General features: G+C 39.0%; 5 protein-coding genes and 4 long non-coding RNA genes across 14 annotated transcripts; 4 read left to right on the forward strand and 5 right to left on the reverse strand.

The window, feature by feature from the left end:
- The first annotated feature begins 29,056 nt into the window (after positions 1 to 29,056).
- On the forward strand, positions 29,057 to 40,020 carry POMP (proteasome maturation protein). Its single transcript, XM_026675043.2, has 6 exons — positions 29,057 to 29,396; positions 32,900 to 32,997; positions 35,288 to 35,348; positions 37,533 to 37,634; positions 38,836 to 38,929; positions 39,801 to 40,020. Exons 1-6 carry the CDS (start codon positions 29,394 to 29,396, stop codon positions 39,866 to 39,868), a joined length of 426 nt encoding a protein of 141 aa, XP_026530828.1. The 5' UTR covers positions 29,057 to 29,393; the 3' UTR covers positions 39,869 to 40,020.
- Positions 40,021 to 42,701: 2,681 nt separating this feature from the next.
- On the reverse strand, positions 42,702 to 58,248 carry SLC46A3 (solute carrier family 46 member 3). 2 transcript variants are annotated; one of them, XM_026675040.2, is made up of 6 exons: positions 58,047 to 58,248; positions 54,109 to 54,313; positions 52,041 to 52,905; positions 49,569 to 49,652; positions 46,729 to 46,885; positions 42,702 to 44,680 (listed from the first exon to the last, which is right to left on the reverse strand). In XM_026675040.2, the coding sequence occupies exons 2-6, from the start codon at positions 54,298 to 54,300 to the stop codon at positions 44,593 to 44,595; spliced, it is 1,386 nt and encodes a 461-aa protein (XP_026530825.2). In that variant the 5' UTR covers positions 54,301 to 54,313; positions 58,047 to 58,248; the 3' UTR covers positions 42,702 to 44,592. The 2 variants fall into 2 exon arrangements, with proteins under 2 accessions (XP_026530825.2, XP_087822453.1); XM_087966327.1 differs by having other exon boundaries at positions 54,109 to 54,319; positions 57,977 to 58,248.
- A 12,104-nt stretch (positions 58,249 to 70,352) lies between these two features.
- On the reverse strand, positions 70,353 to 74,005 carry LOC148130400 (uncharacterized). Of its 2 annotated transcripts, none has more exons than XR_015749753.1 (3): positions 73,656 to 74,005; positions 72,956 to 73,025; positions 70,353 to 70,985 (listed from the first exon to the last, which is right to left on the reverse strand). It is a non-coding gene; the product is annotated as an uncharacterized LOC148130400 (long non-coding RNA). The 2 variants fall into 2 exon arrangements; XR_015749754.1 differs by having other exon boundaries at positions 70,495 to 70,985; positions 72,956 to 73,051.
- Positions 72,618 to 84,601, forward strand: LOC148130401 (uncharacterized). Its single transcript, XR_015749752.1, has 3 exons — positions 72,618 to 72,752; positions 72,987 to 73,337; positions 82,991 to 84,601. It is a non-coding gene; the product is annotated as an uncharacterized LOC148130401 (long non-coding RNA).
- Positions 84,602 to 92,119: 7,518 nt separating this feature from the next.
- On the forward strand, positions 92,120 to 423,360 carry MTUS2 (microtubule associated scaffold protein 2). 2 transcript variants are annotated; one of them, XM_087966329.1, is made up of 15 exons: positions 92,120 to 92,546; positions 190,914 to 193,426; positions 198,504 to 198,741; positions 210,567 to 210,770; positions 326,963 to 327,124; positions 346,742 to 346,840; positions 359,986 to 360,197; positions 395,013 to 395,079; positions 402,586 to 402,800; positions 403,859 to 403,964; positions 405,168 to 405,241; positions 409,725 to 409,823; positions 414,519 to 414,638; positions 415,295 to 415,392; positions 419,495 to 423,360. In XM_087966329.1, the coding sequence occupies exons 2-15, from the start codon at positions 191,192 to 191,194 to the stop codon at positions 419,709 to 419,711; spliced, it is 4,146 nt and encodes a 1,381-aa protein (XP_087822455.1). In that variant the 5' UTR covers positions 92,120 to 92,546; positions 190,914 to 191,191; the 3' UTR covers positions 419,712 to 423,360. The 2 variants fall into 2 exon arrangements, with proteins under 2 accessions (XP_087822455.1, XP_087822456.1); XM_087966330.1 differs by lacking the exons at positions 92,120 to 92,546; positions 190,914 to 193,426; positions 198,504 to 198,741; ... (2 more) ...; positions 346,742 to 346,840; positions 359,986 to 360,197 and adding an exon at positions 384,811 to 385,145.
- On the reverse strand, positions 192,091 to 231,318 carry LOC148130402 (uncharacterized). Of its 3 annotated transcripts, none has more exons than XR_015749749.1 (5): positions 231,222 to 231,318; positions 210,679 to 210,798; positions 209,465 to 209,610; positions 193,184 to 193,255; positions 192,091 to 192,137 (listed from the first exon to the last, which is right to left on the reverse strand). It is a non-coding gene; the product is annotated as an uncharacterized LOC148130402 (long non-coding RNA). The 3 variants fall into 3 exon arrangements; XR_015749748.1 differs by having other exon boundaries at positions 231,276 to 231,306; XR_015749750.1 differs by lacking the exon at positions 193,184 to 193,255 and having other exon boundaries at positions 192,107 to 192,137; positions 231,276 to 231,306.
- A 3,002-nt stretch (positions 423,361 to 426,362) lies between the features above and the next one.
- On the reverse strand, positions 426,363 to 468,924 carry SLC7A1 (solute carrier family 7 member 1). Its single transcript, XM_026675037.2, has 12 exons — positions 468,602 to 468,924; positions 452,255 to 452,638; positions 448,464 to 448,622; positions 447,053 to 447,206; positions 444,321 to 444,442; positions 443,171 to 443,393; positions 441,152 to 441,291; positions 440,562 to 440,664; positions 438,693 to 438,904; positions 437,286 to 437,452; positions 435,298 to 435,406; positions 426,363 to 434,361 (listed from the first exon to the last, which is right to left on the reverse strand). The coding sequence occupies exons 2-12, from the start codon at positions 452,622 to 452,624 to the stop codon at positions 434,252 to 434,254; spliced, it is 1,869 nt and encodes a 622-aa protein (XP_026530822.1). The 5' UTR covers positions 452,625 to 452,638; positions 468,602 to 468,924; the 3' UTR covers positions 426,363 to 434,251.
- An 8-nt stretch (positions 468,925 to 468,932) lies between these two features.
- Positions 468,933 to 471,764, forward strand: LOC148130403 (uncharacterized). The gene is made up of 3 exons (XR_015749751.1): positions 468,933 to 469,760; positions 470,327 to 470,416; positions 471,581 to 471,764. It is a non-coding gene; the product is annotated as an uncharacterized LOC148130403 (long non-coding RNA).
- A 38,450-nt stretch (positions 471,765 to 510,214) lies between these two features.
- Positions 510,215 to 559,474, reverse strand: UBL3 (ubiquitin like 3). Its single transcript, XM_026675036.2, has 5 exons — positions 558,023 to 559,474; positions 524,674 to 524,782; positions 522,209 to 522,295; positions 512,865 to 512,942; positions 510,215 to 511,885 (listed from the first exon to the last, which is right to left on the reverse strand). Exons 1-5 carry the CDS (start codon positions 558,047 to 558,049, stop codon positions 511,833 to 511,835), a joined length of 354 nt encoding a protein of 117 aa, XP_026530821.1. The 5' UTR covers positions 558,050 to 559,474; the 3' UTR covers positions 510,215 to 511,832.
- Positions 559,475 to 576,716: the final 17,242 nt, after the last annotated feature.

Genomic DNA, 576,716 nt, shown 5'->3' on the forward strand with positions numbered 1-576,716 from the left:
TCTCTTAGGTCGAGCACTTGTTTGCCATAACGCCAGTGGTGTATTAACCATTAGACTAAGCACGTGCTTAGGGCACCAGGCCCAAAGGGGACCATGGGAGAAGCAGGGTACAAAAACTTTTATGTAGCCTAAGCTTGGCTTCGTTTGTCCAGTATGTACAAAGGAGGTGGGGCACCAAGATTGGTTAGTGCTTAGGGCACCAAGTGAGCCTTAATCCGCCACTGCATAACGTGCATTCGCAACCCGGAGACTTGCAAAACGCAGGGTTGAACTACGGATATATTGATTCTGAAGTTTGGACGTTCTACACGTTACACTCCCGGGAAAGCAAGTGTTTGCTTTGAGCGACGGGACTGCAATGCAGAAGGGGAGCCCCTAGCTTTTGTCTTTGCGAGCTGAGACCTCCTCGGCAAGCCCGACACCCAAGGCGTGACACACCCTTTTGGGGAAAGGAAACGGGAAGGCACCTATCTCAGGAGCTCCTCCGCCTTCCATCTGTCAAGAGCTCAACCTCCCGGTGACGCGCTCCCATTGCACCACCCGCTGGTTATCTCCGAAGGTTCCCCCAACCCCCCTATAGGACATCGACCTCGGAGGAAATTCCCCCTCCAGGATGTTACTCCAGCCCGGAGCTTTCGCTGGCTTCTTTCTCGAGGCGGGGCTTCTCACTTCTGTGATGGAAACTCACGACTCGCGTTCTTCTCCCGCCCCTCCTGCTGATAGCGCAATCTCCAGATCTGGCCTGACTTCGGCTTGGAGGTCCACCAGCGGAGCCCAAGCGCCTGATCCGTGGCTGATTCGGGAACAAACAAACAAACAAACAAACCGGGGGAAATCTGGCAGCCCCATTTCCGATGAACGCGTTTCATTAAAGGACGGAAAATGTCATGTGGCTTTTCATCCAATTTGCTAATCCGAGAAGGTGAGGCTCCCCCGGATGTTTTACCCTCAATTAAGAGTAGTAAATAATAAGCCTGAGCAAGTCTACAATAAGCACTAGCAAGTTACTCTTCCAGTCAGGTTATGCCCTGCCTTGCTGTCCCGAAGTGTAATTTTTCTTAGTTTCCTCTGGTACTTTGCTGAAAGGAAATGTTTAAAATCTGTTCCCTGTTGCACTTACTTAGGTACCATAGGGACAAAGTGTACGTAAAACCATATAACTATAACTCGTAGAAAAGCTCAGTGCACATATTGTGGAGAGAGAGAAGTTCCCTTCAGGAGCCCAAAAGCTTGGAAGAATAAACCTTTGGTTCCAGTGACTGACTCGCATTGGATTCTTCAGCATTATCCTGAGGCGTGTAGGTCAATCTTTCGAGAACGTCCCCGGCTTCTCACACTTGGCTTCAATCTACCTTGTCAACTTTAAGACTTGTGGACTTCAACTCCCAGCTGGCTGGGGAATTCTGGGAGTTGAAGTCCACAGGCCATAAAGTTGACATGGTTGGAGACCCCTGATCTACAAGAAGACACCAAAACACCACAGGGACTTTTTCAGGTGGAGCTATGGCTGCTGTCCTAGACATTTGGGACTAAAGGAAAGCTGCCCATGATTGTATGCCCACTGGCCTTTACAGGAAGCTCAAAATCAGTACCTAGAAATTAAAACAAAAAGGCTAGAAAGCTTGTGAATGAAACAAATTGCAGGAAATCTGATTTGATACATTGCTAGCCATCATGAATAAGCAACCTGAATTTGCAAAGGGTAAAATAGATTTAGCGTCATGGTTTAAAAAAACAACCCTCTCTTTATTTTTATTCCTGCCTTTGCTTATTATTTAACTGCAGCTTAGGAAGCTTCGTTAAAGCTCTATCTATCTATGCCTAGAGACTTGACTTTACTGGAGGAATCCACAAACATTTCTAACTGATACTACACTGGCAGGTATAATTAAATGAAATGCACTTCTGAAGTGGGAAATAATGAAATGCATTTGCAAGGCTAGACATAAAAACTGCATAATATAATTTATAACAGAAATAATAGTATAGTGTTGCCAGAAACATATAAAGTTGCCTTTGGAATTAAATGAATCAAGTTTTTACTTGCCCTGAATATGCAACAATGTAAATCATCTTCACCATCAGGGTAAAATCTAAGCAGAAAGGAAAGCTATAAATATAATAATAAACAAAACAAAAAAGACTTTCCATTTTGAATTGTATTCTAAAAGATTTTGCACAGCTCCCATTCATTTCAAGTGATATTCCATATGAGATTTTTTTGCTGGGCTGCCTGTTCTTGTTCAACTGAATGCTTGCCAGGCAGTAAAACAAACGAACAAACAAAAATAATTTTTTATAAATTCTTCCGCATTCCTTGAGGTGGGCTATACATCAATAGGAGCTCATAAGTCAATTCCATCATACTAAAGAATCAAAGCAAGCTGCAGATCAATGATTCTCCACTTTTGGAAGCTGGATGAGTTCAATTAATCAGCAGCACATTAAAACAATAAATCATTTTTTTTTTAAAAAAATCACACTCAATATAATAGCTCAGATTCTCTTAAAGACGTTTCAAGAATGTCAGGTTTATGACTTTGCCTGAAGGGTTTATTGTCATAATAGATGGATAATAATGACTAATTAATTTCAAAACTTTTGCTAATAAGACACACCCATATTTATTCCAGGGCCAGAGTATCTGTCCACTCACATATAGACAACTCTACTTATCTGTTCCCCTTACAGCACCAAATAGTGAGTAATGTTCAGGCCTATGAAATATTTTCCATCTTCAAAACAGTGGAAAGCTGTGACCGTGATATGACTGTATTTTTGAGAAGCACATAAATGTCCACATCCTCACTGAGAGTTGATGCCAAACTGGCACTAATTTGAAAATCTAATTTTTACCCATGCCTTACAAGAATTGCACCATGTGGAGGTGTTTGAATAAGCCAAGCCACAGGAGGCTCTGGAACTCTTTCGTTTTGTTTTGTCCACAAAAGCCAAAAACATGATTTTGTGCTTGGCTGTGGTGTAAAAAACACAAAAGCTCTACAAAAGGGTAAATACCATGTTTAAAACTGAAGAATTATCTCCAGCACCACCCTAACAGTGGAAAGAAGGGGAGTATAATTTTGCCCTAATTATCTAACATCCACTTTGTGTAATTTTCCAAATACTGGTGTTGCCCCCCCCAAAAAAATCCCACCTGTTTGACCTACCTTTATTACTCAAAGTAATATTTGAACCTTTAGCCTTAAATTATAATACACTTGGCCTGATGCTTACCCAATAAACAACATATTTAAAAAACATTTAATGAAACTAATTAATTCTATTAATTAACATATGAATAAAGGCTCATTATGGTAAATTACATTCAATGTATTTGGTAGATAAGCAAAGATCATAATCCTTAATTTGAAAAAAAAAGGAAGTGAAAACACATGGAAATTAAAGCAATCAATCCAGTATCATAGGAAGCTAATGAAGGAGCCAAGAACATGACGTAGATTTCTTGAGTCCCACAAACCAACTTGTATGTGAACCAGGATGACAATTTAAAAAAAAAAAAGCTTCCCAATTTTAAAATATTTCCAGAATGTAGTGGAAAGAGTGTAAAAATCTATCCCACGTGTTAAAATGGACCATGAACTGACCAATGGACCATATTATTTTACATCCAGGTTTTATGGGAAGAATAAAATATTTTTTAAAATCACATCCTCTTAAGCTATAGAAATCTCAACTGAGTCCCATCACATAAGAATATAAAATCATTTTCTTATTCTGTAGGAAATGATTTCATTTCCCTAAACTCTGTTCCCAACTTTGGCAACTTCTAGATGTGAGGACTTTAATTTCCAGAAAGCCCCAAAGGTCAGGGCCTTTACTGACAATCCACCTATCTGGATGCACTAACCTGAAGGATAGCCTCTTCCCTATGCTAAATCTCTTTACCAATGCTCCTTGGCAGCACACAATTACGAGGACATGATTTTAAAAAAATCATTCTTTGAGGGAATACAACGTTTCCATCCACTTTATTAAGTAAGTGCCTCTAAATATCAAAATCAATTGTTGGGACTAACTGAATTTTATAAGATTTGGGATCTATTCTATCAATGGTTAGACAATAAAACATGGTAATGAAATATGTAGATTTTTAGAATATAATGAATGTATAAAGATGTATTATATTTATTATATCTACAAAATGATTATAGGATAGATTTGAGATGATAATATGAACTGCTATAAAACAAATTAAGTAAAATATGGATTACCTTGTAAAACATGAATGAATAATAGTATAGTCAAGTGATTGATTAACAATGATATTAATGTATTTTGGAATATTTGATTGACAATACAAGAACATATACAATGTAATTGTAAGTGAAGACTATAAAGTGGAAGCACAAAATAATTTGTAAACCAACCGACACACTGTATGTATATATATGGAAGATGGCTTGATGTTTTTATGTTGTGTTTGTCTATGTTTGTCTTAAAAAACAATAAAACTTTTATTAAAAAAAATTGTTGGGATTAACTGAAGCAAACCTAACGCTGAGAAAATGAGAAACCAATTCAAATCCAGATGGGCCGACTATATTATGTATTCTTCATGACAGCCCTCATTAGCTAGAAATAAGTAGACCAGAGACTCTCTGGGCAAAGACTGATTCACAGTTTGATTTTAATAGATGTAGAGCAGTGATCCCCAACCTTTTACGCCTGTTTAAGAATCCCCAACCTTTTTTATGGCGCGGCCCAGTACCAACATCAGCTGGGTGCCGCCATCTTGTTTTGATGAAAAAGTGCTTCTGGTGAGCTCACCGGAAGCACTTTTCATCAAAACAAGATGGCGGCGCCATGCCTCGGTGAGCTTTTCCGGGTAGAAATGGCTTTCTACCCAGAAAAGCTCACCGAGCGCTCGCCGCCATCTTTTTGATGAAAAGTGCTTCCGGATGAGCACCCAGAAAAGCTCACCGGAAGCACTTTTTCATCAAAACAAGATGGCGGCACCAGCAAGCCAGCGCCCGGTAGGACTTGTTCCACAGACCGGGACCGGTCCGGACCGGTGGTTGGGACCCTGATGTAGAGGAACTGGGTTGTATGTCATTTTTTCTGTTTAAGAATCCGCAACACTTGCTTGAATTAAAGCATATGATGAAGAAAATGGCCAATTTTTCAACCAGTCCTTCCAGGCATTTGGACGTGAACCCCGTTGATTGCCTGGTTTGTGACTCCTGTTTTTGTTTTTTAATTTATTGATTGATTGTGAGATGTCGGGTCTATGTCCTTTCACACGTGTCATTGATTCATTGTGGTTGTAATTTCTTTTTTCATTCATTGAATTGTTTTCTGATTTCTTATTTGCTGCCCAAAGTCCCATCAATGAAATGGGCAGCTATGTAAATTGTATAAATAAGTAGATTAAAAAAACACACAAAACTCAACACAGCTCATTTAAGCAAACATTTAAGATGTTTGCTAAAGATTAGCTTTAAGGATGCTTTTATGTTAAAGAGCCAAGTAATTCATTGACTTGATTTTATATTTAAAACCAAAGTAGTTATTTTAAACTTGCTTTTCCTTCCCTACCTAACATTTCACTTCCTTTGATTAAAAAAAATAGAGTAGAAAATTATGATGACAGGAAAAGTTAATTTGATTCAGAATGGAAAATGGAATCTTACTCTACTGATGCAATCAAGATATTTCCTCCCACTGAGTCAGAAGGTTCCTTTGTAAATTTCAACCTAAGAAAACTACAGCCCAAAGAACTAAGGTTCAAGGCAGAAAGGAGGTGGGTTATAGTACTGACCTGTTTACTTTTTGTTCTACAAGATACTTTATGGTTGAAGAAAAAAATCTGTCACCACCTCTCTGAATATATTTATAAATGTATTTTAATATTGTACCTATAAACGGATTTTGCTTTTTCTCTCCGGTGGGCTGTTGAAAAGAAACAGGAATCCACAATCTTAAAACAGTATTGGAAAAAAAAGAAAAGGTTGCAATTGCTTCTTTGGGCTAATGTGGTTAAAGTTGGAGTTCCTATCTTGTTTTTCTTAATGTAATAGGGTGATTTGAATAATTATAAGCAAAGTTAGGAGCAAGAAAATCACACCCACCCTGTTGATCAAGGATTATTTTTCTGTCTTCAACTCTAGGGTTCTTTCTCTAAATTACATCACACTGGTATAGTAGAAGTCATCTACCAAATGTGAGTGTGCCCATGCGCGCATAATTAATACATGCAGCCACCCACACACCTCTGATAATGAAGAAACACATTTAAGAAGCAATAGAATATACTTCAAGTTGAAGTGTGCAACTTCTGTTGGTTTCAGGATGCTTTCAACGTGCTTAAACAAAAGTCGTTGTGGCCAGAATCTCAGTTTTGGATATTATCAGGGTTTGGAATGTGCACGAAGTGCCTGCAGATAGAAGATGGACACCAGTTGTCTGTTATTATAATCCGCAAGGCTTGCAGAATATGTGTTACGCTTAATACCCCACTCCCCCCCCCCCCCATTTGTGTGTATCTGCCTGGCTATATTGGGGATCACAAAAAGCACAATGGAGCCTATTGAAAATTCCAAAGTGTACTTTTTGTACCCTGTTTTAAGATTACACTAAGGCACGCCAGGAACTCTTGACAACAGTGGTGGGATTCAAATATTTTTACTACCAGTTCTGTGGGCGTGGCTTGGTGGGTGTGGTGTGGCTTGGTGGGCGTGGCAGGGGAAGGATACTGTAAAATCCCCATTCCCTCCCCACTCCTGGAGGAAGGTTAAAGCAAAATCCCCATCCCATCCCCAGACCACTAACCTGCTTTCCAGCTCCATTCTCCTGTGCAGGGCAACCAAAGAAAACCCAGCCGATCAGCTGAGACTCGGGAGGCAGAGAATAGATAGGGGCGGAGCCAGTCAGAGATGGTATTTACCGGTTTTCCAAACTACTCAAAATTTCCGCTGCAGGTTCTCCAGAACTGGTAAGAACCTGCTGAATACCACCTCTGCTTGACAATCTGATAAAGTTTCTATAAAACAGATTGGAAAACTAAGATGATGGTGGTTTAATACATCCATTTTGTAGTTCCAAGGAAGCAAATCAGAACATTTATTAATTACTCCTACTCACAAGCACCAGTACATTCCATTGGCTTATTTGATTGCTTGTCTGTCTCAATGTCACAAAATGTCAGAGTACAGAATAGCAATAGCACCTAGACTTATATACCACTTCACGGTGCTTTACAGCCCTCTCTAAGCAGTTTACAGAGTCAACATATTGCCCCAACAATCTGGGTCCTCATTTTAGCAACCTCGGAAGGATGGAAGGCTGAATCCACCCTTGAGCTTGGTGAGATTCGAACTGCCAAATTGCCATCAGTCAGCAGAAGTAGCCTGCAGGACTGCACTCTAACCACTGTGCCACCACGGCTCAGAATCAATGCTTGATCATTACATTCATGATTGTTTTTCTAGGCTTATAGAATATAAGAAGCATTTTCTTCTTCTTCTTGATCTATGTGGTTGCTAGGAATGAAAAATGACTTGATGGCACACAATCAATCGAAAAAGATTTAAATGGGGAAAAGAAGGAATGGTGCTGTTTACCATCTTCTCCTTCAATCTTTCAATCAATCTTTCTTTGAGTAGGTGAATTCTGGAATGTTGCCCTATGTCAATGCCTTGTATCTTAAACCCTGATAAATGATAAAAGATGCTCTATGTCTACAGTACATGTAGTTCTCAAATTACGACCACAATTGAGCCCAAAATTTCTGTTATTGAGACGTTTGTTAAGTGAGTTCTGCTCCATTTTACGACCTTTCTTGCCAGAGTTGTTAAGTGAATCAATGCAATTGATAAGTTAGTAACTGGGTGGCTGAGTCAGTCTGGCTTCCCCATTGACTTTGCTTGTCAAAAGGCCGCAAAAGGTGTTCAAATAACCTTGTAATAGCCATAAATACGAACCAGTTGCCAAGCATCTGGCAATTTTGATCACATGATCATGGGGATGCTATAAAGGTTGCAACTGTGAAAAATGGTCATAAGTCACTTTTTTCAGTACCGTTGCAACTTTGAATGACCACTAAATGAACTGTTGTAAGTCAAGGACTACCTGTATATGGCCAATATGTTGGGTTTAGTTTCTTCAAATAACCTTCCATCGCTGTTAAAAAGGTAGAGTTTCAGGGAAAATAATTCAGAATGGATTCAGATGCTGCTTCCCTTCCTTTTTCCAGAACCACAAAGCCAGGTTTCCCGGGGTGTGTCCTGATTAGCAATAAAAAGGGGAAAGCATGATCCAAGTTAATTTTCCAGTACTAAAAGGAAATGGTGTTTCCTGTATTATACAAAACTGGTGCCAATAAGACTGACACAAGAATCTATTGTCTTTTTTAACAAAGACATGGTAAGAAAGGATGCCTGTGAAAATAAGACCACTGCAACAGGGAACTTTTGATCTTGAGAATAAAAGTGCATGCACATTGGGAGACAAAACTGGAGGATACACCCATCCAGTTTGTAGAACAAGTAGTCACTAACAGTTACTCCCCTAACGCATCACAAGAATGATTAACAGTGTAACTCTATGGTGTAGGTACAACACTCAGAAATAAACGATTAAGTTCACTGGGTTCCCTTCCAGTAAATGCTTTCTAATTTGATTCACATTTTAGAATATTTTCCCATATTCTATCTGATATTTTCATTAAAAGAAAAAAACAGATAAAAGAAAAAAAACCCAAGATTTCTCATACAAGTCACTGCTGGTATAATTTTCTTAGTTAAATGAATAGAATTTTAATAGATTTCGTGCTTCTGCCATATATACAATGTTAAATGTCTAAAAATACTGCATAAAAATATTTTTTTGGTTCTTTAAATATTCTTTAAGATTCTTCCAAGATGCTCTTATTGCAATATAATGTTGACTCGGGATAAATATATAAAATAGAATAAAGATTTCAAATAAAATCACATATTTTGCTCTGGAGAGATTCTGTGAAGTAATAGGTAGAAAAAGATGCCTTAAAGATGTTACTTTGACACCTAAAATCCCCATTTGGCTCTCTTTTGGATTCTTAGTTGATGAATTAAAAGGTGACACATCACCTTTTATCTATTTTATCTATTATCTATTGTGATAATAGGAAATAGGAAAGAAAAACTTCAAAATGGTCCCACCTATTAAATTCTACATTACCTTTTGCAAATCCACAAAAGGTACCTAAACAGATTGCCTAATGTATTAATCATATTATTTAAAGAATTGACTCAAGCAGTTATTTCATTGAGTGGACCCAGGTAGTGTAAAACCTTAAACCTAAAATCATAACATAAATAATATAACTATTAGGTAAAAAAAACTTATATTATTGGACCATAATAACTGTCCCAAAATATTTAATGAAAACATAGTCAACTCTGCACAAAATTATTTGTTTGTTGGTCTACTACATCTTCAAAAAAAGGGACTATATTCAGACTCAGGACTCTGAGAAGTATTTAAGAAGAGAAAAGAAACTGAAGAGAGTGAATTCATGACAGGAAAGAAGAATGTCTCCTAAACTGCCTTTTGAAACACCGCGGCTCTTCTTCTGATGTTACTTATCTTTTCCTGTTAAGAAATGTCTAATGCTTGTGTCTGTTAGAGTGTAATGCATCCTGTGGTGTGATCACCAATCCAGGCCATATTTCTTCACAGATGCACTGGAATTCCACTCATTCTTTTAAACTGCACAGATAATATAGGAAAATATGAGTGTGTAAGTGCAAGACATATACGGTAGTACCCACAGAGATAATTGGCCTTTCCATGGTAGATCCAGATGGCATATACTCTAAGCTTACCACGTTGATTCTAGTATTCAGAGAAATCTTATGAATGTCACAATTAATTACAAAAGGAATAAAAAAAATGTAGAGTGCATATTAGCATATACTATTATTTCATTTAAGTGAAGAAAGATTTTCCTAGAGTGCATGTTCTCTGGTACTAATAAATATTAAATTACTGTAGGTAAAATAGGATTTTTTCAGACCCAGATATATGATTAGAAGGGAAATAAGAAATGTTATAATAAAATAATAGTTAATAAGTAATATAAAGAAAAAAAATCAATATGTAAGAAACTCTTAGAAAACTTGAGGGGCTCAGGTGGGAACAGGCCATCCTGGATAAGATACATCTATGTCAGGAATGTCAAACTCACAATGACACATCATCACGTGACATATCACAACTCCCCCCCTTCACTAAACCGGGGGTGGGGGTGGCCAGCGCGTGCTGCATTCAGCCCACAAGTTTGACCACCCCTGATCTATGTGGTCACTAAGAGTCAATACCAGCTTGATGGCATATAATCAAATCAAACCTTTTTTTTATTACTGCTGTTGTATTAACTAGACAGCTAGTTTTGTGTAGTGGTTAATGTACTGGACTAGACATTTTGTTCCCTCTTAGGCATGGAAGGAATCATGGGTAATGTGGAACAAGTCGTTCACCTTCAGTCCTAAGAAGAAAACAATAGGAAACCATTTCCCAAAGTGCTGCCAAGAAACTCATAATATACACTGATACACTCATAAATGGACAAACAATAAGTAATGTAAATTTAATTTCAAAAAGAAATATATTAGGAGCAGCAAAATTTAAGAACTTTATTAAATTGAAAATTCAATTGTTTATAACTAATAGGATGTGTGAAGATCTATGAAATTTACAAAAATCTAATAAATATGAAATAGAGATATGGAAAGATCTGATCTATGTTTCACCTCCCCCCGCCCCATATTTCAGATTTCTTCTATTTCTGGACTTTCAGATTTAGAGTAACTTCAGCAAAAAAAACCTCCTCCTCTCAACTAGGCAGACCATTAGAGGAATCTGGTCTGTCTATGCATAGGAAAAAAAATTCAGCTTGCTACAATTCTATCTCACCCACTGAATTCAAGGTCTCTGAGTTGGAGATAATTTTGATTAGTTATAGCCATTTGACTCATATGTAAAGAGTAACTGGTATGAAGCCTCCAACTCTGTTCTAGAAAAGTAGGGCAAAATATTGAAAACTTACTGATGCAAATCAAAATTAATAACTAAAAGAAGTCATGTCTGTTGAGTAAACCCAAGTCTAAAAAATTTGTGTCCTTCAAAAGATGCAATTCAGTGTAGAACTATTTCAGATAACTTTGGGGGGATGAACAGCCATCCTCAGGCAAAATAATAGATTTTCTTTTTTTCCATGTTAGAAGAGACATTCATAAATATAGGTATTTACTTAATAGGAAGCTGCATGCTCCTTGTACAGAGGAGTAAGGTGATAGCTAGATCCATCAAGCTATTCTTCCTGAAGCAGACTCCTAATAGTAGATGACAATTTTACAAGCTTATTAGAATGAAGTACCATTAAATTATTGCATGCTGTGAAAATTGCATTTAAAAGTGGGTCCATTCAGTGGGTAAGGTTTAAAAAAGGATGGTGCCAAGATGGCTGATGAGAAATATTTTTTCACTCAATTGTGTGTATGTGTGTGTGTGTATGTGCACACATATTCTTTCTTTTATGTACACCGAGAGCATTTGCACCAAGACAAATTCCTTGTATGTTCAATCGCACTTGGCCAACAACGAATTCTATTTCAACTAGAAGAGGCAAACAAAGTAACAGCATAGATTTCTCTGGTAAGAAAAATGAAATGGAAACAGTTTGCCATTTAGCATTTAACCTTCCATTACTGAAAACAGACACTGTTACATAACCACTCACTAGCTCTTGTCCCTCTTTTACACCCCCCACAATATTTCAATATGCAGTATTTTAAACTATTAAAATCGTTGGTTTGAGCTTCCTAAAGCTTCTTCTCTTTCTTACCAATTTCTTAGATCCCTGCCTGTTTAAATCCATGTTCCTCGATCAGAATATATGCAAATATTGCAGAGCTGTGTTAAGCTGTTATTATTCTATTACTCAAAACACCTTAGAGGATTTTTGAATAGTTATCAAATCAATGACCCCCCTCCCCAAATAAAATAAAATTCCAGATACTTGAAGTACTGCTGAAGCTATATACAAATATGGAGCTGGGCAATTGGAAACATCAGGGTTCTGCAAGTCCTCCATTTTTCATATTGAGATTTCTAAAGAAGATGGAGAATATAAATAACATCCATATCCCATTATTGTTTTTTTTAAGTATATATATCTTACTCTTCAGCCTAAAAGTCACTTGCATTTCAGACTGGGTATAATTCCAGTACCAGGATGACTATTTCTATGATTATAGAACCCCAATTCTTGCTTGTCATTGCTTCTTCCAAAGGATGCAGTAGATGGCTGCATCCAGCCTCTTTTCTTATAAAAGTAGTATCACAGCATAAAGCTCCAGTTTTCTTTGGAGTTTTTTGACAGTTGGTGGATAGGATGTGTCTTTCTGGGTAGTCTATATCCCTTGTTTGTGCTCTGACTTCACATTCTTATAGCCAGGATGTTCCCACATATGTTGTCCACATAGCTGAAACCCAAGGAATGGTTACTGGAATTTGAGATCCTATCTTGGTATTTCCTGAAAGAAGATACAAGAGTTTAAAAACTAAGGAACTCGAAATGATCAGTCTTGGTAGATGAAGCAAATAGCAATGGATGGAGATGCTATTGGGCCAATCAAAATAAAAGACTATTATAGAAGCAATCTTCTGCAATTTCTGGGAACAACTATAAACTATGGAACATTTCAAATAAGGATCTGTAGAAGCAGAGAAGTGCTATGTGTGAATTACAAAGATTGTAATGAAGAACTCCCTTTTTAAAAAAAATTAAATTGAAAATAAACATTAAAAATATTGAATGTGGTGGTCTTCTTTGACATGCATTTCATTCAAAACATTTATGAAGAACTCCCTTTTGGTTACTTTTGGTGATAGTCTCTTTCTAAGCCAGATTTTGTAGTTTGCAAACCAGGCTTTTTACTCTTATAGACAATTATATTCTAGAGCAAGTATTCTCTGTTCATTAAATTCAGTTTACCGGTTTTATTATTTTAACAAGATATTATATGTTATTAGGCAATTTGCAGTCTGTGTCACTATCATTTGTTCAAAAAGTTGAAAATTATTCTGCATCTACTTGACATGGAATCATGCTACTGATACCAGGAGGACAGGATGCATCTAGTACTATACTATACTCTTACAAAATGGCTGCCATGGTGAAATAAGCAGTTACATTAATTTAGCAATATATTGCTTTCTATTCCTTCTAGACCCCCATTCTGTATTCTTCTTCTTTGCTGAAGCAGCTGCCCATTAAGTGACACCTGGAGTCTGGCAACACCAATGGACGTATTAGACGAATAGACTGGCACTACCAGGTACCATATTGGACCTACAATAATGAAGATATGTCCACCATAACTCTTCTTATACATGGAACAAATATAGCAATACACTTTAATGTAGAAAGTAGACATAGACATAGAATAACAGAGTTGGAAGGGACCTTGGAGGTCATCTAGTCCAACCCCTGTTCGAGCAGGAGAGTCTATTCCAAATATTAGCCTCTACCTAGGATCGAACTCACAGCCTCCTGATTGTGAGGCGAGAGCTCCAGTGGAAATAATTGTAAAAATACCAGATAGGATACAACAGATTCAGTTCTTTCATTGCAAATTTATACTGTTGCATAGCATTTTAGAAGATATAAATATTCTTTTGTAAAATAGACGAGGCACCAAATTAAGATGTTTACTTCCTAAAACCAAAGGCACCTTTTTTTCAAGTGGCAATTGGACTTTCTGGTTTTTGTTTTTCTTTGAAGACGTTTTGCTTCTCATCCAAATAGATTCTTTAGCTCTGAGCTGAAGAAGCTTTGTGGATGAGAAGCAAAACGCCTTCAAAGAAAAAGAAAAACCAGAAAGTCCAATTGCCACTTGAAAAAAAAGCGCCTTTGGAATAACCATGACACAGATGGCTGAGAATCTCCATAGAGTCCAAAGCAAGATAATTTAAGCTTAGTCATTCTCTGGGTTTATTTTTTTGATGATCGTCTTTTTTGTTGTTATTGTTCGTTGTATTCTTATAAATCTTCTCCAATCCAAAGTTCAAAAACATAATCACCCTTTCTATCTGGCTTCTTCAACTTTTGCTTCCACAGAAGCAAAACTTTTGTTTCCACAGAAAAGCATTGCCTCTACTTGACCAAGGCAAAATGTTAAGACTAAGGAAGTGCATGATAAGAAGAGAAGCAGTGTGCAAGTGAGGAAAGAGATTTCATTTCAATTATTTATTTGTCAAGCATGTATTAGATAACAGATATAAGTATAAACATGATTATGACTAAAAGGGAGACATTAGGACAGGAATGGTAGGCACGTTGGTGCGCTTATGCACGCCACTTACAGACTTCTTAGGAATGGGGTGAGGTCAACAGTAGACAGTGTAAGGTTAAAGTTTTTGGGGTTTGGGAAAGAAACCAGAGTCAGGTAGTGTATTCCAGACACCGACCACTCTTTTGCTGAAGTTGTATTTCCTGCAATCGAGTTTGGTGCGGTTTACCTTGAGTTTGTATCTATTGTGTGCTTGTGTATTGTTGTGGTTGAAGCTGAAGTAGTCATTGATGGGTAGGACATTGCAATAGATAATTTTATGTACTATGCTTAGGTCAGACCAAAGGCGGCATAGTTCTAAGTTGTCTAAGCCTAAAATTTCAAGTCTGATGGCATAAGGTATTCTGTTGCAAGTAGAGGAGTGGAGGACACTTCTCGTAAAATATCTCTGGACTCTCTTAATGTCCAATATGCAATGCGGGTTCCTGACAGATGAGCTGTATTCTAGAATTGATCTAGCAAATGTTTTGTATGCTCTAGCTCAGGCTTGTCCAACCCGCGGCTCGCGGGCCACATGCGGCCCAGGTCGCCTCGTAATGCGGCCCAGTGCCCACCCCAACCTTCTGGCAAGAGCCAGCGAGGAGGAGGAGGAGAGGCAGGCGTGAGGCGGGGCAAGGCGAGCGCCACGCCAAGCAGCAACAGAAAAGGCGGGCGCCGCCTTTGCTGCTTCTGCCCCCGCCGCTGCTGCTGCTTCTGCCCCGCCGCCCGCTTCTGCCCCCGCCACTGTCGCCGCTTCTGCCCCCGCCCCGCCGCCGCTTCTGCCCCCGCCGCCGCTGCTTCTGCCCCCCGCCGCCACTGCCCTGCCGCTGCCGCTGCTGCCCCTGCCGCCCCTGCCGCTTCTGCCCCGCCGCCACTGCCGCTTCTGCCCCCACTGCCACTGCTGCTTCTGCTCCCACCGCCGCCGCCGCTTCTGCCCCCGCCGCCGCTTCTGCCTCCGCCGCTGCTGCCGCCGCCGCTGCTGCTGCTGCACCGAGCCTCCCGGTCCTCGCCTTCCAGTCCTGCCGCATCCAGCCGGGCCATTTGCAGGAGGAGAGGTAGGCGCGAGGCGGGCTAGCTTTCTTCCCCCCCTCCCCCCCCCCACCCCGCAAAATTTGGCCGGAAAATTAATAAAAAATAAATAATTTTTAATAAATAATTAATAATAAATAATAAAAATAATTTATAATTTATTATATAATTTTATAATATAATTATTTTATAATAATTTATTATATGTGTGGCCCAAACCAAATTTTCATCTTCTAATGTGGCCCAGGGAAGGTGAAAGGTTGGACACCCCTGACTTAGATCATTAGAGATGAGTACTCCAAGGTCCTTGGCAGAGTGGGGGTTCCTTTCTTATTTCTTTCATGGGTTTTGGTTCCCAGATGGTCTGTCAGAGGCAGCTCCAAAGAGCAGATGCTTCACTCACGTGATAGAAATAGCCAACTTTTCTCCTGGTTACTGCTCTGTCATTCTGTCACCAGTATATAAATTGCCTTCATTTCCAGTGAAAAAGCAACATCTAATTTTCCAGGTTGCTTCATTCTTTCCTCTGAGCCTTCATGTTTTCCTTTAGCTGTTAACAAACTTTCTCTGGCCACTCTGTCTTCACTGGATTCTCTGTGATGTGTTCCTCCATTCCACAAGTGGTCTTTCTCCCAAGAAGCTTTTTTTTTTGAGGGGGAAATTTTCATAAGTTTGGGAATTCCCCCAATCGTGCTCAAATCTTCTCTCATTCACAGAAGGAAGCGTAATGTTGGCTTCTCAGATTCAGAATTTTTCTATTTAAATCTAAAACAGGGATGTCCAACCTTGGCCCCTTTAAGACTTGTGGATTTCAACTCCCAGAATTCTCTGGGGAACTTTGAGAGTTGAAGTCTTAAAAGTGGGCAAGGTTGGATGCCCCTAGTCTAAAATCTACAAAGTAAAGTACAGGAAAAAAAGGCCCTGATTTGGAACAAAAAGTTGGGGTAAATTTAATTTGTTTTATCTCAGGTTAGACCGACATTAATTTGAATGCAGAGAGAGGCATTTTTACTTACTCAAAATTTCAAGAAGGAACAGTCCTTATTTATCAGCCAATTCCATATGTGTGTTTGAGGGCTGAACATGTCTACCAGCCTTCCAGTTAATCTGTGGCTTATTTTGAGTGCAATGTCAAATTGCTTAACAAGGCAGGGAACGGTTGTGTCATGCATAAGAATCCTCTGTAACTGAAACGTAAAGAGAAAAACATGATAAATGAATTTTGAAAGAGAAAGAAAAGTTAACAGTACATAAATACTAATGGGGACTTGAAATCACCATGTTGATTTTCCTTATAGGGTTTTTGATTACACAGTTAGGAAAAGAGATAGATGTATGAGGAAAACTTTTTTTCTTCTCCCATTGCCCACCAAGGGCACATTTGAGGTCCTGGGTCTTGTTAGCGGCCCTTCAAGCAGACATAAAAGACAAGGTTCAATCGATTCATTGCTAAAAAGCTCATGCGCAGGAATCTACTTGAAGTTGTGGGTGCTTCATCACTGGAGGTTTTTAGGAAGAGACTAGACAGTCACTTGTTTGAAATAGTATAGGACGAGGGTGTCAAACACAAGGCCTGCAGGCCGGATCCAGCCGGCAATCTGCTCAGATCTGGCTCGCGGGGCTGTCCTGGAAAATGTAAGGGGCCATTCTGCGTTGCTTCAGCCCAGTCTACCCAATCCAAAGAGAAAACATCGGGCCTGCATCACTTTGGTCCGGTCTACCCAATGCAAAGAGGAAACATGCCAGCAGTTTGGGGAGTGGCGTCAAGCTGGCCATGCCCACCCAGTCACCACACCCAGTGTGTTGCTTCAAATTGGCCACACCCACCCAGTCCACCATGCCCACCCAGGGCTCTGAGATCAACCACATCCCTGATGCGGCCCTCAATAAAATTGAGTTGGACACCCCTGCCGTAGACATTTACTACTTTAAAGTATTTAAATACTGATATAAATGGCACTACTCTTAAAGATAAAACAGTGTTCTTTAAAAGCATTGTCAGTGTCATGGAATTGCTCAGCCGCTGTCCAAATGAAGTTATGGATACTGACATGAACATGCAGTTTTATATAAATAAATATATTTATATCAAACAAGATATTCAGGCAAACAGGAGCATTGTGAGGTAAACTATAGAGCACACACAGGGAAAAAAAGTGGAGGGGGGGACTCCTCCACACCCACAGCAACCAATCACAGCACAGATTGCCTCATACAGGAGCTAGCAATCTACAATCAATTAACCACAACTGTGTATTCTAGCTCACTGCACAACCCCACTGCCTCAGTTGCTAAATTTAAATATCTTAACAGTGAACATATTTATAAAGTATATGAATTCCCTTCTGGCTAAGTCAGTGAATTTTTGTGTCAACAATGTTACTGTTAAAATACAGTGCATTCAGAAAGAATTTAGACCACTTTTGTCAATTTTGTTATGCTGCAGCCTGATTCTACAGTTGTTGAAATTCATTTTTCCCCCTCATCAATCTATACTCTGTACCCCACAATGGCAAAGTGAAAACAGAATTTTAGAAATATCTCTGTTCTACACTAAATATTTTGATGTATTTTACTCCAAAATCACAGATGTTACTATTAACAGAATAACAGAGTTAGAAGGGGCCTTGGAGGAGGTCTTCTAGTCAAACCCCTGCTGAAGCAGGAAATCCTATACAATTTCAGACAAATGGTTGCCCAATCCAATCTCTGGATTTACAATTCTTCCCATTAGAAGATGAAGATGGAATATGACCTCAATAAGAGATAAAGAAAAAAGATGGATCACAAGAGAACTTGCCATTGACTGAAATCAAAATTTTTCCCTGTCTTGACTATGGCAGGTATAGGATCCAGCTTCCAAAAGTAGGGGTAGCCATAATGTATGGTTTAAAAAAAGTCAAGATGGCTGCTATGACAATATAATCAAGTCTACCACACTATACATAAAAAAGAACTTTGTTCCTGTGGCTGCCATCTTGACTCTCCTGATCATATGTTGTAGATGCCCTGTCCAAACACCAGCTGTATATTTACTTCACAGAACATGCCAAATGTATTTTGTAACAAGAAATCAGGTTGATCAGAAAAGTATTAAAAAATCCCAATCATCTTTCATGTAAACATACTCAATAAATAAAAATTAAGTGCAAAAACACAGGCAGGCATTTAATATCACATCACAATATCAATGCCTTCAAGCACCCTCAAACAAACATATTTATGAGCATGGAGGCAAAACACAGATATAAATCCAATGTTATATGTCTGGCTAAAATAAAAACAAGGAAAACACCCCATTTCCCAGATCCTGTAAAGAACACATCCTATTAAAAACGTACACCTGGAATAAGCATTCTGGATGAAGAAACAACAAATACAGGAAGTCATACCCACACACAATAAACAAAAGATACATTCCCATAAAAAATAGGCAAGACCATTTTTTAAAATGCTTCCAGGCACTAGTAGAAAACAAGCAGGACTTGTCAATACAAACTATGTTTATTCATTTGCAAGATGAACTCTGGCTTATTTGGCAAACTATGGTTAAAATAAATTTTAGTGTAAAATAGCCAATTCCTTATCCAAGATAATTTTGGAAATCTTGGATGAAAATTAGAAAAAATATCAGTTGTTTGGCTATGGTAGGCACAAATCTGAAAAGAAAAATAAACAGTGGAACTTCATAACATAATTATATTTTAATATGCAAATAAGATGAAGAAAAACTAAAAATGTGAAATTAAACCTACAAAATAAATATATAATTTTACTAAATCACAAATATATCCAGCTAAAATGTAAGAAAAGTTAAAGGCAGTAACAGATTCTGTATTCATTTTTTATATTTTTCACAGTACAGTCTTGGCTTATATTAAGAAGAAGAAAATAACATAGTGGTCTCCAACTAATGAAGAATAACTGTCTACAATGAACAATGGAGCACATAACCATAATGTAGCTGTCAGCATGCTGTGAAGGTGATCCAACAAAGAAAGCCAGTATTGGCAATGCATTTGGGTTATAGAGCGCTGGCAAAGTTGAATGGAAAAGATACACGATAAGAGTGCATTTCATGTATTCTATTTAGAACAGTATCAGATGTTTAGAATTTATACAACATTATATCTCAGAGCATTGTGGTAAAATTTTGAACAATACTGCCAGATAACAGTGAATTCAGCCTCCATGAATTACATTATCTCAAGTCTATATGGATATCAGAAAGAACTGGTGCAGCAGAAGCAAATTAGTGTTAATTAATTTCTGCTAGATATTCTTTTTTCATATCATTGTCAGAAACAATACCTAATTTATTTCCATTGTGGTAAAACAAATTACATGCAAATCCTGGAATACTGGTAAAATATGTTGATGAATCTTATTCAGAATATTGTTCTAATTCAGTGTTTCTCAATCTTGGCAACTTTATTTGACTGGGGAATTCTGGGAATTGAAATGCAGAAATCTTAAAGTTTCTAAATTTGAGAAACATTGCTCTAACTCATAGATTTTCTTCTTAATTCTACATATTTAATATATTATTCACTGCTTTACATACGCTTCCGGATATTGTTTACAGTCTTATGCTTACTTCTGCAGGTTAAAACAAGATGTGATACTACTTGTTTTTTGCTGAAAAGATATTTGAGGAAGCAGGGAAGGCTATTTGGTAAGGATGCAGCACTAGAAAAGGGGAAGCCAAACTACTTCCTCTCTTATCTGCAATATGGAATAATCCTAATCAGCACCACAAAATCTCTGTAAGGAGAAAGCAAATAAGATTTATCCTTGAACTGGAATGAATCTAAACGGAAGTGCAAGGACAAGAACAATAAAGAAAATGTAATGCCACCCGAAGCTTGTAAATTTAAAGAAAAATAAAACTAAGTGTAGTCAAATTTATATTCTAGATTTCATAAAAGCAAGTCTAAATAAACTGAAAGCAACTATAAGCAGAAAGCCATGACAGGAGAAGCTAATGAGCTGGAGCGCAAGAGGGGTGGAAATTATTATAGGATATAATAAAAGGACTAGATCAGAGGTGGTATTCAGCAGGTTCTGATCAGTTCTGGAGAACGGTAGCAGAAATTTTAAGCAGTTTGAAGAACTGGAAAATACCACCTCTGACTAGAGATTTTACACTATCCTTCCCTGCTGCGCCCACGAAGCCATGCCCACAGAACCAGTAGTAAAAATTTTTGAATTGCATCACTGGATTAGATGAAAACGGATGAGATTAGATGAAAAGGGAGGAGAACAGGAAAATAGAACTATTTAGTAAAGATTCGGAAACAAAAGACAATTCTATAGAAAATGGAAGGACCAAATCAATAATGGAAGGGTCTAGATAGCCTAGGAATGGAAGGGTCTAGAATAGACTAGGAACATTGTTCTACAGAAAACTGAAAGATTGGGAGATAAGAGGAGAGGAGGGGAGGGGAGAGGAAAGCGAAGGAAAAGAAAGGAAAAAAAGCAGTATACTAGCTGCTTAATTTGAAAACTGAGCACTTTAATTGCTATTTTGATTCACTTTCTACAAGGATGAATGGATAGGTTTGAAACTTAAGATTGACAGAAACATGATCAGAGGATCTTTACTTTGAATGAATCTAAATCTAGGGAATCAGATGAATGGCACTTAGTGTCTTAAGGAAACTAGCTGATGGTCTGATGAAATCTGTACATTTGATATTTTCGAGAAATCACACAGAAATGGTAACATGCCAGATGAATAGTAGAAAGCAAATATTATCCTATTTTGGAAGGGAATAGGTAATTCCAGTATAGTATGACCATTTACTCTGATTATATCTAGAAGATTCTAGAAGAGATTATAAATCACTCTTGAACACTGCAGTAGTGATCGGAAGTCAACATGAATTTGCCAATAACAAAACTTTTCAGACTAATCTTAACACATTTTATGGTGGTTTATGGCCGTAATAAAGATTTGATTATCTGATTTCTTGATCACGTAACTTCCTTTATATTTTTATTTATTTTATTTTATTTGTCAATTGCTTACAAGATAATAGGTATAAGTGTAAACATAGTTATGAATACATGGATACATGTAAAAAAAAATTAAAAAAAACAATAGGACAGAGACAGTAGGCATGTTGGTGCGCTTATGCACACCCCCTGCAGACCTCTTAGGAAAGGGGTGACAGTCTAAGGTTAAAGTTTTTGGGGTTTGGGGAAGAAACCACAGAGGCAGGTAGAGTATTCCAGACATTGACCACTCTGTTGCTGAAGTTGTATTTCCTGCAGTCAAGTTTGGTGCGGTTAACCATGAGTATGTATCTATTGTGTGCTCTTGTATTGTTATGAAGTAACAATAGTATTAATTGAATACTGAAGTATTCATTGACAGGTAGGACATTGCAATGTATGATTTTATATACTATGCTTAGATCGGACCGAAGGTTTCATTTTGCTTGAAATAGTACTTATCTATGCTCCTAGTGCTCCTATAAACAAACTCTATAGTAATTATTTATGACTCCTAATTAAATTGAAATATTGTATCACACAGAGTACCTACCACAAGGAGCATTTTTTTAGTATTTTTATTAATGATTTGGAAGAAGAAATGGAATTCTTATACAATTTACAGATGGTATACAATTGGGTGGATTGACTAATACTCTACAGCAGGGGAGTCAAACTCACGTCACTTTCCCCCCTTCGCTAAACTGGGTGTGGGCATAGCCAGCGCATGATGCATCTGACCCGTGGGCTGGGAGTTTGACAGCCCTGTTCTATAGAATGGAAATAAAATTAAAAACTATCTTGACAGAACACATAATGGGATGCAAGTAACAGAATGAAATTTAATAAATATATGCACTTAGGAATAAAATATTAGATGTGCAAATATGAGATGAGGAATACCCGACATAATAATACTTGCAAAAGATCTTTGAATAATTGATTGCATACCAAAGAGCAAGTATTTTGATACAGTTGCAAATAAGGCAAATGTAATTTTGGGGTATATTAAAGGGAAATGTAATTCCAAATCACAGGAAATAATTGCTCCACTTTATTTATTTATTTATTTTGTAGTCTGATCGCACCTGGAACACTGATTTTTAATCTAATTCATAAGATTCTTAAAATAAATATAAAATTAAAACCAGTTCTCCTTTTTACATTTGATGGACAAAAAAACTTGGAAGAAAAATTGGAACTTTGTTATTATACTTGTTGACAGCAGCAAGAATCTTATATACAGAAAGATGGAAAGATACACTAATTCTCAAAATGGAAAAGTAGATGGTAAATGTGACAGAGTTAGTGGACCAAAACTAATGTTTTTTATTAAAGAGAATATCTAGTTGCTTCTACTTGGAACAGATCTAGTTTGGAAACCGCTTCTGGACTTTTTGCTTGAAGCGGAACAAACTGATTTTAGATCATTAGAACGATTTTATATAGAAATGGCTTAAAATGATGTGAAATGTAAAGCAAAAGGTTGAGGTTGTTTTTTGTTTCTGTATTTTCTGCCCTGAAAAAAGGTAGAAAAAAGTGTTCTCTTGCACTTTTCTCCTTCTCTTAGTTTCTAACTTTTGTTTTTTTATAATGAAAATTAATAACATTTATAAAAGAAAACCAAACAGACAAAAATCCTTTGTATCTATCTTCTGTAATGGTCCAGGACTCAGGCTCTGATACTGACTCTGAGGAAATTGCTGCAGTTGAACTATTGGAACACGAGCTTCAGGGCAGGAATCCCCTGACAAAGGTACCATGAGAAAAACTGGAGCAGTCAGATGATGACATACAGCTTCCAAGCCCTCAGACTCAGCAAGTGGAGCAGAGAATGGGGCAAAGATCCTCAGGGAGGCTCCTTGCCAAGCAAGGAAATAACTTTTAATTAAAGAGAACTGGCTGCAGCCTGATTTAAGTAGCAATCACGTTAAACAGCAATCTGACTGCCTGTTCTGGTATGTTGTTCCTGTGTATTCTGCTCATTTGGAAAATCCTGAACTTCCAACCTTTGGATTGGCTAATGAATCTTGGCTCGCTAAATTTTGGATTAGATTTTGTCTTTGCTTCTGTGCATTCCTGTTGGAAGCAAACTACCCAGGCAAGCTTTTATTCCAAGATACTGTTTTGATATACATTCCATTCCTCCTCTGTCTTTCATCTTCTCAGCTCTCAGTAAATTGCTATTATCAGCTGGCAAATATACCTGAAACAGGACACCTTCTATGTATATTTTGAGAAAACAGCTGGTATTATCAGGTAGACTTTTACAACTCGGCCAAAGGTGTGGAGAGTATTTAGCTATGGAGCAACCTCTAGTGATTGTTTGCAAATATGACACCCCAAATATTTTTCTTTTACTGTAATAGGTACTTTGTATATTTCTGCTTCTCTATGACGTGCTGACTCTATTTATGTGAATTTGTCTTACATACAAAATTCTACTTGTATTGGCAATCTTTCACTATAATTGAATTGAAAGGATATTTTGATTAAGTAAACACAATATGGCAGTAAGTATAATACATAATATCACCAGACCTCAAAAAGACAAAAGTAACAGGATTCTGAGACAAGCAAGCAAATGGTTGTGGGGTGGGATTTTTTTTGGCTATAATGAAAAGTTGTGGCTATTATAAATGTAAACTTTTTGCTTCTATTCTCAGGTTTATAGTAATCTTAACAACTGAGGTACCAAACAGTAAATAAAGTTAGTATATAATATCTTGTTTGGGACTGATTCCATAATGGCCACAATATCAGGTTTCCCCAACTCTTTCTTTTTAAACACCTAGTCTTAGGAAAGTCTTAGAAAAATTAAAACTGTTTTATTTTCCTTTAACATCCAGGTTGGTCTTAACAGAATTTCTGTCCTCACCCACTTTCAATTTTACATTGAAAGTTATTTTGAAAACAGTAGCATTATCAATATGTTGGACACAAACTGAAATAACTGGTAACAGCAACCAAACAAAGCAATCTGATCTGGTAAAGCTGGCAGCAACTTTTTTCACTGCAATATTTTTAAAAATACTTTCACCACTTTCAGGAAAGGGTGGGTTCAAGTAGGGGTTTCCTGAGGCATTCAGAACACGATTTTAACGTAGCAGTGTGTTAAAAGAGGCCCCCAGAGAGTTTTGTTTTGGAACACACTGACGCCTACACATTATTATCTTTGCTACGTTTTGCAGTGTTGTGTGAAAATTATTTTTAATCTTTAGCAAAACATGCCTGTGTTTATCTAATATGTAGAAAAAGCTAAATAATTTAAAACAAAATCACTTTTCAAATAACTACATCTACAATCAGCCCTGAAACATAAAAGTCTAGCACAGATTAACAAGAAAGGGTTGGTTAGAGATCAAAGAACAAGTGTTTATTTTATTTCATGAATGCTAATAAAGACTTTCACTTTTTTAATTTATTTTTTTTAGAAAAAGAACAAAACACAAAGAAAATTACTATGCAAATACATAGTCTTGAAGAAAATAATGCATAAAAAAGAAACAAAGTATAATATACTGTTATAACATCTATCAGTTCCAATTCTATATATACTTATATAATGTAAATATTATTTAAGTATGTATATTTATTTCTAATACATTTATTAAGACATTCACTTAAACAAGCTCATGAATCACTCTTGACAAAGTTCTCTTAGGTAGTAAAAATTTTCCTGAACAGAATTATTTTTCTATAGAAATTAATATACATAGAACAGGTTGTTTACTGACATTGCAAAATTAGGTTAATACTTTCATTACCCCTTGTACTATTAAAGTTGCATTATAACATCTTTTTGAAGTTTTTTCCCCCTCAATTCTGTCTATTCCAAGGCTGAAAACTTAAAGCTACTTGATCATATATTGGTCAACACAATATAAATCACCAAATCGAATTATACACTTATTGAAATCAATGTCCATACTTGAATTTGTATATTTTCATGCAGAGAAGCATAACCTACTTGCTTAAAACAAGTCATAAATTTTGAAAGTTACCAGTCTTTATAATTAACTATGTACCTTGACAAATATCAATCCTGGAGAATTTTCCCTGGCTGACATTATTGTTTTTATGAACATAAGGATTAAAATAAATAAAAGTTAAAAGACACCGAGAATATCTATTTTTATTACAGGTAACTATTGTAAACATTTCAAAAATATATAGATTTTACTCACATGAGCCAATCCTTGATTTAGGACTACAGTGAAGCCTGTCCATTATAGTTGCAAGATGTGATAGCTGTTAAACAAGGCACCTATGATTGCTTCACTTTAGAACCCCTATCCCTGTTTTCCCCAATGCAATTGTTAAGTGGGAGACCTGGGGCAGTCCACACTCCACTTGTTGCCCTTTAGGGTCCCTATAGACCTTGGGGTCTGCTTCCCACCCCGTTAGGTCCCTTGCCCTCCTCCCCACCTCCTGTCATTGATTGCACACTTATCTTCTGTAAATCTCTGAAGCTCTAGAGCTCATGTTGCAGGTCACTCCCAATCTTGGCACACCTGCAAGCCATTCCAGAAGTTGGCACCATTTTTGGAGCATCCACAATTCATTGCAGCCTCTCCACAAATAGTGCTGCTATTTGGGTAGCACTTCATGGATGGGTGGAACACTTCATTCTAGGGAATGTTAGAGTGGACCAAGTCTTATTCAGTACAGGTTTATAGAATGTAAATTCAGTTTTATTTGCTAAAAGTAGGTGGTCCAAACTATTTTAACTTTTCTGAATTAAAGTTATATAGGTTAATGTCATTCTGTGTTTTTTAATGGAAGGGTTATATATACTGCTTAAATTAGCTTCTGGAAGAAATGCAGGAGATAAAGCTAACGAATAAATGAATGAACCAACCAACCAACCAACCAACAAATTCTGAGGTAACAACTTTCTCAGTTAGATTTACTCTGTTAACTTGGACAAAATTATCACCTATCTTATCAACTTCAAAGATTAATTAAAAGAAAGGCAAATCCAGGAAGGCGGGGGAGGGAGGCAGGGAAACAAACCTGTTGGCAAAACTTTCTCATTATTTATATTTAGCATTTTACCCTTTTATGGAAGTCTGCTTTTAAGGGAAACCAAATTATTACTGCAACAATACATTCTTTTGTTATATAGCCTAAACATATGTCAATTATGTACGTGTAATGAGGGTGTTGTGTCTATATCCTACATCTACAAGGACAACTTTGAAATGTAAATGTTTCACATCCTGATCAACAAACACAAATATAAGAGAAAAACATGAAAGATTTACTTCTTTTCTAGGAAATTAGCTAAGCAGAAACTTAAGAACATTCCATACTTTTTAATAAAAAAATGCCCTACATTAATTAAGCTAATATTTACTTTGCAACTTTTAAATGTGTAGAAAAAATATAGTCAAATATCAGGTATTAAGTTGTTCCACTATACTATTTGGCAAAGATCAACCTTTATTATAATACGACTAAGCGTTTTAAGGTATGATGGCATGCAGATCATGCTAAGCTAAACAATAGAACAAAATTCTGTTAATTAAGGCTGAGTTTGAGTACAGAAAAGAAGCATAACAGCTGATGTGCTAAAAAATTTTTTTGCTAAAAAATGTCTCATACTGATGCCTATTCCTATGAATAAAAAAAACCTTTGTCATTTGATTAGTAGGTATCTACAGGTAATCCTCGACTTATGACAACATTTGAGCCCATAATTCTGTTACTAAGAATGACAATTGTTAGTTTTGCCCCATATTACAACCATTCTTGCCACAGTTGTTAAGTGAATCATTGCAGTTGTTAAGTTAGTAATACAGTGGTAGAGTGAATCTGGCTTCCCCATTGACTTTGCTTGTCAGCAGGTTGCAAAAGGTGATCACATGGTCCCAGGATTCTGAAACCATCCTAAATCTAAACCAGTTGCCAAGCATCGAATTTTGATCATATGACCAAGTCTGGAAATCACTCATAATTCACTTTTTCCAGTGCTGTTGTAACTCTGAATGGTCACTAAACAAATGGTTTTGTAAGTTGAGGCAAGAAATTATTCACTCATTATTTTATTTATGCTCCAGCAATATGACCCCATGCTAAATGGGGCATTTTATTTTCTTTCATAATTTTTACGCCCTGCCCTTCAAAAAAAGGCATTTGTTGAGTGAAATCAAGATTGGTTTTAAGCTCCTTCTATGCTGTTCTACCTCTGCTATTTCTCCTTTTGGATTAGTTTAGATAATGAAACCTCAAGGAAACGAGGTATTTTTTTATGGTGGTGACCCTTTTGGAGATAACTTCAGAAATATATCTCACATGAAGGATTACAGCAATAGTATTAAGCTACACCATATTGCACTGTATATTTAAAAAAAACCATCCATTCACATGCTAATTTTGACAAAGTATCAGATGTAAATATGTCAATCTTTTCATAGTTCAGAAATGTCGCTGAAAGGACATTGACAAGCCTGGTGAATATCCAAAGAATAACCAATTATGATAAAGGAAGGCACTGGAATAAGAAAGGTATGAGAAAAAGTTGCCTAAATGTTTAGGCTGGGAAAGAGAAGACATGATAGTTGTCTTCAAAAATCTTTAGGACCATAATGTGAAACAAGCTTGTTTTACAGTTGCTGCAAAATATAGCTTAAGAAACAATGGATTTAAACTATAAGGAAGATGATTTTGGTTTAACATCAGGAAACATTTCACAACAATAAGAGCTTTTTAGTAATGGAACAGATAGTGGCCACAAATAAACGATGGGTAGGGGTTCTCTCAACTATTATAAAACCAAGCATTTAATGCCTGTCTTAGAAGAGTTCAAGAAACGCTGATTGATTTATTGTGCTTGGATCTCCTATATTTTGCATGCCGTGACCTTGTTGATGATCCAAACTCTGTCAAGGATCTTGGTGTACTCATCTCAAATGACCCAAGTGCTAGAGCCCACTGTAACTACATAGCCAAAAAGGCGTTAAGAGTTGTCAACCTAATATTATGTAGCTTTTTCTCTGGTAATATTACACTAATAACTAGAGCATACAAAACATTTGCTAGACTAATATTCGAATACAGCTCATTGGTCTGGAACCCACATTACATATCTGATATTAACACAGTTGAGAAAGTCCAGAAATATTTCACAAGATTTCTCCACTCCTCTACTCATTGCAGAATATCTTATGCCACCAGACTTGAAATTCTAGATCTAGAAAATTAGAACTACACCACCTTCCATCCAATCTAAGTATAGTATATAAAATCATACATTGCAATGTCCTACCAGTCAATGAATACTTCAGCTTCAACCATAACAATACAAGAGCAAACAATAGATACAAACTGAAGGTTAACCGCACCAAACTTGATTGCAGGAAATACGACTTCAGCAACAGAGTGGTCAATGTCTGGAATACTCTACCTGACTCTGTGCTTTCTTCCCCAAACCCCAAAAACTTTAACCTTAGACTGTCTACTATTGACCTATTGTAGGGGGCGTGCATAAGCGCAGCAACCTGCCTACCGTCCCTGTCCTATTGTTTCTTTTATATATTTTTTATTTTTCTTATATGTATCCATGTATTCATAACTGTGTTTTTACTTATACCTATTATCTTGTAAGCACAAACAAACAAACAAATAAATAAAAAAGATAATGCAAGTCTTTAATCTATTTTTTCCTCCCCACTTTTATTTTGACCTCCCAGAGGCAGCAACTGTGAGAAAACATCCCAGCAGGACTATCAGAAATAGAAAGCAGCTAATAATAACTGCAATAATTTGTGAAGCCGAGACGCTTAACAAAGAATCACACAATACAGTAGGAAACAATTTTCTGCCCGCCAGCGGCCGCCTCCTATTGGCGGGTGGAGGACCCTTCCAAGCCCCGCCCCCTCCCGCGCCCTGAGCTCGTTCTCAAACCTACTTTCTTCTCCCGTCGCGCGAGAATTTCGTGCACGTCGGGGCGGGTGTGTTTGACGTCACCGCGCTCTCCTCGTCACCTGGAGCCCGCGGAAGGAAGCCGCCGCCGGTGACTGTGCAAAGATGGTGAGTGGCTCGTTGCGGGGTTGAAGGGAGGCGAAGAACGCGCGCGGGGCGGGCGAGCGAAAGGAGGGGACGCGAGGCGCGAGAAAGGGAGAAGATCCACCGCGACGAACCGAGGACTGTTGGCTCTCGCGTGCTGCGGAACCGGGATTTTTTTTTTTTAAACCGGAGGTTACCTTAATGTTCAATGCTGGCTTATTCCTGGCTTTCCCGACGGGGTTCCGCGTTATCAGAAGCAGGCCTGGTGGTATTTGGGTTCCGAGAGTCTAGATGGGCACGTGAGGTCTTTCCCCAAATCTGGGATGCTGCATTTCTTAACCAGCCCGAGGGTTTTCTTGGCCAATTAACGGGAGCTCAAATTCTAGATTTCTGCAGGATGTCTATGGGTTTAATATCACGGTTTAATATTTTATTTATTTCAGCAGTTTGTTCAGGCTTAGCGGCGGCTAACAAAGATATTTTACTGCATCAGGTTTATAATCTTCAGTTTCGTTTTTTAATGTGCTGCTATACTGGTGCAACTGCAGCCGAATGCTTCCTAAAAAAAAGAGCTGTGTTACTTGTCAAGTTTGCTTTTTTTCTATACTGATCTTTTGTCAACGTGGGTTTGACAAAAAAATTTACATGGATTTACTTGGATTAAGACAGTAGATTTGATTACAGGGTTTATATTTAACTGCTTTCCATTTCAAATGCAGTCTGTAGCCTAGAAATATGATTGCATGCATGCTTGAAAAAGCACCAGTGATGGAGAAATGATAAGCTTCCAAAGATATTAAACTAAGATTGGGAAAACCCAAGTTCAAGTAGACACTCGTCTTTGGAAGTTCATGTGCTGACTTTTGGCCAGCCACTCTCTTTCAGCCCAGCTTACCTAACAGGTTATGGCTATGGGATAAAATTAGAAGAGGGAATGTTGTATACACTGCCTTTGGTGCTGGAGAAAAGGTTGGATATAAATTAGGAAATAACATGTGTGCAAATATTCTTCTGCCTTTGTTAATCCAGCTGAATCTGTCTAGTTTAGAAGAAAAAAAATCTATTTTCTGTTGACTGACACAGATGAACATTATTTGCAATGGCTGTAAGGAAGATACAAAAGCATATGTTGAAGATAGTGTTGTTAGTATTAGAGGAGATGTATTGAACTAATGTGGATATTTGTAATTTTATATGGATTTTGCTTAAAAAATAGTTGCAAATAAACATATATCACAATTAAGAAATGCTATCTTTGCAAATATTAAAACTATGGTGACAAGATCCAACACATAAATACTTGCATTATTTATGGAGAAAAACAAATAGTGGTACAATCATCATACTGGGATGGACAACTAAACATAAGAATGAAATTACTTTATTATTATTATTTTTTAAATGCAGTGGCTAGAAATTGGGGAAATGATTGATTTCTAAGCAACCATGTATAAAAAGACATTTCACTTATTAAATATGGTAGCATCACTCTTGATGTTAATGGAAATGCAGCTTTTGAACAATGGCAAACATTCACTTTGCCCTGGGACCAGACTCTTGGTTACTTTTGCTGGATTGCTGTCGGCTGGCAAGATTTTTGCAGGATTTACTTTGCAGATATTTCACTTCCACAAGGAAGCAATAGCACATTAGTTTCAGTATCATTGTTGGAGGATTTCCTGCAGTTCAGCTTCTTATTTACTTAATCTATCCAGTGTCAAGCCTTGTGCTTTAATAAGTCAGCTCATTTTAAATTTATACACTCTAAATATTTGTAAAATAGAGGTGTGTTTTTTGGCAAAGGAAATGCCTGGAGATTCATGTCAGGATTATGCGGTGCAATAACCCATGCAGACTGGTTGAAAGAGACACAAATAAGGTACAGTTAAAATAAACAAGAAAAGCTGATGGTGGGAAAGGAAACAAGTGTTGCTAATACTTGTGGGAATCTTGGCTTCATAGTATAACATCAGCTTATATCTCAGGTCATAAATTAATCTGTTCTATATTTTCTGACTGTGATATGGTCTTAATATTATTTTGTTGTATTGCTGTTTATAGTGAACCATTCCTTAGAATTATGTACAACTTTATGGGAATATTTAATATATTGTGGGGTGGGGTGGGCTGGTGAATCCTGGCACTAAGTAGATAAAGTATGGGGGCGTCTTGTTCTACAATTTATGGTAAGTGTTTTCCCTCTTTATATATTCTGCTTGTTTTACAATGGATTTTTGTTGTAAATAAACCATTTTGCATATCCCTGAGTTTTCATCTCTCTCTCACACCCCCACACCCCCTCTCCGTCATTTATCAGATAGATATAGTGCTTGGCTGACAGAAGCACAAATATAGTTTTTGTCAAACTTTTTAGTAACTAACCCAAATGTATGGTTCCTTTGCTCCTTTCATCTTCCTGGAAGTGAGAATGTTTAGAGATACTTTAAACGTAGAAAGAATTGTTGCCATTGTGGCAAGTCCCTTGGTTGAACTCTTTGATTTTTACAATTTGATAGAAGTATGTTTACTCAGATTGCAGGAACAAAGGTTTAAATTGTACTGTTGTATGGAGTACTATGTTTGCTGTATTGAGTTGATCAAGTATGTGCATGGATAAAAATATAATAAACATGTTTCTGTATTGTTTTATAAAAAGATTTTAATAATTCCAATAAGTGTTGTCATATATTAATTGTTGTAGAAATTGTAGTCACAAGAACTGTTTTAAGAACAGCCTGCACACCAAAGTAATTGATTTAGCAAGTCAGAGAAGAGCTAGTCACGTGATGAATTGCACTGGGTGTAAATTTAGTAATTATCAAAGTATCTAATCTATACTATTAGGTCCAAACAATTTATACATTGTTTTAACTTCGTTTGCTACTTTGACAGGACAGAATAGATCAAAACTGTTAGAGCTTTAATGTTACAGCCCAGATTTACCTACAAGATAATATGCTTCTGTGTTAAATGTGTATTAAACAGGGGAAATGATTTTAAAATGCTCTAACTTTGAATGCTATGTCATCTATAGATAGTCCTCCATTTGTGACCAAAGCTGATCCCAAAATTTCTGGTATTAAGTGACACAGTTAAGAATTTTGCCTCATTTCATGACCTTTCTTGCCACTGTTGTTAAGGGAATCACTGCAGTTGTTTAGTTAGTAAATTGGTTGTTAAGTGAAATTGTCTTTCTCGTTGACTTTACTTGTTGGAAGTTTGCAAAAGGTGATCACATGACCCAGGACTTTGCAACAATCATAAGTATGAACCAGTTGCCAAGCATCTAAATTTTGATCACGTGACCCTGGGGATGCTGCAAAGGTAATAAGTGTGAAAAATGGTCATATCACTTTCTTCAATGCCATTGTAACATTAAATGGTCGCTAAATGAAAGGTTGTAAGTCAAGGACTACTTGTATTTAACAAACAGTTATTGCAAAGTTTGAAGTCTCAGTTGCACAGAATTAATTGTATTGAGATGAACAGTGTTGTCTGTCTACAATAATAGCTTTCTTCTGTTTAAGAATACCAGGGGGCTTGGATCTCAGTTGAAGGACAGCATTTCAGTTCCTGATTTTTCAGCTAGTGGAACATTTGAAAGTCATGATGTGATACACAGAGGGTAAGTACCAGATGTTTATAGAAATATCAGGGTGAATTTCCTGTGTAATCAGAGATCAATATGGGGGGGAAAAAGCTTCTGCCTGATCTATGTGTGCTTTTGTGAAAAATAGTGTGGAAATAGTTTATTTTCAAAAAATATAAACTAAAAAAAAAAATTCCAGTCAATTTTTAGACTAGTATCTGTTTGCAATATAGGGAAAAAAAAAAAAAAAATCAAAAATATAAACTAAAAAAAAAAAATTCCAGTCAATTTTTAGACTAGTATCTGTTTGCAGGCTGATCTTTTCTTGTAATAAACTGAAACATAAATATATTTTGATGTGCCAGATCTTCAGCCATTTAGTATAACTATAACTTCAACTTCTTAATAGAAGTGTTCAAGATCAAGATAGCAATAAATAAATACTTAATATAGAGATTATTTCTACAGAATTATGGCCCTAAAACATTCTCCAGAATGCTTCCAGTTTGTTTAGGTAAAGAAACCAATTCATCCTCTTGAATCAGGTGAAAAGTTCCTTCTGTTAGTAGTAATGGATTGCTACCATTTCCAATCAGCTTGATGTCTGGGACAAAAGGGTCTGCACAAGTGTGTTCTGTCTCTTTGGAATTCTTTTACCTATTGCAGTAATAAATCAGCTTCAATAGTTTCGGTACATACCAGGCCTCAAGGCCTCAAGTAGGCTGAAAGCGTGTACCAGGAACAAAGAACATCAATCAACAACACGTCATCATGGGCTAATAACTGGACTGCAGGCGCTGATTTGTTACTTTGTACCTTTTAAACTGACCATGTAACTGTAATTGGATGCTGCTATGTGTCCACTAATACTTCTGCTCATGTAACATCATGATTGGATAGAATTCACCGCTTATGACGTATCACTATGTGTTTTTAATAAAAGAGCTTCCCTGAGCTCATGATCGGGGCAGCTCACCCAAGATAGAACCTGCCTGGAGTCTTTCTTGATGCATTCGACCACCCAGTGAGAAGCCTTCCTAATGCAGAGCAAAGCCGCACCTATGAGTAAACAAATCATTGTGGAAAATGTGGCTGCAAAGGGTTGTAATTTTAGTGGTAAAATAAGTGAATGACTAGGCTACTGAATATTTGGAGTCACACACTATGCTAAGATACATATTTATAAAATAACATTGGCTGGGTTCATATAGTACTGCAACTACATGTCACAAAAAACTCTGGAGTGGTCAGCCTTGTTTTAAGGCATATTATCTACTGTGGAAATATTCATGCCTCGTTTTTCTTTCACACTAGATACGCCATAATGCTAACTGAGAATAGCCTGGTAACTGATAGAGAGTGTCACTTAAGAGTAAGCTAAACAAGACTGAAATTTTAAATGTTATTAGTCATTGGGGTGGGTGGGGGGGGGAGTTCCTTTCCTTCAGGCATGTCCCTGTAGTTTTCTTGGCAAGGTTTTCAGAACTGGCTTGCCTTTGCCAGCTTCCTAGGGCTGAGAGAAAGTGAGTAGCCCAAAGTCAACCAGATGTCTTTGTGTCTAAGGCAGGAAAAGAACCTATAAGTCTCCTGGTTTCTAGCCTGATGCTTTAACCACTACACCAGGGGTGTCCACAAGTCTTAAAGTTGCCAAGGTTGGACACCCCTGCACTACACCAAACTAGTTGGTTAAGGGAAAAATGTCAGTTGCCAAGCACCCATATTTTGTTCAGATGACCATGGAGATGCTGCAATTATTGTAAGTGTGAGAACTGGTCACATGTCACTTTGTTTCAGTGCTGTTGTAACTTTGAACAGTCGCTCAACAAATGGTTTTAAGTCACGGATTACCTGTATTCAAGGGCTATTTATCTCACAATTGATATACTTCAAGGCTACTGGTAAATAATGCAATATTGGGTTTTCAATTCAATTGTGTAGAATGTGAAGAGTGTGTGTGTTTTATTTTTACAGTTATAATGTACACTGAAGATGACATTTAATTTTGTTGTATAATGTGCAGTGACAAAGTAAACTAAACTAAATTCCTGGAATAGAATTAAAATGTTTTCAGTAGTATATAAATGTGCTAAGGGGAAATATACTATATAATGAACATTACAGTGGTAAAAATGAAGAAAAAAAATAATTAAAATAATTAAGTGCTTTCTGTCAGATTTTCAGGCTTTTTAGAATTCAAGTCTGTATTTGGAATGGTTTATAAAGTTGATGAAGGAAACAAGACTTGACATGTATATTTGCCTTCATTCACAAGACTTTATTTTGACGTAAGATTTTATACGGTATCTCTGTTTACTTGTGTTTGCAGCTTTCCACATGTGAAGAGTGAACTTTTTCCCGTTCATCCTTTGGAACTTTCAGAGAAGAATGTAAGTGGAAGGGAATATTATAGATAGGTATAGATGTAGTTATAGATATTAAAAATAACTGTCCATAGTAAAATGTATCTCTTCATATGCCTGAACTAAAATCAGAATTAACTGAGACATTCTAAACAACCAGTAATTTACAGAATAGATACTTTTGAATAATTAGTACAAGCTGCAAAAAGAGTACAGAACACTTTGGTAGGGTTATTTATGAGGAAATAGAAATGTTGAAAATTCCATTGGAACGTAAAATTCCTGTTGTCAATCATATCGCGTTAGAGAAGACTAAATGGATAACAAGAGGAAGACAGCAGTGGCTAGGTTAATGGTTTTGAAGAGAAATTGAATGAAGAACAAATTTTTGCCCAGTGGGACCATGATCGATTGAGGAAGGAAGAAAATGAAGTAGGTTAGAGGAAAGTAGGAAGAGCTTGGCTTTATATAGCTCATATCTTGGATTGATTTACTATTTCAATTTTCCATTCCCAAAAAGAAAATAAATTCAATTGAGAGAGAGAATTTTTTTTTTTAAAGAATTCTATCCAACAGTAAAAAATGATACAAATTTAAGAGTAAGGAAAAGTGGTCAATAAATAAAAGAAAAATAAAGGTGCTGCTTTTAATCTTTTGCGGCAGTTACAAATTTGTCATGTTTCCTCCATCTTTAAAGTTGTATCATGATTACCTTCTTCTGATGTTTTATGCTTTCTAATAACCAAATCCATAAGTCACCGGTTCATTTTTTCCCCCACTTTCAGCAAATAGTCCACAAAGGGTTTCCTTCACTAATAAATGTACCGGTGGGGTTGGAAATCTCCACTGTAGAGGGTGGCCACTTCAGCGCTTTGACTCCCAGGGACAGGAGTTCGGCCAAGCTATCTGCAAAATCCTCTGTCTCTTGAGCGCTCACGGAGAGAAGCAACCGGAATCACTTGTGTCTCAAGAGCCCAGCCAAAGTTTCTCGCGCTGCTTCTGCGAGCGCAGAGAGAGACAGAGACAGAGAGAGAGAGAGAGAATTTTGCAGGTAGCTTGGCCGAACTGTCCTTGAGAGTCAAAGCACTGAAGCATGAGCAGCGTGAGAAACTTCGGCCAGACTCCTCAAGCGAAGACGGAATGCTGATGCAATTAACGTGGTGCTCCTGCTATACAAAGCCAAGCTCTTCCTACTTTCCTCTAACCTACTTCATTTTCTTCCTTCCTCAATCGATCATGGTCTCACTGGGCAAAAATTTGTTCTTCATTCAATTTCTCTTCAAAACCATTAACCTAGCCACTGCTGTCTTCCTCTTGTTATCCATTTAGTCTTCTCTAACGTGACATGATTGACAACAGGAATTTTACGTTCCAATGGAATTTTCAACATTTCTATTTACTCATAAATAACCCTACCAAAGTGTTCTGTACTCTTTTTGCAGCTTGTGGTGCCCTTGCACCTTCCAGCTGTATCCCTCGCCGCTTTGGCCTGCCTGTGCCGCTGCCCCCCTCTTGCCGCAACAGCACCATTACCTCGTCCTGGCCGACGAGGACTGCACTGCTTTTTGCATGTTGCACCACCTGCAAATTTGCACATTACACATGCTACTCCCTAAGGCGGAGATTTTCAACCTCACCAAGGGCCGGTCCCATATTCCAGAGCTGCAGTAGTCACAAGACTGGCCCTTTGGTCATCCCGGAACAGCTCATCCATGGCAGGCCAGTGCACAGGCCAGTCCTATGACTATGCAGCTCTGGAATATGGGACCGACTTTCCCACCAACATCAGCAAGCTACCGTCAGTCAAAATTCATATTAGTGATCCGCGGGATTTAAAATTATGAGTTTGGTGGTCCCTGAGATCCAAATGATTGGCGACTCCTGTTCTATGAAATAGTTACATTTAATAGGATATTATTTCTACAGAAAAGAGAAATATGCAAATATATTGGTGATGGGTGATTTGTGTAGGATTTGGATCATTCATCTGTTCATTACATGTGGGTTACATGAATTCTGTTTGTGTAAAACAGCAAAGCTGTATGTTAATGGAAAGGAATGCTTGAGCTTATTCTGGACAAGAGATTTTCTTTTTTGTTCTGTGAGAAAAAAAATGAACAATAGCATTCTCTGTGTGCATGGTTCTTACTAAGTTATTCACATCTCACTTCCTGGAGTGTAAAATAATGTTTTTAAAATTTCTTTTGGTAGTTTTCCTTAACTCAAGATAAAATGAATTTTTCAACTCTGAGAAATATTCAAGGGCTACATGCGCCATTAAAGCTGCAAATGGAATTCAAAGCAGTGAAACAGGTATGCTTATTTTTTTAAAAAAATAAAAGCAGTTTGGCAGTTCGATTCTCACCAGATCAAGGTTGACTCAGCCTTCCATCCTTCTGAGGTTGGTAAAATGAGAACCCAGGTTGTTGGGGACCTTATGCTGACTCTGTAAACTGCTTAGAGAGGGCGGTAAAGCACTGGGAAGTGGTATAGAAGTCTTAAGTGCTATTGTTACTTACAATGGTTTTTGCTATTGTGCCTCTTCGGCTAGCGTCTAGCAAAAACACCCATTGGAATACATAGATTAGCTTAATGATTGTATTGTTCACTTAACAACCACCACAAAAAAAATCAAATCGGATCGAATAATGTGGGTGCCATCATGATTTACAATGGAAATTCTGGTTCTATTATGTAAGTCAAGGACCTATAAGTTTGACCTGGCCCAAGATGATTTATACTTGTGGGAGTGTATATTTGAGCATCCATAGTATAAATTAGATTTAGTTGGACTTGATATCTCATTTCTACATTCTTTTAATTTACTATTTCTGTGTCCTCTGAGTTTTGCCTAACTTTGCTTTATCCAAAAGGAAATGGGTAGCTACATAATGTGTTTTGTCAGGATTATTAATTGAATATAAATTAGTGCTCTAGATTTATTTGGAATCTCACCATCTGCACTGAGATTTACTTTTTGATAAGCTTCACTCACCCTTTGCAAAGCCATTATTTCAAATTCTTCAGAGAATTCTACTAGGCATTATGTGTTGTGGTATTACCCCTTCACAAAACTTGTCATTTCAATTTTTGATATTAAATACAATGTAAAATATGTTAATTAACACTGACATCTTTATTGCCTGAAAAGTTGTGCTCCTCCCAAGTAATTTATTTTTCAAATGGAAAATTAAGTATGTAAACCAAAACCAGGATAGAAATATTATTTTGAAGAACAATTATTTCTTCTTGCTGACATCTCAGAAGAGGTGAGATATTGTTGAACTGCAGTATTCCTGTATGGCGGCAAAAGTAATGGTAAAGCTCATATTTTTAAAATATATTTTTTCAATATATCGAATGCTACATCTGCATCCTTCTTCAAACATTACATGGGTGGAATATAAAAAGTGCAGCCTGAGTGAGCCACTTGATATTGATTTGTTTGTTCCTTTAATACGGCATATCTCATTATTAATAAATATGGATGACTAACTTGTAAAATCTTTTGTAGATCCAGCGCCTGCCTTTCCTTCACAGCTCTAATCTGGCACTGGATGTCTTAAAAGGCAATGATGATTGCATTGGTTTTGAAGACATTCTTGGCGGTAAGGATCTTTCTGAAGTTTGGACAAGTTTTAAGCTCTAGGGAGACATGGGTCATATTTCCATGATGGCATATTTATATGCATAGCCGTATATTGCTGAGGGCTAGTAATAGAAACAACCTAAGCTCATATTTATTGTCCCCTTCCCTTGGGCTCCCTAAACATTTTAATAGGCCTCTACAGATAGTCCTCGACTTACGACCACAATTGAGCCCAACATTTCTGTTGTTCAGTAAGAGTTTTGTGCCATTTTACGACCTTTCTTGCCACAGCTGTTAAGTGAATTACTGCCGTTGGTAAGTTAGTAGCCCGGTTGTTAAGTGAATCTGGCTTCTCCATTGATTTTGCTTGTCAGAAGGTTGCAAAAGGTGATCACATCACCCTGGGACACAGCAACGGTGTGATGATTCGTGTGATGGGGGGGATGTTGGTCACTAAGTGGGAAGAACAATTATAAGTCACTTTTTTCAGTGCTGTTGTAGCTTTGGTCAGTAAAAGAACTGTTGTAAGTCAAGTTTACTATGTTATAGTTTACTATCAGGAAATGCTGGATCAGAATAAGTCCAGTCCAATCCAGCGGAATTCCTTTTCATATGTGAAAATGTCCATTTAGACATTTTGTAGAGTCTGCAGGGAAGAGGGGACATATTTATGTGTAGGATGTCTGGACCTGAGTAAACACTGTAAGAAATCACCTCTCAGATAAGAAACAAATACTAGATTTTATTCAGGCCACTCTTCACCTGAATAAATTAAATTTGCTCTATATAGGTTAAATGAAGAAACAAAGTATAATGCATAAGTGACATGCTTTTAGCTGCACATGCCTTCAATTGTCCTTAAATAACATTTTACTAAATCTGTTTTCCAGATCCTGCACAAAGTGAACGAATGGCAGAGCCTCATATGATGGTTGAACATAAACTTGGTTTATTATAATACTTACATATTACAGCTTTTTCTGTTCATCAGAACATTCCTATCCTGTGTCTGTGAGGGTTGAAATAAACTATATTAAATGAAATATTTGTTTTGATAGGCAGTTTCTCACCAACTCAGTGAAAGAAGCACAATAAACATTACAAACACCCTGTTCTGTGTTTACTGCCTAATATCTTAGGAATTGGGTTTTTAAAAAAGGATATATCCAACATTATAGTGCTCTTATTTATAGTTAGGCCATACATAAAAATATATTCAGAAATAGGAAAATATGAAACTGTTAGGATCGGAAAATCTTTGCAAAACAACTTTTTGCCATTTTAAAGCAAGAGATTTGCTGTTAATTTTCTTTGCTCCTGATGGTTGGTGTCTTTTAAACAATAAATAAAATTTTCAATAAGCATTGGGACTTTTTCTGAGTGTTTAATAGCATCTTCAAATATGTTCACCCCAAGCAGGACTTGTTTTTGTTAGGAGGCTATTGAGTTGCAGATGATGATGATAGCCTATTTGTCGCTAAAGCCATTTTAAGACAGAATCTGAGTCTGGTAATAACCAGTCATAAGAGCAGGTACTAACCTCTAATACGTTCTTTTGTCTCCCTGAAATAATACCTCCCTATTGAGCCTCATTTCCTTGGCAGGCACTCATTTTCACGATAACCTCCTTTTGATAAGTTGGAGTTAAAGTTGGTTTATAGTTCCCTTTTTTGTCAGGACACTTCTGATATTTGATAGCTATATTGGCTGTTAGCCAGTTATTAATCTTCAATTATTTGACGGCCTTCACCCACTTCAAAGACTCAGGCATATGTCTCTTCTTTCTTCTTGGTATGGGGAATACAGGTTCCCATCTAAAAACTGAATTAGCTAGGTAGTGAGATGACAGGACTTCTGGCTCTATTGGGAGGGTGGAGGAGAGAAATAAAACTTAAATAGGTTTTGGAGTCTTCGTGGCCTGTCAGCATCATCCTGATTTTCAATAACTACATCTGTGTTCTTTAAATTCATGGTTATGACACCAGGAATAATATCTGTTGGCTTTGTTCCCAAGTTTCAAGCGTTCTATTTACATTCATGTTTCTTAAACATTTAAACTTCTAGCTTCAATAAATATAAAGAATCGCATACTAAAAATTACCATTGTAATTTGTTTTCCACTATCTATTTACAACCTATCCCTTTCTTATTTTTATTGTGTTGGATACATTAGAGAGAAACTGGCCTAAAGTCATCCAGTGAATTTCCATAACTAAGGCTGGATTTCAGCTTGGGTTTCTCTATTCCAGGCATGGAGCACACTGACTGTTAACAAGCATTTTGGGGCTACTTGTAAATTAAGAAAGGACAGTGAGCATTTAAATCAGGGGCCAACCTTTTAGACCACAGGGACCACCAAACTCATAATTTAAAATCTGGTGGACCACTAATATGAATTTTGACTGACGGTGGCTTGCTGATGTTTTCCCAGGGTCTCTGCAGAAAGCAGCAGAGACCCTGGGAAAATCCTCAAAAAAGTCTGCAGGAAAATTCCCCACCCTGTTTTCCTACTAATCGATCATTATTTGGGATCGCAAGATACTGTCTCCAGCTCCGTTCTCGGGGAGAGAGAGAGAGAGAGACTTTTGGCTTCATGCAAGGAAAGCGGCAGAAATCTTTCTCTCCCCCAAACACTGCCAGAAATGAGTTTTTGTGAGACCTGTCGCACTGGCACAACCTCTTGGAGCAGGATGCCTTGCAGGGTCCCAAAGACTCATTTCTGGCAGAGTTTGGGGGAGAGAAAGAAAGACTTGCTGCTTTCCTTGTGGGAAAGAAGCCCGGTGGCCAGACCAGGTGCGTGGGGCGAGTGGGGCCAGTTCCCCCCTCTCCCCTCACTACCTTGTATTCACAATGCAAGCCTTGTGTTCCCGCAGGCCATGTGAGCAGCGCAGCCTTGTTTCCCATGCAGCCTGGATTAATTGCTTTGGGGGTGACATTTCTCTGCAGACCACCAAAATTTTCTCGCAGACCACCAGTGGTCCAGGCCCATTAGTTGGCAACCACTAATTTAAATGATGGGGATATGTGCACAACCTGTTGCCTATTCCCTAAAGCCACCAATGGCTACGTGAAATATTCTCAATTATGAACAGACACACATCGGACATTCAGGAATCTACTGGAAACAAAAAAACAGCTGAATTTAATTTGCCAGGCTGCATTGCTCCCAGCATCTAGTTCTGCATATGGAATAAAAGAGCCTCAACATTCTGAGCACTTTGGGTTCCATGCATAAAATCCATCTGTAGATAGATCATGTATCTGACTTCCACAGTTTAAATCTTGGTGCTGTTCATGTGACAAACCTCCAAGATGCGGCAGCAGAACACTGCAATATAATATTAGAACAAAATACATGCAGGGAGTTAAAAGTTGCAAGAAATTCACTAAGCCATCAGCAGTACTTTTCATATAGGCACTGAATGGGATTCCTTGAACTGCAGACCAAAGTGCTAGGAATTGCTTTTATCTCATTGCCTTGAATGCTCTACAGGGGTCTCCAACCTTGGCAACTTTAAGACTTGTGGACTTCAACTCCCAGAGTTCCTCAGCCAGCTGGCTGAGGAACTCTGGGAGTTGAAGTCCACAAGTCTTAAAGTTGCCAAGGTTGGAGACCCCTGCACATTGGGATGAATTAGCCCTTTTAGACTAGATTACGTGCACATAGGAATAGAAATAGATTCATGTCTCACGGTAGCACTGAGCAAGTACAATGACACGCTTGCAACATCTTGGAAGAGAAGCCTAATTGTATAGTTATATGGCAGCTTAAAACAGTAACAGTACATGAATTAGATCCATATCTTTGGTTTAATTGCAAAGCATAAAAATACAAAAGGTTTCTGAACCAGAAGAAAAATGTATTTATATAAGAATTATATTAAAACACGTGAAAGATTACAAAATATGCATAATTGCAATGGTGGGCAACAGAGCACAAGACTGCTTCTCTAATTGTAGCTTTTAAACTTTATTAACAACAATAAAATGGTGTGTACTTACAAAAATACAAAAGCTACAACCCACTTAAGGTTGTGAAGTAAAATGTGGAATTACCCAGAAACCACACAGTGTTCAATGGAGCCAATACATTACCAAGTGCACTTTGCTACTACTAATGCTTTAAGCTACCCCTTCTTGCTCATTTAACCTCAGTTTAAACATTTTCAAGTCTTTACCTGATTTCAGTGCAAAGTGGAAAGGGGTTGTATTGCTATAATTTTCTGCTTATGATTGCTAAGAAAAATTTGAGGTAGAGGCAAGTATCCAAGCAAGGTTTCTCAACTGCATAAGAGAAATTCATTAAACAGTCCCGTTGGATCAGGGAATGCCTATCTATCCATCCTTCCTTCCTTCCTTCCTTCCTTCCTTCCTTCCTTCCTTCCTTCCTTCCTTCCTTTCCTTTCCTTTCCTTTCCTTTCCTTTCCTTTCCTTTCCTTTCCTTTCCTTTCCTTCCTTCCCTTCACTCACTCACACTTTTTCTGCCAGAACCTGTAACTCTATTTTTTTCTCAAAAAAAGATATGCTTTCTATTGTCTGAAGGACATTTCTAGTTTACAGGTTCTTGGACCCTACTAGAACGCTATGTTCGCCTATTGGTTGACCCTTTTTTTCCCATCCTACAGTGCAAATGTATGGTTTTTGCTGTATCTTCTACATCAGGAGTGTCAAACTGGTGGCCTGCGGGCCAGATGCATCATGCACAGACCACATCCACCCCAACTCTGCAAATGGGAAAAATGTGACATGACGGCACTGTGATGCCATGAGTTCGACACCCGTGTTCTACATAAAACCCTATTTACAAAAAGTAAATAAGTTAGGAGAATGGAGGGTTATGATTTACAGAGTGGCTTATCACTGCTTCTCTTTGCTTTTCAATTCCTGTAAGGAGTATGAATCACTGAACTTTACTGTTATTACATTCCGTTCTTTAAGTCAAGATACATCGTGGCCTTTCTTGTTCTCTCCACAACAACCAGTGAAGTAAGTTTGGTTGACTTTTGTCCTAGATCCGGATGCTCTATAGTGGAGAGCAAACTTTTATCTAGTTCTCCTTAGTTCCAGCCCAATCTCTTACTAACTACTTCACACTTTCTCTCTTAAGCCTATGCATTTGTTAAAAGAGGAACCAATGAATGTAATACAGGTTAAAGAATTCCGACAGAGACCCAAAAGAAGAAATACTTACTTCATAGGGTGATGGTGAAGGATTACCCCTAGTGACCTAAACAAATAAATCTTTGAGAATTTTTAATTCAGGACACAAATTAGTGGAGGGATTAGAAAATACATATAATCCAATCAATATTTTAAGCATAACTTGCCTATTTATCATAATTTTATAATCTGATCTGATGAAGCAAATACATTTTTTTAGTTGACCTATGTTTTGACCTAGTTTGGATCAAAGGACAATTTGTGACTGGCCAGCAACGGGAAGAAATCTAAGACAGGAAATCCCCACAGTCAACATTTGGGGGATATAAAGCACAGTTAAATTTACTTTGCATCCCTTGCAGGCACCCGATAGCAATCCAAAATAAAAGCAAACTTGAGCCAATCAATTATTGTGGAATTCTCAAAATGGAGCCATTGAAAGCAGTGAAACTCTGGCAACCCCGTCCACAGGTTAAGCCATTATAGAACTTGAGAGCAGTAACTGCTAGATGTATTCTTTGTTCAGCTGTCACTGTTCTGGCCAGGACAGTCCTCTTCATTTATGAGTTGCACATAGTTCTCTTCCTGTCGAGTTACACACATAAACCAACTGAGGGAAAAAGGAGTTAAGATATACTAATTCAATTGAAAAGAAACGTAAGCCATAAAATTATCATAAATTGTAATGCAAAATTCCCAGAATTCTCTTTCTTGTCTTTGAAGTTAATTTAGGAAGAAAATGTCCATTGTGCCATTTTTAGATCAAGACTAAAAGTGGCTCTAAATTTTTAACAGCATTTCAGACACTTTAATATGCTTTCACCAGGACAATTGAAAATTGCGGGGGCTGGGGGGGGGGGCAAATAGACAACAGCAAATTTCAGTGGCTATTTAGAATATTTTAGCTTATAGTTATTTTATTTTTGTTGTGTATGTTTTAATTAAAATTGTATTTTTAACATTTTATCATAAATTGTCCCAAGACCTTTAGTTATTGGGTAGTTTCAAAGTGTAAAATAAATACATAATTGAAAAAAAAAACCTAAAATAATATGCCTGTAATACTATCTCCTCTTCCCCATCTTCTTTCAACAAAGCCATTTTTAGGACTATTTTGTCCAAATAAAATACTAAACAAGCCAAATGATAATTTCAATTTATCTATTATATATTTTATGAAATATATAAACAAATAGGCTCAAGTATGTCATCTGATCACAAAAAGGCTATCTATTATTACATTAATAGATATTTGTCTTAATCCTCCTGCTCCAGGGTCATTGAAACTCAGATTCAAAAATGTCCACACTCCAGATTTTCAGAATCAATAGCAAATTTGATATATTGTCATTGCGTTCTTTTTCATTGTTTATTTTATTGTTCTATTATTTTAGTTCTGTTTACACTCTTCATTTCTTCTTGTTGCAAACCATCTACTATAGCTCCATGGTGAGATGGGTGGCAATTTAACAAATCCTAACCAAATTTAAAGGTGGATATTTGCAATTTAAATAGATGCCACATTTACACTAAAACTCTCATTCCCGCAACGTTTAACTGGTAGAAACAATGCATCATAGGGCAATGGTTTTTAAATCAAATTACCTCAAATGTACTAACCTACATTTGAATGTGTTCAAAGTCCAGGACCCACTGGTTCCGTGGGATAGATCTTTGGCAAATTTTATAAAACATTTTGTCACATAAAATTTATCATGAAACAGTTTATGATTTAATACAAAAAGTCATTTCTAGCATTGATGTTCATGCTACACAGTTCAACATGGGCTATTTTCATGGCAGGTGTATCACTGAATGTATCCCAATTTTTCCAATGAAGGCAGTACGTTAAAAGTTCTGTCACTGTTGTAGGCACTGAGATATTTGGTAAGGAAACATCTCTAAAAGGATGATTCAAGGGATCATGGTAGTAGTATACTAGTAGTATTCCATTTATAAAAACAAATAGCGGTATGGTCAATGTCATGCAGATAAACTTCACATGGTTCTATTATTAGTTTCAATTCAAACTGATATCAGAGAATCTGTTCCTAAAATTTTATTTTTAAAAAAAAGGCTTAAGTAAAATGTTGCAATGTTGCAAGGGGTTAGACTAGAAGACATCTAAGATCCCTTCCAACTCCGTTATTCTATCTTCTTCCATTTAGTTAAGAGATGATCCATAGCTGGTGTGTGACAGTCCTATTCTTCAGGGAATAGTCATCCCTCCTTCCTAGCTTCGTGTGCTTCAATTAAATCATGAAGGAATTCTTCCCATTTTTCTGACTGAGAAGTGTGGGCAGTCAGGTTGGTACAGAGTAAATGGAAAGGGGTATCATAGAAAACAATAGCCCCAGAGTGGCATTTTAATTTAATTTATTTGCAGCTCATCTTCTTTCAAAGTGACCCTGAGTGGCTTACCTCATAAAAAACATTAAAATAATCAAGGATAAAATGACAATACAAACAAAATCAAATCAAAATGAAATGAAATGACAATACATTTTCTATCATTTTCTATAATAAACTGAAAAATACGACTCTATGTGAACGAAAATAATTGAATACAAAAACTAACATCCCTTTTGTATGGAGATCAACATTTCTGGAAAATGACAAAAGAGATTCCAATATTACAAAATGGATGATCCTTCTTACCTCATTAAACTCAGTGGAAGTATGCAGAAGCCAGCTGATAACAGAAAACTGAAGCCAGGAAACCATGCTACAGTCATTGCATAGATAGTATTAAAAACAGCAGTTGAAATGGTCCCAGTCACAACCTCTAAGCAAGCAATGCAAGCAAATAAAGCTCCTGTCAAAAAGGAAAATAAAAGAAAAACTAGATTACAGAAATCCAGACATTTGTGTGTATATGTGTATAACTACACTACGCTACTAGAAAGATGACAATGGAATGGAATGGAATGATTGATTCAGCTGTCTGCACATACCATCCAATGCATTTCTCTGACAGTCAGGCAAATGTCTGAACCACACAAGCTAAACCACAACAGTCAGTCATACGCCGCTCTATCTGGCTGTCCTTCCTTATAAAGCAGGTTCTGTAACCTTGCAAAAAAAAAAAAAATGCTACTGTAACTTTCCCAACACTTTTCAAATAGGATGATACTACTATCCCTACAATTATTGGCCACACTGACTGGAATTGTTTTCTATGATTTCTGCAATGTGCTTGGTTGCACAATGGAATGAGCAAGACTGGTTCTCATATGCATTTTTAATAGTATTAGATCTGGAACTCTCACTGCAAGGGTGTGCAAACCTCTTCAGCTGGAGATTTGCCTGGCTGGGGTCTGAAAGAAATGTGTCTGACATCAAAACATCACTGAAGCAAGGGTAGAATTTTCTGAACGTTAAAAAAAAGTTGGAAGGGACAGTCAAGGAAAGAAAACAGTGCCTTTGAAAGTCTTAAGGACTCCATTTTGTCCCCTAATCCCACCTACAGGGAAAATAAGTCATTCTGATTTTGGATGGGAAATCCAGATTTTAAAGAGGTGTTCTGTATTCTGAATCCTTTGCATATCTGTCTTGTAGGTAAAAAGATGGTTATCTCCTATCCCTTTTCACCCATCTCGTAATGGTAGAAGTAGAACAGTTACCACGAATCTGTGAGTTCAGCCAAGAGTGAGGAAACCTCCCCCAACCCATCGAGGGTCAATTTAATGACCAATCAGGATTACAGATGTGGTCACGTGACATGGACTACATTTCCCAGGATACCTTAACTACATTTACCATGGTGCATTCCCTTAAGGGGACAGCTCACAATTGTGAACTATCCAATTCCCATATGCTGGCTGGACAGCACAAGAAGCGTTATGTTTAAGTTTCTGCAAGATGCCCATTTTGCTCTATAAGCCTTCCCTTCTCAACCCCGTATTTACTGCTCACACAAATTCTGCAGCAGCATGCACTACGCGGGGGTGGACTGTGGCGCCCTTCTTCTGGGCAGCGGGGCGGGGCCGGCAATTTGCTCCTCCGCTTCTCCCTCCCTCTTTGAAAGACCGGGAGGGCTGTGCTTGGGGCGGGGGTGTCCTCGGAAGTTCCTGATGGGACCCGCTGGGCAGGGCCACCTGGCTCCCGAGCTGCTTTCAAGGGTCCCTTGGGAAGAAAAGGGTCCAGTGGGTGGTGGAAGGCGGGGACCTCCTCCCGCCCCTGTCCCGTCCCGTCCCTCCTCTTGTCCCATCCTCCTCCCCGCTTGAGAGAAAGATCCGCCTCCCGGCACCGAGCTGCCACCCAGCGCCGCATCTGCCATTAGCGACTTTAAAACCAAGCGGAGGCCAGAGATGAATTACCCTCCACCACACACACACAGAGAGGGAGAGAGACAGAGAGAGAGAGTGTGTTGGCAGCTGTCCATCCCCACCCTTGGAGTCCCGATGGCACGCACGCGGGGGCTGCTTAAGGAGAGAGGCCTTTCACTTTCCCGGGGGAGGGGGCAGGCGCGTCACTTTCACTTGCAGGCAGCAGCGTGGCCTCTCCTTTCCCTTCCCACCCACCCACCCACTCCGCTCGTGCGAGCAGACCGGCAGGCTCCAGGCTTTGCCCCCATCCCTCACCTCCTTCCACCCCCTCCACCACCCCCAGTGGCAGAAACTTCGCCGCACGTGGGGACGAGTGGGAGGGTGGGAGAGCTGCGACGCCGCTCAAAGCTGAGAAAGCGCCATCCTTGCTTTTGCGCTTCGGGAAGAGTTCGTGTTTTTGTTTTTGTTTTTCTCCCAGGAATGGGATGCTGCTCGTGCGATTTTGTAAGTTTGGGGGGTCGTCTTATACTGCGTAGTATATAACAAACTCTGTATTTTGAGTGGAAATGTTGGGGGCTCGTCTTATACGCCCAGTCGTCTTATACGCCGGCAAATACGGTAGTTTTCGAGCAAATTAGAGTTGCAACTTATGCTAGGCAACTTAATATTTATAAGCTGGAAACTGACTTTACCCTCCCAGACAGTTATTACACCCTCAGGTCACCCTTGTTACACCTTGGCAGATGGGTACCATAAAGTTAAGCACAATAAAAACCTTGTGAATTGTGTTTAGATACAAAATATGCTTAAGTATGCATTCCAAGACTGATATCTGCTACTAAGCTAGCAGTAACTTTTCCTAACGTTCTAAGTTACCCGTACAAGTTTAGTAGATAAGAATGCTGGTCTATTTGAATAGATTGACTGATTGATTGATTGATAAAAGTCTAGTATGCAGAATACTTCATTTTCCTAAGAATCACCACAATATTTCAAAGATGGCCACCAAACTAAGCTGATGAGGATACTCAATGCCATGAATCTGGGTATCCAGTGGCAAAATGGGACTTATGTTCCCCAAATGGAAATGGTTCACTAATTGGAACTAATTAAGATAACAATGCAATATAGAGCTGTTGCTTCAGGGCGACAATACAAACTGACGGACCCAAGGAACTTCATTGGATTCCTTCAACATCTACAACTAATTCTTTATCAGCACTGACTCACCTTGTTCATTAGGAAGAACTGTTTTCGACAACATGGCTCGAATAACTGGAATGGGTATGAAAAGGAGCATCGATGGTATTCTCACTGCAAAATAGGAGTCACGAAAGTCAACGGTGTTTAACATAATTACCCCAAATAGCCAATCAATTTATACTGTAACAATTAACAGTAAATGTTTATCTGGGTAAAAAACATGGTAGCATCTTTCAGAAATCCTCATGGATTTAAAAAGATGCCCTCCACGAAGTACATTTTTCACTACAGCTATTCCTGAACTTATGACCACAATTAAGACCCAAATTTCTGTTGCTAAGCAAGACAACTGTTAAGTGAGTTGTGCCCCATTTTATGATCTTTTTGCCAAAGTTGTTAAGAGAATTGCTGCAGTGGTTAAGTGATTCATGCAGTTGTTAAGCGAATCTGGCTTCCCCCATTGACTTTGCTTGTCAGAAACCAGCTGGGAAGGTGACAAATTGTGATCACATGACCCCGGGACACAGCAACTGTCATAAGTACATGCCAGTTGCCAAGTGCCCAAATTCTGAACATGTGATCATGGGTATGCTGAAATGGTCATAAGTGTGAAAACCAGTTATAAGTCATTTTTTACAGTGCCACTGTAACTTTGAATAAATATCACTAACTGAATGGCTGTAAGTTGAGGAATACCTGTGTCATAAGCAACATGTTTGTCCACTTAGGAATTTTGTATGAGTAATAAAAATAGTAGCCAAAATATTTAATGTATATCTCTTTCAGAAGATACTGGATATTGCTTTGTGTGCACATTTTCAACTGTGGTATGTGGATGAACCTGAAGTTGCAAGATACTATTCATAAACTGCAGTTGAAAGAAGGAATTCATTACATTCAGATTTTAAATTCAATATAGATCTGGCAGGTATTGGTTTCCTCCAATTTAGCACCAGTCATGGTGTAGATGGGGTATAGCATGATGGAAAATTGACAAAGTCATGAAATACATTATTAAATTAATTATGTTATCTTATTCAAAAGCATTGTGGGGACAGTAGACAAAGGAAAGTTATAACATTCCCCCAAGATGACAAACTAACAGAATGAAATCTCCGTAGCTACAGAAAATGACTAAAAGACAAGAAAACAATAAACATAATATAGCCAAGTATCTGTTATGGGCCTCTTTTGCAAATTGCGGAAGTGGAAGATTCAGCTCTATTTTCCAATAAAAATGTAGCAAGTAGCTACATTTTACTTTTACAGCTAGCTTTCAGTGGGTAAGTTATAATATTGCTATTTCAAGAGGGTCTTTTGGTATAATTTGTATATTATACCAATAATATAAATTGTTGCCTCTAGTAGTTTTGCTGTTTGCTGTTTTATTGTAGCTTACATTTTACGCTGCTATTATGCTGCCTTACAGATCCTAAAGCAGGGGTCCCCAGCTCCTGGGCCATGACCCACTACTGGCCCGCAGCGCATTCGGAACTGGGCCATGTAAGGGGCAGGTGAGCACATAGCTCCACTTACGTAAGCAGCAGGCGCATATGCTTGCCCGTGCCTGCTACTCACAGAGAACCATTCTCTCTTCCTCCCCCCCTTGGGAACCTCTGTCCTGAAGGCAGAGGTGGGCTTCAAACATTTTAGCAATGGGTTCTCTGCCCGGTTGCTGGGTGGGCGTGGCCATGGTGGGTGTGGCCATGGTGAGCATGGCCTAGTTGGCCTCCTGCACCATCAGGGGGAGAGCGTTTTTGCCCTCCCCGGGCTCCGGAGGCTTTCCTCAAGCCTCTGGGAAGGCGAAAACGGCCTCTGCGGGCTCAGGAGGCTCTCAGAAATGGGCCTGTTTTTGGCCTTCCCAAACTTACAGGAGGCCCATTTTTTGCCCTCTCCGAGCGTCTGTGTGCGTTCTGCACTTACCTGCAAAACGGGCCACGTGGGGACTCCTGAGAAGGGGAAGGGTGGGCGGGGCCAGCCAGGAGTGGGATTTGGGGGGGTTCTCTGAACTGCACAGAATTTTAGCTAGGGGCTCTCCCAAACCCTTGCGATCCTCCAGCAGCCCACCCCTGCCTAAAGGCATAGAAATTATAATTTGAAGCACAACGTTTCTAAAAGATTACAAACTTCATTCACTTGAATATTACAAAGTTGGAATGTAGAGGTTGAAACTTGTGTTCAGAAAGTCCTGGTTAAATCCCTTGGCATTTCCAACTAAAAGTCTGGGCAGCTTTTCATGAGAAAGACCTGAGTTTTCGACCAGTGCCATAAATAATGTAGAAAGTAACAAGCACCACCAATTTTCTAATTACTTACATCAATATTTGTCAATCTGGGCACCTTTGAGATATTTTGACATCAGCTCATAGAATTCCCCAACTTGGAGAAATCTAGGAGTTCAGAGCCGCATATCTTAAAAGTGGCCAGGATTGAAAAACTCTGAACTATGTTATTAAAATGTTTTACCATCATCTTTGAACTTAACCAAGTAAAACTTACCCAACATCATCAACAATGTAGTGTTGGCAAAGGCGGCCATGATACTTCCTCCCATATAAGAGAAGATTCCAATAAAAACAAGATAGCTATCTCTCAGGTACTGAGAAAGAAAAACAATCCCTAAGAATCCAGTCACAGAGACTGAGGTGGACACAGCTGAGCCGTATCCTATGTAAATGGCATTCCAACAGAGGGGAGCATTCAGTTCGTATAGCACATAGAGACTAAGCCCTCCATAGACTGTGAAAAGGTAAGTCATGAATACGCAAAGCAGCAAGATGATTAAAATTCGCTTCCTGAAGGAGGAGGATTTAAAGAGCATATATACTCCAGACAGAGTGTCTTTAAGACCTTCCCGCCAAGATTGTGCCTGGATTGCAGAGACTTTCACTGTTTCGTCCAAGCAAAATATGACATAGAAAATATTGACCATGTGAAATAGAGAAATCGTGGCAAATGTCCACATAAAGTCTATTTCTTTTAGAATGTAGCCTGAGACCAATCCTCCCAATCCAGATGTGAATCCAAAGATTAAGTCAATCACAGCTATTCGGATGGTCTTGTTTTTTTGAGTCTCACAGCAATCAACCACAAAGGAAAAGGCTCCTCCAAGAAAAGTAGCCAAGTCTCCAAACAGGCCCGCAACCAAGGAGAAAACAAAGAAAAGGTAGATGGGCAAAGACAAGTCCGACATAACAAAGAGGAAGATGCTGCTGGTAAGGCTCCCCACCAGGGGAAGAACCAATGATATTTTGCGTCCATATCGATCTCCATTTGCTACGAGGAAAAAGGCCACCAAAATGCTGAAAATTGCCCCACATAAGTCTGTTTTCATAGCAAAGAGAGAGGCTTTTTCTTGGACTTCCTGAAAGAAGAAAATAAAACAAGAATAGAGACAAATCAATCAATGTATCCATTGTAATTCAACTTCTGGTCTCATCTATAAACGTAATTCTGTTTTACAGTACTACAGAATTAGTAAAGAATAGAATAGTGTATAGAAACCAGCAATCAAAGATACTATGAACTGTATTCAAGGTTGGGGATCACTGTTCTAAAGTCATTGTTATGATAGCTAAATAAGCGAACACATTAAAAAGAACCTTATAATGGTATAATGGATTTATTAGGCAAAACCTTTTATATATTTTACTCCAACTTATTCAGGGCATAAAATATTAGTTGATAGTAATTTGCTATCTAATGTATCTATCCTGGATATGTAAGTAGTTTGTATGTAGTATAAACAAATTAGGGGATCAGTACACTCTGAAATGTAACATTAGCCAAAGTGTCCAAGTGATTAGTGTTCAATTTGCTTAGCATGTGAATATGTTTGAATCAAGTATGTTATAGTCTATTATCAACTTTATCCAGCTGAAATACTATGAAACCCCTGAAATATTTCATTTTCCCTTAAGATAATGAACTCTTTACATCTGCATATCAACCTTCACCAATTAATAGGTTGGTACAACAACTGCTTCCTGGCAGCATGGTTAGAAATCCTGAGAACTGAAACGTGGACACATGTGGAAATACTGGGTTTGGAAGCTGTGTTATAAAGATTCCTTGAAACATTTTGACTGGACACAGTTCTATAGTTTATTTGGCAGCAGTATGGCAGTAGGCTTCTGAAGTAATGAAAAAAGGTATGTAAAACCCTGAAATGTTCTTGAGAATTCTAAATGGAGGCTAGTTGAAAGAGGAAAAAGGACATATTCACGTCTGAATCAAATACAGTTAATATTTTAAATTATTACAATTTAGATTTGTGCATTTTTCCAAACTCAGCTCAAAAATAATTTCTGCATTTTATTTTGCAATGCTGGTGAAGACATTTCCTTAGGAATTGCATGTGTGTGACATTGACTGCATCTAGGAAATTTTTTTTATTTTTGTTTCTGGACAAACGATTTGCTGGGGCTTCCCATCTAAGTAATTGCAGCTAAGTGAAGAGATGCTTTGCCAGGTGTGAAACCTCTTCTCTGAACATATTAAATTCAACATGATTTGCTATTATGCATCATTAACTCTGCTTAACGTTGTCTGGGGATGCTGATCTTACCTTTTGCTTCACATAGGTTGGGTTGCTTTGATTCAGTTCACAATGAGAAATATTATCTTGAACTATGAAGGTGGAGTTGGTGGTTTCTTCCCAGATCCTTTTATATACATATTGCTGCTTCAGAGGAGATGTCAAAGAATAGGCAAAAACATATAAGAAAATGGCAGGCTCTAGTAACAAGGTTTTCTTCATCCTTGAGGTTTTGCTTTAATTATAATTCAGGAAGAAAACAATAGGTTAGCCTTTTTCAGAGGAAGCGAATTCATGCATGCCTTACAATTCTCTAACTGATCATTAACCAAATGATGAAAACGTTGGCGGTTATTCTATTTTGTGTTCCTCAATTTAAAGGGGCCACTGGGAAACCATGATGAACTATTCAAAAGTCATGTTTTGAGCATGCTGTGTTTCACCTGGCTTACCTGTTGCGTTATACATAATGCATTTTACTAAATACATGATTTGAGACACATTTAGCATGCTGTACTTCAAGCTAATTTTACTTTCTACTGAAGTATTTTCAGCTTTTCAATTTCTTTTTCTGCCATTGGAAGCTGGTTAGCTATAATGAGACTCAAGGGAAAATAATAACTCAATTATAAGCAAAGCAATGAAATTATTCAATGGGTTCTAATGAACATATTCTACAATCTTGTCTTAAACATTTTCTGGACACTCTCTGGAGAAGAATTTGTTGGTTTCTAATTTTTAATCCTGGGCAATGCCAGTGAATTGACAAGGTTGTTTTTAAAAAATATTCGAGTGTAAACTTGGGGGGAAAGGGGCAGTATACAGTGGTGACAGTGATGAGGACATAGAATGAAAAGACTTCAATCCTTCTCTCTCAGAAGCGTTAGCTCCACCTCTCTTTCTTTAACCAGCTAACTTTTAGAGCGGTGGTCCCCAACCTTTCTGGCGCCAGGGATCTGTTTCAGAAGAAAAGTTTTCCACAGACTGGAGAAGATTTCACACATCCCTAGATCCTGAGCATGTGCAGAAAATATAGCTTTGCTCACTTGCCTGCCTTTTGCAGGGGTCTTCCTTGTTTTAGAGAGCATTCCAATGAGCAATTTCTCACTAGTCCTAGTGAGAAATGTATAGGGTTCTTATACTAAGTTAATACTCTAAATTTTAATAAACTGGCTGATTATGCTATCAAGTTGATGTTGCTTTCTACTTTCTCCATGATTATATGTCTCTAACCTGATCTTTCAGGTCTTCCAACAATTAGAGAGGGAGAGAGAAAAAAATAAGTACTGCAATTCTACAGCACCCCTAAAAACAACGTGACACCTCATGAATAAAGTTAATAATTTCAGTGGGCTTAGGCGTGGGGGAGAAAAGTACACTACTTTATTTACATTTAATTTATCTAACACGTGTAACTACATGCTTTGCAGTCCTACATCACTGTCCAAGTCTCACAACTGAGGCTTGTGCAAGGCTCCCACATTTTCTGTGCAAGGCGGACCGGGTTTTTTAAAAATGTAACACATCCCTCTAAATCAGTGATGGTGAACCATTTCAGCACCAAGTACCCAAACCTGAATGCACGCATGCGCGCCAGAGTGCCGGAAACCCGAAAAACAGCTGGTGATGGTGCACATGCCCACAGAGAGGGCTCTGTGTACCACCTCTGTCATGCATGCCATAGATTCACCATCATGGCTCTAAATAGTCATCTCGAGGCCTAGATCCATCATTTCAGAAGTTCTACTTAAGATAAAGAGCTAAAATATGCATACATACAGTATGTAGCCAAAAGCTAATATTCATCTTAATCTCACCCCAAATCTTCACTTCCCCTGGAGATGAAGTTTTGTTCTTCTTGTTTATGCCTACAAAGTGTTAGGGATTACAGATCTAAAAATAATTCTTTATTGTTCCTATCTTGTAAAATGTGCAGATTTTGTTTGATAAATTAAGGAATGTGCTGCACAGATGTGATCCATTGACAGTGAAACTGTTAAACTTGAAGACAAAGCTTGTTCAGTTTGTGATTGCACAGAGCAATTGTAGCTGGTATGTTTTCATTACAAAAACACAGTGCTCCAAGTTAAAATATAAAATCTGGTTTACAATCAAGTTAACACCATCATTTTTAGAATTATAAAGTGTAGAATTTGGAATCTGGCATACAGCAGAGATAAAAATACTAGTGGTTTCAGTTCCATCTTCAGTTTTACACAAACAGCAAATCACAAATTACACCCTGTAAAATTTAAGAGAAGTAGTAAAAATATCCCTTGGCGAAGCATATTTTAATGTCTGGCAGGCAGCTACCTATATAGATATTGCAGTAGCAATTTTATTCTGCTAAGTTCTTAGTTAGTTATAATATTGTGATCCGAAAACAGTGTATAAATCATTAAAATACTGTATATTAGTGAATTAAGTCCACATCATAGCACACAGGGTTTTCTGCTATTCTTTAGCAGAAGTTGGTTTTAATGTTGTAATGTTGAATAGCTCTGATGACTGGCATGATTCCCACAATATATTGACAATGTCATGAAATGTTTGTGAGAAATTCAAAAATGGATTTTCGAGACCAGGCATGATATCTGGCCTTCCAAAGATAGTGTGTTACATATCAATGGATCAGAAACATCCACAATTATTAGCTCAGTGACATTTTCTTCAGGGCACATTCACCACAATGAAACCTGTGACCCAAAACCACCATACTTTGTTAGGCAAAGTAGAAAATATGGCAAGGTATAATAGACAGGCAAGAATTTTGATTCCTGATTATTTAATAAAAGCAGCAGTAACTTATATCACAGAAATTGGAAGTAACTCGGATTGGGATTCTCAGTAGCATGCCTTGGGATTTTGATAGTGACAAATTCCTAAACCCTGAATTTTTAAATCCTAAGTATATTTTGATTGCTTGTCTTCAATTAATAGATTTAGGGATCTTAACAAACTTGTGAAATTCTACTATATTTGAATATATCTCTGTGCAATGCTTTTGATGTCTATTGAATTATTTTTCTTTCCTTAAGCCTGCACTTGACATTTAATATTGTATTGTTTTCTATACTTCATAGGAATAATTGTCTTAATGAGCAACCTAAATTATTTTAAAATAATAAACAAACACAAATCTGATTTTTGTCCACCATAGCTGTAGAAGGTTGTTGCTGTTTTTGGAACAGAAGCATCAAGTGAAAGCAGAAGTCAATGTAAACATTGGCTCTTTAGTAATCTATCAATCTCAAGATGTTTTGCACACAAATTCTATCTAAAGCAGTTTATTCCAGGGGAGGTATATAGGTCTAAAAGACTTGGGTTTTTTTAATAGCTTTATCCAAGCAGGATTTTTCTCAATAAACAGTTACAGTACTGTAAAAGGGAATTTGGGCATCTTTACATATTCTGTATCTTCACAAGACATACAGCTGTTACACAACAATTTCAAGAAACAGAAAATGAGTCAGTCAGTGAAGGGAGAGCCTTAAGCTACCCCTGAGCCTGAAATAACCTTTACAAAAATCCCTTGCAAACGCCAGCGATTTGGGTTGTCAGATCCCCAAACTTTCCTGAGTTAGACGCGATTTACTTATTATCCAGTTCCAATTTATTCAATTCCCACACAATCTGTGTCCCCTCCAACAACTGGTCTGGTTGGGGATGACGGCTGTTATAATAACGGATCGGCTCTGAAAAAAACAAAACGGAGACACCCCTCCCCACCCGAACAACAAACCCACAACTTTAAAACAGAAATGTGGCTAATTCTCTGTTTCATGCATTTTCCCGGAGCGTAGATAAAAAAACATTTCCCAGTGTTTTTAACATGCGTGCGTAAGGGGATAAACCCTTGCCAATAAACCCTTATCTTGACCAGGCGCTCAGAATTTAGCACAAGTACAGCCAGCAAGCAAATCCGCACTATTGTCCGGCGGTCCTCCTTTCCAACCCCAGCCGCTCACCTCCGAAAAGGCGAGATCCCCAAGCGCTTGGGCGCTTTCGTTGCAGGTTGAAGAAGTCCGAGCGGTCGCAAGCCGAGAGACGATGCACCTCGGCTGCGAATTGTAGCCGGCGAACGGCAAGTTCCTCGCCGGCTCTTCTTCCAAAGCTCTAGTTCATCGGGTCACCACTAGGGGAGCTGGAGAGCGAGGAGCACAGTGACTGCTCCATATAGCACTCCAACCCGCGGGCGGGGCCTCCCTTTCGGGTCGAGCGACTGACTTTCCTTCTGCGCGTGATGCGTGACGCGGCTTCTCGAGCTGCTGCGGCTGCGCTCTCCGCTCTCTTCGCTGTGGTGGGCGGGGGAGAGGGAAGAGGGGGGGAGAGCGCACGCGTCCTGAACGACGCCCTCTTCCAACCTGCGTCCCGAGAGGCGATCCCGGGTGGGGATTATGTGATTTGTAGTCCAGTGGGGGTGGTTGGGTGGGCGAGGGACTCCTGCAGACGAGCGCAGCTTCGCAACGAAGTCTGTGGGGCTTCTCAGTCATCCAGGTTCTGGTTGTCCCAAAGGTGGGAACCACGCTTTCTGGTTTTTCTTGGAAGACGTTTCGTTTCCCATCCAAGAAACTTAGATGAGAAGTGGAAGCTTGGATGAGAAGCGAAACGTCTTCCAAGAAAAACCAGAAAGTCCGATTTCCCCCCTTGGGAAAAAAGCACCTTTGGGATTTTGCATGGAAAGTTGCTGGTGTCAAATTTCCGTCTGGCATGTCAGACGTTAAGCTGACGCCTTGCACTAAGATTTTTTTTATCGCTGTATTTATTTCCCAGTTCTATAAAATGGTAGATTTAGTACCAGCGACTTGGGGTTCAGGGTGATGGGTGCCTCCAACAACAATAAATCCTGGATGCTGAGATTGTGTGTTGGGAAAACCCAAACGTTGTGGTTTGTAAACTATGCTTTATAGTTAAAGAATTATGTGTGAATAAATTATCATTTATTCAACAATAGCCATGGATTGGCTTGTTAGTCACTGGGTTGACACATCAGCTATCAAGAGCTGATTACTTTACGCTAAAACATGATGTCTGAAGACAATTGTTGGAAGAAATATCCTTCTGGGTTCAGTTCCAAGTGGGGAAGAAAGACACTGGAAACATGGTGACTGCTTGGAAAGATGGTTTAATGGTGGACAGGACCACATGGCTTGGAGCTCCAAAGTGAAAAGGATGATCACATAATTGAAGATAATGGGTGAACAAAAAGAAAAGGGGCAAGATGCTGAGGGTCCCTGGGTTTTATTCCCTCTGTTGGGATTTGAATTTGAGCTTGTATTCTGATTGGTTGTCAGACTTCCATGGTGCCATGCAGGGGCAACTCTTAGGGCTGTCCTGAATCCCAGGCTTGGTTGAACCTTGCTGGATGATGATGTAACGAAAGGGCTTTGGGCAATTCCTATTATGGCTCTACCTGGATTAGATCTTTGTTATGTAAAATAGACTGGCCCAGACCAGAGTAATGACCCATTAGCAAAGTGGGGGGCTGAGTTTCTGCCTCTGAGTTTCTTTTTACTATATTCTAAAATATTTCATTTTCCTAGGAGAGGGATGGGTTTTAATTTCCAACACAATGTTCGTTTAAAAGTGATTTCTTCATTTAGGAATCCAGCAATAGCTTCTGCACCAGATCATTTTCTGTTTTGCCCACATGGAAGTACTCAAGAAATAACCAGAATACTGTAGGGCTGCCTCTTGCTGTTTTTTTGTTGAAAAGGTTTGCAGCTGGCTTAGCACTAGACAAATTGATCAAAGTTCTGCTGGCCAAAGCACAAAACTTCAGAACCTCCTGTTGGGGCTTGCTTATAAATTGTTAGTGAAATATAGTCCAGAATTTGCACAAGTCAAATAATTGTGTGATTAAATAACTGGGAAATGAAATATCTTATGTACAGTAATTAATGGGAGTGTAGCAGCTCAAGATCCACCAGATTCAAAATGGCTCCAACCTGTTTTAGAATCACTCATTAATAGACAAATGTAGAAACAGAGAACTAATCATAAGTGGCAGACAATGTGAAAGCTAAATGCTCAGCAGTAATAATAATGAAGATTAAAAGCCTGTTGCTTTATTATTTCTACTATGGTGCCAAAATTATGGGAGCCTTAAGATGTTGAACTTGATGTAGGCCAAGATTCAAAACCCTGTAGGAGTTAATTATGTGATTTTCTTCTCTGTCAGAGATTCCACATTGTTGGTAGCAGGTGTTTTAAGGCTTCCCTTAGGCATGAAAGCCAGCTGGGTGACTTTGGGCTAATCACTTAGCCCAACCTACTTGACAGGGTTGTTGGGAAAAGAGGAGCAGGAAAAAGTACAGATAGTGCTTGACTTAACAACAGTTTGTTTAGTGATGGTTCAAAGTTACAACAGCACTGAAAAATGCAACTTATGACCGTTTTTCACAGTTATGACCTTCGCAGCATCCCTGTGGTCATCTGATCAAAATGCAGATGCTTGGCAACGGGTTCATATTTATGAATGTTGCTGTGTCACAAGGTCATGTGATCACCTTTTGCAACCTTCTGACAAGCAAAGTCAATGGAGAAGCCTGATTCACTTAACTGGGTTACTAATTTATCAACTGCACTGTTTCACTTAACTCTGGCAAGAAAGGTCATAAAATGGGGCAAAACTCACTTAACGTCTCATTTAACAACAAATTTGGGGCTCAGTTGTGGTTGTAAGCAGGGACCACCTCTATTAAGCCCCCCCCCCTTGAGATAGATGAATAGAAGTGGAATAAAAATTATTGTTATTATTAATTAAGAGCGATGGTGACGCAGTGGTTAGAATGCAGTACTGCAGGCTACTTCTGCTGACTGTCGTCTGCCTGCAATTTGGCAGTTCAAATCTCACCAGGCTCAAGGTTGACTCAGCCTGCCATCCTTCTGAGGTGGGTAAAATGGAGACCCAGATTGTTGGGACAATAGGCTGACTCTGTAAACCGCTTAGAGAGGGCTGTAAAAGCACTGTGAAGCAGTATATAAGTCTAAGTGCTATTGCTATTAGTATTAATATGGGAAGTAATTAGTATGGAAAGCACCCCATGTTTTGTTCTAGAGCAGGGATCGCCAATCTTTTGGACCTCAGGGACCACCAAACTCATATGAATTTTGACTGACGGTGGCTTGCTGACGTTTTCCCAGGGTCTGCAGAAAGCAGCAGAGACCCTGGGAATCGCAGGATACCATCTCCATTCTTGGGGGGTGGGGAGAGAGAGAGACTTTAGGCTTCATGCAAAGAAAGCAGCAGAAGCAGCAGAAGTCTTTCTTTCTCTCCCCCAAACTCCACCAGAAATAAGTCTTTGTGAGACTTGTCATGCTGGTGCAGCCTCTTGGAGCAGAATGCCTTGCAGAGCCCAAAGACTCATTTCTGGCGGAGTTTGGGGAGAGAAAAAAAGACTTTTGCTGCTTTCCTTGCGTGCAGCCAAAAGCAGAAGAAAGAAGCAGAAAGAAACAGCCCGGCGGCCAGGCCAGTCGCATGGGGCAAGTCCCCCCTCCACCCTTTCCCGCCTCCCCTCACTACCTCGTGTTGTTCACATTGCAAGCAATGCAAGCCTTGCGTTCCCGCAGGCACATGGGTGGTGCAGCCTTGTGTTCCCACGCAGCCTGGATTAATCGCTTTGGGGGGTGCTTTGGGGGTGACATTTCTCTGTGGACCACCAAAATTTTCTCGCAGACCACCAGTGGTCCCTGGCCCACTGGTTGGCAACCACTGTTCCAGAGGAAAGGTGGGATATAAATCTAGCAGCAGCAGCAACAGTGTTATCAGTGTTTGAAAGGTTGTTCCAGGTTAATGAAACTTCAATCTGTCACTAGAATGTATTTTAATAGCTAAAATAATGTTATCTGTCAGAAGAAAGGGAATTGCTTCATCTTTAAGGAAGCAGGCAGAGCTCTTGTATTTTTAACAATTGTAGTTTACAGCTATGAATGTTTTTTTTAATAGAAAAGTGAATTGTATAAAAAGATCTGTGTGAAAACTAGTCCTGAAAATAATCCGAACAGTTTGTAATTCCAGAAGGTTTACAGAACAAATAGTTTTACACAGATAAGGCATTGAGTTCATTTAGATTAATACCTGGGTAACAGAACACAGAATTGCGAACTAAGTTCCTTTTTAAAACTGTGCAAAGTTCAGTCATTTATTTTTGTATGTGTTATACAAAACAAGATATCTCTTTGAGTGTTCCTGTTTTTTAAGTGGACAAAATATATTATAACAAACTCTGAATGGTGGAGGGGGAGAGGGCTATTTTCCCTATTCACTTACTTCAGAGGTTTAGAAGTATCAGTATATTCTGATCTGATTTAAAAGATCTTTTTCTTGCTATTTGTCAGTAATCCAAAAAGGCTGTGGAATCTCTTTCTATCCCACATGTCAGTCTCAGCAAAGAGGACACTGGGTAAATATTTATTCAATCGAAGTTATATGATTGCTGATCTTACAAATGTGATTCTGGGCAGCTAATAATGTGTGTGTGTGTGTGTGTGTGTGTGTGTTGTCAAAAACAAACCAAGAAACACAACAGTAAGAATAATATATGGGTCATTTAACTTCTGACCTCCAGCCATGGAGCATATCCCTAATTTCATCACTTTGGCTTTGATTCTGCTAGCCTTTTACAAGCTAATGTCTGGGACATGGTGTTCCAGAGAGCAGGTAGTGCAACAGAAATAGTCCATTTTATAGCTCCCATGGTGGTTGCCAACCGGTGGGCCTCAGCCCACTGGTGGGCTGTGGAAAATTTTTGGTGGGCCACAGAAGAAATGGCCCCCAAAAGCAATTAATCTGGACTGCGCAGGCAAAGCCGCCACCGCAGTAGCGCCCGAGTTACCTTAGCATTCTTGGTTAGTTAAGAATCGCCCTACCCAGAGAAGGAGGTGCTGGAGGAGGAGGAGGAGGCAGTAGTGGAGAAGCAAGCAACTCAGGGTGCTACTGCTGTGGCGGCTTTGCCTGCATCTCTGAGGCTTCGATGTTGGGATAGGCAGTGAGGGCTGGAGGACTTGAGAGCTGCGCATGGCTCCATCTCCCTTTCCTTGCCTGCCTGCACATGAGCACGGGAGCGAGTGGGAAGGAAAGAGAGAAAGGCGGGAGCAATTCAAAGCTAGAGAACTAATGGGGAGAGCTAACAGCGGGCGCTGGGAGAGGGGACTATTGTTGCTGCCATCGCCGTGTGTGGGAGCTGGTTGGTGCGTGCATCCTAGGGACCTGACTCTGGGGTCCCTCGAAGAGCCGGGAGGCACGAGAACTGCAAGTGGGAGCGTTTGGTGGTTTCGAAGAACTAGAACGCGGTAGATTGGCCTTTTGTAGGCCTTGGTGAAAGAGTGAGCTTTGTTTCGCCTCCTTTCCTCCCTTGGTAATGCGAGAGATTATGTATATCCCTGAGGTCCAAAAGGTTGGCGACCCCTGCATTAGATTATAATCTTTACTTAACTGAGAGAATCAGAGTGTGCCTCTCCTGGCAGAACCAAATGGGTAGAAAAAGCTGGGGAGAGAGGTGTTCTTGCAAATAACCTATGCCATGAAGGGCCTTATAGAAAACAGCCAGCATCTCCAGTTCAGTTTAGAAGCATACTAGAGCCAGTGCAGCTCAGAGAGTAGAAGTAACATGCACCTACTGAGGTGTGTCCATACATCGCTCTGTTGCTGATTCTGGACTTCTCATAGCTTCTAGATGGTCTTCAAGACCACATAGAGCGTGTTGCAGTAATCTTTGTGGGAGTTGACTACGGTACGAGTAATCATGAACAGTGCATGACAGTCCAGAAAAAGGTGCAACTGGCACACCAAACAATCTTGTGCAGTAGCTGCAACTGTTGCTGCTTTTTGAACAGGAGCTATAAGTCCAACAAGTCCCCACCACCACTCCAGACTGTGCACCACTTCTGTTCAGCTTAGTGCAAACCCCATGCATAATGAAAGATAGAAAAATACTGGATGCAGGGGATCCTAAAATTCAAAGCCATTCAGTCCTGTCAGTGTTGAGTTGAAGTCCTTCTCATCCAAACCTCCATAGTCTCCAGACCAGTGGTGGGATTCAAACATTTTTATACCAGTTCTGTGGGTGTGGCTTGGTAGGTGTGTTGTGGCTTGGTGGGCGTGGCAGGGGAAAGATACTGTAAAATCTCCATTCCCTCCTCACCCCACTAACCAGTTCTGTTCTCCTGTTCAGGGCAACAGAAGAAGACCCAGCCGATCAGCTGGGACTCGGGAGGCAGAGAATAGATGGGGGTGGGGCCAGTCAGAGGTGATATTTGCTGGTTCTCCAAACTACTCAAAATTTCCACTACTGGTTCTCCAGAACTGGCCAGAACCTGCTGAATACCACCTCTGCTCCAGATACAGGCCACACCACCTGGTTGACCCTGAAGGAGATGTAGAACGTGTCTCGTACTGATTAATGATCTCACAGAATAGCTTCTTTTTTTTTTTTTGAAAACAATTTTATTGATTTTCTACAAACAAAACATTAAAACATCAACTCTCTTATATACATATAGTGTGTCGGTTGGTTCATCAGTTTTGTGCATTCATTTCGCAGTCTCAATTACAATTATGTTACATAACAACTCATATTATCAATCCAAACTTTTATATCCTAATATCGCTATTAAAATCATTTGACTATACTTTTAATCATTCATGCTTTATGAGATAACAATGCTTTAAACAGTTTATTCTATAGCAAATCATATAATCATACCAAATCTATCCTACAAACACTTTATAGATATAATGTCAAATAGCAAAAGCGAAAAAAAAAGATAAAGGTATTCCTTGCTGTCTAACATTCTAAATATTCTATTATCGTATTTTGTCATCTAACCATTGATAAAAAAGATCCCAAATTTCATAAAATTGTTTATCCTCTTGCTCTCTAATTTCAAATGTCAATTTACTCATCTCAGCACATTCCAATATTTTCTTAATAATTTCTTCCTGTGATGGTATTTTCTCATTCTTCCAGTTTTTAGCAAATACAATCCTAGCCGCTGTTAATACATTTACAATCAGATATTTCAAATCTTTGCTATATGTATCTGGTAAAATTCCCAATAAAAAGAACTCCGGTTTCAAATCTATACATTTCTTTGTCATTTTTTCCAACCACATGCGAATTTTAGTCCAATATTTTTTAGCATCCTCACAAGTCCACCACATATGGTAATATGAGCCAGGTATCTGATGACATTTCCAACATTTTTCAGATTTGTTCTTGAACATTCTTGCTATTCTTGTCGGGGGGGAAATGCCACCTGTAAAACATCTTATACAAATTTTCTTTATATGCTGTTGACATTGTCATTTTATAATTTTGAGACCACAATTTTTGCCATTTCTCTAAATCAATCCCATATCCAAAATTTCCCCCCCAAACAATCATAGTTTCTTTAACTTGTTCTTCCTCTAATTTAATTCCCAGCAATATATTACCCAGAATCCTATTTCTGTTTCAAACAATACCAATTAGACTCAGAAAAGACTATTTTGAAGATTTAAATAAAATTATGTTGAAGTATATATGGCAAGGTAAGAAAGCGAGAATAAAGTTAAAGCTTTTGCAAGATGCTAGAATTAGAGGAGGATTCGGTTTGACTAATTGGGAATTGTACTACCAAGCTGCAAGTTTGATGTGGGTTAAGGAATGGATAACATTAAGAAAGACCAGATTGTTGACACTAGAAGGTCATGATTTGTTGTTGGGTTGGCACGCTTTTTTATGGTATAAGGGAACTAAAACACAGGGTTATTTTAGAAGACATTATATACGGGAGTCTTTGTGGTTAAACTGGGAGAAGATAAAAAGACAATGTTATTTGAAAATTCCAGTTTGGTTATCGACTATTGAAGCATTTTCCTATCCTATAATTTATAAGAAGGAACAAACAAGTTAGATATGGGGAACTATTGGATGAAAAGGGTGAACTTAAATCGATACAAAATTTAGAGGAACAAGGTATAAAGATGAATTGGTTTTCATATGCGCAAATACATTCAAGGTATGATGAAGACTTTAAAACAGAGGGATTCTATGATAAACAGACTGATCTAGATAAGATCCTGATGGGTACTGATGAGAAAGTGATTAAAAAATTAGAATAGCTTCATGAAGATGTTCAATTGTGGAGAGAATATCAAGCTCTGAAGAAGCCCAAAGAAAAGGCCACCTATCCCACTGAAGATAAGTGGTAGTCACAAAAAATACCAATCAGCTTCCCAAGCTAAAAACCTGGATATTTTTGGAAGAGGAGACGTTTCATCTTTGACCCTATGGGCTCAGGCCAACTGCCACACAATGACAACTAACAAACTTTCTCTTTTCTTTGACTCATGTCTGTTTGTTTACTGGTTAACTATTACATTCGTGTCTAGCTGTTATACTGTTTAATACCCATAATTTACAAGGTTAGTCATCATTGACGTTTACAAAACCAATAATATAGTCTGGTTCTGTTAAAGTATTTTTTTACACAAGTTTCACAACTGATAACGTGAAAAACAACTAGACATTGTACATGCATAGAACCATTTGATCATCAAATTTAAGAATGCCAAGGTATCATCTTGGAGAAAACATTTTTTGTCTTTCCGCCTGACTCTTCCTGAGATTATTCTGCTTGAAAGGAACTCATACTATCCTTATATCTTATAGTTCTGTAGTTCAGCTCATGTGTCAGCAATTCAAGTCTGGGATTTTAGAGACATTAACTTCCTTGAAGCTATTTGGCCTTAGTTCTTTATGACTCTCCTTCATGCAGTGCCAACACGCAGTAATACTTTATTGCTGATGGGTTTACTCCCTCTGAAAGCTACAACTTGGTACCGTCATTTTAACCTTTGGTTACAGTGATTTTTTCCCCTCAATCAGTCTGTTCTTAAAGATTCCTTTCAGTCAACCTGGGTTTATTTTTTAAAAGTTTCTGGCAAGCGTTTACTTCTTAGGAGCATCATTGGAGAAGCTTTGTATATTAGACTTTGAAAATGCCAGAAAGATCCTTAAGTACCATATTTGGGATTTGAGTCTTCAAAACAGTCTGTTTCCCAGCCTTGCAGCATGTGGGAATTTTAGATGTATGTGCCAAGATGCTTACCTCCTCCATCACAGTCCTGAAAGTCTGCCACACTTCACTCAAATCAGGTTGGATGTGTTGCCTTCTGCTATCTTTTGGAGGCATCAGAAAAATATTCCCCTTAGTCAGCATATATTTCTGGAGACGGGCAGAGTCAGTATAGCACTTAAGCCACACATTCTCTTTACAGAAAATCCTGGTCATTTTATTTATTCTATCCTCTATTCTATCTATCCAGAAAGACAGTGCTGTCCAGAATTCGCCAGCTGGCCACCATTTACCGCTGCAATGCCATCCTTCAGCAATGTCTACTGTGCCATATATTTAATGGTTCTTAAATAAATTCTATTAGAATTTGCATACAAGAAGAGAGTATTCTTTTTTAGTGAGAGATTAAAACAGAAAAAAATTCCCGTTACAATGGGATAAATTGGGAGGTGTGAGTTTTACTTTTAGGCAGAGGTGTGTGTATGTGTGTGTGTATAGGTAGTATATACCTACAGCTACAGACTTTTCTAAATGTTTTGTTTGATTATGATTTTGCTTGATTATGATTACAAATGCTTAATGTGAAATATAAATGGAGCAAATGCTCCCCAAAAGAGAAAAACAGTAATTATTTGAAAAAAAAAAATACAAGATATTGTTTGCCTACAAGAGACACATATTAGATAAAGGGACATAAAATATTTGGGGTTTTTTATTTGTTTGTTGCAGACAATACCTCTGTTGGCAACTGACATTTAAACAATGGCAAAAGGTAATCTAAATTAATAAATGAATATAAGATGTTAAAATGCAAAGGAAAGAGTGAGATCAAGTTTACTTGAGTTGAATTTGCATTTTGCAGCTTGCTCTTTGGTTTGGATGAAAGAGTATGTGTTGTTGAGAAATAGAAGGCTGTTGGAGTTAAAAGAAGGTGACCTGAAATTTGGGTAGCATCGGTATCTGTGATACAAACAAAGCCAAGGTTAATATGGAATTTAAAATCATGTTAGAAGTGTCATATTGAGCATTTGAAATAGATACAAAATTAGGTTATGCTTGAAAACCTAGACCCTTAAAAAAAAAAAACAGCTCTATGGCTCTCAGAAGAACAAGAATAAGAAGCACAGGAAGCACTGTATAGTTGATAAATGGCAGGTAAACACAAATGCTAATTTATCATAAGATGCTAGAATTTTGTCAAGGGGAATACAAAATAAAATCAAGAGAAGAACTGGAGGCAGAAGAACATAATTTAGCAATACCTTTCTTATTTACAGCTATTAGAAAGATTTTAAAAAGACAAAGAGTTTAAAGTTTTAAACATTGTATGATTAAGTCTGAAATAGAATTATGCACAATTCTTGCACATTTTGCTTTCTCTTTTTCTTTTTTACTTTATACAGTATTAGTTTTTATCTTCCTTTTTAAAATTATATATATATAATTTATTCTATCCTGAAGAAATTCCCTGACAGCAAGCATTACTCCCCATCTCCCCATCTCTTGTCTATCCATTTTTCTGATATATCTTTCTGGGTTGTCCAGTTTGATGCTTCATGGACTATCACACCATGTAGATAAGTGGGGACTTTATAAGCTCCATCCCTCTTTCTGCCATTTTTCAAACCCCTGTGGAAGGGAAAAAAGGACTTTCACTGTTCTTAAGAAAGCTCCATGTTTGTTGGACTTCTCTAAAACTTTACCCTAGATCTGGGAAGGGACGACTAATCTGTGTCTCTTTAGTTCTAAAATGAACACATCTGGGGTTAGAGTGTTAACTGGGTTACAGTGGTCCCATAGCAAACTCTTGTCTGAACTCAATTGATTTTATTGTCAGAACAGGGTTACGGTGTGCGTTAAGAATTACTCTCTAAGTGAAACCCTATTTTTTAAAAGAAATTCTTCCAGATTTTAATTTCTTTTCTTACATTTATTAAATTCTTCACCCAAAGGAAGAAGACAGCAGAAGCAAGAAAAGTCATACAAATCGTTTAACCAAATATATAATAGTCATCTGATTGCAGGAATCTGGTTATAAATGCTGGATCTGATGATATTTGAAGTGTGCTAGGTGTTTTTTTTTTTTTAAAGGCACTGTGAACATTTAATTCATTTTTATCATAATGCTTTCTATCATTTGCTTCTTTCAATGCTATTAAAGCATTCTCCAGTAATCTTCAGCTAAACTTGAACAGGGAGGAAAAAATTCTGAAATTCTCCAGAACCACTAACTAGTCTGCCTTTGAAGTTTTTGCTCCTGGTATCTCTGCTTTTATCCAAGCTGCTCTTGATGCAGTTGTCAACTATCATTTGCACACTAGAACTTGACAGAATGATGGGAAGAGATCACAGCTTTTTTCTTTGCAACTGGAATTTATAAATAAGATTGCAGCTGTCTTTTTGACAATAAGCTCTGATTGGCATATCAGTATCCAAGGAAACCTTTTTTTTTTCTTCTAATCCATGCTTTTTTTTTTCTTAAATTGATCCCTTCATTCCAAAGGAAAAGTAGCTGCCACAGTAAGATCAGTTCTTTAAATTGTTTAAACGAACAAAATATCACAGTCATCTGATTGCATTGATCCAAATGTAAGTGATAGATGTGGCACTTTGAATTAAATGTATGTTAAATGATTCCTCTTTAGTTTCCATTCAAGCACAGACTACAAGTCTATGTCATACAACATGTGAAACTGTCATCTAGGATGCATCAGTTATTCTTAAATGACATTCTTAAATTCTACCTAGCATCATCTTAGTGAGATAACAGCTGTTTAAGATGAATGAATGGATGAATAAAACTAAGATGTTTTTTTCTTGCAGTGTTTTCTATATCACATATTTCTAAAGAGGAGAAATAAAAGCGTTTCAGACCATTTAAACTACAATTGACAATTTGTAATTTTAAATCAGTTAAAATGTTGACACGATTGGAGAAGGTGCTTTATGGGTCAGATGGATCCTTAAGATCCCAAAGAAATTTATTGGGAATTTGGGAATAAACTCAAACTCTAACCGCTTCAATAAAGGAACCTCCTCATAAAGTTTCTCAGTCCTCTGGCAATGACACCCTATCCTTTGGGACAACATTTGTAGCAAGATTAGACACATTAAGAGTATGGGGATGATCACTCATGAGGGTTTGCAAGGAAGATGTCAAAAAAGTCAAAATAGCAAATATAATTGAGCAATCAATCCAACCCTCCTTTTTAAAAAAAGAACCCCTCTCTTTATTAAATTTTAGAGTCAAATATTAATGCAAACCAACATAAAAAAGGGAAAGGCAATAACAAAACAAATTAAAAGTGACAAAACATACATCAAATTATTTTGTGGCAAAAATGACCTCTGATTTTCTTTTTTTATTCCAGAGATAATAAAAATCAACAATCTTTCTTTAAACAAATAACACCTATATTTTAAATATCTTAAAATATTAGTAATCAACATTCTAAAATACCAATATTCACATGTTCAATATTAATCTAATGTATCATAAATTGTCAAATGTAAATAACCTTATATTTAAAAAGCTGGAATGTTTGTCTAACCCAATCAAGTCCAGTCTAATCCTCAAATCTCAACGTCAAAAGTTGATTTTTCTCCTTTTGTTGTAAGAAATCTAACAGTAGCCTCAAAGTCGCAAGAAACTTAGTCACTAAGTTATTGTCTCTAAGCAGAGCAGTCAATTTAGCCATTTCGGCTAGTTCCAATGGATTTCAAGATCCACGTTTCCATTTTGGGTATACTGTATATTCTTCTTTCCATCACACATAAAAAAGGTGAGACTTCAATCTTGCAGTTCCATCCACCATCTTGACTTTTTGGATCCCTCTGTCGACATCCTAGAGACAATTACTAATACTTTCTCTCCCTTTTGAGATAGCATGATGCCGAAACAATATTTTTTTAAAAAAATCCTGTTCAAACCAAGAAAAAGCCAAAAATCTTACCCAGCCTTGCTGCATCATTACCTAGAAGGTGTGTCCTCATCCCACCTGGCTAAACTATATTAATAGTATTAAAAAGAGGATGCAAGCTTTCTTGTAAAACAGGAAGCTTCATTACACAGAATTATTTATCATAGCCACCCTAATATTGGCCTTGCGAAATATGTAAATTATTCATAGATCTTATCCCTCTGCAGCTTCATAAATATTTTATAGCTCAAGCACTTTTGCATTTGCATAAAATATTTTCTGGGAGAAAGTAGGGATCTGGGGTTATAAAGTCATTAACAGTATATTGTAAAATATGTTGTCCGGAGGGTCTGGCCAGCTTCTTAAATGCTTTTAATCTGCTGGGGTAGTGAAAACAATGCCAGATGTGGTACTGGGAATGGTGGGGATTATGAGATGCAATTGGAGCCCTTGATTCTCAATAAATTGAAAATCTTGAGAGAAAGAAGAAAATGTAATCACCAGCCGTATTCAGAAGAACCTTTTAAAAATATGTTTTGGATTCCATGCTTAGCACAAAAATACATGAATCACCACAGCAGGATGCAAGAACTGGGGAAGTAGCTCTAACAAGATTGCTTCCGTAATTTGAGTTTCTTAATGAAGCACATCAGCGTCCAAAGAATCTGTAGGAAACTGATAATGGCTTCTTTAATTTTAGGCATGTTTTTTTTTAAAAAAAAGGCCAAACAAAGCTGAAGCATTTCACAGCATTTCTTTGGCTCAGCTTTCTCCCAGTATCTTTCATGGATTGGAGCTTCAGCTGCTAGAATCCACCAGATTGCTTGGGAATTTGGGGGATTCTAATTCCAACCCATATAAAAGGGTCTAAAAACAACAAATATGTTGTGATTATTCAAGGTACATCTGAATCTTGTGGTTCCATAGCCCTTAAAAGCCTTGTAAAACAAAGTCAAACAGTTGGAAATGCCTTTGTTTACTGGTTTAATGGTCAGCTCAAGAACACAAAAAGCAGCATATTTGTAAACAACTTTATACTCATAAAGTTATCCATTTTTATACATTTATATAGTTTATAAACAACTTTGGAAAGTAGAAGAAAGGATAGGACTTGCCAACTGAAAAAAAAATTACAATATAAATAAAAATATTGCAAAATAACCTTCTGATTGAAGCTACCATGCATGTGATATATTCCTCAGACCAAATGTGGCTTACAGATAAGTCAGAAAAATACTGATTTTTAATTCCCAACCCCCCTATAGAATAAAACTATGGACTAGCTGTCCATATATTGGTTATCAGTGGTAGGAGCTCTCAATCTTATTCCAGATTTATGCCCCTCAATATCTCTCAGTTTTGGATATCTTGCCCAGGTCTATATAGAAATAAATCAACTATATCTGGAGAGTCAAAATTATTCCAGCCCTGGTCTTGAAGTACTTTTCTTACCACTTCCTTCACTTTCATAATCCAGAGCAGGGGTGTCAAACTCGTGGTGTCACATTGTTGTAATGTGACATATTGCGACTTTTCCCCCCTTTGCTAAACCGGGGGTGGGCGTGGCCAGCATGTAATGCATCTGTCCCACTGGCCGTGAGTTTGACAACCCTGGTCCAGAGGAACAATCAATCCTGGCAAATATTTCTTCATTCATACATTGAAAAATGATCCCTCGATCTTCACCCCAAGGTACAATTGTTGACTTTAATGTTAGCTCTGGCTCTGCTGTTAAGGAGATCAAATTGCAGATGCCAGATAGCGATGTTAGATCATCAAATACATTTACTTTTATGTTATGGAAAGCTTCTTCTTCTGGTTTTTGTATGGACAACCTAAAAGCAAGGTTGTCTGCTTTTTTTAGCCTGATGGGCTATTGGGCATTTCAGACTTACCTAGTTATTTTCTATCTTTTCTTCAAAACAGCTTTATTGCTCACCAAATTTCTGAACACTCGGAAGTTTCCTGCATAGAAGACATAACATGGAAAACTGAGCTCGACATTAATATATTTGTGTCCAACCATTTGAGCCATAAATGTTCAAATTTTTATCCTGGGATTATCTGGAGGTGTATTTCATTTTCCTCTGCATTTCAAAGTGAACGTGCACCAACAGACAAGACTGAATCCCTTGTGCATCTATTTCCTTTAATGATGCAATTTCTTTGATTTTGTGAGGTGCATTGTTTTTCCTGGACATTAAACACGTAATGTCCTGGCATTCGTTCCAAAAAGGCTCCAGTTGAATTTCCAAGAAGTTACTCCACAAACAAATGGTAAATACAAAATGTATCTGGCAATTTGTTTGTCCTTCTCAAAATCCCCTCACCCCTCTTTTTCTAACCCATTCCTGGATATCCTTACTTTTTCCTTTGCTCCCACCCAAATTTACAAATGCACCTTATCTCTACTTCCTATATATTAAAGAATTCAGAATTGCTTGGCTAAAGCTTCTGCAATTTAAAAAACAAACAAACTTGGTGTGACTTATGGGATGTATCAAAACCTGTTCGGCAGAGCTGCCTTCTGTTCTGCACGTTACGTGCCTGTTGTGCCGAAGCAAAAAAAAAAAAAAAAAAGAATATTGGACTTACTTCCTCCTGGCTGAGGGCAAGCAGGACACTGTGGGATTCTGTTACAGTATCTCTCTGGATAGGTCTCTGCTTGCTTGCACATACGACAGCACAGTCACAGTGGTGGGCAGCACGTATCCCCTGCACAGGAACTTTTGGTTTTTGCCAAGGAAAAACTTTTGTTGTGTAAACAGGAGGGAAGAGAGAGAAAAATGGCTATTTGTTTCTGCATAGACCCAGGACGAGATGTATCTCTCCAAACAGGGACATTGGTCGGGCTGTATGACCGTGGGATTCAAAAATTTTTTACTACTGATTCTGTGGGCATGGCTTGGTGAACGTGGCAGGGGAAGGATACTGCAAAATCTCCATTCCCTCCCCACTCCTGGGGGAGGTTACTGCAAAATCCCATTCCCTGCCTACCACATTAATCTGCTTTCCAGCTCCGTTCTCCTGTGCAGGGCAACAAAAGAAGACCCAGCCGATCAGCCTGGACTCGGAAAGGCAGAGAATAGATGGGGGCGGGGCCAGTCAGAGGTGGTATTTACTGGTTCTCCAAACTACTCAAAATGTCCACTACCGGTTCTCCAGAACTGGTCAGAACCTGCTGAATACCACCACTCTATGATCTTGGGGTTCCAGATACACAAATAGAAGTATCAGCAAGGAAGAGAAGGAGTTTTTAAGTCACTCCCTGGGAGGTAAAGCTAAGATGGTGGTAGAAAGGTAATGATGGTCTCCAAGGAAGGGGACAGGTAGACAATTCCAGGACCCCCCACTCTGGCAACATTAAAGCCTCAGTTTCATAGCTTTATGGAGAAGTCTAATACTTTATTCAGGTAGTGACTTACAATCGCAACGGAGCCCAAGTGAGACAGTTGTTAAATGAGTTTTGCCTGATTTTATGACCTTTCTTGCTACAGTTGTTAAGTGAATCACTGCAGTTGTTAAGGTAGTAACCTGGTTGTTAAGTGAATCTGGTTTCTCCACTGACTTTGCTTATCAGAAGGGGCAAAAGTTGATCACATGACTCCAGAACACAGCAACTGTCATACATATGAATCAGTTGCCAAGCATCTGAATTTTGATCACATGACCTGCACTGGTCGTAAGTGCAAAAAATGGTCAAGTCACTTTTTCCAGTGCTGCTGTAACTTCGAATGTAACTTCAAATTGCCGTAAGTTGAGGGCTATCTGTAGCTTGTTTGAAGATCAGTTATAGAGGGATGGGATTGCTTCCAAACTACTTAGTGCCTGTAAGTCTGTCTTCAGATAACAGGGATTAAGGTTCCAAGAGTTAGTAATCATCAGATTAAGTTAAGCTTTTTGCTTGGCTCATCTTATTCAATCTCATCTTTCCTGGCTTGGGCTTTTCCCTTTGTTTATAAATGGCATAAATAAATTACAATATAGCCAAAAATACATTTTCTGGACACCCTATATTAAACCAGCTTTTTAGACTGAAATGTTTAGCTGAAATTGCAAGAAACAAAGAATAAAGCAAGGGGCTAAAACAATCTTATAAGTTAGTACTGCTTTTAAAGGCAATAAAATTAAACAGATCTTTAGTGGATATCCAAACAAATATCAACAACCATTGTAGGTAGATGGTTTCTAAGAGGGAATTCTAGGGCCAGGTTTCCCAAACCAACACAACCATATCAAACATAGCTATCCATGGCTGTGGGAAAACCTGTTTTATACAAATTTAGGATTGTGGGGGAAGATGTGTTGGTTTTTTCAATGCATGATTTGGGAATTGTACATTGAAAATGGCACTTCAGCAAGATTTTTTTTTTTAAAAAAAAAGACAACTGAAAAAAAGGTATATTTCCTTTCTTTCTTTTTCCCATCATCTAAATTCTTTTTGGAATTCTTTCAACAGAAAATTGATAAGATAGAAAAATATGGGTTAGACAGCTTCGCCAGCAGATGCATTTGTAACTGGCTGACTAACTGCACTCAACATCTAATCCTTAATGGAACCACAAGTACATAGAAGTATGCAGTGGGGTACTCCAAGGGTCTATCTTAGGCCCAGTACTCGTCAGTATCTTCACCAATGATTTGGACAACGGAATAAAAGGGGAACTGTTCAAATTTGCAGATGACATAAAGCTGGCAGGAATAGCCCAAACTCCAGAAGATAGGTTTAAGATACAGAAGGATCTTGACAGACTAGAACACTGGGCCCTGTCTAACAAAATAAAATTCAATGGTGAGAAAAATAAGGTTCTACATTTAGGCAAGTAAACCAAATGTACAGGTACAGAATAGATGGCACATGGCTCAATAGTAGTAGCAAGAAGGATCCTAGTGGACAATCACTTACAGTAAATATGAGCCAGCAGTGTGCTGCAGCTGCCAACAAAGCCAATGCAGTCCTAGGCTGCATTAACAAAGGTTTAGAATCAAGATCACGTGTTGTGTTAATACAATTTTATAATTCCTTGGAAAGACCATACATGGAATATTGCATTCAGTTTTGATTGCCATAGTATAAAAAAGATGTTGAGACTCTAGAAAGAGTGCAGAGAAGAGCAACAAAGATGATTAGGGGACTGGAGGCTAAAACATATGAAGAATGGTTGCAGGAACTGGGTATGTTTGGCTTAATGAAAAGAAGGAGTAGGGGTGACATGATAGCAGTGTCCCGATATCTAAGGGGCTGCCACGAAGAAGAGGTCAACCTATTCTCCAAAGCACCTGAAGGCAGGTTAAGATGCAATGGATGGAAACTAATCGAGGAAAGAACCAATCTAGAAATAAGGAGAAATTTCCTGACAGTAAGAACAATTAATCAGTGGAACGACTTGTTTCCAGAAATTGTGGCTGTTCCATCACTGGAAGTTTTTAAGAAGAGATTGGATAACCAATTGCCTGAAATGTTATAGGGTTTCCGACTTGAGCAGGGAGTTGGACTAGAAGACTAGAAGACATCTAACTTTGTCATTCTGATATTCTGACTTGAAAAAGAATGCATTAAATGCCAATTCTATCTAGCTTTAGATTTTATTTGTGATCATCTCAGGCAGGGTTCTCCTGCAGTTCTACCTGCTATCAGATCTTTTCAAGTAGAGACTGCAGACTCTCAGTGCCCAGAACAGATGCAGAGGGATAAAATCAAGATCAAGGGAGGTACTGATACCACTCTATAAAGCCTTAGTAAAACCACACCGAGAATACTGCATCTAGTTTTGTTCACCACATTACAAAAAAAGATGTTGAGACTCTAGAAAAAGTACAGAGAAGAGCAACCAGGATGATTAGGGGACTGGAGACTAAAAGAACGGTTACAGGAACTGGGCTTGGCTAGTCTAGTAAAGAGAAGGACCAGAGGAGACATGATAGCAGTCTTCCAATATTTGAGGGGCTGCCACAGAGAGGAAGGGGTCAAGCTATTTTCTAAAATGCCTGTAGGTCAGACAAGGAATAATGGATGGAAACTGAACAAGGAGAGATTTAACCTGGAAATAAGGAGCAACTCTCTGACTGTGAGAACAATCAACCAATGGAACGACTTGCCCTCAGGAGTTGTGGGAGCACCATCACTTGAGACTTTCAAGAAGAGATTGGACTGCCATTTGTCAGAAATGGTGTAGGGTCTCCCGCTTGGGCGGGGGAGTTGGACTAGATCAGCGGCCTCCAACCAGTGGGCCATGGCCCACTGGTGGGCCATGAGAAAATTTTGGTGGGCCGCAGAGAAATCTCACCCCCAGAGCACCCCCCCCCAAAGCAATTAATCCAGGCTGCGTAGAAACACAAGGCTGCTGAGCCCACATGGCCCGCGGGAACCCTCCCCACCCACTCACTCCTTACCCGGCAAACTTGTCTGCTAAGTTGCTTTTTCCTTTTTCCGACCATCATCTGTTCTGCTGTGCCGGGACATTTAGATAAGCTAGGAAGCAGGAAATGGTTGGATTTCTTGCTTTCTAGCTAAGCACAACCGAACCTCCCTTTGGAGGTTTGCTTGCAATCAAATTCAGTGCAGACTGACGGCAAGCAAATTTGAGAGACTGAGCTAGCCGCTGGCAGATAGATAGATCACTCAATGATTCTGTCAGCAACTCAGTCTGCCTGCTTTGCCTGATTTTGGGTAAAAGTTGCTCTTTTTTATAAAAAATTCAATATTTATATAAATATTTATAATATTTACATGGGGGACGAGCGGTCTGCCACCTCCAAGTGGTGTCCCCTGGATGCGCGAAGCCGTTAAACGCTGACCGTAACTGAGAGCAGACCCTCCGACGACAGGCCCACGCGACAGGCCGGCTGGAGTATTCAAATGCCGCATCAACATGGTGGAAACGTCCACTACAGAACACACGCCCAACATCGAAAGTGCGTAGACGGTTCAACGTCGTGCCCATCCCCACGGTCATGAGGCAGTCCCGGCTACGATGGTTCGGCCATGTGAGTCGCGCCAAGGAAGAATCCATCATCAAATCTGCGATGAAGGTGACTGTCGGAGGCGCGAGACCGCGTGGTAGACCTAAGCAACGCTGGATGGACACGATCAAGGCCGACCTAGAGATCGCGAAGGCAGACCCGACATACGTGGCAGACAGAGAGGCGTGGAAGCAATACTCAAGGACGTTAGCGGACCTCGCCAGAGCGCGAGACAAACGCTGAAGAAAAAGAAGATTTATAATATTTACATACGAGCCATGCCCAGCCAGTCACATGCCCACCAAGCCACACCCATAAATTAGGCCACGCCCACAGAACCAGTTAGTGGTCCCTGGGATCTAAAATTATGAGTTTGGTGGTCCCTGAGGTCCAAAAGGTTGGCGACCCCTGGACTAGATGACCTACAAGGTCCCTTCCAACTCTGATTATCTGTTATCTGCTTTGAAACTATGATCCCTCTCTACTTCTTTAACCATGATCTCTTCCTCCATTTAAACCATAATGCCTTCCTCCCTGATTTTAATCCAGAAACACATTATACTCCAATCCTTTCAAGTATATATTTTCAGACAAATTCATCAGTTGCTGATTGTTTAACTAGACGGGTTTTTTTTTGCTATGATGACTACTTAGACTCAGAAACTCTTATTGACCCACATTGAGTGTTCAAATTCTCCAAAAACTCTTTATTGAAAAAATATTTTACTATGCACATTCTTTGTATGTTTTATGGTGTATAGCAGTGGTGGGATTCAATTTTTTTTTTACTACCGGTTCTGTGGCTGTGACTTGATGGGCGTGGCAGGGGAAGGACGCTGTAAAATCTCCAGTCAGAGGTGGTATTTGCCGGTTCTCTGAACTACTCAAAATTTCCGCTACCGGTTCTCCAGAACTGGTCAGAACCTGCTGAATACCACCTCTGGTGTATAGTTGTTTTGAATAATTGAACACTGCCTCGGTGGCATTTTCAAAATAGTAGCTTTGACTCATTTAGAATGGGAACATGAATAATAATTACTCTCCATTGTCAAAGTTATACATGGATATGAGTTAAACATTAAAGAGTAGGATTAAAGAGCATGGTAATACAAGTTGGGCATCTTGTAGCAGTCCCATTTATATGACAAGCAGACTGAATTAATGCCTGAAGTAGATCATGATATTTGTGCTATTATATTCTTGGCCTTCCTTGTACTCTATGTTTGATTGTAGGGCTATGCACCATTTTCCTGTGGAGATAACACTGACACATTCAATAATTTGTATTTATACTTGAAAAGCTTTTTTTGTAGTGCATTCAGTATCTCAAAGTTGTTGTAAAATTCCCTTTTCTTTGTAACCATGTAGCTTACATTAAGTGCCATCTATTGAAAACTAAATGGAAGTGCAATTTTACAATTTTGAAAATTTGTTTGTCATAAATGCTGAAATATATAGACAATTTATTTGTGTTTATTTTAAGGGTATTGTTTTAATATTGATCTCTGCCTGTAAAATGTTCTACAGAATGCTGGCAAACTATACCTTCTTTTAAGAAATCAAGTATAGATATTGGATAGTCTGCAAATATGTGGTTGAAGCCCTCCCCCCTTTAAAGTTAATTGCACACATAACATACCCACAAAGGGACCTAGTTTTAATTCAGTAATTGTGGCTCTTTTTAAAATACCATTACACCTTTAGCTGAAGCGACTAACATAATACTTTTCATATGTAATAATTTGTAATTTCAGATGTACTTGGAGAATATTATTGTTACATTGCCTAATGCTTCTTTGCCTTTGGCAAAACCAAATAACATTCTCTGACCTTTATCTACATGTTCTTATGAAAGATAACAGAATTCATAGGATATTGTTTTAGCGATCTGGCTAATGGTTCATTATTTTGGTTTTCTTTCACAATGTACTTTTTTCCGTAATTTTTGTATTTCACTTTTTTTTAATCTCTTAGATTTATACCTGCCACAGTCAACTAGATTCTCAGCAGTTTAACATAATGAAGAGCATAACAAACAAACACACACACACACACACACACACACACCCCAGCAATTCAATTAAAATAATTTCAATAAATCTAAAACAGTGTTTTCCAAATTTGGTAAGTTTAGAATAATGCAGACATCAACTGTGGCAAATATCAAGTATGAAAAAATATTGGTCTAAAATAAACCCATAAACCTCACTCAGTTGTGGGAATTTCATCACCACTCATAAACTACCTAAAACTTGGTTTTATATAATTTCCAGAAGGCTAAAGCTGTATGGACCAGCCTGATTTCAAAGCAGAAGCTAATCTGTACTACAGTCATTATCACTGAGGGGCAGCTTCCATCTGTCTTCACACCACATGTTTAATGAAAATATTGTGGGTCACCACAATTCCTCCCAGTTGTGTGAGCTGAAAAGGTCAATTCTGGTTGGAGGTCACAGCTTGCAAATACCTCAGTGCCAAGGCATTTTGGACTTTTAGGCGTTACCTATAAATTTGAATTGCCCCAAAAGCTAATAGTAAGCCAGTATAGGGCCTGTCTGTCAGGCCTCAAGAACCAAAAGCAACATACGGAGTTACCTCTGAGTAGTTTCTTTGCTGTTGTTTGCTTGCAGATTAAAGCAACCTTCTTCATAACCATAGATATCCTCTGAACTGCTGTGGAAGGCTGTCTTTGCTCTGTTCTTGACTACCAGACATTCCAAGTTTCCTTTTTTCTTGTAGACATTCATTACCCAAACTAAGTAACTTCAGCAGTGCGAATAAGCTGAAAGAGCACCAACGACCTGTTAGGAATGATAGTCACCTAACAGTTGGGTTGGAAATATATAAACCAGGATAGTAATTTAAAACTGTATCTTTAAGAGAATGCTGTAATTGTGATAGGCTGAGGTTCCTCCAATGGCCATAAGATGGAGCCAGAAACCTGGTTTCTTTCTTCTTGCATTTCCTGTTTTGCCGTGTTGCTTGATCGTCATTCTGCTTGGATTGCTGTGAGTCTTGCAACTGTTAGCAAACTCCGTTTACTGAACTTTGTTTATGATACTTGACTTCATTTTTGGATTATCCCTGGACTGATACTAACTGCTTTAACCGTGTATGATTTGGACTGTTTGTTGGACTTTGTTTACCCATTTAATGGAAGTAAAACCTACATTTTACTATATGTTTAAGAGAATGCTGTAATTGTGATAGGCTGAGGTTCCTCCAATGGCCATATGATGGAGCCAGAAACCTGGTTTCTTTCTTCTTGCATTTCCTGTTTTGCCGTGTTGCTTGATCGTCGTTCTGCTTGGATTGCTGTGAGTCTCGCAACTGTTAGCAAACTCCATTTACTGAACTTTGTTTATGATACTTGACTTCGTTTTTGGATTATCCCTGGACTGATACTAACTGCTTTAACTATTTATGATTTCGACTGTTTGTTGGACTTTGTTTACCCGTTTACTGGAAGTAAAACCTACATTTTACTATTCAGTGTATCTGTATGCTGGTTGTATGTTATTCAACATCACTCTCACTACGTTTCCCTGAGTGCACTCATTCTCCTAACGGGGAATACCTCAACAGGACCACTCATTTCAACCCTGAGCTACAAATATTCTCCTTTATTGATTCCAAGCTCTGCTGTTTCTTTGCCCTCTAGGAAGGAAATCTTGCCTCCTATGACTCCATACTACATCCTATCATACTGTCACACAGATGTACAATAATATGTTCCTAGTGTTCCTGGTTGGTGTTCATGTACCAGTCAAGACCTGGCCATTATATTCTAGATGGACCGATGCTTTGAGAGGTTTTCAGTGCTGTGTAGAGATTTTGCTGAAGTCCAAATAAGCAGTGGTGAAGCAGACATTACTGTGTGAGGTCTTGATCCAGTTAAGTCTACAATTGGCACACCAATTGCAGTTGGGTGATTTTGAGTTTGTTCATTTAATGGGCTTACCTCTACATCAGAGGTGGTTTTCAGCAGGTTCTGACCAGTTCTGGAGAACCAGTAGCGGACATTTTGAGTAGTTTGGAGAACCAGCAAATACCACCTCTGACTGGCCCCGCCCCCATCTATTCCCTGCCTCCCAAATCCCAGCTAATTGGCTGGGTCTTCTTTTGTTGCCCTGCCCAGGAGAACGAAGCTGGAAAGCAGGTTAGTGGGGTGGGGGAGGGAATGGGATTTTGCAGTAACCTCCCCCAGGAGTGGGAAGGGAATGGAGATTTTTCAGTATCCTTCCCCTGCCATGCCCACCAAGCCATGCCCACAGAACCAGTAGTAAAATCCCACCACTGCTCTACATATAATCTCTATAGAGTTAATAAACCAATCTTGACCCTTACAGATATATTTGAATCAAATTTATAGGAAGCAATAATAAGCATTGTAGCCGCTATCCTCTCTTGTGGCTATTAATTGCAAAAAGGAACCCCCAACCATGGTAATTACTGTACTTCTGAAGGCACAATATTATTATAATCAATATTTTATCTCTTCTGTGAGTGCATGCTCTGGAAATGTGATAAAATCTCCCTCGTGCAGATGAAAATCACAATTTCTATTCTACTTATGGGATAATCAGATTTTAAATTTCAGTTAAATTATGTTTCCTTTCATCTCTTTTACTATGATGGAGGGTGTTTATCAACCATACCAAGAGATATAAGTCTCTATCAGGAACATAAAACAACTTTCATTTTAAACTTTATTACAAAAAAAAAACCCCAATTAAATATAAGGTCTAGATGCTATTTGACTGCCAAATTAATATTCAGAATAGAATATCTCCTTGCCTGAATATGACTAATGCTAATTAAATCAATGAAGCAGGAAATACTCGTATCATTACATCTGCACTATAAAGCTTGAGAGCACACATATTATTATGACCATTTTTCATGTACTAATTGCAAATCCTTATTTGGTTAATACAACCTACAACAGTGATTGTCCTTTGTTACAGATTGCTTGGAGACTTCTTAAAAATCTCAAGGAGATGTCTGATGTAAAGCTAGCTGCATAGCATCCTTGGATCTTTTTGATGTTGAACTGGGGGAAAAATTGTTTTCTTCTCTCTGATCCCCATGATGGTAAATGCAACATATTATAAGTAAATAATTGACAATTTTGTGCCATTTAATGCAATCAAAATCTACCAAAAATATGGTAAAATGAATCTTCCCTCAATTTGTTTATATATTACAAAATAAATTTTAATTACCTCAGTCATCTGTGATTTGTTCTCTATATGAGATTATGTTTTAATAAACTAATATTATACTGCTGTTCTAAGTCAGTGCTTCTGAATGTTTACCTTTATGAAGATTGCTATATTGACTTTAAGAGCTCTTGCAGACCATAACATTGTTGGGTTCCTATGCTCTAACCACAAAATGTGTATCAGGTTTTGGCTCATATTGTTCACGCAAAATTAGGATTGAAATTCAAACAATGTTATATTACCCAAAGATATTTTTATAAGACAGATTATCTTGAGAAGAAGACAATCTATAAATTAATGTGTGGACAAGGAAGACCCCATATATGGTTTGTAAATATAGGCGATGTTTGCAAAGCAAAATTCAATTTGGTATATTAGACACCTCAGAGAATGATTTGTTCTGTTATTGCTGTATTTGGGGAAATTTTAGACTGATTTGTGCTGGCTAAGGATACACAACTACTTGGCTATATTCTAACATCTGGAATTTATCAGCACATCAAGGACTGAGAACTTTTTCCACATGAGAGACATCCAAAATCAGTAATATTAGAGAGGAAAACCTACACCTGGCTTGTGACAATATATTGTTAATATAAATGGCTTGCCTATGTTTGCAGTAGGAGTTTTGTTTTTGTTTTTATGTAGTTATTTATTGGGGCAATGAGGAGGACTTTCAAGTAATCTAAGCAGGGGTGGGATTCAAATTTTTTAACAACCGGTTCTGTGAACATGGCTAAGTTGGTGGGCATGGCTTGGTGGTCATGTTATTGGCTGGGCGTGGCCAACTCAATATCACTCACATCGAGGCACGCATCTCCTCGTCTGGCCTCTCATGACTGTGGGGATTCTGCAACAGTCATAAGTGTGAAAAATGGCAATAAGTCACTTTTTTCAGTGCCATTGTAACTTTGAATGGTCACTCCACACAAGCAAAGTACCAGCAAAGGAGGGGGAAAAAACTCCAGAGAAGTTCCTGAGACAGGAAGTCTAGTCCTGCCAAGAATGTAATAAGGGTTAACGGAGAGGCAGTTTATGTAAGCAACACCAGAATGTTTCCTTCCTGCCTTCCTTACAAGATTAGGCCAGTAATTTCTTCTAACAACCGGTTCTCCGAACTGCTTAGAATGTTAACAACCAGTTCTAGCGAATAGGTGCAAACTGGTAGAATCCCACCCCTGAATCTAAGTAACACTTTTGAAACTGTTTTGTTAATGAGATAAATTTCCAGACCCTGCCTCACTTTCCTCTTTACTTACTTAATGTGAATTAACTAACTCTCTTTGTGTACATTTTTTCTTTTTCTGTTGATTAGTTTTATCTGGAAAATAAAAAGGAAGCCCTTTCAGCACAGCAATAGGCTGCCCCAAATTTAAATCTGAAACCACTGTAAAAGTCTGACTCACAGACGGACACAATACAGAAGCCTGATGATGGCAGATGAGATTCTGCTGAAACGTTGCTACAACTTTAAAAGAACAACTACAATGACGTGGGAAAATACCCGAACAAAGCCGAAGGCCATACATACATACATACATACATACATACATACATACATACATATAACCAAGTGATTGATATGTGTGTGTGTGTGTGTATTTGTAGATTTTCACGGGAACAGGTATGCAGGTCTTGGCATGTTCGGGTCTTTTCCCGTGTAAGATTGAGAGTATCTTGGCAATGTTTCAACGAGGTCCCACTCACCATCTTCAGGCTGGTGCTTTCGGCTTTGTGCTTGTGTGAGCAAAGCGTGATTAGAGCTGGCGTCTCCCTATATATACTGGTGGGGATGTTGGCTGTGTTGTCATGTCTTGATTGGTTGATGGAGTTGATGTTTGCAAATTGGCTGGCTTTTTCTTAAGAACATGTGTGGCTGAAGTATTGGCTGTGTGTCTATCAGCCTCCTGTGTTGTAACGACCTGGGTGATGGGCTGTGTGATGACCTTCTGAGTTCTATTGTTGTGACATCCTGGGTCTTGTGCTGTAATCTCCTGGGTCGTTGGCTGTGTGGTAACATCCTGAGGTTTTGTGGTGTAACCTCCTGAATCGGTGATGTGATATCCTGAGCGGGTGGCTGTGATGTGACGTTCTGGGTTTTGGTTTGGCTCTGAGTTTGAGGCCTGGCTGTGTGTTCATGGTGTGTGTCAGTTTGCTTGGTTTGGGGGTCGGGGTGTGTGGCAGCTGGTGATGCAGCCGTGGTCTGGTTTCTGGATGGTGGTTGCCTTTCGTCTATGGGGTGGGTTTGGGTTTGAACCTGGTGAGGGAGATTGGTGGTGGCATCATGTGTTGTTTTGGGTCTGGTGTTGGTTTTCGTGGCTGGGACTCGTTTGTTGATAAGGGCTAGTTTCCAAATGTCTGGTAGACAGGAGGTATCGTCCTGTTTATTCATGTTATGGGGGCGTTTCTCTATTTCGATGGCTTCCCTGATAATTCTCTTGTTGAAGTGTTCAATATTGGAGATTAATTTGGTTCCCTCAAAATACATTTCATGTCCTGTGGCTTTAAGGTGCTGGAAAAGGAAGGAAGAATTTTCTTCTTTTCTGACTGTGTTCTTGTGTTCTGCGATGTATACATTTATTCTCCTATTGGTTTGTCCAATGTATGTGCCAGTATTTATAGAGAGACGGCAGCTCCGATCATGCTTTGCTTACACAAGCACGAAGCCGAAAGCACCAGCCTAAAGATGGCAAGTGGGACTTTGTTGAAACATCACCAAGATACTCTCAATCTTACACGGGAAAAGACCCAAACACGCCAAGACCTGCATATATATATATATCAGCTTCTCCCAGATTGAACATTAAGAATTCTAGGTGTTGTAGTCCCAGTGTAACTAAAAGACTTTAGACTGTGAAAATGTAATGGTATGTGGGAAAGGCCTTGGAAAATAGGATAAAAAGCCACAGACCATAGAATGGTCAGATAAGAGAAAAATGAGTCCACAAACATAATTGGGGGGGGGGGATGGCAAATATTTTATAAGGGATCCTCATTAGTTTCTTGGACTGTAAATGTGACAGAGGAGATATTTTATGTTCAGACTTGCAAAAATCTGTTAACATAACCTTACAGTCAAGAGAGAGCTAATACCCCTGAGTATGCTTCTTGTCTGGACTACCTTGTAAGGCTGACATGAAGGTGGAATTACACAGTCTGTGTTAGCATATTTGTTAGATGGGAGGTGAGAGCCAATTTAGAGTTTTGCTTGGTTTGCGGTTTATTGACCAGGTTACATCTGTTCACCAAGGTTGAACAATTTTAGCCATCTAAGCTTTTCCATTGTGTCCCAGCTAAAAACAAGAAGTTCAGCTTAGCTTTGTTCAGTGATGCTCAGTGTACTACTGTGGGTAATAACAAAGGACCAGAGTAGGAAAATAAAACTGAAATCTGTGTTCACTGAAATATGATCTAAATAAGCATCAACAGTAAGAGAGTCATTAGGAGAAGTAGATAACATGTAAAATTATCTGAGAAAATGAAAAATGTTAATTATAAAACTACTAGAATGTTAAACAAGGAGATAATAGTATAATGGGATATAAAAATAAGACCAACTGAAAGGAATAATTTTAAACAGCAAGTATGCATATCAATAAATGGTAAATTGCATTCTTCAAAAATTTCAGACTAACTTTATAAAAATTTAGCATTTTTTGCATTTCTAAAGACTAAAGAGGAAAAGAGGGCAAAGGAAAATTGGAAGTAGAGGAAGATACAATAGAAGCACAGGCTAAATAAGCACGTTCTGGAAGAAAACTGTAGACCAGTTTTATTTCATATACTCTTTTCCAACGTTGTGCTTCTCCAACCTGGTAGTCATGCCCTGCGACTACAACTCCTAGAATCCTCAGCCAGGATGAAGGGGACCAGACTGAGAAAGGCTGAGTCGAGCAAAGCAATGTGTGTTATGATGACCCTGTATCATTGTTAATGCTGGTTTCCCTTCCATTATAAGCACTTGCATGCCAGCTCAGCACAAGACACAGGAGTGGGCCATTAAATTTCCATTTGCCCAACAGCCTACACTCTCCACTTCAGTACTTTTCAGCTTACACTTCAGCATTCAGAAGTGAATGAACAAAAGGAACAACCACAAAAATGTTCACTCTGAATGGTATCCGGTCTCTAAACAAAAGGGGAATAAAATATAGGCATTTTATCTTGGTTGACAATGGCTCATACTTGTAGTACAATATAATGAATTAATTGTTCACATGAACGGTGGTTTAGGTTCCTGCAGGATTATCAAGCAACACCAGATGGATGTCGGAGCTGGCATTTGTACATATCCACGTACTTCCCACTAATACATGCTGAATGTGGCCGAACTCTTAAGTCTCTCCCAGTTAATGTTTCTTTTTAATCTGTCTTTGCCTCTCAATATTATTTGACTTTTTATCTATTTTTGTTATCTGGCAATTTAATAGTTGCTTGAGTAGGCAAAGGAAACAGCTTCATGATCAACCTTGAGGCTCACAAACCCACCAATACAATCACAAGAATGGTCATTTAGAAGGGTTGGCCAATCAGCACTGTACAAATCTATCCTTTGTTTGAAATGCGGAACAAATTTCCCTTGGGCTCAGGCTAGGGAAAGGGAATATATGCAGGTCCCAGCTCTTACATGGAAGGCTTACCGCTGAAATTAGGCAGATGTTTGCTTCAGTGGAAAGAGAGTGATTCAAGGAGGGGCAGCTTCCACCGGTTACCCAGATGTGGACCGGAGCTGCATTAGCACGATGTGCATAAACATTAATCCCATTATTGCCCACAATTTTTATCTCTATATTTGGATTTTGGATTTTGCCTTTTCTCCCAGGAGGTCAAGATGGCTATCTAGTGCTCCTGTCAGCTTTGTGATGTAATCCAGACAGAACCACACCCAGATAAACTAATTCTGCTTTGTTGTAAGGTTACAATAACGGATACCTACGAGCCTGAAAGTATATTTCTCCTGTCACATTTACAGTTCAAGAAGCAGAGGGGGAGGGTGTTTCCTTCTAACACAGCCCCATTTCTTCTGTGGACTCATCTGCCTTTTATCTGACTGTTCCTCTGGCTGTGGCGTTTCTCCCTGTCTCCCAAGATAATTCCCACAATCTATTATATCTCTCCCCTCCATTATTTTCAAGATCTTTGGGTCTGAGAGGAACTGGCCCAATCACCCTATGAGTTCCATGTCACCTGAATACGTATACACTTAATCTCCCTTCTCTAAAAACCCAAATGCGCATTAGCAAGGTACTATGAGCAGAGTGGGATATAGCTTACTCCTTCTTTGTAAGAAGCCTTTTTTTTCAAAAAGGAACCCAGCACTTCCTACCACTTACTAATTGCCTCCCTGGCAAACTTCTGGAGAAGAAGGCAGTCAGAATCCAACACAGGCTGCAAAAATAGCTTCTGGGCGACATGCAGATTATATGCATCTGAAATCAACTCTGTGTGATCTGAAAGCTCATCTGAGGAATGCACACTGCACTGGCTGAGGGGCATTTCCACAGTCTGTCCCTGCTTTCCAATTTCTGTGGAACTGAGTTCCCAGCAAGACATTACATTGCAAGAATCAGCACTGGTACCAATTAATTTGTATTCTAATCAGGAGGATGAAAAGGCTCATTGCCACTTACCTGTTATGTGCATCACATCTATGTTACATTTTACATTCATTTGTTGTGGCATCTCACTGATATAAATACGAAATCTTAGCTAGGAATTTTCAGTAATTATGGTGAATCAGAAGTTAAATTTACACCTTTATCCCAAATGCTCTTTGTTCTCCTTTGTTGGCTTTCACCCTTACTTGACATTCTTCCCAAATCCTGGGCTTAGTGCAATCAGCATCTGAAAAACATCAGCAACTGTTTAAAGGGAAGATTTGTGCTTTGAAATTAATTCCCAACCCCAATTCCTTTTGAACTGTTCCATCAGTAAATGTTTTTGGGTCTGGAACCTCTATTCTTTTCCTCTAGCACATTCTTTGTCTCTTGCTGTTTCATCTTCAATTATCATGGATGGGTAGTAGATTCAGACAAAGCCTGCATGTAAGTCCAAAAAGTGATTTGGAACAGATGTTTATTTACCTGGGATGGAATGGGGGTAGATGTGAATTTATTATGATCACATGATCTGGTACTGATTCATTTTTGATAACTGAACCTGGCCTGCTAGGAAGAATGATGCTGTTGCCCCATTCCAAAAAGGCAGCAAAAATATTTCATTCTTCTCCCACTCAGTCTAAATTTTGGCATGGATTTTCCCATTATAGGGTTTGCTATTCATACAAACTACATCAAATTCTGTCCCAATAAGTAATAGGCAAAAACTTAAAAGTGCTTTAAAAATGTATGCGTTTTAAGAGCAGCTTCAGATTTAGCATTCCCACAGATTTCAGACTCACAGAAAATTGCAACAATTTTTAATTTGCCCCCCATGTAGACGGGAAAAAGGGAATTTTGTTTTTCTGTTTCCAGGCCAGATTCATCTATTTCTGGAGCCCTGAGTCAGTTTCCCTGACTTTCTACCAGCTATAAGTTTTAATTCAATGTCCCACAATGAATATGTTTTGAGTACATTCTTGAAATAAAGCATCTGAATCATCCTTGGCTTTGGGTGGTAATAGGGAGCTGTTGCCTTCGTGCACTCCCCTGCATTTGCACTGTGTTTGATCAAGTGTGAACAGAACCCTAATTGCTCTTCAAAGTGCAAAGCAGCATTAGGTGATCCAAACTCTCCACCATGAAAATGCGGTGAGGAAGAAACGATTCTAATCAAAGGTGAGAAGGGCTGCTTCGAGAAATCTTAGATTTGGTATTTGGAGATGTGTTTTGGCAATCACCACTCTCTGAGTTCGGATCCACAGAAGGGAGTGATTGTGATAGAGATCCAATTTAGCAAGAAGGTGGGCAAAACTCATTAAAAAATTGCCACATTAAAAATTCATCGCTGTTTGCAAGGCGTGTTAATGCTCCTGCCACAGGCTAAAAATTAATGACTTGGATGCTGGGTGGCTTAAACAGATGCTTTTGTTACCTAGACAATATCCCAGCTGGACAGAACATATCTGCTGGGACATATTTGAGAGCCACAGCTTGCCCCGAGACAAGATCCCTGCCCAGCGATCCAGCTGAAACTTGCCAAAGGTGTGACAGTTCCAAGAAACCAAAAAGCCTTGCAAATGATAAGGAAATTAGTACTTGTGGCCAAAACCAAAACTTCTTAAATATACAGTTTCAGTAAAAGGATAAAGGTAAAAGGATAAAGCTTAGCTTTCGGCATTTATTTCCTGGAGTTTCATAAAACAAAAGCAAATGCCCCTTCTGCTGTTCCACTGAATTTTACAAGAAAGAAAAAAGTACAGTATACAGCAAGTACTATGAGGAGCAATAGTTGGTGAGATCCTCAGCTTTCTTCCTTTTCAAAAACCAATTCCAAGCCCCCTTTAAATGCTCCTTGAAGTATCAGAAGCCACTTTTCACTTGCACAGCATTCACTTCGTATCTCAACTAGTAATGTTGCCGCCAGGTTCACATTTTGCCCAGAGCATTCCACGGCGAGACTTTTCATGCTTTTGTGGTGACAGGGCTGTAGAAAAGGAGAAGATCAAAGGAAGGACTTTAGCACATGGCTGAGGCATTGCCATGATTGACTTCCAAGCTCACTCTCCTTGTGTGCTGAGCCGCCTTTGCATTGCTGCGAGCGCAGCTTGGCCACGTGTGATAAGTATGATAATTTTGCTTTCTTCTTAGATATGGGTTCCTTCCTTTGTTCCCTGCAATTTTTGTGGCAAACATTGTTTGTGTTATTTACATACAGACATTTATAAGATAAATATTATACCACGAAATACAACAACAACATAGAAACCACCAGCATAGATCAGCAATGTGGAGGATACACTGGAATGCCCCACATGGTAGTATTTTTTAAAATGAATTCTAAATCCTGAAGTGCTTGAGACAGAAGGGAGGTGACCGAAGCAGGATATGTGGGGATTGGATTTTCCCATGGGGCAGGAGTAAGCACTGCCAAGTGTCAGGGAAAGCTCCCTTGGCCCTTGTCGATTCCTTGAGGCATCTGAGTTTACTCTTTAGTGCTATATGATTCTTTTAATTAAAAAATAAAACCAAGGATCTCTGTTCATCTTTAGCTAGAAGAAAGCTTCTGATTGCCATGGGGAGAAACAGGGAAGAGTTTCAGTTTTGATGTATTTCCTGCTTCCCAGAAAGACTTCCCAGAGGGGCTGCTGGAGAAAAACTAGAAAAGAGACCTAGGAAACAATGACGAATTTGCTTCTGCAAAATGGATCTGCCCTGCAAGTGTCCAAAAAAAATCAGATCAAAATCTTTTGTGACAATCATATAATCAGAAAAATAAATTACGAACTATTTTTATACTTTATATAAACAAAATTCAAACTAGTTGAGCTGATGTCATGTCTTCACGGCCACCCATCAGTAGGTGGCAATTCTTTTGTTATGTTTTATGGACTGGGATTGAATTCTGGGAGCTGAAATCCACCAGGCTTCAAGTTGCCAAGGTTGGAGACCCCCGTGACCTAAAGTATGTCAGGAATTCCATTTTCAAAATGCCTCGAAATATTTTCTAGGACTGAAATATTTGGAGAAACCCCAACGTTTCTGCTACTATAGCAACTAACCAAGCACCCCAAAAGAGACAGTAAGTGGTTCAATCGGAGTATTGGACTCTCCACCCTTAAAAAAAAATTTTTTTTTGTCTTGGTCTCTGGGCCCCCAGAGGACAGCCATCCTTTTCTCTCTTTCCGAGGCTCAAACTTGCAACAGCGGCGGGTGGACTGCGCCCGACTTCTCGGAGGAAAAAACCCTCGGCGTTTTCTTGCGCTTTCCATCGCGGCGGCCACGATCTCCCTGCGCGCCGGCAGAGGGCACCAGAGCTCACTGTTGTTTTTTTTCCGCCCCCCTTTTCTGTTTTTTTTTTTTTTTTTTTTAAGCCCGCCGCAGTGGGGAAACAGTAGAAGAGGTCGAGCCGAGGCGCTTGGCGGGAGCGGAGGACGCCGTTGGGTGGGCGCTCCCCGCGCCGCGCACATATTTATCTCTCCTTGCCATTGCGCGCGGCTTCCCTTTCCTTAGCGGCGCTGCCATCCATCCATCCATCCATCCAGAGGCGGATATTGGAAGCTCCGGGAAGAGACACCGCGACTCGGCACGCGAGGACTGGGGAGGGCGGGAGCGGGGGCAAGGCGCGAGGGGAGCTGCTCTTTGTCCTGCCGAGGGGGAGACCCAGGACTGGACGGGGGGACTCCATCGCGCCGAGCCAGGTAGGTGCCCTCCCGCGCGTTGGGTACCAAGCCGGATCCTCCCCCTCCCCCGGCAGCATCCTTCTGGGACAGGGAGCGACTTCGCAGACGGGCGACGGACCCCGACTTGGAAGGAAAGAGGGGTTCACTTGGGAGGGCGGGGAAGGAAGGGGGTGGCGGCGGCGGCGGCGGGTCAGGGGCTTCGGAGCAGCTGGGCAGCCCAAGGTGCGAGGATCGCCTTCCCCCGCCCCTCCCCGAAGCAAATTTCTTCCTGCGCAAGTTTTGAAGCCCGCTGGGGGATGTTTTCCCTTCCCTTCCCGGTCACCTGCTCCCCGAGAACTCCGAAGCGCGCCCTCGGTTTCTTCCGAGACTTGAACCCCACGGGGCGGGCAGGCAGGCAGGCGTCTTAACCACGGAACCCAAACAATGTCACGCCTGGCTTTTGCGGGGGGGATTGTGCTGCCCGCGAGAATCGACCGCACTTTTCCTTCCCCAAGATGGTCCCTCTCCGAGGCTTTGATCGCCGGCTGTTGTGGTGGGATAGAAAGGATGAGCAGGTTCCCCACCCACCCACCCATCCACACGCCGGCGGCGGACTGTCCCCTCTCCCACCTCTTCCCTCTGTCTTGCGAAGGCAGGATCCGCGTCTCTCTCTCAATCCCCTCCTCTCTCTCAATCCCCTTCCTCTCTCCCTATCCCTCTCCCCTCTCCCCTCTCTCTCCCCTCTCCCTCCTTCACCCTCCCTCCCTCCCTCTCCCTCCCCTCTCTCCTCTCCTTTCTCTCTCCCTCCTCCCTCTCCTCTCTCCCTCCCTCTCTCCCCTCTCCCTCTCCCTCCCTCTCTCTCTCCCCTCCCTCTCCCCTCTCCCTCCCTCTCCCCTCTCTCTCCCTCTCTCTCCCCCTCCTCTCTCTCTCCCCTCTCTCCCTCCCCCTCTCTCCCCCATCCTTCCTGCTAGACAGGCGCAAGGCTGCTCAGCTTTGTAAAGTTGTCAATATTGTCACGAGGTGCGATTGATGGGAAAGGGAAGGTAAGGGGTGACCCTGCTCTATCCAGCGGCATCTTTCTAAGGAGTGGGGTGGGGTGGGGAGTGGGGAAGAGGTTGAGACCTCATGGTCCGGTCCGCGTTGATCAAGAGGAGAGGTTAGTGAACGGTTCAGGATGAGGGTAGGTAGAGACTCCACAGGATGGGAACTTGAGGATGTTGCGCGCTAAGAGTGTCCCCTGCAAGTATTAGGACTCCTACATGCCCCCCCCCCACCAAATTGGGTTGGATATTTTTTTTTTAAAGTTTCCTGTTAGGGACAATGAAAATTATAGCCTGGCCGGTCCAGAGGATGGGGTGGTGGTGGTTGGGAAATCCTCTTTTGTTTGCACACAATAAGTGCCACAAGCACATTGGTGGGGGATCTTGGACAACCCCATCTTTTGTTAAAGATGGGTTTCACTCTTTTTTTCCTTAATGGAGAACTGAGGCTGCTTAGGGACTTGTCCAAAGGCATGTTTTCAAATAATTCATGACTTTATGTGCGTGCATGTATGCAGGGAGGTTTCCTTAGATGAGGAAATGTGTGTCATCTGAAAGATTATGGAGCAGAAGGAGGGTGACTGTGGGCTGTGATGCACCGCTAACCCTCTAGAGATTTTAGCAGAGCACAAAAGGATGGTGGCTCCCAGGAGCAGCAGCAGCAGAAACAGCAAATGTCTCTCTCACCAGTTTCTATCTTCTATTTTATTTATTTATTTGTTTGTTTGTTTGTTTGTTTATTTGCTTTGTCAATCACTTACAAGATAAACATGAGTAAGAATACAGGAAATAGGTACGAATAAATGGGGACAATAGGACAGGGACAGTAGGCACGATGGTGTACTTATGCACGCCCCTTACAGACCTCTTAGGAATGGGGTGAGGTCAGTAGTGGATAGTTTGAGGTTAAAGGGGTGGGGGTTACAGGATGTAACTACAGAGTCAGGTAGTGCATTCCAGGCACTGACCGCTCCATTGCTGAAGTCGTACTTTCTGCAATCAAGTTTGGAGCGGTTTACATTGAGTTTGTATCTGTTGTGTGCTCTTGTATTGTTGCCGTTGAAACTGAAGTAGTCATAATTTTGTGTACTATGCTTAAGTCCAACCGTAGGCGGTTCTTTCATCATCAACATCTAAACTGGGATGTTCATGATGAAAGAAAGGAAACATTGAATGTGAAGCTAAGATTGAATTCTTGGCAAGTGAATTAGCTCTCTGATGTTAAAAAGTTGCATGCTGCTTAATTCATTGGTTTTCAGAGTATATTCTCTTTTTCCTAATTGCTGTGTTTGACCTTGGCTTTAACTGGGATTCAGATAAAATTGTAGTCTAAATTCCATAAGAAGGGGATGAGTGCAAACACCCCTTTCACAGTAAGGAAATGAAGCTGGAGCTGATATGTTAAGTCTCCAGTTTAAATGTCATTTTAGCTAAGTGACCTTAGGGAAACTACAGCTGTCAGTTGAGATACCTACCACCATCTGCTGAATGAAGATAATAATATATTCTGATCTAAGAAGAAGAGTAATATAGAAACGTTGTTATTATTCTGCTTCCTACTGCTACTAATGCTGTAATAATTTATATCCCTGGACAACATAAGTGTCTGAAAAAAGCTCTCAAGTTTCGGAGCAGTTCTTTTACACACCAACTCCTCACCTCAGAAGTAAGACAATTGTGCTGTGCTTCTCATTTTCTACAGTGTTGGCTAAGTGCACACAACATGTATAACACAGTTATCAGATTAAATTATCTTCTAGATTTGAAAAAAAACCAAATACATTGAAGCATAACCCAATTAAACTGAGGTCAAACAACACATTGAACAATATGCATACAGACTAATATAAAACTAATCAACTTAGCATGCTGTATGACCCACTGATATTTAACTGATCTGCTTAAGGAAATTGCTTGAATGCAGTTGTTTTCTTTTAGGTTTATGTGAATCATTTCTATGTTAACAGTGTTAAGAATACAGAAGACCAGCTCTCAACTAGGAACAAGTTGAAGGTTTCAGCTTATAGTACATAACAAACTATGAATACATTTCATTGAAATTAATTGGATTTTCCTTGACACAGCTGCATATAGCTATATCATTGTATTATGCATTACAGTACATTACTTTTACAAGTGCCTATCTCATTCTTAAAATAGAGTCTAAGAACTGAGTTTGAGAAATAGTAATTTGCTCAGGTTTGAAATGTGCTTTCACGTAGGTCTCCTAGTTTCAGTATAAGGGAGAATCCCATCACCACCATCATCATCATCATCATCATCATCATCATCATCATCATCTCCTCTTTTTTTGAGTTCAGAATGATCTCCAAACGAACTAAACAAATCAACCTAGGGCTCTCACCTGAGGCATCCATGTCAATACTTAAATTATCCTTCTTTGAACACATTATATAAAGACCCAGCTCCCTGGAAAAGACTCCAGTGCCATTGGAAGGGCTGAAGGACTAGGTTAGGGGTACATCGTCATGGAGAAAACATAGGCAGTCCCAAGGGTTGACAACAACTTGATGACACATGTCAAGTTCTGGATGGGATTGCACTACCCTAACCAAGGTGCAATTTGGAGGTTCTCCTGTTTGTAGAACAGGTGGCAGCCATGGGAAGGAGGGCCTTTGCATAGGTTTGTTTTGCCCTCCTATTGTGCCCTTTCCTGAACTGTGAGGCCCTGCTCATGATCACTCATGTCTTGGTCACCTCCAAATGGATTGTTGCAATTTGCTTTCCACGAGGAACCCTGTAAAGAGCATCCAAAAGCTATAGCTGGCACAGAATGCACTGGCTCTTGCATTAATGCATGTTATACTTCTGTTCTATAAGCTTTTTTGGCTATCAGTCAAAAAACTTCAGGGTTTAATTTAAGGTATTGGTTGTATTTGTAACCTACAAAGCTCTTCATGGAGCCAGGTAATTTGAGGGATTGCCTCTCCCCATTAAGTTGGGAGTTGTTTGATGGGGTCCAAGAAAGAGCCTTTTCTGTCATGGTGCCAGACCTTTGGAATATCCCTCCCCAGAAATTAGACTGGTCTTGATGCTATTAGCCTTTTGTAAGGCCTTCAAGACATGATTCTATCATGGGGCCTGAGCATCAGGAGGTGTGACTGAGCAGCCCATGCAATGGTTGTGTTGATTTGTTACTGGTAAGTTCACTTTTCCTCCATCTGCTTCTTTTTGTGTTTCATAGCTTTATATGCTGTTTTAAACTATTGTTAGCCCACCCCCAACTCAAATGTGAGATGGGCAGCCATATAAATTTAAATAATAAATAAATATTATGACCATGTTACAAATAATGCATGTATTGTAACTTGGTCCTTACACCCATGACTAGATTCCTTTAATTAACTTTTTATGAGTGTATGTGATTAATTCATATTTTAATCTGCACATTGGAAAGAATGGGAAGACATAAGACTGACAACATGTAACTGAGTTAAGTAATCTAATTCAAGAAATGTGGTTTCCTCTGTTTTCAGATTATGGTTCGATACTGTTTATATTACCAAGCCATCGTGCTTTTGTTTCTTTTTAGTGTGATTAGAGTCACATAGCAAGCTGCTGAAGATGCTTAATGGATAAAGAAATTTTTTTTTGATGTTATGTGTGTTGGTGGCAGCAATAATACTTTACGCACCAAAATGGAAGGATACTTTGATTCCCACAGTGGACAAGTAGCTGCAAAAGTTGATGGAATTAGGAGAGAAGTCAAAATTGACTGCTTTGACTAAAGAAAAAAAACACCATTTGGTTTCTACTTGTAAACTGCTTTTGGACTTTGTGCTTGAGGTGGAAAAAAGTAAAACTTTGATTCGGGGTTTTGCTGACTAGATAGGTTTGTTGTTATAGAAATGGCTGGTATATACGACTATATAAAATTAAAAAGTTGAGGTTTTATGTTACTACTTTATTCTACTGCATCAAAAGGAGTCGGAAGTCAATGTTTTTCTTTTTCTTTCCCCCTTATCGTGAACTTTTTTCTCTTTCCCTTTTTCTCCCTTATTTTCCTCTTATTTTCATTTTTCTTTGTACATTTTTATTTTATATTTTGCTAAATTAATAAATATTTGAAAGAGCAGCAGCAATGAAACTCATCATACAAAGCCATACTATTATTCCAATCCATATTCAAGTAAAAAGGAATTCTTAGCAGAATTGTATCTTGGATCTGACATGACTTTCACAGCTTGAAGGATTCCAGGTGTTGGGCTGTCACAGAAAGTTATTCTAGCATTATAGTGCAGCAAAGCAAAATTCTAAAGGACAGGAAGCTCCCATCCTCAATCTGATTGCAGCCAACATTCAGGTCCCAATATCAAGTTACTTGAGTCACCAGCCTGCTGTTCAGGAGATTGCTTTATGCAAGGTATCTTCTCACACAACAGCACAATTCTCTGTTTCTCTGTGTGTTCAAGTCACCAAATAACATGTATTGATAAGATGTTGAGCAAGTGATGCAGAAGTGATAGGATTCATGAAGGCTGAGAGATCAGAACTGAGATTCTGTGTCTATGTTTCTAGAAACATAATTAGTCACATTAGGATGTCATTCTGCCTTGCTGCTATTGTTGGGGCCTGGAGGTCCACATCTGATTGAATTAATGCCATGTTTTATTTGTCCTCATCATCCAAGAATGTTTTATGGGGCATTATCATGACACTATGATATTGGGACTTTGGAATGGATTTATTCATCATAATAACAGAACTATAGTTATCTAAACCAAACAAACTATGGCATGACTTAACAATGTCTGTATTGTCTAAATCAGGGGTGTCAAACTGGAAGCCCGTGGCCCGGATGCGCCACGCACAGGCCACACCCACCCCAACTCTGCAAATGGGGAAAACTTCATGGAATGTCATGTGACAGCAACATGACATGGCAAGTTTGACACCCATGATCTAAATGAACTCTTGGTCTTGACATTCATTCTTCCTGTCTAAATTGATTGTAGTTATATGAATCAATCTTGAGATGTCAGCTATTCTAATTTCTTTCTTCTTCATCAGGGTAGAATTTGGTTGAGTGTCATCTTGACCATAAATCTACCTTGATAAGTTTTCACCAATCACATTCAGTCCAATTATCTTACAAGGTTGTGTTGAGAAGAGAAGCTTCACAGATGACTCTCATGTGCTGTGACTTGAGATGTTTAGAAGAAAAGCAGGATATAAATGTTAGTAAAATAAATCTACTGTTTTTAGCAGGTATCATTTTTCAAGAAGCACTGTCTAGGGATAGGACAGATACAATAGCAGTATTTTAACAATTATAATTGTAAAAATATTATTCAAATTAGTGAATGAATAGTTTATTTAGAATCTAGAATGATTGTGGCTGAATTCTGGGACTACAAGTTCTGTACGCATGGCAGACTATCATGTATGTACATTATACAATATTGATTTAGATGATGTACATAAGATTGGTATACAGTATAGAAAGCAAGTAATGGAACCATGAAGGATGAAAGGACTTTGTTTAATTAATAAGGAGAGGAAACCAAAAAAGTAGTAATGGGAGCCAATGTGATAATTGGAGATCTTGGTGCCCTACAGATGTGTGGACTTCAGAATTCTGAGAAACAGCCATGATATGTTGCATAATTTTATGTTGTGTTTTATTGGGCATATTTATGTTGTAATCCAGCATAAAGTTATCTAATACATGGATTGCTCTGGCACAGAGATCTGGGAAGTATTAAAGTATGGCTAAAAATAAAGTCTTTGTTTGCATTATTAAGCAAAGATAAAAATATTTACCACATTTGTGCAAGTGCATGTTAAGAATTAGGGACCAATTAAAAATCAAATCCTAAAAGCTATACATGCAGAATTGAGAATTAAATATATAGTGGTTTGTATATAATGTATAAGACAACCCATTTGGTGTAGTGATTAAGGCATAAGGCTAGAAACTCAGAAACCATGAGTTCTGGTCCTGCCTTACGTATGAAGTCAGCTGGGTGACCTTAGTCCAGTCACTCTTTCTCAGCCCTCAGAAGTGGGCAATAGCAAATCACTTCTGAAATCTTGCCAAGAAAAATGCAGGGATTTGTTCAAGCAATCGCCAGGAATCTGTTTATATGTTCCAATCTATGCTTGGAAATTTTTATCATAGACAACACAAACTCCAGAAAAGTTTAGCAAAATAGTAAGTTAATTGATAAAAGTATTGTAGGAACATTCCTTATCAACTCTTCCCTGCTGGAGTCATTTGCTTGCCTTAGCCCTTAATTTGCTTGCTTTAATTGACTTATCCAAGTTTATGATCAAAATATACATTTTTAAGATGCAGATTCACTTGCAATCAATGGCATCTTGTGATAATGGTATCAGGATCGAAGTAATTGCATGCTTTGTATGTAACAAACAAACAAGCAAAGATCCAGTATCAATTGTGTATGAAATTTTACAAGTCATATCCTTCATCCCCAATGATTTACTGTTACAGTAATAATCTGTTTCGTTATATTATATCCCTAGCATCATGCTGTTTTTGTTTCTCTTTTAATATGGGAGCTAAACATTACTTTTTATTTCAGCTGTTTGTTATAGGTAACAGTGATGTTCAGGGAGGGGGAAACCTATTGATTTCTAAGCTCTGTATGTAACGTTATAAGATAACTGAAATGAGATTACTGAGAAAGAGTAGTGGGTGCAGTAAATGTGACTTCAGTAAAAGCCAAAGTCAGTTTGGTGTAGTAGTGGTTAAGGCATCAGCCTAGAAACTGGGGAGACTGTGAGTTTGAGTTCTGCCTTAAACACAAAGCCAACTGGATGACCTTAGGCCAGTCACTCTCTCTCAGCACTGGGAAAGAGGCAATGGCAAACGACTTCTGAAAAACCCTGCCAAGAAAATTGTAGGGACTTGTCTAGGCAATCTCCAAAATCTGACATGATTGAATGGAAGAAAAAAAAATCTTATATCAGATACCTTTATTCATGACATAGTTATCTCCTCCTGACAGAATTACATGTATAAACTTTGCATCTGAACGGACATTCATATTGTGTGGAAAATGTGATTAATAAGTGCGTGTATGTGTATGCTATGTGTGTGTATTATAAATTCTCTGTTCTCTTAGCACCCCAGAATGGATCAAAATGAATTCTAGCTCTCTAAGCACATACAGTAGTTGCCCCATGATGTGATATGCAGAGATTCGGAGTGCTAATTAGATAATTATGGTTGAGGGAGATCTCCAGCCCAATGAAATCAGCCTCAGCGTGACCAATTTTCGGTAGATTGGCAGAGACTTTGGGGCAGGGCATCTTTTTTTTTTAAACTGGAAAAAAAGTGGTCCGAGGTGGTTTCCATGCAGAAATTATACTAGAAGCAGATAATTTTCCTCTGTAATGACAAACTGGACAGTTAGCCATCTAAACCAGAGTTTGTGCCAAGGCTCTAATATTCACAGGGACCTCTGTTATCTCAGTTATGGGGTGACACAGCCTTCAGATCTACACTAACAGCATCTGCGGGGAAAGCAAAATTGGTAAGATAGCAGATGGAACATCGCAGAGCAAACCCTGTCTTTTTAAAGAATGTGTGTATAATGTTGAAGCTTGCTTAAAAGGGGTGGGGCTTGCATGGTGATGCTCCATCTGCCATCTTGCTGTGATTTTGATTATTATTATTTTTTTTGCAGATGCCGTTACTTCAGACACCCATCACAGTTTTTTTGTGTGTGTGACACAATGCAAACTTCTCTCTCCCAACTGTTTAAAAAATAGACAAAAATGTGCAAATCTATCCAGCTCATTGAAATAGAAGATGCCATCTGGGATGGAGATGCTGAATTTATGTTTCTTTTCTGCTTGTTTAAAAAATATTCTTACCTCATCTTAAGAGTATTTAAGGCCCCTCTGGAAGGATCTTCAGCTTGCCTAGCCTAGCCCACTACTCCCTTTAGTACCTCAAATAAGGAGGACACAATCATGCATTCCTTTAAACATTTCCAAACAAGTGTTAGAATCTGATATGAATTGTTTTTCACGCAGATTTATTTAAACACATTCAGACATTAGAGGAAATGTCTAATAATGAGCTTAATATTCACAAAGGACAGAATAGTTATACATACATACAGAGAGAGAAAGAGAGAGAGAGAGAGAGAGAGAGAGAAAGAAAGAAAGAAAGAAAGAAAGAAAGAAAGAAAGAAAGAAAGAAAGAAAGAAAGAAAGAAAGAAAGAAAGGAAGGAAGGAAGGAAGGAAGGAAGGAAGAAAGAAAGAAAGAAAAAGAAAGAAAGGAAGGAAGGAAGGAAGGAAGGAAGGAAGGAAGGAAGGAAGGAAGGAAGGAAGGAAGGCAGGCAGGCAGGCAGGCAGGCAGGCAGCAGAGTCTTAGGTCTTTAGCTGTGTTTTTTCCCCCAAACTTTCAATACAGCACCCAGAACATTTCCAAATGTTGACACTAATTTCAATTGTTATGAAGGTCTAAAAGAAAAATTATTATGGGAAGCTGACAAATCAACTACGATGATTTGAATTTTGAATTAAATTTTTGAATTAAAATTAAACAAGATCCAATTTGTTTTTTGCCTTGGTTCCACCTACTTTTTTTTTTTTTTTGAGTCTCATCTCAGTAGCTTGCTCAAAAAGATACCTGTGACCTTTGGTTCTGCAAAAGTTGGACATTTCGGCAGTATTTCAAAGATCCAAGTTTAGAGATCCAGTCTATTGAGTTAAAGCTGGACACAAATAACCTTACCTAATCTGTGGCCAGCCACAGATTGGGTGGGTGAACGATTCTACCAAAATTTATTTATTTATTTATTTGGTTTGTCAATTGCTTACAAGATAATAGGTATAAGTAAAAACATAGTTATGAATACATGGATACATATAAGAAAAATAAAAGAAACAATAGGACAGGGACAGTAGGCACGTTGGTGCGCTTATGCACACCCCCTACAGGCCTCTTAGGAAAGGGGTGAGGTCAATAGTAGACAGTCTAAGGTTAAAGTTTTTGGGGTTTGGGGAAGAAACCACAGAGTCAGGTAGAGTATTCCAGACATTGACCACTCTGTTGCTGAAGTCGTATTTCCTGCAATCAAGTTTGGTGCGATTAACCTTGAGTTTGTATCTATTGTTTGCTCTTGTATTGCTATGGTTGAAGCTGAATTATTCATTGACAGGTAGGACATTGCAATGTATGATTTTATATACTATACTTAGATCGGACCGAAGGCGGCGTAGTTCTAGGTTTTCTAGGTCTAGAATTTCAAGTCTGATGGCATAAGGTATTCTGCAATGAGTAGAGGAGTGGAGAACTCTTCTTGTGAAATATTTCTGGACTTTCTCAACTGTGTTAATATCAGATACATAATGTGGGTTCCAGACTGATGAGCTGTATTCGAGTATTTGTCTAGCAAATGTTTTGTATGCTCTAGTTATTAGTGTAATATTACCAGAGAAAAAGCTATATAAGATTAGGTTAACAAGTCTTAACACCTTTTTGGCTATGTAATTACAGTGGGCTTTAGCACTTAGGTCATTCCAAGATCCTTGACAGAGTTTGGATCATCAACAAGGTCTTGACTATTCAGCCTGTATTTTATTTTCTGATTTTTTTTGCCAATATGTAGGACAGAGCATTTATTTGTTGAGATTTGAAGTTGCCCTTTGTTTGACCATTCTGATACATAGTTGAGGTCTTTTTGAAAGGTAGCCGTATTGTCTGTGGTGTTGAATAGTTGAAAGTTGAATATTTGAAAGGCGAGGTTCAATGAAAGTAGCACATTCTGGGAAAGGCTCCATAGGTGGGAAGTCTTTTGGGTTTGAATAGAAACCAGTTTTTCCCCCCCCCCCTCAAGTTGAAAAAGAGAAATTCAGAAATTATTCTGAAGCCTTGCTGGATGCCCACACTTTCCCATTTGAAGTCCAAGGGGAGAAGTTTCTTCAGGATGCCTTGGCTTGAGATTTCATTGAAGCTTAGCAAGTTAGAGAGCTGCAGTACACTAGGGAGGGGATTATTCAGTGAAAGACAGAATATTAACATGCACCCCTTGACTATTTCTTAATTTATACTATAGCCAAGAGACTTTCTGTGTAATTCTCTTCCTTTGAAAGGGAATTCAGAAGCTTTATCATGTTGAATGAGAAAATGCAGGTGGATTTCTCTATGTGGAAGTTGCTATCACCACCTTGTGACTGGAGAGTAAGAAATGCAAATCACCTGCAATTATATCTACTATGTTGAATTTCTGTTTAAAAATAAATCTCTGATTAATTGAAGCCATTTCTTGGTGACCATCCATGTAATTTTCTTGGCAATAATATGAACACTGTTTGCCATGTCTTCTTTTCCCATTTCCCAATTTAGTCAGGAATTTTCTAGTAGTTTACTATCTAAGTATAATCAAATCAGGCTCTGCTTTTAAGATCTGATGTAACCTGCTATGTGCTTTATTCCCGTGGAGGGATGAAATTGGGGTCATAAAGGTGTCTTAGAATCTATTTGCATCTTCCATCTTAGGAAATGTGCAAGTAAGAGAACTTTCAAAGCATTTGAAGAGTTTAAATCCATCCCCATGGATTAAGAAATACTAAACATCTCCACATTTGGATGTGCTCAATTTCTCAGGTGGCTTGAAACTCAGCAGCTAGATAACTCTTGGTTATCTAGAGCCTGCTTGATTTAAACATGTTTCCCTTTATAGAGAAGGTATTGCTATCTAAGAAAACGAAAAGGTTCATGTATTCATGAGCATGGAATAACATTTTATTTTGTACTGGTAATTTTTACCAGTACTTTGCACCAGTGATGGGATTCAAATTTTTTTACTACTGGTTCTGTGGGAGTGGCTTGGTGGGCGTGGCAGGGGAAGGATGCTGTAAAATCTCCAATCAGAGATGATATTTGCCATTTCTCCAAACTACTCAAAATTTCTGCTACCGGTTCTCCAGAACTGGTCAGAACCTGCTGAATACCACCTCTGCTTTGCACAGTACTGGTATTTTTTTTCTTGGTATAGTCTCACAGAAAATAATTAACCCCAAAGGAGTTTTTTCAAAGGGCAACTGGATTTTCTTTGTTTTTCCTTGAAGATGTTTCACTTCTCATCCAAGAAGCTTCTTCAGCTCTGACTGAATGTTGAGGAATGGAAGGATTTATATTCCTTGTAGTCATCTGTCATAAGAATGGCAGGTGTTGTAGGTGGAATCTCAAATATTGTAGGCAGAATCTCAAATCAAGGCTGTTCAACACACTACAGGTAGTACTCAACTTATGACTGCAATTGAGCCCAAAATTTATGTTGTTAAGTGAGAAATTCGTTAAGTGAGTTCTGCCCCATTTTATGACTTTTCTTGCCACATATGTTAAGTGAACCAGTGCAGTTGATAAATTAATAACATGGTTGTGAAGTGAATCTGATTTCCCCATTGACTTTGCTTGTCAGAAGGCCACAAAATATGACTCCTGGGCACTGCAACCGTCATAAATGTGAGCATCCGAATGTAAATCACGTGACCATGGGGAGGCTACAACGATTGTAAGTTTGAAAAATGGTCATAAGTCACTTTTTTTCAGTGATGTAACTTTGAACGATCACCAAATGAGCTGTTGTAAGTCAGGAACTACCTTTGTTAGTTCTCATTGAAATCAGGGAGGGAAGCCTTAATGTTGATGCAACAGAGGCTGGACTCTTCTGAGATGGACTGGTGGGACAGGAGAAACCTTTGAGGTCAGCCTTACCCAACCTGTTGTCCTCAATGAGTTTGGATTCCAATATCCTTTACTTACACATTGGAGTGCACAATCCAAAGAAAGGTTCTTTCTGCTTTCATTATAAGGCTGACCAAGAATTGATTCATTACCAGCACAAATTAGAGGACTCTTATTTGATATTTTCCACATGGAAAATTTCTTCAAAACCGGAAAGAATACATTTTGAATATTCAACGTATAACTGTACCTACCCCATTCTGTTAGCCTAACTGTAAAAATATAGCTTTTGTCTTTCCCCATTTGCCTTCCTGCCCCACTTCCTGTGATCACTTATGCCAGAGGTCTCCAAACTTGGCAACTTTAAGACTTATGGACTTCAACGGTTGAAGTCCACAAGTCTTAAAATTGCCAGGTTTGGAGACCTCTGACTTATGCAGTTGCCCTTAGCATTATAATTTTAGGCAACCCTGAGCTGAGTAGTTTATCAGAACTCAAGCCAGTCTTCTCTGGCCCGAGGCTGTTTTGGAAACATAGTGATGGCTTAACTACAGTCTCTTGGCTGAGCTGGAGACTGTCAAGGAGCGAAGTCCTCAGGGACAGCTGCTGCAGAAACAAACCCAGCAAATCAGCACTGCATTAAAAAAAAAATACAATCTGCTAGTTGGGTGCTGCCTGTCTTTGGAAACTGAAAAATGATTTTTTGAAGGCCTCTGCTGCAGTCAAAGGCTACACCAGTAGAGTCCAAAATGGTTTAGACTAGAAGGACATCACCAGAGCCTGAAGGTGGAAGAACAAAAAGCAAATAAAACAGAGTTTACAAAGTAGACTGAGTAGAATCATGGAATCCTTCATGGATCAGAAGTTTAAAATAAACTTAATTTTAGGGATTGGATGGAATGTGATACTTCTGTATCCTATATATCCCAAGAATACAGGTAGTCTTCACTAACTAAAGTTCATTTAGCGACTGTTTGAAGTTATGATGGCACTGAAAAATTGACTTATGACCATTTTTCACACTTACAACCATTGCAGCATCCCCTTGACCGCATGATCAAAATTCAGATGCTTGGCAATTGGTTCATATTTATGATGGTTGCAGTGCTCCATGGTCGTGCGATCACCTTTTCCTACTTTTTTCCCAGCAAAGTCAATAGCGGAGCCATATTCACGTAACAACCTTGGTACTAACTTAACAATTGCAGTGATTCACTTCACAACTGTGGCAAGAAAAATCATAAATGGTATTGCTTAATAATAGAAATTTTGGGTTCAATTGCGATCGTAAGTCGAGACTACCTGTGTAGGTAGGTTTGAACCGGGGTGGGATTCAACCGGTGTTACTACCGGTTTGGTGATTACGTTTTGCATGTGGGCGTGTAAAAAAAACCTTAAGCTGTGCTGCCCGGACAGCTGAAAAGCGCAGCATGCAGGTGCGCAGCATTTGTAAAGCCTCTTTTTTCCTGCTTTTTCAACCTCAGCTATGCCGCCCAAAGCAGCTGAGGTTGAAAAAGCAGGAAATAAAGGACAGGTAAGAGCCCAGGCGGGCAGGTGGGCTAAACAGCAGCAAACACAGAACTGGTTCAGTGTTTGCTACTCTTCAGAGCTCCCGGTTCTATAGAGCCGGGCACAGAGGTATTATTCAGCAGGTTCTGACCAGTTCTGGAGAACCGGTAGTGGAAATTTTGAGTAATTCGGAGAACCAGCAAATACCACCTCTAACTGGAGATTTTACAGTATTCTTCCCTGCCATGCCCACCAAGCCATGCCCATAGAACCGGTAGTAAAAATATGTGATTTTTACTGTTACATATGGCTTGGGACCAGGTTCTCTGAAGGGCTATCTTCTCACGGTTACATCCACCTGTCCCACCAGAGTGGAAGGCAGGGAATGTTGTGGGTCCCTTCTCCCAAGGAGATATATCTGATAGGACCCAGAAGACAGGCCTTCTCCATGGTGGCTTCCTCCAGAGATGGTCTTCAGCAGGTTCTGACCAGTTCTGGAGAACCGGTAGTGGAAATTTGGAGTAGTTCGGAATACCATCTCTGACTGGCCCTGCCCCCATCTATTCTCTGCCTCCTGATCGGCTGGGTCTTTTTTTGTTGCCCTGCACAGGAGAATGGAGATGGAAAGCAGGTTAGTGGGGTGGGGAGAGAATGGGGATGTTACAGTATACCTTCCCCTGTCACGCCCACCAAGCCACGCTCACCAAGCCATGCTCACCAAGCCACACCACACCATGCCCACCAAGCCATGCCCACAGAACTGGTAGTAAAAAAAATTGAATCCCACCACTGGCCGGGCAGAACCAGTAGCATCCCACCCCTGGTTTGAGCCAACTCCAGTTGCCTTCCAGGTTTCTTTTCTTTTTTCTCATTTCAGTGTGCTGCTTTTGATTTATAAGAGCTTTCAGGCAAGACATCTTGGTGTGTGTCTGTAATTTCCAATATTTGCCCCTGGTTGGAGGTGTTGGCCTCTTTCAAAATCCTCCAAAATCTGAGGGAAGAGAATTATTTGCATAACATCCCCAATTCATTTTTAGGGGAAGGAAAATTTTTGCAACAATTTATAAACTCCATAGACTTGTCATGGTGGAGGCAGTAACACCACTATTGAAAAAGTCTAATGGAAGGAGCTCCATGCTAAAAATCCTCCTTTGTGATTAATTGAACAGGGAAAGCCAAAACTCTTTCTCTCTGTCATTTCTTATTCAATTTCATGAAAGAGAAAGGACTTCTCTTCAAAGGAAGGAGAAATTCAGGGGAACTCTCATGGATGGAATAGAGCAGGGCTGTCAAACTCACGGCTGGCGGGCCAGATGCACTGGCCACACCCACACCCGGTTTAGCAAAGGGGAAAAAAGTCCTGATACATCATGTGAAGCCGCTGTGACGACTGAATTTGACAGCCCTGGAATAGAGTTTCTTGCACTTTTTTTAATATGATGACAAAAAGGGTTGCTTGAATGTCTTCTAGTTCATTATGAAGTTTGCAATGTTTCCAGAACAAGATTTTCTCCCCATTTCTATTTATTTTTCTAATGTGATGTTATGGTGCCCGCTGATTTGCATGACACAAAGAGGCTGACATTACAGCATCTAATGAGAACTTTCCTGTTATATTATCAATAAAGATAATAGGAGAATTATAACACTTTTTGATGTTTTAAGTTGTTGTACTCTCTACATACAAGGTTTGGGGCCAAGAGGTTAAGTCTAATTCTATATGTATATAGTTAGGTAATTAGCTGATCAATGAATCACAGATTAATGAAGTTTGATGTTCTTGTAGTTAACAGCAATACTACAAAGAGGTAGGTGATAAAACTGTAACCATCGATCCAGCTAATTATTACTAAATCTTGTCAATGAGCCAATGACATTGATATAAAGTCTGACAAATTCATCATGACCAAAATCATGCAAAGATTACTGAAATAAAATAGCCAGGATCTAATTCTGCAAAATAGCCAAAATATAAATCTTGCTCGATTTCCCATACTGTCATTCTTGTATGTTCTCACCTATGGATGTTTGTCAGCTATTAGCGGTAGCCATTCTAAAAAATCAGATATTTTAAATAGTCCAGCAATACTTTCTATCTTCAAATCAAAGAAAGTTCATTTAAATTTCTTTCTCATGTTTTTTACTTTCTTACATCTATCATTTCTCCTCTCTCCCTCCCTTCTTTCCCTCTCATTAATTACCCCTTCATTCTTTCCACAGGTACATCCTTTACAATGTTTGAGTCTGATCAAAGCAGAATAGACTGGAATGATTTCTTTTTGTAATTCAGAAATTATACTTTTGTAGAATTGCCCACCCATGGCACCCATAGCCTGTGCTATGTAGTACCAATCTATGGCACCTACATACCTACCTGCCCACAACTGTAGCATCTGTCTGCATCCACCTGTTCTCTGTAATGCCTAGCCACGACACCAGCAGATCTCACTGACAGATCTCACCCACTGGTGCACTGGTCTGGGACTCCCATCTTTTCCCATATCATAGATATGTGAGGTCCTCAGTTAAATGACTTATATGGTCCTGGGATTACAAATATCACTGGGACAGTTGTAATTATTGTTGCAAGGCAATGTGGTCATATGAGATTGTGCCTTACAAATATATTACTAAGTGACAGAAATTCTGTAACCCAAGGACTATGTGTTCCTATATTTCTGATTTTTGTTTTCTAACTGAGAACTTCGCACTTATCACTGTTAAATTTCATTACATTACTTGCAGCTAATTTCTTCCAGCTATCAAGATGTTTTGAATTTTGTTTCTGTTTTCAAGGTGATTAGCTCTCTGTCTTCCAATTTTGTAACATCTGAAAATTTGATAAGCTTTCTTTCCTTCTACCTCTTCATCCAATTCGTTAATGAAAACATTGAACAATAGAGGACTCAGAACTGCTCTTTGGAGCATCCCGTGTGATATCTCTCTTGATTTAAATAAGAACCGCTGATAAATATTCGTTCAGTTTGAACTTTCCTCCATATCTAACTGGGTTGCTGATCAGTATGCCATGAAGTATTTTGCTAAAATCAAGGCATGCTATTATTTCTGTTCAGTTTTCATGATGTTCAGACCAGTTTTGTTTGCAAAGTTGGAGCCGCTGTCGTGTCATGTGACCATGATTTCTGAAACTCCCTGCTTGCTTCCCACAAGTTAAGTCAACGGAGAACCCAGCAGGAAGTCAAAAGTTGCTCTTGCTCCCACTGCTTTTTTACCTGCCCATGGTCTTCCAATGTATCTGTTTAAGGTAGGGAAACATTGACTTATTATTGAGGTTTCCATGTCACTACAATTACTTTTCTATTTATGATATATTCTCTTCTGATATGATCATGGGACCACCCATCATTTGAATAAAAAAAAATGTAGCCAGCCAAAAATTTAATCTGTTCAAGTGAGACTGCAGTACCTTTCTGCCAAAAGAAGACCCAATGGTCGCAGGTTGCTTTGGGGTAGATAACTCTGTTTTCTTATGATCTTGCTTTAGAATTTCCGTAGGTATTATTGTCAGAGTAATTGATCTGTAGTTTGTTAAAACTTGCTGTCCCCGACTTTTTTTTTTTTTTTAAAGATATGCACAATATGTCCTTCTCTTTAGTTATTTAGCACTTGGTCAGCTCTTCGGGGTTTCTTAAAGACATTACATAAGGGTTTGGTGAAATCATCAAGTAGTTCTTTCAGTATGCTAGGCTACATCTGGTCCTGAAGGTTTAAACCAGGGAAGTCCAACCTTGGCAACTTTAAGACTTGTGGACTTCAACTCCCAGAATTCCTCAGCCAGCAGAGCTGGCTGAGGAATTCTGGGAGTTGAAGTCCACAACTCTTAAAGTTGCCAAGGTTGGACACCCCTGGTTTAAACTCAAAATAAAGAGGTATTTCCCTCACCATATTTCTATCCCTCCCCAGCTTCAGTTTTCTCTCCCTTTCTAGTCTTTAGAATTTCCAGATGGAACACATAATTGGTTTTTTAAGAAGACAGAACCAAAAAGAACTGAATAGCTCTGCCTTTTCTTTGTTATTCGCTACCTTTTTACCATTTTGCTGAACAGATGGCATACTGATTCTTTATTTTTTTTAACCTTTGAATACACGTAAAGAAGCCTTTTAAAAATTATTCTTTTACTAATTTCAGCTCCTGCTGAGATTTTGCTTTCCTGATAAAAAAAATGTAGCAAATCCAGAAATGGTTCACAGATATTTCTTTGTATGGCATTCCAAAGTGAAATATTCTCAGATAGATAGATCACTGAATGATTCTGTGAGCAATTCAATCTGCCTGCCTGCTTTGACTGATTTTGGGTAAAAGTTGCTCTTTTTTTAATAAAAATGCAATATTTATATAAATATTTACATACAAGCCGTGCCCAGCCAGTCACATGACCACCAAGCCACACCCACAAAATAGGCCATGCCCACAGAACCAGTTAGTGGTCCCTGGGATTTAAAATTATGAGTTTGGTGGTCCCTGAGGTCCTAAAGGTTGGCAACCCCTGTTCTGGCCCATACACTGTGCAGATGTTCCTTTTCACAATGTCAACTACTTGATTGTGCCATTCTGTGTATGCTGTTCATGCCAGCATCTTATATCCTGCCACCATATGTTGGACTGTCCCTAGGACCTCTCTGCATAGTCTGCACTGCACTTCAGGTCCTGTCTGGTGTGGTAGACTCCTGCTTCTATGGATCTGGTGCTTAGTGGCTTCTTGTGCTGCTATAAGTGCCTCAGGGCTATCCTTTAATCCATCTCGGTCCGGACGCTTACGGGCCGCTGGACGCGATCTTTTTTTGGTAAAAACGCTTTTCCTTTTCACTCTCTGTCTCTTTCTGTCTGTCTCTGTCTCTGTCTGTCTCTCTCTCTGTCTGTCTCTCTGTCTCTCTGTCTCTCTGTCTCTCTCTCTCTCTCTCTCTCTCTCTCTCTCTCTCACACACACACACACACACACACACACACACACACACACAGACACACACACACACAGACACACACACACACTGTTTCCCTTGGATCACAAGTTCTGGTAATAATATTATCAACTCCATCACTTCCCTCATTTTCTGCATGGAATAATCTTCAGATATCACTCTCTTCCCCAATTGCAAAGGGGGGGAGGAATCAAAAGACACTTTCCCTAGGAATGTATGATATCTCAACAAATAATCCAGCAGTCTTTTATTCATACTTCAAAGAAGAAAGAGGATTTATATAGTACAATCTGAATTCTCTGTTTGACTTAGAAAACCCTCAACCTATTCAGGCTAATACTTTCAGAAGTGGCTGTAATTTCCCTTGGACATCAGCAGCTTGGCTTTTCAAGCCTAATTGGATCTATAAATTACTGTTGTTTTTACTCAGGTATTAACCTCTGTAGATGCTAAGCATCTCTTTCATATAGCTTTATTCTGAACTCTTTCATTTATTTATTAGCAGTAGGGCAAGAAAATAAAAAAAATATGATAGATACTGATAATTAACTTTTTAAAATGATGTTAGTAGGTAAGTTAAGCTGATCAAAGTGCGGTGAATATTAAATAAGACAATTTACAATTACTTTGCCTTTCAAAGTTCTACTGCTTTTCTGAAATCTTTAAAAGTGTCAATCTTTATAGATGAACACACCTAGTAATAGCGCAGACTAAAAAGGAATGGCGATGACATCCAACTGCAACAGCCCTATCCCAGGGTGTATGGTCAGCCAACCACTTCAGTCATTCGGTGCTGAGTAGTGAAAGCATGGTGCTGGAGGAAAGAACGGTGGCATTTTCTTTGGTTCGGTTGGATTGTTGCCCTTAGCATGGTACATATCCCACTGTAAGGATGGAAGAAAGACTGAATTTCAGCACAGTTAGATTTTGTGCAGTAGAATAAGGATGCGATTTAGTTATTGGAGAATACCTGTCAAAATATGTGAAAGAGGCCATGATCAGAAAGATCTTTCCTCCAGCCAGCAACTTTTTATTTCATTTATATATGAAAATGGCAAGGTGTTTCAATTAAGATGGCAAGGTGGTTCAGTTAAGTTTATTTAATTCAATTCAGACACTACCCCGTTCAAACTGACTCTAGGTAGTTCACAGATAATAACATTACTGTAGGCGGGTTCATAAAGTAGGTGATTCTCTTGGCTGCAAAGTGATACATTGTGTTAGCCAATCAGTTCCACTTTCAACAAAATGGTTGTCCACCAGAAAGAAGAATAGCAGCTACAAATATTTAATCTGCCATTTCTGTGTTGAGCATCACGACCAAGTCACCATCTATTTTCCCTCCCACTGAGCAAGTGGCAGGAACGAAGGGCAAGTGCAAGAGAGGGGCCTTACCAGCAAAAGTTTTGTGGCCCAAAAATGCACCTGGGCTCTAATATAATATTATGTTTAGTGCCTGAGGCAATAATATAGACAATGGTGAGGCAATGTCTCTTGTTTTTAAGACAACCAGTTCCTAGTTTTAAATCATGCTAAATTAATTGCATGAACTCTGGCATTTTCTCTGCCATGTCAAATGTGGATGCCAGTTCTGCTAAACATATGAGAAAAACCAAGGATGGATAAGGAGTTCAGTACATTTGAAAGAGCAGAGTCAGGTGGCAACGGAAATACAGTATATTTGTAATAAAGATACAAGTAAGGAACATTGAATTAAGGTGACACTGTAAAGGGAGGTACAAGGAAGATGATGTAAGGATTATGACTGGAGAAGAAATCAAGATAAAGTTAGTCAAGTGGAGATTATGGTCACTATATACAGAAACCTGTACAGACCAAAAATAAACTTTGCACACCTATTTGCATTTCATTTTGGCATAAGCATTCCCTGGCAACATCTTTCTGTTGTGTCCCTGTGATGTTTTCAAAACTCATCCTGAGCCCATGTCCTTAGTTACACCTATGTAACTAGTTTGTATTTTCTTCCTTCAACACTATCCCAGGCAGCCTCAAGATGTGTAGCATTGTTTACATTTTGTCACCTATTTCCTTGGGGAAAAGTCAGATGATTGCAGTGCCTTGAAATAGAAGCGGCATTTTAATAATTGGCAATGGAGACAGCAAGTTTCATGTTGATATAATATTCTGCTGATTCAAGGGTAGTATTCAATTTACCAAGGAGGCCAGAAAAGCTGATGGGGTTTTCTATTTTTTTTCATATGTATCTGAAAAAAGAAATAGAAAAGGTATTGCATGCCTTTTAATGCCTTCTAACGTTCCTTTTCTTCTCCTGATTTTTGTATACGAATGTCTTACCACAACAGGTAGAAGCTGATTCTTGTTCTTTTCCTTTATTTATTAACTTCCAACTTGAATACCTATAGTATTAACTGTTCTGACATATGAAAGCTCAATTATTGATAAACATTCCCAGAAGGAACTTAGATTGTTAGGCTAGACTTGAGAATGAATTAGTATAGTATGCCAACCCCATTGACCTGTCAGTGGAATGCATATTTAGTGCCTTGATTTCCAATATATTCAAAGAATAAATGTGACTTAACCTCTTCTGTATTCATCTTTGAATGCATAAACATAATCTATTTAGCTTGTACAACAGTGGTAAGTTCTTATTTTCTTTCTCAGGGCCACGAATAGAAAACTTGATCAGGAAACAAAATGGCAGTTCATATATTTAATAAAGTCATCTCATATTCATATAGTAGTAAGGCTAAGTTCAGCAATGTATACAGAGGATGGAAGAAGCCCAAGCAATAAAACTGTTGAATGGTACCTGAGGAAGTTAACAAGACAGTAAAGATGTAAGTGCATCAAAGCGTTCTACTTCTGTCAACAGCACCCCATTACAAGATTGTAAACATGGTTGCCTGTTAAATTTATTTGGCTATCTGTACCCCTAATAGTCTAGTTATTTACTAAGCTATTTCACAGCTCAGAATTCTACCAAAACTAACTATTGTATAGGCAAGAATGCTATTGTAATTGAAATAAAAATCATGATTAATGGGAGAAAACCAACCTTACGGGGCATTGTTTGCATGACTTGCCTGACCTGGTTATCCTCTTGTCCTATCAGTTGACTCGCTGCCAGACAGCTGGGAGTACACAATGCGAGATTGACCTACTATGAATTGGCTATTTTCCCAGTCCTTCTGATTACCACCAAGGAGAGTGAAAGGCTGCCTTTCCTGTCTTTTGAAAGGGGGATAGGAAGGAAAAAAGGAAAAAAAAACACATCGTGATGACATTAGGCTAGAAATACTTTAGGTAGAGCTGGAGAAAGGCTCACTCTTCCTCATGCTTTCGCCCTTTCATATCCCGGAGTGACCACTGGAGGGTGAAAAATAGAAAGGAGAGTGAGATGGGATTTCTAGAGAAGACAGAATCTTTTTGCACGTCTCAGAACTCAGAAACATCAACCTTTAAGTCAATCATACTATAGTTGATTATGGAGAGATAATTAATGGGTTAGGGCATTTTCAAAACATATTAACTTACCTTTTGAAAAAAAAGAGAGGCATGGAGAATATTTTTTTTTCCAGTTGAGGCTGAATTCCTCTAGGCTTATGCAGAAACCATTTCACTTTGCAAAGATTAATCTTGCATGTCTAAAAGGTAAATAGATTGGGGGTGCAGGGTGCAGCCTCTGAGGATTTTATTTTAAAAAAACCAATAGAAGAAAACAGAGAAGCATTGGGCATGCAGCTCATTATTCCAAATGGCAATTTTGAATTATTTCCTATGCTTATACGTTCAGATTGTAAATTGAAATACTTCTGTGATTTTGGAGAATTTTCTTGCTGCTTGTGGCTAATAGCTTGGGCTATTATATACATATACAGTGAGCAACTGGCAATGGGAAAACCTTGAAAGATAAATCTTATGCTTATTAAATTCTTATCAGTTCCCACATGATTATAAGGTTGCAGTTTTTAAACTTTTTAAAGAACTTGCCACAAATGAGCATTGCTTGAATCTTTGTCTATCGTTCTGTGAATGATTGAACAGCATACAGCATCCTTTCTGGTTCTTGTACATGTTGTTGTACATGATACAGGCTGTTGTGTTATTTCAGTCTTGCTGATGTCATTTCCCATGTCAGTAGGCAATAAAAGTGTTAACTAACTAATCTTATAATTGCTTTGCAGGCAGAAGCCCTCATTAAGGCCAACAGTGGAATTTGATTTTGCATTAACAGAACAATCAAATATTCCAAGACTCTAGAGACTAGTTTTGCACACACATATAATAAAGTTTTGTGCTTTCACTCTCTCTCCCTCTATGCCAATCATTTAAATTGCCAAAGGAGATAAAGAATGCTCTTGCTGGCTCTGAATAAATAGGACATAATATTATTTGCTTTGTAGAACACCATGGCAACAACTGTTTAAAAAGTTGGTATATATTTAAATACATAAATGGTTCTGTTCAATTGTTTAACAAATCTGCATATTGAGGCAAAAGAGGGATATTTACTCTTTGAATCCCAACTTTCTGAGGTTGTCAGATTGTAGGAATATTGTAAGCTGAATACTTAATGTAGATCTTCCTACCTTGGGGAGCACTGACTGTGGAGTTTCCCATTGTGTGTAGCAGTTGTAACTATGTTTTGTTTCCCTGAAGAGCTTCCTTGTCAACATGGAGAGTCTGGGGATACAGTAGGCAGGACTCCAGCACATACAGTATTTTGGCTTTCTTTTCCTTTTCCCCATTAAAGAAAGAGAAAACTATTATTTAATCTGGTGGTGATGGCAACTTAAATGATCACATGTGTTGTAATCAGTGCATAAATGATTGAGATAGTTCCCTATTGGTCCTGATGGAAATCTGGTAATGTGAAATATAGGGACATGAATTCAAAGTTAACCAACCAATTATGGCCTCAGGATCTAGAATGATGCCAGCTGTTCTTTAAAATGGTCACAGTGAGAACTGAATGAGATCAAGAAAGAAAAGAATAAACATTTACTCCAGAAATTCAGACTGCTGCTGATGGATAGCATTTCTGAAGGCCAGCAGAGCTCAGTCACTGAATCGATGTGTAATAAATGATAACATGTGACTTGTGTTTCTTGGCAAAAAATACCAAACAGAATTGCTTACATTCAATTCATATGGATTTGTTTACTTAGGAATTGTGCCATTATGTAGATAACCTCTAAATCTAACTGAAGAGTATTTGGAGTGGGAAATGTCCATCTAACAATGTCTGTGAATATAAATATTATTTAAGAACACTCCAGATAGTTCTAGATTAATAGAAGAAGATGTACGTAGGGGGGTTGATCCATGGAGTCTTGGTGTTCTCTGAGTTTGATTGTTTGCTTACAGATGTTTCATTACCCAACTAGGTAACTTTAATGAGTGTGGGGTTTGCTCCCTGTACAATAGCTGCCCTATCATTTTTTGTGCAGGTGTGGTTTCCTTTGTGGTAGTTTCTTTATCAGAAATCAATATTATATTTGATATCTGCTTGATTGTTTGTCTGGCATTAATCTCCACTAATTTGACTGTTGGCTGCTGGAGAGGATGTGTTCTGGGGTTCTTTTTTTATCCCCTTCTGGTTTCTTTTATTATGTCTTTTGAATGGTCTGTAAATGTGGTTCATCTCTATTGATGCTTGATTTTTCTGAATGCCAAGCTATTGATGTATGGCAGTGTTATCCTTTTCAAAACTTGTGTTAATTGTCCTGTGGTGCAATTGAGTAGTCAGGCACTTTCTGATAAAGTTGCATGTATATTGATTTTGTTGGAAAATGTTGCATATTCAGTTGGTTTCCTTTTTCTGGAGCTCTGAGTTGCTGCTGTGTATTTGTACTCATCTGAATAATGTTCCTTCATGCTTCCTTTTGTGGGAGATTGGGATTTTAGTTGGTAATGAACTACTTAGTGTGGATTGTTTTTCAATAGATTTTCTACCATTTCCTCTGCTGATGAAGATAACCGGGGAAGGGTATTGTGTTGTTATTTTCTTCTTTCCTTGTGAATTTTATTTCTTTGAAGAAGTTGATTGCTTCATGTGTCTTCCCTCACTGTTCCATTTTTTATTATGACAAAAGTGTTGTCTACACACCAGACTCATACTTTTGGTTGTATCTGTGGGAATGCTATAGTTTCTAGATGGTGCATTACAGTCTCTGTTATGAGTTCTGAGGGTGGTGATCCCATGAGTGTTCCTCTGATTTGTTGGTATATTTGTCCAACAAACTGAAAGTAGGTAGTGAGGCAGAGGTTGCTGAGATCCATGAATTAGGGTAATTCAATCTTAGTGTATCTGGCTAGGTTGGGGATGTCGTGCATCATTTGTGGTATAGTTGGTTATAAGTCACAAGATGGAGATGGTGAGAAGAAGATCTCCCTTTGTAAAATATTTGAAGTCTGCTGTGACCAGTGTTGCTAAATATTGGACAATTAGTTTCTGCCATTTTGAGCAAGGAACACTAAATCTAGAATGCCAACTCTAAAATTTTCTTGAACTTATTTGAAGTACAATGATCTGGAAATTTCTTCCAGAAACCCAAGAAAAAATGTTGAAAATCCAAGGTGTTCCCCCATATATTACATGATCCCATCAACTTTGCATTATTGACCATAATCATCTCATAATGTAGCATAGCCCATGGTCTCCTGACCACCTCCGCTGTAATTTCATGACATTTCATGACATACCTATAAAAAGAACTGAGTGAATAAATTTGGAGATGGATAGTATCAAATAAAAAATAAGATCTGAACAGAAGCATTCATGATAAAGGAAAATATGTGTGAAATATAAATAGCTATCTGTGCAATGGTGCACATTATTTCACCATTTAGAAAAACATATAGGTAACCTGTAAGTATAACATTGCTTATGTTGCTGTAATTTCATTCCAGTAGCAAAAAGAATACAAACATTAAGAGGAAAATGCAAAAGAAATTTGACAAGTTTGTATTAACACAGAGATGACTAATACATATTTCTTTTGTTTAGCTTATTGAAACCGCTATGTGGCAAATTCTATCCTTTTCTAAATGCATTATTCTTATCCATCTCCTATCTAAATACATTGAATAGCCCTACAGGTCATCCTACATGATGTAAACTGAAACAAAATTCAAAACAAAGAAGGGAAAAAGAAAATGGATTTGAGATCCTGTGTTGAATGTAAGGAGCACTTGCATCACCAAGGATGTGATGACCTAAGGTGGGATACAAAACAAACACAGTCACAGAAAACAGGTGAAGCCCCTTTTATTCCTTCACTTTGCTTCCAAATATCTTTGATGGAAGACAAAAAAACACCTCTCTCACAAACAGTTACACAAAGAAGGGAAAAACAACACAAACCAGGCAAAATATGGGCTGGAGGATGTCCACAGATAACACACACTGGGAAGGATGCCAAACTCAGAGAGGAACTATAAACTAGAGATATTTACATGCTTTGTTTCCAGCGTTCGCCAGTACGCAGGTCCCAACTCTTATTCAGTTGTCACAGCTGCAGCCTATGAAAAAGATCAAGGCCCTCTCCTCCTGAGTAGACCACATCTCTCCCTTATCCTCTCCTCTCTGCATGCCCTAGGATGGATAGGGGATGGGCCTGGGTCCTCCTCTGACTGCTCAGCCGGCCTCTTTCCCAGCCTCCTCCATAACCTCCAGAGCCACACTTCCACTCCCTGTCTGCTGTTCCTCCTCTCCCTTAGAGTCAGTTTCCACCAGGGGCATGACAAAGGATAGTGTTTCATTATGATCCTTTCCACTCAAGAATTAGACTTCAAAGACTTAAATAATTTTCAATAAATAATTCTCTTTTAAAATTTAATGATTTCTGTTATTGTTGCGGCCCAGAAGTCCTTTCTGCCCGAATAACTGATAAAATAGATGGGCCACTGCTTCACTTTTCTTCCATGCAGAATCTCAGAAGAATCTTGCACTGGCTCAAAGGACTGCCTCATTAGAAGATTTGCTCAGCCTAATAATGCTGCATATACAATAGTTGGTAACTGAGAGTCATTATCCTCAATAATTCATCTGATCTCTTTTCAAGGCCTTCTAACTGGCCATCCATCAATACTGTCATTTGTAGCAGCAAATGTCATGCTTAAGCTCTGCAATATAGTCCTTTCTTTCTATTTATTTTATTTATTTATTACATTTGCTTGCTGCCCACCCCACTACATGGTGACTCTGTTGTCCTCTACCCCTACTGATATCTCACTTGCTGATTTTGGCTTCAGGAATTATGTGAAATTAAGATGAAGAGGAAAATACATTTGTATTCATTTGGGGTATAATTTTACATACATGTATCAGACACCTTTTACTTACCTTTATTCCTAAATCAAAACATTTATTTCACTTTTGTCCCACTGCGATCCAAGGTGATTCTTAATGGCTTACACTATATATTATGTACATGTGTGTATCTGTGTACGATGTATCTTTTTGTCATGGGCAAGCTGCTCTGGTCTTTTTGATAATTTCAACTGCTTCTCTTGCCTTTTTTCCAACTGGTTTTTTCCCCCCAAATGCAACAACAAGAACCTTATATCATATTTCAGGAATTTAGTGAGTGTTAATGTGATGCAGCCCTCAAGAATGGAATTAAAGCTGCACCACCCTTAAGAATTATGAAGTTAACAGCACAGCTAAAAATAGACATACCATTTGAAAGAGCCTCTTTGAAGTTTCAGGATACATGTGGGGATCTTTTTCTTTGGTGACTGGAGTTCCAATCTGGAAAAGCTCTTGCTGACCAAAGTGTCCCAGTGGATAGAAACAAAATGTGATTGTTACGTGCAGGGCCTTCCTTCCTTCCTTCCTGTGCAAATACTGTATTTATGCATCACCAATTGATGTACTTCAGGTGAATTACAAAATGAAAATATTCACGTCAGAGCCATGGAACTACAGCACAGTAATCATATGCTGCAAAAGATTACTTATGGTTATTTATTTAGTTGATTCTTTACAGACGTCTAATTTCCTAAAGGGCTTAAGTCAGTTTGTCATAGTATGTAATCCAAAACCAGCAATTTATAATCCATTCACAAGGGAGCTACCAAATTCAGGCACTGAAACCCTTCCTAAAACCAGGCAATCGGGGACATTTCTGTTTTGGGCAGATGGAGTGCTCCAAAGGCAGGGACAGTTATTGAGTAGGTCCATGGTGGAGCTCCCTTGGAACAAACTGAGTCTAGAAGGGGTTGAGAGACCTGTGATCGCCCAGGTGCTGAATCCCATAGGACTTCAGGATAATATAATTAGTCCTTTTGATTGGACCTGGAAGCAAATCAGCAGCCAATGCAGTGATCACAGCATAGATATTACATTATTAAATCTACCGCCTCTGGTTAGCACATACATCATCATATTTTGAACTGAAACTTCCAAGTTGTTTTCAGAGACAGTCCCATTACAGGGTGTTACAGTTATTTATTTGTGATATGATGAGTCACTTGTCAGGATTCCAGCAATCGCCCTAATTAAATCATGATTCTTAAGGTTGAAAAGCTGGAAATAAAGGTCAGTATGGAGCTGGAGCTGGCAGGTGGGCCCAGCAGCTGATCATTGGAGCAAACCGGTTTGCTCCCAAATGTTCTTCGGAGCTACTGGTTTGGCTGAACCAGTAGAATCCCATCCCTGGTCTTAAAACAAAAATATCCAACATTGGATGATAATCCAAGACTGGGCAAAACCTCCTGACCTCAACCACTGTCTGTAGCAAGAGCTGTGAATGCAGAAATATTTCCCAATGGCAGACCCACCTCTTTAAGGCAGGGTACAAATAAAAAATGATGCTGAAATCAAGCCAGATCAGTTACCAACTAGCAATAGTTCTTTGTACAGGGCGTTATTACTTATTTATGCATTTATGTATCTGATTTATATACCACCCATCTCACCAAAAATGTTTTTGGGTGCTGTACAACAATCAATTTTTAAAAATCTGATATTCCTGTAGTTTCACTTATCCAGGTCCTCAGAATCTCCAAACCTTAGGCTTGGTCACTAAAAATATTTTAAAATATTCAAAATCATTCACCCAAACACTAATTAAATAGCAGAGCTTTTGCTATCATTTAATTTACCAAAGAGGAAAGTATGAGCAGTGTTTTCCTTAGCATGGGGATCATTGCAGAGAAAGAGTCTTGTCAGTCTTGTCTCCTGGTTGTAATTTGTTTTAAATAATATTGACACTTTTCTGCTTATGGCCTGATTTACTCTTCCAGACAATCTTATTGATTAGTTCTATAGGATATTACTCTCTCTCCTCATTCTATCATGAGCTGTGGAGTGAGTATGCTTGTATACTATGTTTGCAACAACCATTTCAATCTGTAATCCATCAATCTGACATCAATCTGGCTCTTGACATGAAATATTTTGAGAAGAATAGCTTATAATCCTAAACTGAGATGCAATTCTAAATGTATGGTTTCAGTTTAATTATAATTCTTCATCTTTTATACATAGTTTGTAGATGTGCAGAATTCTCTCATTCTCACACCTTGCCTACAATTCACTGTGGTTTTGCAGTGCCAGAAGCTGCTGTTGAAGTTCTTTTGTTGCATTGCTCATTCAGTTTCCTGCACTTCTAGCAAAAATGCAAAATATATCTATCACAGGTTTCTTTTCAAATAAAAATGGAGTAATCCACTAGAATGGTATGAACAGGTAACAGTTTATAAAACCTGTGAAAGTTCAATTTAAAATACTTCTTGGCTCAGAAGTTGCCAACAATAAAATATACATGTGAAGACACTGCGTAGAGAAAGAAGCACTGATGATCTAAATGTAGATCTTATGATGATCAATTAATAATTGAATTGATGCCCTAGTGGTGTCAGCACAGCTGTACTTTTGTACTTTGAATTCTTGGTAATGTTCTCAAACTACTGGTAGGTTGCAGGTTGGTTGCGCACTCTGCCTCTACTCAGGTTTCTGTTCCTGAAGGTTTGGAAGAAATATTATGTTGTCCTTTGCCAACTGTATTTGCCACCCTTCATTTTGGTGTGCCTCAGCAGGTGGCAGCATTTACCTGAACTTGACTGATCTTTAGAAGCTAAGAAGGATTGTGCCTGGTTAGTACTTGGATGGGGAATTGCCTAAGAGTTCCAGGACTTTTGGTAGAGTTGGGAAATTAACAGAAACAAAAATTCCAGGAAGAAGGCCACTTCAACAAGGCTACTAAGAAACTGAACAAAATAATTTCATCTTTACTTTTACATTATTTTTAATGACTAAACAAAGTGAAGAAAGCATCTGGTTTCAGCCTTGCAGTTTGAGACTGAATTCTTAGTGTTTAGTGAAGGTTAAGTCACAGAGCTCCAGATTTTGTAACTTTTGTAATAAGGAAGAGGAAAAAAAATAGAATCTCCTTTGGATTCTTTGAAAAGTATATGCGACATTGCATTTCTGGAGCTTGTAGTCAAAGGCCTAGTCTTATGTCCAATTGTCAATTCCGGAACAGTGCCGTTGGGGTAGCATGTACCATGCCCGTATTTATTCCTCAAACCTATATAGCTACTCATGACTCTGGTAATTCACAGTTAAAACAAGGTAAAAAATGGGGAAAGAATACAATGATTTAAAATAATAAAAATGTAGTTATACTGAAAAACAAATCAGAAAATTTATAGCTGAGGTGAGGCATCTATTCATAACAGTCCAGCCACTCAACAGGTTTTATCACACACCTTTGGTCTCCAGTGTTTGCCAAAAACATTGGAACATTGCTATATTGCTAAACCATGTTCCCATGCAAGAGGGTGAAATATAAACTTTCAAAAGGATCAAATGCAGGAGAGAAAAAATGAGGAGAGAAAAAGGACACTCATGAATATAGTAGTCAGGATCAGAAAGCCTGGGAAGTTGATTTGAGGGATACATCAGAGGCATTTTTCATCTGCATATTAAATTATTATTCCAAAGGAAATGTACCTGAAAGTGCATATGCATTTGAATAAACCAGGGGTCCCCAAACTTGGCACCTTTAAGACTTGTGGACTTCAACTCCCAGAATTCTCCAGCCAGCTATTCTTTTTAAGTCTTAAAGTTGCCAAGTTTGGAGACCTCTGGAATATACAAATGAATGAGTAACATTTTTCTACTACATGCTGTGGAATGATCTCGCATCTTTTTCTAAAGACATAAATACTGTGGAATTGATACTCTTTTACACTTACTGGCTTCTGGCAGTGCAATTGTTCCTTGACAGACAACCCTGCTTGGATTTTTCACATTCTATCTACTATTATACATAAATATAGAGCAGGTTTAATCACAATTGAAAGGGCAGTGATGTCCACAGTAGTTGTCAGTGTTTCCCATTGTAGCACTTTGTTAGGGGTTGGGCCAGTTCAGTTTGAAGTGGCTTAACGGCTTAACTACTGAAAGTCCTTGAAATTACTAGTCTCTCAAGATGTCCCAAAGGAGCTTTTTCAAAAGGCAATTGAACTTTCTTTGTTTTTCCTTGAAGACATTTCACTATTTTTCCAAGAGGCTTTTTCAGACGTATCTAAATAAACTTCAGGAACCAGGTGACCCTGAGGACACAGATAAACCTCCAAGTGCTTCAATAACCGTCTAAAAGGATGCAAATGACCAGCTGTCTGCAAGGTATATAAATCCTTCCATTCCCCACTATCCTCTTAGAACTAAAGAAGCTTCTTGGATGAGAAGTGAAATGGCTTCAAAGAAAAAAAAAAAGAAAGTCCAGTTGCCTCCTAGAAATCACCTTTTGAACAATCATGACTTGGATGACTGACAAACTCTAAAGACTTTAAAACCAGTGCATGAGAAAAGTGTGTGATATAAAAAAGGAATTAGTGATTGCTATTATTTCAATGAAGCAAAAAAGAATCAATTAATACCCTAATATATATTAAATGTTTTAGTGAATTAGTTTTTTACCTACCTATCTGATGATGACAGTAACAATACTACTAATAAAAATTCCAATAATAGCTTATTTTGTAATACATCAGTCTTCCTCAGTTTAATGCTTTCCAATAAGCTGGAAATTGTTGTGCACATTTGAATAGCACCAGACTGGGAAAGGATGGGATACAGACAATGATGTTTTAGGAGTATCTTCTAAAACAATAATTCAGTATTCAAACCCAGAGGGCAATTACTCGGGAAGCAATAGCTACTTCATAAATTTCCAGTGTGCACACACACAAACACACATGAATTCATTAGGGCAAAATTAATGGCTTAAGGAAAATGAGCTGATTTTCTAAGAGGAAAAACAGTTATCACCTAAGGCTGTTTTTAATTCTTTTCTTCCATTTATTACTGAAGGCAGTACTAAGCAGAATATATAGTAATGAGGACAATTAGATTCCAAGTGACCAGTGTGAAACATTTTGAATATTACCGTAGTCAATATTTTGTCATGTTCAAGGATTAAACAACTTATTTTTCTGGCAACGGGTAACAGCATTTTTGCCTACCAGTGTGCATGAATACTGTCAAATAAATTTATCTTGCTTTTGTTACAAGAATTATTTTCTTTGATTTCTAGAAATTAGAAGGTAGAAGGGACATAGACCATAAAAGGAACCATTAATTATTAATAGAAACTGACATTCTATATATAAATGGCAACTACTGTATTTTCCCAAAAGTAAGACCCGGTCTTATAATTTTTAGGGCTCCAAAATAAGCATTAGGGCTTATTTTTGAGGAAATAGGATATCAGGGTGATCAGCCTGGCTGGCCACCCCACCCCCCAGTGTGCATACAAGAGACAGGGAGTGTGTGGGGACTGAAGGTGTCCAGCAGCAGCTACAGCTCTCAGGTCATGCACTCTGGGGGTATGCAGCCTGTGCAGCGCAGATGAATTGATTACCTGTCCAAGCAACAGACAGAGGCAGTGTCCAAGCAACAGACAGAGGCAGTGGTGTGGGAGAGAGGCATGTGGTCTGGACATGCTGCATGGGCCACAGGAAAGCCGAGAGTTGATAGGCAAGTAGCTGTGGGAGGCTTATCTTTGTGTGGTAGCCTTGGCAGCAGAGAGAGGCAGGGGCATTGGGGGGTAAGGCAGGTGATCCCAATGTGTCATGTGGGCCACAGGCAAGCTGAGAGACACAAAGACGAGCCTCCCACAGCTACCCGCCCACTCTGGCCTACTGACTCTCGGCTTTCCTGTGACCTGCTCTCCTCTCCCTGCCTCTCTGCCTTTGTTTGCTGCTTGGACAGGTGATCAACTCACCTGTGCTGTGTGGGCTGTGGCTGCTGCCAGATACCATCAGCTCCCATGCCCTCTTTTCCTCCAGTGCTGGCCATGCCAACCTACCCAATATCCCAGCTGATGACGACCTTAGCTGGGGCTTATTTTTGGGATAGGGATTATATTTCTGGCAAGGTCTTATTTTCAGGGAAACACAGTAGTGAAGTGGTGAGCAATCCTATCCTATTACTAGAATCTACTTTTTTTTTTTTAACATCCATCTACTTTTCCATGTTGGTATTCCCACAAGAGCAGGACACATGGCCTTTCAAAGTTCTCTAAGTTAATGGCGAAAGAAATTGCTTGATTTTTTAAAAGTTGTCCAGGGGAAGAAGAAAGTCTCTAAGAATTTTTAAAATTTCTCCTTGTGATAATAAGTTTTTTTTTTACTTAACCCCCCCCCAGCTCATTTGAAGCATTTCTTTGATGTTACGATTTCTTTGATGCATGAGAACCAGGGCAGTCACAAACTGTTGGAGAGAATATTGTATAATGAATGGCAGGACATTCATTCCTAGCTGAAGTGCAACTAAATAAATGCAACAGCCCCACATGCTTCCCATGAGAATTTTTCTGAACTCTTTTCTTTGCAAGAAAAGGGAAGAAAAATTTTCTTTCATGAAATTGAATTGTAACTGACAGAGAAAAAGTTCAAGACAACTCCTCTGCCTTAAGATCTATCAACCAGCATATTTTTGGAACTAGCAAGAAAAAATAACAAATTGACAATTCCTTCTTTCCATAAAAACTTTATTGACCATGTGCTAAACTTGAGAGCCTCATAGTGGTGAGAGACATTGCAACATCTGCCTGTTAAAGAACAGATTTTTCCAAGGTTCAGAAGAGAAATTGAGCTGTAGTGTCCTGGCTTGAACTGTCTACAGTACCAGGTTTCAGTCTTTGCCCTTCTGTGCTCTTAGTTGGACTAAACATTGTGTTAAAGATGGAATAATATGCAAAGAACTTCCGTAGTGCACCAGATAGACAAAACTTGACATAAGAGCCAATTGTAATGGATTGTTGAAAGCTTTAAGGGATGCAAAAGAGACATTTTGATAAATGGTATAAGAAGGATGTACTATCTTGTCTGAAAGACGGAATAGAAATTAATTACGCAAGATCTCCAGTAAGAACACAAAAGGAAGAAAAACTACACATGGGTTATGCAGAGTTTTCTGGAAGTCAGTCTATAAATAGTTTAAATACCACAGAGGAACATCATGGCTTTCTGGTTTCTGCATACCCATGTGATTATGACTTTGTAGAGGCAAGAAGTCGACATTTGGCAGGCAAATAAAGGGAACTTCAGGGAGTCTACAGCATAACATAACCCAGAACTGAAGGAAATGCCATAGAGGTAGCACACACACAATTTATTTTCCATGGCAACTTACAGGAAAAACTATTGATAAAGCAAAATGATAAAATTGGAGCAGGATGGGTGAGAGGGTCTGTTTATCCTTACGTTTTATTGCCAGAAGGCGATTCAGATCTCTTGTCAATGTTCAGCAGCAAGAAGAAATCTAACTTCTGAGGCTACATCATTCCATATTGATCCTCAACAGTGCATTGCCCAGTTTTGTAACTGGAATAGTAACAATAATCCAATACATTTTAAGTGAGGAAGCAGGGTGCCTCATGTCAGACATTAGATACAGCAATAAAGACGGCAATTTTATTTTGGGGCCACTAAAAACTCTAATGTTAGGGATGTGCATATTTTTTAAAAATATGAAAATATTTGAGTTGGGAACAGGTTGACCCAATCATTACATGAATGCTTTGCTTTCTAACTCTACCCTACTCCCTTCCCTATCCAATCCTTTGTTAACATAAGGCAGAACAAAGTGAAAACAGAGATACCTTTGCATCCTTTGTTTGTTTCTGGGAATTTATTTTTAAAAAGCCCATACCACTATTCAGAATGGAAGGCTGCTTAATTAGGTTACCTTTCAAGCTTGTCTGAATATTTCCTCAATCTTCAGGGAGGAGAGAGAGAGAGAGAGACAGAGACAGAGAGAGAAAGAGAGGGGGGGAGGGAGACAGAGAGAGACAGAGACAGAGAGAAAGAGAGAGAAAGAGAGAGGGGTGGGAGAGAGAGACAGACAGAGTCAGAGAGACACAGAGAGAGAGAAAGGGAGAGGGAAAGAGAGAGACAGAGACAGAGACAGAGAGAGAGAGAGAGAGAGAGAGAGAGAGGAGAGAGGGAGAAAGTGTGTGTGTTAGTTCTCCAAATCATCATTTTGTTCTTTAGGCTAACTTGCTTAATATTAAAATTCCCGATGCTTGTGAGGAAATGGGAATCCACAAGTCACCCACCTTCTATCAAAGAAGAGAAAATCCAGTATAAGTTACAGCTGCATCCTACTCTCTTCCAGCAGTCATAGGATTTCAGTCTGAGACTTTAATATAAGATATGGAAGGATATTTCATGGAAGGAAAAAAAATTAACACTTTGAATAGAGAGCTTATTGAACCAAAAAAGATCCCTCTGCACAATAGCAAGTGGATTTAAAGAAACATTTGTTATCCATTTCCTTCCAAAGCAGATTAAAAAGCATAGTTAAACCTGTCAAGATATTCTGAACTGGGGAATGTGCAGTGTCTTCACTGTGACAACCTTTCAGTATAGGTAGTCCTTGACTTACAACAGTAGTGACCATTTGAAGTTACAACGGCACCAAAAAAGTGACTTATGACCACTTATGAGGCAAAACATACCTAACAAATGTCTCATTTAGAAACATAAATTTTAGGCTCAATTGTGGTTATAAGTCAAGACTGCTATCATTTTTCCCTTTAGCATTCTCTTCTTTAAGTTAAACAAACCCAGTCCCTTAAATCAATCACCACAGGATTTAACATCTAAGTTCCTTCTCATCTTTGTCACTCTTCTGGGTCAGGTATCCCACAAAAGCTGTTTCAGAAATAGTTCTCAGATGGATATTTGTTTGCTTTACTCAGTTTATCCATCTCACCATGGTGATTAGAGGTAACTAATAGCAATTAAACACACCCGACAGCAAAAATAAAATACATAACTGGCAATCAAACATAATTAACATAGTCATATCATGGGTTCTCACTGACAATCTCAGCAGAGACAGTATTCAGCAGGTTCTGACCAGTTCTGGAGAACCGGTAGCAGAAATTTTGAACAGTTCAGAGTACCAGCAAGTGCCACCTCTGACTGGAGATTTTACACTATCATTCCCCTGCCACACCCACCAAGCCATGCCCACAGAACCGGTAGTAAAAAAAAAATTAATCCTACCACTGAATCTCAGCCTGGGAACACAAGCATACTTTTGGAGTCTTAAAAACAGCCAGAAAGTTAAAGTCCAATCTAATTCAGAAGAATAATGTTCCTCAAGGGAGGGCCATCAGAGAAGAGGCTTGCTGGGTTCCACCAGATGACACCCCTTGAGAGAGGGGTCGTATAGTATGCTTCTTCTGATGGACCTGTTGGAATGAGTAGAAACAATTGGGAAAGGAAGCAATTCATTCATTCATTCATTCACTTATTTATTTATTTATTCAATTTGTACGACTATCCATCTTGGTAAGTGACTTTGGGCAGCTGTACAAATTACAGGTAATAATAGGTAGGTAGGTAGGTAGGTAGGTAGGTAGGTAGATAGATAGATAGATAGATAGATAGATAGATAGATAGATAGATAGATAGATGCTATGTAATGAGAAGGGAAGAATACACACACCCCAAAAATCTAAACTCAAAGATGTCTTGCAGAGATTCTTCTGTCAAGAATTGTATTACTGTGCAATAAAGGAGGTTATTTCCATAGCAACATTATCAGTTCAGCAGCAGAACACTGAGATTTTGAGTGCACAAGAGTAGAAATGCCTTTCTAATTTTAGGTCATTTATCACTTCCCATCCCCATTCAGTGAGAAATTTGCATCTTCATACACCTGTTAGATAACTAGGTTTTTACGGTTGTTCTTAGACTGAAGCAGTTAAAAGCAAAACCACACAATGCTTTTTCATCCTCCTGTGTAAAATTCCTCCAGTTATTATATTATGTTAAGGGTATTTTAGGACAACACAGCAAGAAGTTCTGTGTCTAAAGCTGGTCACAGTGCTCCTAATAAAATTGCTTTCTGATGTCTACTTGAAAGTCGGGAGACCTTAGTTCTCATGTTGCTTCAGGATAAACCATTGTTGAGAAACAGTTTGGTGTTTTGTTTAAGGACTAAGGAGACCGAGGATTCAAATTCATCCTTAGCCAGAGAAGCTCGGTGACTTTGGGCCAATTTCTCTGTCAAGTCTACCTCACAGGGTTTTTCTCACCTCCAAAAATTGTACATAGTCTAGAGCTCCTGAGGGAAAAACATGGAACAAGGAAACAGACAAACAATACTATACTTGACATTTTATATGTCATTGCAACTATATATTTGCCTTTTCTGCTTTCAACTAATATGACAATTTTAGGTAAGTGTACATTAATCTTATGTAGTTGGGAATGCTGGGGAAATTCTCCCACTGATATCTCCTACTAATATAAAAAAGAGGAAATATAGGTGACACTTTTATATTAAATATCATGTATAATGAGTCACTTGGTCCTTAAAACTGTATAGAACATATGGCTCAGAATTGGGGAACAGACTTGTCCTGAATGATATCATTGGGAATGATATTAATTTCCAAACCTTAATCCTCAAGATGCTTTTTCAAGGAATCAGGAGTACTTTAAATGGATCTCTCATGGAAGTTGACATTACATGAACCCTCAAGTGATGGGTTTTGGAGTCCTGGGCTTAGCTTATTCTGGACCTTTTCTATATGGCAAGTGAAGGCCATGTTTAGTAGAAGAATATTCAAGTGTTGGTTCTCAGGGAGGCTTTACAATATGCCTTTGTCTTATATTGGCTTTTTGTTTAGTTAGCAACCTTACATTGTTCTTTTGCTACTCTATCCCTTCACTTTTAAAATGAAAATAATTGTGGGAAAAATCCTAATAATTCCTTTTTAACATCTAAGGTTGGTAGTTTACACATACACACAAACACACAATCTTTTCTGTATGAAAACTATATGTGTGTGCATGTTTGTGTATGTAAAAATAGATGGGTAGATTAAATGAAAGAGAAAATTGAGGCTTATGGGAACTTTTCAATATGCTAGTGTTGTGAATCAATAAAAGTTACTAGCATAAATGCAAATCAGGGTTTGGAAACCTGCACACCTGATTGGCCCTTATACAACAACTAGGGATTGGTCCATAAGTAGTCCCTGATTGGCCACTATTTTGACACTTCTCATTGGTTATAAGTTTGAACTTGTTGCACATGTCATTGGTTAATAAGGTAGCAGATAACCCTATAAAAGGGTTGCTGTTGCCCATAGCCTTGCTCTGTTCTGTTCTATTTACGATTATTAAAGAGTTGAAGTCACTGGTCAGATGTCTGGTCTCCATTATTCCCCAAACTTAACACTGGCGACGAAGGTGGGATACGGAGACCGAAGAGCTGACTGAGTTACAGAGCAACCAACAGAGCACGTGGTCGAACACGCACCATCAACGGCAACATGGCCAGCGGTGCCGTACCACCCGCTCCATTCAACCCAGAAACCGAAGACTGGGAGGCATACATGGATCGGTTCCAGATGTTTCTGGAGACCAACAATTTGAAAGATGCAACAACCGGCAAAAAAAGAGCTATCTTTCTAACTCACTGCGGGCCTACCGTGTTTAAAATGGCAAAATCACTTGCCAAGCCAGCCGAGGTAAAAGAGATGGACTGGGACGTCCTCGAGCCTTTACTACGGGCTCACTACGCGCCCACCGTGCCAACCTTAGTCAGAAGACACGAATATTACCAGAGGGACCAACGGAAGGGCGAAAGCCTTGCCAATTACATCGCGGACCTCCGCAACCTTGGAGGCCTCTGCGGATTCGCCGACTTAGAAGAAGCCCTCCGGGACCACCTGGTTCTGGGCCTAGAAGACGGCACGATCCAGAGCAAAATTATGGCTAAGGGGGACATCAGCCTCACCGATGCCCTTAAAGAAGCCTCGGCAGCGGAGGCGACCAAGAAGTCGGCAGCCCGAATGCGCCGCACCAACGCACCGCTACGTAAACTCGCCAATGATACCTCGCCTCGCTCAGAGAGACACCCGGTATCGACTCACCACGAAGACCTAGAATCCCCATCCGAAAGCGATGAGGAAGAGGTCAACCGACTCCGAACGGAACGAGACCAGTTCACACAACCCTCATTCCGACCGTGTGCAGGATGTGGGGCGAATCACCCACGATCCAGCTGCAAATTCCTCGACGCACTCTGCCGCAATTGCGGGAGACGAGGTCACATCGCAAAGGTTTGCAGAAGCAAACAAAACTCCAAACCCCGACAGGCCGAATGCCAATCTTCAGGATTCTTCGGCACACACCGAGAAAAACTGAACCACCAATGGGGAAACCACTCCTACAGAAACAAGCCGTCCACCACTTCCACCAGGCGTGAAGAAACCAGGCGGGAAGAGACCCACCAAACAATCACCATAGGCCACGCTACATCCCTTGATGCCGGGAAAATCCGAGTAAAGGTCGCCATCGAAAACAAACCTTGCGTGATGGAGGTAGACTCGGGATCTTCCCTCTCGATGGTGTCGTGGAAAATGCTCCAACAGCTCATTCCAACGATTCGCCACCAAGACCTTAACCCTCAAAGGGTTATACTCAAAGACTATCAGGGCAACCGAATTCCCGTCGTCGGGTCCCGCAGATTCCTGATCTCTTTCAAGGACCGTACCGTCGCTCTACCACTGACTGCCGTGGACTGCGACAGGCCTAGTCTTTTAGGCCTTCAATGGTTCAGGCCGCTCAGAATTACTGTAGCCGGAGTCCACCGAGCCGAGAGCAACGATTGGGAGGAGGCACTCGTGCAAGAATTCCAAGACGTTTCGCGAACGGACTAGGCAAGTACAAGGGGACCCCGATCTCGTTTAACTTGAACCCTGAGATAGCACCCATCCGCCTTAAGCCGCGTCGGGTGCCATTCGCCTTGAAGCCTAAAATCGACGAACAACTCGATAAGCTAATAGCGCAGGGCGTGCTGGAACCCACCGACCACGCCCGCTGGGAAACCCCTATAGTAACGCCTATCAAGCCTATGGGTCACTAAGAATTTGCGGAGACTACCGGGCCACCTTAAACCACGCACTACAGCAAAGTGCATATCCAGTGCCGGTAGTGCAACACTTGCTCCATTCCCTGGGTGGCGGGAAAGTTTTCGCTAAACTAGATCTAGCCCAGGCGTATCAGCAATTGCCTGTAGATCCGACCACGGCAGAAGCGCAAACTATCGTAACGCATAGGGCGCATTTAAATGCAACCGGCTCCAGTTCAGGGTAAGCCTTGCCCCCGGAATCTTTCAGAGCTTAATGGAAAGGTTGTTACAAGGGATCAGAGGGGTCGTACCATATTTCGACGATGTACTCATCGCCGCCCCTAACAAAGACATCCTAGAAAAACGACTCAGAGAGGTTTTACGAAGATTCCAAAATGCAGGCCTCAGAGTTAAAAAAGATAAATGCCAGTTATGTACCGAAAAAGTAGAATTTTTGGGATACCTCCTGGACAGCCAAGGAATCCATCCCACCGAAGACAAATTAAGGGCGATTAAAAGGCCCCCACTCCAAGGAACAAGGCAGACCTACAGGCGTTCCTTGGACTTATCAATTTCTATAATGTCTTTTACCCCACAAAGCAACGGTAGCAGAACCATTGCATAGACTATTAGACAAAAAAGCAACGTGGGTTTGGGGACAACGGGAACAATATGCTTTCCAACAAGTAAAGAAATTGCTAACTTCTGACTCTGTACTTATGCAGTACAACGAGACTCTTCCGCTCACTATCACGTGTGACGCATCACCTTTTGGGGTTGGGGCAATTCTGGCCCACGTATTACCAAATGGAGCGGAAGCCCCCATCGCGTTTTTTCGCGAACCTTAGCTAAAGCTGAAATAAATTATAGTCAGCTGGACAAAGAAGCTTTAGCTATTGTGGCTGCAGTTAAAAGATTTCATGAATATGTTTATGGCCGTGCGTTTACGATAATTACTGATCATAAACCGCTACTGGGGATCATTGCGGGTAATAAACCAACCCCGTATATATTGTCCCCCAGAATGACCCGTTGGTCTGAATTCTTGGCAGCCTACAACTACACCTTGCAACATCGCCCGGGGAAATCAATTCTCCACGCTGATGCATTGAGCAGAACACCGCTCCCAGACTCTGTTGTAGATCCAGCCCCAACCATCTCAACACTACAGATCGAAGCTCTACATGCACCACCCTTGACGGCTAGAGACATTGCCTTTGAAACGAAACGTGACCCAGTTCTGCAACACATCCTACGCTGGGTTGAACGGGGGTGGCCGACGGACCAAATAGCACCGGAATGGGCGCCTTTCAAAGCCCGCCAAACCGAACTGTTTTCCCAAAAAGGCTGTATCTTGTGGGGCGATCGAGTCGTAATCCCTGGCAAATTGCAACAAACTGTTTTGGCGGTATTGCATGAAGGACATCCGGGTATCGTGCGGATGAAAGCACTCACACGCAGCTACGCTTGGTGGCGGGAATCGACAAAGAATCGAGGCCTGGGTCGCTACTTGTCAACGTTGCCAGGGACGTCAGCAACGCCCGCCTAAAGCAAGCCCAACCGAATGGGAAACTCCGAGGGACCTTGGTCCCGTATTCATATTGACTTTGCGGGGCCTACCAAAGGACACACTTTCCTTATTACTGTCGACGCCTATTCAAACTGGCTCGAGATTCATCGAATGAACACAACTACAACGGACTCAGTTATCAATAAATTAAACAGACTATTTGCCACACACGGGTTTCCGGACGTGTTGGTCTCGGACAACGGCCCACAGTTTACTGCATTACCCTTTGAACAATATCTTGCTGATCGGGGCATCCGCCATGCGCTAACCTCGCCCGCGCACCCTGCGGCGAATGGACGTGCAGAACGCATGGTACAATTTGTAAAAAAGACCCTTCACAAAATGGAATTTGGCAACATCGACGAGAAAATCAATCGAATCCTCTTGTTGCAGCACATCACGCCCCACAGCGTGACCAACAAAATGCCCGCTGAACTTCTTATGGAGCGGAAACTACGATCGCACCTTGACCGGCTCCACCCGCATTCGCACCGGAAAAGCCCTTCGGCTCCAGCAGCAAATGCCGGGAATTTAAGGTAGGCGATTTAATCTTTGCCAAAAACTTTTCCGGCGACCCGTTATGGATACCCGCAACCGTTACCCACCTTACCGGACCTAGATCTTACCGCCTGCTAACGGACGATGGGAGGGTGTGGAAACGCCACATAGACCAACTCCGATCGAGATTACCACCCAGCACCCATGACTCCACGGGTTCACCAACTCAAGGGGAGGAAATATCGAGGAAATTGACTTTGATATGACAAATAGCAGGCCAACGGAAACCCTACGGCACAGCGAAACACCGGAACTTGAAGCGGGAGGGAGTTGAATTTTTCAGGGAACTTTAATACGGGGGAAACCGAACTGCAAAACCCCGAAGAAACACGGAGTAGCAGAGACAACCACAGTGGAAGCAGCACGGAATCACCGTGCAGCGAAACTGAAGTTAATAAAGATCATCCAAACGCTCCACCGGAACCGGACCTTAGACTAAAACCGGTGGAGCCACGGAAATCATCCAGACAGACCAAACGGCCTGTCTATCTTGAGGATTTTATTACAGCTCCCCTCAAACGGAACCCAAGGGGGAGGGGTGTTGTGAATCAATAAAAGTTACTAGCATAAATGCAAATCAGGGTTTGGAAACCTGCACACCTGATTGGCCCTTATACAACAACTAGGGATTGGTCCATAAGTAGTCCCTGATTGGCCACTATTTTGACACTTCTCATTGGTTATAAGTTTGAACTTGTTGCACATGTCATTGGTTAATAAGGTAGCAGATAACCCTATAAAAGGGTTGCTGTTGCCCATAGCCTTGCTCTGTTCTGTTCTATTTATGATTATTAAAGAGTTGAAGTCACTGGTCAGATGTCTGGTCTCCATTATTCCCCAAACTTAACAGCTAGTGAACAGGAAAAGAAGGAATCTAAATAAAGTCATGCAGTAGTTATTCCATTAATAGGAATGAAGAATCCAAATAGTTAACCGAGATAGAACCGAAAGGACAAGTTTTCAGTTATGGCTAACTAAAGAGGGGAGAGCTATGTATCTGAACCTAAGATGACTGATGCATAACAGGCCATAAGCGACTTGGTGAAATGGTGTAATGGAATGGAAATTTCATTAGAAAATAGTGTTAGAAAAGACTGAAGTATAAAGAGATGTGAAAGGATGTGAGGCCAGAATGGCTGAGAGAGGCTTGTGATTAAGCAGTGATTATTCTTGAAAAACAGTGTAAGTTAATGCAGTCCCAAGCTAAAACAATACAATAATGTATAACAAAACTAAGAAAGGTCTGTGGTAAAAAATCCTGCTCAAAATTATTAAGCATCAGAAGGTACTGCAGTTTCATAAGTAGGCTTCTGAAAATCAATAATGATGCTCTGTCAATAAAGTAAAATGGCACACTTCTCTTGATAAACCATCACCTGGTAGCTTTCTGTGGGATTCAGAAGTTGAAAGTTTGTTCTCAAAATAGATTTATGGTAGACACGATATTTCTAATTCTTATAACTTTTTGGAAAGTCAGAAGCTTCTTCCCTTATAGAGGGAAGGCTCCTCCCAGGCTGCTGCTGTTTGTTCATGCAAGATGAAGATGATATGGATTTTAAATGGGAAAATATAACAAACTTGAACATTGGGCAAGGCCTGCTCACAGCACAAATGGGGATAATGATCTTCGAATTAACAGAATTGGAGGGGACCTTGGAGGTCTTCTAGTCCAAACCCATGCTCAGGCAGGAAACCCTATACCATTTCAGACAAGTGGTTGTCCAAACTCTTCTTTAAAACCTTCATGCTGGAGCACCCACGATTTCTGGAGGCAAATTGTTCCACTGATTAATTGTTCCAACTGTCAGGAAATTCCCCCTTAGTTCTAGCTTGCTTCTCTCTTTGATTAGTTTCCACTCATTGCTTCTTGTCCTGCCCTCAGGTGCTTTGGATAATAGCTTGACTCCCTCTTCTTTGTGGCAGCCCCTGAGATACTGCTATCATGCCACCCCTAGCCCTTCTTTTCACTAAACTAAACATATCCAGTTCCTGTACTCATTCCTTATATGTTTTAGTCTTTTGACTTCAGTAAAAAAAAAAAATCTTGACCTACTAAAGGAAACCTTTGTAAAGTATACTGAGAGTCATCCAAACAAAACAGCCCAAAATGTAAAGACACCTGCTGTTCATTTCAACAAGCAAAGAGCAGCTAACAGGGAATTTAGGCTGCTGAAACAACTAAGAGAGAAGGAAATAACTGTGTTGGGTTTAACTCTCAAGTAGAAAAGAGGAGAAAAGCACAATTATTACTTACAGACCAATCAGAATTCTAACAATAGAGTGAACAAAGGGAGATGTAACTTGAAAAAGGCCGTTGTTTTGTTCTTGAGCAAACTGCTCCATTGTGAAAGCTCTTTGATAGATCTGCTACATGCTGAATGGCTGTCATGTGGAAGTGGCTGCATGTGAATTCTGCTAGCAATCTGTACAGCCCCTGTCATGTTCTTTTTTTAAAATGAAGCCCATCCTGAGCATCTTCTCAGTATTCCTGGTCCTGGCCCTCTGCCCTCCCTGGAAGACTTAGCCAGATCCCCTTGCCAAAGCATAATCAAGGCCATCATAGAAGACCCCTCACACCCTGGCAACTATCTTTTTGACCTGCTGCCGTCTGGACAGCGTATTAGATCAATAAAATCCCACACCACTAGACTAACAAATAGTTTTTTTCCCTGGGCCATCCGTACCGCAAATAAACACAAAGTCACAACCTTATTAAGATGTGAAATGTGAAATCTCAATACTCCATTCAGATGTATAATAACATATTACAGTACAATCCATCTATTATACTCGGCTAAGCGTTACAGTCAGTGTTGGATGTATATTTTGTGTATATTCGTAGATATTGTACTCTCAAATTGCAAATGGAGACGTGGGTACTCTATTTTTCTTATCTTCATTTTTAAGTGCTTTGGTTTTATTGTATTGCAAACAGTTGCTGGGGTGCATGCACAGTTTCGTTGTACTTGTACAATGACAATAAAGTTGTTGTTGTTGTTGTTGTTGTTGTTGTTGTTGTTGTTGTTGTTGTTCTTCTTCTTCTTCTTCTTCTTCTTCTTCTTCTTCTTCTTCTTCTTCTTCTTCTTCTTCTTCTTCTTCTTCTTCTTCTTCTTCTTCTTCTTCTTCTTCTTCTTCTTCTTCTTCTTCTTCTTCTTGTCTTCTCCTCAGAGGAAGCTACCCCACTTTTGGACCAATTTTCTCACAAAGGTACTACTGCTTTAAAATCTAAGTTTAACAATTTGAATTAGATAACCTCAGGGGAATGACCTTAAGAAAGAAGAGCTCTAATCAACAAACTGCATTATCTACAGCTACAGAGTCTGCTGGAAGTAAAGTTGATTGACTCATTTGGATCATTGCCAGGTTCAGAGCAAGCAGACACCATACAGGGATTGGATGAATTAAGGGAAACATTGGTTGATAATAGCTCCCCAGCAAAACTATTAATTAACCTGACATACTCCTAAGAAATTGGAGTAAAGAAAGAAGAAATTTGTCCAGAAAATAGCTTGTTTATAAGTGGGTATATATGACTTTGTTTTTACTTGCAGCAACTCCTGGAGCAAAACAAGATAGATTGTGTGCTGGCTTAATTATTTCAGTTCAGCTTCATTCAAACATTATAAATTTAGACCCAATGGAACACTGTGCAATGCCTGTTCTGCTAAAAATTAATAATGCTCTGTTACTGTTGGTTAACGTCTAACTTTTGCCTTCTCAAAATAGGTCTCAATTTGACAGCTTATGGACCAAATTCGAACAGTATATAAGTGCCTTAAACTGAGCACTCCATCCAGGACTTTATGCTCCTGAAGAATCAATTCAAACATCTATTACAAAACAGGATTCCCTAGGGATTCCTGACAGCCATTAATAACATCATCTCAAGACAAACGTCCCATTCTATTTGATACCTGACAGCTTCTCACTGAAGTGGCATGCCCATTTCAATACCCCATCTCTTACCTGCATCTGTGTGGGAACATCACTTTAGAGTGGGGGTCACCAAGCTTTCGGACCTCAGGGACTACTAAATGTATAATTTTAAATCCCACGGACCACTAATATGATCTGCCTAATGACCGGCTGGGTGGGTGTGGCTAGGTGGTCATGTGACTGGGTGGGCCTGGCCAATTTAATGTCACTCACATTGAGGGGCATCTTGCTGGCCTCTACTTGCCCCTCCCCTCCCAGCCACTCCTCACCTGCCTGCCTGTGCTCCTTAGGGCCCCAACAGGAAGCAGTTGTTGGAGCTAAGCAGCCACCACGAGAAACAGTTGACAAAACAGCTGTCTCAGTTCAAATTGGATCTGACCGAGAAGGAGGCTCAGCAGAAGCACCTCACTGAGGACTACGAGCATAGCTTTCCAAGCAGAGGGAAGACCTGCAGGAGTGCAAGGCCAAGTACCGGCGCTTGGAGGCTCGGCGGGCTGAGATCGTCAGCCAGTTTCAAGCCATGTTGCAGTCCCACTGAAACAAGGCCCTCCGGCTCTTTGCCACCCGTGGCACTTCCTTTCAGTTTTCACCCAAAGTCCTGTACCAGGAGGCTGAAGCAGACCTCAAGTCGGAATTTCTGCCCCTCTCCGACCCACACAAAAAGACTCCAAGTGGGAAGACTCTCTGCAGCAACACAAACGTTCATTGCATTTATCCTCCCAAGGGGCCATAGTTGGAGTATCCTTGATTTAGTGCAATATAAAAAAAATGCAAAATAAATTCTGCAGACCATCATAATTTTCTCGCGGACCACTAGTGATCCACAGACCACCAGTTGGTGACCACTGCTTTCGAGCATTTTATTTGCAAGAAATGCCTCCTAAATTATTGCTCTTCCTGATACCTGAATGGGTACCTATCGCTAAAATGGGTAGATTTATTATATCTTATATGTAATGCCATGCCTCCTTCTCTGTTTGAATCTGGATATCCCTGAAGGGGAGTTTGGTATGTTCCCTATTCCCCAAACTAGTTGTAATATTTTAGCTTGTTTTTACTTTATCGCTTTGTTAAGGTTTTTATTTTTAATGTATTTTGTTTGCAATTCTGTCTGGTGACCATAATCTTTTTTTTTTACAAAAAGATATATACACTCTATAATCTCTGTTGTGTAAAATGATTGATGTGACAAAATATGTATTTGTACTCTGGGGGAAAGGGGCTCATTTCTATAGCTCATATACTTAGTGTAATTAATTTGTCTGTCTTGGGAAGATTAATATATGCATCTCACAGTGCTTTTTGCATGACAGAGAGCCAAATTAAGTCCAGGAAAACAAGTTTCCCTATTGATTCTCTTGATGGTTTATGTTTTTGTTTTGCAACAGGATACATAGAGAATTTGGTATGACGTGCCTTGGCGTTTTTCGTATGCAAACTTCATGCCTGTCTCCAATGTTTAAATTTGTAGATTTTATTTTTCCTAATGGAATGGAAACCTTAGTGTGCCTTAGTGGCTGGGTTTGCCCAATATGTTTGGTTTGGTGACTGGATAAGCTAATTTTCTGGGTTCCATCCTTGAGTTTGACACCCCTGGCCTAGAGGGTAGATTTTGGAGGATATTACTACCAGTCCATTGCCATGGTTAGATAACACTGATCATTTTTCCCCCCTTACTTTTTGAGTTCTCCTTGCCTGCAGAGGGAGTGGGACCTGTTAGATCAATCTATCCCAGGCAACTGATGAAGCATAATGGGTTCAAGAAGGAACACAAAGTTTTCCTTGGTGGGGTTTTCTTTTCATATTCACTAAAGTAGTATTTTATTTGATCCAGCTTGCAGATTTTCACGTATATAAGAGGAATGTCATGGCCACATCTAACCTTTATGGGATTTGTATCATCTACTGAAAATTAAAGAGGACACAGAGAAGCTAAATAAGCAAAGTGCTAACTTTTACTAGATGCCTTGGGCAGCAACTGCTGCAAATGGCAAACAAATGGAATAATACTTGGCAGCTGAAAAGTTGGGGAGTGATATTTTTACCAGATGTATGAATAGAGACAATAATCTTGATTCTCTTTAGCTCTTTATAGCAAATGCAATTTATTGGGTATCAGACTGAATAGATGCCGGAATCTGTAACCAGTGGTAGAAAAGAATCTTCTTAAATATGTTCCTGTTTTTTCTCACTATATATAAAAAACCCCTTTCATTGATTGACAATAATAAGAGGCTTTTTCTTTCTACATTTTTTTTATCTCAGAGATTTAGTACTTACAATGAAGTGAAAAGGAAATATTTTCCCACCTAAACATAACAAACTTGATCCTGAATGATTGTTCGGTACTTTACAAAGAATGAAAGCAACTTTTACTTCTGGAAATACTACTCTGATTTTGGTAATGGAACCTGTCAAATGATATGTCATATGGTTCAAACGTCTCAGCACTATTTAAAACAGAAAACAATGATTACAGTTTGCTTTACAGTGGTTAGTACCCTTTGGTTAATTCAGTTTTGGACAACGTCTTATTCTACACCATATTTTTAAAGAAATGAAAGAATAACCGTTTCAAACACAAGGCTAAAAAACTGAGAAGTTTTAAATGAACATTTTTTATTGTTCTCTATATCATTCTCTACATCTCCTCTTGCATTTAATACATTGTCAGCTGGGAGAATGAGCATGGCATAAGGCCATACATGTCATCAGTGTTCAACTTGGAATTGTTAAATAAAGTCTTAAAACCGCCATATTTGTTCTCAGTTTTAGTAAAAGCTGAATATTTAGTTCATAAAAATCTGTTCAATAGAGAGGGAGGCAATACCTTTTTTCACTTAAAAGCCCATATTCTCTGTGAACTTTCATCTAAAAGTGTTCTTGTGAATATTTTTGGTACTAGTTGCTTCAGTGTATTTGAGGAGAGATATGCTACCATCTCACTTTGATTCATGGATAGGGTATTTGTTGGCCCATGAATGACCATAGATTTAACAAAAACCGTCACTTGGATCTGCTTTAGAAAACACTGTACACAACATAATTTAAGAAATACTGTTCTAAAAAATGGTTTGGCAAGCTTACATATGGTTCATTAAAATATGTCTCTCTCTTTCTCCCTCCCTCTTTCTCTCATTAGTATCCTGACATTCCTTCTGAATCAACAATTTAATTTGGGTTTCTTACCATTTGAAGCAGACAACATATATTTCTCATGCAAATCTAAAGTAGGCTTAGTATATTTTTTAAAAGAAAAGAAAAAAACCCTCCTGTATCCCCCAAAAGAAAATCTTGGATCTATTTACTCTTTTCAGTTAATTCTCGGCTTTCCACAGTCCTCAACAATTTCTACTGTTCTTCATGATAATCCAACATGTTTTTATCTATTATATAAATATATAGCCTGTCATATAGCCTATAGTCCAAAGATTTAGAATGTGAATTCACAGCCTAAGATCTGTTTCACATTTTGTTATCTTGTATGGCAGAACGTGTCTGAAACAATTGAAGCAGCTGGCAGCACTTCAGCACAGCAGGTAGCTGCTGATCAGCAGTAAGAAGCTGAATGTAGGGTATTGCTGACTCTAAGCACTAAAAGCCTGGTGGGCTTTTCAGGTTGACTAGTCAGGAAGATTTTGAAGAGGAAAAAAAAGAAGGTCATTTTGGCTTGGAGCCATGTTTCTTCTGCCACCTAAAACTGAGGCTAAAAAAACCTGCAAGATGCTCTCAGAAGTTCATGATTACAACACTTGAGACTTGGTGAGTGCATGTTTCCATCATGACTTCGTGGCTTTAAAAAGTCTGTAAATGTTTGTATTGATTTTTTATGATCATCTGTTGTCTGGGCTTCAAGCAGAAAGGTGAGAATATATATGCTTTCTCTAAACAGATCTACTTCAAGCTGATGTCTTCCAAGTGTATTGGGCATCAGCACCCAATGATTCTTCTAGAATTGCTGGTAATTCAAATCCTGCTAGAGGTCATCCAGCTGGAAATGCTGAAATAAATAAGTGTATAGAAGTGAATGGAGCTGGTGTTGTGGAACATACAGTAAATACATATCCCAGATATGGGATGTTCTTTCAAACATAGGTCAGTAATCAGCTTTCAAGTATTCGCTTCTTCTTTGCAGGAGAAAATGCTAGCAGCTGAGTTTGTAACTGTTAAGTTCGGCAGGTCGGACTCATAGAGACGAGAGACTCAGGTCAAGTGAACAACAGCTCTTTATTTAACAGGCTAGTTCTGAGTAAAAAACAGCGCTCGCGGCGGCTCTTCTTATAGAGCTAGTCGTGGCTAGGCGGCCAATGACATCGCTTTGAGTTTCCCGCGATTGGTTCCATCCAATCGCGGTAGACTCCTAGCGAACCAATCATAGCCGTCCTGACTGTCCAATCATGTAACAGTCTTTGTGGACCAATAGGAATGCAGGGTTTCAAGCCTGCTAATATGGAACACCCCTCCCCTCTTGGTTTCGTCCAAGGGGCGGGGTGATTTAGTCACGTAGGTAGGCGGGTCTTTGGACCTGCCTACTTGACCTGCACGTCTCAGTAGGTCTCTGGTTGTCGTCTGGTTCGGACGGGCTCCGCATTGCTCTCAACCATCTCAGTGGAACCGCCTGGAAGGGTGAGCCGGGCCTATAGCTGCGACTCCCGCCTGGTCTGCCTGGGTTGGTCAAGTCATTCGCTCCGCCGCTCCCGCCTGGATTCTCTGGGCTGGTTGAGCTTGTCCGGCTACTCCCTTCAGGTGAAGCACCCGTCTGCAATGGTTCTGTGTTTTCAGGTGAGTATGGTTGGTTGATTGTTTGGCTTCTGATTGGGGGGTGTTCTGCTTGTGTTAAGAGTTTTTCTTTTTCAATGTTTGAGATCCCCCCCCTCTGATTTCTTTACCATCTGTGTGAGGTGTGCTGGCTAGCCTTGACCGTAGCTGGTCGATGTGTCGCTTCCAGCTTCGCCCATCGGTTGTTTCTAGGCGGTATGACCGGGGTCTGGTTATTTGGGTGATTTGTGCAGGTACCCAGAGAGGGTCTCCGGTGAAACGTTTTGCAAAAACAGTGTCGCCAATGTTAAATGCTCGGTGTCGGCTGGTGGAGCCTGGGGGTTTCTCTGGATTATATGTGGGGTGTAAGCGGTCTAGTGGTGAGCGGAGTCTTCTGCCCATAAGTAATTCCGCTGGGCATTTGTTTGTGGTTGTGTTAGGCGTGATATGTTGTATTAGTAGCATTTTATTAATTTTCTCCTGAATGTTGCCGTCTTCTATTTTTTGTATGGTTTTTTTGGTAAACTGAACCATTCGTTCCGCCCGCCCATTTGCCACTGGGTAAGCGGGCGATGTTAAGGCATGTCTGATGCCTCGGTCAGCCAGGTATTGTTTGAATGCCAGTGCCGTGAACTGTGGTCCGTTGTCAGACACTAGCACGTCTGGCAAACCGTGTGTGGCAAAGAGTTTGTTTAGTTTCGTTATGACGGCATCTGTAGTTGTTGTTTTCATAGTGCAAACTTCCAGCCAATTTGAATAAGCATCGACGGTAATCAGAAATGTGTGTCCTTTAGTGGGGCCGGCGAAATCTACATGGATCCGTGACCAGGGGCCTCTAGGGGTTTCCCATTCCAAGGGTGGTGCTGTGGGGGGGGGGGGTGGAACGTGTTTGTTGGCATCTGTTGCAAGCGGCTACCCATGTTTCGATCTGCTTGTCCATCCCTGGCCACCAAGCATAACTTCTGGCCAGGGCTTTCATTCGGACAATGCCCGGGTGCCCTTCATGCAACATGTCCAGTACTCTTTTTTGTAAGGTCTCTGGTATTACCGCTCGGTCTCCCCAAAGTATGCACCCTTTTTGTGAAAAAAGTTCAGTTTGCCGGTTCCTGAAGGCTTTAAAAGGTTCGGTTTTGTCATTTTCTGGCCAACCTCTCTCTACCCAGCTCAGGACTCGCACCAGCCGCTTGTCTTTTTTTGTTTCGCGGGCAATGTGTGGCGTGGTCAAGAGTGGGCTGGGTAAAGTTTCTATTTGAAGGACTGGTATCGTGGGTGCTGGGTCGTCTTGCACGTCTGGAAGGGGGGAACGGCTTAAAGCATCAGCGTGCAAAATGTCCTTACCGGGTCGGTGCGTGAGCTGGTAATTATAGGCGGCCAGGAACTCGGACCACCTAGTCATCCTAGGTGACAGGATGTTTGGGGTGGCCTTGTTGCCTGCCAATATGCCTAGCAGAGGTTTGTGATCAGTAATGATTGAAAAGGTCCTACCGTAGATGTATTTGTGGAACCTTTTCACTCCAGAGATGATCGCTAGGGCTTCCTTGTCCAGTTGGCTGTAGTTTCTTTCCGGTTTGGACAAGGTTCTTGAAAAGAAGGCGATGGGTGCCTCTTTTCCGTCCGGTAGGGTATGACTGAGAATTGCCCCAACTCCAAAAGGCGATGCGTCGCATGTAACTGTCAGCGGTAGGGTCTCACTATATTGGATGAGGACTGCGTCGGAGGTTAAGAGATTTTTTGTCTGTTGAAAGGCGTTTTCCTCCCATTTTCCCCAAGTCCAGGAGGCAGTTTTATCCAACAGTCTATGCAATGGTTCCACCACGGTCGCCTTTTGGGGTAGGAAAACATTATAAAAGTTAATGAGTCCTAAAAATGCCTGAAGTTCCGTCTTATTTTTCGGTCTGGGGGCTTCCTTGATGGCTTTGAGTTTTTTCTCGGTGGGGTGAATTCCGTGTTTGTCTAGGAGGTACCCCAAGAATTCAACTTTCTCGGTGCATAGTTGGCATTTCTCTTTTTTAACTTTCAGGCCAGAGTCTTTGAATTTTTGTAGTACTGCCCTTAGATGTTTTTCTAGTTGTTTTTTGTTAACCGCTGCCACTAGCAAGTCGTCAAAGTAAGGCACTACTCCCTTAATTCCCTGCAGCAGCCTTTCCATGAGGCTTTGGAAGACCCCGGGTGCGACGCTGACGCCGAATTGGAGGCGGTTGCATTTAAATGCCCCTCGGTGCGTTACAATCGTTTGTGCCTCGGCGGTTTCTGTATCGACCGGCAGCTGCTGATAGGCTTGTGCCAGGTCAAGCTTTGCAAAGACCCGGCCTCCCCCCAGCGAGTGCAGGAGGTGCTGAACTACTGGCACGGGGTAGGCACTTTGCTGCAGGGCATGGTTGAGGGTGGCCTTATAGTCCCCACAGATTCTTATGGAGCCATCTGGCTTGATAGGGGTGACTATCGGTGTTTCCCAGCGGGCATGGTCAATAGGCTCTAATACCCCTTGCGCGATGAGCTTATCTAGTTGCTCGTCGATTTGGGGCTTGAGTGCAAATGGCACTTGCCGCGGTTTGAGAAGGATGGGGGCGATGTCTGGGCTAAGATTGAAGGAGATTGGGGACCCCTTGTACTTGCCTAAAGTGTCATCGAAGACCTCTTGGAAGTCTCGTGCGAGCGTCGCCTCCCAATCTTCTTCGTTTGTGTGGTGGATGCCTGCCATTTCTATCCCTAGCGGCACGAACCATTGTAGTTCCAGCAAGCTGGGGCAGTCTATGTCCACGATGGTGAGTGGCAGTATGTTGGTGTGGCCTTTGAAAGTGATTTTGAAGTGCCCGATGCCCGCTACGGGAATGCGGTTCCCCTGGTAGTCTCTGAGGATCAGCTTTTGGTCGCTTAGCTCATGTCGGCATATGCTGGGTATTAGGCGTTTGATGGTGTGCCACGAGACCATGGAACGGTAGGATCCGGAATCCACCGCCATGGTGCATGGTTGGTCTTCGATGTCCACCTCTACGCGTACCTTTCGGGCGTCTATGGTTGAGGAATGGCCGATGACAACCGTTTGGTGGGTCTCTTCTCTCCGCGGCGCCTCGTTGAACCGTTTTTTCCGGCCGTCTCGTCTCCATCAGCTGTCAGTCTGGTGATCCCGATGCTTGGGGGGGTGCCGTCTCGTCTTCTGGGGCTGCCGCCTCGACGCCGGGGACTGTGGTTGCGTTTATTCTGGCATACTTTTGCGATGTGCCCCCGCTTCTCGCAATGCCGACAAATGGCATCAAGGAATCAGCATTCAGAACGGGGGTGATCGCCTCCGCAGTCGGCACACTGGAACCCTGACTTACGACCCCGCCGGTCTCGCTGATTGCGTTCCGACTGGAGTCGGTGGATCTCTTCCTCTTCGTAGTCGCTGTCAGAGGGGGATTCGATGTTGCCGTGGTGGGTGGTGGTGGTGTGTTTCTCCGATGTTGGAACCGCCTCGCTGACAGGATGGCAGTCGGTTCCGTTTGACCGTCACATCCGGGCAGCCAATTTGCAGGTTGCTTCGGCTGCGGTCGCTTCGGCTAATGTGTCGGCGAGGGAGATATCGCCCTTGGCCATCAGCTTGCTTTGTAGTGCGGGGTCTTTTAGGCCGAGGACGACCCAATCTCGCATGGCCTCATCTAGGTCAGTGAATCTGCACAAACCTCCAAGGTCCCTTAGATCAGCCATGAAGTCGCTGATGCTCTCGCCCTCGCGCTGGTCTCGTCGGTAAAAATCATGCCGGTGAATGAGGGTAGGCACGGCCAGGGCGTAGTGGCTTTGGAGGATGGGTGTGAGGTCGTCCCAGTCCATCGCCTTAACGTCCGCAGGTTTTGCCAAAGCCTTGGCCATTTTAAACACGGCGGGCCCGCAGTGTGTTAAAAATATGGCCCGTTTCCGATTGCCGTTGGCGTCTTTCAGGTTGCTGCATTCCAAAAACATCTGAAACCGGTCGATGTAGGACTCCCAGACCTCAGTGGCCGGGTTAAAGGGTGCAGGTGGCGTGGTGTTGCTGGCCATCTTGATGGTCATTTTCGCGCCGTTTGTCACGTGCTGGATTGTCTCATTGTCTCACAATCCCACCTTCGTCGCCAGTGTTAAGTTCGGCAGGTCGGACTCATAGAGACGAGAGACTCAGGTCAAGTGAACAACAGCTCTTTATTTAACAGGCTAGTTCTGAGTAAAAAACAGCGCTCGCGGCGGCTCTTCTTATACAGCTAGCCACGGCTAGGCGGCCAATGACTTCGCTTTGAGTTTCCCGTGATTGGTTCCATCCAATCGCGGTAGACTCCTAGCGAACCAATCATAGCCGTCCTGACTGTCCAATCATGTAACAGTCTTTGTGGACCAATAGCAATGCAGGGTTTCAAGCCTTCTAATATGGAACGGTAACAGAAGTGTTGCATGTCATTAACCGATTAAAATAAGGAAGAGTGGAACTTAGAAAATATGCATGGTTCTTTGCAGTCTCCAGATCTCTTGAAAATATTGATAGAGTTCACACTCAATGCTAACACAATAAATATAGTGAATTGTTACAGGCTTAAAATCATGTAATTACAAAGTACAAAATAATGCTAAGCCATAGACCATAGTTTGTAATCATGTGTGACAGAAACATGTGTTATGCTAAAGCCAAAATGCTAAAGAAAAAAAACCCACATTATGTCATAATATGATCTGCCAATAATGGCTCTTTCCCCCGCCAAAAAAGTGGAAAGAAAAATGGCAAGTCTCTGTCATGTTTTCTCTCAGAAAGTAGTTTGCAGCGATAAGAAATGGCATTTTTCAATCATAATAACATTGTGATATTTGAAACTATTATTTTTACTTCCCTTCCCACTCCATAATACTTTGACATAGGGAGATGCAAAAACAATGCAAAAGTCATATACTGAGTATTATAATAGGAGCATATCAGTGACATAACACATTGCATAAATGGCTGGTTCAGAGTAATTAGAAAATCAGTTGAGACCCAAGTTCTAATCCATGAAGTGCTAAAGCTCGAAAGGTGATCTTGGATTAATCCTTATTCCCCAGCCTAATCCAGATAATCGGATTCTTTATAACAATAACTAGCTGGGAAGAGAATCAAATATGTTCCTAAGGGAAAAGGGTGGCATAAAAATTAATAAAAACACAATGAATAAGAATTTTTTTTTTTAAAGGATGGTTCTTGCAAATTGTTCACCTAAAATAAATATTTTTAGGGGGGGGGGGGGGGGCTAAAACACAATGAATAATACTATGGAAAAGAAAATGTTATTATTTTTCTTTTTAAAGGATCATTTGTTCCTTACAAATTGTTCACCTAATAATAAATATTTTTAAAAGCAAAAGCCTTTCATATTGATTTTCCAAACCATGAAATGATAAGTTTGCTTTGGTAAATCATGAATAGATAGATAGATAGATAGATAGATAGATAGATAGATAGATAGATAGATAGATAGATTATAGATAGATAGATAGATAGATAGATAGATAGATAGATAGATGATGATAGATAGATAGATAGATAGATAGATAGATGAATAGATGAATAATGATATGAAATAGATAGATAGATAGATAGATAGATAGATAGATAGATAGATAGATAGATGATAGATTAATAGATAGATAGATGATAGATAGATAGATAGATAGATAGATAGATAGATAGATAGATAGATAGATATAGATAGATAGATAGATAGATAGATAGATAGATAGATAGATAGATAGATAGATAGATAGAAAACTTCCTAACAGTGAGGACAATTAACTAGTGGAACAACTTGCCATCAGAAGTTGTGGGTGCTTCATCGCTGGAGGTTTTAAAGAAGAGTGTGCACAGCCATTTGCCTGGAATGGTACAGGATCTCCTGCTTGAGCAAGGACTTGGACTATAACACCTCCAAGATCCCTTCCAGCTCTATTCTGATTAATGATTAATAGTGTTTAGTAAGCATTTCCTAAAAATTAGCTAAAATAATTTAAGGTAATATATGTGCTGATATATTAATAGCTTACGGTGTAATTTAGCATTGGTAATTAGATGACAATTTCCCAAAACAATTGAAGTGACAACTTTGTAGACTGAAATGACAGCTTTCTGGACTGAAAGACATTCAAATACTCAGATAGGTTTTATCACAGCAACCAGTCAGAAATGATCTTAATCCCGTAAAGTCTATTTTTGTTAAGATTTTTTTATTTTCTTTGCCATCATATGGCTTCAGGCAGAGGTATTATAGGCTGTATTTATCTCAGCTAGTGCTACTCTAAGCCCTCAGCAGTTATTCAGATTGTACAAGTTTCTTTTGCGCCGGCTTTATTCATTTTACTCCTTAATTTTCTTTTTAAAATGATAATCTTTTGATATATCTATCCTAATGGGAACAGAAAAAGTACAGAGTTACAAAGGGCAACTATGGGAGCAACAGAAAGATCGGCTATAGGGGCATCTGAGTGTGTTTGTGTGTGTGTGTGTGTGTGTGAGAGAGAGAGAGAGAGAGAGAGAGAGAGAGAGAGAGAGAGAGAGAGAGAGAGAGAGAGAGAGAGAAAAGAAATGATGGTATTCACAATTGGTAATAATTCACAATTGGCCCTTTTGGTGTGTGGGTTCATAGGTGCCATCTTGATTCTTTTTTTTCCCCTCTCCCTGCACAGTGTTCAAAGTCCCTTTTTACCTTTGAATATGAAGTATTCACTCACTCACTCACTTGCAATATACTGTATATTAAAGGAACCAATATGTTCCTAGATACTAGCACACCAAGTGCTATCTCAGTGAAGATTCCTTCTTCACCAGTTGTATATCATATCCTCTATGCTGCTGCCAGGCATTTTATAATGTTTGTAATCAGCTTTGATTTTAAATGCTCCTTTGACCTTGTGATCAAGGATTTTAAATTCTATATCTTTCCTCTGCTCTTAGTAACTAGTTGGACTGTTTTAATTTGTTAATTACAGGTAGTCCTCGACTTAGAACAGTTTATTTAGTGACCGTTCAAAGTTACAATGGCACTGAGAAAAAGTGACTTGTGGCCATTTGTCACACTTATGACCATTGCAGCATCCCCATAATCACATGATCAAAATTAAGATGCTTGGTAACTGGCTCATCAGCTGACGGTTGCATCATTCCAGGGTCATGTGATCCCACCTTCTGACAAGCAAAGTCAATGGATAAGCCAGATTTTCTTAACAACCGTGCTACTAAGTTAGCAATGGTTTATTTAACAAAGAAACATTGTAAAATGGGGCAAACTCACTTAACAAATGGGGCAAACTCACTTGTAAAATGGGGCAAACTCACTTGGCAACAGAAATTTTGGGTTTGATTGTGGTCATAAGTCGAGAATTACCTGTATTTTCTAAATTAAAATGTGCATTGTTGTTGTTAGTTGCGAAGTTGTGTCTGACCCATTGCGACCCCATGGACAACATTCCTCCAGGCCTTCCTGTCTTCTACCATCTTCTGGAGACCATTTAAGCTCACACCTACTGCTTCAGTGGCACCATCCAGCCACCTCATTCTCTGTCATCCCCTTTGTCTTTTGCTCTCAATCTTTCCCAGCATTAGGCTCTTCATCAGTGAGTCCTTCCTTCTCGTTAGGTGGCCAAAGTATTTTGAGTTTCATCTTCAGGATCTAGCCTTCTAAAGAGCGGTCAGGGTTGATCTCCTCTAGGACTGACCAGTTGGATCGCCTTGCAGTCCAAGGGACTCGCAGGAGTCTTCTCCAGCACCATAATTCAAAGGCCTCAATTCTTTTGGCACTCAGCCTTTCTTTTGGTCCAACTTTCACAACCATACTTTGCAAAATGTGCGTAGTAAAATTTAAATGTATTTAATGACGTTGAAGTGATTAAGACATTATGTGGAATATTGGTGCTCTCTGAGCTTGTTTGTTTGCTTTCAGACATTTTATTACCAACTGGATACCATCATCAATGCGAGTGAATATGCTCCTTGTTTATATGCAGTAGCTTGCCCCTGCCAGTATTGGCGGACTATAGTATCTCTTTAGTAGTTCCTTGGTTAGGGTATTGTTTTTTGCTTGATTGTTTGGTGTTAATCCCTGCTTATCTGTGTGTTGGCTGCTGGAGAGGATGTATTTTGTTCTTCCCCCATCCCCTTCTCAGCATTTTAAAATTGTCTCTATTGAATTGTGCGTAAACGTGATTTAATGGTTAAGGCACCAGGCAAGAAACCAGAGACTAAGTTCTAGTCCTATGCAAGAAAGGAGCTGGGTGACTTTGGACCATTGATTCTCTCTCAGCCCAACTCACCTATAAGGTTGCTGTTATGGGGAAATAGAAGGTGAAATATATCCAATCCACATATTAGTAGATCTACAACCTTGCCTTATTTATAAAAAATAATAGGGGCAAAATTAAAAATAAAAACCCCAATCCTGGCAGCCAGTGGAGTATTTTCAGAGTGAGATTAATATGTTTGTGGTAGACTGCCCAGTAGGGTGATATAGCTGTTGTGTCTCCTATATTTGCATTAGATCCACCTTCCAAGAATAGCCTTATGGACAATGCATGCAGTGATTGAATTTTCTAGCTAAATGAACTCTGACCAGGAAAGCTATAGTCAATAAACCACTAGGAGCTGGGAAAATGCACAGCTTGCTACAGTATTTGTCTCCAGTGGCTGTGATGACGATAGGAAGAACTGCAAATTTTAAATCTGGAAGGGGAATTGCAAGCCCCTCCACTTGTCATAATTCATAGATAAGAGGTGATCTGTTAACAATGCTTCCAAATGAATGGCATTGAACCTCAGCTGGTTTGCCTTCATCCAGCTCACCTGCACATCCTCCTATCACCCTCTTCTGACTCAACTGCTAATACAAAATATTGGGGTTGCTGAGGGTTACTGGCATAAAAGATGAAATGTCACTTCAGATTTACAAATGACCGTCTTTAACAGCTTGAATATCAAAAATGTCATGGAACTCTATGGAGCTTAACACTCAATTGTAATGAGGCTCTGATATAAATTCCCATACATGTTACTCATTATGCTGGGCAAGGAGGAAAAGATAGATCTTTTTGTGTCTATTGCAGAAATAATAGTAATAACACAGACTGTGACTCGGATCTTCTGCCAGAGAGAAAAAACATCTCAGAACACCCAAAGCTTGTTTATTTGTTTGTGGCAAAGAATATGATAGTTCATTGGCTCATGGTTATCAATTTGTCATTCATAGTACATGGAAAGCTTACATCTACCAAGTAAACATACAGTGTGTGTATGTGTGTAATATTTCTATATATGGATGAAGATGGAAAATTCTCCATTTGATTACATCATATGTCAAGCCACCCAAGTGATATCTTCAAGGTTATTGAGGTTATGATGGATGGTAGCAAATGCCCATAATCTTAAAATTCCAGATATCTGATGCCAACAAAATATTGAAGAGGAAATTTAATTTCTTTCAGCAAATCCATAAGGCAAATGTTAACTGAGTTAAAATCACCTTTAAATAGGATTTGTTTTTAGCTCAGGAGATAGGAAGAGTTGTTATCTGAGTCTGCTGAAGGACATCTGGCAAAAATTGCACAGTATTTTCACAATTCCCAGTGTTTTGTTCATGTAATATTAGCTAGCTTTCCCAGTTTAAAAAAAAAAAGTGAAACAAAGGGACAAAGAAGTCATTTGCTATCTATCCAAGCTAAATTCAATTTAAATGCAATTAAATATTAAACAAATTATGATTATTACTCCCCATGCGTATAATAATTTTCTCTTCCTATTAAGGTCTAGTACACCCTATGATAATTAGAATGCTATAGTAAAACCATGATCTCCTGATTTAGGAGTATCATCTCTAAGTAGAATGAAGGTTAGATCTAATTCTGTAATTTTCAGCTTAATTAGGAAACAGTTTGATGTTACCAAACACCCCATTCATACAAATATGCATATTACACACATACATGACAAGCCCAGTATGCAATATATATTGCATAAGGAATTAATGGAAATTTTGTTTTCCTGCATCTTAATTTTGTTACAATCTGTTCACTTTATGAAGTGAATTGTAGTCTTAAGAAGTAAAATTCACTATTGTAGTTTTAAGAAGTAAAATGTCTTCTTGTTTCATGTATGTATGTATGTATGTATGTATGTATGTATGTATGTATGTATGTATGTATGTATATCTCATACTTCTTAACTGCCCCTCTCCCTTAGATATCGGCTCTGGGCAGTGTCCAATTTAATCAATAAAAGTAAGCATTAAAAACAGAAAAAATAAAATTAAAACTTTTAAATATATATATAAAACAACATTATAATATTATAAAAGATGGAAAAATTCTAACATGGGGAGGCAAATTGGGGTTTCCTCATGGGGCCAACCAACCCCAATTGGTGGTGTGGAGCCCCTGTGTCCTCCATGCAAGGCTACACAGCCATTTTCTGATCCCTTTGCAGAAGGTCAAGAGATTGGGGCTTTCCTCACCTCAGATAAATGCAAGGGCAGAGGCAGAAAAGACTCTCTTCCTAACCTCTACCAGTCGAAATTGTGACTGATAGGGTCTGTAGAATGCCTTCCCTGCCTGACTGAGTGGGATTATATTGACTGTTTCCTAGTATGATTTGATTGCTGATTGTACCCTATGACTATCATTAAGTGTTGTACCTTATGATTCTTGATTCTTAACGAAAGTATCTTTTCTTTTATATATACTGAGAGTATTTACACCAAGACAAATTCCTTGTGTGTCCAATAAAGTATTCTATTCTATTCTGTTCTGTTCTGTTCTGTTCTGTTCTGTTCTATGGACTCTGTGATTTGGTGAAGCTGGTTCCATAAGCAACCTGGCCCTATGCCATGTAACCTTTCATAGGTGATGACCAACACCATGAACCGGCCCTGGAAGCAAAGTGGCACCCAGTGTAGTTTGTGGAGCAGAAGTGTTCTATTGTTTGAGCACTCAGTATGGCTCACAAGGCTGCATTCTGCATCAGTTGAAGATTCCTATTCAAGGGTAGCCCCATGTAGAGCGTGTTGCAGTAGTCCAATTGGGAGATTACCAGCGTATGAGTGACCTGTTTCGCTCACCGTTCTGCTGGGTTTTAGAAAAGGGCTAGACCACAACCCTATTGGATCATTGTTTCAAAGGTATTTCCTTACCTAAACAGAAAAACAGAATGACCATAGGCACACAAAAATATTTGAAGGAAGAGCGAATGGGGTTGATAGGAAGGGGATTACCAAGAAAATAATGGTTAGGATGGTTGAAGATTCTGGAAAAAGGAGAGAGAGAGATGGGAAATTTAAAAGTAAAAGACAATGTAGGGAGTGTAATATACATGTGGTGGAAGAGTGCTTATGGAAAGATATAACAGAGTTTTTGCAAACTAGATTTAGTTTCTTTAAAAAAAATGAATGTTTTTTTATTTCCTTGCCTTTCTTAGTTCCTGTGTTTTATCCAGCATTCTTATGCCCAGTGGTGGGATTCAAATTTTTTTACTACTGGTTTTGTGGGCGTGGCTTTGTGAGCGTGGCATGGCTTAGTGGGCGTGACATGGCTTAGTGGGTGTGACAGAAGGATACTGTAAAATTCCATTCCCTCCCCACCCCATTAACCTGCTTTCCAGCTCCGTTCTCCTGTGTAGGGCAACAAAAGAAGACCCAGCTGATCAGCTGGGACTTGGGAGGCAGAGAATAGATGGGGGCGGGACAGTCAGTGGTGGTGTTTGCCGGTTCTCCGAACTACTCAAAATTTTCACTACCGGTTCTCCAGAACTGCTCAGAACCTGCTGAATACCTCTTCTGCTTATGCCTAAAGGGAATAAAATGAGAGAGGTGTATATCTGCATATACATTATGCATATTTATTTGTTTGTTTGTTTGTTTATTTTTATAGAGAAGACAAAGGGAAAATGGTAGGCTAGATTGGTCTGATATGACACCTTACTTGGAATGGTGTCATATGCTGTATCTACATCTGTTTAAAGGGACTATTTCAATGAACAAAGAATAATGGAATAAAAGAAGAGCATAGAAGGGAGATAGGTTGTCAGGTGTGTTATTGGCAATGGAAGATAGAAGCCAAGGAAATGAATACCTTGAGTTGAGAAGCGAGACCCTGCTGTCTTGCTTATTTTGGACAATCATCATTTCCCGCAGGGAGCATCTGTGCTGTGAAAACTATGTTAAAGGAGAGGCAGGAAGTGTTGTGATTGCTTGAGGATATAACTTTTACCTGGACTAAATTTAATTGGTTTTCTATTATAATTTCTACCAGCATTGAATTGTTATTATCTTCCCAGATTATCCCACTGCAAACTTAAAGAGTTGTTGGAAATGTTGCATTTCATATTCTCTGGATATGCAAAGTTTCATTTAAATTGCAGTTCTCTGGGATCAACTGAATGAAACAGTTTTATGGGACAATAGTTCATTGGACAAAAATGTCTCTCAAGAGTTTGGCTCAAGTAAAAATACTGTACTGTCGTAACAAGGGTGAATGAGATGCTTAAGAACAACAGGAAACAATAGGTAGTATTGCTGGGTGCTACAAATGTGCAGATACACACACATGTATACACACAGCCACAGACACCAATAAATACGTCTTCACGTCACCAGGGAGGAAGTTTTGGAAGAGGAGAATATATCAGCCAGCATGGACTGGTAATCACAGGAGCCTCTGTGGCGCAGTGGTGAGAGTGCAGTACTGCAAGTTATTTCTGCAGCCAGCTGCCTACAATTTGGCAGTTCAAATCCCACCAGGCTCAAGGTTTACTCAGCTTTCCATCTTTCCGAGGTGGGTAAAATGGGGACCCAAATTGTTGGAGGCAATATTTGTTTATTTATTTATTTATTTGATTTGCCAATTGTTTACAAGATAATAAGTATAAGTGTATACATAGTTGTGAATACATGAAATGGGTACATATAAGAAAAATAAAAGAAGAATAAGAGAAACAATAGGACAGGGACGGTAGGCACGTTGGTGCGCTTATGCACGCCCCCTATGCTGAATCTGTAAACTGCTTAGAGAGGGCTGTAAAGCACTGTGAAGTGGTATATAAGTCTAAGTGTTATTGCGAAGTGCTATTAACATTTTCTAGTTCACCACAGATAGTTCTTGACATACGGCCGACATGGAGCCTGCCTATAATGGTTGTAAAGCAGGTCACCCTTATGACCAACCTGATCTTATGACCTTTTTTACAGAGGTTGTGATTGCCATGGTCGTAAAACATACCTACTGTTTGCTATGGGCCAGTTTTGCCAAAAACCAAAAATAAATGCTGATTTTCAGCAACAAGTAGTAAAATATGATCACAGTACAACAGGATGTTGTTGTAAAATATGGCTACAGTACAACAGGATGCTGTGAATAGCCATAAATGTGGGCTGACTATCCGATGCCCGACATGCAGTCACATGTCTTTGGAGGAGGGGGGCAAACTATCAGAACTGTCAACTCTGAAGCTGACCTGGGTGAAGCCATCTTGGAGCTTCAGTGTTGCTACATTGGAGCGAAGGATAGGGAGGGGGGGATTAGAGATAGCTGGGCTTGTGTAGTCAAAATAAAATACTTCCTCTTGGGAACGAAGGACGTTCTCACACCTGGCTGGGAGAAGGAGGTGTGATATCACGAGACCACTAGACAGCCCCTTGATTGGGCCATGTGACTGATTATTTGGGATTGAGGGGAAAACTTTTATGTGCCAATATGATATTTCTAATAAAGCTATTACTTGAGGAATTCACCTACCTCGGAGTTCTTGCTTGAAATGAATCTATTACATGGAACTTTGGAACTGTACCCAAAGGGATGGGTCCATTATAACTTTGAATAGTTGTTAAATGATTGGCCATAAGTCAAGGACTGTCAATAAAATCATTCTGTGTTCTTGCTCTTATTAGTAATAGGAAAATAAAAAGACTCCAAGCCTGCATATAGGGGTGAGAGGGAATGATCAAGTTTTGGAAATAATGTCCTATTTCCACTATCCACATACAAGAGGAGGAACAGAGAAACTGTTACTGTGGTTCTGCAGCAGTGGTGGGATTCAAAAAATGTTTTACTACTGGTTCTGTGGGCGTGGCTTGGTAGGTGTGGCTTGGTGGGCATGGCTTGGTGGGTGTGGCAGGGGAAGGATACTGTAAAATCTCCATTCCCACCCCACTCCAGGGGAAGGATACTGCAAATCTCCATGTCAACTCATAAAATATTTCTCTGGTCTTTTAGAGTTGCCAACAGAAAGGGAGGAGGGAGTAGTGTAGCAGCTTGCAAAACCGAAACTGCATTCCATAAATGTTTTCATAGATAGTTTCCAGGCGACTGAAGTTTCTGCCATGCAAAATTCTAACTGGAGAGTATGATTGATGACTCTTGGCTATGGATGTGACCCATTGGAGAATATGAATTATGATAAACCCAGGGGGTGCGGGAAAAACAGGGGTGACAATGAATGATGTGTCTCAGAGTCGGCTACACCCAGGAAGCACCGGCATGTCTTCCCCTAATAAATCTTCTTTAAGCTTTGAAAAACTGGCTAGAGACTCATGGTTTAAATGGGGGTAACTACCGGAGCCCTAACACTGCATTCCCACCCCACTCCAGGGGAAAAATCACCATTCCCAACCCACTCCTGGGGGAAGGTTACTGCAAAATCCCCATTCCCTCCCCACCCCACAAACCTGCTTTCCAGCTCTGTTCTCCTGTGCAGGGCAACAATAGAAGACCCAGCCGATCATCTGGGACTCAATGGGAGGCAGAGAATAGATGGGGGCGGGGCCAGTCAGAGGTGGTATTTGCCGGTTCTCTGAACTACTCAAAATTTCTGCTACTGGTTCTCCAGAACTGGTCAGAACCTGCTGAATACCACCTCTGTTCTGCAGGCCAGAGGGTGAGCGGCTAGTTTATATGTGGCCTGTAAGTTATCAAAATGAATATAATACTAGCAAATGAATTAATGAAATAATGTACATGTACCATATTCAGATTTTCCTAAAATTAGAAAAATGAAATCAGTTTTGTAATGTTTCAGAAAATTGTTCCAGGTGATGATCATTGTGTTAGCTCCAATTAATGGCCAAAGGAATGGTTATATCATGTATAATATATGCTGCCACCTTTTGCTCTTCACTGTTTAGCATCCTGCAAGATTCGGGAGGCATATGAAAATTATGAATTAATCACTAAAGAAACCAATAACCTGGGTGAGGGTGCGTGTTCCACATGTGGGACACTATTATTTATGATTTGCTGATTGCTGATTTTGTGCAAAGGGACAAACTGAGGATAGGTTTGAAAAGCTTTCTTTGCTGGTGGAAAATAAAATTAGCATGAAATCTTAAACATCTGGGCCAACTAATAATAAAATAGAAACTCATCCTTAAAATGCTAACTTAGGGTTAACTTCCACTTGTCTCACAAGGCTTCTAAATAAACAAGCACCGGACTGTGCTTCAAATTATGTATGCCCTATTTACAATAAAACGGAGGCATTATAAGCCAAGAAACCAATTAAGCAGTGTTTTAGTGACTAGTAATAATTGTTGTGAATAAACTGGAATGAATTATTCAGGAAAGTTTTTTTTTTAAAAAAATCTTCCTCTAAGTCAAATAGATAAGCAGGATTAAGATGCTGCATTCAGTTACACAAGTAAAGCTGTGGATCTAATGATAGCAGTTAAGTTGTTCTTGATATTCCGATATAAATGAGATTCCAGTCAAAGCTGACTGTTTCTAATTAAGCCTAATATTTCCCTGGTGAGCCTTTATAATGTCTTAAATTCTACAGTGCTTTGGGGAATCACTATCTTACCAAAACTGCAAAAGCTGTTAGGTCTACGAATACAGTAGTGCCTAATAATTGCTATCTAAATAAAATACTGAAAGGCCACTATTCTACTTAACTGAATTGAATGCAAGCCACCTGTCATTCAGGAGGAAAGAAAACAAAAACGAGTTGCATATGAAAATTTCTTACTTCAGAATGAGCACACATATGTTTCTTCCTTGCATAGACTTGTGTGTGCAGCTGTATAGATAATCCTGAAATATGTCTATGTATAACGATACCAGGAATAAAATATTTGGAAGTTAAGCTATTTTTTTCTTCCAGATCATTCAGTATCTAACTCCTAACCAATCTCTTAAATTGAAATTTGTTTGCTTATGTTCTGGGCACATGACTATTTGAAGGAAACAACAATGTCTAATATGCATTTTAATGTGAATAGGGATACATTTGTAGCTTCATCCTTTAAAATACAATTGTGCATGAATGGCCTATTTACATACATGATATTGATGTAAAACAATCTCACAGGTGTTATATGGTGCTCTGTGTTATTTTCTAAAATGGAAGCTGAAACCCCACCAACAGCAGATTAAATTTTATGCCTGTATATAATTAGGAAATTGAGACAACCATTCCACATTAAAAGATAAATTGTTTTGGGGAAAATGCTCCTCTTTTTCTCTGTGAACGAGAGTGTTGCCTGCACTTGGGTAGGATGAAATGACTCCCCAGACCAAGATATTTTGAAGTCCTTTTTCAAAATAAGATCTTGGTTTAAGATTTACTGACTTTGGTAATAAAACGTAATGTATTATTTGAAGGTCTCCTCTCTCTTTCCAGGCTAGTTAGGATGAGGGAAACTGCCACATCATATCACTCCTCTGAATATATCTACATGCTAATTGTTAAGTTTGAGGCATGGGTTTAATGAACGGAGACCAGACTGTAAACCGTGAACTTCAGCTCTTTATTCAACAAGCATAACAGAGACAAAAAACCCCGGCTAGCAGTCACTCTTTTATAGAGTAAGCTGCTATCCGGATAACCAATGGATAGTGTTATAGCGTTTGAATCTTGGCGCGGCCCGCCAACAGCCAATCAGATTGCTCAGAATGAACCAATCATAACTTGCCACTATATGGGCCAATAGGAAGTGCAGGATTACAATCCTGCTATGCAAATGAATCTTTATTAATTACATTTCTTTAGTTCACAACACTAATTAATTGGGCTGTGCAGCTCTTTGGATTTGAAGTGGGGGGGGGGGGAATGCATTAGAGCTTATGGAAGCACAACCTGCGATTAACATCTTAAAACAACTGCATTTTATCCTGGGACTATTTGATTGAAAGAATTGCTGACAGATATCATGCATGTGCCCAAGTCTACTCCAAAACACCTGTTCCCCTGCTATCTAATTGGCATCCTCCCCTCCCCCCCATTGACTGTCATGTCTGCTTCAATAATGAAGTCCACAAGTCTTAAAGTTGCCAAGTTTGGAGACCTCTGATCTAAAACTGGAGAAGAAAGACCAACATAAAGTATGCAGTCTTAAAAAATATCTTTATTGATTGCTGGGTCAGAAGTCCATGGCTTGGATTTAGTGCATTCTTTCCACTCAGAGAAAGACTTCTTCAATCCATGCAGCTTTTCTGTTAGCAGAATAAAGTTTCTTCCTTTACTAGTTTCCCTCTAAATCCCTATTTTTCCAATAACTGCTTTCTGATTTTGTGGGATCCTCCACAGAATGATGGAGGAATATTGCCTTCTCTGCTCACAGAGGCATTCTGAATGGAATGCTTTTGTTAGAGAAAAACATCAACAACTATATTTAGGTATTAGTATCTTTTCCAGTATTTGTCTTCTTTTACTTGCAGCCCTAGTTTTCCAGATAGTAGGGAGAGATACATGAGTTTAATAAGATATCAAATGACCTCTTTTATACCTGTTCTTTTTATTTTAGGCAGCTTGAGCTATTAAAGGTATTTGTAACTTTGCAAGGTTCTGCAAAGGAGTGTCTTTGGATCTCAGATTGGAGATGTGAGAGCAATAATCTTTTCTTTTTTTCTTCAAGGAAGTATTGACTCCTGGCAACAACAATTTTTATTTTTGGAGGTGGTTTGCTGCTGTCTTTTTCCTAAGGCTGAGAGAGAATGACTGCCAAAAGTCACCCAATTGGCTTTGTGATTAAGGCAAGACTAGAATTCATGGTATCCTGGCTTTTTGGCCCAGTGCTTTAACTACTACATAAATCGGCTCTTGACAGCAATAATAGTAGGTAGCAATCTATCTATAATTACTGGAAGAAGTTCCTGCTGTGTTTCCTTGTCAAACTGAGCTTCAGGTCATTTCAAACCAAAACATGCGTACAATAATCAATAATGCTAGTAATACATTCCTAGTTTTCTCTTGCTTCTAAATGTACCAAGTATATTGATAGGGACTACTGATATACTATATAAAATAAACTATAACCATATTAGTGTTATCAATTATGCATGGTCAAACCTGAGACCCAAAGAGGAAATAGACTTAGATACCATTTGCATATGCCAAATTGTATGTATTTAGAAATAGCTATTATTTAAATGAAAATCTGGGAAAATAAATTATGTCCAAGTGAGTTCTATGTCAATTCAGACTTTGTCCTGTTGAATGTTGAAGGAGGTCTATAAAAATTCTACCAGTAGATGAGATATGGAAGGACAAGCTGTAGCTCTTTCCTTTTTGAGCAATTGGGTTATGCAGTTATGCCACTGTGTAATGTTAATTTACTTTAGAGAGTACATTTTCAAAAGCATGTATTTGGACAAAGATACCCTCCAAGTTTAACATCTGAAAGATGAGCTCCAATTTAACCATCTCTGTATACAGTAGAGATACTTATTTCAAAGTTCAGTTCTTAAAGTCAAAAGACAGGCAATATATCAATCAGAAAATTAGGAAAAAAATGATCCCCACTAGTAGATCATTTTTACATTCATGTTTGGCTAATCATTTCTGATGATTATGGATATTTACATAACGCACACTTGGCTTTAAAATAAAATAATTCTTTTCTGCTGGATAGTTAATTGCTTTACTCAAGTACAAATGAAAGAAATTATTTTCAAACTGCAATTTTCAATTCAAGGCAATGCTGCCTAATAAAAGGGGTTTGGGGTTTTCTTTTGTTTGAAAGATTATAATGGAATTTTAATCAGTTACTGAAGTCTGTTTCAGCTAGTGATAAATGGTAGGACTTCAGTTCAAGAGTGAGGAAACTCAATTTTTCTGTTTTCTGTCAGCTTGGGTGTCCAGAAATGCAAATGAATGATACCAATAAATAAGGTTTGTTTTAGTGTTATTTTTGAACATTAGCAGTTACAACCTTAGCAAATTCATCTCTTACATCAGTCTGATATTCATTGTACAATTACCAGGTAATTCTGAGAATGACATACAAGAGTTTTTCCAGATTATTCATTTGTCACTGCTTTACAACTGAATTTGAGACTAAACAATCTAGATCATAGTGTACTATAATAGCAAAAGGGTGTTGTGGATACAGTGTACTTAGATTTCTGTAAATCAACTAATGAAATAGACCCGCAAACTCCTCTTAATAAATTGGGACCATGTGAGATGGATGGTTCCACTACCAGAATTATTCATGATTAATTGAACAACTGTAGCCAGAATTAGGCCCTTAATAGATCTATATCCATATAGAGGGAGTACATAGTGGGGTACCTCAGGATTTGGTCCTGAAACCAGTACTTTCTAACATGGCCTAAATGATAAGAAATAGAAGAGGTCACACATTTGTGGATGACATAAAACTGGAGAGGGGGATCGCTAACTCCCCAGAAAACAGGCTGAAGATTCAAAATGATCATGACAGAGTTGAACACTGGGCCTATCACACAAAATGTGATTCAATGGTGAGAAATGTAAACTTCTGCCCTTAGACAGGCTACTCCAGAAGCACAAGTACAAGATAAGCAGTGCCAGGTTTAGCAAAGGATCTTGGAGGCCGCAGGTGAAGTATGACCCAACAATGTGTTGTACCTGCAAAGAGCCAATTTCACCTGCATCAATAGAGGTACAACATCAAGATCACAGAGAATTATAGTACCAAATGAGGGTGAATATATGTGTCACAGGATAGTGTTACAGGATCCAATCTGAGTTGGTTACTGGGCCCAGAGGTTTAGTCTTCCAAGCTTTTGGACTCATGCTGGAGCCCAGGATTCTTCTTCTTCTTATCCAAGAAGCTTCTTCTTTTCAGAACTGAAGAAACTTCTTGGATGAGAAGCAAAATGTCTTCAAGGGAAAACAAAGAAAGTCCAGTTGCCTTTTGAAAAAATACCTTTGGGACAATTAAGGAAGTCAGAATCTGAGTGAGAAGGAAAGAAACAGTAGGAGAGGGTTGACAGTGGAGCCCATTTCCCCTCAGAGTTGAGGGTTCTTCTGTTTTAGATGTTTTGAAGTTAGAAGCCTTCTCTAATGAAGGCTTTAATTAGAATCCTTCGCTTAGCACACAATTAGATTTATTGGCCTAAATGGACTTTTTGTATGCTTCAGTTCAAAGATTCTAGGTGTTATTAGGGCAGATATGGAATAGCAAGTAATGAATGAATCATTGTTTATATATAAACAGGTTGAGAATTGGTGCTGATAGAAGACATAATTCATTATTTTAAATGACAGAAGGATGCGCAACTGAATTGAGGTAACTATATGATTGATTGGTATGAGCTCCTCTTGAGTTGACAGTCATAATACTTTCAAAATCTTTCTATTTTAATTCACATAAATTAATTAGCGGGAAATAGCATTGCCACAATAATCCTGACTGTCAGCTGTAACATGCTAATTTCCATAATTTCCACAGGGGTCATTCAGAATAGTAATATACCTAGAAAGCTATTTAAGATTTTTAATGTGTGAAACCAATTGACCAGAGTGGTGTTTTTTCCCACTGCCTTTCCAAGTTAGGAGTGATAAACGACAAGTGTAAAAATTTACCAACTGTTTGCAAAAAAAAAAAAAAAAAAAGTTTGCACATTTAAAGTAGGACTGAATTTTTTTCCCTCTTTTTTTTGTCATTAGGCTAATCAAAAGGGTTGATTTTTGGTTTTTGGCTAATACAGGTATCTCTTGTGAAGTATTGTTATACCCAGAATATTTTTTTTAAAAAAAATGAGAATGTAGATGTATTTCCTAGTTGATTGCATTCTGCCTAGGGTGGAATTTGTATGTAGTTCCATTATGCTTGATTATATGTTGTAGTAAAATATGCATGTTTTATTAAAATCATATTCTGTATTGATTAATACAGTTATACAATTCTTGCAAAAATATTAATAACTTACCCTTGTTGAACCTGAATACAGCCAACATTGTTAGTTATCTTAAACTTACAATGTGGCATTGTAAGCAATTTATAATATTTATAGGAGGAGTATGAGCTTGATAAAAAGAGTACAACAGTTTGAGCATCCAGACAGGGTTGTTTATTAAGGTTATGCATACTTAGAAAATGGTTCAGAATATGTCTTTAGAATGTGGTTATGTTCAAATGAATCTTAAAGGAGCTATACTTTTTCAAAAAGAGTTCCATGGACACCTAAAAAAGGTGGGCTATTTTAATGAACAGCAAAAGGGTGTTGTGCTCATATCACCCTTAAATCTGAAACATTTTTTTTCCAATCCATCTTTGAAGCATACACCACCATATTGTTTACTATATTGCTCACCATTTGTTCACCACCACAGTATAGATAATCTGGAAGATTTACCTCATAGGCACCTCATGGTTCAGGTTTCTCTGCTCTGCTTAGCGTAAGTCATGGGATATGACAACAACCACATTGTTCAGGTGTGAATTTGTTTGGTTTTGTTTTATTATTGTTTATTCATTAAGTGTATATTCCATTTTTGCTCCATGAGCTGGGAATCTCTCTTCATTTCTATTCACACAGCAGCAACTCTGTGAGGAACATTGAATTAAAAGGAAGAGTTTCAAGGACTCCACACTCATAAGCCAAAATAGACCAGATGTAGACCAACCAAGTAAAGATCTACATACATTCTATACCAGAGATCCTCAAACTTGGCAACTTTAAGACCTGTGGACTTCAACTCCCAGAGGAGTTGAAGTCCACAAGTCTTAAAGTTGCCAAGTTTGGAGACCTCTGTTCTATAAAGTATGTAAGAAATGGATGTTAAATTGTAATGGAGAATGAAATTTTGGGGTGGTGGTGAAGATTTGTCAGAGATCACATTGCTTAATAACCATGGATATGTAAAGAATTCGTTCATTCAGCCTTGAGTTTGCTGTATTCCATTTTCTTGGTTGTGTTCTTTCTTCATAAGTTATGGAACATGAAGACATCTGAATCTCACGGGCCACCAATTTTATATATTACCTGATGTGGAAAAAGGACCGCACGACTTAAAACTGAGATGGAAAACAAAAGTAACATACAGGTGAAACTTGAAAAATTAGAATATCATGCAAAAGTTAATTTATTTCAGTAATGCAACTTAAAAGGTGAAACTAATATATGAGATACACTCATTACATGCAAAGCAAGATAGTTCAAGCCGTAATTTGTCATAACTGAGATGATTATGGCTTACAGCTCATGAAAACCCCAAATCCACAATCTCAGAAAATTAGAATATTACATGCAATCAATAAAACAAGGATTGTACATAGAACAATATCGGACCTCTGAAAAGTATAAGCATGCATATGTACTCAGTACTTGGTTTGGGCCCCTTTTGCAGCAATTACTGCCTCAATGCAGCAGGGCATGGAAGCTATCAGCCTGTGGCACTGCTGAGGTGTTATGGAAGACCAGGATGCTTTAAAAGAGGCCTTAACTCTTCTGCATTGTTCGGTCTCATGTCTCTCATCTTTCTCTTGGCAATGCCCCATAGATTCTCTATGGGGTACAGGTCAGGTGAGTTTACTGGCCAATCAAGCACAGTAATCCCACGGTCACTGAACCAGGTTTTGGTGCTTTTGGCAGTGTGGGCAGGTGCCAAGTCCTGCTGGAAAATGAAGTCAGCATTCCCATAAAGCTCATCTGCAGAAGGAAGCATAAAGTGCTCCAAAATTCCTTGGTAGATGGCTGCGTTGATGGACTTAATGAAGCACAGTGAACCAACACCAGCAGATGACATGGCTCCCCAAATCAACACAGACTGTGGAAACTTCACACTGAACTTCAAGCATCTTGCAATGTGTGCCTCTCCATTCTTCCTCCAGACTCTGGGTCCTTGGTTTCCAAATGAGATGCAAAAGTTGTTCTCATCAGAAAAGAGGACTTTGGACCACTGAACAACAGATCAGTTCTGTTTTTCTTTAGCCCAGGTAAGGCGCTTCTGACATTTGTTGTTCAGGAGCTGCTTGATAAGAGGAATACAACATTTGAAGCCCATGTCCAGGATCCGTCTGTGTGTGGTGGCTCTTGATGCACTGACTCCAGCCTCAGTCCACTTCTTGTGAAAGTCCCCAACACTTTTGAATGGCCTTTTCCTGACAATCCTCTCCAGGCTGTGGTCATCCCTGCTGCTTGTGCACCTTTTTCTTCCACACTTTTCCCTTCCACATAACTTTCTATTAATGCACTTTGATACAGCACTTTGGGAACACCCAACTTCTTTTGCAATTACCTTTTGAGGCTTTCCCTCCTTATGGAGGGTGTCAATGATGGTTTTCTGCACAACTGTCAGGTCAGCAGTCTTTCCCATTATTGTGATTCCTGCTGAACCAGACTGAGAGACCATTTTAAGTCTCAGGAACCCTTTGGAGGTGTTATGGCTTAATTAGCTGATTAGAATGGGACACTTTGAGCCTAGAATATTGAACCTTTTCACAATATTCTAATTTTCTGAGATTGTGGATTTGGGATTTTCATGAACCGTAAGACATAATCATCTCAATTATGACAAATCATGGCTTGAACTATCTTACTTTGCATGTAATGAGTCTATCTCATATATTAGTTTCACCTTTTAAGTTGCATTACTGAAATAAATGAACTTTTGCACGATATTCTAATTTTTCGAGTTTCACCTGTAGTTAGGGATCTTGTTATCTGGGAGCCAGTGCAGCACATTTAAGATTCATGTTACTTGTCTTACATAGGACAGCACAAATTTTAACTGTTTGACATTTCCTTAGATTCTGAACCAGCTTGATTTCAGCTGACTGCCTTCCCTGGCCATCTGGTGAATGCCATGAAAAGACTTCATGGGGGCTAATTATTTCCAAAATTAATAACATTGACAGGTTTGCTGCAGTCTAGTGTTTCTGTGGGCTGTGATGCAGTTACAAACCATTCAATGTGAGAGTTGTAGAAGTTGTGAGATTTCAAGACTTCACCGTTTATGTACGGCATTTCTAAATCACAAAATATGTATGGTGCAAATGTACTTTTGATCATCCAGAACTTGGATTGTCGAAGTTGTGCTACATACTGCCAACATTATTGGCTTCTCCCACAGTGTCTAACAACCATCATGGATGTTACTGGTGTCTTTAAATGTATAGCAATCTTTTTCAAGCAGGTGTTTTTCAAATATGTTGGCCTACAACTTTTTTTATTCTTAGTGCCAATTATCATGCAGGCCTCGAGTGACAGGCACTGTGTTCCAAAATTGCCTTTGCATGCCAACTGGAAAAGGCTGGTCAGAACAATATAGCTTTTCTTAAAATTATACTATGTTTTTCTGTAATTATGCTACTTCTGAAGAATACAGTCTCCAGAACTCTTTGCTAGCATTAATATTGGCTCATGTTTTAAAGTGAGTATAAATGCTTACTGAATTCAATAAGACTTACTTTTAAATAGATATAGGTTGTGCTGCAAAACATTTGTTATTACTATTGTATATCATCTTAAGTTGCCTTGCTGTTCTGTTTAGTTCATTGTTACTAATGTTATTAAGCCAATTTGAAAAATAAATAGTGTGAATAAGCCTAACTTTTAACTTAGCTGTCCCACGTGACTTTGCCTTCAATAATGATTATCATGTTGCATGTCTATGGTTATATTCTTTTTTACTAAAGGAACAAATCTAAACTAAATAAAAAACACAGGGTTTTAGCTTTGTTGTTTTATCTCTAGACAGAAGTTGTGAACAATTGATACTATAGTAGTTTGAATTTTAAACTAATTAGCAGCTGCAGATTGCGAACACAAGAAGTGTTAAATCTGCATCAATAATTAGAGACACATGCAAATAGTAGAGAGGAATTAATATTCACATTATATGTAAACAATGCTAGTCATGTTATCCAAAACAAAATGTTAAATATTTTAGATATATTTCAGGTGTAAAGGTAAGAACATCCTCAAGCTGAATTCAATCTCTAGTGATTTTTATGAACCTGTTCATGTAATTTCTATGTAGTAATATGAAAGTAGTTTGTTATTGTCTTGTGTCATCATTTTTTTCAATATCATTTTTTGCTCTACAGCTCTAATATGTTCTATCAGTTTTTTGAAAATCAGTCAGTATAAATTGACTGCCACTGTTGGGTGTAGCCTTGTAAACAGTATTTATACAAATTAATGTTGTAGATCTTCAACTACTTCTAGTCATATATATAGATGTCAAGATGGAGGTTTTTATTAGATATTTTCAAATCAGATGTCATTTTATTCAAATGGGAGATTTAAAGAGGTGTGTTCTGGTGCTAGTATGCAATTTGATATTTGAGATTTCATATAAAGAAAGATTTTCTATAAGCCGTGATTGGAAAGCATCAAAATACTTGCAGCTGCTTCATTGTTTTCTAGAAAAGAATGAAAAGAGCTGGGACGGTTAGAGGATTTGTGGGGGAGGTAAATAATGCCACATGCATGCTGACTTCATCACACAAATCATGTAATTTATGTAGACATTATAAACAATGACATAGTAATACATGTCATTTTGATATTGTGTGGGGTTTTTTTGGGTGCTGCTGGGGACAGTAAATAGTTTTGAAGTTATTCTGCCAGTTTTCAATTGAAAATTTTTGGAAAATTTCAGTACAATGCATTTTAAGTAGTTCCCTGTAATGTTTCTCTTTCAAGGCAGAGATGATAAGAATTAAACAAGGGTAACACCACAGCCTCCAAACTGTTCAGCAACCAGAGAATATGCTGAGCCATTGAAGACATCCCCTTACACTAATTTAAAAACAAATCTTCAAAAACATCAGCAGTTCCCCCTCCCCCCAATTTTCTTCTCTGGGATATCAGGGTTGATTTGACATTGAAGAAACAATAACTGGTTTGCTCTTGTGTGGTGTAGCCTTGCTGTCTCTGATCATTGAGTTGTCCAGGGTACCAAGAGCTCATTGGCCATAAAACTTAGAACTTAGTGATATCCAAATTTTGGCTTCCTGGCAATATTGTGACACCGTTAATTATTTAATTAATTAGCAGAGACAGCAGAATAGCTGTGACAAGAGATGCAATATTACACCGATAAAAAGAAAAGCATAGAAAAACTGGCAGAGAAAAAGGTACTACTCATAAACTTACACCTGCTATAGTAAATATTTGGAGCCATCCCCGTCAATTTTAGTCTGGCACTCATTCGCCAATTTATCAAGAGATAAATAAACTGTCCTAAAATTGCAGATTGGATTTTGCAGGATATTTGGAACACAGAAAACAGAGTTGATTACTGGTTGGTTGATTGACTAGACTATCTTAATTGTATACAACTTGATCTCCCAGTTCTGTTTGCAAATTCAGCACAGAAATATAGTATCCCATTAGCACAAAACAGAACAAATCTAAAGCCTGTGGCTGAACCTGTGAAAGAATTTGAGATCTGAGGACCTGAATAAAGCCCCAGCTTGATAAAATATTTAATAAGGTAGCAAACCCCATTGGCTGATTACTCATATCAAAGTCAGAGTGCTCATCCTACCACTCAGCTCTGCTTTAGCATTCTTTCTAAATGGAAGTGAAGGTGCAATTTGTAGATTGTGTATAAAAACCCCAGAAGGGACAGAAAAATCACTGAATTTGTGCGGCACTTCAAAAGATGTAAAAAAAAATACTTTGAAAGCACCTGTTTCAATGTATTTCTTTGAAGTAAATTCCTGCTTCAAATTATGAATCTACTTGGACGGGATGATTTCAAGTGAATGTCTTCAAATCAAAACACCCCTTTGAAGCTATATGCAGTTGACAGTCAATATCTTTGTTTGGTAAAGTGTAATACAATCAACCAATGTTAGAAAGTTGGGTCAACATTTTGCAAAAGCAGTAGTTAATCTTTAATAAAGTTTTAGATTTATGAATAGAGTAGAATAGAATAGAATTCTTTATTGGCCACGTGTGATTGGACCTACAAGGAATTTGCCTTGATGCAAATGCTCTCAGTGGACATAAAAGAAAAGATACATTCATCAAGAGTCAAGAATCATAAGGTGCAACAGTTAATAATAGTTATAGGGTACAATAAGCAATCAATCATACTAGGAAACAGCCAACATAAATCATAAGGATATCACTGATAAAGTTACAGTCATACAGTCACAAGTGGGAGGGGATGGGTGATAAGAAGTGATGAGAAGATTAATAGTAATAGTAGTGCAGATTTTGTAAATAGTTGGACAATGTTGAGGGAATTATTTGTTTAGCAGAGTGACGGCATTCGGGGGAAAACTGTTCTTGTTCTAGTTGTTCTGGTGTATAGTGCTTATGGCATCGTTTTGAGGGTAGGAGTTGAAACAGTTTATGTCCAGGATGTGAGGGGCCTGTAAATATTTTCACAGCCCTCTTTTTGACTCATGCAGTATACAGGTCCTTGATGGAAGGCAGGTTGATAGTAAATTGTTCTTTCTGCAGTCCTAATTATTCTCTGAAGTCTGGGTCTGTCTTGTTGGGTTGCTGTCATGCCCCTGGTGGAGACTGACTATGAGAGAGAGGAAGAACAGCTGACAGGGAGTGGAAGTGTGGCTCTGGAGGTTGTGGAGGAGGCTGGGGAAGGGCAGAGGCCGACTGAGCAGTCAGAGGACGATCCAAGTCCATCCACTCTCCATCCTAGGGCAAGCAGGGAGGAGAGGATAAGGGACAGACATAGTCTACTTGGGAGGAGAGGGCCTTGATCCTCTTCATGGGCTGTAGCTGTGACAACTGAATAAGAGAACGGACGTGCGTACAGGCGAGCGCTGGAAACAAAGCTTGGAAATATCTCTAGTTTATGGTTCCTCTCTGAGTTTGGCGTCCTTCCCAGTGTGTGTTCTGTTACCTGTGGATGTCCTCCAGCCCTTATCTTGCCTAGTTTGTGTTGCTTTTTTCCTCCTTCTTGTAACTGTTTGTGTGGGAGTTTTTTGTCTTCTGTCAAGGATATTTGGAGCTTGGAAGCAAAGTGAAAGAATAAAAGGGGCTTCACCTGTTTTCTGTGACTGTGTTTGTTTTGTATCTCACCCTGGGTCATCACAGTTGCTGAACCAAACCAAACAGTTATAGAGGTGCAGATGACATACTATGATGAACAATACTATGTAGGCTTTGAAAACAGAATTAAGGGAGTGGTATGTTGATTTATTGCTACAAATTCAGATTTTGTTCACTTCCAATTACTTTCAATAAATACATTATTCTGCTCTTCGTTGAAATGACACACATCTGGAATATAAATTTGCTCATTCATAAACTGGATGGGGATTGTAAATGACTATAAATGATACTGGGAATTACATCTTTATCCTTTTTTCTTTTGACCTTCATTGGTATTTTTTACTTCAAGGTCTTTTAACACGTGAGGTGTATAAAAAATGGTTGGGCAAATTCCTGCTGTTTCTTAGGTTGTTGAAACAGATGCCATCTTATCTACTAAAAAAATGGAACATTCACGCAGAGAGGCAACACATATTTTAAATGACCCATATTCATTTGATAAAATAAAAATATAGCCTAATGGTAGAGCTGGAAAGATTGCTACTTTGGGTGAGAAAACCCCCCCACAAAGCACTCATAAAGCCTTAGCTGTACACAGACTTTGGCCAAAGCGCAAACTCAGTGATTTTTTCTCAACTGGGATTAGGAATGCTCAACCTTCAGTGGCTTTCCAGCTGGCTGGAGAATTCTGGGAGGTGATGTTCACATAACTTAACATTGCCAAGTTGAGAAATTCGGGTCTAAACATTCAAGAAAAGTGGAGATTTGCAAAAGGAATACGCTTATTAATTGACCATGTCAAACATATTTCCTGCATGAATATAATTTGTCCTAGCCATGTTAAGGCAAATGAGTAATTTTTAATAGTACATTCCTTCTGTCCAAATAGCCCTAAGGTGTTTTTCAATTATTTACTTGTATGTTGTTACTTGTATTTTGTTAGTTCTGGGCTGCATAAACAGAGAGATAAAATCAAGATCACGTGAAGTATTAATACCACTTTATAATGCCTTGGTAAGGCCACACTTGGAATACTGCATCCACGATATAAAAAAGATGTTGAGACTCTAGAAAGAGTGCAGAGAAGAGCAACCAAGAGGATAAGGGGATGGGAGGCTAAAACATATAGAGAATGGTTGCTGGAACTGGGCGTGTCTAGTTTGATGAAAAGAAGGACTAGAGGTGACATGATAGCAGTGTTCCAATATCTCAGGGGCTGCCACAAAGAAGAGGGAGTCAAGCTGTTCTTCAAAGCACCTGATGGTAGGACAAGAAGCAATGAGTGGAAACTAATCAAGGAGAGAAGCGACTTAAAACTAAGGAGAAATTTACTGACAGTTAGAACAATTAATCAGTGGAACAACTTGCCTCCAGAACTTGTGAACGTTCCAACACTGGAAGTTTATAAGAAGAGATTGGATAACCATTTGTCTGAAATGGTATAGGGTTTCCTGTGTGAGCCGGGGATTGGACTAGACTAGAAGACCTCCAAGGTCCCTTCCAACTCTGTTATTTTATCCTAATGTGATGTCCATAAGTACATGGCTTTACATGCTTGCTAGCCATGAGAGGAGGCAAGATAGTAGGAGAGCCAAGCAAATCCCCATAATTTTGAGTCTCATCCTTTTCTTACGACACTGTAAAGTTCACATATTTTAATAAACCCTAGTCTGATGTGTTTGCTTTTATGTTTGCTCAGTATGTTGGGGTAGCCATTAATAGTCTGTGATCTGTGTTTATAAACCGTGGATTATTTTTTTTTAGGAGAAACCATGGCTTAGTGTGAACTCAGCTGTTGTTAAACCTAAATAGGCAGGCTTGGAACCAGAAATGTAGGTAATCAGAAGCAGAGTACAATCCATGAAAAGAAGACATTTCCAGTCCTTCCTGACAAGGAGAAAAAAAGACTACTCTCAGGGCAATAATTTAGTTCGCTTCTGTTATCATATGCTCTAATCTATAGCCTTGATGGCTTATCCCCCAAATGCAACTTGTTCAGAAAGATGGGGATCCAGTCCAATCCACAACAGGTTCAAACCAGGCACAAAAGCAAGGAGGAAAACTTTTGTTTCCATAGAGCTGTGAATGCAAGCTATATTCCACTAATTCTATCGGTGAGATTTTTAGAAGAAAATTTTCAGAACAGTTGACCAGCTAATGAGCAAATATTTTCTTTGACCCACTTGTCAAAGATACATGTCTTCTGGAAGGGTTTTAAAGACTATGATTGACACGTCTGTTTCAGCGCAGGGAGGATGTAATGCTTAATGCTTAATAATTAGACCATTACGTTTCAATAGCTAAACTAATCAGGCATGTTCCAATCTCCCTCCCTCCCTCCCTCCCTCCCTCTGTAAAAGCAATTTTACTATTGCAGAGATTGACACTTGTAGAAAATTCCTTGATGACACCAAGGTCAGATGGAGAATCTGCTGTCATGAGGCATATGATGAGCAGAAAAACAAGCAAAACAAAAGTTGTTTGTCCAGGTTCAGAGAGGCTCCTGTGCTAGCAGCTTGCCTGATTATTTAACATTGTCAAATGATAGATAATGAGTAGAAAAGAGACAGAGTACAATGGCAGAGAACTAGCTGGAGTCTTAACTGATATTGTGAATAGGAAGTCACCAGTTCCAATTTTGCAGACTCTCTGGACTCTTTCTGCTCCTAATTGCAACATACATAGGCAGAATCAGTGTAGATGTAAAATACACGTAAAGGGTGAAATACCCCACCCTTCCTTGATATGGTGCCTTGTAAATGTATTGTAGCAGTCAATGCTATAAAGGTATTTATATTAAAGATATTATTATTGAAACAAGCCAGCACAAAGAGGATATAAATCAGAGGAAGTATGGTGCCTTGTAAATGTATTGAGCTGTATTGTAGCAGTCAATGTTTTAAAGGCACTATAATATTATTATTGAAACAAGCCAGGACAAAGAGGAAGTAAAACAGAGTGAAATGGAATGAAAATTTATTTAACCTTTTTGCAAAAGCTAGCTAACTCCTGAATCTTACTGGGAAATCAAGAGACCAAAAAGCCAAAAATGGTGCTATGGTCACGTGAGCAATGTGGCATTGTAATCAAATAGATGGGCCTAGAGAAGGCACCACATGGATCTTCAAGCATGGGTGTAACCTGTGACCAGTTTAACAAGGACAGGAGGCATAGAAGCCCTTTGGAAATTCAGCAAACAAAAGAGAAGGGAAAAGAGTCTTCGATAAAGGAATATTAATGACTGGCAGTCTGTGATGGATGTAGACAGTGAAAACTTATAACTCTATGAAAAGCAGTGTCATAGTGACAAAGGAGTGTTGAAAATTCGAGAGCTCCTCCTGGATTTTAAGACTCCATCTACTTTTGTCAGCTCAACAGATTCCCCCCACTCTCTTTCTCCTATGAGGGTATCTTCCTATGGAAATCCAAGCCAATGTCAGCTTCTACTTATCAGTCCTTTAGAGCAGAGGTCTCCAACCTTGGCAACTTTAAGACTTGTGGACTTCAACTCCCAGAATTCTCCAGCCAGCTCTGCTGGCTGGAGAATTCTGGGAGTTGAAGTCCACAAGTCTTAAAGTTGCCAAGGTTGGAGACCTCTGCTTTAGAGTGAAGTTTTTAGGTGTCGTGGCTGCCTTCATGACAGATTCATAAAGAGCTATCACTTTCAGTAGGCTTTCACAAAGTCTCTCTTAAAGATTGACTTTGATGTTCTTATATCATTGCCCTGATTTTGATACTTTCTATTCTACTATAAAGCGATTGTTGGTTTCAGAAAGAAAAAAGAGAGTATCAAACTTTTTTCCTTTGGAGCAATTTTTCTTTTACAGAATCAATTTCAGAGGAATAACTTAAGAATAATTTAATCACATCTAGTAATGTACCTCTTAGTTTAGCAGATAGAACAGGCTTATTTAGTTCTAGAAAATGTATGGATCAATAAATGCACCTGCGTTACTCATATATAATATTTTAGAAGTTCTATAAAGATACTTTGAATGGTTTTTAAACTTATCTCTGGATATCATTATTGTACAATATATATATATATCTTAAGTTTTCTTAAGTTTTCGCGGGTACTTACATGCTTACATGTATGGTATTCAGATTTATTCGGGTATTTTCTAATGTCATTATAGTTGTGCTTTTAAAGTTGTAGCAACGTTTCGGCAGAATCTCATCTGCCATCATCAGGCTTCTGTATTGTGTTCATGTGTGTGTGTTCATGTGTGTGTGTGTGTGTGTGTGTGTGTGTGTATGTATGTGTGTATATATATGTGTGTGTGTGTGTGTGTGTTTGATTGCGTTGTATGAAGATTTTTATTGAATGTTGCCTAGAGTCACTTTATTGTGAGATGAGCAGTTATATAAATATGATGAATAAATAAATAAACAAGATCCAAGTGTAGTGGGAGAATTAACTTTTGAGTAAATGGATAATATAAATAGGTACATTTATGCACAAAAATACTTTCTAAATAGGTTAATTTTATGCTATGAGACTTCTACAAGTTTCAACATTTGTTGTACTTTCCTTCACTGTTTTACTCTATTCTGCAATCAAACCTGGATTATAGCTTCCGGTTAGTTATGAAACTTACTTTTCCTACAGGCTAAGATGAAAGACTTCTGCTATGTTTGTCCTGGGAATAGAGAACCACAGAATAAAGTAGAAAAAGTAGATGAAAGCTCATATATGATTAGCTCAAGCATTGAAGTTCAAAAAATGTACTGTAGAAAAAGCAATTAAAACACTAATCAGGACTACAAAAACAACCACCCACCCATACACAATTAAAACAACTGCATATTTCATCTTGTTGCAGAAAAGGATCCTTACCTATATTTATTTAAAATATTCACATCCCATCATATCCTACACTTGGACCAATTAATATTCATGAACTGAACATTGCATTGTTTAAAAAATATTCTATAGGAAATATAAATGTGCAGGTTTCTAGCTGTGAATACAAGATTTAACACATACTTTTGTGCTTTTGGGTCACATTCTTTGCAGTGTTTAGCAAGGATGCTTGCACAAGGAGAATGCTCCTTCTCTGTGCCCTTGAAGTGTTAGAGTCAAATGCACACACACACAGTCTAATGCACATGTACATATGGATGCATTAGAGTTTCCACAGACCATTTTCAGACCATGGGTTTACAGCCATGTCATTCATGGGCAAGAGAAATAAAGGAGGAAATGAAACTGAAATGTTTTCTTCTCTGTCAGTTTTCTTTCTATTATGGTTTGTTGGGGGGAGGAGTACTAAATAATACTGAAGAAGTTTCCCCTCTTATTGCTTAATATTTTCTCAAAATAAGAAACCTGAAAGAGTGGACAATTGATAGAACATTATTTAATTTGTTGCCAAGTCTTGCTGTGATGGTGACTCTTCACGGTCATGGTGACTCTTCCACTCAGTATGCAGTCAGGTCCCTTAAGTCATGGTATGTATAAATGCCTTTGGATTTGTTCTTTCCAGGTAATTGATGTTCTTTTATACGGTACTAGTTTTGCTATTTTTTTCAATAATGAAGCCACCCAAGGTTATTCTACAGTTGGGTTTCCCAGAAATTTGATGGTTTGATGATTGAACTCTAAAATTAAGAAGTAGATAGGATTAGAAATAGATCTGTGTAAATTTAAGCTCTTGTTGTAATCTGCAAATATACCATGTCCACTGCATTTCACCGGTCCACTAATTTAGTCACTTTGTCATAGAATGAAAGAAGATGTGGTTGGCATGATCTGTTTTTGACAAAGCCATGTTGGCTTCTGGTTAGAACTTTGCTTGCTTCTAGATCAGGGGTCTCCAAACTTGGCAACTTTAAGACTTGTGGACTTCAGTTCCCAGAATTCTCCAGCTAGGAGTTCTGGGAGTTGAAATCCACAAGTCTTAAAGTTGCCAAATTTGGAGACCTCTGATCTAGATGCTTGCAGATTTGTTGCTTGATTGATGTCAAGGCTCTATTGATGTCAAGCTGATTGGTCTGTGGTTTCCTGGATCTGTTTTTAATTTATTTTATTTATTTATTTGATTTGCCAATTGTTTACAAGATAATAAGTATAAATGTATACATAGTTGTGAATACATGAAATGGTTACATATAAGAAAAATAAAAGAATAAGAGAAACAATAGGACAGGGACGGTAGGCACGTTGGTGCGCTTATGCACGCCCCCTACAGACCTCTTAGGAAAGGGTGAGGTCAATAGTAGACAGTCTAAGGTTAAAGTTTTTGGGGTTTGGGGAAGAAACTACAGAGTCGGGTAGAGTATTCCAGACATTGACCACTCTATTGCTGAAGTCGTATTTCCTGCAATCAAGTTTGGTGCAGTTTACTTTGAGTTTGTATCTATTGTGTGCTCTTGTGTTGTTATGGTTGAAGCTGAAGTATTCATTGACAGGTAGGACATTGCAATGTATGATTTTGTATACCATGCTTAAGTCAGACCGAAGATGGCGTAATTCAAGGTTTTCTAGTTCTAGAATTTCAAGTCTGGTGGCATAAGGTATTCTACAGCGAGTAGAGGAGTGGAGAACTCTTCTTGTGAAATATTTCTGGACTTTCTCAATTGTGCTAATATCAGATACGTAGTGTGGGTTCCAGACTGATGAACTGTATTCGAGTATTGGTCTAGCAAATGTTTTGTATGCTCTGGTTAGTAGTGTGATATTACCAGAGAAAAAGCTACGTAGGATTAGGTTAACAACTCTTAATGCCTTTTTGGCTATGTAGTTGCAGTGTGCTCTAGCACTTAGATCATTAGAGGTGAGTATTCCAAGGTCCTTTACAGAGCTTGGGTCATCAACAAGATCTTGACTATTCAGCTTGTATTTTATTTTCTGATTTTTTTTTGCCAATATGTAAGACAGAGCATTTATTTGTTGAGATTTGAAGTTGCCATTTGTTTGACCATTCAGATACATAGTCAAGATCTTTTTGTAGGGTAGCAGTATTGTCTGTGGTATTGAACAGCTTTACATCATCAGCGAAGAGAACGCAATTGCTCTTAATATGATCACAGAGGTCGTTTATGTAGAGTATGAAGAGAGTTGGTCCTAGAACACTGCCTTGGGGAACACCACTATTGACAGGTACTGGATTTGATAGGACGCTCCCGATTTTGACCATTTGTTGTCTGTTTGACAGGAATGCTTCTATCCAGTTATTCAGTTGTCCAGAGATACCATAGGATTTTATTTTTAGGAGTAGTTTGTCTGTACCACTGAATCAAAGGCTTTACAGAAGTCTATGTAGATTGCGTCTATTGTTTTGCCCTGGTCGAGTTGTGTCGTCCATATGTTTTTGCAGTGTAAGAGTTGCAGATTACAGGATAGTTTTTTTCTGAAACCAAATTGTTTATTGGAGAGTAGGTTATTTGTCTCTAAGTGAAGGATGATGGATTGGTTAATAATTGATTCCATGACTTTACAGGTGACGCAGCATAAGGAGATTGGCCTGTAATTTTCAACTAGGCTTGGGTCTCCCTTTTTGAAGATGGGGATGACTGTGGCTTGTGACCATAGGTTAGGCAAGGAGCTGGTTCTGAAAGATTTTTCAAAGATTATGCTTAGAGGTTTGGCTATGGCAGTGGATAGCTTTCTTAAGAAGTAGGCACATATTCCATCCGGTCCAATAGATAGAGATGGTTTTAGGTTGCGTATTGCTTTTTCAACATTGTCTTCTGTGAAATCGATATGTATTAGATCATTGTTGTTATCTGTAGTACGGCTAGGAAATATTGGGCATGATCCATTGCTGTTTACAAATACTGAGCCGAAGAATGTGTTAAAGATGTTGGCTTTAATGGTGTCGTCGTTGCAGTCTTTACCATCAGGTCCTATCAAGGGAGGGATGGACCTTGAGTCTTTTAGTTTGTTGTTTACAAAATTGTAAAAAGCGGGTGGAATTGGTGCTTAGAAGGTTTTCCTCTTGTTTAATGTGATAATTGGTGCATTCGGTCTTTATCTGGTGGCATAGATTTTTGTATCGGTTTTTGAAATTGGCAACGTGACCAGATTTGTTTTTCCGCCAGAGTGATCTCTTTTTGGATTGAAGTTTCCTTATTGATATGGGTAATCTGCTTTTTTGTTTTGTTTTGGGAGTTGTTGTTGGTACATATAGTTTGATGACTCTTTTGACTTCAAGTAAAAATATGTTATAATGGTCTTCAACGGTATTGCATCCAGTGAATAGAGATTGCCAATCAAGGGATGAGAGATCGTTGTCTATAAGATCATAGTTGCCTTTTTGAAGTTACAATAGGGGATTACATCATTGTGGTGATTTTTGTGTGGATGTATGTTGAGACAAAAGTCGATCATATTGTGGTCACTACTGGAAAAGGGTTCTTTAGATTGTATTCCGTAGATTAGGTTCAAACTGTTGCAGAAGATGAGATCGAGGCAGTTGTTTAGTCTAGTGTTGTTGGTTACTAGTTGTTCCAGTCCCAGATTTGTAATAGCATTGTAGAAGGTTGTGTGTATGATTTCAGTTGTACAATCATTTAGGGTCCAGTTAATATGAGGTAGATTGAAATCACCAAGAAGGATAAAAGGGTATGGGCAGGATGCAGCCCATGTTAGTAATGTATTTAGCTTGTTTACATGTTCGATGTCATAATCAGGTGCTCTGTAACATAGTAAGAATCGAATTGTGATATTTGAGGATAGTTCACAGATGATGGTTTCAGGAAGGGCAAACTCCTGGGTAACTTGGATATTTTTAGATGTAAGGATTTTTATAGAATATAGCAACTCCACCTCCTCGACGATTTTCACGATCTGATCTGTAAACATGATAGTCTCTTACTGTGGTAATGGAGTGGGGAGAGATGCATTGAGCCATGTTTCACAGACAAATATAATGTCGAAGTTAGCCATATTTAGGAGGAAGAGAAATTCAGGTATTTTATTCACGAGGCTTCTTGCATTGAGTAGTTTGCATTTAAGGCCGGCAGTAGTTGGAATTGAGGTAGTTGGGGGCGTGCGTGCCTAGTCTTGGGTGATGGTGGATGGGTTGAGGTAGGGTTGTGGTTGAGGGTAAAAGCTGAGTATTGGGTTGAGTGGTTTACTTTTGATACAGTCAGCATGGTAGTCAATGTACAGGTCCTTCTCTCCATTGTCTAGACGGTTTTTGAGTTCGATGCGGAGTGCACGGGAGCGGGCACGTTGCTGTATGGTTAGGTCAGGGCGGCAACGGAGGTTCTTATGGATGGTTCTTATGGATGGTTCTTATGGAGGTTCTTATGGATGGATCTCCCTTTTTTTTGACAATGGGAATCACATCAGCTTTTTTCCAGTCCTCTGGTAGTTCCCCAGTCTTAAAGGTGATTTAGACAGAAATCGGAATAGAAAAAGTTGAAGACAGAGTATTAAAAGTTCTTGCCTTGCAATCTAAAAGTGAATAACTTATCTATGTTATCAAGGCTCGGAGGGAGGCATTCTTAGTGGAATGTAGTGCAATTACTTTGCCTGTTAAGGGAGGGTAAGAAAATAAAACTATTCATGCTTCTCATTTTAATATATTTCTTATTAAAAGGATTTTTTTAAAAAAAAATCTGAGGTGGTGCCTCGCACTGAACTTCTAAAAAGTCCTTAAAATCCCCAGGCTGCACAGTAGTATTAGATAGCTTTCCCCAACCTGGGTGTTTTCAAATATTTTTTTACGATGCTTTTACAATCTGTGGGTCTTCCAAGCTGAAGTCCAATAACCATGTAGAACATCATAGTCATGAAGACTGATATTTGGAGTCAATATGATTTAAATTAATTACTAGTTGATGTTTCATTGAATTTTCTTCATTACATAGACTACATCTGAATCAAACTGATTGGATTTTTGTAAGTATATCTATTGGATGATTGACAGGAAAATGTTCTTCTTCCCATCATTATTGTCATAAATTATATTGAAGTTCCCATTTTCCAGGCTGGATGCAGTGTCCTCAACAATCCTTTTTGGAGATTTTAAGAGATGTTTATGTTCATTTGGTGATGGCCCAGCAGAAACTCTAAGCCATTTGCTAAAATGTTGCTCCTTATATAAGGATCTTAGGCAGACTTTATCTCATCTTGGGGGGGAAATTCAGACAGGGAGCGTCATTTCTACTTACAAGGAGCCAAAATATACTCCTAAATTGTCAGTTTTGTGCTACAATCTGGACATCCATTAATTAGGATCCTATGTTACTTATTGTTTTACATTTTCTACTACATCTGGCCTTATGATTGTAATTAAATGATTTGTTTTGATCTAAAATTCCATATGATCCCAGAGCCAAGAGACAACTATAATTTGAAGCCATTTGAAACCATGCAAACAATGTTAAACTGGACTATTCTGTGTCTGAGTCATCTGTTACAAGCTGCATCTGTTCCATGTTCTGGAACACCACTATGAGTTGTACCATAAATGAAAAATGTATGGCTAACTGGAAGCTAACAATCTGCAAACTATTCACCACTAAAAGTGTAAACTTCATTAGATAGTGATTTCAAAATGACGGTTGTGGCATGTCTTATCCAGAATATGTACATTTGTACATTAGCTAATTTCATCATATTTTTCTGAATAAGTATTTACATATATAAATGTATTCACATATGTATTTATATTTTTATAATACTCTGACTATGTATTTAGAGTAGAATGTTCAATACTTTTAAACATAAGATAAATGTACCACATTAGTAATTTTCAGACCCTCTGAGATAATTTAACTCTCAAAGTTAAATTATTCAGGAAAAATCTAATGTTACATTCAGGTAAATACAGTGTCAATTACAGATTTAGTCAGGGCTAAACAGCAGAAAAAGCAGAAGACAAGTTGCTCAAAAAGTCTTCTCTTTGACAAAGATGCCTACATGGTGAATGCATTTTTATATAAGAAAGCTTCTAAATGTGTTTCTGGTAACAACACAACTTCCTTGGCTTAAAGTGAATTCAAAGTCATAGGCAATTTGTCATTTTTAGTGTATTGCCCAAGGCTGAAGTAACTCTGAAAAGAAGAATTAACATGAATGCAGTGCCTAAATCACAGCAATTTACTTTGTCCAGAAATATGTTATATCTTAAACAAGTTATCCTTGGGCAGCAAAAAACAGAGACTGGGAGACAAGGGTAAGTGTGAACTATTTCATTCTGTTGCGTACGAATTTCTCATAACTATCTAGCACAGTGGTGGCTAACCTTTTTGGGCTCCTGTGCCAAAAATTGTGTGCGTGATTGCATGCTTGCACTTGCGTGCCAGCGCCCAGAAGGCAATGTGCGCCCCCCCATGCCCCCTACACATGCGCGCGCAATCCCCCATCCCCTTACCTGCACTGCACCTCTCAGCTGATTTTTGGGCAATTTGAGGCCTTTTTCAGCCTCCCAAAAAACAGGAAGTGATGAAACAGGGCTAGATTTCGGCCTACAGAGCTTGTAGAAGCCCGAAGAAGCCTTCCTCAAGCCTTTGAGAGGCCAAAAAAGGCCTCAAACCAGCCGAACACACATGCACAGTGAGGTAAGTTTGCCTGCAGCTCACGTGCCGGCACAGATGGCTCTGTGTGCCACCTGTGGCATGCATGCCATAGGTTTGCCATCACGGATCTAACAGAAGACAGTAAATAACAGGATGGTAGGCTAGAAGTACTTCTGATGTGTCTCTTCATGTATGATGTTTGCCTTTTTAATCTGGGTACATCCCCCTTCCTGTTTTCTTTTTATTTTATTTATTTATTTATTTGATTTGCCAATTGTTTACAAGATAATAAGTATAAGTGTATACATAGTTGTGAATACATGAAATGGGTACATATAAGAAAAATAAAAGAAGAATAAGAGAAACAATAGGACAGGGACGGTAGGCACGTTGGTGCGCTTATGCACGCCCCCTACAGACCTCTTAGGAAAGGGGTGAGGTCAATAGTAGACAGTCTAAGGTTAAAGTTTTTGGGGTTTGGGGAAGAAACTACAGAGTCGGGTAGAGTATTCCAGACATTGACCACTCTATTGCTGAAGTCGTATTTCCTGCAATCAAGTTTGGTGCGGTTAACTTTGAGTTTGTATCTATTGTGTGCTCTTGTGTTGTTATGGTTGAAGCTGAAGTATTCATTGACAGGTAGGACATTGCAATGTATGATTTTATATATCATGCTTAAATCAGACCGAAGACGGCGTAATTCAAGGTTTTCTAGTTCTAGAATTTCAAGTCTGGTGGCATAAGGTATTCTACAACGAGTAGAGGAGTGGAGAACTCTTCTTGTGAAATATTTCTGGACTTTCTCAATTGTGCTAATATCAGATACGTAATGTGGGTTCCAGACTGATGAACTGTATTCGAGTATTGGTCTAGCAAATGTTTTGTATGCTCTGGTTAGTAGTGTGATATTACCCGAGAAAAAGCTACGTAGGATTAGGTTAACAACTCTTAATGCCTTTTTGGCTATGTAGTTGCAGTGGGCTCTAGCACTTAGATCATTAGAGGTGAGTATTCCAAGGTCCTTTACAGAGCTTGGGTCATCAACAAGATCTTGACTATTCAGCTTGTATTTTATTTTCTGATTTTTTTTGCCAATATGTAAGACAGAGCATTTATTTGTTGAGATTTGAAGTTGCCATTTGTTTGACCATTCTGATACATAGTCAAGATCTTTTTGTAGGGTAACAGTATTGTCTGTGGTATTGAACAGCTTTACATCATCAGCGAAAAGAACGCAATTGCTCTTAATATGATCACAGAGGTCATTTATGTATAGTATGAAGAGAGTTGGTCCTAGAACACTGCCTTGGGGGACACCACTATTGGCAGGTACAGAATTTGATAGGACGCTCCCAATTTTGACCATTTGTTGTCTGTTTGCCAGGAATGCTTCTATCCAGTTATTCAGTTGTCCAGAGATACCATAGGATTTTATTTTTAGGAGTAGTTTGTCGTGTACCACTGAATCAAAGGCTTTACAGAAGTCTATGTAGATTGCGTCTATTGCTTTGCCCTGGTCGTGTCGTCCATATGTTTTTGCAGTGTAAGAGTTGCAGATTACAGGATAGTTTTTTTCTGAAACCAAATTGTTTATTGGAGAGTAGATTGTTTTCTTTTACAGCCATTGTGTAGTAAAACGTGTCTACGGAGGCCATCCCTTAGAGCAGGGCTGTCAAACTCCATTGCATTAAGGGCCACACCAGCATTGTGTTTAACCCCATTGGGGAGGGTGGAGTGGGCATGGCCAGGGTGGGTGTGGCCATCTCGACGTGACTCGTGTCAGGGACGCCTGTGATGGCCCAAGCACTCTGTCAAGAAAAACAGGCTCCCACGCTCAGTTTCCAGCTGCAACGGCCTCCTACAACCCTCTGCCAATGAAAACGGAGCTTGGGAGGGCCCGCGTCTGACCCTCCCAAGCTCCGTTTCTAGCTGTGACAGCCTCTTGCAAGCCTCCTGTGGCCCTCCTGAACTCTGTATTCACTGGCAGAGGCACTACGGGCCAGTCCTTCACTGTTTCCAGAGTGGCCCCACAGGCCAGGTTTAAGCACTCCCCTCCCACAGGCCCCTGGGCCTTGAGTCTGACACTCCTGCCTTAGAGGGAAATTTAGGACAGAGTTCTATTTAATGCCATCAGTCTTCCTTCTCATGTACAAAACATGCCTCCAGAGAAAAAGTTCAAAATCATAGGGCTGGATCCATCATTTGGGAAGCAGGATGCTGGCCTCTCAATTAGGCAGAATAAGGAGGTCTACAAAGGGAGGCAGAATGGAAAAAAAACAGGGTTTATACCTTCATGATACAAGCCTCACTCTTTTCGCATCATCACATTTCACACCCATTTATAAGGGGAACAGTATGATGTTGTGATTCCAACTGTCAATTTGATGAAAGGAACAAGCTCTCTGCATCCCTTGGCAGTTACCATAGAAAAGCAGAAAATTACTAATGGATTATTGTTAGTGAGTTCTTATTTCGGATTCATTTGCCGAAATTATATGCCAGTCTTTAGCTATTATATAATTCTTTACTTCCCTCCATCACTCAGTGAAACCAGCCTTGCATGAACCTGAGAGGTGTTGTCCGTTGAATTGAGCAGATAATTTATATGTAAAATTTGGGCTGCATTAGGCCTAAGGATATGAAAAGATGCAAGGGGTTACCAAAAGGATAATCCAATCAATTGACTAGTATGCAAGGCTAGTAAAACATAGGACATTTGAGTCTCAAAAACAATGTGAAAAGTTGCTTGTTCTCAGGATGGTATTCATAAGAAACAAAGCAAGTTGCAACTGCAATATAACAAAAATATGGTACATGAAAAATGCAATTAAGACTTTAGAATATGAAGAACAAATGTTAAAGTGAGATTTAAACAATGATGAGACTTTCTCTATCTTGAGCACCACCACTAAAAAGATGTATAACTCGGAGCTACACTTTACTTGACAGTGTCCAAGAGAAGGACTGTAATCATACCCCAAGAGCACAACAGCACAAGGCAGAAAGAAAGGGCTTTCTGAATTTAAAAAAAAACAACACATTAGTGGGCTCATTTTTAGGGACTAAAGTTGAGTAAATGAAGATGGTTAAATCTGGTTCAAGACTGGAACCGAAGCCATATTCTGGACAACAATGAAATCTATGGCTTTTTGAAGTCTGTTGCATTCGCATCATGTGAATGATGCATTGCCGTAATCTAGATGGGAAGGTTTGGAATATAAGTAACCCACACTATCTAAAATAAGAAGACTATATATGGCATAAAGTATTTTAAAAATCCACCTCATAGAACCCAACCATGCATCTAATATCAAAAATATACTTTCACAGGCATTAATTGATTATGCTGGTTCTTCCAATTTGTTATTGTGGTAAATGGAACATAGTTAGGAGAGTCCAAGAAAATTGACTGGTTAGATTGGAGGCTGTTATCCTCTTTAGGTCCAATTGACCCTACAAAGCAATTGTGCAAATAAAGAGCATCCCATATAAGCCATCTTAAGCAACTGGGGGGAGCGGGGGAAGACAGGAAATAAATCTGATGAAAGAACAAAGTAATATCATATACCTACATTTGAAAAGGCATTGTTTTGGTGTGTGGGAAAAAAAACTGCTTATACCAAATAAAAATATCTCTACTACTAAAGGGACAGATATACTTAGAATGTCACCCTGAAATTAATTATCTTATTTTAAATGTTCAATTGCTGGAATTCCAAATGAGAGGATGAGAAGAAAAGAGGGGAAAAGCTATAATTGGAATTCATTGTTGTGATTTGAATCAAACCATCTGTTGTCTAGTACTTTTTCTTTAGCCTTCTCCGACTGTTGCCTTTGGCACTTCCATGACACCCAGTTAAGAGTCTATTTACATCTTGAGTGGTTGCTTGTGCATTGGATTGGTCTGCTGTCCCGTAAGAAAAATTCCAATAAAAATAATTAATATAATCCCTTTAATTAATAGCTTTAGAATGAACAACAGAGGATTAAAATGCTCTAACTAAAACTAGTATCAAAGATTTCATTCACCTTACAATTCTGAAAAAGACACCCAATTGATAGGTCACTAAAAGAATTGAGACTTTTATTATTTTCAAGGGGTAGAAAAATGAAAGGTGAATCTTCTGAGTACCAAGAAAAAAGTGTAAAAATTCAACACTTTTCTTTCAAAAGGAGTGTGTCCCTTAGCTTTGATGCTCATAGTTTCCCTTGCTACTAATGTTGTGTTGAAGGTCTGCAACTGTAAGAAAGTGTGCCTTTTTGTTTTTGTTTTTAAAAATAGATGAGAATGGCTTTGTAGCAGATGGTGTTAGTGATCCATAGAGAGAAGCTCAGAATCCTTCTCTTTTTCAGATTAAAATCTGAACAACAACAGCAACAACTATTGGCACAGATGGGCAAATTTATCAACTATGGGTTTTTTCTGTTTCTCTCCCTCTTTTTCAATTATGCATACATATCATCCTAATTCTACTTCTGTCTATTTGAAAATTCTCACCTCTGTAGTCATTTCTTTTACTGTATGTAATTTTATCTGATTTAAGAATTTCTTACATCTAGTTCTACTATTGTGTGTTTTGTACATCAATATGCAAAACTACTCAAAAGTAAGATGTTCTCCTCTAATTTACACATCTGTGCATGCTGTTTTGAAAGGATAAATTACAATAAAAATTTCAGATATGTAACTTTAGTTTATACATTGGTTCATGAAATAATGATTTGGCAAATTTATATTTAAATTTAAAAAATCTATTAAATTTTGAGCTAATACAATTTATCTTGGTTTTGATATATGCTAACAAAAGCTCCTGAGATTTATTTCCTAGTGTAGATTGATCAGATTTTGCTGCTATTACTGTTATATCTTCCTCCTCCTATTTTTCCCATAACAACAGTTGGGCTAAGAGAGAGTGACTGGCTCAAGGTCACCAGTTGGCTTTTATAGCTAAGGTGGGATTTGAACTCACAGTAATCTGCTGTTCTGACCCAGGCTTCATCAAACGTAATGAAACACAAACTTGTTTTAAAAGCAAAACCTAATTTAATGCAATGCTGGGAATTACTTTCATTTCCAGCCAGAACTAATCTTAAACAGTCCCCCAAGATAACCACATGCCTTTCAGTGCTGTGGAATGCTTCCAAAAACAGAAGTATCCAAATTAATTACAACAGAAACCAACCGAAGTACCAGGAAAAAATGACCAGAGTACACAGAGCTTCAAGGAGGACTCAGAATCTATCGAACTACTTTGCCTCCTGCAAAGAGTTCGTCATTGAGGGTCTGACTTTTATCCCTTATGGGAGGGGTAATCACCTCCCAGCCTTACTCCCGAGTTGCCCCTTCTGTTTCAGCTGCTCTCTCCTTCTAGCAGCCCTGCGCACATGCGCACTGGGAACAGGCTCCCCTGGGTCCTCTGCTTCACTGCTACCAGACTTCGAAGTCTCCAGAGGCAGCACCCCACTCCCAGATGGTCCTGGCCCCATCCCTGCATCAGACACAGGACCCTCATCCAAGTCCTCTCCAGAATCCCCAACTGGACACAAACCGGAAAAATCCCACAATATTACAAGTTAGAAACAATCCCCAAAAGTCACATTCTCCAATGGAAGTAATTCAACGTTACTTGATGTCATAAATCTCCACCTCAACCACAGACAGCTTGTTTCCCATGGGAAGAAAGATCACCTAGCCAAAACAACTCTCTTTATCTCCACTCCTCCCCCCTTAGGAATGTGGCAAGCCCGGAATCCTTCCCCCGATGACTGCCACAGAGAAACTAAGAAAAAAGAATATATACTAAGACTAACTAAAATGGCTACACTTATGTCAATTTCGGGCTTGACAACCTTTCTTCCTCACTGTCTGGCTCTGCTGCCGTCTGCACCAGCTACCGGCAAACTACAACACCTGCTTTCTAGCCGAAGTGATTCAGTTCATGTCACAAATGAAGCTGTTCGGTTAAACAACAGAAAAAGGATACATTGATTTAGCACTGGAAAAATAGTTCTTTTTATACTTTGGAAATCAGGGGTAATATCCCCTGGGGGTGCAAGACAATATTCCAAAGGGTGTGAAAACTTGAGTTTAGAAGTTTCAAAATTATAGTGTATATGCATAATTATATGCATATAATTATTTATTTTTGTAAGGGATGCAAAAATATATCAGAAGCAATCTAGGGGTGCAGGGTATAGAAAAGGTTGGGACACCCTGTTGTAAAAAAATACTATTTAAAAAAGGAAGTTGGGGGAAAAAAAGCATACAAAAAAAGGCAATATTATTTTCCTCATTTTATTTAGTCAGAAGTAGTTCTTGTTCCTTTTAAAGAATGAGTAATAATGTAGTTTCCCATAGGAGCTCTATACTATTAGTTTAATTATTATTATTAACATTTAAGACAGGTCACAACATTTATTTAAAATTAATATCCTAAAGAATATTTAGAGGAAAAATATTTTTAAAAACTTTAAATGAAATCCCTATTTTGGGTTCAGTTTCCTTAATTTAATTAATTAAGCATTATAGGAATGAAATGTTCACTAATCTTCATAAGTATTAGATGCATGTGTAATGCATCTCAGCCCATATACTTTGCTAAGAACATACCTTAATTATGCACTCTGGTAGGATTATCTGTGGGTTGTGGGATCAAAATCTATACAGAAATGCTTAGCATTTATGGGCTTTTTAAAAAGTGGTTAATGTGCTTTACATAGATTTAATAAATCCTTACAACAGCAGTGTCCTATTAAATGTCATGTTACTATCCTCATGTCATAAAAAAAAACCCAAGAAAGACTCATAATGAATCAGACCAAAGTCCAATATCTTATTTATTATTATTTATGAAGAAAATTTATATTGCTGCCCAACTCACTCTTGGTGACTCTGGGCAGCTTACAAGGATAAAACACAAGTATATAATTGTACAGTAATCAATAATTGTTTCATGCACTAATCAACTTTATGTCTCTGGGAAATCCACAAAAAATAATAATCCATGAGGGCAATTGCTCATCTCCACTGTTGTTCCAGCTTCCTATTGGAAGGAACATTTCTATTTTATAAACAGGGACGAAAACTAATATTGAAACAATCTTGTCTAAAGTTATTTGGTGAATTGAGTATTAGATTAGGACTTTCATGGAGTCTCCCTTGCTTGCAATGCACACTCTTAGTTACCACAGTTTATTGCTCTTTTAGTAATTTTGATTTTTATTGCTAAAGAAAGTGAAATTTTCCAGATGTATCAGTCTGTTTTAAAATAATGAGAGAGTTAGTTAATAGCAACTTTGTTCTGGTGCAGACTTCTAATTCTCAGATGGTATAAACTAAAATTCTGATTTTTTTTTCTGTTACAGATTCTGTGGATTGTTGCATTTTAAGAGTTGCTCCAATGGATGTTTTTTGCACTTATTGAATCTTTATTTATGGAAAATTCTTTCCTTTACATTCTGATATAATAATGACTGAGTCATGTTATTGACAATGGACTTGACTGGTCTAAAAAAGAATTTTTTTTGGTTGACAAGTTTATGACTGGAGTCGTCTTAAGAAAAGCATGCTCGGATAGTGGCTGGCACGGATACCATTTCCTTTCAGTAAGACTGTGGAAGACGTGGCCACTTGAAATCTGAAAATGAGTGCACCGTTAGTTCCCAACAAATCATGTTACAATCTATTACAGACCAACAGAAATGAGATGAAAAACAACAATGAACACATGGTGTCTGTAGGAGACACAAATGCCAATCAAATCATATCAGACGTCAGAACCTCTGGAACAGCAATAAGGACAAGCAATATTTCAGGAGAATCTGCTTGCTTACACACCAGTAAGCAAGAAACCAACAGACAGTTAGACTGTCAGAGGAACAATCTTCAGGGCACCACTGGTGAATCAGAGTTTATATTGTCTTCTACCATCAGCAAGAAATTGCATGCCGATTGTAGGCCTGAAGGGCTTAAGGACACTTCAAAGCTAGTCACCATTAGCCGAGGACACAGTTTGTCTAATCTGAGGATCAATACAAGTGATAGCTTTTCAGTAGTACTTTCAAAAAGCGACGCTGATCTTATTCAGCATGTTTCCAAGGAAAAAACACTTAGAAGTGTTGAGCCAGAAGGAATAAAACGCCTTTCTTTGGGGAGATCAAGAAAACTTATGGCTAAAACAGAAAAAGAATTTGTTGGCCGTGTATCAGGTAAACGCTTGCTTTCTGTATCCCTGGATTCTATCAACACTTCACATCATTTGAGTGGGGACATAGAAAAATCTCAGAAAACATCAAGAGACCATTTTTTAGGTATGGTGTTTCGTCCAACTGATGGTCTATCAGAAGGAAGCACTATACCTTATCTTAAATATTCGTCTACCTCAGAAATGGAAAGAGCAAGTGCCCCAGCCATACAATCAGGTGTGGATAATATACCAAATGCCAACAAACAAGGCCCTCTGCATCATGCTGCTGTTGACCTACATTTAACTGTTAAATCCAATGAACTTCGGAAACCAGAAGCACATATGGATCATCAAAGTGGTAAGAGAGGAAAAGGGGAGGCGAAATGTCTTCTGTCTTCACAGTCTAAGCATGTGGGTGAGCAAAAGACAAACAAGGTTATGTTATTTGAATTTCTTGGAGGTCCAGCAGAAGAAAATAATGTGGTACAGCATCAAAAGGATATGGAGACAGAAATACACAAGACCAAATTACATCAGTTGCCAAAAGAGGATCTGTTTTTAAATGAAGGATTTGATTCTATTAATGGAAGTCTGATAAGGGAGAATGGCTCTCCAGATTTAAGAAAAGAAAATAATTACAGTAACAGCAAAGCAGCAAGCAAAGCAAATGGGGAATATAGAGCTGTAAAAGAGGTAGACTTTATTTCAGCTCCTGATGATGATACTATACATGTTGATAAATTGACGTCAAGAAGGAATGAAAACCCACATGTTGGTAGCACAAGTTGTATTCCAGCAGTTAATGGGCACATGTCTTTTATGGATAGCGTTAATGTGATAGACAGCAAACATCTGAATAACTATGAAAATAAACAGACTCTACTCAAAGGACCCGGTGAAGATGTTATAATTGTCCAGTCTGATTTGAAAGCTCCCAAACCACAAAATACAGAAAATATCTCAGTAAATTTTAGCCTTGTGGACAGTGATTTAGAAACCACACATTTTTCAGTTCAGAGCAAGAAGACAGTTAACGAAAAGAAACAGCATTCAAACAATGCACCAGAAAGCTGTAAAATAATAGCACAAAGTGAAATCTTATATCCCCCAACACCTTTGCGCCCTTCTGCAGCTGTGAATGCCAGTAGCCACAGCACAGTGTCAAACAGCAGCTTGAAGGAACTTGGTGCGCCTCATGTTGACAAGCTGCCATCTTGTTCTGCAACCCTACCTGCCACTGAGAGCACCCAGTTACTTAGCCTATCCCCTAAAGTGCCTAATAAAACTACATCTAATAGTGGGATCCCTAAGCCAATCCTTATAAATCCCAAAGGGCCCCTACCAGCCAGTTATAATGGTGAGAACGAGGATATGGAGAAGCCTGAAGAGAAGCTTGAAACTCCTGCCATTCCCAAGCCCAAACATGTGAGGCCTAAAATAATAACTTACATTAGAAGGAACCCTCAGGCAATCAGACAGCTCGATCAGTCTGGATTGTCTTGCATGCCCCCTGCTTGTGGACTGGCAAATGAACAGAAAATGTTAAACGATGGAGACCTCAAACCAGGTTTCTACGAAAAATTTAAAACTGACTTTCAGAAGCCTCAGATTTATAGTTCTGGATTTGTAGTATCTGGAATTAAATCTTCAGACCATCAGTTTGGTCCAATGGGTGAAAAGTTTTTCCAGGAGGTAAGTCTTTTTTAACATAAATAAATAAATAAATAAACAAACGAACAAACAAACAAACAAATAAATAAATAAATACCCAGACTATTCAAGTAAATAAATGTGTATCTGTTGAGATCTTTGATAATATTTCAAATATTCAATTTTAATATCTGTAGATTTTTTTTCTTGAAAAAGTACATAGAATCACAATGACATGGAAAACTCAAGATACTGGGTAAGTATGGTGAAATAAATGTTCTTTACTATCTCATGTTTCTTTATGACCCACGGTGGTACAATGACTAGAGTGCAGTACTGCAGGCTACTTCTGCTGCCTGCCAGCTGCCTGCAATTTGGCAGTTGAAATCCCAACAGGCTCAAGGTTGACTCAACCTTCCATCCTTCTGAGGTGGGTAAAATGAGGACCCAGGTTGTTGCGGCCAATGGGCTGACTCTGTAAACCGCTTAGAGAGGGTTGTAAAGCACTGTGAAGCGGTATATAAGTCTAAATGCTATTGCTGTTGCTATGAATCTGTTTCCTTTTAGGAAAATTGTCACAAAATTTGAGGCTGATATATTTGATTTCACAGTACAAAAACAACACAGTACAAAAACAACACTGATGTAAATATGGTTGGAAAATTGTCTTACTCTGAAAAGCAAGTTTTAAAATAGTCCAATTTTTTTTTAAAAAAAGAGAGTGAAATGAATTATTCAGAAACTATTTACAGCAATTTACCAGCAGGCTTGCTCCACTTGACTGGTTCAATCTGTATCTCTTTCTCCAACTGCCAACTGTTTTTGAATTTAAATCAAAGCTCTGACATTAGCTTTTAAAACTAATGATCTCAAGCTGCCATCAAAACCAGTTTGCTAAATAGTAGACAGGGGATGTCTACTATTTTTATGTTGATTTAACTTACCTAACATAGTGCCTGGGACATTGAAAAGTCCCAACAATGTGGAATGTACATGAATAGAAAAAGAGGGTTGTTTCATATTTGATACAAAATACTGCATTGATGAAAGTTTGGTTAACCTCTTTTGGGTCGGCTGTAGTCCAGCTGAAAGAAACTCAAACAATTTGAATGAAATCAAACGCAAAACAGTTTTGGATATTCTGACAGGAAATAGAATTCAGGACAAGCATATTTAACTGCAAACATCTGTATAACTACTAGATGACAGCAGAGGAAAAAAGTGTATTCTCACTGTTTGGGGATGTTCATATTTGCAGCCTAGATCTTGTAGTCCTCGGCTGTATTATCAGATATATTATATCCCAGAAAAAATATTTATATATTCTTCAGTGGCCTCTGTCTGGGAAAGAACAAGGAGAATGGAAATTATATTATTTCCACTCTTCTTTTCTTTATCAACTGTGAATGTTACTGATGTTCTCAGAAGTGCCCAGTAGTCAAGAAAGAAAATATTTTGTCTTAATCTCATCTTAATATTGTAAGAAACATTCCTAACAGTCTTTAAAACTCTTAATTGTTGAATTGTTACTCCAGTATCTGCAAATAAGTAACATTCAACTTAGCAATATTCTCTAATTGTCTATTTGAGTTGATTTGGAATAATCCAAAACACATTTTAGAGTTAATAGTAATTCAGAAGTTGTGGATACTGTTAATATCACTGGAGCAAATTATGATATCAAGATATACTTTAATGGAGTGTACTGCCGTTCCACAATTTTAGACAAGTGGCATTTTTCTTGCAATAATTTAAATGATTTTTGAAAACTTGATTAGCAGTTAGCTATCAAAATGAATGCCTTTATTATTCTGTAATTTTTTTAAGGCAAGGATTTACCTGCAATTTGCAAAACTAGGTTTACCCAAAAGTATAAATTATATGTGAATAAGGGCCAAAATCATACTTCTGTCCCAACATTCTCCTTGCAGCATTAAGTAGAACCTCTGTTCACAAATGCTTCTGACCACGACCAAATCGGATTCCGACCCAAAAAAATCACAAAATTTTTGAATTTGGTCATGAACACATACTCAGGTGGTGATCAAACACAACCCCTGACCCAGAAATTCCTAAAGATGAAACATTAGAAAATAAAGAAATCGCCAAAGTTATGGAATGAAGTATGGTAGTGACCAGAGCTTCTACTGTACTCCCATCAACTTTTCTTGAAATTAACCAAGGACTTAATGAAAATAATTAAGGGCAGAACCTGGCTCAAAATGACCATTTTTGTCCTTAGGAGGTTTGCTGCAGTGAAGGAGGATACAAGTGTAGAAGTTACCTCAGCTGTAAATATCCACTGTATCTGGGGTCATATAGTAAAATATCTTGTTATTCTGTGTGTGGCTGCCTATCATTCACAACAGATAGGTGTAGTTTCACTGGACATCCTGACATGTCAAGTAGATGAAGGACAGCCAGTTTCTTATCTAGCATCCAAACTGATACAAAACAGTGTGTTCCTTCAGTCCATACAAAGAACATGACTTGTGATGTGCTCATGTCATCTACCATCTGAAACACATGGCACAGGTGAGCACCCGCCTTTATCTGTGTTAAGAATAATAGGAAGTGATGAGCACTTTAACAGCCCATCCCCTCATTTTCACTTGCCCCCACAAGTATCTAGGGAGGAAGAGTGAGAAGCCTGGATCAAATGCTTAAGAAGAAGCGCATAGAAGTGTTCTTTGCTGCCAGCTACCCGTACAGTGCCAGCTTCTGATAACAAACTCAAGTATTTATTGCAGTTATAAATCTTTCACCACAGTAACACAAAGTGCAGAACAAACTGAAAGCCCTCTGCATAGAAAACAGGCAAGAGACCTTACTTTCAGCAAATGAGGCCAGAGAGACCAATTCAAGATTAGGAAGATCTAAGAATAGTCCACATCCAATCCCATGTCCCAAGTAACTCAACCACAGACCAGTCACAGATAGGAAATTAACATATTCATTTGCCACAAAGAGCCCATTCTAAAAATCATCTTTTTTATATAGCCCTATTTGATTTATCACTTACAGCTTTTATGTACACTGAGAGCTTATGTACCGAAGACAAATTCCTTGTGTGTCCAATCACACTTGACGAATAAAGAATTCTATTCTATTCTATTCTATTCTATTCTATTCTATTCTATTCTATTCTATTCTATTCTATTCTATTCTATTCTATTCTATTCTATTCTATTCTATTCTATTCTATTCTTTGCTTGACTAATTGGCTGTGTCAGACTTCTTCCTTTTAAGTACAAGCCTTGACTTCCTTTGCTCCTAATTGTTAACGGACTTGGGCTCAAGAGTCGAATCAACCGAATCATCAGTACCTGTGACTCCTCAGGTTGCTGTGGCTGAATCTCTGTTTAGTTAGCTCCTGGGATGTGAGTCAAGGCTCAGATTAATCAATTCTTCAGAAGTTCTTCAACTTTTGGATCATCGGCTTCCATAACATTGTCTCTCACTTAAGCCCTCTCCTATTGCTCTATAGGTTTAGCCTTTACAGGAAACATTAGGTGAAACTGCTAGACTACTCTCAGGACAGAAACATGGTCTTCTATTTTTTCTGCTCTTTAGGTCTATATTCCTTCTAGTCAATGAGTTATTGGAGCTTCTGCCAATGTTTCCAAGATTCTAGAGTTGCTCTGAATTATGTCAGGAAGTAGAAGTAAAATAGATGAGTGGTATGTTTAGGAAATGTAACAGGAATTAATAATAATCTGTGGAATATCAATGAGGCTTTCAAAGATAAAGGAGTTTCCTGAATGAGTCAAACATCAATTGTCCAGCTTTTTGATTGCAATTAATGTGATGATATCTAGACTAAGCCATCAATTGAAAGAGCAGGAACTGTAGAGAAAGAACTAGAATAGACCAGAATTTTTTATTGGCCAATATGATTGGACACCCAAGGAATTTGCCTCTGGTTCACAAGCTCTCACTGTACATATAAACAACAAAATGATAGAGCATAGATCATAGATCATAGTTATAGTCATTAATTGTAAGTTATCACAGGTGATAAACCATAGATACCAATAGGCGAAGGTGTTAGGGAAGATGAGAAAGTTGTTCATAATGTTAGTCACTAAAGTATGTATATGTTTCTATGGCCTTTTGGAATTGATCTTTAAATACCTGATGGGTGACTTGAAATTCCTGCAGATCTGAAGCTGACATTACCTCACAAGTTTAAGGAGTGAAGACCATTTAGTCTCCAGGATCCACCATGAAGAATTCTGTCTCCAAATAGCCATTGAATGATACTACATGTAGCTTTTATCATGTTCAATTAGATGCCATCATTTAATTCTTGTCTTGTTAGTAAATATCTGCAGTAGTATTTCATTATCCAAATGTTTTACATGAAATGCTCTTTTTCCTATCTAAAGAATAGAGAGGCCTTATTAATGAAGATGGTTAAAAATGCCAGGCTTAACAGTATAGTCTAATATGTGTCTCAATGGCATGGCATAATCCCATGCTTCTTTATTTAGATGTAAGCTTTCATGTGTGCTTTAGATTTATTCTCAATATTGATCTACTAATGGAAGTTCTTATTCTCCAGAAGACCTATTATTAAAGACACTTCAAGGATAAATTGGGGAAGATTTTGAACTCACATCTCCCTTGTTTTTCAATCAGCCCAAAGAGGAGCTGGCACATTTTTCCCACAGTGGAGGAGATAGTAGGAATGTACATAAATTAGCTCTTCTCATCATTTTCACTTTCATAGCAATGAATCTGCGGGGATTTATTGTCATAGAAACTTCAATGGCTCCTGAATTGACCATAGAATCTCTCTGACATAAACCCAGGGTGCACATGAGACAAATTTTTGTTTTCTTCCTAAGCAAATATATTTAAGTATTTTGATATTCTGTTATGAATGTACTATATTATTTATTCAATTTATAATATATTAGTGTGTCATTTTTTTCATTTCTGCTCAGATACCACAGCAGCAATCATGCTGAGAAATATTAAATGGAATCCTTGTAAAGAGCTGAGTTAATGCATATTATGATTTCTACTATATTTTTCTTGAATTTCCTTTTATGAAGGTGATAATTTAAAAGCCTATAATTGATAAAATTATAAACATGAATTTTTATTTCTGTAGGTTGGAGAAAAGCCTGTGAAAGACAATTTTTGTCCTCCGCCATATGCTCACTATGAGGTGCCTCCAAGTTTTTATCGCTCAACAATGATTCTTAAACCCCAGTTAGGACTTGGTGCTGTTTCCAGGTTGCCATCTGCGAAAAGCAGGATTTTGATTTCCAGTCAAAGATCTTCAGCAAGCTGCATCCATCCTCAAGCACCAATACCCAGTTCAACGCTATTCCATCCTGATACTTCAGGTGATCAATTAATCTATTTAGCTGAGCTAGTAAATCATAAATCATAATGATAGACTGAACTTAATCACAATGTAAAGGAAATTTAGAATATTGTACCCAAAGGGTATTAGATCACTAAGTTGTCTGATTAAGTCTGTCTTAAGTAAACCCAGTCTATGTTTTAATTATAACAGCAAATCACCCATATAGGTCTTTGAGTTTGATTGTAGTTTGGTTTGGTTGTCTGGTTTGATTTAGGCAGGACTGAAACATGATCAGAAGTTTGCCTTCTTAGTATATCAGTCTAACTATACTAGTTAGTGCTGCAGTCTTACACTACAGTTTTGCCTGTCTGATACCATCTAGAAGTGTTGAACCACAATTCTCATCATCTCCCATAATCTCCAACGAGTATATTTTGTGTTTTGGAATGTGGTTTGGGGAAGTCTGCTTAATCAACTGATCTGACAGCCCCACTGAATACAATAGATATCTTAAGAATGTTTACAGAACATGTTGACTATGTTAATCAATCAATTTTCTTGATGTGCACAGTAACATAAAGTATCCAAGCATATTGATTCATAACATAAGCTAACCGTGTGACTTTGTTGTGCATGTTGTGTGAACACAACTATAGGGTTCTTTGTATACTAGGTTAAAATCTGTAGGATTGTTGGTCAAATGTTGCAAAAATGACAAGGGATCTGCTTTCTCCCCCATGCTATCCTCTGCCAACAAGACTTTAACTATGAATACATTTACATCTTACAATGTAAGATGTAAATCCATCTAACAGTCGATTGTTAGTTTGTTCATATGTTTATTTTGGTGCCTTCAAGTCAATGTTGATTCCTGATGACTGCCTGGGCAAGTCTCTGCAGTTTTCTTGGAAAAATTTCAGAAATGGTTTGCCATTGTCTGCTTTCAAGGGCTGAGGTCATCAAGCTGGCTTTATGCCTAAAGTGGGACTAGAACCAGAGGTGTTATTCAGCAGGTTCTGACCAATTCTGGAGAATTGGTAGCGGAAATTTTGAGTAGTTCGGAGAACTGGCAAATACCACCTCTGACTGGAGACTTTACAGTATCATTTCCCTGCCATGCCCACCAAGCCACCCCACAGAACTGGTAGTAAAAAAATTGAATCCCACCACTGACTAGAACTCATGGTTTCCTGGTATCTGGCCTGATGTCTCAACCACTACACCATATTATGTTATATATTAGGAAAATGTTTATTTTTGTATGTGAGCTATTGGATCTACTTGCAGTAGAAAATGCAACTGAACAGTTACAGGTTATATTTCTGGAGAATTCAGATGGTTTTTGTATTGGAGTGAATTTTAAAGCACCTCCATAAAAATGAACAATGCTTGTAATCAGATATGATCTAGTAGGATTTGTCTGTCTGAATATTAAACAAATGCAAGTTAAATGGAGATTGCTTTCACTCATCAATTGCTGGCATTCACTTTGATCCCTACCACAAATCATATGAATTTTAATGCAAATGTAGGGCTCTGCTCATCCATTTTACACCATTTTTTCCCTATCCCTGAGAACATTATCTCTGTTTGCACATGTTTAGAAAAATAAGAGCTGTAATCTGCTAGTGCCTCAGCTTTATTTTTCCCTGGGGTAAAACTACTATGATTCCATCAAATTAAGGATTATGTTGGGGACATGATGACATCATAAGACTCCATAATTCATAATTCCCTGGAAAATGGTCTGTAGGGTTTAAAATGTTTGTGATACCAAAATAAATATGTTTAAATATTAAATACATATTTCAATTCTCCAATAGTAATTTAAGCCCATATTGGGTCATAAAATCACTTTGTGTAAGATAAAAAATACACTCTACTATAAAATAATTATTAAATTGTTATTGCACACAATAAAAAGTATTGTACGTATTATAATCATAAAGCTGTATATGTTGTTAATATTTGTTTCAAAATTGCAAGGGAGAAACAACAACCTCAGTTTTGTTGCTTTTGAGTTCACACAGTGACTTCTGCATTCATTTTTCCATTGTTTTAAAAGAGAAATGTTACTTCCAATTTTTTTTTTGTCTCATATCTATTATCCCATGTGAACATTGGGACAAACATATTTCTTAAAATGTGTTTTATTTTGGCTTTCCTGCTTTTCTGAAAATGTTCTCACTTTGCTTTTCAAACCTTCTAACATAAATGTAAAAGCAGAATATGAAATTGCACATTGATATGCAATGTTTAGTTTACTATGTCTATTTAGAAATAAACCCCCTTGAGTTTAATGGAGCTTACTCTCAAGGTAGTGAATATAGAATTGCAGCTGCAATGCAATGACAGGATTTTCTGACTCCAGGCATATAAGCAACCAATTGGCAATTAGATCCCTGCTGATTTAGACTAATGAAAAATAGGGCTTGATTAACTTATCTTTTTCAGGAGAATAGTGAATGTAAACTTGCTAGAGTAAACTAAAGTGAGGTTGATTAGCTTATGGTTCAGCATTTTGTGGGAAACCCAGCTGTTTTCTAAACTCCCAAGAGTTAGCATGTTGTGTGAGCTAGGTCATCATGTTAAGCCATAGAATAATTTATTCATCTGGGCATAGTATGTTATGTGAACATCACAATTGTGCTTGGTTAGCATGGGGTTAGGGTTAAGTGTTCTGTGAACCAGCCATCTGCCTAGGTAGATCCTCCAGGAAAAAACAACAACAATGGATAATCTTCATGGACTTCTCTCTTTACAATGGATTTTTTTTTGTAACACAAAACTGTAAAGAATGCAAGAGAAACTATCTTAAATATTCATCTTACAAATATCTGGCTTATCCAATTTTATTGTACTATTGTAATCATGATATAGGATTAGGTTTAATGGAAAACCACACGAACAGACTTGTTAAATAAAGCAATCTTATACTTTAAACGTGTAAAAAATTATTCACAGATAATAATACATGATATTTTGTTTCACTGAATTTTATATGCAGCAGAGTTTGGCAATCTACAACCTGCAGGACACCAGTAATATCTGATATTTTTGTCTGCAACCTTCTTGACTCTATGGCAGCATGGCTTGCTACCAATTATTTAATATTTTTCAAAGTGTGGTTTCTTCTGGATATAATCTAGAACCCATGTCTGATATATATATGCTTACTACTAAAGATACAAACAAGAGACCCTTGAATTGGTATGGATAGGGTTTTTTTTATTGTTGTCTAGTTTTTGCTATAATTTCTCCTGCCTCGCTGCTGTATTGTTTTACTGTTATTTTTCTATTCTTTTACTTTGTGAATCTCCCAGAGTCACTGGGAATTGGAGGGTGTACAAATTAAATAAATAACATAAAATAGTTTTGGATTGCAATCTAATGCAAACCTCTTGATATAGGTAAGCAAAGCTTTTAAGTGAACATTTATAGAATTATTTTGCCAGAAATGAACAATATGTTTCAATAATCCACTGCATTATATATTGCATTTCCACCTGAACTTTGTTTTTTCCACTTCCACCATCCATATTTAATAAGAGACCTATGAGTTGAGAAAAAAACTATCCTAAATCTGTAGCTGTATAATATTTTTATTAAGTTCAACTAACAATAACGCAAACAGATGTACAGGTTTGGTAGTTCTCCAGAAGTTTTCGTGAGGGAAAATGTTACTAACAAAACAAAATGTGGAAAGACACAGTGGAAAGAAGAGAGTTTCAAAATTAGACTAAATACTTTTAGATTGTAAGTTGTACAAGGAATTGGTCTTCAAATGGAGTAACTGATTGAAGTCGAATTCCAAATTAAAGTTAATTTTTGGACAAAAGAAATAATTGTCACCTTCAATTATGAAGACTCAAGATCATTGCCCTTCGAAGGGTTTGTCCCTAGTTTTAGTTCATGCTATAAGTTCCCTTAGACTGGTAGTAAGGAGGAACAAAGAAACATTCGTCTTTATTCTGAAGATGGTTCAAGGACCGTCAAGTAAACTTTATAGCTGACTACAGATGTGAATCTTCAATCTTTGTCAAACATTTATAGTGCCTTACATCCTCTATGATACTGATACTGATGCTTTAGTCTAGTACATCAAACTTACAGGTTCACCTGACTCATTCTGTCTGTTTATGATAATCAGAAGAGTCCTAAAAACCCCAACTAATGTATTAAAAAGTGACTTTTTAAATCTCTGCCAATACATTTTTCTTTAGCTTGACATGCTGCTATGCAGTTTCTTATTTCTTTTTATCTGCCATAGTGTTTTTATGTGCTGTTAGGAGCAATGAAAGCAAGTTAACTGTCCTACAGAGAAGACAGATGACGAGCTACAAACCTTAGGCAGAGCTTCAACATTAATTACCTCTCAGGAATTTGAAAGGAAGGCCATTTTGCATGGCATCAAGAAGAGAGTAATAGAGAATTGATGAGTATCTCTGGGTTATGCAAAGAGTCAGCTACTGCAGAGTAGAGATGCATTGTAGGGGGGCGCCATATGTTATTACCCTGACCTTGAGAGACAGCCAAAGCAACAGTGTGCTAGTTAAGTGTGGACTGTGTGGCATGACAATTAAGTGAATATGTAGCTGACTCCAAAGTCAAAGAGTCATCGAAGTAGAGAGGTATTGAATTGTGCCCTGGGCTCTGCACCTTTTCATATGTGTATTAATAACATCGATGAAGTGATGAGAGGAAATGCTTAGGGCATTTGTAGAGGATATCAAATTGGATGAGAGAGTTAGAAGATGAAAATAATCTTTAGGCTTAGTCTTAAAACATTAGGCATATTAGCAGAAAACAACAGGTGAAATTTGATAGAGGCAAGTGCAAAATTCTTCCACTTGGAAACAAAAACCCAACGTACAGAATAGGATAGAGACGCTTGGTTTATACAGTTAGATATAAGGGTGAGTGGTCGATAATCCATGGCAGTGGTTTGTCTCCATACTGCTGAATATCCGTGTAGGCAGGATACAGTGATTGCCATAGGGATGAGGGTCAGTGCCTCGGTAGCAGAGGTGGTATTCAGCAGGTTCTAACCAGTTCTGGAGAACCGGTAGCAGAAAGGTTGAGTAGTTGACAAATACCGCTTCTGACTGGAGATTTTACAGTATCCTTCCCCTGCCATGCCTACTAAGCCACGCCCACAGAACTGGTAGTAAAAAAAAATTGAATCCCACCATTGCGGTAGGTACGTTTGAATATCTACCATGGCTAGGAAAAGTTTTTTGAGGCTGAGGAAAAGGTGGAGAAAGAATTGAGAGAAAGTAGTTCCATCAAGGTTGTAATGTGCAGACTGCAGAGGAAGGTACAGTGGTAAGATGAGAGGGAGTCACTTGCAGCTGCTTGCTTCTCATGATCAAAGGCCATCTGATAAGTTGCAAGATAGCGCTGGGCTCTAGTTATTCTTATGAAATGCTAGGTCTGTGCGTAATAAGACCATCCTTACCCAGGGTTTGACTGTGGATTAGACAGCCAACCACGTATGTATAACAATGATCTGGTTGGATTGAGAGGAAAAATTCCCTCATCAAGCTGTTGGTAGAACACAACACCCAGGGTTGTCATGGACAGGCCACAGTATGCTCGTGTAATATCTATGCTTCATGAGCTCAGAGGTGGTAATCAGCCAGTTCTGACAGCTTCTGGAGAACTGGTATGAGAAATTTTGAGTAGTTCAGAGAACTGGCAAATACCACCTCTGGTTGGCCCTGCCCCCATCTATTCTCTGCCTCCCGAGTCCCAGGTGACCGGCTGGGTCTTCTTTTGTTGCCTTGCACAGGACAACGGAGCTGGAAAGCAGGTTAGTGGGCTGGGGAGGGAATGGGGATTTTACAGTATCCTTCCGCTGCCATGCCCACCAAGCCACGCCCACCAAGCCACGCCCTGCACACCAAGCCACGCCCACAGAACCAGAAGTAAAAAAAATTGAATATCACCACTGCATGAGCTGTATTGGTCATCTAAAATATATCAAGAAGAAGTTGGATGACTGTAGTGGACCTCTGATTGAAAGTAGTAATGTTAGACATAGAAAATCAATGTGACTAGGAAAGCAGATTATAGACTGAATCTGCAATATGCACAACACTTGCAAATGCCACTCTTCCATCTAAACTATCACAAACTTTTGAGTCAAGGTCTAACAACTTTATACTAGAGTTGCTTCCTAAAAAATGGTCAGAACCAGAAAAAAACTATTGGGAACAGCCAGAACAAGATTTCTTTAGGTTTTAATTGATTCCAATGGAATGAATATTATGTTAATAAAACACAGCTAATTTAATTATTTTCCATGTAATCCCTACCTTAAGGCACAACAAAGTATAGAAAGAAGCTCTGGAGCTACATCCAGAACTTTAATTAGTAGCCCAAAGATAGGAATTGTTCTTCTTTTCTGCATTATTATTCTGCACGTAGAGAATGCTTCTGGAATTTGTATTAGAAAATTTCCAAAGTACAGGGTTACACTAGATTTAAAAGACAAACGATAAACAGCTTTTTATGAACTCTGATTTTTAGCTCAACTGGAAACTTCTCATATGAGCTTTAAAAAAAATCAATAAATGCCAGCAGAACCGAACACTTCCTTAAAGGTTTGGGGGCGAGGGAGAGAGAAATGCTTGGTTGCCCTTTAGCCTAATAGAGCTACCGGTATTGCTATGACTATTCTAAATTAAGAGAAATGAAGAATTAAAGTGCTGCAGGGATTTAGCAACAAGATAAGTAAAAATTGCTAATAATCTTTATTCTTAAACCTAATGTGAATAATGTTGAGCCAGAAACTAGACTTCCGAAGGAAGGCAGCTTCAGCAAGAATGATCTAAGTATTTGCAGTATATGCTAGAACCACTAAATATTTCTTTAAATAATGAATGTGTCCTGCCACAGATTCAAATGCAGCAATAAAGATTTTTATCTTCATACAGGGAGCACCGGAAGTCTTGCATAGTGTGGAATGTAATGGCTCTTAAGCAAAACTAATGGTGTTTATCTATAAAGTCGCTGAAACTGAAGTACCTTTATACCTCAGAGAATCATTTGATGTGGACATTAATATGTTATTTAGTTTCACACTGTGTTAGCCTTTGTTGCTTATCTGAGTTTTTGATAGTGTTTGTTTATTATTTATTTATTTATTTATTTATTAAATTTATTTGTCCCACGTATCAAAATGGCTCTGGGTATCTTATAGTATTAAAGCATTAACAGATAAATATTTCTAAAATGATAAAAATAGAAATTGCACTCTAAATAAAATTATATTTAAAAGATGGGGACGGAGGTGGGGTTGCCTCTTAAATCATCAACCCCAGAGGTGGTCTTCAGCAGCTTCTGACAGTTCTGGAGAACCGGTAGCGGAAATTTTGAGTAGTTCGGAGAACCGACAAATACCACTTCTGACTGGCCCCGCCCCATCTATTCTCTGCCTCCTGAGTCCCAGCTGATCGGCTGGGTCTTCTTTTGTTCCCCTGCACAGGATAACAGAGCTGGAAAGCAGGTTAATGGGGTGGGGAAGAAATGGGGATTTTACAGTAACCTTCCTCTGCCATGCCCACCAAGCCACGCCCACAGAACCGGTAGTAAAAAAAAAATGAATCCCACCATTGATCAACCCCCTCCAGTGTGATGGTCCCCTATTGGAGCCCCAAACCATCTGGCAGAGCCAAGTCTTCAGGCCCATGCCTCCCGTGAGAGCCAACCTGACCCGGTTGTTAAATTATTTCCTACCACTGGAAATGCGGTTATGGTTCCAGAGGCTCTAAAAATATCTTCTAAATCAGCCACAATGTTTGCATATAGTCACTGTCAGAAACAAAATGAATCACATTAAGGGTTCCTTTAACAAGGGTGAGTCATACACTAAGTCTTACCCAAATAAGTTGAACAATTAAAATCAGAGAAAGCATCATCTTGGTTAGCACCGATACAAGCATCATTTACGCTGGGCTCATAGATACTGCATTGTGTGATCCTTAATGTGCAGTGTACATCAATTGTACAAAACATTGAATCCTATATAATTTTATTTATTTATTCAATTTCTATAGCTGCCCGTGTCAATCCAATTGACTTGGGTGTCAAACAATATCACAATAATTAATGTCATCAAAACACCTAAAACAATAATACTCACAAATTATACATATATACAATAGAAGATTACCTTAATAATTACCTAAAAAATAACAGTGCAACCAGGTAACAGGGCCCCTAACACTTTCAAAACTCCAGGCTTGGGTATGTACACATCTTTAAAGCTTTATAAAAGGCCGACAAAGTCAGGGCCACTCTAAGTTCTGAAGGAAGAGTATCCTGTACACAAAATGTTGAACATTATATGCAAATTTTGTCAGTGTACAGATAAATTATTTGTGTGCACCTAATACAATATGTGAGCACTTGATACTGCTGAAAAGATGGTTGGGGAATTCTAACGAACAAAGTTATTAAATAGTAAGTGCCTTTGCTGTAACTCTTTGTTAGAAGCTTATATTAAATTTTACTGAACTGTCACTGAAAAATATCATTCCAGGTTGGGGATGCTTCAGAATTACTTGCCTTGCCTGCTATTAACTTTCTTCAATAACAGGAACAACAGCCTAGTCATAATGGTCCTGTAATTCATTTAATGTAATCTAGTGTATTTAGCCTTGCTGGACCAGATCAAGACCCATTTTAGTCCAGCCTTTTCTTTCCCTCAACTAGATTCATCTGTGATGTTCCCCTACAACCCGAATGTTGAACGTTACCTTTGATTCATATCCCCTATGAATTTAATCTCCCCTTAAAAGTATGCAAATTGTTCACCATTACCACATTTTTGGATGATCCCTGGTCTGTTTTTTAGAGAAGGAGAATATTTCTCTTTGTCACACCATACAGGGTTTTATATATCACTATGGTCACCTTTTGTACAAGCTGAAGAGTCACAGATATTCTGGCATTTTCTCATGAAGGAGATGTTTGACATTTGACTACCCTTTTCTGCACTTTTTATAGCTGTATCATGTGCCTTTTTCAAATAGGATAAAAGTCTGGTAGAAGAGAATATATGTAACAGGGTTGAACTATGGAGTTCTTGGTATTCCCTTTATTTGCTCCCTGTTTTTATATAGTAGCTTGGTGGGGATGCCATTTTCTTGACAGAAAGAAACCAATAACTACCAAGGACAAAACCACATCTTCACCAACACAGGCAGGGCAAGTTGAGGTATTTAAGGGTCCCCAAACTTGACAACTTTAAGTCTTGTGGACTTCAACTCCCAGAATTCTCCAGCCAGCTCTGGGAACAAACATGGAACAAACCTCATGCTTAATAGCATGAATGATATTACCTAGTTGGGTAACGAAATGCCTACAAGCAAATAACCAACTTCAGAGAACATCAAGATCCACACAACAAATACTGTATTCCAGATACAAATGCATAAGGATACTACAGAATTGACAGTTTTAATTTCAAATCCTTTCCTACACTGGAATTCAACTTTTTCACACTGTCACTAAGTCAGTATTCTCCCCCCGCCCCCTGTTAAATTATTTAGCTCAGAGATTTAAAAAGACCTTTAAAATCCTTTTTCCTTTTGTTAAAAATAACTCAAGATATTCTGCTTTTTATAGCTAATCCTTCATCACCTATCTACTGAGCATCAACTCCATGACTTTTGCAATTTCCCTGTCCACATTCATATTATATCTGGGAATTAATTAAAAAATCTGAGTAAATTAACAGGTTTTGGTATCTTATTAAGCAAAGAACACTAAAACATTAAAACTGGGGCTTGAGAGACTGAAGCCATAGTCAACTAGAGCAAAGTCATTAACTTGGATTGGAAGAAATCATAAAATAACAAAATAATAAATTGGGATTAAAAAAAGAAAATCATATGTGAGGAAGAAGAAGAAGGAAATCCGTGTCATTGCAGGAAGTTATTTAAAGAGGATTATTCCATCTCTCCCATGACAGATATTGCAGAGGACATATAGAGTGGCCTTGAAGAACAGGACCAAGAGCCACTGCTAAGGAAATTGTCAGATAAAAGGGGTTTGTTCCCAGGCCAAGAAAGTAATGTAAATAAACATCTCATACAAGGTCCTCCTTAGTTCGCATAAAGCTAAAGAGAGGAAGAGGGAAGCACATTTAGGCTTGTAAGATTCTGTTACAGTGGCTGTTACAATAAAGGTACTATTGACCTATAGGCAGTGGTGGGCTGCTGGGTGGTTGGTGGGGCTCGGGCGAGCCCCTAGCTGTGATCTCTGGCTGGGCCCTTCCACCCACCCTTGTTCGATGTTTTCCTGAATTTTGTAGTGCAGTTATCTAATGAACAAATGAAAACACAATATGTATATTGTGGAAAGGGTGTGCATTACATTTCAATATGATTGCATTGTAAAATATATATAAGAATTTTTTTTACAAACAATCAGTGTGTTAGCTCCAATGTACATGAAAATTAGAACAATCTATTATATATTTCTCAAAACAAACCACAAAAATAAAAAGATGTGGACATAATTTAAAATAGAAAAAGTGACTTGTTCAAACCTGTTTCAACCTTTCCAATCTGGTGACTCTTACCAGATTTTGTGGAAGAGAATTTTGACTTTATGGTAGCTGTCAAATTTTTGTCTGCCCAGAATTTTACAGGATTTCAAATGTTTGGTGTCCCTGGATTCTTATATCATGGAACAGGCAGAAACAAATCTTTTTTATCTAGTTTCTTTTCAATTATATGTTGATCACTTACAGCTTCTGTACATGTTGGTTTCTTTTGATCCATTTTAATTTTTTGCATTAAAAACATAATTGGTTGTGGATCACTTTAGATTTGATTCCAAATATTTTGTCACAAACATGGATGTGACTGCAATTCTTTGAAGCAGCTGCAGAAACCTAAGAAAAGAAATGTAAGCGCATTAAAGAGGAACAGAGGAGGCCATTGGAATCAAAATGGTGGCATCACTCGACCCAAGTCAAGGAATAACAAAAATAAAAATAAAAAAATCCCTCCCTTCTGGGAGTCCCTCAGACCCGGCTTTGTCATCAGCCTGGGGATCTCTGGGGATGGGTGAGATTTTGAGGTAGATCCATTGCTGATCGAATCTCTTTTGTGTATGTCTTCTTTTAATATGATTGTGTTTGACATATATCTTGTTTTTTCTACTTTCCTTTTTGCTATATGCTGCCCAAAGTCACTTCTTGTGAGATGGATGGCCAAATAACATTTATAACCAGGGGTGGGATTCTACCAGTTCGCACCTATTCGCTAGAACTGGTTGTTAACATTCTAAGCAGTTCTGAGAACCGGTTGTAAGAAGAAATTACTGGCCTAATCCTGTAAGGAAGGCAGGAAGGAAACATTCTGGTATTGCTTGCAGAAACTGCCTCTCCATTAACCCTTGTTGCATTCTTGGCAGGACTAGACTTCCTGTCTCTGGAACTTCTCTGGAGGTTTTTTTTTCCTAGCTGGTATTTTGCTTGTGTGGAGTGACCATTCAAAGTTACAATGGCACTGAAAAAAGTGACGTGATCATTTTTCACACTTATGACTGTTGCAGCTTCCCCACAGTCATGAAAGGCCAGGCGAGGAGATGCATGCCTCGATGTGAGTGATATTGAGTTTGCCATGCCCAGCCAATAACATGACCACCAAGCCATGCCCACTAACCAAGCCATGCCCACAGAACCGGTTGTTAAAAAATTTGAATCCCACCCGTTTGTAACTAAATAAACCATCCAAGGAATTGTTTTCTTTTCAATGCCATTCTTGTTTGTTCTGACAAGATCTAATAATATATCTCCACTTTTTTTAAAAAAATGCATGCAACAATTTTATTTATTTTTTCCAGTTGATCTTAAAAAAGGCCCAGGTCCAAATGCTACAAAATCGAATCTTCCAAAGCCCTGTCAGTCCGGACTTCGCCCTCCTGGTTATTCACGGTTACCGCCAGCTAAACTCACCACGTTTGGTTTTGTCAGGAGCTCCAGCGTCTCCTCAATCTCAAGCAAATCAAGTGACAGAGTCCAGAGTGAACAAAGCAAGACAGCCAATCGTAAGTCTGATTTTCACTCCCGATATATCTGTTGCAGAGAAATAAAGAAAAATACTTATTGTGTGTTAGCAGCATATTTCTGTTTGCTGTTGAATTTTATGACATATATATAATGTTTGATAAATATTTTCTAATAATAAATTACTTGTATAGGATTTTCCTCTAAAAGTTGCTGAAGAACACATCTCATAACCATTTTTGTATGCAAACATTCTATGTATGTGCACGCACGTATGCACACACAGATAAATGAACTACTTTCAAAACAGATTCAAGTACAGTAGACTTCCTGCTTCAGCATACTATGGTTAAGGGAAAAAAGTCTGTTATCTCTGTACATATAACGGCAAGAACTCTTAGCTGAACTTTCACCTCAAATCCTATTTTTTTGGTAGTAAATTTGTTTATTTGATTAAGTACAGAATAAACACATGACAATGAGTATTCTCATTATGGAATCTATATTTTCCATGAACTCAGAGCACAAGGAAGGATTGTTGGGTTTTTAAATGTCAGCTTCTCTCTTTGAAGACCAGAGTCTACGTGAACCATCTCAATTTCAAAGCAACTGTTATCACTCTTCAAGTGGTTCAAATTCAGGATGCCAGCTTGTACTAGAGGCTAGAGGCTTTTAACTGATGTAGAGTCCTAAATCTTTCAGTGTTTATGTTACTTTCAAATGAATTGCAAGAAAAAAAACACGAAGTAGGCCACAATCAATCCCAAGGGCTTGCATAATAGATTTAATAATTGGTGGAATCATCCAGATCTTTTGAGTTTAGTATCTTACTAAAATACAAATAGCCAAAGTACAAATACATGCAAATGCCTCTTGGTGCCATCACACTTCTCTGATGCACACAGCAGACTATGCAGAGAAAGTTCAAGGAGTTAAGAGATCTTACACAAATTAAATGAGATTTAAATTTGTCAGGGTGGGAAACTTACGGTAGTTCTTGCTGGAGTTTTGAGAAGTTGTAGTTCGGTAATATGTCAAATGCTGTGTATAGTTAGCCCACTCAGAAATATTAATTGCTGTTTTCTAAGTTAGCCTGTATTGGTTCTTAATTAGGAGAGTGGTTGCTAGGTGCAAATTTTCTCAGTTGCTTTTTTGCTTTCTAACCTGTTTGTCACTATTAATTAATTGTGTTAGGGAAAGAGTCAAAACAATATTATTCAGGAAAGGAAAATGGAAAAAGCTTCCAGATGGAGGTGTTTGTTTTTTAATGTAGCATCAGAGATTCTAATCCGTAATGTGCTTTGGTAATCTATACCACAGGTAGAAATGATATGGGGCATGAGAATCAGAAATATATTCTGCAGTATCATTCTTTTCAGAATAAAGATGTTCAGTTCAAGTACATTTTTAAAAAGCCTGAATAACCTGTGCATGAGATTATTAGAAAACTATTATTGAATGAGTCCAAGGAATTAGTTTATCTTTAAATTGTGTCTTACATTTAATTCCTGTGGCACAAGGGAGAGTTAGAATGAGATGCAATCCCATTGCAGAAGATAATTAGAGAACTTGGTAAATTATACACAGTTGGTTTAGAACATTTTCATGAATCAAAACATTACAGGTAATCCTCAATTTACAACTGATTGTTTAATGACTATTCAAAGTTATGACAGCCTTGGAAAAAGTTACTTGCAACTTGTCGAACTACCTCCTCCCAGTCACATGATTGCATTTTGGGTCACTTGTTTGCAAGTTTTAACTTCCCACAATAACCTGATCTCATTTTGTGATATCTTTTGCAGTTTTCTGCAAAAAAATTCCAAAGAAAAGACCCTTCCCTCCAAAAAAAAAAAGACGTGGTACATGAAGTCCTTTGATTAATGTTATAATATGGCCTGTTATATGGTCTTTTGGAAGTAATCCATTTACACTTCCTGTAAGAGCTTTCTCTGCTTGAGGAGAAGAGATATGACCTTACTCCATCTGGACTCTGACTTTGACTTTTGACGCACTGCTTTTTCAGTTGCTACCATCATTGGCATGTGGTCTTCACAAGATATGTGTATGGTAATGCAGCCCTTGAGAAACAAAAGAAAATGTTTACTTCACATTACTTTAATTATTTCCTCCTCTCAGCAGCTCATCTGTTTATCTGAAATGGCCTAAATCCTCTATTCATCAAGATCATGGCCACCATCTTGATTTTTTTGACTCCTTTGCAGATGACCCTGGATGCCAGGTCCTCAAGGACTTTTCCTTCAATGTGTCTGAATAGCACTATCATAGTAATATATACCGTATTTATCGGCGTATAACACGCACAGGCGTATAACACGCATCTTCATTTTAAGAGGGAAATTTCAGGAAAAAATTTAAATTTCTAAATAAAAACTTTGAAGCACCGCCCGGCCTCCGCTTGCCCTCCGCTCGCACCGCCCGGCCTCCGCTCGCACCGCCCGGCCTCCGCTTGCCCTCCGCTCGCACCGCCCGGCCTCCGCTCGCACCGCCCGGCCTCCGCTTGCCCTCCGCTCGCACCGCCCGGCCTCCGCTCGCACCGCCCGGCCTCCGCTTGCCCTCCGCCGCACCGCCCGGCCTCCGCTTGCCCTCCGCTCGCACCGCCCAGCCTCCGCTTGCCCTCTGCTCGCACCGCCCGGCCTCCGCTCGCACCGCCCGGCCTCCACTTGCCCTCCGCTCGCACCGCCCGGCCTCCGCTTGCCCTCTGCTCGCACCGCCCGGCCTCCGCTGGCTTCTTAACATTATATCGGCGTATAACACGCATACATCATTTGCCCCCTATTTTCAGGGGGAAAAAGTGCGTGTTATACGCCGATAAATACGGTAATTCCATAGGAGCTTTATGGATCACTTGCCAATATTTGGCAGAGCCTAAAAGAATTCTTGGTGTGTTATGTGTAATCTTATCTAACCATCCCACTATGCTAATTGTCCAAACTTCATTATGACAGAAAACCATAAAGAAATGTGTGGCTTTTCTAAAGTGGGCTAGTCACTCTTGTTATATGTTGTGATTAGTATGCAGCTTTATAGTTACATACATGATAAATATGACAATACTGCTGTGATAAACAAACACTTTTTAAAGAACAGTTTCTATTTACTAAGAATGAAAGGGAATAAAATAACTCCGCAACACAAAGTGTATTTATTGCATTTTAGTAAATTGAGTTTTCAGGGAGGTTATCATTCAGTTTGATTGCTGTTCTTCTTGCTCACATAAAAATCAACTGTGGATGTAACTTGTACCAATTAGTCAGAGAAATGGCTAGTGTTAAAACGTCTTGTTGCATTTGTAGTATAACGCTGGCGAAGAACTAACCAAAATACATTCACATAAGTATGGAATGCAAGAATATTACCACATTTGAATATATATATATATTATTAAATATTAGATTCTTCACAACCAGATATGGTCAGATACATACATTTTCCCCAGTCTAAGAGGAGGACATAAGGAATAACATTAAATCAGTGCATTTTCTGCTTGATGTGCAGTTCTGCAATGTAGTTTAAAAAAAGCCTCTTGTTGGGCTAAGTATGCTGCTGCTTCTTTTTACAGGACCATTAATCACTTATGAAAATGATGACTTTGGGGAGTGGAGAAATGAAAAAAAATGTTTTTGCTTTCTTTAAATGTCGGGTGCACTTTTTCTTTTCTTTTTTCTCCCCCTTCTTCAGAGAAAAATAAATCTTGAAAGTATGGCATGAATGGCACAATTTCCTGAATCATTCTAGAGCAACAGAAGCTGTAGGGAAGTTTTCTGGTTGCTTAAAATACAGTATATGAAACAAAGAAAAAGAAAATCCTCAGCAAGAACTTTTTATTTTTATGACAGGAAAACATTTCTTAAAATAAGAAAATGCTATATGTGGACTTGAGTACACGTAGTTTAAAAATGAACGTACCCCATTGAGTAGCAATTGAAGACAGAAAGCAGGAAACTCGCCTACTTCCTTTTCTCAGCCATAGGCTTTTATTTCTCAGGCTCTAAAAATGTCAACATTGCTAGTGTGGTTGGGTTTCACCCAAACCATTATTCAAACAGAAGGGCAACAGGCAGAGATTCAAGAGCACAGTTCTTGGATAAGCTGGTTTCTTACAGACATTAGAAAAGCCAGTGGAGGTAGTCCTTGACTGACAGTAGTTCATTTAATGACCGTTCAAAGTTACAGTAGCACTGGAAAAAGTGATTTATGACCGTTTTTCACACTTACAACCATTGTGGTATCTCCATGGTCACATGATCAAAATTCGGATACTTGGCAACTGTTTTACATTTATGACTGTTGCAATGTCCCATGGTCTGTGATCAAATCAACATCTTTAGAGTTCTCCTAAAAACCTAATTGGAGGTGTGTGTGGGGGGGAAGTGGGGGGAAAATGCCGTTTGGGATGTTAATGCTGTTAAAGTTGTCAGCCTCCATATTTGTTCAGTCCATCTACCTGTAAAATGAAAGCATATACAGGTAATCCTTGGCTTGCGACCACAGTTGGGACCAGATTTTCTATCACTAAGTGGTGCAGTCATAAAGCAAGATGCTATGCAACCACATTGCTAATGGCTGCATATAACGCAACAAAAACTTTGGGCTCAATCATAACTCGAAAACTACCTGTAGCTTAACTGGTTATAGGTGAAACTAATGCATCCTGGGAAGAACACCTGGCAAAAGAAATATGAAATAGAGCAGCTGCCTTCACTTTTGAGAATAACATATTGCTTGCTTGTGGATAGGTTTTCTTCATACAATAATAAAGAACTGTAGCAACAGTTGTGAATCACTCATTAGGCATAAGCAGATATTGGATCTCGTCTGCTGAGCACAATCTGTGATGTTTGGCTTATTATATTGGAGACACCTTTGAGAAGAGAATCAGTATAACTAAATATTGAATACAGTGGTTCCAGCTGGTCAGAATCTCAATTTTTTACTATTGTTTTCAGTAATTTTATTAAGAATTATGCTAAAGAGATAAAACTAACAAAGAAATCTAATACCTATGCAGCAGGGGTGTCAAACTCACGTCACGGCAGCATCACATGACATATTGGGACTTCCCTCCCTTTGCTAAACTGGGTGTGGGCGTGGCCAGTGCATGATGCATCTGGCCCACAGGCTGAGAGTTTGACAGTCCTGCTATACAGTATATAGAGAGAGAGGGGAGAGGGGAGAAGGAAAGAACAAGTGAGGGGGAAAAAAGTAAGAACAAAACCCCCACACAAATCAAATATTTCAATTGAAGCAGTCTTCTTCTGATTTAGTAATTGATCTTTAAAGTCTTGTTTTGCATTGAAATGTAAACAAAACAAGTTTTTCTCACATCTTTCTAATTAATTTCAAGGACTTTCTTTAAAGCAGTTTCACAAAGCCTTAGCATTTGATCTCTTTAAAAACAACTCTAAAATCACTCCTTTGCTGTATATTGCTAAAAATTTCAAAAATAATCTTATGAACCTGAAAATACCGTATATAGTTTCCATTCTTTTTAAATGGATTCAAGGAAAACTCATCTAGCAATTTGCAAGCTTGCAGTTCTGAAGATTCTCATTCTTAAAGTGGCAGTACAAAAAATAACTCTCAAGTGATTAAAAGGATGAGATTTGATCAAACCATGAGTCGATGAAAGCCTGCATTTACAGGTCAGACCGTGATATAATTCACAACTTTCAGCTGATCACAAGCAGCTGCAAAAATGTCAATTTATTCTATCTGTTCACAAAAATCAGCTGTAAAAAAGTGCACATGGGCAATGTCTACATTTCTTTTTTCCTTTAGCAGTCTGGACTTCACACCCCTGCAAAATGTGCAGAGTGGAGAAAAATGAGGGCATTGACTTACTTTTCCTCACTGGAAGCCAGAATCTGGGAATCTCCAGTTTTAGGATGGAAGATGTGTAGAATCTAGGTTCTCTGCCATTATCTCTGAGGATAAATAATATGAATCTTCAGATACAGATAATCAGAGTTGGAAGGGACCTTGTAGGTCATCTAGTCCAACCCCCTGCCCAAGCAGGAGACCCGACACCATTTCTGACAAATGGCAGTCCAATCTCTTCTTGAAAGTCAATTCAGCATTATTTCATTCCATCTTGAAGAAATAATATAGAGCTTTGGATGTTCTTCAGAGTACTGATTGTACTGTTGTTGAAGACCCAACAATTTGACCAGCATTAAAAGTTCTTGCTTCAAAAAGCAATCAAAAGGGTATAAAGCTGGAAAAAAAATGTCGTCTTCTCCACTGTATAGTTCATATAACTACAAATTTGCATTCTAATTGTAAACGTCAGTAACTTCTGCAAGGAACACATTTATCATGGGACTTTAGTCTTGTACTCCAGTGAATTAATTACTCAGTATCTAAAAGTAACAAAAGGGAAAGAAAGAGAAGAGATAGAAGTCTGTTCTGTTTTGTTGCACATTTCTGCTAAGGATATGAATTATCATTTTTCTTAGATTCAGAAACTCACCTGAATTTTTCCTGTTTTGAGTAAAATTGACTTTGAAGGGAGGAAACTCTTATTTTCCCCACTAGTTTATCTGAGTGAGCTTTCTTAAGAAAACGCATGGCTTTTTGATTTCCCAGAAATGACCAAAATAAAAAGGCTGTACCAGAGATATACAAATATTGTATTAATATTGGAGGCCTCTAGGCATGCTTTATGCTGCAAAATCTCATATTCTATCAGCATATAAAGAAGTACAAAAGAGGAACCTAAAGAAATGATGATTCGAAGAACACTCAGTATGATAGCATGTGTTGGATGTTGAAAAAGAAGAAAATACTAATTCGATCAGAAGGAGATGGGTAAATGCTTAACTAAAAACTAGGCTAGAAAGGGGAAATTGAAAAATAGCACTGTTTTTTGACTACATACTGGTTTTATGTTCAGAAAATTAAGGAATTAAATCCTGCAATCCAACAATAACACAATGTTTCCTAGATTATGGGGTGAAGCTGGAATCTTACCTGTGACCATTGTGCATTCTGGCCTGAGAGAGATAAAATTTAGGTGGTCTGGAGGTGACTGGCATAAAAATGAAAACAGACTGTCACAAAACAATAAACTGTGAATTGAAAACTCAGTGATAACTGCTTAAACAATTACTTTTTCAGGCTTGCTGATTGATAGTCTCTGGAGACTCACCCCAGGCTATAAGATGTCATAAAAGCTAGCTATTTGGTAGGCTTTTCTCTGCACACAAAGCAAAGAAACATTTGGGGTTTTTTCCCCCATTTAATTTGGGTCTTAATCTCACCATGGTAGGAAAATAACATTTCGAGGTCTACTGTCAAATACATAACAAGCTACTGGAGTGGGGGTGGAGAATTTGCATATAAGCTTCCTCCCAGGGTAGCAATTATCAGAAAACATTGGGAATTGACACACGAGGAACCCATGGTAGTACTACCATTGCTTGCTCACAATCTTTTATTCTGCTCCCTCGGAGGCCATGGAAGTGGGGGAGAGGCAAAATTGCCTTCCATACAAATCGCCATAAAGTATACCTGTGGTGGCAATATCATTAGAGGAAAATGTTGTGGTGGTTAGGCTTGTTTGCAAATCACAATCAAAACATGAGCCCATTTTGTTTAAATGCAAGAGTGAGATTATTAACCTCGACTGCCTAGTGTGAATCATCTTAAAGCTTTTCAATTTGCTCCGTGTGATTCTTGACACGTGACTTTTTAAAAAAGATAGCTTCTTAACTTTCAGTTGGAACAAAAAGAGAGATAAGAGTGCAGCAGTATGCAAATTTTTCCATCTTATTATTGGCTTCCCAGTGTGTGAGAGCAAGTTTGGTTCCAGTTCTCCTGTGCTCAATTTATTAACTTACAGGAGGGTTTTAAATTTGTGCTGTTTTGCCTCATGTTGAAGAATTTAAATCAGTTGTAACAATGAAAAGAGACAGTTTGGGTAGCTACAGCAAACCTTTCCACCCTGATGCTCTTAGATTATTGAGCACTCCAGTCGGCATTATTATTGGACATTTTGTCCTGCTGGTAGACGGGATGGAAAGATGTAGCCAGATATAGTCGAAGGGCAGTAAGTTAAAGTTTTCTACAGTCTAGTGTGTATGCGTGTACTATGTGTTCAGAAATATTGAGCAACCTGGTTTCCATAGGATAAATCTATGAAATCCAAACCTCTAAAATTGGCCAGCTGAACCACACAAAGACAACCAATCAATATCAAGCCATATTTTCCACACCTCTGATGAGGACAGAGGTTGAGAGACAAGTAAACAGCATGCGAGTAACTGAATAGTTTTACTGTTTAAAGAACAATGAACCAAGCCTGAAATTTTAATCTCTTAATTTTTTGTTTTCCTTGTGTTATTCTGATATTTATCTAATTTTTCACTGTCTTGTCTTTGATTGCCACATACTAATAGTCTTCTAATATCTAGATTTTATGTGAATGATATATTTGTATTATATGTAATCATCCTGAGTATTTTGGTAGAACAACAAATAAACTAAAAATACAAGTTCTAGAGAGAGTAATTTTCTGTTGTTATTGTCCACAAGGAGATTATGATTAAGAGAAGTCTGACTTGATTTATGTAGTCCATGAACTGATCTTCTAATTTATACTGCATTTCTGCTGGATTCAGCCCCCAGATGATTTATAGTTGGGCTCATTAGTTAACTAATTCATAGAATTGAAGGATCATAAAGTTATAAAGTTGGAAGGGCCAATTACAGTAGGTCACTGGGGTCAACCAGCCTCTCAGTGCAAGAATCCATATTAAAGTATCCAGGTATATAGCTGTCTAACCTCTACCGTGTTTCTCACATAATAAGGCCGGGCCTTATTTTTTTTTTGACCCCCGAAAAAACGGCTAGGCCGTCTTTTCGGGGGTGACTTAATTACCCCCCCATGCATCCTCGGGTGGACGGGCGGCTGACAGCTTCGGGAGATCTTCCGCCACCGTTGCTTTTCCTTCTCCCTTGCTGCCACGGCGTTAGAGCAACGCCGCAGCATTTGGCGCAGCCACGTGCGGCCAGTCAGGGCTCCTCCCTACAACCGGAGCCCTGAGGAGACACTTGGCTTCAGGCGCTCCTGTCGCCGCCTTCCCTTTGCCTTCGAAGGCAAAGCGAATTATTTTAAAAACCTCCGCTCATCCCACCAGGACCGCGCCGGAGCCGTGCTGGCTGGGCAAAGCCGGGAAAGCGAGCCGCGGGTGTTTCCTGGCTCTGCCCAGCCCAAACGGCTCCGGCGCGGCCCTGGTGGGATGAGCGGAGGTTTTTAAAATAATTCACTTTGCCTTCGAAGGCAAAGGGAAGGCGGCGACAGGAGCACCTGAAGCCAAGTATACCAACAACAAAAGGAAAATCCTCAAGGTGGGCTGGAGGGAGGGGGCTGCGTGGCCCCCCCCGGGCTGTTTCAATGAAAGGTCCTGACCTTGCCCAACTGCAGCATCCTGCCGTTGCTGCCGCGTCCTTTTCGCCGCCGCCTCCCTCTCCGACTGCGAAACTTGCATGCTTCGCCAAACGCTCCGAGCAAGGCGAGCTCTTTCATACACATACACAGAGAGAGAGAGACACCGGCGTGCTCCGAGAGGCTGGCTCTTTTCTCTAGCCAAGGCTGACGCGTCTGACTGAATCTCTATCCCGCTCCTTTATCCTCACGACAGGGTCGGCAGCGACGCTCTCTGGGGCGGCTCGCCTCAGCTTGCCAGCCTTGCCCTGCTATGAGACAATACTGTGACAGCCGCCGCTGCCGCGCTCCCTTTCTCTTTCCTCGCCTCTCCTCCTTTCGCCGGCAGGAGCGTGCGCCCCTGCTGCCGCCACCGCCGCCGCTCCTGAGGCCGGCTGGGGCAGGCAAGCAAGCAAAGCGGCTCACACTGTCTTCTTTTTTTTTTTTTTTTAAAACAAGTTTTATTAAAAGTTTCAACAACAAACAAATCATTACATATTGAATCTTTCCCTGTCTTTCTACAATAATTTCCCCAATATTCTCATAAAACACAAACAAACACAAACAAACATAAAAAAAATCTTTTAGTAAAGTACCTTGGCCCCAGTTACCTCTCTTTGCATGGGCTAAAATAATAGCACATATCACTCTTCACATTTCTATCTTATTTAATCCATCTTAATTAAATCATTAAATTTGTATCTTTTGCCCATTCAATTATCCCTCTATCTCTTCTTATAATAAAAAAAAAATTTCTCCTGAAATCACTAATCAGAGTATGATGCCTTTCTATCCTCCCCTAAGTTAGTAAAATTAACATTCAGCATAACAAATACCCAATTTGGTTCTGCTTGGTACATTCTATCCACCAAAAATGTTTAAATACATTGTATCCTCCTTTCCTTCAATATTTTATTACATTTTAAAAATCAATCATTATTAAAAACTTCAACATTTTAATTTCTTATTAAATCTTAAACCATTCTAATTTACTATTTCAAATATAAATGTTACAATACCATCTTCTGTACCTTAGCAGAATCTTTCTTACAGAAAATTATATTTCATCCTTTGTCTCTAAAAAAATCCCTCTTCTCCCATCCAATTTTAAAGCTTTGAGGCTTTTCTCCGCCTTTCCCCTTTCTTTCTTCCCCCACCAAATCTTCCTACCCCCTTCTTCTTCTAACCTCTACCTTGCTGGGATCCCTTCTCTGTTGTGTTCCCTTTTTCTCTTGTTTGTTATCATTATATTTACTTTGCATCATATTTTCTTTTTCTCAAATGTTTTTTAGATCTTAAGTCCTTCATTTTCCTTGCTCTCTTCCTTCCTTCTTCCTTAGATAAGTTTTGGGATTCAATGAAGATGGCGTCTTCGTCTCTTCCTTGTTGTTCTTCTTCCGTTTCCATCTGTTCCATTGTCTGTTGGTAATTGACCAGCGCCATTTCTAGAAATAGAAAAGCTTTTTCCATGCCATCTTTGCAGGCTGCTTTTGTTTGCTCATATTCATCCCTCAGGTCTTCAAAAAGGAAAGCCATTATAAATAAATCTTTTCTTTTCTTTATTCCTCTTTCTTCTTACACCAACCAAATATTCCGAGAGAAAGGCAAAACAATCCCAAAATCCACAATCCTCAATAAATCCAAGCAAGCCAAAATTCCCCCTTCCTCTTCCAGGGTGGTATCAAACAAATAAAAAAAGAATCCAAGTCTATATTTTAAAGCCTTATTAAGATTGTATTTCTGTCCTCAAGTCTTCAAGGCATCTCCTCCAACAAGATCCAAATTAATATATTTTCTTTATCCTCTCCCTTCCGGCTTAATTCCGTCGGGAGGGAGAGTAAACTTTCCTTCAGCACCTCAAAATAGCCGCTTTTTTTTCTCTTGTGGAAAAAATCATCAGAAAACCATCTTTTCCAGGAATTAAATTAGATAAATCTCAAAGCCCTGGGTCGACCAAGAAGAACTTTTACTTTCAATAACTTTCTCTTCTTCCTCCTGCGCATACTTGCCCGGCTGTCAACTTCTTTGTGGCGGCCATTACGGACCGCCGCTGCACCGTCCTGGTAACAGGGGTTCTGCCGGCCAGGGAGGGGTCTGCAACACCCCAAACCCTTCCTCCGGATCCCCTTACCTTCAGCTACCCCTGCAGGGCAGCCTTGCTCCGCACCCGTCCGGGTCGGAGCCCCAAAACGGCTAGCGCGGCAGGGATCGCGCAGCTGCGAATCCCTACCGCTCGCGAAGCCGACAAACCGGAAACCTGCACTGTCTTCTTTTTCCCTCAGCGGCACCGCCGCTTGCCGCCGCCACCGCCACCTGCGATGGGCGAGGCGGTGGCGGAGGCGCCGAAATGTTCCAATTCGCTCTTCCGAGCAAAGCGCGAGCACCGAGTCTCCTGATATGAAGTGCCCCACCAACGCAGGCAGCACCATATCCAGGCATGCAACAAAGTACTTCCTAACGGCAAGCCCCCCCATTCCCCCGCCATTTCACATGTTTAAAAGGGCCTTAATTTGGGGGAGGGGCTTAATTTGATTTTATGCCAATAAATCATGCTGGGGCTTCTTATTGGTGGAGGCCGTATTGTTGGAGAAACACGGTACTCCTTTAAAAAAATCTGCAAATTAAATTAAAAATGAATAATACAAAAACTAATAGAATCACTTATTTCCCCTTTGATCTAGAAACATTCATTACAATAAGTGCAGAGGGAGAAATTAAACAATTCTAATCCTAATAGCCATTGCTGACTGATGATGATCAAGTCTAATACAGATGGAAGGCAATAAACTAGGAATTTTTGTTGTGATGAATTATTCTAGATATAGATAAGTCTATTACAAAGATGTCAAATAATAGTATAATGTACATATATTTGTTTAATCTTGACAAAGGAGAGTATTTTGGTAGAACAACAAATAAACTAAAAATACAAGTTCTAGAGAGAGTAATTTTCTGTTGTTATTGTCCACAAGGAGATTATGATTAAGAGAAGTCTGACTTGATTTATGTAGTCCATGAACTGATCTTCTAATTTATACTGCATTTCTGCTGGATTCAGCCCCAGATGATTTATAGTTGGGCTCATTAGTTAACTAATTCATAGAATTGAAGGATCATAAAGTTATAAAGTTGGAAGGGCCAATTACAGTAGGTCACTGGGGTCAACCAGCCTCTCAGTGCAAGAATCCATATTAAAGTATCCAGGTATATAGCTGTCTAACCTCTACCGTGTTTCTCACATAATAAGGCCGGGCCTTATTTTTTTGACGAAAAACGGCTAGGCCGTCTTTTCGTGGGTGACTTAATTACCCCCATGCATCCTCGGGTGGACGGGCGGCTGACAGCTTCGGGAGATCTTCCGCCACCGTTGCTTTTCCTTCTCTCTTGCTGCCACGGCGTTAGAGCAACGCCGCAGCATTTGGCGCAGCCACGTGCGGCCAGTCAGGGCTCCTCCCTACAACCGGAGCCCTGAGGAGACACTTGGCTTCAGGCGCTCCTGTCGCCGCCTTCCCTTTGCCTTCGAAGGCAAAGCGATTATTTAAAACCTCCGCTCATCCCACCAGGACCGCGCCGGAGCCGTGCTGGCTGGGCAAAGCCGGAAAGCGAGCCGCGGGTGTTTCCTGGCTCTGCCCAGCCCAAACGGCTCCGGCGCGGCCCTGGTGGGATGAGCGGAGGTTTTAAATAATTCACTTTGCCTTCGAAGGCAAAGGAAGGCGGCGACAGGAGCACCTGAAGCCAAGTATACCAACAACAAAAGGCAAATCCTCAAGGTGGGCTGGAGGGAGGGGGCTGCGTGGCCCCCGGGCTGTTTCAATGAAAGGTCCTGACCTTGCCCAACTGCAGCATCCTGCCGTTGCTGCCGCGTCCTTTCGCCGCCGCCTCCCTCTCCGACTGCGAAACTTGCATGCTTCGCCAAACGCTCCGAGCAAGGCGAGCTCTTTCATACACATACACAGAGAGAGAGAGACACCGGCGTGCTCCGAGAGGCTGGCTCTTTTCTCTAGCCAAGGCTGACGTCTGACTGAATCTCTATCCCGCTCCCGTATCCTCACGACGGGTCGGGCAGCGACGCTTCTGGGGCGGCTCGCCTCAGCTTGCCAGCCTTGCCCTGCTATGAGACAATACTGTGACAGCCGCCGCTGCCGCGCCTCCTTTCTCTTTCCTCGCTCTCCTCCTTTCGCCGGCAGGAGCGTGCGCCCCTGCTGCCGCCACCGCCGCTGCTCCTGAGGCCGGCTGGGGCAGGCAAGCAAGCAAGGCGGCTGCACTGTCTTCTTTTTCCCTCAGCGAAGCGCCGCCGCTTGCCGCCGCCACCGCCACCTGCGATGGGCGAGGAGGCGGTGGCGGAGGCGCCCGAAATGTTCCAATTCGCTCTTCCGAGCAAAGCGCGAGCACCGAGTCTCCTGATATGAAGTGCCCCACCAACGCAGGCAGCACCATATCCAGGCATGCAACAAAGTACTTCCTAACGGCAAGCCCCCCCCATTCCCCCCCCATTTCACATGTTTAAAAGGGCCTTAATTTGGGGGGAGGGGCTTAATTTGATTTTATGCCAATAAATCATGCTGGGGCTTCTTATTGGTGGAGGCCGTATTGTTGGAGAAACACGGTACTCCTTTAAAAAAATCTGCAAATTAAATTAAAAATGAATAATACAAAAACTAATAGAATCACTTATTTCCCCTTTGATCTAGAAACATTCATTACAATAAGTGCATGGGAGAAATTAGAAATTCTATTCCTAATAGCCATTGCTGACTGATGATGATCAGTAGTCTAATACAGATGGAACTAGGAATACTGTTGTGATGAATGTATGTAGATGATAGATAAGAGTCTATTACAAAGATGTCAAATATAGTATAATGTACATATATTTGTTTAATTCTTGACAAAGGCCCTTTATATGATTACAAATATCTCCCTCATTTACACACTACATTTTTTCATGTAACTCTAAACAATTTTATTGATAACTGAAAAATGTTAGGAAACAATCAACATTATATTATAGATTTGAGTACTTGCTATAGAATTTTAGAAAAATTCTTGGAAATTCTTGGAGATTCTGTAGAGATTCTCGGTCATCCAGGTCATGGTTGTCCCAAAGATGCTCTTTCAGGAGGCAACTGGACTTTTTTGTTTTCTCTTTGAAGATATTTCACTTCTTCTCCAAGAAGCTTGAGGAAAAAAAGAAAGAAAAAAGAGCACCTTTGGGGCAACCATGATCAGAGCAAAAAATTACAAACTAAAGGAACCAGGAGCACTACTCAGGTTACCCTGAGGACACAGATAGACCTCCAAGTGCTTCAACCATCCTCTAAAACAGGGGTGTCCAACCTTGGCAACTTTAAGCCTGGAGGACTTCAACTCCCAGAATTCCCCAGCCAGCTTTGCTTACAATGAAGTCCTCCAGGCTTAAAGTTGCCAAGGTTGGACACCCCTGCTCTAAAAGGGTGCAAATGACCAGCTTTCTGCAAGGAATATAAATCCCTCCATTCCCCACTATTCTGTGAAAGCTGAAGAAGCTTCTTGGATAAGAAGCGAAACGTCTTCAAAGAAAAACAAGGAAGTCCAGTTGCCTCCTGAAAAAAGCAGGACAGTTCTTAGAGATATTAACAGACTTCCTTTTGGAATGTATTGGAGAAGAAAGGTAGGCTTTATGTACTTTTAAAATATTGTCTGATACTAAAAATGTTTATGGTGTTGTTGTTTTTTCTAGTGCTAAGAAATCAGCCTCATAACTCATGACTTACAAGTTGTATTCTTCAGGTAGGACTAATAACAATATACTTCAAGCATCCACTTGAAGTATATGTCTTACAGTGGACCTCCAATTGTTCAGTTTTCTTAACAATAAGGACAAAGCCTTCTTTCTTTAGCCAATGTAATTACTTTCCTTCTTTCTGTTTTTCTCTGGAAATTGTAATTTAGCTGTTGCTCTTTTTACAACATGTGGTATTTATATAAGCAGCTTTTCTCTCTCTTAAACCCTTGCATTGTGTCAACACAATTCAAACATAACATTAGCAAAAAGGTGGACTATACCCTTGATGTTTTCATCGAAACTCTCCCTTGTGTACAATTCTGAAAATTATTTTTCAACGGCTGAAGTATTTGGAGGAGTTTTATTCCCCATTGCTGCTTCCAAAGTTGATTGAATGCACTACAGAATTAAAGGACAAAAACACATGGAATTTTAAGGGCCTCAACTCTCAGGGCCTGACACCTTAGTTCCAGATCTATGATCTTTCTTGAATCTTCATTTGTACTCAGTAAAAAAAAAACAGGTTTCTGTAGCCTCAAATACATCCTGTACTTAACACCAAAAAGAATGGAAATAGGACTGCTGCTGTTTTCAATTCCCTTGAATGTTTCTTCGTTGCAGTCCAGCTTTTGTTATATATTCAGAATTAATAGATTCCACTCAGAATTGATGCCAACTCTTCTCTTTGTGTTGAGTGTCAAATTTGACTGGCAGTGGGAAAATGCCTTATTCAACAAAGAAAAATCAGAATTATTATATTACATTATATTTTTTAAAATGACTTTGCTATTTTTTTTAAAAAAAAGATTTTTACTTTTTAAATAAAATAATACTGATACTACTAATCCAAGCTGAGAAAACTATTGAAAACTCTGATTACAGTAACCCCCACTGGGCATTTCATGGGAAAAAAAAAAACCAAGACAAAATGGATTATTGTTGGGTAGATCTGCCACTTACATGTGGATGCCATATTTTTTTTTAATAGAAAATTTAGACAAACACTAGATTTTCTGTCAATGGGACCACTTTTTGACATACAACTGACTGACTCCAGATTCAGAAATAATTTCAGAATAGAGTTTGCTGCAGAGCTACCTTTTTTTTTCTTATTTATTCTTGGTATTTATGCCTGTTGGATCTGAAGAGCAGATAGGGAAGCTGCCAATCAGAATGGAAGATGATGGGAACAGTGGCAGTTATAGAAGCAGTCACCCATGTAACCACTTTTGAAATAATAGCCAATGCACAGAATTGAGATTGCATAGCTCAAGGCACTGGTGTCAGTAACAGGAGCAACTTGGCAACTTTCTGGCATTCAGTGGAGCTCTAGAAAAGGGGATATAGGCTACACTAGTATCCATAGTGGTTATTCATTATTTCTAATTAATCCCAGTGCATAGAGATGGTGGCTTTTCAAATTCTCAAATATAATCATTCCCACTGCAAATTTATTAGGAGCAAATGTATGCATGTGGAAAGTATAATTCCAGTCTAGTACTACCATGTAGAGTTGGAAAAATTACACCTGAATTCAGCACTGTGCTATGTTCCGATGAGAGAGTGTGCTGGCTCAGTGGCTGAGCAACAGAGCCAGGGGTCTTACTAGATGTTTTTCTATACTTGATCTTTTGATTGGCAGAATAAGGCTGATCATGCTTATATTACAAAGCTGTCACACGGATTAAAACAAAATGCACATGTTCATTAAACTAGTCTTCAATAGAGCAGCCAGACAGGTGATAGAGCAATCCGAACATTGCAGGCAGTGGTGGGATTCAAATATCTCATCCCCATCTTCCAGCTCCGACAGACATTTAGGATGAGCCTCCCGCGATGACCAACATGACCCTGGGCAAACATCCCCCCTTGCTATCAAAGCGCTGTACTGCAATGGAGAAATGAGCAATGGAGAGGCCAGCACAAGGGAAGGATGAGGATCAGGAAGAAGAAAGGGAGAAAGCGGCCTTCTCCTTCCCTTGCGCCAGCTGCTCCACTGCCCATTTCTCCATTGCAGTGTAACTTTGATAGCGGGGGAGGATGTAATTTTACAACCACTTCACCTGAATCGGTGTGAACCGGCTGAATCCCAACACTGATTGCAGGATAAAATTGGTTTTGAACTCATTGCACTAGTTGCTCATAGTTTGTAGGTTCACTACGGATGATGACCACCTATACAGTCCAGTGGTATAACTTCAGCTTGAAGCAGGTATTACATTGCCAAAATTGATGCTCCCTGTCTCATCCAAACATCTTAAGAATGTCTGTTAAGAGTCTCACTTCCACAGGAAGTACATGGGATTTAGATTAAGGTTTGATTTAAGATTAAGGATTAAAGCAGCAGGTTTTCTCTACTGGTAGTGACTCCCATGCTCCAGGGCATGTTTGAATTTGGTACCCAAGTGTATATAATCTAGAATTCCACAGTTGGGGCTGTCTACAAATATTACAAATAAATAAATATCCCAAATATTACATTTTATAATCGTATCCCAAGTTTTTCTGGTTACTTCAAGAAATGCAGCAGAGTGAGTTTGAGGATATATTTTATGACATTTTTTCTATTGATGTACTCTTCTAATAAGTAATATTCAAAATAACCAAGGCCTAGTCCTTACATTTCAAGAATGACATCTATTCTTTCTCCCACATCCTATACCTGATGGAAAGCAGATAAAAGTTAAAATTGAACAGCTGTTTTAATTTTACTGTTCTGTCCTACTTTAACCACTGGCCGTTTTTCCTATGTTGCCATATATCCATCTCAGTATACCCTGACATACATATTACTCTCTTTAAGAGTATGCCGTGTTATGCAAAGGGAGGAAAAAGAATAAAATGTAACCAACAAAAAGAGTGGGCAGACATAATTTTTTAGTTCATCCAAGATCTGGAAAACTGGTGGCTGCCCTGTCAGATCTTGCAAAATGCTGCATTATGAGTGGTTTTGTGAAGGAAAATCAGCAATCAAAGCACAAGCTGGAAGAAGGCAATGTTTTATTTTTATACATCTTGATTTCACACTGTTATTTACAGATGAAAATACAAAGAATTGGTTGTAAATTGGTTGTAAAGGTCAGTTCTCTAGAGACATACATGTCTTGAATTGGAAATCGTGCTTGCTATTTTTTTTAAATATGTATAAGTTTAAGACTTTAATTAAATAAAGACAAATGTAGGAGAACTGTTTAAAGCATTTAAACAGTTGTTTTTCTTGACATTATCAGCATCAGAAATCCAAATCTGGATTTATACTTCAATGCAGGAGAAACAGAGCTTTGCATTTGCTTTATAGCTTTCTTCCTGAGATTTGCTCCTTCTCTCTATATACATATACATATACATATACATATACATATACATATACATATACATATACATACACACACACACACACACATCTGAGAATCTAGAGGCAGTAAGATTTTCACCACCATGGCAATGCTCCTGCTCTGTGATTCTGCTGACTGAAGATTAGCCAATGAAGCCATGTTTGAGGGATCTCTTCAAAACCACTACCACTACATTAACCAGTGAAAGTGTTTTCATTTATTCATTCATTCCTTCTTGCACACACACACCCCAGAACAGTTCAAACTTCAAAGTCACAGAAACTTATAAAGATCCATCCACTCATTCAACCATTTGTTCAGCTGAACCAGAGCCATAAACCCTGGTGGTTCTGTTCATCAATATACTTGCTTTCCAATCAGCCTCCATGTGCCTTTCAGCATCATACCCAGTGGTGGGATTCAAATTTTTTTACTACCGGTTCTGTGGGCGTGGCTTGGTGGCCTTTCCCCAAGGCAGTGTTCTAGGACCAACTCTCTTCATAATCTACATAAACGACCTTTGCGATCATATCAAGAGCAATTGCGTTCTCTTCGCTGATGATGTAAAAGCTGTTCAATACCACAGACAATACTACTACCCTACAAAAAGATCTAGACTATGTATCTGAATGGTCTAACATATGGCAACTTCAAATCTCAACAAATAAATGCTCTGTCTTACATATTGGTAAAAAAAATCAGAAAATAAAATACAAGCTGAATAGTCAAGATCTTGTTGATGACCCAAGCTCTGTAAAGGACCTGGGAATACTCACCTCTAATGATCTAAGTGCTAGAGCCCACTGCAACTACATAGCCAAAAAGGCATTAAGAGTTGTTAACCTAATCCTACGTTGCTTTTTCTCTGGTAATGTCTCACTACTAACCAGAGCATACAAAACATTTGCTAGACCAATACTCGAATACAGTTCATCAGTCTGGAATCCTTATCACGTATGTGATATTAATACAATTGAGAAAGTCCAGAAGTATTTCACAAGAAGAGTTCTCCACTCTTCTACCCGCTGTAGAATACCTTATGCCACCAGACTCGAAATTCTAAAACTAGAAAACCTCGAATTACGCCGTCTTCGATCCGACTTAAGCATGGTATATAAAATCATACATTGCAATGTCCTACCTGTCAATGAATACTTCAGCTTTAACCATAACAACACAAGAGCACACAACAGATACAAACTCAAAGTAAACCGCACCAAACTTGATTGCAGGAAATACGACTTCAGCAATAGAGTGGTCAATGTCTGGAATACTCTACCCGACTCTGTAGTCTCTTCCCCAAACCCCAAAAACTTTAACCTGAGACTGTCTACTATTGACCTCACCCCTTTCCTAAGAGGTCTGTGGGGGCGTGCATAAAGCGCACCAACGTGCCTACCGTCCCTGTCCTATTGTTTCTCTTATTCTTTTATTTTTCTTATATGTACCTATTTCATATATTCACAACCATGTATACACTTGTACTTATTATCTTGTAAACAATTGACAAATCAAATAAATAAATAAATAAATAAATAAAGGATATTGTAAAATCTCCAGTCAGAGGTGGTATTTGCCGGTTCTCCGAACCACTCAAAATTTCTGCTACCGGTTCTCCAGAACTGGTCAGAACCTGCTGAATTCCACCTCTGGTCATACCATATTTATTCAACCCAGTGTTCAACCCATATTTATTGTAAACTTGCAGTGCTACCCCAAAAATTACAAAGTTCAAAGTATAATAGAGTGCCTTAATCTATCCACAGTGCTTTCTTTCATTGTTCTTGATCTGCTCTGAAGTACCAAACACATCTAGTGATGCCCTTCCTCACTTGTCTGTATAAGTCAATTTCAAATTCAGTCAATAAATACATAAATAAATAATGGTCTTAACTGGGAAGCAAGTTAAAATGGATGAACAGGAAAGAAAGGGGTGTGATGTTACCCTAATTATGTGCAGTCCCCATCTTCTGCCAATTTCCCCTCCAAGTAGGCTTACCATCAGATACAAATGTATGCTGGGCTGTGTGATAGTTGCAAAGCCTTGGGTGAAGTCTGAATATTATTTCTATGTTTTGACATATTATATTTGTTTGTTAAAGGAGAACTGCCTCTGTAGTTGCTTGGTAGTCACTCCAGGTATTTTAACAAAGGTGTGACATGTATGCAGAAGCTTACTCAGTAATCTGACTATTGTATCCTATACCACCACAGCTTCCAGATCAAGTAACCAAGGTCTACATAGAGTAAACTTTGAGATGGAATCTGGCGCTAGTTTGTAGGAAGGAGGGGCTCTTTTTCAAATGACAAATCAACCTTGAATTGTTGGTATACAGAAGCAGACCCAGGAGGAATCTTCCCTCAAACCCTCACAGGATTTATCTGATAGTTATGTAGAGTGTAACTTAGTTGGGCAAGATTCCTGCCTAGAGGCGAACAGCTATAAAGAAACTACTCTAAGCAACCCTTCATGTCATTCTTACACCTAAAGGATCCTCTATTTTTCAGAGCAGGCTATCTTAAACTGGGTTTCATGAAACCGTAAAGTTCTACAAAAACTTTCTTTCCATGAGAGACTAAAGGAAAATAAATAAATAAATAAAAACAATAAATAAAAATCATGATCCCTAACCATTTTCTAAGACAGTGAAAAGGTAGGGGGGTGTAATGGCCTTTGAGAATGTCCTTGAGGGATAGAAGCAGCAGCAGACTAGGCAATGGTCTGTAAAAATGGACAGCTTACCCCACAGAAGCAATGGGTGTATGGCAAATATTTTAGAAGGGACCTTCTCTGGTTTCTTGGACTGTGAAGACAGAGATGGAGAGAGATATACTTTCAGATTTGCAAGATTGTTTTTAGTGTAAGTTTACAATTAAAGTAGCATTAACCCTCATGATTGGTGCCTTTTGTCTGTCCTACCCAAGAGGGGGATTTGTTCTCACAAGTGAACATCACAGCTGCTGTTTTGTAGATGAGGGGTTCTGGGAATTTTTTTTAAATTAATAGGTTTTGTGGCCTGAAAAACCATGCTCTAGCAAAATGGGAAAGATTATCTAAGAATTATGCTAAGTTTAATGCTTTTCCTAAATGTATTATTTCAATGTGTCTATTGCTTATTAAGTTCAGCCCTTATGTATTTTTTGAAAACTGGCACTGTTTGCATCAGAGCAACCATAACTACGAGCAAATCAGCACCATCTTATCTTAAAGCTTATTATTGTTATTCTTTTTTATTGTAAGTTCTTCCCAGATACTGTCTGTGATTTGAGCAATCTTTCAATTTTCATTTCAATCTTTCATTTGAGCAATATCTTTCAAAAATCCTGGAGCACTGGGGAACTACCAGAGGACTGGAAAAGAGCTGATGTGGTTCCCATCTTCAAAAAAGGAAAATAAAACCAGACCCAGGAAATTATAGACCAATCAGCCTAACATCAATACCCAGGAAGATACTGGAAAAGATAATAAAAAAACAGATCTGCCAACATCTAGAAACAAGTAAAGTAATAACTAGCAATCAGCACGGGTTTGTTAAGAACAGATCATGCCAAACCAATCTTATTTCACTCTTCAACACAGTTACTAAATTAGTAGACCAGCAAACATAATATATTTAGATTTCAGCAAGGCATTCGACAAAGTAGACCGCAACCTACTTCTTAGTAAGCTAGAAAAAAGTGGAATAGATAGCACCACCATCAGATGGACTCGTAACTGGCTGACAAACTAAACTCAACAAGTAGTCCTTAATGGGTCTAAGTCTACATGGAGGGAAGTAAGCAGTGGGGTGCCACAAGGTTCTGTCTTAGGCCCAGTACTCTTCAATATCTTCATTAACGACTTAGATGAGGGAATAGAAGGGTAACTTACCAAATTTGCAGATGATACTAAGCTGGCAGGAATAGCTAACACCCAAGAAGATAGGCTCAAGATCCAGATGGATCTTGAAAGACTAGAACACTGGGCCATATCTAACAAAATGAAATTCAATGTAGAGAAAAGTAAAGTCCTACACTTAGGCAAGAAAAACCAAAAGTACACATACAGACTGGGTGAAACCAGGCTCAATAGCAGTAACTGTGAGAGGGATCTTGGAGTCTTAGTGGACAACCAACTAAATATGAGCCAGCAGTGTGCAGCAGCAGCCAAAAAAGCTAATGCAATCCTAAATTGTATTAACAGAGGGATACAATCAAGATCAAGGGAGGTACTAATACCACTCTATAAAGCCTTAGTAAGACCAGAGTACTGCATCCAGTTTTGGTCACCACATTATAAAAAAGATGTTGAGACTCTAGAAAAAGTACAGAGAAGAGCAACCAGGATGATTAGGGGACTGGAGGCTAAAACATACAACGAACGGTTGCAGGAACTGGGCTTGGCTAGTCTAGTAAAGAGAAGGATCAGGGGAGACATGATAGCAGTCTTCTAATATTTGAGGGGCTGCCACAGGGAGGAAGGGGTCAAGCTATTTTCTAAAGTGCCTGTAGGCCAGACAAGGAATAATGGATGGAAACTGAACAAGGAGAGATTTAACCTGGAAACAAGTAGAAATTTTCTGACAGTGAGAACAATCAACCAATGGAACAGCTTTCCCTTGGAAGTTGTGGGAGCACCGTCACCTGAGACTTTCAAGAAGAGATTGGACTGCCATTTGTCAGAAATGGTGTAGGGCAGGGGTGGGCAAACTACGGCCCGCGGGCCACATCCGGCCTGTTGGTCTGTCCAATGCGGCCCGCCCCTGAAAAAAAATTGCTGCCATTGGTCTGTCCAATCCGGCCCGCCCCTGAAAAAAAATCGCTGGGCGTGGCGTATTGCCCTGTGCCGCAGGGCCCCCAAAGCTGCAAAACAGTGCGGAGCGATCTAGGGGTAGGAAAGAAAAGAAATTTGCAAAGGCCTCGGCTGGGAGTTCGAAATCACCTTCGAGTGCGACCTCTCCGAAGGTGAGTCCCCGCCGATCCCCCTTTTTTCCGGGCTTCCAGGCTTAAACTTTGCAAAGGCAAAGCTTGCAGGCTGGAGCGTCTTCCCGCCGAGGAGCGGGAAGGGTTCCACCCGGCAGGCGGGGCGGGCTGCTTGGAGCCACCTAAAGCTAGGCCGCTGCTGGTGGAGCTTTGCCCTGCCTTGGTGCCCCGTTTCCCGGCTCGGCGGTCCTGCTCGGGCGGCACTTTAAAAGCCTGCTCCCAGCACCCGAGCAACTTCCCAGCAACTTTCGGCTTCGTTTTAACTCGCGGGCGCCGCGCCTGGCCCCGAGCCGCGCGGGCGGAGGGGAAGCCTGGCGGGCGGGCGGGCAAGCGGGCTGCTTGGAGGAGGCGACCGGCGGCGCTCTGGGCTTCCCTCCGCGCGTGCGGCTCGGGCGAGCGCGCGCCCGCGAGTTAAAACGAAGCCGAAAGTTGCTGGGAAGTTGCTTGGTTTTCCGGGCTTCCAGGGCTTTGCAAAGGCAAAGTTTGCAGGCTGGAGCATCTTCCCGCTGAGGAGCGGGAAGGGTTCCACCCGGCGGGCGGGCGGGCTGCTTAAACTTTGCTCGGGCGGCACTTTAAAAGCCTGCTCCCAGCACCCAAGCAACTTCCCAGCAACTTTTAACTCGCGGGTGCTTGCGCCGCCCGAGCCGCACGGCAGCCCGCTCCAAGCAGCCCGCTCCGCCCGTCGGGCGGAACCCTTCCCGCTCCTCGGCGGGAAGATGCTCCCGCCTGCAAACTTTGCCTTTGCAAAGCCCTGGAAGCCCCGGAAACCCGAGCAACTTTCGGCTTTCTTTTAACTCACGGGCGCTCACGCCTGGCCCCAAGCCGCGCAGCAGAGGGGAAGCCCGGCAGGCGGGCGGGCAGACTGCTTGGAGGAGGCTCTGGGCTTCCCCTCCGCCAGGCACGAGCGCCTGCGAGTTAAAAGGAAGCCGAAAGTTGCTGGGAAGTTGCTTGGGTTTCCGGGGCTTCCAGGCTTAAACTTTGCAAAGGCAAAGTTTGCAGGCTGGAGCGTCTTCCCGCTGAGGAGCAGGAAGGGTTCCGCCCGGCGGGCGGGCGGGCTGCTTAAACTTTGCTCAGGCGGCACTTTAAAAGCCTGTTCCCAGCACCCGAGCAACTTCCCAGCAACTTTCGGCTTCCTTTAACTTGCGGGCGCTCGCGCCTGGCCCCGAGCTGCGCGGCAGAGGGAAGGTCGGCGGGCGGGCGGGCTGCTTGGAGGAGGCGACCTGGCGGTGCTCCGGCAGCAGCAACAGGCACTTCGCCCGGGCTCCGCTCAGGTGTCCGGCTGGGGCTGTCAGGAGTTGCTACCGCCGGCGCAGCTCCGTGCGGCTCCAGTCCGCGTTGCCTTGGGAAGGAAAAGGCAAAACCAAGAGCCACTGAGCCTGAGCCTCCGGTGCCGCTGCTCCGTTTAAGCGCCGCCGCGGCTCTTCCTTTTGCCTTTCCCTTCCCAAGGCAACGTGGGACTGGAGCCACGCGGAGCCGCGCCGGCGGTAGCAACTCCTGACTCAGGGGGCCTCTGAGGGGAGGGGGAGGAGGAGAAGAGGGGGAAGGGTGGGGGCGATTCCCAAAAAATCTTGTGCTGACCTGGCCCGTCTGTCAAATTTTAAAAGTCAATGCGGCCCCTGAGCCAAAAAGTTTGCCCACCCCTGGTGTAGGGTCTCCCACTTGGGCAGGGGGTTGGACTAGATGACCTACAAGGTCCCTTTCAACTCTGATTATCTGTTAAATCTGTTAAACCCGGTGCTTTTGTGATTTATACCATAGTTTTTCATGCAACTGCTTAAAGTTTAAAAAAGTTTTTTTACATTCCCTCTTTTCCTTCTTTTGTAATAAAGTCTAATTCTATTTATTTGCCTTGATATTAGTCTCCCTACAAAGGAGGAGGATGCTCACTTCCCTAACCAAACACCTCAGTCTGCAATGCTAGGGAATTGAATCATTTATTTTCTTTTCATGTTTTCCCCTTTTAACTAGACAGGAAAGTGCACAAGCTGTGGTAGTCTTATAAAAATGAACTCACCACTGGAAGGGGGAGAACACCAGGTAAATATGGTGATGACAACCATGAGTACTAAGCCATGAGACCTAGGCAGGGTACACTGAGATGGTTTCTGGGAGAATGAGACCCCCAACCTTTTACCCTATGGGCTCAAATGGGCAGTTGCCATGTTTTCTGATTTAACATGCACTTAATGAATAACATAACAATGAGAAGAAGCACCATGGTGGTGCAGTGGTTAGAATGCAACATTGCAGGCTGACTCTGCCCACTGCCAGGAGTTCGATCATGACCAGCTCAAGTTGACTCAGCCGTCCATCCTTCCGAGGTCAGTAGAATGAGGATCCAGATTGGTGGGGGCAATATGCTGACTCTGTAAACAACTTAGAGAGGGCTGCAAAGTACTACGAAGTGGTATATAAGTCTAAGTGCTATTGCTATTCTTTGGCCTAGTTACCATGGTGAATATGTGCCAAAATTAGGGTAACTATACTCAATATATAGCAAAACTGTTGTTACTGCCCCTTGCCTGTTACACAATTTGTGTGCTTTCAGAGCTTCAGGCTATTCAGGAGTTGCGTTGACATTGACACTATTTGGTTGCACATAACAAATCTTAGATGTTTTCATGCAGAAGAATACACAAAAAATGTTAAAGTATCGTTGCAAAGAAGCATTCTTGTTTTACCATGATCTGACTTTTAGATAATGTATTTTCCTTACACATTTTGCTTTCAGATAGCACAAAAGGAGACAAATAGAAACCTCTTAAATTATTATCTTAATTTTAAACTAAATAAAAAATTTCAAAATAGAGGTAATTTGTTCATCATTTATTTGAAGAAGTTTACTAGGATTGGATGACCCCATTTTATTGACCCAGTTAGATTTTTATTTTTGAGATACTGACAATTACCTCAATGGAACTGAAGATTAAGGAAAGCTGATTGCTTTAAATGGCTTGCCCTCTGTGCTTGTCTTTGATGTGAAATTGTTCTCTTTTTTTCTAATGCTCTCAGAATAGCAGTAGTAATAAATTCTCGAGTTTCAAAGCTAGATATTTAATTAATTTTTATTTTTATTGACTGTGATTTGGGTTGTTTCTTACATCTTTGTTGCTTTCTTCAGCAACTTATCAAAGAAATCAGATCATCTCTTTGTATTCAGATAGTTATTGCTTTAGTGATAAAACAACAACAAAATAAATTACATACTGAAGTGATATTTGCATGTTTCCAGAGCTTCAGCAGTTTCACAGTTTCATGCCTTGGGAAAGCTGCTTTTCATTTGTGCAGGTTTCTTAGTAAAATCTGAATAGGTTTTATTGTATTCTTTTTATGACTCCTCTCCAACTGAGATTTGTACTATTTCTGATTTTTTTTTATCGCTGTTCTTATGATCTGTGGACCTGACTGCAGTCAAGAAATGGCTGCGAAAGATGTTATAAAAGACTTCATCCCTCTTGTTATAATTTGAACTGGACATGTGATATAGATTGCACTGCCTAATGGAAGCTTAGCATTATTAGCAATAATTAAGTTCAACAAGCTCGTTGTTTATTCAATAATAACTGTTTATAATGCATTCATATATATAAAATGGAAATGAGCTGGTCATATAGCAAGAAGAACTGATGGTAGATGGAGCAAGGCAGTCACAGAATGGATCCCACTTGATAAAAAGCATCCATGAAAGAGACCTAAAACAAGATGGATCGACAACATCAGCGGTAGTTAGAATGCAGTACTGCAGGGTATTTCTGCTGACTGCTGACTGCTTGCAATTTGGCAGTTCAAATCCCACCAGGCTCAAGGTTGACTCAGCCTTCCATCCTTCCAAAATGGGTAAAATGAGGACCCAGACTGTTGCGAGCAATATGCTGACATTGTAAACTGCTTAGATTGGGCTGTAAAGTACTGTGAAGCAGTATATAAGTTTAAATGCTATTGCTATTGCTACTGTGGGTCCAGTTGGCAGAAGAAAGCTCAGGACATTATTGGTTGGAAACATGCACAAGAGGCATCCTGTAGTGCTTAGACAATGACTAAAATGATGATAATGATGATATATATATTTCTGTATGTGCTTGTCTCTCTATATATGCATAGATACAGAAATATAGACAAGGGAAAGCATTAAAATGCTCTACCAGTGGTCCGGCATTCCTAAAGACTGACTTAATTGAAATACTCATTTCAAAGCTTTATTGCAAATGAACTTTCTTTTCAGGCAGGAGTTTAGTTTTTTTCTGTAACATATATGTACTAGTTAGCTCCGGTTCACTGATATTAATCATTTTATAGCAATGTGTTTAATGATCTCAGGCTTGAAATGAGCAAAGAGAGAATCCACTGAATGAGTTCAAATTGCTTGAAAGCTTCTTATGGCCAAGTCGACTTTGTCAAGCTGGCAAAAGGAAAAAAAACCACAAAAGGTACTTTACAAATTACAGTGTATCATGCATAATAAAACGGACTGTGGACCTGCCTACTATGCCATCTACTATGCCATCAACAGCAAGTGCACTTCTACAGACTGCAAGCATAAACTTTGCAGTAGCAAGAACTCTCTTGGGATCTTATCTGCTAAAAGAAGTTGCACTTAGACTCCTATCCAGTCTGGAAATGGGCTAAGAGGTGTTAGTAATATATTGTGAGTGTAACAGTCAGATATTAAAATTCAGTAGCATAAACGAACTTCAGAATTTGTTGTTTGGGACAGATATAATGCTGGCTTAAAATAAAATCTGCTGTGTCCAGATTGAGTGATTTCTCTGTATCCTCTGTTGGTAAGTCTGGATTCAGAATTCTTTATTTAAAAGTTACCACCAGGTGCATCAACATCTGACTGGAAAACCACAATTTATATAATGTGTCATTTATTTGGCATTTCCAAGAAGAAGAAGAATTATTGGTTTACAAACCTGGGGGCTGAGAGTGAGATTTAAACCCTGCCTCCAAATGTAGACCAGTGATAGACATACATTTAGTTATTTGAAATATCTTTTTCAGGAATCCAGTTTGAACTCTTTCCAGTTTCTCCTAGCTGACACCTGGATTTAACTGCACTCCATAGAGGAGATGGGCCAGCTTCTTGGCTTCAAAACATTTCCAAGCAGCTGATATGTCCTGGGCTCCCCTAGAGAAAAGAGAGGATTGATGCTTCTGAACTTCTCAGAGCATTCAAAGCAACTTGACAGATATGAAACCAGTTTTAGGGAGAGATTTTCCCCCTTGCTTAAGACGTATACATCGATCCAGTTATTAAAAAGTCATGGGGCTAAAAGGTACCCTTGTTCAGCTGTTTTGCTAGTTGGTGTTATATATGAGACATGCATGGCTATAAGGCATCTCACTCTCAACTAGTAACCCTCTCCCAACTAGTCCAACCCTCTGCTCAAGCAGGAAACCTTATATCATTTCAGACAAATGGTCGTCTATTCTCTTCTTTAAAACCTCCAGTGTCAGAGCTCCACAACTTCTGGAGGCAGGTTGTTCCACTGATTAATCAGGAAATTTCTCCTTAGTTCTAGGTTGCTTCTCTCCTTGATTAGTTTCCATGCATTGTTTTTTGTCCTGCCTTCAGTGCTTTGGACAATACGTTGACCCACTCTTCTTTGTGGCAACCCCTATTAGAACACTGCTATCATGTCACCCTTAGTCTCCTTATGAAATGCAAATAATGAGAGTTCCCTGTTACCCCGTGTGTTAAGAATCTTCCAAAAAGCTTTCTAGAGATGGAGTAAAAAATCTGCTTGAAAACTACAAAGCAAAAAGGGGTTGACTTTAATGGGTGAGCATACTTTTTCAATCAAAAGGAAGAGTATCAATGCTTTATATAACACAATGCAGCCTGCTCCAAACCCTGTCTGCTCCTCTGCTAGGAGATTCTCCCAGTCAGTCCAGGGCAGTGCTTTCAATTTTGGCAACTTTAAAATGTCTGAACTTCAGCTCTCAGAATTCCTCAGCCAAAATTCTGGGAATTGAAGTCCATGTATCTTAAACTGTAGAGTCCTTGGTCCTCTTTGACCTTGGTTGTTTTCTTGCAGACATCTCATTACCCTAATACAGTAGACAACATCACCAGCACGGATGATGTTACCTAGTTGGGTAATAAAAAGTCTCCAAGAAAAAAAAGCATGCTCAGAGAGCACCAAGTTCAACTCTTGAGCTTCAAATATTCACATCTGTTCATACATCTAAAAGTTGCTAAATTTTGAAAAACAGTGATCTAAGGATCTTTTAATAAATATAAAATTATAGCTTTTGTTTTATTATGCTAAGCAGACTTATCAAGCAGTAATTGACTAAATTGTCTTTTTCTCCCTTCTTACAGATGGGAATAATTACGTCTGTGCCCCAGTCTCTAAGTAGGGCAGCTGAATTATCAATGAAAGTGAAAAGTGAAGCCAACACTCAAGCCCACTACTCAGGGTGGGTTTGTATCAATTCAACTGGAATTAAATCCAGGCCTGGGGCTTTTCCAGTTTTAATTGGCTAATTAGTTTATGTATTTCAGCAGCTGAAACTGAAGGCCATTCCAGCAGAAGCTCTTCCCTTAAATCAGTGTCAGCACCTTATAAATAGTCCTCTTTATGTAAAGCCTGAAAATGGGTTTCTCAGATTATTGTTGTGACATAAGGGGTAAGCTTAACTAAATTCTAAAATTGATCAGTGTCTTGATGCATGTTGCTATTATCAGGTGTAGCCACCTCTTGCTCTTTTTAGCAGCAACTAAAGTTCTGAAGCAAATAATGCTTCTGTTGAAAGAGAAACCTCCGATAGGGACTATGTAAGTAATCTTACCTATAGTTCCTACAAGTGGTTTTATTCATTGTTGTTTGCTTCCTTACTGGCAGTACTTATCAAACCAGTGCTTTGACATGTGCTGGTTTTGTGGTGTGTGTGTGTGTGTGTGTAAGTTGAGGTTGAGCTCAAATATTGAGACTGGTCAAGAGTTTATATAGCTGAAGTGCAGTTTCATGGGGTGGATGTAAAACTGTTTTGAGTGGAATTCCAAAGCTTTCTAAGGTTGTGCTCACCTTAATCCATCATCTATTGTGGCCTGAGCATGGACCTGTCTCTGAGTCTGTAAAACAATGGATCAGGCTCCAGTTCAGAGCTGACAATGGTAGTGCTCCAAACAGTAATGATCTAAAGACAGAAGTGGATCACTGTCTGGACAAACCACTATTGTAAAATCTTTTAGAAAATCTAAAGTGCCAGCAGAGTAAATGAACCATCATAAGGGGCATATGCATAGCAATTGCACTTAGGTATCTTTTCCTGCTGATCCTCTAACCATTCCTTTTTGTTCCTGTAGACTTTGTACGTTTTGTAATTTATTTTGGTACCGTGGACTACAGTGGCAAGTTCAATACCGTCACGTGGATTGGAGTGGAAATCCCGTCAGAATTAGAAAGCAGAAAATTAAGGCTTTCCTATATTGCCAAATAAAAAGACACACTAGTTTGAAAGGAAAAAAAATGGCTATGTTCAGGGGTGGGATTCTACCGGTACAGACCAGTTCTATAGAGCTGGTTGTTATGATCCTAGGCAGTTCAGAGAACTGGCAAATTGCGCCACTCCCCTCCTCACCCGCCCTTCCCTGCCCAGTCACTCCTTACCTGGCATGCATGCCATCCAACTTGCCTGCGTTGTGCCTTTGTCTAATTTTTGTTAAGTTGATATTTTTCCTCCCCACAATCCGCTGTTCCAACTATTAATGTGACTGGTGATTTAGATTAGCTAGAAAGCAGGAAGTCAGATTTCTTGCTTTCTAGCTAATCTAAATCACTGTTGTACTGCTTGCCTTCACCCAGGAGGCTTCCTGAGGCCCAGTCAGGGGTGGTATTGAGGCAGTTGGGGTGGGGGTGGAAGGCAGGTAAATATGGTGATGACAACCATGAGTACTAAGCCATGAGACCTAGGCAGGGTACACTGAGATGGTTTCTGGGAGAATGAGACCCCCAACCTTTTACCCTATGGGCTCAAATGGGCAGTTGCCATGTTTTCTGATTTAACATCTTAATGAATAACATAACAATGAGAAGAAGCACCATGGTGGTGCAGTGGTTAGAATGCAACATTGCAGGCTGACTCTGCCCACTGCCAGGAGTTCGATCATGACCAGCTCAAGTTGACTCAGCCGTCCATCCTTCCGAGGTCAGTAGAATGAGGATCCAGATTGGTGGGGGCAATATGCTGACTCTGTAAACAACTTAGAGAGGGCTGCAAAGTACTACGAAGTGGTATATAAGTCTAAGTGCTATTGCTATTCTTTGGCCTAGTTACCATGGTGAATATGTGCCAAAATTAGGGTAACTATACTCAATATATAGCAAAACTGTTGTTACTGCCCCTTGCCTGTTACACAATTTGTGTGCTTTCAGAGCTTCAGGCTATTCAGGAGTTGCGTTGACATTGACACTATTTGGTTGCACATAACAAATCTTAGATGTTTTCATGCAGAAGAATACACAAAAAATGTTAAAGTATCGTTGCAAAGAAGCATTCTTGTTTTACCATGATCTGACTTTTAGATAATGTATTTTCCTTACACATTTTGCTTTCAGATAGCACAAAAGGAGACAAATAGAAACTTCTTAAATTATTATCTTAATTTTAAACTAAATAAAAATTTCAAAATAGAGGTAATTTGTTCATCATTTATTTGAAGAAGTTTACTAGGATTGGATGACCCCATTTTATTGACCCAGTTAGATTTTTATTTTTGAGATACTGACAATTACCTCAATGGAACTGAAGATTAAGGAAAGCTGATTGCTTTAAATGGCTTGCCCTCTGTGCTTGTCTTTGATGTGAAATTGTTCTCTTTTTTCTAATGCTCTCAGAATAGCAGTAGTAATAAATTCTCGAGTTTCAAAGCTAGATATTTAATTAATTTTTATTTTTATTGACTGTGATTTGGGTTGTTTCTTACATCTTTGTTGCTTTCTTCAGCAACTTATCAAAGAAATCAGATCATCTCTTTGTATTCAGATAGTTATTGCTTTAGTGATAAAACAACAACAAAATAAATTACATACTGAAGTGATATTTGCATGTTTCCAGAGCTTCAGCAGTTTCACAGTTTCATGCCTTGGGAAAGCTGCTTTTCATTTGTGCAGGTTTCTTAGTAAAATCTGAATAGGTTTTATTGTATTCTTTTTATGACTCCTCTCCAACTGAGATTTGTACTATTTCTGATTTTTTTTATCGCTGTTCTTATGATCTGTGGACCTGACTGCAGTCAAGAAATGGCTGCGAAAGATGTTATAAAAGACTTCATCCCTCTTGTTATAATTTGAACTGGACATGTGATATAGATTGCACTGCCTAATGGAAGCTTAGCATTATTAGCAATAATTAAGTTCAACAAGCTCGTTGTTTATTCAATAATAACTGTTTATAATGCATTCATATATATAAAATGGAAATGAGCTGGTCATATAGCAAGAAGAACTGATGGTAGATGGAGCAAGGCAGTCACAGAATGGATCCCACTTGATAAAAAGCATCCATGAAAGAGACCTAAAACAAGATGGATCGACAACATCAGCGGTAGTTAGAATGCAGTACTGCAGGGTATTTCTGCTGACTGCTGACTGCTTGCAATTTGGCAGTTCAAATCCCACCAGGCTCAAGGTTGACTCAGCCTTCCATCCTTCCAAAATGGGTAAAATGAGGACCCAGACTGTTGCGAGCAATATGCTGACATTGTAAACTGCTTAGATTGGGCTGTAAAGCATTGTGAAACAGTATATAAGTCTAAATGCTATTGCTATTGCTACTGTGGGTCGAGTTGGCAGAAGAAAGCTCAGGACATTATTGGTCGGAAACATGCACAAGAGGCATCCTGTAGTGCTTAGACAATGACTAAAATGATGATAATGATGATATATATATATTTCTGTATGTGCTTGTCTCTCTATATATGCATAGATACAGAGATATAGACAAGGGAAAGCATTAAAATGCTCTACCAGTGGTCCGGCATTCCTAAAGACTGACTTAATTGAAATACTCATTTCAAAGCTTTATTGCAAATGAACTTTCTTTTCAGGCAGGAGTTTAGTTTTTTTCTGTAACATATATGTACTAGTTAGCTCCGGTTCACTGATATTAATCATTTTATAGCAATGTATTTAATGATCTCAGGCTTGAAATGAGCAAAGAGAGAATCCACTGAATGAGTTCAAATTGCTTGAAAGCTTCTTATGGCCAAGTCGACTTTGTCAAGCTGGCAAAAGGAGAAAAAAACCACAAAAGGTACTTTACAAATTACAGTGTATCATGCATAATAAAACGGACTGTGGTCCTGCCTAACCTACTATGCCATCAACAGCAAGTGCACTTCTACAGACTGCAAGCATAAACTTTGCAATAGCAAGAACTCTCTTGGGATCTTATCTGCTAAAAGAAGTTGCACTTAGACTCCTATCCAGTCTGGAAATGGGCTAAGAGGTGTTAGTCATATATTGTGAGTGTAACAGTCAGATATTAAAATTCAGTAGCATAAACGAACTTCAGAATTTGTTGTTTGGGACAGATATAATGCTGGCTTAAAATAAAATCTGCTGTGTCCAGATTGAATGATTTCTATGTATCCTCTGTTGGTAAGTCTGGATTCAGAATTCTTTATTTAAAAGTTACCACCAGGTGCATCAACATCTGACTGGAAAACCACAATTTATATAATGTGTCATTTATTTGGCATTTCCAAGAAGAAGAAGAAGAATTGGTTTACAAACCTGGGGGCTGAGAGTGAGATTTAAACCCTGCCTCCAAATGTAGACCAGTGATAGACATACATTTAGTTATTTGAAATATCTTTTTCAGGAATCCAGTTTGAACTCTTTCCAGTTTCTCCTAGCTGACACCTGGATTTAACTGCACTCCATAGAGGAGATGGGCCAGCTTCTTGGCTTCAAAACATTTCCAAGCAGCTGATATGTCCTGGGCTCCCCTAGAGAAAAAGAGAGGATTGATGCTTCTGAACTACTCAGAGCATTCAAAGCAACTTGACAGATATGAAACCAGTTTTAGGGAGAGATTTTCCCCCTTGCTTAAGACGTATACATCGATCCAGTTATTAAAAAGTAATGGGGCTAAAAGGTACCCTTGTTCAGCTGTTTTGCTAGTTGGCGTTATATATGAGACATGCATGGCTATAAGGCATCTCACTCTCAACTAGCAACCCTCTCCCAACTAGTCCAACCCTCTGCTCAAGCAGGAAACCTTATATCATTTCAGACAAATGGTCGTCTATTCTCTTCTTTAAAACCTCCAGTGTCAGAGCTCCACAACTTCTGGAGGCAGGTTGTTCCACTGATTAATCAGGAAATTTCTCCTTAGTTCTAGGTTGCTTCTCTCCTTGATTAGTTTCCATGCATTGTTTTTTGTCCTGCCTTCAGTGCTTTGGACAATAGGTTGACCCACTCTTCTTTGTGGCAACCCCTATTAGAACACTGCTATCATGTCACCCTTAGTCTCCTTATGAAATGCAAATAATGAGAGTTCCCTGTCCCCCTGTCTGTTAAGAATCTTCCAAAAAGCTTTCTAGAGATGGAGTAAAAAATCTGCTTGAAAACTACAAAGCAAAAAGGGGTTGACTTTAATGGGTGAGCATACTTTTTCAATCAAAAGGAAGAGTATCAATGCTTTATATAACACAATGCAGCCTGCTCCAAACCCTGTCTGCTCCTCTGCTAGGAGATTCTCCCAGTCAGTCCAGGGCAGTGCTTTCAATTTTGGCAACTTTAAAATGTCTGAACTTCAGCTCTCAGAATTCCTCAGCCAAAATTCTGGGAATTGAAGTCCATGTATCTTAAACTGTAGAGTCCTTGGTCCTCTTTGACCTTGGTTGTTTTCTTGCAGACATCTCATTACCCTAATACAGTAGACAACATCACCAGCACGGATGATGTTACCTAGTTGGGTAATAAAAAGTCTCCAAGAAAAAAAGCATGCTCAGAGAGCACCAAGTTCAACTCTTGAGCTTCAAATATTCACATCTGTTCATACATCTAAAAGTTGCTAAATTTTGAAAAACAGTGATCTAAGGAACTTTTAATAAATATAAAATTATAGCTTTTGTTTTATTATGCTAAGCAGACTTACCAAGCAGTAATTGACTAAATTGTCTTTTTCTCCCTTCTTACAGATGGGAATAATTACGTCTGTGCCCCAGTCTCTAAGTAGGGCAGCTGAATTATCACTGAAAGTGAAAAGTGAAGCCAACACTCAAGCCCACTACTCAGGGTGGGTTTGTATCAATTCAACTGGAATTAAATCCAGGCCTGGGGCTTTTCCAGTTTTAATTGGCTAATTAGTTTATGTATTTCAGCAGCTGAAACTGAAGGCCATTCCAGCAGAAGCTCTTCCCTTAAATCAGTGTCAGCACCTTATAAATAGTCCTCTTTATGTAAAGCCTGAAAATGGGTTTCTCAGATTATTGTTGTGACATAAGGGGTAAGATTAACTAAATTCTAAAATTGATCAGTGTCTTGATGCATGTTGCTATTATCAGGTGTAGCCACCTCTTGCTCTTTTCAGCAGCAACTAAAGTTCTGAAGCAAATAATGCTTCTGTTGAAAGAGAAACCTCCGATAGGGACTATGTAAGTAATCTTACCTACAGTTCCTACAAGTGGTTTTATTCATTTTTGTTTGCTTCCTTACTGGCAGTACTTATCAAACCAGTGCTTTGACATGTGCTGGTTTTGTGGTGTGTGTGTGTGTGTGTAAGTTGAGGTTGAGCTCAAATATTGAGACTGGTCAAGAGTTTATATAGCTGAAGTGCAGTTTCATGGGGTGGATGTAAAACTGTTTTGAGTGGAATTCCAAAGCTTTCTAAGGTTGTGCTCACCTTAATCCATCATCTATTGTGGCCTGAGCATGGACCTGTCTCTGAGTCTGTAAAACAATGGATCAGGCTCCAGTTCAGAGCTGACAATGGTAGTGCTCCAAACAGTAATGATCTAAAGACAGAAGTGGATCACTGTCTGGACAAACCACTATTGTAAAATCTTTTAGAAAATCTAAAGTGCCAGCAGAGTAAATGAACCATCATAAGGGGCATATGCATAGCAATTGCACTTAGGTATCTTTTCCTGCTGATCCTCTAACCATTCCTTTTTGTTCCTGTAGACTTTGTACGTTTTGTAATTTATTTTGGTACCGTGGACTACAGTGGCAAGTTCAATACCGTCACGTGGATTGGAGTGGAAATCCCGTCAGAATTAGAAAGCAGAAAATTAAGGCTTTCCTATATTGCCAAATAAAAAGACACACTAGTTTGAAAGGAAAAAAAATGGCTATGTTCAGGGGTGGGATTCTACCGGTACAGACCAGTTCTATAGAGCTGGTTGTTATGATCCTAGGCAGTTCAGAGAACTGGCAAATTGCGCCACTCCCCTCCTCACCCGCCCTTCCCTGCCCAGTCACTCCTTACCTGGCATGCATGCCATCCAACTTGCCTGCGTTGTGCCTTTGTCTAATTTTTGTTAAGTTGATATTTTTCCTCCCCACAATCCGCTGTTCCAACTATTAACTGTGACTGGTGATTTAGATTAGCTAGAAAGCAGGAAGTCAGATTTCTTGCTTTCTAGCTAATCTAAATCACTGTTGTACTGCTTTGCCTTCACCCAGGAGGCTTCCCTGAGGCCCAGTCAAGGGTGGTATTGAGGCAGTTGGGGTGGGGGTGGAAGTGGCCTGAGAGCAAAGCTGAACCTTCCTGAGGACTGAAGCTTCTATTTTTCAGTGCAGACTCAGGCAGCAGATTGCCGAAAGGTAGATCTGTGAGTGAATCTGTGATTCTGCAAGCAACTCACACTGCCTGCTTGCTTTGCCTGATTTTGGGTAAAAGTTGCTCTTTTTTTATAAAAAGTTCAATATTTACATACATGTGTTGTGAGTTAGTTTTGTGAGTTTCCTTTCTAGCAAATTTTATGAGTTTGCTTGCAAGCAAATTTTATGTGACAGGCAGCAGATTGCAGAAAGGTAGATCTGTGAGTGAATCTGTGATTCTGTGAGCAACTCAATCTGCCTGCCTGCTTTGCCTAATTATGGGTAAAAGTTGGTCTTTTTTAAATAAAAAAAAAACTATATTTACATAAATATTTACAATATTTACATACAAGCCACGCCCAGCTAGTCACGTAACCACCAAGCTATACCCAGTCAGCAAGCCATGCCCACCCAGTCACATGACCACCAAGCCACACCTATAAATTAGGCCATGCCCACAGAACTGGTTGTTAAGAAATTTGAATCCCGCCTCTGGCTATCTTAGTTGAAGTCACTGGGAGTTTATTAACAGTTGCAGTGTAGATGGGTCTATGACAATTCACCACGGCCAACTTCCCATGACCAACTGTCTGCAGAACAACTTTCCGTGGCCAACCCCTTGCGGGACAACTCGCTGTGGATCAAAGAAATGGTGGAATAGGGTCATTAAAGAAAGGATGAAAAAGGAGGGACAGAATGAAATGTGAATGACAAAAATTTAAATATTTTTTTATTTATTTCAAATAATTAAATTGAATTATTAAATTATCCCATAGTGAGTTGTCCCATGGTGAGTTGGCTGGGTAAGTTGTCCCACAGCAAGTTGGCTGCAGTGGGTTGGCCATGATGAGTTGTCCCATTCTGATGTAGATGAGACCCATCCCCACATTAAATGTCTTGAACAAGTACTACCCATTTTACAAGAAGTGGAAATCCATTAGGAATAATCCATACGTATGTGACTAATTTATGTACATCCTGAAAATTGAAAATTGCAGCCCCATTCATTTACTTTAGTAGGTGATAGTGTCCAGACTTTAGCTGATTTCTACATTGGTCCTTGTTAGTACCTGAATGGAGAACTGCCTGGGGATTCCAGGGCCATAGGATAGATGGAGAAGTAGAATATCCTGGAAGAACAGAGTGGAATTTCATAATACTGTCAAGAAAACTCCAGCAATGTCATCAGAAAAAGTCAAGCTTGCCTTGAAGGCATTTTTACTTTATTTGCTTTGAATTGGTATGTGTATATTTATTCATTTATTATTTTATTTATTAAATTTATATGCCACCCATCTCACTGTTGAACAATGACTCTGGGTGGCTTACAATACCATAAAAAAGCAGTAGAAAACAATGAGAATACTGAAAATATTAGATGTTAAAAGTTAATTTAAAAAACTAGATAAGAAAGGAATGAGTACATAAACAGGGTGAAGATGGGATATTCTTCTTAGCCTACTCTTACCTTACCTTCCCCCAGATGTCCATATCTCACATATTTCATTGAGCCCTGATCCCTAGAGTTCATATTAAATGCTAAACCCAAACTAAAGTACTATGACTTAGTGTAATGTAAAGCATTGCTGATACATGTATATCAAGAAATAAATACAAAGATATCCAAATGTAATTTAAATCAGAATATCTACCACCAAATTCTGAGTCTGGCAAGACATTTCTTGATTGTTCTTGTGTTGTTATTCCTAAACTTGTGTTTGTAGGTGTTCTTTTTTTACTGGCTGGCAACCAAATGCGCTTGCTGAGCAATATTTTCCTTTCTCTTGTGTTGTATGTTTACAAGCAGGTTGTTAGGAAAATTACTTCCTAGTTACATATTTAACTAGGAAGAAAACACTTTCTAAGGATAATGACTTTCTGTGTAGCAGTACTGTGCTACATTTAAAATAATGATACTGGAAAGTATTTTGGAAGGCTTTTTTATGCATAAGATACTTGGGGTGCTAATATACACTCTATTTTATGTTGTGCCTTTATTTTCATTAATATTTGAACATCCTTCTGCAGACAGCAGGGAAAAAAATCAACCAAAGAAATGTAAGTTCATACATACATATATATTCATTAAACAGTAATTTTTTTCAAGCCACTCTAATCTTTCTCACCCAGGATGTTCTAATTAAAATTAAAGATTAAACATGATCTAGTCTTACTTGAGCTTTGGAAAACTTGTATTTTAAATTATTTTTGTCTGTCTGTCTGTCTCTCTCTCTCAATGTGTGTGTCTGGGAAAGAGAGAGCAAGAAAATTATATAATGTGTTGACTGATATTTAAATAGTGAACAGTTAGAGAAAATGATTTGGATGGATGAATGCAAAATTATTTTAAGTTAACACGGTAAAACTTCAAAACCAATGCAGTACATTCATATTTACTCAGTCTTGTTTTACATATATGGGCTATAATTCTGCCTTACATCATGTAGCTTCTACTGTAGAAATCTTTGCAAGCTGTGCCTGTTTATTAAGGCTCAATATTTGCAGGGTTTCCTCTGGTTTTTCTTGGTGGCAATAACACCTATCTTGTCTCATCTCCCACTTTTGGAAGTTCTCTTACCTTCCTTGAGCCAAGGTATCTTAGTGTTTTGCCACTGTCTCTCCATTTTCTAGGAGTGATAAAACAGATAGATTTATTCCTTCCCTAGACAGGTCATATTTCTCCTCTTTTTATAAACCACGGAAACAAGGAAGATGGGGGAGAAGGACTGGATGCTGACTGTTCCCCCATTGGCAGCTGGATGGCATCCCTTCCCCTTCTTCATTGCCTGGCCCAAACATTTTAGCAAAGGGTTCTCTGTCCCATTGCTGGGTGGGCGTGGCCATGGTGGGCGTGGCCTAGTCGGCCTCCTGCACCATGGCCCAGGGGGCATTTTTGCCTTCCCCAAGCTCCGGAGGCTTTCTTTGAGCCTCCGGTAGGGCGAAAACAGCCTCCCCAAGCTCTGGAGGCTCTCCGGAAGCTGGAAACAGGCCCATTTCTGGCTTTTCCAAACTTCTGGGAGGCCCATTTTCCGGCCTCCCTGAGCCTCCACGCACACCTTGCACTTACCTGCATGCAAAACTGGGGACTCCTGGGAGAGGCAGCAGTGGGATTCAGCCAGTTCGCACCACTTCAGGAGAAGTGGTTGTTAACTTTCTGAGCAGTTTGGTGAACTGGTTGTTGGAAGAAATCATTAGGGCAGAGAACCGGTTGTTAAATTATTTGAATCCCACCACTGGGGAAGGGCGGAAAGGGGTAGGATGGGGTGGGTCAGCCAGGAGTGGGATTTGGGGGTTCTCCGAACTGCAAAGTATCTTATCTAGGAGCTGCTCTCCCAAACCCCTGCAAACCCCCATCAGCCCACCCCTGCTCTAACCCTAAGGAGCAGCCCTTAAGGACATCACACATAGGAAGAATCTAACTTTTATACAGAAGAGTTGATGCCAAAGACTGTGCAGAAGTGCCCTTACAGTAGATTTAAGCCATCTTAATTGTGATGGAATTTCAGGTTAATTTGAGGGCTAATTATCTGGAAATAGGAGCATCCACCCCGTTTTCCCACTAAAGTCACTCCAGTGATGTCTGTGTCAGGTAATTTCACTGACTTCCACATGAGCTGGGGTCCTGGCCTAAAAAGGAAGCCAATGTACATGTAGTCATTTTATGAATTTTTTTTTTCTAGTGCAGATATTCCTGATGGTTCCAGGTGCAGCAGGGGTATTATTATGCTGTGGGGTTGTTGGGGAAAATAATTGTCCGTTTCACTTTCCCTGCTCCTTTGCTGTCAGTGGACATGGAAATCTCCCACCGTCTACCACTTTGTTCATTTTTGTTCCAAGCTAAAAAGTGATATGCTTTAGTGTTTTATTTTGCCTTTTTCCCCATGTTCAGCAGAATAGGTGGTCAGTTCTCATACAATATCTGCAAAAACAGCATGTCATGATTTTTTTAAAAAAAAAACCATGTATAATGAACAATGCAAATCTTTAACAAATAAAATTTGTGATTACAAAAACCTTTTAATTATTTCTGAACTTTGAACAGTAACAGATGTTAGTTCTTTTTTAATTTCTGCTGCATATTCGACCACAGGGCAGATGACCCTGAAGTCATTTCCCCTAGTAAGGTATCTTCAAATCAACATTTTTCATTGCTTTCATGTTGCAGCTTGATTAGATCCTTTTGCAAATTCTCAGTACTGTCACTAGCCCAAAAGTGCTTTTTCAAGAGGCAACTGGACTCTCCGGTTTTTCTTTGAAGATGTTTCGCTTTTTGTCCATGAAGCTTCTTCAGAAATCAAGTGAGGTACTAAAACCACTCTATAAAGCCTTAGTAAGACCACGCCTAGAGTCCTGCATGATGCATCCAGTTTTGGTCACCACATTATAAAAAAGATGTTGAGACTCTAGAAAAAGTACAGAGAAGAGCAACCAGGATGATTAGGGGACTGGAGACTAAGGCATATGTAGAACGGTTGCAGGAACTGGGCTTGGCTAGTCTAGTAAAGAGAAGGACCAGGGGAGACATGATAGCGGTCTTCCAGCCTTTCAATATTTGAGGGGCTGCCACAGAGAGGAAGGGGTCAAGCTATTTTCTAAAGCACCTGTCGGCCAGACAAGGAATAATGGATGGAAACTGAAGGAGAGATTTAACCTCGAAATAAGGAGAAACTTTCTGACTGAGAACAATCAACTAATGGAACAGCTTGCCCTTGGAAGTTGTGGGAGCACCATCATTTGAGACCTTTAAGAAAAGATTGAACTGCCATTTGTCAGAAATAGTGTAGGGTCTCCTGCTTGGGTGGGGGTTGGACTAGATAACCTATAAGGTCCCTTCCAACTCTCAGTATCTGTATCAGCTGAAGAAGCTTCTTGGATGAGAATCAAAACATCTTCAAAGAAAAAACAGAAAGTCCAGTTGCCTCTTGAAAAAAAGCACCTTTGGGACAACCAGGACCTGGATGACTGAGAATCTCCACAGACATTTACTATCACTCGCCTTACCTTAATTATTTCTTTGTCATCAGTGTATTTTAGTCCATTCTTTCCTGTTGTATATTATATTATTGAGGAAACCATAAACTAACCCTAGATTATTCAGATTATTCACATCTTTGCTTTTATTTTTTATCACAGCAAAAGACGATTAGTCCCCCAGAGTGCCTTCTCTTGGTTTTTAATCCACAAGAGTCTTTTCCATTAAAGTTTAAAATTACTGTTTTTATTAATACTCCTTTATGTGTGACTTCTCAATAGCTTTATTCAAATCCAAGTAAATTACATGTTTTTGGTAACCCATTTCTTGATTTCTGCTATGTGTGATACAGTATATCTAAACTCTGACATTTTCTGCTGTTTAGATTTTCCATATAAGTTTATTAATTGAATTTCTTTATTCGATATTCATAAGTATCTTCCCTCACAATTGTGAATTATATTGTTTATCTAACTCTTAGTAATTTAAATGAGCACTTTTTCTAATTGAAGAAGAAAAATCACCTTACTTTAATTACCGTTTAATTTATGGAAAGTTACACATTATAGAGATGAACTTTTTTTCCTCAGAAGATTGATGCCGACAGTATTGCATTCCAACTATTAATTTTAGGTTGAAATTATACTCTAGTACCATGATGGCGAACCTATGGCAAGCATGCCGGAAGTGGCACTCAGAGCCATCTCTGCTGGCATGTGAGCCGTCGCCCCAGAGCAGGTCCACTGCGCAGGCGCACTTGCCACCCGCCCACCAGCTTATGATCAGGTAGCTGCTACACATATGCGGGGGAGCAGGGCGCACGCAGGAGATGCGTGCGCATGTGCAGAAATGCATGGTGCGTGTGGGGGTCATGTGTGCATGCACAGAGATATGCAATGCACATGGGGGTCGCATGTGCATGCGCAGAGATGCGCAATGTGTGCAGGGTTCATGCATGCATGCACGGGGTGTGCCCCCTGCATACATTGCCTCATGGGTGCTGGAACGCATGTGTGCGTGCACATGTGTGCACACGCACTTTTGGCACGCGAGGACGGAAAGGTTCGCCATTACTGCTCTAGTAGGTAAAGCTGATCTAGCAATAAGAGTGACACGCTAAAGTATAACTGAGAAAACCTAAGCAGTGGATTGTAGTGCTTAGTATACAGATGATAGAGAAACAATAGTGGTAACTAATCAACTCTTTTCTTGCTTGAGGCTTATGATTGGATGTTTTCCAATGTGGATTCATGTCAAGCTCTGGATTGAAATGTTCTAGGTTAATTTAGTGAATAAGATGGCTAGGATATTATAGAAATGAGAAGTAATTAATCCATACTGGTTCTGCTGGTACTACCTAGGATAATATTCTAGAGGCATTATACTGATTCCATAATGTCTGTGTGGAGTATAATGACTTTTGTGGAAATCACTATAGATTGATGCTAAAGTATGAAACAAAGTTTCATGTTGTATAGAATTCCCAGTGTTGTATGCCCCAGAGTGTCCATTGGAGTTCGAAGACTAATATAATTTAAACAAACAAACAAACAAACAAGAGAGACAGCTTGTATCTGAATGGTGAAAACATCAAAATGCAAACACTAATAAATATAAATGTACTTTAATTGTTAAATAACACAGTTGCATGAAAATAGTAGAGATTCTTATACTAGCTTTGACTGCATGTGATTTTCACACTTAACTTTGCTATCAGCTTATTTGGAGAGGAAAGGGAACAGTTACACTTATATTATGATTAAAAGTCAAAATAACATTACTCTTATTTATTAATCAAATCCACAGAACATTTTTGATATCCTCTGTTTTGAAGTGAAAACTAGATGAATAATGTCAAAAACTGCTTTCCATAACAAGCCCTTCCTGACGTTACAATTTTATTTTACATCTTCAGAAAGGTAAATTTGAAAATTCTCCACTGTTTTATCTTAGATGAAAAATGGGACCACTTGTTTCTTCAGGTAATAACTTTCAGTTCAGACGACTCCTTCACAGAGCATAACTTCACTGCTAGGACTAAGATACACTAGTCAGATCTCACCCAAGTTATGTGTCCAGTTCCGACAGAAGATTTCAGACTAATTGGGACAAGTTCAAGGAAAGGTAACAAAGATGACCAAGAGACTGGAAATCAATTCCTCCAAAGAAAGATTAAGGAACCAGATACCCTTATCCTAGGAAAATAGAAGGGAAAATGTGATGGCATTCTCCAGTTGCCAAGATTGTTACACAGAAAGCAGTTATGAATTGATTTCAGGAAAACCAGAGCACAACATATAGATTGAAGGGTTAAATTAAAAGAAAGTGATATTTTGATTGAATGTTTGAGAAGATTTCTTAATGCAAAGATACATTCAGCAAGGAAACTAATCAACTGATTGGGTGTGTTCCAGCAGAGTTTTGTGACCAGTCATCTATTAAAGTCACAACCTGAGCTGAATTAGAGCCTGGAAAACTTCATAGACCAACCCATGTAGTTTTCTTGGGAACAGTACCAAAATGCACAACATTTTGCAGGTAGTTGTCATTTTGTTCTGAAGTGGCCAAATGTATTTTGCTTTTTCTTGCTTTTGAAACTTTTGTATTTGAACCTTTCATGAGGAAATAAGGCTTTCTCAGAGTATGCAATTTCTGGAATAGCTTGGAGTGAGTGACTCTTTGTCATACCACATTGGATGGGCACTTCAATTCTGTCCTGACTTTTCAGGACACATGCCTTGCAAGGACTGGCATAAGATTTCTCCCGAGTTCCAACATTTACAATTCTTGGAATGTTATGAAAGCAAACTGAAGACCCTTTTGCTTTAAAACATGTTTAAAAGCAAGGGGGAAATGGAAACCTTCCAAGCTGTCCCATAAAATTGAGATATACTGTATAGCAGGCTTTTCCTTGAAAATGCTAGTGAAATCCTCTCTTCCATTAAATCAATAGAAACGTAGCTATACGGAGAGAGAATATTTGGGTGTGTGTGTGGAGTTGGAACAGTAGAGGAAAGCTTTTTAGTCCAACCTTAAAAATGAAGGGACAATAGTGTCCTAAAAGAAGTGTTGCATTTTCCTCCTTATGTTTCCATGAAGCAGCACAACCAATTTCCAACTAAAAGAACTTTCAAACCTCAACCCAACTTGATCTGCTTAGTACAGTTAGAAATATTATTTAAATTGTATATTTTCCTGATACACTGGTAACAGACCATAACCTTGAGCAGTGTCATTCTTCAGTAGCCATTACTGGATTTAGGCTCAATTATGGTTTGCCTCCAAGCTTATGAATTTTTAGGAGATGACTTTGATTAATGTTATTTTTTTCCTTGTGTTATTCCGAGGACAGTCACACTGATGCTGTATCCTGCCTAAGGACTTGTCACCTTGCATCTGTTTTCTAACTGGCTCAAAGAAAGTAGTGTAATAGATCTGTCACTCTTATTCCATTCCCTAGGCTCCTCATTACTAGTAAAATGCCAGCAACTTGGAAATAATTCAAAGAAGAACTTCAGAATTGATTAAGAAACTGGAAGGATTTCTCATATACTCATTTCTAGCATACTGAGAGATGAAAGATCTTGAATATGGTTGGCTTGAGTAAGAAAAAGGTGAGAAGGTGGAAAGGAAAACACAATGACTGCTTATTTATGTTTGAAGGCTATAAATATCACAGAAAGACAGATGCCCAGAGGTATCAAGTATTTTTACTAGTTTTAAAACCAACATGTAAAAGTAGAAATTGACTGTCAAGGACAGAAAATAATTCTTTTTAAAGCAATATTTCTCTGTATATTAAACTCAAAAAGGAGAGCCTACTATGTTTTGTGAACTTGAATAGGTGGAGGCAGCAACGAATCTTGGCACTTTTCCTTCCTAGAAATCCATCTCCCATTCCCTGAAAGATTTCTTGAGGCAATCATGGGAATCTGTCAAATATAATAGGCTGAGAATTTTAGGATAGGTGGAAACCATCCAAAGTGATTCAAGTTTTCTCATGCAGTTTCAATAATTCTTCCTTTACCTGCAACCTCTTAAAACATCACTATCACCTTTCTGTCCCACCTCTGAATTTCCTGGATGCATGGCTGGCAAATTGTGAGCTTGCTGGCGATGACTGTGTTCTGATCCCTCCCACTTTCAGTTCAGCTTTGCCTCACAATAATTTAGATTCTTCAGTGAAATTTACTTAGTGGCTTTTTTATTCATTTGGTTTTCTTTAGTGCAGAATTCCTGATGGTTCCAGGTGCAGCAGGGGTATTATTATGCAGAAAATAATTACTTTCCCTGCTCCTTTGCTGTCAGTGGACATGGAAATCTCCCACTTACCACTTTGTTCATTTTGTTCCAAGCTAAAAGTGATATGCTTTAGTGTTTTATTTTGACATTGTTTGATCCATGTTCAGCAGAATAGGTGGTCAGTTCTCATACAATATCTGCAAAAACAGCATGTCATGATTTTTTTTTAAAAAAAAACCATGTATAATGAACAATGCAAATCTTTAACAAAGAAAATTTGTGATTACAAAAACCTTTTAATTATTTCTGAACTTTGTACAGTAACAGATGTCAGTTCTTTTTGAATTTCTGCTGCATATTTGACCACAGGGCAGATGACCCTGAAGTCATTTCCCCTAGTAAGGTATCTTCAAATCAACATTTTTCATTGCTTTCATGTTGCAGTTTGATTAGATCCTTTTGCAAATTCTCAGTACTGTCACTAGCCCAAAAGTGCTTTTTCAAGAGGCAACTGGACTCTGGTTTTTCTTTGAAGATGTTTCACTTTTTGTCCATGAAGCTTCTTCAGAAATCAAGTGAGGTACTAAAACCACTCTATAAAGCCTTAGTAAGACCATGCCTACAGTCCTGCATGATGCATCCAGTTTTGGTCATCACATTATAAAAAAGATGTTGAGACTCTAGAAAAAGTACAGAGAAGAGCAACCAGGATGATTAGGGGACTGGAGGCTAAAACATACAATGAACAGTTGCAGGAACTGGGCTTGGCTAGTCTAGTAAAGAGAAGGACCAGGGGAGACATGATAGCGGTCTTCCAGCCTTTCAATATTTGAGGGGCTGCCACAGAGAGGAAGGGGTCAAGCTATTTTCTAAAGTACCTGTAGGCCGGACAAGGAATAATGGGTGGAAACTGAAGAAGGAGAGATTTAACCTCGAAATAAGGAGAAACTTTCTGACAGTGAGAACAATCAACCAATGGAACAGCTTGCCCTCGGAAGTTGTGGGAGCGCCATCACTTGAGACTTTCAAGAAGAGATTGGACTGCCATTTGTCAGAAATATTGTAGGGTGTCCTGCTTGGATGGGGGTTGGACTAGATAACCTATAAGGTCCCTTCCAACTCTCATTATCTGTATCTGTATCAGCTGAAGAAGCTTCTTGGATGAGAATCAAAACATCTTCAAAGAAAAACCAGAAAGTCCAGTTGCCTCTTGAAAAAAAACACCTTTGGGACAACCAGGACCTGGATGACTGAGAATCTCCGCAGACATTTACTATCACTCGCCTTACCTTAATTATTTCTTTGTCATCAGTGTATTTTAGTCCATTCTTTCCTGTTGTATGTTATATTATTGAGGAAACCATAAACTAACCCTAATATTCAGATTATTCACATCTTTGCTTTTATTTTTTATCACAGCAAAAGACGATTAGTCCCCCAGAGTGTCTTCTCTTGGTTTTTAATCCACAAGAGTCTTTTCCATTAAAGTTTAAAATTACTGTTTTTATTAATACTCCTTTATGTGTGACTTCTCAATAGCTTTATTCAAATCCAAGTAAATTACATGTTTTTGGTAACCCATTTCTTGATTTCTGCTATGTGTGATACAGTATATCTAAACTCTGACATTTTCTGCTGTTTAGATTTTCCATATAAGTTTATTAATTGAATTTCTTTATTCGATATTCATAAGTATCTTCCCTCACAATTGTGAATTATATTGTTTATCTAACTCTTAGTAATTTAAATGAGCACTTTTTCTAATTGAAGAAGAAAAATCACCTTACTTTAATTACCGTTTAATTTATGGAAAGTTACACATTATAGAGATGAACTTTTTTTCCTCAGAAGATTGATGCCGACAGTATTGCATTCCAACTATTAATTTTAGGTTGAAATTATACTCTAGTACCATGATGGCGAACCTATGGCAAGCATGCCGGAAGTGGCACTCAGAGCCATCTCTGCTGGCATGTGAGCCGTCGCCCCAGAGCAGGTCCACTGCGCAGGCGTACTTGCCACCCGCCCACCAGCTTATGATCAGGTAGCTGCTACACATATGCGGGGAGCAGGGCGCACGCAGGAGATGCGTGCGCATGTGCAGAAATGCATGGTGCGTGTGGGGGTCATGTGTGCATGCACAGAGATATGCAATGCACATGGGGGTCGCATGTGCATGCGCAGAGATGCGCAATGTGTGCAGGGTTCATGCATGCATGCACGGGGTGTGCCCCTGCATACATTGCCTCATGGGTGCTGGAACGCATGTGTGCGTGCACATGTGTGCACACGCACTTTTGGCACGCGAGGACGGAAAGGTTCGCCATTACTGCTCTAGTAGGTAAAGCTGATCTAGCAATAAGAGTGACACGCTAAAGTATAACTGAGAAAACCCTAAGCAGTGGATTGTAGTGCTTAGTATACAGATGATAGAGAAACAATAGTGGTAACTAATCAACTCTTTTCTTGCTTGAGGCTTATGATTGGATGTTTTCCAATGTGGATTCATGTCAAGCTCTGGATTGAAATGTTCTAGGTTAATTTAGTGAATAAGATGGCTAGGATATTATAGAAATGAGAAGTAATTAATCCATACTAGTTCTGCTGGTACTACCTAGGATAATATTCTAGAGGCATTATACTGATTCCATAATGTCTGTGTGGAGTATAATGACTTTTGTGGAAATCACTATAGATTGATGCTAAAGTATGAAACAAAGTTTCATGTTGTATAGAATTCCCAGTGTTGTATGCCCCAGAGTGTCCATTGGAGTTCGAAGACTAATATAATTTAAACAAACAAACAAACAAAGAGAGAAAGCTTGTATCTGAATGGTGAAAACATCAAAATGCAAACACTAATAAATATAAATGTACTTTAATTGTTAAATAACACAGTTGCATGAAAATAGTGGAGATTCTTATACTAGCTTCAACTGCATGTGATTTTCACACTTAACTTTGCTATCAGCTTATTTGGAGAGGAAAGGGAACAGTTACATTTATATTATGATCAAAAGTCAAAATAACATTACTCTTATTTATTAATCAAATCCACAGAACATTTTTGATATCCTCTGTTTTGAAGTGAAAACTAGATGAATAATGTCAAAAACTGCTTTCCATAACAAGCCCTTCCTGACATTACAATTTTATTTTACATCTTCAGAAAGGTAAATTTGAAAATTCTCCACTGTTTTATCTTAGATGAAAAATGGGACCACTTGTTTCTTCAGGTAATAACTTTCAGTTCAGACTTACTCCTTCACAGAGCATAACTTCACTGCTAGGACTAAGATACACTAGTCAGGTCTCACCTCAAGTTATGTGTCCAGTTCCGACAGAAGATTTCAGACTAATTGGGACAAGTTCAAGGAAAGGTAACAAAGATGACCAAGAGACTGGAAATCAATTCCTCCAAAGAAAGATTAAAGGAACCAGATACCTTTATCCTAGGAAAATAGAAGGGGAAATGTGATGGCATTCTCCAGTTGCCAAGATTGTTACAGTTATGAATTGATTTCAGGAAAACCAGAGCACAACATAGATTGAAGGGTTAAATTAAAGAAAGTGATATTTCTGATTGAATGTTTGAGAAGATTTCTTAATGCAAAGATACATTCAGCAAGGAAACTAATCAACTGATTGGGTGTGTTCCAGCAGAGTTTTGTGACCAGTCATCTATTAAAGTCACAACCGAGCTGAATTCAGAGCCTGGAAAACTTCATAGACCAACCCATGTAGTTTTCTTGGGAACAGTACCAAAATGCACAACATTTTGCAGGTAGTTGTCATTTTGTTCTGAAGTGGCCAAATGTATTTTGCTTTTTCTTGCTTTTGAAACTTTTGTATTTGAACCTTTCATGAGGAAATAAGGCTTTCTCAGAGTATGCAATTTCTGGAATAGCTTGGAGTGAGTGACTCTTTGTCATACCACATTGGATGGGCACTTCAATTCTGTCCTGACTTTTCAGGACACATGCCTTGCAAGGACTGGCATAAGATTTCTCCCGAGTTCCAACATTTACAATTCTTGGAATGTTATGAAAGCAAACTGAAGACCCTTTTGCTTTAAAACATGTTTAAAAGCAAGGGGGGAAATGGAAACCTTCCAAGCTGTCCCATAAAATTGAGATATACTGTATAGCAGGCTTTTCCTTGAAAATGCTAGTGAAATCCCTCTCTTCCATTAAATCAATAGAAACGTAGCTATACGGAGAGAGAATATTTGGGTGTGTGTGTGGAGTTGGAACAGTAGAGGAAAGCTTTTTAGTCCAACCTTAAAAATGAAGGGACAATAGTGTCCTAAAAGAAGTGTTGCATTTTCCTCCTTATGTTTCCATGAAGCAGCACAACCAATTTCCAACTAAAAGAACTTTCAAACCTCAACCCAACTTGATCTGCTTAGTACAGTTAGAAATATTATTTAAATTGTATATTTTCCTGATACACTGGTAACAGACCATAACCTTGAGCAGTGTCATTCTTCAGTAGCCATTACTGGATTTAGGCTCAATTATGGTTTGCCTCCAAGCTTATGAATTTTTTAGGAGATGACTTTGATTAATGTTATTTTTTTCCTTGTGTTATTCCGAGGACAGTCACACTGATGCTGTATCCTGCCTAAGGACTTGTCACCTTGCATCTGTTTTCTAACTGGCTCAAAGAAAGTAGTGTAATAGATCTGTCACTCTTATTCCATTCCCTAGGCTCCTCATTACTAGTAAAATGCCAGCAACTTGGAAATAATTCAAAGAAGAACTTCAGAATTGATTAAGAAACTGGAAGGATTTCTCATATACTCATTTCTAGCATACTGAGAGATGAAAGATCTTGAATATGGTTGGCTTGAGTAAGAAAAAGGTGAGAAGGTGGAAAGGAAAACACAATGATTGCTTATTTATGTTTGAAGGCTATAAATATCACAGAAAGACAGATGCCCAGAGGTATCAAGTATTTTTACTAGTTTTAAAACCAACATGTAAAAGTAGAAATTGACTGTCAAGGACAGAAAATAATTCTTTTTAAAGCAATATTTCTCTGTATATTAAACTCAAAAAGGAGAGCCTACTATGTTTTGTGAACTTGAATAGGTGGAGGCAGCAACGAATCTTGGCACTTTTCCTTCCTAGAAATCCATCTCCCATTCCCTGAAAGATTTCTTGAGGCAATCATGGGAATCTGTCAAATATAATAGGCTGAGAATTCTAGGATAGGTGGGAAACCATCCAAAGTGATTCAAGTTTTCTCATGCAGTTTCAGTAATTCTTCCTTTACCTGCAACCTCATAAAACATCACTATCACCTTTCTGTCCCACCTCTGAATTTCCTGGATGCTTGGCTGGCAAATTGTGAGCTTGCTGGCTGACTGTGTTCTGATCCCTCCCACTTTCAGTTCAGCTTTGCTTATTTCCACAATAATTTAGATTCTTCAGTGAAGTTTACTTGGTGGCTTTTTTATTCATTTGGTTACTCTTTAAATCCTGTATGCAGCTGCTCAGACATATTACTGAGCATAATGGGACTTATTTTCTTTATATGGATTGCAGGTTAAGACATTGTTTGATTTTAAAAGGGACACGGGTGCGAATAGATTCCCCTTCTCTACTCTTCTGAATCTTAGGCAGGGGTGGGCCGCAACCAGTTTAACAACCGGTTCTGTGAGCACGCATGCAGCATTCAATAAACACCAATGTGAACCTCTCCAGCTCACCTTCTAGCCTTCCCGGTAAATAGAACAGCTGCGGTGCAGTAATCCACTTTGCCGTGAGAATCAGCTGAGCTGCAAATGAAGGAAATGTAAGACAGGATACTGCAGGGGTGGGAGGTCGGGGCCAACTGATTGTCATTCATATGGGTTTGCTAGAACTGGTCCAAACCTGGAGCAGCCCACCACTGATCTTAGGATGTAGAGGAAGAAGGAAAATAACCTTTGTATGGAAAGAAGTTCATTCTGTATTGCTCAATAAATGTGTCAACTCATAAAATATTTCTCTGGTCTTTTAGAGTTGCCAACAGGGAGGGGGAAGTAGTGCAGCAGCTTGCAAAACTGAAACTGCATTCCATAAATGTTTTCATAGATAGTTTCTAGGCGACTGAAGTTTCTGCAGCAAAAAATTCTGAGTATGATTGTTGACTCTTGGCTATGGATGTGTCCCATTGGAGAATATGATTTATGATATACCCAGGGGGTGGGGGAAAATCAGGGTCAAGGGTGACAATGAATGATGTGTCTCAGAGTCGGCTACACCCAGGTAACACTGACATATTTACTCCTAATAAATCTTCTTTAAGCTTTGAAAATCCAGCTAGAGACTCATGGATTTAAATGGGGGTAACTACCAGAGCCCTGACAGAATGATTTTGGAATAGCTGTGGGGCCCCAGCCCCTGAGAATCCATACTCTGCAGCCCCATCCTTAAAGAGTCAGTTGAAAGGAAAAGAAGTTTTTGCATCACAGAGAACAATGCCGAATTCTTCAACCCTGTATAGTTCCTCTGCTCCTGATAGAGCTGAGGTAACCCTGCCCAATCATATGCTCTTTTCACATATTGGGCAAGGTCCACACGGTTTAGGAATTATGGGAGTTATAATCCAACAGATATGGCTACATTATATTACTTGGTAATATAATCCCTTGGTAAGACCACACTTGGAATACTGCATCCAGTTTTGGTCACCACGATATAGAAAAGATGTTGAGACTCAGGAAAGAGTGCAGAGAAGAGCAACAAAGATGATTGGGGGCACTGGAGGATAAAACATTACAAAGAACAGTTGCAAGAATTGGGTATGTTTAGTTAATGAAAAGAAAGACTAGGATGATATGCTACACGTGTTCCCACAGTTGAAGGGCTGCCACAAAGAAGAGGGGGTTTCTCCAAAGCACCTGAAAGCAGGACAAGAAGCAAAGGGTAGAAACTAATCAAGGACAGAACCAAATTAGAACTAAGGAGAAATTTCCTGGCAGTTAATTAATTAATCTATGGAAAGACTTTGCCTCCAGGAGTTGTGAATTCTCCAACACTGGAGGTTGTTAAGAAGAGATTGGACAACCATTTGTCTGAAATGGCGTAGGGTTTCTTGCTTGAGCAGGAGGTTGAACTAGAAGGATCTCCAAGGTCTCTTCCAACTCTGGCATTCTGTTATTACTAGTAAATTATCCCTCCATATAATTTCTCATTAGCTGTCTGCACCATGGCTTGGCCTTAAGAGGCTGAGCATTGATGACTTTCAGGCTCATATTTTCCTCTCTCTTCTTTCTTTCCATCCTGCCATTTCTCATTCGGTGCAATGCTTTCATATTTGAACAACGTGGCCAAGGTGAGGGAGATTATTTGGAGTTAAAAAATAATTCTTGTGTGCTGTTAAGTGTGTGTTTTATATGACCCTGATCTTCCCTTAATTCAATTGAGAACATTGTGTGGACAAAACCATATATATATATATATATATGGTTTTATATATATGTATGTTTTATTAAGTTTTTGTGAGTATTTATATGTATGGCATTCAGCTTTGTTCGGGTATTTTCCCACATCATTATAGTTGTGCTTTTAAAGTTGTAGCAACGTTTTGGCAGAATCTCATCTGCCATCATCAGGCTTCATGCAGGTCTTGGCGTGTTCGGGTCTTTTCCCATGTAAGATTGAGAGAATCTTGGCAGCGTTTCGATGAGGTCCCACTCACCATCTTCAGGCTGGTGCTTTCGGCTTCGTGCTTGTGAGAGCAAAGTGTGATCTGGTGGGGAGCAAAGATATATACTGGTGGGGAGGTTGGCTGTGTTGTCATTTCTTGATTGGTTGATGGAGTTGATGTTTGCAGATTGGCTGGCTTTTTCGTAAGAACGTGTGTGGCTGAGGTATTGGCTGTGTGTCTATCAGCCTCCTGTGTTGTAACAACCTGGGTAATGGGCTGTGTGATGACCTACTGAGTTCTATTGTTTTGACATCCTGGGTCTTGTGCTGTAATCTCCTGGGTCGTAATGACCTGGGTCATGGGCTGTGTGATGACCTTCTAAGTTCTATTGTTGTGACATCCTGGGTCTTGTGCTGTAATCTCCTGGGTCGTTGGCTGTGTTGCAACATCCTGAGGTTTTGTGGTGTAAGTAACCTCCTGAGTTCCGTGATGTGATATCCTGAGTGGGTGGCTTTGATGTGACGTTCCGGTCTTGGTTTGGCTCTGAGTTTGAGGCCCTGGTTTCTAGACGGTGGTTGTCCTTTGTCCATGGGATGGGCTTGGGTTTGAGTCCGGTGAGGGAGAATAGTGGTGGTGTCATGTGTTGTTTTGGGTCTGGTGTTGGTTTTCATGGCTGGGACTCGCCTGTTGATAAGGGCTAGTTTGTCTGGTAGGCGAGAGGCATTGTCCCGTTTATTCATGTTATGGGGGTGTTGTTATGGCTGGGCAATTGTTGCATGGTATTTCATAAACTCCTTGGTTTCCTAAGAAACTCCAAAGACAAGGTCCAGCTAGAAAACCAAAGAGTTTATGAAATACCATGCAACGATTACCCAGCCACATACATTGGACAAACCAACAGGAGAATAAATGCATGCATCGCAGAACACAAGAACGCAGTCAGAAAAGAAGAAAATACACACCTTTTCAGCACCTTAAAGCCACAGGACATGAAATTAATTTTGAGGGAACCAAATTAATCTCCAATACTGAACACTTCAACAAGAAAATAAACAGGGAAGCCATCGAAATAGAGAAACACCCCCATAACATGAATACACAGGATGATGCCTCTTCCCTACCAGACAAACTAGCCCTTATCAACAGGCGAGTCCCAGCCACGAAAACCAACACCGGACCCCAAACAACACATGACACCACCACCGTTCTCCCTCACTAGACTCAAACCCAAGCCCATCCCATGAACAAATGACAGCCACCGTCCAGAAATCAGACCATGGCTGCATCACCAGTTGCCGCACCCCCCAACCCCCAAACCAAGCAAACTGACACACGCCATTAACACATAGCCAGGCCTCAAACTCAGAGCCAAACCAAGACCCGGAACGTCACATACATACACACACACACACATGTGTGTGGGATTCAAAATTTTAAACAACTGGTTCTGTGGGCATGGCTAGGTGGGCATGGCTAGGTGGCATGGCCATGTGACTGGGTGGGCATGGCTTTTTTTGCAGCACCCCCTCCACACTCCATTTTGGAACCTTCTGGCCCTCAGGGAAGCCTCCTGGGAGGGGCAGTTTTTGCTCCCAGGAAGCTTTCCTGGGCCTCAGGGAAGCCTCCTGGATGAAGCAGTAAGATAGTGAGGGGAATCCCAGCACAGCTGATTATAGGAACAGCTGACGTCGGGAGGGGAAAAAAAAAGAAATACCTCAAGGAGTGAGTGCGGGGGGTGGGTGGGGAAACACAGTCAGAGATGTTGCCCATGCGTGATAAGGACTGACTGGGTGGGGAGGGGAGGGGCAGAAATGAGCAGAGCCAGCCAGGGGCACAACTTGCCAGTTCTCTGAACTGCACAGAATCATAACAACCGGTTCTATAGAACCGGTCCGAACCAGTAGAATCCCACCCCTGCATGCAAGCACACACATACACACACACACACAATCTGACTTTAAACAGATGTTTAGTGAATTACTTTATTCAACTCTGCAATTTTTACTGTAGATAATAGAGCTGTGAGTCTGATAATAAAAATCAAAATGAGTCTAGCAGCAAGTCATGCCTTTTATCAAAATTATGCTTACGCCTTTAAATAAAGTGTGTTGATCAGAAAATGTGCTACCACATTCCTTCTGATTACTGTTATTTTTGCAAAATATATCAAACATTTTTAATAATGAAACATCAAAATGAACACTCTTCTGTAAAATAAAACTCTTGGAAGACTTGTATTTTAATCTCTATAAATCTTTGTCAACATCTTCATTTTTAACGATTTTGGTTGTAGTTTCTTTATTCATGCTTCATCAAAATAGATTCTCATTTTTGTTGTTGCATGTCTTTTTTTAATGTTTTCCTTCAGGCAGTAGACTGACATGTTCTAGTGGATTCTTTCTTGAATTTTATCTGCATTTATATTAATATCACCTGAACAGCAAGCATCCATCTCAATCTTGTCTCTCTTGTTTTCTTAAATCAGCATCGTCTTTGAATTTTTGTGAGTTGTGCCTCAGTGATCCCAGATGTTATATGCATTCTATGAATCATATAACAATAGTCATGTATCATTTAATTTGCATTGGCATGGCAGATCTTTAGAATAGGTGCTCGATGCATTTATTCTCCTCACTCGTGAAACTCAGGGAAACCAATTTCCTGACAACAAAGAGAAAAGGGACTCATTTTGCTTTGCACATTTTGTTTACCAAGTTACCCTGGAGAAATCATTCACACGTTTTAAATGAAGGTGTTAAAAAAAAAAGTTCAGCTCTCAAAAAAAATAAAAATAAAAATAGAGCAGCATCAGGCTTGTACGCTGTTGATTAGTGTGAGTCATAGTTTTCTGTGAGGTGGAAATAGACTTTAAATATTTTTCATACTGAATAGAAAACTTAAACAGTAGTTTATATTTTGATACTATAAAGTAAAAATGTTTGGGGTTATCTAAATATAGATACTTATTTTTAAAAGGTATCAGCTTTCAATATTGAAAACAAAATGTTATTGTTTTCCATTTATCTACAAGCCAAAGCTATAAATACCTTGCATAGCTATAATTACTTTGCATGCATCCTAGGATAAGTAAATTAAAGCTGTATCTGGTAGGATCTACCAGGGGCATCTGACTTCCTGAGGCCATTCTGAGCACTCATCTGCTATTTGCTCTCCTCACATGGATACACTAGTCCTGTGATGGCAAATCCATGGCACGCATGCCAGAGGTGAGCTGTTGCCCCAGATCAGCTCTGGCATGCATGCGCGTGTGCCAGAGGTGGTATTCAGCAGGTTCTGACCAGTTCTGGAGAACTGGTAGCGGAAATTTTGGGTCGTTCTGAGAACTGGCAAATGCCACCTCTGACTGGAGATTTTACAGTATCCTTCCCTTGTCACGCCCACCAAGCCATGCCCACAGAACCAGTAGTAAAAAAATTTGAATCCCACCACTGGCATGCATGCCTCCCGCCAGCCAGCTGGTCTTTGGGTCTCTTATTTCATTCAAATGATCACAGATATTGTTTTTAAAAATAACAGAAAATCTCACAAAATTTTTACAATGAGATTTAACAATCTTGCAGAAATTCTCATAAAGCTTTAAATGGGACAGGGGACACATATAAAATGGCTGGTATAAGATATCACAAGAAATAGAAGTATTCATCAAAATCTTGCAAGATACGGTACAGGTAGCTCTCTACAATATTTATGACTACAACTGAGTCCAAAACTGAGTCTAAATGAGACAGTTATTGAGTGACTTTTATCCCATTTTATGACTTTTCTTGCCACAATTGTTAAGTGAATCACTGCAGTTGTTAAGTTAGTAATACGGTTGTTAAGTGAATCTGGCTTCCCCATTAAACCATGACCCCGGGACACTGCAACAGTCATAAATGTGACCCAGTTGCCAAGCATTTGAATTTTGATCATGCAACCATGGGGATGTTACAACCATCTTAAGTGTGAAAAATGGTTATAAGTTCAGGGCTGTTGTAACTTCAAATGGATGCTAAACAAACAGTTCTAAATCAAGGATTAGCTGTAGTCCTAAGAAATTAGAGCTCGGGGGAAATTGTACTATCTTGGATTGTTTTTAACCTAGTTTCAAAATATTTTCACTTATGAACTTTGAAGAATTCCAGTTGTGAACTTTAGAAGGCTCGGTATCTTCCATAATTCATCCAATCGAAAGCTGCAGAGTATATGTTTTTTCCTCTCATGTTGTAAAGTTTCTTTTATGCCCAGAGCAGTTTTGAATAAGTTACAGTGACTAATGAAAGATCTGAAAAGAGCTCAGGTATTTTCTTCCATAAGCTTCTATTTAAATTTGGCAAAAAGGCTGTTTATCAAGTTCAAATCACAAGCAACGATTTAACTGTAGCATCCAGCATAGTTGCCATTATTTTACAATCCAGTGACAGACAGACAGACAGACAGACAGACAGACAGATCTGTGTGAGAGAGAGAGACAGACAGAGAAAGAGACAGAGATAATAGATGATAGATAGATAGATAGATAGATAGATAGATAGATAGATAGATAGATAGATAGATGATAGATAGACAGACAGACAGACAGACAGACAGATGATAGATAGATAGATAGATAGATAGATAGATAGATAGATAGATAGATAGATAGATGATAGATAGATAGATGATAGATAGATAGATAGATAGATAGATAGATAGATAGATATAGATAGATAGATAGATAGATGATAGATAGATAGATAGATAGATAGATAGATAGACAGACAGATAGATATGTATAGATAGATAGATAGATAGATAGATAGATAGATAGATAGATAGATAGATAGATAGATGATAGATAGATAGATAGATAGATAGACAGACAGACAGAGATAGATAGATAGATAGATAGATAGATAGATAGACAGACAGACAGACAGACAGATAGATAGATAGATAGATAGATAGATAGATAGATAATGTGCCATCAAGTTTTTTATTCTTACAAAATATGGTTTGATTTTTTTACCATAGCAATCTATCCCTAATCTGTTCTTTCAAGTCTCCCAACAGTGTACTCATTCCAATTGTAACTGAGTTCATCCAGTTTGCTCCTGGTTGTTCTCTTCTTTCCTTTCCTTCCACCTTTCTCTCCAAGAAAATCTTTTCTACAGATTACCTATTATCTTCACATAATAGGATGACTTGAGCCTGTTCATTTTTTCCTTGAGAAAGGAGTCTGAATTGATTTGTTTAATGATCCATTGGTTTGTCTTCTTGACGGTCCATAGTATTCTCAAGAGTCATCTCCAACACCAGAGTTTAAAGGCAGCAATATTTTTTCTCTTCTGCTTCTTTAAAGTCCAACTTTCACTTCCCTAGAGTATAACAGGGCTTGCATGATTCTGATCTTTGTAGATATACACACATCATGGCATTTGAATATCTTTTCCAAGGTTTTCATGGCACTTTACCAAGTGCTAGTCTGTGGCATATCTCCTGACTGCTCTTCCTTTATTGTTGATGGTTGATCCTAAGAGACAGAAGCTATCCACCTAACAGAAGATTAAATCTAATAGACACACCTGAAAATAAGAACTGGAATCAGTGGTAATATTGAATATAATAGAATAGAATTCTTTATTGACCAAGTGTAATTAGACACACAAGGAATTTGTCTTTGGTGCATATGCTCTCATAAGAAAAAATAAAATACATTCATCAAGAATCATAAGACACAACACTTAGTAATAGTCATAAGTTACTATAAGCAATCAAATCATACATAGGTTACTAATACACAATCAAAACATACTAGGAAAACAAAACAATATAAATGGTAAAGATACAAGCAACACAGTTATAGTCATAAGTGGGAAGAGATAGGTAATAGGAAGGATGAGAAGAATAATAGTTATATAGTCTTACTAAGTAATTTGACAGTGTTGTGGGAGTTAGTTAGCACTAACTAACTGTGTTTAGCAGAGTGATGGCATTCAGGAGGAATGTCTAGTTGTTCTGGTGTGCAGTGCCCTATAGTGTCATTTTGAGGGTAGAAGTTGATAAGGAGATAGGCATATTTTCTATTTCCTTTCTCAGCCTTGTCATCTTGATAACTATACATTTCAAAAATTTTACCAATAATTTTAAAGGCCATTTAAGGCCAATTGAATGGTTATGCAGTGTTCATGTGGTTATGTACAACCATATAAGAAAGCACTTAGGTCTCACAGAATATTATAGATAGAATCGCTGTTTCCCAAGTGGAAGAATATGAATCAAAACACATTAAATAAGTGTTCTGCTTTTTCTTTTTAATGGACATTTGCTTGTTCCTTTTGCTGGGGGTCAAAAAAAATATCACAGAAATGGTAAGGAATTTTTTTTTTGGAAGGGTTACAAATGAGGAATGAAACTGGAGGTCTTATAATCTTCTTTGAATAAATAAAAGTGATTCCACAGTCAGAATATTGTCCTAAAGTACCCAGGGTTAAATATGCCTAGGATTTCCCTATTGGTATAACTAACCTTTTATTTAAAAATAAGTATATTATATTTTGAAAACCATTGCCCAGGTCAGTCCTAAATATGTTTATTCAGAAATAAATCACACTAAGTGCAATAGGTTGTGTCTCTGCAATAATCCTGAGAAGTGCCTTGTTTAAAATGTACATGAACTGAATTGTTAAGTTAAAGCCATGATGAAAGCTTTATGCATGTTGCATATGAAGGGGAACAGCAGATATCCATTTCTATTTTTTTTGTTCAGCCCGCTATTGGTGTTTGGTTTCTTTGTTGTGTATTGTCTTGCTTACAAAGAGGGATGTAGGTTATCAGTGGCATGGGAACTTTGATTCATTCTTTGGGTTCCTTGTTCATTTAGATTATGACGGATCTCTGAGATCCCTTCAATTGCAATAAAGAATACACCTACTAAGGTTTTCAAGAGCTTTACAGAAAAGTGGCAGTCTGTGTTGTTCTAATTTTGATGGGTCTGATTAAAAGACACTTTTAAAATCCACCTCTTTATTTTAATGCCAAGACTCTGAACTGTGTGTAAAGATTTCATAGTGGCAGCTGGTTTAACTGTTATTGTCTGTGTTAAATCCATGAACAATTTCTGCCTTTAAGACTTTCATCCAGAATTCTTTTGTAATGGCATTATCCTTTCTTTAGAATCCCTTCAGATGGTTCCCTTTCAAATTACTGCGGGTGACCTTAGCGTTAACATCTCTCCCACCTAAGCTATGTCAAATCGGGCCATCAAACTCATATTAACTCCATCCAGCTCCAGCATGAAACAGCCATTAGTTTTGTTCTTAGTGGCCTTATGTGCACACATGCATGCACCCCAATCCACCCACACAGGTAGAATGTTTGTCTATAATACATTTATTTCTATCCATATTATAGTGTTTAAAAATACTATCTGTGTGCCAAGTAGCCTCATTATATCTTCTTTTGTGTGTGTTTTTTAAGTTAATAGCTTTGTAAAGAAAACTGCTTTGAAAAGTCCATCCAACTCTTTTAACCAACTCTATCACAATTAGATTTGTTTTAAAAGCAGTATAAAGTGGGATTTGGAAGATTCACCAAAGCAGATGCCAGGCTGAACAAAAAAATATTGTCATACATCTTTAACCTACACACACAGAGAGAGAGAGAGAGAGGGAGAGGGAGAGGGAGAGGGAGAGAGGGAGAGAGGGAGAGAGAGAGAGAGAGAGAGAGAGAGAGAGAGAGAGAGAGAGAGAGAGAGATGCAAATTCCATGGGGAAAAGAGAATCCTTCACATGCATTTCCTTTGTGTAGCTTCTCCAAAGCAAGGTTTTTAAATATAAAATTTAAAGGATCTCTCTGTCCAAAAATATGCCTTGTTCCACACTTTTTTCAAAAGCTAAATAGCAGCGGATGCTTAAAAGCATAGCCATGATTGAGCCTTCTCACCCCTGATTGGTCATTCCACCTTTTTTTTCTTCCCCTCCTTGATCTTTTCCCACACAGTCAGCATTTGCTAGTCCCATACTTTCCTCTCTCCTGCTTTTCTTTTTACAGCATCAGCAAAGTGAGAAACAGGTTTCTTGGAAAACAGCATACAAAAATTATATACATTAGGTTAAGCAAAGCTGTGTAAAGAAACTCTACTTGCTATGGATGGTTGCAAATGTTTCTGAACCCTGTTTATGTGGAGAAAATCCACAGTACCTAGAAATGTTACAGATAAGATTTGGGCAATAATTTGCCAAGAGAACTTTTATTTTCCTATCGAGCGGGTGGGAAAAAGAATATAGTTCAGCCGTCAAATATTGGTTCAGTTATAACATTTTTTAAAATTAAATCTAGTTTGGTTAAAGAAAAGAAACTGTTCCCAGACTCCTTTGTTTTTAATTATATTCAATCCTCAGAGTTCTCATCAGAAAGAATATTTTTTTCTTCATTCCATGTACTTGTTGCATGTTATACAACATGCAGTACATGACACATATGCATACTGTACATATACAGTTGGAGCATTTAGATTTTTAAAACACTGAATTTATATGCCCTGTGTATTTAGGATTATAATCCAGAAGAAAGATAGGCACATTAGAAACAGTGAGTAAAGATAGAGAGTAGAGAACAAGGAGTAGCTGATAATGAATGCTATGAGTGAAGAAGTGTCTTTTAAAGGGGGTATTTGGATAGCTAAAGAAGCCATGGGGAATATACAGTAATAAAATCAAGTCTCAAGGACAGAGAGAAACAGCCTTGTGAAGGAATAGAGAAGGCAATCATCATGCAGATCTATCTTCTTGCCTGTTGATTAGTATTATTAGTATTATATAGAATTGGTTTTGAATCAAAATGATTATCTCTTAATGCTTCTTTAATTATTTTTCCCTTACGTTTGTCCATATATATTTTGAGGATATGTTTAAGAAAATCCTTTCTCCCTTTTTTTCTTTTCTTTTAAAAATTTAACAATAGTAATCATAATAATGTACTCAATAACAATGCCTACAGCAAATACACTGCAATATACACTATAAATAGCCCTGGACTTACCATTATTCATTTAGCAACTGTTTGAAGTTACAACATCACTGAAAAGAACGAGACACGATATATCACAGCATTCCTCACAGTCACTTGGCCACTGGCATACGTTTTCGATGATTGCAGAGTCAAAGTAGGTGTTACCTACTTTGGATAATGAAATGTCTGCAAGAAAGAAAACAACCAAGCTCAGAGAATACAGAGGACCCCTCAATCCCCATTGCCACTGATACTGAATTCCATCCGTCCATCTCTGATCCAAGCCATTCCTGGCTTGGTCCCTCCCAGTCCCAGCTTCTCTCCATCTTTGCCTTTTGGGTGCGTGCCTACTTGGTAGCATCAGCTGCCCTCACATCTGCCACCACTGCTACAACTACTTTACTGTGTGCCACTACTGTGCTGGTATCTTTTGCTCTGACTTCTCTCATGCCCCAATCAGAGCTTCCATTTGTGGCCCATCCAGTGCCTCTATTTGCCCAGGGCCTTTTTTGTGTGAAAGAACACTGGCCCCAGCTGTTCTATCATGGAAGAAGGATTCAACTAGATAGAAGAAGGTGCCTGACCCAAAAGAAGGCAACACAAAAGAAGTCTCTAGCCAGGGACCATGTAGTATAGTCAGAGCTAAACGCCAGTGGCAACTGGCAGCAACTGAAAAGTGGGGAGCCCAAAAGGTTATCATAAATTGAGGATTGGCCTGAGTGAGCCCAAATTTTGTTCACGGGACTTCAGGAGCACTGCAATAACCAGAACTTCAAGGCCTGGTCTTAAGTCCCTTTGTTCAGCACCGTTGTAAGTAGCTAAACTAGTAACTAAACCTAGTAGTTAATTTAGGTTTTTTATATACAAGAAATGCGTTCATTTCCCAATTGACCTACATTTTAAATACATTTTTTAGTTGCTCTGAAAGTCCTGGAGATAGCATCACATGAATGTTTAAAAATCTGCTTTCATATGTATATTCTCTAGTTAGACTATATTTCAGCCATCAATCTCTATATATTTGCCAAAACAAGAGCAACAAATAGTACTATGTTTTGTAAACAATGGACTGAGTTTATGTATATGTTGAGTAAAAATTGTATGGCATCATAAACAATTTTTAATGTGAAAAAAGAGCTGCTTTGCAGACAATTAAATGCTAATAATAGCAACTTGTTAACAGTGTCCTATAATTCAGGGTTTGATATTTAAGTAAAAAAGATGAATGTGAAAGCATGAAATAAATGAAAAGAGAGGGAATATGGAATACTTCTTTTTAAAAATGGAAGAAGCAATTATTTTCCTTTAATGGATCACTCTTAAAATGACATTTTAACTCCAGGCTCATTATTTTTAAGAAAAATGTAAGTGCAGGAATTTAATGACACAGATATAGACTTAATAAGATTTAGGGAAATCCATTTAAGATGAAGGTTTAAAGAGAATTTAGTACATTTATATCTTATACAAAGAAATTGCAAATGGATAATGTATACATCTCCAAGATAATACCCAAAAGAGAGAACACATTAGAATGCTATTTTTAAAAAAAGTCTGATGTTTAGCCTTTGAAATAGTATTTTCTGGAAAACCACTTTATCAAAAAAAAAAAAAAAAAAAACTGGGTTAGTGGTATGTACACACAGACACAGAGATACACACAAATAAGAATCAGCCGATTGAAGTACAGAAAAGGGATTTATATGACCTAAAGATGCCATCTGATTAATTATGCTTATAAGTCTTAATCATCAATCTTAACCTGAAGTCATCTTCAGATAACAGATCATCAGAGTTGGAAGGGACCTTATAGGTCATCTAGTCCAACCCCCCCGCCCAAGCAGGAGACCCTACACCATTTCTGACAAATGGCAGTCCAATCTCTTCTTGAAGGTCTCAAGAGATGGCACTCCCACAACTTCCGAGGGCAAGCTGTTCCATTGGTTGATTCTTCTCACTGTCAGAAAGTTTCTCCTTATTTCCAGGTTAAATCTCTCCTTGTTCAGTTTCCATCCATTGTTCCTTGTCTGGCCTACAGAAGCTTTAGAAAATAGCTTGACCCCTTCCTCTCTGTGGCAGCCCCTCAAATATTGGGACACTGCTATCATGTCTCCCCTGGTCCTTCTCTTTACTGGACTAGCCAAGCCGAGTTCATGTAACTGTTCTTCATATGTTTTAGTCTCCAGTCCCCTAATCATCCTGGTTTCTCTTCTCTGCACTTTTTCTAGAGTCTCAACATCTTTTTTGTTATGTGGTGAACAGAACTGGATGCAGTACTCTAGGTGTGGTCTGAATGCATTTGTATAATTTCTTTAGCAACAGTATACTTTTTATAATCTTTCTAGTTTATCCTGATATTAGTGATTTAGTGACTTTCTTGGCTTCTGAATTCAGGCATAGCCTAGCAGGTACTGAGACAATGAAACTTTCTTCAAAATTAGCAACATAACATACATTGGCCTGGTGTCTATTCTTGTGGTCTATCATGGCCCCCTTGGAGCCTGGTTCGAAGGACAAGTTGGAACTGGGACTTTCCAACAGGGAAGGCATGTCAAGGGCAGAGGACAATGCTGTCCCCGGGACCCTCAGGCATTGGGGGGGGGGCAGTCCACCAAACGGAGAGCTGCCTGCCTGCACAAGCACATGGGAGGATTGATTGCTGATTGGCAGCCGATCTCCTGTGATGAGGAACAGCTGTCTACTCCACTCGATCTAAGGGCCGGGAGAATGGAACGTAGGCAAGGCCAGAGAAGGGCTATAAGACTACTCAGAGAAGGTTGCACCCAAAGGGGAATAACTTAAGGAGAAGCTGTGGGGAGTTAGTGTTTGCCAGGAACAATTGTTTGCTTTGACTTACACTCCTTGGGTCCGTTTGCTGTTTGCCTTGCCTTGTTTGGAAGATTCTCGTCGCATTTTGGTTTGGACCTCGCCCTTCTCTTGTGGCCTGTGTTTGGCCTCTGCTTCACTGGGGCTTTGGAACTGCTTCTTTTCTGTGACCTGTTTTTTGCCCCGAGGACTGTCTTTGTATAGCGCCTGGACTCTGCTTGGTGGATTGGACTTGGAAGCCTAGACCTTACCCTGTAAGTGTGCTCCTACTCTGTGGGCTTTCTTTGTACTATTGCGTTTGGGAGTCGGAGAGTGGCTGCCTGCATGGTAGCATGAGGTGGAGCCTTACTGGTTGTTGGAGCGCCTTTGGCTGGAACATTTCTTAAGAGAAATAAAGAACTCTTTAGAAGCCTGCCTTGCCTTGACCACCTGGGTCATAACATGGTCATCCAATTGTTCTTCACCACGTTTGTTGTAACTAGTTGTTAGCACATGTTCAGAATCACAATGACCTTACTTCTATACAATTCTGATGAGAACTTGACAGTCTTTTAATGCCCATGGTGCTAGCTTACATGAATTGTCAAGGTGCCAACTAATGAGCCCAAATGAATCAGCACTTTCTGCTTCTTCAAAAAAACTGCACAGATGATCCTAAAACCAGCTCTAATTATTTCCCACAGTTTCTCTATAATTAAACATTAGAGATTCCCTCCCTCCCTTAGTGTCACAGGTCATATTGTCCAGTTGGGTGTTCTGGTGTCTCCTTGGCTCAGTCTCAGTCTCTGGCTGGCACCTGTTGGGAGTAACCTTGGTTCCCATGAGACAGTAGGCTGTTTTGGCTAGTTCGCATGCCACTCCTCTCCCCCCTTCCCAAGCTGTGTGACAACTTGAGAAACGGAAGATGGCTGCCGTGGGCTCGATCAATTTCAGAGTTCACATGCACACTATGTCAAGTGCTGATTCCTATGTGTCAGAAAACTAGAATTAAGAACAAATGGCAAAGAGTATTAGAAGAATCAGAGACTAGGCTGTTTTGCAAAGAAATATTTCAGTGGTCAGAATTTTGTATTGTAGGAAAAAAAAATAAGACGAGGAAAAGGAAACATGACATAACATTACAGGGTGAAAGTGGACAGAGTGCCTTGGTTTATTTCATTTAAGTACCTAGGGTCATCTGATAAAGTCATATAGGAAGAGATTTAGGATGGAAGAAAGAAAGTAAATATTTACCCAGCATCTTTCAACTAAACCATTCATGTGACAAGTTGCAGTGACACCTACCCAACTTTGAAAGCTTTATAGAGCATTGGACCAATTTATGGAGATTTAGAGATTCCTGCCTCCTATTCTGGTTTAGCATTTTAGTTTTTGAGATTTAAAGCATACTTCATGGTAATATACTGTCATATATTTATTTAGCTAAGCTACATTTTAGCTTAAAGAGGCTTAGCCTGTGTGGTTTCAGAAATCTAATATATACAGGCATTCTAATCATAACTTCTGTCAGTGGGAGATGGCTGATTCCTATATGTGCAGTTTAAGGCCTCTCCAGAATTCTCCAAAACAAAATGGTGGATTAGGTGGCCTCTTGGGCTAATCCAATAGGATTTCATTTGCTTTATTAATGCATATCAACAATATGCAATATATTGTTTATGGAAAAATTGAAGATTGTGACCATCTCACAATTAATCATAGTATGACAAAATTCTTCCAAGTGTGCACATGTAAGTTTGTTCGTTATTTATCTATTATATTTAATGCTAGGAGCCTGGCATAATTTCACTTAAGCTGAAACTAAAACTCTGCAAATGAAAGCTAAATAATTTATACATCTTGAATATTGAAGTGGCAAACTATTCTTTAAAGCCTTGCATTTCATAGCATCTTTTTCATGCCCGAGTTGACTTGTATTATACACCAAGGGATTTTCTATGAAGCACGCAATTCATCCAGTATTTAGAACATTTTAAAGTAGTATGGCAGCTACCTAGCAGAGCTGTTCCTGGTTCATGAGATTTGGTTTAAAATCCAATTTGATAAATTAGAAAACATTTTATTTTGACTAAGTTGGAGGCTCACCAAATTGACTTGGATCAAATCTGATTTGGAAATTATAATAGGAAATACAAAATAGCTCTATGTTTTATGTATATAAAAATATTGGATGAACTAATCTGGAACAATAGCTTTTCCTTTTTTCTCTTTCTGTTTATTTTTTCTTTCTTTTCCTTTTTTCTCTTTCTGGGATATATATAAACATATAAAGAACCTGTCCCGTTAGGAAGACATAAAGCAGCGATATAGCATTTGTTATAGTTTTAGAACAATAAGAATAAGACCATGCCTACTGTCATGCCTACATGATGAGATCAGTTATCATTGTATTCTTCAAATCTAAAGTGAAATCACATCGATTAACACAGCTAAGGCCCCCAAATTTGGAGAAATCCAAATAACCAGAGAATAGCAAATAATTAGGCAATACAAACATGCTAACCTGTGAATCACAGGGAAAAGATTTTTTAAAATATTTCATATTTACGAGTTGGTTTGTTGTTTACAGAAGCTCATTTTGAGGGTGCACTCTGAGCTTGTTTGTTTTCTTGCAGACATTTCATTACCCTAACTAGGTAACATCATCAGTGCTAGTAAGGAGTGCTTCTTTGCTGTCAGTTTATATTCTGGTGACTTGCCTGTCTGTGTGGGTGGTGAGGTGGTCTTATAAATTCTTTGGTTAGCTGTTTACTCATGGCTCTTTGGCAGTTTCTTGATTGGGGTGTTGCTTACTTGATTATGGGTCTACATTAACCTTGGAGTTAATCTATGGTGATCTGAGTGCTGATAACTGGTGGGGAAAATGCTGGAATCTTTTTCTCTTTGGGGCTGATTGATTGTCACTTTTGCATAGTCTATAGATGTTGTGAATGTCTGTGTGTCTGTTAATGGCTGATTTGTCAGAGTGCCAGGCTTCTAGAAATTCCCTGGCATTTTTAGACTTAGCCTGGTCTAGAATTGTTTGTTTGTTTGTTTGTTTGTTTATTTATTTATTTATTTATTTATTTATTTATTTATTTATTTATTTATTATTTTTCAGTGCCATTGTAACTTTGACTGGTCACTCCACACAAGCAAAGTACCAGCAAAGGAGGGGGAAAAACCCCCAGAGACCTTCCTGAGACAGGAAGTCTAGTCCTGCCAAGAATGTAGTAAGGGTTAACGGAGAGGCAGTTTCTGTAAGCAACACCAGAATGTTTTCTTCCTGCCTTCCTTACAGGATTAGGCCAGTAATTTCTTCTAACAACCGGTTCTCCAAACTGCTTAGAATGTTCTAGTGAATAGGTGCAAACTGGTAGAATCCCATCCCTGCATGGCCAGTACATAATACATCTGGCCCATGGGCCATGAGTTTGACACCCCTGTCCTAGAGAGTCTCCACAAAACAAGAAATTCCATCTGTCTGTAACGTTATATGAGAATGACCTTGGGAGACAGGAGGAAGTGCTGCAGACTGGGCAATGTCATGTAAAGAGCCATGGTAGTGCAGTGGTTAGAATGCAGTATTTTAGGCTAATTCTGCTAATTCTGCTGACTGCCAGGGGTTCGATCCTGACGAGCTCAAGTTTGACTCTTTCTGAGGTTGGTAAAATGAGGACCCAGATTGTTGGGGGCAATATGCTGACTCTGTAAACCATTTAGAGAGGGCTATGAAGTGGTATATAACTCTAAGTGCTATTGCTAAAGAATATCTCAATCCACAGAAGTGTGTTGGGGGGGAACACATGGGTAGCATTTCAAAAGAGACCCTCCCTAGTTTTCCAGAGAGTAAAAGGAGAGGAGACAAGAAACACTTTTAAGCTTGCAAGATTCTTCTAATATAGCCTATAAAAAAAGATAGAGCTGGTATTCATTGTTACACTTCTTGTTTGGACTTCCTGGAATGGCTAACACTGTCTCCTCCCTATAGACCAGGGGTCCTCAACCACCGGGCCGCGGACCGGCACCGGGCCGTGGAGCACTCTCTACCGGGCCGCAAAGAATTTTTTTAAAAATGGCGGCTTTCTTCACCTTCGGTGAATGCTGCTGGGATCGGGGATCAAGGACACAAATGAAAGAAGGGGAGGGAGAGGGAAGCAACCGAAGCCTGTCCTTCTCTCTGGGTCAGCTCTCTCAGTCGCTCTCTCGCTCCTCCACCAGCACAGGAAGAAACTGCTTCAAAGAAGCGGGGCTTTTCCTGTCGCCGCAGCTCCCGGCGCCCGTTTCTCCCCACCCCGTCCGCCCGCTCGCCGCGCCACAAGATCGCGCGCACGCACGCTGGGTTCAACCCAGTGCCTCCGTTTTCTGCCTGCCTGCCTCGCCTTCGTTTGGTTATGGGTCGGCTGAGTAAAAGACATTAACCTTGGAGTTAACTATGGTGATCTGAGTGACACTGATAACTGGTGGGGAAAATGCTGGAATCTTTTTTCTCTTTGGGGCTGATTGATTGTCACTTTTGCATAGTCTATAGATGTTGTGAATGTCTGTGTGTCTGTTAATGGCTGATTTGTCAGAGTGCCAGGCTTCTAGAAATTCCCTGGCATTTTTAGACTTAGCCTGGTCTAGAATTGTTTATTTATTTATTATTTGTCAATTGCTTACAAGATAATAGGTGTAAGTAAAAACATAGTTATGAATACATGGATACATATAAGAAAAATAAAAAATAAAAGAAACAATAAGACAGGAACGGTAGGCACGTTGGTGCGCTTATGCACACCTCTACAGACCTCTTAGGAAAGGGGTGAGGTCAATAGTAGACAGTCTAAGGTTAAAGTTTTTGGGGTTTGGGGAAGAAACCACAGAGTCAGGTAGAGTATTCCAGACATTGACCACTCTGTTGCTGAAGTCGTATTTCCTGCAATCAAGTTTGGTGCGATTAACCTTGAGTTTGTATCTATTGTTTGCTCTTGTATTGTTATGGTTGAAGCTGAAGTATTCATTGACAGGTAGGACATTGCAATGTATGATTTTATATACTATACTTAGATCGGACCGAAGGCGGCATAGTTCTAGGTTTTCTAGGAATTTCAAGTCTGGTGGCATAAGGTATTCTGCAACGAGTAGAAGAGTGGAGAACTCTTCTTGTGAAATATTTCTGGACTTTCTCAACTATGTTAATATCAGATACGTAATGTGGGTTCTAGACTGATGAGCTGTATTCGAGTATTGGTCTAGCAAATGTTTTTATGTCACATTTTCCCAATTGAAACTATCGTTAAATCTATCTACATGTAGTGAAATTAAAGAATTTTTGTCATGTCTTCTGACTGCCAGTTGGTGTTCATGGATGCATTCTGCCAGTCTTCTGCCTGTTTGTCCTACATAGTAGTTGTTGCAGTTCTTACATTATATGTTGCATGAAGCTCATTTTGTCTATCTATCTAATCTATCTTCAGAAAAATTTATCCTTTCCCACAGAAAATTATGCTGATTGCCAAATTAGCTAAATGCTTCACAATTGATACAAAATATAAGGCTGCCTATAAGAGCAGCCCACTTGGGATCGAAAATTACCTAGTTCATTATTTGACCATGTTAAGAATACCACATGCAGGTGTGATCCCTGGCACATAAAAGAAATATTGCAGAACTGGAAAAGGTGCAGAGAAGAAAAGGGAAATGATTGAGGTTTATGGAATTTACTGAAGGTAAAATAAAAGACACTAATTGGAGTTGCATTACAAAGAAGTCAGACAAATATATGAAGCAATGGTAATTATTAAATAAATGCTACATTCTATGCCTTCAGGTTAGTACTGATTCTTAGCAATTGCCTGGACAAGTCCCTGCAGGATTTTTTACAAGATTTTGTGCATGTTTCCAAAACAATGGCAAGATCCTAGAGCAGGGATGTCAAACTTATGGCGTCATGTTGTCGTCATGTGATGTATCGTGACTTTTTTCCCCTTCACTAAACTGGGGATGGGCGTGGCCACAGGGGTGGGATTCAAATTTATTAACAACCGGTTCTGTGGGTGTGGCTTAGTTGGTGGGTATGGCTTGGTGGTCATGTGACTGGGTGGACGTGGCTAACTCAACATCAATCACATCGAGGCACGCATCTCCTCTCCTGGCCTCTTATGACTGTGGGGATGCTGCAACAGTTGTAAGTGTGAAAAATGGTCCTAAGTCACTTTTTTCAGTGCCATTGTAACTTTGAATGGTCACTTCACACAAGCAAAGTACCAGCAAAGGAGGGGAAAAAACTCCAGAGAAGTTCCTGAGACAGGAAGTCTAGTCCTGCCAAGAATGTAATAAGGGTTAACGGAGAGGCAGTTTCTGTAAGCAACACCAGAATGTTTTCTTCCTGCCTTCCTTACAGGATTAGGCCAGTAATTTCTTCTAACAACCGGTTCTCCGAACTGCTTAGAATGTTCTAGTGAATAGGTGCAAACTGGTAGAATCCCATCCCTGCATGGCCAGTACGTAATACATCTGGCCCATGGGCCATGAGTTTGACATCCCTGTCCTAGAGAGTCTCCACAAAACAAGAAATTCCATCTGTCTGTAACGTTATATGAGAATGACCTTGGGAGACAGGAGGAAGTGCTGCAGACTGGGCAATGTCATGTAAAGAGCCATGGTAGTGCAGTGGTTAGAATGCAGTATTTTAGGCTAATTCTGCTAATTCTGCTGACTGCCAGGGGTTCGATCCTGACGAGCTCAAGTTTGACTCTTTCTGAGGTTGGTAAAATGAGGACCCAGATTGTTGGGGGCAATATGCTGACTCTGTAAACCATTTAGAGAGGGCTATGAAGTGGTATATAACTCTAAGTGCTATTGCTAAAGAATATCTCAGTCCACAGAAGTGTGTTGGGGGAAACACATGGGTAGCATTTCAAAAGAGACCCTAGTTTTCCAGAGAGTAAAAGGAGAGGAGACAAGAAACACTTTTAAGCTTGCAAGATTCTTCTAATATAGCCTATAAAAAAAGATAGAGCTGGTATTCATTGTTACACTTCTTGTTTGGACTTCCTGGAATGGCTAACACTGTCTCCTCCCTATAGACCATCACATGGTCATACTTGTTCATTTGCAAAACAAAAAGAGGAGAGGTAAAGGTCAGAAAGTGAGGGCCTTTCAGTGTTTTTGCAAAATGGTTTTTAAAATACCCACCTTTTGATTGACACATGATTTGTTACTACACAGTCCTGAGTTAATCACCCTGGGCAATGCTGCATTAATTACAGTATGTCGCCTGAATAAAGTGAACTTGGAAAATAAGTCACCTCAGTAACAATAGGAAGGACTTTGGTGTTGGAGCTATTGAGATCCCATCTTATGCCCTACATCTGCTTGCCCTTCATATAAAACAGCTATTTTTGTTGTCAATTCCTTGACTACTGGGGGCTGACTGAACCTTTGTTGAACCACGTATTATTTGCCTTCAAGCTGGAACTTCTGACAGTGTGAAATATTTTAAATTAGCAGGAGGAAAGACTGGCGAGAAAATGCAGACTTGTTGCAGTTACTTGTTAATACTTGCATTTTATTTCCGTCAAAATAATTTTTTTATCAGCCTCTGATGGAAAATATTGGATAAAGTCCTGGAACAGCAATACCAGGCAGAAGATTGTGATATTTATTGGTGAATTCTGGGAAACGCTAGAAAAGCTTTGCTATTGGAAGATCATAAAAGCCTTAAGGGACCATGTTCAAAGAGGGATGCTACTTTGATGTTACTTTTCAGATATGCTGGAAGCAGAAATAATGTACAGATTTATTTTAGGCATTTTGGAGTACTAGTGATAGGTAGAACTGAGTGCAGTAATAAATATTTAAACGAGATGGGTGGGGATAGTAACGTGGGAATGGGTTTAGCTGAAGAAAGCGAGCTCATTCAAAGAAATAGGCAGCCCTTGGCATTCAGATTCTCATGGTAAAACTAGGGAACCCTTGGTGAAATGAGATTAAGAGTATGCCAAATACAACCTTGAGACTAGAAACAGGATTGTCAAGCATCAGGTCTCAACCATTATCTAGAAATATATTAATCCAGATTAAAATCCTATTAAACCCCAGTGGTTGGTTACCACTACTATTTTGGGGGACAAAAAGAAATACCCTTAAGAATTTATTCGTGAGAAAAAAATTAATATACATGGAGCCTCACTTGATTCTCAATCCTCATGAGCCATGAGGAGGCTGTGAACGTAGTTAAATCAAGAATAGCCAATATGGAATTTCAGAAAGATTTGTCACAAACCCCAGATTTTTTTATTGTATATCAATACAAGACCCGTGCTAGAGATCCTGCTTAACACACCTGTATAGTTTAACCTATAAATAGGGGCTTTTTCTAAAGCTTGTTCAATAATGTGTTTTTTGCAATACAGAGGGACTTACCTGACATAAAGAATCACATTCCAGGTGTTACATGCATATTGTAACCCTAATACTTTACTTTGGCAAATTAAGAAGTGTGGTAAGGCCACACTTGGAATACTGCACCCAGTTTTGGTCACCACTATGTAAAAAAGATATTGAGACTCTGGAAAGAGTGCAGAGAAGAGCAACAAAGACGATTAGGGGACTGGAGGCTAAAACATATAAAGAACGGTTGCAGGAACTGGGTATGTCAATCATGTGTTTAATGAAAAGAAGACTAGGGGAGTCATGATAGCAGTCTTCCAATATTTCAGGGGCTGCCACAAAGAAGAAGGAGTCAAGCTGTTCTCCAAAGCACCAGAGGGCAGGATTCTATTCTATTCTGAAAAGTACAATGTGGACATGATATAAGTGCACTTGTTCTCAATTTCCATTTCAATTATTCATTCAAAAATGAGTGTAGGTAGTTTGACTTATAACAGTTCATTTAGTGACCATTCAAAGTTACAACAGCACTGAAAAAACTTGTGGCCGCTTTTCACACGCTTTGCAGCATCCCCATGGTCACATGATCAAAATCCAGATGCCTGGCAACTGACTCATATTTATGGTGGGTGCAGCATTTCTGGGTCATGTGTTCGCCTTTTGCAGCCTTCTGATGAGCAGATTCACTTAACAACCGTGTTACTGAGTTAACAGCTGCAGTGATTCACTTGACAGCTGTGGTGAGAATGGTCGTCAAACAAGGCAAAATTCACTGAATAAATGTCTCGCTTAGCAACAGACATTTTGGGCTCAATTGTGGTCATAAATCAAGGACTGTATACTTGGCTTAATATCTAAATATTCATCTCCAACTCTGCTGAAGTCTAAGGCTGTAATTTGTAAAAGATTTGTTTGGAAGTTATGTGCTCATTCTAAGTAATAATGCTAGCACTAAGCTGCATAGAAACATAGCCGGTGTTTGCTCACAAGCATTTCCTGCTGTTTTCACTGTTTTCCTCCTTCTTTGTTCTTTTTTCCTATCTATTGATATTCAGTTTGCAAGCTTAAAAGGCGTGGCATTTGCTCACCACACTTTACAGAGCCTATGTATGTAAATGATGTATCCCTGTTCTTACTTATTATAGTAATGAGCAAAAACTATGCCATTGGTTGTTTTTTTGTAAATGGGGATAAATTTTGTGTGGTACATTTATAGTCTTTATAATTTTTTATGAATTCTGATGTGAATGAGCCTTATCCATTTCATACTACCTGAATTATTGTAATTAGAGTAGCTCTTTTTCATAGTTCACACTTTCTTGAATTTTGTGCCGCTGTTTTTGGCTGGAAAAAGAAAAGAACACATTAAAAGCAAAAAGTCCCCGTTTAGGAAAAGGGTTTAATTGGAATGGTGCACATGCTTTTATTTCTAGAAAATACATAAATGGTGCTTTAAACATTTAAAGGCTTACATGACGGAAAAAGGTTAAGGCAGAAATGAGACACAATGAATATATGAATTAATACAATTTATACTTCCGGTTCCAACATTTTTGATATGAAGTTCTTTTCTGAACTCCTTTGAATATGATGTGGGGAGGATTCTGTAATAGAGAGAATGAATCTCAGAGGAAATGCTGGTAGTTCTCAACTTACAATGTTTCATTTAGTGACTGTTTGAAGTTACAAAGGCACTGAATAAAGTGACTTATGACTGTTTTTCACATTTACGACCACTGCAGCCTCACTAGTCATGTGATCAAAATTCAGATGCTTGGTAACTGATTCATATTTATGAACATTGCAGTGTCCCAGAATCATGTGTTCAACTTTTGCCATCTTCGGACAAGTCAATGGGGAAGCCAGATACACTGAACAACCACGTTACTAATTTAATACCTCCAAAGTTTCACTTAACAACCTGTGGCAAGAAAGGTCACAAAAAGGAGCAAAACTCACTTAACAAATGTGTCAATTAGCAACATAAATTTTGGACTCAATTGTGGTCGTAAATCAAGGACAGGATCTAATGAGTGAATTTCTGTGCCAGTTAGAAAATATGTACGTTTATATGGTTCCTAACCGATTTCCCTTGCAGTTGAAAAATGTATCTGTAGCTTAGAGTTCCAGGCCACCATTCAAGCTTTTGTAGATCATGGTTGGCACTTTCAATTATACCCAGGAACAAACATATGCCCAGTGGTATAAAATATGTTACATTAATTTGATCTAGGGTTTAATTAGGCAAGGAGGCCAGCATCCTTGTCACTTTTGTGACTTATTTTTTATTTATTTATTTATTTATTTGTCAAGCAAGTATTAGATAACAGATATAAGCATGGTTATGAATACATGAAATGGATACGAATTAAAAAGAAACAATAGGACAAGGACAGTAAGCACGTTGTTACACTTATGCACGCCCCCCTACAGACCTCTTAGGAAAGGGGTGAGGTCAATAGTAGACAGTCTAAGGTTAAAGTTTTGGGGGTTTGGGGAAGAAACCACAGAGTCAGGTAGAGTATTCCAGACATTGACTTCTAATGTTGTTCTTTGTACTCAATTTAACACCTGTCTTTTTAACTCACTCTTTCCACATCTGCATTCCAGATGTGTTGACATAGAATTCTCAGAATACCCTGCCAGTGTAATACCATTAAAAAAATATAACAGCCTAAACTTCTGATTTTATAGTTCCATTCAAAGAATCCTGCTGAATTCAAGTCGAGTTATTTCTGAGAACATATACATGGGACTGAATTATAAACTAGACAGGAAAATCTAATTTATAGTATATATAAATTACGATTTTGATCTAAATATTAGATATGTGGAGAGTATTCATGTTTTTTTAAAAAAGTGATTCATTTTGTCACTTTTTTAAAAGTTTGAAAATTTGCTAGTTCTAGAGATAATCATCTGCTAAGTCTTGATATAACAATCACAGAGCAGCTTTTAAAAGCAAAACTAATCCAAACTGTTTAATAATGACCCAAGATTTGCATTTGTTACACAGAGTTTCTACAAAGGTCAGACTGCTTATCTGTTTTAGCTGTTTTGATGTATTAAAGACAGACCCCATTCAGCCAAACTGTATAAAAAATAAAGACCAGACTGCTTTAATTTCTATTGTTTACTCCAATCTCATTATCAACATCTACAGAAATTCTGGAAGGATTTATGATCTGAAGGGTGGAAAACAACATATTAGAAAGAAAGTGTAATAGTTTTGTGAATTTCCTACCTTTCACTTCAATTTTAAAAATTACAAGTTATTTAAATGTAAATACTGTAGGCCATTTCAAAAGCAACTTGAAACCCTTTATGTTTGCAATTTTTATTCACAGATGGTTATCTCACATTTTTTTGTTTTATACATCCTTCAAACTATGTTAGGATTCAAATATTGGATGATGACCCTAATGGGTCAGCACTATATAAAGGTTGAGGAGATGCATCTTTTGCTCACCTTCGCAATAGGAGACTGGATGGAAAGGTCAAGATGGATTATAAAATCCAACCCATTAGTGATAGTTTCTAGCATTTTGATAGCAGAGAGACCCTCTGTAATTTGCCATCTACAGTTTCCTACATTCCCTCCAGTTTTCTCTTTAGAGTCCTATGGAATATTTTTAGGTAGGAAACTTAATTGCTGCTCCCCACCCTTACTCTTGTCTCCACTGACAGAAGCAATTTTATCAGTGAAAACATTTCATAAGATCTCCCTCTAAATTATGTACGTTCTGATTTATCTGGAGTTAGTTGCAGAGCAGCATCCATTGTTCTGATATCGTCTCCTTTCCTTTACGACGAGTCCTCTCAGCTAGTATTTAGGAGCGCCCAGGAGGCTGAAGTAGCTGTATTCAAGGATCTCTCCAGCATGACTTTGTGGCCACAGACTAGCATAATAATAAGACAAATTGGTCCCTAACTCCTTTGTTTTGTTTCCGTATGCATTAATACGCTTAAAAAGAGAAAGATGAGAATAAAAGAAAAGAACAGGCAGAATTTGGAACGAAGGGCAAAACTAGTTCTAAGCCCAAAATCTGGTTTTGGTCTGGTTGTTTCCAGAACAACTTTTCCCAGTCTGGCATCCTTCAGATGCATTAGGCCTTGTTGCCTGAAAATTTGAGGAGTATAATTCGACATTTTAGAGAGTATCAAATCCTGAAATAACAGCTTGCTGATTTATGCTGGACAGCTCCTGTTTATTCAAGCATCCCAATCCTTGCTGGTCAGCTCCTCAGCTAGAAATTGCCCATTTTGCAGGATCGAATCGTTGCAGTCAAAATAAAGAATCCTTCAGAAGGCACAAATCACAAAGTGATTTTCATTGCTAAAAATTCATTGCTAAAAAATTGGACTCAAATCTCTCTAGATCTTAGATGGCCCTTGGGGCCACTCTCATTCTCATTTAAAGGCACCTCCTTCCTGCTTTAATCATGTGGACCAGAGTCACTGTCAATCTTTTAGCTGCTATAGCCCAGTGATTCTTATGGAATTTAGGCAAGAAGAAGTCATTCAGAGGTATAGCTCTCCATACCGGTTCAGTCTATTAATAGGCTCTATGGAATAATGTCTCACTTAGTGAAAGATTGGAATTTCTCAAGCTTTGTTTGAGCTTTATTTCAAAAGTTTACCTTCTGGAAATAGCAGAGTTCCCTATAGTCTGATATAAATCAGTTTAAAATGCTACATTAAAAAGATAATAGCAATAGCAGACTTGTAGACCGCATCACAGTGCTTTTATAGCCCTCTCTGGTTTACAAAGTCAGCATATTTCCCCCAACAGTTTGGGTCCTTATTTTACTGACCTCAGAATGATGGAAGGCTGAGTCAACCTTGAGCCTGGTGAGATTCGATCTACTAAATTGCAGGCAGCCAGCAGGCAGCAGAAGCAGCCTGCAGTACTGTACTCTAACTATTGCACCACCACGGAAACCCAAAAAACATTCTTCTTAGAAAATCTTTATAGGCATGCTTGTAAGAATAGAAAGTGAGAAGTTCAGCCTCTTTCTGAATATCAAAAAGTTCCTGACCACTACTAGAAATGTAAATGTCAAAGTAACAACTGACAGTGAAGAGATCAAATGTGTGTAAAAATTCAGTTTCCTTGGGTTGCAGATTGATCAAAGCAGGAAATGCATCCAGCAATAAAGTTGGATTGCAGAGCAATGATGAGCATGAATCGAATACAGAAAAGCAAGGGCATCAGTCTGGATAATGCAGATTAATCCTCACTATTGTCTTTCCCACAGCCACTTACGGCTGTGAAAGTTGGACCATTAAAAAAAACTAGACAGAAGGAAAATCGACTGTTTGAGCTGTGGTGTTGGAGAAAGCTTCTGCACATTCCTTGGACAGCAAAGGTGACAAGCAAGTGTAATGACCTGGGGCATGTCACAAAGACAACACAGTCAGATAATCAATAAGAGTCCCTTTATTAGCTCATTTCCCCCCAATGTCCATGGTACCTTCTGCCTGGAGTTAAATTCTCTCAGGAACAGCCTTTGACTACAGGGAATTAAGTCCAAAACATGGGCAACACAAACTGTAACTTTAAGTCCAATCAAGCCAAACTGAGGTAGTTAGTTTGGCAGGGCAGGAACAAGAATTCCAGACATGAAGACATGGCAAAACTCATACGGTTGGGAAGATGCCAGGAACACAAATAAGCAACGACAACACAGGATAAAGTCATGTTTGCTCCTAGCAGCTGCCGCAGTCGGCATTCTTATAAAGTTTCATCCCAGATGTGGCTAATGAAGGGAATCAGGGCCCTTTCCTCCCCCATAAGCCACGCAACTCACATTGCTCCCTTCTCTGTTCCTTCCTTCGTGCCCTAGGATGAAGAGGGGGGTGGGCCTGGGTCTTCCTCTGAACTCCCTTTCCCTTGTTCTATCTCTTCCCTGCTCTGCCCAGCCAGACTTTGCCCTTCCCCAGCTTCCTCCACAGCCAACGGAGCCACACTCCCATTCCCTGTCAGCTGTTCATCTTTTCCTCGGATTCAGACTCTGACAGGGGCATGACAAGCAAGTATTGGAGCATGTAGAACCAGCTATATCCCTGGAAGGCAAAATCAGAAGTCAGATTGGGAACCAGTGTGATCTAGTGATTAAGGCACCAGGCTACCAACCAGGAGAACTCTACTCCCACCTTAAGGATAAAAGTTGGCTTGGTGACATTGAGCCAGTTCCTCTCAGACCAACTCTTCTCAAGGGTCGTTTTTGTAGGAATATAGGAGGGGGGGGGTATTAGGTATGTTCACTGGCTTGAATTATTTATTATGTCATTTATAAAAATAATAAAGGTGGTCAGAGTGGCTGACATCAACCAGAGTATAAAATAACTGAAAGAAGCCATACAAGATTGAAAAATGTAGAGACAGTTGGTCTGTAGAATCATCAAGAATTGGACATGAACAAATGGATATGTCGGAGAATAAACATCCCAGTTGGGAGAAGAGGTCAAGTGGGGAATTAGTTTGGACTCATTATGTTAACACAAGAGGGCAAGATCTGACCTCCCTTCCCCAGAACGCCCTTCAGCCTTATGTAGTCTTTCCCAGGTGAAAGCTGCAAGTCTGGGGAGGTTTATGTGGAATCGGCATGGAACAATAAAGTAGCCAGTTGAATCCTGCAGATGTGGGTCTGGTTATTCACCCCTGACCTTCTTCATCATCATGTAAATACTTTCCAGCAAAGGTTTTTAAACCTGTATATCAAATATCAGCATATTAACAATCTGAGAGAAGCAGGAAGAATTAAAATCTAAATGTGTTCTTTAGAAATCAGTTTAGTTTTCATTAGTAACAAAGGAATGGGCATTGTCTTTGCCAAGATTATATGACAACAGTCGTTCCCATTTGAAATTATTGCTCCTGGTTTATTTATACTATTAAATGCCATAATTCACAACAACATGCTTTTTATTTCAAGTCAAACATGCCTTGTATTATACTGAGGCATTTTGCAAAGCAAGATGATGAAAAGATATTTGATGACAGTGGAAGGCTTTGGCAGATAATTCCTACATCTGCTTTATATACCTTTCTCATCATTAATTATGTCCACTGAAATTCAGATATAGAACTCTGCTCAGTCTTGGGACCTCCAAATTCTTTTTTGACTAACCACAAAAATGCCTGGTTTATTGATTTTCAGTACTAAGTGCCCCAACTCATCCTTAAAAGCCACACTTTTGCTTAGTTTACTAAAAAAGAAAGGGGAAGTCCAGCTGGTTAGCAGCACTTAAGTAGAAAAGGGAGAATCTGAAAAATAGTTGGGGATTGGGAGTAAAAAATGGCACATTTTGTCATTTGTCCCTCCAGTACAATTGGCCATGTCAAATACAAAATACAAACTTCATTAAAGTTCATATTCTGTGTTAGCTGACAGGCACTTTTTCATATCATTTGGGCATAATCATAAGAATGTTCAAAGGCTCTATCTTTTAATCCTGATTACATTAAGCAGGTCTTGCATTTTTCTAGGTAGGAAAGGCTTTCTAATGAATTCCAGGCTCTGCAAGATTGAACCAAGGATCTGCTTTCTTTAATTTCTCTATACCAGCCCCTAAAAGCACTTTGTACATTTTGCTTGTCTACCAAGGATAAAAATAGAGCTCAACTGAACATTGGTCTAGAGGATGTCTGGCACAAGAACTACTGATGCTTATATAATGAAGGTGACAATTTCACAGCACCACAGGAGCAGAGGGAACCGACACCTGAAATGTCATAACTCGGAGGGCCTCCATTTCTAGGCTACTATTTAATTTGTCTTCGTTTTGATTTAACGGTGTGCTTTCTTTCTCTTCTACCATCTCCTATTTGACCTTTAGGCTAAGAAATGTGTTATCCCCTTAACTTAACATTTCCCAAGTCACACTTCGGCAAAGATCCTTGCTCTATATTTTCTCCTCAGTTTTTAAGATGACAGTATAGGTACATTCAATGGAATTTCAAAACAATTTATTTCTGATTTTGCATGTTTTAAGGAAAAGGCAGCCTCTGTTTTTTTAAAAAAACAAGATAACTTTTATCTGTATTCTTTCCCACAAAGCTTTTTGAATGGGGATGAGGGAAGATCAGACAAAACATTCATGTTATCATCCTCAGTTGGGACTTTTGAGATCTTCAAAAAGGTATCGGCAAATCTTAATGCAATACTGAATTTTAAAATAATTGAAAACCTGCCTCATTCATAATTATTTTCTCAGTCATGTATATCTCTATCATACACATTAAACTTATGTTCACCAATCTGTTTGGAAAGATGTAGACATTAAAAAGAATATTTCTTACATTGCAGATACTGTATATACAGATGTCTATGAAGATTCTCAGTCATCCAGGTCATGGTGGTCCCAAATGTGCTTTTTCATAACCCAGCAACTGGACAATGTGTTTTTTCCTTGAGGAAGAAGACATTTCACTTCTAATCCAAAAAACTGAAGAGAACTGATGAAGCTTCTTTGATGAGAAGTGAAATGTCTTCAAGGAAAAACTAAGAAAGCCCAGCTGTTTCTTGAAAAAGCACTTTTGGGATATAATACACTACAGTAATACTGGACAAAATAATAACATTTTTCTTTGATAACTTCAAGAACTATGAAAATAATTAGCCTAAAAGGAGCCTCAGTGCTGCAGAAATTGGTTGTAAGCATTAAAGAACATTTAGAGAAAGTTGTTTGTGCTATTCCTGCCTAAGAAAATTTCATGTTAACATTTATCCCACTTCTAAAAATATTTTTCTATACTCTGAAAATGTATAGAACCAAAGTAATATCATACTTTTGACTATTATCATACCCAAGGCAATCACAAAACCACAAAATGTATTTCTATGTCCTGTAAATGTAGAGAATGAAAGTAATATCCTACTTTTGAACAATATCATAGCTTAAAGCAATCACAAAACCAGATTTCTATGATCTGTAAATGTATAGAACTAAAGTAATATATTTTTGAATACTATAATATCATAGCTCAAGGCAACCACAAAACCATGAAGCAAACTCAAATGCTATGTATCCATAGCCAAGTGGGTAATCACAAAATAACAATCATTCATACACTTCTCAAACACCTCCACCAGCTCTTGTTGTTGCAATTTTTTATTAATTATTTTTTTAACCTGTTCATTTCAAACCAAGTGACTCAATAATATGAAATTTTATTCATAAGCTGCACAGGTGTGATAGAATCCCCTGCTATAGTAAAAGGGAGAGTAAAGATGTTCTGTGATGACTGTTGTGGCCTGCCAGCAGAGCTGATGGCAGAATCGGACAGTGAGGAGGTTGGGGAGGAACATAGGCCAGTCCTGGAGTCTGGAAAGGCTCTGATTAGTGCTCTGCATTGGACACAGAGATGGGCCCAGGGCCGTCCAACAGTTATCATCTTGCCTTCGGAGTCGGAGATCGGGGGAAGAAGAATAGCTGGAGCCTGTTCCTGATGTACGCATGTGCAGAGCTGCCAGGAGAAGGGAGCAGTTAAGGAACAAGGGTCGACTCGGGAGTAAAGGCACAGGTGGATGGCGAATGGCCCCTCCCATAGGGAATAAAGAGGAGCAAAATAGGAGTGGGGTTTTGCAGGAAACAATTAGTTTATTTAATTAATGTGAAGATCTGTTCGTGACTCTCAGAGACTCTTTTGCCAAGTATTTTCTTGTACAGCATTGCACTTGGAAGCTATCGGTCTGGCAGCTCTCCAAGCCTAATAAGGTCTGTGCTTGTAAATTCACCCTTGAAGACTGATTGCTGGGACTTTGCTGGATGTGAATGATAGGAATTCACATTAGCCTAAGAAAAAGGGGTTTTGCCGGGACAAGGAGTCTGCTTCATGATTTTGTGAAGCCTAGGTCAGAACAATGAGCTGGGACAAGGCACGAAGGTCACACAGCCAGCTGAGAGTTCAAACTCCCCTTTAATGATCCAAATTTCCCCCCAAAATGCTCCCACATTCTTGGCAAGTCCGAGAGCAAAGCACGCAAGCACACACACATGGCAGCCTCTGGCTGTGCCCAGTGCAGCAAAACAAAGAAACAGGGAAATGAAGCCATGAAACAAGGAACAATGAGTCCAAGAAACAAGGAACACTGAGTCCACAGGAATGAGGTACTGAGTCCACAAAGTCAGGAAGAAGGCACTTCCTTCCACAAGTAAGGAAGAAGCAAGCAGTTCTGCAAACTTCAAATGACTGTACTGGCACACCAAAATCTACCAATTCAGCGTTTGTTTCTGACAAATGCCCCTCCCCACAATGTCTCCTTAAATCTCAGTCCCCAGTTGTGCCTTATGAAAAGGGGCATGGTGCTCTCCTCCCAAGTCATCAGGTTGTCCTGCGCTGTTCCCGTCTTCTCTCCACTCTCCATGCTTGGGGATCGGGAGGGGGAAATCGTTGCTCATTGTTGAGGTAATTCCCCTTTAGGAGAATGAGCACATACAGGGAGACGTATAGAAAGTAGTGTTTGACTAATACACACACAGTACACAAATACACTGTACAGTAAATGTAGGTTTTTACTTCCAGAAAGTTTAAGCAAAGTTCAAGATAAGCAGTCCAAAGTCATTCATAGGTAAATCAATCAGTTTTTCAATCCAGGGATAATCCAATAACAAATTCCAGTGTCAAAAACAGTTCAGTAACAAACTTACATCAAATCCAGAAATAGCAGTCAATTAGGAAAAATGGAGGAGCGGCAACACTTTCCAACAGAAGGAAACAGAGATACACTCACACTCTCTTCTGAGACTCAGACTAAGACTAAAACAACCCAGGTTTCTGGCTCCATCTTATGGCCGTTTGAGTAACCACACCCAATTGCAGTTTTTAGCATGCTCTTAAAGAGACAGTATTAAAATGTCTATCCTGGTTTATATATTTCTAACCCAAATACCTGTTAGGTGACTTATATTCCTAACACTCATCACCTGAGCTTCACAGCTCCTCATGTTCACTGCTTGCCCTCTCTTGGTAATCTTGCCACCATTCCTCCCTGCTAACAAGCCATCCAATCCTGAGGGGCCCTGGGCTGCCTCAACCTCTTCCTCCCCACATTCCTCCGAAGCCAACAAAGCCACCCCCTCGATCTCAATTGGCTCCAGCTCCGGCTCATCTTCCTCCACAGATTCAGGCTCTGATGGGGGCATGACAGGTTCTGTAGCTTGGAGACACTCTGTGGAAGGAAGCAGCAGAAGCCAGAGTAATGAAACCTTTTTCTGCCTCTTCCCAAGAGAATGCGTTCAGTGTGGTGAGATTTTTGTAAATAGGTGATCAACAATCAGAAACTATTTTACCCTTGTCATATAATTTGTCAACTCGTAAATCATTCCTATGCCTGTTTCTGAGTTGCCATAAGAAGGAGTGGGGAAAGGCCTGAGGGAGCAGTGCAGCAGATGAAGGCCAGAAACACATTCCACGCCTGTAGAGATTGTAGCCTAGGCTACTGGATCTTTTGCCCACAAAAATCCTTCATTGGAGAGTGTGATTGATGACACCCACCATGTTTTGGTGGAGAATCTGAATTATGACACACCCAGTGGGGATGGGGGGAAACAGGGTCATAGGTGATAGTAAATAATGTTTCTCAGAGTTGGATTCATACGGGTTAGTGCAGGACATACTACTAATAAATCTTTTTTATTCTTTTGAGGCTTGGCTCGAAGTTCGTGATTTAATTAGGGCAATTGTCAGAACCCTGACAGAATTGTTCTGGCTCCTTGCACTGGACAGTAGGCAGGCTAGATAGTCCTTGACTTATGTTCATTTAGTGGCTGTTCAACATTATAAGAGCACTGAAAAAAACATGATTTGGGAGTTTTTCACATTTGCAACTGTTGTAGCATCTTCTTTGTTACATTATCAAAATTTAGATACTTGAAAACTGGCATGTATTTATGATGGTTGCAGTCAGTGGTGGGATTCAAAATTTTTTACTACCGGTTCTGTTGGCATGGCTTGGTGGGCTGGCATGTTTGCAGCCCCACCCATTTTGGGGTTCTGGACCTCAGAGGAGCCTCTGGGGGGCATTTTTGCTCCCCTAAGGCTCCTCTGAGGCTCAGGAGGAAAAAAACAGAGCATGGGAGGGGCATACAGCACCCCTCCAAGCTCCATTTTGGGAGCTTCCTAGCCTCAGAAGAGCCTCTGGAGGGGCGTTTTGTTCAGGAAGGCAAAAAATGGAGTGGGGGGCGGGCTGAGCCATTTTTTTGCCTTCCTGGCCCTCAGCAAGGGGAATCCCGATTGTCAGGAGGGGAAAAAAAGAAATACCTTAGGTGAACATCAGGCAGGTGGGGTGAGTGAGCATCGGGCGGGTGGGCGACCGGGTGGGGGGCATGGCCAGCCAGAACTTATTACCGGTTTGGCGGCCCATGCCAAATTCTTGCTACCAGTTTGCCCGATCCGGTACGAACCGGCTGAATACCACCACTGGTTGCAGAGTCCCAGAATCATGCGATCACCTTTTCTGGCAAGCAAAGTTAACGGGAAAGCCAGATTCACCTAATAACTGTGTGGTTGACAAACTGCAGTGATCCACTTAACAACTATGACAAGAAAGGTCATAAAATGGGACAAAACTCACTCTACTGTCTTGCTTAGCAATGGAAATTTTGTGCTCAATTGTGGTCGGAAGTCAAGAACTACCTGTACATCCAAAGTTTAATCCTTTGCTATCCTGCTAAACAGTCAATGTTTCCTACTCAAGAATACATGAATACAAACTTAGAATAAGCTCTGACTCATGCTTTGCTGTTTCTCTTCAACTCCTTCCCACTGATGTATTTTCTTTATGCTTGTTCTAAGTACAATTGTTTTGTTCAAACATGTCCTTCAGCTGTTTGGAGGGAGTGGGGGAATAGGAAAAGTTGATAAAGAAAGGAAAAATGAATGGAATTCACTAAGTAAAGTTTGAAAATCATGGGAATTAAACCCTGGTCAATATTTTCCTGCTACATTCTAATGAACTCTTGCATTTAATTATGTACAATAAAGTTGTCTGAACCTGAGAATGAAAATTGACATTTCTAAAACATGGCAAAACAAGAATAGATGGATGTTTTTGTACTATGAAATAAATAAATAACATCCTTCCCATTAAAAGTCAGTTAGAGGGAAGATCAAAAATAGTAAGGAGGCTTTCTTTAACATATTGCCTGATAAATGAGGCCAAGCTAAAATTTTATTTCCAAGATTTGGACTCTGCTTTCTTGATAGGGGGCTGCTATAACAGGCTTGACAGTATGTAGACTTAATTTTCCTAATTGTGAGGAATTACACATCACATCTGAAAGGCAGCATTTCCAATGCCCCTCCACTTCTCTTTCTCTGTGTGCATCAATGTACACAGGCAATCTCAGTCAAACCATTAACTTGCAGAATCTCCTGTTATTTGTGCCTCTTGCTGCAGTCACATTCACTGATTTTAATGATGTAATCTTCAGAGTGTAAAATGTTTTTTTCTAGTGTTGAAAATAGCTATATGGATTAAAACTATTCGTTACCATTTTGATCAGAAAATCAACATGTCACGAAAGAATTAGTCCTATTATAATATAGTATTTTCTTTTCAATTAAAAAATAAATATCTTTTTAGATAGAAACCTAATCCCACTTAAGATCAATAGGTAGCCAATGACTGGATAATATTATAGGATGGGACTAAAATTCTAGTGTACTCAATGATCAGCTCTCTTACACAGCCATCATCTGGTTCTCAGGAAGACTGGCTTCAAAATATCAGGAGTTTTCTGAAGTGGTTCCTTCCAAAATGCTAGATATTGGTTGTGAAAGAACTACTTCATCTCCTCCTTACTATTCTCAAAAGGAGGGTGAGGGATAGGTAAAGTACCAGATAATCAAGAAGTATCTTCAACCAATAACTAGGAACTGATAGCTCTGGATGATGTTAAGTCTTCTATTCAATGAAACATTTAGACAGAACTACGTGTGTGTGTGTGTATGTATGTATGTATGTATGCATGCATGTATATGTAACTGCAAAAATATGTCCCGTATGTTTTCCTTTCCCTTTTTATTTTGTTTTATTTTGTAATTTTCTGTGCTGTTTATATCCTAAATTCAAGTAATAAAAGCAACAAAAGGAGAAGAAATTAAAGGAGAAAATGAAGGGAAGAGTAAAAAAGAGTAAAAAAGTACTATAAATTAGTACAGTAATTTATAGTAATTTATAGTAATAAATTCATCTGTTCAATTACTAGATTAAAAATGCAGCTTAATTATCTATAGGTTTGCAATTCCAAGCAATTATCTCAAAATAAATACCTTTATTTCATGCTAGTACACATTTGGCCATGGTCATTAGGGATTTCTTCCTTTCCTGAAACATCAAAGACTGCTTATTATTAGAGTCACATCAGATGCTTTGAAGCCCCATTGATTTGGTCCCATATGGCAACCTTATATTTTTCCATTTGAATGCAGATGCTTTGGTCTCTAATCCCTCCTAGCAATAAGCAGAGAAGTGAACTGTTGGCTTTAATATATCTTTTCATGCGCTTAAAACTCCATGTTCGCTTCCTTGCCCTACCAGGTCAAATGCACTTAATCTTAAGAACAATTCTGACTTTTGGACTATAATGCCGAATGCTTATGATCTTCACCTCTTAGCTCCTTGCCCTTTAAGCAAGCTGCCAAAAGACATGGTCTGGAATGACAATGGAGAAATGTTTGTTTCAAAATTACAGCACATATACAAACATAATGTGTGAATTAAATCCTCAAGAGCACTTGCATTTCTGGGTAATGCCAATTATAAAAATAAAAAGTACTGTAATAAATTGTTTTTAAAGTTTGGTTTGTTTTGGTTTCCAGTGCTAGGCACAATGCAGGGTGATTCAGAGGTTAATTTGCATTGTAACACAGTTTAATCAATTAGCCAAATGTTTTCTATTTTAAACAACAGGTATGAAGTACTGATAATCTGGATATAGTAGTCTCTGATGTTTCCTGTGTTTTTTCCTCTCTTGGACTTCTTCAAATCTATTCCCTTCCTGTCTATTGATATCTAATATGCTGCATCCACACATTTTCTTAATCCATAATATATCCTAGTTTTGTTTAGCCTCTTTTTCTCTTTCATTTAATAATACGATACGAAACTAAGGATTATATTGTATATAAATTCCCCATTCGGTGAAAACTAGAATCACAGTTTTTTTTTTCTTCCTTTCTTTCTATACTGATTTGATCTGTTTTGTGGGTGAAATGACAGAGCTCTTATACATAGCTGTTGTGGCTCCGATTCCCGAGCCTGTGCTGTTAGAGGAAGAGGACTTGGAAGATGAGGAGGAGGAACTGGGAATGCCTTCCTCCCCAGGACCTTCCTCTCTGGCAATGCCTTCCTTCCTGATAATGCCTCAGGTTTCATCAGACAACCGAGAGGAACAGCCTGAAATTAATCAGGAGGAAGGCATATCGGAGCAGCCCCTGACAGGGAGTCAAGAGGAAGAATGTTGGCTTGATCCTAGGCAGCGTTGTAGGGAGAAACGTGAGCAGCAACGTAGGAGGCGTGGGAGGGTCAGAGAGTGAGCTGAGTCATTGAGCCACACCCCACAGGGGATAAAAGTGGGTGTGTTGTCAGCTAGAACTTTGTACGGGACAAAGTTTAATCTTACTTCAGGTTTTTTGTTGTGAATGATTCTTGTGGTCTGCCTTGTAATTCTCTGTGAGTAGCTTTTTACTTGTTATCAATTTAGACTTGGCAGGCAGAGCATGTTGGAATGCCAAGGACATTATCAGTTCCAAAGAATTAACTCTGTGAAGTCCAAGTCAGCTTGCCTGCCTGTGTTTGTGTGAGTTTGTACTCTTTCATCTTTTGAGAAAGAAGAAAGGTGAGACAGAACATTTTTGTCCCGTACCTGACTTAAACCATCTTTTACCTAAGATGGACCAGCAGCAGCAGTTTCAAAAACAGCTGCAAGATGAAAATCAAACTCTACAACAGCAAGTGGCTCAATAACAGCCCAACTTGCTTTGCTGCAGGCTCATGCAGCTCCTCCTCCCCCTCCCCGTCGGAAATGCCCGGTGGCTGTGCCGGATAAGTTTTCTGGGCAGCCTGAGATGTTCCCGGCTTTCATGGGACAGTGCCAGTTATTTATGGCTATGAGGCCAGAGGATTTCCCAGATGACCAGGCTCGGGTGGGGTTTGTGATAAGCCTCCTTTCTGGCTTGGCCGCCAGATGGGCCACACCTTTGTTGCTCAAGAACAGCCCGTTATTAACTGATTACCAGGGTTTTGGGCAACACATGCGCCACATGTATGAAGACCCCATATGAGTGCAGACGGCAGCCAGGAGTCTTAAGGATCTTCGACAAGGAAAGCGCCCTCTGCAAGAATGTATTTCTGAATTTTGGCTTTTATGCCTGGACTCCAACTGTAATGACACAGCGTTAATGGACGCCTTCCAGGATGGCCTGTCAGATGAGCTGCAGCACGAGTTAGTTCGAATGGAACCGGCCCCGACCCTCGACGCTCTGGTGGTGCAATGCTTGCTCATCAACGCACGTCTCCAACAGTGAAAGAACCGTCACACCGTCCAGGAGCAGCCATCTGCATCTGTACCGCAGCGCCCTGTGCTAACAGCGCCCCAGGTCACCCAACGTGTCGTGGACAACGCCGAGGAACCAATGGAGTTAGGAGCGGTTAGACCTCACCTGACAGCTCAGGAGCAAACGAGGAGACACCAAGGGGGTTTGTGCTTGTATTGTGGGGGGCAGGACATTTCGCTATTTCTTGTCCTCTAAAGTGAAGTGGGGCGCTCAAGCCTATGCCTGAATCTCGGCATGATCAGTCGGGAAATGGGGCATGCCCGACCTGGGGGAAACCCTAGGCCGGGCATGTATCAAACACCCACCTGAATTAGCAGAGGTTGACTCTGGGCCCCCTTGGCATCTGATTTTGGACACTCGGGTTTTCTTGGCTAACCAGTCGGAAGGGATTCCAGCAAATGCGGTGGTGGACTCGGGGGCCACGACTAACTTTATGGACCAGGCCTTTGCGGCCCATTTTGATGTCCCCTTGGTTCTGGTAGAACCTCCAATGAGGGTCGAGAATATTGATGGGCGGAACTTATTGCAGGACCCATTAAATTCACCACCCAGCCTTTGTGCCTAGTCATTGGAGAACATGAGGAGGCGATCCGCTTTTATGTCACCGCAGACCTCCATTTCCCATTAGTCCTTGGCATGGCTTGGCTTAGGATTCATGATCCTCAGGTGGCATGGTCGCGGAATGCCATTTCTTTTCCGAGTCTGCAGTGCATGGACCACTTCTGCCACACCTGTGCTGGCCAGGAAATCACTACCTCTGCCGTCTCCATACCTCCTGAACTGACGGACTTCACGAATATGTTCAGTGAGAAGAAGGTGGACCGGTTACCCCCGCATCGGCCCTATGATTGCCCAGTGGACCTTCTGCCCAATGTACCACCGCCAAAGGGACGTTTGTACTCCATGTTCGAACCCGAGCTGGCCGCACTATGAGACTTTTTGGACAAAAACTTGGCCCGAGGGTTCATCCGGCCTTCATCGTCCCCTCTCTCAGCCCCAGTCCTCTTTGTCAAGAAGAAGACGGGAGACTTACGCTTGTGCTGTGATTACCGCCAGCTAAACGCCATCATGGTGCAGAATAGTTACCCCTTGCCGCTCATTCCAGAGTTGTTGGAGAGGTTGCGGGAGGCCACTATCTTCCCCAAGCTCGATCTTCAAGGGGCCTACAACCTGGTGTGGATGCGAGAGGGGGATGAATGGAAGATGGCATTTGGCACCCAATACGTCCATTTTGAGTACACTGTGATGCCGTTTAGGTTGACCAACGCCCCCGCAGTCTTCCAGCATCTGATGAATGACGTGTTTCAGGATATGTTAGATCAGTTCGTGGTGGTGTACCTGGTGATATTCTGATCTATTCTGGGTCCAGGGACAGCCACCTTCAACATTTTCGTCTGGTTTTGCAACACCTTCAGGAGCACCAACCTTATGCGAAGCTAGAGAAATGTTTCTTCTTCCAGACTTCCATTGAGTTCCTTGGGCACATCATCTCTCCCAAAGGCACCGCCATGGACCCGCGTAAGGTGGAGGCCTTATGTAGTTGGGAACCCCCTCGTGGCATGAAGGACGTTCAACGCCTATTGGGGTTCGCTATTACCAGACCTTCATCCCGGGTTTTGCCGAGATGACAGGTCCAATAACTCAGCTCCTTTGAAAGAAGGTCCCATTCCAGTGGGACCCCCCACAGCAACAGGCTTTTGAGGCCCTCAAGAATGCTTTCATCGCAGAACCCGTCCTGAGGCACCCTGATCCGCATCGTCCTTTTGTGGTGGAGACAGATGCGTCCAATGTGGCTATTGGGGCAATGCTGTTGCAATCCCCGGTGGATAGCGCTACTCTTTTTCCCTGCGCGTATTATCCCCGGAAACTCACTCCTTCCGAACGAAACTACACCATCTGGGAAAAAGAGTTACTGGCTATCAAGGCTGCGTTTGAGGCTTGGCGACATCATCTCAAGGGGGCCTGACACAAGGTGGAGGTCTGGATGGACCATCGGAATTTAGAACATTTGTCAACGGCAAGAAAGTTGAACCAGCGGCAGATCCGGTGGTCATTGTTTTTTTGCCCGGTTCAATTTTTCTGTGACCTATATCCCCAGTGGTCACAATCGGAGGGCGGATGCCCTGTCCTGCAAACCTGACTACCTTTGCCCCGAGGACCCCCTTCCTCCACGGACGGTGCTGCCAGCAGAATTCTTGGCCTTAGTCCAGGAATCGGTGGACTTGCAGACTCAGGTGCGAAAGGTACAGCGCCTAGATGCTTGGTCGCAGCAGAGGATGGGGAAGATTGTACCCAAATCCCCATGAACTTTGGAGGAGGGCTTACTCAAGCATTGGGGCCGGTTGTACGTACCCACAGGGCCGCTTCGAGCCCTTATTATGACTCAGTGTCACGACAACCCTGCAGCCGGCCATTTTGGGGTTTTTAAGACCCTCTGTCTTGTAACGCGGACTTTTCGGTGGCCTCAAGTACAGCATGAGGGATTCCCACTGGCTGAAAGGGCGGTTCCAGTATTTGATCGAGAGGCAGGGGGTTATATAGGTTTTATTTAAAAGAATCCTAACAAGTGACTTATCTTCTGCTATCTGAAAGTGTTTCTCTATACAAAGTTTTGCTTTATACCTACCTTCTTTTAATTTAAAATATTGCACAATGATTGATCAATTTTTTCCAATCCAGCTATTTCTTCATTTCTAACATAAATTACAGCTGTATGCATCCTATCACCAGATGGAGTGCATAGAAATCAAAGTGTCTATATTGTTGGTATAAGGAAGTGAAAGTTATAACAGAAAAATCAAGGATGACTTGGAACATTTCATAAACGTCTTATGTGGAAATTCCAAGTCAAGCTAAAACAGAAGAACAAAGCCAACAGGTTTCCATATTATTATCTTCATAATATACAGTATATTATATTCACAATTTTCAAGAACATTGGAGATCGTTTTGGGGTCAAGAACCTCATTGATCAGGAACCAGAGGGACTATAAATGAAATCAAAGAAGTTAAGGATGTGAGATAAGACTACACTGAAGATCAAGAAAGAAAAGAAAACAACAATTGAATTTCAGAACAAATGGTAGAAGAGAAAAAAAGCCATAGCCAAGAAATATAAAATCTCAGAACAAACATAAAGAATTTCAGAGAGCTGTTAGAACAGGCAAGAGGGAGTTTATCTGTAAAGACATCAAAGAGGGGGAAAAAACATGGACTAGCAAAGATTACCAAAAGATGACAAGTAGCAATTGAGAAATTGGGTTAGGGACTTCTGTCTTCACTGTGAGTTGTGTTTGGGGATGTGTGCACGAAGGGAGGCTCAGCCAATCTCATTGTACACATATTGTACTCTGACAGTAAAGGTCATTATAATAATAAAGAAAGAAGCTGCAAACTACCATTTGGTAGACTAGCATAGGAGGCCTTGAAAAGGATATTTAAGATTTTATGGTATCTCAATTCCTAACTAATAGATCAGAATCACACATAATGGTTTTTCCCATGATACTTCATAAATGTGAAGGAGTTTGAAGAAGCAGAAGAGAAGTATTAATACTTTTGAGCTTTGGATGTTGGAGAATATTTCTTAAATACTATGGATAGTAAAAAAGGGGGGAAGGGTCATAAAACAAGTCAATCTAAAGTTCTCATTCAAAGTACAAATGATCCAGCTCATATTCTGAACACCTTATGTGAAAACTAGCTCTCTTGAAAAGTTTATAATGCTAGAAAAAGTAAAAAGAAAAAGAGAAGGAAAATGACCACTGCAAGGTAGATTAATTCTTTTACAAAGGTAGTAGATGCATCATTGGGAGGCATGAAGGGGCAGGTTGGGGATAAGTCATAATTAAAATGTCTATATATGTAGTGTCTAAAAGTTGACATGGATTTAATGGCTCATAATCTATCAAAATGTATAACTGAGCTAGCAGGTATGCAGCAATATACTTGAGTTTTAGTAAACAAATAATTTAATAGATTTAATTAAATGAATTTCAATACATTTCCTACTTTCTGAAAATTGATTAAGCATACTACTTAATGCCTCAGAAAATGAAAATCAATAATATGGCAGCTCTAGTAATACTGTGCTAATAAAACAGACTTAGTAATAAATGTTTTCAATTCTTGAAACCAAATTTAATTATATCAGGCCACAGCCTCTTCTTTTGAGAGACATAAGACTGGAAAGAATACAAAACAAACCTGAGGGACAAAACCCAGCAGATTTGGGCCGATTTTATGTCAGAACCTGATGAACTTCAACACTGAGGAAACTCTGGTAGATTGGAAATGCTCTAGGGAAGTTAAATGAATGTAGACCTCATATATTTTCTTTCTTGAATCAAAACCTGTGACTATCAGTGACAAAGGTCTGTTTTCTTTTAAAGAGACACAGCAGCTATTTTACTTAATTGCCCACAATAGTTAAGAAGTCGGTAAATTGCTTGTGTTTAACTGAAAAGAACAGCTGGAGAAACAAATATTGTAAACATCTGTTTGAGGCCTCCTAGGACTCAAGAAAGAATGTGTGTGAACTATTTTTCATGAACTTCAATGGCTTTTTGCTAAAATTTTAGACTTTCCCAGATGCTCCAGAAGGTACTGCAGTAACCAAACCTTTATCCCACTCTTTTTATGTTCCTCAAGCTAGCTATATATAAAAATGAAAATGTTGAAAAGGTGAAGTATTTGACAAGCGAGTGGAATCTCCCCATAATTGCTATGGTCTTTGAAGCAGGGTTATTGTTTCACCTCTGCTCATGGAAAGAAACTTACTTGATCAAGAAGTTAGGATCTATGGGAGGAGGAGGAGTGGGGATTCAAAATGACCATTTTGGTCCTCATGGTTTGAGTCCAAATGTCCAAGAGACTCTTTGTCTTTGTTTGTGTTCGTGTGCAAACTAAGCTCTTCAGACTTTTTCAAAACTGCTTTATTAAGTTGGTAATTGATTTTGTTTTTGGTATAGTTGTAAGATGCCTTGGAAATCTGTTTGAAAATTGAGACAGGAATCCCAACAGTTGTCAGCTTTACTCAGTAGACTAAACCACAAAATGAGTTCCATGGGAAGGCAAAGCAATAGGTCTCAAAGAAACTGTCCTTCCCTCGGTCATATGGTGATATTAACATTAATACCCTATGCAAGGCTATTGCGAGCATTGCAGAAACAACATCTGATACTATGACTGTAATATGTTAAGTATTAATAAAAAGACAGTACGTCCTGGATGGAATGGATATTCTACAAACTCAAATCAAATTCACCAAGCGTCTAAAATAGCAAATGAATGTACTTCTTTTAAAAGATAGGTCATAAATATTTAGTAGCACTTGATAAATGTTTTGAAAAATAATTTATTGCTTCCCTATATAAAGTACTCTGCTTATCACACTGGTGAACTGTGAGCTTGATGTAATGATCATTAGGTGGCTACATGATTAGGTGGCTACATTAGGTGGTTGAAAAATTAGTTTAAAATGTTTATCAATGCTGCCTCATTAGCTGATGGGGGAAGGATCAATTGGTGTGTTGCTAGGTACAGCTCTGGCTGTTGTGTTCTTTGGAGGGAGATGGTTGAGAACCAGTCACATCAGAAGGATTTTTCTGCAAAAATGTACTTCTGTCTGTTTTGTTTTGCATTGTAAAAATTATCCCCAGGAATTATTTTTAATTTTTACCAGTAGCTTGTATAGCTACTCTCAATCCAAGTAGTTACTGTTCTCGAGTATATACACTTATAAATACAATATACTCCGGGATATCTTCTTGAGCCCTTCAACATTACTCCCAGTTTTTCCGGTGATACTGTCCCAGAGTCACTTGTCTGGCCTCAGTAGAAGACTGACTAAGTGAAGACTGGTGTCATTGCCTGCTTCTTCCTTGCTTCTTGAAGGCTCTAGCTGCTGTCAGGAATTAACTTTTCTTGACCATTGGTGATCAAGGCTTTCTCCTGTCCGTTTCTCTTCTCCCAACCCTTGCCATCACTTAGCTTGTGGAGTTTATCTAATCCTTTTCTGCCTTTCACCAGCCCCCTGGGACTTTTTACTACACTACATGGTTCCTGTCTGGTTACCTACTATGGTGGCTGTTTGTTTACCTACACATGCTGGCTCCTACTAGTTAATAGTACTTGTCAAGAACATTCTTCTTTCTTAAGTGGGGAGGGAGAGGAATAGTTAAAACTCCAGTTTCCCCAAATGCTGCCATCCCACACTGTCTTTTCTAGGCAGTGTGGCTTTAGCTCTTAGCTGCTTTTTTTAAAAAAAAAAATCTTGATTTAATGCTGATCATCAAACCCTTAAGATGGAGAAAAGCCCTTCACCCACCAACTGTTCAACTCTGCTTCTGGATTTCTATCAACCTAAACTTTCTTTCTTCCTTGTGAGCGCTCCAGTGTTCAGCGTTTTTATTAATGACTTAGATTTACAGATAGAAGAAATGCAGATCAGATTTGCGAGTAAAACAAACTTGGCACAGCAAATATTGTTCAGTGGATTTGTTTAAGCAGAAGCTAAACATCCATCTCTTCTGGATGTTGTAAATTGGATTCTAGTACTGAGAAATGTAGGTTTGATGGATTAAATGGCCCTTTACCACCCTATCATTATAAGATTCTATAAATTCAGGAGTTACTCATTGCATAGCACGTTTCATTTCCTCGAGCCAAATAGCAATCATAGCTACAATGTTTTAAAATTAAAACATTCAAACTTTCTTTAATTAATTTCTACAGACTCATGCAAAAGGAGTGTAGCTGGAAGTAGGTTTCCCAGGATTGAATAGAATGGAGTAGGCGTCTCTTATCTCAATTCTTCAGGTGATGATTTATTTTTAAAAATCCCCTTGGCTGTCAAATCACTTCTCAGTGACTTCGCAATATATTGCAAACTGGATTGGCTTTCTCAATTTTCACATTAAAAAGACAGAAGAGGCTTTCCATTATATGTAGTGGCTTTCCATTATAGTCTGCGTGTTTGTGGAATAATCTGTTTGTGTAATAAGTAGGAATGAAAACAGTGAAAGATTGGGGGCTTTGAAACTGGTATACTTGGACTCATAATGTGTGTGTGTGTATGTATGTATGTATGTATATATATATATATATATATATATATATATATATATATATATATATATATGTATGTATGTATGTATGTATGTTTTCTGAGGTTCTCACGGGTATTTGTATGTGGATCTTTGGTTATTCGGGTTTTCTCCCGCGTAAGATTGGAAGTATCTAGGCAACGTTTCGATGAAGTCTCATTCATCATCTTCAGGCTTGTGTCTTCGGCTCTGTGCTTCTCAGAGTGAAAAGAGTACTGTGGTCTCCTCTATGAAGTTGGCTGTTGAGCCAGGGTCTAAAAGAGGTGCATTTCTATGCTTGGGTTGGGGCAAAAAGTAACAAGGCTAACAATATATACTTGCCTATTTCCAGAAGTTTAAGCTCTTCTTATTTGTCTTAGGGCCAAGTTTTGGGGATGACAACTTGTGAAGTTTAGTGAATATGAGGCTTCAGGCGTATTCTCATGAGATGATCCATGGTTGAACAGGTGCAGCTCTTTCCAGCAAGATTCAGAGGGATTAACAGGGGTGGGATTCTACCAGTTCGGACCAGTTCTATAAAACTAGTTGTTATGATTCTGTGCAGTTCGGAGAACTGGCAAATCGTGCCCCTTATCGTGCATGTGCAGCATCAGTCCTTATCATGCATGTGCAACATCAGTCCTTATCATGCATGTGCAACATCGTGTGCATGCCCGACATCGCTGACTGCGTTCTTCCCGCCCAGTTACTCCTTAAGGTATTTTTTCCCCTTCCAACGATCAGCTGTTCTGATGATCAGCTGTGCCGGGATCCCCTTCGCTGTCTTACTGCTTCACCCAGGAGGGGGGTGCTCCATTTTTTTTGCCTTCCTGGGCCCCAGGGAAGTCTTCTGGGAAGCAAAAACACACACACCCCCGGAGGCTTCCCTGAAGCTCAAAAGGCCCAAAAAATTTGGGTGGGTGGTTGGCTGCAAAAAAAGCCACGCCCACCCAGTCACATGGTCATGCCCACCTAGCCACACCCACCTAGCCTTGCCCACAGAACCGGTTGTTAAAAATTTTGAATCCCACCCCTGGGGATTAACCTGAACAGGGCAAGCCATGGTTAGGAGTCGTTAAGGTCCACAAAAAGAGTAGAAGCCAAAGTCTAAGTTTCTCTGATACTGACAAGGATCTCTTTACTGCTGCTATTTGAAGGGTTTCTACAGTGCTGGAATCTGAGGGCCCACAAAATGGGTTGGTAGGAACAGTGGTGGTATTCTACCAGTTTGGCCCGGTTCTGTCAAGCTGGTAGTGGCAATGAGCAGACCGAACTGGTTTTCTCCGATGCTGTGTGTTGGGTCCATCCTCTTGCCTGGGCTCCCATACTAACCTTTATGTCCTGTTTTTGAAGCACAGCTGCTTTGCGCGGCACAGCAATTGTCATGCAGCAGCTGCTGAAGCAACAGGGAGAGTGCAGGATTGCAGGAGGTGAGTCAAAATGCCTCTACACCTGCGCAAAGTGCGCACTTGGTGTACCAACCAAGCCATGCCGGCCGAACCAGTGGTAACAATTTTTGAAATGAACCACTGGGGAGGAGCCACAAAAGGCAGTAAAATTGCCTCCCGTCATGATTTTCCCCATACCTCATTTTCTTCAGTCACTCATTGATAGCATAGAGTACTGAAAGATTTCTTCCAAACTCTCCTTTTTCTTCTTAATTCATCGTTCAGTACATTAAAAAGTCCTTGAGACTAATCAGTCAAAACAAAATTTTTTCCATTTCTGGCACACGACTGGAAATCAGTCAGTCACCTACTCAAAAACTCAGCAATTTCCTTATTTCTGTTTGCAAACATCCTGTGTTCTCCTGGCCATACCGTAAGAAGCAGAGAGCCATCTTCTGGGTGAATCATATGCATAAATATGGGATCCCTGGAACTCTTTCTGTCCACCTTTTAACTATTTTATGTTCTGAGTTCATTATTTTTCATTAACGTATTACAATTAAAATGTTAATATTTCATTTTCACATTGTGTTTTCACTATTCTGTCTTTGCTATTCAAGATTATTGCCATGAAAACAATATAGAATTCCCCAAAATAAAATTACATGCAATGCATCTCTCTTGCAGGTTTTCCAGATTCTGTTTCTCCACAGTTGTAATTTATGATTAAAAGGCATGGAGAGGGAAAGATCTTGACTATTTTTCAACAGTTTGCTTTCACCCCGGAGAGCCAAATTTGGTGCAATGATTAAGGCACCAGGCTATAAATAAGAGACAGTGAGTTCTAGTCCTGCCTTAGGCATGAATCCAGCTGAGTGATTTTGGACCAGTGACTCTTTCTCAGCCCAACCCACCTATCAGGATTGTTTTGGAGAAAATAGGAGAATAGAAGAGTACTAGGTATATTTACCACCTTGAGTTATTTATAACAATAACAAAGGCAGGATGCGGAAAACATATAAGGTCCATACTATTCTTATCTTTCCTATTACCTATCTCCTTTTCTACCTATGATCATAATTTTGCTGCTTGTATCTTTACAATTTATATTGTTTTATTTAATTTCCTTGTACGATTTATGTTGATTGCTTATTTAATATCCTATGACTATCACTAAGTGTTGTATCTTGTGATTTATGATGACATGATTTTATTATCGACATGATTTATCGTATAGCTTTTATGTACACTGAGCTTATGCACTGTAGGTCCAATAACATTTGCTGTTCTATGCGCAGCCAATAAAAGAATTCTATGCTATGCTATGCTATTCATATCCATATTCAACTTGTCAATTGCACTGTACTCTAAGGGTAAAAGTGTCACTGAGGACCTGTTTGATAACACAATGGTGTCCCACTTATCTTTGCCTCTTTTCTTGCTCCCAATTGCTTGACCCTGCACCTGATTTATCCATTTACAACCACACTTTCTTTGCACCAGAAATATCAGCTTCGGGGATTGCAGGTTTCATTGCTTATGATATTTCAGCTTTTTTTTTTTTTTTTAGCCAGCAAAATGTTACTGTAACCTTTCTGGATTTCTCCTCTCTGCATAGCTGATTAAGCACAACTCTGATATAAAAAGAAAAATGGTTGAAGATTAAAAATGGACTAAATCATACTTCTTTAGTAGTTCTTTAATGTTTTATTAAATCTATCTATTCCTTGATAGCTTCCGCTATTTCTTGTATTGTAGTGTAAGACATTGTTAAAACTGTATGAAATGAGAGCCTTTTCTGCTTGAACAGACTTGTGCTTTTAATTAATATCTTTTTCATTGCATTTAAATGCTGAAAATTCAATAGTCTTCTAAACTTTTTAGCTATTCAAATTCATGTCAAGTTGAAATTAATAGGCTAGTTCTATTTAATACTGCATTACAATTTGAACAAGCAATATATGGGAATGTGCCTTTTGTCAACCAATGTCTTAATTAAGAAAAATAATTTGGATATGGAACCATGTAATTATACAGATGGTTCTTCATAATTTTAGCAACTTGTTTTTCAAGGTTGTATATTAAGAAACTAAATTACTTGGTATTACTTTGAATTGCTCCTAAACTAATAAATGCAGAACAAAAAATTATAACTGAATTTCAGCCCTCAAAACCCAGCAGATTTATACTTCAAGAGAGAAGTGTTAATACTGTTAATGAATATATTAATGTATCATTTTTGTTCTTTCTATTATGCAGTGTTAACATGAAAAGGCAGAATCAACAAGTCAATTCTTGTCAACAAAAAGTTGGATATTCAAAGTTACCTTTACTATAGTCAGAAAAGTCATTTTAAAAAGGAATACCAAGGGTTAATATGATCAGGTCCTAAGTGAGGTCAGGTTTCTTTTTTTCAAGGCAGATGATTTCTGAAGGTTGCAGTTGAAGCACATTTTTCTTTCTGCATCAACCACATCAGGGTGAAAATCATGGCTTCAATGCTAATTGCTGCCAGACACTGCTTGGATTAGATTAGATTTAGTTTCACTAAGAGGAAAGTTGTTGAATTTAATAGGTTTCACCTTTTTTGTTATGTCTTTATCAAATGCATGGTGTTCGTTTATTTGATAAAAAATGTAACAAAAAAGGCACCAGTTCAGTGTTGGGTTGGGTACTAAGTAGTTTTGATTAGTTCAAATAATGCATCAGAGCTCATGTTCAAAAAGCTCCCTAATAAGTAGATTAAAATAATCCTAAATCTTGTATTTGGATTTTGAGAAACTAGTTCACATTATGAACAGATCTCTTCATCATCTTAATCCATTGTTTACTTGTTTGGCACATTGGCTTCAGGGGAATGTAAAATCAGCTCAACCAAGCAGATGTAGCATCTCAATCTGGCCTTCATTCAGCAAAAGCTTCAATGATAGTTAGCTTGCCATCTGTTTATCTAATAATTCATCCCACAAGAATTGCAATTGCTTTATAGCTGCTAGATAACAAGCAGCAAAGTTTGCTTGCTTCTCTTGACTTGCAACCCTGAGGAAAGCTAGGCTGAAGATGTGACATATGGGTAGACCAGGTAAAGTGAGTGAACAACAGCCACCAGGAGCCTAAATAATTAAGCAGTGTAGCTGCCTAAGAGCCAGGGTGTTTCAGATATTCATAGAGATGTAGCAAATAATTACGGCCTTAAGGTGCATCAAAGTCAAAGGGCTGCCTATGGAACAGAATCCTCCCTTGGAAGGGATTTCGTTGCACAGAACAGGTGTAAGAATATTATTAGAACTGTAGAAGCATTTTAAGAAGTAAGACAAAAAACATCCCTTAGAAATATAGGTACCTTTGAAATCTGAAAACAGACTGGATGTATTAATGCTAAGGCACCCTTGTTAATTCTGCAAGCAAGCAGGTAACTAGAATGGACCGAAGGTTTCTCCAGCGATAATGGCAAAATTTGGGTGTTTTTTTTCTTTTTAATTACAGCTGTGCCTGCATGCCTTCAGGGTAAATGCCCATCTTTAATTGTAAGAAAAAGTATCAGTAATACAGTTCAGTGGATGCCTTTCTTTGCATTATGTAGCTCTAATTGAGTGTTCCTTGCCAACAGGACCGCTTCAAGATATAGAATAGGCTTCTAATCTTTGCATTGGTGTGTTTGTCCTAATAAAATTGGAATGATAGCTTAGAAGTAGACGTCTTGCCATGCTGGCAGATGGTAGGTGATGTATAGTGTATTAGAGAATCGACATATGCAGAAATTTGGAATTTGCCCAGGACTGTCAAATGCCATCCAAACTTACTTCTGCCCTTTGTCTGCTTTTATGTATCACTTTGTATATTTGATTTTTAATTTAAAATTTGGTTTGTCCAAGAATATAAAAAGTCCCAGTTGAGGGGATTGGATGTGATATTTATGCAACTATTCTTTACCAAATACTTGGGCTGTTTGTGACAACTCACAAACTTTTGTTCTTTTGCCAGCAAACCCATTTCTTAGAGAACTGGAACAAAAATGTATACTGAGTGCCAACAAACAGATTTCATAAATCTTTATCGTATGACTTGTTTCTCTGCCTTGGGTGTAAGGAAAAAAAATCTCTGGGATTTAGGAGAAACTAGCTTCTTCTCCCAGCAGTGCTAAATGCTAAAATATTACCTATATCTTCATGTAAAACATTTACAAATATAATCCAAACATTTTAATGGAACTCTATTTTAATACAGCAAAAGTTTGGAATTACTGTATTACTTATTTGACATGTCCACTTCGCTTTTACTTGCTTTAAATCTTGTAGGACATTCTTTTGCTGGAAACAGAAGTATCTTCTCTTTTCTGTTCAGGTTATACAGATCTGACAGATTTCTGGGGAAGTAAATCCAAAAGAGGGTGATTGAAGGCAGGGATCTGGAAATAAACGTGAAACATATGAGAGTATATTTGGGCTAAAATTATAATTGGAATTGGATGTTTCCTCCTTAAAAAATGAAGAGAACTTTCTCAAACAGCTTTCTGAACTCTGTCATCATATTGATATAATACAATCTTCCAAATTGTGTTTTCACTAAAGTTTTGGGTTTCAATTCCCTTGTTCCTACAACCTGGACAAGGCCATGAATGTTACTGACTGTGGAAGATGAAATGCAGTACAGGTAGTCCTCCATTTACAGCCATTCATTTAGTGACCATTTAAAGTTACAATGGCAGTGAAAAAAGTGACTTATGACCATTTTTCACACAACCATAGCAGCATCCCCATGGTTACATGATCAAAATTCAGACACCTGGAAACTGGTTTTATATTTATGAGGGTTGCAGTGTCCTGGGGTCATTTTGTAACCTTTTGACAAGCAAAGTCAATGGGGAAGCCAGATTCAATTGACAAACGTGTTACTAATTTAACAACTGAAGTGATTCACTTAACAACAGTGGCAAGAAAGGTCGTAAAATGGGACAAAAACTCACTTAACAAATGTTTAACTTAGCAGCAGAAATTTTGGGCTCAAATGTGGTCATAAGCGAAGAACTACTTGTCCTTGACTTACTTTGAATCATAACCTGCAAAGGAACTCCTTAGACTATTGGGTCCAAAGCCTTGCTCAATTCAGGACACCTATTTAAAAGAATCCTAATAAGTGTCTTATCTTCCACAATCTGAAAGTGTTTCTCTCTTCAAAGTTTTGCTTAACATTCAGTTGACATCTACCTTCTTTCAATTTAAAATAACTTTGCTATTCTACACTTTGAGACAACACAGAATGGCTTGCAGCCTTCTGTGCAATAATTATTTCAGTTATTTGAAGAGTTCTGTTATCTTACTCCAGTCTCCTTTTTTCATGGCTAAGCATACTTAGATCCTTAATTCCTTCCTCATAGACTTTGCTTCTCAACTTGTGCTTATTCTCCATGGCTTCCATGTTTTGTGCATGGCTTCCATGTTTTGTGAAATGGATTGTTGATAAGAAATTATGTAAAGGTATTTAGGTCCTTCTTCACTTGTCTCTTCATAGGTTTCTTAAAAAGTTGCCTTTCATCTTGAAACACCAGTTTATGTAGGAAGTTTTAGAAAAATGAACAAAAACATTCCTATTCTGTCATATGTTATCAGAATGGTATTTTTAAAAAGTATAATAAAAAACTAAAGAACATTATAATTGTGCAAAAAAAAAAATCCCAATGGTTATTTTTCTTTATGTTCTTCTTTTAAAAACTAAATACTTTTCATTAATTTTATATTTTTTACCCTGAAAACCATGACTACAAGAATAGAAACATTAGTTATGCTTTATTTCTTAAATGTATATCCCACCATTCCTAGAAGAGCTCAGGGCAGCCTAATTTATCTTTCTGTTTCATTTGAACCTTAAATCACAGCAAAACTGTGATAGATTGTGCTGAGAGAAAATGATTTGGCCAAAGTCACACATATCCAAAGGATGGCATGGATATATAGCTTACAGGCATATAATGTTAAATGTGCTATTTACACACACACACACACACACACACACACACACACACACACACACACACACATTGTACAGTACATGCACATACCCATACATATACCTGTTTTGTCATGCTGAGATATGAACTCAATGAATTTAGCAGGTGTAGTCTTATTGTTGAAACAAAATGTATTTATTCCTTACTACATCAGATTGAGTACGTTTTAGTGATGGATTAAGTCAATGGTTAGAGAATTAACCTATAAAATGAAGTACATATTTGCTTAATTATAATAGAAAATGTTGCAGAGTTCTCCATTAGGGTGTAATAGTTTTAATGCAGGTATTTCATATATTTAATTCCTATGTTCATTACTATATTGGGATGAATAGATTCCACAAAATAAACTGGAAGGTATTCTTATTTTTGTAAGCAGCAAATATCATTTACAGAGGCTTCATTTGTATGCTTAGCAGAACTCCTGGATATTGCGCAGGTGTTTGCTTGTAAATGCATGTCTCTTTGCAATAATCACACAATCTGACCTCTGACTCAGAGAAATTGGTCATTTATATGAACTGCGTGCAGAATGAAATGATCCGCGTGCCTTCTCCACCCCCACCCTTCCATCCCCTTTGTCCATGGCTGCCAAAAGAAACCCCAAGCTTTTCTGACTATTCTTTGGGTGGAGGGAAATTCCGTGACTCCCTTTCTTCACTCTAACTTCAAAATAACATTATGAAATTTCTTCTTCATCAGCTACAAAATGTTGAGCACTACCCCTGCTGATTTTGGAGGAACATTTTACTATGCTTATAAGTACAAATTTAATAAAGAAATCTGGTAAATAAATTTAATAAATAAATGCTGTTCCTTTGAGGAAATTTTGAGTTCTGCCAACATCCCTGGTTTTTTTTTTAGCAACATTTTTTCAGAAGTGGCTTTTCTTCCTTCCTAGGCTTGAGAAAGAGTGACTGGCCCAAGCTCACCCAGCTGTTTCCTTGCCTAAAGTGAGACTATCTCACCCAGCTGTTTCCTTGCCTAAAGGAGACTCACGGACTCCTGGTTTTTATACCAGTACCTTTAACCATAATGCCAAAGTGGCTCACACATATTTGTCTGCATATTTGAACATCTGGATAGTCAGTCACAAACACTGCTGTCCAGATTGAAGTGTGCTCAGTACCCATATGGAGCTCTTGGTCATAGCCAGATTTTTTAAAGTTCAGTTATGAAATAATTTTGGGCACATAGGTTACTTTCACCCTGCAAAGGTGAAAAGTGTTTCAGGCATTAGATTTCTCTGTAGACATCAGAATACCCATGTATAGAAAAGCCACTGATTAAAACCTGTGTCAGTAGACATATCTTGGTTTGGAGCAGTTCAGGTTTTCAGAAACTGCAACTTTCATTCTTTTGCAATACTAGTATGGTGGAATGTTTTATTTACATTTTTGGCTTTGCCACTTTTATGTTTGTGCATAAAGATATGGAGTTTGTGAATCTTGTTCAATTGCTTATTAGATGATTAAATTGTCTACATGAATAGTTATCAGATGGGACTGAAAATGTATTTTGATCCTGTTGGGATGAAGAATAAGTTCATTTCTCTGCCTGTTATAATATAATTCATATTTTTCCATGCTAAGAAATAAAGCAGGACAGAATATCCTTTGATGTCTGTGCTTCTTCAAAGCTCAAAACTCATGTATGAAAGGGAAAACATGTTGCTGGCAGATTTGGTGATTATCACTGATTTGCATATTAAGTGTTGAAGAAAGAGCTGTTAATGGGATCTTGATGTAAATGGTGGCAATGACAGCATGCTTGGCTATTAGTTGCTAGGGACCAGTAATGAAAGAAGCTGTCACATACCCTTAATACTAGTAAGCTTCTTGAATAGAAGTTGGCTAACTCTGTAAAATCAAATCTTGAATCTGGACCAATCCATGAGGGCTATTCTTATCTCTACTCCCTAATCTTTGAAAGAGGTGGGCAGTTCCAAAATGTGAAAAATAAATAAATACAAATAAATAAAATTCCTCAGTATAGTGGAATAGATATCATCAGAAAGGAAGAGGTTTTTTTCCCCCCTTGATACAATATTTATTCCTTGCTGACTCTTTTACATTTAAATTTTTTTTTTCTTCAAATTGTAAATGGTTAGTTTGTTCTTATGATCCGAGGTAACACAAAAAGGTTGTTTTCAAAAATTATATGATTGACCTCCAGTAATACTGGGGAAAAGAGCTTGATATATGCCTTGTAACACCCAGAAACATTCAGACTAGATTTATTTATTTGTTGTTTCTTGGCAAAATAAACGTTCACTAAATAAATAACTTGATAATGGAGACTGTATTAGTTAAAAATTGGTCAGCTTTATTTTGGGTTACATTTAGCTCAGACTATTTTTATATATATAAACATTTAGTCAAGAATTAAAATTGAAAAATAAACATTATTGATTCAGAATCATTATGAACTAATGAACTCAGTATCATTAGTGGTATTAGTAACATTAGATTGTAGCAGCTGTTTTGCCAAGAGACTTGCAATTAACCAGGTTTTCATTTTGTTCCCAATATTTCAGATTTCTGAAATTCAATGAGTATTACAAGTGTAGAGCAATAGCAATAGTACTTAGACTTACATTCCACTTCACAATGCTTTACAGCCCTCTCAAAGCAGTTTACAGAGTTATCATATTGTCCCCAACAATCTGGAATTAAGTGCCTGGTTAGCAGTTATAAATGCTTTGTATAATTTTGGTGTAAAGTTTCTAAAATATATGTTCAAATGTTATTTTTTCAAGTTTTCTTGTTTAGCTTTTTAGTTTTTAGTTTTCCATGACTTACAAACAATACTATGAAGCATGCTTCCCTTAAATGCATATCAATCAATCAATCAACTCATAAAATATCTATAAGAAGAAATATGTTTTATAAAAAATGGAATTTTTAATAATGCTTATATTAACAGACCATCTGGATAAAATTGAATAACTCAGTTTTGTAAAAAGTGATGTTACAAGGGGTTGTCCAAATTTAGCAAAAACACCTATGTAATATTTATTAATCCATTCAGTTACAGATTGAGATACAAGAAAATAATCTAGAGAAAAACAGTTATGCTTTAGAAATGGGAAAAATAAGTATATTATTTCTGCAAAGAACTTAAAAATTGCCTTAGAGGGAAAGTTATCTTATAATCACCAAAACAAATTCTAATATATAAGCAATACTTTCCAATTATTGCTTAAGTGAGATAGAATTGCAATCTAATGTGGAATAGAAACATTAAATATTAAAGTCTCAAGCCACAATTAAATGATCTATAAACAAAGTGAAAAATGTACAAAATCTCCAGGTAATATAACTGAGAAATTCTTGGTAGGATCACAACACGGCATTCATTAAACTTTTAATCACCAATATTGAAAATATCCTATTGAATTATTGCTTGTTCCCTCACAAATTTGTTAATAAGAATTATTGCACCTCTAGCAGATCTTAAACTTCCACAAATATATTATTCTTGCCCAAATATACATTACTCAGGAAAACAGGAGAGGAAATATTGGGTATTAACAACCAACCACACACAAAGAAAATTCATAACCTGCCACTGTTTGTGGTATTGTGACATAATTACCCCACTCAGCAGTAACAATATTAACTGGAAAGTGGACTTTTCAGCAATAAAACAAATAGGTATCAGTATTCCAAATGAAAACTTTTCTCCAATCAACACATAATTTCTCCAGTCAAATACTCTTTTCCCACTCACATATAATTCAGATTAAGAAGAAATTTTGCTAAAATGTTGATGAGATGCAAACATAGTTGCAGACTAGTATTAGACACTGATGCTCAAATTCTGTGTTTCCATGCATTCAAAATAAGAAGACAGAGAACAAGGCAAGGGTAGAAGTTTGGAGACCTTTCAGTCCATTCTTTGTAACTGCTACAAAGTAATGCAGCAGTTACAAATACTGAGTAATGTATATTTGGGTAAGAATAATACATTTGTATAAGTTTAATATCTGACTGATCTCTTGTTTTGAATCTATAAACAAATACAGATAGCATATAAGTATAAACTCAAGATGATGTGTTTAACTTTGTAGAAACTGTGTCCATTTCTGGTCACTTGGGCATTTATTAAATATATGACTTAACCAGAGTTGCCTACACTTTAAATGCAACTCTGGGTATCTGCATTTGGGGAGAGCAGTTCTTAAATCTGTTGCAATCTATTCAGCATATGTGGTATGTTAAAACTTCAAAAGGGGTAAACAGAAAATTGGGGTTAAGGGATGTTCATTAACATTCTTCCATGGGGGGGGGTGGTTTTGTATCCAATATGTTCTCCTTTAGTATTCATAGATTGGGTCAACTTGCTGTAAGTTTATTCTGTATTATTGAAACATCTCACCAATATCCAACTCACCTTTTGCTGGCTGCATGTATCATTTCATTCTTGTTCCTTGGAATAAGTTCAGTTCTGGAACAGAAATGGTGTTCCTGGTTGAGCTGATGTAGGTCATCATCATCATCACCATTTGACTGATGATGTTGGTCATCAGAGGGTGACTGATGTCTAAACATCCTGAATATTCTGGCCACTGAGTGACTTTGAGTCCTGAACCAAAAAGCATAGTGGTCTGATCAGTAAGGTACAGAAGTTACAAGGGACAAAGTGAATCCCCTGTCACAGATACAGAAAACTGGTGGCTGGACTTGACTTGAAAATAGCCTCTGCTACTGAATCTGATGTCAGCAGGCTAGCTTAGAACAGATTTTCTCACCTGCCCATCCTCCATATGTGTGGAGTTGAAATCAGCACATCTGGATGTTTGTTCTGTCTTTAAATTGCTGGCTGAATATAAAGACAGATAGGCAAACTCTACAAAGGCTTCCATACAAAGTTTCTTTGTTGGATCACAAGGCATTCTCAAGGTGTAATCACAATTATGTCGAGATTCATCTAATGTCCAAATCTTTGCATAGCTGACTTCATAGTGTGAAAGTATAGTGATCTTCATCCCATAACGATGGAGCAAAGGGTGAAACACCAGCACGATGCTGGGGTCCAAGCACGAGTAAAGGAAACTCCCCCAACCCAACCAAGGGTCAATTCAGTGACCAATCAGGATTACAGATGTGACCACATGACATGAACTACATTTCCCATGATGCATTCCCTTAAGGGGACAGCTCCCAATTCCCACTTAACTATCCCAATTCCCCATTAACGATATACTGTCTAAACAACACAATGTTGTTCAAATTGGGGGGGAAACTGGGTTGAAATATGGGGATACAAAAATGTGTCTTTCCCAGCTTGGACAGTATCTTACCTTGCATCTGTTTGTTGCCTCTTCAAGCAAACTGATGCCACAAAGATACTGCTACCACGTATGTCCTTTGCAAGTCGAGCCACATGTGCAGTTCAGTGGTGGGATTCAATTTTTTTTTACTACCGGTTCTGTGGGCGTGGCTTGGTGGGCATGGCAGGGGAAGGATTCTGTAAAATCTCAAGTCAGAGGTGGTATTTGCCAATTCTCTGAACTACTCAGAATTTCTGCTACCGGTTCTCCAGAACTGGTCAGAACCTGCTGAAACCCACCTCTGGTGCAATTCCTTTTAGAATGAAAGGATTTGTTTTCTCTGTCTGCTCAATGATCACTGAAAGCTCTCTTTTTTTATTTAACAGTATGTTGTCTTGCTCAGGGTCCATAGGGAAAAGATTCTAAATAAATGAAATGTCTAGGATTGGAGTCAACATAAATTATTAATTATTCTGGAAAAGATAAAAAGCCGCCTCACCCAAAGCCAGATTTGCTTAGTGGTAGTACTCCAGCTTTGTAAGGAGAGGCTCCAACTTTAGCCCCTAAATGTTTTCTAAAACAATCTTATAAGCACAAATTTTGAATATTCTGTGCCCAAAGCATTGGGAAGTTCCTACTGTGCAGAATAAACAGTACCAGGATTGATCAGCCAGTAATGGAGCCTGACATGATGTAAAGTAATTTGCTATATTCACCGAGTCTATTTCTATTTTTCTACTTTAGGACTAGATTCAGTATCCCATGTTTTTTTTCCCCCCTTTATAATCTCCTTTTTTTTTTTTTACAATCCTCATTGCAATCTTTTAATTTATTCAATTCAACATTTCCCTCAACAGTTCAACATTGCATTATTCAGTTAAAGAATAAAATATTTTTAAATTATTTGGTTTTTCTCAGAGAACATTTGGTCCCACTCTGTTTTGGATATATAAAAAGACCTAAGTGCATACATTAATAGTCACATTGGGTTACATTAAATGGGCATCTTCTAATACAGGGATCCCCAACCTTTTCGACGCCGCGGCCCGGTTCCGACATCAGCTGGGCGCCGCGGCCCGGTACCGGCGTCAACTGGGCGCCGCCATCTTTTTATGACGAAAAGGCGCTTCCGGTGACGTCACCGGAAGCGCTGTTTTGTCATAAAAAGATGGCGGCGCCAGCGCTTCTGGTGAGCTTTTTCGGGTAGAAATGGCTTTCTACCCGGAAAAGCTCACCGAGCGCTGGCGCCGCCATCTTTTATGCGAAACAGCGCCCGTGAGCTTTCTACCCGGAAAAGCTCACCAGAAGCGCTTTTTACCAAAAAGATGGCGGCGCCCAGCAACCAGCGGCCCGGTAAGGCTTGTTCCATGCCCGGTGCCGGTCCGCGGACCGGCGGTTGGGGACCCCTGTTCTAATATATTCTTTCTTGGTAAATAAGTAGGTCATATTTCAGCCAGCCTTCTTTTTCTTCTCACAATAAATATTAATTACTCAAACTTACATTGTTTATCAAAGGTTCTTATTTTTTTTCTATTTTGTATGAAATAGTTTGAAAAGATTCTCTTCTTTTAAGTACCTAAAGAGTCTTGTCAGAAGACTCGGAGGAGATGATGTAATTTCCCCTGACACCTCATACTTCAAATAGAATGACTTCTGATTTGAAAGGAAGCCTGATTTGTAAATTGAAATGTTCTCTGTATAATAAATTTACACTAAGAGAATGGGTGCCAAGAATTAGGAGATTTCAGTAAAAGTATCTGACACATTTTACTTGGCAAATAATCACAGAACATTTTATTCTTAAAAGCAACTTCTATTGTAATTGAATATTTAAAAATATCGGACAGAGAAAAACAAGCAAAAAAACCAACAACCTGTAGATAAAACTGTCCAAACAAACTTAGTATGTTCAAGCAATGCCTTAAAATAGTCTAAGATTTCTGTGGGGAACCTATCTAAGATGAAACAGATGATGACATACAGAAATTGTCATGCAAAGACAGACGTTGTTGAGTGTCGTCCCTCAGCTGGCAAAGGACAACATTCTACTATCTTCTTTGTCTCATTTCTCTTGCTGTTTGTTGTGGTTCGCCGGCAGCCTGTGCAGACGGCAGCGGAATCAGACAGTGGGGAAGAACGAGGACCAGTCAGGGAGTCTGGAGAGGACTCGGATGAGGGTCCTGCGTCTGATGCAGCGAAGGGCCAGGTCCATCTGGGAGTGGGGTGCTGCCTTCAGAGCCTTTGGAGTCTATCATCAGCGAAGCAGAGGACCCAGGGGAGCCTGTTCCCAGTGTGTGTGTGCGCAGAACTGCTAGAAGGCGAGAGCAGCTGAAACAAAAGAGGCGACTCCGGAGTTAGGCTGGGAGGTGATTGTCCCTCCCATAAGGGATAAAAGCCAGGCCAAGATGATGAAACCTTTGCAGGAAGCAAAGTAGTTCGATCGGTTCTGAGTCATCATTGAAGCTCTTTGTACTTCAGTTGGTTTTTTTTTTTGTACTTCGGTTGGTTTCTTTTCTAGTTAATTTGATACTTCTGTTTTTGGCCGCACTTCACAGAACTGAAAGGTGTATGCTTATTTTGGGGGACTGTTTGAGATTAATTCCGGCTGGGAATGAAAACAATTCCCAGCATTGCAATAAAATAGGTTTTGTTTTAAAAAAACAAGTTTGTGAATAATTACGGTTTACGAAGCCTGGGTCAGAACACTGTTTTCTGCCCACTGCTTTTTGTCTCTTGCCTTTATATAAGGAGTATCACCTATCAAAACAACAGTCTGAAAGGTCTTCAGAGAGAGAAATATTATAAGCAAGGTTTTCCTGCACAATTACCCAAGAGCAATTTCCATCACTGGTGGTGTCCACCTCTATTTCATATACAATACTTGGTTCTAAGCACACCTTGCTCTATCCTTACGCTAGGCACACTATCGGTTTTACTGCAGCAAGAAAGGTACTAATCAGGGATATGGACTACTATAGCTTTGAAAGGCCCTCAGAGAAAAGCATTTAATTTGTCATCTGCTCTGCAGAATCCTAACTGTCAATCACAGAAGGAAAGCAACCAACCAAATTTTCAAGGATGGCTGCCAAGACGTCATTAAGTGATGTAGTGTTTAGGTGGGTGGTAAAAATCATCACCAAGGCTAACCGTGGAAACATTTTGGTTGTAGAAATTGAGGTATAGATGCAAGTTGCTCATTTGACCACCAGGACAGGTTGGTCTTGTAAAGATAATTCATAGCCTGGATTTTTTTTTTTTTAAATCATCCTTCAGAAGCCAGTACTGATATATTCATGCACAGTAAATTAAATCCCCTACTATTATCTAGGACTAGTTAAGAAACCTGGTACCAAATTATTTGAAGAGCTGTCAGGGAACTGTATGTAATTTGTTCCAAGAAACCTATTTGGAGCTTGAAAATACCACACAACCTGTCTGTGTGAGGCCCAGTTCCCTAGGATAAATTATTGTTGTGCTGTTTAAATCTAAGTGGGGGTAGGTAAATAACAAGACTGTTATAAAATCTCAATTATAACTTAAGAGGACCAGGTTTAATTACTGGCTGTTAATTCATGGTGCATGATTATTATCCTGCAATAAAGTATCATTGTTAAACATTAAAAAGATTTACTCTTGTTCCTGATTACTCATTAGCTTGTGATTTTGCTTCCCCTTTGAACATAGTTGGATTCCTTTTGCTTTCAATTTTTAATGTTATTGGTTAAAGGTCAAATGTGTTTTCAGAAATGTACATAGATTTTAGATGCTCTATTTTCAATTAAGATTCCTTTTAAAGGAAGCTGTAAACTTTGTGAAATACACAGACAAGCAACATTGTGTCCTCCCTAGTGGAGCTTCCATTTTCCCCGGGCAGCATGACCATTGATCAAAGGAGGACTACTACAAATTTTTGGAGACCACTAAGTTGTCACCTTCTCTCTGTGATTAAGGACCCTTTCTGGGTAATGTTTTAATTTCTCCTTAGTTCTAGGTTGCTTCTCTCCTTGATTAGTTTCCATCCATTGCTTCTTATCCTGCCTTCATGTGCTTTGGAGAATAAGTTGACTCCCTCTTCTTATGGAACTCCTTAGACATTGGAACACTGCTGTCATGTCACCCCTAGTCCTTCTTTTTTGCTAAGTTAAACATATCTAATTCCATCAACCATTCTTTATATGTTTTAGCCTCCAGTCCCCTAATCATCTTCGTTGCTCTTCTCTGCACTCTTTCCGGAGCCTCAACATCTTTTTTATATCGTGGCGACCAAAACTGGACGCAGTATTCCAAGCGCGGTCTTTCCAAGGCATTGTAAAGTGGTATTAACACTTCACATGATCTTGATCCTATTCCTCTGTTAATTCAGCCGAAGACTGTGTTGGCTTTTTTGGCAGCAGCAACAGACTTACAGCCTGTTTCAGAGTTAGGATCACGGGGCTATATCTCTGGGGCACTTGGCAACCAATTCACCTTTATAGCAGTTTGTAGCATCCTGTGATCGCAATTTGCAATGTTCTTTGCTGGTGTTCTGATTTCTGGCAAAACAAAAAACAAAAAAAAACACTCCTTGGGGAGAATGGATTTGCTTAATGAAAGTGACAATCACTTAAAACAACCATGGTATCCATTAAAAAATGATCGTAACTTCATTCATTCATAACTTGGCTTCCAATTTATGACTAATTGAGAGCTCAGTTATGGTTTTAAGCAGCAGTGGCCCTCAAAATTTTTAGCAACGGGTTTTCTGTCAGGTTGCTGGATGGGTGTGGCCATAGTGGGCGTGGCCTAGTTGGCCTCCTCCACCACGGCGGGGGAGGCATTTTTGCCCTCCCTGGCCTCCAGGGGCTTTACCCTAACCCTAACCCTCCCCAGGCTCTGGAGACTCTCTGGAAGCTGGAAACAGGCCCTTTTCCAGCCCTCCCAAACTTCCAGGAGGTCCGTTGTTCTCATTCCTCGAGTCTTCGCACGCTCCCTACACTTATCTGCATCCAAAACGGGCCACATGGGGCCTCCTGGGAGAGGCGAGGTGGGCAGGGCCAGCCAGGAGTGGGATTTAGGGTTCTCCAAACAGCACAGAAACTCAGCTAGGGGCTCTCCTGAACCCCTGTGAACCTCCAGCAGCCCACCCCTGGTTTTAAGTCAATGATTCCCTGTATTTTATTGTTCTCTGTTTTTGGTGAACTGCACAAAGTTCCTGGGAGTCTGATGGTATACAAATTTTAATAGCTATTTTACCAAATTTATTCTCATCTGGATGATCTGAATTTTCGTTCTTTGCTTGCAATGCCCTGTGAAGATGATAGAGTGGAACAGGTTAGGAAGGGCTGACACGTCATTACCTCCAGTTCCTATTTTCTTCTTTTTATGCAAGCAGCATTTTTCCTTTTAAAATGGTACCTTTAAAAAAAAAAAACAATTTAAAATTTACAGAGCTGAACTGAGTCAATCCTCTCACCACAGATGCGTAGGACAAGCATCATTTAAAATACCAGAAGGCTTTTTGATTTGCCTATGACATTAATAATGTTATCATTTCTCTGCACAAGGCATGCATCTATTTTTAATGCAGTTCTAATTGGGATGCTTTTGGTTTCCTGCAGGTTCAAGCCTGGGAAATGAAGAGCAAATCATTCTCAAGGCAGCTGAACCATCTAAAGAAGCACTTAAGGGGGCCAATAGAACTTCCCTGCAGGCATCAAATAGCACCCCAATTGCCCGCAGGAGCCTACTTCCGGCACCAAAGACAGGAACACTACTGGCTGGTAAGTTTTTCCATGTGGTCAGAGGTCATATGACATGTCCATATATGTTCTGTATTTTTGCATGTGCAATAAATATCTATTTTAGAATTGAGAATATCACCTCTAATGCAGAGTAGGTCACCTAGAAAGCATCCAAACATGTTTTGAAATTTGTGCTCAAGTCTGTTTAATATTTTCAAATTAATGAGCTGGTTATTGCTGTTTAATTGATCCAGTATTTTTAAATACATTCTTATCAGTGGTGGGATTCAATTTTTTTTACTACTGGTTCTTTAGGCGTGGCTTGATGGGTGTGGTGTCAGGGATGGGATTCTGTACAGTTCGCACCTATTTGCTAGAACCAGTTGTTAACATTCTAAGCAGTTCGGAGAACCGGTTGTTAGAAGAAATTACTGGCCTAATCCTGTAAGGAAGGCAGGAAGGAAACATTCTGGTGTTGCTTACAGAAACTGCCTCTCCATTAACCCTTATTACATTCTTGGCAGGACTAGACTTCCTGTCTCAGGAACATCCCTGGAGTTTTTTCCCCCTCCTTTGCTGGTACTTTGCTTGTGTGGAGTGACCATTCAAAGTTACAATGGCACTGAAAAAAGTGACTCATGACCATTTTTCACACTTACGACTGTTGCAGCATCCCCACAGTCATGAGAGGCCAGGCGAGGAGATGCGTGCCTCGATGTGAGTGATGTTGAGTTGGCCATGCCCAACCAGTCACATGACCACCAACCCATGCCCACCCAGTCACATGACCACCTAAGCCATGCCCACCACCTAAGCCACACCCACAGAACCAGTTGTTAAAAAATTTGAATTCCCATCCCTGCATGGTGTGGCTTGGTAGGCATGGCAGGGGAAGGACACTGTAAAATCCCCATTCCCTCCCCACCCCACTAACCTGCTTTCCAGCTCCATTGGGCAACAAAAGAAGACCCGGTTTGAGCTTCTTCAGCGACAGACCGAAACCTCGTCTCTGCGAGGCTTCAATCCGTGCGCGCTGCTGGAGCGCCCTGAGCCGGCTGGTTTCGGGGCTAAGCCACCCCGTAGAGGTGGTGAAGAGGGGGGAGACTGCCAGCCACATCTCTCCTCCCCAGCTGGCAATTACTCCCTTTCCCAAAGGCAGTTGCAGCGGTGGTCAGAAATGGCCACCACAAAGAACTCGACTGGAAAAGAATGTGCAAGAGGAAGATAAGAAGAGAAAGTTTTGGTTGACTGGGTCAAACAGCAAAAGCAACAAATAAGGTACCCTGGAATTGAAACTGTTAAAAAACAATAACATTGCTCCCTAAGAAGATTTTTAAGCTGCGAAGGAGAGAGAAAAGGGAAAAGATTTGGTTTTCTCCTTTTCCTATACTGACAGCTAAGAGACTTAAGTAAGAAATTGGAAAAAAAATCCACTTTGACATCAATAGGCATTTAATGCTGAAAATAAAAAGTCAAAGGGATAATAAAGATTTCTGGATAATTAAAAGCTTTTGAAAACAGGAAAGGAAAGAAAAAGAATAAAAGGGCAGGATCTGGAAGGGAGGAGACTGCCTGGAATTAAAAAAGAACTTATAGCAAAATCTCAACAAGACTTCCAAAAGATACATTCTAACTGAAATATCGCAACAAAAACCCCAGGAAGAGAAAGTCGAAAAAGAAATAAGAAGATATAAGTCAGGACTATCTGGATTACTTGATGATTTCTGGATTCTTGGTTATTGTTTTGAATGACTAAAATCAATTGGGTGGTTGTTTAAAACTGTTTAAAATGGCTCCACTTTTAGAAGAACTGAAAATGGAACTTAAAAAGTACAAAGAAGATGCACAAGAAGGGAGAGGTTCTTTTGGCTTCGTATTTCAGTTTGTAGAAATGGAGATTTGGAATTATGAGAAACAACAAGAAATGTCTGCAGAACAAGAAGATTGCGACAAAGAAGAAGCCACCTTTAATGAACAAGTAATCTTAGATGGGGGGGGGAGGAAAGGGGGGGAAGGAAAGGGGGGGGAAGAGAATGGAAAGTTTAAGATTGGGAAAAACAACTCCAAAAAAAAATAGAGTGAAAAATAAGTATAAAATCAGAAAGCAACAGAAGAAGGAAACGCAGAAGAGAGAATTAGAACTAGAGAGACAAGGGGGTAAAAAGAAGAGAAGATGAGAGGGAAGAAAGAAAGGTAAAGAAGTTATAAAGGACAGAAGCAAAATATAGAGAAAAAGGGCCTATTTAGAGACAATGGGTGAAAACTTAATGGAAAAAGGGATTCTGCAAACGTACATAAGATAGTATGGTTATATTAGAAGCAGAAATAATTTTAGAAAATATGAAACAATGTATGATTAAAATGTCTGATAAAATAGCTATTGTAATTCAGTGGAATGCTTGTCAATAAATAAATGTAACAAAAGGTATATTTTATGATTTATAAAACATGTGAAGAGAAATAAGGGAAAAATTAATTATGGAGATTATATGTGTTTTTAAGGAAGTATGATATTTAATTGAAAAGAAGTGTTAAAGATGTTAAGATTTTAATGATTATTAATGATAGAACTGAACTGGAATGGAATGAGGGTTTATAATTACATATATTTACAATCTTTTTTTTTAAAAAAAAAGAATATAGTGTGTATTATAAGAATGTACCAAGCAGAATTCGATTGGAAGTTATGTATTATGTATTATATTGAAGGTCATAAACTTAAGGTATATATTGAAGTTTAAATAAGAGTTGAATGGATGTAATTTAAAGATATAAAGGTGTCATACTCCAATTAGTAACTACAGGAGAAAATTTGTTTAATGAGAAAAGATAATATGAAATTGAAACAGAACAGACAAAAACATATAAGATATAATGATTTGAACTGAGATGAGATTCAAAATAAAATTGAGAAAATTAAAAGAGGGGAAAAACTATATAGAAAATGTAAAATAGTATAAGATATATAATAGAATACAAAAAGGAGCATGAAATTGAGTTTTGTGTCTGTATAAAGAAGTTCAACCCGGGACCATGCTATTTTCAAAAAAAGATGTTTTACTTGTATTTTGTGTGTGAAAACCCAAATAAAACTTTGTAAAAAAAAAAAAAAGAAGAAGAAGACCCAGCCAATCAGCTGGGACTCAGGAGGCAGAGAAGAGATGGGGGTGGGGCCAGTCAGAGGGGGTATTTACCGGTTCTCCGAACTACTCAAAAGGTCTGCTACTGGTTCTCCAGAACTGATCAGAACCTGCTGAATTCCACCTCTGATTTTTACCCTGGAGCATTCAACAATGGATGTTCAACCCGAGCTTACAAGGCATGAAAATCAGGGATCTTCAGTAGATCTGTGCATTGAGCACAGAAGTTTACAGCAGTTTTGTAAGAATATTCACTTGTAAGTTTTACGAACTTCCCCAGAATCAAGAATCTTGGTAAATCCCTGTCCACAGGTTATTATTGCAAGCGCTGAGCCAAACATGCCTGCTGTGAATGGTGTTTCTTTATCATTTGGCAGCCCTTCATGCAGGCTGTAAAGGAGGCATTCCCAGTACATTTCTTATGAGGGGAGAGCTTGTACACCAAGATGCCCATCCCTCTGCCAGAGACATAAAAACCCTAATTGAGCAGAACTCTGAAAAACCTGGAAAAGAGACTAAAATAAATAAATAAAATAAAATAGATGAGGAACCAGGGGATGAGAGATGGCTTCCATTTTCCCAACAACTTCTAAAGAAAGCTTGGTACCTGGAGAATCTGGAGAAATGCAAAAGCTCTGAAGCAGAGGATAGTTCAATTTGCTTCAATAAGTCTTCTATTTGAATAGAAATAAATAAGCCAGCCAACAAAGAATATCATGCTTAGTTTGATATGTGTGTGATGATAAGTCAAATTTTCCATATGTTTCTCTGCAGGCAAGGAACTATTTTTATTGGTATTTCAGACTGGGTTCCAGAAGCTATATTTTTCTCTGCGGGATTTTCTTGTAAACAGTAATATTAATGGGAAACTATCTCCTGATGTTACAGAGCAGATCAACACCACCTTATGATTTGTTTGGAGCATTGGATTTTCTTTGAGATCATTTTATTCAAGTTGCCAGCAGCTGTGTAGTTTATTTATTTATTTTGGGATTGAATGCTAGCATTTTTATTTTTTTTGCATTTGATGTTAAAATTGTGTTATTTTGTTATTCTTTTTAGATAAAATTGTATGTTATTTATCTCTGCTGAGGATGGAAGAAAGAGCTAAATCATACTCTCAGTATTTCTTGGCCAGGAGTTTGCATTACTTAGATTATTGGTTTTTTGTAGAATTATCCTGTAAAGGCTAAAGGTTGTGAAAATGCTGTCTTTCACATATACTGGGTTTAGGAAATGGACACCAACTGAGGATAAATGGTAGCAGTGGAAACTACCAAGACATTACTATAAATCAGGAATAGTCTCTGGGTTTGAATGGCCAAAGACCTTCTATCTGCTTTCCAGGTCTATGAGTTTGGATGTTTGTTTACAATATTATAAACCTTCAGAACTTAGTTCTAAATGTGTGAATATCTGCAAAAGTATCCCTACATGACAGGGATGAGCCGAGAAAGGCTTGTATATATGTTGTTCATCCATCATCATTTTTGTCCAAAATCCATTATCATGTGCAGTCTAATTACCTTCATATAATTAGAAACCCATTCATTTGGGTTATTTGTATGGATATATTAGTATTGCACCATCTTTTCAAACAAAACTGTGAAGTAGCAAGGCAGAAATCTGCCCAGCTTTTTAAATTATCTGATGCTTCAGAAGAAGAGACAGCCATTAAATGTTTCCATCCATTTATCATCTGGTCTTCCTGTATCTGATTCATGCTCCTGCTACAAGGTATAAACCTCAAATAAATCACAGTAATCAGGAAGAGCAATTGATGGCATCAGGGCTGGAATTATAGAAATATACCAAAATTGCCCTCTGTAATAGTGACGCCAGGTTTCAGGGGCTTCACAAATTGGTCCCTGGAGAGAATCCAAAGGATGGATGGTTGTTCATAATTGCTAAAAACATGGGTCCAACGAATTTCACAGCTTAATGTTGTGGGGTTAGAATGAATGGAGAACATACTTGGATCATTTGCACTTCAGAAGAAAGACAGGTTGTCAATGCAGTAAATTTAAATAAATTAGTACTTAGGGATTCCTGTTATCAGGTTGGTTTCAGGGGCTCTAGTTCTTGGTGGTTTTGCTGATGAAATGTGGGCTTCCAGAAAGAGAAGACAGCTTTATCTGCAAAAGGCCAGATTAGACCTTCTGTAAGCTGATTTTTAAATATTAAAACTGGTAAATCTTGTTTATAAGAAGCTCTCAATGTAGAAGAGTCATAACTGCTCAAAGGAAAGGATATCTCTTTACTTATTTACTCTATAAATAATATATAGAGTGTGAAAATCTTAGTAGCTTTATACCTGACTAATAAAGCATGGCCTGATTTGTGTCATCCTTTCAATCGATACATTTTTATTTTGTGGAAATGTTACAGATAATCGTTTGACACATTCATGGCAATGCTACATAGTTTTTAATAGGATCTGCTTTTGAGGGGAACAGATAACAGATAATCAGAATTGGAAGGGACCTTGTAGTCATCTAGTCCAACCCCCCGCCCAAGCGGGAGACCTTACACCATTTCTGACAAAGGCAGTCCAATCTCTTCTTGAAAGTCTCAACTGATGGAGCTCCCACAACTTCCGAGGACAAAGTGTTCCATTGGTTGATCTTGCTATCAGAAAATCCATTTAAGATGAAGGTTTAAAGAGAATTTAGTACATTTATATCTTATACAAAGAAATTGCAAATGGATAATGTATACATCTCCAAGATAATACCCAAAAGAGAACACATTAGAATGCTATTTTTAAAAAAGTTTGATGTTTAATCTTTGAAATAGTATTTTCTGGAAAACCACTTTATCAAAAAAAAAAAAAAAAACTGGGTTAGTGGTATGTACACACAGACACAGAGATACACACAAATAAGAATCAGCCAATTGAAGTACAGAAAGGGATTTATATGACCTAAAGATGCCATCTGATTAATTATGCTTATAAGTCTTAATCATCAATCTTAACCTGAAGTCATCTTCAGATAACAGATAATCAGAGTTGGAAGGGACCTTATAGGTCATCTAGTCCAACCCCCGCCCAAGCAGGAGACCCTACACCATTTCTGACAAAGGGCAGTCCAATCTCTTCTTGAAAGTCTCAACTGATGGAGCTCCCACAACTTCCGAGGACAAGGTGTTCCATTGGTTGATCTCGCTGTCAGAAAATTTCTCCTTATTTCCAGGTTAAATCTCTCCTTGTTCAGTTTCCATCCATTATTCCTTGTCTGCTCTACAAGCGCTTTAGAAAATAGCTTGACCCCCTTCTCTCTGTGGCAGCCCCTCAAATATTGGAAGCCTGCTATCATGTCTCCCCTGGTCCTTCTCTTTACTAGACTAGCCAAGCCCAGTTCCTGTAACCGTTCTTTTAGTCTCCAGTCCCCTAATCATCCTGGTTGCTCTTCTCTGTACTTTTTCTAGAGTCTCAACATCTTTTTTATAATGTGTTGACCAAAACTGGATGCGGTACTCTAGGTGTGGTCTTACTAATGCTTTATAGAGTGGTATTAGTACCTCATTTGATCCTGATTGTATCCCTCTGTTAATGCAACTTAGGATTGCATTAGCTTTTTTGGCTGCTGCTGCACACTGCTGGCTCATATTTAGCTGGTTGTCTCCAAGACTCCAAGATCCCTCTCACAGTTACTGCTATTGAGCCTGTGAAGTATGAGTTGTAACCCACAAGGGAAATATTCAGTGTAAACATACAGAAAGGTTAGTTTCTCTGATATACATGAATACTTTGATTATTTCTACTTGATCTAAGTAACCATTGGCAAGGAAATGACTTCACTGAAGTTTTAAATTGGAGCTTTTCAAATGGATAACTTTTTTCAAATGAATATCTGAAACTTTGTCTGAGCTGTATTTCTTTCCCACATCTTTAAAATAGAAACCAATATTCATCCATTTAATATTAGTTTCACTAAATTTGTATATGAAAAAAGTGGAACACCATACTGAGGAAGCATGGAAATGAAAGATTGCTTCTGCTTGAAGAGGGTGGTCCTTGTATGAAAGGATAGATAATGGTTTTCATAAGGGTGATGAAAAAGTAACTTTGTAACCAATACTTGCATCTATACCTTTTGCTGATTTGTGAAGCAAAGGTAAGTTGAAGCAAAATCTTATGCACAGTTAAGCACAGTTGTGGTTTCACTTAGCAGTTGCTTCACTTAATGACCAAGTTGTGAGTCCCAATTATAGTTGCTAAATGCTACCCATATTGTTCAAGTCTGTGAGGATGGCATACAGGGAAAGCAAGTATCACCTGGATTTCTAAAATGATCTTTATTGCCAGTAGGATAATGTAACATAACCTTGAAAGTCTGCCAAAGTAATTATTTCACACAACTTACACCTAGAGTTATTAAGTCAAGTTTCTCTGAGGCTTTTTCTCACACTTCCCCCTTGTCCTCCCTTCCCCTCCCACAGACTCAAAAACCATTTTTTTTTAATGTCCCTGTTTCCTACCTTCAGTATCCTGTTGCCTCCTTTTTATTAGGCATTCCATCATATTTATGGATTCAGGTTATGCTGTGAAATTCATTGGAAGTCAGGGCAGGGTCTACAATATTGTTGTAAGAAGCCAACAGCAGTGAATGCATGCTAACAAGCTGGTTGTCACTTTCTGCATCCATTCCAGTTTCTGGGTGGTTTTCAGAGGCAGACCCGTGTAAAGCTCATTACAGTAGTCCAGTCAAGAGCATGGGTTTGCAATCAAAAATTCTGCTACTCCAGATATGGCCACAGTTGGTCGTTTTTAAATTATGGCATAATTAACTACTAATACTGAATGTAACTTTGTGGGTTCTATTAAAAAATACAGCCTGAATTGTTTTTATATAAAAGTTAGACTAACTGTAATACACTTTACATGGGGCTGCCTTGAAGACCATTTAGAAACTCCAACTGGTGTAGAATGTAGCCGTATGGCTAGTAAATGGTGCCAGATATACAGCACACATAACACCACTGCTCCATGAGCTGCACTGATTACAGGTACTATATATTTCCAGGTGCAACTCAAAATGCTAGTGGTTACCTTCAAAGCCCTACATACTTTGTGACCAAGGTACCTGAGTGATCACCTTTTTCCAACCAGGCCAAGTAGAATGGGCATGCTGCAGATGCTGTCAGCCAAAGAATGTGGGCTGGCAGGGACCAGAAAACAAGCTTATTCTGCAGTGGCCCCTGCTCTATGGAATATCTTCTCTTCAGAAACCAGAATGGCCCCAATCCTGGTTAGCCTTTTGTAAGGCCCTGAAAACTTGAGCTATGTTCCCAAGCCTAGAATTCTGAATGTGCCATGGATTCCATTTTCTGCCTCTATTGCTAACTGGCCAAGTATATTGCTCATATGTACAGTATATATAATTTGGATATGTTTAGTGTTTTTATTGGTTTTACTATTTTTATTGTTTTAAAATGTTTTTAATATTTTTAATTGTAATACTTTAAAAAAAATAAAAAAATAAGCAGCCCAGAGTCACTGACTGAGATGGGCATGAAATTTCCACACCATGTGGAAATTTTTCATTCCAAAAGCGTACAGCTGAATTCAGAAAAGTGCAACTGCCAAAAGATAATTGGGCTTCCATTCTCTAATTGGTTCAGAAAGTGCAAATTTAGGACATTTTTTATCTAAATGTAAGCAATAAATTGTCGGTATCTTCAGTTATAGAAACTATTCTGCAGTGCCATATATGAGGAGTAGATTGTGAAGGCCTTTGTTGCGGGATAGCTCCAGCTGTCTCTGCTGTCAGCAAGCAGTACAGATATTCATTTCCTTGATGCCCTCCCACGTCTCACAATCAAATGCAGTGATAACCAATATTTTGTGGCTTCAGCTTCCATGCTGTCTTTGGCATCCATGCTGTTCTGATTTCTATCAAGAACCAGGCTGAAATCCATAGGCCAAATGTTCCAATCTGAAGGCAAGAAGTTTGTTTATTTGATTTGCAATGCTGAACTGTTCAATTGGGTATCAGTGAGTGCATCATAGTGTTTTGCCAAGTGTCAGGACAGTGATCAGGTTCCAGGCAATTCTTTTGGATTCAGAGACAATTAGCACACCTGTCAATAAAGATATTTTAAGCTATATTATTAGCTTAAGCAACCATCTAAAGCATACATACCAAGCAAGATAATATTCAAATCTCTTACAGGCTGCCGGAAGCTCCTGAATAATAACAGCAGAGATGCCCCCAAGGGCAACCAGAATCCACAGCATGTAATGCTAGGTTCCACTTAGAAGCACCCAACTCATAACAACCACCCCATAGTTGTTATCAAAACCTGGAACTATGACTTCTGGCCCTGCTATGGTCAAGAGACTACAGGACCTGACCTTGACTGGCTGGTGTATGATTCTGGAATTGGAATCAAATGTCTGAGACTTTCACAGTGGAAAAAGCTTTGAAGTTAAATGAAGATTTCCCCTTCTCCTTTGTTTAGCAAGCAAGATGGAAAAACAAGCAGGCTAGCTTAGAATGAGCTCTAGACTTTTCTTAATATGAGGGAGTAATCAAAATATGTCACTAAGCTCCTTGAAATAACAATGGTCTTCCACATTGCCACTACATATGGGAAGAGATTTTAGTAGTCCTTTACTGTAAGAGAGAGAGAGAGAGGGAGGGAGGGAGGGAGGGAGAGAGAGAGAGAGAGGAGAGCAATGTACTTGGCATTTCACCAGGAATCCATTCTCTATGGATTTGGAAATACTGAGATTGTGGTTAGCTATTGCATTGCAAATACAATCCTTGTATTAGCTCAGAAGAGACCAGATGCAGAATATATAATTTTTAGATGCTAGAGCTTGCTAATTATGAGGTTATATTTTTTTAAAAAAAATTTATTGGTTTTTAAAACAAACATAAACAAACAAAACATAAAAACATCAAATCATCTTCCATATATGTACATACAGTGTGCCGGTTGGTTTACAAATTGTTTTGTGCTTCCATTTCATAGTCTTCAATTATAATTACATTGTATATAATCTTGTATTTTCAATCCATATATTAAATACATTAATATCATTATTAATCATTTGACTATACTTTTATTCATTCATGTTTTCCAAAATGATCATATTTTTGCCATTTCTCTAAATCAATCCCATATCCAAAATTCTTCCCCCAAGCAATCATAGTTTCTTTAACTTGTTCTTCTTCTAGTTTAATTTCTAATAAATATCCATACAATTTTTTAATCACCTTTTCATCAGTACCTGTCAAAATCTTATCTAAGTCAGTCAGTTTATCATAGAAACCTTCTGTTTTAGAGCCTTTATCATACCTTGAATGTATTTGCGCATATGAAAACCAATTCATCTTTATACCTTGTTCCTCTAGTTTTTGTATAGATTTAAGTTCACCTTTTTCATTCAATATTTCACCATATCTAATTGTTTGTTCCTTTTTGTATATTATAGGATAAGAAAATGCTTCAATAGTCGATAGCCAGACTGGAATTTTCAAATAACATTGTCTTTTAATCTTCTCCCAATTTATGAGGTTATTAAGCTTGTTACACTGCGTAATGTTTCATGGAATGCAGATAACAAATGCAAACTTTGTAATGGATAACTCGGTACAACATACCTTGTGTCTGCAGATCCTTTCCATGAAGGATAATCAAAAGCAGCTCTGAAGCAGCCACATGAGCCTGAAACAGCCACACTTACTGTAATGTTCTGAAGAAGTACTTTGCTTGCACAACTTTTGTTATCAAACACAACCTTTGAAGTACTTCTTCAGAATGTTACAGCAAGTGTGTCTTTTTCCAGGATCATGTGGCTGCTTCAGAGCTGTTTTTGATTATCTCAGCATATACTGTATATGTATATACTGTACAACCATTTTACATGTATGTATATCTATGTATATGAGTCACTGCATTGCATGTGTGCATTATGAAGCACTGTTTTAGAAAGACTGGCACAACCCTATTTTTCCTACTACAGATGGCTCTTATTGAAAGACATATACATAACATTATGTTTCCTTTCATTATAATTATAATGTTATTATTTTCCTATATACCTAGGATACATTGTATGCATCTAGGAAGACTTTTAAACTGTTGTGATGACAGATTTTAACTACATCTGTTAGTAGACTAACTCTGCCAAATGCAAAATGTCAGATAAATTCCTGATTACTGATGATGATAATTTTCTCTTTCAAGAGGTTGAGGTGCACATTTTTGGACTCCTATCTTCTTACTAATAGGAGAGAAAAGGAAGGGAAAGGTGGATCCCAAGTACTACTAATTAATTTACCTAACATCAGTACTTAGATGTTGAAGAAGATAATGAGGCAGGCCACTGTAAGCATCTTGAAGTCCATGCTGTGCTTTTTAAAGTCAGTTGCCTTTATCAAAAATAGATCATGGAAGACAAATTCTTTTTTTTTTTCCTTTAAAAAAAAACAAGGGAAGATACTACCTTAAAAGAATGGAATAATGACTGAACACGGGCAGTGACGGGGAAGGCAAGAGGGAGAGGAAACGAATAGGGAATCAAAAAGAGAAAAACATTGAAGAACATTGAGTTCTTAGTGTTCTTTGAAGTTGGTTGTTTGTTTGCCAACATTTTGTTACCAGACTAACTGGTCTGAAGATGTTATATAATCTGGTAATGAAACACTGGTAAGCAAACAATCAAGCTTAGAGATCACCAAGGTTTCCACAGTGAGCCACAAACATTATCTTCTCTTAAAGAACTTGAATTCTGAATAGTAGTACTCCAACATCCATGATATTTTTGCACATCTTATTGTCAAAATGGACAATAGACAAAAAGTTAAGATCAACAGTTCACTGCCTACAGATTCGGTTGCTGATCCTTGGTCTTATGAATAAATCTTGATCATATTAACACATTTTGATTTTTATACAAATTCTGATAGATGAACCTAGGAAACTACAATCTATGTTTCAATGAGGTATAGCAAATAATTTTCAAAACTTGGATCTGTTTTTTGAAAAATTATCTGTTCCCATACATTCAAAATAGTGTATGGAAGATATTCGGGTCAGTTAATGGATGGGTGTATGTTTTACCTCCAACTTCTTCAAGAAAGGAACTTTGTCTATATTTATTTATTTATTATTTTTGATTAAATTTATAAGCCACCCATCTCATTGTCAACTGACTTTATGCAGCTTACAACATCCTAAAAACAAAAGTAGAAAGAATTAAATACTAGAATCAATATAGATTAGATAGACAGTACAATACAATGGCGTGGGAATGGGATCTTCTTCCTAATCCATTAACCACCTTCAGTTGGAACAGAACAAATTTATGAACATTTGAGTAAGTTAAATCATTGTGATAAGAAATAAATAAGGTGTCATTCCTTAAAGGAACATCAAGTATACTAATAAGTTTTTAAAAATGTACCTGTGCATTCTTATTTTAAAAAAGTGAGGCAAACAATGATATTTTATAGAATATGCTTGTCATCCAAATGAGGCATCTTTAATTAACCCCACACAAATCTCATTGTTTTACATCACACCACAAATTTGAGCCATCCAAAACCAAAGCCACAGAAAAGAAGCACCTTACATGGTATGACACAGTATTGGAAAATAATTGCTATGCAAATTGTTTTGATGACATGAGCTGATTGGTTTTCTTCCGTCCTCTGAAATGAGCAGCTTTAATTGGATTCACTGCATTAAATCATCCTTCTGTGCAAATTTGGGGCATCACTAGCATGTCAAAGAAATAGATTAGGGGGGGTTAGAATAGAAGCACCAGATGATTTGGAATTTGTCCTTTAATTCTATTGAAATGAAATATGCAGAGCCACTGGAGATAATGCGATGAGAGACGTTTGGTTCATACAACCAATAATTTTAAAGAAAGCACAAGCTTTAAAAAAGAGCTTGGCTTGCCAATCAATTAGCAGATGAAAAGCTTTCTCTGATGGTTCCTTTCCCAATGATGGCAGGCAGGAGGGCCTTTAGCAGTAAGTTTTGGAGGTGGAGCATGAGAGGCTTGGAGTTCACTGGAGCTGTCGATGTGAATTAAGAGTACCATCAGTTAAAATATGTACGCAAATAGGTGGCAGAGCATACACATCATTGTCTCGTTAATAATAACTTGTAGAACTATAAAAAGCTAAAAGGTACATTTTTATTTTTATTTATTTATTTGATTTGCCAATTGTTTACAAGATAATAAGTATAAATGTATACATAGTTGTGAATACATGAAATGTATGAGGAACATATGAGGAACATATCCTAACTCTAAAAGGACATTAAAATTGCTCTTGGGAATCTTCTCTTCAAAGACTTTCCAACAGCTTTGGAGACATGAAGGATCTTCATCTTTCAGAAGTAGTACTGCCTCAGTTGAAAAGGTGGATTTTCCTTCAGGAGGCCCTCTCGAAGTTACAACAATTCCTCCAGGTTTTCAGATCCAGGGCCATAAAATCTGTTAAAGTTTAAATCTGACACATTGAACTGGAGTCAAAATTTGGCCACTTTGATTGGCATAGCAATGGTGTAGTAGAATTATAAAAGCAGTTGTTTTAATTCATGGCATAGCACTTTTTGTTACCTAATTGTACTCTACTGTTACTAAATGTCTTTTCCTACATCCAATCTGAAATAGTTATGTCTGCATAACACAGTTTCAAAGTGTCTTTATCTACACGCACACACACGATTTGAGTTTGACCTAGGGGAGAAGGAGTCAACTTTTGTTTTATTATTATTGCCATTCAAAATTAAAAAATGAAAAATAATGCTTCTGTTTTGTGACTTGCCTATCCTGAACAGGACTATGGTGTAGTGAGAGAATCAGAAGGGACGATACTTTTCCTTCAGGTTTTCCTCCTTAAAATAATCAATTTTTGTTTTTTGTTTAATTTTAATAATGGTAAGTAGTGGTGCGGGCGGGAACATGGATTATCAGCAGGAAAAGGGTTCGTTTTATTGCATACAGTCTAGTTCTGTTTAGATGAGGAGTTCATGTTTCTATGCAGTGATTGAAAAATGTGTTTTAAAATTTACATATAGTTCCCAAGAATAAAAAAGAACATTATTTTTTGGCAAGAAAAGGAATAAAACCCTATCATTTTTACAGAATGGGGGAAACTCATGAAGGTCAAAAAAACAAAAGGGAAAGGATAAGAACTGATTTCCAAGCTAACCATCATCTTGTGTCTGTATTTACTTATTTATTCCCATTTCCACTATCTTGTGCCCCCCCCCCCCTCCATTTCTGGTTCATTTTCTAGTGAGAACAGAACTGAATTATTTTTTTTAACCCAAATAATATTTCCCATGTCTTCCTTTTCTCATTTTGTTTCCAATAAGGCATGCTACAGTGCTTCATTTATTCATTATTACTTGTGGTTACTTGTGGTTGTCAGACTAGAAGGAAGAGATAAAATGACCACCTCTTTGCAGAATACCACACCGTCCCTCCACCTCAAGTGGTTTGGTATTCAGTTTGGAAATTCCACATTGTTAATTGTTAACATTTAAAAACGTTTCCGGTGGATAGGTTGCTCCAAACATAGACTTCTTATTGGATTGTCAAAGATTTTGGCTTGTTTATTTGGCTTGTCAGGAGGAGCTGGTAAACTCTAAACTAGGGGTGTCCAACCTTGGCAACTTTAAGACTTGTGGACTTCAACTCCAAGAATTCCTCAGCCAGCAAAGCAAAGCTGGCTGAGGAATTCTGGGAGTTGAAGTCCACAAGTCTTAAAGTTGCCAAGGTTGGACACCCCTGCTCTAAACTTCTTTCAGCTTCTCCTCCATCGCATTTTTCCTGTTTTTTCCCTGACCCTTCCTTCTTTGAAGTCTGGATTTTTAAGACAAGCATTGTTTTTCCTCAAGAGAAGGAGAGGACAAGATTATTCTCTTTTGCTTTATATGGCTATTGGTTCCCTTGTCTGCTAGCTTGTTCCCACCATTGTTTACATGATTGATTCTATGTCTTGGAATCGGTTATCAGCGGGATGAATGAAGTAAACAAAATATGGACAACCTTCTGTAGGGAATTTAGATACTAAAGATACCTGCATATACCCTGTTTCTCCAACAATAGGGCCTCCCCCAATAGGAAGTCCCAGCATGTTTTATAGGCATGAAATTAAATTAAGCCCCTCCCCCCAAATTAAGGCCTATATTAAAACATGCGAAATGGGGGGGGAATGGTGGGGGGGCTTGCCCTTAGGAAGTGCTTTTGTTGCACACCCGGATATGGTGCTGCCTGCGTTGACCCCGATACGAAGTGCCCCACCAACACCGAGGTCAACATCCAAGCTGTCGCCACCCGCCCGCCCGAAGATGCAAGGGGGGGGGAATTAAGTCACCCCCGAAAAGACAACCTAGCCATTTTTTCAGGGCTCAAAAAAAAATAAGACCCGGCCTTATTATATGAGAAACACGGTAGTACATTAGGTTTAGGAGCTATCTAGATCCTGGTGTTCATTAATGCATTGCATTCATACATTAATAGCATTTTAGAACTAAAATAAAAGGTCTATTATAGGGACTAATCCCTTTGATATATACTTTTATGCTCTTCACAGATAATACTTCACATAGATATTTTCAACTAGCTACATGATATTTTCAACTTCTCATATATATAGCAGTTTCTCATATATCTAGTTGATATTTTCAACTAGATACAGGAGAAACTGCTTTAGAGTGATTTTGATTGTGTAAAAAAAAAAAAGATAAATTAGCTGGGAGAAATAGCCTGGTTAAATATGGTTTTCAAAACTTTCTAATTTGTGCTAAAGGGCCCAAGGCTGATTCAGCCTTCTATCCTACCAGGGTTGATAAAATTCTGGGGCACCAGTACACTAACTTTGTAAGCCATTCAGGGAGTGCTGTAAGGACTATTATTGTGGAAAATAAATAAATAAATAAAGAAAGAAAGAAAGAAAGAAAGAAAGAAAGAAAGAAAGAAAGAAAGAAAGAAAGAAAGCACTGCACATTTCTTGTAGGGTTTAGCACAGGCACAGTTGTGATTCTAGTTCCGTTGTTATTATACTCTGTAGATTTCCCAACAACACTGTTGAATCCTGGGAATTAGAGTCAAGATTCCTTACTTCTTTCCTTCTTCTTTCCTTCCTTCCTTCCTTCCTTCCTTCCTTCCTTCCTTCCTTCCTTCCTTCCTTCCTTCCTTCCTTCCTTCCTTCCAATAACTCAAGGCATCAACACCACACAATATTCCTTCCTCATCTTATTTCTCATTGTATTCTCATTTTCCCCTCATAGTAGTCATCCTGTGAGTAGGATTGAGCTTGGGATAATGATTCACCCAAGGTCATGGAATAAATAGCCAGGAGTGAAGGAGAACTAGAACCTGAGGCATCTGGCTCTGATCCCACAGGTTTGGCCCTATTAGGGTGGATTGGTGGATTTTCAGGTTTTTTTCTGAAAGAAAATAAATGAAATTTGGGGAAACTGATAGTTTCAAAGTATAAAGCACAGAAAAATAAATTTTCTCAAATACATCATAAAATTTAAAAAGACTGGAAAGCAAAAAGATTGCATGGGAATCCATGCATGTGATGTTTTTTTAGTTCCAAATTAATGCAGTTTAGAAATTTGCTGGTACTGTGTTTCTCACTTTTTTTTAATTCCACAGAGCAATATACAGTAAAGCAGCTAACCTACAAGCTACTTTAAGTGCACTTTCAACCAATTTAGTCAGTTAACAATGTGCCACTTGGCTGAGCATTTTCTTTTACATTCAAATGGATTATAAATAATTCTGTAGGTTTTCTATGCATTCCAGACGGAACAATCTCTTTGTACTTCCTTACTCTGCAGTTCTTCACAGTTAGTTTATTAAAATCTTACTGACTCTAATGGACTTTAAGAATTTAACCTGGTGGATCCTTTTTTATTCCACTTATCCAAAGCTCTATTTTTGACATGCATACTAGAAGTTCCCCTTTACGTCTTTAAATAATTTTCCAGACTTTATGAAGAAATGTTAATAAAGGGTTTAATCCTCCTAATACAGCAAAATAGAACAAAAATATTCTTAGTTTTTAGTCATGTTCTTGGTGCCCGAACTGCAAAGTATTAGAAATAAAAGTTTTAGTATACAGGTAGTCTTCAACTTACAATAGTAAGCCGTATATCTCCTGTTCCTTGTTTTCACACAAAACAACTCTGCGGTGGGTTGTATTAAACGAGAAAGGACTGACCCAAAGTCATCTTTAGTCATGAGCCACAGTGGCGCAGTGGTTAGAGTGCAGTACTGCAGGCTACTTCTGCTGACTGCCGGCTGCCTGCAATTTGGCAGTTCAAATCTCATCAGGCTCAAGGTTGACTCAGCCTTCCATCCTTCCGAGGTGGGTAAAATGAGGACCCAGATTGTTGGGGGCAATATGCTGACTCTGTAAACCATTTAGAGAGGGCTATAAAGCACTGTGAAGTGGTATATAAATCTGGGTGCACTCAGATTTATATACCACTTCACAGTGCTTTATAGCCCTCTCTAAGTGGTTTACAGAGTCAGCATATTGCTTCACGTTGCTATTTAGTCATGGCTGAGAATGGACTAGAGCTGAGTCTCTTCTGGTGCCAGTCTAGCTTCTTATTTAGTACACCAGTGAGATTCTAAACAGAAATCTTACTCTGTTTCTTTAAAAGCATCTGTGTTTCGTTCAAATTGTGGTTTAATAATTTATAATACCAGCAGTGCTTTATAGGGCAGTAAATGTTATCAAACAACTTTTCTTCCATTCTCAATTCTAAAATAGTAAAAAAAAATAGACTTGTGGTTTTTTTGAGTAACAAATTGATTTCAAACACATAAGGGAAATCTGGCCTGTGTGATCCCAATTACTTTGTTCACAAACCAACCTACCTAAAGTCTTCTGTGTATTTTGACTCATTTCCCAATCCTGTTCCAATACTCTTTCTTTCTCCTAATGATCAAAGAGGCTCTTGAAATAAGCTTTATTCAGTGACTCAGCAATAAGAAAGAAAGCTAAACTTTATTCTGTCCAGGGGAAATCTCAATCAACTGATGGTGCAACTGAGGAAGTGAGCTATGGGCAGGGGTGGGATTCAATTTTTTTAACAACCAGTTCTTTGGGCGGGGCTTAGTTGGTGGGCATGGCTTGGTGGTAATGTGACTGGCTGGGCGCAGCCAACTCAACATCACTCACATCGAGGCACGCATCTCCTCGCCTGGCCTTTCGTGGCTGTGGGGAAGCTGCAATAATCGTAAGTATGAAAAATGGTTATAACTCACTTTTTTTCAGTGCCACTGTAACTTTGATTGGTCACTCCACACAAGCAAAGTATCAGCAAAGGAGGGGGGGAAAAACCTCCAGAGAAGTTCCAGAGACAGGAAGTCTAGTCCTGCCAAGAATGTAATAAGGGTTAACAGAGAGGCAGTTTCTGTAAGCAACACCAGAATGTTTCCTTCCTTCCTTCCTTATAGGATTAGGCCAGTAATTTCTTCTAACAACTGGTTCTCTGAACTGCTTAGAATGTTAACAACTGGTTCTAGCAAATAGGTGCGAACCGGTAGAATCCCACCCCTGGTTATGGGGAAGTGCTAGGATATGTATATGTATCTTTGTAATTGAAATGTGTGTATAGGTTTTCCATACATATGTGGATTGAATATGAATATTATACATTATGATTTGTGTTATTATTTAACTTTACCGCATTATGAAGTATTATGAGTGCCTAGAAATGTGCAGCATGGTATTTCTGAAGACAGAATATTCTTCACCCATTTAATGTACTTACCTATGGGATGTGAAGTCAAATTCCTAGAGTGTCTACCTCTAACTGTGAAGTTATTCACATGAAATTTTATACCACTTTTCCACACTTGGAATACTGCATCCAGTTTTGATTGCCATGACATAAAAAAGATGTTGAGACTCTAGAAAGAGTACAGAGAGGAGCAACAAAGATAATTAGGGGACTGGAGGCTAAAACTTATGAAGAACAGTTGCAGGAACTGGGTATGTCTAGTCTAATTAAAAGAAGGACTGGGGTGACATATTAGCAGTGTTCCAAAATCTAGGGGGCTGCCATGATCAACCCACTCTCTAAAGCAGGGGTGTCCAACCTTGGCAACTTTAAGACTTGTGGACTTCAACTCCCAGATTTCCTCAGCCAGCTTTGCTGGCTGAGGAATTCTGGGAGTTGAAGTCCACAAGTCTTAAAGTTGCCAAGGTTGGACACCCTGCTCTAAAGCATCCGAAGGCAGGACAAGAAGCAATGGATGGAAATTAATCAAGGAGAGAACCAACCTAGAACTAAGGAGGAATTTCCTGACAGAACACTTATTCAGGGGAGCAACTTGCTTTCAGAAATTTTGGGTACTCCAACATTGGAAGTGTTTAAGAAGAGATTGGACAACCATTTGTCTGACATAGTATAGGGTTTCCTATCTGGACTAAAAGTCCTCCAAGGATCCTTCCTATTCTGTTATTCTTGTATGTTTCATTTTCAGTCATATACATATATCTTTTTCTTACAGGGCCAAAAAAGGAAGGACAGAAAGATCAGGAAAGCAGCAGGCCTACCATCTCATCTCCCAAGAGACTGGTAGTAGCAACCACCAAGCTCCATTCACCAGGTATTTGTAATCTGGGAATACTTTTTTTTAAAAAAATGGTTTTAAATTTGTAGGTGGCAAATGATTAAAGTACGGCTTTCTGGAATAACATCTAGACCAATGCAAATCTGTACAATGCTGAACAAGAGGTGTGTACCTGTTTTTAAATGGTTAAAGCAGCTGCACCTTTTTCCATTGTGTGATCATTTCAAAAGCTACTTGCAGCATTCCTTACAAAGCTTCTTATATTAAAATTATACGTTTATTCTGATTGGTTAGGGGAAATGATGTAGAAGAAAGCAAAAAGTGTTATTTATTTGTTAGGTTGCCCTGCATGAACACAAACTCTATAAATATTAAATCTCAGGCCATCAAGCATCAGTAAGCAAGTTTATTATATGAGCAGACAAAGCAAATTGTATCAGATTATCCCTGGATGGAACAAACAAGGTATTTTTCCCTATAAATGAAGGCCTTGTTAAAAGTTTAAAATATGAAACTTATTTAATTTGCCAGGAAATGCTATCATGTGATGCATAATGGGCAAACATTTCTAGCCATATCTATTTTTTTAACATACTACATCATCAAGTAGAAGGCATCCTATTTTCTATGGGTAGTATAAGAAGAATAAATCCTGAATTGTTGGCTCATGTACAAGCCTGTGTTCTGCTTTTCCTTTAGTCCTCTGTCAGCAATCCCTGCATTTAACTGCAGTATTCTTTTCTATATCAGTCTACATAATTAAAATGCCACAGGTGGAGACAAGTGGTTGGTAACTGTGAACAATAAATGAAAAGGTCAGATGAATACATGCATGTGTATTTAAAACTACAGTATTGATTTGGCTGACTAGTTAGAGTTCTCAATAAAAACATTTTAATGAGCTAAAATTATTCTTCAATTAGTGAGATAATTGGAGGTTTAAATGTTTAATGTTTAAATGTTTCCACAAAACAATTTGTAAACAAAAACAGCATGGAAAGGCATTTCCAAATTGTTTCTCTTCCTTCCCCTTATAATGAAAATTGGTACAATTAATAGCAATAGTACTTAGACTTATATACCGCTTCACGGTGCTTTGCACTCCTCTCTAAATGGTTTACATCATCAAGTTCTTTATTCTAATTGTGAAACTACTTAATTTAATTCAGAATATCATGAAGGATCCTTGTCAATGTTCAATAACATAAATACAGTTTTTGCATTCTATTATTTTATGTTCAACAAGAGATTCCTTAAGTCTTTCTTGCTTTCAACCTCTACATATGTTATCAACGTATCTAAGTTTATTTATGTTTCTTCAAACAATTTTAATTCCAATTTCTGTTTCTTCTATTTCCACATTTATCATATATTCTGCATATAAATGAATCAGATGACAATTTATAACCTTGATGTATCCCTTTCCCGGTTATGAACCATTTAAGTTGTGGTCAAATTTCATTATAAATTCCATTATAACTATACACCCTTTTCCTGTGATTTGCTATATCCTGGTTTTTACACGTTATTCATGTTTGATGTGGAATATCCAGTCACCACTGTTTATAATATGTAAAGAAGAAATAGGTATATTTTTAAAAGCTCTTTCAATTATCCATTGAATACTAGCAATGTCTACAGGTACCCAGCGTTTTCTGAATTCCAATTTTATATTTGGCAATTTTAGTTCCATGTACTGTTGAACTCTAGATTACAGAATTTTAAGCATTATCTTACTAGCATGCACGTTAAGTAAGCTAAGTGGTTTATATGCAAATATATACATAAAATGTAAATGGCGACAATATTAGTAGCATATGTCTGCCAGGAAGCATATCCACTGTTTCAGATCACTTGCGCACTAAGGTACTTAAATTTAACTAGTAAGAAATCTAAATCATTCCCTCTTCTGAAAACGACATCTAATCATCTTGGTCATCTCCCTAGACTTTCTATGATATTGTTTTTCATTCATACTACCACCGTCCTGTTAAAAGCATGAACCTTTGTTACAATAGTTCTAAATGACAGGTTGGATTTAGTGCAGCTGATTTCCCAAATGATCTTGAAAGCCATTTTGAAGTTTTAACGATGCTTCCCAGTATGACCTGGGGTGCTTTTGGGGAAACTCTCAGAGAGCCAAAAGAAATGAACCAATCTGAATATATTCTATACCCAACTTTGGGCAAAGATCCCTTTCACTAAATATATAATTACAGAAGAAGTTTATTATTTAAGTGGAGTGTGGTTATATTTCAAAATGCCAGAGATGAAATTCTTAAAATTGCTGCTGTTTTTTTTAAAATTATGACAGTAAAAGAGGAGAGACAGCTGTATTGCATAATAGCAGGACAATACATGCCAGTATTTTAAAGCAGATGCTAATTTTTTGTAGAACTGTTTAGAAAATGTTGCTGGAATGCACACTTTAAAAATAATCCTAACATTTCTTTTTAAGGCCAAAAAAAAAACCCCTCAACTTGGATTAGACAATTTTCTATTTCAAGGAAAACATTGCAGTTCAAAACTGATATATTGATTTGGACATGCAAAGTATTACAAATACAAATTTATTACTACACACAAATTCACTAGCAATAGAAGTCTGGGTCTGATAGGTGACATTCTACAGACGCTTGAGAAACAGGTGGTTTTCAGTTTATCAAGCTTATTTAATCAACTAAAAGCATATTACATTTTGTTATACTCATTTCTCAATCGGCAAACTATGGACCATGCTGCTAATGGGCTACCTATGGGCTGGAGTGAGTCAATATCCATCGAACAGTATGTATATTAGAATGGAAATCAAAATATTATGGCGTCTGTGGCGTCTCCTTTACTAAAGTATTTTCTGTATGCTTAAGAGAGGTTAGTGGAAATTGTGCTCTGGGATCAGAAGAATAGAGAGGACAGATGAAGAAAATATTAAGAAGCTGTTTCTAAGCCAACTACTATATAGGAAAATTGTTATACTTTCCTTTTGTTTTTATGATTAAGGTACTTTCAATGGAGGCACTTTTTCTGCAATTGTTTGACAGCTTTCATGGAATTTTAATCTCCGCAAAACTGCTGAAGGACTATGCTATTGGTCCTGGTGAGCCAAGTAGAAACTAGTATAATAGGGTTGAAAGGGACTTTGGAGGAGCAGGAGATCCTATACTATTATTGACAAATGGCTGTCCAGCCTCTTCTTGAAAAGCTCCAGTGATGGAGAACCAACAACTTCCAAATATGTCGTTCCACTGATTAATCGTTTTCATTGTCAGGAATTTCTCCTTAGTCCTAGTTGGATCTCTCTTTAAAGATCTTCCACTTGTTATTTCTTATCCTGCCCTCAGGTGCTTCGGATAATAATAGCTGAATCCCCTCTTCTCTGTGACAGACCCTCTAATACTAGAACAGGGGTCCCCACCACCGGGCCATGGACCGGCACCGGTCCGTGGATCATTTTGTACCGGGCCGCAAAGAAAATAAAAATAAAAATAAAATAAAAATGGCAGCTTTCTTTGCCTTCGGTGAATGCTGCTGGGATCAGGATCAAGGACACAAATGAAAGAAGGGGAGGGAGGAAGCAACCAAAGCCTGTCCTACTCTCTGGCTCAGTGGCTTCGGTTTCCTCCCGCCTCGTTCCTCTCTCAGTCGCTCTCTCGCTCCTCCACCAGCCCAGGAAGAAACTGCTTCAAAGAAGCCAGCAGGGTGGCTTTTCCTGTCAGCGCAGCTCCTCCGAGCGCTCGTTCACCCCACCCCGCCGCCCGCAGTTCAATCCAGTGCTCCGTTCTGCCTGCCTGCCTTCGTTTCTGGTTGTTTAGGAGCAGCTTCGGCTGAGAAAAAGAGGCGAATAGTTATTATTCTCAGCCGAAGCTGCTCCGAAACCACCAGAAACGAAGGCAGGCAGGCAGAACGGAGCGCTGGATTGAACCGCGGGCAGCAGGGGGGGGTGAACAGGCGCTTTGGAGGAGCTGCACCAAACCACCAGAAACGAAGGCAGGCAGGCAGAACGGAGCGCTGGATTGAACCACGGGCGGCGGGGGGGGTGAACAGGCGCTTCGGAGGCTGCGCCCGAAACCACCAGAAACGAAGGCAGGCAGGCAGAACGGAGCACTGGATTGAACCGTGGGCGGCGGGGTGGGGGTGAGCGGGCGCTTCAGAGGAGCTGCGCCGACAGGAAAAGCCACCCTGCCGACTTCTTTGAAGCAGTTTCTTCCTGGGCTGGTGGAGGAGCAAAAGAGCGACTGAGAGAGGAACGAGGCAGACACCTGAGGGATGAGGCTGAGGGAGGGAGGGAGACACCTGAGGGATGAGGCTGAGGGAGGCAGGGCCGAGAGGCGGGGCTTCTCAGCCGTCCTGCAGGGACTTGTCCTGAGCGCGGAGACAGCCGTGGGCCACCACCGCCCAGCGCTCAGTTTTGAAGGCGCTCCTCAGCCTGGCGCAGTTGCTGAATCTGCAGCTGAAACCCTCCGTTTAAATGTCCTAATAGAAGAGAATATCTGTCGCTCAGGGTTGCAATGAGGAGGCAATGGCGCTCCTGAACTTGGTGGTTTGCTGGCAGACGTTTTATTACCCGACTAGGTAACAACATCAGATGTTACCTAGTCAGGTAATGAAACGTCTGCAAGCAAACCACCAAACTCGGATTCCCCACCCCCCACCCCGGTCCTTGAAAAAGTGTTTCTGCGTGAAACTGGTCCCTGGTACAAAAAAGGTTGGGGACCACTGTACTAGAAGACTGCTATCATATCATCCTTAGACCTTATCTTTGTTAGATTAAACATACCTAATTCCCTCTGTTGTTCATTGTATGATACATTCAGCCCTGCCTGTGTTTCCAAATATCACAATATCACTGGATTCTTGAATATTTTTAAGAAACTTCTGCGTACTAAAAGAACATTCATCCAATCTTTCATGACTGAAAAAAATAATAAAGCATTTCCACAAAATCCCTATTTAATGTCTGTCTTGGATTATTCTAAATGCACTCCCAACAGGGACATGGCATCTTGGAGACGGTTAATGGATTAGGCAGACCCCACCTCTTCCCCATGCACACTTGGTCCCTTCCTCCCATCTTGATTAATTGAATTTTAATTGAATTTTAAAGGTAAAGTTTTTACTTATTATTTTATCACATAGTTTATAATACATTTTATATTGTATTTTAATGAATAGAATAGAACAGAACAGAACAGAACAGAATTCTTTATTGGGCAAGTGTGATTGGACACACAAGTTATATGACTGTAAGCTGCCTAGAGTCACCATGGTGAGATGGACAGCGTTGAAGTTCAATTATGAAAGAATGAAATTATATTATAATAATAATATAATATAATATAATATATATAATATAAATATAATATAATATAATATAATAATATAATATATAATATAATATAATATAATATAATATAATATAATATATATATATAATATAATATAATATAATATAATATAATATAATATAATATAATATAATATAATATAATATAATATATAATAATATAATAATATAATATAATATAATATATAATATAATATAATATAATATAATATATATAAAATATAATATAATATAATATAATATAATATAATATAATATAATATAATATAATATAATATAATATAATATAATATAATATAATATAATATAATATAATATAATATAATATAATATAATATAATATAATATAATAACATAACATAACATAATATAATATAATCTGGACAGAAGAAATGTTTGAGGTGCTATCAGTGAAGTTTTAGAAACCAAGTGTGAGAGACATTTGGCTATTAATATAGGTATCATATCTAGACCTCCCTCATAATATGGGGGGAGAAGAAGGAGGAGGATATTGTACCTACAGATACTTAATATTGTTTTATTTTTTTAAATAATTCATTATAATTAATGATTGGATAAGTAATCCATATTAGCCTAACTATTGGAAAAGAAATGGAGAATGATTTGGAAAGGATGGTGAAAGAGGAGACTAGAACCCCGTGCCAAACACATAGAAAAACACTGTTAAAATACAAATGCTTTATCATTTTCCCCATCTGCTCACTGTAAAATGTCCAGGAAATCATTGTTCTGACTGCCTGATATTTGGAGCTTCTAACCTGCTTCCAGCAAAAATGTGTCTGTCTATGCTTGAGTGGTCTTATCTTCTAACATCCATGTGGGGTATAATTTAAAGCATTTCTAAGGCAATTATCATGCGCATGCCCTAAATAATATCCTTCCTCATAACTTCACCACTACATAAAAAGATTCAGAATCATTCTATGTGCGTTGTATTTTGTAGATTCTCCATATGAAGCAGAAAAATGGTATGCATTTTGAGTTGTTCTGTTAGCGCTAGATGAATGGAGAAGCTCAAGATTATCCACAAGGGCAAGATTCACAAAACTTAAATTACAAGGACATTTGGAAAGACAATTTAAAGGCATTCAGTTCAAATAATGTAAGGCTGCAGGGATTTGGAAGACTTGGACAAAGTTTCAGTGAATTTTCTTTAATTAAATCTGAAACAATTTAGCTGTGGAGTCCCCAAGGAAGTCATTTTGAAATAGACTCACTGACCTCATTATTGAATACCTTTGAAGTTTCTTGGTTTCCTGGTGTTTTAAATACAAAGCATATTTCATTATTTTTCTTAAAAATTGGATGTTCTGCTTTATTATTTCTTTCTATCCGTATCGCCATAACATTAACAATAGAAGATATTGCAAAACGCTCAAACAGTTCTAACTGAATCCAAAGTATAACAAAAGCAACAGAACTAATTATAAGGTTGTTTGTCTTCCACTATTGCCAGAGCATATTGTTAAACTTGCAAGGTAGTTTAGACAATAAGCAGGCCCAACTGAACTAATTTTACTTTACGTTAACAAATTCTTGCAAGTCTGGAAGTACATTTCTCCCCTGCCACTTTTAATGTTCAAAAAGCTAGGGAAGATGCCACCTGGAATGTTTGCCACAAAGACATTCCTACCTCAGGCTAAGCTGCTCCTTACCCAACCATTGCCCTGGCTGTGGCTCTTCCTCCATCTCCCAAGATCATTGCCACATACCATTACACATTAATAAGTGCCTATTAGAGCATAGAAAACACAGGCTAGAGGTTTAACATTTTAACGTATTGTTTGTCAAGTTGTTAGGTATTCTGAATCTCTCTCTCACATATCTCTGGGCCATTTGATATCATAAACTAATTATTTTTTTTATTAAAAGTCATTTCTAGTAAAAAAGAGATCCCGTTTGTGGTAGTGGTTAAAGCAGCAGGCTAGAAAACTGGAGACTACTTGCATCTTTCGGCATCAAGGGTGGGCCAGTCTCTCTGTGTCCTGTCTCTGACTCTCCCTCCCTTCCTCCCGCTCCCTCCCTCCCTCTCTAGCAGGAAGAGGAAAATGGCAAATGACTTCCAAAAATCTCAGTTGTTACGAGTCAACACTGCCTTGAAGACATGCACTGTTGACAAAAGTTGGATGTTTCAGACAAGAACAGAATACTATTTTGCATTGGTCTTCAAATGACAGAAGCAAAATTAGTATTCGGACCTTCTTGCCTGAATAAGTAGAGAGAGAAATGAAGATGCGCACACCAGCTTTGCCCTTGTAATTCCAGGCATTTCTACTCTTCCTTCATTGGATAAACCCAGAGTTCTCTATAAGTAGCATCCAAAACTCCTCATCACAGAAAGACTATATGCAACTAAAAACAATGCAAAAAAGTTGTGAGTAGAGTTGGTGCATTGCAAATACTAAAAGTAAAACTAGAGTGTACTTCTTCCCAGCCTCCTACAGGTCTAGCAATACCTGAATTTTGTTTTTATTAAGAACCAGATTATATGTTATGCACTCATTGAACAGTACCTAGCTAGGGCAGCATATCTAACATTTGTCTCAAGTTGTTCAAAACAACCATACCTTTCAAAGTATTGACCTACAACAAAATCCTATTTTCATACATCTTGGTTCCCAAATCATCAACATCCTATAAAACACTTCATACTACTTTTAGCCAACTGTTAGTCTAATGTAAATATACATTTCAGAAAATGTCATTGGACAGAATTTCCAGGCTTTCAGAATGTTTTCTCATCTTCCCTTTCTAGATAAATTCACCATAAGTGTTTTTTTGGCACCTGCAGTTCATCAAAAGCCCATGGAAAGTCATTGAGTCCCATGACACTCTCTTTGAACACTGACATCAGCTCTAGAAAACATCTGTGAGCACTTCACATTATTGTGAGGAGGAGAAAATAGCCACAGAAGCTTTGATGTGGCCACCAGCATTCAGTTCCGCAATAATGATATTTTAGGCCTGTTAGGACTCAGGCTGCATACTGTGACTTTTATATATAACTTTAAAAAAAATAAAATTAAAGTAGCCTGCTATGTTAGTAGAAACAAAGCCAGTTAATTCCTTGAAATGTGAAACTCTGTGATATAATTTTATTACTGACAGCAGTGTGCAACATAAAAACTCATTTATTTGCAACCTCAGTGGTCTTCTGCACCACTGTAATATTTGAAAAAATGAAAGTACAGATTCTTTCAGGAACAGATACATTTTTCCTCCACATCTCTCTCTTTCCTGCCCCTCCCCCTTTTCTTTACAGGTAAGTGAAACTGCATGCCTAGGCAATTTCTCTTCTGCCATGCTAGTCAGGTTTTTTTCAGACAGTTGTTCACTCCTCTCTGCATGCAGAGGAAAAATATGGGATGTGTTTGTTAGTCTCATTGCCACCTCCGCCCCATTCCCAGTGGCTTGTGGCTCATGTCCCTCACACATTGAAAATTAATTTCTTTCCTAAGGAGCTTTTGTAATTACGGAAGGTCCCTATGTAATTTAAAACACAGCTAGGTAACATTTTTTGAGCCAGTGAGCACCTGGGAAATTTTGAAAACCTGCTGTGGACATTCCCACAAAATGGCTGCAATGAATAAGGTTTACTCATTCATCACGGCCAACACTCATTTAACTGAAAACAAGATATTAAGATGGGTTCTTTGCTCTACTTCATTCCTCTCCCAGATGATCTCTACCATTGCAGTTTCCCTTGTCTTTTTTCAGGCTGGATAGATGGACATTCGAGCATTTTATTTTCTAAGGCTACCCATACATAGCCGAGAAGCCTTTTTAAAGAAGAAATAATGCTGCTTTGCCTTCTAATATGCCGGAGGCAATTTCATTTCTTTTTACAGGTAGTCCTCGACTTACGACCACAATTGAGCCCAAAATTTCTGTTGTTAAGTGATAAGAGAGCCCATTTTATGGCCTTTTTTGCTACAATTGTTAAGTGAATCACTGCAGTCGCTAAGTTAGTAACCTGGTTGTTAAGTGAATCCAGCTTCCCCATTGACTTTGCTTGTCAGAAGGTCACAAAAGGTGATCACATATGTAACCCAGGACACAGCAACGGTCGTAAGTATGAGACAGTTGCCAAGCACCTGAATTTTGATCACACTATCATGGAAATGCTGCAACGGTCATAACTGTAAAAATGGTCATAAGTCACTTTTTTCAGTGCCATTGTAACTTTGAACCAGGGATTCTACAGGCTCTCACCTATTCGCTAGAGCCGGTTGTTAACATTCTAAGCAGTTCGGAGAACCGGTTGTTAGAAGAAATTACTGGCCTAATCCTGCAAGGAAGGGAGGAAGGAAACATTCTGGTGTTGCTTACAGAAACTGTCTCGTGTTAACCTGCTATTAAGTCTTTGAAAAGTGCTTCGTGAGGTTTCATCAAAAGATGCAATCGAGGACTTGTTCCACGACGACCCACGTGGTGGACCCTTAACCCTTATTACATTCTTGGCAGGACTAGACTTCCTGTCTCAGGAACATCTCTGGAGTTTTTTCCCCTCCTTTGCTGGTACTTTGCTTGTGTGGAGTGACCAATCAAAGTTACAATGGCACTGAAAAAAGTGATTTGTGATCATTTTTCACACTTATGACTGTTGCAGCTTCCCCACAGTCATGAGAGGCCAGGCGAGGAGATGCGTGCCTCGATGTGAGTGATATTGAGTTGGCTACGCCCAGCCAATAACATGACCACCAAGCCACGCCCACCAACTTAGCCATGCCCACAGAACCAGTTGTTAAAAATTTTTAATCCCATCCCTGCTTTGAACAGTCACTAAACAAACTGTGTTGAGTCGAAACTGTTGTATCTGTGTTGGAAGAAATGTCCATCTGGGTTCAGTTCCAAGTGGGGAAGTAAGACACTGGAAACATGGAGGCTGTTTGGAAAGATGGTTTAATGGTGGATCACATGCCCTGGATGAAGAAAGAAGGAAAAAGGGCTGAGATGCTGAGAGACCCTTAGTTTTATAACCTCTGTTGGGCCCCATCTTAGTGTTTCCTGTTCCTGTGTAAGAAATGTATCCCATTGGCTGTCAGACTCCCAGGGGCGGGGGTCTTAACTAACTTTGTAGGCTTTATCTGACCACATGGCTTCGCCTGAGTGTTGGCTGATACAATCTCCCCAGACCAGGTGGTGAGATGGGTAGAGGCTTTTATTATGTGGAATACTCTGGCCTAGGCCTTAATGGCCCATTAGCAAAGGTGGGGGGGCTGAGTTTCTGCCTCTCTGAGGTGAGTTTCTGCTTCTGAGTTTCTACTCTTTTTAGGGGAGATATTCTGCCTTTTTAATATTTCCTAGGACATTTCAATTTTCTAGGAGAGGGATGGGTGCTAACTTCCTACACCTGTACTAAAAAAAATCTAAAAGTTTGCAATTACCATCACGGGGCTTAAACTTTTGCAAAGAAATATTGGTAACGGGTAATTTTTAGACACAAATACAAATCAACTTCACTCCCCTTTTATGAACTAGATATCACTAATCAAACTGTGCTGATGATTAACTGGGCAGTAAAATGATTATTGTAATACGGTTTCGCACAAAGCCTTTCAGGAAGATGCTGCAGAATAAGGAGTTATATGGCATTTATCTGAATCCACTCTGCATGGTTTCATGCAAATAGCTAATTGTAGAGAGATAAGCTGGGTGGCGTGATTTTCCAGCATATGGAAAGTCTTTGAAGCAGCCTTTGATTTTCTGGAAGAAAGGCCAATTCTAAACCCCTGCATCAGCTCCAGCACCAATATTTATATTCTTGATATGACAGATAAACACATTTTCTAAAATGCCTGTCTCCAAATCTATTGATTCCTTTCTGTGTTTACTCCTAATCTCTTTATTTCTGGTGTTCAGAAATGAGTTCCCTGGTTTAAGTAATCATACTAGCACCATCTACACACAAGAAGAAAGCAATAACAGATTGGGGAAAACATCACGATTTAGCAAAGTAAAGATAGAAAGATATTTAAAGAAAAAAGCCCAAACTGAAACTGTGAAGCAGATAAATTAGGACTGAGCATGTTCAGTGCTAAATGGAATAGGACCGACAGCAGGTGGGGGGAAGGGAAATGAGAAGGAACAGAGAAATCCACCCTGCAACAACATTGAATTCTGGTTAAATTTTATTTTTAGGAATGCTAAATTCACAGTGAACCACCAGCTGAAAAACAGGGCACATGTGGTGAAGGAACCTAGAAAGTTCCCTGACTAACAAGATGTGTGAAATGAATCAGTACAAACAAAACTAAACATAGGTGCTGCGTTAAGATTTTAACTTAAACAGCTGCATGTGCACTTTGATCAAATACATTTCAATCATGCATTTGTATGTCCATCTTTGCCTAAGTTGCTCTCAGATATCTCGGTCTCCTGGCACTCAAGGAGGAGGAGGAGAAAAAGATTTTTTTTTCTTTTGCAATGCAAACTGTGTATCTAAAATATGAAGAGTCTCCTCTGGGTGAGAAGAGAGCATGGCCCAAGGTTTGTAAAGAAGCTTTTAATGTAGCTGTCTATGAAGATTCTCAGTCATCCAGGTTGTGCCAAAGGTGTGTTTTCCCTCCCCTCAAAAGGCAACTGGACTTTCTTTGTTTTTGCTTGAAGACAGTTTGCTTCTCATCCAAGAAGTTCTGGCTGAATGGTGGGGTGGTGGGGGAATGGAATGATTTCTTCCATTCTGCTCCCCCATCATTCCTTCATTCCCACCACATCCTTCTATTTCCCCCTTCCTACCATCCAGTTAGAACTGAAGAAGCTTCTTGGATGAGAAGTGAAATGTCTTCAAAAGAAAAAAAAGGCAAAGAAAGTCCAGGAAAAAAAACCACAAAGAAAAAAAAGCACCTTTGAGAGTTCTAGTGTAGAGTTTTGCATGAGTGTTCTTGTAGAAAGTTGGTACAAGAGTTATGGAAAAGATTGAAAACTACACTTGAATCCTAGATATTTGCAAGACGATGATGACCTATCCAAGTCTTTGCCTTATTGGCTGCTACAGGTGGTCCTTGACTTATGACCACGGTTGATCCCAAAATTTCTGTTGCTGAGACATTTGCTAAATGAGTTTTGCCCATTTTACGACCTTTCTTGCCACAGTTATTAAGTGAACCACTGCAGTTGTTAAGTTAGTAACATGGTTGTTAAGTGAAGCTGGCTTCCCCATTGACTTTGCTTGCCAGAAGGTCACAAAAGGTGATCACATGACCCCTGGACTCTGCAACAGTTCATAAATGTGAGTCAGTTGCCAAGCATCTGAATTTTGACAGTGTGACGATGGAAATTCTGCAATGGTTGTAAGTATGAAAAACGGTCATAAGTCAGTTTTTTCAGTGCACTTTGAACGGTCACTAAATGAACTGTTGTAAGTAGAAGATTACTTGTACTGTCCAAGGCTGTTGCTACTACAGCACCTCTTTCTCTTTCTTGGCAAGTTTTGTGACAGCAGCCTCAGAGACTGCCACCAATGCACGAGTAATAATTATTTCTTTAAAAAAAAAAAAGAAAGAAAATGCAAAGCATGTCAACCTAAAACTCTTTTTCATCGTGACATTTTTCTTGTTTAAGAAAGAAATATATTAGATAGAATAGCTTAATGATTGCATATTAAAGGCATGGCAGGTTTGCAGATGTTTAAATTATGTCTTTTAATAAAATTCATGATGTAGAAAGATGCTACCAGTCTCCTCTTAATATGTGGCTGCCGTAAAAGATAAGTTTATTGTCAGTTCAACCACCTCCTGACTGTGAATAGCTACATTCTTACATATAAAACAAAACATTATGTGGATGTTACATGGAGATTGATTGCTTCTTGCAGGACATCCTAAACAAAAGTCTTCTGTTCCAAGAAATGGATTTTCTACAAAGCCAGAGTTGCAGACACGAGAGCCAGAACGACAGTTCATCCAGCAGATGAAGGACAGGTGTGATGAACTAGTCAGAAAATTCAATTGTGTCCAAGAAGAACTCAAGAGAACCAGATGTGGCTTTGATGTCTTCGTTATAACAACACAGTTTTTCTTTCAGAAGGTAAGTAGCAACCAGTGGCTTCTCTACATTACCAACCAACTTTTTGAGAAATCACAATTATTTTGCTATGGCAAAGGCAGAAGAATGGTAATATCAATATGATTTGTTTTGTATCAGTGGTTATTAGGAGAGTTGAAAAGGTATGGAGAATCAATTTAGAAGGAATAATTTTGAATATGACAAGAAGACCTCTGTCATTAGTGTTTAGAAAAGAATGTGTACATAATCCAGTGTATATTGGATGCATACCCAAACTGTACAGATCTGAACAGAATTTCTCTGGAAAATAAAAGGACCATGACAGAAGTCCTCAGCAGTGTCTCAATAGCTGTGTCTTTAATTTGTATTTCCATCAGTTGCTATAACAATATTAGGATATCAGAATTGAGTATCATTGAAGATAGGTATGTATTAGCTGCCTAACCTGCCTTGTCAGTGTGAAAATAATGTTAGTGGCGGAATATTCAATTAGTACATGGACATTCTAAATAATACTGAACTTCATTTGTCTGGATACACACAAAACTGTGTTTATTTGGATGATGGGTACATTCTTCTCAATATTAGATGAATGTGTACTGTGGTGCATCTTCTTCATTAATCTAACAGTGTATTTCAACCTTGTGACCAAAAAGAGAGTCAAGGTTTAAAATATTACTGAAAATATTATTTAATATTAGGTACAATAGAATTGATCCCAGAAGAAGAATTGATTTCAAGATTTTTAAATGAATTACTGAGGTGTACGTCTCTCTCTCTCTCTCTCTCTCTCTCTCACTCTCACTCTCACTCTCACTCTCACTCTCTCACTCTCTCACTCTCTCACTCACTCTCACTCTCACTCTCTCTCACTCTCTCTCACACACACACACACCACATCTCTCTATTGGGAGAGAATGGAAATACAGAACTTCCTGGGTGCGCTGGCCTTGGTGCTGCAGATGCTACACATAAATATAACACATAAATACACATAAATATAAGCAGAATACTATGAATGATGACCTTTCTAAACATTATTACAATATACTCTTGTTGAGTGGCAGAAAATGTTTTCATAAAAAATGTAATTTTGAGAATCAGTGAAGAAAATATTGTGGTCCTGTTGTCAAGCAGTACAATTAAACTCATTGGTGAAATCTATATGTTAGATGTGATAACACTGACATCTATTGGCAATGGACTTAAAATTACATGGTAGATAAGCAAAGGATGGCTTCCTGGTACTAAGTGAGCCTTTAACTTGTCCTGTTCACTGGGGTAAATTAGGCAATAATATTTAAGCTTTACAATGTTTTTACCTGCAATTCCTGCAGTTATGATTGTTTTTGTTGGAACGGATATTTTAACACGAAGAAGATTTTTATAGCGGGTCCTGCAGATATCAATGCCACCACCTGTTAGGAAAGTAGTTATTAAGGAGGATGTGTCAGGCAGAATTTACTCCATATCAGTGTTACACATTGGAATCAGATATTTTGTGTTCTTTATTTTAAAGTCTTGTAATTATAATTTACAATTTCTGTACATGGGTACCATAAGGTATTTTTTTAAATTCACATCCAGCACTTGCTTTCTAAAATTACAAGGGCCACAGTATATTTTTCATATGCAACTTTATATTTACATATAGAGTATTTTTAATGTCAGATACTTTATACCTTGTGTCATGATGTAGGATGCTGTGAATAGTCAAACTGCTTAAATCACATTTAAATGTTGGGTAGATTTTTTTATATCTGCAGTAATGGCAGGAATGTTGGGAGGCAACATATGTGAGATCAATCTTTGATTCTACTGGATCACCAATTTGAAATAAGGGTCTCTGCAACACTGCTCAGCCTCTTGTCTCAACAATAGTTTCTTCCTAGAAAAGGAAGATTGGAGAGTAGAATTGCAGCTGCTTAAAATACTTGGATCCAGGAAGGACTTCTTCAAAAAGGGGCGTACTTGATCCCCTGCATTTGCATTTTTGTAGCCATTTCACATTGCTGACTCATCTTTATCTTGTAATCAAGAACTGGTGCACAATCTTTATCAAATTTTCTATTGCCATCCCAAATTATATCTATGCCATTGACTTTTGTTGCCTAGGTATTTAACTTTACATTTTCTTCCATTAAATTTCATTCTGTTATTCAGTCAATTCCTGAGACCTATCAAGACTGCTTTTTCTATCTTCTTGGACATTAACTTGGACTATCTACTATCCACATGTAAAGATGTGATAAGCATTTCTTCCATCTCTCATCCACACCATTAATAAAACTGTAGTGTAGTGTAGAAGTGTAGAGGAGCCAGGACTGAATTTCCTGATATACCAATTTGTTGACAAATTGTTTCTAGCTCCGAATAAGATTTCCAAGCCAGTTTTCAAGCCAGTTATGTGTATTCATTTAATTGATAAGTCATCTGGACCTTATTTTGTTAACCACACTATTAAGGATGTCATGAGTATTTTATCAAATACTTTAGTGAACTCAAGGCATAAAACTTCTTCAACTGTCAGGCCAGGCCTGGCGGTAAATCTCTACTCTTCCAGGAAAAATCATCTCCTCATTTAAGAACTATATAGTAGCAAAAAGTCCTGGATGAGTTGATTCATTATAGACAAGTAACAAGATCACATCTGCTTGCTACATGTATGTATGTATGTATAGATTTGTGTGTTTGCGTTCCATGTATATATGCATGTGAGTTTGTGTGCATGCACGCACACTTATTTGCATATATGTATGGTTGTAGTGACTAAGATGCCAGACAAGAAGCAAGCAAAACCAGGTTCTACTTCCCCTTTAGACACAGAAACTAGTTGAGTAAGATTCTTTTTCTCAGACTAGACTGGGAACTGAAAAAAATAATTGCTCTCTACCACAGTGATCATTGCAGTCCATACTCTTCAATGAAAAGACCTTCATCATGCAATGGATAAACTTGAACTGATTCTAAACTTAAGGATCTTTCTTTCCCCTTTTTGAATCAATTGATTATTGGTCGTTTTATTTTATTTTTCTCCAGCCTTCAGATTAGAGTTTCATATTGTTTAGACAATGGTTCTGTCTGGTCTGGGAAGCTGTAGTTCTCATTTCACAGCTTCAGACATTACAACATTGCAATTACCTTTTAAGGAAGTTACAGTACTTGACCAAAAGTGAAATAAAACAAGATCATTGAGCTGGCAACGTCTAATCTTAACAATTCCATGTTGAGTTCTGGTACTTACTGCAGTATTTTCAAGATTGCTTCATGCCCTGTTCTAGAATCTTTCCAACTATTGATGTCAAGACCGATTCATCAGTAATTCCCTGGATCCTCCATTTTTCTCTTTTTGAAGATAGGGCTAAAGCTTGCATTCCTCCTGCCATTACCATTTCACTAATTTCTCCAGAATTTCTTAATGCCTTTGCTAATTTTGGTTGGTGTAGGGTACATTTGCTTGTTTCACTCTTCTGGGTCCATTTTTAAAAATTATTCTTAGTTTATTTTTAGTTATTTTCCAAAGTACCAGACAGCAGAACAAGAAATGGTGGATGGAAACTAATCAAGGAGAGAGCCCAGCTAGAAATAAGGACAAATTTGCTGACAGACCAGTTCACTGGTAGAATGGCGTGCCTTCAGAAGTTGTGGGAGCTCCCTCACTGGAGATTTCTAAGAAGAAACTGGGCAGCCACTTGTCTGAAATGGTATAGGGTTCTCCTGCTTCATCATGGGGGTTGGGCTAGAAGACCTTCCAGTTCTCTTTATTCCATTATTCTTCTATGTCTATATTGCAAGCTGTTCACAATCAACTCAGAGTCAGGCACGGTCCACATTGATTAAATAAATAATATAAGAATATTCAGAACAGCAATCAGCAAGTTCCTTTAATTCCCTAGGATGTAATTGATCTGTCCCATGCTCCAAAAATAAGTACTGTGCTTCTGTCAGTCTCAAGGTTCAATACAGGCCCTTAAGTTTGCTCGTGACACTTATTTGATGGAACTCGTATCTTCCTGAGGAAAAAGGTTCAGCCAAAATAGGAGCAGAATTGCTCTGTCTTTTCTTCATTACGTTATCATTTTCCCATCTTACTGAGTGGCTGATATACTTACTATTTGCTAAAAGAACATATTTTGATATTAATAACATTCTGTGCTTTGGCTGCCATAACAAACATCCTGGCGATGCACTGACAATAATTAATTCTATTATGTCTTCCTTACTTGACATTGTGACTGTTTTAAATGGTTGCCAGAACCTAGTATTAAGAGTACATGTTCTGGGTTAAGTTGCCCTTATTTATCAGATGTATATAACCACCCATATCACAAGTGTAATTCTACACAGGATACAATCAAATGTTTGCTCAAAAAGAGATAATTCACTTATACGATGTTGCCCCTTGATTCCTAGGCAAAGAACATGCTAGCCCAATTTTGGCTGGCGGACCATCTCTGTTCTTTCCTGGGAAAGTTGGAAGTGATTCAAAGCTTAATTAGTACTTGTTGCTACAGCAGTAGCATCTTCCAAAAATATTTAGAGATTTCAACTGATACAAAATATAATGGTATATGCTTGTTTGAAATATTCAACAGAGGACATATTCATCTTGAATTAAGTCCACCGGGTTGCTGTTCATTTCCAAGATATTTCAAGGTTCTCAGTTTGGCCCATAAGGCCCAAATAAACTTGCGTAAACACCCAAATTATTTGATTGTGTTTGTTTCTTGCACTATGAATAAATTCACTTAATATTATGGGAAGCATCATTACTTACTATCCTATTTTCAAATTCAGTTTATTCTACAGAGTAACAAAAAGAATTGTTTAATTTAATTATGGGAGACAGGAACTGGAGGTTGCCTGCTTTACAATGTGATTCTAATGTGAGGTTATATATTTAGTCATGTTAAGCATGGCAGAGCAGCTGTCTGAAGGATGTAGCATATAAATAGGCAAACCCCTAGGAGAATACTCGCTTTGCTCCTAGGGATTCAATTTCACTTCAGCTTAAGGTGCCTCTCTTCTGAAACTAGTCAGGGCAAGATGTGTCCGTGAGATGGCACCTGGTTATTGGAATTCTCTCCAATTTCTTCATTTCAACTCATTTCACATTTCAGGAAAATGGTAATGCAGCTGTTTTTATTGCCTATGTTCTCTAGCCAGAGATCTCAGTTTCAAAACGTTAGGTGTCTATATGATATACATTTGTCTTTAATTGTTCCCAATAATGTATACAGCTACAAATATCTGTCCCCTTCACTTTTAGAGATAGCCACTAGATGGCAATCATCACCTGTCAGCATACTGTACTTAACAAGATTGCTTTAATGAACAACTGTTCATTAAAGCAATCTTGATAAGTACAGTATGCTGACAGGTGATGATTGCCATCTAGTGGCTGTTTGTAAAAATAACATTCCCTCTCATGGGGTCCACCTTTTTAGAATAGAATGAATAGAATAGAATCCTTTATTGGCCAAGTGTGATTGGACACCCAAAGCAATTGTCTTGGTGCAAACACTCTCAGTATACATAAAAGAAAAGAGCCAGCTCATCCAGTTCTCCGCATAGAATAATATTTCCAAAACCTGCAAGCGTTTCAGTGGGTATGTTTTAGCTTCTTACCATATATTGTCTTATGCTAGTTTAAAGTATATTTTACTTAGGATTTTAATATTGTTTTATTGTAAACTGCTATGAGATGCTTCGACATAGGAAGCAAATATAAATATATCAAATAAATAATATTAGTATAAATATATAAAATATTATTTATTTATTTATTTATTTATTGTTTATTTTAAAATTATATGCTGTCCATTTCCCCGATAAGGTGACTCCGGGGGATACAAATACATCAAATAAATAAATATATATAGTATACAACAAGTTTATTATTTACTGATAAAACGTTAAAATTTAAGCTATGCTCTTAGACCCAAGGGAGTGTGCATCAGGAAAAAAAAACCCTTCTGGGTGAAGTCCCCAGAGTAGAAGAGATAAATCCCACCCAAAATGTGAACCTGTATAGTAACCCCAAGTCTAAAACTATTCTACCACAAAAGAAATAAAATTGTGCTATTCAGTGGGGACATTCTGAAACAGCAGATGCCAGCCAAGGGAATTCAAGAAAAGCCTGCAGTGAGGGATACAGATGGCTGATTATTGCAGCCAGCAAGCCAATTGAATGAATGCAAGAAATATAAAGTTGAAATGCAAGAAAGGAGAAGTTGAAATTATGCAAGCCGCTAAAATATGTGTGCCTGACTTAAGATAGGAAAAGAACTGACAAGGAAAGTGATTCTAAGTGGTCCTGAACCTCAGAAATCAAATCAACAGATCATGTTTGCTTTGCAGAAGTACATATTTTATTATGCTCCCAGTGACATTGTTTAAATGCTTCTTGGGCCTTCTACTTAGATCTGCCTCTTCCTTGGTACTTTTAAATATTTTTATACATTTCAAAGGGATTCTGGGTGTGTTGGTTTTTTTTTTTGGATTCAGTATATCATATCGGTCTCTAAATGCCTTAAGACTTGAAGATCCACTAGTTTCAGCATGGTGTACAATATGAATTAAATGAGTGGCCTTTTTGAGGTAATTTTGTTTGCTATAGAGTTACTTCTACCTATGGTTTTGATTCCTTCATACCAGTGATCATAGTAGCTCCCACTCATCCAGCCCCTGCTTCAATTGTCTTTTGGTTCAGTCAACTTCAATACCAATCATCATTTAATTTTCTCTTCTGAACGTTGCACAGTCTTAATCCACCTTCTCCGCTAGAGGATGGGGAATGTCAGTCAGACTAAGACAGTTTCTCCTTTTGATCAGTTATATTTTTCTCTCTCAGGATCTGATGATGAGTAACCAGGAGGAAACTTCCACAAAGAAACCAATTTCAGGCTTGTGCTCTGAGTTTTCGGTTCACCCAGCTTTTTCAAAGTTATAGGTTATTGCTGCAGCTTTAGTTCAGATCAACAAAGGAAAAAAAAATGGCAGAAAGTGGTTGCAGCAACCCTGACTTTCAATTGGCAGGCAACTTATAAAAGGTCAAGGAGGACAATTTACATTTTTGTTTCATTGTCCTTCTCCTAATTCTTCAGTGATGGAGATGGTATGAGTCACTACAGAGGACTTGGCTGTATTTGGTACAAGGAAGCCAGGAAACTGGACTTGGTGAACTTTGATAGATAACAGACCATATAGACCTATAGTCAATTAGATCTATATGGCCTGTTTAGCAGCAATTTTTCTGGGAGAAGACAAGATTGTTTACTTGCCAGAAGGAAAAACACACTGAAGCATAGCGTAATTGCCAAACAACACGTCATAAAAGCTAGATTCAGGTCACAAACTTCCTTTACCTCCAGCTTTGGACCAATCCATCTTCCCACTAAGGTTTGGACACTTGGGAGGCTATTATTACCAACCTGTCATTATACCAAAGCCAGAGCATAGAATTTTGGAAATCTTTAGAATTCCATTGCTGTCTTGCTCCACTATATCACAGGAAACTTAAATATGCTATCTATGTAGTAAGGTAAAGGTAAAGGTTTCTCTTGCACAAACGTGCTGGTCATTCCTGACTCTAGGGGTCGGTGCTCATCTCCATTACAAAGCCAAAGAGCCAGCGGTGTCCAAAGATGTATCTGTGGTCATGTGGCCAGCATGACTAAACACCAAAGGTGCATAGAACACTGTTACCTTCCCACCCTATCTTTCTACTTGCATTTTTATGTGCTTTCAAACTACTAGGTTGACAGAAACTGGGACAACATGAGCACAAAGGAAGTTCTCCCATCACATGTTTTACTCACTATTTATCCATAAGCTTCTCCAAAAAGGAGGACAGTAGCCAAATTAGAAGATTCAGCTTATAGTAATGTTTGTGCCATCATTCTCAAAATGTTGATCTTGATAAGGCCCTGACTGAGTATGAGATTGCTTCAATTGTTATAATAAAACACATGCTTATTTTGAACATATGCTTATTTTTCTATTGAAGGATCATGCTACAACGGACATGGAATTATTAAGCCAAAGGGATAAATAGATATGCTGAGCTTCTACACACATCTGATGTTAAAAAGGATTCCTTTGTTATTGGAAAGAAAATTGAAGTCACCTTTGAAATTCATCTGAATAGCTTTTTACAAATGCTTTTTGCCTTTGCAAATATTATTGTTTTTAATCTTATTAATCAAATACCTACCTATTTCTAATGTGGTCACTTGAATAATGTTTTGAGAAATGAAATCCAGTAGGCATTCTTTTTGAACACATTAATTTTGGTAAAGTTTACTCAAAGGATTTCTATTGTGTAGTTCATTAACAGCCTAATCTTTTTCTTGGAAGTAAATCCTTTCATAGGACTTTTAGAAAAATGAGTATTTATGGGATTTAGAGACCAGTTGTCTAATACATTTCATTCCTCATATATTTCTACTTTCTGTTATAAAAGTAGCAATAACTTAATGCTACCTGAATTCTAACTCTGTTTCATGACCAAAATTTCTAACAACTACAGTGCCTCACTTTTACCTGGAGTCTATGGTTGCCCATGGACAGAAATGTTGATTTGATATACTTTCAGCTATTGCAAAGCTGTTAATGACCTTGAAAAACATTTCTGCCAATAACAAAATTCCACAGTTGTAGGGTACAAAGAATGACATTATTTTAAATGGTTAATATTAAATAATGCCGTTTGTTTTGTGCATGTCAGCATTTTCATATGACAGCAGAACCCAAGGGACACATAGTAATGGATTGGAGAGGGGAAACAGCAGGAAATGCAGTATATTTTATATTATTTAGTTATACTAGTGGCTAATCAAGCAGCATGTAATTAAGAAATGCAGATACTTAATTGAAAGAAACTGGATATTAACCCTGAATATCTGTTCTGACCAAGGCTTCCTGAGACAGTAACAATCACACACTGTTCCCAAAAACCTTTTTTTTTTAAATTTCAACGGCTGTGAATTATATGCATTCACCGCCTGTAATGAGTCCCAAACAGTTTATGAATAATCCAACAGAAGTCTGCCACAGTCTTTCAGGATAAGGCTGATAAGCACCCACCTTTATCTCCCTTGAAAAGCTGCCAATGACTAAATTGCCAATTAGCTGTACAAGGCCAAACGGAGCACAAAGTCAATACGGAGCTTAGATTTTAAACCAACCAGAATCAACAAAGTTTCTTCCTGCAAAGGTTCGTGTCCCTTTGCTCCTTCTTTATGTCTTATGGCGGGGGGACAATAATCTCCAAGCCTTACTCCCGAGTTACCCCTTTTGTCTTAACTTTTCTTGCTTCTGGCAGCTCTGCACAAGCGCGCACTGCTCTGCCTCACTGATGTCAGATTCTGGAGGCTCCGGAGTCAGCACATAACTCTTAGATGGCCCTGACCCCATCTCTGTGTTGGACACATATCCCTCGTCCAAGCCCTTCGCAGACTCCAGGACTGTCCCATGTTCCTCCCCACTGTCTGAATCTGCTGCCAGCTCTGCGGGCCACCACAACACTATCCATGGATATTAGCATCCAATAATTATTACACATATTGCAGAATAATACAACAACAGTGTCCAAGAATTGACAATGAAAATGAAAATGATTAGTATAAATAGAAAAAAAAACTACAAACAAAATTCCAGTTAGGAACATTCACATTGTTTTCACGCATTTAAGCACCCATCAAATGATGCTGCCTGACAGAGCTGTCCAGCTAATGAGAGAGAGAAGAGAAGGGAAGAGAAGGGGAAGGGAGGAGGGGGAGGAGAGGAAGGAGACAAGGGGAGAGAAGAGAAGAGAAATCTTGGAATACTATTATTATTATAGGCTCCTTCTCCAATTCCTAAAGTGGTATCAGCATTAGAGAGACAGAGAATTCTGGAGCCACAGAATGTCTATGTATGTCAGCCGGCAGCAGGTGCAGATGGCTGAGGAGAGCGATGACTCTGATGAGGGGCCAGGACCATTAGTGAGTGACCTTCAGAGATTGTGGGGGCTGGCAGCAGTGATGAGGAGGTTCCCGAGGAGCCTGTGCCAAATGTGCATGCACGAAGGATTGCTTGGGGGAAAGAACAGTTACAACAGCACAGGCGACTCAGGAGTAAGGCTGCAAGGTAATGGCCCCTTCCTTCAAGAAGATAAAAGCCAGCTGTGAAATTAACCTTCTTTGCAGAAGGAAAAGACGTTTTGAACTCAGCCTCGTGGACATTACAGTTGGTATTTGAAGACTCTTGTTGGTATTTGAAGACTGTTGTTTTTTGGCAGCCTTGAAAAAACTTGGCAAGGCTCTTTCTTGTTGGAGCTAATTAGTTGGAAGCAGCCTTTTATCTGTGAAGAAACAGGATTCTTAGCTTAAACATAAAACTGTTATACTGCTGCCTTTATCTTGTGTTTGCTCTTTTGGAACCAGGTTTGGGTCAGAACAATGTAATATTAAAATCTTGTACACATAACTGAAAGAGCCAACTAAAAGCAAATAGCTGTCCTGTAAAGAGACATCAGAGTGTTGTAGTTTGCCGGCAGCAGGTGCAGACGGTAGAGGTCTCTGACAGCGAGGACGAAAGGGAACCAGTCAGGGAGCCTGGTGAGGACTTGGACGAGGGTCCTGCATCTGATGCAGGGATGGGGCCAGGACTATCAGAGAGTAGGGTGCTGTCTTTGGAGCTTTTGGAGTCTGGCAGCAGTGAAGCAGAGGACCCCGGGGAGCCTGTGCCCAGTGCGTGTGTGCGCAGGGCTGCTCGAAGAAGAAAGCAGTTGAAGCAGCAAGGGCAACTCAGGAGTAAGTCTAGAAGGTGATTGCCCCTCCCATAAGGGATAAAAACCAGCCCTCGGGGATGTGCTCTTTGCAGGAAGCAAAGAAGTTCTTTAGACTCTGAGTCCTCGTTAAAGCTCTGCAAACTCCGGTTTGTTTTTGAAATTTCTGTCGGCTTTCAAGAAGAGATTGGACTGCCATTTGTCAGAAATAGTGTAGGGTCTCCTGCTTGGGTGGGGGGGTTGGACTAGATGACTTACAAGGTCCCTTTGAACTCTGTACCGGAGAATTTTCTTGTTCAGAGTGGCAGAACATGCACCATCACACAGAAATCAGAGACATATGAGCTGGTCAATTCTTGCTGAGAACCTTCTGATAATGAAAGGAAGGCATGGTGCCACTGTTTCCAACCCCTAGAAAACCTTTATATCTTATGAGTGATTGTAGGTAACACTGTTTTGGTAGAATAAAGGTTGGTGCACAAAAGGTGATGGTAAAATAATAGAAAGGATAGGTCAAGCATGTGGGATGCACAGGGGTGATAGGTGGATTGTGTTGGGAAGACTTTTTATTTTTTAGAAGACTCGATGTTGCCTTGATGGTGTGTCGATGTGTGTGTATATATGTGTGAATTTCCCACCTCCAGTTGTGGTGGAACTGTGTTGCCAATTTTCTAGTAACTGGGACTGCAAGTAGCTCTGAGGGACACAGGAAGAAAGGAAAGGAAAGGAAAGGAAAGGAAAGGAAAGGAAAGGAAAGGAAAGGGACAGCTAAATTGGATTACAAACAGCGCCTCTTGTGATTGACATCAATCCTATGATTGTTTCATTTACAAATATCCTTGAACAATGTGGACTATACAATAGAAAAGATGTTTGTGTTTCTGAATAGGCCAGTGGAACAAGTGGCATCCAAATAATGTATTTTTGTGTGTGTGTACAAACTACTCAGAGATTATTGAGTTCACTAGTTGCATTTATGCAAATGTGTGATCGGAAAACCAAAGCTGATTATACATATTTCTGCTGGTTAAGAAAGGATTGACCCAGCTACAGCTGTGTCATTCAAGTGCCTGAGAATTATCCTGAACAAAAAGGGGTTTTCTGGTTTGCATACTGCTACACTGTAAATGCACATGGAATTAAATAAATAATAGTATAAGGCTAAGCCTTTACATACTTCTTTGGAAATAAACTCTACTGGGTTCAATAGCACACACTTCACCTTCTTAATCTGAATGAGTCAGTTCTATTGGACATTTTAGAATATTCATACAAAAGTCATTATTATGTCATGTTATGTCCTTAAGAGGAGGCTACAACATACCCAATATACCCAAAACAGTTTTTCTAAAGCTTAGCTATTCTAAGATGTATGGACCAACTCCCAGAATACTCGTAGTATACTGGCAGGAAAATTTTTGGAGTTGAAGTCGACAGAGTTTAAAGTGGCTAAGGTTCAGAAACAAGGAGCTAAACCATCAAGTATTTCAGGTCAGATTAAAAAAAAAAAGATTTCTCAGGTCATTGCTAATATGCCCTACACCAGGAATGGGCAAACTATTGCTCTAGATCTGCCTGAGGCCCTCTAGTTAATTTCATGCTCTCTTTTCAAAACTGTTCTGCAAGAGACCAGTTCAAATTTCAAGTGACAGCTTTCCCTGCAGCCTGAGGAATGGGGGGAGGGAGGGAAGAAGGTGAAGAGAGAGTGGGAGGGGGGAGGAAGAGGGAGGGATGGGAGGGAGGGAGGGAGGGAGGGAAGGAAGGAAGGAAGAAGGAAGGAAGGAAGGAAGGAAGGAAGGAAGGAAGGAAGGAAGGAAGGAAGGAAGGAAGGAAGGAAGGAAGGAAGGAAGGAAAGGTTGTTTCACTCATATCTGCTTTTGTCTCTCTCACGAACACACAGGGCTCCAACCTATTTTCCACCACCTCTGTATGAAATTCATGCTCGTTATCAGATCATATTATTGATCTGTCATAAGAAACCAGAATTGTTTGTTTTGAATAGCTTTTTTGCACACTGGTCTTCCACTGAATAATCAGATGTGATTGACTGGGTCTAGGTCAACTCGCCACAGCCAACATGCCACAGGACAACTCATCGCAGGACAGCTCTCCACAGGACAACTTGTCACAGGACAATTCAATGCTGTATTGATTGTTTCATTGAGTTACTTTTATCATTGACGACCACATTTTCGTCTAAATTATTGTAACTCTTATATTTCTGGATTAAATTTGTTTTATTATTATTGTTCCCTCAAAATTAATTCAACTTTTGTATTTGTTGAATTGTCCCCTGATGACCTTCCTCATGGCAAGTTGGCCACAGTGAGTTGGCCATGATGAGTTGACCCATTCTGTGATTGAGATGCTTTGAACAAATCTTGTACTCCTAAACCAAAATGGCTTTGACCAGAATGGTTGGTAATCATTGTAGTTGAGGTCAAGAACAACAGAAGCACATTAGACTGAGGAAAGTTACTCAAAAGACTGAAGAGAAAATGAATGTTGGTACAAATAAGGCTCTCTAAAGTACAACTTTCTTTTTTGTGTGTGTGTAAATTTTATTTGAGTTTTCACAAAGAGAAAAAAAATACAAATAAAACATCTTTTTTGAAAGTAGCGTAATCCCGGGTTACATTTCTTCGTACAGACACAAATTCAGGTTCATACTAATTTTTATATTCTATTCCATATCTTATTACTATTTTACATTTTCTGCATAGCTTCTCCCCTCTTTTAATTTTCTCAATTTTATTTTAATTATCTCATCTCAGTTCAAATCATTGTATTTATATTTTTGTCTGTCCTGTTTCAATTATCTATTATCTTTTCTCATTAAACAAAATTTCTCCTGTAGTTACTGATTGGAGTATGGCGCCTTTATATCTTTTCCCTAAAATTGTAACATTCAATATAATACATAACTTCCATTCAGATTCAGCTTGGTACATTCTTAAAATACACACTGTATTCTTAAAAAAAGAAAAAAATATAAATGTATATAATTAAAACAACATTCCATTCCAATTCAATTCTATCATTAATATTAATATTCATTAAAGTCTTAACATCTTTAACATTACTTTTCAATTAAATATCATACTTCTATGGGAACAATTATAAGCTTTCCATAGTTAATTCCCCCCCCTCTTCACTTATATTTTATAAAACATTAACTAATTAAAATGTTCCCATTCCTTCCTAATTCAATTTTCTCATTTATTTTATTTCACTTATTTTATTCACAAACATTTCACTAAATTATACTATTTTATCCCTCATTTTAATCATACGTTGTTTTCAATTTTCTAAAGTTATTTCTATTACTAATATAACAATACAATCTTATGTACCTTTACAGAATCCCTTTTTCAGTTAGATTTTCACCCATTATCTCTAAATAGGTCCTGTTTCTCTATATCTTGCTCTGGTCCTTTGTAACTTCTTTTCCTTTCCTTCTTCCCTCTCTTCTTCTCTCTCCCCTTTTTACCCCCTTGTCTTTCTACCTCTATTTCTCTCTTCTGTATTCCCCTTTTCTGTTGCTTTCCAATATTATACTTATTTTTTGAATTATTTTTCTTTTCTTTGGTTGTTTTTTTAAGTCTTAAATTCTCCATTCTCTTTCCCCCCCTTTCCTTTTTCTTCCCCACATAAAATTGCTTGTTCATTAAAGATGGCTTCTTCTTTGTCCCAGTCTTCTTGTTTTGCAGTCGTTTCTTGTTGTTTCTCATAGTTCCAAATCTCCATTTCTAAGAATTGAAAAATGAAGCCAAAAGAGCCCTTCCCTTCTTGTGCATCTTCTTTGTACTTTTTAAGTTCCATTTTCAATTCATCCAGAAGTGGTGCCATTGTATAAATTTTTAAACAACCACCCGATTGATTTTAGTCATTCAAATATAATAACCAAGAATCCAAAATCACCAATTAATCCAAATACACGCAAGCTGTTTCTTTTTGCTCTTTTTTTCACTTTCTCTTCCTGGGGTTACTATTTAATTACAAAGTTTCAGTTAAAATGTATCTTTTAGAAGTCTTGTTGAAGTTTTACTGTAGATTCTTTTTAATTCCAGGCAGTCTCCTCCCTCTTCCAGATCCTGCCCTTATTCTTTTCTCTCCTTTCCTGCTTATGAAAAAGAAAGTTTTTAATGTCCAGAAATCTTTATTATCCCTTTGGCATTTTGTTTTATTTTCAGCTTAATTGCCTATTGATGTCAAAGCGGATTTTTCCGATTTCTTATTTAAGTCTCTTAGTTGTCAGTATAGGGAAGGAGAGAGAAGGGGGGAAAAGCCAAACCTTTCTCTTTTCACTTTCCTTCGCTGCTTCCGACTCTTCTTTGGGAGCGATGTTATTTTTTGTAAGTTTAAATTCCAGGGTACCTTGGTTGTTGCTTTTACAATTTAACCTTGCCAGCCAAAACTTTCACTTCTTATCTTCCTCCTGCACATTCTTTTCCGGTCGAGTTCTCCTTTGTGGTGGCCATTTCTGACCACCGCTGCAACCGCCTTCAGGAAAGGGAGTAATGGCCAGCTGAGGAGGAGAGATGCGGCTCTCCTCAACCCTGCTGGTGGTCTCCCCCCTCTTCACCACCTCTACGGGGTGGCTTAGCCCCGAAACCAGCTGGCTCGGGGCGCTCCAGCGGCGAGCCCAGACAGATCGCGGATTTCTGTCTGTCGCCGAAGCCCTTCAAACAGGAAGTCCTCTAAAGTACAACTTTCTTATCAGCACCCATCTTTGAGAATAGGCACTCATTCTTCTTCCTCACTCCTTGTTATAAAACTCTCCTTGTGGGTTAAGAGTCATATCTACACTAGCTGACCATGAATAGAGATAACATATTCTTCCTTAATTAGAATTGGCCCTATCAATAATCCTTGATTGTCACAACAGGTGGCAGTAAACAGAATCTGGAAAGTTCAATATGCTGATAAGCCAGACATGGAGTGTGCAGACCAGACTTTGATTTTTCAATAGATCTGTAAGAAAACTCTCACGATGAGAAACAAGGCTTGCTGCGTTATTTGCTGATTTAAAGAAAGCATATAATAAAGTAAAGCAGTCTGAATTGTGGAATAATTTGCATGTGTATGGGGTTAAGTTATGAGAATCAATGGAGTCTGCAACAAATTCTTTCGAAAAAGACAAGCCATCTATTTCTTTTGGTTGATCAATTTATTTATGGCTAACCGTATAAGGAATGCTTTTGGTGATTCTAGAGATGATGTTAAAAGATACAGTCATGATGTTAAAGTTCATGTGAACTATGTTTGTAATTTTGTATTTAGATGATACCATGTTGAAGACTGAGAGTCCAAAAGATTTGCAACAAATGTTAGATTGTACGATGCAACAAGAAGCGTGGATATAAAAATTAATCATCTGGAGGCAAGGAGAACTGAATCCTGTAGCCATGTGCTTATATGCTATACCTCTGAAAGAGATACTAGGGAGCTTATCCCATCATATATATTTTGGGTTCTGGCAAAGATGATAGTAACAGCAACAGAAGCTATCCAGCAGGAAATGGAGAAGGTTTCTTGATTGGTACATTTAAGTGTGCCAACTTTCTACCCTACTGGTTCAGTACACCATCCTTGCTGCAATGGAATATGATTAGACAGATTGTGATATTTTAAGTTTCAGAGGTATTGATGATTTATGTTATGTACCTCCAATAATAATATTCAGTTATTATTAAGTCTGACCAAAAGAAGAAAGAACAGAGAGAATGGCTTCCAGAAGTTGGTTCTGCTTTACTGTGTTTCTTTTATTTATTTGTTTGTTTATTTATTTGATCAGTTTCTATGGCTGCCTATCTCAACAGGTGACTGGGTGATGAAGAATATTAAAACAAAATATGAGCTGTGGGAAATCAAAATCATGCAGAAAGCAACCTTAAGTAAGAAAGATAAGTTGAAGCTAATGGAGAAGAGCATAGTAGAAGGACTAAATCAATATGTTCATGAATAGCATGAGGGAATACAGTGAAAAAGAGGTATAGCCAACTTGATTATTATGAAGAGTAGTAATAAAGACTATAAAAGGACTTGGGATTCATCATGCTTGTGAAAAACTACAGGGGGTCTATGAAAAAATGATACCATTAAAATACAGTCCTGAACATTTGCATTGTAATGCCAGATGATATGACCACAAAGTCAAGACTTTAAACTGCAGCTTTAATTATGGTGACATAATAATGGTTTTCACAACCTTGTTGTAAGCTGTAATGGTCTCAGTTATGTAGTTAACATAGTTATAAAAATAAAACATGTCAAGCTTTATAACTTAAAAAGAAATTTTTAATTTTAAAAAAGTGGGGAGGATAATTGGGAAGGGAATCATGGGAGTGAATAATACCAAGTAATTCCCTCATTCCTATGCAGATTTTTTTTCTTATTGCCATGCTCCTATAAAACTTGGATCTTTTCTAGCAATGAAAATATTTAATTTTACAGATCCCTTCACATGAGAAGCTCCATTTTTCTTTTCTTTTTAAAAAAAATGTTATTGATATTTTTACATGGATAACAGAAACACTAAAAAAGTGAAGAAAAAGATGGAAAAAGTGCATAAAAGAAAAAAGAAAAAGATATTAGAAAAAAAGAAGCAAATTTTGATCTTTGCAGCAGTTACAAACAAGCTTGTTTTTCCCTCCCCCCCTTTAAAATTTGATACACATTTCCCTTCTCCCCATATGCAACCCTTTTTAATTAACTAAATCAAAACCGTCATTTTTAACAATTTTTAACTAAAAATCCATACAAGGTTTTCAGTCTTATGAATGTCCTTATTAGTTTACCTGGTCAGAGAATTTTATTTTCCCCCAAAAGGAAAACAATGTTTGGGCAGAATTAACTGGGTGTGGAAGAATTGTTGGATAACTTGTGTCATCTTCCTGACAAAGTATGCAGGTATACCTCTTGAGTCATTTTTTATCTTTTCATATTTTGTGCATTTTGTCTGCTTCTGAACCCACGTTTTCCTCTCCCATTCCCTAGTTTCTGTTAGAGCTTCTCCTTAATGGCTCCCTCACATGGTTCCAAAATTTCTCTCACTCAGACTAATTTCTTCCTCTTTTGGTTCCCATAACGCCACATTCACATCTTCATTCATTTCTCTAGTTGTTATTTCCATCTTATTTTCTGGTATCTCCATTTCCCCATATTTTCTGGTATCTCCATTTTTCCTTGATTTGTTTAACTTCTCCAATCACTCATATTGTAGATTCTTCTAATATTTATTCATTTTCTCTTCCATATTTGCAAATCTTTCAGCCAGGTTCTTCTTAGCAAATTCAGTCAGTGAAATTATCTCTGGCATAATAATATCAAATCCTCAAGCATAATTTGTAACATCTCTTTATCATTTCTGATATTTTCTCTGTTAGTAATTCTTTCCTCCTTTCTTTTGGGGCTTTCCTAATAATAGCCTCTTCTCTTCCTCCCTCCGCCCCTCCATCTCCTTCTACCTTTCCCCCCCCCCATCCAAAAAGGGAAAACAACAACCAAAATTGAGTCTTTTCTTTCTTTCTTTTTATTTATTCTTAACTTTTTAGTCCCATTCAATCTATGCACTTTAATGAAGATCTCTTTCTTTTTGTATAGACAAATCTACAAATCATTTCTCTTGGAAAACCCAAACTGTCCTCTTTTCCACAGAAATACCTGCTATTCATTTATTTCATTTAATTTGAAACTGGATTAAAATAAAATCCAAATTTGGCTAAACCTTTTATCCATTTTAAATTTTCATACTCCAAACTTGTAGCAAGATATATATTTTTTGCTGTAGTTTATTATTGAACCCTTGTATTTATTTATTTCCATTTCTCTTTATTCATGTTCTGGGTCATAAGGACACTCACCAGGAGGTCTAACGACTCTGCTGCCCTGAAGATTTCTATAGCTTTTAAATAATTATAATCCAAATGTGCAGATTCAGTGTACTTTACAGTCTCTGAGACTGCGAGCTTAATCTTTCTTATAGAAATATTAAATGGATCCTAATGCTTTTACTCATGCCTTCAGGTTTCCTCATGAGGAGCTGCCTTCCAGCACAAATGTGGACAAACTCTTCAGTTTATCTGAAGAAACTGTGATGGTCTGGGCAAGCCTTCCTGTCACATTTCTCTGCTTCAGCATCAGCCTGCCATTTTCCTCAATTCAGAGGATGGTCAATTCCTTTTTTTTTTTTAATTATTTGGGTATCTCACTATTTTAGTAATACTCCTCCTTACCACATAGCTTAATGACTGGATTTGTGGCCTGAAACTATCCCTGCTGCTTTCAATAACCTTGTTATGGAAGTGTAAATCTGGCGATCCAAAGCAAGAGAGTTGTTCCCACAATCATTTGATCATTTCTTATACCCACTCTAACTGAAGTTTGGATTAGGGAGGGGTGAATCTGTTATAGTGTTATCTTTATAGTTCATTTCCAGGCACCATGATGGTGATTATGATGGGATGATGAGATTACCGTATATACTCGAGTATAAGTCGACCCGAATATAAGCCGAGGCACCTAATTTTACACAAAAAACTGGGAAAACTTATTGACTCGAGTATAAGCCGAGGGTGGGAAATGCAGCAGCTACTGGTAAATTTCAAAAATAAAAATAATTAATTTGGGAAACGATCTCACTATCATGAAAGGTTTAATTGATTCACTAACCCAAAAGAAGAAGATGATGATGACAGCGGGAGGCAGGAGTCACTCTCTTCCCCTCCCTCGGAGGCCCCCTGAGTCAGGAGTCACTACCGCCGGCGCGCCCCAGTCCCGCCGCCTCGGGAAGGGAAAGGCAAAGCGCTTTTTGCCTTTCCCTTCCCGGCTGGGCTGTTGGGAGTCGCTGCCGCCGGAGGCCGCGACTCCACGCCATTTTTTTTCAGAGGGAATCTGACTCGAGTATAAGCCGAGGGGGATTTTTTCAACACAAAAAATGGGCTGAAAAACTAGGCTTATACTCGAGTATATACAGTATTAATCCCTCCTTCCCATAGTGAAAGTATGTATCCAATGATCCCATGACAGGGGAAATTACCAAAGCTAAGAGATCAACATTCAGCTATATTTTCTTTGGGTAAGACCAAATGGACTTCCTTGTTCTTACATGAATAAGGAATAATTGACAGACGTAACAAATGAGTTTTGCCATCATTTCATAGCCTACCAACATCCATAATCATTTAGGATGGAACATCTCTTGGGAATGATGATATACCTTAAATAGAATTGTAATTCTAATTATTGATCTATAGTGCTACTTCTCTTTGAAGAGAAGCACATAATTGGACAGAAGAGTCAGTAAAATTATAATTAAATCAGAGTTTGAGAATATAGAAATTGCTTTGTGTCAGATCAGGCTATTTTCTTACAGTTAGATGTTCAAAGTATGTGAGTTGCTAATTGTTTCAACGGAGTGGTTGCCATCTAATTAGTGCAAGGCTAGTAGATTAATTCTTCTTGAAATTCATGGAAGTCTTAATTTGTTACCAATCCATAATTTAAAGGCATCTATCTTTTTTCCTTTACTCCTTCTCAGCATCTAACTTTACTGTTATTGCCAGAAAGACCATTACTTACCAGTCTTTGAAATGGCTAAATCTCTAGATTTGCTGTTAGACCTAATCTTTCTCTTTTACCTCCTGAGGATGAGAAGCAGTTAAAAACAAGCTGCTGCCAGCATAAATTGCTGTCTGGTGAATTGATGAGAAACCATCTTCAGAATGTTATTCTGATCTTTTGTGGCTGAAATGTCCTTATCCTTCATTATCTTGGTTGTCTTTATGATTTCTTTGTCTCTTTACTGCTTATCTAGGGCAAAAAAGCAAAAATACTGTATCTGCCATCTTTCTTTGTCTTTTACTGGAAGTTGACTAAATTTAATATTGATCTGGATTTCAATTTTTTTACTTTCATAATGATAATCTCTTCTACATCTTCCTTATTTTCATCTGTCAGACATCTCTGCCTCTCAAATCATTAATGTTTCAGCCTCTGATTTTGATGGCAACTGTCACTGAACCTTACCATTATAATAAAATAAATGCTATATAAACTAAATAGATATGGGGACATTGATTCTTTGAGTCATTTCTTTCCATCTACAGAACTACTCTATTTCTTCTAATATAGCTTTTATGGTAGCTTTATATTCAAAAGGATAATCCTTAATAAAGTCCACATTCTGGAGTGATTTACATAGTTAAAGATCTTATAATTAGTGAATCAATAATAAATCTCTTTTTGGTATACATTGTATATTTAATGTGTGTTATCTGATGTTGTGTTCCCCTGCCTTTCCTGAAACCTGCCTATTAATACGACAGTTTTCTTTCCATGTGTAGGTCGATTCTCCTCTATGAAAAATATTGCTAGCTAGACCAGTGGTGGGATTCAATTTTTTTTACCACTGGTTCTGTAGGCATGGCTTGGTGGGCGTGGTGAGGCTTGGTAAGCATGGTAGGGGAAGGATACTGTAAAATATCCATTCCCTCCCCACTCCAAGGGGAAGGTTACTTCTGGTTCTCCAAACTACTCAAAATTTCCACTACTGGTTCTCCAGAACTGGTCAGAACCTGCTGAATACGACCTCTGAGCTAGACTTTGCTTGCAAAAACCAAAGTTACCTTTTCAAAAGGTAACTGAATCTTCAAAGTCCAGTTGCTTTTGAATAAGACACCTTTTGGACAAGCATGACCTAGCTACTTGAGCATCTCTGTAGACATTTTGCTTGCATGAGAAATTTATAGACTAGTTCGTCCTGAATGTTTACATGCATTCCTTTCCATTAATATAAGTATATACACCAGTCAAATTGTCTTGTTCCATATTTCTTGATCTACAAATATTACCTGCAAATTTCCCTGTGATGTCTCTGGTCATCTTAACATCTCCTTTTCTTTGTTTTGTTAATTTTCTCTATTTGTTAACATTCTGATTGAGATTCTTATAATCCTTATTATTTCTTGCTTAATATTGAAAGCCTCCATGCCTCCTTTTTAACCAAAGAATCCAACAATCTTTGGGTATCATAATAGTTTGTGCTGTAGCCATTTAAACTTGTCCTTTAGAAAATTTTGATATTTTTTTTCTGCTTGTTTTTACAATTTCTCTCAACTCCTTCTAGTTCCTCAAGTTTTTTCACTATGCTTTATTTCCTGATCCTTTCATGACTCTTACGTTGTAGGGTCTCAAACTCATATCTCACTGGCATAACTTTTTCTTTAATTTGATTTTAATTTTAATCCACATATATGACACAATAATTCATTGTCAATTCCACAATCTTTATTTGGAAATATCTTGAATGATTCAGCTGTAATTTCACATCTTCTGTTTCCTATTTTATAATCCATTTGATTCAAATAGTATCCAATCCATCCTTGATGCCCTTGTATAGAATCTATAATCTTGCTTGAGCCACATGTTGGCAATAGCTAAATATTTCTCTTTACAAGACTGAATTATTTTCTCTTTTATATTATTGTATTTATCGAGTCCAAATTTCTGAATGAGATTCTCTAATTTCTCCAACTTTTACATTTTAGTCACTTGTTAGTACTGTTAAATCCTGTTTTGCTTTTGCTTTTAGGATCTCTTACAATGTGCCATTGAATTATTCCTCCAGGTTATATACATGTTATAAACATTTGTCTAACACCGATTTTCAATGGATAACTACTAATGTCAATAGATACATTCATTATTTATTCATGCAACAGCTGCCACTCCATTCCTTTATTTGGACTTTGATTGACTATCTTAATTAATTAATTATCACTGATTTTAATACATAGTTTTTGTATGATAATACCAAAGTGGTTTGCCACTGCCTTCTTTTCTTTATATTTTAGAGGTCCTTCTCCTAAGTAGGGTGGCTTCTCTTATGCCTGCAAAGCTTCACCTAATGTCATTCTTATTGCAGATTGCTTTTAGTTTCACCACTTCCCTTTTGATCTTACCAGCAAGGATGATTCTGCCAAGACATCATGCTCATAACAATGCCACACCCAATTTGGAGCTACTGAGCCATTCTACTTTGTCAAAGTGGTAGTCCTTCTTGCCACCAAAACTGAAGCATAAAGAACAATGTTTCCCAACGTTGGCCACTTTAAGATCTGTGAACTTCTGGAATTGCCCAGTCAACCCACTGACTAGGGACTTCTAGGGGTTGAAGTTCCTACATCTTAAAGTTGATAAGGCTGAGAAAACTGATATATAGATGATGGGGGAGGTAATTAAATACATTTTTCCAGAAAGAGCAGTCTATTGAAATGATCGGCCATTGGCCAAGGATTACTATTTGAATCAAATAAATTATAAAATAGGAAACAGAAGATGGGGAATTACAGTTGACTCGTTTAAGGCATTTCCAAATAAAAACTGTGGAACTGATGATGAATTATTGTGCCAAATATGTGGATTAAAATCAAACTAAAGAGAATAGTTACGCCAATGAGATATGACTTGGAGAACCTAAAGCTAAAACATAAACATGGATTTATATAGACATGAGAATGCCTGTTCACTCTCTCAGCATCGTTGTCATTGCTACCCTTCCCCTATGCTAATGAGAAATCTCTCCTTGCCTATCAACTATACCATAGGATATATAATTAGTTTGAGATGATGATAATGCAAGATGTTTCCAATGAAGAAGGCATATGCATTTGTTTGGTTGTGGTAGAAAGATAACTTGTTTGACATTCTTGAATGGTTCAGAAAATTAATCCATCTGAGGCCACTTTATGCAAGCAATTGCTATTGTGTTTTACTGTGTAGGGTCCCTTCTGGTACTCCAGCAGGGATCTTCCCCGGGAGTTTGTCTGAAATGATTTAGGGGTTTCTGCCTGAGCCGAAAGTTGCACTAGAATACATCCAAGATCCCTTCCAACTCTGTTATTCTGTTCTGTTAATAGCAGTTCAACTTGGGGATTCTGTCGCTTGAAGTATATGCACTCATAACTTAGACAATCTGCTGTATGCGCATGCTTTCTTCACTGCTTATATATTCTCTTTTAATATTTTGTATTGCATTCACATCCATCATGCAGATAGATAGATGATAGATAGATAGATAGATAGATAGATAGATAGATAGATAGATAGATAGATAGATAGATAGATTCATAGATACATAGATACATAGATAACAGATAGACAGAGATATAGAGATAGATAGATAGATAGATAGATAGATAGATAGATAGATAGATAGATAGATAGATAGATAGATAGATAGATAGATGATAGATAGATAGATAGATAGATAGATGATAGATAGATAGATACATAGATACATAGATACATAGATAACAGATAGACAGAGATAGATAAATAGATAGATAGATGATAGATAGATAGATAGATAGATAGATAGATAGATAGATAGATAGATAGATAGATAGATAGATAGATAGATAGATTCATAGATACATAGATAACAGACAGAGATAGATAAGATAGATAGATAGATAGATAGATAGATAGATAGATAGATAGATAGATAGATAGATAGATAGATAGATAGATACATAGATACATAGATACATAGATCGATAGATAGAGATAGATAGATAGATAGATAGATAGATAGATAGATAGATAGATAGATAGATAGATAGATAGATAGATAGATAGATAGATAGATAGATAGATAGATATAGAGATACATTCTACCTTTGCAGGCAACTGTGAATACAATAAAGTGCACAGTGATGCCAAAGATGCTGGGTTGGGCATTCTGTGTTGACTATTTGGCTTTTCGGGGAGGAGCATCTGGGTGATTTCAGAGACTGACTGCTCATATATTACGTTGGTTTCTCTCTATTGATCTGCCTTGTTCTGTGGGAAGGCATCCAGTAGCACATTGTCCCTCCTCCGCTCTGCCTTTCCTCTGACAGAATCTAGATCTGCTTTGCTTTGCCCCACCTCCTTTTCATCCTCTGGCATGCCTGAAGTTAAATGAGCAGAGAACCCGGGAGCTACAGAGGAATCACAGAAACAAGTTGGTGTCAGTGGCCAGCAGTCCATCTTTTCCTTTCTGGGTTTTTCATTTTTTTTTTTGTTTTAAAGGCATTCCTGGGGTTTAGGAATTAAACAATCTGAATGAAGCTGGTTGTTTTTTCAGCCAGCCTGCCAGAATGGGCCAGTGCTGCTGCAAGCTTTATTACTGCCTCCAGTGCCTGGACAAAACGGTACTTTCCATCTTTTACATCTTCTTTTCCTGACTTAATTCAAACAACAGACTGCTAGCCTGTTATCTCTGATTCTTCCTCTAGCTACGGTAGGTAAGGTTGCCTTGCGAGCTCTGATTGTCTAGAAGGGAGGTGGAGGCAGTGGGAAGGGTCGGGAATGGGGGTGTTAATCCCTGCCTTAATGTGCTGACTTCTCATTTGCTGCGAAGCAAACAAAACCGTCCAATTCACTCTCCACACTGCAGTGTCTTCCCTGCATCAGTTGTACTCTGCAGTCTGAAATTTTGTGGTTGTGGATTTTTGGGGGAGAATCATAGCAAACCAGTGACACAATGAACAGAGAACTGACTTGATTTGTTGTTTTAATTTGCATCAGTGGAGGCTACCTGTGGAATGCAGATTTAAAGATGCTGCTGCCGTGTCGCTCCACATGTAGGTTTCTGTGTCCTTTTACTTCTCTGTCTCTCTGTTTCTCTTTATTTGACTTGCATGAGAATTACATCCTTTCTCCTTGGCAATCTGTGTTTTCCCATTGTATTTGCTTGTCGCCTAATTTTTAACAAAGATTCTGAAGCTTCATTATGATTGGGTAAAAGGAATATGGATGGGGTGGAACTGTACATGTCAAAGTGAAATGTATTTTAAATGTCAGTTTAGAGTTTGTAACAGTATTTGCCGGTAGCTGTAAAATAAGGTATTGGCCAAAAAAATGCTTGTTTCTAATGCACAATGTGTGATTATTTGCCTCTGGAACTTAGGCATCAACTTTTAATTTGCTTATCATAAAATATCTTGGCAGTAATGGTCAATAAATTATATTACCAATTGGAATCATCTTGATACATATTAAAGTGCATATTGGAGCATCTTCTTAGTGGTCTTGATATTAAAGTATAGCTTGAGATATATTGTGATTTATGTTAAGAACATTATTTCACATAGAACTCATCAAACTATGGATGTTAGGGGGAAAGTCTGGTGATAATCTGGGCTTGTAAAGTTTAATTGAAGGTATTATGAGAAGGGTGGTGCCTGTCTTCCTTCTATTGAAGTGAGAGTGTTTCAAATGCTTTATTGGAAAGATAAATGGCAGATAATTTTGAAACTCAATAACATTAAAAGCTGTTGATTGTGTCCCAGAAAAGTCAGATGAAATATTTATTGAAAGAAGAATAAGAAGAATATGTCTTCCCCTCCCAAGCTGAACTCTTATATTTGGAGTAAGAGCAACAGTGACTAAGCATGATGTCCACACCCACCAAATGTGACTAGGCTTTGTCCAAGATAGTGAGAAAGGCAGAAAAATAATCTTGGTGCCATAACAAAGAAGGTTGCATTTGTGTTAGGAAGACCTAAGTTCAGCCATGTATTCTGTGGGAGAAACCATCAGCTGTTACATGTGCATGTTAATGACAATAGAGATGTTGTGATGAAAGGAGGAGTAATTATTGTGAAGTACTGCTAAATGCCTGCAAATTAATATTGATAAATATAGAGAATTTAAAATTGCAGGAGGAAGAAGTACTTTGAGATATATTCCAGGTAAACTTCTCATTTAAGCACAGGACAACAGAGTTAAGGATGCATCCAGCTGTATTCAGATGAATGAAAATGTAATTTAAATAAATTCATTTACATAAAACAATCCCACTCACTATATAGAGCACACTGTCTCACAAGGCCTCTTACAAGATACTACAACAAACAGAAACAGCTACAGATATATGGCATAGAACAAAGATAGAACTCCATAACAAAGAACTTTATAGAACAAAGAACAAATATAACTTCAGGGGTGCCGACATTGTTATTATTGAAAGGATAATTACACTATTTGCAGAATGAGGGCCAAAAATTGGGAGCCACTTCTGAGACTGTAGTATCTACCATCTTAAGGAATTCTAATGTGGTTTGAAATTTTTTGAAGATTCTAGAGAAAAGTTGAGGGGCCTTCTGCATTGGTAAACTGAATTAATTTTTATTAAGATCTTTATGAATAGGAAATACATTTGTTCCAGATAGCTCACTGTCTGTTTTGGATGTGTCCAATCAGATGCAACCAAGTGGACAAATAAATCATAACAAAGACTGTCAGCTTCAGTAACTTGTCCCCAACATAGTGCTACTGTCCTTGGTGATATCAATGGGCATCTTTTCCATGATTTATCTGATCTTTTTATGAAGGCTTTAAATTAGTTGCTACAACTTGAAATTTCCAACAAACTGAGTCCAGCAGCAGAAATAGAAATCTGGTTGAATACAGGGCTAACATTAGTACCATATCAGGGCCATTTATCAAATCTGCCCTAAAGCTGAGCAACTACGCATTTCACTTATTGTTAGTACCTAACTGTTGGATTCTTGTAACTTCCTGTAATGCTGACATTCTTTATTAACAGTAAGAAAACAAAGGTAGCGCTGTAGGAAGGGACGTAATGGGCGGTTTGCTGAAAAATATTTATAACCACTTTTGTTTTGACAGATTGATACATTGAAATTGTAAGATAAGGTTCATTTTATCATGTCTTTATCAGCCTGACCCTGAGTGTTAAAATGTATATTTTAAAACTAATTCATTTGCATCAAAAGTCTGAGACCACACCATCATAATAAATCCATAAATGCAAGAGACTTTGCAGTTCCAAGTCTTAGAACAAAAATATTTCCCATGGAATTAATAAAATGTAAATGGAGGTTAGCTTTTACCAAGGGGGCAGGGGGGTTGGGACATAGTTGCTTTAACTATTTCAGGCCTTTGCAAATTTTCTAACATCTGTCAGGATTAGATTAACAGGAGCAGACATCATTTCTCTATTTTTAATTAGCAATCAAATCTCCAAGGTGCTGATGTCGTTAACTGGGATGCTTTTGAGAATGAAGCTGAGGTAGAGTTTGTTTTATTTCATATCAGCATAATAGTTTATTATGTCACCAGCTATCTTTGCAGTCCATGTTTGCAAGATAATGAAATATGTCATTTGTAAAGATTTTTATTCCAACATATCCTAAGTATGCTTAGAATACATGCCTATCTACTTTGTCAGGAGGGGAAAAGGGCCAAGGTCAAATTTCTCATCTCATTCATCATCAAATGTGATTTGTCAAAATGCATTATAATAATAGGAGAACATGAGCTGTGGCAAAAAAATAAAAAAATAAAAACAGGCCTACCAATGACTGTGAAGAGTATTTAAAATACCCCTATAGAATTAAAGTGTCAAATATTTTGATAATGTTTTCCAACATTTAATTCAATATTTTACATGGTTTGTAATTTTCCACCATTTAACATAATTGAATGGATCTAATATTATGACAAAGGGAGGAAAATGTTTCCCTAGTATTTTGTTATAGCCTGCATAGTTTTATTTGCCTTCATAATGAACCAGTGTTTTAATTTAGCAGTCAGTCTACTTGAGCTATCCATTTCTTTGAACTCCAAATGAAAATAAGGACATTGTTTCTCTCTGTTTCTCCTTTAAAATGTTATTGCTGAAATATCTAGGGCACTTGCAACAATTTTGAATGTGGCCTAAGAATTTGGCAGCATCACCACATTGTTGTAAGAATCAGCTTTGGAAAGGAGGAATATATTTTTAAAAAATCAGAGATGTTGATCCAGTCCTGATATAATTAGAGAGTTTGAGTTTAAACATTCTTTTTCATGACCCTATTCAACAATAGTAGCTATAATAGCTCCTGACCTGCACAGTTAAGCATAACTCATATTTGCTTTGTGTGGTGATCTGGTAAAAGAAGCTAATATTATAAGGAATGCTAAAAGAGTCTAAGCGTCTTTGGCTCTAATACAGGATAATATCATTGAACCAGAAATCCTAGGTAAGCAATATGTAGCTCGACCATGTGACTCATAGGATGAACTATGATAATCTTTTGGCTGAGCTAATACACTTCAACCTTCATCTCTGAGTTGGGTAAAACTCTATTTAAAAAATGATCATGATTAGTGATTGAGAATTATGGTAGATATAGTCCAACAGATCTAGAATGCACCAGGGTGGAAGAGAGACAGAACAAATGTATCCTTTGTCTTCTTTTATTTGTATCAGAGGTGTATTCACCTTCTGCAGCAAAAACAACAAAAAGCTTAAAGCTTCATGCATTTATTTTGCTTAGTTTTTGATCCACAAAACTATGAAAATAACCTGGTTAGTCTAAAATTTCCATAAGACTGTTGTCTTTTATGTTTACTGCTTAGTAATGTTGCCAAGAAAGATGAAATTGTAGTCAAGGACAACTGTATGGTATCAAATTAGGGAGGGATGAACTACTTGTGCCATTTGGATCTTTGTAGTATTCGTTTACAAAACAAATCTTATTATGGAAACTTTGGATCATCTAAAATGGATACAGCCAATTCAATAAGCCTCAAACTTCACCCACCTCTAAATGTTTTCTTTTTTTCCTAAAGCAATTACATCCATTTCTGGATCAAAATTGGTACAACATTGCATCTCTTTGATTAAATGGATGCGGAATCATTCTTGGCCACAGGCCACAATCAGGTTCCTGATGTCAGCTTCATACATTGTATTTCTAGTTGGGCAGCCAAAATTACATCATGATATGAGTAGTGACTGGAGCAGAAGTGACATTTCAATTTTCAGAGATACAGGCAAAACTTTATTACTGATCAGTACAGTAACTGTGATTTCCCCTTTTTAAAAATTGTGCTTCTTCTGGAAATATCTCGAAAAGACATTTTTGTACTGCTGTTAAGTTCGTATTTAACATTTCCTGATCTATTTTTTTAAACCATGATGTTCCTGCCCATGTGTGTCCTTTTCTTAAGCTCTACAAGGCATACAATATTAGTGCACCAATCAGTTATTCCTGTTCTGTTGTAAAGTTAATGGTATCTAATATACTGAATCCTATTTTCTTCTTTGGACAGCTACCTTTTGTTGAGTCTTGAATAGGTTTCCATTCAAGTGATTTTCTACATACTTCTACTCTTAGAACCTACTTATAATGGGTCTTATTTTTTCAAACATGTCCAATCATACCCTAACTCAAACATAGAATATATATAATGCCTGGCACTATGCAGAGTTAAGGACATTAAGGAACTTCTTCAAGAACTCAATAGGACTGTAGAATACTGGAAGTCAACTCAAGACAGCTCACACAAGTGGCATATAAAATATGGCATATATCAGCTGAATCACTATTTCCACTGCTGCTTGAACTTGTCAGAGTATTTTCATGAACTGGAATAGAGCATGGTAACAAGGTGAGCCAATGAATAGGCATAGCAACTAAGTCAGCCAATGAGGACTGTTTTGGAAACTGAAACTAGAAGTAGCTTAGGCGTAGCTCTATGATAAGCTCTGCAATTCTGCAGCTATATTAAGTTGTCTATTGAAAATGAAACTACTTCTCTCCTCTGCTGGGTATAATGCTTGCTACGGAAGTTACTTGCATCATGTTTCTGTCTGAGTTTGCTCCATGTTGGAGAAATCTACAACTGGTTTGTAAAATCTACTTATTGTGTTTATAAAGATGTTAAATGAAGCATCAGTCATCTGTGTTTATTTTTCTGGCACTGAATTAATGCTGCAAAACTCTGACTAGAACTCCTTCAGCCAGATAATCACAATGACTGGATCTGGATACAAGCTTAGTGACAGAACTGTCATCAGTCACCTTCTCTACATGGATGACATTAAGTTGTATACTAAGAGTGAACAAGACTTCACATTGCTGATACACCTGACATGGACCTACAGTAAGGACAGTTGCCGATGATATAGTATTTGGACCTACAGTAAAGACATTTGCCAATGATATAGTATTTTTTCTGGAAGATCCAGAGGATATGGGAGTAAAATTAATAAAGGAAATAGAGGAATTTGGCGAGGTCGCAGGCCTTAAGATTAATAAAAACAAAAAAAAAATATTGACTAAAAATTTAAAAGAAAAGCAAAAAAAAAAAAAGAATTAGAAGGAAAATTGGGAATGCAAAGTGTGAAAAAGGTAAAATATTTAGGCATTTGGTTAACAGCAAGATGCTCTTCAATTAAAAAAGATAACTATGACAAATTAATAATACAAATCAAAAAAGAATTGGAAACGTGGGGGAAATTACAGCTATCACTACTGGGGAAAATTGCGGCAATTAAAATGTCTACCCTACCAAAAATGATATATCTTTTTCAAACTGTACCAATAAGATTGAATAAAACCTTTTTTAGAGAATTAGATCGAATAATAAGTAAATTTGTTTGGGATGGGAAAAAAGCTAGGATAAAAATGAAATTGTTACAGGACAAAAGAGAAAGGGGTGGCTTTGGACTCCCTGACTGGGAAATGTATTATCAGGCTGCAGCTATGGTATGGTTTAAAGATTGGATCAACCTGGAAAATAGAAGAGTATTTCGATAGAGGGTCATGACTTGCAGAGAGGGTGGCATAGTTTCCTATGGGATGGGAAATGTGAACAGTATGCATATTTTCAGAGACACATGATTAGAGATTCATTAATTTGGACATGGAACAAGATTAAAAAGAATCATTATACTAAAATACTGAACTGGTGGTCAACTATGGAAGTACAAATATACCCAAATGCAATGGATCTGGGAAAAAAGAGGAATTACAAAGATCTATTAGACCCACAAGGAAGATTAAAAACGAGACAAGAATTACAGCAACAAAATATAAAGATAGATTGGTGGCCATACCTGCAAATCCAGGCGAGATATCAGAAGGACAAAGAACAATTTGGTTTCTGTATGGAAAAGCATCAGTTAGATAAAATTCTACAAGAAATGGAAAAGAAAATGATTTAAAGAATATATAACTTTCTACTAGATTTTAAAATGGAAGAGGAGGTAGTCAAAGAGATGATGGTGGTATGGGCGAAAAATGTTGGCCATAATATAGACCTGGAAAATTGGGAGAGAATGTGGGGATCAAATTACAAACTAATTACATCCACAGCATACAAGGAAAATCAATACAAAATGTTCTACAGATGGCACCTTCCTCCCGCTAGATTGGCAAAAATGTTTAATTCAGACCCAAATTGTTGGAAATGTGGAAAAGAAAAAGGCGCTTATTTTCATACCTGGTGGACATGCCAGGAAGTGAAAAAATATTGGAATACAATTAGACAATGGATAGAAGAAATCACGAATCAGAAAATTGAATTTAATCTGGAAACTTTTTTATTAGGTATAATAACACAAAAATGCAATAAAACAGATAGATATATTATGTTACATATATTAACAGCTGCAAGGATTGCGTACGCACAACTCTGGAATGAAAAAAGGGTTCCACTGGAAGGCATGGTTGTTAAAAAAAATAATAGATTGTATAGAGATGGACAGGCTAACGATGAAAATAAAAGACAGAGAAGATTCAATTTATTATAGGGCCTGGGATGCCTGGGATGAGTGGTTTAGAAATAAAAATAAAATAAAATGGCAATTAGGAAAAGAATGAGGGAATATGTAAATATGTAAATATACCATGGAGAAGATTGAGATGTAAGGATAAAAGATATTGATTTATAGTAAGAGTAAGATGCAATGGTAAAGGAATAAGTAAATACATATACTGAAAAATGTGAGGAAATGCAAAAGATGTCTTGATGTTGATAACAATGTATAAAATTTTGTTTTATGTTTTTTAAAATTTAGAAACTTAAAAAAATTAATTTTTTAAAAAAGTAAGGACATTGAGATGATATTTGGACTGGATGGTAATCAAGAGAGGGAAAGTAATTAAAATTGAAGGGGTGGAACCACGAGTGGGCCATACAGCAGACATATCGACCAGTTACAAGTACTTTGGTATTACACAGTCACATGAGAACCATGAAGAGGAGGCAAGTAAACAGTAACAACCAAGTACTACCAAAGGGTAATGCAGGCCTTGAAAAGCCAGCTCAAGGGGAAGAACAAGTTCCACACCATAAACATATTCCTACCAGTCATCAGAAACCCTGCCGGTATAGTGAATTGGCCAAAGAAGAACATGGAAGTTGCCAATGTGAAGATCTGTGATGTGATCACAGTGTACAAACATTTTCAGCTCAAGTCCAACACCCAGAGACTGTACACCCATCAAAAACAGAGCAGGTGGTGGGGTCTGGTGTGCATCAAAGCCACTGTCCTGAACAAAATCTAAAGCATCCAGGAATGTATCAATAAGATGACATCCAAGAATGAGCTACGGAAAGAATGCCTCAGGCAGCAGCAGACATAGGCAGAAGATCAAGCAGAAGAAGTGCCATGGCAAAACAAGATCCCCTGTATCAAATATACCATTGGCAGATAGCTGAGGTGGCTGATATTGAAATGATTCTTCACAGGTTGTCTAAATGTTGAAAAATGGGGGAGATGCCCTTTCAGAGGAGTGCATTCCACAAACCTGGGAACAAGTCCTTTTGACCATTCCTGAGAGATGGGTTTCTGACAGTGGAGCACCTTCAAAAATGTTTTTCCTGTAGGTCTGAGAAGCTGGACATGTCCATAATGAGAGAGGAATTCCATTAGTCAGGTCTTAAAGCCATTTGGGCTTTAAAGTCAGTGGCAGCACCTCATTTATTTACCACTATGAGCAAATACATCACACTGATTCAGTAAAAAAAACCTCAGTAGTATCATTATGAGAGCTGTGGTGGCGCAGTGGTTAGAATGCAGCACTGCAGACTACTTCTGATGACTGCAAATTGGCAGATCGAATCTCACCAGGCTCAAGGTTGACTCAGCCTTCCATCCTTTCGAGGTGGGTAAAATGAGGACCCAAATTGTTGGGGGCAATAGGCTGACTCTGTAAACCGCTTAGAGAGGGCTGTAAAGCACTGTAAAGTGGTATCTAAGTCTGTTAAGTGCTATTGCTATTATGATCCCTCAAAGGATCATTAGGACGCTTACTAGGATTGCTTTAGTCTTATATTTTGTTTGAGCGTTCTTTCAATATTTGGCTTTTTAAAATTTACAGTTAACTCACTTTTATCCCATTTCTTTTCATGATCTGAAAATTTAAAATAAAGATTCATGTAGTTAGAATATTCACTGTTTTTCTGTATATCAGTTACGTTCCGATACAGGTGTCTTTCAAACATTAAAACAATGGAGTTATTTTTTTTATCCCTCTTTTGATCTTTACTAAGAGATGTAACTCATTCTATTTCAATATTTGTATAGTATAGTATAAATACTTTATTTATTTGGGAAAATGAGTAAAAAAATCCATCCAAATCTTCTGTTATTTGTCTTTTCTTATATTATCTTTTATTTTGCCACTGGGATAATTTTTTTGTGGTTTAAAGTTGGAAGAAGGAAAGTATTGGGTTACTTAGAGATGTATCCTAACTGGTATTTCCATTGATGAAAGTGAATTTAAAGGCTATTTCAAATCCAGTTAAGTCATATTTACAAAAAAGCTAAATGCAAAGGTTTATCTAAGCATTGCCATTTAAGCAATAATCCAAGTCTTTTAGCATTTATCCCTCTCAAACAAAATATCAACCAAAGGTGAGAATTCATAAATGCATATGTTCCTCCAGAGAATCTAGAAAGATATAAAATTCTGATTACCATCCCCAAAAACATAATTGAACACAGTATTTTGGAGAAGTGATGTGCACTGAGACATATCAACTGTTTTAGTTAATTATACAGTGAAACTTTGATTTGGCAAACCTTGATGCAAGAGCCTTTGGTTGAAACAGGTGATGTAATAAACTATAAACAAACTACACATCTTTGTGAATATAATATAGCTATTAAGACTTAATATCAGTTTATTCAACTGAATGTAGACAGCAAATTAGTGGAAGTACTTTGTGGAAATAAATGAACTGATTGACTGTTTTTGGTTGTTTTTTAACAGAATGAAAGTGCCTTTGTGAAAGAAAAGGAGATCTCAGCTGAGCTTGCAAATGTCAAGGATGAAGTTGGTAAGTAGATGCTAAACAAGCAAGTTAAATATATTCTTTGCTGGTTACAGTTTTTTTTTAAAGCAACAGGGTTCTTATTTCTTGTTCTGTGAGATGAGATGATCTGAATATATCAAGGCAGGTTTTTATAGTTGTCAGGGGACAATAATTAATTCTTAGTGGTTGCAAAGACAGGTTCATAACCATGCACAGCAGAACTTATCATGCATTATCTTTAGTGTTCTCAGATGATTACCTGGCTTTTTACCTTGCTTTTCAACCACATACTGCATACATAATATTTAAATAAATATAAAAATCCAGACTAAAGCATTCACCAGTTCTGTAGCATATTGACATAATTAGTCAGCAATCAATAACTAAAATCAATCTGCATCAGTAATGCAGTGGGAGCTGTAGCTAATATGATTACCCCACCCTCACTTTTTTAAATAACAGTAACAACAATAGATACTCTGATTTGAAGTAGTTGTTGACATCTTTACTACCATTGAATTTAACATATTTAGGAGTCAAGGGGAATCCTGAAGTAAAAATGGTTGATGATAGAGCTACATTGCTGAGTCTGCTTCATAAGCTTACAAATAAGAGACAGAAAGCAGCAGAAGTATTATGGGCAACATGTTAGCAGAGAAATAGCACCACTATTTTAATTTTCTGGGTAAGACAACTGTCATTGTGAGGCTAGAAGGAGGAAATAATTTCAAATCAAGCTTCAGGACTTAATAATTTTCACTGAGATATAAAATGTAGGAGAAAAATACCCATATGTAAAGCATTACAGTCTTTGCTGAATGTAATATTTTTGTAGCTGCCTTTGTTCCTGATTTGCAATTATGATGCAAAAAGAGAAGTGTAGAACCCAGTCCTGTGCACCAATCTAAAAAAGATTCATACAGTTGGGAACAAATGCAAAGAAGATTTAAGAAAAGGACAGTCATCAAGAGACTGGAAACCTGTTCGTGTGAAAATGACTAGGATATGTTGGCCAAGAGAAATGGCTATTGATAGCACTAAACTAGGCTCAATTAATCCCTCTTTGGACATATTATGCAAAAATCCAGTTCCCTGGAAAAGGCTCTAATGCTGGGAAAGCTGGAAGGAAAAAGAAGAAGAGAATGACCAGCAGTAAAGTGGATGGACCCATCCACTATGGTAATGAAAGCATCATTGAAAGACCTGAAAGATCAGATTAGGGATACATCATCATGGAGAAAATTTATCTGTGGAGTCATTTGGAGTTGAAAATGTCTTGATGACAACGTAATCAAGGGGAGTTATCAGAACTATGAAATACAGAGTATATTGGTTATGGAGCTTGACTGGTAGCAAATTCTAATTTATTCTCAGTCAAAGAAGCTTTCTGAGTAACTTTGGGCCAGTCTCTTTCTCTTAGCCCAACCTATCTCACAGAGTTGTTATAGATAACAGTGCAAGGAAGAAGCCCTATGTATGCCATCTTCAGCTCCTGAATACAACAAACTATTGTCCCAGAGTACAGGCAGGAAATAATAAGGTACACGGAGGCAGCTTCTGGTAGAATGTTGGGAAAAGTGACTATTTTAAAAAAAACATATATGGTAAGGACAATTTGGCAATGCGATCAGTATTTTTTTCAGTTTGGGAAATCAATACTTGTTCACTTTTCTTACTCAAAATATGTTTGTCAGATACTTATTTCAGTCCTCAGACTGAATTTACAGTATGCAACATAGTGTTTCACAGAAGTCATATATGTTGGAGCAGCCACTTTGAATTGATTCTCCTCTTTTAATTGTAGAACTGGTGATCAATTTGGGGACTTACAGACTGTGTAAGCATAAGGAGTTGATTTTTGCAGCAAAAAGGGCTTTTGTATTCTATGAGATAGAATACAAGAACTAGACAAAGTGTTTAGATCACTCTCTACCAAGTGCAGAAACCCAAACAAAGCATCTTTGACAAATGCTTATTTAGCTTCTGACTGAACAAACCAGAGGTGTGGTATTCAGCAGGTTCTGACCAGTTCTGGAGAACCGGTAGCAGAAATTTTGAGTAGTTCAGAGAACAGCAAATACCACCTCTGAATGGAGATTTTACAGTATCCTTCCCCTGCCACGTCCACCAAGGCATGCCCACAGAACCGTTAGTAAAAAAAAATTGAATCCCACCACTGGAACAAACACAGTGGAGATACATTCAACATCACCCTTGATAACTGTTTTCAAGGATTTGTCAATGAGAAAACTTTGGGGATCTAGAGATGTGAATGCTAAAACAAAATATTATCATGCATGCACATATGTTCTTGTTTCCTCTTGAATGCAGAATATAAAATACATAAATCAGTAATTTCTGAGGTTTTGTTTTGGCCAAAATCCATGAAAGAAATGGTTGCACCATTGCCATTCAGCTAATACTTCAACTTACAATGTTAGAAGCCTTGTAACCCAGAAATGCATTACATTATTGGTCTTAACTATTGCCCTGTCCTATCTAGTACAGACATGAGTGATATAATTCTTTTGACATTTCACTTTTCTTCCCATTATAAACAATACTGCATTTGGATTGATCTTTGCCAGAAGGTCAGATGCTCAGGGAAATCATATCAGCTCAATGCTAAGAAAACATTTGAGGGCAAGTGCTGTGATTTAACTTTCAACCATCTGTCAGACCAGTAAATATCATTTTCCATGGAACTTACATGTAGCCTTTAGGTCACAGAGGAATTGGCCAAAGAAACAAAATTATATCTTGGCATTCCCCTTAGTAGGATGTACTCTGTGTTTTCTTATGGTGATAGCTGTACCTAGTCATAGGTGGGGTTTCCTGTAGCCGTTTTGGCATGAAAACTAGATATGTGATTTAAAAGTTGTAAAGTTTTTCTTGGCTGAGATTTTAACCCACCCTGTTACATAATCCTTTGAGTAATGATTAGGTAAAGCTTTATTGTGGCATTGGCCAACATATGTGTATGTCCGTATATATGATCATACACATAAAATTCAAACAAGTTTAAAAGCTTAATTTTTCTTTGCAACAAAAACATCAAAGGGATACTGCAAAAAAGCTCTGATCAGTACAGATGTGTCTTAGAACCTGCAAGTATCTCAAAACTTTTTGCTGCCATCCCTAAAAGCCCAATATCAACATACCAGATATATAATATAGCAGAAATCTCTAAAAGTTTTTTGCAGACACTTATCCTGCTCATTCCTCCATATTTTTTTAACTGCAACCTGAATTTTGTAGTGCCAAAGTCTTCTAAGCAAAGTTCTGGTTCCTAACTACTGCCACAGCAACTTTCTGTTTTTCCAAGTTGTTTTCTTTTTATACACCAAGTTCCTGAAGTCTCCTTCCTGTGGATCAGAGGTGGTATTCAGCAGGTTCTGACCAGTTCTGGAGAACTGGTAGTGGAAATTTGGAGTAGTTCGGAGAACCGGTAGCAGAAATTTGGAGTAGTTCGGAGAACCGGTAGCGGAAATTTGGAGTAGTTTGGGATACCACCTCTGACTGGCCCCACCCCCATCTGTTCTCTGCCTCTCGAGTCCCAGCTGATTGGCTGGGTCTTCTTTTGTTGCCTGCATAGGAGAACAGAGCTGGAAAGCAGGTTAGTGGGGTGGGGAGAGAATGAGGATTTTACAGTATCCTTCCCCTGGAGTGGGATGGGAATGGAGATTTTACAGTATTCTTCCCCTGCCCGCCAAGCCACACCATGCCCACAGAACCAGTAGTAAAAAAATTTGAATCCCATCATTGCTGTGGATGGATGGAAATTTTGGTCTGGTTGAGTTGTTGGAAGAATTCGATACCTATTAATACTTTTACGAGTTCAAGGACTAGCTAAGATGTCCCAATAGTTACTGTTGACTCTGATTTTCGAATATAAGATTTCTGTAAATGAAGCTATCCACTTGAGTGCCTTGAGTTATGCTAAGATTTGACAGAGCAATAGTTGCTGGCCATGGTTATATTTTAGTCAGTGATGGGATTCAAATTTTTTTACTACCGGTTCTGTGGGTGTGGCTTGGTGGGCGTGGCAGGGGAAGGATACTGTAAAATCTCCAGTCAGAGGTGGTATTTGTCGGTTCTCTGAACTACTCAAAATTTCCGCTACCGATTCTCCAGAACTGGTCAGAACCTGCTGAATACCATCTCTGATTTTAGTGCTGGAAGCTGGAAGTTGATGGGTTATCAAGAGGAAGGGAATAAAGTATATAGTAAGGAAGGAAGGAAGGAAGGAAGGAAGGAAGGAAGGAAGGAAGGAAGGAAGGAAGGAAGGAAGGAAGGACATGTCTTTCTTTACATCATTAAAGTTTTCTTTGGAAATCTGATATAGAGCACAACTTTGTTATATTGCTAATGATGTGAACCCAAATTTTATGCTCTGCTTGTGCCTGTTTTATTAAACTTTTTTATTACAGAAAAGTCATAAAGAAATCGAATCTTGGCTCTTTTAACATTTTTCTCAGTTTGAAAATAAAGTGCATATGTGTAATGGTGTATAAACTGACAGGGTTTGTTATGGCAAATGCTGTTGCAGAGAACTAACACCAAGTTAGTAGTGTGTATATAATCTCACTATATGGCTTCATCCCTATCATAAATGTTGTATTTTATAAAACAGTGTCTCAAAATCTATATTTTTCTGCCTGCTTCTTATTTGGTTTTAGGTTAATATACCCATTGCATGATTTGGCAGGTATTCTTCTATTGGTGCAACCTATACTATGCCAGTCTCATTAAACAGATGTTTGAATGGCAAGTTTCAATTTAAAGCTTGAATGGTTTCAATTATACTGGATTCCCAGTTCTGACTTTAAATGTATTTTTGTTTGATTCTTGATAGTTTTTATGCCACAATGACAGGTTCAAAAAAACAACAACCACTAAAAGGTCACTGAACACAATGACGGAATTCTTTAAAGCAGTTAAGAAAACTAGGGAAGAAATAAACAAGCAAACAAATTGTTAGATGAAACATTGTGTGCTCTCGTGGTTATAGTGTTGTGCTAAGATTGAGAAGCCTTAAGTTAAAATTCCAGCTCAATTCTAAAATATATTGGGAGATCTTGGACTATTTCCTGGGCTGATTAAAATATATCATTAAGTTCAGCATCATGTGAATTAGATGCAAGCAAGCTGGAAGTGCTCCCTTTTTCTTCCCTAGCATGGTCATTGTTACCTGTAAACAAGTCAGGCGAATAAACCATGATTTGAGCCTAATCTTCCTAAAACAAGTCAGAATTTCCTAACTCTGGATTTAATAGGAAGGTTTGGTTATTTAAACACCCAAAGAAAATACATATACCACAAATATATGCCACCATTTTCACTTCCAAATCTATCAGATTTAGTTGCCCCAAAGGTGCTTTCTCCAGAAGACAACTGGACTTCCTTCGGGTTTTTTTTCCTTTGAAAACATTTCATTTCTCATACAAAAAATGTTTTCAGTTTACTTTCCTATCTATGCTCATACTGACCTTTATCTAGGAACTTCTGAAAGGCTTTTTCTTGCTTTACACCAGGTGTGTCACCTTGGCAACTTTAAGACTTGTGGACTTCAACTCCCAGAATTCTGGGAGTTGAAGTCCACAAGTCTTAAAGTTGCAAGGTTGGACACCCTGTGCTGAGGAATTCTGGGAGTTGAAGTCCACAAGTCTTAAAGTTGCCAAGGTTGGACACCCCTGCTTTACACAAAAGAACCAGGGAAAGATTCTTCATGATGTCTTTTCTATCTGCCTATCTGTTTTTGTTGTTTTGTTAGTGACATAATCCAAGTTATCTGATCCACTCTTTCTATTGACCTGCATATTTTCCATTACTGACAAAGTGTATATCATTGAATTTTGAATCATTGAATCTACCACCAGACTCACTCTATTGATTCCAAAGCCATCCTGTAGTTGCCTTGGAAAGTCTGTCTTCTTTTAACACATGTGGAATAATACCAGCTTCTATCTGAGATACTTCACTGGATGATGGTCTTCAATCAATATTGAATATTCATGATAATAATTATTTCCTGAAGAGATCTTCTGTTTGAAAGTTCTTTGCTGTTGCCATCTGATTTCTTCTACACCGAGACATAGCTTGCATCTATAAGTGGTCCTCAGGGGTGGGATTCAAATTTTTTAACAACCAATTCTGTGGGTGTGGCTTAGGTGGTGGGCCTGGCTTGAATAGTCATGTGACTGGGTGGACGTGGCTTGGTGGTCATGTTTTTGGCTGGGCATGGCCAACTCATTATCACTCACATCGAGGTATGCATCTCCTCGCCTGGCCTTTCATGACTGTGAGGATGCTGCAACAGTCGTAAGTATGAAAAAGGGTCATAAGTCACTTTTTTCAGTGTCATTGTAACTTTGAATGGTCACTCCACACAAGCAAAGTACCAGCAAAGGAGGGGAAAATACTCCAGAGACGTTCCTGAGACAGGAAGTCTAGTCCTGCCAAAAATGTAATAAGGGTTAACGGAGAGGCAGTTTCTGTAAGCAACACCGGAATGTTTCCTTCCTGCCTTCCTTACAGGATTAGGCCAGTAATTTCTTCTAACAACCGGTTCTCCGAACTGCTTAGAATGTTAACAGCCAGTTCTACCGAATAGGTGCGAACTGGTAGAATCCCACCCCTGGTGGTCCTCATTTAGCAACCACAAATTGGTCATTAAGGAAAATGGTCATCAAGTAAAACCTGAATTAACTTGCTGGATGTCTGTTTTCACAGCTCAACAATTTCCCACTATCTCCACTTTTTTAAAAAAAAAGTTTAATAAAGAATTTTATAGAATAAGAAAAGCAAATATTCAGATTTAAAGAAAATAAAAATAAAAAAACAGAACAAGTGAATAAGCAGAAAAGGTAAATCTCCCGCATTTTCACTGCAGGTGAAATTCTGCCTTGCTAGTTGATAGGTTAGTAAGTCTGATAATTGCATCTTAAATATCCAATTATGCATGAAGTAATATTGAGAATATTGTTGAAAAAAATGATAGCTCTAAATTATGCTACTCACTAAAAGGGTTACAGTTGCAACGTTAATGAATTTGTCACAGCAATATCTAGAATTGCTGCAGGTCAAATATTCACTCAATATTAGAAAAAGTGTTTGATATTCAGTACCTGAAGTGAAAATAAGATTTTAAAGATATTGTGTCCATAGGTAGAGGCAGGGTTGGTGGTTTTGGCAATGTTCAGTATGTAGAAGTGTCCAAAAGCAACTTCACCTGAAGGAATTGATGTGATTTACAAATCACTCTCTATAAATATATGAATAGATGTCCTTTGCAACCATTTAGAAAGCAAAGTGAACCTCCCACCCATCAGTTGACTATGTCACCTGAGGCTTTTCCTTGAAGCAGGACCAATGCATTCCATTTGTGATAATGAGCGTGATCCATTTCAGCACATCTTCAGTATTTTGCTGAATGGGATTTCCTGCCTCTTCCTCTTCCTATTGTTCAAAGGAGTCCGTTTAATCCCGACTTTTCTGCAGATCCTTAATGTGTGGTTCTTCTGTCCTCAGCCCTCAATACAGGGAAATACGAGACACTGCAAAAAGAGAAGGAGGAGATGGAAAAGAAATTTGAAGGAACTGTGCAGAAACTCACTTGGCAGCATCAGGAGGAGCTCCTGGTACTTGAAGAACGTTTGCAGTTACAGTACAGTGCTGAACTAGAACATTTGCGGGAGAACCATCAGGTCAAGCTTGAGAGAATAAAGAGTCAGCATCAGGAACAGGTTGGTCAGGTTCACTCAGTGTAAGCTCACATGAGAGTGACTATGCTCCATGAGTTGACAGGCAATCTTCATTTCTGTACATTGCAGCTAAAACACCTTTTTCAAAAAAACATATATGTGTTTGAAGTAGGTACTGTTGGTTGGAGGATTTTAGTGTGTTGTGGATGATGGGAGTTTACTGTTTTAAACTGGATGGTAGCAGAGCCCCACGGTCATATGACCATGATTTATGATATTTTTGCCAGAAACCAGTTTCCAGTTTCCAGAGAAAAACACCGCATAGTGAACAATGGGTTCACTTAACCACAATATTCGCTTTATGGTATTCACTTAACAATCACCATAAAACAGGTCATAAAGTTTAATGCTATCATGTAGTAGTCAATGTTACAATTGTCTGATAAACAAGGACTACTTGTACATAAGAAATGCTTTTATGGGGAAAGTTCCAGTAGATTGCAAAAATATATTACATTGTTCTGTCCAACCATGGCTTCAGAACGATTTCAACCTGGTGCAAGAAATTATATAAAGTACAGTATATAACAGAGTTTTGGACATGAAGCACCATAGCTGATAGGTATACAAAATATATCAGGTTAAATCTCTGGGGTCCCTAGAGAAACCCCTAACTGGGAAACCAAAGAGATAGAGTATATGCAGTGCATCCATAAAAATCAAAAATGCAAATCATCTTTGCAAGTCAACTGTAGGAACGCATGCCATAGTTCAAGGCAGCCTGCTATGCAACAAAAGATTTACAAATACAATCCATCAAAAGATTCATAGATGTCATCCATGAACAGGCTAGTTGAAAGGCGGGTTGGAAGAAAATCTATTAGTTAGGTTTTGGCTCCTCAAGCCGTTACTTTTCTCACTGTTAAGAGGAACTTGCTGAAAAAAAAATGTGTTTCAGATGTAAAAACTCTATTGGATTAGCTCTATCAAGTGTAATCCCTTGTTTTCATAAGATCTAACTGTTCATTTTCTTTAAAGTCCTTTAAAGCCACCATACCTAGTTTACTTCTTCTTCTCCTTGTGCATTGTTATTTGAAAAGGTGGATGACATTGCAGCAACTCAGGAAGTGGCAGTATTAGAGATGGAAAATAGTCACGCGATTGCCATTGCAGAACTTCAAGAAGAATATGAGCACAAAATTCAAGGTAATTCTGTAATCTCAGCAAGCACTTATTCTACTATTTTAGATGGTGATACTATATTATTTTATATTATATCATTATATTACACTCATTTCTTACCTTGTCCCTCTAAATATTTTACCTATAATTCCCAAAAATCTTGATCATTGATCATGCTGATAGGGTTTTATTCATCCAAAATGTATGAAGAGTACTAAACTGTCTCTTCCTACCATCATAAATCCATATTATACAACTCACAGTCAAATTCCTTTTTTGTACATATTAGTACGGAGCTATTGTCTCAGCAAAGCTTACTAAGGGAATCATAAAAATTGCTGTGGTATCTTTTTGACTAGCAGTTTTATTGTGACATAGTTTCCCTAGCAACAGTTTCTACCTGGGGACTTATAATCTATCAAAGTTGGGCAGGATAAAGTTAAAAGCAATGCAAATGGCCCACAAAAATTGGAGAAGCTTTGTCTACCCAAGAGGGGCTCTGCTTTAGAAATAAATATTTAGCAACAGTTTAAGATAGGATATTATTAAAAGCACTAATGACTTTCATAAATAATAGAATCCTGATCATTAAATATCAATACTGCTTCTCAATTATGCCATCTTCTAACCATCATTATTAATATTTTTCAAAATATTTTGGTGTATAGTAAATGTATTTTACATCTCTGTTATGAACGTATTTCTCACCATTCTTTAATAAATAAAATCCCACTTCTTGTCTAAACTGTTGGGCTTTTTTGAAATAATTGTAAGAATTAACACAGATGTTGCTTCTTTCCAATCATGTACAGTTTATGCAGTAAGATTGCCCTCTTGTGAGTGAATTTAGGATTGAAACAGGTTTTATTATTTATGAAGTCACAGACTTATAGCAATTAGTTGGGCTATTAAATTTTAACACATGGGTTATTAAACCACAAATTACTGAGGGTCAACAAAATGTCATCAATATTTAAGAGGAGGGGTATCTTTCTTTCTTTCTTTCTTTCTTTCCACACTGTATAGGCTGTCAGCTGAATTCACAGCAGGAAACTTTTAAATTCACTAGATCACAGTAACTGGATCATCAACTATTCATTCAACTGTTCCAATTTTTTTTTAAAATTAACAATTGCAGTTTTCATTGAAATCATATTAAAATGCAAAAATTGGGCATGCTCATGAACTATGTGTGATTTCTTTTTTTTAAAAAAAAATCCCATCTAGAAATGAAGTCTGCTCACGAGCAAGAAAAAAGAGAACTTGAAGAAAATTTTGAAAAGTTGCGCTTGTCACTCCAGGTTAGTATTTTATTTATATTCTGGTAAAAAAAATGTTGCTTGTTATATTATGTGAGTCTCCTGGAAGAGCAAAATTATTCCAGCAGTTCAAAAGCAGCAGCAATGAAACAGACTCTAAAGTATCTTGAGGAAGACTCTAAGGAGTATTGCGTCTATTATGATACCTGCTAGTTTTCCTTTCCACCAGCTGTACTTTGTCTACTATTTCCCTGAATAGCGCTATGAGATTGCACACAGGTGATACTTAAGAGTTCCTCCTCTCCCAAGGATTAAGATTTCTGAGGTAATATTTTTGTTGTTTGTTTATTCCCCTGCTTCAAATTATGTTTGAAGTTCAAACAACATAATGTGTAAAGGCAGCAAGTGAGGAATATGCTGGAAACATGAAAGCATTGTATCTCTATCCTGATTCATTTTTATTAATAACCTGGATTAAGAAGTTGAGGAAATCACATTTGCATAAAACCAGGTCTGGCTAAAGTTTTTAGAAGAGAAAAGGGGGATCCAAAAAAGATCTAGACTGTTTGAACAGAAAGAAACTTTAGCAGGAAGAAATAGAAAGTCCTGCTAAAGAAACAATGTCATTCTCGGATGAATTCACAGGATACAATCCTGCTCTATTCTGCTTCATCAATCCCAGTTTGGACTACAGCGCCCAGGTCTGGGCACTACAGTCTAAAACAGACTTAATTGGAGCAAGTTCAGAGAAAGGCTAGCAAGATCACAGAAAGAGTGGACGCCAAACTCTATGCAGTATATATAATTAAAGGGACTTGGAATGTTAAACCTGCAGAAGTAAAGTCTTCAGATCTCTAAAGAGTTATCATTGTAAAGGAAGAACTGGACTTGTTCTCTGTCAGAATCAACAGTTTGAAATTATAGAGAAGGGGTTTCAGGTCAACCAATAGGTATCTCAGGAAATGGTATGTAGATCTTCAGAGAAGAGGTTAGGTAACCATCTGTCCAGAATGCTTTGGTGAAAGAGGTAGGATTAGATGACCTCTGAGGTAATTTCCAACTCTGTGACTTTGGCAGAACCTGTTAAGGGTGCTTTGTCTATATATTCATGATATCCGAGCTGCCAATGACTAGCTTGGAGCCATAATGAGCAGCTTGATGAAAATGTCAGTCCCTTTGTGAAACAGGCCAATTTCATGCTTGGAGGCAGTAAAAATGAAATTGAAAAAGGAACTGCTAATATAATACTGCCCTTATACAATTCTGTGATAAGACCACACTTGTGCTATTTGCTCAGTAATGATTTATAGTGGCTTCCAGCTATGACTGGGATGATAAAACTGTAACAAAGGCAGACTTTGGCTGTAGTGATGCTGGAAGACACTATAAATTACTAGTGAGGAAATGTCCTTGGAGTATTGTGTACCGTTTTTGTTATCAAGACTGAAAAAGGATATCTGCAGAGCTAGAAAAGGGCTGGCAAAATGGTCAGAGGGCTGGAGCAGCTTCCTTGCAAGCAAAGATTATAGGAATCCTCCACTAGCCTGATCTAGTCAGGCTTTCTGAGTTTCCAATTAATATTGGAATCAAGCACATCTAAAGGTAAAGGTGTCACCTGTCCAATCTTGTCCGACTCTAAGGAACAGTGCTTACCTCCATTTCTTAACCAAGGGAGCCAGTGTTGTCCAAAAACATTTCCATGGTCACGTGGCCAGCATGACTATATATTGAGGTGCACTGAATGCTGTTATTTTCTTACCGAAATGGTACCTATTTATCTACTCGTATTTTCATACTATTGAGCTGCTAGATGGGCAGGAGCTGAGGTGAGTAACGGGAGCTCACCCCTTCATGCCGTGCTCAGGGCTCAAACCTTTCCAACTGACAAGCTCAGAGTTTTTATCCACTGAGTCATCATGCTTCCTCAAGTACATATACCAAACACATATATGTAAATTATAGATTATTGATTTATGCATTACCTTTGCTCAATGGGTTACAAAGTCAGATTTCAAAAGGTTGCATTAAAACCAAATTGAAATCATCATAAATACCATAATATAAAAGAGGTAAAGGAAAGGACAAATGACTAAACCTATGTTGTGACAAAATTTTAAAACCTTACATATTGCTTGCTGTTGCAAAACAAATAAGATGCTTGCAACATTATGTCACAATATACATTTTGGCATTACTGTATCACAGTTAGGAACAGAGGCATGGCTATCACTACTAATGAACCAGCGTTTTCAAATACTGTATTCAGTGTAAAAGAAATGAAGATGATGCTTGGCTATATTCACAAGCCCCTATGGACTATTTTCTCTATGGTTTATTCAAGAAACTACATTAACATACTGAAACCTATTCTCCTTTATTGGTAAACCCTAAACATTATGATTTGCCTTAAAAGTAACCAAAGGGGTACACTAGGCTGGATGGGAAGCATTTTCTGTGTTTTTGAAGGGTGAAATTGATACCTTGACACTTGTTGCAACTCTGGCTTAGAATAATGTGGCAGCATAGACAATTGGCATTTCTTAAACCAGCGGTTTGCAACCTGCAGCTCTGGAGCCACATGCGGCTCTTTCGGCTCTCTGCTGCAGCTCCCTGTTGACTGATCCCACCACTGGCGGGCCTCTCCCCTCCCCATCACTCCTCGCCTGGCCTGAGAAGGTAAGGGTGATGGCGGGGGATGGAGACTCGTTTCATATTTCAGAGCAGGAGTGAGTGAGTGATATTGAGTTGACCACGCCCACCTAATCACACCTGTTGTTAAATTATTGCCTCCCAGTGTTTTCTGTGGGAAATGGGTCCAAGTGGCTCTTTGATTGTTTAAAGTTGCAGACCCCTATCTTAAACTAATACATCCCAGACTTGCAGAAAGATTAAAACTGCCAACTTCATGACAAGGACAAAGAGTCATTGGTGGGCTCAACTGCTATAAATCCTCAAAAGCAAAGCAAAAAATCTTTTAACTCTTCAATGGACAGGAGGAAAATAAGACACTTGCTTAAGGCTTATGCATATGACATTCCCACACACATACATGCACACATCATATCTTGTTTGCCGTGTATTCATCTAGCTGTATAAAAAAATATAAGAGCCGTTTCTGTGTTTGGTATCTTAAACACTATCAGACTTAAATACTTTCTCCTTAAAAGACAGGCTGGGCTAGAACATCTAAAAACTCTGAGACAGGAAGCAGAATGCATCCCAGATTCTTGCAAGCTTGGAAATGGACAACTGCCAGCTCCAGCAAGCTGCAACATTTCAAAGACAAGGGTAGTTTTACTACAGCTCCAAATGCCCTGCCCCTGAGCTCAAAATAAGTTGACTTAGTTACTAACACAGATAACAGTTTAAGTTCACAGAGATTCAAAGCTGGCGTAGAGACCATGTTTGGAAGTGTGCAAGGGCCTACAAAGAGGGAAAGCATGAAAGCCATTATCCCGTACCCATACCTTCTATCTAAGATGGAAGTTGATCATGCAGGCCACAAGAAACCACATTACGTATCTGATATTAACACAGTTGAGAAAGTCCAGAAATATTTCACAAGAAGAGTTCGCCACTCCTCTACTCGTTGCAGAATATCTTATGCCACCAGACTCAAAATTCTAGACCTAGAAAACCTAGAACTATGCCGCCTTCGGTCCGATCTAAGTATAGTCTATAAAATCATACATTGCAATGTCCTACCTGTCAATGAATACTTCAGCTTCAACCGTAAGAACACTAGAGCAAACAATAAATACAAACTCAAGGTTAACCGCACCAAACTTGATTGCAGGAAATACGACTTCAGCAACAGAGTGGTCAATGTCTGGAATACTCTACCTGACTCTGCTTTCTTCCCCAAACCCCAAAAACTTTAACCTTAGACTGTCTACTATTGACCTCACCCCTTTCCTAAGCGCACCAACCTGCCTACCGTCCCTGTCCTATTGTTTCTTTTATATATATTTTTTATTTTTCTTATATGTATCCATGTATTCATAACTATGTTTTTACTTATACCTATTATCTTGTAAGCAATTGACAAATAAATAAAATAAATAAATAAAAGAAGAGTTATACCAGAGGAGTAAGATTTACAGACAGAAGAATGTAGAAATGAGGGAGGAAGTGCCTGTGCTGTTTCTACAGCTCAGTCCCATCCTTCTTCAGTTGGCCCCTCCATGTCAACCACCAACTCTCCTTTCACTTAAGGAAGGGATATTTTATGTAATCAAAACAGTGAGGGAAAATGGCCATAAAGCTCAGGCTCATCCCTGCAGGGGAGAAGACTCTCCTTTTCTCCTCTTCTCTTCTCCCCTTAATTGCAGGAGCCAGTAGGGCACTTTCTCAACATTAATTAGTAGCTCATGTCTGACAGGTTTGCCTTGAGGCTCTATGCTACCAATCTTGGGTTTTACTTAAAACAATTACTTTTTCTTCCCCAGAATAATTGTCTAAAATGCTTGCCCAGAAGTGAATTAGATCATCATTGAGAAGTGATTGTGTTTAATATCATTTACAGGACCAGGTAGATACACTTACTTTTCAAAGCCAGTCTCTAAAGGACAAGGCAAAACGATTTGAAGAGGCATTGAAGAAAAACACTGAAGAACAACTAGAGGTAATCAATATGTGTTTGTACATTATTCAGTCTAACTGAAAAATACAGGTGCTCTTCTTATTCAGTGACATGACAAGAGGAATAGTGATCCAGACTAAAGGGCCTACTGATGGAAATCTAGCCTCAATGTCAATGAATAAAGTTATAGAAATCTATGTTTTGAAGAAGTTTTGAATACTCTGTTGTAACAACTCAATATGTTTTAAAGCATCTTCCTTGCAGCCTACACTAGATCACTTAGCAAGCCCATCTCTAAACAAAGAAATGCTGTTTTCCTCTTCAAAATGCCTTTAGCCATAGCATCTACATGCAAGACCAAAAAAAACCTTCTGTGATGACCCAGAGTGTAACACAAAGGTAGCAAAATCCAAAATGTAAATAAATGTCCTTTAATGCCTCCAACTTTGCCCCACTCTTCAATAATTCTCAGTTGGAGATAAAACGTACTCAAAAATAGTCTTCAAAAGAAAGCAATACAGTCCAAATTTAATGTGCAGATAGGGGTGAAAATAAAGGCCAAACAAACTACAATGATGAAATTTCCACAACGGAACAGGAGAAGTATTTGCCAAATTCAAGGAGATAACAAGGCACAGTCTGTTGGCAGGACGCCAACCAAGATAACCTCAAACCAAAATAAAACACACTTTGTCTCCAGCACTTGCCAGAACGCAGGTCCAAACTCTTATGCAGTTCTCACATCTGCAGCCCATGAAGAGGATCAAGGCCCTTTCCTCCTGAGGAGACCATGTCTCTCCCTTATCCTCTCCTCCCTGTGTGCCTTAGGATGGATATGGGATGGGCCTGGGTCCTCCTCTGACTGCTCAGCCACCCTCTGCCCTTTCCCAGCCTCCTCCACAACCTCCAGAGCCACCCCTCCACTCCCTGTTGGCTGTTCCTCCTCTCCCTCAGAGTCAGTCTCCACCAGGGGCATGACACCTTCCACTTTCAAATGAAAATATTTGTAGCTCAGGACTGACATGAGATGTCCTTGCTGCTCTCTGAGCTCAGTTGTTTTTCTTGCAGATGTTTCATTACCCAAACAAGGTATCATCATTGACATCATCAGCAAGTCTGTAAGAAACATCTGCCACAGGTGTGTCAAACTCACAGCCTGTGGGTTGGATGCGTCACGCGCTGGCCATGTCCATGCCTGGTTTAGCAAAGGGGGGAAAAGTTGTGATACATCCTGTGATGACACGGTGACGTTGCGAGTTTGACACCCCTGATCTACAAGAAAACAACCAAGCTCAGAAATCACCAAGGACATTTCACTTCTACTTGCCTTTACTTTCCTTCCTTAAAAAAATAAATCTCTCTTTCAGTGCCTAAGTCACTTACTTTAATTTAGTGCAGCTATCAAGGAGGTAGGTAACCCATTAGTAAGACTTTATCTTTGTGCTTTGCTTCTGTTCCTCATAGAATACGGAGGGTGGTATAACATCATTTGTGTGGTTAGAGTGGAAATAAATGCTCACTCAAGTTCTTGGGTTTTGTCTTAAACCTGAAGGACTTGCAGATGTTTTAGGCATTAATTTGCCTCTTAAGCCAAATATTGGGGGAAAGAAGCTATTAAAAGAGGTAACAATTGATCCTCTTTCCCTATAAAATAGAAAACCCCCAAAGGGTAAAGGTGTGACCTCCTTCTCTGAGAGAGAGTTCAGAGGGGCTATGTTCTGACCCGGCCAGGTTCCCAAAGAGCAAACACAGACAAAGGCAGCAGCCCCCACCTTTTAAAGTTTAATAATGAATTCTGTTCTGAAGGCTGCTTTCCACTAATTAGCTCCGACAGGAAAGAGCCTTGCCAAGTTTTTTTGTCAAGGCTGCCAAAAACCCAGAGATAAGAACTAATTTATAAAATTCTCCAAACACGAACTAAGATGTCCACCAGTTGAGTTTCAGAGCTTCTTTGCTGTCTGCAAAGAACGCTTTTTCAAACCTGGCTTACTCCCGAGTCGCCTGTGCTGCTGTAATTGTTCTTTCCTCCAAGTAATCCTTCGTGCACATGCACTTGGCACAGGCTCCTCGGGAATCTCCTCATCACTGCTGCCAGCCCCCACAATCTCTGAAGGCAGCAGTCCACTCCCTGATGGTCCTGGCCCCTCATCAGAGTCCTCGCTCTCCTCAGCCATCTACACCTACAGCCGGCTAACCACAACAGACTAGGAAGCTGCAAATAAAATTAGAGTACTTTCGGAGTCAGTGGCCCTTCAATGACTTTCTTTAGTGTTGTGGTGGAGCATGTGGTGAGATGTTGTTGGTCCAGTGGGCTGTCTGATATTGACATAAACTGGCTAAATAATTGTATCATTTCAATTTGGCTTTTAGATCATTTTTGCGATTGGGTAACAAGGCTTAGATTGCTTTGTCCTTCAATCACTTTCTCGGCTTTCCACTTCTTTCTGATGCGCAGACGCAAAACGTTCACTTTCTTCTGTCTTATGCTGGTGGAAACCTACGCTTCTTTGCTGGTTCCGTCAACACGAATGGCAGTTGCACTCATCTCCTAGCACTAAGTCTGGGTTTAAAGCTGAGCAGTAACATACATTTTATAAATTCTGCATGAAAGAGTCAGATTTAAGTCTATCAATAGTGAGTAGCTGGTGGCCAGATGAATGCTGGCCCAAATATTTTCTAGTTTTAAATAACTATGGAGGTTATTTTTATATGGTCTGCAAATCACTATGGCACTGTATCTCATGGTATTTCTGCTAAGTAAATAATGAATATATAGTATTGCCAACAAGACATAGTCTTGACATAATTAAGTCTGTCCAGAATTATCCAGGCTTTACAAATGTCTTCTACCTAGCTGGCACCTCACTGAAATTATGGGTAAAGCCAAGCCTGCCAACTAGTTATGACACCCCACATATCCCAGTAATAAAAAGCAGCAAATCTGCATAACCCTATGCAGATAAGGTTCAGAGACACATCCGTGGGCATTCTTAATTGTCATGCCAAACCTAGACCACCTGAGAGGCAAGTTGAAAAATAAAGACTTAGTTTTTAAACAGCGTTTCAATATTTTGAAGTTGACATAGGACACCTTTGAGGCTTTTCTCCGCCTTTTCCCCTTTCTTTTCTTCCCCACCAAATCTTCCTACCCCCCTTCTTCTTCTAACCTCTGCCTTGCTGGGATCCCTTCTCTGTTGCATTCCTTTTTCTCTTGTTTGTTATCATTATATTTACTTTGCATCATATTTTTCTCTTTCTCAAATGTTTTTTAGATCTTAAGTCCTTCATTTTCCTTGCTCTCTTCCTTCCTTCTTCCTTAGATAAGTTTTGGAATTCAATGAAGATGGCGTCTTCGTCTCTTCCTTGTTGTTCTTCTTCCATTTCCATCTGTTCCATTGTCTGTTGGTAATTGACCAGCGCCATTTCTAGAAATAGAAAAGCTTTTTCCATGCCATCTTTGCAGATTGCTTTTGTTTGCTCATATTCATCCCTCAGGTCTTCAAAAGGAAAGCCATTATAAATAAGTCTTTTCTTTTCTTTATTCCTCTTTCTTCTTACACCAACCAAATATTCCGAGAGAAAGGCAAAACAATCCCAAAATCCACAATCCTCAATAAATCCAAGCAAGCCAAAATTCCCCCTTCCTCTTCCAGGGTGGTATCAAACAAAAAAAAAAAAGAATCCAAGTCTATATTTTAAAGCCTTATTAAGATTGTATTTCTGTCCTCAAGTCTTCAAGGCATCTCCTCCAACAAGATCCAAATTTATATATTTTCTTTATCCTCTCCCTTCCGGCTTAATTCCGTCGGGAGGAGAGTAAACTTTCCCTTCAGCACCTCAAAACAGCCGCTTTTTTTTCTCTTGTGGAAGAAATCATCAGAAAACCATCTTTTCCAGGAATTAAATTAAATAAATCTCAAAGCCCTGGGTCGACCAAGAAGAACTTTTACTTTCAATAACTTTCTCTTCTTCCTCCTGCGCATACTTGCCCGGCTGTCAACTTCTTTGTGGCGGCCATTACGGACCGCCGCTGCACTGCCCTGGTAACAGGGGTTCTGCCGGCCAGGGAGGGGGTCTGCAACACCCCAAACCCTTCCTCCGGATCCCCTTACCTTCAGCTACCCCTGCAGGGCAGCCTTGCTCCGCACCCGTCCGGTCGAAGCCCCAAAACGGCTAGCGCGGCAGGGATCGCGCAGCCGCGAATCCCTACCGCCGCGAAGCCGACAAACCGGAAACCAGGACATTTTTGTATTAGTTCAACAAACTTCTTTAAATGTTTTTTGCTATACAAATTGAAGACTGCTGTGCTGTCCTGTCCTCACCCCCAATTCCACTTTAAAAGGGAAAATATTTCAGAAAATTATTATGCTGAAATCTTTGAAGCTGTAAGACTGCAACTTTCTGGTTTAACGTCTACAAATAAGTCTACTGTCCCTGCTGTTTTCATTCCATCTTGCCAAAATATGAAGCAGGTGCAAGCATTCTGAATCTTCCCTTCATATCTTCTAAATGATTTTTCCCCTGATTAAACCTCAGAGAAGCTTCAGTCAGTTCAGCTGCATCAAACAACATTTTGCTGTTTACTTTAATCAATTTGTATTCAAATTGCCAATTTAATTAAATCAGGACCGAATCGTACTAGTTCAATTTGTATTATTTTTATAGTACTGAGCAAAAAAGCCCCTGTCCTGGGTGATCTAGCAGTGCTGCTTCTCATATTGTTCTTCATTCTTTTAGATTGCCCTGGCTCCATATCAGCACTTAGAAAAAGATATGAAGAGCCTAAAGCAGATTCTGGAAATGAAGAATGTACTCATTCATCAACAAGAAAAGAGGATCATGGAGCTAGAAAAGCTGGTGAGGTCTCATTTGCTGCTATTTCTGACTGTTTATGAAAAACTTGAAGAGTGATTAAAAAGCACAGATTAGTATGTTGTTGCTTATCTATCAGAACAATCTTGCTCAATTAGATACCCGCATATGCAGTGGCGTATAGCTCTCACCATTTCCAATCAGTGTGTTCTGCATTTTTTATAACTTCACTCACATTCTCTTTGGCTGGCTCAAAATTGTGTCCAATGACAACGTTTGATCAGCAACTAACATAGAATTGCTTGTGACAAGTTCTTAGAAATTTTTGTCTGTCTTGGCTGCATATTACATGTGGTTGCAGTGATCCTAATTTTCAAATTATTGGATTCCAGAGGTGAATGTATGTGGGGTTTAATTCAGATCTGGGTGGAAATGACCTGTGGGATAATTTTTATATCATAATCTTTTGGAGAAAGTCTCCAGTACAAGTTGCTTGGATTCAGAGGAATCCATAGAATTTCTCAGAATAACAAAACTCTATGCAGGATTTCCCCCTTATGGATGTGTGCTTTGTTACAATATTATTGTAGAAAAGCTCAGAGTTGCATCATATTGTCAAAATACTTTCATCATTCCTCCAGTCCCACCCCTCACAGACACCCATGCTTGTGGTAAATATAACAGTCTGCCTATCTCTTTAGGCAGAAAAGAACTTAATTCTAGAAGAAAAAATTCAAGTACTACAACAACAAAATGAAGACTTCAAAGTCAGGATTGATCACAACACTGTGATGACAAGGTCAGTTGAAATATTTTCTATAGAGTAAGAGGATAAAGGCAACTATCAGTGGATTTAATTATGTCTTTTTTATGTTCACTTTTCTGCTATTGCTCAAGAGAATCAGAGTATTGGAAGAATATGAACATTATTCTATAGATTGAGAGTTCATGCCATGCTGGTTAGGGCTGCTATTGTATATGGATTCAGCAGGAATTATTTACAAATCGGTATGAAGGTATCAATCTCACATGTGTTTGGTCATAGTTTTTTCCCGTTGATAAATGCACTGAAAATTAGAACTTAGCTTGCATTTTTTCTGTAAAATGTGCATTTGGCGTACCTCCATGGTTTACAATTTATAAAATGTAAGAGCCTCGGTGGTTAGAGTGCAGTACTGCAAGCTACTTCTGCTGCAGCCAGCTGTCTGTAATTTGGCAGATTGAATCTCACTAGGCTCAAGGTTGACTCAGCCTTCCATCCTTCCGAGGTGGTAAAATGAGGAGCCAAATTGTTGGGGGCAATATGCTGACTCTGTAAAGTACTTAGAGCTGTAAAAGCACTATAAAGCGGTATATAAGTCTAAGTGCTATTGCTATTTTCTATGTATGTGTCTTGCTTGAAGTATACAGTATTCTGATCCATGGAAGGGTGCAAGAAATGGGAATGGAAAACATTCATTTTAAAAAAAAATGAAGACAAAATAAAATTCTCCAGCTTCCCAAGTAAATATTTACAGGATTGTACTCTACAAGACTGAACTGTGAATCAAAGATTGCTTGATTCAAATTACAACATCCATGAATTCTTTGAATGCTTATTTGACCCTAGTGACATTTCATAAATTCACTTCCCAATAGTGAGTGATAATACATGAGTCAGAAATGCCTTGCTGAAGTGAGGTTGTTGACCTTTGCTTTTCTTTATGTATCCATATGATTTAAAACATCATTGTCCATTGTTGCACCAATGTTAAGGATGCTTGTCTAACCACATTGTTCCTTGAGTCCTTGGCAGAAAATTTCATCAACTCTTTCCTTTGAAGGAGTAGAAGCAAAATAAGCAAGACTTTAAAAAAATAATGAATAACTCTCATTTTGTTATGAAACAAAATGCAGGTGAGCAGTTTGTTGTAAGAAACAAACATTTTCAAGAATCATGTATACATTTATTGGGTCACAAACTTCCTTATTTATCAGCTATCTCAGGGGTCGCCAACCTTTTGGACCTCAGGGACCACCAAACTCATACTTTAAATCCTGAGGACAACTAATACATTTTCTTTAAAAAAAGATAATATATTTAATATAAAAATATATTAAATATAAATTTAATATAAAATTAATTTTATATGTATATCTATGTATGTATGTATGTATGTATATATGTATGTATGTATGAAGCGACATCTCGGCAGAATCTCATCTGCCATCATCTGGCTTGTGTATTGGGTTTGTCTGTGTGTCAGGCTTTCGCAACCGTTTCTGTTCTGTGAAAGCCTGACACACAGACGAACCCAATACACAAGCCAGATGATGGCAGATGAGATTCTGCTGCAACATTGCTACAACTTTAAAAGCACAACTATAATGATATGGGAAAATACCCGAACAAAGCTGAATACCATACCATACACTCATGAAAACTTAAGAAAACATATATACATATACATATATATATCAAAATATAAAAATGCTTATTTGATTATAACAAAATCGTAAATGCTAATCATAACTGTGGGGCAGAACGAAGGGAAAGGAGGGGCCTCTCTCATCCAGCTGGAAAGATCTGGACGGGGAGGAACCAGCTCCCCTCAAATGGAAGAAAAACAGAGGCCTCCCCCAATCTGGTCTCCTGTCATTTCATATCTCCCCCAAGTCAGAGGAAACCTCTCCCTCCTTTGCCAGGTGTGGCTGCCTGGAATTGGGGGAGGAAAGGAGGGCTGGACTGGAAGCGCAGAGGAAGACGGGCTCCTAATAACCAGGCAACCCCCCCCCCCTCTTCGGCCTCCACACCAGAAGAGGACTCCCCGAGGCTAAGCTCCAGGTTTCTCCCACCACTTCCAAGCAGAGAAGGGTCCCTTCCCTATGTGGAGGCTGAAGGAGGGGGGTGTCGAGCCCAGAAAAGCTCAAGCTCTCACCTGCACAAACAGGCTGGATAGTAGGAACCTGTCTTCCTCGGCGCTCTTTTGGTCTGGGCATTTGGTCTTCCCCACCCCACCCCATGCCAAAGGAAAGCCAGCCGGGCTTCTCCTTCCCTCCTTCCCTCCTACCCTTCCCCCTGCTCCCTTCTCCGCACTCAATCCTACTTCAGGACAGAGGAGAGAGCGCTGGAAATATGTGTTGGCATTTCCAACATGCATTTTTCTGGCGCTCGCCCGCAATTCTTTGCGTTCCTCCAGGCCTGGCTTCCTGAGGGGGGAGAGCAGCCCTGATGTCTCTGCTGCCCTCTCCCCACACTCCCAGCCATTGCTCCCTGGGGAAAGAAAGTGAGCAGAAAAATAGCTCTTGCTAGGGCGAAAGAGCGAAGATTGGGGAAGGCGCAGACAACAGAAAGCGGCGCTTTTCCAAGGCAGCAGCTTCCGTCTTCTCTTGCCTGTGCCTTCCTCAATCGCAGCTCTTTCACCCCGGCGAGAGCTATGTTTCTGCTCACTTTTCCTGTGCCTTCTCCGGGCAGTGATGGGGGGCAGCAGAGCAGAGCGCCGAGAGGGATGAGAAAACTGACGTCGATGCCAGTGCCCCATTCCGGACCTCTGAACTGGATGGTGAGCACAGACTTGTCCACTCTGCCCCCTCCCACCACCAGCATCCAGTATTTTTCCTGCCCCGGGCCATCCCTACAGCCTACGGACATCGAGGAAGAGCCCAGGCCAGAAGAGGTGAGCTGGAAGGTGTGGGAGTGCCATGCAAATGCAAGTAGCGTGGTGCTCCTGCACCTTCCAGCCATCTCCATCACCACTTCAGCCCGCCTTTGCTGCCAGCCCCCTCTTGCCTGCAACAGCACCATTACCTCGTCCTGGCCAGCAGTTTGCGCTCGACTGAAGGGTGGGGGCCAATGGGTGGGCAGTGCAGCCTCGTGTTCCCGCACAACCTGGATTAATTGCTTTGGGGGGGACATTTCTCTGCGGCCCACCAAAATTTTCTCATGGATCACCAGTGGGCCGCAGCCCACCAGTTGGCGACCACTGAGCTACAAAACTATAGCTATGCTACTTGAAAGAGGTGTTTCAAAACCTGTATACATCTAAGCTCCTCTCTTCATCTGTTTAATGTAGATGCATATTTGTAGATGTCAGCCACACAGCTGCTTTAAAAGCTGTTTCCCAATTTTCTATATATTCTGTACAATTTTCTGTGTAGATCTGGCAATAGCCAGCATAAATCAACATCTGTAAGTTGAGGTGGCATTAATTTTTCTGGCTGTTCGGCATTATGAAATGATGATGCTATGTTCTGCTGAGTCAAATCACTTAGTCATCTATCATAGCAATATACATTCAGTTGGCACTGATTGTCTCAGACTAATCTACCACCTAAGGTCTTTATAACTAGGGGCCTTATCCAGATACTTTTTACATTCAAAGTCACATACTTTGGAACTGACTATAGTGTGTCTCTTATAAATATCCCAGCAGTTGTTTCTAAATGCATAGTATAAAATTGTTCAGGTCTAATTTATATATAGGCCTGTTGCTGGACTTCTCTACACTTGAAAATGATTATGATGATTTTTTTTTATCATTGGAGGAAAAAAACTCTTTAGGAAAAATATTGTATTTGTTGAAGGGCGGGTGGATGACAACAGTGTTCTTCCTGACCTGTTTGTGATGACTTGTTCATACCTGGAAGTCACTGAGTGGGACAGTAATCAAGAATCCAGGATGCATAAGTCAACCAAATGTGAAGTGTAGGATGAGGGATTGATCTACTTTATATCAAACCATGAAAGCACTGTAATATGAACTGTTGTCAATTTGAAATGGTCTGTGGTTATTTTTCTTGGATGAAAGCAATGGCAGGAAGGCAGTTAGAAAGAGGATAGGCTGATTAGAACACAAACATGTAAGGTGAGCATCTGATCATTATGAAAGTAAAGTTTGATGTTGACTTGTCACCTTCTCCAGACAGTTATCTGAAGAAAATGCTAACCTCCAAGAATATGTTGAGAAGGAAAGCAAGGAAAAAAAGAGGCTGAGCAGGACAAACGAAGAGTTGATGTGGAAACTGCAGACCTCAGAACCCATGAGTCCTGTTAAACTATCTCCAACTTCTCCGACGTGCATTTATCGCTCTTCATCGGGACCACCAACTCCAGCTAAAGTCAGCACAGTACCAAGATGACAGACCAATGCAGCTACTTAAATAGACTTGGCCCAGAATATGGAAAATTGCAGTCCAAGCAAGTTGTTAGGAACTGCAGTGAAAGATTTGTTGCTGTTCCCACATATGCTCTAGTTCCTTGTGATTAGGCAATGTACTTTTGTCATTTCAGCATCAGCAACTCAAAACTAGCATATGAGATCAAAAAATAGCAATGTAGTCTGAAGCATGGGAACACCTTCTGGGATTAGAGGCAAAAACACTGGAAAACTTACTTATCATTCACTCCGAATGATTTCTTTTTCCACAATAATATTTCAGGTTAGTTGCAAATAGCTCTGCTTACATCTATGGCTTTGGTGAGGTATGGATTGTATTGAAATCCAGGCACAAAATGTACTCAATACCCCAAAGCCCTACATATACAGCTCTGCATGTATAACCGAAGCTGTTCTGAATTGCAATTTTTCATGAACTAATTCTGCAAAAAGTGCTGATATTTTCAAGACAGCAATTTTCTAAAATGTGCCTAAAATTTATTCTGAAAGGAATTGCTTTTGGGGGGGGGGGGGAGGGGCGGCTGGGATCAAAGCTTCCCAGAAACATTTCTACCCAGACTAGAAAAAGTTAGAAAAAGGAGAAGCATCTTCTAAATGACCACCGAGTGGTACATTTTCTAAAGCAGAACACCAGTGACTTTTGAATTCTTAAGTAGTTACTGACTTCAAAAATGATAATTGGTTTTCTACTCAATGCCTACCATGGTCACTCATCTTCCAGGCTCAGTATTAGATCTTGCAACTGTAATCAGTCAGTTACTTTTTTTCTTTAGCTCATTAGAGTGACTGACTTTTTTTAAAGTTTCTAAATTGTTAGCAATTAATATATATAAAAACATGAACATAAATATCCGCCGCCCCAAAAATCCATAAAACCTTTCTTTGTATAGTGACCATCAAATTTAGGCTAAAATCCTAACTTAAAGTCAACAGACTAAAACATTTGGTTGAAGACATGAAGTAGTTTGTATGTTCTTTGATGTATTTTGCTCTTTTGCATATAAAAACCCCAACTCTACTGACAGAAACTTTCTCATTCACAGAAATGGCCTAAAGACATAGTCATCCCAGGCAGCTGCTTGTAGCACATTATTTAATACCAGTGAAACGATTGGCAAGCTGAGAAGGTTGCCTTTGATCACTGATTAGTCAATTGTGTTGTGGTTGTATGCAGTATTGGCATATTGAGCAACTTTGTCAGGGATACCAGGTACGGCTCTACAAGCAGGGGCCTAAACTTGACATTGTGCACTTCCACTTACTCCATGTTCACAGAATTTTGTCTCCATTTATGGCCAACCCACTGGGTCCAAGTGTTTCTGCTTTTCTTAATTTCCATCTGAACACTGGTACCCAAATATGTAGTTAGCAGTAGCATTGAATAGGGTCTCCTGGTTGCTCAAATGTAGACTGGCTTCCGAAAGTGTATTGTGGAAGACAGGATAGTAATATATTTTGAGATAATTCTTGATCTCAATGAAAGTATGAAAAGTATGCAGCCGATTCCCTTTATTGTCTTTGATGTTAGAAGGTGAGTTCTAGCATGTTGTCAAATATGTTAGACTAGACTGTGAAAGCATTGATCCTAGCACTTGAATGCTTGTGGAGCATAAATTGTCTAAGTCAGCCTTCCTCAGTTAAATTCCTCCAAATATATTGGACTGCAAGCTCACATGGCTCTTATCCTACTTTTTGGGAATTAAGGGATTTGTAGCTCAGAAATCTTGCTAATGCTGTGTTGGGCAAGGCTGACTTAAGCAAATGTAGGTTCTTGTTATTTGATATCCGTGTGGCACTTTGATTCTCAAGTAGTGGCTGTGGCTTTGTGTATATTTTGCACAGCCGTGGCTGAGTCCATCAAATTAAGGACTGTTCAAAGGGCCACTTTATGTGAGAAAGTAAGAAGAAGTATAGTGAAAAACACTAACACTAAACTGCAGCTCAAGAGCTAGTCAGCATTGTCTGACCAACACAGATTTGGGGCCTAATTCCATTGTGTACAAAGTAACAAGATTGCTTTTCCCCCCTTAGGAATTTATTTTAGTAGCTGCCTTGCATGATATTATGATATTAAGAACATCTTTAGATTAGCTCATGTCATGTTTGTAAGTAACACTGACTGCAGAATTAGATTTTATATAAGGGCAAAATGAATTGAGAACAGGAAAGTAGAGACAATGAAGTCACTAATGCAATTTTATCCACTTTTTATATTTTAATGCCTGAAGACAGAGAATGCCACAGTACACTTGTCTACTTGTTATGTTATCATTGTGAACAGTGTTGGCTCATCTAATCCATGTTACCATGATGATGATCTATTTGTTCTTCTATTTCCCTATAAGTTATGCATCACTCTTTGCTTACAGGCTATGGAGCTAGCCATTGACCGATGAGTGATTTGTCCATTGGCACCTCTGTTAAAGTTGTTTCATTCCCCCTCTCCCATACACAATAATGCTTCCAGTTATGATGAGGATTTTAGCTGATGGTGGTCAGAGCCAGCCTACAAAAGTTCAACTCTAACCATTTATTTCTATGAAAAGTCATACCAGAAGATAATCATCACCCATGTATGCTATACTGACTGTTTTCTGCATTTTTAACAGCAGGGCAACTTTTTCCTTCTGCATCATAATTCACTGTTTTTAATCTCAAGCAGAAAATTATCATTTGCATGATGTTACATTGCTAAGCAATGCCAAAACACAGAAGGCCCAACTCACCCCTGCAAACCACTTGTGAAACATGTTAAACTCATTTTTGAGATGGCACAAAAGATTGAAACGGAACTGCCAAATTGCTTTGGCCTGCCTAATGTAACATGCTTGAAGACTTTCTACGTGACCAGCTTCCCTGCAACTTATAAAACTAATAAAGTTACACAATGAAGATAGTCCAACAGCCCAACAATACTAGTTATGTGTATAACAAGAGTTCTAATTAAATTTAAACCACAATCAACATGTATGGAAGGAAGTTCAAGAACTAGCTTGGAAAAGGGATTTCTAACTTTCACTCCTGCTTCTATCATTTCAAACTCAAGGTTAGAGACAATTGCTCCAAAATGTATGGGGCAAAGGGAGCTGCAAAGTATTTGTTTGAATCTTATATTCTAGTAATTGCAGTACTGGGAAGAAAAATGAGAGAACATTGCCCAATGAATAAGTGGTGCTCCTGGAAAGATTTAGGAAGTAAGAAATCAGTCTTGACATAACTCTCTAAAGAATAGCTATATTATACTGATATATTAGGTAGCTCTCCCTCTCTGCCCCCCCTACCCCCAATAATTTATCTTTAAACCAGAAACCTTGCCCTAGATTAATAGTATTTTAATGTAAGCAGGGGTGGGATTCTACCAATTCAGACCAGTTCTATAGAACCGCTTGTTACGATTCTGCAGTTCGGAGAACTGGCAAATCGTGCCCCTGGCTGGCCCCTCTCCACCTGCCTTTCCCCTCCCCGTCTAGTCAGTCCTTATTGCGCATGCATGACATTGCTGACTGGTTCTCCCCCACCCAATCACTCCTTACGGTATTTCTTTTTTTTTTCCTTCCGATGATCAGCTGTTCCAATAATTAGCTGGGCCGGGATCCCCCTCACTGTCTTACTGCTTCTCCCAGGAGGTTTCCCTGAGGCCCAGGAGACAAAAGGGGTGCTCCATTTTTTTGCCTTTCCTGGGCCTCAGGGAAGCCTCCTGGGAACAAAATGCCCCCCAGGAGGCTTCTCTGACACCCAGGAGGCCAAAAATGGAGTGGCGGTGCTGCAGAGGCCCCCCATGCTCCATTTTTGCCTTCCTGGGCACCCCCCAAGGAGGCTTCCCTGAGGCCCAGGGGGCCAAAAAATGGAGTGGCGGTGCTGCAGAGGCCCCCCATGCTCCATTTTTTGCCTTCCTGGGCACCCCCCAAGGAGGCTTCTCTGACACCCAGGAGGCCAAAAATGGAGTGGCGGTGCTGCAGAGCCCCCCATGCTCCATTTTTTGCCTTCCTGGGCACCCCCCAAGGAGGCTTCTCTGACACCCAGGAGGCCAAAAATGGAGTGGCGGTGCTGCAGAGCCCCCCCATGCTCCATTTTTGCCTTCCTGGGCACCCCCCAAGGAGGCTTCTCTGACACCCAGGAGGCCAAAAAATGGAGTGGCGGTGCTGCAGAGCCCCCCATGCTCCATTTTTTGCCTTCCTGGGCACCCCCCAAGGAGGCTTCTCTGACACCCAGGAGGCCAAAAATGGAGTGGCGGTGCTGCAGAGGCCCCCCATGCTCCATTTTTGCCTTCCTGGGCACCCCCAAGGAGGCTTCCTGAGGCCCAGGGGCCAAAAATGGAGTGGCGGTGCTGCAGAGGCCCCCCATGCTCCATTTTTGCCTTCCTGGGCACCCCCAAGGAGGCTTCCCTGAGGCCCAGGGGGCCAAAAATGGAGTGGCGGTGCTGCAGAGGCCCCCCCATGCTCCATTTTTTGCCTTCCTGGGCACCCCCCAAGGAGGCTTCTCTGACACCCAGGAGGCCAAAAATGGAGTGGTGGTGCTGCAGAGGCCCCCCATGCTCCATTTTTGCCTTCCTGGGCACCCCCCCAAGGAGGCTTTCCTGAGGCCCAGGGGGCCAAAAAACAGAGTGCAGAGGGGTGCTGAAAAAAAAAAGAAGCCATGCCCACCCGACTGGCTTCCACGCCTACCTAGCCACACCCACCTAGCCACACCCACAGAACTGGTTGTTAAAAAATTTGAATCCCACCCCTGAATGGAAGCTTTCGAAAAACATTGGAGATAGTTTCAAAATTAAAAACTTGTAGGTTTGGTAAATATACTATTCGAAGATTCAAGTAGAAATTGGTCAGGAACAACCAATTGTGTGCTCATGCCCTCCTACTACATTTAACACGTTAGAGTAAAACAGTTGCCCTGAAAAGTGCGTAACAGATGGCCTTTGACATGACTTGCCAAGAGATAGTTTAGGGAGCAATGCAATGCTGGAAGCATAACACACTTGCCATTCTTTTTACCAACCTGTTCTGTCTTACCTCAAAACCAAGAAGGCACTCTCATTTCCACTGTAATCCTTCTTTTAGTGACAAGTGTGGCAAAGCAGTACTACAGTACATATCTCTGAGCTTCAAACAAGATGTGGCAGTTACAAAAATTATGAGTTGTGTTTCCCTGTATCCAGTATTTGTCTTTCCTGGAAGTCATCAAAATTCATTCTGGCCACCAAATAATCCCAGAAAAATCTTCTGTAGGTTGCCTAAAGGTTCTTCAAAGTAATTCATGAAGGAAATAAGCAGGTAGAAAAGTAGAGTGAAATGATGACCTTAGAAAGAGCTTTGGAGAGATAGCTATGTCATATTTATCATCAATAAATCAGCCAGAAATGAACCCAAAGATATATTTTGGATTAAAGAACCCAAATCAGGTATTTTAGGGTTCTGCACTAATTGCACTTATGTCCCATGGACATATGGTAGACCTTCATGTAAAGTGTCTCCTGCCCACCCACCACCCCATCATTGTTGCAGGGGTTTATGGTCTGATAATAATAGATGGCTCTTTGAATTAGAAGAAAAAGTTTGTATTATTTCAGTTACTGTGTAAAGTGTGTGTAATATATTCATGGTAATAAATAACATGCTCCAGCATTATGCTATGGTGTCCTTCTGCATTTCTTTCTATAGCTTCACAACATCTACCAAAATTGTGCATTTACTTTATAAAAAATCCATCATCTAAATGTTAATGAATAAAGAAGACCCCAAGGCGATTTCAGCATCGCAACTTTTATTTTTTTTATTAAAGCTAACTGGGTTGAAAACTCACATGCTTGCTGTCTTTTCGAAGACATTAGCACATGAGAGCCCTACGTATAAAATCAATATATATCATAAACTGGCCTAAGGAGAAATATTTAGCCTGCAATGCCCTTCCCAGTACTTCTTCATTCCTCACGGATCAGAAATGCTATGTATTTGCTTTGTAGTTTAATATAATGCAGATTACAAATGCAACTAAAAATATAGAAATTTTGCAATATGCTATGCAATGATTGCCAACAAGGGTAATGCATATGTATTTTCTTTCTTCTTTCACATTTGACATTGACATTTGCTGCATTACCTCAATGGTGTTCTACATTTTACAGTGCTCTTATCATTGACCACTGCTATTTTGGGATTTAGACATTGTGTTCCGAAGGACATGACATTGTACATTAAATTCAGTGGAGGAAGTCCCTCTTTCCTAGGGAGGTGTGCAATTTTTTTCTTTAGTTGGGGCAAAAGCAAATGGTAAGAAGCGCTATTCTCTGGCACCCATTCTCTCCCCATCTTCCTATCTTCTCTGAGTTGCTGCAGGAGAACCACTTACTTTCTCTAGATAAATCTGTTGGAGATAACATTTGAAATGTAGTCTGGTCTTTCTCCACAAAAGCAAATTGGGGAGTAGGGGGAGGAATAGAAAAATGAGGTAGAGGGCACATCCCATGCTAAGAAACTTACATAATTAAATGGTTTAAAAATTAAGACTACAGCAGTCTTGAGCAGGAGAGCTATTTAGGATTACTAAGAAATTGAAAACAAAAAGGCAAAATCCAGAAGCTGGATTCCTACACAGAACAGCAATTACACGCAACTTATTTGTTTAAAAAGAAACATTTATTAGAACAGGCAAGATAAAATTAACATAATTTATTTAAATTTTAAAGTACAAATTAATGTTGTTCACCTATTTACAAATTGATCTCTAAAGTTAAAAAAAAAAAAACCCTCACTCTCCAAAGGGAGACATTTACAGCATTCCTCAACAGAGGTTTGTTATTGAAGCAGAGGCCTTGCTCTAAAATGAAGTTCCACATATAAAATAAAAAGCAAAGCTTTGTATTTGAAGGGAGAAGCCAAAATCCGAACAAACCCAGAAGCTCCCGTGAAGAGGCAGAAGCATCTGACAGGATCAAGGTTTAAGTAACTATATCTTGAACCCATTATATATTCTGAGGAAATCATTAGAAAAATAGAAGAAAAATTTATATACATTTTACTCAGTAAAAATATGGACAAATTATTTCATGGCTTCTTGGTTATCAAAAGGTGGGTATTCCCAAAGAAACCACCATATTCTCCGACAGATTGTAACATACAACTCCAAAGAGTGCCACACTGATTCTTTGTACCCCTGGGAGCAGAGGTACATTGAAAGGCACAACAGAAAGAGAGGAACCCAGTCATTTTATCACTCACCACCCTTCCAGCATTTGCAAAACAAAGCATGAGGGTGATCTGGTTAAGATCCCTCACCATCTAGAAACTTAATGAAGTTGACAGGATTTTTTTTTAGGATATGCGCCAAGAAGAATGAGAAAATATACCCTGAGGTTTGAATTTAAACAAAAAACAAAAAAACAGGCACGGTTTTAATAAGGTTTGGCCTCTGCTTCAGAAATGAGCTTACAGGATGTAATTATTCCTTATCGTGAGTCTCTGTAACAATCAGAATTGTGTGAAACATTTGGAAGAGGTAATTTACAAAGTACATTACTACTGGGGGTGGGGGGAGAGAGAGAGACAGAGCCCTCTTCAAGGCTACCAGCTGGTTATCTGCACATGGATATAAATTCACAGCTTTCAGATGGTCCCTCTGCGTCATCTCTACACATAAATGCAGATGAGCCTTCAAAACACTCACACAAACCTTATGAAGGCTATGGCTGTGTTAATACTTTAAAGAAAGGTTGTCGGCAAATCACCTCCCACAAATGCCTTGCACAAATGTATTACCAAATGTTAACCATTTTTGCAATGAGGAACTATCTACCATGAATTTATTATCAGATTTAAAACATCTTCCTCAACCTGGTGCCCACAGGCCATATTATGTAGTCCAATATATATAATGGGCAGCAGACTGTGGAACACTGCAATAAGAGGTTGTGGGGAAGCCTACTCATTATATTTCCATGTTAAGTTTTTCTAAAGCTCTCACACTTCCTTCAGTATCACAAGAAGGCACCAATGATATAATTTCAGTAGTATACAAAATTTAAATGTGCAGCACTATCCTATGTACAATTTCTCAGAAGCAAAGCTTACTGATTTCAATAGTGCATTCAACATTCTTTCTTAAGAGGGTGTTTTTAGTGTCAACCAACTAAAAAGTTCTAATTACAGTGAAGATAAACATCAATGGAACTTTACTATAGTCCCTTCCTCTCTGGAAAAAAAAATCCTCTACCACATGCAACTCTACAACAATCCAAGCTACATGCATGAATTTAGAATTCAAACTTAGAATTCAAATTTAGAACCCAAACGTAGCATCTGTACAACACGTTTAAATTTTGGTAAATGCAGAAGAGGTCCGTCACATAGGTTGAAAACTCCTTTTGTACAACTTAAATAAGATTGTTTCATTTTGTTACCCTGTAAATACACCACATAGTAAAATATGAGATACACACTGAAAGGCAACAAGATTGCAATCAGCAATTAAATGAGACAGCATCATATATACAAAGCACTTTCACCTTGCCAAATATGGCATTCATCCAGGAAAGCAGGCTTTAATACACACATCCCTTATTAGAAATCTAGTACATGTGGACACAGAGAACAAACAGTTCCTTCCACAACCACTTGCTCACAAGCTCTGTATGTGTGTGTGTGCAGATACATGTGAAGGATCAGAAAGTGACAAAAAGTGATGATGAGCTGTTTAACAGGGAAGTCAGACACATAATCTTTTCTCTCCTCTACTCACAATAAAATAATGGGCTTACAAAGTTTCACATATGCATTCAAGCTGTGGCATATAAAGGATGTTCAACCAGCCTGCAGTACAGTTAAAGCAATGAAGGTAATATGGAAACTGGTCCTACTGAAGTGAGTGATAATACAGATTCTGTTAATGCTTATGTCTGAATATGCCTTCTACTTAATCACCCTTGAAAGTATATTGATTCTACATTTAAGGTAAGCCACTTGCAGTTGGCTTCCTCCTGTTGATAACTATCTATTCACTAACCGATAAAAACATATTTAATAAAGTATTTTTTTAAAAAAATGGCTTAAAGAAAAGGAATTAAAAATCCTCACCTTTTATCAGAATATTCTATGATCCAGTGTTTGTAGCATGATTCCATTAAATAGATGAGGATTAACAGAATTGATGAACATCAAAATAGAAACCTGAAAATTGTTGTTGCAAGTTTTTACTGACTAGGTTAAATTTTTTACTGCTTGCTGAACACTGGTGAGACATCTCTCATTTATCAACGCACTGAGTAAAAGTAGACATGGAGATGAAAAAGTGGCAATCAAACATAAAGGGCAGAAAAAATGTACAAAATATAAACATTTAAATAAAATATTTTGAAGACAATTTTAACATTTTAACAATTGAAAATATTAACAAAATAGATTGCATTTTAGTTCACAATACAAGGCTTTCAAATGCACAAAAACAGAGTATTTATATAAATAGCATTGTATGAGAATAGCCATGCGAGTCTATAGCAGCAAAAGAAAAAGAAAAAAAAGGGTCTGGCAGCACTTTTTCTAACACATTTGAAAGCTTCTACCTTGTAACAAAATGTGTTAATTGAAAAAGGTACTACCAGATTACTGATAATTGCCATTGGTCTTGGAAGGAACTGATGAGCAAGAAATGTGTTGCTCTTGAAAAGCTGGAGTTGTAACTGGAATTAATTTGGGGATTAATTTGCATAAACCTGACTTACAAAAAATGACTTTTATGGTAATGGTTTGATCAAGTAGGTCAACTTTGTTTCTCCCCTCACTCCATGCATTAAGAAAGCAACACTTAATTCCCAATTAGATATCCTCCAGGTATGGAGAATTAAAAATTGCTGAATATTATGCCAGTTTTGCAGGGATGGGATCCGACCGGTATAACTACCGTTTCTGTCACTCTGCGTCGTGCGAGTCACACAAGTGCAATTTACAACCTGCTGAGCTGCCCGGACAGCTGAACAGCGCTGCAAGTGTGCAGCGGTTGAAAAAGTACTTTTTACCTGCTTTTTCAACCACAGCTGTGTCGTGCAAAGCAGCTGCGGTTGAAAACACAGGAAATAAAGGTCAGGTAAGAGCCCCGGCGGGTGGATGGGCCAAAACAGCAGCAGACATAGAACTGGTTCTATGTATGCTCTCTGTTTGCTACTTTTCATAGCAACCGGTTCTACAGAAGTGGACAGAACCGGTAGAATCCCACCCCTGCAGTTTTGAAACATGTAATTCAAATACATGTGAAGAATATCAAGTTATCGAAAGTCACTTTTAAAAAAAAAACTTCTGCACACACCGAGTTTGCAAATTTGGCTTTAGGCTAATAAAAACTTAGTAAGATTTTAAAGTAAGCAATTCCTGAAAGTACTAGCGACTTCTTTAGATTCAAAACCACAATTATTGATAAGCCCTTCCTCTACTAAGAAAAACTGCACATTTTCTTTGAGGAAGCCGTGTTTTGAGAAACACTATAGAATAGGATTTTATACAGCAGCTATACAAAACAATCCTAATATTAAAATAATAATAGTTATTCACATAATTACAAAGATGAGCTCAAATAAATGGTAGTCTTATTCTTCACTCTAGCAAACTTACAGCAGCAGCTTTTAGGTTTTCACCATTAGACCTCAATCTTTTGCATGTTTCTCCATTGAGGTTTCAATACTAGAAGCAAAAGGGCTCCCTGTTTGGGGGTTTTATATTTACTGGTCCAGAGTTGCTCCCTGCTCCCTGCCTTAGTCTCTGAATACCACTAGGAACTATAAACATCTCCATGGAGAAAAAAGCAGCTAGTCATAATGAGAATATCCCACAAGAAGTTCTCGGCAAGTCTTTCTCCAAGAAAACTTTTTCCCAGGCCTAACATCTCCTGTTGTTGAATCTCAAGTGAGAGGAAAAGCAAAACCCATTCAAGTCTTGGATATGTTATCAACCTTACTTAGAACCATGTCTCTCATCCTGGTGTCATTTGGATGTAGTGGACTTCAGCTTCCAAAATTATGACAGTTGAAGATGAGACTTGAGAACCATGATTGTTAATCTGTGATCTTTTCCACTAGTGATGTGTGTGTGAAAAACTTTTTTAAAGGTTCCTTTGCACATGACAGGATTTCCTTCCAAAATCATTTCCTTAAATGCCACATCTGAAAAGGAACATCTTTTTACTGCATGCATGTATCTACCATACAGAACCAAACATGATGCCCAGTGTTGAAGGCTTTTTCTAATACTATTTTTCCTAGTACAGGTAGCCCTTAACTTGCAACCATTCATTTAATGACTGTTCAAATTCATGGCACTGAACAAGGTAATTTATGACTTGTCCTTGAAGTTACAACTGTTGCCCAGTCATGTGATCATGACTGAAGACAGTTGCAGCATTCTGTGGTCACATGATCACAATTCAACCTTCCCAACCAGCTTCCGACAAGTGAAATCAATAGAAGACAAATTTGCTTAATAACTGCATAATTCATTTAACAACCAGGTAAAAATGGTTATAAAATCAGATCTGGTCACATGCTGACTTTTTAAATGATCACATTTAAGTCCCAATTGTGGTCATTAAGTCAAGGTCTACCTATAAGTTTAAAAATGAATTGGACTAAACACTGCAATTCAACCATACTAAATTATAATGTATGGATTTACTGTCCCTTTGGAAATGCAATTGCCAAATTGAAAATCACATTCTTCGGGCTGCTTTCAGTTTCATCAACTGCCCACACACACAGTATGGATTTATCTACTTAAGAAGAACAAAAGTGCAAGGGAAATAAGTCACTTCCAAAAATTATCTAGGGACCCTTCTCAAATTGAATTTTAATGACTGAGTAATTTGACTTTTATAGAAAATCTGACAGCATCCTTCTAGGCCATTTTCAAAGACAATGATGTATTAGGGCAGGCATGTTCAACCTGGGCCGGCAGCCTGTATGTGGCCCTGGGCAGCTAGTAATGCGACCCCACAAGATCATAAACTTTTAACATTATTATGGGATTTGTATATTCTAACTATATTATATATTTTATATGCAGCCCAAGGCAAATCATCTTCACTCAATGCGGCCCTGGCAAGCCAAAAAGTTGGACGTCCATGTAATAAGGTTTTTTTTTATAATAAGTAAAAGATTAAAATTAGCATGGATGATATGAAATGTGACCATGCAGAAGATATTTATGCAAAGGACTTTTGTCATGAATGAAACAATCCACAAAGGTTGATTCAGCAAAGAATGAAGAGTTCAAAGCAAGCTCCATCTCACTCCTCACAGACTCTAAAACAAGGATTCATGTGACCTGGTGGGATTCCATCCAGAAAAACCCAAAAACAAAGTTTTAGATATTTTCAAGTCACATATACATTTTCATATGAAAGGAACATTTTCTAGCCAGCCCTGAGAGCTTCCCAAATCACCTTGAGCAGCTTGGCCAGTTTACTTAGGGAAGGTCTAGTTGATTCAAACTAAGTTGTGCATTTCTCAACTGTTCAACGCTGAAGCCCTTTAAAATGAACACCCTCATCATTATAATTGTAGCCTTCACAGACTTTTGTGATGGCAAAAGGAAGTTGCAGAAGTATCAAATACAATAAACTGCTCTGTATCGAGTTATTGGTCCAGCTGGGTGAACACTGTCTGCAGAAGCTGTCTAACCTTCTGGACAGGTAGATGTCACCACTAAAATTTCAGAAATCACCAAGGTGATGAGAAAACCTTGAGTCAAAATTCATATCTAATAACTTTATCACTAGGATACAACTTGGACAAAACATAGGGAGCGCCATAAATAAATAACCCTCCTTCTAAATTTCCTCACACAAAAAGAAGCAAAATGATTTCCCTTTCTTCTAAGTGCTATTCTTTTCCATATAGCTTGCTCAAATACAACACATCAAGGAGCTAGACATAAATACCACGAACAAGTAATAATAAATTCAAGCCTCTGAGATTAACAGTGTAAAAGAAAAAAGTACAATAACAATCTACACTATTTACTAGAATATCAAAACAGTAAGCATCAATATTATTTGATGGCTGTATAGACATTTTACCCTCCCTTTGGAAAAACCACATTTTTAGAAGGAGGTGATTCTCCCTTTGATAGATACTTTTATGGTCTCCCCTGTCCCATCCATGCCTAACAGATGAAATAATCCAAATTTGAATTTTAAACCCGGTGGCCTATTTGGAAACATCAGCGCTAACAGGATAAGAGGAGAAATTTATATTCTAGTCCCAAATATTCTCCAAGCAAAATATAAGGGTGGCTCCTACTCTGTACCAGAAAAGCTGCCTTTGTCACAACCCTCCTTCAATAAAATATTAACTTTAAATATATTATTTCAAACATAACAGTAAAGACAATGCTGGAGTTTGACCCAAGAACCCTGTGTTCAATTTCATCTTAGAGGGGTCCTTGGTGCTCTCTGAGCTTGTTTCCTTGAGGAAGTTTCATTGCCCAAACTAAGTAACATAGACTAGATTAGCATTAGTAATGTTACCTAGTTTGGGTAATGAAAGAAAACAAGCAAGGTCAAAGACCACCAAGGACCCCTCGTGTCAACCCTGAGCTACAAATATTTTCCTTTATTAATTCCATCTTTATTACAGGAAACTGTTGCCTTTTCTCAGCCACAGGGCGTATCAATGAGTTACTGCACAATATTGTGTTGAAATACAAGCATGGGCAAGGCTGCCTTTGACCAGGACTGTCTTGAGCTGAAATGTGAACAGCATCCCAAGCAAGCAATTGCCCTTGATTTGGCAAATCTGCAAAGCTGAAAGTCATACTTTCTACACAGCAGTTCTATCATAAGCAACAGACTCTGCTTCATATCTACACAGTTGTTTGAAGCACACGAGAGGAATTCAGCTAGCAGGTTGCACAGAAGCCTCCGAGGGCTGCAGGAAGCCTGGTTTGTCCACCTTTGCTAAAGGAGATTGTTGTAACACTGGATGCTAAAACTCAGGCATCACTCCTCTTTAAATATGTAAAGCACAATGCTTAAATAGCACCACTCCTTTTTTTTTTTTCATTCCAGTCTTGGGAAGTGGGTACAGTTTATAAACATGTAATGAGAGTGTATGTATGGTTTGGTTTGGGTTTGCTTTAGTTTAGTTCTGGTGCTGCAATATAGGTGATTTTGGAGAAACAGTATAAAGTGTGCTCCATTCCAGTAGCCAGGAATTAATTCGCAAGCTAGAGAATCTTATTCTCACAGGAACATTGGAAGTAAACTGGCACCCTGAAAGGCAATTTCTATTCGAAGAGTCAAGAAGAGAAATAGCTGTTGTCAAGAAGTAACAGTGTTGTTGGGAGTACATCAGAGGCTAAGTATTTTTTTTCCTTGTGATCTCTCCCAGCTGCATCCCCATGTTAAAAGGGGACATGAGAGCCTGCCAGATATTCTACCAAAAAAAAATATATATTCAGAATTTGGGTGAGAAAAGTATCCTGCTGTGCAGTAGTAGTGATCTCAATAACCTCCTGAGCAAGAAGGCTGTCATTTACAAGTATCCATATTGTTATCCATACTTCTTTCTTGATCTGTTGATGCTGAATAAGATGCCTCTACGCTGTGCCATATGCCATAGCCAAAATATATCACCAGGCCTGGGGAAAAGTGAAAAGTGGAGTAGCATTAGGTAACATGTGAGGCAGCACGCAGGATATCAGTTTCTGTTGTAAGGAATACAATACAACATGAGATGATGCTCTTGTGGAACGTCCAAGAAATATATACTTCTAAAGTGCAGTGCGGTACGGCTGAAGGGAACTGACACATTTTTCTAGTGAGTAGTCTATCTCTGAGTTGAGAAACAAGTCAGATATTCTGCAGAGTGCTTTCTACCCAAAAATAGGGAACTCTGTTTTAATTCTGCATAGATCAGTTCTTGCCATGTTTCTCACCTGTTTTCAAAATTTACGAGCTTAATTGTCGTAACATACCCTGCATGGGCCTATTCCTGGAGATTTTTTAAAAGATTTAATCAAAGTAATTAAAGGCTGCTCCCAACTCTTAATGTGTGTGAACCTGTATTTGTTTTGTTTTACACAAAACCTAAAACACTGTCAACGGTTTCATAACAGCTGCCTGGGTTGACATGCTTATTAAAATGTTTGGTTTTAATGTTTTTTTCAATGCCTGCGACTCTCATACTATATTCAGGCATGATATTCCCTTCTGAAAAAAAATCGGGGCCGGCCAAAAAATCGCCCGCCCACCGCTCGCACCACCCGCCGCTCGCACCGCCCGCCCGCCGCTCGCACTGCCCGCCGCTCGCATCGCTCGCCCGCCCGCCGCTCGCATCACCCGCCCACCCGCCGCTCGCATCACCCGCCCGCGATTCCCAAAAAAATCGGAATTCCGATTTTAATCGGAAAAATATCATGTCTGTATATTAAAGATAACTCAATTGTCATTTTATGGCTTCTGACCACAAGAGTAAAGAATCTGAACTCCTCTTCAACCTTCAAAACTGTCTCATATTCACTAATCTGCCTATCTGAATGAAGAGAATGTCATCATATCACATAGTTGAAATTTACCTATGACCATCCAGATGGCAAATCTTATCCAGGTGCCGCAATCCAGCTGCATCATGAGATAAACATTGACAAAGATGCTCAGGATTGGAAGGACAGGGAGAAAAGGGACCTGTAAAACAAAGGCAAAATTGTGCTTCTTGGATTACATTAAGGAGTATGGGATACACCAGTTCACATATCTACCTTCTCCTGAGATCAATAATTTGATTCTATTTGTAAGGAATTGTTTTCTCACATCAATATTAGCAAGCACATAATGTTGTGAATGTATGCAAGGCAGCAAATTCTTGCAGGTTCTTCTGAGTATAGCTCTAATTGGGTAAGTCAAGGATTCTCTGCAATGATTATTGACGATACATTTTAAAAGATGTCATGCTTACTGGCTTTCATCTAGGTCAGGAGTGTCAAACACGCGTTGTCACGACGGCTTCACGTAATGTATTGCAACTTTTTTCCCCCTTTGCAAAATCGGGCATGGGTGTGGCCAGTGCATGATGCATCTGGCCCATGGGCTGCGAGTTTAACAGTCCTGATTTAGGTGTTTAAAATTATAGAGTCAAATAAACATTGGAGATGCAATTATCCAAGTGTAGATTTGTATATATACACAAGTTTTGCCACTGCAACATTTTAGACACATGTTTTTTAAAGAATTAAATCCTTTATATTCTACACACTATAATCACATTTCAGAGATGGTGTTTTAGGGGATATTCTTGACAGTGGTTCAATGTGGCAAACAGGAAGGTACTTAGACAAATTGTATGAAAACAACAGAAACTTTCCTTTGTTATCATACAATGAAGTGAGTAAGGATCTTCCTCAGGAGATTTAGCATGAAAACATATTTTGTTAGGATTGAAAATCTATTAGGGTAATATGATAAAGAGTTTCCATGATAAGGTCAACTTTAAATATTGTTACTGAATGTTATCCTGTTGTGTGTACATTTTCTGATATTTATGTTGTAGTAATAATTCTACAGAAGCTGGTCCTACCACATTCCTTTCAATGTGTACTGTATTCACCATTGTAAGCCTGCTTACACTCTTGTAATCCCTTTCTCTCCAAAGAATGTAAATACAAACACTAATTCCTTTCTTGCTAATTATCCTAGGATTGGAATGAGTATTTGAAAGAGTGGGGGAGTGAGAAAAATAAAAGCACAGTCACGCTCATATGATTTCCCACTTAGCAATCAGTTCCCTTAATGACAGTGGTCACTAAATGAGGGCTACCTTAATTTATATTCACAATTCTCAATTTATTAGAATGAGTTGACACACAGAAACTATATAATGCCTCTGCTCCAATTCAGGTGTTATAATACATAATTAAGGCTTGCATATCATATAGGCATGATAAATTCAACCCCCCTTTTTAACTTAAGTTTGTGCATACAATGTAAACATTTGGGGATACACACAATTTCTACTATGCCAGGTGGGGAATGTGCACCCACGAGTTATTGCATAACTACAACTCCCAGCAAACCTAGTTCTCAGATTTTCATACTGAATGCTGAAAGTTGCAACATCTGAAACGCCACCAACTGCTTCCCCAATTTTAACAATTGGCATGTCTTCCTTCCTCTATTTTATGTATGTATATATTTACTCACTCACTCACTTACTCGTTCTGTGAAGACTTAAGACTTCATTTCTAGCAGCCACCCCATAATGTAATGAGTTGATTTATTAGGAAGATTCTATTAGGAATACCAAAACAAAAACAGTAGCCTTGCGTGCCACCAATTATCTCCCAGTACATTCAAATAGTACAGACGAGAACCCTTCCTACAAAAATAGCATCCAGAATGCTGAAGGTCATATGTTCAATCTGCGTGGGAAAGTGTCTTTTGCTATCTCCCCTCACTGCTGTTTTTTTGGCAGAAGCAGGTTGATCTCCACTAATCTCTCTTTCCAATCAGAAAGCCAGCAAGGGCTCCAGTTCTTCTTTTATGCATGTATGCTTTACACATCACTTGCCTTAAATGAGAGTTTGGTTTTGCTTTCAGGTTGCCTCCAAATGATGACCACGAAAACAAAGCAGATGAGGAAGATGACAACAAGCATGCTAATGGCCCACGGTGCTCCTTTGATCAGAACCTCCTTGGCAAGGACAGCCAAGCTACAGAAGCTGACAATAAGAAAACCTGAGAACAAGAAACATTCAGATGTTGGATGCATTGTTAAACATGGTGGGGAGGAATACAAAAAACAGCTGTAGTTAGCTAAGTGAAGAATAATACGATCTGTGACATATGCGGATAGACAGCCCAGGATCCATAGCTTCCAACATCCATTATTCTGAACTGAATCCTGTAGAGCAGCGATTCTCAACCATTATGGCTTGGGAGCCTGGGGGGAAATGACCCATGCAAATGGTGGGCTGGCATATGTGTATGTATGTGCATGCGCCAGTCCGCCACTCATGTGAGTAGAGCTGCGTTCATGTTGCCCCATAGCTTGTGTGAGTCGATCTAGGCGCACACATGTGCACTGGCCAGCAGCTCGCTAGTTCAATTCTGAGCCAGCCACGGCCCACTAGAGGGTCGTGGCCCAAGGGTTGGGGACCCCTGTGGCAAAAATCTCAGCGACAGGTAATTTTTGCTTGACAACCATTTGTTCAGCAACCCCTTTGAAGTTATGAGGGCACTGAACAAATATGGTTTGCTTATGAAAAGAACAGCTATTGAAACACCCTCCCCTAGTCACGTGATTAAAAACTGGATGCTTGGCAGCCCACTCTCATTTACAACCACAGGCTGGGCTTCAATTCCCCTCACCCACCTACCCCCCCCCCCCAATCTCTGCCCTTTTGGCTGATCAACACTCTGCTCCCTACCCCCACCACCTCCTTCCCAACCTTTGCCTTCTTTCTCCCAATGCTGACAAGGCAGGTGAAGTAGTACAGGAGGTACCTGTACCTGAAGGTCCAGGAGGACAGCAGAAGCATGAATCCTTACTCAAGGACAGGGTGGCCCTGGCTTAACAACCACAACTGGGGCTACTACTGGAATTGCCATCACTAAGTGGTACAGTCATATGTTTCACCTAACAACCATTTTGCCGAGCCACGGAAATTCCACTCCCAATTAGAGCTGTTAAGTGGGACTGCTTGAATTAGGATTGTTATGTATTCTATGCTTCTTTGATGGACTTCCTTCAACTTCTCACTTGCCAATTCGCTGCCTGTTTTTTTCAGGGGTTTTCTCATCATTATCGCATTCTTCTATGGTTTTATTCTAAAGACAGCTAAATCAAAACACAAACTGCAAGGAGGACATTCTCAGTTCGTCAGCAAACTCACTAGCCAACTTTTCAGAGACGAAACTCCACAGTCAGAGCCACAATGATTGAGAATAATACTGGTTTTTGGAATCAGCTGCTTACCTATGACACAAGTAGAGACATTCACTATAAACCCAGAAAGTTTGGAAGGGACTGTATTTTGGGGGAGGACGATAACTTTTAAGGATAATTTCTCTCCCTCTTCCGGCAGAAACGCAGTTTGAGATTCACTTGTGCTTACAGACTCATTTGTGTCTGTCTCCTCTGTAGTACTAGCCATTTGATATGCCAAGTTAGGTTGCTCAGGTTGGTATCTATAAGGAAAACAAACAAACATAACATACACATTAGCAGAATAGTACTGGAAATTATAAAGGTGCCATTGGAAGGTTTTATTTGAGTATTAGAAGAACATATCACGAGTAGAATAGTGGAATAAAATCAACTGAAACTACAAGTATTAGGTTCACGTACTCCTATGAAATCCATAAAATGAAATGCAAATTACAGAGCTGCCAAGGCTAACTATAGACAGAAATGTTAAGATTGAAGATGTTATGTTCTTCTTGGAGCTTTATTGCTCTGGTAAATGCCCCACCAGTCTCAAAACTGTATTTCCAGGAATAAGGCTAAAACTGCTGTCTTCTTTAGCTAATCTGAGTCTGATATCTTGATTAGGGTGTTACTGAGGTATTATATACTACTATATTTATCCTCAAGGAGAAAATACTCTTGAAAAGAATGTGTTATGTTTTATTGCAATCTGCAGTTTGCACTTAATGTTCAACTATCAAGGGAACAACAAAAATCACAGAGAAAAAATAGAGGCTCAAGTAACTTCTATGATTTAAAAAATTGAGGATCAACTGCTTATTTATTTATTTATTTATTTATTTCATCTGACATGCATGTCAGGGAGACCTACACTTTACAGAGTAGTTCTAACAGATTAATTGCTAGTGGGTTCCGTTTTGTGCTTGCACACTTATTCACGGTGCACCACGAATTAAGTAGCTTGCACCATCTGGCTAGTGGTATTTGGGTTGATGACAAATTTTGGGGCTCCTCAGTCGATCCTGCCTCGTGTCTGGGCAGGTCCAGTGCTGACTCGCTTTCTCCTTTGCAGCTAGCCTTTCCCACCAGAAAGGTACCCATTCATCTATTCGCAATAGTGCTTTCGAACTGCTAGGTGGGCAGGGCAGGAGTTAGAGGCGAGTGATGGGAGCTCACACTGTCCTGCGGTGCTACAGGGCTTGAACTGGTGGCGTGCTGACCATTTTTGGTTGGCAGATCCAGCATCCTTAAGCCACTGTACCACCATACCTCCTGGATCAACTGCTATTTTAAACAGGTGGACAGCAGGTGAACGGGATCCATTGCTGTTCGTCTACTTAATTCTGCTGTTGTTTTTATGCAATGGAAGAGCAAACTTTCTACACTTAATATTGCGCTTTTCATCTTCATATAAACATGAGGTCCTTTCTCATACTATCCAATTGCTTCTCTACTTTAGTAAATGGAGCTGCAAAAAGTCCTAACTCTTGAAAATGAAAGCGGAAGGGAAAAACAGTATTGCAGGGAAAATCTTATGTGAAGCAGTTTGCCAAAATAAACAAAGATAAAAGTCCAAACATCTGTTTTGCATTTCCATGGAAAGGGCAAGACGACCTGTCCCAAAGGCAGCAGAGCAGATGGGACACAAAGCCATCTGCACCAATAATGAAGCAGACGGGATCTTGGGAGTGCAGACGAATGATGCTCCTGAAACCAATTTTCACTGTAGGGAATCATTTGCCCCGACTAGCATATCGGATTCTTCCCAATGTTGCCTAGGATCTGCTGCCGTTGAGGAAGAGTTCAGTTCACATTTTGAACTTAGTAGGTAATGAAATCTAAAATTAAATACCTTTCAAGAAACCAAATTTGGGCTATCTTTCAGGCTAATTTGTCAGCAATGCTATGGTTTCTTACCTTAGTACCAAGACACAGGCAGCCACCAAGGAGTAAGCTAGAAGTGTCCCAATAGACATCAGGTCTACAAGATCCTTGAGGTCTAAGAGAAAGGCCATGACAGCTAATGGTGCAGGGAAGAGGAGGGAGAGGCACAGGCAGAGAGAGAGAAGACACAAATTAAGTGGCAGGATATTTTTTATTTCATTTACAAGCCTGATGAATCATGACAATTTAATCCTTATCCATACTTCTGGGCCAACAAGCTCTTCTATTTCCCAGGAGATGATGTAAAATTCATGAGAAAGAAGCAAGAAAACCAGAGTTCAAAAAAAGGCAAACTGTATATCAAGTTGTGTGTGACTTACGCAACATCGTGAGTAAGAGTAGCAATATTACTTCTGAATGAGCAAGTCTTGCAACCTTAAAAATATTTGCATCTTAATGTGCAGTAAAATATGTGATGTTAGTTTTGAACTGCTTTATAGATGCAAAGTGTTCTCCTTATGGAGTTATGAAATGCATATGTTTACAATATGCACACCCATACGCATAGAGTAATGGGGGACACCTAGGAATTACTTGAGTCATTCTTAAGGAATCTTTTTTACCTGCAACAGCTCCTGAGGTTATTGTAGCTAACATTGGGGTTTTTGTCCGCTCATTGATACGAGACAAAAATCTGAATAGTAATCCATCTTCTGCCATCGCATAAATAACCCGAGGCATTGGAAACATGGATCCAAGCAGGCTAGAAAAGGACAAGAGACATTAATGTTGATTTATTTCTTGTGTACAGAAATAAAAATTGTTTAACGTATTCCAACAACGCTGTCCCTAATGCAAGAAATTCATTTTTTAAGGAGTGTCTTTTCCCCCAAATTGGGAGAGTAATTATAACAGATAATAGGAAAATGTTGCTCTTTTGCAGCAGTGAATCCTAGATCTTCACTGTAATGAAAATGGGATTTTAAAAAATTAGTCAGATACTTATATTTGCTGCAGAAGAAACTGAAAACTTCTATTTCTTTTTATATTTTCTCACTGCACTTTTTTCCTTGGTTCTCCCATGTTGTAATAGTTTATGTTAGTTTTAATGCTCTCTTAAAACCTTTTAATAAGGTTTATTCCCAAAATAATTACTGAGAGACAGGTAATCCTCAACTTACCACCACAATTAGGACAAGAACTTCCATACTAAGCAAAGCAGTTGTTAAGTGAGTCATGCCCAGTTTTACTGCAGTTGTTAAGTGGATCAGCATGGTCATTAAGTGAATCACTGTTGTTAAGTGAATCTGGATTCCCCCATTAACTTTGCTTGTTGTAAGCCAGCTGGGAAAGTCATAAATGATGATCACATAATGCTGGGACATGCAATCATTATAAATACATGCCAACTGCCCAAATTTTGATCATGTGACCATGGGGACGCTGCAACAGTTATAAGTGTGAGGTTTAGTTGTAGGTCACTTTTGTCAGCACAGTTATAATTTTGAACAATCACTAATAAATGGTTACCAGTTGAGAACTACCTGTACATAAAAGTGGGCTTAAAAAAAATCTGTACTCATTTTAACGATGAATCCTGAACAATAGCATTGCATGCAATATCTGAAGTGGATATGCATGGTGTTTTGTTTTTTTAAAAAAAAAATGTTTAGAATCTTTTCTGGCCTATGAGTGAGAGCTCGGATTTAAATTCCTAAAAGTAGATATGGCAACATAAAGGAATGAGTGAGGCTGGATTAAAAGCTAAATCTGATTACATTTCCTTTAAATAAATGATTATATTTATTTCTTCTTTTTCACATTAAAAATGACAAATTAGTGATAACTGCTGTAAGGACTCTGAATAACGAAAGTTTCCTGGGAGGATATAGCCAAAGAATTTTACCTCAAAAGAGACACAGGTAGTTTCTATCAAGTCCAATTACATTGTTCCAATTATGGAACAATTAACCCTATCAGTCTTCCCTCCCCCCACCTCATATGTGTGATTAAAAATTTCCAGAATTCCTACACAGCATGGTTTCTGGAGACATGGACTAGGAACTCTGAAAATCTTAAATTCTATGTATCAGCAGCAGATTGGAAGGCTTTGTCTCCAGTGACTGGTAGTTAACTCCCCTTCCTCTAGGGTTTTAGATTTACTAGAGGTGTCAGTGACCTCTTCTGCAAGCTTTATCACAGACCTTTAACTAATATGAGGGGAAAACTGTAAACGGTTACCATCTAAATAACCCACCTTTCCAAATATATCAAACCTGAACTGTGGAGCATAGCAATAGCACTTAGACTTACATACTACTTCAGAGTGCTTTACAGTTCTAAGTGGTTTAGAGAGTCAGCACATTTTCCCCAACAATCTGGGTCCTCATTTTACCGACTTCGGAAGGATGGAAGGCTGAGTCAACATTGAACCGCTCAGAATCAAATTCCTAGAGTGAGCAGTGAGTTTGTCTGCAGTACTGCATGTTAACCACTGCGCCACTACGGCTCTTAAAAATCTGTCAAGTTAAAAAAAGCCAACTCCTAAATCAACTATGAACATTTTTATTTAAAGATTAATACACTCATCAGTGAGTACACTCTTACCGCACGTATGCAAAAAAAAAGGTTGTAGCCCTTACCTTGTAGAGAGAGCACATAAGGACCCAACAGCAACCGCATAGTTTGCTCCGTCCCATTTCACATACTTAAAAGCAACTGGCAGTGGGCTATTTTTATCGAGCAGATAGTAAGGCATCATGAGAGTAAGAGCAGCCGACACCCCAAAATATGCAACAAAGCAGATCAGAAGTGAGGCCACTATGCCTATTGGAATAGCTTTCTGGGGATTTTTTACTTCTTCACCTAAAACAGAGATACAACCCAAAGATTACAAAAGATGAATTTAATTATTTCCTTTCAGTGAAGAAACTGCATTTGACATATTTTCCTCTAGTGAAAGCAAAAATCCTTCCCCAAATTAAAACTTGTCAGTAGCATATTAAATATATTGTAAAGCATGCATTTTACAAATCCTTTTAAAATTATTAGGAGTTATTTCTCTGAATTGCCTCATTGTTTCCAATAAGGAAAACCTAAAGCTATTTATGAAATGTGTAACAGTTCATTACATTTGCATATTATGCTAAGAGGTAAGATATTTGCCTAGATAAATAACTTACATCTTTGAAAATCAAACTATACAATTTGATTCAACACCATAATTTAAAATTATGCAATGCAACATAAAACTTCAGTGTTCCTTCTTGCTGTTGTCCAAATACTAAGAATATATTACTATAGCTTCATTTTCAAGCTTACCTATGAGATAATGAAAACTAATAGTAAAAAGTAGTGATACACAAAATTACATCCAAAACTGGCATAAAGAAGTGTGCTACTGTTTAAATTTTGCAACGTTGATTTATTTCTGAGTAGAAATCCATCGCGTCACATTGCATGGTATAATTAATCATTCAATCAAATACAGCTGAAATTAATATTCTGATGCACGTTCAGGTTCCGGAAGTACCTTCTACTGTTTATGTTTTAAAACACATAATCCCTTCTCCAAGAATCTAATTAGATTCTGATCTGTATGTAAATATAATATATTTCATGCTGAAAAGAAGAAGCACCATCCATGCAGAGCAGCAGGAACTATTTTCAGAGAGGAATCTGCAGCAGAATGGAAAAAATGGCTGAGTCTCTAAATGAGTGGTACACAGCGAAGGCCTAGCTAAGAGTAGAAATTATTATTTTTAAAAAGTATTTTTTTTTTTGTTATCTTACCTGTGGTGGCAATACAGTCGAATCCCACAAATGCATAAAAGCACGTAGCTGCCCCTGAAAGAACTCCAGAAAAACCATATGGCATAAACCCACCAACACCATGCGGCAGATCCTGTGTGGAACTAGAAGAAGCAGCAAGAAATCAGAAGTGATTCTGATTACCCAATTCCAAGGGTATCTTGCAACTATGAAAATTCAACAGGGCAAATTCACTTTACCAAGATACACAATACGGCTGACTCATCAAGACTTACCAGTATTAAATGGATACTATATTATTAATTTATGTACCGCTCCCAGGAGCTCTTTGCAGCTCTATTAAACAACTGCACCAATAAATGGACCTCTAGTTTTGAGCATATTAATATCAATCTGTAATAATCCAAGAATATATAAAAACACTCATCACAATCAACAGGATCTATTTTTGTGCACTGCAAATATGAACAGGACCGGGCAGGATGAGTCTTTTTTTTTTTTTTTCATTTTTAAAGTTTGGTTTCAAAACTATTTTTAAATTTTGGAACAAGTTGAATGATCATTTTAAAAAATTAATTATTTGAATTAAATAACAATAAGAAGCCCTGTGTATGCTATCATTAGCTTCTAGGTAGACAGGGGAGGGGAGGTTCAGCTTTGTCAATCAAAGAAGCTGTACTCACTATCTGCATTTTCAGAAATCCAGGCCTCTGTTTAGATGCAGAGTTATTTAGTTCAATTTAAAATTCATACAGAGATTCACTAAAATCTTTATTGTTTTAGCTTGTGTTTTTAATTTGTATAAAAGGTACTAAAAAGTTTAGCCAGGCAATTCTTCTATGGCTGTGCCCACATTATAAACATTATAAACTTGCTGGCCCATTTGGTTCCAAGGTTTTATTACTTCTCTTTTTAAATTTCTTTATTGTTTCCAAGTAGAGTCTAGATTTTATTATATAATATGTCTTGTATTACCGTATTTACCGGACTATAAACCGCTACTTTTTCCCCACGCTTTGAACCCTGCGGCTTGTATAACAATGCAGGCTTATCTATAGATTTTTCTTCGTTAACTGCCATCAGGGGGCGCAAAAACGTGACAGACGCAAGAGGTCAATATAAAGAAGACGACGCTACCGGTAGTTTTTGGCGCACTCGACGCAAGCAGCACGACACGCACGAACACAAAATATTTTTCACACACTCATCATGAAAAGTACACGAAGAAAAGCATATGATGCAGCTTTTAAGTTGAAAGCAATCGATCTGTTTATCCAGGAAGGAAATAGAGCTGCTGCACGTAAGCTTGGCATTAATGAATCAATGGTGAGACGTTGGAGACGTCTGGCCACGTGTGAAGAGCATTCTTCTCTTTCTGTGTAAATATCTAATTTCACAACGTATATATCTGTGGCTTATAGTCTGGTGCGGCTAATATATGTGCAAATATTTTTTTCTTTTAAAATTTAGTGGGTGCGGCTTATATTCCGATGTGCTCTATAGTCCGGTAAATACGATATATAAAGTGTCTTAGGTCCATGCAAATTGTTCTATCCTGCAAAAACAACAAGGTCTTGAAGCACTTTCAAGATTAGGTTGATTAAAAGGGCAAAAAAGACTTGCTGCCTTCTAGACATTCTCCCTTTTCTGGAGTCAAACAACATATTCCAATTCTTAGGAACAAGAGGAGAAGGCAAGGAGGAAAATGGGTATTGTCAAAGAAGAAAATAGGCATAACTCAAATGCATTTCTCAAGTTATGTGTACTTTTTTTTCTCCTAACTTGACTCCTCCCATTGCCTTTTTTCCTTAACAGGTCTTAAATCTGCCAATTATGATTTGCTTGCTAAATATTGGCAATAGCCTAAGGACTGAGATCTAAAAAGTCCGGGAAAGAGGCAATGTACCCATGGCACAGAGAATTATAGCTTTTCTCTTAGATCAACTGCAAAAGAAGGCAGCCTTCCTGGCTGTCAAAACTTCAGAATATTAAACCAGGACTAACAAAAGGCCCTCTGTGTGGTGAAAAACTCTCACTGTGTTGCTTAGGAGGTAATAAGGGAGGAACTCAATGTTGCAAAGCAGCAGTGACATTTCAAATATTTTATTCTTCTTAGTACAGAAACTTCTTTCAATGGGGGAAATTTTTGCAAGATGAACATTAAGTGAAACAAATGGGCAGCCCCCACTGTAGTCTTTTATTTTAAGTGTAATTTGAACATACACATGAAGTCTGTGAATAACCACAATTTTACTAATTCACACACGAGGCTGCATCTACAGCAGCATTAATTTTAGATGGAATGGTGAAAGTTATAATCCCAAATATCTGGCTGTAGTAAGTTGGGTAAGGTTATCCACTCTGGACCAGCTGCTATTTCTTATCTTATTTGCAACAGAAGCACTACTCATGTAAATAAAAGGATGCTTTCAAGTTTACAATTAATTTCTATCTATAGCAACAGATCATAGTGAAAGCTTACTGCAACTATCTGAGCTTTGAACCACTTATGATTCAAAGAACCGCATATGAACAAACCATAGGCAGCCTGGCACCAGCCATGAGACTGATTTTTGTTAATTAAACTATTTGTATAGTATTGAATTTCAGTCTCCATCAACCACCTGATGTGTTACAAACTGCCCACTTTTCTTATTTTCATACCTGATATACAGTCAGTGTGTGCTAAACAAAAGCCATGAATGTACATATTATTTCAGATATGTATATATAAAAAATAAGAGCCAACATACTTCTCCGGAAGTGAAATATTTTCTGGGATCTGCCAGTTTTTTATTGACCCTTTCACGAAACCTGACACCATCACAAAGCCCAAGACAAGGACGTTGATACAAGTGAACACTTTGTTAACCATTGCAGATTCTTTCACACCAAAAGTCAGAAGCCCTTAAAAAAATTACAGTGGATAATTGTATTATAACTGTTTAATCAACACCAACAAGAAAAAACATATTCTTGGAAAGAATTGCTTCAACATTTCCCAATTTATTTTTGGAAAGACTTTTACCAACATATTTCTCAGCTGCTAGTTTCTTATATATATATTTTGAAACAGAGGCAAAGAAAGGAAATTATCCAAAACTTTCATTCAGATTCCACACAGTAATACATAGTAAGTGCCTCAAATATGGCCCCTTTCCTACTAATTTTATGTTTTAGATTATGCATATCCAAAGTATTTTTATAACAACAAGGCTTGTTTGGCTGTGTTGTGAATCTAGCCACTTTGATGAACTTTGTAATGACTCAAAAATTTCCAGTTGCCAATTATTTCAGTCACTTGATTTAAGTATTTATAAAGTGCACCTCTTACATGATCAGAATACCAATACATGGTCCTGATCCAAGATATCAGTCTATGAAATTATATTCAGGAATATTTTTAAGAAGCAAACATAATTTTTAAGAAGGTGCCTAGACATGTTCTGGTCAGTCATGGAAATCTCCATTGCTAGCTGTTGAGTGATGTCTCAGGCAGGAATGAGACTCAGCAAGCTTTCAAGTTTTTTACAAAGGAATGTAACAGATATGGGGAGAAAGAATTAGGAAAAACCTTTCAGATCTGAAAGAAGATTTGGCAACTGCAGAAATAAGACTGCACAACTTTCTCATTGGTTTTCAGAAAACAGAGACTTGTGCCAGAGTTGCCAAGCAACTGGAGAGTATCTTGCCTGACATCTGAGAAGCACATTAGAGAACGTGTACCGAGCATTTATGTAGGAGCCTTTGAGGTAAACATCAAAAGTAAATCTGGATTTTAAATCTAATTCCCTTTAACATTGTGAATAACATATACAGTTGCTTCTTAGGCCACAAGTGGGGAAAAATGGGAAGTTTCAAAGCCTTTTCTAAAGCTCATTAAAGGTAATCTTTAATCACTGTTTTTATTACAAGAAAAAAGTACAGCTACAATGTTCAACGATTTCCAGCCTGTACCTACATGCACACATAAATGATTTTAAACAAACAGTAGCAAAAAGTAATCCTATTTCTGCAACCACTCAGAAGGGCAACTTGAACCAGCAAATAAAAAGCTTTTTAAAAATGGCAAAATAAATAAGAATGTTCATTTTCTCTGCAAAATAAGATTTCAAAAGCACTACAAAATGCTCATTCCAAATAGTATTTATTTATTTCTCTCACCTGTTAAGATTAGGATAATGAAAACAGAAAAGACATCTGGGTATTTTGCTAGCACACCAGGAACATTCATAGACATGTAGCGACCAAAGAATTTCTCAATATGCTCGCCTATAAGCTCATCAAATGTTGCACTCCAAGCTCTGGCTACACTTGATGTTCCTGCATGAGAATAAAAATGAAAGCTACCTTTTTATAACATTATATCCATTAACATACACATGGCACTATTTCATCTGGAGTGAACAAGGTTATGCAAAGCAAAAAAAATTGCTAAGGAATTTATAAAGCATGTAAAATATATCGAAGAGGTGACCAGTTTGAAATTGGAATCTCATCATAAAGGGGTAGATATCCCAAACAGACTAATACAATTTTGGCCACATTTCTTTTTATTTTTTATTTTGAAGGTGCTATGTTTTTGTTCTACAACCCAATGAACAATACATGCTTTGGCTTCTGACATGCCCAAGCAGAATTGCGCAACTGCTGTTGAAGAGTTTTGTGAACAACAAATTCACTTTATCTTCTAGAGCAAGGGTGTCAAACTCAATTTCATTGAGGGCCAGATCAGCATTATGATTTCCCTCAAAGGGCCAGGTGGGCAAGGGTGGGTAGGCAGGGCAAGCACCAAAACCTCATCAATCAGAGAAGCCTCGCCGTCTGGTGATGAGGGAGTCATGTAGGCGAGTGGCAAGGCCAGCGCAGCTTCTGGCATTGTAGGCAGGGTGCCTGGGGTGGCTACACAGGCAGGCAAATGGAGATGGTGTGCGGCTTGGGGGAGTCCCATTACCACTCCAGCCTGACACCTGTGTATCCTCCCCCCTGTACCCCTGCATTTACAGAAGCTGTGGCAGCCTTACTGCTCACTGGTGTGACCCAGCCCCCCTTCCCCCGAAACACCAGAAGCTGCACTGACCTTGCCATTTGCCTGTGTGATGGGATGGGGTGGGCTGAAGCAACGTGGGCTGGCCCCTTGAAGTTTTCAGGGCAGCCCCGCAGGCCAGATCTGGTCACACCGAGGGCCAAATCCAGCCCCCGGGCCTTGAGTTGGACATCCGTTCTAGAGGTTTTAAAATCAGGCTGAACAAGAATGGAAGACAATTCAACTATCTTCCTCTAAAATGTGTGTTGTTTGTTTCCTACTACTCCCCAGCTTCCTGGCCTGTGTCATAAGAACAGGAGTTATTCACACAAATTCACAGGACTGTTGTATCCAAGAGTTCAGAAGTGACCATGAGGAGGTTGTTCCCTGTGGGAATTTTAGAGGCCGGTGGTTCTGCAAATTTTTGCAACTGAACATTTAAATCACCAAAATCCATTTATCTACGTCAGAGTACAAAACTTGGCAAGTCATAATGCTCTTTCCAAAACAAGATGATCAATTCTGTATTACCCTATACTACCCATTTCTTTTTTACAAGCATTTAGGTATCTATTTTTTTTATTGTTTTCCCATTTTTACTGAATATCTACCAATATAAATGCATCTACTACTTCTAGTTTTTATCATTTATGTATAACATGTAATTTGTTCATTCTATCTCCTCTGTCAGATTGGACGACCTTGATCTTCAATATATTACTCTTAATTATTATTATTTAATAATTTTTTTGGCTCCCATCTCACCCAGAGGTGACTAAACTCCATTCTCAAACTTTAGTCAAATCATTACAAAATCATTCAAATCCCACTCATTTATTGTGTGATGGGTAAAACTCGGAATTTTAGTCAAAGTGAAAATAAGTTATTTCAATTGCACTTTGAATAAAGGATAAGAGAGGTCATTTACAAGCCAAGCCTAGAGAGGCAATGGTAACTGGTGACAACTGGAGCTAAAGTTTAGTCTATATCTGAAGGGTACAAGACTGGGGAGGGACTCTTTGTATACTTATACAGTGTAAAAATCATCTTCTCTAGCTGATGCTCTTTGAAGGCATTGGACCTCAAGAGGAATTCTCCACAATTGATTTTGTACCTGGAACAGCTGCCTAACAGAGTGGGGTGGTTTTTTTTCTGGAAAACAATATAAAAAGATTCACGGAGGCCATGTTCTGATCAACAAGATCAGGGGGTGCTAATTCTATAAATGCATACAAAGCAAGGAAATTCTTTATGCGAACACCAAGTCGTTGTAAATAAATACAGAGCTTTTGAAGTTCAACCTACATTCCCTTCCAAACCCTTCCTATTCAACCACTCCTACTTATTTTGGAACAAATTCCATCTTTAAACAAATTCATGCTGTGATTCTCCCAAGTATTTTCTTTTATCACAGAAAAACATGAATCACTATTTCTTTACACTTCTACAAAAAAAAAATTAAATATTTGCTACAGGAACTGCCTGTTGAAAAATTATTCTACAAAATGTGAATTCCACCAAAGATAAATATTGTCCAGCTATTATTTCACTGACAGCCAATAAAAATTGTTTTTAGCAGTTTTCATCTGCAGTTAGTTGCTAAAATGATTAATGTATTATTAATGTGTTTCATTTTTTAAAAAGTTATAAACTAAGAAAAACACATAAAACATACAGTACATTTCCTAAAGGGCACTAATTTTTTTTTAAAAAAAAACAAAACAAAACTATTTGCCAACTTTCAACAAGATGTTTCTCAATATATTTATCTTTCATTCTTCTTGTATATAAGAGCTCTTCATACCCAATTAATTTAAATAATTCTACATTTTAATTAATTTCATTATCCCTTCACCAATTTTTGCACTTAAAAATATTATGATGTATGAGTCTCAGTGGTGCAGTAATTAGAGTGCAGTACTGCAGGCCACCTCTGCTGAAAACCGGCCTGCAATTTGGCAGTTCAAATCTCACCAGGCTCAAGGTTCACTCAGCCTTCCATCCTTCCGAGGTAGGTAAAATGAGGACTCAGATTGTTGGGGGCAATATGTCAACTCTATAAAACTGGTTAGAGAGGGCTGTAAAGCACTATAAAGCGGTATATAAGTCTAAGTGCTGTTGCTATTGCTATGTAACTCTATCATCTGGCTGAAACAATCCTGTCTCATTATTCAAGAAATGTATGTGCCTTTTGCTTGATTATGTACTATATCACTTTTGCAAAAGTCATTATTAAATCATCTTCCAATTCAGAGCCCACGAAACTTATATTTATCCCAAATTTTAATCAGAGGCTCAGGCACAGATCTGGAAAAAAAAGTTTAACATTTTTAGATCTTATAAGAGTTTACATAAGACTGCCAATAGTCTCATGAAATTTCAGTAATTAGAAAATTAAAAGCCCTCATGTGGCCAACATGGCTATACCTAACAGCATATGGAACACCGTTATCTTCCCACTGAAGTGGTACTTATTAATCTATTCGCATTTGCATGCTTTTGAATTGCTAGGTGGGCAGGAGCTGAGGCAAGTAATGGGAGCTCACCTCATTGCACAGACCTCTCCCTAAAATTGTTCCATTAAAATATGGCAAATCAACACATTTTTTAAGATATTTCTACAATAATACTCAAAATAAGATTATTATAATAATAACGAACATATATTAATCTCCGCAACTCACCCCTTCAGAAAGCCCACACATTTTGCCTCCATTTTTTTAGTTATATCACTCTATTCTCACCTTCAGAGGCTGGAACTTTAAAAGAACCATTCCTTTCAAAGTACTGCTCTTGTTAACCAGTATTCTCTACTCAAATAATATGCTTTTGGGATGATCATATTAAACTACTCTAAAGTTTAAAGGGAAGTTATTATGACAGAGCACAATGCAATATTTCACAGATCTAAATACAAAGGAATACCCACCAATGACATAAGAAAGAATTAGATTCCATCCAGTAATGAATGCCAACAGCTCACCAACAGTCACATAACTATAGAGATACGCTGATCCAGTCTTTGGAACTCTAGCACCAAATTCTCCATAGCAAAGTCCAGCCAACACAGAAGCCAGAGCTGCAATCAGAAAGGAAATGACAATGGCAGGTCCTGCATTTTCTTGTGCCACTGCTCCAGCCAGAACATAAACCCCTGCCCCAAGAGTGCTGCCTACTCCAAGGGCAACCAAGTCAAATGTGTTGAGGCACCGCGAGAACCGGCTGTCGTTGCTTGTACAGTCTACCACTTTCCGACGAAATAACTGCTGCCCAAAATGGATAACTTTCTGGCAAGACATCTTCTCAACTGAACCTGTAAAATAAGAAAATATATCTGAATCAGTATCATTGGACAGGCAAAGCTAAGCTACTTCTGCAAATAGTTCTGTTACATGGTAGGAATTCCCCTAGCATAAAACCCTCCAAACCTGTTGGTATGATGGATCACCATTATTTTAAGGGATAAGAAAATAGTCAATTATTTCCTGCCAGTTTCTGAATTTAGGAGTACAAACCTATGAGTTTCTACTTAGAACTCAGTTCACTTGACTTTAGCTAATTTATCCCAAGTAAGAGTTCGTGGTGGAAGCCTATTTTACAAAGTAAAAAACTGAAATGAAAGAGACTGAAACATTTCACTTCTTCATTATAAATATGAAACAATTTGTTATATATTTATTTTCATGAATATCTCTATCAGCAGTAATATTTATTTTCCATTACATAGAGAAAGTGGTTCTTTTTCCAAGCAGTTGCCAGCCTGAAATCTGAGTATTTCACCACCAATGTAATGTACTTCATTCTCAGTCTTTTGTCTTCAAGTATAGTCCCTGGTTTGGGATAAACAACACCTGATCTTCCACTTTTAAAAGTGCAAACATATAATCAATCAAAAGAATTTTGAAAGACTGAGTGGAAAGAACAAATGGGAATTTTACCTGTCAGCATATTACATCCTATTCACATAATTCACAATATTCACGTTCTAATGTTTCCTTGCTTACAGAGACCAATGGCACGAAAGAGCAATGGCACTATTAATATGGTGATTCCATTATCTGCCTAGCCTTTTGATCCACAAACTGAACAAAAAGTGCTTAATATGGAAGCATCTGTGTGTTTAATTAATAATTCAGAACTTCTCCCAGTAGCCTTAAAAATAGACATAAATAGTAATATCGGGAAGGATCAGACTAGACTTCCAATTTTGAGTGTCAGTACTTCCTTTAGGAAGTACAATTTGTGGTTTATGAGCTCAATATTGCTACATCTGGAGCAATAAAAATAAACAGCAACTTTTCAGCTTTTATTCTAGCAACAGCAGACAAAGGAGAAGGGGGAAATTTGTCCTTCTGCAAAGGCCAATGTTTGTGTGATAAGAATTCCACAATTCATAAAAGAAAACCCCCTTCTTATTCTGAGTTCCCCAAATTCTCAGAATTTTAAGAAGGAAGTAGATGAGGAAAAGTAAAATCCTTTGAAGTTTCTCTAAGAAATTAGTTCTTTTGAAATGCTTATTTAAATAAGCTGTTCCGATGTTAGGAAACATAGGAAATAGTAGAGCAGGTTTTTTTTCATTATTCAAAGCATACATTGCATGCCCATTTATTAAAGCCCAAAGCACTTCCTGTAGGCTCCTTCACTTCCTCCCAATACTAAGACTCAGCCCTAGACTTAGCATGTAGCATAGTTTTTCCCCATACGTTTCTGAAAGTCCTAGATCTGCTGAAAAGGTTACCATTAGAACTGGACAGCAGCATTCATTTTATAGCCAGAAAAGGTGGGGATAAACCTGATTAAAACAACTGTTCCACTCAATGAATCACGGTTATCATTCGCCATGGCTCTTATAGCACTTGAAGCAGAAAATGATTATTAAAAGTACGGCCCTTAGCCAAATATCTTATTATGTAATCAGAATATAATTCTAAATTTTAAAAAGAGAGAGGGTAGATTCAGGAAATTATAACACAGTTTCAAATCCAATCTGAATAAAATGGAGGGAAGAAAAACAGAAAACTATATGTACAGTATGTATGTAAACAAGCATGAAAACAAGCATGATTTGATATGTGCTAGTAGCTGAATGTATCCAACAAACTCCTTATTCAATATAGAAGCAATGTCATAAGAGGACAAGTCATCTCATGGTTTTGTGATCATCAAAGAATAGGAAGCAGAGATTAGGAATACAGTTTTCACAAAGGAGGGTTGCATAAAAGGGGTATCACATGGATCAGTCTTTTAAGCTCATTTATAAACACCTCTGGAATGAGAGATGAGCAACGAGATGGCAAGTTTGCTGATTATTTCAAATTGCTCCAGTTGATTAGATCAAAAAAGGGATTGTGGAGAGATCCAAAATGAAATGGTTGAATGGGCCTTAAAATAGCAAAGGCAATCCAGGGTAAGCTTTGGCTTGAAGTGCAAGCTCATGTATTCTTTAGCAGAGTTGGAATCACTGGTCAGGAAAGCAATCTGCCAGTCTAGTGTGCACTGGCTATAAAATATGGGAAATTCTATCTTGGGAATTATTTGGAAGAAAACAGAAGCAAAAATTGACAAAAGTAAAATTGTAATGTGAATGTGCATGGAATGATTTGCATATTATTATTACAGAAACTAGAAAAGAACAATCATAATGATTAGGGAATAGCCAGAACTATTCTCTAGCAAGGAAATTACTGCAGGCAAATTTGAATAGAATTGTATCAGTAACATTTACAAATAAACCATAATCAAAATGATACATTATTTTATAGCTTAAGGTTATTTTGTAATCTTCCTTGCTGTTATTGCTGTTTTTACATAGATGGTTTCAAAAATTTAGTATCTGCATGATGCATGAATGCTGTAACAGGAATTAGGACCCTCTCCCATATGTTGTTTGGTTAAAGTCACCTGAATATTAATTAACCGTAGACTACAGACATCATTCTTCCACTGTTCTTATTTTCAGATCTTCTGGAGTGCATCTAAAACTATCCAGAACATAACACTATCAAGAAACCTGTGGCAACTTTTGTTTTCCTTTCTCTAACCAGGTTTCTCCCTTCACCTACCTCGCAACAAGCTTTTAGTTTTAACAAGCTTTCAGTTTTGAGATAACATATTTTCTTCCAAAGCTCTTTTATTACTGCAGAACATGCAACAAACCACTCATATTGCATCATTGCTTAAACATAGTAGCTTCCTTCTGCAATACTATCAGAAACAATTTAGTACCATGTATTTTAATACAACTACTGCAAGCTACAATATAAGAATTCAAGTTTGTTAATCAAACACATTTACTATGGTAATGTCACCTATATACAGATTTACCTTGAATCTGCAGTTACTTAATAAATGCAAGAAAGGCATTTCTTTTGTCATTGTTAAACACACCTTTGGTTCCACCCATTTTAACAAAAGTTCAACAATATGTTTCATGTCTAAGAAAAATGAAAAGCAACTTGCACCTGATCATAACTTTAATTAAAAAAAATAAAACAAGAAGCAAGAAATATTTTTTCACAAAATGTTAAATAATACTTCCATGTACATTAACAAGCATATTTACATTCTGTAAAAGTAGTATGCATACTGTAATATTTACAAATTTAGATAAAATAGAGTATAACTTTGAAAAGATTGAAAGTTTCTACATTATCATCTTATACCCTTTAAATAAAAAATGTTTGTCCAGTGAAGGTCACGAATTTTTAAAAGGTGATCTTTGAAAGGATCACTATTTTTAGCCAAAAACAAACAAAAATAAAAAGCAAAATTAATCTGTGTACAAGTAAACAAATAAAATGTTTATTGAAAGCTCCCATTAGTACAGAATTAATATATGCTTATCTTTGAGTTAGTTAATTCAAATGAAGTAGAACTGCTATCAATGCTACAATTCAAAAACCAACCCTCTCAACTGCCTATGCTGCTCTATTGCTCAAGCACTGTAGGGGATACTTCAGATGAATGAGGTATCCTACCCAGCAGCTGACCAAAACAATCAAGCACAGAATCGATGTGCCACAATAGCAATTATGAGTATGAATTCATAAAGAACAGGAGTACATGCTTCCCAGAAGATAAATTTGGCTAGCACCACCAACACTGACTAGACACAATTCTATCCCATTTCATAAATTTCATTTCCTGGAGATGGGAATATAGGCTAGAAGGTAAGCTTACTTTGGGGTGAACATTCTTAGTTCTTCGTTCATTTCAATCTATTTTGGATGAATTATTTAACTAACCTAGTTAGGTCTTTCAATTTTCAATATCCTGTTCCTTATATTAATGGGACTACTGTCTTTAACTTACATAATTTTGCACTTTAAAATAATTTTTCTTTTTTTTTCCTACTCTATATTCTGAGGCAGAGAATGACTATAAAGTAATAATAATCTAAAACCATTAAAACAGCCACTGACTTAAAAGAAGCAAAAAGATTATGGTTGAAACCCCAAACAAGAATCCAGAGCTCTGAGAGTAAACGGAATTAATAACTTCTGTGTGATCCTTTCACAGTCCCTGGTCTTTCAGCTGACACCTTCTGAACAAAGTGTACTTTTAATAACACCCTTACCACATTCAGTGTCCAGAGCAGCATACATAAAGTAAATAAGCCAAAAGGGAGGGGGGCTGAATAAGGCTGTTGTTTCTAAAGAAGAGATGGTTTCACTTTCTGTGTGGAATGCAGGGTAGTAAGGCATAATTTGTGGACTGTGAGTTAAAAACTCTGAAGAAGTAGAAAGATTGAAATGGAACTTTTTAGATTTCTTTTTAGCAGATAAGTTTCCTCTATAATATTATATGTTTCTGAGTATACTAACATGCTAGAGAACAATGAACTAAATCCATGGAGTCTCCTATACCTAACAATTTCCATAATCTTTCTTTGCAAAAGACATTTGTGCCAAGAAAGCTTCATACTGTAAGTTCAACAATGCAAAAACAACAAATGCAAGAGAGAAAGTTATAGCGTGAGTTATATGTAAATCCTTCCTTAACAATTATTTATTTAGCAACCTTTAAGTTACAAAAGTGCTGAATAAAGTGATTTATGACTGGTCTTCATACTTATGACTGCCAGAGTGTCCAACAGTCATGTGATTGCAATCAGAGTGTTTGGTAACTGCACTTACCACAGATGTAGCATCCTGCAGTCCTGTGCCATTTGCAACTTTCCCAATGGCTTTCAAGGAGCATAGTCAATGGGGAAGCTGGCAGAAGTCAGGGGTCAAAGACATGTGATGTCTCCCTTAATGACTGCAGGTGATTCGTTCAACAAAAAAAGGATTGTGAAATTGGGCTTGATCACATAATGCCTAGCTTAACAATTGCATTCTTTAACAATTTTTCTACTCCCTTTTCTGGGTTGTAAGTTGAGGACCTCCTACTGCAGTTCCTATGCAACATAAATTACTAAAAGGTAACTTGGAAAGGATAGAAATATTAGCTGCAGAATAAAATCCATCAGTTCTGTCAGTTAAAGGAAATTACTCAACAGAAGGCAACTGTTTTTGGTTGGTTGAAACAAAATAGAGACAGTAGCTGCTTGGACCCCATTCCTCTTTCACTCTCGGGAAGAAAAAAAACAAAAGCACAGCCCTACTACTTAAATCTGCAGCAGAACTTCAATATGCAGGGAAATTCCAGCTCTCAAGTAAGAACACGGGGGCAGGACAGCGGGGAACTGTTTCTATTCCGTCTATAATCTGCACAGATGTTCTCAGAAAATATACTGTAATTGCTGACGTAAGTCCAGCCTTCCTAGCAACTCCAAAATGGGACTATCAAGTTCAAAAAGTCATTTCTGATTCTTTACAGAGTACGTCTGAGATTTGGAGATGTGGATCCATAGCTTGAAAGGAATCCAGGTGCCTCAATTTTCACTTTTTAGACTGTGGTGGATTTTTCTCAATAATTAATTAGACACATTAATCAGAGGATTCTCTGAGCTTTGGGGCTCCCACTGGATTGAGTTCTAAGGAAGTAAAGAATGTGATTTTGCCTCTGCTTTTTAACTACTTACTTGTGAAGAAATACAGGGCACAGAAAAAGAGTCTGCTTCAGAGTGGGATGACACAGAAATGCTGTAATTTCAACATATGATGTGTTGAGGGACACTGAGGGGAAAAATGCGCTTAGAAGCAACACAAACTTTCCTGTGCTCCCCTCCCTCAACTCTGAACTCTTGGGGTACCCTTACAATGTCAAACTTATGTCTATTCACCAATAGAGAATTTTCCTCATATCCACATTTGCAACAACAGATACATATCCTTACAGGAAAGGACCAGGTGAGAAACCTGATGGCATCTATGTTAAAAAGTTGTATGAAAGTCCTTACCAACCACCCTGCAAAAATAAACATACCAGGACAATTATTGTATCTGGTAAGTTTTGCATATTCAAATCAATGATATCTCTTCACTTATTTCTCGTACCCTCTAGCTCAGAATTCTGGGAGTTGAAGTCCACCAGCTTTCAAGTTGCCAAGGTTGGAGACCCTTGCTCTAGTTAAAGTTTACAAAATCCTTACGGTCGGAAGAATCTTAAGCAAATCCTCAAGACAATCCAATTTAATTTATCTACATGAGTTATTAAACATCCACTTTATTTGAATAATCCAAAATTCAAGTAAAAATCTATTTATTACTAACAGTGACTCAGAACTGCATGGGCACATTTTCTAAATAACATATACTTAGGAGAACAAATGGCTGGCTCAATTAAGTTTGTACCCAGATCAGAAGGAATGGAGCAGAGTGGATAGAGGAGAAGTTGTGAGACATTTGGCAAGATGCTGTTCCACCCGCTGAAATCTCTTAATTACCAATTGCCCAGGCATGAAAAGATACAGCTAGTGAATAGACTTGACTTCCTGGGTTCCAAGTTATATTGTTGGGTAAATACTCTAAAGTAAGTATATTACAGTGTCATCCTTGTTCATCAATTTGTTCATTGTAATCTTTCATAAGCCTTGTAATGCTTCAGAGTACAAGTAGTCCTCAACTTATAATCATTCACTGGGCAACTGTTTGAAATTGTGACACTATTGGAAAAAAAAGTGTCTTATGACCAGTCTCCACACAACTATTGCAGTTCTCATAATCACATGATTAGGGTCTTGACAATTGGCATATATTTCTGATGGCTGCAGTGTCACAGAGTCATGTGATCACTATCTGCAACCTTCCCAGCCAATTAACAACAAGCAAAGTCAATGGTGGAAGTAGGATTCGCTTATCAAATGTGTAAGTCACTTAATGACTGCAAAGAAAAGAGGTCATAAAATTGGGCAAAGCTGCATGATGCCACACTTAATGATCACATCACTTAGGGATGAAGTGGTTTCACTTAAGTTGAGGACTACTTGTACAAGGTTTTTTTTGTCCATATTGTTGGACCAATGATACAGAGAAATACCCACCAATGACATAAGAATTAGGTTTCAGCCAGTAATGCATGCCCATAGCATACCAAACAGTCCCGTAGCTATAGAGATATGCTGGTCCAGTCTTTGGAACTCTAGCACCAAATTCTCCATAGCAAAATCCAGCCAGCACATATTGTTTTCTTTGTATTTTAATAGACTGTAATTTGAGAGAGGGGTTATTTACATGCATATACAGGTAGTCCTTGATTTACAACTAATTAGTGACAGTATGAAGTTACAACGGCACTGAAAAAAGTGATTTATGCCCGTTTTTCATGGTTAGGATGATTGCAGCATCTTCACAGTCATGTGATCAAAATCTGGACTCTTGGCAACTGACTCATATTTATAAAGGTGGTAGTATCCCAGGGTCAGTTGAGCACCTTTTGTAACTTTTTGGCAAACAGAGTTAATAGGGAAGCCAGATTCACTTTTTAAACATGTTATTGACTTAACAACTCTGGCAGTGGTTCACTTAACTCTGGCAAGAACGGTTGTAAAATGGGACAAAACTCACTAAACAACTGTCTCGCTTAGCAACAGAAATTTTGGGTTGAACTGCGGCCATAAGTCGAGGACTACATGTACACACGTACACAGATACACATGCTGCAGAGAGATCCCTTAGCAAAATCAAACATTATCTCTGCACCCCTTTGCATGTTTACTGAGATTTAATGCCCATTATGCACAGAATTAGTGTAGGAACTCCAATCACTAAAATTGGAAATTGTGATTATAAGAGTAAGATGTCTATTCATTCCACATATTGCTCCGTTTTTTTTAATGCAAGTATCACATCAGCATATTCTACTATGCAATTCTAAATTACCCTGGAATTAAGAATCATCTGCCCATATAATTTCATGTTAGAAGAAGAGAGGGAAGACATTCAACTAATCAGTACAGAAGCAGCATTAAAACTAAACATGTCTTCTACAGCAATGCAATGCTTTGGATTTGATTGGAAGAGAGTTCCAATAACATAAACACAGCACCTGCCTGGGACTCATTAATGGATACAAATCACCACCCCGTCTTTTCTTCTGCATTTGCCTTCAATGAATAAGATATCATATATATTCTAAAAATAAAGTGATGAGATGTAACCACAGGTTAGAACAATGTAGCATAACTTAAAATACAATAAAACAAGTGGCAATAAAATAAACTAATAAAACGAGTGTAATTTTAAAGAGGTCCAAATACAGTAAAGCCAGGCATACGATTAAGAACTTAAATATCTATTTCTAAGTTTAAATGACAACAAAGAAAAAAAATAACCTGACTGCTAACAATTGGAAACACATCTGCAAGAAGAGAATTCAATCATTCAAGTCCAAACACTTGAATTTATATTTTCAAGTCCAAACACTTGAATTTATATATTAATAATTTGCCCCAATCTCATTATAAAAGGCCAGTAGAAAATATATTGAATAATGTCCAACAGCACAAGGACTGAGACACTTAAAAATCTCCTTGCAAAATCTGAAATCTGAAGGTATAGTCTGTGAATGAAGAGTTGTAAAAGCCTTTCTTGGGGACAGGGGACATTCATTGCGTTATCTAAGTGAAACAGTTTTACACATCCCAAATGCACTTGAAATGTTACCAATTTTGAAAAAAAGTATGCAATCACTTGTGTTAAAAAGATTAGAAAGTTTGCAAATCATATGATGAAATGTACACAAACATATATTCACCGATCTCACATCAACAGCTTTTATAACAAGCAAAAGGAGTATATCGTCTGAGGATGATTTCATTTTTTTGTTTTGTTTTGTTTTGCAATGGATATTTTGTTTAGCTTTCTTTATACTAAATGGCAGAAGTACTTAAATGTTGGCAAAAACTGTTCTAGCATTTGACAAGCTTTTTTTTTATGCAGCAAACATCCAAAAATAGTAACTGTGAGGGACTCTTTTCTGCCAGACTTGAACATTAATATTAATGCATTTTTTTGGGGGGGGGGGAACCAACCCTGTAACTTTTCAGAGTTTCTGTCTTCCTCACACCACATGGTATCATGCTATAACTATAGACGTGCTGTATCTTTGCAAGGTTTAGGAAGGAAGCATTGCCAACACACCCAAATTCTTTACTGAGAGATACTGAGATTAGTAGCAAGCCAGAACTGAAGGATATAAAGCCAGAAACGTACATTGCAAACTCATACACAATGTGCCAGCATGAACATATATACTATAGAAAAACTATATGCCAATATACCAAGAAAAACTATTTCTTTATTCTAAGAAAAACTCCTATTTTTTTATAATTTTATTTTAGCTATCCCAGCTGCACTTAGCTGAACAATAATAGCTTTAAATCAATGGACTGTATTATACCACAGACAAAGAAAAATTCTATTTTGAAACTATGGTTAGTTAACAACTTATTGATTACAGTGACAAGCAAAGCTACTGCTGAAATTTGAATGAAAAAAACAGGAAAAGTATACAGTATAAACCTAAAGGGTTAAGGGTTTTTATTACTGATGACAGGCTTCGCAATTGTAGTGTCCAAATATGCAGACCAACTCTCAGAATTGATGGAAAACTTTGCTGGCTAGAGAACTTTTGGAATTAATGTCCGAATATCAGGCAGGCATCCAAGTTAGAGGACACTGGCTTACGAGAACACAGGAAGCTGTGCAGTCATTCATTCAGCTCAAGAGTGTTTGCCCCAATTGATGACGGCTCTCTGGGATTTTAATCATTCTAGAAAATGACTAGGATGAAATCTGAAATCTTTTTGCATGCAAATGAAAACTTTAATGAAGTGTGGAATCGAACAAATTTAATAATTATAGTGCAACCATCTATAATGAAAAGGGAACCAATTAAATTATCCTTGAGATGTAGTCGCCTAACGTTTTCATAAAAGCCTTCAGAGATGGAAAACAATTGTAATGAGCAATCTATAGATAGTTCAACAGCTCTTACAATAATGCAGTTTTTCCTTGCATTTGACAAGATTCAGATAGTTGTGATTTGTACTTTTTTCTGGTCCTAGATTTGATGGCATTAGTTCCTGATCATCTTTTTATGCATCTGAGCACTGATACCATATCTTCCCTTAATCTTCTTGTCTCCATATTGAACTGTAACCTTTATATGAACTCTGCAAGGCTCAATTACTTGCCATTATTATATTCTCAGAATTTACCCATTAGTCATTATTTCTTTTATTCCACTCTTCCTGAGATAAAACTGTTCTTTGGCACAACTAAACAAAAACAGCTTAGGCTAGCTTACTCCCTTATACTGAAAACTGTATAGCCTGAACACAACTATTGATGTTGGCACATCAGTTGTTGATGCTGAAAAGCCACGGGGTGACATGTATCTCCCCTGAAACGGAATACTATCAGAATTGCTACAATTCATGGGCCCAAACATCTTCCATATCCTTAGTCTTGATATCTATTCTAAGTACAAATCAATAACCATCATACTTGAATAATTTTCCTGATGCTTTGAGATAATTAGTAAGTCTACAAATGTTAAGTTACCACCCCTTTATAGATTTTAAAGCATTAACATGACACCATCTCTACTATTATTGCTTCTTGAAATACATTACAGAATTCTCAGGAGTTCTGGAAGCTCCAAGCATATCTGGAAGACATGACATTAGAGAAGACTGCCGACTACTGTTTCTCTCTGCAGCTACAAACACCGAGAGTTCAAATCAAAGTTTATTGTCCCGGAATAGAGCATCAGAGTACAAGCTTGATTAGGGTCAAATTAGACAAGGCTAAAATGTGTAAACTATTTTGCTTGGTCAACCCCGCATAAACTTTAGGTGGTCTATTCACTAATGAGTATGGTTCCGATATGACACCTTCTTTGATGCTAACCAGGCTTCATGCCTTACCTGGTACTTTTTCTAGATTTTTTTTAATGGAGAGGTAGCATGTTTTAGAGGGTATTGGGAATTCTTTATATTCCTATTGGAAAATAATTTTCTAAAGGCCAATGGCTGAGGACTGCAGCTTTGTTTGAAAGTATGCCCATCTACCTAGTAAAAAGACAAAAGCAAACCGAGCTGGTAAAACAGTTTCAGTTAAGGAAACAAGAAGGTGTTAAGATCTGTTTTAATATTTTGTGCTTGAGCACATTATCCATGCTAGTCATTTTGAGAGAATGCCCAAGACAAGCTGTTAAACTTCCAAATCTGGTCTACAATCAAAAAACCCACAGAATTTAATAAAAGGGAAATATCAGTTTTCTTCCGTGAAACTGGTGTTTGTTGGTTAAATTAAACATTATTTATAGTTGATTACTATAAATACCTACCTGACAACTCATCACATCATCAGTTAATGTGAAAGGATATCTTCAAACTGGCATATATAAAAGATAAAAGATATGGGTATCTTAAAGCTGCTCAAAAAGACAGACCAAGCATGAGCTTGGCACCCATTTTTAATATGCTGTACTTTGCATACCATTATAGGTTAAAACTTGCACTTAAAAATGGGTGTGGAAATGGACTGGAAGCTACTACAGTTGATGACATATAGATCTGATATAGTAGAAACTGCTCAGTTCAGTTGGTAATCTAAATAACCTATTTTGGTCCATATGTCTTGTAATGCAGGGATCCCCAACCTTTTCGACGCCTGCGGCCCGGTTCCGACATCAGCTGGCGCGCATGCCCGGTATCAAGGCGTCAACTGGGCGCCGCCATCTTTTATGACGAAAAGGCGCTTCGGATGCCAGGTCACGGAGCGCTTGCTCGCATAAAAGATGGCGGCGCCAGCTTCTGGTGAGCTTTTTCGGGTAGAAATGGCTTTCTACCCGAAAAGCTCACGACGCTAAGGCTCGCCGCCATCTTTTATGACGAAACAGCGCTTCCGGTGAGCTTTTTTACCAAAAAGATGGCGGCGCCCAGCAACCAGCGGCCCGGTAAGGGTTGTTCCATCGCCCGGTACCGGTCCGCGGACCGGCGGTTGGGGACCCCTGTTGTAATGTAATAGTCTAAACCAAAGAATGTCACAATTGATATCCGTACTAAAGCTAATAAAGGGCACGAAGTCACTATATAGCCAGGAAATCACGTGGCTGGGATCATTTCCACACATGAGCATAAGGATACAAATTTGTAACTACAATTCCATATGCTGTAAAAGGAACATTAATGCTACAAATTATAGCAAGTGATAAGAAGATAGATCTCTTCTATTTTAATTTTGTACTTAATTGAGAAGGCATGCAAGTGATTTCCATAAAGAAAGGAAGAAAGCAGTTGTCAAGGGAATTAAGGCATAATGAAAAATAGATAAGTAGAATAGGATAGCAAATTGCAATAGGATGCATTCATGCAGATTTATACAGCAAGAGCCATTGCGGGTCGCTAATTATGTATTGAAAAAGTCACCCCCACCCCACCCCAAAAAATACTAGGAAGCTAATTACAAAGAAAATGAAAATTAAATTTTCAGTTTATCTTCTCACAGTTCATTCTGTCCAAACAGAAGGGGGAAATATTATGCTGGAATATTAAAAGTGTGACTGTATGCCATAACAGTTGTTCAGAACCAGCTTTAGACAAAGGCTGAATGTGCCTGGCCTAGGTGAGGGCATCGAAGCTTAGGAAGCAGCAATGCTGTTTCTCCTACCAAATCATTCTAAGAATTCGAATGGAGCTGCATGCTTGTGTGTGCATACTGCCAATGTATCACTCCATTTTCTCTTTTATTTGACTTTTATTCTCTGACACCTTCTACCTGGGAGCAGATCCTTACTAACACCAAATAAATGAAAGTCTGATTATTCCTCTGTTGAGACCATATATTTCTCAATAATAACAGGAAGCTCAATATAACTTAATGTAAGTAGGTGACAGTTGCAGCAATTTTGCATCATAGTCTATGCTCTATATATGAACCTTGGAGATCAATGAAACTGCAGCTGTAGTTCTGTACATTAATTCCATAAATGACAAAAAAACATGACTTAGTCCTAACAATAGACAAAATGCTTCAAAAGGCAAGCATAAACAAAGCTGAGAGCTTGTTTTGAGATAATTACACTATAATTATAAAATCATAATTGCAGAAATAATAAAAGCATCAAAGTCCCCATTCATTTGTACCAGTTCACACATGTGTAAGTTTCACTCTTTATTTATTTAACCTTAGTAATCTTTTTCTTCCCTTAAGTTTCAGAATTAAATAGTCAATCAAAGAATGACAAAACTTTAATGTCGGTTCATTTCACTGGCAGGGTTCAAACATAGTAAGGTAGTATGCATAACCTGTTGTTTATCTGTTTGAGTTGCACATTTCTATCTTCCTATCATACATTAAAAATATTTTAAAGTCCTAACAATAGATTGCAGGCTGTAATGTGCAACTCAGACAAATGATGACTTCTTAAGGAGCCATAACAGCAAACCAAACTACTTTGAACTAGCATTATGTGTAATGTTTGGATCTGTGCAAAATAAATGGTTCATGGCAAACCAGAAAAGCTTGCAACCAGTTTGCTGTTGAGTAACCTACATGATCTGATTTTACATAGCTTACAGATTGTTCCAATCATAAACTGACATTGAATGATATAGTTCCCTCACCATAACTCGGGTTAATTCTAGTTCCTTGGGTCATCTACAACCAAGGAAGAGGATCACTTAGAAATTAATACTCTCTGCCAATCTTCAAAAATACAAGAGTCAGGACTCCTCTGGCATACCTCTTCTCCTTTTTTTAATTTCCACTACACCCCACCCAAGGGAACAGAAAGTGAGTGAAACAAAATCTTTCATCTCCTATAACTTTAATAGCTCCAGCCTTCAGAAAATTTTAATTTCCTCTCATTACAAAAAAAAATGAATTATTAGCCAGCCATCCAGCCATGACAAAATCTAGAAAGACTGGACAGTCTACAGCAAGCTGAGTCATTTGAAACCTAAGTACTCACAAGTGGTTCATGTAGCCAAAATCAGTGGAGGGTCACCAGCACGATGATCACTGTTGAAATTTTTGGTTGCAGGCACCTAACATCTTTAGTGACAATGGCCTTCTGTTTTGTTTTTTTTTCAAAACTGGATGAAGTTTACTTTAGGAATTACCTGAGAGTTTCAATCTATTGCATGCCACAAAATGGCAAGTAACCACCATATTAAAACACAGCAGTATGGAAAGTCTCATGGTCGATTGTTTTTGTACATGGTAGCTGTAGCAACACTGCTATATGCAGAAAGATGGAAATATTCTGAAATATCCACCATGAAGGAACAATTAATGAAGATGATAGTATTTGCCAAAACTCAAAATTAACTTCTTGATCGAGAAGATAACAAGTACATTTATTAGTGATTGGCAAATCCTTTATGGACTTTTATGTTGAAAATGCGGAAAAAATGAACTGGTGGCTTATAGATTTGATGAGTCAAAAGGATAGAATATTGGAAGGGAATTGTAATGTAATCTTAAAAGAGGGAGGATAGATGAATCTTATTAGTAACTGCTGTAAAAATCAGAAACAGATTCTTTATATGTTTTCTCTTTTTCTTTATTTACTTTTTCTGTTTATTCATTTGTTCTGTATTTTTATTTATGTTTTCTTTAAATCTGCATGGCTTTATTACTGTATTTGTATTTGATTCTCATCCTTTAATAAAATTTAAACTCAACTCAGCAGTATGGTCAGGGAACAGAAAAGATGGGGCCATAGGCTGTTCACCCTTATATTAAGAAAGAGACAGGATAGTATATTTCATGGTGACAGCTGCTATGATGGGTAGCAGGAAGTCAATCTCTTGATACTATAATAATATAATAATGTAACTCCTGGGCAAACTTAAGCAAAGGAGTCATAATTCCTTTCAAAGTCAAAATTTCCACTGCAGGAGGAAGGACACCAGAGAAGGAAACCAGTTTTGGAACTTTGTGTGTAATTTGCCTAGGAAATATATATTGTTTAGAGCAATTGTTTGTGTCCCCTTCATAGATCACCAAAAAAAAAAAAAAAAAGATTCATAAAATCAACCATTAACGATACACTGATCAACCTCCCTTATACTCTTTCCATTAAATAGTAAGGCAAACACGAGTTTCTTCACAGAAATAAACGCAGAACATCTTATTTAATTCGTAGGTTACAGCTGCATCAGAAGGAAATAATATCCCGAATCGAAACCAACACGAGTCAAATTAAGGATGAAAGGGTGCAGTTGTTGGACTTTTAAGTGATGAGTCACTATAAAGAACCGTCGCCCGCCCCCCCCCCAACTCGGCCACTGCACGATCCGAAGAAAGGACCATTTAAGGAAGGACTTCTGTCATCCCTTAATAAACCCTGTCAGCTTAAGCCGCTCAGCGCCTAGGATCCGAGGCTGGAAGGGATCGCCTGGAAAAGCGCCCTGGGAAGGTCGGCAGGAGAGAAAAACGGAAAAGCCGATCCAGCCCCGCTTCGCCAGCCCGCGTGCTCGATCCACCTAGGCAGGGCGCATGCTTCCGCCCTCCTCCACATCGCCCATCGCTATAAACATTGCATCATGCACCACGCTACTCGCAAAATGGATTCCAGCTTGGCACGTTGCTGGGCGGCCGAAGTACACGTCGATCGGGTCCCAACCGCTCGGGGTGGGGAAATCGTCCGGAGCCACGGCTTGAAGAGTATCCCGTCTTACGACCCCGGCTCACGGAGAAAGCGGGGCGGTCCCCACCGTTGGCCGCGCGGTGTGGCTCTTCTCCGCCACCCGCAATGTCTCATTCAGGGCATCTCGGCAAAGGCTGGAAAAGCCACCCGACTCGGGAGGATGGTAGAGGAGAGAAAGGAAGGGCAGAGCAAGGAAAGGGACCTTGCCGGAGCGCCATCGGCTACTCACCTAGCTCGTCTGCCGGGGATATTTCTACTACAGCCGGTTTAGATTAAGAAGAGAGGGGAAAGCAAAAAAAGGGACGCCGAAGAAGACCCGGAGTTGGGAAGCGAAGCGGGACCTGCCGCGAGGATGGCAGCGCCGGGGGAAGAAAAAAAAAGGCTCACAGCGGGCGACCTCGCGTTGCGCTCTCTTACAACCGCTCCCGCCGCTACTTATAGTGACTCCTCCCTCTCGACTGCCGTGAATGAAAGAAGGGGAGGGAAAGTGTAATGACACACATACACACACAAAAAAGCCGCCTAGGGGTTGAGGAAGGCGGGCGGGAGGGGGGGGAGGCACAGAGGGAGCGGTTGCTCGTAACAACCACTTCAGTTCCGTCCTCCCTCTTTCTCCACCTCCAGCTGGCTCGTCACGGGGAAAAAGACAAAAGCGTCGAGCGGTAGTGGAAAAAACAGAAGGAGGCGCGCGTGCCGGGGAACCCCAACGGCCGATTGGTGGCCCTGTGAGCGCGTCCACGCGGCTACCAACCCCGAGTGGGGCGCCGCCACGCGCGACGGGCTCTCCGCCACCATTCCCGCCTAAAGGTGTGGCTGTGGGCGAGGCCAGGAGACCGCCCAGCTGTCCTTGGGCCTCCTTCGCTCACACGCGCTAGCAATTTTGTTCCTCTTAGGCGCGGCGGAAGCCGCTTCAAAGCCGAGCGCTTTTTTTCTTATTCTCGAGCGTCGTAATTTGGAGAGAGCTTCCGATGAGGCCGGCTTTCTCCGGGGGTGAGAAAGAACAGCTGGAGGGCGCAGCTTTCCCAGCCTGGAGTTCTCCAGTTTGTTTTGGACTTCAACTCCCATGATCCCCGCCGAGGAAAAGGCAGGATTCCGTGAATCTTCTGTCACCCAAACCTTGCATGCTTTGTCCATTCGTTTGTGCAAGGGAAAATTCTTTAAAATAAATTCCGATGTGCTCTGTTTAATGTCCCCAAACGGGAGGTCACTCCTAATTTATTTATTTATTTTAATGAATCTTTTGCACGGCTATGAGTGCGTATTTCAAGGACCTATGTCTAACTGAATTAGGGTTTACTAAATGACAGTTACCTGGGATCACGTACCCAGCAAATTGCGTAGGGTCCGCCCCCCCCCCCCCATCTTCTTTTTGCGAATCCGGACAAGGGGTAAGACACAAGTATGCAAGTCATCATAAAATTAAAAATCGAGGAAAAATGGCAAATTAATAAAGGGCAACACGTGAATGCCATAATCTATAATAATCACTTTTCGGGGGAAACCCCTTTTAAGTTCATTGGGACATATTTCCAGATGCACAGGTAAAGCAGAAACAAGAACATGTTAAAACAGGAACAAAACTCTTTTTAATGTAAAAGTTGAATTTCAACTTTTGGAAGGTGCTCTGTAAAGCACAAAACATTTCTATCAATGTCTGAATCTGACAACAAAGGTTCAGGTGGCACTTAAAAGATATAACGAATGTTTTGGGTGCTGCATGTTTTTGTGTTTTTCTCTGTATTCTGTTGTGTTTTTCCTGGTAATTAGAATACACAGAGACAAAGCTTCAGTCCAAAGAGTTATTTCAAACTGGAACAGTTTTGCATTCAGAATGTAAACATGGTTAAATTACAGACTGTGTAAATTGGAATAAGTTTCTTAGCTTCTTTTAAATGCCATTTTCTTTTTCTTTTTTTCCTTTCCTTTTTAAACCTGACATATTGCTTCATTTCAGCCAGGCCAGCAAGGAAATGCATGGTAATCTTCTGCCTGGATTGCATCATTTACTGAGCAGTGTTTCCTGAATGCAGTGAGGGCTTTCACAGTTAGGGTATGGTCATTTAGCACCAACTCTGTTAATGTAGATGGCATGCATTATAACTGCCTGTGCAGAATAATCCCATATGTACCACTATCTACAAAGAATATTATTTAATTTGGAATCATCATCACAATTCTATAATTATAAGTTTATTAGTCACCCAACCCCAATGGAATTTTTTTTGAGGGGGAAGATGTTGAAGAATTTTAAAAACATTAATTGAAGGAAGTATGAAGATGTTTGGAAGATAAGATTTTTGTGCTGAAATATTGAGTTAACATTCAGCAGAAGCTTTTTAGCAAAGGCAACCTTCTATTCCATGTATTTTGGGAAAATAAGAAACGCAGTTGGTGAAATAGTGCAAAATGGATAAGGTTAAACAGATAAAATGTTTTCTGGGTTTTGATGGCAGAATTTATTTTTAGCCACATCAAGCCTATTTAATGGCATGTCCCATTTTGGGGTGTTTCTTATTGGTAGAAAATCATGCCATCAATTATTAACTGATCAGAGAGGAACAATTTCTTGGTGAGACAAGCAGCTATATAAACATAGCAAAATAAATTTGCAGGTCTGTAGACCTCAGGTGATCCACATACACGCCTGTTTTGTTTACGATTCAAGGAGAGTATTTTGTTCTTATAAAGCTGTTTCTGTATGAATTTGCTATTCAGCTTAAGCTTGGCTAGAAGAGCTTTGAAAAAGAAGAGCGTCACAGAGCTTCAGTCTCACCTATTATACCAATTTCAAATTTATCATTTATAAATTTAATATAATTTATCCTTCAAAAGAATCCTGGATAATGAGCTACTAAGAATACTTTTGGTCATCTTTTCCACATTTTCCACATCAGAAATGTGGACAATAACAAGAGGGAAAGTTGGTTTGCTTAGTACCGTAATATCCAGATCCTCAGGCATGGAAAATTATTTTTGGGTAGTTCTATGAGATACCCATATTAAAATATTTTTTGTTGTCAGAATAAAATTACTCTGAAATTTTAAAAGATGTCATCTTCCTGTGGTTTGTATATTTCAATTCCACTGAATTTTTGAATGACATGTTTATATTTTTAGGTGCTAAAACTACAAAACATATAGTCTGGTGTTTGTGTGTGTGTGTGTGTGTTTGTGTGTTGAAATTAATTATAGATTCATGTTTTTGTAGAAACATAGTCAAAAGACTGAGTGCTTCTAGAGAAGAACCTTTCTAGTCGGCAGTCTTCTCTCTATAAAGCAACTTCTTGTATAAAAGGCAAGAAGCTGGGGGCTGCCCTACATTCTTAGGGATCTTATTGGCTGACAAATTTGGGGGAAACTGGGTAGGTCCTTGATGGTATATTGGTGTGTGTGTGTGTGTAAATAACAGATATGCCTATTGTTAGGCAACATGGGCCTTTCCTGAGAATATCAAAGTGGAGAAGTTTCTTATTAAAGGAGATGGAATGGTGAAGTCATCAGGCTGATTGAGGTTGGAATGTGGAGTTTTTCTAGGTTGCCATTCTTTTGTAAGAGCTGTCCTTGGATTTTACTATTTACTGGTGAGGAGGCTTCTACTCTTTGTCTTAGATGAGATTTAGAGGGGCTTTCTTGGTGAAAAGCAAGAGGGTCAATTTGGGTCTAATAGGATTGGGCAAATATATGAAGATTTGAGCTTGAGATCAAAGATTTTAGCATGGTCATGTCGAAAAGATGGGAGGAGAGGAGGAAGGAGTGCCATCTCCATTCTAGTTTTATTTCCTCCACTATAAATGTGTGTGGCGCCCAACTCTCAACCACTCTGGACAGCCAGTAGGCAGAGAGACATCAAAATTATGCAGCAGAGATAAAATAAAAGATTGACATCATCATATAAAAAAAAAATTCCTAACCAATAAAATTAGAACCAGGTTATTACAGTCATTTTTCTTTGAGAAGTAAAGAAAAATAAGAGATTGGCACCTATCACCCTTGGAAAATTTGAATCTGTGTTTCCCCAAACAGTATAGAACTTCCACACTTCATTAAACAATAACTTCAAGCTAAGTTCAAACTTTGTAGTCCTTAACGCCCCAAGGACACCACAGTTCAATCCTGAGCTATGTATATTCTCTTCTATTGTAACTTCAAACTTAATGGCTACAATTTGAGCATTGTTTTCACTGTTGTTTATACCTACGTCAGACAGAGATTATAAAAAGATTGTTGGATATGTTTGGAGGGGGGGCAGAACAGCTACAATAACAATTACCTGAACATCTGCATTAAAAAGAAGCAGTGACAAATATTTTATCAAATATTGTTTATCTTCACTCCTGCAGATACAGCCTCTTTGATGTACAAAATACTTATTTCTAACTGATACAGCTGTCCCACAGTGCAGCTAAACTTCAGTTTTCCTTTCTCAACATGCTCTTTCATGCGTCAGTAACAACCTTGACCCTGGCTTTACCAAAACACCAAGTATTTAAAACAGTTAAGGAATGAAATAAATGACTAAGAAAAAAAGGAAATGAGAAAGGACATTGTGGATAGAAAATAAAACATCAGCAAATACACAGAGAATTTTAAATTGTTGTAAAATTTAGCATTTATTATTTCATTGATAATTTAATATATAAAAATTAAAACCCTTGTATTGTCTTGAAAAACAGTACCACTACAGAACTCTAAGCTGTAATATTCATAACAATTTCATGCTTAAATGCACATAATCTTTTGAAAAGAAGAAAACAAAAAATACTAAAAACAATAAGTGAAAGCAATATTAAATTCTAAAATTCTCTTCCACCATAACCAAATGGTGATTATTAAAAATTATTTATAAACATTGAAATTGCTTCTGATTATTACCGTTATATGAAATATTTCATCCTTAATACCATACTCTAAGCCAATGTTTCTCAACCTTTGACATTTTAAGATATGTGGGCTTAAACTTTCAGAACTTTCTGGCCAGTAAACTGGAAAATCATAGATTAGCCAGTCAGGGATAGTGGTTAAGATGCTGGCCTAAAACCAGGAGATTCTGAGTTCTTGTCCCACCTTAGGCATGAGAGCCAGCTGGTGACTGTGCTGGTGATTCAGTGCAATCCACCTCACTGGCTTGTTGTTGTGGCAAAAGTAGGAGGAAGAATTAAGTACATTGCCTTGACTTATTTAAAAATAATAATAAAGGTAGAAACAAAACATGTAATTAAATAAAATAAAGCTTCATGAACCTAGTCTTCTGTGGTCAGAGTTCATTCATATATATTTCAAATAATACTCATGCACTATAAAAAAGTATTGATATGAAGAGATTATCATTTCTGAATTATGCATACTATATTAGCAACTCAGAGGGACATAAAAATGTAAGCTGTGTAGACAAAAGTGAAATATCACAGGACTAACAAAATTAGTGCTAAAATAAGCAATTTATTTTGGGTGAAATAGATGTGTGTTCAGTGTTTAGGAGTGTTGTTTCAACTGTTCACAAATCTGGAATAGATGCTATAGCACTAGAATATCCTCATCTCTAAATAATATCCTATATATTGTCTATTATAGAAATGTCTCCAAGAGGTTAGTATCAGAAGTAAGTCTTCCAAGGGTCAGTGTTTTAGCATCTAGTTGTCATTTCAGTTGGGTCAATGGTTCAGGAGCAAGTAAAGTAGTCCTGAAACAGGTTGAGTATGTTCTGTGAGCAATACCAACATTAAGCAGGGCCAGTAGCAACAAGTGGCATCATCCAAATCCTACAAATTGAAAGAAAACAGATTAATCTGTCAGTTTCTTCTCTTAGTCATTCACACAAACCAGGTTCAAGGGCAGAATGTCAAATGGATAGGGTCCTGACAGTGCATGTTAATTCAGTATATCTAATTAAAAGAATTAGGGAAAGCAAGTTCAGACTTAGTTACAAAAAATAAGGAACAATTATTTGTCCGAGCTATAAAATCAAAACAAAGAAGTCTTCAAGAAAACTCTCTGGGGAGAAAATGTGTTGCATGCACCACCCAAATCCACAATACGTATGTTGACCTGAGATCCCAGCATCTCTATTTCTGCAATAAGAATATCACAGTGCCATCATGATGTTGACCATATTAGCTGGAGGTGACAGAAGTTGTTATACAGCATATTTGGAAGGAATCTGGTTGAAGCAGGCTGTTTTATACACAAGGTTAAATCAACTCTTAAAAGTGCTCAGCCAGATCTATAGTATTTCCTAATATTGTAGAGACTGCTTCCTTCTATTACTTACCTAGTTGTTGAGAGAGATTCCTGGGTGACCTTCAACTTAGCATTAAAAGAAAGTTCATGTATCCACTCCAGTTCTGTAAACTTTCTCTTTTATTGTGGTCTTACATAATACACAGCCATGGAAATTAATTGAATGATTTGGGCTTCCACAGCATAGTGAATCATATGTTAAATGAGGATACTTGACATATTGACCTACAAAATTAACCAACCACATTTTAGACTAGTATATTATGCAAACACAATTTTTTTTGCTGTTCCCTAAACCCCATGTTCTTTGCATGATTAACTGAGTGAACATATACACCTGGCACATACTTTTAGCTGTTGTTTGAGAATAAGCCCTAATAATTCATATTTTGCATACAATTTTTTTTAAACACAGAAATCCTAGCTAGAATCTGCTGTGTGATCTTTTGGCCCTCATGAACAAATAAAACCATCCAGACTTATCTGTCCTTGTGTTTGCACTACTACTGTGTCATGTAAGCACTTAACTTTGTTATGACCATGGCCTCAATCCATTCTTAGGCACCATATGAAAAAAACTCTACTACTTAGAAGAAATCCCTAAGCTTCTCTAAACCATGCTTCTAGATGTATGGATTGACACACTCTAAACCATGGTTTGCTTATCCATGATTTCTTGCATAAGGCATGGTTGGCTGATTCATATAACATGCATAAGGTAAAGAAAGTCAGAAGATCTCAAATTCACTCAAAGTGCCATGGTTGCTAAGCAAGTTATCCAACATCCAGAAAGAAGCTGATTTATCAAGCAGTTATTGCTCAACCATGCAAAGTACAAGGAGGTGCAGTTGAAGGCTACCAAAAAGGGGGAAAATCCTGTTTATTTAACTATCATCTTGTGACCATCATTTTCCCCCCAATCTTGATATAGTGGTCTTATTGCACTGGGCTCAGAAGCCAGGGCAAGAGAAGGCACAAGGCAGAGGAGCTTATTCTGAAACCCCAGCAGCATTGCCAACATCTGGGGTGCCACTGGATGCTGATATGCTTAGCTTGGGAAGTTCTGAAAGGACTGTCACTGGCAAGCATATTTGCTACCACATATAAGGCAGCTCCAGTTCTTCCTTGGACAAGATACTCATTGAAGACCTGTGTTACAAAAGAGTGTCACCTGGTGGACTCCAAAAGAAGAGCCTTTTTTGCCATGGCACCCGCCTTTCCCTAAGATTAGATTGGTCCTGTCCCTGCTAGTCTTTTACAAAGTCTTGAAAACTTAATTTAACACCTGAGCTCAGGGCACTCGGTATGCAATCAACCCATTTTCCTCGCTGTGCTGATAGTTGTGTGGACAATGCCTGGCTGCTATGTCTTTTGATTTTTATATTCCACGTTTTCTGTACATGTATTTATTTTATCGAAAGCTGCCTAGAATCATGCAAAAGTGAGAAGGGCCGCTACATAAATCGAATAAATAAATAAATAAACCTCTGCACTTCAGAATTAAATCCATAGTGAAATAAATTCTAAGTAAAGCTGAAATGTTCCGGTAGAAACACCCTAATATCTTGGCTCTGTTTGCTGTTATTTAAGACAGATTGGAAATCAGAATGACTGCCTGGTACCGGTAGAAAGATCCGCTACTTGAGAGAAACAATTTGCTGAGAGGCAGTAATGCATAAACATACATTGTACGGCAACAAAGAATAATTAATTGGTATCTGGTAACACTTCTACTGAGTTATTAACCTTAAGTCGGTGTAATTTGTACAATTAATCGGTGTAATCGGTTTATTTTTATTTGCATCTTTTATCACTTTCAGAGAAAGGTTATCTTGCATGTCTCAAAAAATAATAATCAAAATCCCCTCATGTACACATTTTTCTCCAATAGGAACTGTAAGAATTTAATTAGTTAATGCATCCTAGCTATCTTTTTAACCTGTAGCACAAATGTATACATAACATTGTGATCTGCAAAGCTGATAGGCCTTTGGTTTTTTTCCCTCCCCTCTAAAGCTTGTAGTTTTGTTTCAAAGTTTCTAAAGGTACCATCTAACAGGCTACCAAAGTCAGTTTATCAGAACTGGAAAATTTCAGGCTTTTCTTATTTATTTACCTTGCTTCACACATGGAATTTGACAGAGTGGTTTTCTACTGTCTTCCATTTCTATTGCCTTGTTTTTTCCTATTACTGTGAAATCAGAGGTTAATGGAAATTGTAAAACAAATGCTTTGTTGTATGAAAGAGTTTTTCAACACAGTATACTAGAATTGTGGCTGTCAAGTCTGCCACGATGGACTGGATTTTAAAAGTCACAATTACATTTCTATCAATACAGGTAGTCAGAGATGGTATTCAGCAGGTTCTGACCAGTTCTGGAGAACCGGTAGTGGAAATTTTGAGTAGTTCCGAGAACCGACAAATACCACCTCTGACTGGAGATTTTACAGTATCCTTCCCCTGCCACGTCCCCCAAGCCACACCCACAGAACCGGTAGTAAAAAAAATTGAATGCCACCATTGCAATAGTCCTCAACTTACGATCACAAGTGAGCACAACATGTTGTTAAGTGAGAAACTTGTTAAGTTAGTTTTGCCCCATTTTACAAGACTTTTCTTGCCACATTTGTTAAGTGAATCACTGCAGTTGTTAAATTAATAACACATTAAGTGAATCTGGTTTCCCCACTGATTCTGCTTGTCAGAAGGTCACAAAAGGCGATGACATGACTCCTGCGATTATCATAAATGTGAGTCAGTTGTCAAGCATCTACAGGTGAAACTCAAAAAATTAGAATATCGTGCAAAAGTTCATTTATTTCAGGAATGCAACGTAAAAGGTGAAACTAATATATGAGATAGACTCATTACATGCAAAGCAAGATAGTTCAAGCCGTGATGTGTCATAATTGAGATGAGTATGGCTTACAGCTCATGAAACCCCCAAATCCACAATCTCAAAAAATTAGAAGATTGTGAAAAGGTTCAATATTCTAGGCTCAAAGTGTCCCACTCTAATCAGCTAATTAAGCCATAACACCCGCAAAGGGTTCCTGAGCCTTTAAATGGTCTCTCAGTCTGGTTCAGTAGGAATCACAATCATGGGAAGGACTGCTGACCTGACAGTTGTGCAGAAAACCATCATTGACACTCTCCATAAGGAGGGAAAGCCTCAAAAGGTAATTGCAAAAGAAGTTGGATGTTCCCAAAGTGCTGTATCAAAGCGCATTAACAGAAAGTTATGTGGAAGGGAAAAAGGTGGAAGAAAAAGGTGCACAAGCAGCAGGGATGACCACAGCCTGGAAAGGATTGTCAGAAAAAGGCCATTTAAAAGTGTTGGGGACTTTCACAGGGAGTGGACTGAGGCTGGAGTCAGTGCATCAAGAGCCACCACACACAGACGGATCCTGGACATGGGCTTCAATGAACAACAAACAATGTCAGAAATGTCTTACCTGGGCTAAAGAAAAACAACTGGTCTGTTGCTCAGTGCCAAAGTCCTCTTTTCTGATGAGAGCAACTTTTGCATCTCATTTGGAAACCAAGGACCCAGAGTCTGGAGGAAGAATGGAGAGGCACACACTGCAAGATGCTTGAATTCCAGTGTGAAGTTTCCACAATCTGTGTTGATTTGGGGAGCCATGTGATCTGCTGGTGTTGGTCCACTATGCTTCATTAAGTCCAGGGTCAATGCAATCATCTACCAGGAGATTTTGGAGCACTTCATGCTTCCTTCTGCAGACAAGCTTTATGGGGATGCTGACTTCATTTTCCAGCAGGACTTGGCACCTGCCCACACTGCCAAAAGCACCAAAACCTGGTTCAATGACTGGGGATTACTGTGCCTGATTGGCCAGCAAACTCGCCTGACCTGAACCCCATAGATTCTCTATGGGGCATTGCCAAGAGAAAGATGAGAGACATGAGACTGAACAATGCAAAAGAGCTGAAGGCCACTATTGAAGCATCCTGGTCTTCCATAACACCTCAGCAGTGCCACAGGCTGATAGCTTCCATGCCACACCGCATTGAGGCAGTAATTGCTGCAAAAGGGGCCCAAACCAAGTACTGAGTACATATGCATGCTTATCCTTGTTTTATTGATTGCATGTAATATTCTAATTTTCTGAGATTGTGGATTTGGGGTTTTCATGAGCTGTAAGACATAATCATCACAATTATGACAAATCACGGCTTGAACTATCTTGCTTTGTATGTAATGAGTCTATCTCATATATTAGGTTCACCTTTTACATTGCATTCCTGAAATAAATGAACTTTTGTACGATATTCTAATTTTTTGAGTTTCACCTGTAAATGTAAATCATTTGACCGTGGGAATACTACAACAGTTGTAAGTGTGAAAAACAGTCATAAGTCACTTTTTTCAGTGATGTTGTAAGTTTGAACGGTCACTAAAGGAACTGTTGTAAGTTGAGGATGACCTATATAAGGTGGGTTGCCTGTGGTTTTAATATACCTTTGGAACATTTGGAGTATTTGTAATATACACAAATTGAGTTATAGGTAGTGACAGTGGTGCTCCTGGGAGGGATTAGAAAAACCAAGATGCCACTTGCACCATGTTATCAAAGCCCATCCCTTTTGTACCTATGTCATTGCTATCCACAAACACAAAAGAAACAGGACTTGGATTGTAGTCACCATCTTGAGATTCCAGAGAGGTGGCCTTCTATGCCCATGTGACTTTCATCACTCTTTTCCTATTTGCTGCCCTTCAGGCCAGTGGTGGGATTCAATTTTTTTTACTACCGGTTATGTGGATGTGGCTAGGTGGACATGGCTTGGTGGGCATGGCAGGGGAAAGATACTGTAAAATCCCCATTCCCTCCCCACCCCACTAACCTGCTTTCCAGCTCCGTTCTCTTGTACAGGGCAACTAAAGAAGACCCAGCTGATCAGCTGGGACTCGGGAGGTGGAGAATAGATGGGGGTAGGGCCAGTCAGAGGTGGTATTCTGAACTACTCAAAATTTCCTCTACCGGTTCTCCAGAACTGGTCAGAACCTGCTGAAATCCACCTCTGTTTCAGGCCCTCAGCAAACATGAGGCCCTTTCTCATGGGTGTCTGCAGGAGGGGGAAGGAGGGAAGTTATGAATGTACATCACAAATCATGTTCTCGTGTGCAACAATTTCTATGTTTCTATTCTTGATGCAGGAGGACCTAAAATGCTTCCACCTACACTCAATTTCACATAATTTAAAACATGTATGGATTTGTTTTTAAATAAAAGTCCTGTTTGAAATACCTTCAATTATTTTCTCTGGATCTCCACCCTTCTTAGGAAAAGTGAAAAGACATAATAATAAGAACAATGACTTGGTCATGTGATTTAGTTTTTGTTGAAAACTAATGATGCCTCTTTGTCTGGAGTATTTTACTGACAAAGGTAACATATACAGACACAGAAATTATCACTTGATAACAACCAGCACATCAAGCCTCCCCTACTTGCCTCCTGGGCTTCTTACTCACAACATTCCATCCTTTGTTCTTACCTGCATCTACACATTGATGTCAACACAGGAAATAATGACTATACCAAATATTGTAAATGACATGCTTCGGTTGAAATGTTTGAAGGCCTATTGCACAGGTGTCAAACTCGATCGTGTCATGTGACATATCGTTACATTTTTTGCCTTTGTGGAGTGGGGGGTGGGGGCGGCATGGCCTGCATGTGACATATTCGGCCGGTGGGCTACCAGTTTGACACCCATGACCTATTGGGTAGTGGAAACTGGTCCAGATGACTTCCTAGTTCAGACCAGCAAGTCACCTGGGAACACTGATTAGTGACATGTATCCCTTCTTTCTTCCGTGTTCAGATTATAAGTAACCTTGTTTACAGAGTCAAGATTTCTTCTTTGTTCTTTATAAACTAGTCAGATTTTTTTTTATTTATTAATAACTTAATTTATTCACAATAGCTGTGGAAAAAACTGCTTACAGTCCTTCAATGTCCTTTCTCTGGTGGAGCCCTAATTACATACAGTAGTTAGTTCCTGCTTCTGTTCTTCCTAAGCTTTTGTTATGTAAGGTATTAAATATGCTGTTTTCACTGTTTAGAAGCCATGTCATGGCATTTCCCATTCTTGGAATGATCGTGTGTTTGTAATTCACAATACCCATAAGCATCACTAACATTTTAATTTAACTTATTCTACCCTCTGTGTAATTCTGTCCAGTGCCCCACCCCTAATAAACTTCTGTTATGCGCAGGCTTCCCTCCATACTTTATGGAGAGGGGTACCCCACAGCTCTGTTTTGGTCCTACTACTCTTCAACAACTTCATCAATGATTTGGACAAAGGGAGAGATGGGAAACTCATCAAATTTGCAGACGATACCAAGCTAGGAGGAATAACCAACACTCCAGAAGATAGGCTTAAGATACAGAAGGATCTTGCCAGACTTGAGCATTGGGTGCTATCTAACAAAATGAAATTCAATGGTGAAAAAAGTAAGGTTCTACATTTAGGTAAGAAAAACAAAATGCTCAGGTATGTGGTACCTTGCTCAATAGTAGTAACTGTGAGAGGGATCTTTGAGTCCTAGTGGACAATCATTTAAATATGAGCCAGCAGCTGCCAAAAAAGCGAAGACAGTTCTAGGCTGCATAAACAGAGGGATAGAATCAAAATCATTTGTAGTGTTAATACCCCTTTATAATGCCTTGGTAAGGCCACACTTGGAATACTGCATCCAGTTTTGGGTCACCACGGTGTAAAAAAGATGTTGAGACTCTGGAAAGAGTGCAGAGAAGAGCAACAAAGATGATTAGGGGACTGGAGCCTAAATTATATAAAGAACATTTTCTGGAATTGGGTATGTCTAGTTTGATGAAAAGAAAGACTAGAGGAGACATTATAGCAGTGTTCCAATATCTCAGGGGCTGCCACAAAGAAGAAGGAGTCAAGCTATTCTCCAAAGCATCTGAAGGCAGGACAAGAAGAAATGGATGGAAACTAATGAAGGAGAGAAGCAACTTAGAACTAAGGAGAAATTTCTTGACAGAACAATTAATCAGTGGAACAACTTGCCTCCAGAGGTTGTGAATTCTCCAACACTGGAAGTTTTTAAGAAGAAATTGGATAACCATTTGCCTGAAGTGGTGTAAGGTTTGCTGCCTAAGCGGAGGGTTGGACTGGAAGACCTCCAAGGTCCCTTCCAAGTTTGTTATTCTATTTCTTTCCAATTACTGTACCTCTGGAAATCAGAGGTACTGTTCTTAAAGAGCTTTGTGTTGGTAGTTGTGGTTTTTCTTGGGTAAGACTAACTAAATCTTGGAGGTTGGTCTTGGTCTTGACTCTGTTTCTGACAGTTCCTATGTGAAGACAGCCACTTCTCTGGATCTAACTGCTACAAACTCATTTTCCGTCGAATAGAATAGAATAGAAGAATAGAATAGAATAGAATAGAATAGAATAGAATAGAATAGAATAGAATAGAATAGAATAGAATACCTTTATTGTCATTGCATTCTACAAATACAATGAAATTTGAAAGCTACTCCAGCACAGTGTCCCAAACACCACATCACAATCACACTACAGAGTATTTAAAAATTAAATTAATTAAAATAATAATAATAATAAAAAACCTAGTCTAAAACCTATCTAAAACATATATTAAGTTAGATGGTTTAAAAATGCCACTATCTACATAGGACTAAATCACAAACGCACTGTTTGATTCAAGACAATTATTGCCTTGGAAAAGAAACTGTTTCTCAGTCTATTAGTCCTCATTTTAAGACATCTATAACGTCTCCCTGATGGTAACAGTTCAAAATATGAATGACCAGGATGAGAACGGTCTGTGGAGATTTTTAGTGCTCTAGAGAGGAGTCTGGTCTTCGCAATCTCTTTCAAAGAAGAAAGAGCAACCAATGATTTTTTGTGCTGTGTTTATAACTCTCTGGAGCATCTTTTTATCCCTACAGAGCATCTAGCATACCACACCGTTACACAGTATGCCAAAATGGGCTCAATGATAGAACGGTAAAAAGTAACCAGCAACTTCTCACCCAGACCACTCTTTTTCAGCAGCCTCAGAAAGTTTAGGCGCTGTTGGGCCTTCTTTGCAGTGGCCATAGTGTGGACCGACCAAGTAAGGTTGTCGGAAATATGAGTTCCTAGAAATTTAAAACTATGAACTCTTTTCACACAATCTCCATTGATATATAGTGGAAGAGGCTCCGCTTTGCATTGTCTGAAGTCTATAATCAATTCTTTGGTCTTTTTGATGTTCAGGGCAAGGTTATGACTCTTGCACCACAATGTGCTACTGTCAGTCTTGACAATATAGGATCAAGGTATCTGAGGTTGTCCTTGCACAGTTGCTATTACTAACTGTCCGTACTGATCTCATAATGAAATACAAATTGGAGAGGGGGACTGGATTTTATTGCAATCCAGAAAGATGCAGGAGGGTTGGGAAGTAAATGAATTGATCACAAACTGGCAGAAGATTTGCCATGAGAAATAGTTAGATAAGAATCTAGAGGCATACAGGTGTGTATAGTTAGATAAGAATCTAGAGGCATACAGGTGTGTACTGTCATTTGAAGGAATCAGAAATGTTAAAACATGATCCTCAGAAATGCTAAAGTAAATAAGGGCAAGTAGAATTAGAAAACTGAGGGGGAAATTAAGGCAGCAGGCAGAATTAGAATTGGGAATTCCAGAAAAGAGAGAGTGGAGAAATGACCTCGAGAGATGAAAGAAGAAATAAATCAAAATAAGAGAGAAAGACTTCTCATGAATAAGAGGTAAAAAGTGCGTGTGGGAGGCTTCTTTCTTTGGCATGAGGCACTCAGCCAGTGATTCAAATCAGTTGGCATACTTGGCAACATGGATAAAGAATCTGAAAATTTTACCCATGAGGGGATTACGATGTGGATTTGGCTGAGCCAAAGAGGAGGAGGAGCAGATGGGATTCAGAGGGATTACGAAGGAGGAGACCCGAGAAGGATCAAGATGCAGGAACAGAGAGGGAGGGCAGAGAAAAGCTGCCGCTTGAGACAATGCTGTGTGACCTGGGCATTTGGCAAGAGAAGAGGAAGAGCTGATGTGTGGGAATAAGTGCAGTGAATGCTAAAATGTACTGCACATTTAAGGAGGCTATTATTTCTGAGTAAGCCTTTAGGAAACACAGAAAGTTTCATTCACAATGAGTCATCATTTAGTGACTGTTTGGAGTTACAACAGCACTGAAAAACGGGACCTATGACTGTTTTTCATAATTATGACCTTTGCAATACCCCCCAAGATCGTGTGATCAAAATTCAAATGCTTGGCAACTGGTTCATATTTATGACCCTTGCTTTGTCCCAAAATCATGTGATTGCTTTTTCCAGCCTTCTGATAAGCAAAGTCAATAGGGAAGCCAGATTCACTTTGCAACCAGGTTAGTAGCCTATCAACTGCAGTGATTCACTTAACAACTGTGGTCGTAAAATGGGGCAAAACTCACTTAACAAATGTCTCGCTTAACAACAAAGATTTTTGAAATGGTGCATATTTATATAATGTCTGATTTCCAGAGGTAAACATAAGAAAAATGAAATTCTCTTTTAAAACCAATGTCACATCTCTGGGGAAAAAGAAGGAATGGACACCACCTGACGTGCACACATATACTTACTCAACTTCAGTCCAAGATAACGATTCTCTTGTTTCATACCAAAAGACCAAAGACAGGGAGTAAGTTTTGTGCAGTGCAAATAATACTACTTTAATAAATTTATATTTTATTTATTTTATTAAATGTGTTTACCGACCATCTCACTGCAACGCAACTCTGGGTGGCAAACATCTAAATCAGTGGTTCCCAAACTTTTTCGGTCCACTGCCCCCTTGGTGCTACAAACTCATCCTCCACCCAGGGGCAGGATTCAAATTTCTGTGTGTGTGGCCTAATTTGAGGGTGTGGTTTGCTGGTCACATGACTGGGTGGGCGTGGCTTGCTGGTCATGTGACTGGGTGGGCGTGGCCAGATGACTGACAAACCAAATACAAGTGGTCCTCACTTAATGACCAGTTGTTTAGCAAGTGTTCTAATTTATGACTGGCCTTCCCAGAGCTACTTGACCAGTTTTTGGAGTTTGGACAGCTTTAGATCAGGGATCTAAATCCCACCCCTGCCTCTGTGTGTGTGAGAGAGGGAGAGAGAGAGGTTGGATCAGATCTCTCTCTCTCTCTCTCTCTCTCTCTCTCTCTCTCTCTCTCACCAACGCCAGAAAGCCACCGTCAGTCAAAATTCATATTAGTGGTCTCCGGGATTTAAAATTATGAGTTTGGTGGTCCCTGATCCAAAGGGATGAGTCTGAGAGAGGGAAAGAGAGAGAAAAAAGAAAGAGAGAAAGAGAGAGAGAAAATAAAGAGAAAAGGGAAAGAAAGAAAAAGGGACAAAGAAAGAGGGGGGGATGGAAGGAAGGGACAGAAAGAAAAAGAAACAAAGAAGGAGGGAGGGAGGAGAAACATAATGAGATATCTATTCTAGTCCAATCACCTGCTCCAGCAGGGTTAGAAGGGAGTGTGTGTATGTGTGTGTTCTCCTTGTAATTTACATTTTGGTTTTGCCTTCTTCAGAATTGGCACTGTAATACATTGGGGAAAAGTAATTTTTAGGGTAGAGATCTGGTCCAATGGATCCTGTTTAAAGCCTCAACAAAATGTGAGAGCTTCCTGATAGTCTTTTTTTATTTATTTTTTTTTTATTTTTATTATTTTTTAATAAAAAAAAAAAAAAAAAGAAAAAGTGGGAAGGGGAGGGGGGATTTGTTTTTTTATTTTGACCAGGTTCCGTCCACAAAACCTTTAATAGAAGCCAAAGAGGTTTCAATGTGGAAAAGGGCCTCAGTCTAAACTAGGCCTCATTCAATCTGATGCATCGGGTCTCTCTCTCTCTCTCTCTCTCTCTCCCTCCCTCCCTCCCTCCCTCCCTCCCTCCCTCCTTCCCTCATTCCCTCTCAGATTGGCTTTGCTCTACTTTCCCGATGTGCCTGCAGGGCCGGAGCTTCGAACATGGATGGATGGATGGATGGATGAATGGATGGATGGATGGATGGAGAGAGAGAGAGAGAGACAGACAGACAGGCAGGCAGGCAGGCAGGCAGGCAGGTAGGCAGGAAGGCAGGCAGGCAAACAGACCTTTTGGATGGATGGATGGATGGATGGATGGATGGATGGATGGATGGACGGACGGATGGACAGACAGACAGAATGCGACAGCAGCAGCACTTTGGGAAAGCGGTGGCAACGGCTTTTCCCAATGTTCTGCTGCATTCGAGGCACCGGTTCTGGAGCATTACTACAGTCAATGGGTAAACCTGCAGGGCCAGTGCCTCGAACGCCCCCCTGCTGCCTCTTAGCGTCCCCAAGGGGGCCAGCAGAGGGGAGCTAAGAGGCGGCAGGGGGACGTTCGAGGCGCCGGCCGGCCCTGCAGGTTCACCCATTGACTGTAGCACCGCTCCGGAGCCGCCGCCTCAATGGGTGAAACTACAAAGCCGGCTGGTGCCTCGAATGCCCCCCTGCCACCTCTTAGCACCCCTCTGCCGGCCCCCTTGGGGACACTAAGAGGTGGCAGGGGGATGGTGTATTGAATGCTACCGTGGCGGCACATAATGTGCCACTGCTTCTGCATTGGGCGCCGGCTCCGGAGCGGTGCTACAGTCAATGGGTGAACCTGCAGGACTGGCGCCTTGAATGCCCCCGATGCCTCTTAGTATCCCCAAGGGGCGGCAGAGGGGCACTAAGAGGCGGCAGGGGGTGGTGCATCGAACGTGGCTGTGGTGGCACGTAACGTGTCACCACTTCTGCATTGGAGGCGCCGGCTCTGGAGCGGTGCTACAGTCAATAAGTGATCCTGCAGGGCCAGTGCCTCGAACGCCCCCTGCCGCCTCTTAGCGCCCCCTGCCAGCCCCTTGCCTCTTAGCGCCCCCCTAAGGCATCCCACCACCCCCAGGGACGGTACCGCCCACTTTGGGAACCACTGATCTAAATAAATATATATGCTGCCTGACACTCAGGAACAAATGAGTGTTGCCATTGTTTTCCTTCCACAGCTTGCAGTAGTGAGTCACTAACTGCAATATAAATATTTTTTATCCCAAGTTTCTATATTTCTGAAGTTTTGAAAGAATTTCAAAAATGGCAAAATTTAACCAGAAATAATAATGGAACAAAATAAATGAGTTTATCTGCGGTGGCTGTCATACAAAGACAAAGTGTCAATTAGATGAATTCCTTCCCCAGGATGAATCTGTGTAATTTTTGTGACAGGTTCTTTGTGCCCCATAACTTTTCGGCAATTGTTTGAGTCTTGGCTCTTTCAGATACAAAGTTGGAAATGAATAACAGGTTTCATGGAATAAAAATCAGGGTTCCTTGTATCATTTTTAAAATGAAGGAAAACAGTGAATCCTGTGCAGAAGCAGAAAATTCCAGTTTATTTATTTGTTTCTCTGTTTGTATGCTACCTGTGCATACACCTTGACGTAACTTATGTAATAGAGCCTTGGTGACGCAGTGGTTAGAATGCAGTATTGTAGGCTAACTCACTGCTTACTCCAGGAGTTTGATTCTGAGCGGCTCAAGGTTGACTCAGCCTTCCATGCCTCCATGGTGGGTAAAATGAGGGCCCAGATTATTGGGGGAAATATGCTGACTCTGTAAACCACTTAGAGAGGGCCAGTGGTGGGATTCAATTTTTTTTACTACCGGTTCTGTGGGTGTGGCTTGGTGGGCGTGGCAGGGGAAGGATACTGTAAAATCTCCAGTCAGAGGTGGTATTTGCTGGTTCTCCAAACTATTCAAAATTTCCGCTATTGGTTCTCCAGAAGTGGTCAGAATCTGCTGAATAACATCGCTGGAGAGGGCTGTAAAAGCACTATGAAGTGGTATATAAGTCTAAGTGCTATTGCTATATGTACAAAATTTAAAAATCCACAAAATCACAATAAAACAAGTCACAGTAAATAAAAGGTGAGATCTTCATAGCCTCATGTAGAGTTGTAATTGCAGGAATGTTCTTATCTTGGATGGCAAACCTCAGATTAAGAATGTTTACAAGTAATTACAATTCAGGCAAACAAAGTCACTAATGTAAAGGAGGATTAGAGAGAGGAAGTAAACATATGTTAGACTTTAACTAGAGATAATTAATTGTTGTGGCTCGGAGGTTTGAGCCTGCTTTGTCAGAGGTCGAGGACTTGGTAAATGAGGAAGAGGAGGATTTGGCTCTGAGGTTTGAGCCTGCTTTGCTAGAGGACACAGACTTGGACGGTGAGGAAGGGGAGGATTTGGCTCTGAGGTTTGAGCCTGCTTTGTTAGAGGATTTGGAATTGCCTTCCTCCCCAGGACTTTCCTCCTCGGCAGGATCTTCCCCCCTGATTGTGCCTCAGGTGTCGGCAGATAATCAGGAGAACGTATCAGAGCCTCTGACTGAGGATCAAGCCGAGGAATGCTGGCTTGATGCGAGGCAACGGCGCAGGCAAAAGTGTAAGTTGCAACGTAACAGGAAAGGATGAATTAGAGACTGAGAGGAGGGTCTGACATGCCCCACAGAGAATAAAAGTGGGTGTGTTAGTTCTGGATTCTTGTTCGGGACAACGTGTTAATTTGTGAGAGCAGCTCCGACGGATTCTGTGTGTGTGTGGCGATAGCCGTGATTTATGTTCTTGCTTTATTATCGGACTTGGCAGACAGCTTGCGTGAAACTGCCAAGGACTTGCCTGGCCAAAGGAATTTAACCCTGTCATTACTGGTCTTGTCTGCTTGTGTATATTCCTTTGGAAACTTGGACTTCTCACTTCGTTGGCACAGGTGAGACATAACAATTAATTGTGTTAATTACTATGCTAAACAGTAACGAAAGTTAAGCAGAAACCAAAGTTAACCAATGTTAGAGGATTACTAAAAATGTGTATAAATGCAAGACTAGACTCCAATAAAGTTCATCATGATTCATTTGATCATGATCAAACACCTCGACTGCCTCGTCATTACAACAGCCTCAGTGCCCTTCAGAATATCAGAATATCTTTTCCATTGTTCTAAAAATCATAAGGATGGAGGCAAATGTGAACTTGGGACACGTTGCAGAGAGAGGAAGCTGCTGCTGAGAATGTTTGTCTGAATGCTAAAATAGAGCATCTGTTAGATTGTAGGAAGGTCCTATCTGAAAGGGATGGTCCCCAAATAAGATGTTGTTGAACCACAACTTCTAACTGTCTGAGCAAGGGTAGCCCAATTCAAGGATGTTGAGAGCCATAATATAGTGACGGCTCAAAAAATGGGAATTCCCCATATTTTCTCTCCAGAATAGTCAACAGTCTAAGGCCCATCTGTAATATCATGGTTGGGTGGGTGGGGAATGTAGTGGAGGGAGAGTCAACTCTATAAAGTGCATGATTGTTGACTGCTAATTGTATCTAGTTGTTCTCAGTCATTGCAGAGGAAGCACATGAGTTAGCATTCATATATTTGCATGATGCTAGCTTTAACACTAGATAGGTAGTTGAAAATTCCATGATTTCCAGGCTGCCTGGCCAACAATAATTCTAAACATTACATATTTGAAAGGTCACAAGTCAGGAATATTGAGGTAAACCTAATGGACAGAAATAACTGCATCCAAGATGCATCCAGATGGAAAGTCTAAGGAGAAGTCTGATAGTCAACAGCTGTGTTCCATAATTCCCAGTTTTTTAACTGAACATCTATTAGCAAAGAGTTACAGAAAAATCTAACATTTTGCTGCCATCTTGTAGCTGTCTGTATTTTTGTGGCCAAAATAGCATATGTAACATCTCCAGAATTTATAACTGTAGCTCAAAGGAATTCTTGTATCTGAAAAAAAAAGTGCTCTACGATGAAGCATAGAAACATGTTTCCAAAACTTAGCCTGTTTTCCGATTTGGCAAGTTGGGAAATGAACTGGCAAAGCAATGTTTTTGATGCCATAAGCATAGTTAAATGCCCTTTTTTTTCTCTTTGATCAGTTAAATGCATCACAGGTAATTGTAACCAAAGGCAAGGATGATACAAGAGATAATAGAAGTTATTTAGAGTATTTCTTTAATTGCTAGTGGAAGTTTTTGAGGGTGTGATGCCCTGAGAAGACATAGCAACCTTCCACTCCTTAATCTAAAATCATTACTAAGGTGTGGCATTATGTGCAAATAGCATATGGTTAAAAAAAGATGCAATATGTGTTTCGGAAGAAATCTGACTGGATTTCTTCACTGGCATCAGTCTAACTTAATTTCACAGTGCATTCCAGATTGCTATAACTGTAAACAGATAAATTTCCAGCAGAGAGTAATTCCATAAAGTATGGCTCACAATGTTTAGCATTCCCTTTCTGCATTTAACTATGAATGTTGGCAGCTGAAAATAGTTTCCCATCAGTTTGAGGATGAAAATAGGTATATCACATTAAAAATAAAAATAAAGATGCCCTCCCTTCCAACTCTTTTCCCAAAGCCAGGCCCACCTATTGTATATGTGTGATATACAGTATTTCTGGTCTGTTCAAAAAGCTTCACCATTTTGAACAGACCAGAAATAAATGAATGTAGCATTTCCTGTGACAAACAACGCAATTATGAGATGGGACACAGCTATTTGGGGGATAACAAAATGGAACATTACCCATTTTATACCTCCCTTGCCTAAATCAGGTGACACTTTTTTCATTCTGTTATTTACTGTGGTATAAGTACCAGGATGGTGATTAAAAGAATTCTGCTGTTGATCCAGCTGGGAGCTCAAATGCAAACCAAAACAAATTCTACTCTTCTTTCTTGGACAGTTATATAAAATGGGAGTTCATAAATCATCCCGCATGAGGACAAAAAGGGGGAACATTTGGTAAAGCAGAGGTCCCAACCCCAGGGCCACAGCTACTACCGGGCCTTCAGCCATTCGGAAGTGGCCCTCAGAAGTGATGGGCGAGCAGATACACAAGTACATCCCCACTTGTGTGAGCAGTGGACAAAAGTGTGTGTATGCTCCATTTGCACGCAAATGCAACTGCACATGCATGTGCTCTTGCCTGCCGCTCACACAGAACCATCCCCTCTTTCCCCCTCACCCCCTCTGATCCACAAAACCGGAAATGTTGAGGAATTCTCTGATAAAGCAAAGAAAGGTCCAGCTCCAGTGGTGAGTCAGAATTATCCTCCATTGCCTTTGAGGGATCTTTCCTTGACAACCCCAGCTCTTTACCACTCCCACCCTCCTGACGGGAAACAAAAAAATAGAGGAGGGTGCAGTTGCATGACATAGGCTGTTTTGGAAGTAGACTGCAACCCCAGTGGTCTATTTCTTGCATCAAGACTGATTGATGGTGGTGTGCTCAAGGGGTGGCAGGATCCTTACTATTTAAGGATCCCACCCCTGTAAAATCATGGCTTGGAATAGATACCCAATGTAGGCCCATTTTATATACAGCGTCCTGCACAATTACTTTGGACTTAGAACTGATGATGTTTTGCCTTGAGCCTGTTTTTCTGAGAAAACACCAAAAGCTATATTCCATATGCATTTACAATCCCCTCATCCAATTGAAACAATCCTATTGAAACCATAGGTTCTTACACCCAAGCAAACCTTTTCAAAACCATGCTGCTCATCTGATAAAACTACTCCTCAGTTATGTTCAGATCTGCCTGTTGCTGACCTACATTACAGAATTATCATTAGGACAAAGCAGGATTATCCCCTCATATTGTTAATAGCTCTGGCTGTGGAAGTTAACATTATGATGCAATTATTTTATTGACTGCAGAAAATTGATGGCAGAAGTTAACTTTATGCAATTATTTTATGACATATAAAAACACAATTCCTTTCCTGTAATTTATGCTCCTAGATGAAAACAGCTCCTGCAAATCCAGTTCAAATTTGAGATTTCAAACATCACTTGTTATCTGGATTGTCACTCTGTAGTTTGCCAAAATGGTTGCCTGCCCTTAACTAGCTGAGTCTTACTCATGTTTGCTTTTGTATCAGCTCTGAGAAATTACAGTTATATAGTTATAGAAGTCCACCAGCATCTAAAAACAAGGTAGTGGTCACAATAAATGTATATAAAGGTAGGACTTTGATTACTATACCATGTCTGCCCTTTTGTCTTTGTTTAATGCTCCCTTCTCTGCCTGGGTTCTAGTGCTGAGGTTAAAATCTAAGTGAAAAGCTTGGGGTCATATATGGGACAAAAGTTAGAAGCTTTAAAACAATTAAGTCCATAGTCCCATTTCTTCATTCCCTGGAAAATTAGTTTGATATAACATAAATTGCCAACTAAATTTGAGTTGCAGTGCTAAGGTGGAAATCCCAAATGATCACAATGGAACTTACTTCTGAGTAAATAGACCAAAGATAGTGCTATAGGCAATCAACATAGGAACTTCTTTTTATTTGAGCTGTGCAAATGCCACTACTATTTTTTCCAAGCTGTAAAAAGAATGAAATTTGTCTTGACAAGTATATTCAGAGCTATGAGAGTATTTAGGTGAAGGAGATTTAACTTTGCATGGAAGTTGAAATTCTATTTAGGTGGGTTTGGAGGATTAAGTGTAGTTGCTGGCCACAAAATAAGAAAGAAATTGGAATTTTCAAGCCTGCAGGTAATTTTCAAATACAAAGAAAACTGTTGCCTCAAATTTATCTCAGGCATTTGGCTTCCTCATTGAAGAAGGAATTTCAAAGCCCAAGCCAAGAAAAGTGATACACCAGCCTGGCTGTGAGGTTACTAAGCTGTATTAATGGCAGCTTTGTTCTTGTTCCCAGGAAATGTTATGAATTACAGTTTTCTATTGTAGAAAAATAATGTTTCGACATTAATGAACCACACGCCAATTTTCAAAGAACCAAGTTCTGCTCAGTTTGGACCATCTGGCTTGACATTTTGTGTGCCGAGTGACTGAGAAGATCACGAAGAGCATTTTATTGAAGATTCCAGAATTCCATTTCCCTCCACTGCTTTAGGAACATTTGAAGAAATACATTTTTTTACTAAGTCCAATGATATACAAATTCAATTCTTGGTAGTGGGTTTAGATCCCATAGTGTAACTCAGTGTTTCTCAATCTTTGTGAGTTTAAGATGGGTGGACTTCAATCCCAGAATTCCCTCAGCCAGCATGTCTCCTGGTGGTCAGTGTAACTTGTTTCACTAATGACCACGCAATTGTGGTAGACGTTTGTTGAGGTGGTGCAGATTACAGACATACACTTCAATGGTGGGATTCAAATATTTTTACTTCTGGTTCTGTGGACATGGCCTGGTGGGCGTGGCAGGGGAAGGATACTGTAAAATCTCCAGTCAGAGGTGGTATTTGCCGGTTCTCTGAACTACTCAAAATTTCCGCTACCAATTCTCCAGAACTGGTCAGAACCTGCTGAATACCATGTTTTATTATACACTTGTTGTTTTATTATACAAATATAACTGTTTTATTATATAAAATACAATTTTAGGTTGTTTGTTATACAAAAAATAAAATTGATGAAATGACTTTGTATTATCTTAATGCCCTGTTGTTTAATAATCCTTGTTCTTATGTTTATCTCACTTTCTTACTATATATGATTTTTCTATTGCCAGTAGCTTCATAAAACCTTTTTCTTATTTAATCTCTATGTTTAATCTCTAATCTTCTCTCTTTTAGCTTTATATCTGCATTTTTCACATTTCTTATCTCTATATTTTTCTCATCTTGACTATTTCCTAGGTCTTCGAGTCTTTCTTATTTCCTGTGTTGTCAGCTGTTGTCGCCAAATTGTCCTTGTACATATGAACGTCCCTTTTAATCCTTCTCTAAGGACTTGTGGTGTTGGGGCTGTTTCCTCTCTTCCTCCTACTACCCAATCCTCTTGGTTTATCAAACTCTGCATCTGCGTTGTTGCTTCCTGTGGTCTTGCTCCGCTTACTTCTTTACAGATGCTAGATGAGATATTTTCCATACTTTGACCATCTTTGTGCTTCAGCATGTCTTGGTGTTTGGAGTCTGCTCCAAAAGTGGCTGTTCCTTCTGTGATCCATGGAGTTTCCCCACTTTTGAAGGGTCATGTTGTCCCATTAAGGAGAAGGTGGGGGCTGTTTTAAACATTCCCTGCAACACTGAAATTCTGGATCTCAGGAGGGAAGCAGAAAGGTCCATCTAAGGTCCACATCTTCAGTGGCTTCTCAAATTCAAATTCACACTTCGGATTTTTTTATTCTTACTTTTGTGATGTGTATCTTCAATTTCAGACTGCATAGCTGAGAGGAAACAAAATCCACTGCTCTCCCCGATACACACTTGCATCCTCCAGAATCATACCCCCAGAGTGTGATAGCAAATAGCAGATTTTGTGCAGCATAATGTTTGCTTCATATTAGATATTTAGGAGAGGAAATGGAAGTGCAATGGCTCTGTAGTCCCCATAGGGGACTTGGGAGGTGCATAGGGAATGGATTAGTGGCAAAAATGTTTCCCTTAATTTGGGGGGGGGGGGAGTTCCAAAAGTTTAACAGTGGGAGTACTAGACTGTTATGAAGCTAAAGGTTTCCACTACCATTCTTGCAATTCCCAAATCAAGCAAACTTTACACAAATAGAGCAACACAGAGGTGGTATTCAGCAGGTTCTGACCAGTTCTGGAGAACCCGTAGCGGAAATTTTGAGTAGTTTGGAGAACCGGCAAATGTAACCTTCCCCCAGGAGTGGGGAGGGAATGGAGATTTTGCAGTATCCTTCCCCTGCCACACCCACCAAGCCATGCCCACAGAACCAGTAGTAAAAAATTTTTGAATCCCACCACTGGAGCAACAGTCAATAAAATATGCTTGTTCTTCCCTCTGTGATAGCAATAGCACTTAGAATTATACATCGCTTCACAGTGCTTTTACAGCCCTGTCTAAGTGATTTACAGAATCTGCATATTTCCCCCAACAATCTGGGTCTTCATTTTACCCACCTCGGAAGGATGGAAGGCTGAGTCAACCTTGAGCTTGGTGAGATTTGAATTGCCAAATTGCAGAAGTAGCCTGCAATACTGTATTCTAACCACTGCGCCACCGCAGCTCTTGATAATACATGATAACACTTCACCAGAAGTTCTTCTCCAGGATGGGAAAATTGATAGCCATCAATATGAAATATACAAGAATTTATTCATCCCTTGTATGGTTCACAATTTACCCACAATGCAGACTCAGCATGTGATGAACCACAGATTACCACAATTAGGAGGAAAATTTCATCACATCTTCAGTGGCTTCCCACCTCTTCCGTAAACTTTCCATATTTTCTACAGTTTCCCAGACACAGGCTTTAGATCGGAGGAAGATTATCACATGACTCTTGTCATGGTCAGATCACTTAGTGGTTAGTGTGTAGCTTTCCACCAATACTATCCCTCCCCCGCCTCCAGGGAAGTGGGTCCTGTTAGATTGATCCTACCCTAAATGCCTGAAACTTGGTTTCAAGAAAGTGCACTTGGGGTGTTTTCTGAGTCTTTACTGAGCTGTTCTTTAAAAGTCTTCATCATTTCCTGAAACAAGACAGTGTTGCTGGTCTTGGATAAGATTACACCTGGGTATCTTGTCTCTTCACATTGACCTTAGTGGGCTATTTGGTTTTCTGACAAAACTCCAAGAAATGTAGCATCAGAAAAAATGCCTAGAATGTTATTATGGAAAGATGAATGATGAGTCCCATCAAATATTTGTATGAACCTCTATCAGGAATTAAGGCCTATATTTTAATGATAATAAGGTTAGCAAAACATGAGTTTTCTGCCCTTATTGCATGTGTAGAATGCCACCCTACAGCCCTTTTTAAAGCAACCCTTATGGGGGTCAATAAAAAGTGAAATATTTTGAGGGCTTCAATCTGGAATATTTCAAACATCTGGCAAGTTGTTTGAATTTTTTTGGAGTCAGACTCTGGCTTGGCAGGTCCTATGGAGCTGATTGGGGAAGGTACTTGCTCCATTGTCTGGGAAGAGTTTGAGCCTGTGAATCTCAAGAAAGTGGAGAGGATTTTGCAAGAAGTTAGTGCTGCCACCTGGATGTATATCCTTATCTCTCGTGCTCATCAAGGCTTGACGAGGTATAATGGTTCGTTCAAACAGTGATTAATCCTACCTTGTGGCTATTCATGTGGCAAAGCTGTAATATTCCTCTGCATAAATTGCATTTGCCGATAATTGCTCAGCGGCCTTTTTCAGGGTGACCCAGGTCTTTCTGGGAAAGGTAGACTCAGGGATTTATCTGCAGGAGTGTGCTTAGGAATTTGCTGATTTTCTGACAAATAAAGTCACTGAGATCAGAGTTAGCTGTTGGAGTGGATACTGGAGGAAGCAGATTATCTGAACCAGTGGTGGGACTCAAATTTTTTTACTACCAGTTCTGTGGGCGTGACTTGGTGGGCATGGCAGGGGAAGGATACTGTAAAATCTCCAGTCAGAGGTGGTATTCTCCGGTTCTCTGAACTACTCAAAATTTCTGACCGGTTCTCCAGAACTGGTCACAACCTGCTGAATACCACCTCTGATCTGAACCTTTTTCAGACAGATTTAGGTCTGGGTACAACAATGAGGAAGCACTGACTACCCTTGCAGATGACTTCTGCTGTGGCTGGGAGTGGGATGGTACGATCCTCCTGGTTCTGGTTGCTCTTTCATCAGCATTTGATATCATCGATTAGGATATCATTTTGAACAACCTTTGAGGTTTGGGTGGGGGGCATTGTACTGTAATGATTTTCTTCCTTTCTCAGGGGTCAGTTTCAGTTGATGTAAGAAGGCAGGGAAATTTTAGCCTGAACTACCGCCTATGCAGGGTCCCACATGGCTTGACACTCTTCCCACTTCTGTTTACATGGAGCCATTGGATGAGGTCATCCATTACAAAGTCAGTTATAGTATAGAATAACAGAGTTGGAAGGGTCCTTGGAGGTCTTCTAGTCCAACCCCCTGCTTAGGCAGGAAACCCTACACCACTTCAGACAAATGGTTGTCCAATCTCTTCTTAAACACTTCCAGTGTTGGAGCATTCACAACCTCTAGAGGCAAATTGTTCAACTGATTAATTGTTCTGTCAAGAAATTTCTCCTTAGTTCTAAGTTGCTTCTCTCCTTGATTAGTTTCCACCCATTGCTTCTTGTCCTGCCCTCAGGTGCTTTGGAGAATAGCTTGACTCCTTCTTCTTTGTGGCAAACCCTGAGATATTGGAACACTGCTATAATGTCACCGCTAGCCCTTCTTTTCATCAAACTAGACATACCAAGTTCCAGCAACCGTTCTTTATATGTTTTAGCCTCCAGTCCCCTAATCATCTTTGTTGCTCTTCTCTGCACTCTTTCCAGAGTCTCAACATCTTTTTTACATAGTGGTAACCAAAACTGGATGCAGTATTCCAAGTGTGGTCTTACCAAGGCATTATAAAGGGGTATTAACACTTCACATGATCTTGATTCTATCCCTCTGTTTATGCAGCCTAGAACTGTGTTAGCTTTTTTGGCAGCTGCTGGCTCATATTTAAATGATTGTCCACTAAGACTCCAAGATCCCTCTCATAGTTACTACTATTGATCAAGGTATCACATATATCGTACCTGTGCATTTTGTTTTTCTTGCCTAAATGTAGAACCTTACTTTCTCCGTAGAACTGCTGCGAGCATCCAGAGAGTGGGAGGTGCTTCAGTCCTTCCTTCTCACAGGCTGAGTTATAATTGAAGAACGCTCCTCCTTCCTCCACGTGGCTCCTCCATGCGTTCTCCCAGTTTTCACTCAGCCTTCGAGAAAGCAGGCAGCGATCTCTTGTTCCTTGGCCGTTTTTCAGAGTTTTTGCTTCTAAGTGTTCAGGTTTGCCTTTATTCCTTTCCTCCTTGTCCCTGCGTTGATAGTGTGCTCTTAAATTTAATTGGTGAGGCGTTTTTGCCTGTAGGAAGGGGTTTAAGGGCTCGGAGCTTTACTTCGCCCCCCCCCCCCCTCCTCCCTTTCTCTGCATTTCCGAGCGTGCCTTTATCCAGCCGCTTGTCTCCGTGCCTTGATTTATTGCACTATCATCATTCCCCCTAGAACGCTTTAGAGGAAGCAACGCTTCCTCTCCCAGCCCTGGCTTTTCGTTGTTCCTGATTGCCTGGTAGTTTAATAGGGCTGGTGCGCCTCTGATTGCCTCGCGTCGTGCCGGGCGGCCATTTTGGAACCGCCTGTGGCCGGCGCCATTTTGTTTTATTTTAAATAATTTTTTTTCCTGGCTGTGTGTAATTTTTGTTTTTGGATTTAAGCTGTGTGGATTGAGGCCCTAAGCGGGACCGTCAGGCGCGTGGAGCCCGTTTTTTTATTGGAGGACACTGTGGTTCCGGCCCTGCTGTCTTTCCTTTAGAGGTTTTTCTTGTTGGCTTTTTCTGTCTGTATCATATCAGCTTGTTCAGAGGCGCGGGCACGTACTTCCCATTGTGTTGGGAGGCTGCCTAGAGAGGCCTACCTATTATACTTATTTTGCTTCCCTTATTTTTGGCCTCTGCGTTCATTCGGCTCATTTGGATTTGTATTTAATAATTTTTATTATTATTTTCTCCTTGTGCCTATTTGGCCCTGTCCTTGGGCCCGCCCTTAAAAAAAAAAAAAAAAAAGAAATTATTATTATTAGTTATTTTATAATATATTCCAGCAAGCTTTTGTGTAGATATTTTTGGATAGTTTTCTCCTTGTGTTTTTAGTACTTGGTGTTTTAAAAACAAATTCAAAAAATAAATAAATAAATAAATAAATAAATAAATAAAAATTTTATTCAAAGGGGGACGTGATCTGATTTTGGGAAAACCGGTTTGCGTTTGTAAGCGAACTCCTAGGCGTGCCAACCGCCATATTTGTTGTAAGGTTTTTTTCCTTGATACCATGGCAGAGAACAATCCAACTGGCTCTTCCCTGAAGTCCAAATCGAAGACGCACTATCTTCGTAAGAGGGACAAGGACTCCTCAGTGCTTCTCAAAAGGACGCCTTAAGGCATCACAAAGCTCTGGAAAAGGAGTTCAGCAAACGATCTAAAGAACTGCACACTATAACTACCCCACCTTCTACCTCTGCCCATCCCCTCCCCTGCCGAGTCGTTCTTCCCCCTCCAGGTGCAGTACATCCACCCGGAGCCGCCAGCCATCCCGCTCCAGAGGCGACCTTCACGCCAACCGCTGCAGGTCTTCGCCCTGAGGAGCCGCCGTCAACCATCATCCCTGATAGTATCAGGGAATGGATGCAATTTGCTATCCGTCAGGGTATAGCTGATGGAATGCAGCAGCTATCCAGACCTGGTTCTCGAGGGAGGACTTCCGACGTTGAATCTTTATCTGGTCGATCTCTCTCCAGGCAGGCGCCCCAGCAGGGTCAGGTACCTTCTCATACGGATGCCCCATCCCCAGGAGGGGAGGAGCCTCAGGAGGTCTCGCAGGAACAGGAGGAAATGGGCTTTGAGCCCCTTCGGGAGGAGGAAGGCTCTGAGAGGGGGTCCTCGCAGTATTCTGATTTCCTTCTCGGGGACCCTATGGAGGGGAAATGTCAGAGGACGAGGGCATTTCTCCCGAACAACTGACGGTTGTGGGCCTCTTTAAACCCCAGTTATTTAAGTCCTTATTATTTAAGGCTAAGAATAGCTCAGGCCTGGCCTCTCAATCTCCTTCTGATCCACCGCCATCGACTTCGGAGGATCCAGATGACCTCATGTTCAGGCAACCGATTGTGGAAGCAGAAGTTATTCCGGCCCCCAATCTTCTCAGACTTGGTTGCGAGGCAGTTGGCCTCGGTGGGTCCTACACCCGCCCCTCTAGTCAGGATAAGAGGATGTTTAATCTGGACCCAGCATTCTCTTCTATGTTAGACACCCCAGAGGTAGACGATCCAATTGTGAGGCTGACCTCCTCTTCCAACCCTACGGATGCGTTGGAGGCGCTGAAGCCAGAGGACAAGCGGGCGGAGATGGCTCTTCGGGCGAGCTCACCAGTCCGATGCCTGGGCCATCAGGTCGGCCACGGCCGCCTCCTTTTCACCCGTTCCTCCATCAAGTGGCTCAGGCAGCTCAAGCAGCATATTCCCCGACTAATACCAGGGCCCATCAGGATATTGCAAAAATCACAGCAGCGGCGGAGTTCGCGGCTGATGCCACCTTTCATTCGGTTAAGTTCGCTTCCGGCCATCTCCTCCCATGTTACAGCTAGGAGATTACTTTGGCTTCGGCATTGGCAGGCCGATGTTAAAAATAAATCCAAGTTGGCTTCAGCCCCCTTGGCAGAAGGGAAGCTGTTCGGGCCTGCCCTTGAACCCTTGCTTTTGGAAACTCGAAGTAAGAAGAAGTTTCTTCCTTCGCTTTTCGCAGGCAGGAGTCTAGAGGGTCCCAGCCCTTTCGGAGGGGCTCCTTTCGCCCCCATACCAGTCGTCATTCTCCCCTAGATTCCAGGGTTCCCCATCGTTTGGGTCATCCTACCACGACCGAAGTGATACAGGAGACAGGAGCCGAAGAGGAGGCAGCTTTAGGAGACCCTTTAGAGGCTCCGGTCACAGGGCCTCCCGCCGGCCCAGATAGGGCCTCAGACCTTCTCCCCATAGGCGGTCGTCTCAGGCATTTTGCAGACCTCTGGGAGAGGTCCACTTTGGATGCCTGGGTGAGGAGTTCCGTGCGTTTTGGACTCGTTCTACAATTCCTCTCCCCCTGAACATTTCAGGATTTCACCTGTCTCTAGGGATCCTACAAAGCGGGCTCTTATGGATTCCGCCATTAAACATCTGGCTGACATTAGGGCCATCCAATCTGTCCCATCCTCTCAACGAGGAAGAGGTTTTTATTCTCTCTTGTTCTTGGTGCCTAAACATTCAGGGGGTTGGAGACCTATTTTAGATCTCAAGCGACTTAATCGCTTTGTCAGGCGCCAGAAGTTCAAGATGCAGACTCTACAGTCTATTTTACAGGGTATCAGGGAAGGGGACTGGCTCACGTCAGTTGACCTGTCGGAGGCATACCTCCATATTCCCATTCATCCCTCATACTCAAAGTATTTGAGATTCTGTTATAATAACCAACATTTCCAGTATGTGGCCCTCCCTTTCGGCCTTGTTTCAGCCCCGAGGTCTTTCACAAAGGTGCTGGCAGCTCTGGCGGCCCATCTTAGACAGGTTCCCATCCGCATCCATTGTTACCTCGACGATATCCTTATCGTATCCCCTTCCCGACAGCAGGCCGAGAGGGATACTAGTGTTACCCTTTCAGTGCTACAAGATCACGGGTTTTTAGTGAATCGGGAGAAGAGCCAACTTAGCCCTTCCACCCGCATAGCTCACCTAGGAGCTGTAATTGACTCTGTTAAGAGTAAGGTCTTCCTCTCCCAGGAGAGGCTTCATAGTATTCATACTGCTATCCGGACTATCAGGCGAACTGGTAAAGCGTCCTTGCTCAGTTTATCCAAGCTTCTGGGAAACTTGTTTCCTGCATTTCTATTATCCCATGGGCTCGTTTGCATTCCAGATCCTTGCAGTGGTTCCTTCTGCCGTACCAGCGCTGGGAAGGAGCACATCAAGTCGAGTGGTAAGGATACCTCCAAGGGTTCTCTCATCCCTTCTTTGGTGGACTCGACCTTCTACCAACAGAGGTCATCTATTCAAGGAGCCCCAAAGGGTCACTCTTACGACAGACGCAAGCCTTTCCGGATGGGGGCCCATCTGCAGTCTCTGTCAGCCCAGGAGTTTGGTCTCCTTCGAACGACGACACAACATCAACTGGTTGGAGCTTCATGCGGTATACCTAGCCCTGCGAGCTTTCGCTCCTCAGGTGAGAAGGCACCACATTCTGGTCCTTACGGACAACACCACCACCAAAGCCCATATCAACCGTCAGGAGGCACCCACTCCATCATCCTCATGAGAGAAGCCGAACGACTATGTCGGTGGGCAGAGACGCATCTTTCCTCCATCAGGGCAGAGCACATTTCCGGGGTCTCCAACGTCCAGGCAGACTGGCTGAGCAGGGCCACGTTGGACCCAGCAGAGTGGCGCCTGCATCCGCGGTTGTTCAGGGAAGCAGCAGACAGGTTCGGGTCTCCTCTGGTAGACCTCTTTGCCTCGCCGCTCAACACGCAGACACCAAGGTTCTTCTCTCGGTTCCCTTCCCACGGGGCAGAGAACCACGACGCCCTGCGTTGCCCGTGGCCTCCCGGCCTCCTGTACGCCTTCCCTCCGCTTCCGCTGATCCCCAGGGTAATTCGGAAGTTGCTGTTCGAGAGGGCGGAGATCCTACTAGTGGCCCCATATTGGCCCAGGAGGCCGTGGTTTGCGGATCTTCACGGTCTATCGGTGGTTCCGCCGTGGAGGATCCCGCTGGACCAGATCTCCCTGTCACAGGGACCTCTGCTTCATCCCAGAACCACAGTGGCTGCAGCTAGCCGTCTGGAGGTTGAGCGGAAACGATGATTGAAGAAGGCTTGTCTACCCAGGTCATAGATACCATTCTGGCTGCCAGGAGGCCTTCCACTACTCGAATTTATGATTCAACTTGGAACAGCTTCTGTAAGTGGTGCCGAAAATCCTCTGTCAATCCTCGCTCTCCTTCTATAGCACAAATTCTAGCCTTTTTACAGGATGGCCTAAATGAAGGTCTCTCTCCCAACACGTTGAGAAGACAGGTCGCGGCCCTCTCAACGGTGGTGGCTGGCGGCTCCTTCAGCTCTCTTTCCCACCACCCTCGCATTAAGGCTTTTAAAAGGGGCTTCTAATTTGCGCCGCCGGTAGTGCATAGATATCCAACATGGGACCTTAACAAAGTTCTCCTGGCCTTGACTAGGCCTCCCTTTGAACCTCTCAGGGAGGTACCACTCCAGTTTCTCACCTTTAAGGTGGTCTTTCTTGTAGCGATCACCTCAGCTAGAAGGATATCTGAAATTGCAGCTCTATCCGTGAGGAAGGACTTGTGCATTTTTCATTCTGATCGAGTTGTCTTGAGACCAGACCCCTCCTTTTACCAAAAATCAATTCTGCTTTTCACAGGGCGCAGGAGTTGGTCCTACCTAATTTTTGTCCAAAGCCTCTGCATGATAGGGAGAGGCAATGGCACACCTCGATGTTCGAAGGGCGTTGCGTATTTACATATGTTGCATGCAATCCATCAGGAGATCGGAGTCCCTGTTTTTGTCATTTCAGCCTAAAACGCTGGGTCAAAAGGTACCACCATCCACGGTAGGCCGGTGGATTAGGGCGACCATTTCCAAGGCCTATTCAGTTCAAGCTCTTCCAATCCCCAGTGGGATAACGGCTCATTCCACCAGGAGCGCAGCTACATCAATAGCTTGGGCTACTCAAGCCTCGCTTCTTGACATTTGCCGGGCGGCCACTTGGGCCTCTCTGTCACCTTTCATACGCCACTATAAGATTGACACTTTCGCTCGGCTGAAGCGTCCTTTGGCAGGCGAGTCCTACAGCAAGTGGTTGGGGATCCTAAGGAGATTCCGATCCAGACGGAGTCCCGCCCGTAGGACAAACATGCTTTGGTATGTCCCACTCTCTGGATGCTCGCAGCAGTTCTACGGAGAATGGGCGTTGGTTCTTACCTGATACGCCTCTTCTCGTGGAACTGCGTAGAGCATCCAGCCCCACCCTTCTTGGTCCGTCTGGTAGGGAATTCTGTTTTTCGGCCAATGATCGTTATTGTATATACTTGAGTTGTTTACTAGTTCAGTTAGAGGATTGTGGTTGTCCTCTCGTCTTCGTGAAACTGGGAGAACGCATGGAGGAGCCACGTGGAGGAAGGAGGAGCGTTCTTCAATTATAACTCAGCCTGTGAGAAGGAAGGACTGAAGCACCTCCCACTCTCTGGATGCTCTACGCAGTTCCACGAGAAGAGGCGTATCAGGTAAGAACCAACGCCCATTTTCACCATTAAATTTCATTTTGTTAGATAGCACCCAATGTATCATCAGTACATAGATAAAACTACTTCTATATCTAGACCCTAAGTCAGATATACGATGTTATGGGGATCCTGTTCCAGTGCCTGGCAAATTTAAAGATCAGGACTTGAGGAAGAGGCTCATGGTCAACTCTGGCAAGACATGAGGGATTGTAAGGACCTTCCAATCACATGGATTTATCATTTTTACTTCTGGAAAGGATTGCACTTTCTGGATAGAACTTATACGTAATTTGGGTTTCTTAATGAGGAGGTTATAGTCATGGGTAAGAGGACCTTTGCGCAAATCCAATTTCATCTTTTCTTGGGCTGAGAGGCCTGTTTCCCAGTCATTCATGTCTTGGTCTCATCCTGCTTTAAAGCACTCTATGTCTCAGTGAAGACCATCCAGAAACTACAACCAATCCAGAATATGGCTATATGAGCAATTACAAGTGTTCCTTGACTTACCCAAGAAACATTTCTGCTCTGTGAGATGCCAGTGGGATTCTGAGTACAATTTATGGTGTTGGCTATCATCTGAAAATCTCTACAAAGACTTAGGATCTAATTATCTGCAAAACCCTCTTTCTCCTATCATTTCCATCTGCTCAAAAGATCTAGTAGAGTTGGCCCAGTCCAGGGCCAGCTGTAAAGCTGTCATCTTGTAGGATCTAGAAGACATACGTTCTTTGTAGCTTTGTCTGCCCTTTGCAACATTATCTCTCCTGAGGATTGAAAGATCCCAACACTGTTGGTTTTCTAAAGCAATGAAAACTTGGCTCTTCCAAGCAGATTCTGGGACAGAGTGTAATGATTTGTTCTCTAGTAATCTGTCTCGATGGGTTCAATCCTGTTGTGTTGCTTAACATCCCAACAAGTGGATATGTAGTGTTATTATTGTGTTATTTCTACCACTATATGGTTATTTGAACCTGGAATGTAAGCTGCCCATCAGTGATTCATTCAATAAATAAGTAATAAAATCCTATTTTATTTTGGACTTTAAATGCTACTAAAGTCCAAATTCAGCAACAAGCAGAAATAACCCTAAAGGGCAGGGGGGAATGGATTTTCAACTTTCAAAATGCTCCAGTTTGTACAGAGAAAGGTGCTAGAACAACAGTTCTGGGACTTCCGGTGGTAAGGCAAGGATGAACATAAGTGCAGAAGCCCATCCGTGGTTTCAGTTAAACTCTTTTTGAGGTTGGTGCGATCCTGTGAGGGTGCACAAGTCCCAGAGAGATTCATGCCAGCGTGGGGGAGACTCGGGCTGCAGTGTGGGGAAGGCAACCCCCCTGCAGCAAAGAGGAGCCCTCCAGAGCCCAACAAGCAAGAAACAGCCACCTATTAATGGCGGCTCCGAAGTCCGGACTGCCACTGATGTAAAGAAGCGAGTGAATGACAGTTTGTGGGATCATTGGTGAAGAGTGTGGCAGAGAAAATTAGAGAGGATGATTGGAATGCTACAGACTTTTATAAGGCTGTTACAAGTGTCTGTCCGGAGCCCTAAAAGGAAGCGGCCAAAAAGCGGATGCGAGGCAAGTGAAAGTGAAGGGGCTTGGCAGACAGAAGAAAGATAGAGGACAATAACGAGTAAAAAGGGAAGTTTATGAGGTCAGGAGATATACCACACCAATATTAATAGAAGGGAATCTAGCGGCTGGAAAGTGACTGGAAGGTGTAGAGGATTTGGACTATTTCATTCAATTTTTATGCTGAAAGACTTTATTAAATCGCAGACGGGAAGAAGATCGGAGCTGACGGAACAGAGACAATGCGGTGCTACAGGCGATACTTAGAAACCCTGAAGTTATTGTAACAATATAACTGATGTAAACAACTTAACTGCCCTTCAAGGAGTATACTGATCTAAATGAGAAGGTGGTTCCATCTGAAGAAAATCAGGAAAATTGAATTTAGGAATGCTAAGACGAAAAGTAAAAGTGGAAGCTTCCAAATGTGTGGAGATACCGTGTAATTACAGTCACTACTTAGCATTTCTTACCTCCCCACTTCTGGTACGTTTGGAATGTAAGCTCTTAAACTTAGAGACAGAAAGCTAAAAACTTACTTTAAAATTCCTTTTTCCGCTTCTTTACTCCCTTTTTCCTGTGTACATTTGCTCATTTTTTCTTTATTCCCCCACCATCTGGCGCTATGATGAACTATCTCTCCTTCTTCAATCTCTCTTTATAATGATTATAAATATGTATACTGGGGAAAGGAAAATTGATTGTTGTAATTGATTGTTAAATAATTGAATTAACTGATTTAATTGATTTATTTAATGATAGTTATATTTTGATTAGATATATAGGGAAAATAGTAAGAACATAAAGTATTATTTAATTAATAACCGTAGGATTTTATATATTAATAATTCATTGTGCGATCACAATTAATCCACTTGGGGATGAATGTAATACTGTTTGTGTTTAAGAATATTTAAAATAAGGTTAGATAATACATATATTTATTTATAATATTTAAATATAGTTGGATTTAGATATAATATTTATATATTTTTTTTATTACATGAAGTTATGTATAGAGGCTGAGCATTGAGGCCTTACAAAATTATATATGTGATTTAGAATTTGGATTTAAAATAATACAGTGATAATATTTTTATCTATAAGAACTTATACTCCAGTAATTAGCTAAGAGTACAGCTATCCAGCAGATAGATAGATTAAGTAATTAGATACCGGTCAATCCTAATATAGAGATTCTATTACTGAGTTAATTTGGGATAATATAATTAATATATTACAACAACAGAAACAAATCTTAAAAGAAATGACTTCCACAACAACTACAGCTCTGAAAACTGGAAGAAAGGTCACCCCAACGTTAACAACTACGTCGACAACAGCTTTGCCCATGGCACAAAAAAACCATTGAAGAAACATTACCAGTGGAGAAACAAGCTAACATCTCGAATGCCAACATCCAATCAATTATGCTGACTTTACAGGAATCGATGATGAAGCTGCAAGAAACAATGATGAAAAAACATAATGAGATGAGAGCAGATATCAATGAACTAAAAGAGGAGATGGGGAAATTAAAAGCAGAAATGAAAGCGGATATCTCCAAAGTAGAGGACAAAGTTGAATTATCACAGCAGGCCTTGGAGAAAAATGAAGCAACAATAAAAGAGGTAGAGAAAAGGACAGAATGAACCGAAAGGAAATTAGAAAGGGTAGATGAAGAATTAAAGAATGTGAGTAAAGAAATGGAGGACTCACTGGTCTACCTAGAGATGGATAAGGCTGCTACATACTTGAGATTCCAAAATGTAGTGGAATCCAAAGAAGACTTGGAACAACTAATGGCAGGAATATTGGCTAGACTATTGGAAAAGGATAAAGATGACATCTTGAGGCAGTTTGATGAAGTTTACAGGGTTAGCACTAATTATGTGAGACTCCACAAATGCCCAAGAGAAGTCCATATACGATTTGCGAAAAGGAGTGTCTGGGATATCATATATAGGATGTCAAGAGATGAAACAATCACGTATAAAGGCAAAGAAGTCTTGGTTCTCAAACAAATACCAAGAAGAGTAAGAGAACAAAGACGAGATTATAAATTCTTAGCAGCTTACCTAAATCAGAAAAGAATCGTATTTAAATGGCTAATCCCAGAGGGGATGTTAGTTTCTTGGGATGAAAGGAAAATCAAAATAGACTCCATGGAAAAGGCCCAGGAATTTTATGAATGATTGGTAGGCCCGGAAGACCAGAGCAGTAACGAAGAACTGGAAACGAACTCCCAGGAAGATCAAGGCTATCATAAGAACAGAGGTGGAACTTTAGCTCAAAAATATTGGCAGAAAATTAGAAATTGGCTGGAGGAAATGACAAGAGAACAGATCAAATTCAATCCAGAGTCCTTTCTATTAGGGATCTTTGATAAACAAATACCAAAAAAAGTGAAATATATAATAATATATATTTTGACAGCGGCCAGATTGGCTTTTGCACAATGTTGGAAACAGCCTCATGTTCCATCAGAGGAGATGATTATTCAAAAATAATTGTGCAGAAATGGACAAATTAATCTTGGCATTAAAAAATAAAGACACTTCAATATATTACAACAGCTGGAACTGCTGGTACAAATGGATAGACCAAAGATAGATTTTACACTAAAAGGCAAAAGAGGATAGGATAGAATCGTAGTAGTGATATACAGATATATGTAAGGATTAAGTGTGTATATGGCATAAAATAAGGATAAAAAGGAGGTCTCACAAACTGTTGAAGATGAAAATGTTTTAATTGTTTTCTATCTTTTTCTTTCTATTTTCTTCTTCTTTTATTCTTTTCTCTCTCTCTTACATTTATGTATGTGTTGTTGGCCTGTTTTAATTGTAAAATCAATAAAATTTATTTTAAAAAAAATAAGAACAACAGTTCTTATATAAGTAGTTCTTAACTTACAACAGTTTATTTGATGACTGTTCAAAGTTACCACAACACTGAAAAAAGTGACTTATAAACGTTTTTCATACTTACGACCATTGCAATGTTCTCATGGTCATGTGATCAAAATTAAGATGTTTGGCAACTGGTTCGTATTTATGATGGTTGCAGGGTCCTGGGGTCATGTGATCCCCTTTTGCGACCTTCTGACAGGCAAAGTCAAAGGTGAAGCCAGATTCTCTTAACAACCGTGTCACTAACATAACTGCGAGATTCACTCAAAAACTGTGGCAAGAAAGGTCGTAAAATGGGACAAAACTCACTTAACAAATTAACAAACTTAGCAACTTAAATTTTGGACTCAATTGTGACTATAAGTTGAGGTCTACCTGTATTGAGAGTTTAACCTAGCCTGCAGCTTTCTGCACTGCTCTCAAAGGTTCTGATAGAACATTTTTCCCCCACTGGAATAAAATATTCCCTCCTGCTTATTTTGAATATGAATTTTTAGTCTTACGTTCTTGAAAAATTTTGCTAGGTCAGGACAACCTGTCTGCGATGTTATTAATAACCGCAAAAATAATAATGTTTTTATAGTAAGCATTAATTTTGGAACCTCAATTAAAGCAGCATTTTAATAGAGTGCTTTCATCACACTGGAATGTGTATCCTGGAAATTACCACATAATACTTTCTATAGGACAATATCCGAGGTTGCAATGATACAATTATTGTATCAAAGAATTAAAGAATTAGTCATAAAGCCCAGGTGTGGTGCCATGACACTTGTGAATTGTTTGTTCTTGCATTAAAAATCAGTCTCATGAAGACTGTCAGACATTTTTAAAGATCTAATGCTGGAATTATTTTTAAAAGATCTCAATGGGCTCTCACATGCTAATAATAATGGACCCCATCATTAACATCTCTGTGTTAGAAAAAATTAAGCAAGCACAAAGCACAAACCTATCTTTTGTTGCTTTGTGTTGGCCTCCCCTCTTGCTTTACCTTACCCTTTCTTAATAATCAGCCAAATAAGTTGGAGAAGTGGTACAGCACCCATTTATACAGTAGTTTGTGATGCAATTCAGACTATCCTAGTTTAGCTATTACTAATCCACTTTACCAGGCAAGTAAATGCCCATCCCTCAATCTGGTCCCAGTTTGGCTGGGAACTCGGTACCAGTTTCTCTCTTTCTGAGATTTTAGGGTATTTATTAAGCCAACGGCAAATTGAACCATTACATTACCAAGCCTTTCAAATATCATGTTCTTTTAGTAATTCTCAATTATTAGAAGTAAATGGCCATAGTTTAATTACAAAGCATATGCTTGGCATGCATAAGGGTTTAAGTCTCCAGGTCCATGAAAGAAGAGGTGGTGGTGTTTGTATGACACAAGTAAATGTATCAGCTGGAAGCTGAACTGATATTTCATTATCCCTTTGTATTTTTAGCCCTTTCTTTTTTTCTTAACTTTTGTTTTTGTCCCTATTTTTTCTTTCTTTTGTTAAGCTAAATCCAGTGATGGCCAACCTATGACACACGACAAAGATGACATGCCTTGGTTTAGGTGACACACTGATATTCACCAACACCCCACAACAACTATTCTTGAAACCCTGCCCCACTCTCATGCGGATTTCAGAAGCTGTGGATGCCATGTGAGAATGGAGTATGCTGTTGTGTAGTGCTGGGCTGTGGGAGCAAGTGTGCCATTCCCAAAGGCTCACCCAGGCCACCACTTTAGAACCAGCCTCGGCACTGCCAAGTGCCACTATTCAGACTGCACCACCACAGCTTTGTCTCTGTAAGAAGATAAAATAAAGGACATCACAGAATTCCTTGAGGCAAGGGCCATGACATGACATTATGCAAACAATGCAACTTGTGTCGGATATAATAGGACAAGTATGTCATTACATTATTTGCACAATGATGTGATGATAGATATCAGTTTGAGGTTACAGTGGCTTGTTACAGAAACCAAAGGGAGAAGAAATCTTGAATGTGCATCATCTTCAGCTTCCATAGAAAAGGTTGGCAAAACTGAAACAAATACAATCAATTCAAACTAAATTGTAAATCTAACATCACTCCTGGTATTCCAAACCTAGTAATTTAAAAATTAAAAAGAGAGAGAACTAGGTGAATTCTGTTACAATAGAATTAATTTGAAAATTATGCAGGCCAGATCAAGCTCCCCAAATCACAACCACGTGCACTACAATATTCTTCTTTTATTTAGTTTACAGAAGAATCTATCAGTACAGGTTGCAGAAGGAAAATGTTTAGTGCTATTTACAATTTGTTTAAAACTCTGCTCTATACAAATTTAATTTTGATCATTATGAACAATATCTTTGTAGGCCTACTGCATATAAAGCATTTTCTCAAAGCAGTAACATTGAATAAAGTAACCTGATTACATTTAAATGAAGATCATTCAAAACACGGAACATTTGTAATGGCTATGGACTCAAATACAGAACACAATGTCAGTCTGCATCTTTAAAAGCCTAGATCTATTTATATAGTTTATTGTTGTATTATTTTACCCGCCAATGTATACTTAAGTTCTATAGCCATGTTTTTATAAGTTTTTTTAATTAAATATATTCTACATATTTTTACTTTCAACTAGGAAGATTTCTCCCTAGTAGAAAAAATATAAAATCTTTATATAATTTTTACAAGTTTAGATGAAACTACCTCATGCTTTAGTGCTGTGCAAATTTTTTAGCATATCTTTTTTTAAAATTACATGAAATAAAAGAATGGCATCCTTTGTAACTATGTATGCTTTTAAAAAACAGCTTTTGATTTCCAATACAATTGCAAGCACTAATATCAAATGCAAATAACAAATGAACTAATCATTTAGCATTTTTTTCTATTTTATCCTCTTTTTCTTTTAATTATCTCTTTGAAGTCACTGTTGAGTAAGCATGACACTGGACACTAAGATCAGATGAATAAGGATGACTGAAAAACATCAATTGTAGATATTCAAAGACATAAATTGATTAGTAAATGAGGTCTTTAATATTTATGCACAATAATAAAAGCCTATGAACTACAGGAAATTACCCCTCCCATATTAAGGCTAGGAAATGCACTCTCTGCACTTATTTGTGCTGTCTAAACAAGCACTCAACAAATGTACGAAAGAAGAGTGCACATCAATTAAAAAAAAAGTTGCAAGAGCCCTCTACAGAGTGCTTTAAAATTACAGGCACATAGTTTGTTGCAGTGAGATTCTTTTAATATATAGACAATTTTAATAATTAGTGTTTTGTGCCACTTGGTCATCAAGGGTGACTTAGGTAGAATTTACTGAGTAGTTACTCTTTCCCGCCCATCTATCTCCATGCTTTCTATTGGCCATGACTGAATTTAAGAAAAAAACTATGGATATTTTTCAGTGCTGATTCATTTCTCGGTGTTGGAAATATTTAAGAACATTTGTTGATGAAGTCTATATATTGTCAACTGTTTTAGTGCAAATTGCCTCTAGTATTCGTGATTGGTTAAAGTTCCGGTTAAGAATGATTTTAAGGTAGCAAAATGATTTCTGCTGAAGAGTAGTTAATTTTTTTCTTGGAGAGAAAATTCATTGGCGAAATGATGCATTAATAAGCTTGTTCAACAACATAAAGAGTAGAAATAAAAAAGTATTCATTGTTCTAGGAAAAAAAAGTGTGACCAGGTTCATGTAATATTTCAGTTCAGTGGATTCACAGATAGGCAAAGGGTTTTTGAAACAATGTTGGTCTCCTCTAATCCTGCAGCATGAGACACAAAAACTATTCTACATCACAAGTAGCAGATACAGTGGCGCTTCTACAGGATCACACAGCAATTGCTCTCTCCAGTTTTTTCACGATTTCTCTGCCCTACAGAAAAATAAACAAAATGTTTTCAAGATAATTAATGCAAAACACCATATATGCATTATAAAAGCTTTACAGTATTATTATAGTGTTGAATAGTCCAGTAACAGGGTTTTACATGGAATGAAAACAATTGCTATCCTATTTTCTCAAAAGATTCACTGGAATATTTTGAATTGGCTATGTTCTGATGGAATAAGGGCCATCAAAATAATCAATGGGAAAAGCCACATGTTCCCCATTGTCCTGTTTTTTATTCTTGCAATACAAAAGTAGATTAGATGGTAGACCAAACTGATTATTACCTACCATCCAATGTACTAATAATTTAGCCAACAGATTATATGGATGTCTGTGTGTGTGTTTCTATAAACATAAGCAATAGTTAAGTGCTCTTGTAGCCTGTATGAAGAAAAAAGCTGTCCCTCTCTTCACTTTAATTTAACAGTTGGGTTGAGCATTCTCCCTAATGCACATACAAGATATGGATTTTTAACAATTGAAAACCTGCTTTCAAAACTCAGAAAGAAAATGCAGGTTTATGAGCACATAAAGCAGTGCAGGTTTATGAACGCTAGTTTTCCTCTTCTTATTGGAAAACTATTATTCGTTTTCCAATAATAAACAAAAATAGTGTATCAGATAGGCAGCAATAAATGCTTAACAGACAACCTGTATCTCTCACCTCTCCCCCTTTCTCATCACACTATTCCAACCAAATTCTGCAGGGACAGAACAAATGTGTACAGCTAATATTATTCAAGTCTCCATGGCCTAGCCCAACCCCAGGGGTTTTGGTCACAGATTAATCCAGCAAATTAAATGTCCAATTCTGAATGTAAATTTAATAGTTCAAAGGAACCCAAGAAAACACTAGATTGATCATAAATGTATCATATTTACTACAAACAAAAGTTGTTTTCTTCCCAACTTTAATCTACAATATCCAATTTCAAAATATATTGCAATTTGCTAAGCCTACCTTGAGAGTTTGGCTCTGGCAATGTCTCTCTAGCCACCAAATGCATCACTGTTGTTTTGCCAAAGGGCAATTTTAATGCTGCAAAAAAGAAAAGAAAAACTGTTTTATAATGCTCCTCTATAATGCACAATATTATTCCATAATTTCAATGGCATTACAATTGTTTCCTGACTGTGCTAGTATTCCTTTTATTTATATTTATATATATAAATATGTGTGTGTTTTCTTAAGTTTTCGTGGGTATTTATATGTATGGTATTCAGCTTTGTTGGGTATTTTCACGTCATTATAGTTGTGCTTTTAAAGTTGTAGCAATGTTTGCAGAATCTCATCTGCCATCATCAGGCTTCTGTATAGTATACAGAAGTCTGATGATGGCAGATGAGATTCTGCCGAAACATTGCTACAACTTTAAAAGCACAACTATAATGATGTGGGAAAATACCCGAACAAAGCTGAATACCATAAATATGTGTCTGTGTACACACACACACACAGACACACACACACAAAAGTAGCATTTCTTTAACTGAATCTCTCAAGCCACTTACAGAATATAAGTTGTAAAAGTAGAGGGTAAAATATTGTATTAACTTCTGCAAATCTATTGATGTAGAAGGATAAATTCAATGTAGCCATAATTGATTCAATTAAAACAACAGATAATGAAACACTTCTATGCCCATGAGGTGGCTGTGGAATTGAACAGCTGTTTTATATCACTTCATACTCACTGAACCTTCACATTAGTTGCTCTGTATTACCCATTATTATGCCAAAGATTGCATTAACTATGAATAGAAGAAACTATAATACAATGTATAATACAGTCTATATACATAGATTGAATAATACACTGATGATTGTGTTTGTGTTTAAACTCTTTTGTAATTGAGCTTGACTCCTGTTGATTTTATAGACCTGAGCATTTAAGATTCTTGTCAGTAATATAAAAGTGAGTTGCTATGGCCTTCTGAGACTCTTAAATTTTCAAGTATAACCTACAGCTTTGCTCTTTCCTAGAGGTTTTGTCATCAAAGTCCTAATCATAGCTAACCCTATTTAACTTTTAAAATTGAAGTAAGTTTGACACTGGCTGCTACCATGCAGATGTATGGATTCAAATAAGAAAATGCGCTTTCTGTTTGGTGTGGACACATTCAGTGCACACAGGATCTGAACCACCTTTCTAGCTTTGAATCCAAATACCAGCAGAACCCAGATGTACTGTAAATAAACAGGTTTATATTGCTCTGTCTTAACTTCTTCAATATCTGCCAGTCAGAGATGTCTCTGGAAACAAGGTTAATCATTTCCGAACTCCACAATATTTATTTTTCAGATTGTTACAAACTGAGAAATTGGGATTTCATGATTTCCCAGTGCATGATTACACTGGCTGGGAGAAAAAGGAAAGTCAACGCAACTAGAAAAGTGAAAAGAAATGAAAAACAAATGGAACTGTTGTACTTCCTGTAGCTAGACTGATTTATATTGCTACCTAGCAAGTTTTTTGTACTTCCTGCTGTGACATAAATAGAAAGGAAATAACCAATATCCTCATGTGCTCTTTTAATTCTAATTTTTCAATGGACATCTCTGATGACTTTCTTGAAAGATATTTAATCTGTTAGTCCTTCTCAAACCTGAACCACAATGCCTTTAGTGAGGCATCATTATAAAGAAGCCATTAAAAGTAGGAAAAAATGCCAGATTTAAATATAGAGGCAAGAGTACATTAACAATGCTACAAGAAAAAGCATTCAGTGTAATGCAGAAAATTTCCAAAAGAATGCAAACTATTCATAGAAAATTAATAAGTGATAAAACCTATCATCTGAGGAAAGCCTACATAAAGAATCCCAATGCTTCCGACTTCCAGTTTTGAGCTTCCCTGAAGACAGACCGCTGACCGCGATCGTGCGCGGCTTTGGTCCATGCTTCGGTGTCAGAGAGCCCCGATCCTTTGGATTTGGGGCAGAAGCCGCCTTGTAGGGGTGGCAGAGGAAGGGGAGACCGTCAGCTGGGTAGAGGGGAGTCACAAAACTCCTCCCCAGCTTGGCAATTACTCCCTCCCGAAGACGCCTGAAGTGGTGGTCTAAAATGGCCACCCTGAAGGGGAAGATTAGACTGGAATAAGATTGTGCAGGAGAGAGAAAGAAGCGAACAGCAGGAGGAACGGGACAATATAATCAAATGGAAGATACTCCCAGGATTAACATTTCAGAGAATTTTTAATAAAGAATTTAAAGCTGCAAAGAGAAAGAGGAAAAAAAAAGGTGTGAATTACTTTTGACAGCAACAGGGCTTTGAACCGTGAAGGTAGAAGCTGGAGAAGGAATCATATAATCAATTTGGATAAGTATATTTTGATTCTATATAGGCACTAATAAAGCTGAACTATAGATAGTTAAAGAGGAAATTTAATATTAATTGGATTTGATCTTTTTTATGGAAAACTGTGGTTTGAAAAGCTCTGAATAATAGAGAAGAAAAAAGAAAAGAGGGGGTAAAGATTTAACATAACAAAGAGTGCCACCTAAGTTAAACTTAATTTGCTTTTCTTTTAAAAGACTCTGTTTCTTAAAACTGTGTCGAAAATTGATACAATAAAGCAAGAACTTTGAAAAATTGAAACATTGTAACAAAGAAAGAAACAGGAAGACCGTGCCCTTGGATTAATTGTTGATTCTGATATGGACCTGGTGTTGGATTAGCGGAGGCTTAAAATTTGAGAGAAAGAAAATAAAAGTTGACTGTTGGAAATAAACTTTAAATACATTATTTGGATTAAATTGCGAATTAGAAAATTGTAAAATGGAGATATCTCTTCTGGCATTAAAAATGGAACTTAGAAAAACGAAAGCCCTCCATCAAGGAACTGAATGACTACAGACCAGTTGCTCTAACATCTGTAGTTATGAAAATCTTTGAAAGGCTTGTGCTGTCGCACCTGAAAACCATCACGGATCCTCTGTTAGACCCCATGCAGTTTGCATACCGAGTAAATAGATCGACAGATGACGCTGTTAACATGGCTCTGCATTATATCCTACAACACCTTGAATCTTCAAAAACCTACACAAGGGTCCTCTTTGTAGACTTCAATTCAGCATTCAATACCATTATTCCAGACACTCTTCTAAGTAAATTAAACCAACTAGCAGTACCTGAACACACTTGTAGGTGGATCATAAGCTTCCTAACAGACAGGAAGCAGCAGGTGAAGCTAGGCAGAATCACATCCTATACCTGTATAATCAGCACAGGCCCCCCCCCGAGGCTGTGTGCTATCTCCACTTCTCCCTATATACCAATGACTGCATCTCAAATGATCCATCTGTAAAAATACTGAAGTTTGCTGATGACACAACAGTGATTGGTCTCATTCAAGACAACGATGAATCTGTATACAGACAGGAGGTTATACAACTTGCCTCGTGGTGTAACTGGAACAATCTGGAACTGAACACACTCAAAACCGTAGAAATGGTGGTAGACTTTAGAAGAAACCCTCCCATACTACCACCTCTTACAATACTAGACAACACAGTATCAACAGTAGAGACCTTCAAATTTCTAGGTTCTACTATATCACATGACCTAAAATGGGCATCTAACATCAAAAACGTCATCAAAAAAAGAACAACAAAGAATGTTCTTTCTGCGCCAACTCAGAAAGCTCAAACTGCCCAAGGAGCTGCTGATACAGTTCTACAGAGGAATTATTGAGTCTATCATCTGCACCTCTATAACTGTCTGGTTTGGTTCTGCAACCCAACAGGACAGACACAGATTTCAGAGGATAATTAGGACTGCAGAAAAAACAATTACTACCCACCTGCCTTCAATCAAGGACCCGTATACTGCACGAGTCAAAAAGGGGGCTGTGAAAATATTTACAGACCCCTCACATCCTGGACATAAACTGTTTCAACTCCGTCCCTCAAAACGACGCTATAGAGCACTGCACAGCAAAACAACTAGACACAAGAACAGGTTTTTCCCAAAAGCCTGCTAAACAAATAATTCCCTCAACACTGTTCAACTATTACAAAGTCTGCACTACTATTACTGTTAATCTTCTCATCACTCCTTATCACCCATCCCCTCCCACTTGTGATTGTAGGACTGTAACTTTGTCGCTTGTATCCTTACGATTTATATTGACTGTTTCCTAGTATGATTTGATTGTTGATTGTACCCTATGACTATCATTAAGTGTTGTATGTTATGATTCTTGATTCTTAATGAATGTATCTTTTCTTTATGTATACTGAGAGTATTTACGCCAAGACAAATTTCTTGTGTGTCCAATCACACTTGGCCAATAAAGTATTCTATTCTATTCTATTCTATTCTATTCTATTCTATTCTATTCTATTCTATTCTATAAGAACGAGGTGAATCGATGGGTTTTGCTTCAAAATTCATTGAAAATGCGATTGCAGAATATGAACAACAAAGACAAAAGGCAGAAGAGGAGGCAGAGCGAATTATAGAAGGGGCCATCTTTAGTGATCATCGAGAACAAAGAACTCTGGAAAGAAAGAGGAAAAGAGTTGGAAATAAATATAGGAGATTTAAGAAATTCAATAAAAAGGGGAATATCTGAAAAATTAAAAGAGGGAAAAAGAGTCAGCAGAAATTTGAAGGGCAGAAGGAAGTTATAAATAGAGAGGGGGATAAAAACTGGAGTGAAAGAATAAAGGAGAAAAGACACGGGGAAAGAAGGGCCAAGAAACAGGATTTGGGAACAAAGAAATATGGGAATTATTAAAAAATGGGACAAAATTGCTTAATTAGACATAGAGATAATGCGTGATTAATATTTAGAAAGGGGATGCTGCAAGGTATTGGGGGGTAATACAAATAAATTTATAGTTATGAAATAGGGACATATAGATTGATAAGATGGAAAACCTAATTGTTATTTTTTGATAATGGAATCTAATGCTCTTCTTCTTTATGCATAGAGATAATTGTAACAAATAATGGAATAAGCTTATTAAATATATGGAAATATTTTTAGGATTGGAATGTTGGATTTCTTTTTGGTTTAAATATGAATGGAGTAATTAATGGAATATGTGTATTAAATATACTGAAATAAATGAAATGATATAGGAGGAGAGCTGAAATGGAATTAACCTTAGGGTTTAGGATTGTTTTATTGATTGAATGAGTAGATGAACATGTCCTTCTTTTTTGAAAAATTTAATGAAATTAAAAAGGGGAAAAACCATGCAGAATCTGATTTATATATGCTATGTAGTTTTAAAGGGATTATTAAGTTTAATGTTTTAGGTAATAATGCTAAATGTTAAATGGGATTTAAAAGGGGTGAAAATTAATGAATATGTAACTTAGAGGTGGCACACTTATATTGATATTTCAGGAGGGAAACCAATTTATAGAAGTGTTTTTTAAACTAGAATTTAAGATGAAATATACAAATGTGACAGTTAAAAGTACTAAAGTATAATGATTATGAAGTTAACGTAAGTGAATTAAATAATGAGATGAGTATTTAGAATAATACAATAAAATAGAAAATGTATAAAAGCACGGTTAAGATAAGAAACTGCATACAAAAATTGAATATGTAACTATGGTCATATTTGTATGTATATGTGAAACCTGTAATCATGCTGTTCACTAAAAAGAGATGTTAAAATGTGGAAAACTGAATAAAACTTGTTTTTTAAAAAAGAACCCCAATGCTTCCAACACTCCAAGAAATATTTTTCTTCATGTTTCAAAATGTCTTAATGCTGCACATTGCATTGTGACAGAGAAAGTGGTACCATGTTTCCCCGAAAATAAGCCCTAGATAGCTTTTTGGGGTAGGCCTAATATAAGCCCTACCCCAAAATAAGCCCTAGTGAAAAACACAGGTGGCCGTGGACCACAAAGGAGGCAGCTCTTCCCTTCCCTGGTCACCTCATGGCAACTTGGCCCCTTAATCGCAGCCTGCAGATCAGCTGAGCCAGCGAAGGCCAGAAGCTGCCTCTCATTTTGTCTCTCTGGGCACCTGGAGATGTTTCCTGCAAGCGCCTCCAGGTGCCACGATTAAGGGGTCACTCAGTCCCTTAATTGCGGTCTGTTGATCAGCTGAGCCAGCGAGGGCCAGGAGCTGCCTCTCATTCTGTCTCTTTGGGTGCCTGGAGGTGTTGCCAGTCCCAGCCCTGCCTGCAGCGTGTTGGAATTGCCTGGTTCTCCACCCCTTCTGTTCGGCTGCACCTACTGCTGCTGACCTTGCGAGGGCTCTTGATTGGATCGCTGCCTTTGCCTGCTGCTGGTGCTGTCCCAGCATGTTTTGGAAGGGAGAAGACACAGCTGCTGTTGCTCATGCTTTGTGTGTGTGTGTGTGTGTGTGTGTGTGTGTGTGTGTGAGAGAGAGAGAGAGAGAGAGAGAGAGAGAGAGAGAGAGAGAGAGAGAGAGAGAGAGAGAGAGATCCGATCCAACTTCAGAGAGAGTTATCTGCTGGCGGCAGTATGCTCTCTCTGTCTCTCTCTCTTTCACACACACACACACACACACACAGAGAGAGAGAGAGAGAGAGAGAGAGATTTGATTAGATCGCTGCTTCTGCCTGTTGCCGGTGCTGTCCCAGCATGTTTTGGAAGGGAGAAGATGCAGCTGCTGTTGTCCATGCTGGGGTTTGCACGGTGGCAGCGAGAGACTGCCAAATTTTTTAAAATCTCCCCTCCAAAACATGCCGGAAACAGTGCTCTTCAGGCCTTGGCCCTGGTGGGGGCTAGTTCTCATCCTGGCTGTGCACTTGTGCAGGCTGCTGCTACAAGGCAGAAAGCCATGTGGTGCGTTGGGATTGCCTGCTCCCTCCCCCGCTTCTATCCGGCTGTACCTGCTGTTGTTGGCCTTGCAAGGGCTCTTCGCCATCCTGGCAGTGCTTCTCTTGGCTACCTGGAAGCTTCGGCAGGCAGGAGCTCAGTGGTAGCCCTGCAGTGGGATTTAGAAGGGAAGGGAAATCACCCCTTCCTCCACTTGCTCCTGCGTGATGCAGGGCAATTTTTGGAGCACAAAGGAGGAAGGGGCAATCTCCCCTCCCTCCTTCATCTATCCTGCTGCAGGGCTGCCTGCCGAAACAGTAGCTCACCCAAACCAATTCTGCCTCCTTACTCATCTAAACCAGATCCCCTCCCACCAGTGTTCATCAGCCCTGCCAGCCCTGCACACAGGCACATCCATGGTTTCGGCAGAAATCATTCCCAAGGAAAGGAGGACCAGCAGGAAAATGGGAGGGGTAGATTTTCCTGGGGTGTTTTTGCAAACGGCTTGAAAATGGGGAGGGGGAATTTTCCTGCCTCTCGTTTTGTTCGGTCTGTGCTGAGCTTCAGAACAGGGTGAGGGGCAGGGAAATTCACCCTCCCCATTTTCAAGCTATTCGCAAAAACACCCTATTCCGAGCCTTCAATGTTTTAATCCTGGAATATGCTGAAGATTCGGAATGGGGCGTTTTTGCGAACGGCTTGAAAATGGGAAGGGGGATTTTTCTGCCTCTCACCTGTTCTGAAGCTCGGCACAGACTGAGAACAGGATAAGAGGCAAAATCCCCTCCCCCCCTCAGAATACTTTTCTTGTCCTGCATGTCCAGCAGATAATAGATTTGGAAAGCAGGTTAGTGGAGGGATGTGGCTGCCTTGGGAGGGGTGGGGTGGGGGGTTAGGGAGCTCTGTGTGTGTGAGAGTGAATGTGAGACTAAGAGCTGCCAGCCATGGATAACTCTCCGAGGTTGGATCGGCGCTCTCTCTCTCTCTCTCTCTCTCTCTCTCTCTCACACACACACACACACACACACACACACACACACACACCCCAGGCAGCCACAACGCAACATGTTTAGGGTTGGGGAGAAGGTGGGCAAAGTTTGGCAAAGAGCAAAAGAGGCTGGGTCTTATTTTTGGGAAAACACAGTAGAGTAAAAGGAAACAAGTTTATCTAAAGACAGAGCAGAAATCTTTGGCTTCTTATTTGAACTAGTTCTATTCAATATTCATAAGAATTTTTGCCTGCACTCATTCATACCTGAAGAAACCAGAAGCATTTGAAATGTGGATTTACAGGTGGCTGTTACGTATAAGTTGAATTGATAAAATTAGAAATCAGGTGGTGATAAGCCGCCTGGGAAAACCAAGGGAAATCATCAAAACCATAAAAAAGCAAAAGTTAGAATATTTTAGAAATGTGATGCAACACCTGGAAAAATACAGCATACTTCATTTAATCCTCCAAGGAAAAATTGAAGGCAAATGAGGTCCAGGCAGAAGATCATGGCTTCAAAATCTAAGGAACTGGTCTGGACAAAACTCAACAGCACTTTTTCATGTGGCTGTTGATAAAAATAGGATTGCCAACATGATCGCCAACATCCGATGACAGATATGGCACAAGAAGAAGAAGACTTATTCATTACATCTTCTGTCCCAATCCCTTTCCCTTCTATGCCTTGCTAACAAGATAAGCCTAAATGCAGGATTCTCCTGTTAGTTCAATTTTGTTCACTTTCTGGAAGCTTGTTTTTTTTAGATTTTTATTTCATTTTTTTATATACAACTCAAAGCAACAAATATACCAATAGTTCTTCCTCCTATTTTCTCCACCACAATAACCCTGAGAGAAGAGTTGGGCTGAGAGAGTAGTTGGTCCAAAGTCACCCAGTTTTTCATGCGTAAGGTGGGACTAGAATTACTATATCCTAATTTCTAGGTCAGTACTTTTGGCTAAAGAGTGAGATAAAAACATCTTCATGTTTAAGTGCTGTGGTAGAAATTAGAGGTAAATTGTCCATATCCAGATACATTTATACTCCATCTGAGATGTCATTAGCAATCTAAACCTGGCAGGTACTAGATACTGTAGATGTTAGTCAGTTAAAAAGAATCAGTGAGGCACACCACAAGAGGGCACAACTGAACAGCTTTTCTACTCCAAGTGAGATAAAACCATTCTTGTGTAACTAACTAGTAGTGTATATCTGAAAAGCAATGCTAGATATGAGAAAATTTATTTTGAATCAGCCATCAACATTTTTACTCATAATTATAAGATCTAGGATACTTCCTTAATCTTAGTTTCATTTTGATTATGATTTCTAACATTCCCATGCAATATAAAAAGTAAAACTATAATACTATAGCCTCAATTTAAAAAAAAAATCATATTAAAAGTATTCTCTGATTCAATTTCAACTATACCATTTGCTGAACTTTCCAAAAAATGTATTTTAACTTTCGATTGTTCTCAAATCAATGAAATTATATCATTTTAAAAAAAATTTAGTTCACTCAGAAGATCTTTATAAGCCAATTTCTTTCATTACCTCCTAGAGTCACATTGCCATGAAGAAATCTTCCTTGATAAATAAGTCTCAGAATATTTGGACTGCTCACTTGTTCTTCTTCCCAATCTGGAAAAGTAACAAGAAAAATAACACAATTCAATTATCTAATTTTGAAATTATATATTACTTCTTATAAACTTCCAGCAAGGCTAATCACACACCAGTTTATGAATATTATTTTGAATATGTTTCTTTTCTTGTCATAAGGATAGGTCTTTAATTTCAGCCTTAAAGAGACAAGTCAAAGGGAATTGAACTAGAAAATAACTCCAGAAATTATTTCTAAAAATACTCAAGATAAACATGATAACTGTTTATATTGAAGTTATTTTGTAATTCATATTAACATCTGGGTGCAAATGAGATGAGAATATAGAAAAAGTAGGTCATTTAGGGAGAATAGTAATGTTAGAAATACCTGCTTAGAAAAAGATCTATTTCAACTATATGGGTTAAGTATCAGTCTATTTATTTACATGGATGGGTTGATTCTAAAAGCACACACTTGACTTTTTGTGATGAAACACTGAGATAATTCACTAAGGATGCAAAGGTTTCAGTTAAGGACCAAATCGTTATTTGGCTGAGTCAAGAGTAGAAATGGGAATGGACTGGAAAGAAAATAAAAGAAACTAATAAAATTAGAATAAAAGTATAATGACTGCAGATAAAATATACGTCCTGTATGTACAAAAACAATTAGAAAACAGATTCATCTCCCATAAAAATGACCCAGTGGCTCAGCGGTTAAGATAGCGATAGCACTTACACTTATATACTGCTTCACAGTGCTTTACAGCCCTCTCTAAGCTTTTTACAGAGTCAGCATATTGCCCCCAGCAATCTAAGTCCTTATTTTACCAACTTCGGAAGGATGGAAGGCTGAATCAGCTTAAGCCAGGCAGCCGGCAGGCAGCAGAAGTAGCCTGCAGTACTGCATTGCTGGGCTTGTCAGCTGTGACAGCCAGCAGCCTAGGTTTGGAACCTGAGCGCCATGCAATGGGTGAGCTCTTGTCCTCACCCCAGCTCCTGCCAACCTAGAAGCACCCATTAGTAATATTAACATAAACCCACTACAACCTACTATACATGGGCAGTTTTTGAAAGACATTAATAAACATTAATAAACATATAGCAATTAAATAACTAACCATAATTAGTTGCTTAAAATTTTATCTTCTTAAAAGGCAATTCTATTAGTTTTCAAAATGAATAGGCAGAAGTTATGATAGCTTTAAGTCGTACATGACTTGGTGTCTGGATATATTAAGGACTGCATAATCTTAGAATTGCTCGATCATTAAATTACAAAGATAAGAGCAATTAAGCAAAGTATCTTTACTGAGATGTACTTTGCCAGTAGAACTCTCCTCCAAAATTTGATGAACTTGGTGTCACACTAAAATTTTCATTACTTTTCTTTGTTACTACTGCAGCTACTGTATTTTTCTTTTTACCATTTTCTACAACCTCAGACATTTTAACTTTACTGATTTTTTTTTAAAAATGTTGCCATTATTGTTTGAAGGTTTTTTCCCCAAGCCTCTATGTAAATGTTTAATTATAATGTTACTAGCATATATATTGCTAAGTATGATTTAATGGTAGTGTCCCTATGTTCCTAATTATACTTAAGTGCAGCAGAGAGAAATACTAATCTGATTCCAGTCACATGGTCAGTTACTTACATGCATTTAGGTTTCATCAAGTTTAAAGGCTTATCCATGTTAAGAGAGGACTCAGGTTTAAAAGTTTTAACATTATAAACATTATCTGTTGATAAATATGCATATCAATATATATTTATAGGGGGACACAGGATCGATTCTACATTCAGAAATTATAATGCCTAGCAGACAACTTGTCTTTGGAGGCCTGGTTCCTACTTTTCTACTTCCAAGTAGCACGTGGAGAATATAATTTCATAAAAGTTACAATGGTTTTACAGATGTATAATTATTATTAATAATATGCAAGCTGTTGTGAATGTGAGCCATATCACATTTAAAACTGTTTTTTATACTCTTTCAAAATAACTAAGGTTGTCTATTTGGATTGTGAAACAATTTAAAATGAGGTGGTTTGAATTTGAAATATTTTGCCATTCCATTAGCCCTTCCCTTCTTGACATTTTTCCTGCTAGATAAGAATTCAAAATGTCAATATGAACAATATAGTTCTAGTGTTCTATCTAGTGTACAATTTTGGCTCTACTGGTATTTGCATTCAAGGTTATTTAACACTCATTGATTTTAGATGGGGGGAAATAAAACCACATTGGACAAAGCATATAAAGAACTGATAACAAAATATATTCATATATTTTGAAATGAATATATTAGCATTTCAAAGTTTTATTTTTGATGAGGATATTCTCTCTCCCCATTCCATGGAATAGACTGGAATACTGACCAAATAATAAACATTAACATTCTATTACTTACCCATTGGCCAGTTGTCATATACATGTTTTGCAATGTCTGCTGCTGAATCATTTGGTGAGAACAAGAACTCTTTCGTTTTTCCACTTACCAAAATGAGGCGCAAATTTATCTGCAGAAAAAAGTAAAAAATCAGGAAGATCTGTTCTAACTTCTATAAGTAATTTTTTGCTATAAGTGTCTAAAGCATTGATTGAAGATAAAAGAATTACATGAGAATACAGAAAAAAAGAATTCAGAAAAAAAGAAAAAAACAGGCCTGTGTTTTATGTAACAGGATTTCAGGTACTACATAAAATTGATGTCGTTACTTTTTTTCTTTTTCTTCTGTCTCTGATACATAATGCAATAATATGTTTACACTATTGGCTGAAAGGAGGGGGCAAGTCTAACAAAAATTATCTGGGTGATTAGAAAGTATTAACTATTTTTAGAAAACAAAATCAGAAGAACTATAACAAAAGTCTAAAATACTGAGACTTACTGATTTTTGAGCACAGAACAGATAACATCAAAATATCAAATATAATTTTGCAATACAGAAAACCCATTATATTATGTTAGATTATTAATTAACACCAATTATATTTAAACATTTTGGTTTAAATGACTAGTTATTTAACCTATCAAATGCGCCCTTTATACTCAGTTTGATTGAATTGATGTTTATAGGCAAAGAAAATCCAATTTAATCCCATGGTTAGTCATGTAGAAAAAGATACATATGAAAGGACTAATGGCATGAGGTTATAGCTCCCAATTGGTCATTGTGTTTGACCAAAGCATCATGATCTTAATTAGCACAATTTAAATCAAATTCTATAGGTGGAAAAGAAAAACTTGAAGTAAGAGCACAAAGACATGTGGAAACTAAAATGTGTGTGAAAAAGAATGAAACCACTCAAGAAATATCAGGAAAAATGAAAATTGAGTCATAAAATGCATACCTTTTGTCTTTATTCTAATGGTTGAAGTAGAGGAAATTAATAAAATGAGGCCACTATGATTTAATAGCAGAAACATGGTGACAGTTATAACAATATAGTAATTAAAGAATACATTTGTTCAAAGGAAACAAAAACAAAAGAAAGGGAAAAAGTTATACTGAGGGTTAAAAATGATGGGGAATGATGGGGAGCGGGGGAAAGGCATAGAGGAGACTTTTGGGCCATCTGCACTGAAGGGCATTGGTCCCCTCCGCTCCCTGGCAAGGAAACCTGGTGAAGAATCTGGTGACCTGGGCGATTTGAGGAGTGGAGAAGAGATCCACCTCCGGCGTCCCGAATCTGAGGGAAAGGTCCCTGAATAAAGACAGAAGAATGGACCATTCTGCCTGGTAGACTAGGCTCCTGCTGAGCCAGTCGTCCTGGGAGTTGTTGAACCCGGAGAAGTGGTCCGCCAAGATCGACAACAGGCGTTTCTCTGCCCATAACCGCAACCGTAGAGCCTCTCCCATGAGGGCTCTGGACCTCGTCCCCCCTTGCCGGTTGACATGAGCCATGGCAGCCATGTTGTTCATAAGGACTAGAACATGAGAGCCAGTCACTGAGTGCCTGAAATGCTTGAGAGCTAGAAAAATGGCTCTGAGTTCTAGCCAATTTATGGGAAGGGCCTGCTCTGACCTGGACCAAGGTCCTGAGCTATCTGGCTCTGCATATGGGAACCCCAACCCAGGAGGCTGGCATCGGTGGTTATCACTAGCCTGTCTGGGACCCTGAAAGGAGTCCCTTCCAGATTAACAGGGAACACCACCAATTGAAAGATCTCCGGATTTGTGGAGGGAGCGGGACCTTGATGGATGAGTGGCTGGTTCCTGCCCGTTGGTAGGGAAGCAGGAACCATTGAAGTAGACGTGAGTGGAAAAATCCATGGCTCTGGAGATATGACAGGGTAATTTGCAGATCCTGACAGGCTGCATGGATGGAGGAGGACAGAATCAAAATGTTGTCCAAGTAACATTGGATCCTCACTGGAACAGAAAGCAGAAATGCCATCAATGCTGCCAGAACCTTTGTGAAGACCCTTGAAGCCAATGAGAGGCCGAAGGGAAGTGCTCGATACTGGTAACGGGTATTCTGATAACAGAAATGGAGAAACTGGCGATGATGAGGCCAATGGGGATGTGGAGGAAGCCTCCATGAGATCAATGGAAGAGAGGAGATCGCCCTCCCGAATGCTCTAGAATGCAGAGTCTGCATTTTAAATTGCCTGTATTTTACAAATTGGTTGAGAAATTTAGATCCAGGATGGTTCGCTACCCCCCCCCCCCTGAGGCTTTGGGAACGATGAAAAGGCAAGAGTAAGCCCACGTCCCCGTTGAGAGGGGGGAACAGGTCTGAATAGCTCAGATTTCAAGAAGTAGTTGAATGGCCTGATTCATGAGGTCTTGCCTTGAAATGTCCCGAGAGACAGGACAGATCAAAAAATTTGGGGGGGTGGCTTTAGGAAGTCCAATTGTAATCCTGACCTAATAGTGCTGAGCACACAGGCAGCCACCATGACTCCTCCCATTTAGAGGCAAAGAAGGCAAGGCGACCTCCGATGGGTGGGGAGAACGAGGGATTACTTAGAGCGATGGAAGGAACGACCCCCACCCTCCTGAAAGGGCTGTCTACCAGTATAAGGAGCTGGGCGATAGTTGGCTCTCTTCCCAGAGGAAGAGAGAATTTTACGTTTATCTCTGGTTTCGATGAGATAAGGTTCCAGAGCATCGCCAAAAAGCTTATCGCCCGCGAATGGAACTGAAGCCAGCTTCCATTTACGGTGTGACTCCGCCTGCCAATTTCTGAGCCATAACAGTCTTCTTGCTGCTACTGAGGATGCCATGGCCCTAGATGCAAATTTGGTGGAATTGAGAGTGGCATCTGCAGTGAATTCCGCCGCTCAGATAATCTTATTAAGGCCTCGGTGAGACCAAAGGTCAGATGTAGGCAATCTAATCTGGCATTGGTGCAGCCACCGTATGGATGCCCACGTGAGAGTGCCAGGAGATGAGAACGAGGCCAGAACCAGAATGTCAACAGAAGGCACTGCCAGGGTATTGTCCAGGGCTGCGCTGACATTGTAGAAACGCTTATCCAGAGAAGATGGGAGAGGACCTGCCGAAGGGGAAGCGCACTGTTCCTTGACCATGTCCAGGAACAAAGTGGGAGAAGGCAAAACCCCTGCATGCACTACAGGCTTGGAGAAGAGTGAGTCTCCCTGGCTAGAGGGAATTCTTTGTGGCTCCGGAGCCACTTCCTCTGGCGACAGCTTGGCAGTGACCAAGGCCTTGCTGAGAATGGCCTGAAGAGAGAAGGATTGAAGACCAATGCAGAGGATGTCTGCTCTGGGCGAGAGTCCTCTTCCCCTGAAAGATTTTGGTCAAAGGTCTCGCCCTCTTCACGTTCTGAATGAGAGGAGTAACTGTGTTCAGATGGTGAAGCCCTTCCCTCCTCATCAACCTCCTCCCATTCTTAGAGAAGAATGGACCCTGAGGTCCTGGGGCCTGTGTAAATCAGGGTGATGAGGCAAGGAACTTATAGATTGAGAAGGGAGATGGAACTTATAGATTGAGAAGGGAGATGGCCTGAACCCTTTCCAGAGGTCGAAGGATTTGCTTGAAGCCATCAGCCAATCCCTGCCTAATGGCCAAAGAGACAACATCTTGGATATCCCCTGGTCTATGCTCAAAGATAGAGGCAGAAGGCCGAAGGCCCGCTGCTGTGGGAGTGAAGGTGGATTCAGGCCTAGATTGAGGTTCGAGGCCTGGAGGGAGGGGGAGGAGCATAGGGCCCAGAAGCCTGTTGGAAATAAGGCCCAGATCTGCTTAGATCCTGAGGATCATATTGTACTGCAAAGGCCTCAGGAGACCAGGATGGAGGATGGAAAGGCTCATAGATAACTTCTCCTCCCCTGGGAGGGCTTGGCTGGGGCCCACGGGTATCACCTGAAACATGCTGTAGTTGCACTCCCTTTTGTTGAATAATTCTGTTGAACTGCCTCTCTAGGGCTGCATGTCTGCGCTTTTCTGCCCTCAACTCAACCTGAGTTGCCTTCTTAGGGGCTAGAGCCTTAGCTCTCATTTTAGCAGCCACCTCCCTGTGGACTGATTGGGTGCGTTGCCTACGACTTTTTCTCTTATTGGGCTTAAGAGACTGTTCCACTGGGAGGGGGGGAGACTCTGCCTGACCCTTATCTTGCTCCATTTGAAGAATAAAGGCTCTTACAATGGAAAGAAACTGTTTGTAAATTTTTTGTATTAAGCCCCTTAGGGCAGGGGTCCCCAACCACGGTCCACGGACCGGTACCGGTCCGTGGAACAAGTCCTACCGGGCCGCTGGCTTGCTGGGCGCCGCCATCTTGTTTTGATGAAAAAGTGCTTCCGGTGAGCTTTTCCGGGTAGAAAGCTCACCGGAAGCACTTTTTCATCAAAACAAGATGGCGGCGCTAGCGCTCCGTGAGCTTTTCCGGGTAGAAAGCCATTTCTACCCGGAAAAGCTCACCGAAGCACTTTTTCATCAAAACAAGATGGCGGCGCCCAGCTGATGTCGGTACCGGGCCGCGCCATAAAAAAGGTTGGTGATACCGGGCCGCGGCGTAAAAAAGGTTGGAGATCACTGCCTTAGGGTATAAATTGGCCCCTGGGCTTACAAAATGGCCGCTCACCTCGTGGTGGAAGGCTTCAATCCAACATGGCCGCTGACTATGGGAACAGGCTCCGAGATCGAAGAATCTCTCCTTAGGCTATAAAGAGACCCGAGTGAAGTCAGCAAAGGAAAGGGCAGCCGCTGGCCACACGATCAGCTGGCTGATGCTGGTATCGGTTTGCCAATCACTTTTTACGACCGCTCAAACCACAGGCGTGGAGGAGGTCTACAGACACTGCCCAACTTGCCTGAACAGCACTCTGGCAACGCTGCTCCCAACGCTGCAGGAGAGAGAGCCTGCTCTCCTGAAAGAGCAGCTGCCCAGATCCTGGGAGTTGCTGAAGTGAGGAAAAAAGGTACTGAAGATCGTTGGTGAGTGCTATCTACAGAACCTCAGCTGTCTGAAGCTGTTATTGGTTTGCCGATCGCTTTTTACGACCGCTCAAACCACAGGCGTGGGGGAGGTCTACAGACGCTGCCCAACTTGCCTGAACAGCGCTCTGGCAACGTTGCTCCCAACGTTGCAGGAGAGAGAGAGAGAGCCCTGCTCTCCTGGAAGAGCAGCTGCCCAGATCCTGGGAACTGCTTGAAACGAGGAAAAACGGTACTGAAGATCGCTGCTGAGTGTTATCTAACAGAAGCTTTCAAAGACACAGCTACTGACTAAAAGGAGCCGAGTCAAAAGCTGGGGTCTCTTCCGGGGGCTGGCTTTTATATCTTAGTACAGACTCAGCTAAATGATGTCATAGGAAGGAGTCAACCCATCCTGGGCTCTCGATGCAGCATGGAGGAGAATTGCACATCTTTCAAAGATGCATGAAGTTGCTGTGAGTGAAAACTTTAATTACCCTGACATCTAGTGGAGAACAACCACTGTGAAGCATAGACTTTCCAGGAAATTCCAGACTTATCTTGCTGACAGTATTCTCCTTCACAGGCACCAGACGATCAGTTATTTTATGCTTGACTTAATACTAATCAATAAAGAACACTTAGCTGAGGAAGCAGGAGGAACAATAGGGTAACTCTGTAATGATGGAGTTCTTGATATAAAGGTAAACTAAAACTGAAGATTGTCATTTTACATTTTAGACTAAACTGTAGATTTTAATAAACTCAGAGCTTTGCTAAGTAAGACCCATGACAAGAAAATAACTTATTGGAAAATGAGCTCAAGATGAGCTCAAAATAAATTATGAAAGACTGCAAAAAATCAGTAAGGAGAAAAAAATGAACAGCAGAAGCGGCTAATACTTCTACCAAAATCTTAGGGAGAATCTGGAAACAAAAAAATATACAGGGCCAGCTCACAAAAGAAGTACAGACAGGTAGTTCACAACAGGGGTGGGATTCAACTGGTGTTACTACCGGTTCGGTCAGAGTGTGTTTTGTGCCCACGCTGTGCGAGTATGTACAGCATTTGCAAAATGTGGCCTGGATAGCTGTCAAGCACTGTGTGCAGGTGCGCAGCATTTGAAAATCCTCTTCTTTCCTGCTTTTTCAACCTCAACTGTGCCGCGCAAAGCAGCTGAGGTTGAAAAAGCAGAAAATAAAGAACAGCCAAGAGCCCGGGCAGGCGGGTGGCCAAACAGAGGACCAAAAGGTCGTCACAGCGAACCGGTTCTGTGTCTGCTGCTCTACAGAGCTACCGGTTCTATAGAACTGGGCCAAACCGGTAGAATCAAAATAAAAGGGAAAGAAGTAATATAGGGGTTCCTCCAAGTTTTGATAATAACAGAACATTGAGTATGCCCCATTAGACTATGCCTCCCCAGAGAAACAATTCTTCTGGAATTCAGGACACCTACACTTCTTTATGGGTAGAATAGAATAACTAGTTTCTCATTGAAACACATGGAAGTGAAAGGCAAGCTAAGAAAAAGGATACTTCCCAGAAATAACCTTGAGGGGAATAAGATAGGATATGGAAGGAATTCTTTTCACCAAAGGTAATAGGAAAAGCAATAGTACTATTGTCTACAAATGTATTCAAAAGATGTTTGTTCTTAATTGTAAAATATATTAATGTCTTTGATGGCATTAACAAATAGAATGATATAACAATTAACAACTAAAGTTCCAGAGACAAACTAACTAGCACAATTTTTTTCCTAATATAATTACTTTAGTCGAATATCAATACATGCATATTTAAATATTCATCTATTTAAAATATATTTAGGTAGTTTATAAAAGGCAAAACTCTTCCCCAGGGAGGTTATATAGTACTATAATAATCAAATAAGACTTTAATAAAATCTACAAACAGTTGGCACTGTAGGCAAAAGGTTGAAAAAACACAGATATTAAGGAATTTTTGACATAACAAAAGAGCTGACATTGTAGAAGAAGATTGATTTTTTTTGTTAATCAATTTAACAGGCATAAAAATGAACAAAGAAAAAATATTTCATTTTTAAATGCAGGCAAATTGAGGTGAATAAAAATGATATTTAAAATCACTTGGTTCCAGGACACCTGATCTGGTCTTGTTAACTACAACTATTTCCTCCAAGATCCTGAGGAAGCCTTCCATCAATCTGCTACTTAGTCCTGAAGGCACTGAGGATTAAATCTAAAGCTGTAAATGTATAGCTAACATATTTACAGATGTTTATATCCAAATTATTCAGTAACTTACCTTGTCTTTACAGTTAAATGGCATTTCATAGGTTTTGTCCAAGTGGAAAACTTAACAGTTATAAATTGTCATTAGAAGCACAGTACCTTTGTTGAAATATATAAGCTTGTAAATCTAAAAAATGATGAAAGCACCTAATACAATATTCCATGCAGGGGTGGGATCCTACCAGTTCTGCCCGGCTCTATAGAACCGGTAGCTCTGAAGAGCAGCAGACATTGAACCGGTACTGTGTCTGCTGCTGTTTGGCCCACCCGCCTGCCCGGGCTCTTACCCGTCCTTTTCAACCTCAACCATACCTGCTTTTTCAAACTCAGCTGCTTTGCACGGCACAGCTGAGGTTGAAAAAGCAGTAAAAAAAGTGGCTTTTCAAATGCTGCGCACCTGCGCGCAGCGCTTATCAGCTGTCCAGGCGGCTCAGCTTAAGGTTTATTATACGCATGCATGCGCAAAACATTATCACCGAACCAGTAGTAACACCAGGTTGAATCCCACCCCTGATTCCATGTAATTAGGAGTGTCAATAGACTGCAAGTCATATAAAATTATGTTGAACAGATAAACTAAATAATTCTTCTAGATCAGGAAAGAAACAAAGCCAATTTGACATTTTTTAAAATCAAGTGATTCATCTTTCCTACCCAAAAGAACACTTTTAATTATTAGGATTATTAGGAATTTGTCACAGTAAAATGTACATTTTTACATTCATCAATTATTTTCCTAAAATGATTCTGTGTCATTAAACATACAGAATATTCTTCTATGAAATTATTGCTAAGCTAAGAAATGGGCCTGGAATGCTGATGTACAATTGAATATCATGTGCACGGAGATAATACTCTTTCTCCTCCACACAGCTGTGAGAGTCCAGATCAGAGAAAGACTCCTCCTCCTACATCATTGAACTGAGTCTGCCAAGCTGATAAAGCCAGCCCTTGTTGCTAGGCTCCCAGCTTTCGACTCAGCTCCTTGTCAAAGAACAGACATGTCTTTTAGAGCAGAGGTCACCAACCTTTTGGACCTCAGGGACCACCAAAGTCATAATTTTAAATCCCGCAGACCACTAATATGAATTTTGACTGACAGTGGCTTGCTGACGTTTTCCCAGGGTCTGCAGAAAGCAGCAGAGACCCTGGGAAAATCCCTAAAAAAGTCAGCAGGAAAATTCCCCACCCTATTTTCCTACTGATCAATCATTCTTTATTTAGGATTGCGGGATACCATCTCCAGCTCCGTTCTTGGGGGGGGGCGGAGACTTTTGGCTTCATGCAAGAAGCAGAAGCAGCAAAAGTCTTTCTCTCTTTTCCCCAAACTCCGCCAAAAATGAGTCTTTGTGAGACTTGTCATCCCTCTTAGAGCCGGATACCTTGCGGGGTCCCAAAGACTCATTTCTGTTGGAGTTTGGGGGAAGGAAAGAAAGACTTTTGCTGCTTTCCTTGCATGCAGTTAAAAGCAAAAGAAAAAAGGGGAAAGAAGCAGCCGGGTGGCCAGGCCAGGCACGTGGGGTGAGTGGGGCAAGTTCTCCCCCTCTGCCCTTTCCCCCCTCCCCTCACTACCTCGTATAGTTCGCAATGCAAGTGACGCAAGCCTTGTGTTCCCTCAGACCATGTGGGCCATGAAGCCTTGTGTTCCCGCACAGCCTGAATTAATTGCTTTGGGATGTGCTTTGGGGGTAACATTTCTCTGCGGACCACCAACATTTTCTTGCGACCACCAGTGGTCCCCGGCCCACTGGTTGGCAACCAGTTTTAGAGCTCTCTCTACAGTTAGCAATGAACAGCAAAAAAAAAAGCGCTAAAAAGTCACTGCAGTGGCTCCTGGGGATTCAGTAGAGGCTAAACCATCGCAGAGAGCAGGGAGCCACTTTCCTGCCCCAGAGCTTTTGCGCTGGGGCTTTGGCCCCCAGGCTACTGAGAGTACTGGTGTAAGACAGTGGTGGGATTCAAATTTTTTATTACCGATTCTGTGGCCATGGCTTGGTGGGCGTTTCAGGGGAAGGAACACCGACAGAACCGGAAGACGTCCTAAAAGCTGACGACAAGAGGTTGGAACAGACTCTTAAACGGACTCTTCAGGCTGCAGCCTGGGTGGTCTGAGCCTCCACTGCAGCATCATTCTTTACAAGGGCATCTCTGCGTTGACTACATCAGCTACAGGACCGGTGATACCTGGTCCCATCAGGACATAAGATCATCACAGCAGCGGAGTTCACAGCTGACAGGACCTTGAACTCCACAAAATTTGCTTCAAAAGCGATGGCGTCTTCGGTGGCCGCGCAACACCTTCTGTGGCTGCGGAATTGGCAGACGGACTTGTGATGGAAATGGAAGTTTGCCTTCTCCCTGTGCTCGGGCACAAACCTCTTTGGAGATGCCCTAGAACCATTTCTTGTGGAATTAAGGGACAAAAGGAAGATTCTGCCGTTGTCTTTGAAGAGGTCAGAATTTCAACAGACACCTTACTTCGAACCATCTTCCTTTTGGCCGGAGTCCAACACCCATTTTCCTCACTGACAGAGGGTGTTCCCTCCTTGTCAGGAGCAACAACCTGACCATCCGGGCAGGCAACATTAATTTTCAAATAAGTGGCCCTTTCAAGGTGGAGGAGGCCATTCTTTCTGGCACTCCAAGGGACTGCTTTCCTTCTCCTCCCATCGGAGGTTGTTTGGCCTTCTCTGCTTCATGATGGGAGGAGTCAACTTCAGATGCCTGGGTTCTCTGAACTGTGAGGTCGGGCCTTCATCTCGAATTCCTCTCCCCTCCTCTGAGGTTCTTTGTCTGTGTCCCATCTTGCAGGAAAAACCCAAACAGGGCCTCATGGAATCTGCGCCATCCAACATCTGGTGGATATCAAAGCCATCCAGACAGTTCCAGAGGACCAACGGGGGCTGGGATTCTATTCCCAGCTCTTCGTAACACCAAAGACCTCAGGAGGTGGGGGGTGGAGGGCAATTCTCGACCTCAAATCCCTGAACCGATTCATTCTCTACAGGCACTTCAAGATGCAGTCCCTCCAGACTATTCTGGAGACCATCCGGGAGGGCGACCTCCTCTCCATTGATCTTATGGAAGCGTATCTCCATGTCCCGATATGGCACCATCATCACCAGTTCCTTCGATTTTGCTACAACAAGCATTACCAATACCGTGATCTGCCATTTGGCCTTTCATCGGCCCCCAGGGTATTTATGAAAATTCTGGCGGCATTGACAGCATTTCTACACACGCTACCTGTGAGGATTTAATGTTATTTAGACAATATACTGATATAATCCTCTTCAGCCCTCACCGCCAACAACGACCTTCAGACCACAATTCGGATTCTGCACGAGCACGGTTTTTCTATAAATTTCGGCAAGAGTCATCTTCTCCCGACTACCCGTCTTCTACACCTAGGGGCAGTCATCGACACAATCTCCTGTGAAGTTTTCCTTTCTCCGAATTGTCAAGAGTCTCCAAGACTTAGTGAACCAGATACGGCAACAGCAGACAGTTCCACTGTCTCTGCTATCCCAGTTCCTGGGGAAGATGGTTTTCTGCATAGCCATAGTCCCGTGGACCCACCTCCATGCCTGGACTCTGCAGTGGTTCCTGTTGCCATTCTAATGGGCTGGAACCACCACTCATCCATCTGGGTCCTGGTTCTTCCACCGGTCTTGCGTTCCTTCCAGTGGTGGCAGTCCCAGGCCATCAGGAGGGGCCATCTTTTCAAGAAGACAGAAAGACTCACAACCATGACAGATGCCAGTCTTTATGGTTGGGGGGGGACGTGTCTGCAAACCGAGATAACTCAGGGTTGATGGTCCCAGGCAGACAGTTCTTGCCCCATCAATTGGCTGGAACTCAGGGCTATATATCTGTCTCTGAGACATTTCCAGGACAAGGTGACTGGGTCTCACATGTTGATAATGACGGACAATGTGGCTGCAAAGGCCCATGTCAACAGACAAGGGAGGACCAGGCCAAGGCCTTGATGCAGGAAGCCGAACGCTTGGGGCTGTGGGTAGAGAGGCACCTTCTGTCCCTCAGGGCAGACCACATTTCGGGGGTCAACAACATCCAAGCAGACTGGCTCAGTTGAGCCAAGATCAATCACTCTGAATGATGTTTTCATCTGTCCTTGTTTAGGGAGTTGTCAGAGAGGTTTGTCCCCCCCCATTAGTCGACCCATTCGCCACTCCTCAGAATGCTCAGATGGAGAGATTCTTCACCAGGTTCGCTGCCCAGGGAGCAGAAGGGACCAATGCACTTTGCAGCAGATGACCTCCAGGTCTCCTCTACACCTTCCCCCCCTTCCTCTAATTCCAGCCGTCATTCAGAAATGTTGGTGGAGAAGGCGGAGTTAGTGCTCCTGGCACTCCATTGGCCCAGGTGCCCCTAGTTCGCAGACCTGGTGAGCCTGTCGGTCGCTCGCCCATGGAGGATCTCACCCGACAAGATTTCCCTCAGCCAGGAGCCTCTGCTCCATCTGGAGCTTCAGTGGTTCCAGTTGGCCGCCTGGCGCTTGAGTGGAGATTGCTGATAAAGGATAACCTGTCATCTAAGGTGATAAAGACCATTCAAGCATCAAGAAGACCACCCACAAATCACATCTATGATGCTACCTGGAGAGCCTTTTGCAATTGGTGCTCTAAGACTAACCGGCTCCCTGCTTCAGCCACAGTTGCAGATGTGTTGGAGTTCCTGCAGGAAGGCCTAGATAGGGGAGTCTCACCAAACACACTCCACAGACAAGTTGCCGCCTTGTCTACAGTCTTGGGATAATTATGACTCTCTGTCCCACCATCTGGCTGTACGTAGGTTTTTGAAAGGGGACTCAAATCTGCATCCCCCGGTGGTCCATATGTATCCCACTTGGGACCTCTTGAAGGTGCTCCAGGCTTTTATGGGACCCCCTTTGAGCCTTTGAGATTGGTGGGTCTCCGTTTGACTCTCAAGATGTCCTTCCTGGTGGTTATTACATCAGCCAGGAGGGTGTCAGAGTTGGCAACCCTTTCTGTAAGACAGGACTTATGCATCTTCCACCAAAATAGAGTGGTGCTGTGCTTAGATCCCACCTTTATTCTGAAAATCAATTTATGGTTCCACAGGGCATAAGAACTGTCCTACCAGACTTCTGCCCTAATCCCCACCATGAGTTGGAATGGAAGTGGCATACACTGGATGTACGGAGGGCTCTCTGTATGTATATTAAATGGACTGCAATCTTTCATAAAATGGAAGCTATGTTTGTGTCCTTCCAGCCTGCTTCTTTAGGAACCAAGGCTTCCCCATCCATGATAGGCAGATGGATAAGGGCTTGTATTACTACAGCCTATGAGACTTGATCTCTTCCAGTGCCCAAACTACTGACGGCTCACTCAACCAGGACTGTGGCCACATCAGCTGCCTGGGCTACCTAGGCCACCATAGAGGAAATCTATAGGGCGGAAACCTGGGCATCACCCTCTCCATTTATCTGGCACTATAGACTGGACTCCTTTGCCACCGCAGAGGCAGCATTTGGCAGAAGAGTGCTCCAAAAAGTAGTTCCAAAATCAGAGAACGTGGACCAGACTTAGACCCTCTCTAGGACACGGCAACTTTGGTATGTCCCTGACCTGGACTCTCGCAGCAGCGTGGAGAATGGGTGTTGATCTTAGCTGAGATGCCCCTTCTATACATGCTGCAAGAGAGTCCAGCCCCATCCTGGTTCTGTCTGGTCATGGTTGGGGAGGGTTCTTCTCATTTTTCTATTTTTCAGAGACATGCCACATCTGTAAAGTTACTTTGCTGAAAGTTGGGTGCCTAGCAACAAGGGCAGCTTGGCAGACTCAGCTCGATGACATAGGAGTCTTTCCCTGACCTGGATTCTCTGGCAACATGTATAGAAGTAAGACCAACGCCCAACTTTGAAATAACGGATTACCTCTTCCAGTACTTTCATCATATAGATCAGGGCTGTCAAGCTCGTTGCCCACGGGCTGGATGCATCACATGCTGGCCACACCCCTGCCCAGTTTAGCAAAGGGGGGGAAATCCTGATATATCATGTGATGATGCCGTGATGACGCAAGTTTGACACCCCTGATGTAGATGTTAAAAAACAGGAGGGAGAGGACTGAGAGGACTGGTTAACAAACTGAACTCTCTTTCCTCACTACGGCTAAGGGAAGTTATTCCTAAAAAGGAGTGAAACCACCATAATCCGCAATCCAGCAGATCATCCAAAAGGATATTATTCTAGCTAACCCATTCCTTTGCTATTGCCATATTTCTTTTTATTAAAAAAGCCCCCTGCAATTATAGGATATATCTTTTTACAAATGTACTGTATTGCATCATTATTATTTTTTAGCCAGTTCATTTTAATCTATACATCCTGGTAAAATATACTAGCTGAGCCTTTGTAAGTAGACTATTACTGTCATAGGTATAATATATTAATGGAGGAACAATGAAATTAAGAAAAACACAGGAAAGACATGATCACAGGTTAGGTTTAACAAGTTACTGTCTAATCAAAATTGGCTGGGTCTGAGCAACATACTAAAGTATGTAACAAAACTACAATGACAGGGTCAAACAATGCATTAAACTAAAACCAAAGATTTTTTTCACACACTTCAGTTTTGCCATTTATACCAATTACTGCTTGTAGTATTTTTTTTTAATAATGTAAACTTATATTGTAACAAAAAATATAGAATAGAAAGATCCATTTGGATTCCTATAGAATTTTTTTTACTGACATCACATACATAACGCCCTCCAACATAAACATAGCAATAGTTTTTGTAAGAAAAGTAGCCAAAAATAATCAAATGATTAAAAAGATGATTTTTTACCACAATAAAGCAGACATTTCCAGCTCCAGATATGTTAAATGTAAACTGAGTTCAAATGTATGATATTGAGATGTAATCTTCCCAGGTGCCATGTGGTGAGATGGATAGAGGGCTAATCCTATTATGTCCTGAGGGTGAAGGTCTTTTGTGTGGTATATAAGCTGGCCCAGCCTTTTGTCTTGTAGATAAGATGGCTCAGTCTTTCTGTGGCTAGTAACAAAGCTGCGAGCTGCTTTCCAAGAGCATGTATCTCCTTTTCTCATCCAGGGAGGTATAATATTCTGGTTTTTTAATATTCCCTACAATATTTCATTCTTCTAGCAAAAGGATGCCTGCTAACTTTCTACAGTGGTTATGAGATAAATTCCCAAGCTGCATCAGCCCTACTGTAAGAGAAGGTGCATTGATATTTCCCAGAACTAGGATACTCCAGAGCAATCCAATAGCAGCAGGGGTGGGATTCAAATTTTTTAACAACTGGTTCTGTGGGTGTGGCTTAGTTGGTGGGCGTGGCTTGGTGGGCATGTGACTGGCTGGGTGTGGCCAACTCAATATCACTCACATTGAGGCACGCATCTCCTCACCTGGCCTCTCATGACTATGGGGATGCTGCAACAGTCGTAAGTGTGAAAAATGGTCATAAGTCACTTTTTTCAGTGCCATTGTAACTTTGAACGATCACTCCACACAAGCAAAGTACCAGCAAAGGAGGGGAAAAAAAACTCCAGAGATGTTCCTGAGACAGGAAGTCTAGTCCTGCCAAGAATGTAATAAGGGTTAATGGAGAGGCAGTTTCTGTAAGCAACACCAGAATGTTTCCTTCCTGCCTTCCTTACAGGATTAGGCCAGGTTCTCCAAACTGCTTAGAATGTTAACAACCTGTTCTAGCGAATAGGTGCGAACCTGTAGAATCCCACCCCTGAATAGCAGTATCAAGCAATCATACCTGTATCCCAAATGGGCACTACTTTGAGTGCAGGACCCCCCAGATATCTCATCCATGAGTTGTGCATGAAGGAGGATTTCTTATAGGCAACGGTCAGCCCTCCCAGGTAAACTACACAGGAAATATGACTAGATGAACAAATTGTATTTTATTCTAAGTACAATAAACATGAACAAGTCAGAAAGTACAAATGTGCTAGATCAGTTAGGGCAAGTCCTTCCTAAGTTTTTTCTCTGACTGTTAGACCACTGAGGGCTCCTGTTTCTCTTGAAGATTGTTTGCTAGGCATCTCTTTCCCTCATTCCCCAAATTCATCCACACATTCCATTACACCAACAAACAACAATTGGAAACCAGGTCCACTGAGACTGGTGACTTAGTACCAGAATGAGCATCAAGGAACTTGTTGTAAGAGACTAAACCCTATTTTCCAAAAAGCAACCAGTGTTCTACTGTCGTCGTATCTCTCTCTGCTTGTCACCATCAGACTATTTTTTTTCTTACTAATTCTCAGGCCCCTATCAATCTATTCTTCTCCAATCTCTAAAGGCCCACTCTTAGGTATTGCTTGAATTCACATGAACATGTATGCACAATGCAAGGCATTGGTGAGTAGCATTTGTAGCAAGCAGTAATTTGTTACTAAAATTTTATTACTTTCAAATATTGTTATCACAAAATATAATCTGAGTAAAAATACAGTTTATCTCTACTGTGCACGTCTGAAGGAGCTGGTTCTACTTTAGCAGAAATAGTAGCCCAGACATGAAAATGAAGCAAAAAACAAAGAAGTTTCTCTCAAGGCCCCTATCAATCTATTCTTCTCCAATCTCTAAAGGCCCACTCTTAGGTATTGCTTGAATTCACATGAACATGTATGCACAATGCAAGGCATTGGTGAGTAGCATTTGTAGCAAGCAGTAATTTGTTACTAAAATTTTATTACTTTCAAATATTGTTATCACAAAATATAATCTGAGTAAAAATACAGTTTATCTCTACTGTGCACGTCTGAAGGAGCTGGTTCTACTTTAGCAGAAATAGTAGCCCAGACATGAATGAAGCAAAAAACAAAGAAGTTCTCTCTCAATAGTTTTGTAAACATTCAAACATATGTATGTTTAAGATAAAAGACAGAGCTGCCCAATTCCCTGGAACAATACCGTAATAATGATTTTTGACACAACTTTTTCACAGTTGTGCATAAAAAAGCACTGTAACCTTCTTGCCTCCCGTACATGATTCATTAACCACTGCATCACAAAAACAAACACTTTTAAACATAGTTAATTCACTGGGCCAATCAATCTCTGTTTTACAACAAACATGCAGAATTGTTTTATTGCTAATTAGCAAATATTGAAGCTTTAAATGAACACAATATAATTTAGTCAGTTAGTTACTAGGCCAATAATGTCATTCAGGAACCTTCATCCTGGGCATCCATATTAAGACTGAGTGTTCCATCTTCTACACCAAACTGTTTCTTTCTCAAACAGAATAGGGAGTGAAGTATTTGGAACCAATCATTATAAAGCAGTTACTGAACAAGCGCTTCTGGACAGAAAAAAACAAAATTAATCCTTGGGGAATGCTAATTTTGAAATTAGCATTTAAAGATAACTATATAACTGAGCAAAGCCAACTAAATTATGACAATAAACATGTATTAAGAATGCAATTACACCTTATAAAGGATAAAAGTAAGATCAGACAACTAAGAGTTGTTATGATAGAAGTGCAAGCACTGCTAAAGTTATTTTCTCTAAAGTGCTACCCTGTTTCTCCAACAATATGGCCTCCCCCAATAGGAAGTCCCAGCATGTTTTATAGGCATAAAATGAAATTAAGCCCCTCCCCCCAAATTAAGGCCTATATTAAAACATGAGAAATGGGGGGGGGGATGGTGGGAGGGCTTGCCGTTAGGAAGTACTTTTGTTGCACACCCGGATATGGTGCTGCCTGCGTTGACCCCGATACGAAGTGCCCCACCAACGCCGAGGTCAACATCCAAGCCGTCGCCGCCCGCCCGAAGATGCAAGGGGGGGAATTAAGTCACCCCCAAAAAGGTGGCCTAGCTATTTTTTCGGGACTCAAAAAAAATAAATAAGACCCAGCCTTATTATATGAGAAACACGGTATTCGAAACAACTGTCCAAAATAAAAAAGAGGAAACTTAAGAACAAGATTTTTCTAAGAAAAATCAACATTTTTTACTCTGTGGAATTAGTTACTAATGTCCCCTTATGGAAGAGGGAGAAAGAACTAAAAGTGTTATCAAAGTGAAGACAAAAAAGGAGTACTATCAAAACTTACTCCATGCTTTTCTGTATAAGCTCACAGCAAAGCTTGAAAAAGCAAGTTTATTTATTTCTTCCCCAACCCTAATCCACTCTGAAAGAATTACTTTTCTTCAGGGTAGGTTATTACAAGTTCCTATACCATTTTCAGGGTCAAAGTTCAGCATTCCTAGAGTCACTTCTAGACTAGATGGGCGACATATAAGTTTAATAAACAAATTATTATATTGAATAACGTTATTAAATAGATATAGGAAAACTGTGGAACTGTTTTCTTTGAAATATGTATTAGACAAGAACTATGTTTTTGAGACTAAGAGACATTTTTCTTTATGTTGTATAATAGGAACCTTACTCCAAAAATAAATTGGGATTAGAATAAAGAAGTTAGGGAGGGTCAGAGTTTAATATGATTGTTCCTAATGCATTTCTCCTTCTAAATACAGCTCAATGGCAATTTTGGAAGTCTTTTGATATCAGAACTAAGGCTTTCTGGAGACATATGCAGGCATGAGGCCTTTATGATCTAAGCATACTTTTTCCAATCGGACACATTAATAGGATGATTAATTCAGAACAAACATATTATTCACTCTAATCCTGAATATATAAAATAAAATAAGTATTTGGGGATATACTTTCAACAGTTGAGGAAAGGAACATAGTGCACATATTCTCTTGAAATCCCTTTGTCTCCAATCTCTCCACTCTGTATTTGGGTGCAGAGCTGTTCTATATACAATCTTTCTTTTGTCTGTTTCTTTCCCACTGACAGCAAGAAAGGGTCAGGCAAAGGAGAAATTGCCTATAGAAATCACTTACTTTTTTTCTTCTCCTAGCCTCAGAGTAGAGAGAAATTGCAGAGAAAGACATTTCAAGACAGTAAGCTGTTTGCTTTTTTACACATGAAGAGCAATGTGACTTCACCACTAGCAGGAAAAGGTCAGGAAGGAATAAGGAAAATTGGAGAGAATGTTAAATTTGTATTCGTTTTTGAAAAAGTGTTTTAAGTAAAAGGAAAATTGGAAAATGTAATATTTTTAGTATCTTTTACAGATACATGATAAATAAAAATAACTTACAATCACGCTAATCCATAAACAGTCTTTGATTATTTATTTAAATACGTTGTTCAAACATAGTAAGCAAGCTACAAGCATTCAGATATAACCAGAGTAGGCAACGATGGCTTATTTTAGATTTTGTTTTGGCCACCTCTGGAACAAAAATGCTTAACTTTAACCAAACTGAATGGATGTTTGGTTAGTCGTATCACCCAGGTGACATTCAAAGCAATTACACCTGCTTCATTTTTGCTAATTAAGTTTTACGGTTTAGTGTAACTTGCGCAAAGATTCAAAATGTTTTTAAATAACTTATTACACTTTTGTATATAATTATATACTTGAAGATTAAATTTAAAAGTTTGGTTGACTCAAACATTTAAAACTGTGATTTAATTAATAATTCTGTCACAAAATGTAAGATTGAATCCTTATCTATCATAGTTTACATAGATTAATCAGTTTCCTTAGTTAAATAGAGATTTAATACCATTAATTCAAAAACTCAATTTTCCATGAAGTAGCCTACAGTGCTTACTCTCCGCTGCTCTGGCCTTTTACTCACAAGACCAAGTGGGGTTCAGATAACAGATAATCAGAGTTGGAAGGGACCTTATAGATCATCAAGTCCAACTCCCCACCCAAGCGGGAGACCCTACACCATTTCTGACAAATGGCAGTCCAATCTCTTCTTGAAAGTCTCAAGTGATGATGCTCCCACAGCTTCTGAGGGCAAGCTGTTCCATTGGTTGATTGTTCTGTCAGAAAGTTTCTCCTTATTTCCAGGTTAAATCTCTCCTTGATCAGTTTCCATCCATTATTCCTTGTCTGGCCGACAGGTGCTTTAGAAAATAGATTGACCACTTCCTCTCTGTGGGAGCCCCTCAAATATTGGAAGACTGCTATCATGTCTCTTTACTAGACTAGCCAAGCCCAGTTCCTGTAACCGTTCTTCATATGTTTTAGTCTCCAGTCCCCTAATCATCTTGGTTGCTCTTCTCTGTACTTTTTCTAGAGTCTCAGCATCTTTTTTATAATGTGATGACCAAAACTGGATGTAGTACTCTAGGTGTGGTCTTACTAAGGCTTTATAGAGTGGTATTAGTCCCTCACTTGATCTTGATTGTATCCCTCTGTTAATGCAATTTAGGACTGCATTAGCTTTTTGGGCTGCTGCTGCACACTGCTGACTCATATTTAGCTGGTTGTCCACTAAGACTCCAAGATCCCTCTCACAGTTACTGCTATTGAGCCTGGTTTCACCCAATCTATATGTGTATTTTTTATTTTTCTTGCCTAAGTGTAGGACCTTACTTTTCTCTGCAATGAATTTCATTTTGTTAGATATGGCCCAGTGTTCTAGTCTACCTTCTTGAGTGTTAGCTATTCCTGCCAGCTTTGTATCATCTGCAAATCTGGTAAGTTCCCCTTCTATTCCCTCATCTAAGTCCATAATGAAGATATTGAAGAGTACTGGGCCTAAGACGGAACCTTGTGGCACCCCACTGCTTACTTCCCTCCATGTAGACTTAGACCCATTAAGGACTACTTGTTGAGTATGGTTTGTCAGCCAGTTACAAATCCATCTGATGGTGGTGCTATCTATTCCACTTTTTTCTAGTTTACTAAGAAGTAGGTTGTGGTCTACTTTGTCGAATGCCTTGCTGAAATCTAAATATATTATGTCCACGGTATTTTGCTGGTCTACTAATTTAGTCACTATGTTGAAGAATGAAATAAGATTGGTTTGGCATGATCTGTTCTTAACAAACCCGTGCTGACTGCTAGTTATTACTTTACTTGTTTCTAGATGTTGGCAGATCTGTTTTTTTATCTTTTCCAGTATCTTCCCGGGTATTGATGTTAGGCTGATTGGTCTATAGTTTCCTGTGTCTGTTTCCCCCCCGCTTTTTTTAAGATGGGAACCACATCAGCTCTTTTCCAATCCTCTGGTAGTTCCCCAATGCTCCAGGATTTTTGAAAGATATGGTGCAGTGGTTCTGAGATGACCTCTGCCAGCTCCTTTAAAACTCTGGGATGTAATCCATCAGGCCCTGATGGTTTGTGTTCATCAAGATCAGACAGGTGTTCTCTTACTATTTTTTTTGCTTATTTTAACTTTTATTTCTGGTCTGTCTTTTACAGTTATGTTTTTGGTGGGTTGAGCTATAGTTTCTTTTTGCGTGAAGACCGATGCAAAGAATGAGTTAAGCAGTTCTGCTTTTTCTCTGTTGCCTGTTACTTCCTTGCCGTCTTCTGTCTTTAGTGGACCGACTGTTTCCTTGATTTTTTTCTTGTTATTTATATGTTGGAAGAAACTTTTTTTATTATCTTTGACTTTTGTTGCAGGTCTCTGTTCATTCTGAGCCTTTGCTTTCCTGACTTCGTCTTTGCAGATTTTAGCTATCTGCTGATATTCTGCCTTAGTTGTATGTCCTTCTTTCCATTTTTTGTCCTTGTCCTTTTTTTCTTTCAATTTGCCACAGAGATGTTTGTGCAGCCGTGCTGGTTTCTTCTTGTATTTCTTGTTTTTCTTTCTCAGTGGTATTGTGCTGGTCTGGGCTTCTATGGTCATATTTTTCAGAGTTTCCCAAGATTTTTAAGTCATTTTCCCCTTTAGGATTTTCATCCATAGAATCTTTCCCAAGTTCTCTCTTAGTTTATTAAAATCAGCTCTTTTAAAATCCAAGACTCTGGTATCATTACATATTATGCCTTGTGTTTGTGTTATGTTGAATTCTAGTATGACATGGTCACTCTCACCCAAGGTTCTTGCAGCTCCAAAATTTGTAGCCAGCAGATCAATCAGTTCTGTTTCCAATTTAGTTTCTATAGCAATATATGAAATGCTGCCCAGACTACCTATTTATCACAATAAACAAGAGAGACACAAGCTAAGGAAGCATCAATGATCTTTCCTTGTATTGTGAAAATGGGTAAGACCTTCTCTCCAACCCCATGCTTAAGGCAGTAAGAAATGCTGCTCTGATAAAATACTCTCTCTTTAGTTTAGAAGTCATAGCAATCTCATTAAGAAAAATCTTTCTCTTGCATAGTTTCATAGATTATTTTGAAGGAGTAAATTATTAAAATTTACATCATATATTATTTAAAGTAACAATATGTAGTATATTATTACCATTCCATGAGCATTTTTAATTCATGACCTTTAGTATTTTTCCAAATTCTTTGGTGTAAAAAACATAATAATTCTAAGAAGAAAACAAGAAAAAAATAACAAAAAAATCTTCCTTCTACTCATAAAACCAATACTATCTAGAAAGTCATATTTAATATAATGCTAGACAAGATCACTCATTGGGTCATCTTTTCAGAGATATTTCCTCATCAGATCTCTCAATGCTTTCAATAGCAGAGTTTCTAGTAAACTGCCTTCATTGGAACAGTTCTTAAAAATTTGGGGTGATATTTAGAGGTATGTCTGCCTTAAAAGTAGACCATGTTGAATTATATGGTACAAAAATCAACAACTGATCACAAGAATTGTTTTATGACACTTTATATTATGCCATAAATGTCTTTATAATAATTTTTATGTCATAAAATGTTTTATACAATTTGCAAAATTTCAATTCTACAAGGACTGATTTTGGATGCATTCTGTAAGTTAGCCCATTTGAGGTACCTTGGTTCAAAACATTTTGCTCTACAATGCATCTTTTCACCCAGTTAATGGTTATACACAAACAGGAGAATTTTAATGGTACATACCGGTAGAACGCCATATTTAGCAATCGTGGATTAAACATCAATCTTTTCAATGAACAATGTTCTTTTCAACTGGTACCTAAATTGAATTCACTACACATCATGATCAAAGTAATTTCTACCTCATTGAATTACCAAAGCCATCTTTATTTCTGGCATCACATAAATTTGAATATTTAAGTTAGAAAAAAATGGTTCATTATCTATAGTAAATAGCTACCAAATTCTACATTTATGAAAAAATAGGCTACTTCCAGTAAGTAAAAAGGAAATAAAACAAGACTGCGTAAAATAATTTTTTAAAGGTACCTACTCTCCCAATACTACCAATAACTCAAAATGCAAGAAAGATAGTGCCATTGATTATTTTCATAGTTAATATTTTAATTCAATATTACAAGTAGTAATAGAAGTAGTTAACAATTTAACTACTTCTTTAAGATCTATTCCTTCTATACTGACTATAATAAAATAGCTTACACTATTTCAATAACATTAATAAGAAGTCATTGTGAGATGATACGCTGATGATAACCAGTTTTTTTACATCCCTCCCACCCTCACAAAATTAACTCACAACACACCATGTATGTAAATATTGATTTTTGAATATTGAATATTGAATATTGAAATAAGCAACACAACTGAAGTCCGATAACTGGAGGGTGTAGGGCAGCAGTTGCCAACTGGTGGGCCGTGGCTCACCGGTGGTCCGCAAGAAAATTTTGGTGATCTGCAGAGAAATGTCACCCCCAGAGCACCCCCAAAGCAATTAATCCAGGCTGCGCGGGAACACAAGGCTGCACCGCCCACATGGCCTGCGGGAACCTTCCCTACCCACTCACTCTTTACCTGGCAAACTTGCCTGCTAAGTTGCTATTTTTCCTTTTTTTCCCCCCGACCATCAGCTGTTCTGCTATGCTGGGAAATTTAGATTAGCTAGAAAGCAGGAAATTGTTGGATTTCTTGCTTTCTAGCTAATCATTAGATCTTCAGCTGTGCTTTTAACCAGAGCCAAACCTCCCTTAGGACTGAAGGTTCTGTTATTCGGTGCAGACTCAGATAGTCAATGGCAGAAAGATAGATCTCTGAATCTCTGATTCTGTGAATAACTCAATCTGCCTGCCTGCTTTGCCTGATTTTGGGTAAAAGTTGCTCTTTTTTATAAAAAAAATCAATATTTACATACATGGTGTGTTGTGAGTTAATTTTGTGAGTTTGCTTGCAAGCAAATTTTATGTGACAGACTCAGATAGCCGATGGCAGAAACACAGATCTCTAAGTGAATCTGTGATTCTGTGAGCAACTCAATCTGCCTGCCTGCTTTGCCTGATTTTGGGTAAAAGTTCTTTTTTTTTAATAAAAAAATCAATATTTACATAAATATTTATAATATTTACATACAAGCCATGCCCAGCCAGTCACATGACCACCAAGCCATACCCACAAATTAGGCCATGCCCAAGAACCAGTTAAGAAATTTTAATCCCACACTGCCTCTGCGTGTTTGTGTCTGTGTGTGTATGTGTCTGTGTGAGAGAGAGAAAGAGAGAGAGAGAGAGGGAGGGAGAGAGAGAGAAAGAGAGGGAGGGAGGGAGGGAGGGAGGGAGGGAGAAGTTAGATCTCTTTCTCTCTCTCTCTCCCACCCACGTCAGCAAGCCACCATCAGTCAAAATTCTTATTATTGGTCCCTGGGATTTAAAATTATGAGTTTGGTGGTCCCTGAGGTCCAAAAGGTTGGCGACACCTGGTGTAGGGATTTGGATAGGAAACAACAGGCTTCAACTGAACTTTAGCACAACTGAGTAGTTCTGGATTTGGGGGCCTGCAAGTTCCAGGCATTTATCCTTTCATTCATGATGGGGTGGCACTGCCCCCAAACAGTTTGGATGGGAAACAACAGGCTTCAGTGTACAAACTGGGATTTTCCTGGACTTATAACTCCTGTTTACAGAGCAGGCAGCAGCTGTGGCCAGGAGGGCCTTTGCAAAACTGTGTTGTACATAGGTTGCACCCATTTCTAGACCAGAAGGCTCTGCTCTCAGTTACTCCTGCCCTGGTTGTCTCTCAAATGTATTAAGGTAATGCACTCTACATGGATCTGCCATTGAAGAACTTTCAGAAATTACAGTTGATGCAAAATGTGGCAATTATATGTGCTCATTGATCACTGCATGTTACCCCTCTGTGATCTGCACTGGTTGCTAGTATCCTTTCAGGTTCAATTCAAGATCCCAGAAACGACCTATAAAACACTACATGGCACAGGACCAGGTAAGCTGAGGGACTACCTTTTTTCAATTACATCTTCCCATCTCATCTGGTGTAGCAGGAAAGCCATGTTAAAGATCATACTCAAAGAAAGACCCTAGTGGCTTTAGTCAGGCCCTGCAGACATAACTTTGCTCTCCTCTAGAGGCAGAGGAGTTTTCACTATATTTTATAATGAAAATATTAAATATGATGTAGTCATGGGCTTTGCTGCTGATTATGGTTAGTTATTATAATATGGTTTATTAATGGATTTATATCTATATGTTTAATTTAGTTAACTGTGAACCAGCCAGAGTCACTCAAGAGTGAGATGGGTATACAAATCAAATTAATATATAATGGTTCTAGTATACTAGTATTTTAACACAGTACTGTAATATTTATTCAAAAATATGGATATATTCACCCACCTCATTCTTCTAAAACTATATCTTACATTTTCTATTCCCCCCCCCCCAAATTACTCTTCATACTGGGAAGCAGGGAGGGAGAGTGGTGACACAAGAAGTTTGTGTTTTCTGTCAACTACTAAGTTATACATTCCAGTCTCACAACAATGTAACTCTTCTCAGACAGAGTAGAACTTGTTTTACAACATTTTTCCCTACCCTTTCCTTGACTTTATTTTTTACTTGCATTCCTAGTGAGCTGCAAAGGTACATGTGCAGTCACCAGACTTCTTTAAAAATATAACTTGAACAGTAGCAGCACTTCACGTTTACATATAAAATACATAGAACCTTTCAAGCATCATTTTCTTGCTAGCATTCTACAATGTACTAAACCATAGCGCTTCATTTTGTTCTAACACAGCAAACATTATGCTGCATTCAATGACAAGTGTCATATAACAATTTTTAGAGTGCCAACATCACAGGGTTTGGATGGCATAAACATTAACATTAAAAAATTCTACCATGGCAAATGTCCTATCCCACCAATAAACGACCAACTAACATAATACATGAAAAAGATTGTCATTCAACATCTCAGCTAGGTATCATGCCTCAAAGGCCTACTTACAAAGGAATGTTTAAGTGTCTCTCTGAATGCCAAGAGTAAAGAGGCAAAGCATATTTTTGGAGGCAGCAGAATGTCGAGGCAGTAATGTCCTCTGGCTTAAGTGTGCCTTACTTCTTGCTGGGTTGGAACTTTGAACAAGTCCTCTGCAGGTGACTAGAGAGGATGAACAAATTTATCCTGAACAAGTCAGGTCTAATGTCTCTCACCATGCCAAGTGAAGTCTCAAAGGTGCTTTTTCATTTCATTTTCAAGTAATGCTTCATAAGTGAAAGCTAGCAATTTGTACCCAGAAATCTACTGATAACAGCAACCCTAAAACTAGCACTATTCCACACTAGAGGGTATTGTCTGCTAGTTACTCTGTACCAATTCTAGTTTCAGGGTCTTCTTCAAAGACAACACTATGTAGAACACACTGCACAGCAACCAAGTGGTAATATAGGCATAATCATTGATTGTTGCTAAGTCCTCCATATTCAGATAGAACTGTATATACATATCAACCAAAGCTAAGCAATACTCTCACCCATCACCCCCATTTATGGCTTCTACTTGCTGTTCACACAGAAATCACAATGCCAGGAAGCTCCAATGACACAGGCCTGCTCTTTTGAGGGAGCATGACACCACCTAGAGCAGCAGTCCCCAACCTTTGCAGCTTGGCGGCCTGGCTGGAGAGAGAGGGCGGAACCAGATTGTGCGAGCAGCAGGCTGGTGTGCATATATGGCGCAGCTCAACTTGCACTAGCAGCAGGTTGGCACTGCATGTGGGTGCAGCTCAACTTGCACAAGTCAAGCTGTGCACATGTGTATGCGCACCGGTCCACCAATCAAACTGCCCAATTCCAAATAGGCTTCAGCCAGGGTAGTGGGACGTGGGCCGGGAGTTGGGGACTCATGATCTAGAGCTAATATACCAAAACTGATGATTCTGGGAAACCAATAGGAACAGCAACTTTGTCTTCCTTGGATTTAATCCAAGACCTCAGCTTGTTTTCCACTAACCCCACCATTTAAAAATCAGGAATAGCTATGCCTTTACAAAGTTAGAAGCTTCGGTATAGCTACTACCAAAAACCTAGAAGAATTTAAATGCAAAGCAACAAGACTCCAGAAGGCTCAAATTTGTTTGAAAGGTATCCTGAACTGATTGTTGATCATTGTTTTATAAAACTATGTCTCAGTGAAATTACTTGCAGAAATAACATTTGAATGTGAATTCAGTAGAGTTTAGAAGTCACAATGGTATTTAGTAGCTTCTTCCTTATTAACACACATCAGGAAGGAACTAGCAAAGATGGAACACAGTTATACTTTTCCCATTGGTGAACCCAAAAAAACACAAACATGTCTATTTAAAGATTATGTTCATGCAGCAGTATATTTGACATCATTTGCTAAATCATTAGCAGAATATCTCTCAATAGCACACTGTTAACAGAAACTCCCTGTAGCTGACGCAAATTCTCAAAGAGCCTAAGGCCATATCTGATTATGTCACTGTTGATATTTTCTTCTTCTTCCAATACCAACTGGCACTGTTCAAACTAAGGCCTGCATACAATAAATAAAGTATCAAAAGCATTACTGTCTTTTTTTAAAAGTCAATCCTCTAATTTACTTACATTGCCAATTATTTTCTTAATCATGGTATTTCTACTTAGGAAACAGCAGTTCTGCAACTACAGTGGCTTAATCACATTTTGACAGTAGCATATGTGTACATTTAGCGGCTGAACAACAAAAACAGGAACAGAAATATGTATCTGAGAGTTTATAGCAATAGCAATTATGACAGAAATGGAAAATTAAGACTCGGGTCTTGAATGAGTATGGCACAAATGGTCAGAAGGATAGTTTCTTAATTGGGGAATAATTCAAATTGATAAACAAGAAATTCACATATCAGTCGACAGAATGTAGTGTCATAAAGGTGATACTAGATAAAGTACTAAAGTAAAGGCTCTCACAGGTCAAATTAATCTCTTGTGACTTTCCTGACATTCAGCTGGTCTAGAATGCAGATGGGCATGCCTCAATATGCCCATGTAATACTTCTGTTTCACAAGCTGCACTAGTTGCCAGTTTGCATCTGGGTGCTATTCAAAGTGTTGGCCACTACCTCTAAACCTCTACATGGCATAAGTCCTAGTTATTTGAGAGACCACCTCTCTTCCATAGTATCCGCCCAACTGGTTCAATCAGGCAGGATTGGCATACTACAGGTTCCACTGATTAAGCAATTCCACCTACTGGGACCCTGTAAATGTGCCTTATCTGTAGTAGTACCTGCCCTATGGATTGACACACTTTCTGAAATTTGAACAGCTTCCAACCTACTGGGATTTCAAAGGGTCTTAAAGACTTTTCCAGTCCTCTGGAGGGAGTGATTGATGTCCCTTTCTTCCTTTTTGGTCCCCTCTGCCATTTTGTTCCTTTGCCTTATGCTTTCGGTATTGTTTTATTAAATGTTTTAACAATTGTTAACAGCCCAGAATGTCTTGGAGTTGGACTGCATATACATTTAATAAATTACTATTTATACTACTTCTATTATACTGTTATGATTATTACTAAAATTGTTTGCTACTGATTCTTCCAAGTTGTTTTTTCAACTTCTCACCTAGCCTATAGCTGTGGGGTGAAGTCCGTGGAATCACTTATCCAGGAATTAATCAAATTCAGCCAAGCTGTTTTTCTCACGATTATCCACAGTAACCTAGATGTTTCAACTACAGGCTTAAAAGGAGTTAAAAATATTAATAACATGTTCTGGGTTATATCACTGTGTAACAGATGCTTCCAATCTGCAATAAGCATATCTTTGGTCATCACAAAACGTACTGTGAAATTAAATGGATTTTTGGTTTGAATTCATAGTTTTGTTAACTTTCAGATAAATTCCCTTACACTTTAGCTATAGCATCACTTCAACTATTCCAATTAATTATTTCAATTTATATAGCCATCCATCTCAAATATATGTTTTATAACAATTAAAAATTATATAAAGGACCAGAAAGCAAAATTGTAGAAAACACATTAAAAACATATAGCCAAAATATGTTTTCAATTAACAGCCAAGATATAAGAAATCAGTAGCAATGAATTAACACTCTACAAACTCCCACACACATCCGCAGAACCATATCTTATGAAAAGCCTGTAGCATCTGATCCAATCTAATCTCTGGGGAGATAATGTTTCAAAGGAGAGTGCCACAACAGAAAAGACTCTCATCCTGGGCTCCATTGGGTGACATTTCCTTACAAGTATGCTTTTTTTGTCAGACCTAATGGGACAGGTAGACATAATCGGAGATGAGATCCCTCAAATAGACCAATCCCACGCATAAATTTGCTCTGGCACAATAGCAGTTACCAAGAAAATAGCATGGAACATATCTATTTAGTCACCCGAAATGGAATTCAAATTAAGAAAGACTTGATTTTACTTAAGCTTTTATTACTTAATATATTTCTATCTCCTTAGATAATCTCAAAAGAGTAATTCATGTGAAAAAGTAGCAAAAATAGTTTGGATTGTTAAAGTGCTTTTCAGGCTCATCCATAAGTGGAGTAACAACTGTTACAAATATTTCATATGAGTGTCTCTTAACTAAAAGAAACTTCCCTCACTGCTTCCTCTCCAGTAATGATTCTGTAAAATTAAGGTGTGCACTCTAAAGTAAATCTAGACATATCTTTAGTAATATATTTCTAGCTGAAATTGTTTAAGATACAATTTATGTTTATTTTCAAATATTTATATTCTAGAGACTAAATTCCATGCTCATGAGTTTCATTCATCAGACAATGAGAAAATTTTTAATATACCATATATCCATATACAGTAGCAATTGATCATGTTCTCATTCAGTTATGAAGATGCCAGCATTTCTATTCACAAAATACCCAAATGTTACAGCAGTAGTTTTACAGAGAATATGAGTTCAACATAGAGAAAGAGAAGAATATTTCATTCTATTGTATTACTAATCTTCTCAATTTATACATCACTAAATTAAAACATGTTCTTTAGTTCCACATATTTTTAAATTTTAAGAAAATGATTATTTTTGATGGAATGTTGACAATATTATTTTAGTGTCTGGAAATATATCTAGGCAAAGAAATTGCACATATGTACTATAATGAAGATCCCTTAACACAAAACTGAAACAATCCAACAGACTTATTAGGCCTTAGTCATTAACAATTTTCCTTCATCAGCTATGGCATTTCTGGAATGTATAGAAAACCTGATTATATTAATCAGGAAATGATGGAGAACAATTTTGTTAATACCTTTTAAATAAAATATTTAGCAGATAAATTATGCAGTTGAAGTATTCATGTGTTTTCAAACACATGAAAACATCGAACATTCAACATAATGAAGGTATTTTAAACATATTAGTGCAAAATCAATTACTGTAATTTCATAATACAGAAAAAAATATTTACTGGTGGTCCACATTTAATTATTGTTCAGCAATCATTACAATTTACAATGGCATTGAACAAGTGATAGTTACAACTGGTCCTTGGAATTCTAGCCATTATAGTGTCCACGTGTTCACAATCCGGATATTTGGTTTATGATTACAACATCACAGTGAGCCATGGTCACATTATCATAATTTCAGTCATTCCCTGCTGGCTTCCCATAGCCAACAGCAAAGCTGGCAGGAAATCAGAGGTAGCAAAATTGTTGTGAGGACCTTGCATAATGATAGCAATCAGGACTGCCAGAACTGTCATCAGAAAGCAATGCAACATGTCACATTTTACTACCAAATAGCTCTGGTCCCAACTGCTCTCATAAACCTGGAATCCCCCCCATCCCTATTTATTGCACTTTGAATGCAATGGACACAATTTTCATTCAGTCATCATTACAACATACAATTTTTAAAAAATCCACTGCATCTGAAAATAATTAAGTGTAACAAAATACTGTACTTTTAAATTTTTTATGTGTTATGTGTCAATTTATGTTATCATTTACACAATAGCATTGTTAAATACTAAATGACTGGAAATGCTTTACTTGCTGATTTAATTGACATTTGTGAGTAGTGATACACCCTCCTCTCACTATTTTGTTAAGACAAAATGTTATTCTAATTAAGAAATAACATTAGGAGTAGGTAGAATCAACTGGTGGGTTTTTTTTAAAATACCACACACACACAACAACCCTATAAGGTGGGTTAGGGCTACTAGTCTTAACTGCCCTGGTTCTAAGTTCTTCAATAGCTTCCAGTTCCATATCATGGTAATTATATGTTGGCATAAACATACCACACGTTACTCCAATGCTCCTAACAAGATTAATATTCATGTCTCATATACAGAACTGGAAAACTAAAAAAGTACAACTGCGGTTTTGCAAAATGTATTCTGTAAGCAAACTTCATTAATATAAGAAAAAGAGTAACATTTTATAGAAATGTTTTAATATAAGAATATACATTTTTGAGTATAAGTCCCACAGAAAAAAATACAGAAACTAGGCCCAAATAAATGCAATTATTGGAAGCAATTGGCTTAAGAACCAATTGTTTCAGTAAGAACTTATATTAAGGTTTTTTAATAATTTAAATTACAATGGGCAATTCCAAATCATGTCTGGACAATTCCTAAGCATTCCATGGCTTTATACTGGTAATTTTAAGAATCAGTTATGTGTACTGCTACATAGTCGCAAATATATATGGCCACTTATTTTTTTTATATAAAGCCCATCCAAGATGCTCAGATATAACAGAGCAAAATATAATGAAGCAGAATAAATTTCTAGTATCTTTTAATGAAGGTTCATTAAAAGTGAAACACTTTTAAGTTCCAAATTTCAATTATAACACTTAGGATTAATGGAAAGACATGTACAATTTCATGTACTGGTTTTGGCTGGCTTATACCCAATGTAAAACATGTGTTTTTGGTCTGGATATGGAATGAAGCAGGGTCGTTTTGTTCCAGACTGAAGAGTTTCAGTGGAAGAAGTGTGGAGGAAAATGCCAAAGCTGAAGATTTTATTTAGTGATGGCAACTGAGAGAGGGCAGGAGTGGAAAAGATACCAGAAAAGATAAGAGTGAGCAGGCAGGCCTATGGGAACTGAGACCATTTGGAAGTGGGTGCATAGGCCATCTGGAGAAAATAAGAGACGCACAAGGTATCCTTGTTTCTTGGAGGAGGAGAGAAATAAACAAGTGGACACTAGCTTTGCTCTATCCACCCTACAAAAATCACTCTGGGATTGCTGTAGGACTGGTTTCAACTGAAGCACAAAATAAAAACATTCAGAGTTGTTTCCACCAACAGCAACCAATCCATCCATAATGGTTCATCAAAATATCCAGAATATGAGGGGTGTGCTTTAGGTTTGAAACAGAACACATTTTACATTCTATTCACACTCCTAAGACATTATATAGAAAGATATGATTTAATTATCCTATTAAATGGTGCTTCTCATACCATAATTGACATCCATTCAGAATTAAATTCCAGCAAAATACAATGTCAAAAATACTAAATGGATAACATTAAGAGTTTACTGCTGTATATTTTATTATTATCTTAATATGGGGGTATTTTTTCAAAACCATCACACCCTTTCAAGAAGCATTGTTAGAAAAAATGTACACTATAATGAAAGAGAAGCTGCCACAGTGTTGCAAAGAAAATCAAATTAAAACAATTCGAAGTTGAAACCAACATTATTTTCTGTCCTTTTTCTCTAATACTTTGCTCAGTTACTTCAAGCAAAAGTTTGAAGCTGTGGTACAATTTTTATTATAGTAGTGACTTGGTCACAAATTACTGTTTCCTGCTATGGAAAGCCAAAAACAATCTCCTATCAAGCATGAACTGAAGTTTTGAAAGCTGAGATTTGTATGCATATACATACCGCATACGGAATACTAATGCTCCAAAGCAATTACCATTTATTATTTTGACAGAATCACATAAGTAGTAAAAAACATTACTGAATGTTTTAAAGATGAAAACCAAAAATATTTCTTTAGTGCCAAAAAGGAATCAAGTTTAGATTCAGACATGTTTATTCATAAGAATACTGTAGATGGTACTCTCTGAAGTATATAATTTTGCTTCCTTTTATCCAGACTTTAAAATATACTCTGATCACTAATTCAGCACTTTATCGGCATAATATCTAATGTATTACATCAGAAAGATATGGCTCAAGAGAAGAGTTTCTAGAATGTTTTCTTGGAACCAATAAATACACTGTATTAAATGATAGCCTTCTAGAATCTAGACCATTTGAGGTTATTAAATACTGTAACTGGATTCAAATAAAACTATAACAGGAAAAAAGTACCAAAATAAAAATATAATAAGCTTAAATGAAAATTGTATTAATGAAAAATAAAATAAGCTTAATGAAAATATAATTTTGTTTCATTTATACTTGTGCTCAAGTTAAATCTCAAATGTTTATAAAAAGTTAAATAATAAAACAAAGCAGATGATTAATTCTACAATACTGAAAGTAGGATGCTTCTTCTTTTCAGATCTGTTAGGAAGAACCAGTGTAGTACAGGGGAGATTCAGATTGAAGTTCACCCTCATCAAAGGAAATTGGGTAACTTTGGGCCAATTACTCATTCACAACTCAATCTATATCACAGAATCATTTATTTGTTCTAAAAATAAATGAAAATAAAATGAAGGGAAACCTCCATGTAAAAACTCTTGAACTCCCGGAGAAAAGGCTGTGAATAAACTTAATAAATACTCAGTGGATTCTACCCACAAAAGCTTATACTATAGTAATCTGGCCTTCAATATACAAAAACACTTCTTGCGGCAACACAAATCAGTGGATTTTTTTCTAGAAATCAGTTCTTTGAATTTCTGGAAATGAAGTCAAATCCCAACTTACCATATCAGATGGAACACTGCTAGACATCTTGACCACTACACTGTCGGTTTCAAGAAACAAAGGGGAAAAAAATTTAAAAGCCAGCCAAAACAACACAGGTACAGTAAAAGATCTTCCAGCTGACCAATCTTTGGTTTTGTTCCTGGTAAGTTGTGTGCGTTTGCTTCCTTCAAGAAAAGCAGCTCACCCGCAGCAAGGAAACTGACAAAAAGAATCCAATTGGTATTGAAAGGCTGGATCACAGGGAAACCAGAGACAGCAACGGAGTCTTGTCAACAGCAGCACGAACGCCAGTTGTGCCAGACAGACCAGGCAAAAACATACAGCAACAACAACATGAATTGTGTAGGAGCGCTTTTTCTTCCTCTCTTCCTCTTCCTCTCTCCAGCCTAGACCAATAATGAATGACGAAGATGATTCAGAGGATAGTTCTGTATCCGAGTCACCTTCTCATTAAAAAGGAAAGAAAAAAATAATAATAAGCGACAGGCACTCAATGAAGTAGAGCAGCGACCGTCCTTCTTTCTCTGAGGCCAAAGTTCTTGAAGGGGGGGGATGCGGGGGGGGGATGCTCTCGTCCGAGCCTCAGTAAGTGAAAGTAGGGTGGGTGGGTGGGGGCACTTCTCTTCCTTGGAAAGGCTGCTTCCTACAGCATTTACGAGGCTGAGTTAAAGATATACGTATTAAAATAAGCCGGGGAAGAGGGAAGGGAAGGGACAAAGAAATGTTACCCTCCCCCCTCAAACCGCAGCAGCAGCAGCTCAAGGGGGGATTTAAACTGCAGTTCTGCCTTTCGCAGCAGGAGCAGCAGCCCTCGCCGCCCCCTCCGCCTCAGGTCTCGGCTTTCATCGCCCCCGCCGGTTCGTTTCTCCACAGCCCCTTCTCCACCTCTTCTTCCTCCTCTTCCTCCTTCTCCGGGGGTCCCCCCTCAGCAGCAGACGGTTAACGGAAGCCCCCCGCAGCCGAGGCGGAGGAGCGGCTCCTTCTCTTCTCGCCAGCCAGAGAGCCCGCTGAACGAAGAAGAGCCGGGGCACGTCTTTCTTCGGCGCACTTTCTGCCCCTCGATATACCCTTCACCGCCTGCTGCCGCTGCCGCCGCCGCTACTCCCGCAGCCGCCTCTTGTCATCTTCCCTTTCAGCCAACATGGCGTCTACGCCGAGCGGAGAAAAGGGGACACAGCAGGGGAAAGACGGACCCGACGCCCCCATCCCCCACTCCGCTTTGGCTCCGCCTCCAGATCGCTATTCGGTGATCGCGTCAAGTGCGGCCCCGCCCACTGATTATGGACGTGAGCGGCAGACGCCGCTCGCGCGGCATCCTAGGAAGGGTAGTTTTGAAGCTTCGGAAGTGTTAAGAAAGAAACCTCGGCCTCCTTTTCATCGTGATGCAACTTTGGCTTTGACCGCTGTTTGCTGTTGCGGCAGCTCTGCCTTCGACAGCCGTCGCTAAAGGCTTGGAAATTCCCTGCTAGAGTCAAAAGTGCATCATGTGAACGGGGTGAGGTGCGATTTGACTGGTTTCAGTCATAGGACTAAACACAACAATCTAAACTATCTGACACATACTTGCAAAAAAAACAAAACCCACCGAGATTTAGACCGATTAACAATTGAAAGGGACTTTGTACGAGGTCATCTAGTCCAACCCCCCTTCCCCAAGCAGAAAAAGAAAAAATTCATTGATGCCCAGGATCAAAAAGCTACCAAACCGAGGCGATAACCGTTTCAGGCAACCGGAAAAATCAAAACATTCGGGATTGATACCCGAATTCAGTATCCGTTCAAAGGAGAGGACTCCCAAACTGTGGGTAGAAGATCATAAAAGTGAGAGATTTGTAATTTTGCATATGGGATAGATCTGGATAAATGGCAGAAACTATGGACTAGAAAGTATAAACTAACCATGTCAACGGCCTATAAAGAGAATTTGTATAAGATGTTTTACAGGTGGCATTTCCCCCCAGCAAGTATAGCAAAGATAAATTGGTGGAGTGTTGGAAATGTCACCAGATGCCTGGATTTTATTACCATATGTGGTAGACATGTATTGATGCTAAAAGATATTGGACTAGAATACACACGTGGTTGGAAAAAATGATAAAACAACATATAGATTTAAAACCAGAGATATTTTTATTGGGAATCTTGTCTGAAAGTTATAACAGAGAGATAACATATTTGATTATTAATGTATTAGCAGCAGCTAGAATTGTATTTGCACAAAATTGGAAAAATGAGAAAATTCCGACAGGAGGAAACAATTAAGAAAATAATGGAATGTGCAGAAATGAGTAGATTAACAATGACAATAAAAGAACAGGAAGAAAAAGAGTATTATAAGATTTGGAATTTATTTTATGAATGGTTAGAAGAATAAGAAACTGAAATATGTAGTAATAGCAATAACATAACTGATTGATTTTGAATGAATAAGAGAATGAATATAACTTAGTAAGGATGGAATATATTTTTGAAAGATAACAACTACAGTATAATGTTAATGATAATATAATAATAAAATAATATTATATAAAATGTTGATTAGAAGTTATAAATATAATTAAATAAGAAATGTATGATATCATTATGTGCACAAGATATATGTACCCAACCAACACACTAGATGGTTTTATTTATTTTTGTTTTAAAAATAAAAAAAATATTTAAAAAAGTGAGAGATTTGTGATTACCCAACCCAATCTGCCCTATGAGAAAGTTGAGTGGATTGTCAAATCCCAATTAGTTGCCTGAAGCATGTGGTGAGAGTAAATAGCCATGAAAATGTAGATAGCTTATCTTCCTTTGTTTGATTTTGGGAAAGGACCTTGGAGGGCATTTAACATTTCAGTAAGTCTGCCGATGGACCAGATTCAAGCATTCAGTCTGATTCTAGTTTTTGACAAGAAAACCCTACAATTGTTGACAGCCTCTGTGAGTATATGTTCCTGCCTTGGTTGTGAAATATTGTATATGCACTCAACAATGACATGGCTGAAGAAACCTTAACCTTCAAGAGATAGATGCCAAAATCTAAAAAAAATGTACAGACCTTAATTAAAAATACTTTATTATTAAAAATGCTAATAATCTGAACCTTCAGTGCATCATATTCTTTTGCTGATGGAAGCCTATTGTAAAATAGCATAATATCTGTGAAGCACAATTAAGTGAAGCACAATAAAACAAGATATGCCTGTAGATGTCTACCGGTAATTGCCTATCTATAACTGGAGCTGATTTCCCATATTTCCCATAAGCACTTCCTAAATGAAGACAATCCTGTTGTATAATTGGCCCAAGGGATCATATGATACATGGTTTCCATTTTCTGTTGTCAGAGAAAGATTCTTTCCAACTGTTTAGCCTACATGAAGCAGAACAATTGTTTAGTGTTCTCTGGAAAATAGGAACACTAGAGTTTTCATTCTTTTTACATTTATTACGATAGATACCAGGCACAAATAACAAAGACTTCCCAAAGATGAATGATGTTACTATATGAAATAATGAATATGCCCTTCTTTACTTTTTTTGAATGCTCTTTTTAAAAAAAAGAAGGGACAAAAGTGAAGAATAGAAAAATTCTATAATGATATATAAAGAAAAGCCACTTAAATATATAATCATTTGTGAAAAGTATTAATGTTATATTGTATAGTGGTAGATTACTGTTTAAGATAGAAAACATAACTGTTTAAGACGTAAATAATAAAGTATGTGTTTTATAACTGCATATATAGCTTTAATTGTATAAGCTAATGCATGTATATAAAAATAAACAAAAGAGAAACATCATCTGGTAGCTTTAAAATCAGCAGGCAGTTCCTAGAGAATTATCTTTCTGGGTTTGTTTTAGTTTTTTAATTACACTATTTAACTTCCTATGAAATCTAGTAGAGCTTTTAATAATAGCCAGTCTAATTTATTTTTAAATTTTAATTAGGGGCAATGTTGATTCAAACTTGAAAGAAAAATATTGTCTGCAGAAACACAGCATGCTGGCTGATGAATTCTGGGAGTTGAAGTCCACATAACGTTGCCAAGCTTGAAAAACACTCCCAACAGCAAACACCTGGATTAGATTCTCTTTTATTATTAGCCTGCACATATCTTCTTCAGTGAAAGCAACATGTCATGTGTTTTAAGTTTGCAGCCTTATATGTATGGTTCCTTCGATTTACAATATATTGCCACCCAGAGTCATATTTTATGAGATGGGGAGCTATGTACAGTAAATACGATTTATTCAATCAATATTGTTTACCTCTATCTGCCAACAGTACAGCTCTGTCACACAAGTGCACACAATGTGAGAAAAATCTTTCAAATGAGAACTGCTACAAGTGACAAACTAAGTAAAAGTTTTATAATGTTCACAAATATTCACTAAACTGATACAATTAAGTGTGAGCCAAGACACACTTTGATACCTTCTGTGAGATCTGCATATAGGAGGGGTGTCAAACTGGCGGCTCATGGGCAGGATGCGTCACATACAGGCCATGCCCATCCCAGCTCCGCGAATGGAGAAAACATCCTGAAACATGACAGCAACGTGATGCCACGAGTTTGACACCCGCACCATATAGGGCTCAAAGGGGCATATGATGAAATGAGTGCCCTACCATAAAAATGAAAGTTCTGCTCCTTTTGTACATACTTTGCGACATTGCACAGGTGGGGAAGGGGGTAGAGAAACAACTTTTCCTTCTTCCTTTGTACCACACAACCTATAGGCTTTTGGAAAGTGTAATCGAAAACTATGGGGGCACTGAAGCAACCACAACTTTTTCCAAATTTCACATCCAAATGTGTCAATGTCTCGTTTGAGTTACCTTGGTTCAATAATTGTTGCCTTTCCAATTTCACTCAATTGAAGGTTACAAACAATCAAATAGACATGAGAGTTCTATATTAACATTTTATACATATTTATATATACTCCCTTTTTATGACCCTATAATCCCTTCATTTGGGGTAGAATTGGGGTAACTTTATAGAGCTTAATGTTTACTGGCTGGATGTCCTTCCTGCTGCCATGCAGAGTTTGCAGCAGATATTTTTTTTCTTTGCACCCTAGGAGAGAAACATTTGCCACTACCTAGGACTGAACTCTCAACTTTGTGAATGGGAGGCAAGCAACTTCACCACTGGGCCACAATGCTGCTCAATACCAGTATAAAATATCAACATCAGTTATACATTTCTTTAAACAGCTTGAGTGTGAGTAGAACTTGGAGTATAAATTGAATGAATTAATGAATTCATAGACCTATTTTAATATTTTTCTATCTAGTGCTTTTCTCATATAGGACCCAACGCCCAGAATTCACAGGTAGTAGCTGAAAAATGTCAGTTATGGGTATAGCAATCCTAGAAATCCGGAACAGAAGAGGTGTGGGAAATTGCAGTTCTCTGGATATTCATATATGTAGTACATTTAGAGTGGCTGAACGTGATAAACCATGCAGGTTATGTCAGTATCAGCATAGATCTTTTTTGTATGTGGGCATCTTTTTACAGGTAGTCCTTGACTTATGACCACAACTGAGCCCAAAATTGATGTTGTTAAGTGGAGACATTTGTTAGGTGAGTTTTGCCCCATTTTACGACATTTATTTCCATTGTTGTTAGTACCATGGCTGTTAGGTGAACGTTAGTACCATGGCTGTTAGGTGAATCTGGCTTCCCTGTTGATTTTGCACATCAAAAGGTTGCAAAAGTGGAATCACATGACCTTGGGACACAGCAGCAGTCATGAGTATGAACCAGTTGCCAGTCATCTGAATTTTGATCCTGGGGCTGCTACGAAGGTCCTAAGTGTGAAAAATGGTCATAAGCCACTTTTTTCAGTGCCGTTGTAATTTCGAACAGCCGCTAAATGAACTGTTGTAAGTTGAGAACTACTGGTATTGAAAAAAATACTTGTTCTTTCATTAGTCTTTCTCAACAGTTATTTTCCTCCAGTCATTTGGCATTTCACCGGTACTCCAAAATACCTCAGAAATAATGGTTTGGACCAGTGGTGGCATTCAAATTTTTTTTACTACTGGTTCTGTGGGCGTGGCAGGGGAAGGATACTGTAAGATCTCCAGTCAGAGGTGGTATTTGCCGGTTCTCCGAACTACTCAAAATTTCTGCTACTGGTCCTCCAGAACTGGTCAGAACCTGCTGAATACCACCTATGGGTTTGGACAGACCATCAACTAGTTTAGCGCCCTAGGATTCACTTCCTTTGGCTGGCCTGATATTTCACTTAATTAAAAGTAAAGAAGTATACTCTGACTATGTTTCTATTACAGTGTTCAGCCTTGCCCCTTTTCATAATTACCTGGTGAGACACATATTTTTTATTGTTAGAGAAAACTGAAGAGGAATTGAATAGGTTTGTATTCCCTTTGCTACCTGTTACCATGTATTTACTGAGCAACTAATATACTAATTCTTCCCTTTTAATTTGAACATGTTAAAAGAGGCCCCCTTTATTTTATTAGCATCCTTCACTAATTAGCTTATTCTAAGATTTCATTTAATGTCATGCTTATATTTCTGGGCTACCTAGCTGTCTTTGTGACCTGGTCTTCATTCCATTTCCTGTTTATCTTTTGCTTTCAGAACTATGGTAAGTTTTTGGGTAGCCATATTAGCTTCTTCTGTTGCTCCATTTTTTTCTCCTCTTAGAAATTGTTTGCAATTATGATTTTAATAGCTTCTTCTTTAGAAATTCTGATTTATTTTGAACTCATTACCTCATTAGTTTTCCTGACATGGGATCTTATTTAACCTTCCTCTGCATTAATTAAAATCCAAATGTTTTAACTCTAAAAATGTGTGTCCTTGCATTTAGTTTCCCTTAAAAATCAGAATCCCAGCATTATATAGTTATTCGCCCCAGCAATCTTGCTACTTACACTTGTATTTTTTGAACTTCCTGTTGGACCTTCCTCCATCTTCTGAAAGAGAAAGCAGTATTCTTATCAGATATGGGTTAATTTTGCTCTGCCAGACTGAAAACTACATTCAGAAGGTGAATTACAATGGCCATGCCTTTTCTATTGATAAAGATCATGAATTATTGTTTGATTCTTCTAGAAATTGCTTTTAAACAAGTACAGTACCTAGTAGTAATTTCTTTTTTCTATAAAAGAAAGCTGCTTACTTTAGCTTTTCCATTTGCAATTACCAAGCAATCTATAAAATCAACTAAACATATGGGTATGTTTCTCTTTTTCTAGAGTAAATTGTGAATGTTTAAATACACTACAGACTAAATATTTGTTTTTAACACCTAACTGCTCTTATTCTCTCTTTTCAAATGTTGTGCTTGGATTTGAGAACAACAATCTGGAAGTTTGGATAAGCTATTTATTGTAGGAGGTAAGTATTTTGAATTTATCACCTCCATCAATGGATCAAGACTTTATTTTTCTCTCATGATAGAGGGGTTAATTCTGATTTGCTTCATTTTAAGAAATGACAATGACATGCGTCATCTTTTCATTTTGTAACTTCAACACAACATAATGTAAAATAAATGATACTTTTTTCTATCCTCCCTCCACATTTGTACTCTCATCAACAAACTCATCTTTCTTCCCACCCACATTTCTTCCTCCTCTAGCATCTGCCCCCTTTATTTGCAACAGCCATGTTCTTCATTCTTTTCCTTATTCCTCCTTTTGCCTTCTGAAAACCTCCCATAGCACCCCAAAGTCTACAGTTCAACTGCCACAGATTCCTTCCCAGGATCAATAACCTACCTTCTTCCTCTGACACACAAGCTCTTTCTTTTTCTCAACTATTGCACAATTTGTTAAAGTCTCATCATGGTATTGCCAAACAACAAATGTTTAAAAGAAGGGGCACAGATAAAATAGGCCCTTACACAAGCCAATCCAAGGAAAACCCTGACAATAAATAGATAGAATTAAACTGATCATGAAAAACTTAATAACACAAAATTGACTCAATGCCCATAAATATAAAAGCTTTAAAGGATGTTCAGATTTAAAACTTTCCTCTTCCCCTCATAGTTATCTTTAGTTTTATTGTAACATTTATGATGAGGGATTATAAGAAATATTCTCACACATAGAGCAGCAGGCAGGCAGGCACGCACACACACACACACACACACACACTTATCCCATCTTCTCGTTTGCTTAGATTTTATTGGTCACCATATTCAAGCATTATTGATGATACTTTTCTTTTCCTAAAAACCCATTAGCAGATGTTTATTTCATTGCCTGGAGTTTTTAGACAATCATTTAAACAGAATCTACATTATAGCTTGAACTTCCTCCTCTTATCAAGAAGATTAATGCTCTTACAGTTCAGATTAAGCAACTAAACTTCAGCTAGCTTCATAATTCATGCACATATTTTGGAAGTTACTTCCAAGACAAGCAGGGCTTTGTCTCAGATAATATTTTATGTATCCATGCTAATATATAGACAAGGAGGATAATAAGAGCCAATTTTTATAAAGGGTTCTGTGGAATAAGAAACGAAACTATAGGCAAATTTGCTTGACATCTGTTCTGTGGAAATTGGTTAAAATATTATGATGTGAAAATAAGAAAATATCTAGAAGAATGGGCCTCACTGAAAAGAAACAAAATCTTCCCTCAATGTCTAAACCAGGGGTCTTCAAACTTGGCAAGTTTAAGACTTGTGGACTTCAACTCCCAGAATTCCTGAGCTAACATGAACTAACATGGAGGAGAAATTCTGGGCATTGAAGTCCACAAGTTTTAAAGCTGTCAAGTTTGAACACCTCTGGTCTAGACTTTTGGGGGTCATTAATAAGCATGTAGACTATGGCGACCCCCAAAAATGATAAAGTCCCTCCTAAAGGCTTCTAAGTTAATTACCATGGATAAGAGGACAAGTACTCTCAGACAACTGATTAAAAACAGGAAACTCATATTGACAAGTAGGAGAAAGTCAGCTCGTCTTGAACAAGAATCAGTTTGGGGATAGATCAGTGGTGGGATTCAAAAAAATTTATTACCGGTTCTGTGGGTGTGTCTTGGTGGGTGTGGCAGGGGAAGGATACTATAAAATCTCCATTCCTACCCCACTCCAGGGGAAGGATACTGCAAAATCTCCATTCCCTCCCCACCCACTAACCTGCTTTCCAGCTCCGTTCTCCTGTGCAGGGCAACAAAAGAAGACCCAGCCAATCAGCTGGGACTCGGGAAGCAGAGAATAGATGGGGGTGGGGCCAGTCAGAGGTGGTATTTGCAGGTTCTCTGAACTACTCAAAATGTCTGCTACCGGTTCTCCAGAACTGATCAGAACCTTCTGAATATCATCTCTGGGATAGATGCTTCATTACCCAACTAGCATCATCAGAGTTAGTGAGTGTGGAGTTTGCTTCCTGTTTTGCCCAGCCAGTGTTAGTGTGGGGTTGGCTTTCCTCTTAGTAACTCCTTAATTAGGATATTGTTTTCTGCTTCATTGTTTGTCTGGTGTTAATTCCTGCTTATCTGGATATTGGCTATTGGAGGGCATGTGTTCTGGTTTTTTGTTTCCTTCTTAGCTTTTTCTTGTCTCTCTTGGATGGTGTGTAAATATGATTTATTTCTCTGTGTCTATTGTCTATGTATGTGTGTGTCAATCTGAGCTACATATATTTTCTTTTATTGTAAGCTTTATATAAATTATTTAGAGTTACGACAGAGCAGTAGATTGTCATAGTTGCCGATGATACCAAACTGTTGATGTTGGTAAAATTTAAAAAAAATTGCAAAAAGCTCCAAATGCATCTCTCCAAACCAGATAAAATGGCTTTAAAGTGGCAAATAGACTTCACTAGAAACAAATTTTACTTCCCAAAAATATCAGTGTCACTTTTACTTGATAAGATCTGAACCAGAAGCAACTGATAAGGAAAAAGTTCTTGGAGTCAGAATGAACAGCAAACTAAAAGTGTCAGCTCAATATGCAGCTGTTGTCAGCAAAAAGAAAAAAAGGTTCATTCCCTCTTTGGAATCTTTAGGAACATGAACTGAGAACAGAACTGCTGATGTGAAAATGTCCGTAAATACCCTGGTTCTCCAACAATATGGCCTCCCCCAATAGGAAGTCCCAGCATGTTTTATAGGCATGAAATGAAATTAAGCCCCTCCCCCCAAATTAAGGCCTATATTAAAACATGCGAAATGGGGGGAATGGTGGGGGGGGCTTGCTGTTAGGAAGTACTTTTGTTGCACACCCGGATATGGTGCTGCCTGCGTTAACCCCGATACGAAGTGCCCCACCAACGCCGAGGTCAACATCCAAGCCATCACTGCCCGCCCGCCCGAAGATGCAAGGGGGGGGAATTAAGTCACCCCCCGAAAAGACGGCCTAGCCATTTTTTCGGGGCTCAAAAAAAAATAAGACCCGGCCTTATTATATGAGAAACACGGTATATAATAGGACAATGTTTAGAATATTGGATAGCCTTAAAGAAGGTACACACATGCACAATATCCTTAAGGAGGATATTACAAGAGTAGAAAAGATCCAAAACAGGTGGTGGGAACCAAAATTGCAGTGGAGTATTTCCTCGTGTTGAAAACTATAGCAGCTGAACTCTTTAGTTTGGAGCAAAAGAGAGCAAAGGAGAGTGATACAGAGAAATACATGCAAAGAGAAGAATCATCTTCCTCTCTGATAGTGTTAGGTGAACCATTGAACTACTACACTGAAGGACAAGATTTAACCAAAGAATTCTTTCCTCCATGATTAAATGTATTGTATGGAATTTACTGACAACCAATTTAGCTACTTTTTTTTTTCTTTAAAGAAGGACAAGAGCGTGGAAGATCAAGTTGTCAGGGGTTCTATTATTTATGGATGTGTTCTGCCAATTGAATTGTAGGCTGCTTTCTTTGACTACTGGTTGCAGCAAGATGACACAGAGACTGTCCTCGGATCCCTTCTGATGAGTTTCCCAAATGCAGCCAACGAACAGTGGGCGAGAGACAGTGCTGGCTGAGATGGACGTATGGCTTGATCCAAGAGAACAATCCTCATTGACCTTTTTTTAAGAAGGTCACTTGGACAAGATGCCCAAACATGCAGCAAGGTCCATGCAAAGACTGTTTTGTTATGACTGGCAATATCAACATTTATAAATTAGGTCAGTAAAATGAATCACCAGTTATGTCACATGATTTACGGTTATTTCATCCACTTCTGTATGGGAGGTATTAAATTTAATGGACAACAACAATTAATAAAAATTGACATTACCATAGAATTCAATGAGAATAACATTTTGCTGCTGTTCACTTGAAATGTCTGAATACCCATAGTGGATTTCAATTCCTTAGTAGAAAAGGAGTTTGACTATAGTTTGTTTATTTTATCTTGGTTTTTGACAATGTTGCCCTACCCTCTACCATGTAATGCCATTGTTTTCTACAATAAACGTTTTTTGGGAACCAATCATGTATGCAATTAATTGCTAGTTGCCCATACTGTTATTTTACCTGCTACTCACCATTAAACGTGTACTGTTTATGTCACTCAAAAATGTGAGATATTTAATTGGTCTGTCAGTTGTTCCTCTGGCCTCTCAAATTCAAGTGGAGATAACACAATGAACAGGAATCAACTATTTTGAAAGCATTCAAATGAATTGTTGCCAGACCTTCAAATTACACTAGTGGAAGAAACAAGCATGACAGGGATTCCAGAAAAGTTCTTTATCCTTGTAGGGTAGAATGGTGGAATCTTGAAAGCCTACCTCGCTATCCCATCTTATATCAAACAAAAATCAAGAGGGAAATATTTTGATTTTCTTACATTTTCTTCTTTCTCAGAACGATGTTTTTCTTTTTTCCGAAAGCCTCCCTTTACCAGTTTCCTTATCTCTTCCCATTCCTAAAATTAGGTCTGTTCTATCACGATTATAGATCAATGTGCTGTTCCTGGATTAACTTCGATAAAATTTCCATTATACAGTCAGACAACCTGCAAGTTATGCCACCTAAATAATTAGGCAATAAATCTTAAAAGCAAACTGTTTTTCTCATTATGTGTCACTTTTCCGCTATACGTGTATGCTAAAATTGTTCAGCCATGAAACCGGTCAGCATATAGCTACAAGGAAGGAGATTGGCTGCATATATGCTTTACCAAAATCTTCACTTACTCAGAGAGTAATGTGCCTAGTCAGCACAAAGAATAATGGAATGTGAGGTTCACCCATGCTCTCTGCAACCTTGTCACCTGATTTGAAATACACACAAAAAAACATTAGTTCTCTGCCTTCTGTTAATAATTTCTTTATTTACTATGGTTTCTGTGATACTTAATTCCGCCAGGCTCTGAGGAGCTCATCCCAGCCCCTTACAAGCACTAACAAAAGTCAGACAAAATTAGTATTGTATCAAAGACTGCCCCTGCCCTCGGTTTGATAAGTGTAATTCTTGTTGAAGACATTTTAGCAAGGTAAAAGCAATACAAATATTAAAAAGGAAAGGAAAGAAGAAATGTGAATATTTATGAAAGAAAATAGAAGAAGAAACAAAAAAAATTTTTAATAAAAAAGCGGATTCCAATTGTTTTGGCAGTGGTTATAAATGCATTTATATGTAACTGTAGGGAAAGGAGTGGTAGAACCTGGAGCAGAGTTAAAAGAGGGATCAGCCTAGGATCTGTACATGGCCACAAGCAGCCTAAGTCCACACAGACCCTTGAGTTCCATAGCCCCTTATCTAACTCTAGCAGGTGTTAACTAGTAGTTCAGAATATTCCTGTGCATAGGAATGAGTAGCAATACATCAGTTTAATGGAATCTTCATACGTGGACCTTGTCTTTCACACCTGATATTAACCTTCTCACCTGCCCTTATCCTCTGAATGACCCCTCCCCCCCATATATGATAGGTCTAACTCTGCTTGCCATTAGAAAAACAAGACCTAGTTTTCCTACCAAGTATTTAGATTTGGTTAAGTCCCCATTTGGTTGTTTAACTATCGTGTTCAATTGCTTTATATTTTGTATATTGTATAGCTTTGTTAATGTTGGCTATGGGCTTAGACAATTTATGACTTTATTTACTGGTTTCTTGCTTGTGTTGGGTGACCCTATAAATCCATTAAATAAATAGCTGTCCCACCATCCAGGACAAGGTGGTTCTTCTTCTTCTCAAGCCCATCTCATTAAAGAAGCCACACCTTGAGTACAATATACAAATCAAATTGGTTCTTAAATTAGAACTGCTTTATAAACAAATTATAACAAGTTGACCAATCAGTAGCTTTTTTTAAATCCATGCACATGTGACATTTTTATCTTCCTAATGGATATGCAAGAATTGTAATTTTCCATTTAAAATTTTAATATTAATACTGTATTAAAATAGCATTTTTTAAAGAAAGAGACAAATAAGAAAATCAAGAAGCAGCTAATCTGCAAAGGCCTCACACTTCAACATAATGTCACTTCCTTCTCCTGTTTATGGGCTTAAGCAATGCACGACTTTCATCAGAATAGTGCCTTCTCTTCTGATTCTGACAGCAAAAAGGGGAAAACTATAACTTAGCAGGCATCATGTTTCATCTGATTTCTATTTTATTTTAAATAGGGAAGTAGCACAATTCAAAACAAGCACAGCCTTTTATTTTTGAGAATGCACCATATATATCCTAGAGCTCTTTGTGGGGTGGGCAGGGGAGATAGGGGATTGGAGTTTTTTTAATTTACTCTTCTCAGAACAATTACTTGATCTCTTTTAGAATTAGAATTAGAATTCTTTTATTGGCCAAGTGTGATTGGACACACAAGGAATTTGTCTTGGTGCAAATGCTCTCAGTGTACATAAAAGAAAAGATGCATTCATCAAGAGTCAAGAATCATAGGGTACAACAATGATAATCATAGGGTACAATCAGCAATCAAATCATATTAGGAAACAGTCAATATAAATTTTTCTGGTTTTTCAGCAGTAGGCTAAGATTCTTTTAAGGGCAAAGGGAGACATCCATTTGAATATTTTTTTGTTTTTTAATTACTCGTCTAAAATGTTTTTCTTATTAAGTTGTACTAGCAATTGGTCAAACTTCTGGTAGCAGAAATATATGCAGCATCATTTTTAACTTTCCATGTTTCAGACTTATCCACCCATTTGCACTCAAGATAAGCACCATCTTAGATTCCTCTAACTGAATGTTGCGACAAATAACACATTTCAGGAATGTCATCCTCTTAAAGAGATTCAAGATTGTGTTCGCTGTGAAAAAGAACAACACCAAGAATCTGAAAACTTGGGACTTCTGGGGGAGATAGGGTCAGCTGAACCAAAAGTGATGAATACAACAAAGATTGAAGAACCAGTTAGTTGACTTTTGGAACCTCTCCAGACAAGGAAATCACTCACATGTGCTTTAGTCAGCTGTACCTCACAAGGAGGCTGCAAGATAGGAGGCTTCCACAGGTTTGAGCACAAAGAGATTAGCCGTCTTGTTCATAACTTCAGCTGAGTCTTTTAAACTTTATTAAAATTTAAAGGACACTAAGTTTGCAAGCCTCATTTTCTAATCCCATTCAGAAATTGCCCATTAATCATAATAAATCTACTCGGGACTTGGGAACAAGTTTGAAAAGTCACTAAATGAGTTTACCTTCACCTCTGAACAAAAGAAAATGTAATTATAAGGATAAGAACTTAAAGAATTTGAAAAAGACAGCAAAAAGCTAAATACAGTAATATTTTGATCTAAGAAAATTATAAACAGATTAAGGTCCAGTTAAATTTGGAATATTGATTTTTACTATATTGGAATGAACTATAAAAATAGTTTCTTTATTTTGGCTATCTTAGGTTATTGTAAGTCATAAGAAAGATAAATGACTTTAGTACCTTCTAATATTCAGTTTTTATATCATAAAGATTCTAAGTAGAAGGAAAAATGCAATATTGCTTTTGATGTCAGTTAAAACTGGGATTTAGAAAATTTTTAAAGGAGAACTTTGAAGAATGGAGCCAGAAATTTGTGGTTATAATATCAATATGTCTGACTACAATATCAAAAATGATGTCTGACTCTATGGATAGTTTATATCCAAAATATGTTAATGAGAGAATGACGAATGTGGGGGCAATTTTTGTCTGACAAGACAGAGAAATACTGAAAACAGAACTACAGATGCAGGCCTATCTGCAAAAGTTTGACAGAATAACCATGGAGACCTCGGGAAGAGCAAGGCAAAGCTGCTCAAAATAATTTGTGATCTGCAGTCCAGTAATAGTATGAGGGAATGGCCTTGGGAGATAGACAGAAGAACAACAGACTGGACAACTATCATGTAAAAGATATCTCAGTCCACAGAGGTAGAGGGTGAGGCATGGGAAGCATTTCAGAAGGATTCCTCCTTAGTTTCCAGAGAGTAAAAGTAGAGAAGGAAAGAGATACTTTCAATCTTCCAAGAGTCTTTTAAAGTAACCTTACAATAGAATTGATAGCCACAGATATGCTTTTGGTCATTGTGTTTAAGGGACTGACAAACATACAAGTAGTCCATTGCAGCATTAATGCAGACATTGTGGTGAAACACTTGAAACCAAACCTTAAGCTTATGTTGTGATCCTTACAACTGTGAGAGGGATACTGTAACTGTGAGAGGGATGTTGGAGTCTTAGTGGACAACCAGCTAAATATGAGCCAGCAGTGTGCAGCAGCAGCCAAAAAAGCTAACGCAATCCTAAGTTGTATTAACAGAGGGATACAATCAAGATCAAGGGAGGTACTAATACCACTCTATAAAGCCTTAGTAAGACCACACCTAGAGTACTGCATCCAGTTTTGTTCACCACATTATAAAAAAGATGTTGAGACTCTAGAAAAAGTACAGAGAAGAGCAACCAGGATGATTAGGGGACTGGAGACTAAAACATATGAAGAACGGTTACAGGAACTGGGCTTGGCTAGTCTAGTAAAGAGACATGATAGCAGTCTTCCAATATTTGAGGGGCTGCTACAGAGAGGAAGGGGTCAAGCTATTTTCTAAAGCACCTGTAGGCCAGACAAGGAATAATGGATGGAAACTGAACAAGGAGAGATTTAACCTGGAAATAAGGAGAAACTTTCTGACAGTGAGAACAATCAATCAATGGAATTGCCCTCAGAAGTTGTGGGAGCACCATCACTTGAGACCTTCAAGAAGAGATTGGACTGCCATTTGTCAGAAATGGTGTAGGATCTCCCGCTTGGGCGGGGAGTTGGACTAGATGACCTACAAGGTCCCTTCCAACTCTGATTATCTGTTATCTGTTAACTATATGGCTCAAACAGCCCCAGAACGTAACAATAGATGGGTCTGAAGCTATAACTCTGACGTCATGACTTGGGCTGCATGAACATGCCAAAGACTGCAAGGAGTATTTCTGTTGCTACAGCATCCTTTCTTAATTTTTAAAATATGCTCTAGTCAGAGAGGTTATTATAGAGATTCCCACATGAAATATGGGATGTGCAAAGATTCAGACTCATAGGGGAAGAGGTGATATGCAGGTAGGCAAATACATAACACCAGATGGCACATCCTTAAATCAAATGCATTTCCCCCCTGAGAGTTTCAATCAACAGCGTCACAAGGCCAGAAGAAATATAACTTCTTTTTGAAAGAGGTGTCAAGAGATGCCATGTGCATATCCATAAATCCTCTGAATCACGTTTTCCTTCAGATTCAGACCTCTGGCTTTTGCTTTCCTACTGCACAATTGTGCTTCTTTCAGATAACTGAGTTTAACATCAAAGGAGCAGTGATGATCATCACGGCAGCTTTAGGGCTTTTTCAGACAATCAGCCTTTCAAGCAATCAATCTTCCGGTTTCTTTGGACATTTCAGAATCCAGTTTAGAAACAGAGTGGGAGAAAACTTATTGAAAATAATGAAAATAAACCTCGATAAATAATGATCTGTAGAATGTAGAATAGAGCTGGAAAGGACCTTGGAGGTTTTCTAGTCCAGTGTTCTGATTTCTGAGACCGTAATTAAGCACACACTTAGTCCAAACAACTCTTGTTTTATTTCAACATTAGGAATTAGGTTCATTCCCAGCCCATAATGAGTCCCAAACAGTCCCTCAAGATAAGCACCCACCTTTATCTCCTTTGAATTGCTGCCAACAACTAAAGTGCCAAATTAACTGTAAAAAACCAACCAAAGTTCAAAGTCCACACAGAGCTTCAAGGTTTAGTCCGAACAGAGCGAACGACTTTGCTTCCTGCAAAGGTTTCTCTAGCTTTGCACTTCCTTTATACCTTAGGGGAGGGACAATCACCTCCAAGCCTTACTCCCCGAGTCACCCCTTTTGTCTTAGCTCCTCTTGCCTTCTAACGCCTCTGCGCACATGCGCACTGGGTACAGTCTCCTGGCTCCCCTTGTTCCTCTGTCCTTGCTGCTGCATCAGACTCTGGAGCTGTGGAGTCAGCACATAACTCCCAGGTGGTCCTGGCTCCATCTCTGCATCAGACGGGGACCAGTCCGGTAGTTAAGAATGGGGATCAGTCTGGGAGTCAAGAACGGGGATCTGTCTGGGAGTCAAGAACAGGGATCAGTCTAAGAGTCTGGGGAGGACTCAAACAAGGGTCCTGTGCTGAGTCCTCCCTGTTCTTCCCCACTGTCCAATCTCCACTGCCATCTGCACAAGCTGCTGGCGAACCACAACATCCAGCCCCCTGTTCAAACAGGAGACCCTATACTATTTCAGACAAGTGGCTGTCCAGTCCCTTCTGTGAACATGGGTACATTCATGTTTGGGCATCTAGGATGAAAGAAAACCAACAGCCAATCAGCGTTTGCACGTTCTGGCCAGCAGCTGATAGCATAAAACTGTCAGCCAATCAGGCTTTGCTTTTTGACTAGTCACAGTGCCTCATCCTACTCTTTTAGTCAGGACATAACCACCTAACTCCTCCCCTTCCTCACAACAGTAAAAATAAATAAATTGCTAGAGTTTCTCCAGGTTTCCAAATTTGATAAATAAAATGTTTCTCCATTTGGTGCAGTGGCAAAGCTTTGTGGTATTTCAAATTCTGCATTTAGACCTCCTTTGCTAATCATGCAGTCTGCTACTATAATGGAATCCCAGGAGGTAGGATGTTAGCAAGCTAAAAATTCCTTCCTGTGAAAGCACAGAGTGTGCCTTCAAGCACAAGATAACAATATGTTGCCATTTCTGAAACAGCATGTCAGTCATAAAACATGCTTCCCAGTCCAGGGATAAAATGCACTTTACTCCGGGCTATCAAAGTCCCTCACAATTGCAAGCCCGTAGTTCTGACATCACATGTTCACAACTCCCAAAATTCCTAGGCAGCATAAATTTGGGGGATCTTTGGAAGAACACCTGGTTGAGGAATATAATCTTAGACTTGAAGTTGTTTGATTTAAATGTTTCCTAGGCTAAAAGATCTGGGCTGTAGAAATCCATATCCTTACCGGAGGGCAGCAAAGAGATAAGAAAAATCTCTAATTTTTGTGGCTGCAACCTGGAACCTTGCAACAGATATGGTAGCCTACAGATTAAAAGTAATAATAAGTGTGTGGGGGTTTTAAACCCTGCAATAAACCACAGGGATCCTTTAAGGTTAGAAGCATCTCATTAAATCCAGGGCTGTCAAATTCCCAGCCCATGGGCTGGATGCATCACATGCTGGCCACGCTCATGCCCAGTTTAGCAAAGGG

Source organism: Notechis scutatus, chromosome 5 (assembly GCF_049901735.1).
Source record: "Notechis scutatus isolate UNSWTSFEM ecotype Mainland chromosome 5, rNotScu1.2, whole genome shotgun sequence".
Lineage (NCBI taxonomy): Eukaryota > Metazoa > Chordata > Lepidosauria > Squamata > Elapidae > Notechis > Notechis scutatus.

Bases quoted from the DNA above. Each gene is read 5' to 3' on its own strand.
- POMP (XM_026675043.2), top strand. The intron at 37,635-38,835 runs GTATGCTTATTT...AATCTTTTGTAG, and splicing joins AATTCAAAGCAGTGAAACAG to ATCCAGCGCCTGCCTTTCCT. The intron at 38,930-39,800 runs GTAAGGATCTTT...TCTGTTTTCCAG, and splicing joins TTTTGAAGACATTCTTGGCG to ATCCTGCACAAAGTGAACGA.
- MTUS2 (XM_087966329.1), top strand. From the start codon at position 191,192: ATGAGTGCACCGTTAGTTCCCAACAAATCATGTTACAATCTATTACAG. The intron at 414,639-415,294 runs GTGAGGTCTCAT...CTATCTCTTTAG, and splicing joins TCATGGAGCTAGAAAAGCTG to GCAGAAAAGAACTTAATTCT. The intron at 415,393-419,494 runs GTCAGTTGAAAT...CACCTTCTCCAG, and splicing joins CACAACACTGTGATGACAAG to ACAGTTATCTGAAGAAAATG.
- SLC46A3 (XM_026675040.2), bottom strand. From the start codon at position 54,300: ATGAAGAAAACCTTGTTACTAGAGCCTGCCATTTTCTTATATGTTTTT. The intron at 46,886-49,568 runs GTGAGTCAGTGC...CCTTTTTGACAG, and splicing joins AGTTCTTCCTAATGAACAAG to GAGCTTTATTTGCTTGCATT. The intron at 44,681-46,728 runs GTAAGAAGGATC...TTTTTCCCTCAG, and splicing joins CTTCCACTGAGTTTAATGAG to TTGGTTTATGTGTGTAACTC.
- UBL3 (XM_026675036.2), bottom strand. From the start codon at position 558,049: ATGTCTAGCAGTGTTCCATCTGATATG. The intron at 522,296-524,673 runs GTAAGTAATAGA...TTACTTTTCCAG, and splicing joins ATATGACAACTGGCCAATGG to ATTGGGAAGAAGAACAAGTG. The intron at 511,886-512,864 runs GTAGGCTTAGCA...ATTTTTCTGTAG, and splicing joins GCCAGAGCCAAACTCTCAAG to GGCAGAGAAATCGTGAAAAA.
- SLC7A1 (XM_026675037.2), bottom strand. From the start codon at position 452,624: ATGTCTTGCCAGAAAGTTATCCATTTTGGGCAGCAGTTATTTCGTCGG. The intron at 437,453-438,692 runs GTAAGCAGCTGA...TCTTGTTCTCAG, and splicing joins TGTCTCTACTTGTGTCATAG to GTTTTCTTATTGTCAGCTTC. The intron at 434,362-435,297 runs GTAAATTTCAAC...ACTTTTCCCCAG, and splicing joins TGCCATCTGGATGGTCATAG to GCCTGGTGATATATTTTGGC.